General features: G+C 41.7%; 1 protein-coding gene across 1 annotated transcript; it reads left to right on the top strand.

Annotated features, from left to right (window-relative positions):
• The first annotated feature begins 115812 nt into the window (after positions 1–115812).
• LOC126253035 (uncharacterized) lies at positions 115813–565766 on the top strand. Its single transcript, XM_049954103.1, has 13 exons — positions 115813–115934; positions 178091–178234; positions 205942–206322; positions 238706–238894; positions 261594–261779; positions 310929–311079; positions 416492–416677; positions 447733–447919; positions 452826–453012; positions 471117–471296; positions 507586–507702; positions 532485–532668; positions 565223–565766. Exons 1-12 carry the CDS (start codon positions 115827–115829, stop codon positions 532650–532652), a joined length of 2184 nt encoding a protein of 727 aa, XP_049810060.1. The 5' UTR covers positions 115813–115826; the 3' UTR covers positions 532653–532668; positions 565223–565766.
• The last annotated feature ends 10950 nt before the right edge of the window (positions 565767–576716 follow it).

Raw genomic sequence — 576716 nt, 5'->3', positions numbered from 1 at the left:
GCCGAGCGGTTCTAGGCGCTACAGTCTAGAACCGCGCGACCGCTGCGGTGGCGGTTTCGAATCCTGCCTCGGGCATGGATGGGTGTGATGTCCTTAGGTTAGTTAGGTTTAGCCGGCGGAAGTGGCTGTGCAGTTCTAGGCGCTACAGTCTGGAGCTGAGCGACCTGAGCGACCGCTACGGTCGCAGGTTCGAATCCTGCCTCGGGGATGGATGTGTGTGATGTCCTTAGGTTAGTTAGGTTTAATTAGTTCTAAGTTCTAGGCGACTGATGACCTCAGAAGTTAAGTCGCATAGTGCTCAGAGCCAGTTAGGTTTAGGTAGTTCTAAGATCTAGGGGACTGATGACCTCAGCAGTGAAGTCCCATAGTGCTCAGAGCCATTTGAATCCTTTTTTTAAACAGGACGTTGCTCAATAATGTTCATATCTGGGGAGTTTAGTGGCCAGTGAAAGTGTTTAAACTCAGAAGAGTGCTCCTGGAGCCACACTGTAGTAATTATGGAAGTGTGGGGTGTCGCATTGTCCTGCCACAATTGCCCAAGTCCGTCGGAATGCACAATGGACATGACTGGACGCAGGAGAACAGACAATGCTTACGAACGTGTCACCACTTACAGTCGCATGTAGATGTATCAGGGGTCCCATATCATTCCAACTGCACACGCCCCACACCATTACAGAGCCTCCACCAGTTGAACAGTCCCCTGTTGACATACAGGGTCCATGGATTCATGAGGTTGTCTCCATACCTGTACACGTCCACCCGCTCGATACAATTTGAAACGAGACTCGTCCGACCACGTTTCCAGTTATCAATAGTCCAATGTTGGTGTTGATGGGCCCAGGCAAGGCGTACAACTTGGTGTCGTGCAGTCATCAAGGGTACACGAGTGGACCTTCGGCTCTGAAAGCCCGTATCGATGATGTTTCGTTGAATGGTTTGCATGCTCACACTTGTTGATGGCCCAGCATTGAAATCTGCAGCAATTTGCGGTAGGGTTGCTATTTTGTCACGTTGTACGATTCTCTTCAGTCGTCGTTGGTCCCATTCTTGCGTGATCTTTTTCCGTCCGCAGCGATGTTGGATATTTAATGTTTTACCGGATTCCTGATATTCACGGTACACTCGCGAAATGGTCCTACGGGAAAGCCCCACTTCACCGCTACCTTGGAGATGCTGTGTCCCATTGCTCCTGTGCTGACTATAACACCACGTTCAAACTCACTGAAATCTAGATAACCTGCCATTGTAGCAGCAGTAACCAATCTAACAACTGGGCCAGACACTTGTCTTACATAGGCGTTGCCGAACCCAGTGCCGTATTCTGCCTGTTTACATATGAAGGGCTTATTTGAATAGTGGTACAAGTCCATTACCTCCACTTTTCTGTCTGTAATGCTTCTGAAATTAATGAGCCAAACAAACAGAAAGAAAGGTTCATCTCTAGCAAGAAGCCATATGCTTGAATATTTTGTAACACCCTACCCGTCACTTATCTGGTTTTGGCGTGTGTTCGCCCCAGTTAATTGACTAACAGATCACTAGAGAGAGCAAAACTGCCGCAATATCAGATAACACAAAAAAGGTAATAAGGCCCTGTGACTCCTGATTGAACTGCGGTGGCAGTGTTGACGTTAATTGATTCAGAATTGATCACTTTTTAAAAACCCTTGTGGAAACTTTGCCGACGTGATCCAACAAATTAATCAGTGGCCAGAGCGGGCGCAATATCACTGAATACAGCATGGCGGAGCGGCGTTCTTGGCAGACGTCGGCCGACCTCGTGGTGCTGCATGGCTGCGCTCGTCTATTCACTCCTAGCTATCTTGCTCAGTACATAGATGAACCAAAACTTCCTATCTCCAAGCTCAATCATTCCATTTGCTAAGTCCTAAACTGCAGAGATGCTCACTCTTTCTCAGGCAAGCTGAGTAAAGAACGCCACGTCCGCACTCTAGGCAAGCTGGGAACGGAAGACCTCTACGGAGACTTCTGCCAATCCACTCTTCGCCTTGGTTTCCCCTCCAGCAAAATCACTTACGCCAATTGCAGCGCAAGTCGCGTTAATTATGCGTTGCTTCCCAGCGCCGACCAATGCCTCCTCTGGGAAGTGAACAAATTTCCCACAAAATTTCCCCTCCTCTCAACTTCTGCTATTTAGCTCCTCCTAGGCCAACCATGTAGGTTAGCGTCTGCACAAAACACCAAATTTTCCGGAATTCTGACTCCCAGGAGAGTACTTCAAATTCCTCAGTCCTACGTTCCCATCAGAGGCCAGTGTATTTAATTCTGTCGCTCTTCACCTGATTTACTTCTGACTCTGCAGACCGTGAATTCAGTGTGAAGTTGCTATAGTCACGAACACGCATATTTTGGCCTCTGTTGACCACTCCACCGTAGCTTCGCGCGGCTTTCTCGCATGTTTCACTGAAAACGGTACGACGGATATTTATCAACAGGTGTACAAGTTCTCCATCTGCTTCCCGGTACACCAGCATGGGGTCAACCACCCACTCATTGTCACTCATCTTAAGGCAGCTGGAGGCCGCGCCCCGTTACCACTTTCTCAGAGCTTGAGCCGCCCTAAGCTGCCTATTGTCGCTTCCCTTCGCCGCTCCCAGCCGGCCTCGGTCAACTCTTGAACACTTCCCTGGGATAAACTAGCCTCCAGTAAATCGACGTGTTTCCACAATGTTTTCATGTCGTGTGAATTACTTTAAAACCATCAACCGACATTATTTATTCCAATACGTCCATACTAGACCCTCTACAAGATGCATTGTGCCTTGTCAGTCATTTTTGTTCAGCCCTACTGTTCGCTCAACGTGAGTTAGGTGATCTTTAATGACTTAATGTAAGGGGCATAGTTCTTGCCATCTTATATATCCCCTCTCTTCAAATCAATTTTGTAGTACAGGTGATGACTCCTATGGTGTTACCACCTGTGGTACAAAATTAATATCTCCATAACTGGTATTTTAATCCGTTCGCGTGATTAGTTACAGGCGATTGATTACCACTCCCTCCTCTCTGATGCAAACTCCCACTCATTCCTAGGGTACCTGCCTTCAATGACTGGATTTACTGTTAGAGACGTGGTCATTATTTACTCTAATTTTACTTTAATCTCTGCCAACTCCTGAGACAATTAGTGATCAGAGTACTCAAAAGAAAACTACAATTATATTACGACACACGTCGCAAAGGGCAAATACACATGTTTAAGCACTGTGCTTGTCATTTGAATGGCAAGACCCGCAATTATAACTTAAGGTCCATTCGCTCTCAGTTATCCATCCCTACTCGACTTAAATTACTAAAAACATACATGAACAATATTCGTGTAACATTTTGTGAAGTTGATAGTGGTTGCTCTCATTCAATTATATGTGAACGCCCGTTTGACATTTTACAAATAAAGGTTTTATCTTTTGTGTGTCTCACTGTCCCTGGACGTTTATATTGTGCATGGTGTATGTGTCATCTTTACACAATTCAACAAGGTCTGGCCCAGTCCAGTGTCTGGATTGTGTACACACACGTATATATATAACACAACCAAAATGACAAGAATCATTGCCTATTGAGCAACCACTGTTGTGTATGTGTAACAAGGTATAACTATGAAATCTTATTCTAACACAAAGAGATGTGGCATGACAAATACATGACGTTTTAACAAATGGCACATTTATAAATAAAATCATAACCTTCTTATACTTCATAAACAGAACAAATGATTACTTTACGTTCGTTGAGGCACATGTTATTCATTTGAATCCACACTGACACACTCACACACATGGCACAAGTTTCTTGCAGGAACGGAAGTGACATTAGTTCTGACTAGCAAGTTCTGACTAGCTGTCGCTCCACCTGACGTGGCGAGCAACAAATATAGAAACCTTCTTGGACCTCTTCATTGCTGCCCCCGATCCGCACTGTGTACAGAGACCAGGACCGACCTCTTTGTTGTCACAGAGGTGCTGGATCTCACCTCTCCTTGGTTGTTGAGTTGACCACCAGCCCCGTCGTTTCAGGGCGTGGTCTGCATGCCATCATCATCGTCACCTCTGTGCTCCCCTCATTGCTGTCGTCCTTGTTCCTTGTCAGCTCGTGTGTGGTGTGCCAGGTGTCGTAGCTTCAACTCCCTCTCGCTCAGTTACGCCACCTTAACAAACTAAGACAACTAATTTTAGTACATGGAAAGTGCTTATGTTTAACCATCAGTACCATACTTTTTTTTCTGCAGACAATGAAATTGTCTCATTACAAAAGGAATGATTTTCTTGTTTGTAAATCAACTTCAGGATCAATTAAAATTGAAATGTAACAGAATTTTTTTACATAAACATAAAAAAATGTACAAGACAACTTGCTTCACAGTCATTCACACACACACACAATCAAGGGATAGAGAATCAAGATTATCTGGACAGGATCCCATCACCATTTGTAACTACCAATTCCTACGACTAACACGGTGTTGGCCAAACCGACTATATATTAACTATTTACTACTTTTTATCTCTAATCTTGGTTTTTCTTCTGAGTTCCTTATGTGGCAGACGTCCCTCTTATTGTGCCTGCCAACATGTATAAAACACAAACTTAGACATGTGTCAGTCTTACCAAGATTTTTGTTGGAAGTTTGGATAGCGTCCTTTATCGTGTTCTATAGCGCCACTTCTTCTCTCCTCTGTTTTCGTCCCGTTTTCTCCTTTTGTCACGAATGGTTTTGTAAGGCCTGTGAAGATGTTTCTGATTAGCAATGTCACAATGGCACAACACAAATATAGCTCACTGCTCACACTCGCAGTTGTTACACTATCTTGGTATCAACAAGTATTTCTGGCGTATTAATTAGATCCGGTTCATTTTATCATGCACTGGGTGCGCTAATTGACGCAACTGCGCATAGCTGTCCACCTCTTACGTAAACAGGGGCATACGAGATGCATCGGTGCGTCCTCGTAACGACCTACGGGACTGGCCACCTTAAATATGTTCTCCAATGACGGAGATACAATTACAGTGAACCTTCCTGTTATTTACAGAGTTCCTAATCTATCTTTTTCTAGGGGTACGCCAAGAAATACTTGTTTTCCATTCTTTAATCGTGTGTTTTTACAAAATAATTAGTGCACTTCACTTTCTCAACATCGACAGGCGAGATATCATTATTAATAATAAAAACACAAAATATAGGCACATATAAACGAGACATTCTACAACTTAGATCAGTACATACACAAACAAGACTTTAGAAAAAATCCTTATTCTAAGCCTATATTTACTACGTCCGCGCTCTGGTCTAGTCATTCGTAATCCTGCCCGTTAAGGTGGGATGGACCAGGCTTCGGAGGGCAGACTTCGACCTCTTCCTGGCCGTTATTTTGGTAACCATTATTCCTGTTCCTTCCCGATTGCTGATTACTGCCCCAAATCCTTTGTGATTTATTATGTTGCACCGGAGAGTGTCGCTCTTCTTCCGTGTGCCTTCGATTCGAGTTGCCATTACTCTTATTTTGATTGTGGCCGTTGTAGTTCGGTGCTGGCCTACTATCCCACTGGGGTCCGTTATTGCGACGGTTGTTATTTTGTTCACGCTGTCGGCGTTTCTCCCGCGCAGAATGCCCTTAAATACCTCAGTATCGCTACCGCAACGACCGGCAAGTGATTGTTGATACGAGATGGGAAGTTTCATGTAGCATAATCTGATGATTTCCGCACCACTACATGGGTTGTCTGGGTACTGGTTCCTTTTTGTCATATTTTCAAAAAACTTGACCGGACTCCGGTACCCTGCTCCTTCCATATCTCTGGACATCATAATTTCTTGTTTGATCCTTTCTTGGGTTTCTTTAGACCAATACTTGCCCAAGAAGGCATTCTTGAATTCTTCGAACGAGACGCTCGTCTTCGCTACATTTCTCATGTACTCAGCGGTCGCGCCCTCCATATGGGAGCACACAAAATCCAGCTGGTGCATCAATGGCCAGTGTGGGGGCAAAGATAACTCGAATTGTCCCATAAAAGTTTTTGGATGCAAGCTATTACCTTCGTCCTTGTAATGATGGAACTTTCGGACTGATACAAAATGCTTGTAGTCAAACCGGTCATCATTCCAGTTATCATTTCGACCGTTCTTACGATTCGTATGAACTTCTGGACGTGGACTAATTCGTTCCGACACGCTATCGTCATCTCTCCCCCTCTGTATGTTCGACAGTTGTTCGGTACATCTAATCAGCCGGCAACAATTGTGCTCACTGGACTGCTGCGCGCTATCCGTGTTTACCTCGGTCGTTGCCTCAGAGCTATGAATGAAGGCGTGGCTCCCGTTGCTTATAGTGTCAACTCTGTCACACCGTGAAGCGGTTATCGGTGTTCCGGCAAGTGACGGTTCAGTCGACGCAGTAATTACACCCTTCTGCTTTCCTGATGTCTCTGTAATGAGACGTTTTACCTCGTCCTCTAAATTTCTTTTTAATATCGCCACCTCCTCTTTCAACATCTCGTTAGGCCCTATGTCCGGTTGCTCTCGTTGCTTTTCTTCGACACGTTTTATCCGGCTTTGTAGCCTTGATAACATGACTCTTCCTACTTTTGCCGTGTTTTGCGTGGAGTCCCGAGTTTCTCTCGATATTTTCCTTGCACCTTTCGCAATTAATTTGGCTTCAATTGCCGTTCGTTTGATGATGGCAATCTCTTTCTTTATTTTGACGCCGAGATTCTTTACCTCTTCTTTTACTTGCTCTTTCAGCTCCGAATTCGCCTTTTTAATTTCGGCATTAAGGTTGGCGCTCTGCTCTTTCAGCTCCGAATTCGCCTTTTTCATTTCAGCATTAAGGTTGGCGCTCTGCTCTAAGTTCACCGTTTGCATCTGTTGCAACAGGTCCGTAATATTTTTGAGAGTAGCCGCATTTTGATCCTCTTCCTTTTGTGGTTGAAAATGCGACTCTTCTCCTCGGTTCTGATGAACCCTTCGATATCTAGACAAGTACCGTATCCGCGCCGCCGTCGGATCACTTGTGAATGAATCGTTTGATAATGGTCGGGCACCGTTTTGTTCCAACACACTCTGGCTTCTTAGGCTCGATCTTCCATACTTATGGATTAATCCTGTACTCCCTGAGTCCCCCGAGCCCTCAGTATCACTGCCTGAATCAACGTCCTTGCTATTCAGCGGACTGAACCAGTCGTCAGACGCAGTTTCAGGAAGTTGCAACTCGCGTTCGTCACGCTCATCGGTAGAGCTTTCCCTACTATCACCCAAGTTCTCCCGAGTAACAGTCTGATTATATTCTGCCGTTGTCTTGGCTTTTCCCCTCGTTATCATTTGCACTTTTATGTTACACGAAAACTCAAAAACCAGGTACCCCTTACACTCAATAATTATATAACACAGAACATATATCAGGACACAAATTGATACACTGGGTGTGAGCAATGACCCGACAAATACACTCCTGGAAATTGAAATAAGAACACCGTGAATTCATTGTCCCAGGAAGGGGAAACTTTATTGACACATTCCTGGGGTCAGATACATCACATGATCACACTGACAGAACCACAGGCACATAGACACAGGCAACAGAGCATGCACAATGTCGGCACTAGTACAGTGTATATCCACCTTTCGCAGCAATGCAGGCTGCTATTCTCCCATGGAGACGATCGTAGAGATGCTGGATGTAGTCCTGTGGAACGGCTTGCCATGCCATTTCCACCTGGCGCCTCAGTTGGACCAGCGTTCGTGCTGGACGTGCAGACCGCGTGAGACGACGCTTCATCCAGTCCCAAACATGCTCAATGGGGGACAGATCCGGAGATCTTGCTGGCCAGGGTAGTTGACTTACACCTTCTAGAGCACGTTGGGTGGCACGGGATACATGCGGACGTGCATTGTCCTGTTGGAACAGCAAGTTCCCTTGCCGGTCTAGGAATGGTAGAACGATGGGTTCGATGACGGTTTGGATGTACCGTGCACTATTCAGTGTCCCCTCGACGATCACCAGTGGTGTACGGCCAGTGTAGGAGATCGCTCCCCACACCATGATGCCGGGCGTTGGCCCTGTATGCCTCGGTCGTATGCAGTCCTGATTGTGGCGCTCACCTGCACGGCGCCAAACACGCATACGACCATCATTGGCACCAAGGCAGAAGCAACTCTCATCGCTGAAGACGACACGCCTCCATTCGTCCCTCCATTCACGCCTGTCGCGACACCACTGGAGGCGGGCTGCACGATGTTGGGGCGTGAGCGGAAGACGGCCTAACGGTGTGCGGGACCGTAGCCCAGCTTCATGGAGACGGTTGCGAATGGTCCTCGCCGATACCCCAGGAACAACAGTGTCCCTAATTTGCTGGGAAGTGGCGGTGCGGTCCCCTACGGCACTGCGTAGGATCCTACGGTCTTGGCGTGCATCCGTGCGTCGCTGCGGTCCGGTCCCAGGTCGACGGGCACGTGCACCTTCCGCCGACCACTGGCGACAACATCGATGTACTATGGATATCTCACGCCCCACGTGTTGAGCAATTCGGCGGTACGTCCACCCGGCCTCCCGCATGCCCACTATACGCCCTCGCTCAAAGTCCGTCAACTGCACATACGGTTCGCGTCCACGCTGTCGCGGCATGCTACCAGTGTTAAAGACTGCGATGGAGCTCCGTATGCCACGGCAAACTGGCTGACACTGACGGCGGCGGTGCACAAATGCTGCGCAGCTAGCGCCATTCGACGGCCAACACCGCGGTTCCTGGTGTGTCCGCTGTGCCGTGCGTGTGATCATTGCTTGTACAGCCCTCTCGCAGTGTCCGGAGCAAGTATGGTGGGTCTGACACACCGGTGTCAATGTGTTCTTTTTTTCCATTTCCAGGAGTGTAGTTCATGAAGCATTCCCCCAAAAGAGCTAGTACCAATGATTGTGGTCTGTGTGCTCAGCATCGTCTGATTACGGCAATGCACATCATAAGTACTACAACAAATCACAAATATAATGCATAGGCACCTATAAATGTCAGTTTGAAGGGACAGCACATGAAGAAGATAATGTAACTTATTGTAACTAATGTTACCCCGTTTTCAATTAAAAATGGCTGAGCAATGGATCAAGTGGAAAAATTTCCTTTTTCAAGACTACTTCCTAGCAAATCCAGAAGTATCATATCCTGGCATGGGTCAGCCATTACCTCCACTTTTCTGTCTGTAATGCTTCTGAAATTAATGAGCCAAACAAACAGAAAGAAAGGTTCATCTCTAGCAAGAAGCCATATGCTTGAATATTTTGTAACACCCCACCCGTCACTTACCTGGTTTTGGCGTGTGTTCGCCCCAGCTAATTGACTAACAGATCAACAGAGAGTGCAAAACTGCCACAATATTGGATAACACAAAAAAAGTAATAAGGCCCTGTGACTCCTGATTGAACTGTGGTGGCAGTGTTGACATTAATTGATCACTTTTAATTAAAAAGGGGTACACATTGATGTTATATTCAGCTATTGAACACCAGATGCAAATGTTGAACATAAAATTAATTAAGAAAGTGACTTGGGATTTAAACTAGTTGATTGAAAACAGATGCAGTCGAGTAGCACAAATTTATTTTAACTCCCGACCTTCAATCATCACATTACAAGACTCTCCTATCAGGTAGTGGTGATAAATTGCGTTTGCGTGGAGTAAAGTGCGATAACTCAAAAGTAATTCCTATCGACTGACCCAGGAGTAATGCAAAGTGCTAGAAGAATTCTACAATACATGGCCCATGAAACCCTTATGGAAAGTTTGCTGACGTGATCCAACAAATTAATCAGTGGCCGGAGCAGGCGAAATATCACTGAATACAGCATGGCGGAGTGGCATCCTTGGTGGACGTCGACCGACCTAGTGGTGCTGCATGGCTGCGCTCGTCTATTCACTCCTAGCTATCTTGCTCAGTACATAGCTGAACCAAAACTTCCTATCTCCAAGCTCAATCATTCCATTTGCTAAGTCCTAATCTGCAGAGATGCTCACTCTTTCTCAGGCAAGCTGAGTAAAGAACGCCACGTCCGCACTCTAGGCAAGCTGGGAACGGAAGACCTCTACGGAGACTTCTGCCAATCCACTCTTCGCCTTGGTTTCCCCTCCAGCAAAATCACTTACGCCAATTGCAGCGCAAGTCGCGTTAATTATGCGTTGCTTCCCAGCGCCGACCAATGCCTCCTCTGGGAAGTGAACAAATTTCCCACAAAATTTCCCCTCCTCTCAACTTCTGCTATTTAGCTCCTCCTAGGCCAACCATGTAGGTTAGCGTCTGCACAAAACACCAAATTTTCCGGAATTCTGACTCCCAGGAGAGTACTTCAAATTCCTCAGTCCTACGTTCCCATCAGAGGCCAGTGTATTTAATTCTGTCGCTCTTCACCTGATTTACTTCTGACTCTGCAGACCGTGAATTCAGTGTGAAGTTGCTATAGTCACGAACACGCATATTTTGGCCTCTGTTGACCACTCCACCGTAGCTTTGCGCGGCTTTCTCGCATGTTTCACTGAAAACAGGATGATGGATATTTATCAACAGGTGTACAGGTTCTCTGTCTGCTTCCCGGTACACCAGCATGGGGTCAACCACCCACTCATTGTCACTCATCTTAAGGCAGCTGGAGGCCGCGCCCTGTTACCACTTTCTCAGAGCTTGAGCCGTGCTGAGCTGCCTATTGTCGCTTCCCTTCACCGCTCCCAGCCAGCCTCGGTCAACTCTTGAACACTTCCCTGGGATAAACTAGCCTCCAGTAAAACGACGCGTTTCCACAAAGTTTTCATGTCGTGTGAATTCCTTTAAAACCATCACCCGACATTAATTATTCCAATACGTCCATACTATACCCTCTACAAGATGCATTGTGTCTTTTCAGTCATTTTCAGACTTAATGTAAGGGGCATAGTTCTTGCCATCTTACAATTTCTGGTATCTCAACTGCAGATTTTTCATCACTCATTTAATTTTAGGACTGTGTATCTCAATATGAACAAAAATGGACTTGTACCACTATTGAAATTAGCCCTTCATATCTCTGTACTTGAATACGCATGCCTATACCAGTTTCTTTGATGCTTCAGTGTAATTTGCATCAAATTGAAATAAATAATTAATTACAAACTTGACTATGTACATATCAGTAATTAACTTGATTATACAATATGTTCACAATCATTTTTGTGCAGTATAATTATCTGTGTTTTAACGATCAATAGCATACTCGCTGTCGACCTATGGTCAAATTAGTCGTCAGAGTAGATGTCTTTTTGTGGACGTTACAGAACATTAAATCACACGTGTGATTAATATGCCGGAGGGTGCTGGTCTGGCTATAAGTCGGTTTTCGAGATGGAAATTTTGCGTCGACAGTCAAAATGCAGACGTATACAAACAAGGTCTCAACCAAATCATCTATAGTTGGGAAATATGTGTCACTGTGAAGGATGAATATCTAGAGGAAGAGTATCAGCATCAGTAAGTTTCATGGTCGTAACTTGACTTTTCGAACTGATAATTAAAACTTTATGACAATTTCTCGTAGTAAATTATTCTGTGTGCGATATCAATCATTTTTCATGAAGAGAATTATTCTAATATGAAGACGTCGCTTATTTAATTACGGAGCAAGGTTACAGGAAGAGGTATCCCTTATCCCCCACAGAATTATTTGTCACTAGAGCAGTCCTGCTCGGATTGCTCTAATTTAGACTTTCACAATGGATGGCTCTCACGTCGTCGATGCCATTAGACGCACTAGCATTCATTACGATCTAGATCGACAGAGTGTAAGCGGAACAGCAGGCAACGCCCCGACGTGCTACAACAAAAGCAAAACGGAAACTGATTACATACAATCCAGGCCGTTCTATTACCTGGGTTGTTGCCCCACGGGTTCGGCGTGCCGCTAACGGAACTTTTGCTGTCCACGTTTTTTATTCTTTTGATACAGCCTTGGATGCCGCGTATTGTCGCGAAACTTTGACAGCTCTTTTTGCTCTTGATGTGTTTCAGAAAACATATAAATACTGAACCTTCTCTTCACTTAATTGTTGAAGCAGACAGCTTCGTGCGTAGCCTAATATTTCCGCTTCTCCTTCAATGCACAATAAATCGCTCCGTTCATATTAGCCCAATATTCCGAGAACAAGACCTAACCGTTTCAAAAGCGGTTGCGCGTTTACATGGAATCGAGAATCGATTGTGGAAGTGGAAAACCAGTAACTAGAAGCGGATTCCCTGAATCGATTTTGGAGTGTCTATGTGCCTGACTATAATCCGTTCATCATAAGAATAAACCTGATGAAAACAAACACAAAGGCGATGATTGGTCAGAAGCCGTACCACACGTACACTGGTGTTGTTACGCTCTTGGAAGTAGGTCCTAATTATGTACCAGATATCTTGTTACTAAGTTACGTGAAATGAATCTTTAAGATATTCAAATGTATTAGCAGCCATCAACGTTTTTCTTAATCACGCTTTAGCTACGTAGTTTTTATTTCAAAAATCGTGTAAAGTCACAGCCTCTGCAACGTTGTGCTCCGATTGTCAAGCTGTCAATGAACAGTATGAAAATGGCTGAGACTGCTTTCTGTTCCGTAGTGAAACACGAGCATGGAACACAATTAAAAATTGCCGAGAAATAGGTTGTTCTTAATGTTTTTCATAAATTTACGGAGATAGTCGGCTTTGAAGTTTTCCCATAGTTGTATATACTGCAGTTGACAACCAGCACTCAGACCAACGTATAGCGCAGTTGGTAGCGTAATGGAATATGATCCATATGCGGTTATTTGTGAGTTGATTCAAATCAGTAAAGTATCATTTTTTTCTCGTTCAATTTGAAATACCTGTATCTCGTAATTATGAAACTCATAATCATTTTTATGGATAATGCACGTCTTCTTTTTTCTAATTACAAAAAAATGGTTCAAATGGCTCTGAGCACTATGGGACTCAACTGCTGTGGTCATCAGTCCCCTAGAACTTAGAACTACTTAAACCTAACTAACCTAAGGACATCACACACGGCCATGCCCGAGGCAGGATTCGAACCTGCGACCGTAGCAGTCGCACGGTTCCGGACTGCGCGCCTAGTACCGCGAGACCACCGCGGCCGGCCTTCTAATTACATTTCGGCGCAAAATTCCTGTTTGCATTTCAAATACAAATTCTTAATTATCAATGTTTTATGAAAGACTGTTCATAAAAGTTGTTTAAATTAAGAAAATATAAAAATTTAATTTTTAATGCAAAAATGAAAACCCAAATCCTCTTTATTTGGACGACGTCCATTGTTTTATACCACAGAGGTAGATAAGTATCGTAGAAACATGAAAAACAATCATTTCCAAAGCATCGAGCACATCATACAAATGCTGCATTTTTACATTTGCTACTGTACCATTGCAACAGGAACCCAACAGAACTGATCTGGAGCCAAGCTGCGGGATTTGGCCCGACAAGTAACAAGACTGTAAAGCCGCCAGACGTACTGGAACTAACGCAAGCAGCTTTTTCATACGTTACTGCCGAACGCTGGCGGGTTATAGAAAGAAGAAGAGAAAATGGCTTCGTGGATTCTGTTGTTATAGGCTCGTAATCAACTGAAATGAATTTCTCAGATTCGGATAAAAAGGGAGCTAAGAGATTACGAGATGACTGACTTCAGTGGGTTCAATATTTAACTATACGGTGAAATCCTTCAATACTCTCTTACGTTACACGCAGTTTACGGAGAAAAATTACCCTGTGGTTAAGTCAGGAATTTTCATCATTCTTGATTTAATTACATAAAATAGCACATTAGCTAAAAACGATAACGTGTTGCGATCTTCGTCTAAGGAGCGTGTTATGGGAGATTTGTTGAGTATTATTTGATTCTGCTTAAAAATTAAATGACATTCGAAGCTTATTGCTCCTCTGCTCGTCTCTTTTTGCGTGTGAACTGCAGCTGGCCGCGTCACTGCAGGCTAACTGTATCAGCTGACCGGCCAGAGCTGTCAAAGTTAAATGCGCCGTTAAAGCTGTTGTTCCGTATTATCGCTAAGTTGATGTGCACATAACGCACAGCACAAAACGCACCCTTATTATCGTACTTGATAGTACTTGAGACAGCTTGGCTACAGTCCCACGTGAAACGGAAATCCAATGAGGTTCCAGCAAACGCGGAAGAATACATAGTGCAATATGCGAGTGCAGGCTTTCTCGGCGAATTTCATATATGAAGTCTTCACGGATTGTCAGCCGAGTGGAATGATAGACGATGGAATGATAGAAGTCTCATGGAATGCAATGCCGTGTCCGTTTTTCAGATCGTGTCCTGCTAACGCGGGTTTATCGGGATATTTTAGGCGGCAGCACTTTTCGCTTTCTATATGGCGCTGTTCATTTATGTGTACAGGCCGTCCTACATAAAACTATAAACAGAGACGCGATATTTTGTATCTCACGGGTCTTCTCGACCTGTATTCTCTTTCACAGGATCCAGCTGGAGTTCGACGGATCGGTTCTCCCTAATACGAGTAAAGTAGACTGTTGTAATGTTGGCTTTTGGGGAGATTCAGAAATTATACTAGGCTGTTTTAAATGCCATGGTCTTACTATTGGTGTCAAGTATTTTCCAAGAAGCATTACGTGGTAAATAATAATGTAACAAGTCCTGCACTTACTAGAGAAAGCTTATTGGCGCGACAAAGGGACCAGTGAGTGACCAATGAGAATCACTCGGGCATCTGAAAGAGTTGATTGTTCGTGCGATTTCAGGTTTTGTTTGGAGTTCACACAGTCTGCAGCCAGGCTGGATGTAGGAGAAGAACAGTAGGCACACAGGATAAATGGAGCAGTATAATGGCATTACGTGTTTCTGGAGTGGGAAGGTAATGAAGCATAGGGAATCAAAGTTATCGATATTATTATTCCTCCAATATAAAAAACTTATTCACGAGAGCAGTCCTGTGTGCAGACGTAAAGCTCTACTCAAGTTTAATTTCAATTTGTACAAGCGCATATTGTTGGTTACTGTGTAGGCACTTGTACCACGATTGGTTGGGTTCGCTTCACGATCCTGTGTCAGATCAGTTGCACTTATTTCGTACGTTAAATGGGCAGTGCAAACTTTTGTGTGGTGGCTGAAAGATACTCATGCAAGGAAGTGGATTACGGGCCTACCCGTGGTCACTGTCAATTTACGACAGAAAAGCTTTGCCCAAGAGTTGGGTGGGGTGCTGTGGTGACTCGCAGGACCTGGATGGCGTATTCTGAAGTCGCAGTTTCTGGGAGTTAATCACTGACACGTGGCCATAAGTATCTATTCAGTACGGACGTCAACAAAAATCCTGCTTTTGTGTTACCATGAGACATGAGAAATTTCATTCCATCTGAAAAGCATTTGTGTTCGGTCAATCTTATTGTTTGCCTCCCCTTCTACACACTCTATATGCTTCTTCAACTAATAACAAAAGACCGTTCAAACTAGCCGGCCGCGGTGGCCGTGCGGTTCTAGGCGCTCCAGTCCGGAGCCGCGCTGCTGCTACGGCCGCAGGTTCGAATCCTGCCTCGGGCATGGGTGTGTGTGATGTCCTTAGGTTAGTTAGGTTTAAGTAGTTCTAAGTTCTAGGGGACTGATGACCACAGCAGTTGAGTCCCATAGTGCTCAGAGCCATTTGAACCATTTGAACCGTTCAAACTTGGTTCGGCACTAGCCTTAGGAATAGTTTAGGCGTATTTGTATGCCATACCATGGAAACTTCGACAGCGTTCGCTCCTGTTTCCATGCTTCGAGACAATTTCGTTTCGCTCATATTGACTACTAGCACGCTGTCATATCTCCAACAGAGTTTAGCCTGAGTTCTTTTTAAGAACTTATCATTCCTGTCATTCATCTCTTGAGAGACACTCTGTGCCGACTAGCACTCGTTGCTCCCATGCCGTCGTCCCGCATTGACTGCGCAGTTTAAAGATGTGGCAGTTTTTGCTGTACCATGAGGTTTTACTTTCATATTTCAGAGTCCATTCTCTGCTCTGGGCAGCTCGCATTTATGTAGTTGTTTGTGCACTGTGGATGCAGAGCTCATTGGCTTATTTCTCTTGTTAATTTGAAATGCGAATGGTGTAGATTAGGGACTCTGATTTTGTTCTTCTTGCAGCCTTCCTAACGACGTCGGTTAAAATCCACAGCAATTAACTTCAGTAGTACTTCGTGTCAGTTTTGTGTGTTTTTGTTTTTCGGGACTCACATTGCAGTAAAACTCCATATTGGTTTTTATTTTAAATAAATATGTAATATTATTATATCGACTTCCATTTACGAAACCTATTTTCCGAAACTTTTCCCATGATTAGGTGCCTCTTATTTTTCAAACATAATCAGGAATACACTAAGTTGTTGTTTCAGTGTGACAGTGTTACCGCTGTACGCAGTGGCCAAGTTATTACTGGAATGTTGCATAAAATGCAAAGATTTTACTATGGTAATGAATGGGTAGCTTATGAAAGTTTTTATTCTGGAGCTCAGATTGTTTCTGATGCAGGTTAGTTTCATGGAGACTATGTTTCTAGGACATTGTCTTCTGCTCCCTCAGTGTCCTGTAGTCAGAACATAGCACCGAAATGGATCTTACTTGGGTTACATAAGTTGTAGTTACTATTTCCTTTCCCCTAATTTGCTTGTCTATTTACAACTGCTACAGCGCAGTCATTGCTATTATTTTTTGATTTCGGTTGTTATTTTCCTGTGTTTGTGTGTTTTCGGCGAATAGTTAGTGTATTTTGCGTTGCGTATGAGATTTTGCTTTTGAAGACTTTTTATTGTGTATTAGAGTTTAAAATTTTTACTGTAGTTACATTTTGCAGCGTTTGAGATCCAGTTATTTTATATGTGTTATCGATAAGGCCAGCCAGTAGGGACGCTATAAAGATAAATAATCAAGAAGATTGTACAGAATCACTGATAATACGCCAGATTCTTGGGAAGGAGAAGTTTCGGAGGCTATCCGTCTCCTGACACCCAGGAAGCAGCCGTAATTTCGCAGAAAACTGAGGTTATCTCAGCTTGTGAGACAGAAACGACCGTAGCGCAAAATAAGGCAAATTATGGAACCATGGCCAACATCCCATTTTTATTATACAGGTGACGAAGAACTCAGAGGAAAGAGATAAGAAAATAGAGGAAAGAGACAAGAAAGCAGAGGAAAGAGATAGGAAAACAGAGGCTAAGAGAAAGCAATTATCGTTAGATATGAAAACGTCACTCAATAGCTTTTATTCCAAGTTAGATTTAACCAATGAGAAACTGGACAACGTGACCAAAAGAGTTGAGAACAATGTGACTAGGATGAGCGGGCAGTCTAACTAGGACGCACCAAAAAGAACGCAGAGGTAACAAACACAGAAGGTGCAGCGATTGGAGGAGTAGACAGTGTTACGGGTGACTCAGATATTTCATTTCTCCGAATCGGAGACGTGGATGAATACACGTGTATGAACAAAAACAGGAAACCCAAATACCACAATCACAGCGCCGAAAGCATAAGACTTTGGAGCAATACTGCAGGCAAGCAAAGATGAACGCATTTCTGGATGTTCACAAGCAAGTTATACGTTTTCGCCAGTAGGAGAAAGACCTATCATGAGAGAGGTGGGTGTTGCATCCGAATCTGTGTCAACCGCCGGACAAAATTGCGATAACAAGAACTTCTTCTCATTACGCAAACTTATGATCTACACGGTAAAGATCTGCATATAAAGACATGGATCAATTAGTTTAGAGATGGCTGGTGAATTCTTGGCCGATTCAGTACAAACTCAAAATCTTAAGCAGCCACACGAGTGGTGAACTGATCGCGCCGGTTGCGCTAATAATCAGAGAATGCAGAAATGTTTACTGATTTCGAAGTGCAATCACGAAATTATATTGGTCGAACCATGGTCAAAACAGAATGTGAATAGGTAGTATCAAAGCCCCACCACTGTCAGCAGCTAAATTCGAAACGTACTTGGGGTACTTTAAAGAGATTCCAAACAGAAATCAGCATCTACACACAGCATAATATCATTCACAAATCAGCCGGCAGCAAGAGTGATGCGTATTTACTGCAGTAAACGGATCGACACATGGGATATTTTTTTTTTTTAATTTCTAGTTGGTACTAAATCAACTGCCACACGACTCAATGAAGTTGGCACCAATCAAGATCTTAACAGACGAGGCATCTGACGACAGAAGTGAAACTTTGCTTCTAGAATAAACCAACACGAAATCTCAAATACGAAGAGTGTACAAACGGAAATTTTGTGGAAAGGAACAACAGTAACAGATGCCAGAACCACAAAAACAATTGGCTCCATCAGAGACAGCGAAATGATGACAGATGCCATCCGCTAAATTTGGTAAAAGGCCAACGAAGACAGTGAGAGAAAAAAGGGGTGGAAATCCTTGAAATTCGGAGTTCAACCCCAGACAGGAAGCATCAGGCCTGAATTACACAGGAAATGGTGTAAATGAAGGCCAGGTTTACATTTTAAATTGTGTTGAAGTATGAAGAGATAAGAGATGACCTGGTCGTGATGGGCAACATCAAAGTGGCGGCATGGCTCATCATATATCATAAAGCATGCGAATAAGTATTTAGATTTCTGTGCCTTGTCCTGTATGTTATCAAAGTATAGGATGATGGACTTATATAAACATTATTAACAAGCTGCTTGTGTTGTAGAAATGTGTTTGTTTTTGTCGACCAGTAAGTGCACAGTTTGACAATCCTGCAGTGAAAGAATATAATGTTTATTTTATCAAATGTTGTAGCTAAACTGCTACATTGACAGGCAACAGGGGTGTCCAGTTACAAAGTTTTTTTTTTCTTTTCAGCAACAAAAACGTCAAGTATTATTACTTTTAGTTCTGAAATTGTAGAACCGGCGCCTCTTATCATTTTCGTTGAATTCCATTATTTTAAGAGTATTCTAACTTTTGAGATTCCTTAATTTGAATGAGGACAGTGGTTTCTTCGTTTGCATCAAGTTTCGAAAGGTGAGGCTGAATTCATTTACGTGGTGTAAGTTTGGAGTATATGGTACATGGAATGTTTATAGTTTTTTCTTAGATGAGCTGAGTGGTCTGTAGTACACACTGCATCTGTTATTTTCATGATTATGGTACAGCGCCGGCAGAGGGTAAATTTACCTGGGTATTGGCCAAACGTTTTGAGGTTGTGAGAGTTTTTTATCAGACGCCTGTTTGTCGATGAAGCACTGGGTGATCTCGATTGTATTTGTGTTCCGCGAATGTTGTGAGAATTATTAAATAACAATTTGCCATGGGAGTACTGGGCAGTCTTGATTTGTTCCGTGTTAGGGACTGCATAAGCTTTCCCTTGCACAGAACACTTTCGTCACGTACGAAGTTAAATCTTTAATCATAAGCCTTTGTGGTTTGCCTACGCTGGCATAGAATTTTTGTCAAACAGTTAATTTCAAAATGGTTCAAATGACTCTAGGCACTATGGGACTTAACATCTGAGGTCATCAGTCCCCTAGAACTTAGAACTACTTAAACCTAACTAACAACATCACACACATCCATGCCCGAGGCGGGATTCGAACCTGCGACCATAGTGGTCGCGCGATTCCAGACTGAAGCGCCTAGAATCGCTCGGCCACACCGGTCGGCAATTAATTTATTTTAACAAACTTGTATGTTTAGTTGCCTTTTCTTCCACAACACCAATGACCTTGCCGCAGTGGTAACATCACTTTCTGTTAGATCACCGAAGTTAAGCACTATCAGGCTTGGCTAGCACTTGGATGGGTGATAATCCGAGCCTGCCGAGTGCTGTTGGTAAGCGGGGTGCACTCAGCCCTTGTGCGGCCAATAGAGGACATATCTGACTGAGAAGCAGTTGCTCAGGTCACGACAACTGATGACTGCTGGGGGAGCGGTGTGCTGATCACGTGTCCCTCCACATCCGCCTCCTGTGACGCCTATCGGATGAGGGTGACATGGCGGTCGGCCGGTACCCTTGGGCCTTCCGAGGCCTGTTCTGATGGAGTTCTTGCACAATCACTTTTGTTATTTCTCACACAATTAAAAGCTTAAATGTAAGCTTTTTTCATTTTGCCATCATTCGGTCATGTAATTCTGCTACACAATTTTTGTCGAAGTCATACGTAATCGTAAGTTTTTCTTGGGCAAACTCCTTTGCATTAAATCACAACCTGTAAATCTTAAATGTAAACTTTTAAGTTTGCCATTGTGTTGGCATGTTATTTTGAAAATAAATAAATTTTTGTAAAGTTTCACATTGAGTTGTAGGTTTTTTGTCATATAGATACCTTTACCATTAATAAATGCATGAATTTTAGCTGTAAGTTTTTACTGTTTGCCTTTACATTGGCACCACATTCTGTTATTTTCGGTAAACAGAAAACAAAGAAACTCCTATTACACTGTTCCAATTATGTTCTCCAAAAGTTGCACATGCAGAAAGTGAATTTTGTCTAGATTTAAGGTTTTACACACATCCTCCTTAATTTGATTAAAATACTTTTGCGTCTGAGGTAATCATGTCGACATCATAGAGAAACATGCTCTCTCAATGATTCGTAAATTAGAGAATTTTGGAGCTGCACAGATAACTCATTTATCAATACCGCTATTAATCAAGCCTCAACTGTCAAAGCTGGCGAGGAGGCAAGTTATTTTTATTTTCAAGTTCTCGTGGGAATAAATTTTTCAATGTAGCTTAGAATTGCTTTGTTTCTGTCATTTACATAAGCGCGAACATGGCTTACAGAAATTTCCTTTATTTTATGTTACTGTAAAAATCACATTGGCCATAATATGTGTTGCCAGTGTTACTTTCCAGTTGCAGGCCTGAAAGGGACGAAAAGGTGATGTAACATGACTGATACAGGTAACTTCATGATCCTGTACCAGTTCATTTACATTTATTTCGTATATTAAGTGAGTAATACAACTGTTGGATGGTGGCTGTAAGATTCTCATGCAAGGAAACAGGTTATGAGACTATCTGTGCTCTCTGTCATGAGGCTACCTGTATTCATTGTCATTGGCATCCTGGCGTAGTTTCCAAGGTCTGCTCAGCATATTTTAAAATTGCAGTTTCCCGCATTAATCCCTGACGTGTAGCTGCAATGGTGCCACAGCATCCAAGCGCACTCTTAAGATGTGACAAGTAGCTATTCAGCATGAATGTCAAGAAGAATCCTGCCTCTCTGTTCCCATGAAACGTGAGAAATGTCGTTTCATCTCAACAGTTTTCTGTTTGAGCAATGCTGTGGTTTGCTTCCCCTTCTCGACACTGTGTATGCTTCGTCAACCACTACGAAAACACCGTTCAAATTCTGTACCAGCTTTAGGAATTGTTTATAAATATTTGTATGTCATATCAGCGAAACTTCTATAGTGTTCCGCTCTATTTTAACGCTTAGAGGCAATTTCGTTCGGCCATGCTGACTACGAGCATATTGTCACGTCTCCAGCAGAGATTGGGCTAAGTACAAAGAACTGGGCATTCTTATCATTCGTTTCTTGGGAGTCATCCCACACTGACTAGCATTCATTTCCTAGGAGTCGTGTCGTGCTGAACATTGTTTGCTTCCTGGCTGTCATCCCGTGTTGACTGTGCTGTTTGAAGACGTAAGTAAGACTTTTTGCTGTAGCATGAAGTGTTAGTTTCGTATCTCAAAGTCCGTACTCTGAGCAACGCGCATTTACCTGGTTGTTTTTTGCATTTTTGGTGCAGAACTCATAGGTTATTTGTCTAGTTAATTTGAAAATGCGAGTAGAGCCGATGAGGAACATTGATTTCGTTCCTCTTTCAGCCTTCCTAAAGATATCAAAGTCCACAACAATCAACTTCAGTATTTTTTATTAGTTTTCTGTGTTTTTGTTTTTCAAGACTCGATTTGCTATAAGATACCATGCTGGTGTTGACTTTGAAAATTTATTATAATTTTTTTATATTGAATCATGTTTTAGAGGATGGAAATTTTGCTTTAAAATAAATTTCAATTAGTGTAAATTTCTAGTTTGAAGCAATTCGTTACAATCGCGGCACAAACTCTAGAACAAAGTTATTTTAAAGTAAGGTTCCCAAATATATATATATATATTTATTTAATTTTTTTTAGTGAATTTGAATGATGATAAAAATGTTTAATAATGCTGAATTTTCCTTGGGCAATATGACTAAAGATAAATGTTTTGGAGAAGAGTAATGGATAAATAAAAAGGGTACACTAGAAAATGACCAAGAATAATGAAAGTATAGTGGGTACAGTAAAAAGGAATAGGAACATGCAGTTAAGGTAAATGAATACTGTAATATGACTGAATGTAAATGTGTTTCTGATAATAGGGATAATTATGATGTTGAAAAAACTGTGTGTGTCAAAAACTGAGGAGATGAACCTGACTAATGTATGTAAAAATAGGTATGAGAGGCATGTGTCTAGTACCACAAAAGGTAGGCAGAAATCACTTGCAATAGTATTTAAAATTATTGTCTGGACTTGATGTATGTAATGACCTAACTGTGTGTGGAAAAGCAATGGTAAAGGAGTAGTAAGAAATTCTTAATACTGACTTGACCCCAAGTATGACATTTAATTGTTTCTTGATTAATGTATATTTTACCTGATGTTGTCATTTGAAAAGAAATGGTTTTGTTGCCAGTGTCTAATTGCTGTTTCAAAGTTGCAGGTCTTATATTTTGTACCATTAATGCAAATGTTACCAAAGATGTGACGTAATGATGAAAAACACAAAGATGATGACAATAAACTGCTCAAAAGTATGTTGTTGGGCAGTAAAACAAGACAAAACAACAAAAATGCTGTGGTCCTGAAGTTGAGGGCTACCAAATATGCTGTGCTGAACAGTAGCCAAAGGACTTGCCATTGTGGGGCAAGGAGCTGATAAGTGGTCACGAACTGCCAACCCTAGAGGATGGGGCAGTGTGTTTAACAATATGGTATCGACTTCCATTTACAAATCCTTTTTCGTACAACTTCTCCCATGACTAGGCAATCCTTGTTTTGCAAATATAATCAGGAACACATTAAGGTGCTATTTCAAAGTAACGGTGTTATCATTTTGCACAGTGGCCAAATTACTAATGGAATGTTTTATAACATGTAAAGCTGTGGTAATAACGACTGAGTAGTGCTCGCAGGTTTTTATTTTTGTGGTCGAACCTTACTAATGCAGGTTAGTTTCACACTTTATAGTTTGGTGAAGGTATTGTATCAGCTAAGACAGCCATTAACTAACTGATAAAAAAGACGAAGTTAGTGAAGAACAATTAAAGTGAATAAACTATAAGTGAATAAAATATGTCTAATTCCATGGAAACTTGAAGAGATTGGGTGCCACCTGATGGCTCTGAGGGCACAAGGTGCAGTAATGAAACAAAAAGGAGAAGAGACGAATGGGCAATCACTCTGGCAACGATATGGCACGCAAATTAGGAAATACTCTGACATAAGCGACTTTCACAAAGGGCAGATTTTTGTGGCCCAGTGCCTAAGACGAGAATCTTGTGAACGCCGAATCTGGTTAGCTGTTCGCGAGATGGTTGACTATTTATGGAAAGTAGTTATAGGACAGTGAAAACATGAGTAGGTGTCTACGTGTTGAACGTTCAGGCCTCGTCAAAGACTGTTAATGTCGGATGCTTGTCTGCTCTGTAGAGCACGATAAGCAGAAATCTGTGGCAGGTCTGACGACGGGGGACCGATGACCATCGCAGTCTGGTCCCTTTAATCCCACAAACCAACCATCTGACGACGGTGTACAGTGCTAGTGCAGGCGCAAGTGTGTCAGGTCGCCCCATTCATCACACGTTGGCGAACGTGAGGCGTTGCAGCAGACGACCCCCACGCGTCACCATGTTGACCTGATGGCGACATCGTCAATTACGATTACCGTGGGTACGGGATGATCGAGACTGAGCCGTGGAACAATGGAAACGTATCGCCTGGTTGGGTGAATCACAATTCTCGTTATACCAGGTGTATAGTGTTGTCCGGGTAAGCCGTTATCCAGGCGGACGACTAATCGGAAGATGCATCTTAAACACATTTTCATATAAAAGGCAATTAGCAAACCGTCAAAAAATGTAAATTTTCAATAAACTGAGGTGCATGTGATAATTATTAGGCAATTATAGCCAAGCATCATCAAACAGAAAAATCATTTTACAACACTTATCTACAATGACAGCATTTCTGCAGTGAATTAGGACAGAAGCAGAGTGTGCTAATACTCGCATTACTTGATGTTGTTAGTAACATATACACACATCAGTTGGTTTTACTAAGAAATTCACCATTGGAGTTGATAGAGTTTACCGTCAACAAATGCGATCTGTGGTAGAAATCGAAGATACCGTGACAGTTGTAGACTATGTGAACGTAATTGCGGACGATCTGCATTGCTTCATGTTTGACGTCTTCCCAGACGGCCACATCATGATCTAGCTGGATAATTATCCGTGTCATAACACCGAAGTCGCGCTATAGTGGTTTGAGAAGTGTGACAGTACACTCACGTTGATGTTTTGGCCACCAAGTTCCCCTGCTCCCATCCAGACGGAACACATCAGAGACGCTATCGGGGGTCAGCTCTGCGCCCACAAACCTTCGCCCACTAATTTATGGGACCTGTACGAAACCATCTGGTGACGTATACTTACAGAGTAATACGAAAGATTTGGCAAATCCATGGTACGCAGAACTGTTGGTCTACTGCATTACGAAGGTGGAGTGAGACGCTATTAAGCAGGTGCATTAAATGTATTCGCAACTGCGAATAAGGACAACCATCAGCCGTAGAATGGAATGACGACAATGGAAATTTGTACGCGACTGAGACTCCAAAACGGATTTTCCGCTTGTCGCGAGCGGTCCCCTCACAGATTTTCATTGTCGTCATTCCATACCACAGTTGATGGTTGTCTTTATTCGCAGTTGCGAATACATTCAATGTATTTCATAACGGCTGTAGTCCCCGCAGTGCCTGTTCCTTTGGACATGCATGCACGTCCATAGGAACTTTGCATTATAATCAGAATAACACATGTACTGCAATATCGTATTAAGCAGGTGATTGCAGCGTGATCATTATACAGGGCGATTCTTATTTATGTTTAAAAAACCCCGAAACGTTGTAGATGACGCTGAGACAACTAATCTGATATAAGACACATGGTACCACGAATGTTGAGAAATACCCAAAAACTGGACGACAAATGTTGGACGTGTGACGTCACCATATGATGTACTTCGCACTATAGTGATTGGGTTTGTCGATCCTTTGCTCGTCGTTAGCGGGTAGTACTACACATCGCTCCGCTACGCTAGCCAGTTTTCGAACACTTTTAGTAAATGTGACCTGTTATACACGTCGAAGTTATAAAATTATTGTCCTCGCTGTAACTAAGCTAAAGAAGAAAAAACTATTCATAGTTTGTTTTTGTATGTTTTTGTCCCTTTTTCCACAGGCTTTGTTTAGTAAAGAAAAGAACACGTAGGTCATTTATCCGTAGCATTGGAATTCGAAAGTTCATACTTGTGACATACTATGGTAGGTTTTTGTTGTGCTGTTAATTAGCGGAGACCGCGTGACTGGCAAATAAAATAATGCATATTATTTCAATGAAAACACACAGTGTTGTCTAAGGCATTGAAAAGAAATACTGCCTGCCAGGCGCAGGACTCGAATGCTTGGGCTGGGATGATCAGGTGCGACAGACCGATAGCTTCCACGGACGCACGTGCGGCAAAGTACGCCATCTGGTGACGTCACATGTTCAACATTTGTCGTTCACTTTTGGGGTATTTCCCGACATTGCGCCCCGACCGTTTAATATTAAGTTACTTGCCTCAACGTCTACTATGCCGCTTCAGGGGTTTTTAACGTTACTAATAATCACCCAATCCATTCTGTGGGAACCGCACATCAATAGCACTTTCCATTTCCGCCTTACGGTGCAAGTTTTAGTTGATTCATCCTATATCACCTAAAACTTCCACCGGCTCCGCAAATATCGCGGAAATGAAAAGTGCTATTGATGGGCGATTTCCACGGGATGGATTGGTTGTCAGGGGCTCGTATTGTAAGACAATCAACATATTGTAATAATACTCAGTGTACTTTTTACGTAAACATTCACTCTGGTAAATGAAACAATGTCTGTTGACATTAACAAACTAAACGTAGGATAAATTAGCAGCTCAGTGCTGTTTGTCGCAGGGTTCTAGTGCGAGCCGTTTACGAGCTATAGTATTTTGAAAAGTTTTCCCACCGACAATTTACAACACCTGTGGTAGCTCACACTAAAGAACAACACCAATGCATACAATAGATGTGTGGATTCTGATCTGTAACGAGACAATTGACCATCACAGGTTGTATTCAAAATGGGCACCGGCAGCCGCAATACATGCTTCCAGTCTGGTATGGAACGACTGCTGCGCACATGCTAGCATTTCAGCGGAGATGTCCGAGCAGGCTGCAGTAATACGTCGTTGTATATCATCGGGTATAGTTGGTATGTCCTTATTGACAGCGTCTTTCAGCTTTCCCCACAGAAAAAAAGTCTACAGGCGTCAAATCCTGGGAACGTGACGGTCAAATCACTTATTTTATTGGCTGACTGAGGAGAATGTCTAAGACTTTATCATTTTTCTGTCTAGTCTGCACTGAAAGAATGTTGCAGTTTCTATTGAATGAACTAAAACGTCAACAATAGATCCTGTGTACTGCGACTGTAGAGTCAGAATTCCGAGACACCTGAATAACGACCTGCATGAATTTTGCGAACTGAGCCAGCAAACCTGCTTGATGGCTCATTTCTGGGCAAAGAATATTCTTGGTGAGTTGCCCCAGAACATAACACCAGACGAGATAATAGGCTGAAAGTAAGCGAAATAAACAAGCCTCTGTGTTTCAGTGTCAGACATTGTGGAGATCATTCCTGTTGTGAACGTAGCAGCTTTCAGATTCTGCACAAAATGTTGAACGTGATACTTCCAGAAAGCCTCCGCCTCCAATCCAGCGATTTGGAAACAATTCATAAGACAGGCTGTAGTACTTCGTGCACAGCCATCATGTTGTTACCACCCGTTCCCCCTAGTCTGCCAAAAACGTCTCCTAGCATCCGTGGAAGATGGTCTGCCAGGGGGGGACCCGATACTCGTGCACGTTCAGTATTCCGTCTATGAAAAACGAGCATATGAGCTGATAGTTCTCTATCCAAAACCACGCCTTTTTCACTCAGGGACGCTGACGTTCCATCTGAAGAAACCAACACGGATTGTCAACAGACCAGTAGTGCATGTTCCAGCGGTTTAACTGGTCATGATTGGTAAATGTGGCTTCATCACTAAACAAGGTACATGATACATTTGGAGTATCCTGTCGTAATGCCCATGTAAGTTAACACGATTCTCATAATCGTTTCCAAGCATGTGTTGATTGAGAGAGGTGTGATGGGGATGGTACCTATGTTGATGGAGAAGGAACAGAACACTTGCCTGACTCATGACACTTCCTCGTGCGGTTGAGCGGTAGCTAACATGGGGATCGACTTCAACAGCAGCAATTAAATTAATTTCTTACGTTGTCTAAACACTCTTTCACGTAACTGGTTGAAGAGATTGATAAATAATTGCCGAGATGGATATCTTGCCAATGCGCCGTATAAGAACGAACTGCATTCTTCCTACACTCAGCCGGCCGAAGTGGCCGTGCGGTTAAAGGCGCTGCAGTCTGGAGCCGCAAGGCCGCTACGGTCGCAGGTTCGAATCCTGCCTCGGGCATGGATGTTTGTGATGTCCTTAGGTTAGTTAGGTTTAACTAGTTCTAAGTTCTAGGGGACTAATGACCTCAGCAGTTGAGTCCCATAGTGCTCAGAGCCATTTGAACCTTCCTACACTCTCCATACAACATGAACTGGTCGGCTTTATCTGCATTGGGAAATCCAGTTGCCCATTCACGACCTACTGCTTGGACTGTTACACACTAACTGACTAGCAATTCGCAATGTACTCATACAAGCACACTATAAGCAAATATAACAAAATCGTACCTAGCGTGGCACAAACAAGTGTAGGTGTGGGAAATTTTCAAACTATGATATCTCTTAGAATCCTGCAAAAAACACGACTGACACTCTAATCTACCCTCTTTTTAATTTGTTAATGTCAATAGGCATTGTTCCGTATAAAAAGTGTGTGTTTGCACAAAAATACTCTTTCTAAGTATTATTACAGTCTGTACATCGGCTAACAATGCGAGACCCCGCCTACCAATTCATTCATCGAAAACCACACATCAATAGCACTTTCCACTTCCGGTGTATAGTATAGTAGCAGTATATAAATAGCAACACTAAAAAGTAATTAATGGAGTGTAATGAAACTTCTGGAATACATTTGTCTAGGTAACATATTAAGTGATTAACTTAGCAATATCACAGGTTAATGTAAGAACAAGATAAGCCATTGCAAATGTGAAGTTGTGGTACATTCCTAGCCGGTGTAACCACCAGAATGTTGAATTCGGGCAGGCAAACGGTTATGCATTGTGTTGCACAGGTGTCAGATGTCGGTTTGTGGGATGGAGTTCCATATCTGTGGCACTTGGTCGGTCAAAACAAGGACGGTTAATGCTGTTTGCGGTTGACCTGGAGTTGTCGTCCTGTGATGTCCCATATGTACTCGATTGGAGACAGATCTGGTGATCGAGCAGGCCAAGCCAACACGTCGACTCTCCGTAGAGCATGTTGGTGTATAACAGCGGTAAGTGGGCGAGCGTTATCCTGTTTGAAAACCTCACCTGGAATGCTGTTCGTGAATGACAGCTCAACAGGTCGAACCACCAGTTTGACAGTCAGAGCGCGTGGGATAGTCAAGAGAGTGCTCCTAATATCGTACGAAGTCGCTCCCCAGACCACAACTGCAGGTGTAGGTCCAGTGTGTCTGGTACGCAGACAGGTTCACTGCAGGCCCTTAACTGGCTTTCTTCTAAACCAACACACAGCCAGCACTGGCACCGAGGCAGAAACAGTTTTCCTCAGAAGACACAACCGACCTCCACCCAGACCCCCAAAGCGTTTTCGCTTGACAACACTGGCGTCGCAAGTGGCGGTGGTTTCGGGTCAGTGAAACGCACGCTAAAGACAGGACAGTATTATTCATTACGGAGTGTAGGTAACTGCCTAGGGGTTCCGCATTGACTAGGGGCCCCAAGCTCCGAGCAAAATTTTTTTTTGAAAATGTTTATTCGAGTGAAAATTAAATTTGATGATTTGTATGTAACAAACCCTCAATGAAAATATTATTGCCTCGCATTTTTATAGTACTCGTCATATTTGAGTACACTTCGAAACGCCTTTCAAATTATAATAGAATAATATTATGTTTTATCGTGGCGATATTAATGCCGACTAATCATAGGACGTCATGGCAAGGGCAGCTTTTTTAACTCAACGCGCTTCGAAAACTCTGTAATCAGAGTGCACATTTGCTGGTAATTTGTTATGTGACCATGTCACTTTCATAAGGTTGGTACTACTGGTTCGTATCACAAAGAGCATTGGGAGAGCCCCCGATTCGTTGGATACGTATGTTGTATCAAAAACAAAAGCTTTGAAACAGTTTTCAATTGTTTGATATACATTTTGTTCTATAATAGAAATTTGCCAGTTTTGCAACAGTGAATTAAATTTAAAGAGTTTGTGTGGTCTGCGTTTCAGAACTTACGAATGTGGATAAGAGTGCTAGATTTTTATAAAGAATACAAGTGCTTTGAGAAAATCGTCGAGACAACGAGTGTAATAAACTGAAGTTACATTTACGATACCACGTAAGTTTGATTACAAGATTTTACTGTACGAACTTACACTGATCGTCAAGAACATTATGATTAGCGACCTACTATGGATGCAAACCCTGTCGAGCGGCGTTACCTGGCGAGGAAAGACGGCCAGTTACACATACGATCGGTGCATGACTATCAGTGAGCGTGCTGTCCATGTGTAGAATGGGGAAGGCGCTTGATCTATGTAAGTCTGACCGAGAGCAGACTGTGATGGCCTGCGGGATTAGCACGAGAATTTCGGAAACTGCACAACTTGTCCGGTGTTGGAGGAGTGCTGTGGTGAGTGTCTTCAACACGTGGCGGATCCAAGGTGAAACCACGTCCAGACGTCTTGCAGCTGGGCGGCCAACCCTCATTGTAGATGTCGGACGTCGTAGGCTGGGCAGACTGGTAAAACAGGACAGGCAGCGAACTGTGGAGGAACTAACATCAGACTTCAATGCTCGGCAGAGCACAAGTGTTTCTGAACTCACAGTGCACCGAACACTCCCAACGATGGGCCTCGGCAGCCGACGACCCATGCATTTGCCAACGTTAACACCACGACATCGGCAACTGCGTCTGAAATGGACATGTGACCATCGGCACTGGACGTCGGCGAAGTGGCAGAGAGTTGCATTGTCTGAAGGGAGGACGCGAATCCGTCGTCTTCCAGGGAAACAGCTTCTTGGCACCCATACTACGTGACGGAGACAAGCCGGCGGCGGCTCCGTTATGCTCTGGGGAACACTCACATGGGCATCCATGGGTCCAGTGGAGCTCGTGCAAGGCACCATGACGGCCAAGGAGTGTCGTACACTGGTAGCAGACCTTGTACACCCGTTCATGACGATCTCATTTCCAGACATCAGTGGCAGTTTTCACCAAGATAATGCTACATGTTACAAGGCCAGGAGTTTGATGGAGTGGTTTGAGGAACACAGTGGCGAGTTGCAACTGATGTGCTGGTCCCCTAACTCGCCAGATCTGAACCTGTTCGAACACATCTGGGATGTGATTGAATGTGGCGTCAAGCTCATCGCCTCTCTCTCCCCAGAATTTACGGGAATTAGGTGACTCGTGTGTGCGAATGTGGTGCAATTCCCCCAAGCCAATTTATACCAAGTCCTCATTGCTTCCAGTCCACGACGAGTTGCCGCTGTTATCCCTGCCAAAGGTGGACATCCTGCTATTAGGTGGGTAGTGATAATGTTCTGACTATCAGTGTATTTCATCTAATATTATAGGTTTTGACTAGTGTGAAGTGCCGAAGTTTTTCTTGAGAAGACATTATACAAACTGTTACTATTTCCTCTCGTCTCGTTCTTTGTTTTCTTTCTGTTGGCCTGATAGGAATGCAGAAAAATAACAAATGATATAATGCCAAATATATAAAGGATATGTAAGTAATTAGATTTAGTAAATTTTATTTAAATAGATAAGTAGGTGTTTACTTGTCAAATGTTGTTTGTAAATTTTACGTCGACACTCTAACCACACTATTATTTACCTTTTATTTCGAGAACAAAATGTCGGAGGTACCCATAAACAAAAAACACCAACGTAGTTAGGGAAAACGTAAAAATCAGCAAGAGAAACAAAAGAAACTCAATGAACAATTAAAGAACACAAAAACCCTTTTTCACCTAGGATTCAGTCGCCAGTCAACGGAAAATCAACCTTTTGCGCCTCCAAGAGTACGTCTGCCAGCCACACGATGGTGGTGTATACCAGCAGAGATTCCCTGCGAGTGTTCTGAACCGACTGGCCAGGATCAAGAAACAGCTACTTTAGTGGGTGCAGAGGAAAGTGAGGCCGAGGTCCAGTTACTACATCAGAACGTCGTCCATTTAGGAGTAGAGTACCAGAATGACAATTGTTTATGACAAAATATTACCACTGAAATACAAAATTTTTGGTGTGCTAGAGATCCTAACGAATTTCAATACTCTGAGTGCGAATTTTCTGGTTCGAGCCGACAATATGACGATGCCAGTTTTTTTCTCAATCTATGTGTTTTCGGAAACATAAGTGGTGGTAAAATTAGACGAGAATGGCTCACGTATTCTCTGTCTACTGGAAAAGTGTACTGTGTTTCGTGTGTTCTTTTTGGTGAAGCTCAAAGCCAATCACAATCTGTTGTTGTTGTGGTCTTCAGTCCAGAGCCTGGTTTGTTGCAGGTCTCCATGCTACTCTATCCTGTGCGAGCTTCTTCATCTCCCAGTACCTACTGCAATCCACATCCTTCTGAATCTGTTTAGTGTATTCATCTCTTGGTCTCCCTCTACGATTTTTACCCTCCACGCTTCCCTCCAATACAAAATTGGTGATCCCTTTATGTCTCAGAATATGTCCTACCAAGTGATCCCTTCTTCTAGTCAAGTTGTACCACTAACTCCTCTCCAATTCTATTCAATACCTCCTCATTAGTTATGTGATCTACCCATCAAATCTTCAGCATTCTTCTGTAACACCACATTTCGAAAGCTTCTATTCTCTTCTTGTCTAAACTACTTATCGTCAACGTTTCACTTCCATACAAGGCTACACTCCATACAAATACTTTCAGAAACGACTTCATGCCACTTAAATCTATACTCGATGTTAACAAATTTCTCTTCTTCAGAAACGCTTTCCTTGCCATTGCCAGTCTACATTTTATATCCTCTCTACTTCGACCATCATCAGTTATTTTGGTCCCCAAATAGCAAAACTCATTTACTACTTTAAGCGTCTCATTTCTTAATCTAATTCCCGCAGCATCACCCGATTTAATTCGACTACATTCCATTATCCTCGTTTTGCTTTTGTTGATGTTCATCTTATATCCTCCTTTCAAGACACTGTTCATTCCGTTCAGTTGCTCTTCCAGGTTCTTTGCTGTCTCTGACAGAATTACAATGTCATCGGCGAAACTCAAAGTTTTTATTTCTTCTCCATGGATATTAATTCCTACTCCGAATCACAATCTAAAAGTGGATTTTCTGATTGGAAAACTGGGTTGCACCGAATTCAGTCGCATGAGAATAATGCAACGCACTAAGTCTACAGACACCCATTAGTTGACAACGTATTCACGGACGAGTCGATACCTCATTGGAAATAGCATTCAACAAAGAAAGAGAATGAAAGTTTTACCAAGAGTGGTCTCAGTGATTAAATTTTTATCATCCCGTGGATTAGCATTTGCCGGCCGGTGTGGCCGTGCGGTTCTAGGCGCTTTTGTCTGGAACCGCGTGACCGCTAGGGTCGCAGATTCGAATCCTGCCTCGGGCATGGATGTGTGTGATGTCCTTAGGATAGTTAGGTTTAAGTAGTTCTAAGTTCTAGGGGACTGATGACCACAGATGTTAAGTCCCATAGTGCTCAGAGCCATTTGATTAGCATTTCGCGGTGATAATGAAATTCTTGGTTCTCAACATAAAGGCAACTATTTGGAAATTTTAGAGTTAATCGCGTAGTACGACTCGACCCTTAGTTCGCATTTAGCCGAATATAGTAACGTAGGCAGGGTAAAAGAATCGTGTTTGTCTTCAACGATTTGTGTGGAACTTATTGATATATTGGGAAATAAAGTTTTAAAATACATTGTTAATGGAGTAATAGAAGCCAAATATTTCTCAATAAGCATCGATTCGACACCATACGTACCTCATGCTGATCGATTGACTGTAGTTCTGAGATACGTTACGTCAAATGGAGAAGTAGCAGAACGTTTTCTTACATTTATTCCTACAGAAGGTGAAAAACGGGAAGAACTAGACACCACAATGTTAAATTTTTGAAATGAATATAATATATATGTAAAAAAAAAAAAATGAGAGGCCAGTCTTACGATATTGCGTCAAATATGTCCGGTCGAGCCGGCAGGAGTGACCGTGCGGTTCTAGGCGCTACAGTCTGGAACCGTGCGACCGCTACGGTCGCAGGTTCGAATCCTGCCTTGGGCATGGATGTATGTGATGTCCTTAGGTTAGTTAGGTTTAATTAGTTCTAAGTTCTAGGCGACTGATGACCTCGGAAGTTAAGTCGCATAGTGTTCAGAGCCATTTGTCCGGTTGTTACAATGATCTACAGGTGCACATTAAGAAAATAAGTCGCCTCGCACACTACGTTCCATGTTCAGCGCACTCATAGAATTTCGCTGGAGTACGTAGTGTGGAGAGCTGCGCTGGAGCAATCTCATTCTTCGGATTTGTACAGGCACTATACAACTTTTTTTTCGGCGTCAACCCACCGCTGGACAACTGCCTTCAAACATTTTGAAAAAGATAATGAACGTAAGCAGTACCCGTCATTAGTTCTGAAAAGAGTATCAAACACAAGGTGGTGTGCAGGGAGTGATGCGACTAAGGCTTTGTCAAAAGATTACAAAAGTTCCCAGAAAGTGTTGCAGTCTGTTGCTGACGATGAGACTCAGATATCACAAATGCTTCATGAGGCCAGGTGTCAACAGACTTGAAACTAGATCGAATCAATGGTATCAGTAAGCCCTACAAAAAACAAGTATTGAATTCCGAACGGTAGTCGGTTATTTAAAATCGCTTTTAGATTTTTTACTTTCATAGCGAGAATTATTTGATGATTACGAAATTAAGGCAAATGAGAAAACTGATCCCCTACAAAGTGATGAAAATGAGCGTGTGTGAAGGAGGGAAAGGCATCACGATGACGGATATGCATGAGACGTTGTCCGCAGTGGAAAAGTAAAGTTAAAAATTGAAACTTATCTGCCTGTCAAAGACATGCTGTGTACAGGATTGTCGCGGTAACTAGAAGCTTACCGGAAATACGTTCTCTATTTGTATTTCTAACGGATTTCTCGACAAAATCAACGATAAAATTAGAGAGGCTAACACGAACTTTAGGGAACACTATTCAAGTACATTGAGCCTGAGTTTATAGACGAGGTGGTGTAGTTCAAGTACTTCTTCTTACAGTTAAGAGGATGCCAGAAAAGATAAAATGGTAGCTGCCAAGAAATCGTATAAATTGATTTTTGGTAATAAGACACAATCAACTTTCCCAAATGTAATGACAGCTCTGCAAATATATAGAAGTCTGCTGATTACAAAAACCATGGGTGAACGTAACTTACAGAAATCAAAACTAATCAAAAACTTTCTTTGTCCATCAATGTCTCAGAAAAGTTTAAACTCATTGATGGTAATGGCGAGTGAAAATGATATATTGGAAAAGGCCAACTTTCAAGAAGTTTTGAACGATTTTGTATCTAAAAGATTTAGAAGAGTTAATATTTGAACATATTGTAATTTACAAGATGCATTAATTAAAAAATACACGTACTTTCCTTCATTTCTTTCAATTTTTTATTCAACAGAGTGAAGGCATACCTTTGTAACTTAGTAAAATCAGTCCTATTATGAATAAAACAGCATCATGGCGAGTGAAAATGATATATTGGAAAAGGCCAACTTTCAAGAAGTTTTGAACGATTTTGTATCTAAAAGATTTAGAAGAGTTAATATTTGAACATATTGTAATTTACAAGATGCATTAATTAAAAAATACACGTACTTTCCTTCATTTCTTTCAATTTTTTATTCAACAGAGTGAAGGCATACCTTTGTAACTTAGTAAAATCAGTCCTATTATGAATAAAACAGCATCATGGCAGAAAAAATATATTTTAGGAAGCTATAATAGGGTAGAGGGATGCTGAGAGTAGAGGTACAAAGACAGCATCAGTGCCATTTGTTAGTGCGGGTTGCCTGCACTCATACACTCAGGGGGTTGGGTTGTTTGGGGGAAGAGACCAAACGGCGAGGTCATCAGTCTATCGGATTAGGGAAGTATGGGAAAGGAACTCTGCCACGCCCTTTCAGAGGAACCATCCTGGCATTTGCCTGGAGCTATTTAGGACAGAAAACCTAAATCAGGATGGCAGGACGCGGCATTGAACCGTCGTCCTCTCCAATGCGAGTCCAGTGTGCTAACCACTGCGCGGCCTCGCTCGGACCTACACTCAGGGCTCATGCCACAGTTTGCACAGGTCACTCAGGGTCTCAACCTGTTGCTCCCCCACCCATCCCCCTCCCCCTTTTCCTCCCCCTCCTCCTCCTCCATCCCTATGGGAACTCCCCTCACCGATATAAGCACACTTTTGATATGAATTTGATTGACTAATTAATTAAATCGATCACATAATTACACCCACCCCATCTGATAAACCCCCAACCCTCCCCTCCCACCCCTCTGGAAACTGGTAGGAAAAAAATGCAGTTGATTGGCCATTCGACAGGAAACACAACTGCAACACAGAGTCCAATGCAATGTATTGAGAAGCACTAAACAGGACACACATAAATCATGATCCACTCCATAGTAATACGTTGTCATGGGTAGATGTCAGAGATAGCTGTCAATTGGGAATCTAATATCGCGATTGGATTTTTAGAACACTGTCGAATTCCTAAATATGGTTCTCTCTTCTATATTTTGAAGAAGGAAAGCTCTACAACGTGATAGAATAGAGACAACAACAAACACTACTGCAAGACAGAGTCCACAGCACTGTATTGAGAAGTGCTAAACAAGACATATAAATAACGACCCAGTCCTTAGCAGAAGTTACTGTAGGTAGATATTGGAGATAACTGAAACACTCGCACATCCCCCACACTCACCGACCAGATGTCCTCAGTGCGCCCATCCCCTTGTACATCGTCAGGGACTGGAGGAAACAACAGCTGCAACCACAGTTATGGATGCACGTGTATGCCAGAGAGCACCACCCCAGACGAAGTAAGGCATCTGGGGATGCTGGAGTGGCAGGAATTCGGATGTAATCAATACATCCAGCACAAACATCCATTGTTTTGAGTGTTCTCTCACCCAACACACGCACACGTCCACCTCTATGGTGCTCAACCAGCACATTGGTCACTTCGACAGCCCTCTCTGCTGTGGGCAAGATCATACACATTGCGCTTTTCTTGTACCCAGATCAGGCTGAGCTAATCCGTTAATTCCAGTTGCCAATTCATCATGACTGGCGCTGCAGCCAGTCATACTGCACAAGCAACTGCAGCTTGGATGTATACAGCACATGTAAACAATTACACCCCAACACAGCCCCACCAGTTTAAAAAATCTACTTTATTCAATCTGAGGCAGTACACCTCGAATTTCTCGTGTAAAAAGTAGATCCTTCCCGTTTATATGAGGTTTTTTTCTAAGATAGAAGAAATCGGACAAGACATGTGCTTTCACATCGCTGAAGTATCATTACTTGTTGTGAAAATCCTGTACAGGACTTTGGTGTAGGCTATATTCCCTCTAAGTATTCTTTCATCGGATAGAAGATGGAGTGCTAAGATCTACCACTGTCAAAGGATGCCCCCTGATTTCAGACTGTCTCTTAAGGTAACAGCACAAAATGGCTCTGAGCGCCATGGGACTTAACATCTGAGGTCATCAATCCCCTAGAACTTACAACTACTTAAACCTAACTAACCTAAGTACATCACACACATCCATGCCCGAGGCAGGATTCGAACCTGCAACCATAGCGGTCACACGGTTCCAGACTGAAGCGCCTAGAATCGCTCGGCCACACCGGCCAGCAGGTAGTAGCACAGAGAAGATGTAAATATAAGGTTCATACTATGTATCACTTTATAAATTCTGTAATAAATCTGATTTTATTATGATGGTCGTTTCTCCCTGTATAGATGAGAGATTCAAATATCGTTAGAAGATATCACTGCAATGAAAAAAATGCCAAATCAAGAATGACATCTGTGGTGCCACAGCCAACTCCTCCACCCTCTAGGCAGCTTCTCACTGATATCAAATTGATAGGCTAGTTAATTAAACTGATCATGAGAATCACATTGCAAGGTAATTTATTCTTTTTCAGTAGCCGTGTAAGTAGGCTGTTTAGGTTTTTTTATTGGTAACGCCACGTAGCGCTCTGTATGAGAATCACTGGCTGTGCTGTGTGCAGTCTGTGGCTGGTTTGCATTGTTGTTGGCTATTGTAGTGTTGGGCAGCTGCATGTTAACAGCGCGTAGCGTTGCGCCAGCAGTGGTGGATGTGGGGGGAGAGATGGCGGAATTTTGAAAGCGGACGATCTGGACGTGTGTCCATCAGAAAGAGTAAATTTGTAATATTGGATATCATGGACTGGTATATATATTATGACTTTTGAACACTATTAAGGTAAATACATTGTTTCTTCTCTATCAAAATCTTTCATTTGCTAACCATGCCTATCAGTAGTTAGTGCCTTCAGTAGTTAGAATCTTTTATTTAGCTCGCAGTATTGGCGCTCGCTGTATTGCAGTAGTTCGAGTAATGAAGATTTTTGTGAGGTAAGTGGTTTGTGAAAGGTATAGGTTAATGTTAGTCAGGGCCATTCTTTTGTAGGGATTATTGAAAGTCAGATTGCGTTGCGCTAAAAAATATTGTGTGTCAGTTTAAGCACAGTCATGTATGATTTTTCTAAGGGGACGTTTCAGCCGGATTACACTCACCGGGTAGTTTTCAAATGGGAAATCCCTGGAGGGGAGATTATGTTCTTTTCAATGAAACTGTTGAGAACCGACATTTGAACCTGACCACAGAAGGGCTCTACTGCCGGTAACATACATGTTGTGTAAGGACCACATTATTAAAAACATGATCACAATGACTATGTTACCGTCACCCTGCATAAAAAGCGGTCATAGTTTTACAGGCACACACAAGAGTTGCTGATAGCGTTACGTTTTCCGGTAGAAATGCTATCTGCAATTTGTAATCAAGTCTATTCTGTCAATCACATACTTGTGTTGTACCCTATGGAGACGTCTTTTAATGGTTATAGCCACTGGTGAATCATTGTCATGCCACTCTCATATCTCGAAATGAGTCACATTTCTCGAATCTATATGCTACATAAGAACTCCAATGTGACTATTGACAGTCCCTCTGCATCTTGTAAGTTCTCCTCAGTCTCTGCCCCCTCTGCAGCTTCGTCCATCTCATCATCCTAATTTAAAATGGAACTGAACAGAAGTCAGAAAGCGTTATATCTACCATCCTCTGCATCCTGTGGAGAAACAGGTTAAGCTGAGTTAATGTGACAGGACAATCTTTGTTGACCACTCGATGGGGACTTTTGTCGTAGCTCTGCCAATGGTGTACAATGTGCCGGGCAAGCACCAAAACAAAGCTTTCTCCTGCAACATGAGGTAGTGTAAAGACAGTAAGGTTCCTGAAAGCAGGATGAGGATTTTGCTACTGCATTACTATACATCTCCAAACTACATAGAGATACTGCAATCCAAAGAAGACCTGCATCCCTCAGGGTCCATTCACTTCTGTCACCAAAACATCCTCTCTATCGTCATTATTTTGTACATCAAACAGGGAAAACACTACAAACTATAAAAACTTTGCTAACTTCATCCGACAGAGAACTCGATAAGATTTTATTGCACCCCTCTCTTCCGATATATCGAAAACAAACACTGTCTGTGTGCTGGCATCCAGCATATATGGCGATTCTGTTAAATACAAAGGTATTGATCCATTGGAGAAGATAGCCAGCGATTAAAATCGCTTGCTCAGCCCAGTGTAAATTTTCATCGCGTATTGTAGGAGGGCCATATCCCATAGACTGTCAGTCACAAGAGAGCGTCCCTGTTTTGCTGTCTCATACATTGCTTTTTCTGCTGTGACATGTCGAAGCAGTGTATTACTACAGTTTTTGCACCACCATACATGTTTTTTCCACCGCGACTTCGAGGTCTGTGTCAGGTTCTAAATTGTAGTTAACATGTGATTCTTGAGTTTCTCCCGGCGTATTTGATAATCAAAATATCCACGGGTGTACTGCCGGTCTACAGCGTCCAGGGCACAATATTTCGGCGATCATACATGTCGCCACCATCAGGTGAACTGACGGACTGAGCTCCTGTGAACGTGCCGGCACGGAGATCCGTACACTATGGATGCTCAGGGGGAACTGGGTTCGGTCGCGGCGGCGGCCGATTTAAATACCCTCCGCCCGCGGCGCGCTCACTCCGCCGTCCGCGCCCCGCGCCACGGTCGCGCGGTGGAACAGATTGCGACGGCGTCTGAGATGACGTCGGTGTGATGGCTCTGTCCACCGTGGTCGTCACAACTATACATTTGCTCGATTTACTCTTGATTAACCCAATCGCTGGTTCCCAAGCCTTGCTAAGATTATAGCCACAGTCACGGTTTATGAGGTCGTCATTGGTGCGAATTTCGATGGCCTCTCTCTGGAGCCATCACACCGACGTCATCTCAGACGCCGTCGCAATCTGTTCCACCGCGCGACCGTGGCGCGGGGCGCGAACGGCGGAGTGAGCGCGCCGCGGGCGGAGGGTATTTAAATCGGCCGCCCCCGCGACCGAACCCAGTTCCCCCTGAGCAGCCATAGTGTACGGATCTCCGTGCCGGCACGTTCACAGGAGCTCAATCCGTCAGTTCACCTGTTGATGGCGACATGTATGATCGCCGAAATATTGTGCCCGTTGAACACTGTAGACCGGCAGTACACCCGTGGATATTTTGATTATCAAATACGCCGGGAGAAACTCAAGAATCACATCATACACCTTTACGGGGAGGAGATGTACCGCAGCATGAAGAAATTTGAAAAGTTGCGCCACCGTAGATGTCGTTTGTTAACTACTCTTGCCTTTCTAAAGAGCTGTCGTTCCGAGAATGTTGTTCCAAATTTTGCTAAGGTTATGCAGCACATCGATTCTGCAGCAGCTAAGAGAATCAAGAAACGAGCCAGCCTCGCATTGGTACGTGAGAGAGTGCAATTCACCCGCCGGAGCCTTGAGTTTATCTCACAGGAATTACTCAAACTACATTTGCAACTGGCTAGTAATTTCACTTCTTTTTCCTGGGATTGGGTTGATGGTGTCACCTGGGTTGCAGCTGATTCCGCCCATAAGAAGGCAACGGGACGTCAAACAACTAAGTTCTCACGTCTCCTTGACAAACCATCTCTGCATGTTCCGGGCAAGACTGTCATCAATTTGAGTGGCATGGTGTTAAGTGATGATGCGGTCTCGGTTTTGCAGAAAGGTCTCAACTTCGCTCCCACCCCCAAGTTCACTCCGGTCGCAGAAATTGTTAGTGCTGTTGAACAGGTTGCAGCTCGACTTCCGCCTGAATCAGCTGAGGAATTACGTCGTGAAACTTGTCGTGCGTTGACGAAATCCAAGCCGATGAAGTCAAATATCACTAGTAAAGAGAAGGCGGCCATTCGTGATCTGAGGGAGCGCTCTGAAATTGTTGTCTTACCGGCTGACAAAGGCAATGCTACAGTTGTTGTCTCCCATAAGGACTACACTGATAAGATGCAGAGCCTACCGGAAGATCAGCGTTGACCCTACAAAGAAGGTGGACAACAAGACGAGGTCGCTTCTCAAGGACGCAGATTTACCGGAGGGTGACGCTAAGAAATTGTACCGCCTAGACTATATGGACTCCCGAAGGTTCACAAAGAGGGGGTACCATTACGCCCCATTGTCAGCAACATCAGGGCACCTACATATTTGTTGGCCAAATACCTGACGGGAATATTAAGTCCTTATGTGGGTAAATGCCCTCATCACATCCGTAATTCCATGGATTTTGTTAAACGCCTTGATAGCTTCACGTTGGGTGAGTCAGATATCATGGTGAGTTTTGACGTCGTTTCCTTGTTCACGAGGGTACCCCTGCGAGAGTCACTAGAATTGATTAGTCAGAAGTTTGACGAGAAGACCACTGAACTTTTTAGGCATGTCTTGACTTCCACGTATTTTCTTTTTAATGGAGAATACTACGAACAAACGGAGGGAGTCGCCATGGGTAGCCACTCTCGCCGGTGGTAGCGAATTTGTACATGGAGAACTTCGAGGAGGAAGCCCTGTCGTCATCCGAATGGAAACCTACTTGCTTTACCGTTACGTGGACGACACGTTCGTCATCTGGCCACATGGTATGGATAAACTCCTTGACTTCCTTACACATCTAAACTCCATACGCCCCAACATCAGATTCACTATGGAGACTGAAACGGAGGGTAAACTACCTTTCCTTGACGTCTTGGTCAAGAGAAGGCCTGACGGCACCCTAGTTCATGGGGTGTATCGGAAGACAACGCACACTGATCTGTATTTGCACGCAGACAGCTGCCACCACCCTTCACAGAGGAATGGGGTACTTAAAACTCTAGTACATAGGGCGCGCACTATCTCTGACGCAGAGAGTCTAACCAAGGAATTGGAACATCTGAGAACTGTATTTCGAAAAAATGGGTACGCAGAGTGGCAGATTCAACGTGCTCTCTGCCTAACCACTACAGCACAACCTGTGGAGATGGATGAAATCACGAGGGAGGAGGTAGGCACTGCGTTTATCCCATATACAGGCGCACTCTCGGGTAAAATAGCCCGCATTTTGAAGAAACACCGGGTCGGAACTGTGTTTTGTCCTCCGAATAAAACTCGTGCACCGGTGGGGAGCGCCAAAGATGACCTCGGTTTGAGGAAGGCCGGCGTGTACCAGATTCCGTGTCAATGTGGCAAGTCGTATATTGGTCAGACGATGCGTACCGTCGAGGATCGATGCCGTGAACACCAGAGGCACACTCGACTGATGTATCCGAGCAAGTCGGCGGTCGCTGAACATTGTTTGTCGGGAAATCACGCTATGGAGTATGAACGCACGAGGATTCTGGTACAGACGTCGAGATACTGGGACAGCGTTGTTAGAGAGGCCATCGAAATTCGCACCAATGACGACCTCATAAACCGTGACTGTGGCTATAATCTTAGCAAGGCTTGGGAACCAGCGATTGGGTTAATCAAGAGTAAATCGAGCAAATGTGTAGTTGTGACGACCACGGCGGACAGAGCCATCAAACCAACGTCAGTCCGTCAGTTCACCTGATGATGGCGATGTGTATGATCGCCGAAACATTGTGCCCGTTGGACACTGTAGACCAGCAGTACACCCGTGGATATTTTGATTGTAGTTAACGTGTTTCAATCCATTGGCCCTCACAGAAAACTGGACGACTCATGGTGTAAATCATGCTGCTGTCGCTTCCACAACACACACACACACACACACACACACACACACTGGATAATTGAAATAAAAGACAGTCACAACGTAAGAAAACTGGAAGAGTTTGGCGGCACTGCGGAGCGTCTCCAAGCAGCTTCTAAGAGGTCCGAGCAGATGTAATTTCGATGTATTGCTCATGCGCTGCCTGCGATATGCAAGGTCTCTGACCAGAGAGCAGTGTTGACTGCAGTAGGAACTGTGTACCTGTAGCTGTAAGTTGTTGCTAGTCTGCAGTCTGCTCTGGTCTGGTCTGGTGTACCGTGTTGGCTGGCCCGGTCGTGGTGCAGCGATATCGGACCCTGAGTATTATTGTATAAGGTAAAAAGCAGCCTCGCGCATATGTAGTAATGTTATCTCAAGTCGCATGTAAATGTTTTAAAAATCTCGTAATAATAATCTTCCTCATAAAAAGTAACTTTTAACAACCACTCATTTCAATTTAAAGAATTTACTAATTTCTCCCCTCCATGATCATCAGGATTGTTGCAAAAGAAAAAAATCAGTTGCTTCCTTTCATAAATGACAGATCTATCGGCCAGCATTGCACAGGGCTGTGCCAGAAAAGTGTATTGTAAGAGCAGATATATATATATGCGTTATCCGGCGACTTCATTGAGGTAAGAATTTTTCCTTTTTTTTATTCAGAATGATCTTTCAGGGCCATGACGCAGCACTGCTGTCGTCCAAAATTTACCAGGTTAAATTCACAGTGAATTATTGAAAAGTCATAAGTGAGGGACAATTTAATTGAGAGGTTAGTTACATTGTATTACTACCAGGTTACTGAATTTATTTTTATTTTTTTTATTGGGACGTTACAGTGAATGTGAACGACATAATTATATTTTTTACTGTTGAGAGGTTTAGGAATTTTTCTGTTTTGAGGTTACACTAAACGTGAATATTATTAATGTTAATATTTTCTGTTGGGAAGTTACGGTAAATTATTTTGTGGGGAGGTTACACTTGGCGACAACGGGCCAGGATCGTATTTTCTTTGTGAATTTCTGAGAAGTAATCTGCTCTTATTTCCTTAAATGTTGTAATTGTGTTTGTTCCGTTTTTGCTTCGTCTTTGTTTCATTTTGTGCTTAATTTTGATTTGTGAAAAATGCCGCGAAAAATTGTTAACAGTATATCGCGATGTGCAATGAGTGAAATAGCCGACTCGAATAATTTGACCGATAATACTTGCGACACTCAGTGTAATAGCGATAATCCTCTAATTACTGATAATCAGTGCGTACCGACCATTAGTAATGATTTTAATTCTAATGATGAGCAAACAAATTCAATTATGTCCACAGTAAATGTAACAATTGATGACGCGGCACGTTCTGATACAATGAACGCTGCCCAGTTTGACATACCCGGTTTGCAAAATTTGCGTTGTGAACAGATAAATTTTTCCCACGAAGATGAACAATGTAGTCAAAATATGTCAGATTTATTTAATTCCGATGTAGTGACAAACAGTGCACATCCAATTGGCAAACTTTTTCAAGAATCAGGCAACGACCAAATGGCTACATAAAACGTAAGAAATGCAGATACACCATCACACTGCACAGAAAATAGAGTCGCTAATTTTGGTTGGGATCAAGTTATGGCAGTATTGCTACAAATTAATCAATCGAACAAACAACTTAATGAAAAACAAGACAACCTTAATGAACAGAACAAACAACTTAGTGAACAGATTACAGCCGTTGCCGCACAATGTCATGATACTAAAGAACAATTACGTGAGGAAATTAAGGCTTGTGCTAGGAGTAATAGTGAAGAAATTAGATCTGTGGCTCAAGAATTAAGTAATACACATGCAGCCACAACTAAATTCCTTAGAGATGAAATTAGTGCAGTCGCTAAACAATGTTCTGAAAACGCAACACAGTTACGCGACGAGTTTAAATTAATGTCAGCAGAACTTTCACGCACACTGGATGCAAAAGTAGACGCGAAATTTGACCAACAGAACAGCCAAATTGACGAACGTTTTAATCACCACCTACAAAACAGTGAAACGCATTACCGTAAATTTTTACAGGAACAGAATAAAGTAAAGCAACAAGTCATGGAAACAATTACTGCACAGAGACGGGAAGATAAGAGTAAATTGTATACGAAAGCAAAAACATACGTAGACAACAATATGCTACAGTATCAGACGAAATCAAACAGTTAACACCGAATTGCATGATGAAATCTCCGATCTTAAAACAAAAACAGACGCACACACATTAGACTTTCAGACAATGACCAACAGACTTGAAAAGTTGGAATTAATACAGGATCCCGATGCCATTAAAGCAGACGTTAAGAAATTGAACAAAAACGACACGTAAAATACAAAACCAAATTAATGCTTGTGATACTAAAAACGATGATCAGGTAAAAGCACTGACTGAAAAATTTGATGAATTGGCCAGTCGTATTGATGTTATCGAAAATAATAATGACACCCAGTCATACGATACTTCACCAGTTTCGTTTAATCAAACACCCGAATTCCAAAATTTACAGCCGACGATCAGTGAGATAAGTTCGTCCAATAATACATTACGTAGAAAATTGTCATCTTTACAGCAAGAAGTGAGATGAAAAATGTTTCAGCCTTTAACACGACACAGCATACGCCACTCTCCGAACATTTCTCACACTCAGACATCCAGTATAATTTAGGTAATTTACAGAGAGTACGTGACTTAGATTCCGAACAGTCACAGACAAACAGATTAGCATACAATCCTGAACCTGTTCAGACATTCCGAGACGATAATTTTGATTACAAGCACTTTCTATCCGTTAGGAAATTTAAAGTATTTAAAAATGACAGAACACAGATTCACCCCTTGGTTTGGATACAACAATTTAGCTTTGCTTTTCCACCAACTTGGCCATTAACACACAAACTTGGTTTTTTTTTTGCAGTTTTTTGGAAGGCGAACCGGCAACTCGTATGAGACCGATCGCGAGACAATGCTATTCGGTAGAAGAATTTCAGAATGCTTTTCTGTCAGCGTATTGGTCGAAGACGACACAGCGCGGAATCAAGGATCAATTAATTAGTTTACCGAATTATGAGAACTCAAATTTTCCCACTGTCACGCAATTTTTTGAACACATGGTCCAACAAAACCAGTACTTAAGTGAGCCATACAGTGAATCTGCACTTATCCAATTATGTATTTCTAAATTACCACGATCGTTAAGAGTATCACTTTTAACAGGTCAGCAGAAAGAAAATACGTATTTCGGCATTCAGAGATCTGTTACAGCTTTTGGAAGTTCAGCAATCAGACTATTCTTTCGTGTACAAAAATTTTTCACATCATAACCAAGGCCAACCAACATACAGTAATTACGATCAGCCACGCTATTTCAATAGCAAAGATAAAAGACGCTCCAGGAACGACAACCACCAGAACTTTAATAACAGACAAAATTTTAATTATCAGTACCGTCAAAATTATCAGCAACAGGAACCACATTTTGGTAACAATAGAGGTTTTTCCCCACAACAGCAACAAAACCAACCGGTTAGCATACCTAACCAACAATGTAATTTGCAAGTTCAACCAAGCTTTAGTGTTTCGCCGCCTACACGTATAACGTCGGCTCCACCAAATAGTAACGCACAGCAACAAGGAAATAACTACGTACAGAAAACACATCATTTTAACTCGTATCGCAACGCGCCGTATAGCAATGACTATCATGACAGACGTAAAAGTAATGAGCACAATTTTCAGCGTACGTTTAATAACAGTCGGTCTTACCAGCAACAGAATCATCCACAACAACAGATTATCATGAATGAACCAGACAGTCGGTATCATCACGAACGTAATACGTCAGGACGAAATAACAGAACAGTGCAAATAGTTGAAATGCCACAGCATCCTCCCGCAAATAATAGCACGTCAGATAGAATTTGACTAGATACAGTACAGGTTGCATCTTCCAGCAACGCAAGCAATACTGTCGACACAGAGAATCTAGTTCACGAAAGTGTTATTACTTTTCACGACATCCGAGACACCCTTTTGCAGGAAAAACCAGTTATTCAAAAAACCGTTTCACACCCTGTCACTGAAGTAAAGATTGGACCATCCAAATTTTCAGCAGTAATCGATTCTGGATCCCCTATGTCAGTTATAAATGAGGAAACTTTCAACGAATGTAACAAACAGAATACCTATCCTACATTACCATTAGGCAAAACTAAAGTAAAAGGAGCAGTATCTGGTAAAGGAGTAGATGTAAAATTACAGACACACTTATCATTTTGTATTGCAGGTCATACGTTTCACTCAAATTTTTGGATTGTTCCCTTATTGACAACAGACGTTATTTTAGGTACGGATTTTCTGGTACAACACGACGCTATTATTGACTTTCAAAATTCCTATTTAATGTTAAAGGATGAAAATGTACAACTGGCATTAGAATTTCAGCACTCTTTATCTGTAGAAGAACAAACAATTAATCGTACAGAGGCCATTTCTGCATCACGTAACATAGACTATCATTTGACATTGTTCACAGATACGTACGTACACAACTATAATACTCCAGACGAAGCCGACTATGACGTTATGCCAATGATTTGTGATAAAGTTAAACGAGCAGTGCAAATACAGACGACGAACGCACGCAACTACGCAAAATTCTTTTACAGCAAGCTCCAGTTTTTGACAACATCCCTGGTACTATGTCCGGTTTTATGTACGAATTTCAAGTTAAACAGCACGACACGTTTAAAGCCAAACATTATCCCATTCCGTATATTCACAGAGATCAAGTTAAGAAAGAATTACAAGCTATGCTTGACCAAGGAATTATTGAACCGGCAGTTAGTCCGTACATAAACCCGCTCCATATTGTTAAGAAAAAGGATGGTTCACTTCGCCTCGTACTTGATTCGCGTCACATCAATTACATTATTATTAATGAATCAGATCGCCCACAGACACTAGAAGAACTTCTACAGAAATTTCATGGTACTGCTATTTATTCCACGTTAGATTTGAAATCGGGATTTTGGCAAATTCAGCTCCATCCGAACTGCAGAAAGCACACAGCTTTTCTCTGTTTTGGTGACTGTTATCAATTTTGTAAATTACCGTTCGGTTTAACTATTTCTTCAGCAGCATTTATTCGCGGTTTGAATATTATACTTCCAACAGAATTAAAAGACAGAATTATAACGTATGTCGACGACATTCTTAATTGCAGAAGCTAACTGGTCTGAACACAATTTGATTCTTGAACAACTGTTACGAACTTTTCGTGCACAAGGACTCACAGTTAATCTTAGCAAATCACACTTTGGCAAAACTTCGATAAAATTTCTTGGACATGTAATTTCAGCAGAAGGTATTGCGCCTGACCCGGAAAAACTTCAAGCTTTACGTGACATTACTGTTCCAACGACGAAGAAACAACTACGCAGCTTTTTAGGTTTAATTAACTTTTTTCGTAAATTTATTCATTACTCTGCTTTAGACACCCCTAGATTATGTCAATTGACGGGTAAAAACATTATTTGGTCCTGGGATAGCCAAGCACAGTCTGAATTTGTCAATCTGAAACAAGCTTTGTTGAATGCACCACTTTTATCACATCCGGATCTTCCTAGAAATTTTTCAATTGCCACCGACAGTTGTAACACCGCTTTAGGCGTACACATTTTTCAGGAAATTGAAGAAGATGGTTCTACAGCAATTAAAAACATCGCCTTTGCGAGTCGCATTCTGTCACCTGCTGAACGCAATTATTCTGTCACAGAACTTGAAACATTATGTGTTGTATGGGCATTTACGAGATTTAGGCATTTTATTTATGGAAGACACACTACCGTTTGCACAGATCATAGAGCTATACAGTTTTTACTTTCCGCAAAATTTACACACGACAGGTTAAGCAGATGGAAACTTTATTTACAGGAATTTAATTTTACAATTGTTCACATTCCCGGTACACAAAATATTGTAGCAGATGCACTATCCCGTTCTCTCAGCAACAATCAGCAAGACATCGCAACCAACTTCTGCCAAGTAAATTTTAGCGTCACGTATATTCAACAAGTTGCATTTGAAAATTTCATTTCGTCGTCTTTACGAGATATAGCACAAGAGCAAAGTAAAGACAACGTATGGAAAGAAATTAAACACCTTTGGCAAGATAGGAATAATGTTACCATCAGAAACCATTACACGGTACGCAAGAACATTCTGTTTCGCCGCTCTCACCCTGACAGCAACAACTGGTTACTATGCATTCCTGACGAACTGGTTAACAAATTAAATTGGTATACTCATTTAAGTTACGCACATTACGTAGCCAGAAAATGTTTTCTTATACTGAGGCAGAACTGTTATTTTGCCAACATGGAGAAACGTATTCGACGAGTTTTAGCGTCATGTAAAATCTGCCAGAAAGCTAAGTCAGACACGACTTCACATATTCCTCCGTTACATCCCATTGTACCTGTTAAATTGAGACACATGGCCGCTGTAGACATTTTTGGTCCGATCCCCAGAACTAATAGAGGTTTTTGTTACATCTTTGTCGCTGATGAACTCACTTTGAAATTTGTAACCTTCACACCGTTACGCAAAGCTACTGCTAAAACTATTTCGAATACATTTGTAAAACATTTTCTGTTTCATGTAGGGCATGTATTGAAAGTAATTTCCGACAATGGACCACAGTTTCGATCTGCTATATGGACACGTATGTTACGAACAAGAAACATTTCTCCGATCTATATATCCAAGTATCACGCTTCTTCGAACCCTTGTGAACGACTAATGAAAGAAATTGGTAAACTATGTAGAATATACTGCCATAAAAACATATTGATTGGGATACACACATACTGTCATTCCAGGATGTAATTAACTCAATACCAAATGAATCTACTATACTATCTCCGACTGTTATATTGAAAAATGTTGAACTACCTAACAAAATTAAAGAATTAGTATCCTTTCCTACATCTCGTCGACTACGCCACCATGAAATAATTGATATTGCACTCAACAACATCAAACGTGCCGCAGAGCGCCGGAGAAGACAGCAAAAACAAGTTTGTACACGCCGTGACTTTCACGTTGGACAGAAGATATTAGTACGCACACATTATTTATCCAACAGAGGAAAGAGTAGATGCAGTAAATTTGAGCTTTTATACGCAGGTCCATATCGAATTCGCAGCATTCCTCACCCCATTTTGTACACGTCGAAACTTTGAGAACCAGAAAAAGCAGGGGCAATCACCATGTCGCCAATATTAAGGTAAGGGGCTCCGGAAAGGCTCAAAATCATGAAAAGTTCAATTTTTACTTTTTTGCGTTTTCTGAATCTGCAGACTATTACCTTTTAATAGATATATAATTTATTCAATTCCGAAGACTACAACTATTTTTAAATTTTTTTTGAAATGTGTTCTACATGGGCGTGACCCACTGTGGCGCTGTTAAACTGCTGTCAAATGGTGTTATTATTAACGTCCGTGTTCATCAGGTACATTTTAGTGATGTGAGATTAAGTATGTGTTGTGGCTAACCTGTGATGGTTCAATATATATCGCTGGTGTGATTGTCGATTGTTTCATGTTTATTTACTCTGTCGTTATCGCGAAAATATTCGTAATTAATTCTGTTTCTGGAGTCTCTGTTTTGTTGAAGTATAATAATGGGTAAAAGTAAAGTTATTAGAAATCCTCTGAAGGCTTTTAAGAAAAGGAGAAATGTTGGAAAGCCAAAGGTATGTGTTATTACTGTAAACAATAAAGACGATGAAAATCCCCAACATAGCTTGTGTCCTAAAGAAGAAGACAGTTGGTGTAAATATAACAAAGGATTGCTAACTGGTGAAGTGTACACTCATAAGCATAGTCTGCCTCATGCAATAATGGAGGTGATAAATCTATTTTCAGAGACTTAGCAGCACCTGAACTGTTGAAAAAGTGTATTCACGGAAAAACTCAAAACCCCAATGAAAGTGTAAATAGTGTTATATGGTCGAGAATCCCCAAGACTGTATTTGTTGGAATAGAAACACTTCACTTTGGTGTGTCTGATGCTGTTGCGACTTTCAATGATGGCAACATTGTAAGGTGCAAGGTATTTAGAAATATGGGAATGAAGATAGGTTCTAACATGGTACGAGCGATGCTTGCTTTAGACAAGGAACGCCTTCGGGCTGCAGACAGGGCTGTAAAGAGTCTAGAAATACAAGCAAGAGTAAACAGGAGGAGGAACAAGAGGAAGCTGGAGGAGGAGTTTGCAGAGGATGAAGATAATCCATCCTATGGACCTGGAATGCACTAAAAAGTTAATCCAATCTTTGTCGCTCGATTCCCAAAACTTTTATTTTCTCATACTAATTACATGTTTTCTAAGGATCTTCCAAACATATTTGTTTCAAACTTTCAGTAAATGTTACACAGTACCTTCTGCATAATTTAACACAGCCTTTTTCCAAAAAAACTGTATATTTTTGAATATATAAATAAAAAATTGCAAAAATGTTGTGAATTTTCATTACAATTGAAAAAAATCATCTTTAATAACTGAACTAAAATTTTGTAAAATCCCTGTGTTAAGTTGTAGCCCATATTCCAATAAATAATCTGTAAAAAGTTCAGCTTCCTACCTCAAATACTTTGTGAGGAAAGATGTAATTTATAAGCGTTATTTTAACATTGCAAGTATAGGGCGTTCCGGAGCCCCTTAAACCCTTTATTGAATGAACATACTTTATGATTTATCACACTGTAATGCCATTTCCTGATATTTATATGACCACTTATGCAATTATATTTATATGACTACTTACTGATGATTATCATATTTTTTCCTGGCAAGTGCCTGGCAAGGTAAGGCTAGCTGGTCGCTTTTCTTGTCGTTACACATCAGACCGTACACATTTTTCCAGATAAACTTACATATTTTATGACCAATTATGCAATTCTATCTATGTGACTACTTGCTGATCATTATTATATTTTTTCTTGGCAAGTGCCTGGCAAGATAAGGTTAGCAGGTCGCATTTCTTGTCGTTGTATATCAGACCGTGCACATTTTCCATTTTTCGTGTATGTATGATTGTTTTCCTGTTTTGTTTGTATGCACTACGAAATCTTTAAGATATAACAAACACCAGTTGACTTTGACATTTTGCCTTATGATATCTCAACATCGTGACTATTTTACATTTTTTTTGGCTACTGCATTATGAGACTGTGTGTACATTTTTGCACTTGAAAACCGTCTATGTTTTTGACATAATACGTTTTCTGTCATGCTATGCTGTATGCTTAATTATATCACTAGAAACAAGGTTTTATTTAATGGGTATATGATTTAAATGCAAGATATTAATCCTTATTCATCATTTTCAGAAAGCAATAACGTGTAAAAGAAATAAATTAAACAAACCTCAGTGGATTACTATGAAATGGGAATTTCACCTTCGGAATGAACGAAAGAAAATGCAATACCTCGTCATGAAGAGTAAATGGATCGGAATTAACAAGCATTAACAAGAATATACTATACACATCGTATGATAGCAGTCTTAACTAATTTTTTTTCTTTCAGAATACGAGGCGACTGATGCAGGCTGTCAGACAGAACTACACATCTTAGTTTTAGTGAGGAAATATGCTAGAAATAAGAAACTCTATGCTATGAATAGTTGTATGAAGTAAATGGTAATATGAATAATGAATAATGAAGTGTCTTTTTTGCAGATGGTAATGAATGATGATGAATAGTTATATGAAGAATATGCTAATATGAATAATGAAGTTTTTCTTTGCAGCTGATGATAGTGATGAAGTTATGGTAATGTGAATAATGAAGTTTTTCTTTGCAGATGAGGATAATGATGAAGTTTATATATTTACTGTTGGTTAAGAAATGCTATGTAGTTATTTAAGTATTTGTTGCAGTTCGTTTTGACAGTATGTCTTATATCGCATGGTATAATGACTGAATGTTTTGGAAAGAACAGCTAGAGTACATACATATTGAGTACACGTTTCATTACCTGTTAATTCGAAGTTCACTACTTTTCAGCATAATATGCGTTTCTTCTTTCAGCTGAATAATCCATTTTGTATTTTTTCCAGGAGAAGCTATTCATGAAATTAATGTGCTATAAACAGTTAGTCATTAAACCTGTTCTAGTACTTGCATATTTTTTTTACCCATTTGTGTGTGTCATTCATGAATGTGATCACATATACTCTACTTGTTCATAACCTTGCTACAGCTGACTCATGACGAATGACGTTATTAATCGTTATTTGCAGCAATAAGTCAAAAGAAAATATTTTCATGCTCCAGCAATTAATTATCGATCCCAACGCAATGCATTGCTAGCACAAAAAAATGTACTACCAGTCCCAAATAATGCTACTAGTTTAAGAGATATTTCTAGTACTAAATATAATGCAAATTTCTCAGATGTATTGAATCCATTATATCTATGTGTTATTGGAGTAATAGTTACAGTGTGTTACATTTTAAATATGTCCTATGTCACTTGAATGATGAATTCTGAGTAATACTGAATGATGTTTTGTAATAATGCATAAATGCTATGCCAATAATTTCTGTAAATAATATTTTTGTTATACTTTATAAATGCTATGCCAATAATGAACTCTCGTTTTGAATGATGACTTCTGAATAATACTGAATAACGTTTTATAAAACTATATGAATACTTTGTAACTGGCCAATGAATGCCACTGTTTCTTATATTTTAAACTTGTCTTATGTCACTTACATGCTATTATATATGATTACCAGTAGCTTGATGCTATACTCATTAGCTCATGTTTTGAATGATGATTTCTGAACAATGCATAAAAATGATTTGTAACTGGCCAATGAGTGCCAATGATTACTATAATTAGATGAATTACGTAAATGCTATGCCATTGATTAACTCTTGCTTTGAATGACCACTTCTGAGTGATGCACGGAAATGGTTTGTGACTGGCCAGTGAGTGCCAATGTTTACTGTGGTCGGATGACTTATGAATAATGTTCTGTAATACTCCATACATAGTACAGAAATGTTTAGTAACTAGGAAATGAGTGCCAACAATTACTCAAATCGGTTGATAGACTAGTGTAATTCTCAATGATGACTAGCATAAGACTCAATGTCCTTCACCTTCTGACCTAATTACCAGAAATTACTGCAATATCCGTTTGTCCTGTCCATCCTCATGATCATGGAGCACTATATTTGGATTTTGCACTAATTCTACGTTGGTGAAAGAGTATGGATTCTACAGGTGTGGTGTTGACACATCATGCTGTCCACCACCTTGAACGATGGAGATGTTATTATGGTCCCACTGTTTGGTGTACCTAATATACTACTAAAATGATAACATTGAATATTAATACAACATTTCAGTGTCTTGACTACACTGATTAATACTTCAGGGAAGAGAACTTCAGATTGTCTCACTTGGTGTTGTGCTTCTGTAGAAAGATATGGACTTTCAGTGCAGCTATGTGCAACCTACTGTGCTACAACCATGATGCAATCCTTCCCTTTCCTTTCCTAGTTCTTGTAAAATGGTAAAAAAAATATACAGTGTGTGTGCACTTTATGTCGTTTGTTAATATGTTTTGTACTCATTGAGTATCCTAGTTCTTGTAAAATGGTAAAAATATATACAGTGCGTGTGCACTTTATGTCATTTGTTAATATGATTTGTACTCATTGCGTGTCCTAGTTCTTGTAAAATGGTAAAAATATATACAGTGTGTGTGCACTTTATGTCATTTGTTAATATGTTTTGTACTCATTGCGTATACATTTTGTCATTTCTTGATATGTTCTGTACTCAGTACATGTGCAGTCTATTTTATTTCATGTTCTGCACTTATATATATGTATATACTCTGTGTCTGTAAACTTAGTTAATTAAGTAGATTTTAGAAAAATTTGTTGCTCATGGCAAGTCCAATTGACTCACCATCGCTGCCAAATTTTTGCCCCCCCCCCCAGTGGAGGGTTATCTAAGAGGTCCGAGCAGATGTAATTTCGATGTATTGCTCATGCGCTGCCTGCGATATGCAAGGTCTCTGACCAGAGAGCAGTGTTGACTGCAGTAGGAACTGTGTACCTGTAGCTGTAAGTTGTTGCTAGTCTGCAGTCTGCTCTGGTCTGGTCTGGTGTATCGTGTTGGCTGGCCCGGTCGTGGTGCAGCGATGTCGGACCCTGAGAATTATTCTATAAGGTAAAAAGCAGCCTCGCGCATATGTAGTAATGTTATCTCAAGTCGCATGTAAATGTTTTAAAAATCTCGTAATAATAATCTTCCTCATAAAAAGTAACTTTTAACAACCATTCATTTCAATTTAAAGAATTTACTAATTTCTCCCATCCATGATCATCCGGATTGTTGCAAAAGAAAAAAATCAGTTGCTTCCTTTCATAAATGACAGATCTATCGGCCAGCATTGCACAGGGCTGTGCCAGAAAAGTGTATTGTAAGAGCAGATATATATATGCGTTATCCGGCGACTTCATTGAGGTAAGAATTTTTCCTTTTTTTTATTCAGAATGATCTTTCAGGGCCATGACGCAGCACTGCTGTCGTCCAAAATTTACCAGGTTAAATTCACAGTGAATTATTGAAAAGTCATAAGTGAGGGACAATTTAATTGAGAGGTTAGTTACATTGTATTACTACCAGGTTACTGAATTTATTTTTATTTTTTTTATTGGGACGTTACAGTGAATGTGAACGACATAATTATATTTTTTACTGTTGAGAGGTTTAGGAATTTTTCTGTTTTGAGGTTACACTAAACGTGAATATTATTAATGTTAATATTTTCTGTTGGGAAGTTACGGTAAATTATTTATGGGGAGGTTACAAGCTGTCCAAAGGTGACTGATGATGTCTACATTTAAATTCATCTTTCACAGTGACATGATAGCAGATGTCTTGACGTTTCATTTCGTTTGATTCCTGATATTGCAGTCTTGTACGAGATCGCTGTTTTAGTGCTGGCCATCTCTGGGAGGAGTTGGTACCACCAAGACTCACTCTCCATCTCAAACAAGGATGTCAGTCAATCATTATGAAGTAATCAACAGCGGACCAGTGGACGGATGGGATGGAAAAGACACTGCTGATGCGCTGTAATAAACACAACGGTCGATAGCGCAATTTTAAACGTTTTTTCTGTCATTTCAACGCCGACAAATGAAATGGCAGCATGCTTCCCAATTTCTGTGTCTTCGCTAAACCGCACCTCCACTGCGAGTACCCTTGCGAATATAAATAGATGACTGTGCAGTACATCAGTTCATTGTCAATTCTCGAACATATATACCAAAGTATACCACACACCGATCTACATATTTCTAGCACTTCGCACATAGTGCATAATTTACGATTACGATTGCCCATCTTTCTCTGTACATATGGAAGTCACAGAGCATTCTCGCATTCTTAGGATAAAATTCGAGACTGAAAGATCTCGCGTTGTTCTTGACCAACCCTCCCTGCAACACTGTCACCAATTTAATCTGCAGCTGACCAGTAGCAGACCGCTACATTCCATGTCTCGTGAAGGGGCAGAGCGAGCAGAATCTGTAACTGCTGTTCCACACAAATCTTACTCACGGCACCCATACAAACGCACAAGATTTCTCCAGATGCGCGTATGATGAGGAGGTTGGCACCCCTTATCCGTGTATAGTAGATATGAAAGTGTTGTGATGATATGACAGACGGTTATGAAGAAGAAGAAACGTGTGGTTTTTATGCATAATGGAACTCCAGACTGACGAAGTTCGAAGAATTTTACGTAAATCAATTGCGCTATCAATTCTAAGGTATTGTTTTAGTGTCTGGGGTCAGTACCAATGAGGTATTGGTAAGAGAGAAGATAAAAAATGCATTTCCAAGGCTACACACCTCTGTACTTAAAACACGCTATAACGCTAGAGGGGTGCGGCTTCCAACCTATAAGGTGTGCGGAATGCAGCGCTGTTAATATTCCAGTGTAAGAAATATATTGCCAACGCATGACTTACATGCAAGTTTCTCTACGATAAACTATGGCGACAAGCTGCAAAGTGATCAAATTACTACCTCGCACACCAAAGATAACATCGATTCTTTGTAGCACAAACACTACATAGGTTTCCAGAATTGTAGAACACCTGCCTTTTATGAAGTTCATGCCCGATTACGGTTCGGAAATTACGATATGTTTGCAACAGTTCTCTAAAATGATCGGTGGCAGCCGAAAACGCATACGAAGAAACAGTGACATCTTAGAGGAAATAAACACCACGGTCAGAAGCTGGACGAGGGGTAATAGTCTTACCGCAGTTTACCACTGTCGCCGGTAACTTGCACACAGAATTCGTGGTTCCATGTTGCGCTGTATTGCTCATGTGCGGGATGATGTAGCCGTTTCGCCTTGACGTCACGTCTCTAAACTGCCCCCTCTCTCCACTATTAAGGTGTGTATACGTAGCATCAGTCTACTCTCCTCCTCCAGAACACACAATTTACTGATTTTGCTAAGTACTCTTTTAACAGAATTTGTCTCTAATTTTACGTCTACTCAGTGAATTTTCGTAATTTTACTAGGTTTTCGTGATTTTACATGCTTCAGGGTATTTCCCTCAATGTATATGTATCTCACATCAATTTTTCTTGATCATACCAAGTTTTTCCTCGAATTTTACCGATTTTGTGTCATCTTCCGTATTTTTTTCCACAGTTTTCCGTATGTATATGGTCTTGTTGCTGACATACCCATGTGCTGTTTGATTTTCTACGAAAATATCTGCGCTTTTTATACACCAACCTACTAAAAAGCCCTAAGACTTGCCTTCTACATTAAGGATAGTATGAACATGGAAAGTATGGTAACAGTCGTTACATACCTATATGAAACTGAAGACTAGATTTACGTCCAAGATGTGGCAGAGAAATGGCCTACTTCCTACACATATTCGTTCATCTAGATGAGGAGGATACCGAATCAGGTTTTCCATCGATGGACATGTTTCATGACATATGAGTTGGAAGTACTCTGATGACTTCGGTTTGGAAAAGTTTGCTGTTAAAATTGACATGAAGTCTTACATTTATTTATTTGGTCATTGTAAACCAGACTCTATAGAAAATAATTGATGAAATTACATGAAAAAGAAAAGAGCCTTCTCCATTCTTCACCTCCCTCCCACTCTCCCACAATTACCACTACTCACAATTTCGTTCCATTTCTCGCTCCTCACCTTCTCCTCTAACTCACACTCCATCACACTACTGTAAACTTACGTTCACTCATCATTGTTTCTCCCTCCTCCACACAAAAAAACCTTCATCACTATTATTACTTTCCTACTCTTACACAGTATATAAATACACAACATAATTAAATAGAACTACACACATACAATAATTAATAATAAAGAAAAGAAAAAATAGTTGTGGGTCAAAGGCAAACAAATGGAAAAGTTATGTTGGCATCACTACAAACCACGAACCACAACACAGACTTAGAAGCATAAGAAAAAAAAAAAAAAAAAAAAGATAGTGGGGTGCATGAAACTGTGCTGTGAAAAACATACGTTAGACCAGAATTATCAGTGTCTAAAGCAGAACAACATCAACGATGTGCTACCAGGCCGCATTTCCCGACGTAAGTGAGAAATCAAGCGAGAATCACCGTAAGTACTAGTCAACATATTCTTAATGAACTGTTTTTCGATCTTAAAGCAAATCAGAATGTAAAAACTTAATTACAGATCACTGATGATGTTTTAACTCAATAAAGTGAAAAAATCACGCATTTTTGTAATTGCAACGACGGAACAAAAATATCCTCAAGAACTGTAAAGCAGCTACGGACAATATGGCCACACAGATGAAGAGTGCAATATATTGGTTGACTCAGGAGAAGAGAAACTGAAATAAACCTGAAATTCGCCGCGCGGGATTAGCCGAGCGGTCTACCGGCACCGTAGCTTAGCGTGTTCGGTCAGAGAGCTGGTTGGCCTCTGTAATAAAAAACTGAGTGGAAGGATCAACAAAAGAACTTTAACGGATGTCATGTGACGTCCGCAACGACCAAACACAACGATCAACAACGACAAAATAATCATAAAAAAAAGCGGTCTGAGGCGCTACAGTCATGGACTGTGTGCGGCTGGTCTCGGCGGAGGCTTGAGTCCTCCCTCGGGCATGGGCATGTGTGTTTGTCCTTAGGATAATTTGGGCTAAGCAGTGTGTAAGCTTAGGGACTGATGACCTTAGCAGTTAAGTCCCATAAGATTTCACGCACATTTGAACTTTTTTTTTTTTTTTGAAACCTGAAATTCACTTAATGTCTATGTTGTAATTACATTGAAATGTTTGAAATCAATTGAAAAATTTTACACACCCAAAATTAAAATGCAGAAAATAATTATTTAAATAAAAACCAGTTTTTATCATACCACGTTTTTAAACTGGTCTAAAAAGCATCAAATTTTTCCTAAAGTCTTAGAAAGAATCCTGGAAATTTGAGATCATCAATTTTTAGTAGCTATGAAAGTACCTGTAAGATTTAAAACGAAAAAACGTGTGGCGCATGCAATACCTCTTTGATATTACCTAATGCACGTGCCCCACGTTTTTCGTTTGAAATCTTAGAAGAATTTTCATAGCCATGAAAATTTCACAGTTACATATCTTCAGAACTATCTGTGTGCAGTTAGGACTCTGTATGAGGCTGGGAAAAATTATTTTATCCTTTTCGTCCAACTTAAAAACGTTTTATATTAAAAATGATTTTTATTTAAATAGTTGTTTTAAATTTAGTGGGCCGTCCCTCACTGGAAGGACCCTTTCAATTTATTTACTTATTTATTAACATTACAGAGTGATCATCTTGATAACTGTAGTAGGTCGTTTGCTACTACAAGCCGGACTATTTTCAGAATTTTACTACTTTTCTTGGTTTCTTATAATTAAACTGCTAATTAAAAAAGAAAACAAATCAAAAAACGCAGGCCGGGGTGACCGAGCGGTTCTAGGCGCTACATTCTGGAACCGCGCGACCGCTACGGTCGCAGGTTCGAATACTGCCTCGGGAATGGATGTGTGTCATGTCCTTAGGTTAGTTAGGTTTAATTAGTTCTAAGTTCAAGGGGACTGATGACCTTAGAAGTTAAGTCCCATAGTGCTCAGAGCCATTAGAGCAATTTTTGAAATCAAAAAACCTACTAGATACATAAAATACAATTTAGGAAAGTAAGGAAAGAAAACAAATTTCCTGTGCTGTTGAGAGGAAAATAATATAGGAAAGGCAAAGCAAAAGAGGTACCTTTACCTAGCTATTTCAAGTGAGAGGGCTTCGATAAACACTTCGAGCACATCCCACCTGAATCAGCATATTCCAATCTGCTGTAGCTACTACTGTATGTATATGTGTTGTGATATTAACTCTACGTGATATGCGTATGAAGTACGACAGTATTATTTATTACTACCATTGCTTCTTCCACTTAACCGCGCCTTAAGCGGGAGAGGAGTATCGGGAGGTGATCTCAAGCCAGGTCTCCCGGAAGGGCGCTTCTTACAGGGTGTTTCAAAAATGACCGGTATATTTGAAACGGCAATAAAAACTAAACGAGCAGCGATAGAAATACACCGTTTGTTGCAATATGCTTGGGACAACAGTACATTTTCAGGCGGACAAACTTTCGAAATTACAGTAGTTACAATTTTCAACAACAGATGGCGCTGCAAGTGATGTGAAAGATATAGAAGACAACGCAGTCTGTGGGTGCGCCATTCTGTACGTCGTCTTTCTGCTGTAAGCGTGTGCTGTTCACAACGTGCAAGTGTGCTGTAGACAACATGGTTTATTCCTTAGAACAGAGGATTTTTCTGGTGTTGGAATTCCACCGCCTAGAACACAGTGTTGTTGCAACAAGACGAAGTTTTCAACGGAGGTTTAATGTAACCAAAGGACCGAAAAGCGATACAATAAAGGATCTGTTTGAAAAATTTCAACGGACTGGGAACGTGACGGATGAACGTGCTGGAAAGGTAGGGCGACCGCGTACGGCAACCACAGAGGGCAACGCGCAGCTAGTGCAGCAGGTGATCCAACAGCGGCCTCAGGTTTCCATTCGCCGTGTTGCAGCTGCGGTCCAAATGACGCCAACGTCCACATATCGTCTCATGCGCCAGAGTTTACACCTCTATCCATACAAAATTCAAACGCGGCAACCCCTCAGCGCCGCTACCATTGCTGCACGAGAGACATTCGCTAACGATATAGTGCACAGGATTGATGACGGCGATATGCATGTGGGCAGCATTTGGTTTACTGACGAAGCTTATTTTTACCTGGACGGCTTCGTCAATAAACAGAACTGGCGCATATGGGGAACCGAAAAGCCCCATGTTGCAGTCCCATCGTCCCTGCATCCTCAAAAAGTACTGGGTCTGGGCCGCCATTTCTTCCAAAGGAATCATTGGCCCATTTTTCAGATCCGAAACGATTACTGCATCACGCTATCTGGACATTCTTCGTGAATTTGTGGCGGTACAAACTGCCTTGCCGGCCGAAGTGGCCGTGCGGTTAAAGGCGCTGCAGTCTGGAACCGCAAGACCGCTACGGTCGCAGGTTCGAATCCTGCCTCGGGCATGGATGTTTGTGATGTCCTTAGGTTAGTTAGGTTTAACTAGTTCTAAGTTCTAGGGGACTAATGACCTCAGCAGTTGAGTCCCATAGTGCTCAGAGCCATTTGAACCATTAGAACAAACTGCCTTATCCGACACTGCGAACACCTCGTGGTCTATGCAAGATGGTGCCCGGCCACATCGCACGGCCGACGTCTTTAATTTCCTGAATGAATATTTCGATGATCGTGTGATTGCTTTAGGCTATCCGAAACATACAGGAGGCGGCGTGTATTGGCCTCCCTATTCGCCAGACATGAACCCCTGTGACTTCTTTCTGTGGGGACACTTGAAAGACCAGGTGTACCGCCAGAATCCAGAAACAACTGAACAGCTGAAGCAGTACATCACATCTGCATGTGAAGCCATTCCGCCAGACACGTTGTCAAAGGTTTCGGGTAATTTCATTCAGGGACTACGCCGTATTATTGCTACGCATGGTGGATATGTGGAAAATATCGTACTATAGAGTTTCCCAGACCGCAGCGCCATCTGTTGTTGAAAATTGTAACTACTGTAATTTCGAAAGTTTGTCCGCCTGAAAATGTACTGTTGTCCCAAGCATATTGCAACAAACGGTGTATTTCTATCGCTGCTCGTTTAGTTTTTATTGCCGTTTCAAATATACTGGTCATTTTTGAAACACCCTGTATATACGTTGTGCGTTTGTGTTTTTTGTATTTACCTCTTATTATATTGCTTATGTACGTTTACGCACAATTTCATAAAGTTCACATCTTTTACAGTTTGCCTCTTACACATTTAATAAATTACAGAATTACATATTTGAAAATAATGATCCAAAGAACTAAATAATTACTTGTTTTACTAGTACAAATAGAAAAATTCGTTGTTTTATTTCTACCAATAACTTATAAATTCCTTGCATGTATTACCTGTAGTATTATTGCAGTCGTGTGATCTGCTACTAAACCCTATATGTATCTGGTGATATTGGAATGTTCATTTCATCATCTGCGTCTATGTGTCCATCTGTTTCCGTATCAGTGTCTTAATTTTCCTTGTCCCATGTATCATATTGTAATGTATCTACATCTACATCCATACTCCGCAAGCCACCTGACGGTGTGTGGCGGTTCTCCCTTCTATTCCAGCCTCCTATTGTTCGTGGAAAGAAAGATTGTCGGTATGCCTCTGTGTGAGCTCTAATCTCTCTGATTTTATCCTCATGATCTCTTCGCGAGATATACGTAGGAGGGAGCAATATACACCTTGACTCCTCGGTGAAGGTATGTTCTCGAAACTTCAACAAAAGCCCGCACCGAGCTACTGAGCATCTCTCTTGCAGAGTCTTCCACTGGAGTTTATCTATCATCTCCGTAACGCTTTCGCGATTACTAAATGATCCTGTAACGAAGTGCGCTGCTCTCCGTAGGATCTTCTCTATCTGTTCTATCAACCCTGCCTGGTACGGATCCCAAACCGGTGAGCGGTATTCAAGCAGTGGGCGAACATGTGTACTGTAACCTAATTCCTTTGCTTTTCGATTGCATTTCCTTTGGATTCTTCCAATGAATCTCAGTCTGGCATCTGTTTTACCGACGATTAAATTTTATATGGTCATTCCATTTTAAATCAGTCCTAATGCCTACTCCCAGATAATTTATGGAATTAACTGCTTCCAGTTTCTGACCTGCTATATTGTAGTTAAATGATAAAGGATCTTTCTTTCTATGTATTTGCAGCACATTACACTTGTCTACATTGAGATTCAAAATGGTTCAAATGGCTCTGAGCACTATGGGACTCAACTGCTGAGGTTATTAGTCCCCTAGAACTTAGAACTAGTTAAACCTAACTAACCTAAGGACATCACACACATCCATGCCCGAGGCAGGATTCGAACCTGCGACCGTAGCGGTCTCGCGGTTCCAGACTGCAGCGCCAGAACCGCGCGGCCACTTCGGCCGGCCATTGAGATTCAATTGCCATTCCCTGCACCATGCGCCAATTCGTTGCAGATCCTCCTGCATTTCAGTACAATTTTCCATTGTTACAACCTCTTGATATACCATCCGCATCATCCGCAAAAAGCCTCAGTGAACTTCCGATGTTATCCACAATGTCATTTATGTATATTGTGAATAGCAACGGTCCTACGACACTCCCCTGTGGCACACCTGAAATCACTCTTACTTCGTAATACTTCTCTCCATTGAGAATGACATGCTGCATTCTGTTATCTAGGAACTCTTCAATCCAATCACACAATTGGTCTGATATTCCATATGCTTTTACTTTGTTCATTAAACGACTGTGGGAAACTGTATCAAACGCGTTGCGGAAGTCAAGAAACACGGCATCTACCTGGGAACCCCTTGTCTATGACCCTCTGAGTCTCGTTGACGAATAGCGCGAGCTGGGTTTCACAAGATCGTCTTTTTCGAAACCCATGGTGATTCCTACAGAGTAGATTTCTAGTCTTCAGAAAAGTCGTTAAACTCGAACGTAATACGTGTTCCAAAATTCTACAACTGATAGACGTTAGAGATATAGGTCTATAGTTCTGCACATCTGTGCGACGTCCCTTATTGAAAACGGGAATGACCTGTGCCCTTTTCAAATCCTTTGGAACGCTACGCTCTTCTAGAGACCTACGGTACACCGCTGCAAGAAGGGGGGCAAGTTCCTTCGCGTACTCTGTGTAAAATCGAATTGGTATGCCATCAGGTCCAGCGGCCTTTCCTCTTTTGAGCGATTTTTTTTGTTTTTCTATCCCTCTGTCATCTATTTCTATATCTACCATTTTTTCATCTGTGAGAAGGAACTACAGTGCAGTCTTCCTCTGTGAAACAGCTTTGGAAAAAGACATTTAGTATTTCGGCCTTTAGTCTGTCATCCTCTGTTTCAGTACCATTTTGGTCACAGAGTGTCTGGACATTTTGTTTTGATCCACCTACCGCTTTGACATAAGACCAATTTCTAAGGATTTTCCGCCAAGTCCGTACATAGAACATTACTTTCGAATTCATTGAACGCTTCTCGCATAGCCCTCCTCACACTACATTTCGCTTCGTGTAATTTTTGTTTGTCTGCAAGGCTTTGGCTATGTTTATATTTGCTGTGGAGTTCCCTTTGCTTCCGCAGCAGTTTTCTAACTCATTTGTTGTACCACGGTGGCTCTTTTCCATCTCTTACGATCTTGCTTGGCACATACTCCTCTAATGCATACTGTACGATGGTTTCGGGTCGTGATCTTATATATGGGCGTTGCTGTTTATAAGTCTTTCTTGATATTTCATCAGTGATGCATCTCTTAAAGCATGCCCTATGTCTTCATTTCTGCCGTTGGCCCCTCGTGTGTTATTGCCAGATTTTAGTGTCATGTGTTCGTGGGATCCATGTTGCCCACATTCACACATATCGCTTTGGCAAAGGTCATAGCGATGCAGGTGTGTAGGGTAAGGGCCGTGGCCTGTCAGAAAATGTACCATAACGTGACTTGGGGCAACGTGACTGAGTCTCAACCGTTCCCGGATGTTCGGGAAGAAGGAGAAAACCCGACAGCCCTTGTCAGGTGTTTCCCATTCTTTTTGTCATGTATCACCTTTCCAAAGATTTCATTGGCGGTTTTCTGTAATATAGTCCCCTGTTATCTCATATAACTTACCCAGACTTCCCCTTTTGAGCCAGTATGATGCTGCTCTGTGTCTAATGGTTATGTCAATAGGGTATGTTGCAAGTACAACGCATAATCCTTCAACGGACGTGATGTCAAACGCCCCTGACAATCTGAGCAATACACTTGTTTGTCAACGCCTCACAATGTTTTTTTTTTTATCTTGAGTGACAGTCCGTGTGACCAGGCACTAACTGCGAAACACATTATAGATTCAAAGAAGGCTATGATACATTCGCAGTGTCTGCAATGGTAGCCTGTAGTGAGTTGAGTTTAGCGTGGCGAGTTTCTGCATTAGTGTTGTCGCTTTTTCAGTTGTAAGTCTGTGCTCGTTGACTGTCAGTCGTTCGTCGAGGCGTAATCCTCGGTATTTTGCTGTTATTTTCCTATGTATGCGAGTGTTATTCAGCCTAATAGTGGGGTTCCTCTAGAAGACCCCTTTGATCAGTCAGTACACTGTCTTGTTTACCGCATTTGTGAGCTTGTTATGGCTGCACCAGTCAGTTATTTTTATGAGTTGTGTGGCCTTGCTTTCGAGTTACATTCTCGGGTTTGCAATTATTAAGACTAGCAAGTTTTCAGGATAGGGTACTGTACCCTTCACCCTATCATATTCGTCCAGATTTTTAAGGAGCGGTTCTATGGCAGTATCCCAGAAAACTGGCCCACAGATTGAACCTTGTGGGCATCTTTTAGTTACTTTCTTGGTAACCTTTTGTGTTCCTGCTTGCCATTGCAGAACTCTGTCTTTGCAGTAGTCGAGTAAGCTATTGTATAAGACTGTTGGTATATGCATCTCTTGTAGCCCTGCGAACAAGGCAGGCCACCAGAGATTGTCGAAGGCGCCTGATATGTCTATTGCTATTGCTATTGCGTATTTCTCTTGTGTGGCCTACGTTATTTCCAATGCGCGGTTAACTGCATCGTCTATTTAGCTTTTCGATCTAATACCATACCGATGTGGGCTAAGGCCAAGAGCGCCTTGTGTGATTGTCGTCGGTTACACACGAGCCTCTCCTGCATCTTAGCCAAACTGTTGAAGAGGCAGATGGGCCTGTAAGTCTTTGGCTCTACTGGGTCCCGATCCTCTAATTTTTTGATGATTACTACGTTGGCTGTTCTGCACACGGCAGAGACCCCACCTTGAAGCAGTGCTTCATTCAGTAACTCTGTTAGAAAGGGGGTGATCTGTGCAACAGTATTTTTTTATTTTTTCTGAGTGTAAGCCGTCTGGACCGGGATTCATCTTATTCTTTAATTGTTTTATTGGTAACTCTATCTTTTGTTGGGCAAATGGGAACCATCATTTGTGTATGTGTCATCCATTTGTCTTTACTGAGAATGCGTGACGTTGCTGGTCATTCGCCCTTTCGTCATCAGGGAGAGGCTTGTTCAGAAGGTACTCTGCTGAACAAATCCAGCCCCTTGTAATAGTGAAGTCGATGCGCCTAAGAGTTGACTGTACTTTCGGCGTCTTTACCTTATCTGTTAGAAATTTAAATGGTACCCCCTCCCCCATGTATCGTTTTGTAGCTGAATTTAGACAAAGTTGTTCCAATGATCCTGTCTGGTCTCGTATAATATGTTTTTATGTTTTTGCTTTGATCTATGGTACAGTTACAATCTTACCTCCCTCTCTAGTGCTGTTTTTGCTTTTGGTAACGTTTCTTTGTATCTCTACCGTCTTTCCTTAGTTTTGTTGAGTCAGTGGACCAGGGGAGTTACTGTTTCGGTGCACAGTCGGGCTTTGGAATAGTTAACTGTTCAACTTTTTGAAGCACGTCCATAAGAATGTGAGCTTTGTAGTGTATTGTACCACTGATTCTATGGAGGGAAAATTCTTCAATCACAGCCCTTAATTTTTGCCAGTCTGCCTCGTTTAGAAGAAGTCATAGTTTTTGTTGATGTGCAGTTTGTGTGTTCGTGTTTGTGTGGATGAGTATGGCCTTATGGTCACTGTGTGTGGCATTTTCTAGTATTTCCCATTTATTGACGTATATTGCATTTGCTAGTGAGATGTCAATATTGCTGGTTCCTGCTGGATTGTTGCAGTATGTAGGTGTTTGTCCTGATTTGATTTTTGGAACAAAGAGGCTGCATTCATTTAACGTGTCAACTATGATTTGTCCCCTATTGTCTGCGCACCATGGAGTCGACCGTGCATTGATGTCACTAAGTATGAGTAATCTTTTGTCTGTAGAAAATATCTCTTATTTGCCCAGCAAAAGGCTGTCTCTCATATGAATACTGCACATGCATGGATGTGATACACCATAATTCTCATCCATGCGCAATTTCAGTTGCGGCTACATGTTCAGAACAAGGTGTAACCTTCCAACAGTAAAAATATTTATAACACTGACATTTTGTGTACCCTTCCAACAGAAAAAATAATTATATCACTCACATTCAACAGTTAATTATTCCGTAACCTCGCAATAATAATGATGACTAACCTCTCAGTAAAATTGTGACTCATATATAACCTGTCATTAATTAACTGACAGTGAACGTAAACTGGTAAATCTGGACGTCAGTAATGCTGCGTCATGGCCCTGAAAAATCATTCTGAATAAATTGAAAATTCTTACCTCAATGAAGTCGCCGGATAACGCGTATATATCTGCTCCTATAAGAAATTTTTCTGGCACAGTCCAGTGCAATGCTGGTCGCTAGATTTGTCATGTATAGAAAGAAACGACTGATTTTTCTTTACGATAATCGGGATGACCATGGATTGCAGAAATTAGTAAATTCTCTAAATTCAGATGAATTATTGTCAAAAAGATAATTTTATAAAAAAAGATTATTATTAAAAGATTTTTTGAAAAATTCAGTTGTAACAAACTACACTCCTGGAAATAGAAATAAGAACACCGTAAATTCATTGTCCCAGGAAGGGGAAACTTTATTGACACATTCCTGGGGTCAGATACATCACACGATCACACTGACAGAACCACAGGCACATAGACACAGGCAACAGAGCATGCACAATGTCGGCACTAGTACAGTGTATATCCACCTTTCGCAGCAATGCAGGCTGCTATTCTCCCATGGAGACGATCGTAGAGATGCTGGATGTAGTCCTGTGGAACGGCTTGCCATGCCATTTCCACCTGGCGCCTCAGTTGGACCAGCGTTCGTGCTGGACGTGCAGACCGCGTGAGACGACGCTTCATCCAGTCCCAAACATGCTCAATGGGGGACAGATCCGGAGATCTTGCTGGCCAGGGTAGTTGACTTACACCTTCTAGAGCACGTTGGGTGGCACGGGATACATGCGGACGTGCATTGTCCTGTTGGAACAGCAAGTTCCTTTGCCGGTCTAGGAATGGTAGAACGATGGGTTCGATGACGGTTTGGATGTACCGTGCACTATTCAGTGTCCCCTCGACGATCACCAGTTGTGTACGGCCAGTTTAGGGAAGGATAGCATCATGGTTGTAGCACAGTGGGTTGCACATAGCTGCACTAAAAGTCCATATCTTTCTACAGAAGCACAACACCAAGTGAGACAATCTGAAGTTCTCTTTCCTGAAGTATTTATGAGTGTAGTCAAGAAACTGAAATGTTGTATTAATATTGTATGTTATCATTTTGGCAGTACACTAGGTACACCACCAAGCAGCAGGACCATAATGACATCTCCTTCGGTCAGAGTGGTGGACAGCTTGATGTCAACACCACATTCTGGTAGAATCCATACTCTTACATCAACGTAGAATTAGTGCAGAAACCAAACATAGTGCTCCATGATCATGAGGATGGACAGGACATACGGACATCACAGTAATTGGTGGTAATTAGGTCAGATGATGAAGGATACATTAAGTCTTATGCTAGTCATCATTCAGAACCACAGTAGTAAGTCATCTGATTTGAACAATTATTGGCTCTCATTGGACAGTTACAAAGCTTGTATGTAGTATGTAGGGAGTATTATAAAACATTTTTCATAAGTCATCTCATTTCAATTATTATTGGCACTCATTGGCCAGTTACAAAGTATTTATGTAGTATGTACATAGTATTACAAAACATCATTCATAAGTCATATCACTGCCGTAATCATTGGCATAGCATTTATGCAGTATTACAAAACATCATTCACAAGTCATCTCTTTACAGTAATTATTGGCATCATAAGTTACCTCATTACAGTAATTATTGGTGTAGCATTTATAGAGTATAACAAAACATTATAAAGAAGTCATCTCATTGCAGTAATTATTGGCACTCATTGGCCAGTTACAAAGCATTTATTATGCTTTATTCAAAAGTCATCATTCAAAACAGGAGTTATTGCATGTAGAATCTAGCTGCTAGTGTTTATATATGATACCATGCAAGTGACATAAGACATATTTCTAATGTAAGGCATTGGAACTAGTACTCAAGCTGTTTAGTTCAATAATACATAAACATAATGGAATCAATACAGCAGAAAAATGTGCATAATATTTAGGACTAGAAATATAACTTCAACTGGTAGCATTATTTAGTTGTATTCTGGTAATAGTTGGGACTGGTAATAATAATTTTTTTTGTGCTAGCAGTGCATTGCGTTCGGATCCATAGTCAATTGCTGGGGCATGAAAATATTTGCTTTTCACTTATTGCTGGAAATAAGGATTAATAACATCATTCGTCATGAGTCAGCTGTAGCAAGATTATGAAACAAATAGAGTATATGTGATCACATTCATGAATGATACACACAGCTGGTAAAAAATGCAATTACTAGAACAGGTTTAATAACTAAGTGTTTGTAGCATATTAGTATCATGAAAAGCTTCTCCTGGAAAAAATACAAATTGGATTATTGAGCTGAAAGAATAAATGTACTCATATTATGCTGAAAAGTAGTAGACTTCGAATTAACAGGTAATGAAACGTGTACTTAATATGTATGTTCTCTAGCTGTCTTTCCAAAAACATTCAGTCATTATACTATGCGACATATGACATACTGTCAAAAAGAACTGCAACAAATACTTAAATAACTACATTGCAAAGAAAAACTTCATTATTCATATTAACATATTCTTCATACAACTATTCATCATCATTTATTATCATCTGCAAAAAATAGACACTTCATTATTCATATTCATATTACCATTTTCCTCATACAACTATTCATTTTCAATCATTATTTCATATATATTATAGAGTTTCGTACTTCTAGCATATTTCATCACTAAAATTAACATGTTTAGTTCCGTCTGACAGCCTGCAATAATCGCCTCGCATTCTGAAAGAAAATAATTAGTCAAGACTACTATCATACAGTGTGTATAGTATATTCTTGTTAATGCTTGTTAATTCTGATTCATTTACTGTTCATGACAAGGTATTGCATTTCCTTTCGTTCATTCCAATTGTGAAATTTCCATTTCATAGTAAACCACTGTGATTGTTTAATTTATTTCTTTTACACGGTATTGCTTTCTGGAATTGATGAATATGGATTAATATCTTGCATTTAAATCATATACTCATTAAATGAAAACTTGTTTGTAGAGATATAACTAATCATACAGCATAGCATGACAGAAAACGTATTAGCTCAAAACCATTGACAATTTTCATGTGCAAAAATGTACACACAGTATCATAATGTAGTAGCACAAAATCTAGAATAGTTTAGGTACTGAGATATCATAAGGCAAAATGTCAAAGTCAACTGGTGTTTGTTATATCTTAAAGATATCATAGTGCATACAGGCAAAAATTCTACTTTCGATAGGAAAACAATCATACATACATTTTAAAAAAATGGAAAATGTGCAGGGTCTGATATATAACGACAAGAAAGCGACCTGCTAACCTTACCTTGCTGGGCACTTGCCAAGAAAAAATACGATCTTCATCAGTAGGTAGTCACATAGATATAATTGCATAAGTGGTCATATAAATATCAGGAAATGGCATTACAGTGTGATAAATCATAAAGTATGTTCATTCAATAAAGGGTTTAATATTGGAAATATGGTGATTGCCCTTGCTTTTTCTGGTTCTCAAAGTTTCGACATGTACTACATTGGAGTGAGGAATGCTGCGAATTCTGTATGGACCTGTGTATAGAAGCTCAAATTTACTGCATCTACTCGTTCCTCTGTTGGATAATAATGTGTGCGTACTAATATCTTCTGTCCGATGTGAAGGTCACGGTGTACAAACCTGTTTTAGCTGTCTTCTCCGGCGCTCTGCGGCACGTTTGATGTCGTTGAGCGCAATCTCAATTATTCCATGGTGACGTAGAAGACGAGATGTAGGAAAGGATACTAATTCTTTAGTTTTGTTGGGTGGTTCAACATTTTTCAATATAACAGTTGGAGATAGCGTAGTAGATTAATTGGTATGGAGTTAATTATATCCTGGAATGAGAATATGTGTGTATCCCAATCAATATGTCTTTTATGGCAGTATATTCTACATAGTTTACAATTTGATTTCATCAGTCGTTCAGAAGTGTTCGAAGAAGCGTGATACCTGGATATATAGATCGGAAAAATGTTTCAAGCTCGTAACATACGTGTCCATATCGCATATCGAAATTGTGGTACATTGTCGGAAATTACTTTCAATACATGCCATACATAAAATAAAAAAGGTTTACAAATGCATTCGAAATAGATTTAGCAGTAGCTAAACAAGGTAACAAATTTCGAAGTGAGTTCAACACCGACAAAGATGTAGCAAAAATCTCTGTTATATCAAAAAATGTATACAGCGCCCATATGTCTCAATTTAATCGGTACAATAGGATGTAGTGGAGGAATATGTGAAGTCGTATCTGATTTAGCTTTCTAGCAGATTTACATGACGCTAAAACTCGTCGAATACGTTTCTCCATGTTGGAAAAATAACAGTTCTGTCTAAGTATAAGAAAACATTTTCTGGCTCCATAATGTGCGTAACTTAAATGAGTATAACAAATTAATTTGTTAACAAGCTCGTCAGGAATACATAATAACCAGTTGTTGCTTTCAGGGTGAGAGCGCCGAAACAGAACGTTATTGCGTACACTATAAAGGTTTCTAACGGTAACGTAGTACTGTCTTCTTCAATTTCCTGAAAAATGTGAGCAATCCATTGAAATTACATCTGCTGGAGTGCGCTAGCAATAAATTCCAATAAATTCCTTAGTCATGGACTTCTTACAAAGGTTGTGTTATTTTTGTGACTGTACGATTTATGTTCGTTATTACAATTACAGTCATAGTATTTTTGGCTGGCTGGCTCTGAGCACTATGGGACTTAACATCTAAGGTCATCAGCCAGCATTTTTGGGCCCGGTAATTGTTGTGAGATGTTTGGGAAGGCCTGGAAGTCTCCCGCCACGCATATATGGCTCTTGGAGACAGATTACGTCTGCCTGTACTTCGTTCAGAAATCTTCCCAGTTCTCTCCAACCAAAGTGCTCCTGTTGCAGTTTCGTTGCAAGGTATTCACAGCGGGTAGTATCTAGTAAAGGCACAGCCCTTAGGTGTTGTGTTTTTAGGTCGTAACAAACGCGTCCATGCGCCCTGACGAAGTCCGTATAAACTTTATTTATATTTAAAGCAACCGCAGAGCTCACGATGGTCGGTTGGCAGTTTCTCTGTCCTAAGTATCATTCTGTCGGTCTGCTCTGTGTAGCGAGACATATTTTTTGCTCTCCCCGTGACTGAGGCGTATCACCAGACGCTGAGCGGTCTGGAAACTTGCCCTATTTTCTAACCGACTTATACGTAAGTTACTCTCCATACTACCATAATCAATTACATTGTTATTGTGTTTTTTGGAGTTTCTGTGGGTGTCATGTGAAATATCTTGACATTTGTCTTCCTCTATTGTTTGTGTACACTGGGAACTGTGTGTAGATGAAATATTTTTAACTGTATTATTAGGTACATTGTTCGTATTTAGCACTGGACTTTCAGTATCGCTGTTTTTGGGATATTGTTTGTCTATCTCGAGGTTATTTGGCAACTGAGGTTTTTCTGTGTATCTACTTCTCTGTGTGTCTGTGCTGCCACCATCTGTAAAATGTACAGGCTTTATGTGTGGTCTGCATTTGCTAGCGTCTCATTCTGAATGTAATTTTAATGACGTGCTTCAACGCAGTGAACTGTTAACAGCTGTATCTTTTTGTGTTTCTTGTGCTGGTGTGTAAATGTATTTATCTGTTCCTTGTTGTTCTGTGCTATGAGATGTATGTGTTTTGGTATCACTGAGGTGCCCTAGGGCACCCTTTTGTATTTTTTTTTTTTTTACATTCCACGCTACATTGGTAGAAAAAGTCCTCTTCTAGCTCTTCCAGTCATAGCAGAAGTTCGGTCTGGAAGATTGCCCACTGGAATATTTCGTGTTTTACCTGCCTTCCTACGTGGTAGTCAATGGCTCCCTGCACACACACATCGTCTATATAATCAGTGGTGTTAAAATATCTTTGCAGTATTATGTCACACTTTTGCAGCGATGTAAGGTTATTCGTTTCTAGATCTCTTAATCACTCTTTAACCACATGTTGTCGCCAGGCGACTGCACACCGATAATCTCTCGTTTTAGTTGTTGAACACTTACGTTTCCGCTTGCATGTATTGCATCTTTGCATATCTGCACCTGTATTTAAGGAGGGCTTTTGTGTCTGACCGTTGTAGTTGTATTCCGCTTTAGAGAACGTTGTCAGTAATGTCACATTCGCTGCGCTATGTTTGCCTCTCGTACAACTGCTTATAGGTAAGGCAATCACGTCCCCCTGCCTTATCACATGTCGTGTTTCCATATTTGCATGGTATACATCCAACTGTGGCTTCCTCTCGGCATGCTGACTTCTTGTGGCCTGGCTTCGCACATTTTCCACCGACTGGTTCTTTATCGCACCGTTTTGGCTGGTGACCTAGGCCCAGTAATTGAAGCATTTCTGAACAACCACAAAATCTTTGATGTATACGGACTCGAACTGAATATAGACTCTTCCCTTTGCATCAGCAAAAAACGAACCCTTGGAGTAACTTCCACGGTGTTGTTAACTGTCCGTTTATTTTTTGGGCCTATTTTGAACATTATTTTGACTTCCTCATAGAACTCTCCCTTAGACATGGGTTCTCTCAATTTGATCTCATATGGTTCCTCCAGGAAGTTCTGATCAGTTAGAGTAGTTGCTACCTGATACACAGCAAAGAGAGATCGGAATTTCCTCGGCTCTTCACCCAATGTCTTTTAGTTGGGCTGTCTTTTCTATATCATTCTTTTATCTGCTTGTGTTTCCGTTTCTAAGATGACTGTGTTTGCTGTGGAGCTGATTGGTTCTATTTTTACTTGGTATTGTTCGGGTTTGATTGTTTTAGTGATTGTTTCAAGTATGGCCTTGGCGTCTTGATTGCTTTCCGATTTGAAGAAGAGAACACTCGGCTGTTTCGACTTGGCTTACTGTATGCATTCTTCTACTTTGCTCTTCGGTTTTGAAGCTGAGCCAGATGCCATAACTGCCGCAAAGGACAGTGGAGTTGACTTACTTTCTGATACAAATCTTTGATTTTCTGATTTGAGATCGGTTATTTCTGATTCGAGAGGGTGAATACATTCCAGCGCATCTGGTGCACTGGCTTGGCTAATTCTTTACGTAAACGCTAATTTTCTTTACTTAACTCCTAACTCTGCACTTCTAATTTTGCTTAAGTGATGACGAGCACCCAAATTTTGTTTTTCGCTGTTGCTGGTGTAGCTGTTAAAATTCTTTTATATCTCAGTTCGTTTTGAAGCTACGTGAGAGTATCGTAGACCATGCCGATATTTTCCGCAGTCGATGCATCTGAAAGAGCGACGATGCCATTTCAGCAGAGGTAGTTCATTTTATAGCACCTGTTTTTCTGCCGCTCGGTGTACTGCCATACTGCCTTCCTTCTCAGGTAACCGTGATTACTATTTCTGGTGATGCGCTATCGCTACAAGGGCTAGCGGCGGCAGCCGCCAGCAGAGACCAAGTAGTTCACTCCAGTATCCATGCTTTGTCGTTGATGTGGGGGCAGCGCAATCAGAGAGGTACAAAGCGCACGTCCCAAATTCTTCATAGTGTGAGGTGTTGGGAGCAAAAATCACTTCTATTTTTCTAAGGTACAGTCGTTTTGTGGTCTACTTGCCAGTAGCGTAGAAAGAGAAAACACAGGGCATGAAAAAATCACAATGCGGTTGAATGACGTTTTGCGGCCCTGTTGCTACTTTGCTTGTAGCTGCTCACATAGAGACGCCGTTGTTGATGACACATCTGCTGTTTCTGCAGTCGCCGACGTGACACGCCTCTCTCGCCGCTGAAGCCATGTGCCCTGTCGCCGGTGGTGTGCCAGCTGGTAGCGGTGATGATGTTAGCCGCGCTGACGTTTCGCAAAAACGACGCGGCGCACCGTGATCTGGGCCGCGCAGTATTAACTGTTACACACGGGCGAGGAGTATTTACACGCCTTTTATGATTACAGTACGAATCGCACTGACTGCACTCACAGCGGCATCAATGGCACTACATGCACTCGCCAACCGTGCGCGAAAGTTAGTGGATTCCGTTGTCCACCATAAATACGCGGCGGCCAGCTTGAAATGCTGAGACTAGCAGCAAATGGCTTAACCTTTTCTTTAAACACATAAACTCCGAAAGGCATCTTTTGTCCCCTACATATAGGAAGCCGTTTCAATAAGCGGTCTTCAAAAAGCAGAAATATACCTTACCCGCTACGGTCGCAGGTTCGAATCCTGCCTCGGACATGGATGTGTGTGATGTCCTTAGGTTAGTTAGGTTTAAGTAGTTATAAGTTCTAGGGGACTGATGACCTCCGAAGTTAAGCACCATAGTGCTCAGAGCCATTCGAACCATACCTTACCAGGTTCCTCCCTCGGTGTGAAACGTTTTCAGCAATCCGATATTTCCACTTCAGGACTGTTGCAGTATGGATGGTGGAATCCTGAAATCTTACGATACACCCTTTTTCTGGTTCCGCATTCCATGGCCTCAAACAGTTGCTTCCTAGAACTAATTCCGTAGCCGATGTTCCTAACGAACGCCTGTGCGGTGGCGCTCGACTTCGGGGGAAGCCAGCTGAAATCCTGGTGGTGGATGAAATCTTCATTGTTAGTATTTGGCCAGAGTGGGGTGGAGGAATGGCAGTGTAAAGCTGTTGATCACTCGTCTTTGCGCCATTGTCCTGGATTAAATTCCAGACCTCTGTACAGTGTTTCATGGAGTGAGGGCATGTCACACTGTTGCTTTGAATTTAAATGATTTGGATTTGGATTTTAATGATGTGACGTTCCGAGTATGTAGGCGAGCTAATCGGCCGCCCAGTATTGGTGCAAAGTAAGATGAATCTGTAGTATGGCTGAGCGATAGTGGGCCCAGGTCTCAGGGCGCGCCGTAGCACGTCCGCCTAGGCGACCAGTACATGCGAGTCCAGGTACACAGACGAGCAGCGTCGCCAGAAATGGGGAAAGACCAAAGTTGGGAATTTGGACGTCTGTTGCTCTCATGGCCTTTGTGCAGGACATGCACTGAAACTGGAGAAGTGTCAGACAAGCTGAAAGACGGCTTCTTACGACTCTTGGAGAATCTACACTCCTGGAAATGGAAAAAAGAACACATTGACACCGGTGTGTCAGACCCACCATACTTGCTCCGGACACTGCGAGAGGGCTGTACAAGCAATGATCACACGCACGGCACAGCGGACACACCAGGAACCGCGGTGTTGGCCGTCGAATGGCGCTAGCTGCGCAGCATTTGTGCACCGCCGCCGTCAGTGTCAGCCAGTTTGCCGTGGCATACGGAGCTCCATCGCAGTCTTTAACACTGGTAGCATGCCGCGACAGCGTGGACGTGAACCGTATGTGCAGTTGACGGACTTTGAGCGTGGGCGTATAGTGGGCATGCGGGAGGCCGGGTGGACGTACCGCCGAATTGCTCAACACGTGGGGCGTGAGGTCTCCACAGTACATCGATGTTGTCGCCAGTGGTCGGCGGAAGGTGCACGTGCCCGTCGACCTGGGACCGGACCGCAGCGACGCACGGATGCACGCCAAGACCGTAGGATCCTACGCAGTGCCGTAGGGGACTGCACCGCCACGTCCCAGCAAATTAGGGACACTGTTGCTCCTGGGGTATCGGCGAGGACCATTCGCAACCGTCTCCATGAAGCTGGGCTACGGTCCCGCACACCGTTAGGCCGTCTTCCGCTCACGCCCCAACATCGTGCAGCCCGCCTCCAGTGGTGTCGCGACAGGCGTGAATGGAGGGACAAATGGAGACGTGTCGTCTTCAGCGATGAGAGTCACTTCTGCCTTGGTGCCAATGATGGTCGTATGCGTGTTTGGCGCCGTGCAGGTGAGCGCCATAATCAGGACTGCATACGACCGAGGCACACAGGGCCAACACCCGGCATCATGGTGTGGGGAGCGATCTCCTACACTGGCCGTACACCACTGGTGATCGTCGAGGGGACACTGAATAGTGCACGGTACATCCAAACTGTCATCGAACCCATCGTTCTACCATTCCTAGACCGGCAAGGGAACTTGCTGTTCCAACAGGACAATGCACGTCCGCATGTATCCCGTGCCACCCAACGTGCTCTAGAAGGTGTAAGTCAACTACCCTGGCCAGCAAGATCTCCGGATCTGTCCCCCATTGAGCATGTTTGGGACTGGATGAAGCGTCGTCTCACGCGGTCTGCACGTCCAGCACGAACGCTGGTCCAACTGAGGCGCCAGGTGGAAATGGCATGGCAAGCCGTTCCACAGGACTACATCCAGCATCTCTACGATCGTCTCCATGGGAGAATAGCAGCCTGCATTGCTGCGAAAGGTGGATATACACTGTACTAGTGCCGACATTGTGCATGCTCTGTTGCCTGTGTCTATGTGCCTGTGGTTCTGTCAGTGTGATCATGTGATGTATCTGACCCCAGGAATGTGTCAATAAAGTTTCCCCTTCCTGGGACAATGAATTCACGGTGTTCTTATTTCAATTTCCAGGAGTGTATAATAATTTAAGTCGAGTATTAACGCAAATCTGAGTACATTTGTGATCTCAGAATAATGAGGGTCATCCAACGACACAACAATATTTCCAATATCTTTAAGACTACAGAAGTTAATATTTCACAGTGAATAAACTTTTTCACAAGGAACCTCTTAACTAACAACTTTTAAACACTTCATGCGATTTCCACAAACATTATCCCACATGATACCATTGCATGATAGCTACCATCCCTGAAAGCTACTAATCTGTATCCATTTTACTGAGTGAGCTATGAAGTCTTATATACTTTTTTTATAACGCAAATGTTTGTCACAACATCATATTCTTCACATTTACACAACAGGTGAATACAGGATGAATAACTCACACATTGTTATACTTGCGTTTTCATTTAATGAACAGTTTACTATTTTACCAGTAACTTTATTTAAATGTTAAGTACAATTGATAACACGAAATTATGGTAATTTACGAAGTGGCCAACTGCATGTGTTAGCTGATACCACCTTTGTAAAAGAGTGTCAGAAGAAACTTCTGACAAGCAGACCCAGACAGTCTGTTATCATTTATCGTGAGCAGACTAGTGTAGGGATGCTGGCTTATTAATTTGTTAACCAACTATTACTTATATTTATTGTAAATGATCTGAGGTAACAGAATGTTTGACAGTTCTTAATTTAAATACTGTCTTCATTTATTAGTTTAGTCTGGGAAGTGGTCATGCAGAGTCAAATCATGTCTGTAGAGCTTAAGAACGATGTATTTTTGGTAGGGATGGCCTTCAGGCAATGGAAAAGCAGGCAGTAGTGGAAAACTACAGGAGTCAAGTGGAGACTGAAACTTTTTCGAGTGGAGATCTCAAGGGAGTGATTCTGGGCTCTTTTACGCGAGTTCTGGAAGGAGGCAGATCTACCTGTGGTAACGACGGGTATTCAGTTGTGGAGGTGTTTATTCTGGATAGTGAATGCTGGTACATACATTAACTTCTGGAGGGACATTATATCTTGAGAGGTCTGAACGTGCTCCAGAGTAGGACCCTACCTGCATCCGCTTGTATTATGGAACATGTGATGGTCTGTCAATCATTTGATAAGGGCGTTTTCTGTCTGTATTTTCAATAAATACCGTAGGGTACTTTCTATTTATTTGAGATATCCTTTCTTGAATAAACATTATTCAACATAATTCTCTCTCGTCCATATCAATTACAGACGCTAGAAGAGGACCCTTGCTATTAAGTTATTCATTTAACTTTTATTTTGCCGTTATGTGTATTTTATTAACTCGCAGTTCTTGCGAATGCGTAAACTATTTGCCTCTGGTATCACAGCTACAGGTTATTATTTGCAGGGAATCAGCTGCGGAGCATGAAAGCCGATGTGTGTGGTTCGACTCTATGATTACACTAAGCTATTCTTTTTGAACAGAGCCGTGCACAGCCCAGTACGGGTAACCACAGCTAAAGACGCAACTGGTTTTCACATGTGGGATTTGTTTAGAAGAGCAACTCAGCAGCAGAAAACTTTTACGTACCGTCGCAATAAGTGAACAATTACAGAAAAATAGATGTAACAATTCGAATTCTTCAGCATTGGGAAGGCACCGACATCGAATTTAGAATTGTTTTCGGATGGTCTGTCAGGTCGAAAACATGTAGGATTTATTTGATTTATCAAGGTTTAGTGACGAGACAGGACATTTGGATTTAACTACACTGCTCAGAAGAATTAGGGGAACATGACTCTGGGCGACTGCTATACTCCATTGAGCAATAGTTAAGGACTGGGTATCTTGCCAAATTATACCTTTATCTTTTGCAAATTAAGTACACAACAAACACCATTACATACTTGTTCATTTATATGACATGAACTGAAATTTTCGACAAGTGTCGAAAACGAAGTTGAAACAATTATTCAGCCCGTCATCCTGGGTTTTTTCTTTGGACTTCGAGAGGTTCAATAACGTGAATGCCCTCCAAGGGCGTTAATCACCAACTAATACCTACATTCCAAAAAAATGGTTCAAATGGCTGTGAGCACTATGGGACGTAACAGCTGTGGTCATCAGTCCCCTAGAACTTAGAACTACTTAAACCTAACTAACCTAAGGACCACACACATCCATGACCGAGGCAGGATTCGAACCTGCGACCGTAGCAGTCGCACGGTTCCGGACTGAGCGCCTAGAACCGCTCGGCCACCACGGCCGGCACCTACATTCCCTTATTTAATAAGAGCCCTGTAGGGTTCTTGGAGAGCCTGTAAAGCTTGTCCCACACATTCTCGATGGGGTTTAGTTCGGTACTCGCCGTTGTTGATTCCAATACTTCAATTCCCAGGCTTCGCAAGACATCGCTGCTGACATCCATCACATGGTCCCTGGTATTATCGTGATTACCGTGTAAGAGAACGAATTCAGATCCACCACCATATGCAGCAGCTACCCCGTGGTCCAACAGAATCTGTTCATTTACCGCATGGTGGTAAGGCGACCATGTACAACGACAAGATCCGTATGGCTGTCAAAACTGATGCCACCCATACCATCACAAAATAGTGGCCGTATCTGTCGATTTCCTGGACAAGATTTGGCAGATACCACTCACTACGGCGTCTCCGCACACGATCGTGGCCATGATCAGAGGAAATATGGACTCTTCTGTGGCTCATGAAATGTCAATGTAAATATTTGTACTTGACAATCAGAATAAACCGCGGAAATCGTGCAGAAATATGTAAATGGTGCGGTGTCTCATTATTTAAATCACGAATGCCATTTCTGTTAAGGATTATCTCACGGCTAGCTTAACATTTTTAGCAACGTGCAACGAATTATTCCAGAAACATTTGAAGCAATATATAAATCAGCTACTGAGGAATTTATGAGGACTAAGTTAGGTTATTTAAAGCACAAATAAATACATTTATTTTGCTTGTATACACTTTGAACACACTTGACTTTTCGCATCTCCATCTCCTTCCACTTCCTTTCTTTTTATACGTAAGCTTAAAATCATCCGAAGCGCAGCAACGTGGAATACAGCCGATTGCCAATCGCTTATTACGGTTTTTGTAGTCAGCGTGTTTTAAGTTATGACGTCACACGGAAGTGCGCACGAGCCAGTATTTATCTTCGGCCATGGAAACACAGTTATCACTGTGCAGCTACACGTCTTTCGGGGACTATTTACAGTTCGTGAGGTAAAACAATTAAAAAAATAGGTCAGAATGTGACGTTTATTAAGTCGAATTGACACGTGTCCCTAATGAAACTAGTACAGTGAGTCACGGACGTTGGAGCCAGACACTGTGCAAACATATCATCCGTACAGCGTGGCTAAAGGCTAAAGCCGCCGGTGAATGAGAGTATGCAGAGTAAGAAGGCAGGCGGGGGCCTTCCGTAGGGCGCTTCCTTTCGCCGCGGGTGAGGCGGGCCCGGTCCATTATGCAGGGCGGTGAGCTGGCCCAGGTCCGGCTGGCGAGCCGGTCCTGCCGGCAGCCGCCGCCGCCGCCGCCGCCGCTTTCCAGGCGACCCCAGGCCGGCCCACTTGCGCCGTCATTAACCTGCTCATCCGGGCATTCACTGCCCACGCCGGCTGCCTGCCTGATGCTCTCCACCGTCCGCGTAGCTCTGACGCACTGCTCGACAGCGGTCATTACCTGTCGTCAGCTTACATTCCGGTGACTATAAAATGCTGCCAAACTCAAGACAGGTACATATCACGGCTATCCAGAAAGTAACATACGTTTTGAAACAAAAAATTAACTATACGGAAAACCCACACTTTATTGTTTATCTTTAAAGATGAACTCTTAAGCTATTTTTTTTTACATAATCGCCAGTCAGATTGAGGCACTTATCATACGGTGGCACACGTTTTTCAGTACCATCTCTGTAGAAATCTGCCACCTGCTATTGGATTTTGGGAACTCACCTGGCACAAAACCTGTGGTAACCAAGCTTCCCCGCCACAGTTTCGTGCACCAAACTCCGTGAAATTAGGAGAAAATGTTGCGAAACTTTCTTAGTCGTCAAAACGACCATTTTCTCGAATTTTGTCGTTAATTTTCATCACCAGTTCGTCAATCACAAGGCTACGCCTACGATTGCGGCCCTCATTGGTACTGCCATTTTCAAAATCAGTGCACTACTGCCTCACTCGACCTTCACTCATTATTCTTTTTCCATACACATCAGAAAGGTAGCGAAAAATTTCAATTACTTTGCAAACAAAAATTTAATCACAGAACGCACCTCACAAGCGGCGGTATTTTCTGTTGCGGCGCAGATTTTAACACTGACAGAAAGCAACGCAGCAGAGGCACAGGCTGGACGCGTGCTGGGTGTAAGAACGTTATGGCACCGAGGTGGCGACTGTAGTCTCGCCCACCGCGGTGATACACCAAAAAGGCCGTTACTTTCGGGGTAGCTCTCATATATATACACTGAAGAAACTGGTATAAGCATACATATCCAAATATGTAAACAGGCGGAATACGGGGCTGCGGTTGGCACGTCTATATAAGACAAGTGTCTGGCGCAGTTGTTAGATCGGTTCTGCTGCTACAATGCCAGGTTATCAAGATTTAAGTGAGTTTGAAAGTGGCGTTGCAGTCGGCGCACGAGCGATGGGACGCAGCATCTCCGAGGTAGCGATGAAGAGCCGATTTTCCCGTATGACCGTTTGACTAGTGTACTGTGAATATCAGAAATCTGCTAAAACGCCAAAATCTCCGTCATCGCTGCGTCCGGAAAAAGATACTGCACGAACGGGACCAACGACGACTGAAGAGAATCGTTCAGTGTGATAGAAGTGCAAATCCTTCCGCAAACTCCCCAGACATGAACATTATTGAGGATATCTGGAATGCTTTGCAACACTCTGTTCAGAAGAGATCTCCACCCCCTCGTACTCTTACGGATTAATGGACATCCCTGCGGGATACATGGTGTCAGTTCTCTCCAGCACTACTTCATACATTAGTCGAGTCCATGCCACGTCGTGTTGCGGCACTTCTGCGTGCTCGCGGGGGCCCTACGCGATATTAGGCACGTGTACCAATTTCTTTGGCTCCGGCAGCAGCTGCATGCTATATGTATATAGCACCCGCAGATGCTGTCAGTGCCTTTAGGGCACTCTCATGTGTTCGCAGCTGAACATCAGGGGCCTTTTTGTCCGGTGAATCAAAAAGCATTGGTGATGTTGCTCTTTTAATTTGTAGGGTGTCCCAGCAGGAATAGTCAACATTCAGGTACATGACAGGAACGATCATTCGAAGCAAAATGTCAATGGAAGATGGGATCTAAAGTGAGTACCTTAACCCAGAATCGCTCACTCCTGTTGTCACGGTATAACTTCTGTGTTAGACTTTTTTCTAACAAAGGTAACTTTTCCTTTTTTTATATTTAAGTTCCTTACAAGATACATTTATCAAGTGATTACACTGAGGTGACAACAGTCATGGGGTAGCGATAACCACATATACAGATGTCGGGGGGCGGGGCTTGCTATATGTACTTAGGTGATTCGGGTGAAAAGGTTTCCGTCGTGATTATAACTGCACGACGAGGATTAACGGACTTTGAACGCGGAATGCTAGATGGTAGTTGGACATTCAGTTTCGGAAATCGTTAGGGAAGTCAACATTCCGAGATCCACGGTGTCAAGAGTGTGCCGAGAATACCAAATTTCAGGCATTATCTCTCAGCATGGACATCGCAGTGGCCGATGGCTTTCACTTAACGATCTAGAAGAGCGCGTTTCGTAGAGCTGTCAGTACTAATAGACAAGTAACACTGCGTGAAATAACGGTAGAAACCAATGTGGTACGAAACTATCCATTAGTATAGTTCGGCGAAATATGGCGTTAATGGGCTATGGCAGCAGACGAACGACGCGAGTGCCTTCGCTAACAGCACGACATCGCCTGCAGCGCCTCTCCTGGGCTCGTGACGATATCGGTTGGACCCCAGACGGATGGAAAACCGTGGCCTCGTCAGGTGGGTCCCGATTTCAGTTGGTAAGAGTTAATAGTAGGGTTCCAGTGTGGTGCAGACCCCACGAAGCCCTGGACCCAAGCCGTCAACAAGGCACTACGCAAGCAGGTGGTGACTCCATAATGGTGTGGGGTTTGTTTACTTGGAATGGACTGAACTGATCATCGACTGCAAATTGTTACGTTCGTCAACGTGGAGGCCATTTTCAGCTATTCATGGACATCATGTTCCCAGACAACTATGCAGTTTTTATAGATGACAATGCGCCATATCACTGGCCCATAGTTGTCCGAGGAATCGTTTGAAGAACAGTCTGGAGAATTACGGCGAATGATTTGGCCACCCAGATCGCCCTACATGAGTCCCATCGAACATTTATGGGACAATTCGGGACAAAATCCTGTACGGGCAACACTTTCGCAATTATGGACGTCTGTAGAGGTAGCATGGCTCAGTATTTCTGCAGGGGACTTCCAACGAGTTGTTGAGTGCATGTGACGTCAAGTTGCTCCACTACGCCAGGCCTGAGGTCCGACACGATGTTAGGAGATATCCTGAGACTTTTGTCACCTCAGTGTAAATCTTTATTATTACCAACACATTATAAATATGTACAAGCATAAAATGAAACATGTATTAGCTTAACTTAAAAATATTTCATTAAGCAATGGTTACACACAGTTTATCATATTCACAACACTTCTCCTGACAGCACTTGGAAATAAGCATAGTAAGTGAACAACTAAAGTTAATTTCACTCTCATTTTACTAATCTGAGTCAGGTCCAGCTTCTTGTGACATACACATATGACAAGCAAAAACTCGTTGATGTACGTTCTTTACGAATAGGACTGGAACAAAGAAGGCAGAGATACTGTTTGTATCTGTTTTTCCTCTTAGGGTGGTAGCGAATTCTTGATTTTTCTCTTGATTCACTTGTTTCTTCTGCTGTAGATAGGTTGTGGATACCTACGACACCTTTTATTTTCTCATTCAAACGCTGTGATATACTGGGAATCGACATATGTTTGATCATATGTGCTTTTGCAAGCTACATATTCAGTTCTGTAAGAGATCTTTTCCCTGAAATTAAGTTATTTGTATTCATCTTGTTTATTATTATTCGAACATTCAGTGCTCTGATCTTCACCAAGCTGAAAAATAGTGTAAGATGACAGCAGTTACTTATTCGTGAAACAGAATATTCCCATCTCAGACGGTCGACAACTTCTACATCTCCTTTGTAAGATTGTAGAATGTAATCACTTCAGGTTTACTCGCTTTACCATTGTCAATGCCTATGCTATCGTCATTGTGCATGGTGAATACCATTAGTGCAGTCTTTTTTTGTTGTTGCTTGTCTGGAAAGTTCGAGCAAAGGAGACAATTGTTACCTGGTTTCTCTCTGAACACGAAAATGCTGCTGTTTGCTGGCCTGCTGTTGATTGACAGCAGTTCTGGTGGAATTTCTCTCTTATTGCTCTGCACGCTACCTACTGCTGTGGGTCCGTCACGAATATACAGTTTATTTGGACTGATATAGACGTAAAATAGTGGTCCATAGTTACCTTTTATTTTTTATTCTCCCCCTCGAAGCCTGAAAGCTGTGTCACAATATTCTGACAAGTCGTTTTTGCTGGAGGGGCTTTATGCTTGAATCATTTGATTTTTTCAACTCAATCACGATATGCAGAAGTTGGGGCTATTACACACACAGTTTCAGAATCTCTGTCAGACTGCTTGTTACTCTGTCAATCTCTTCACGCTCAGACTGTGTGTCCGTATGTGACGCCCTCGTCTAGCGGTCCCTGCAGCCATATCAGTAACAGTTCGTCTGACATGGTACCTTTCCTGTAAAATTTTATATATTTTGAAAACCTGTGACGGAGCATGTCATGTACTCGGTGTGCGCAACTGTTTCATTCAATAAATAAAACCCAATAAGGATACTTACTTTGCTTATAAAAGTTGCAGTACATGCAGAATACCTGCAGGATAAAGGATTCACCCAGTCACACTTTACTAGCACAAAGAAACAGAGTAAATACGGATGGAGGTTATCGCTGAAACAACGGGTTTTCGGTTATACCGCCTTTTTTTCAACGTCAGTTTAACCTGAGCGTTAGAACCGCTCAAAAAACCGTTTTTCGGTTTTTTTATTCATATTATTTCCTGTAATGACTGTAGAAATCAAACAAAGCCTGAAAAAATTTTGACTCCTTCAATTTCAAGATACATAGAGTCAAAATATTAAATTCAATAGTTAAATAAAAGAAAACTTAGTCCTTCGTTTACTGCTTTTCTCGAAAACTGATAACTCCTTGAATACTGCGAAAAATCACCTGTATTCTCCTATTGATTCTAATTGTTTGAAACTCTGCTCAAAAATCATGTTGTAGTTAGGATGCTACAGCTACTTGCGCATTACGAATAGTCATTGGTAAAGGGTGAAACTGAGATTGGAGAACTCTATTTTTCATGAAACTTGCTGGCTAGTTAAAACTGTGTGCCGGACCGAGACTCGAACTCAGGACCTTTGCCTTTCGCGGGCAAGTGCTCTACCATCTGAGCTACCCAAGCACGACTCGCAGCCCGTCCTCAAAGATTTACTTCTGCCAGTACCTCCTCTCCTAGCTCAGATGGTGGAGCACTTGTCCGCGAAAGACGAACGTCCCGAGTTCGAGTCTTGGTCTGGCACACAGTTTAATCTGCCAGGAAGTTTCACATCAGCGCACAGTCCGCTGCAGAGCGAAGATCTCATTCTCTATTTTTCATGTTAATTTTTCCGTTTTCAAGGGCTGCGAGCAGATAAAGGGATACTATATACACACAAGCAACAGATCAGCTACTTTCTATTTTTATTGGAAACTATGAATGAATTGTTAAGTTTTAAGTTTTCTCCTTGTGTGATGTCGCAAGTCGTTCAAATTGAGTATTGTACTTCATTGATACCGCACTTCGTAAAATACTTCCAGACTAGCGATGGTGCCATATTGTAAAACAACTAATGTTCGATAACAGCGAGAAACTACTATATAGGGTGTTCGGGAATTCCTGTTACAAATTTCTAGCAATTGCAGATTGGGAGTGAGTGCATAATATTTTGAACAGGAACCCATGTCCGGAAACGTACCGGTTCTTTGCTACAGTTGTTTGAAAACATGTTTGCTAGATAGGTTTTGCAATAAGATAGTCTTCGTGGTGCGTGCTTACGCCGGTTTGGCTGATATCATTTGACGTCCATCCTACCTCCCTCACCTGGTTCGAGTATCATTCACGTGCTGTGAATGTTAGAGCAACATGGTTAATGCCACGTTTGCAGAATACGCCGACGTGATCCTTCTGTATGGCTAAGCTCACGGTAATGGGACAGCTGCTCGTCTCCTTCATCAGCATCGTTATGCACAACCCTTTTCGCCACAATTACACAACGGCTTCGAGCAAGGGGTATCTTCATTGTCAGCAGGCGTGGCTGTGGTGCTCCAAGGAGACGTCGCACACCAGAATTAGAAGAGGCAGTACTGCACCATGTCGAAGAGAATCCGTCAACGAGTACACGAGCAATTGTACGTACAATGGATGTTGCTCCTAGCACCGCCTGGTATGTTGTGGATAAACAATTACTAGATCCATACCGCCTCCAACATTCCACACCACTTTTAACACTCGCAGACACGTGAATAGGGTTCAAAACAAGTGAGAGAGGTAGAATAGACACGCAGATGACACATCTCTGTTGTTTTTTGGCAAAAATAGCTGTGAACTTACATCTTCTGCAACAGATGGAGTAATAACTATAATTAAGTATTTTCAAGAACAAGAGCTAAAGGTCAATGTTAATAAATCACAGCTATTATCGTTCACGACTGTTAACTCACATCATACCTCTATAAATAATATGTATGGAATTGAGGCAGCAGACACTAATAGCTGCAAATTCTTGGGCCTATACTTAGACGAATACTTGCGGAGGTCAAACCATATTAACTTTGTGTGTGGAAAGATTAGTAGTGGATTATATCTACTCAGTCATCTTGCAAAAATAGTTACAAACCCTACTATTCAAACTGTTTACTATGGAACAATATATCCTTTACTAAATTATGGTATTGAACTTTGGGACTGTGCTGCTGATACATGCCTCAATAGATTAATGTCGTTGCAGAAGAAGGCAATTAGAATAATGCATGATATGGGTCATAATGATTCTGTCAGAGAGATTTTTGTGCAACATAAGTACCTTAAGTGTATTCCCTGTATTTATATAAGGTTATTTTATTTTTTTGTAAATCATCAAAAAGATTCAAAAAGATGCAATGACATACACGACCACAACGCTAGAAATGAAAATAGTTACTTTAGGCAAAGAAAAAAGGAAAAAAAAACAGATCACAGCCCATAAATGAGTGATCAAACTTGATTTAACAAAATGCCAAAAGACTTATGTGCCTATGATGGAAATATCTTTAAAACGAAACTCAAATTATTCCTGGCAAAGAAATGTTTGTGCTCTCTGTCTGACTTCTAAGTTGGAAACACGTGATCTTGTAGTTTGTATTAGAAGTTAGAAATATTTTAGTTGTATACCTACTTCTGTGACACTACATTTCCTTTGTGTGCTTGTATTACAGTCTTGCTAATTTATATTAATTATTTGTTTTGTTTTTATTTTAAGAACATCTTCATAATTATGTAAACAACACTGACATTTGCAATAGTCATCATTTTTGTTGACTCTATGAAAAAAATTAAATAACTAAATAAAGAAATCAAATAACATCAGCTAATTCGGCGTAAGCACCTCACACCATGACTACCCTGTGGCAAAACTACCTAGAAGTTTGTAATTGGAATTAACGAACTCCTTGTATAGACCACATAGGGCAAGTTTCGCACGTTGCCTGTAAATGCGTACGATCCAATAGGCCACGCCACAAGGTAACAAGTACATTATTCTCTCAGCAATACTGAACAAATTCTTATGCAATGTGTTTGTTGCTCGTTTATGTCAACACTGTTATTAAAATACCACTGATAACCTTTTTCCATTATAACGCAATATTTCAAAGAAATAGCAATTTTATGAATAAAACTTATACGTTTTCAAAAAAGGTTTATCTAAAAACCAAAAATTTTACCACTGCTGCTGTGGCTAATTGATAAATCTGTTCTTTTCCCGGTTAACATTAAAAAAATCAAAAAAATCTGTTATAACCGAGACCAAAGAAATACCGGTCGGTTTTTTCCATCCGTAGACTGAACGAGAAGCAAGGTGGGATTTCAGGGGTGCAGAAGAGATTGTTACGTAATAAATCCCCAGAGAGGAAAAATATCTAACAGCGTGCAGTACTTCAAACAATTGCGCTACTACCAGGCTTTACTTGTAATTTGACTGAAGAAAGACACTTACACTGCGGGTAGAGATATCGAAAGAAGCATTACTAGAGCAGCACTCCAGTATCCTTAAAATATACTGAAATATTTCAGTAAAATCACGAATGTTAGATTTTTTCTAAATGATGATGATGTTTGGTTTGTGGGGCGCTCAACAGCGCGGTTATCAGCGCCCGTGCCGGCCGCGGTGGCTGTGCGGTTCTAGGCGCTCCAGTCCGGAGCCGCGCTGCTGCTACGGTCGCAGGTTCGAATCCTGCCTCGGGCATGGGTGTGTGTGATGTCCTTAGGTTAGTTAGGTTTAAGTAGTTGTAAGTTCTAGGGGACTGATGACCACAGCAGTTGAGTCCCATAGTGCTCAGAGCCATTTGAACCAATCAGCGCCCGTACAAATTCCCAACCTTTGCTGAGTCCAAACTCGCCACATTCATGAATGATGATGAAATGATGAGGACAACACAAACACCCAGTCATCTCGAGGCAGGTGAGATTTTTTTTTCTTTCCCCTAAAACGCAAGCGATCGTGGGTTAAAAGCGTTGAGCACTTCATCTTAGACACTGTGAAACACGTTTCTTCTATTCCAAGTTCATTACTATCCACGTTCTGAGAGGTGGTAGTATGGACCAAAACAAGAAAAAGATTACCAATAAACCTGAATAGCTCTGAGCATTATTTCAGTGGAAGAGACATGTTTCACAGTAGCGAAGGTGAACAAGTAGTCATAGCGCTTAGGCTATGCTCTGTAGGACCCGTGTTTATTTGGTGTCATTTTCTTCTTTTGATCCACGCCACCACCTCTCAAAATATGGAAAGCAAACAACTTGAAGCAGAGGAGATTTGTTTCAAAGTATTCACGGTATCGAAGATGAAGCAATGATCATAGCTCTTAAGGTATGCATCTTAGTGCCCATGTTTACTAGACTTTTTTTGCTTAGAATGATCTTCCCTGACATATCCCTGAATAGTGATCATTCATTCCTGTCACTCTGTATTTATTATTGTGATATTATTTCTCATTATTTTTAAATGAAGCTAATTATCACTCAGATTGTTTTGGCTGCTATAACTAAGAGAACTGAAATTCCGTTTTCTCCTAGACTTACAATAACTGTGGCTGCTCTTACCATCGTTCCTACTTTAATTAATTCTTCTGCTCGGCTAACTGCTCGCATCCCTAATAGTTTTCCTTACAGTACTACCTAATGTAATTGGTAATTCTGGTAACTGACTTGAACCTTAATTAACTGAAATGCCAAAAACAATTCTCACGAATAAATTACATCGACGAATCGTACTTGATAATTATAGCTTTGTAAATGTGGATACCTCTTGTAGCTATGATTTTGTTAGCCTTTGGTGGTTTGATGAAGAAATCTGCTCATACATATGAATGCCTTAAAAGAAATCTGAGCCCTCATCGCCACTATAATGGTCACAGAATCAGAATGGGATGTTATTCCTTTGTCTCTTTCTTTTGGCATATGAGATGTTAAAATTATAAAATATACGATTTCTTGTGAGTATATGCAGTTTACTTGCGTAAATATAGCTTTCCTATATCAGGGCAGAGCCATATTTACAGGCAAGTGAACTATTTACACTCACAGAGATTGTTTATTTTATACACACACATAAAAAAATGTTTTGCGTCATCTCGGTTCCGAGAGTTCCGGAACCTGTACAGAAAACTGGAATAGAGATCAACATAAACTCCATTTCTGCCCTTTTTATTGCTCATGAAAACCACACATTGCATGTTGTACCACCATATGGTGAGGCCTTCGGAGGTGGTGGTCCAGATTGCTGTATACACCGGTACCTCTAATACCCAGTACCACGTCCTCTTACATTGATGCATGCCTGTATTCGTCGTGGCATACTATCCAGAAGTTCATCAAGGCACTGTCGGTCCAGATTGTCCCACTCCTCAACGGCGATTCGGTATAGATTCCTCAGAGTGGTTGGTGGGTCACGTCGTACATAAACAGCTCTTTTCAATCTATCCCAGGCATGTTCAGTAGGGTTCACGTCTGGAGAACATGCTGGCCGCTCTAGTCGAGCGATGCCGTTATCCTGAAGGAAGTCATTCACAAGACGTGCACGATGGGGGCGCGAATTGTAGTCCTTGAAGACGAATGCCTCGTCAATATGCTTGCACTATCGATCGTAAAGCCGTTACGGCGCGTTCCATGACCACCAGCGGCGTACGTTGGCCCCACATAATGCCCCCCCCCCCCCCCCCCCCAAAACAGCAGGGAACCTCCACCTTGCTGCACTCGCTGGACAGTGTATGTAAGGCGTTCAGCCTGACCGGGTTGCCTCCAATCACATCTCCGACGATTGTCTGGTTGAAGGCTTATGCAACTCTTATCGGTGAAGAGAACGTGATGCCACTCCTGAGTGGTCCACTCGGCATGTTGTTGGGCCCATCTGTACCGCGTTGCATAGTGTCGTGGTTGCAAAGATGGACCTTGACATGGACATCTGGAGTGAAGCTGTCGTACTAAGACGTCCTGTGGCTACACGAAAAGCATTATTCAACATGGTGGCGTTGCTGTCAGGGTTCCTCCGAGCCATAATCCATAGGTAGCGATCACCCACCGCAGTAGTAACCTTTGCGTGGCCTGTGTGAGGCATGTTATCGACAGTTTCTGTCTCTCTGTATCTCCTCCATGTCCGAACAACATCCCTTTGGTTCACTCAGAGACACCTGGATACTTCCCTTGTTGAGAGCCCTTCCTAGCACAAAGTAACAATACGGACGCGATCGAACCGCGGTATTGACCGTCTAGGCATGGTTGAACTACAGAGAAGAGCCGTGTAAATCGTTCCTTGTGGAATTACTGAAACTGATAGGCTGTCGGACCGCCCCCCCCCCCCCCGCCGCTCCATGTAATAGGCGCTGCTCATGCATTGTTGTTTACATCTTTGGACGGGTTTAGTGACATTTCTGAACAGTCAAAGGGACTGTGTCTGTGATACAATATCCACAGTCAACGTCTATCTTAAGGAGTTCTGGGAACTGTGGTGATGCAAAGCTTTTTTTGATGTGTGTAGGTTTAAGATCTCATTTGTCACAACAATGAGACGAAGGAATAGGATCATCCTATTCTTATTGTTTGGTTTTTATCACCCCAAATGATATCTCCTGCACCATTCGACACTTGGCGTCCCGCTTTCGCTGTCTACAAGCGTGGCTTTCATCATCCACAACACGTTCTTTCTGGTAAACACGTAACATACTTGTATAGCTGTAAACGGTGAACCAGGATTCTACCGTCAAACTTTTAGGAGTTATTCAGGGATACATTCCGAATACCTTCGTGTCAGGAAGCCACCGTCACTGGCGGCTCGTTACAGAGTTGTTCCTTCTTGTTTGGGCAACAATAGACTGGTAGCGGTGGTCGTGTTCAGTGGCCAGGTCTGGCATGTTGCGGTGTAGCCGATCTCTTTGGCTTAAAGCGGCTGTTATCGGACCAATGATACCTGCAATTCTTAAAAGGAATTTTCTTTTTAATTTAGTAGACGTTCGTGGCCCGCCTTCTGTGCATGGAATGTTTGTTATTCCACGCCGCTTACGCCCCACCTAGGAGATACGCTCCAGTCCATGGAACACCCAGGAGTTGGAGAAATTGTTGTTGGCGTCTGTATGAAGAAAATTCGGTCGTTCTTTACAGCTCTGATATACGAGAGACGTTGTAAATTAAAAATTCTGTATAACGTGGAGCTGTAAGGACTCCAAAATACAGTGTGCACACTGTAAGGAGAGCAGCTTTTCTTTGAAGTAGCTTTTCAGGCTGACACAGACACCTCAACGAAGCGGAAGGAATTTGAAGCCAAGATATCTGGACCACGGTGATTCTGCATCTGGTTTCAAGTGCAAGAAGGTGAAATTTATATTCTACGACGACCGTAAAATATACACGCAAACAAATCGCTACAGTCGTAGTTACATCGCAATGTAAAAAATGGTTCAAATTGCTCGGAGCACTATGGGACTTAACACCTATGGTCATCAGTCACCTAGAATTTGGAACTACTTAAACCTAACTAACCTAAGGACATCACACAACACCCAGTCATCACGAGGCAGAGAAAACCCCTGACCCCGCCGGGAATCGAACCCGGGAACCCGGGCGCGGGAAGCGAGAACGCTACCGCACGACCACGAGCTGCGGACTCGCAATGCAAAGAGCCTAGCTTGCGAAGCTCCAGTCCCTACCCACAAGCAGGTGCTTTCTAGAACGGTCGCAGCCTCAGAAGTAGTAAACTAAGCTCCATAAATTCCTGGGCATGTAAGACAGATGATGGTGCGTCATTGTTCACACTACAGTGATCATGGTAATCGAAGTTTTGAACATCCACAAGAGAACACTGCTGCATTTGTTATGTACAGTGCTGCGCACTGACGGAATAGATTCAACACACTGTGATCAAAGTGTTGTTGCATTACACTGTGTTGTGCGCTGGACATTTTGGTTATTTCATATTAAAAGCTTCTACATTGTTGCGAAAGCATTTTCACAGAAACAAGGGTAACCGCAGTAAAAAATGAGTAAATTACAATTACATTATTTGTCTGCAACGAGCCATTGGAGTCCATGAGTAGCTCATACCAAAATACTAAGAAGGTATCCCTGAACAACAACTGGAAGTTTGTCGGTGGTGTTCTGGTTCACACCGCATAAACGGTCAAGTCACATTAATGTGACCACCACCTATGTTTGACGTCAATGCGCAATAACCACTCACAGACGGCAGATGGCAGTACTAGCAGTGGTGGGTATATAAAGCGTGTCCGGGCGGGGGGGGGGGGGGGAGGGAGGGAGGGAATGGGGGAGGGTGGAGGGGAGGTGAGGGCACGTGAAAAGCAGTGCAGTCGTCGTAATGCGGAAACGGGGCGATTTATCTGAGGTCCAAAAGGATATGATGGCCTTCGGGCTAAGGGTGAAAGCATTTCCGAAACAGCTATATTTATAAACTGTTCGCGTGTCGCCATGTTTAATGTATACCGTACACGGCAAAATGACGCTATCCAAAACCGGCCCCGAGGCAACGTCCTTCAACGAAATTTGCTGCATATGGATCTCCACAGAATGCGCCTGGTTCATTCACCCAAGCGACTTCTGTTCATTGGCGACAAAGGCTGGAATTTGCACGCTAATACTGCAGCTTGACGTAGACTGAATGGCGACAGGTGGCCTTTCCAGGTAAGTCATGTTTTACGCTCTTGTCATATACATGACCATTGGCGTGTACCGCGTGAAACGTCTGAAAGCAAACACACTACAACAACCGTCGGAACAGTCCTCGCTGGAGGGCATTCCCTGGGTGATTTCGCTATTCTGCTAGGAACAATAGACCAACAAAAATATACATCTATCCTAGGGGGCCATGTCCACCTGCACATGCAGCTTGTACTCCCTCAGCAAGTTGACATCTACCAGGAGCACAATGCAACGTGTCACACAACTCGCAGTGTACATGCGTGGTTTGAAGAGCACCAGGATGGGTTCACTGTACTCCCCTGGGCACCAAGCTCGCCGGATATAACCCAATCGAGAATCTATGGGACGACCTCGATTGGGCAGTTCGTGCCAGCGATCCTCAATCGAGAAATTTAGCGCAGCTGGCCACTGAACTGGAGTCGGTTGCCTTCACATCACAGTCGGTACCTTCCAGAACCCCAATGACTCTCTTCTTGCACGTCTCTCGGCGGTCCGCGCTGAAAAAAAGTGGTTATTCAGACTTTTGACAGGTAGTCACATTAATGTGACTGAACAAAACCCTGTATTGTTTTCAGCATTAGAGCTCTATGTCATAAATGCTCAAAAATGTAAAACTGTGCGCTTCACAAAACGCAAAAAGTGTTGCATCATATTACGTCATTACAAATGATTCACGATTAGAATCAGTCAACTCAAGCAAGTAGCCGAATGTAACAACTTTTTGAGTATGAACTGGAATAATCACATGGGCTCATCCGCAGGCAGGGTAGGTGGTACACTTAGTTTATCGTTAGAATACTGGGAAAATGCAGTTGGTTTACAAAAAATATCTATCGCCCCTCCCCCTCTCGCTACCGACACTCGTGCGAACCGTGCTACGGTACTGATCGGTGATGTGGGGGCAACGCCATATAAGGCTTTGTTTCACCGACGGGAGACTGTAATCACACGCGAGAAAAATAACAAACAATTAAAGCGAAAATCCGGTTTTTTAACGTGCGAGCTACTGGAAGCTGTCGTCGTAGTAACCGTTTCCGAACATCACTGTGCCTAGTCCTGTTGGTATGTAATCCTCCTTAGCAGACTACATCTTTCCAACGCAACATCACTATTTTCGTAAATTTTATACAGGCGAACTTATTAAGCATACGATTATTAATTGCTGCGTCTCAAAATCGTCATGTTAACCTAAGACGGGAGCAAAAGTGGTGTACTCCGTCCAACTGGATATAATGTAAATTTTTTCGATATATTTTTGTGATTTTACTATTTCAGTACGGTACTGGGATCGTGATGCATTGGAGGAGTACTAAGCCCACATTTATCACAACGTATCGGGAGAAAACGCAGGCTGGTAGGGGTATCATACTGATCCGATCTGGCTCGCATATAGAGCACCGCGTTACGTAAGCAGGTTCAGGTTTCATGCTGCTGCAAATACGGTAGCACAAAGGGGAAGCAAGGACTGGGGAAGCAGCGACTTGTAAATAATAGATTTCAGCTATCAGTCGTCCTTTTGAAATTTTATTGGCAGATCTAGATTTCTGCTAGAAACTAGCCATTCTCAATGCTCGGGATGGTGAACATTTTGAATCCACAATCTCTTATCTCCAAGAAGTTGATAACTGATGAAGGCTGCTTCTTTCTGTGGTGTTTTCAATACTGACGTAAACTGCGGTTCTTGTTTCGCCAGGAATGACGTGGCTGGTTCTGTTGATGTTGAAATGAATGTCGCGTCTGAGTCCACTGTAGAAAAGTCTTTTCCGCTGGGTTCCCATGACTTAATGGAGACATCGTCTGCTGTTCTGCCTTTACAGTGTTCCAGTGCAATTACATTCTCTTCCGGGTAGTCAGATGATTCAGATAGCTTCAGCCGCTGCATTTCCTACCTTGATGAGACCTCTAGCCTTCCTCGTCAAGAAGTTATGCTGTTACGGAGTGGTGTGAACAACATTTTCAACTTGAGCGCGCAGCGTCGCGCCGAGAAAAACAAAGCATAGAATCTGCACCTTCCGGTGGGAATGATTCAAATCCTGTACCTTCTTCTCCGCCATCTGCCGGTGTTGTGGAGAGCGGAATGTGGTGCGTAAATTCTTTTCCAGATCTCTTTCTTCGTTTTACATGGGTTAACTAATGCAGGTGTATACGTTCCTTACCTTAAATGTTAAGAGGATAAGCTCTCCATTACTACTTGCTGCGTCACGAGAATTTATTTGTTATTCCCAAACCGATGTCGCGTCTTTGCAGGATGTGTTATTTGATGTGTTTTGTCTCCCTGGATATTGTACGTTTTTCAATATTGCACCTGAAAATTCTACCAGCATGGCCGTGCTATATAGGGACAGTATTCCTTTGTCAGACTTTGAAACGACTGACGATGATCAGGGTACAGGGTGTAGTTTTTATGATCTCGCCTTAATTTTTCTTAACGCTCCATCTACATCTGGTCCGACATATGACAGCTCGTGTTTTTATAAGAAAGACGCCATTTATTTACTACGCCAAAATCTGCGAAAAATTTTGATGGGGAAGATTTCAACTGCGTCTTACGTGCTGTGGATAAGACTCCGAATTATAACTGTTGTCGTGAACTTAATGAAAGGGTGAAGTCGTTGAGACTGCAGGATACTTGGATCTACAGATGTCCCACATTAGTGGGATTTGCGTATTTAGGGCTACTTCTAGTAGTTGAGTGGACCGTTTTATTTGACTCCTTCCCTGTGTAGCCAGCTTTACTGAATTGTTGTTCCTGCCAGCTGACCACTGGGCTGTTTCGATAACTGTTCATCACGTCCCGTAGCGGAGACATATTTCTCGCTGTATTTGGAAACTAAATATTTTACATCTCGCGGACCCCTCTTTGGGTTATATCATCGCTGCCGTAGAGGGGGGGGGGGCGGGGGGGGGGGGAGCTGGCAGTCGGTTGCAAGTGCGTTATCCCTCCCTTATGGAATGGTGGGTTGTCATTGCCAAACCTCGGCTTTGCATTGCATTCATTCGTTTTAGCGCCGATAAAGCGGCTGACATGGTGAGGGCTCGGAAATTTTATTATGCTGACCTTCATGATATTTATGATACTGTTCGAGACTTCCCCCTGAGAACTGTGGACCTTCTCCGCGTGAAGGCGAAACTCCCGCAACTCTATAGACTACAGTTGGATGGTCTTCGTTTGGGTTCCCAGCCACTTTGGATCCCCCAGAATGAGTTGGCGTACACTCTAATACGGTTCCGTAAGCGATCTGAAAGGACGTTGTAATCTCCCCCCCCCCACTCCCCCCCTCCTTCCTAATTCCAGTTATTGTCCACAATAAACAAAATCTTTTATGAAAAATTACAGAGGAGCGAAGATTACAATAAACTTTCTAGTTTATTTAGGTTTTCGTGTAGAGTTTGCTCCATTTCTTCTTGTCTAGGGGTCTGATTCTTGAAGCTGAAATTCTCACATTTTAGATCCTCATGGTAGAATTGATGTAAGCAAATTTAAAGATTGTTGTTGCGGGATTTTTGTTGTTACGTTAATATATTTTGTCACATTTTAGCATATCATACAGTCTTTTGAATTTTCGCATTAACAAAGTCCGAATTAAAATACAAAAGTCCGAATCAAAATACAAAGATACGTACGATCACATCAGAGGCATGTTTACTACTGCTTCACTCAGCGGAAAGGGTTTACAATTTTTCTTGACAAATGAATTTCTATTAGTTTCCATTATTATTTCATAAATGAATCCAGAAATAAACGTAGCGAACAGAACTACATTACGTAATTAATAACAGAAATTTTAATTGTGCCAAATAATTCGTAATTTAAAATGTTTCTAAAAAAATAACTTTATCTGTACTTATCGATTGTAACATCGAAAATAAAGTAATTTCTTTTCATAAATTTTAGCTTCAAATGATAACATATTGTGTATAAAATTGCATGAAAGTTTTCAGAAAAGCAGCTGAGATAATATTGACCTGTCCAAAATTCGAAAAATAGTGCTGGTATCGACAGCTATTGTTGAGGAAAAGTAATGCTCTAGGAGGATGTCCCGTTACAGCGTGTTTCACAGCCATTCGTTCTGTAGACGGACGTGGGTGGTCATCTCAACCTGATATAACGCGGGAACTTCCTCGGTATTTTTCCGAGCTTTACACAGGAGTGGAATGAGACGGTATACCGTCTTTAGATTTTAATTCCCTCCTTGATAGTGCTGTTACGCCAGCTTTCGACGAGGAGGTTTTGGCAGCTTTTCGCCGTTGTGAAATACCTGACTTTGTAGTTCGCTCTTCTTCCCGCAAATTGCCAGATTTGGATGGTCTTCTCAAAGAATTTTACGTTCGGTTTTGGCCTCTGGTAGGAGACACGATAACATGTACGGTCAATAAAGTGTTGCAAGGAAAACACAACTGGCTCTCCTTTAAGGTCGGAAAAATTGTTTTTACTCTCAAAAAGGCGGGACGTCTGTCCATGGATCACGTCCGACCGATAACGCTACTCAGTTTTGATTATAAAATCGTGACGAGGGGGGTAAAAAGTCATTTGTCGGTTTTGCTTGCTGACATTGCTACGCGTCATCAAAGTTGTCTCCAGGGTCATACTCTTCGATTCTCATTCCTGAATATCGTTATCTCATCTCGATTGCTTCCACTGTTTATGTGTCGGGAGTTTTGCTTCTTATCGATTTTATATTCAGACGTCTATCGACGTGAATGGTCGTCGTACTGCCCCCATAGAAGTATGTCGAGGTGTCGTACAAGGAAGTCCCCTATCTACGTCGTTATTCGTGCCATTTCTGGAACCCTTATTGCAGTCCACAGCTGCTCGATTGGGCGGGTTGTCGTTATTCGGAGACAGGTTTACCGTCCGCGCCTATGCCGATGACATTATGGTACTTATTCCTACTCAGGACGACATACCGGTGCTCAAGGACGTCCTGGATGCATTTTATAGCCTTAAGGGAGCACAGGTTAACGACCGGAAATGTCAGTCACCCAGATTGTAGGGATCTGACGCGCTTGAGATTCTATGGGCAGTAGCGGTCGCGCGCTATCGGTCGTTGGATGTTATTATTGATCTTTGTCCGATGAAGATGGCTGCGTTAAATTGGAAGTCCATCACAGAGAGGATTGAAGGAGCGATCCTTGAACACGAGTGTCGCTCCCTTTCGTTACCTCATAAGGTTCGGGACTTGGAAACTTACTTGTTGAGAAAAGCCTATTATGTTATATGAATTTTTCCAATTCCTGAGATGTTGTCCCGATTATTGGGCAAGTTTATCTTGCGATCTTGAGGGTTATACAACTTACAATTCCAAATTTTGTTGTACATGTAAAACAGTATCTGTGTTGCTGTGTAATTTCTCTTTCTTTGAAGTTCTCAGTTGTTGATGTTGTGCGTGTGTTGCTAAGATTAACGAGTTGATTATTTTAAAACACTGAACAAATTTTTTTTAAGCAGCATATTTGTAAGATCTTTTATATTTCTGGCATGGTAGCAGATGTGCGTGTTTCTGCAAAACATTAATTTGATGGATCTGAGACGTAGAAGGATATAAAGTGTTCTAAGAAAGCTTGTGATGGTATACTACGTTATTGTGGACAGCTTATGAGGTCATAGGCGGGGTGCACTCAGCCCCTGTGAGGCAAACTGAGGAGCTACTTGATTGAGAAGTAGCGGATCTGGTCTCGGAAACTTACATACTGCCAGGAGAGCGGTGTGCTGACCACATGCGCTCCATTTCCGCATCCAGTGACGTCTATGGGCTGAGGATGACACGACGGCCGGTCGGCACCGTTGGGTTTTCATGACCTTGTAACCTCCCCCTCTCTTATCGACCTTAATGACAGTGAAAAATTAAACCGCGTGTACCTAATAGAAATTTGGGAAAGCAATCGTCACCGAAGTTAATCTGTCGGTAAAGAGGGAGGAAAGGGTTACATCTAAATGAAAGGAAAAATGCAAATGAAACTGGTGGAAATTAATTTTGAAAAGGGGTAAAGTTAATAAAGAAAGTAAATGTGCGGCCGTTACGTTAACAATTAACTAGCGGTAATTAGATATTTGAGATTTGGGGGAAATTACGGTCGCCAGTCCTAAGGACAATTACTATAGTAACTGAAAAAGAAAGGTTATTACACATATAATTAGCACTAGAAGCGTGGCAACTGAAGGTTGACACGTGTAGTGTGAAAACTGAAAGTTTGTCAGAAGTAATAAATTTCGCTACACTCTGACTTAATTTAGCAAAATAATTAATAAAACCGGAAAATCGAAAGTTAATTTACTGACTGAAGTTAATAGTGAGCTTTCTTTCTGAAGCACATCGAAATTCAGTAAAATACGGTTAGTCTTGGACTACCTCAACAATCATTTCAAAAGCAACTTGACTCTACGCAATTTAGAAATAAGAGATTTAACTTTGAACTTGAATTAAATGATTCTGAACAATTAACAATAGTAAAATTTAGTACGTACCAAGCTGAGCTGTGGTTAGCACACTGGACTCGCATTCGGGAGGACGACGGTTCAATCCCGTCTCCAGCCATCCTGATTTAGGTTTTCCGTGATTTCCCTAAATCGTTTCAGGCAAATGCCGGGATGGTTCCTTTGAAAGGGCACGGCCGATTTCCTTCCCAATCCTTCCCTAACCCGAGCTTGCGCTCCGTCTCTAATGACCTCGTTGTCTACGGGACGTTAAACACTAACAACCACCACCACCAAGCTGAGCTGCAGTCACAGGTAAGCTAAAATACGGTAACAAAACTCGCACTCTTAATTTGTGCTTGTGTAATCTAAATATTGTAGCCAGCTAGGAATACTTTAACTGAACTTTGAAATTAAAGCAGTGAAATCGAATTATAATGCTTTAATGCTGGCGTTTGAATTTCAACGACACTCGGGTTCATTTCGGAAAAGGAAGGGACCCTGCTTGGCAATGCAATTGGGACAATGAGCAACAAAGGTTCATGCTACGTTGCTGTAATTTTGTGATTTGAACAGTTTGAAAAGCTGAGGTCTGCCATACAGTTCTGAAACTTTACGCCGGCCGCGGTGGTCTAGCGGTTCTGGCGCTGCAGTCCGGAACCGCGGGACTGCTACGGTCGCAGGTTCGAATCCTGCCACGGGCATGGATGTGTGTGATGTCCTTAGGTTAGTTAGGTTTAAGTAGTTCTAAGTTCTAGGGGACTTATGACCTAAGATGTTGAGTCCCATAGTGCTCAGAGCCATTTGAACCATTTTTGAAACTTTACGTGCTTTTAGTCTTCCTTGTTGGTTGATTGAAGGTTTGAAGTCGCCGATCGAAGAGGTGGCGACCATCACTCATTGTCGGCCGTCGCTGTCGCAGAAGCTGGATGCTGGCGCGCCTTCTTCTCGACACGGTCACCAGGCGAAACGGGCTCTTGATGTGTGCCAGCTAATGCTTCCCGTCCGCGACACAGTGCTAGAAACTACCATAGCCAGTCGATCGCAATTACATGCTGCCAAACCCCGAAAGCCCGGCAACTTACGGGAGCGTCACACAACACACCTGCTCAATCGCACTACTCCAACCAGACACCCCCTCGCTGCCCGCGCTCCACGCGGCAGAGTTAACACTCTACCAAAGATCCTAAACACTTTCGTTCTTCACATGACCTATCGATGTATTCGTTCGATAGCAAAGTTTTCCCTAGGCAAGACCCAGCGTAAAATACAAATAATATTTACAAAACAAACCAATTATACATCGACATAAATGCATATATAAAACAATTACAATATATAAAGACACAGAAATGTCATATCTTGAGGTAAGAAAACAAGGAAAAATCTACAGTACAATAGATGGAAATAGGAGGATATGCATTTCCGGCATTACAACCTGTGCGGGAGGAGCTTTTTCCTTTTTAGTGTGAGGTCATAGGACATCTTTGTGAGTTTGAAAGAAGACGCAGGAGAGGAAAAGGACTCCAGTTGATGTGAATGGACAAAAAGAAAATCATGACTGAAGAAAACCAACAAATTGAAAAAAGTAGTTGGTGAAGAGAACTGGCCAACCAGGCTTTTTCCCATGAAGGTTATTTTGGAATGTGATGTAGTTTACGACATGGTAAGTGGGTTTTTCATCAAAGAAGAAGCAAACGTTGAAGGTTTATGTTCCAAAATCAGCAAATTGGACAACAGCAAATTACAAAGTAAGAAAATCTTGTTTTGGCACTAGATTCAAAGTCATTACTTCGAGTTGCCACATGCGAAACTGCAGAAGATGTATGGGAAAAGCTGCATCAAATTTACTATATTCTGCAGCAAATATCGACTTGTTACGACATAGGTTTCATAATACTGAACGAGAATGATCAGGTGGTACACAAGGTCATTTAGCAAAATTTGATGAAGTTCAAGCAAAGATGTCTATGCTAAATAAACCAATAAAAGAAGCTGAATTCAGACATTGCCAAGAGAATATGATCACATTTATGTGACTTGGCATGATATTCCACAGGAAGACAAAATATGGCGTAAATTGCAGGAAAGATGTCTGAATTGTAGCTGCGAATACAAGGAAGAGATGAAACAAATGTAACAACTGCAATGATTTTAGAATCAAAAACAAATAAATCATCCAAGCTACGAGGCAAAAGTAAAATATTAGTGTACAAAAAGGACAAAATTCAAATAAACAAGACGTGAAGAAGAGTTTTTCCTGTGGTGAAAGAGGACGCATTTCAAAAGACTGTAGAACAGGATTCGTATGTTTTAAATGCAAAGGTAAAGGTCATTTAACTAGGACCTGTCCTAATAGTGGTGGTTCTGCAATGTTATCAGCTATGAAAATATTATCAGAAGCAATTGCAAAAAAGATTTTGTCCGACATAACTGATTTACATCTAAATATAGATGCATAAGCGTGTGATGTACGATACATCGATAGTAGTGCTACGCATAATGTAACAAACTGCCGAGATTAGTTTGTTTCGCGCAATCCTTTTTACATACCAAAGAAAACGGATAGCGCTAAGAATAATGTGCACATCAAAGCATTTGGATGTGGTCACACAGATGTTAAAACTTTTTATGGAAGAAGATGGACTATACAATATATTGAAGATGTGTGGTGCTATCCAGATAGCGCTTATAACTTATTCTCTGTTAGAAAGGCCAGAGAAAAAAGTATTGGTCAAAGTATCAAAAACGGTGGTGAAATGTGGTTATTTTAAAGAGACAACATACTAGTTGCTGTTGCTCTATCTGAAAGTAAGAACGAAGCTCATCGTTTAGCAGTGAAAGTGATTCGACAAGAAAAGTCTTTTGTTGCAAAAGGAGAAACTGATACTCTTCAGATGTGGCATGGAGGATCTGGGCACCAGAGTAAGCGCCACCTACAACATTCTTGACAGCACATGGTGCTGATGTAAAGGTCGATGGCGAATTTTGTGTAGGTTGTACGCTAGGTAAACAACATCGCCTAGTTTTTGGTAACCGAGTTGATAAAACAACTAAACCAGGAGAATTAATCTTCCTCGATATCTGTGGTCCAATGGAAGAAAAGGATTTAGCTGTCTATCGTTATTTTCTTGTTTTCAAGGATAATCTTTCTGATTTCGTGGTGACATATCTTTTAAGACAAAAAGATGAGGTTAGATAGATTTTACCAGTAGTTATTGAGATGGTGAAAATTACAAGCTCAACTGAATATTAAAGAACTGCAAACTGATGGCAGCAAGGAGTTTGATAACTGTGATGTAAAAAGATATACTGAGTAAACTGGGTTGAAACATTCTCTGACTTTGCCATACATACCGCAGCAAAATGGAGTTGCTGAAGGCAGGAACAGGATTATCTGTAAGGTGGTACGTTCGTGGCTTCAATCAGCAAGGCATATTCCAAAAGCATTGTGGGGTGAAGCTGTACTTACTAACTGGGCCAACAAGGTTTAAAGGAAAACGCCAGTTAAATTATTTTTGAGGAAGAAGAATCGGTTTGATCATTTGAAAATATTTGGGACATAATGTTTTGTCTGGATTGCAACACAGAAACGAAATAAATTTGATGCCTAATCCTTGAAAGGTTATATAGTTGGCTTTATGACTGTGGCTATCGTGTATACTTTCAAGAGAGGCACCCAGCTATTGTCAGCCAAGATGTAAAATTCGAGAATGAAACATTACGACAACCACAGAAGAGTGATGTAACCATGTTAACTGACATCTCAACTATGAATGATTTTACACATCAGACATCTTTAGTTGGAGCTGAAATTACAGGTGGAATAGAGTTTTGAGAAAGAGAGAAATGATTATAAGGCCAATACGTTATCAAGATGAATCTGAGCAAGCATAGGTGGTGGTGCTGAGGGAACCTCCAAAAGACTAAGACAAAACAGTGAAGTCTTCGGATGCGGAAATTGGAGAGCTGCAATGGAGGAAGAAATGCAGTCACATCGAACATTTTGTACCTGTGGTTAGGTTTGAAACAATGAGAGTCCTTTTTTGGTTGGTGTTCAACGAGATTGGAACATTGAACAATCTGATGTCAAAACGGCTCCTGAATGATACGTCGTAGGGAAAAATGTACATGCAACAGCGTCAAGGTTATAATGATGGTATAGGTCGTGTGTTCAGATTGTTTCGAAACTTATAAGGATTGAAGCATGCAGCATAATGTTGGTATGAATGAAAGAATATCTTGAGAAATCCAATTTACAGGAAAGCAGTGTTGATCCGTGTATGTATTTTGATGAAAATTTAATCCTTTTATTTCAGTTGGATCATGGATTGATAACGGGACCTGATGAAATGGTTCACTGTTGCACAATTAATTGGCAGAACATTTAGAAGATGCAATAGATCTGCTAAAGAGACTGCCTACATTAAACTTGTCTTTCCTCTTTTGAGGTACTGCTGCGGTACCAGATAGGATTAACGGAGTACATCGAGAAAGTTCAATGAAGAGCAGCAGGATCTGTATTATCGAGAAATATGGAGAGAATGTCACTGGCATGATACAGGATTTACGGTGTACATCGTTAAAACAAATGCGTTTCTCGTTGCGGCAGAATCTTCTCACGAAATTTCAATCACCAACTTTCTCCTCCGAATGCGAAAATATTTTGTTGACGCCGACCTACATAGGAAGAAACAATCATTATAGTAAATAAGGGAAATCATAGTTCACGCGAAAAGGTATAGTTGTTCGTTTTTCCGCGCGCTGTTCGAGATTAGAATAACAGAGAATTATTGTGAAGATTCTTCGATGAACGCCCTTAAGTGTGATTTGAGGATGTAGATGTAGACAAAAAAATTACAAGAGTTTGATATTGTGATAAGTGAAATGGATTGCTATCTTGACCTCCAAATCCAGAGATTTGAAAACTGTGTGAAAATTAACCAAACTTATTCGAAGAGAGCGTTGGCAAGGTATGGTATGACTGATGCAAATCCAATATCATTACTGACTGAACGTGGGTGGATACATGGCGATTCACCACCAGCTACTGATACTGACACTTACCGAGACATTATTGGTAATCTCGCGTATTTAACATTGGGACCACGTCCAGATATGAGTTATGCTGTCAATGCACTATATTCACCTACTAAAGCACACCTTACATTCGTTAAACGAATTCTTCGCTATCTGAAAGATACAATTGATGATGGACTTCAGTCGAGTTGTGCTACAAAAGCTTATAGTGATACTGATTACGCAGGTGAAAAATTGACCAGACGTTCAAAAAGTGTGGTTTTAGTGAAGTATTATGGTGAATCAGTAATGTGGTAAAGTAAACTTCAATTATGTACTCCATCATCAATGGAAGCCGAATTTGTTGCTGCAAGTGAGGCTCGTAAATCGCTAGTGTGGCTGGATCATTTATTGAAGGAAATTAAAATTATTGAAGAAAGTCCAACTCAAGCATTACTTACTGATAATCAAAGTACTATTAAATACATAAAAGGTACTGGATTCTGTGAAAGCTATGAAAGCATATTGAAAAACGTTATTACACTACTGGCCATTAAAACTGCCACACCAAGAAGAAATGCAGATGATAAACGGGTATTCATTGGACAAATATATTATACTAGAACTGACATGTGATTACATTTTCACGCAATTTGGGTGCATAGATCCTGCTAAATCAGTACCCAGAACAACCACCTCTGGCCGCAATAACGGCCTTCATACGCCTGGGCATTGAGTCAAACAGAGCTTGGATGGCGTGTACAGGTACAGCTGTCCATGCAGCTTCAACACGATACCACAGTTCAACAAGAGTAGTGACTGGCGTATTGTGACGAGCCAGTTGCTCGGCCACCATTGACCAGATGTTTTCAATCGGTGAGAGATCTGGAGAATGTGTTGGCCAGTGCAGCAGTCGAACATTTTCTGTATCCAAAAACGCCCGTACAGGATCTGCAACATGCGGTCGTGCATTATCCTGCTGAAATGTGGGGTTTCGCAGGGATGGAATGAAGGGTAGAGCCACGGGTCGTAACACATCTGAAATGTAACGTCCACTGTTCCAACTGCCGTCAATGCGAACAAGAGGTGACCGAGACGTGTAACCAATGGCACCCCATACCATCACGCCGGGTGATACGCCAGTATGGCGATGACGGATACACGCTTCCAATGTGCGCTCACCGCGATGTCGCCAAACACGGATGCGACCATCACGATGCTGTAAACAGAACCTGGATTCATCAGAAAAAATGACGTTTTGCCATTCTTGCACCCAGGTTGGTCGTTGAGTATACAATCACAGGCGATCCTGTCTGTGATGCAGCGTCAAGGGTAACCGCAGCCATGGTCTCCGAGCTGGTAGTCCATGCTGCTGCAAACGTCGTCGAACTGTTCGTGCATATGGTTGTTGTCTTGCAAATGTCCCCATCTGTTGACTCAGGGAACGAGACGAGGCTGCACGATCCATTACAGCCATGCGGATAAGATGCCTGTCATCTCGACTGCTAGTGATACGAGGCCGTTGGGATCCAGCACGGCGTTCCGTATTATCCTCCTGAACCCACAGATTCCATATTCTGCTAACAGTCATTGGATCTCGACCAACTCGAGCAGCAATGTCGCGATACGATAAACCGCAATCGCGATAGGCTACAATCCGACCTTTATCAAAGTCGGAAACGTGATAGTACGCATTTCTCCTCCTTACACGAGGCATCACAACAACGTTCCACCAGGCAACGCCGGTCAACTGCTGTTTGTGTATGAGAAATCGGTTGGAAACTTTCCTCATGTCAGCACGTTGTAGGTGTCGCCACCGGCGCCAACCTTGTTTGAATGCTCTGAAAAGCTAATCATTTGCATATAACAGCATCTTCTTCCTGTCGGTTAAATTTCGCGTCTGTAGCACATCATCTTTGTGGCGTAGCAATTTTAATGGCCAGTAGTGTGTGTGTGTGTGTGTGTGTGTGTGTGCGTGTGAGTCTTAATCAGTCTCTCGTTTGTAATGACTGTGTTACGTAAACTCTTCGGTTTTAAATTTCTTTAATTTCTTTGCAACGACAACATTGTGGAGTAATGTACAGTGGGAAGCCATTGCGTGTTTCAGAGGCAGAAGACAGCACAAATTCTGTTCCACGTGCACTGCAGGTATTTTTGGTGTCTTTTAATTGTCTGCTTTGCTACATCTATAAATTCTGTGTGTAATTGACTCAGCTATCAATAATGCAAATTTCAGCATAACCTCTTGGCCAACTCATATACTGCTGCTCAAATTGTCCGATTCTTTCCTCTAACAACAACCTTGTAGGAGACGTTTTCCACCAGATGATGATAGTTAACCATGCAAAAGTGCAGTGGATGAAATAAAACTCCTTGAATGACGCAGAATTACGTTCTTTTATTGTAATAGTAAAGCACTCAAGACAAAACATCGGGAGCGATCTGTAGTGGAATGATGACATAAAACTATTGCGTAATGGGAAAAGTAGATGAAAGGCTAAGATTCATAGAGAAAATGTAGTGGAACTAATTCATCCACTAAATGCTTGGCTTACACGTACGAATTGTCCACTGTCGACTGTAGATGATTTCCTTGTCTTTGAGAGGAGATATTAATCACGTTCAAACAGGCCCCAAATAAGAATTCCGACGTACATATCCTTCAAATAATAATACAGGGTGCTTCACAGTTCATATTACACACTTCTAGAGGTGGTAGAGGGGCTTAGTAGATCACGTTTTATATAGGAACTCATGGCCGGAAACGATTCGTTCCTATGTTACAAGGAGAGCTACTCTGTCGCGCTCTAGATGTTTCTTAAGCAGTTTGCCTGTTATGGTACTCTTCCCACATTCATGAATGGTACAATGGTGTTATGTCACGTGATTTCCTCTATTTCTATCTGCCTTGACCGGCCGTTGTGACCGAGCGACTCTAGGCGCTTCAGTCTGGAACCACGCGACCGCTACGGTCGCAGGTTCGAATCCTGCCTCGGGAATGGATGTGTGTGATGTCCTTAGGTTAGTTAGGTTTAAGTAGTTCTAAGTTCTAGGGGACTGATGACCTCAGATGTTAAGTCCCATAGTGCTCAGAGCCATCTGCCTTGTTTTCATGTTTCCTGGCTATGCGTCAGTTGACATTACGGTGACGTGTACTGCAGTAACAGGATGCCTAAGTACACGTTCGCAGAGTACACTGATATGTTGTTAATTTACGATGAAGCTCGCCGTAATGGTAGAAAGGCTCAACGTCTGTACAACGAGTACTTTCCCATCGTGTGACTCTATCTCACTCCATGTTTGACGGAGTAGAACAACGGATGCGAATAAGTGGGAAATTCACAAGCGACAGAGCAAACTGAGTTGTTCCAAGAAGGCGGCGCTCTGTCGTATTGGAAGAGGAAGTGCTTCATCAAATTAAAGAGAATCCATCGACGAGTACTCGATCCATTTCACGTGACTTTCATATGTCTCACTCGTTTCTCTGGCGTGTTCTGCATGAACAGCAGATCCACCCGTATCTCGCTCAAAGGTACAAGTCATGCTCCCGGCGGTTTTTGTGCCACGTGTCAGTTTCTGTCTTTATTTCTGGACCATTCTGTGGATTTTCCTCAGTTTTCAAGGCGAATTTTATTCCCCGATGAAGCACATTTCAACAGGGATGGTGTTCTGAATGCTTGAAATAGCTAGTCGGGGATCAAGAAAACACCAAAGCCACATGTACATGAAGTTTTCATCACACCTTTGATATCAATGTCCGGGCCGGTACGTGCAACGCTCGTGTGATTGGGCTGTACATTCTTCCTCTCCACCTAACGGATGCCGGGTACTTGATATTCCTGCAACAAGTGCTGGCGAAGTTTTTGGGAGATGTGCCATTGGACATTCAGCACGAATTGTGGTTCCAGCATGATGGCGAGACAGTACATTTTGCAGTTCGTGTCCGAAACCAGAAGACCGTCGAGGTGGACCACATGTTTGGCCACCAAGATCCCCATTTTTAACCACTTTGGACTTTTTCTTGTGGGGCCACATGAAAAGTCTTGGTTACGAGACCCCTCTCCAGTTGGAGGCAGATCTGGTTTCACGGATTATAGTCGCAGCAGAAACGATTAACCATACACCATGCATGTTGGACAGAATTTATGCAAACTTACAGTGCAAATGGGAGACCAAGAGATGAACACGCTAAGCAGATTCAGAAGGATGTAGGTTGCAGCAGGTACTGGGAGATGAAGAAGCTTGCGCAGGATAGAGTAGCATTGAGAGCTGTATCAAACCAGTCTCTGGACTGAAGACCACGACAACAACAACTGTGCAGATACACTGTGTGCACGGAACTTGTTGGTCCTCATATCGAACAACTGTTGCAACATCATAGTAAATGGAGTGAAATCTGTACATCTAGTTTTTCCTGTAACATGGTAACGAACAGCGTACGGACATGCGTTCCTATGTAAAACTTGATCTACTAAGTCCCCTCTACAGCCTCTATATGTGTGTAACATGAGATATGAAACACCCTGCACATACACAATTGCAGAAAGCCAAGATAACTACGAGGATGTCTCGGACACCTTGTAGATGCAGATGTGCTATCAAATGTCATTACATCTTCTCGTCTACTTAAACACACTACATTCTAGTTGGATTGATGGAGAACATTGAAAAAGTTCAAGGAAAGGCAGCTCCTTTCGTATTATCCCGAAAAATGGGAAGGAGTGTCACGGATATGGTACGCGAGTTGAACTGGCAACAATTAAAACAAAGCCGTTTCTCGTTGTGGCGAGGTCTTATCACGAAATTTCAATCACCAACTTTCTCCTCTGAACGTGAAAATAAATTCTCCAGTCACATAACGTGACCACCGCCTATGCTCTACGTCAACGTACAATAACCACTCACAACGGCAGTTGGCTGCATTAGCAGTGGAGGCTATATGAAGCGTGTCGAGGGGACGCGGACAAAACGTCATAATTTATCGGACGTTCACAAGGGCAAGATCATTGGCTTCGGGCCAAGGGTGGAAGCATTTCCGAAACGGATAAGTTTTAAAGTATTCCGTGCGTTGCAAAATGGCAGTATTCTAATCCGGCGCCGAGGCAACTGTGGTGAACCACGAGCCACAGACGTCAGGGGGGAACGACGGCTGTGGAGATGTGTACTGCCAAATAAACGTGAACTGTTGAGCAACTCTCTGTCCATACGAATCTAGGGGCTACTAATAGTGTCTTCTCAATGATCGTTCAGGGAATGTTGCTACTTGCGGGCTGGCGACTGGTTCAGGCACCCATGCTGACTGCTTTCATCGTCGACGAAGGCTGGAATTTCACGCCAATACCGTAAATGGACGTCCACTGAGCGGCGACAGTTTGCTTTTTCAGATGAATCATGTTTTTTGCTCCATCAGACAGACGTCCATTGGCATAGCGTGAAACGTCTGAAGGCAAACCGCATGCAACAAACGTCGGATGGATCAGGGCCAGAGGAGGGAGCGTTATGGCCCGGGGGGTGTTTGCGCAGCATTCCCTGGGTGATCTCGTCATTCTGGAAAGAAAAATGGATTAACACAAGTATGCACCTATTCTTGGGGACCAAGTCAACTCTTACATGCAATTCATTTTTCCTCCGCAGGATGGCATCTACTAGCAGGACAAAGAACGTGTCACACAGCTTTTAGTGTACGTACGTGGTTCGAAGAGCACTAGGATAAGTTTACCGTACTCCCTTGGTCACCATGGTCCAAAATTTAAACCCAGTCGAGAATCTGTGGGACCATCTCATCGGGCTTTTCACTCCATGGTTCGCAATCGAGAAACCAAGCGACGCTGGCCTCGGCACGGGAGTCGACGTGGCTCCACATCCCTGTCGGTATTATCCAGAACATCATTGACTCTCTTCCTGCCGGCCGCGGTGGCCGAACGGTTCTAGGCGCTTCAGTCCGGAACCGCTTGACTGCTACGGTCGCAGGTTCGAATTCTGCCTCGGGCATGGATGTGTGTGGTGTCCTTACGTTAGTTAGGTTTAAGTAGCTCTAAGTTCTAGGGGACTGATGACCTCAGATGTTAAGTCCCATAGTGCTCAGAGCCATTTGAACCATTTGAACTCTCTTCCTGGACGTCGCTCATCGGTCCGCAACCCAAAAGGTGTCTATTCAGGCTTTTGACGGGAGGTCACATTAGCGCGAATGAAAAGTGTACAAGGGTGGTTTGGTCCGGTAAATTTACATGAGGGAATGGAACATTTTTGTTGCGCCTTCTTGGTTAATAAGCTTGATAATTCCAAAGATCATACAAAGAATTTCAACAATGACAGCACACAGTTCACTGTCGACAGCCGTCTGAATTACGAGTAGTTAGTGTGTCGACTACAATTGAAAAATGGAGAAAAACCATTTTCTTGGTGTTATTAATCATTTTTATTTGAAGGATTGGACTGCTGCACAAATCAAAACAGAATTAGGTGAAGTTCGTGCGGACTCTGCACCGTCATTGAAGACCATTTACTTTAGAATTAATGAATTTAAATGTGGTCAGACAAGCACTGAAGACGAAGCGCTCTCCTACCGTCCAACTGAGGTCACCTAAAGAAAACCATTGTCATAATCCATGATAAGCTAAAGCAAGTCCACCGAATAAAAATTCGTGAGATTGCTGAGAATGAAGGCACCCAACTGACTGAATACATAATATCACGGCAAATTGGCTATGAAAAACTGTGTGCGAAGCGAGTGTCGTGATTGCTCACTTTTTACTCACAATCCACAAGACTTCCCGTGTCGATTTGTGACTGTTGATGAAACATGGATCCGTGATTACACAACAGAGTCAAAACGGCAGTCAGAACAATAGAAAAAGGCTTCTGATAGAACATCGAAGAAGGTAGAAAACTTTCGGCCAGGACGCGCGGAGTGACTGCGCTGTTAGAGGCACCATGTCATTGATTACCCGGCCCCTCCCACCGGAAGTTCGAGTCCTCCCTCGGGCGTGGGTGTGTGTGTCGTTCTTAGCATAAGTTAGTTTAAGTAGTGTGTAAGTCTAGGGACCGATGACCTCAGCAGTTTGGTCCCTTAGAAATTCACACAAATTTGAACTCTTGAACAACTTTTTGCCGGCTGGTAAGGTGATGGGCACTGATTTTTTTTGGGTTTACCAAGGTATAATGGGAAATGGCAGAATCGTAGTAACTGGACCACATTATGCTTCCTTGTTGAATAGATTGAATCTCGCGTGGGCTGAAAAAAAGATCGAGGTAGGGCGCAGAAAAGAACTTTCACCATGATAATGCACCAGCCCACTCATCAGCGATAACAATAGTGGAAGTGCATGAATTGGGATTTGAATTGGTTCCTCACCTACCCTATTCACCCCAAGTGACTTCTTCCTGTTCCCTGACTTACAACTTATGCTTACTGGGAAGAAATTTTTGTCAAATAGGGAATTGATTGTCGCAGTCAACGAATATTATGGATAGTCTGTCAGAAACTATTTTTCCTGTGGGATGAAAGAGCTGTAGGATCGGTGGACGAAGTGTATATCCCTCACAGGAGATTATGTCGAGAAGTAAGGTGAGTCGTTTACGAAATAAATATTGCTTTCCTTGATTTTTCACCAGACTTATCAAGCCACCCCGTATTTTGTTGGCTCCCATCTACACATGGGAAAAATGGTCACTGTAATAAAAATAGGAGGAAACTGGCCTCTCACGGAAAGATGTTCGTTTTTTCCGTGTGGTGTTTGTGAGTTGTTTGTGAGTGGAACGGTAGAGAAGTAGAAAGTCATTCGATGAAGCCTATGCTAAGCAGTAAGTGTGAATTGCTGAGTAGTCACGATGGGGAAGTTTAAGGTCGGATTCAGTAATTATTCGAAAGCAGTGAGCATTGTCTTATGTAAATGTGGCGAGCTGGTACCGCTAAGCAAGCAGAAACGCTGATGGGCACGGCACCTTGTTCCGGGGTCAGCGCAGACAGAAAAGGCGGGTTCATTGAACCGCGCCGCCGTGGACGCCCCTCCAGCAGGTGGCCGGTCGGCGGTCGGCGGCTGCTCGCTGTGTTCCTCCGCGCGGAGCCCTTCCTCGCCAGTCGCTCTCGCCACCTGCTCCTCTGCTGAGGCTGCTGCAGCGCGCGCCCCGCTTCACTCGCCTCCAGCCGCGTCTCGCGCACCGACGCCTTCTGCAGACAGAACCTCGTCCGCTGACAACTGCGGAGGCGTCTCGACGCTATTGCTACGAAAGAAGCGTCGTCGCCGTGTGAAGATCGCTCGTCACGTCCCTACCGATACGGCACGTACCTATCGCCAGCTGAGGGATCCTGCTACCTCCGGACAGCTAATAATAACACTCGCCTCCAGTTGTCAGCATTTGTGGACTCAGTGTGTTGCAGTTCAGTTCGTCGACGTTGCGTGTCTCGACACGGACTGTGTGGTGCCTTCAGCGTTCCCATGGTACACTATGTCGCGGGGCGAAGCTCTTTTGACGGAGACGTGCATATGGCAGTTTCTGTGCGGTTCTGTAGTGCACCAGTTAGTTGGTGAGTAACAGTCGTGTGACGTCGTTTGGTGGCTGTCAGTTTGTAACTGGAGAAGGGTGAGGTGTACAGTGGACTCACATCCAGCAGTGGATAGAATTGTTTGGGTCGTTGAAGACTTTACTTATTTTAATAGACGTGCAAGTTTGTCTTGCGACTGTCCTATTGTGTTAAAACGCGGTAGTGCCTGCAGACATTTGAGTGGCGCTGTATAACGAGGTGATAAATTTTCACGCGTTAGTCAATAAAATAGTCGAACTATTTCAGTGGAAGACACAAACCCTCCTCCTCCGTAAGTTTTCAGCATCAAATATTACAGTAGTCGTTAACTCGAAGTATTGCCCTTACAGAAAAGACCTTGCTGGCAGAAAGGAAAATTTGGATTCGGACTGTTGACGCCCTGCAGCTAACTGGCAGCGGTATCTGCACAGTGTATCTGGGCCACGCAGCAGACCGGGTGAAAAAGATTCCGAGTGTCTGCGTCTACGTTACGAGAGCAGATCTCGCGGTACGAACAGTGTCAAGGTGGGCGTGACAGCGATACGGAGACGTTATGCGCGCCTCGCTGGACGGGACGCTGCTCAAAGTGGGGCAGCGGAAGGCAGACAAGGGGGACGGCGACAGGGAGCGGCGCCGCCAGCAACAGGCGCTGCCGCCTCCGGCCCAGCCGCAGCCGCAGCCGCGGAGGTCGACGCTGCCTCCGCCGCCGTTGGTGGAGGCGGAGGGCCACCAACACCACGCCGCCGCCGCCCCCGCCGCCTCCTGGGGCGAGCGCATCCGCCCCGAGCGCACGCCGCCGCGCCGCAACAATGTGCAGAAGATGCAGTGGCGCTCCTCGCGCTGGGTCGACGGCTTCCTGCAGGGCGCCGCCTCCACCTCGGCCTCCGCCCCCGGCGGCCCCCAGTATGGCGGCTCGCATTCCGACCAGGTACCTCCCGACACTCCTGTCACAGACGCTCTTTCTTGCTAGTCACTTAAGGGGGTTAGGACGTCAAACGGGCCGACTTGGAGCAGGAGAGGCACCACAGGACATTTTAATTTCCAGTGCCTTTACTTTTACAAATAAATTCATATAACTTTGTCAGCATCACCAGGAAGGATTCAGGATTCACACTCATTGCAGTGGAAGTTCGAAAATATAACAAAATAATTTTTTTTACGTGCGAAATTTCATCATTTTTTCACTTACTGATGGCTGCATTTGTTGCTAAAGGTACACTTTTCTTCATAAGTTAGAGAGATTCTTCGATGAATTTTGCACAGCACACATACCATACTTACAGGTGTATGAAACTCTAGAATTTATTTAATTTACGAAAGAAACGAATGAGCTGTTATATTTTAAACTTCATGATTAGAAGAAACACAAATTTTATAGTTATTTACCTCAATTTTTACCACAGTTTTTAATAGATTTGGAAAATTGTAGAGCCTCGTACACATTTAAGTATGGTTTGCATGCTGTGCAAAATTCATCGAAGTATCTCTCTTACGTATGAAAAAAAGTGTACCTATAACAACAAATGCTGCCATTAATAAGTGGAAAAAATGATGAAATTTCGCACGTAAAAAAATTATTTCGTTATTATTTTCGAAGTTCCACTGCGAAGAGTGTGAATTCTGAATCCTTCCTGGTCATGCTGACAAAGTTTTAGGAATTTATTTGTAAAAGTATAGACAGTGGAAATTAAAATGTCCTGTGGTGCCTTTCCTGCTCCAAGTCAGCCCGTTTGACGTCCTACCCCCCTTAAAACGTTACCTCTGAAACGCAACTTGATGTGGCTAACCCTTTTGCTGCTACAGACATACTCTTTGCATTCTGTGCTAACGCGAGTTTTTGTTATGGCTATACTGCTCGCCAAATGCTAACATCTGTACTGAGAAACGGCGTTCCGACCGATACGAAATACTTATCATCCGATTTTTGAAAACTATTAAGTAATAATTTTTGATTTTCGACCGTCTTCCAGTTTCATATCTTCCCTCGATAGAGAACTGAATTTCTCTTCGTTTTCCGTCATACTTACTGCGCTTCATCAAATCACGTAAACACTGCACGAAATTTTAAAGATTTTGTAGCGGTAAAAACGCATTGCGTAATCTTTGCGTATTGTCGATTTTAACTCATACATTGCACCGAATGAAATGTAGATAAGCTATCTAAATTCACATCCCTGCGCATCGCAAAGGATTTGCAAATGATAGCACCCAATGAGGCACATACGTTGTATGACAAATATCCGAAACTTCTTTATTCGCCGACATATGGAAATAACTCGTCCGCAAGGTGAGAGGTCGGTGGCTCAGGACGCATTTAGATGTCCGTAGCAGTGTAGCAAAACCGAAGTGGAGCGGATATACACGTCCACAACATCTGGGTAACGGCGTAGCAGGAAGCGCATACAAGCCCACAGTAGTGACAGGCTTAAAACAAATAAATTATAACAGCTACATTATAAACGCCAGTGTCTCGGATGCATAATATTTTATTAAAACTGATTGCCACGTGATCATGATCAGTACTGACTACGTGTCGCAGCTAGATTTGTAACGAACATTTCTTGTAGGTGACTTTCAATAGCATTCAAAAGTATTTTATGAAATGCGTGATGCAGAGCTGCACTACTGCTAGTGGTTCAGGTAATGTACCATCTTCTGGATATGAAAAAGATTAATATTTCTGACACGGAGAGCCATACATTGCACATAAAATTTATACAGTGTTGTGCATACATAGGAGGTCGCAGAAGGAATAGTCATTGTTCATGGGTATGACAGTAACGATCATACGAAGCAAAAGAGTCTAGTAAGGATGGGCTGTAATATGATACCTTAACTCCAGCAATACTAACGTATTTTTCATAACGCACATTGCCAGGGGGGGGGGGGAGGGAGAGCGGGGGGAGAGGGGAGGGGAAGTACTTTATGCCCACCCGAAAAAAACTAAAAAAAAGAAAAAAACAGAATTCGTCGATTGTTGTTGACTTAAGAGATACTAATGTGTAAACAGAGTCTAGCACCTGAAAATATTTTATAGCTCTTAGCAATATCAACACACTTTTAATAACGTATACTACCAGTGGGGGAGAGGGGCTCCACTTTATGCCCACCCTAGAAAAGAATTTATAAGATGCAAATTTCGTTAATTGTTGTTGACTTTTACCCTAAACATACTTTTTAAAAATATATTGATGTCTAAGTAAGGTCCCGAGCGTGAAAATACTGAATTCGACATTCATTATCAAAAGTAATTTCTTCTACAAATACTTAAGTTTTTGTGTAAGACCTTACTGAAAAATTTGAAATATTTATGGAATCTTGTAGAATATTTCATCAAAAACAATAAATATGCAATAAATTTTAAAATATAAAGTAACTGTTAACATTAAAATATTTTCTAATCGTAGTCATAAAGTGCTTCCCCTCTTGATACCGCGAGGGTTAAGAGTTATGAGCACTTCTTCATCTTTGGTAGTGTGAAACAAATCTATTCTGCACCCTCTTCGCTTACTATATTTTGGGAGGAGGTAGTACCGACTAAAGCACGAAAAAATTGTCAGTACGTGTTTTAGAGTAGCGAAGATGAGTAAGTGCTCATAGCTCGCATGGTAGTTCAGAAGCAAGTTTACTCGACTCTTTTTACTTATTTTGGTCCATAATACCAACTCTCAAAATATGGAAAGCAAAGAGCTTGCAGTAAAAGAGATTTGATTCATAGTATCAATCATAAAGGAGTGCTCATAGCTCATACGTTATGCATTTTAGAGCACATACTTAGTATTTTGCTTTGAATGTCCCTGAATATCGACTATTTATCCTGGGACACCCTGTATATAAAGGCAATAAGTGCTTCAACACAAAAAGGGTATGGCCCATTAGAACGGTAGATAAAACACATGTCGCCCTTGTATCTCTCCTTTGGGTCATCAGGCGCATTTTTCTGGTATTTCGACGGATATCTGCAATTTCGTTTTTGCAATCTGTAGCTGGTGTTAGTCCAAACAAATCCTGTGCATCGTGTCTTTCATACGACGCTAGGCATCGGTGGAAAGCTTCAGTTTATTTCCCATTTCAAAAAAACTATTTTTAAACTGGAATTTTACGTGTCCATTCGATAGAGCGCTACAAGATTAGCCTAGTGTGACATTCGTTCTACCGATATGTATTAACACGAACAGTAAAACACGATGGTTAACCGATACTCCAGCAGCGGTGTCCGGAACCGCGCTGTGCCATCCTTAGGTTAGGTTAGGTTTAAGTAGTTCTAAGTCTAGGGGACTGATGACCTCAGATGTTAAGTCCCATAGTGCTCAGAGCCATTTGAACCATTTTCTAGCAGCGGCTCCGTAGCGCTGCATGCTTGGCGGTTACAGTCAGCACGGGCCATGGCGGTGCCGCCGCTGCTGCAGTACTGGTTATTCCTCGTATTTTACTGTCCCTGTTAATACATAGGGGTAAAATGAATATCGCACTAAACTTAACTGCAACCGCTCTGTCCAATGGGCACGTAAAGTTCCAATTTAAAAATAATTTTGTTTGAAATGAGAAACAAACAGACGCTTTCCATCGACACTGCGCACCGCATGAAAGACGTGATGAACAGTATTTGTTTGGGCTGACTCCAGCTATACGTTGCAAAAACAAAATTGCAGATATCTTCCGAAATATCAGAGAAAATGCTCCTGAAGACTGTCAGGAGCGAGACCTTGTGTATGCCCAGCTGTGAAGATTTTGTATGAGATATGTGGTTTTGCAAATTAGAGAGTAATATTTATCTTTTTCATACCGATAAGTCGGTACATTGCCTAAACCGGTGGTGTTAGCAGTAATAAAGAAGTATTAATACAGCTCTGTGTCATATATTTCATAAAGGTAAGTTTTTAGTTCTGATGATGGCTGAAAAGCCGAAAACATTAATCAATTTTAATAATATATTATGTGACTAAAACATTGACCTATATAATCTAATCCGCAAGAATGGTCACTGGTCTCCTCGGAAGGTACAAACGGTGTGATTTCGCGAAATTACGGCACTAAAAAGATTTCAATACGTAACATTATCCAACTGCTCCCGAATACTAAGTTTTCAATTTATATTGACCACACCAAATAACTTTTTGCTAAGCATTTGTTGTTTAGCTACCATGGGCACATTAACCGGTATGGTTATTCGGTGTACGGCAACCAGCCAGAGATTGGTTTTAGGACACTTTATTGAAAACTACCGTTACCGGTTTCGAATTTCGTACAATTAATCATCAGACAGTTTTTTTCATGTTTTCATCAATACAGGTTATTCGTTGGTTTCCTGTCAGTTATCGTGATATGTCCATCTGGTGCACTTGTATTAGCAGTTTTCTTCCAATGAAATACATTCTCAAGGATGTTTGTATTTTCACAGTCGCAAACGTTTCACTGCATTGTAAACCACTTTCGTTCGGTCACAAAACGAATTTTCAATTTGCACCATGTGTTTTGATATGGTGCAAATTGGAAATTCGTTCACCGCATTGTAAACCACTTTAGTTTTGTGACCGAACGAACGTAGTTTACAATGCAATGACACTTTTATGACTGTGAAAATACAAACATGTTCGAGAATGTATTTCTGTGGACGAAAACTGCTAATACAAATGAACCACATGGACATTTCACGGCAACTAACAGGAAACCAATGTATAATCTGTATTGATGAAAACATAAAAACATCCGTCTGACGATGAATTGTAAGAAATTCGAAACAGGCAACGGTACTTTTGAATAAACTAACCTAAAACCAATTTCTGGCTGACTGCTGTACACCATCAACAATTGAATAAACGCAAAGAAATGATGAAGCAATTTTTACTCAAGTAATGCCTGTACTGTACACAAGACATAGTTTAAAAGTACTAAAGTAAGCAGCCCAGGGGATTTACAACATATACTATTCGCAGAGCCCCACCACACACCATACAGACACGTGGATCGGAACATTTTGTGACCACGTGCCTAGATTTTACGTACCTCTTGCCCCTCGGTACTTACCTTTTCATTGCTGCAACCACCAACTATAATTTAATCTTGTTATTCTTTGTTTAATTAGCTACAGGTTGGGGGAACGTGCTCATAATGAGGACCATAATAGCTGGTAAAAAGCGACGTATATCCCGCCAGTAAACAGAAAGGTTGGCTGTACCGTTCATACATTGTTTTAATCATTATCATCATAGATATAACATATCTACCTTCTCACACAACCTTCAACTAAAGACGGTTGACATATTGATCGGTACACATTCTTCTTGTGTTTTCATTCGTTTACTGTCAACTGCATCAAGTGGATGAGTGTGCCTGCTGCCACCATCTGCCTCTTTTGCGTCTTAATTAAACCACCTGATATCAGTACTGTTTATCTGAGTTTTACACTTCGCACATTTTGACTAGTAGGCAGTAACCTGCACGCAGGAAACATCCGTGCGTCAGACAAGAGGCTAAAACCAAACTGTGTACTGTAAGGGACGATCAAAAAGCTTCTGTTCGAGGGCGTTGCTGCAGCGTATATGCAACGTAAGGCGACTCCGTTGCTGGGACATAAGCACCGCCATGTAAGCATGGGATTAGTATGACATTCGTGGCTTTCCGACGTGCGTGTGGTAAATGCGGAAACGTGAATTACGGTGACGTTATTAGCAAATGCGCCCAAACACGACGAACGTGCTGTTCTTCTTTTCTTGGCTATCGAAGGATAAACTTCTGTAGATATCCATAGCAGAATGAAAAATGTTTATGGGGCAGCATGTCTGTCGACAGTCACCGTCGTAGAATGGTGCGCTAAGTTCTGTAATGGTCACGATTCGACACAAGACTGGTCGATCTGGGAGACCAGGTTCACCCATTACAGACAATTGGAGGATACTCGAGCACCCGTCCTATAATCCCGATCTCTCCCCATACTATTATCACGCATTCGGTCCTTTAAAAAAGGCCTTGAAGGATAATTGATTCTTGTTGGACGTGGATGTGCAGCGGGCATTTAAGGACTTCACGCGGCAGGACACCGTGTTTTACCAAAGGGATATCTTCAGTCTGGAGCGATGGTGGAATGCCTGCCTCAGTCTTCTCGGAGATTTTACCAGATTGGCGTACCAATTCTGGACTTTATGGCATTCGAATGGAAAGTTTTAGATCTCCCCTTATAATAATGACTTCCGCTGTAATAGATTTGAATGAGGTTAATAGTGTTATAATCCTACGAATATATTTTTACTAGGGCCCCCTTGAAAGAATATCATCGTAATTGGACTGGAAAAGTTGCCGAGCAAGGTGTCGCAGTTGTTAGCACACTGGACTCGTATTCCGGAGTGGTTAGCACACTAGACTCCCACTCGGGAGGACGGCGGTTCAAACCCCCGTCTGGCCATGCAGATTTAGGTTTCCCGAGATTTCTGTAAATCGCTCCAGGAAAATGTCAGAATGGTTCCTTAGGAAGGGCGTGGCCGATTTTCTTTCCTTCCTTTCAGAATACTAGCTAGTGCTCAGTTCCTAATGACCTCGTTTTCTACAGGACGTTAGACCACACTATTCCTTCCGGAAAAGGTTCTCACGAGGATTTATTTGAACTACGCGTGTCTTATAGATTCGCCATACTGGTTTCCCAACCCCTTTCTTCATGGTAATCCTAAGTGGATTTAGTGTTGCTATAATGATATGCAGATGTAAATATACAAGTATAAGGCCTGTAAGAGTACTTTTGTGCCTCAGAGCGTAAGGTGGCTTGTGGAGTATCGAAACAGATGTGGTTGTTTACCTCCTCACCACATCATTATTGTGCGTCATCTTACGACGAACGAGTCAGGCAATGTATCCTCTATGCGCACTCTGAACACCTCATTCTCTATACAGGCACCTAAACGTTAGTATAGCTTCGGCACGCCAGGTGATTACTTTTTTTGTCCGTCGACCATAATAAGAACACAGTGAATATAATCTCGAGAGAATTTCACGCTGTCGTTTATGATATCTAAAACATCTGTGACTTCTGGCAAACCTGTTTGGTGGCTCGTTTGGAAACTGCGCAATGTAAATAAAAGGTTTCTGTGATTTCAACAAAACAATCAACACCTAGAACACATATTTGGCGGAGAATTTATCAGGAGATTTTTTGCAAGGCTCAGTCCGATACGAGGCAGATCGCTTGTCAAATAAAATTAAAGGCGTCGGACAACTGGTAACTAAACGGCGCCTACTATAGTCGTATTCGACTGCAGCAAAGATGGCCTTCTTCTTACTGTTTATCCCGGCGTACTCAACTTTTTCGCCGGATTCTCTACTTGTTGCCAGAGTCGTCAGGACATGTAAGAAAAGGAGAGCGTGTCAGTCACCTGTCTGTGAATCGCGTAAACTTCATATCGTTATTTCTAGGGCGAAGATTGGGGACCAGCCCACCATTTGCCTAAACGAGTGTACACACAAAAAAAAAAAAGCATTGCGCTTTTTTTCGTTGTATTTGGCCGTGGCGGACATCCCTTGACACCCAGTGAGGCTCATTGTTGATCCCTTCATTCAGATTTTTAATAACAGAGAGCAGGCAAGTCTCTGACCGAACACGCTCTGAGCTACGGTGCCGGCACGCATTAGACTATGCAAGCAGGTCGACTGCAGTAAACAAGAATATTGGTAAAATATTACGTAACTGATGACTGTCGCCACATGCTGCTCGTGTATTCTGTGCTGTATATGACATTAAAATGGAAGGATTCTTAGAGTTTTACCTTCTGTCGACGACTATGCAATTGGGGGCGGTGCAAGAAAAAGGCTTTTACAGAAAGCCCTCGCGTGAGAGTCAACAGTAGACGCCTCTATAGTCTCGCTACATCACGATCATGCCTGAGAGCAAGCGGTTCTATTATCAAAAGAAAAAAAAATCTTCAAGGTTTGTTATCTGGTTATCAAAAATGCATGAGACAAAGATCTACCGTGAAGTACACTATAAACCCTTGGTTACTACAATGACTGATCACATTAAATGTTTACTCATTGTAAAAAGCTACCATATTTTTCACTTTTTAGTAGACACCCTATCATGTACACTGAAATCCAGCACACATTTCCGAAGATGCTATTAGGAAAAACAACAGAAAAATATCCAAGCGTCAGGCTGCAATCGCCGGCCGCGGTGTTCGAGCGGTTCTAGGCGCTTCAGTCCGGAACCGCGCTACTGCTACGATCGCAGGTTCGAATCCTGCCTCGGGCATGGATGTGCGTGATGTCCTTAGATTAGTTAGGTTTAAGTAGTTCTACGTTCTAGGGGACTGATGACCTCAGATGTTAAGTTCCATAGGGTTCACAGCCATTTGAACAATTTTTGAACCAGGCTGCAATCACTGAAAGACGCCACAGTATAGATCGCAGCCATTAGATCTGCTTGTTATCGTAGTTCCCCTACTGGCTTTGCGAAAATTGCAGCACATATATGGACTGGAGCTACGGCGTAAGAATTCGCACCTTGTAGTGTTAAAAGTCGTCAACTAGCACTGCCGTTTCTCATATGGTTGTGAAGTTCCGGAAACTGGGTGCGTCTTAGTGTGAGAAATGGCTCATGTGACAATTCGCACGGTAGAGTAAGATATGAAGTGCTTGCAGTGAGATTCCGACTCGTGTGTGAGACAATTATCTCTAAGGAGCCCAGCTCGGTAAATACAAAATTTCTGCCAATCGTATCCACTAGGCATAATTCTTTTTTTATGCGTATATTTTCTTGCATATTGTTAATGGGTCCAGAATGGTAGTATGTACCGCTCTGTGTACTTGTGTACAACAGATCCATTCTTATGCCTTTAGCATTTGTGAGTTTTGCCACTTATAATGCATTTTGAATAAGCAGACAAATCCAAAAATCTTCGTAAGCCCTACTCTTGGCAGAGAAAACAACTCAGCCTCAAAAAATATATTCATACATGTCGTTACAGAATACAGGTCATCTCAGAAAGATATCGAAAATACATATTTCCGTATTTCAGAATGTAATGTAAGGAATTATGAAAGTATTTCAAGTGATCTAAGAGAAACACAGTAATTTCTCAACTATGTCTAACTGATGTGTGGAGCATAGAAACACGTTACAGAAAATAGTATTTACGACGGCTTTCGAGCTATTGCTCTTTTTATAGTAAAAGTACGCACATTCACATACACAATCACAAAGACACCTAAACTACATTTCTACCTTTCCTTATTTTAAGTATTGTTCCATCCAGGATTTCCGATTTTGTTACTCCTCAGTATAATAATCCTCAGCCACGAAATAAAACACTAGCTCGACTTCTTCCTATATCCAGATGAAGTTGACAGGTGTGCCAATAGACGTCTCTCAACCACTTGGTCGCTGCCATCCATCACTGTTGTGACGAAGAGAGCTCGTGAAATTTGTAGCACCTATTGCGAAATAGTTACATAATGTGCTCACAGTCGTTCAAGTAACGAAAAGTGAACAGATTTTACGGGAAAAGCCATATGGAAAACAAAATTTCGATATTCATCAGTGGTAGGTCTTCTATAATACACTACTGGCCATTAAAATTGCGCCACCAAGAAGAAATGCAGATGATGAACGGGTATTCATTGGACAAATATATTATACTAGAACTGACATGTGATTACATTTTCACGCAATTTGGGTGCATAGATCCTGAGAAATCAGTACCCAGAACAACCACCTTCATACGCCTGGGCATTGAGTCAAACAGAGCTTGGATGGCGTGTACAGGTACAGCTGTCCATGCAGCTACAACATGATACCACAGTTCAACAAGAGTAGTGACTGGCGTATTGTGACGAGCCAGTTGCTCGGCCACCATTGACCAGACGCTTTCAATTGGTGAGGGCAGCAGTCGAAATCAGAAAAGCCCGTACAGGACCTGCAACATGCGGTCGTGCATTATCGTGCTGAAATTTAGGGTTTCGCAGGAATCTAATGAAGGGTAGAGCCACGGGTCGTAACACATCTGAAATGTAACGTCCACTGTTCAAACTGCCGTCAATGCGAACAGGAGGTGACCGAGACATGTAACCAATGGCACCCCATACCATCACGCCGGGTGATACGCCAATATGGCGATGACGAATACACGCTTCCAATGTGCGTTCACTGCGATGTCGGCAAACACGGATGCGACCATCATGATGCTGTAAACAAAACCTGGACTCATCCGAAAAAATGACGTTTTGCCATTCGTGCACCCAGGTTCGTCGTTGTGTACACCATCGCGCTCCTGTCTGTGATGCAGCGTCAAGGGTAACCGTAGCCATGGTCTCCGAGCTGGTAGTCCATGCTGCTGCAAACGTCGTCGAACTGTTCGTGCAGATGGTTGTTGTCTTGCAAACGTCCACATCTGTTGACTCATGGATCGAGACGTGGGTGCACGATCCGTTACAGCCATGCGGGTAAGATGCCTGTCATCTCCACTGCTAGTGATACGAGGCCGTTGGGACCCTTCACGGCGTTCCATATTACCCTCCTAAACCCAGCGATTCCATATTCTGCTAACAGTCATTGGATCTCGACCAACGCGAGCAGCAATGTTGCGATACGATAAACCGCAATCGCGATAGGCTACAATTCGACCTTTATCAAAGTCGGAAATGTGACGGTACGCAATTCTCCTCCTTACACGAGGCATCACAACAACGTTTCACCAGGCAACGCCGGTCAACTACTGTTTGTGTATGAGAAATCGTTTGGAAACTTTCCTCATGTCAGCACGTTGTAGGTGTTGCCATCGTCGCCAACCTTGTGTGAATGCTCTAAAAAGCTAATCATTAGCATATCACAGCATCTTCTCCCTGTCGGTTAAATTTCGCGTCTGTAGCCGTTATATTCGTGCTGTAGCAATTTTAATGGCAAGGAAGTGTAGAATTGAAGCCATGTGAAGTTACAGCGAAGAAATGTAAATGATTAAAGTGGTATTACGTAAAACTTCGTTGCGAAGTATTGCTTGTTACTAATTAGTATTCACAAATAATGACTGCCAGTTGGATAGTGCGTAAAGCTCCCATTCAACTCGATGAAAAAGAAAACAAGCGCTACAAAGACGTGACAGTGCATCGTGCAAGTTTTAATTGTAAGGCACCCAACGGAGTACACTGTGCATTCCATAGAGAACTCTGTTGGCCGTGACGCCGACACATGGAGAATTCGAGGCGCACTGTTTGTACGTGATGTAAGCATACATTTGTCCCGTCGCGTTCACTAATCGTAGAAAATAAAATCACAGTATTCGTCGACATATTCTCATTCTCATCTGAAGCGTTTTGGACTGCAGCAATTATTCACTCCACGTTGTATGTCTTTGATATCACGGTACGTTTTGTCGTTGCTTACAATTTTTCGTCTTACGCTTTCTTATGGAAGATATTTCGTAGTCTTCACATATGGCCTATAATCATATTCCTTCTTCGAATTAGTGTTCCCATGCATCGCTTTCCTTGCCAATTCCGCGGAGAATCATCTCAGTTCTTATCTAATTTAGCAGCCTACATCAAACGCTTTTTCGCACAGTCGACAATTCACTTTTAAATAGTACTGTACTGCAGATGTACAGTCTCAAAAATTTCGTCTCAGGATAAGGACGATGTATGGTACCAACAGAGTTCTTTTGGCTAGGAATTTTCTCTCTCCCGGGCTAGTCAGCTCATCAGCTTTGCTTCATTCGTCATGCGTTATTTTGCCTCAGAGGTAGCAGAATTTCTTAACTTCAGGCACTATATGGCTCCCAATTTTTATGTTGCTTGTTAATACTTTCGTTTCCTTTGGTTTGCTCTCTAACCGCGTTCTGTGCTCGATAGAAGGATCGTTCCTTGTCCTGTGGCTCGTTATCTCTTTCATAGAGGATAGCAATCACAACGCCAAATCTAATTAGTGAGATGCTTCATCCTGAATTTTAATCCCACTTTTGAAAATCTCTGTTGGTGTGAAATAAGTTTCAGTGTATTGCAGCATACAAAACAATTGCTGTTAGTGAATCCCTCTCGCCTGATACTGGAAATGATTGCTTCATTACAGACTGGTGCTGCAGAAAACTTTGCAACAATCCGACACGTATATTTTAAACCTCGTTCCTGGAGGAAGCTAACTTACACTGACATGTCTTAATTTTTTAAAACATTACAGTGATACTGCCGCTATTTTTAACGCCCACAATTGCTACAATTTTGCAGCAGGGCACAAAATGCCACTCTGCATCTAAATAAGGAACGTCTTCAACTCAGTTATATGTTAACAACTGCCTGTCTTTAGGGGACAGTGAGACGGAGAGGGAAAGTTTTCCTTACCGAGGAGATTCAATACTAGAGAAAAAATGGTTCAAATGGCTCTGAGCACTATGGGACTCAACTGCTGAGGTCATTAGTCCCCTAGAACTTAGAACTAGTTAAACCTAACTAACCTAAGGACATCACACACATCCATGCCCGAGGCAGGATTCGAACCTGCGACCGTAGCGGTCGCGCGGTTCCAGACTGTAGCGCCTTTAACCGCGTGGCCACACCGGCCGGCTCAATACTAGAGAGATTTAACGGAGATTGCAAAATGTTGCCTTAATATGGTCACGAACATTTCCTGGCATTTGGAGTCTCGTGTTATTTTAAAATGGTGGGCGTACTGTTATACATTTGGTCGACAGCGGGTTGTTCGTGGAGGGGGATGCTTCAGCTCGAAATGAGTTTCAAGGAGTCTATCGTGACTAAATTTGCCGGTCCATTGAAAACCTGCTTTGAAAATCTTTTACAAGCTCTGAAATAGATTTTCAAAATGGTACAATGAAAGTGTACACGTTACTTCTGAGGGTTGTTGCATTACTCGTGTGACTTCTTTGTCAATTATTAGTTATTTAATAAAAAGTTATTGAGGAAAATTTTATAATGCAACACAATGTAGAACGCCTCCAAATCCTAGTCGGTTAAGTCGCAACGACCTTGTGATTGTAAGCGTAACTGTTCGTAAATAAGGCAATAGCCTCCAGAACACAATCGAAACGAGATGGAAAAGGGTACATCCACTGCTAAAAATGACGACCTCCTATCCTACTTAAATGTAAGTCAACTCATATGCGTCCGCAGCTATGGTCGTGCTATAGCGTTCTCGCTTCCCGCGCCCGGGTTCCCGGATTCGATTCCCGGCGGGGTCAGGGATTTTCTCTGCCTCGTGATAACTGGGTGTTGTGTGATGTCCTTAGGTTAGTTAGGTTTAAGTAGTTCTAAGTTCTAGGGGACTGATGACCAAAGATGTTAAGTCCCAAAGTGCTCAGAGCCAAACTCATATGCGTAACTTATAATAAACTGCAATACCAACTACTATGAGTATAGAACGGTAGATATGTTCAGTATTTGTCAAAACTGAAAAAGAAATAACAGTGCCATACAATATGGTCGGTAGTCCATTGTACACAATTACACTGCATAACTAATTAGTTACCCCTACGATGGTTCTCGTAATTTTAACATACACATGCATTTAATATTACATAAAAGTATCGCGACTATGAAACGCAAATTTCCCTCTCCGACTCAAAAATAAGTTACTTCAAATAAGGAAAAAAGCACACTTACGGCCAAATACTGAAAAAAGGCTAGTTCTATAATGAGTACAGTTGTGTTGTGACTCAAATAACACAAACATGACAATGCAAACGGCGTAGCAACACAATGATGCTTAACGGTACGGGCTTATACTGCCTAATCTGATCAAGACTATTGATATAACTTTTTGTGAACGACACATTAAACAATCTTGAACTCAGAAATATGTTCAACGTTGAAATACTGCATACCGGGCTTCAAAAAGCTCGATCGAGTAAATTCTAAAACACGTGAAGTAAGTAAATGAAGCATGAAAAAAATTGTGCCAGAACATTATTAGCAAGCAAATTAATTCAGGTTACTATAATGGTACTGAGCACTTTCTGAATTTAATACTGTTTAGCCACTTTACTGAGAAAGAAAGTTAGCTTTAGATCAATACTGCAAACAAATTTAGTTGCTCAGTTATGTCTTAAATTTGTGGATTGTTTAATTAAGCCAGTGGCACTTTCGTATAATAGACATAGGTAAAAGATTTTATTCGAGATAATAATGTCATGAGAAGGGGCTTAGTAATAATGATTGTGGAACTTCCTTCATGCTTGAATAACTTATTACATGTATTTTGGATTTTATCGGCTCGACCTCGGTGTGACTCGCGCGCTTCGTACCCAGTGATGGCCGCTGTGTGTCTATGGCCTACTTCCCAATCGACAACCCAAGAGCGTTGGAGCAGGTCTCGCACGGCCTTTCTGTTCTGCTTCCAGGAAACTTCACGGGACCGCCTACTCTCAGCAACATTACGTTCGTCACTGTAACATTCAGCGGAACTAAAGGAACTAATTACACAAGTAATTTGTCAATGTGTCAACCACAAAACTTACACACGTAAGGCATCAAGCATGTGAAAGTTGCGTTTTAAGTATATTTGTTAAGTATATGTGACCGTAATGTTTGTGTCACTGATCGTGATAAGAGGGTTAAGGGGGAGGGTGAAACCTCGTGGCGGCGTTTAAACTTCTCTTCTGGCGTTGTCCAGCTAGAAGTCCGGCAGGCGGATCACCATCGACAATGTAACATAACCCTCACTCCACGAGACTCAGCGGAGCGGTTTGAAATTTAATCGAGGACGTTGGCGCGAAGTTTGATGGTCGGGAACTTTACGCCGCCACCTTTCATTCCTTTGCCTTTGGTGGAAATTTCTTCGAGCACAGGAATTCGGACCTGTTATACGAGTCGAATGCCATCGAACAGGCACGTGTCATCCATCTCGGCTACGTACGCTAGTTGCCCGATCTCTCGGGCTTACCAACAGTACCGATATTCCTCCTTCATCGCCGTGATTCGTCACTCTACACCACGTTTTTCCACCTTTCAATCGTCCATTATTTAAGCTCGTTACACCAAGCGAGGCTTCGTTCGGCGTTTACCGGCGTGACGTGTGGCTTATGAGCAGCCGCTCGACCATGAAATCCAAGTTTTCTCGCCTCACACCTAACTGTCATAATACTTGCAGTGGATCCTGATGCAGTTTGGAATTCCTGTGCGATGGTCTGGATAGACGTCCGCCTATTACACGTTACGACCCTCTTCAATTGACGGCGGTCTCTGTCAATCAACAGACGAGGTCGGTCTGTACGCTTTTGTGCTGTACGTGTCCATTCACGTTTCCATTTCATTATCACATCGGAAACAGTGGATTTAGGGATGTTTCGGTGTGTAGAAATCTCGCGTACAGACGTATCACATAAGCGACACCCAATCACCTGACCACGTTCGAAGTCCGTGAGTTCCGCGCAGCGCCCCATTCTGCTCTCTCACGATGTCTGAGGACTACTGAGACCATTGATATGGAGTACCTGGCAGTAGGTGGCAGCACAATGCATCTAATATGAAAAACGCATGTTTCGGATACTTTTGATCACATAGTGTACGTTATTATTCAGCAACCGACCTGTCGGCGTGTGGCGGAGGGTACTTGCGGTACTAGTAAGTAATCCCACCTTTCCTGATCAAGTCGCGATTGGCACTTGGGAAGAATAAGTGTAGGTAAGCCTGTGTATTGGATCATATTTCTCGAATTTTCTCGTTGGTATGATGATTGAAAGAAGGTACTGTATTACGATCTTCCGCAGTGAAACAATGTCACCCCTCGCAGAGTGACTGAATAGATGATTTCGAACTGCTTATTGATTTTACGTAAGACCAGAACCTATAAGGAGTTTTAGTTAGATCGGCTGACAAAATTTTACTTTCAAAGACATTGAACGCTTCTGTCATTGCTCTCCTTACGCTCATTTTCGCTTCGTCCAAGTTTTGCTTGTCAGCTAGATTTTGACTTCTCTCGAGTCTATGATACAGCTCTCTTTGCTCATGGAGCCGTTTTCTAACGCGGCTATTAAACCACGGTGTGTCTTTCCCATCCCTTAAGACCTTGCTCAGAAGGTACCTGTCTAAATCACTTTGAACGATGCTTTTGAATTGTTGCCATTTGTGCTTCACAACTTCATCCTCAGCACTGAATATTTGATGCTGACTACTCAGATACTCAGCAATTTGTGTCCTGTCACTCTTGCTAAGAAAAAATATTTTCCTACCTTTCTTAACATTTTTTGTAATACCCGTAATCATAGTTGCTATCACAGCCTTATGATCGCCGATAGCTTCCCCTACTTTAACTGATTCGATAAGTTCAGGTCTATTTGTTGCTAGGAGGTCAACGACGTTAGTTTTTCGAGTTGGTTCTCTGATTATGTGCTGGGAGGAATCTTCGCACAATACATTCAGACTCCGAGTCTCTGGCACCAGTTTTGATAGCATGACTCTCCCAATCTACGCCTGGAAATTTGAAATCGTCCCCTATTACAATGGTGTGACCAGGAAAACATATTCAGCAAGTTCTTTCTGAAGCGGTCTACCACTAAAACTCTTAACCCAGACGGTCGCTAAAAGCATCCGATTACCATTTTCTAGTGACATTTGACTTCACCCAGATTAATTCAAATTCAGAATCCGTGAAAACATCTCTAGGTATTATCGATTCCTTTACTTCATAGATTACTAATTGTCCTTACAATAAATATTCCAATCTGAACACAGGATTTCGTTGCTATACTTTCAGTTTCAACCAGCTGTCTGTTCCTGCTGCTATCTGGGCATTATTATCTTCAAAAAGCGATACTGACTATTCCGTGGCCTTTCCTTGGATGCTGTTGCAGTTAACTAATATAATATTGATGTTTTCTACTGTGTACGGAATCTGCAAGTACGAGCATTCTCTGAGACTCTGATAACATTGTGGCTGATATATCTTCGGTTTAGGCAAACAGTTCTTCTCTGATCCCAAGGAGGGGGGGGGGGGGGGGGTGAGCGGGGTTCATCTAATCAAAAACCCTCATGTGCAAGCCACAGATGCTCGCCTACCCTAGTCCCCTACTACCCAATTTTCCAACTGAAGCGGAAGGCGAGAAATTCCCTATTCCCATGTATATATAGTGTAATAATGCATATGCTCGAGCGCACAATTTTTTAGCTCTTTGGATATCCTAAATACACATTTAAATATCTTTGTCAATGATTTTTTCAAGGAAACAAGTTAAGTCCGCGTAAGGTGCTCAACATCTGCACTAGACTTTAAAAACCGACAAAAACGAGTGATCATTACTGAACAAAAATTACTGCTAATAATAATAATTCTGTTCTGAGCTGACGGTTCACCACGTTCTTTACGTCATAACGGCACACAGGCACGTAAATGTGGAAGAAGTCTTGTACGCCCATCAAAACGTGACGTGACAACATGCAGATATTAGCAGCAAGTAGAGTATAGTGACAAATTGCGAATTGGCCAGATAGTCTTCTTACGCTGTATATGGAGAAGTTATTTTAAAAAATGAACCAGGAAATTATCTGCGTTATACCCAATGCCACTTCGGAATACTCGCTTAAATTTTGTCAGATAGGAATAGTTCTGCAAATACACAGAATGAGGAAGCTATGTTGTAAGTTTTTAACTCTTCGCACATATCCTCGTCGCTGAAAAACGTAATAACTTCTCATTCAATGACACATCGCATATCCCTGAGTGGACTGATTCTCTCTAGAATCTCTTGCTTTGAGCGTGCTCTGAAATGTAAATTGTGTCCTCATCTGGTTTGTTCTTTACACAAATTATGGGCTGTGCCGTTGAGTGGTGTTAAGGGTAGTCTCTGTCACTCTGTGAGAAATCCGCTGAAAGAGAGCGATACATAAGAGGTAATACACGTACACAGTTATTACCCTTCTGTCACGGTAGCCTTTATACTGTACTTAGGCAGGCCCATGAAAACAATTCGGCAGGGACGTCAGCTGTAAAACGTGGATGGGGTACTGAATCACTGCAACGAGTCCAACAGATGTTATTTCTGACTGTCAAAGCCGGATAGTCGACTCGAACTCACACACATAAGCACAGTAACGGAAGATGTTCCTTGAAATAAAGCGGACATTAGTTCTGACTTCTGAACCTGCTGCAAATGGTTACTGTTGAACTTCAAATCACGGCAATCAGTTTCTGTGAAATATCTGGCCAGTTACTATTCCTGCTGTGGTAGAGGTCTTCCACTAACCACACCAGACTCCGGCTGCGTGCAACAATGCTGCCTCGATAATATTTAGTACTGAAGAATATACAGTTGAGTGGGAAACATCGTTACCCAACTTACTTCAAGGCTTGTATAGACGTAATAACAAATATAACATGAAAACAGTAGGTTGTAATATCCATTCCATTCTCAAGAGGATTTCTTCCACACTCGTAAAAATGTGCAATAAGGTCAGAAACAGGGGGTCCCTGGGAAAATGGTCAATATTCAGGGATATGACACGAACGATCATTCGCAGCAAAAAAGTCTAGTCGACGTGGGCTCTAAAATAAATACCTTAAGACCTATGAATACCTGTTAGACAGAAGAGATGTGTTTCACAGTAGCGAAGATGAAGAAGTGCTCATAGCTCTTAAAGTATACACTTTAGAGCCCATTCTTAATGGACTTCTTTTCTTGTTTTGGGCCGGCCGGGATGGCCTAGCGGTTCTAGGCGCTACAGGCTGGAAACGCGCGACCGCTACAGTCGCAGCTTCGAATCCTGCCTCGGACATGGATGTGTGTGATGTCCTTAGGTTAGTTAGGTTTAAGTAGTTCTAAGTTCTAGGGGACTGATGACCTCAGAAGTTAAGTCCTGTAGAGCCCGCATCTCGTGGTCGTGCGGTAGCGTTCTCGCTTCCCACGCCCGGGTTCCCGGGTTCGATTCCCGGCGGGGTCAGGGATTTTCTCTGCCTCGTGATGGCTGGGTGTTGTGTGCTGTCCTTAGGTTAGTTAGGTTTAAGTAGTTCTAAGTTCTAGGGGACTTATGACCACAGCAGTTGAGTCCCATAGTGCTCAGAGCCATTTGAACCATTTTTAAGTCCTGTAGTGCTCAGAGCCATTTGAACCTTTTGTTTTGGTACATACCACCACCTCCCAAAATATGTAAAACGAAGAGCTTATAATAGTGGAGATTTGTTTCATAGTATCGAAGATGATGAAATGTTCATAGCTCTTACGGTCTGCATTTCAGAGCGCCTGTTTACTAGACTTTTATGCTTCCATTCATCGTCCCTGTCACGTCCCTGAATATTGACCTGGAAATTGGTCATTCCTCCTGAGTCACCGGGTGACAAATTTCTTATTTTAAATTGTGCTTTCATATTGGGTCTTTTTTCTACATTTGATACGTGCATGCTAATATTTAAAGCAAGAAATTGATAGCAAGAATAGGGCGAGATACATCGTTTTTAGCAGGAGTAACAAAAGAATTTAGTTTCTGTAAAGCTGAGTGAGGTCTTCCTACAGTTCTTTAGTGTTAACAGGAAGTAAAGTAAGGACTGTCTTTCATCATTCCTCCCATCCAGACCTTCCTTCTGGTGTCAAGGTTGACGAGCGAAGTTCCGTTAATTAAGCTAGCAGCTGATAGTGCTGTGCTTCCTCGGCGCTTCGGGTAATGGAGCTCCCGTAAGGAAACGCAACAATACAGAGAATATCTAATTGTCAAAAGTGTGTTGATAGAAAAGCTTCTGTTGACTTAAAATATTAGGAACGAATCTGTGTCCTTAGAAATAAACACACACACACACAATATTCGCGATCGCAAGAAAACGAATAATACAATTAGGGGTGCACATACTAAAGCAATAGTAGAGCATAGAGTTTTCTTTCGTATTTCAAATTTCTAAATCATAAGTGCGATTGGATCGCTTATTTTGTATCGGCAGCTCATTTCTGTTACTGGAAAATCTGATCTCGAGATGTTTCAGGCTTAACTCAATTTATAATATTCCTGAAACGAGACACGACGCTCAACGAAATGACTCCAGCTGCGCAGACAGTCGAATCGATATTTAGCGTCTCTGAGCGGAACCATTTCCAGTTGTGTTTTAGAAAATTGTTAAAAACAATAATATGAATTACCATATCTGAGAGAGGAAAATGAGCATCATCCAAACAAATCCAATAAAACCATTATTCCACTGTAGCTGCACCGTTCCGTAATTTATTATTCTTCCATGTTTTGTATCAGCGCTAGGTCAGTCTCAATTAGTGTATACAAATTTAACTTACGTCTCATAAATATGTCCAGTAAAAGTTCCGTGACTTGATGTTACGGTACCTGAAAGTGTCCCCGAAGTTAATGTTTGAGTGAAAGATTCGGAGCAGCAGATGAGGTCAGTGGAGCATCTCATCGACAACACGCAGGGCGCACTTTCTATCTCGTGCTTGACGTACGCGTGGCATCCTTACTACCTTCCCCCTGTGACTGAGGTCTTCAGGAATTGAATGCAAGAAAAAACCGTACCGTTACCTACTTTGAAGAACATGTCCGTGGAACGCGCGTTTTGGTCTTACATTTACATCGGAGGTCATCACACACGCCATGTAAAAGAAATTAACATGTATTTAAAGGGTTGAATGGTTCAAATGGCTCTGAGCACTATGGGACTTAACTTCTGAGGTCATCAGTCCCCTAGAACTTAGAACTACTTAAACCTAACTAACCTAAGGACATCACACACATCCATGTCCGAGGCAGGATTCGAACCTGCGACCGTAGCGGTCACGCGGTTCCAGACTGTAGCGCCTAGACACGTAAAAGCTACAAAATATATTATGATAACCACTTTTACTAACAGGGAATTTCGACAGACAGTGGTACTCATGAAAGGTTTTCGAACCACTGCCCACTATATTTCATGCAGGTATCATGTCCAACCTAATAACATCAGGCACTTTCCACCGAGTACAACTTGCAGCGCACAAACCTGATCATCTAAAATTCAATAAAATAGGTACGTAAATGTAGTTAATACATTCATAAATCAATATACTGAAAGCAATCAAGACCCGTTCCTGCCATCTCGCGGCATGCCCGGAAGCAGAGCCTGTTACACGAAAGCAGTTGTAATTCAACATCACAGTCAGCTACTTTGAATTCTGCATTATCTCCTGCATCAGCCTTTTTAAATACAACACTTTTCACTGTTCTCTACGCGCCGATGAATATATAAACAACAATCATAACAATTTTACTAACAGTAAAGTTTTAGAGTCTGAATTTTTAATTTTTCTGATTTTACCCTGCGTTACGTATATCATTTGTTGCATTTTAATTGATAGTGAATCATCTTCTGAAACACTCTGTTTCCCTTTTTGTGTGATGCTTGATGCACTACACGGAACGTTATTCCTATTTTCGATGGTAGTGTGTTTAAAGTAATATGAGGTAGTCACACTAATAAAAAGAGAATACGGTTATTTATGAGACTGTTTCCGCACTACTGTCAACTAAAGCCAGTGCGCCATATGTAAATAGCTTTCGTCAGATTTAGGTGTTTCAAGTCAGTAAATAATTTCCAAGACCATTTGCTGTCGCATTGGACCCCGTAACTCTGTACTACAGAACGTCGTGTGAGATACGGACATTGATTCATCATGGAATTTTTTTGCTGACCGTTTGGCTGCATTTCACACAGGCGCCCAGTCGCTGTCAAGTTAGCTTCGAAGTGTGAACTAGCCAAGGTAGAAAATGCAAACCAAACATTTGCTTAAGCCTTGCTCGTCCAAACACAACTGCTCCCCACGAATATCCACATAGAATTACTATTCACAGCACGGCGCTAATTTGCTAGCTCCTGACAGCGATATAACAAGTCTTCTGCGGATTCATCATTATGTGTTATCGGTACATCACTCTAATATCTTTTAGGACAAGCCAGCGTTTTTTTTTAAACACTGATTTAAAAGAAAAACTGCACTGTCAAATACACTTGTGATACAAAATTAATAGCTATTTCGATAGTGAGTTGTAAGAGATGTTTCTGTTGCTTATTTGTTGTAAAAGTTGGCCCATCATAAGCTTTCCATTTATCTTAGAAACAATATACAGAGACCATATCTGATTTTGTAATAAGTGTTAACTACCATCTATAGCAGCAACGACAGGAGCTCCACCTCAGGTTTATTAAACGGATAAAAAGTATTGGAATTTCCGTTTCATTCTAAAGCGACTTGCGAGAAAATTGAAATTTCATTTCGAGAACTGTGTGTCGTAAATTACGGAATCTCTCTCTTCCCAGTAGGAACACCAGTTCTACCTGTCGTTAACAAGCGCCATTCAAAGCAGATCACTTCAGGATATACACATGACGGTGTAACGAATGATGATGAAACGTGAAAGATAAGGATGGCGAAGTTGGTATCTCTTTGCATGTAATACAGAGGTAGAAAGAAACTGGACAACCTAACGAAGAATACTCGATCAAAGTTTGTTGCTTGACAACATTTTTCTGGCGATCTTCGTGGATTAAAACACGCTACTAGTCAAAACGTCTTCGATCAGAAATCGGTAGCTAAGGTAGAATATTCAAAATTTCTAGGTATATGCATTGATCAGGGGTTGAACTGGAAAAAACGCACTGAGGATCAGCTGAAACGTTTGAGTTCAGCTCCTTATGCTATTAGGATCATTGCAAATTTTGGCGGTATACATCTCAGTAAATTAGCTTACCACGCCTATTTTCATTCTCTGCTTTCGTATGGCATCATATTTTGGGGTAATTCATCATTGAGTAAAAGAGTGTTCATTGCACAAAAGCGTGTAATCAGAATAATTGCTGGAACTCATCCAAGATCATCCTGCAGACATTTATTTAAAGAGCTAGAGATCTACACTGTAGCCTCACAATATATATATATTTCAGTTATGGAATTTTTTATTAACAATCTGAACGAATTCGAAAGTAATAGCAGTGTACATGGCTACAACACTAGGAGAAAGGATGATCTTCACTACTCAAGGTTAAATCTAACTTTGGCTCAGAAGGGGGTAAATTATGCTGCCACAAAAGTCTTTGGTCACTTACATAATAGCATCAAAAGTCTGACAGATAGCCATATAGCATTTAAAAGGAAATTAAAAGAATTTGTTAATGGCAACTCCTTCTACTCATTAGATGAATTTTTGGATACAGTAAGTGGGTAATTTCCCCAACCCCACAAAAAAATAAAATAAAATAAAATAAAATAAAATAAAATAAAATAAAATAAAATAAAATAAAATAAAATAAAATAAAATAAAAAATAAATTAGAAATGTTAAGTGTCATGTAATATTTTGTGTAATGTAATATCTTGTATAGACAACTTTTGTTAACCTGACACGTTCCACATCATTACGAAGTGTCGTATTCATGATCTATAGAACAAGTACTAATCTAATCTAATCTAATTTAATCTGAACTTTTACACTGATGAGCCGAAACATTACGACCACTTACTTAAAAGCGTGTTCGTCTACCTCTGGAACGCAATTTAGCAATGATTCTGCGTACAATGGAATCGACAAGTACCTGGTAGGTTTCCAGAGTTTTGTGGCACCAGATGCCTATCTTCCCGTAATTTACGGGTGACTGGTTTGTTGGCGCCAAGCTGGCGTCCAATAGCGTCCCAGTTGGGTTTCATCGGATTTAGATAAGCCGAATTTCATGGCCAAGACATCAACGTGAGTCCACTGTGATGCTCCTCAAACCATTTCAGCACGATTCTGGCCTTGAGAAATGGGCAGTTATCTTGCTGGAAGACGTCATCGCTGTTGAGGAAGACATCAAGCATAAGGGGTCCCTAACAACGTTCAGGTAGTCCACAGCTGTCAGGCGCCTTAGATTACTACCATAGCCCAGATGAACGTCCCCCATCACACAACACTGCTCCCTCCCGCCTTCATCCCTGGCGCATTGCATGTTTCGAGTAGCCGTTCGCTTCGATGACGGTGTATCTGGGCACGAACATCAACCTGAATTAACAATAAACGGGATGAATCCGACCAGGCGACACGATTCCATTGATCTACGGCCCAGTCTCGGTGATCCCGTACCCACTCTAATCATAACTGGCGATTACGTGGGAACACGTAGAGGTCCTCTGCTGCGGAACACCATGTTCAACACTGTACATTGAACGTTGTGCTCCAAAACACTTATGCTTGCGCCAGCACGGTACTCTATGTCAGATGTGCTTTAGAGAGCGGCTAAACCTCCGGTCCCTATGTTCTGTGATGAGGAATGAACGTCCAACTTCTTGTCGCCTACCTCGTGGTTCCAGCATTCTGCAACCACTTTCCGTAGATGCTCAGGACAGCAGCACGCGAACAGCCCCGCCGTTTGCGAGATGCTCGCTCCCAGGCTCTGGTCCACAACAATCTGGATTTTGTCAAAGTCGCTTAAGTCGGCAGATTTCGGCATCTGCGCCACTTATCGTCGCTAGAATCATTTCCCATTCGTCTCTGCTTCGCTCGTGTACTTCTCATGCCACGTCACTTGTTCTCTGCGCTACCAGGCAGCATACGATTTCGCTGTGGTCAGAGGTAATAATGTTTTGGCTCATCAGTATTTGTTCTTTTTCCCTCCTGTGCCAACCTCTTCATCTCAGAGTAGCAACTGCAATCTACGTCCTCAGTTATTCGCTAGGCCTATTCCAGTCTCTATTTTCCTCTACACTTTTACCTTCTACCGCTTCCTCCAGTACCATCGACGTTATTCCCTGATGTCTTAACAGATGTCCTACCATCCCGTCCCTTCTCCTTGTTAGTGTTTTTCATATATTCCTTTCTTGGTCGGCTCTCCAGAGATTCTCCACAATCCTTGCCTTATCAGTCCACCTAATTTTCAACGTTTTTCTGTAACACTACATCTCCAATGCTCCGGTTCTCATCTGCTCTGGTTTTTCCACATTTCACGTTTTACTACCATACAATGCTCTGCTCAAGGCGTACACGCTCAGAAATTTCGTCCTCATATTGAGGCCTATGTGTGATACTAGCAGACTTTGCTTGGCCAGGAAGTCCTTTTTGCCATTGCTAGTCTGCTTTTTATGTCCTCCTTGCTCCGACAGCCATGAGTTACTTTGCTGCCTAGGTAACAGAATTCCTTAACTTCACCTACTTCGCGATCATCAATCGTAATGTTAAGTTTATCGCTGTTCCCATTTCTGCTACTTCTCATTACTTCCGTCTTTCTTCGATTTACTCTCCATATTCTGCACTCATTAGACTGTTCATTCCAGTCAGCAGGATCTGTAATTCTTTTTCAGCTTCACTGAGGACAGCAACGTCGTCAGCGAATCTTATTGATGTGCTTTCACCTTGTATTTTAATTCCACTTGTGAACCTTTCTTTATTTCCGTAAGTCCTCCTTCGATGTGTAGATTGAACAGTAGGAGCGAAAGACTACATCCCTGTCTTTCACCCTTTTTAATCTGAACATTTCGTTATTGGTCATCCACTCTCATTATTTCCTCTTGGCTCTTGTATATATTGTACCCCCGTCTCTTCCTATAGTAGTTTACACCTATTTTCTCAGAATTTCGAACATCTTGCAGCATTTTACATTGTCGAACACTTTTTCCAGGTCGAGAAATGCTATGAACGTCTCTTGATTTTTCTTTATCTTGCTTCCATTATCAACCGCAACGTCATAATTGCCTCTCTGGTGTGTTTACCTTCCCTAAAGCCAAGCTGATCGTCATCTAACACATCTTCAATTTTCTTTTCCATTCTACTGTATATTATTCTTGTCAGCAACTTGGCTGTATGAGCTTTTAAGCTGATTGTGCGATAATCCTCACACTTGCCAGCTCTTGCAGTATTCGTATATGTGGGGATGATGTTCTTCCGAAAGTCAGATTACATATATCATCAAATTCATACGTCCTCCACACAACATGAATAATTGTTTTCTTACCACTTCCCCTAATGATTTTAGAAATTCTGATGGAATGTTATCTACTCCTTCTGTCTTATTTGACCTTACGTTCTCCAAAGCTCTTTTGAATTTTGATTCTAATACTGGATCCCCCGCCCGCTATCTCTCTTTCTCCTCTGCGTTTAACAATGGAATTCCCATTCCACTCTTAATACTATTACCCTTGGCTTTAATTATACCCAAGGTTGTTTTGACTTTCCTGTGTACTGAGTCAGTCTTTCCGACAGTCAAAACATTTTCGATTTCTTCACATGTTTCCTGCATTTCGTCTTACCTTCCGTGCACTTCCTGTTGATTTCATTCCTAAGTGACTTGTACTTCTGTATTACTGAATTTCTCTGAACATTTTTGTACTTCCACATTTCATCGATCAACTGCGATATTTAATGCGTTACCCATGACTTTTTCGAAGTTACCTTCTTCGTACGTACGGTTTTCTTTCCAATTTCTGTGATTGCTCTTTTTACAGACGTCCATTCCTTTCCAACTGAACTGCCTCGTGAGCTATTCCTTATAGCATTATCGATAGCCTCAGAAAAATTCAAGCTTATCCCCTCATTCCTTAGTACTTCCGTATCCCTCTTCTTAGCGTATTGATTTTTCCTGACTAATCTCTTAAAATTCAGCCTACTATTCACCACTATTAAATTGTGATCTGAGTCTATATCTGCTCCTGGGTATGGCTTGAATTCAATATCTGATTTCTGATTCTCTGCTTGACCATGATGTAATTTAACTGAAATCTTCCTGAATCTCCTGGCCTTTTCCAAGTCTACCTCCTCTTCTTGTGATTCTTACTAGCTGAAATTTATTGCAGAACTCAATTAGTCTTTCTCCTCTTTCATTCCCAGTTCCAAGCCCATATTCTCCCGTAACCCTTCCTTCTACTCCTTCCCCTACAACTGCGTTCCAGTCTCCATGAATATTAGATTTTCATCTGCGTTTACGTATTGATTTGCCCGTTCAATATCCTCATGTGGCACTTTCCCTGTCTTTACATCTTCGGCTTGCGCCATCGGCATGTATACCTGAACTATCGTTGTCGGCGTCGGTTTGCTGACGATTCTGATGAGAGCAACCCTATCAAGAAACTGTTTGCAGCAACCCACTCTCTGCCCTACCTTTCTATTCACAACGAATCCTACTCCCGTTTTACCATTTTCTGCTGCTGCCTATATTCATCTGACGAGAAGACCTTGTCTTCTTTGCACTTCACTTCACTGACCCCCATTATATCTAGACTGAGCCTTAGCATTCCCCTTTTTCAGATTTTCTTGTTTTCCTACCAGTTTCACCGAACGAGGTGGCGCAGTGGTTAGCACACTGGACTCCCATTCTGAATGACGGTGGTTCAAACCCGCACCCGGCCATCCAGATTTAGGTTTTCCGTGATTTCCCTACATTAATCCAGGCAAATAATACCGGTATGGTTCCTTTGAAAGGACGCGGCCGAATTCTTTCCCCATACTTGACACCACCCGAGTATGCGCTCCGCCTCTAATGACCTCGATGTCGACAGGGCGTTAAACCTAATCTTCTTTCCTTCCTTCTTACCAATTTCAAACTTTTGACATTCCACGCCCCAACTCGTAGAACATCACCCTTTTTGTTGGCTACTCAGTCTTTTCATCATGGTCACTACCCCCATGGCAATCGCCTCCCGGAGATCCGAATGGGGAACTATTTCGGAATCTTTTCCAATGGAGAGATTATCATGATACTTTTGATTACAGGCCACATGTCCTGTGTATACACGTTACGTGTCTTTAACGCAGTGATCTCCATTGCCTTATGCATCCTCCTGCTGATTCTTCCGCCTTTAGAAGCAGTTTCCGCCCTCTTTGACGAGGCCGCTGGCAGAATGAGGTCTACTTCTTATCCTGAAAGTAATCGGCCGCCATTGCTGATAATTTTTATTGAAAATTTAAGCCACGGTGGGGGTCGAACCCGTGGCGGAGACCGTTGTGAGTAGTAATCAAAGACGCCACACCTAGGCCACCGGTACTTTCTGCATATATATGCGCCAAAACTTTAATTCAATCAAAGTAATGGCTTAGAAAAGACCGAAGCTAATTTTCAATGTATCGGTGTGAAAAGAGAGTTTAATTCACATTCTGCTTCTCGAGATTTCTTTTTGAGAATAAATCTAAACATGCAGTCGGTCTCAGGCATCACTTAGGGTCCATTCTCCTGTCAGCTTATGAAAAGAGCGATTATTACGATTTTTTTTTGGGGGGGGGGGAGACTAATGAGGCAATCGGCACAGGTCTGATTGCTCAGTATTTATTGACTCTTGGACAACATTTTGTGATTTTGGTAAGAAATTAAGGGACAATGATAGTCATTGCTGTTGGTTCAGCTGATACGTGATTAACTGTGTTCTGAAGCTGGAGATGTTATTCAGTTCTCTAACATAATGCGCAAAGTTGTTCCAGAGTCGGTTTCCTGGTTCTGAGTAGGACTTCGAGAAAGTGGCTGAACGACAGAGTGGGACAGAAAGGATTTTGCTCTGATGGGAACGGGTGTTTGAGCCATGTTGTTCATGCAAGAACATTAAGGACGAGGAAAGATATGAGGGAAAGTGTACATTGATAAGACAGTAGAGAAGACAGACGGTAAAGCAATCTCTGAGTTAGTCTGCACGCAGCCAGAATAGCTACGCATGTGTTGGTAAAATATGATCAAAGAAATGCACGTCACAGATATAACGAACACAGGCATTCATAAACAGTTTCAGACGCCGTGAGCTTTCGTGAGAAAGACATTGCAGTATAACATCGATGTAATCAATATCTGTAGTAGGCTTATACGTGTTTGTAGAAGTTTCTTTTTGAGGTCAAGAGGCAAGAGCTTTTTATAATTTTGTAGGGCATGTGCAGGGTCTATAGAATGGAGATGTACTTGAGTGTAATATTATAGAAATAGGAGAGGTCATAGGTGAATATGAGATGGGAGATATGATACTGCTAGAAGAATTTTACAGAGGGCCCAAAGACCTAAGTCGAAATAAGGTCTCAGGAGTAGACGACATTCCTTCAGAACTGCTGACAGCCTTGGGAGAGCCAGCCATGACAAAACTCTACCATAATGTGTATCAGACGGGTGAAATACCCTCAGACTTCAAGAAAAATGTAATAATTCCAATTCAAAGAAAACGGTTGCTGACAGGTGCGAAAATTACTGAACTCGGAAACAACTAATTTAACAGGAGATATCAAACTGGAAAGTGTAGAATAACAACTTTTCAGTACATAATCTCTGAACGTTTACGAAAGATTGAGTCTACAAATGGAAGAAAGTACAGAAATGTCCAAAATCTGTATGACTACAACGCTAATTACACAAAGAAAGGTTGGAGACACTAGGATAAGTACGGCGGGAGTATGGTAGATCTAGGGCCAAAAATGACGTGCAAGTTACAACCAGTCGTTACATGTGTTTTTTAAAGTATGATTCCGTTTGCTAACTATCGCCCAAAGCTCTGAGCGCGAAATTATATCGATTAAGCCGCTATCGCCTCTCTTGATACAATTCCTGACACAGACGTAATGCGGGTTGCGTAAAACGAATCGGTAGGGACAGCAGAATCACTGTATATGTGCCACAAACAGCTACGATATTTTGCGAAGTACCCACTTCCGGATGTTCACCGCATGCAGTTGCATTATTCGTGTTGTTTCTGAAACTGATTGTAATGGACCTGCAGTCACTGATAGCAGCAATTCCGGTTTGAAACAGGTTGCTATTGCCAATGCGCGACATTCGTCTCCGGTCCCAGTCTACTACGATTTTTTTGCGGCCATGACCTTTACGCCATGTTACAGGGCTTTGAGTAGGAATGTTCCATCAATCAAAGTATCGATAACTACTGAGTCGAGTGGTACTCAGGTCGTCTCGCCATACATCTCATATGAGTACTCCGAAATTATCGATACCTAGTCATATCGATACTTCCTTATGTAAATGTAATGCTGAGTGTACAGAGTGTTCATTTTAACTGAAGACATTGATATATCTCGAAAACTACACATCAGGTCAAATAAAAAGTTACACTTCCAATTTGTTTGTCTCGGAGGATGACATTCAACGATACCCCACTCGAATCCGCACCCCACCCAGTGCGTTGATGGTGGGATTCGAATTTGAAATCTTCAATGGGAATCCCCGGTTTAATTGCAGATTAAGATTCTACGGCAAAATCCAAATAAGTTTTGTCTGAAGCATTTTCTTCGCTTCGCTACAGATGACGCTGTAATCGGAGGAGCAGAAATGGGTACACAACAGTAATTTACAACATGTTACTCAATGACCTATGAATATCCAATGGCACGTGGGATCCCACCTTCATGCTGCGAGGGTAGGACAAGCCAATATTTCATAACTTGTAATCGGAAACCTCATTCGCAACGTCTTATTCCTCCGACATATCGAACAGGGGACTACACGACGCGCCACCGTGGCCGTGCAGCCAATTCCTACGTATCATAAAAGGCAGTACACTGCGACCGGAGCTCACATTCGGTCCTTGGACCGGTCCTCTACTCCCTCTACACGTCTGACCTCCCCAAGACGCCGTAGGTCACCAGGGCGATGTACGCAGACGACACCGCACTCATCACTCACAGCAGATGGCCGCACATCGTACATCGGCGCCTACAGGATGCCTGCAATGACCTACAAGAATGGGCAGCAAAATGGAAAATCGGATTCAATGCCACGAAGAGCCAGGCACTACTGCTCACCAAGCGACGAAGACCAGCGTTACCCCAACTGCAGCTCCTGGGGGAGTTCATCCCCTGGACGGACGAGGCCAAGTACCTAGGAGTAATCCTAGACCCAAAGCTTACATGGGGCAAGCACATTGCTGAAGTACGAAAGAAGGCACAGGCCCATCTTGGTGCTCTGTACCCCCTTATCAACGAGAACTCCTCTCTCCCGATGGACTCAGGACTCACCTTATACAAGTCCTGCGTGAGGCCGATTATGGAATATGCCTGCGAAGTCTGGGGCAATGCAGCCGACTACCACATCGAAAAGTTGCAGCGACTGCAGAACATCGCCCTACGAAGGATATTCCATGTCTCGAGATCATTCCCTGCGCAACACCTACATGAAGCAGCCCAGGTGCCGGCAATGATGCAGCGAGCCACGAGAACATACGGGAACCTCAGAGAAGCACCCTCACCACTCGTTCGCCGGCTCGGCCGACGAAATGAAGAGACAGACCGCTATAAGCGGCCCGTGGCCCTACTGCACAGACAGTAGATCCACCTGCAGATAACTAGCACATTCATACGCACCAAGACGACACACAACAACGAGACGACTAACCCTCCGACAAGAAGTCAAGAATAAGTAGTCACTGCCTACAGGGTAAATGCTGCATTACCCCCATCGCCGGATACAGAAGATGCGAGCGCGCGCGGAGATCACATATCGCGCAGACGTAGAAGAGACAGCGGCTCTAAATATTACAATGATTGCGCAGTGGTTATTGCATGCATGCCTACCTACCATTTGGAGAAAAGAACTGCAAGTAGATGATTAATGTTGGAACCACAGAAGAAAAAAAAATGGAGTAATTCTTATTTACAGAGATTGTAGGAGAAATATTGAGGCTGCTGTTGCCTTGTATGCCGAGCGTTTTCTGGCGAAACGTCGCTCTCGTTCATCCTTTTACAAAGATGTGAACGCATTTATGCCTGATGGTAGCGTACAGACTGGCAAAAAAGAAACGAAGCAAACGTGTTACAGAAGAAATTAATGAAATAGCTGTACTAGCGGTAGTGAACCACAACCCACGGATAAGCGCCTGCCAATTACACAGCGCTCTCTTACGTCCGTAGGCAGTACTGTCGACATACTGCATAGTCACAAGTATCATACATACCACTTCTCATTGTATTAAGAACCTCATGGCGCTGATTTCCATATCCAGGTAGTGTTTTTCGAACGGGCACGTCAACAAATACAAACGCGGAGGACGTTCTTTGCCGAAGTACTAATTTCCGATTCACAAACCATGGTTGCCTTAACTGGCGTAATATGCATTACTGGATTGTAGACAGTCCACAGTGGTTACGGCAAGTAGACCACCAACGTTCTTGGCCGGTTAAAAAAATGGTTCAAATGGCTCTGAGCACTATGGGACTTAACATCTGAAGTCGTCAGTCCCCTAGAAGTATAACTACTTAAAACTAACTAACCTAAGGACATCACACACATCCATGCCAGAGGCAGGATTCGAACTGCGACCGTAGCAGCAGCGCGGTTCCGGACTGAAGCGCCTAGAACCGCTCGACCACAGCGCCGGCTAGTCGATTAACGTATGGTGTGGTTTCATGGAGTGCAAACTCAATGGTCTGCGTTTTGTCGACAGCACTTTGAATGGACGGAAATATCGAACATTTTTGGAACGGAAACTACCGATACGACCGCAACATGTTGCCCTGGAGGCTCGACATCGTATGTGGTTTCAGCATGACGGTCGCCCAGCATATTACGCAATTAAAAGACGGGAGGCATTAGACCGTGTTTACACTGGTCGTTGAATCGATAGAGGTGGCACTATTAATTGTCCCGGTAGGTCGCCGGATTTCTTTTTGTGTGGATATTTAAAAGATAAGGTGTACCAGCATGTTACAACAGGCTGAGAAGATGTGACCGATCGCACCAAAAAACGCCTGTGCTGACATTCCTACAGACATGCTTCTCTCCTGTGTTCGGTCATTGAAAAGCGGATCACTAAGTGTATTGCAGTTTGAACACTTGCGCTAATTGGAGAAGTAGTAGCGCTCGGCTCGAGCCACGGCAACAGCAACGCGTCCAATAGTCCCTTTTTTGATATATCGGTGGATTAAAACCTTGCAAATGTTTCCAATTACCAGTTATGAAGTACCGACCCGTCCTACCGTCGCAGCATGGAGGTGGGATCCCACGTGCCTTTAGATATTCAAGGACCATTAAATAACATGCCGTGAATTACGACCATGTGCCCATTTCCATTCCTCCGATTACAACGTCATCTGTGGCGAAACGAAAAAAATGTTTCGGACAAAAGGTATGTAGATTTTGCCACAACATCGTAATCTGTATTAAGAATGGGACTTCCCATCAAAGATTTCAAAACTGACTCCCGCCACCCACGCTCTGGTTGGCGTGGGGAGTCGAGTTTGGTATCTTTGGATGTCCCCCGCCGAGACAAACAAATTGGAATTATTACCTCTTTTGATGCAATGTATAGTCTTCGAGATATATGAATGTCTGCAGTTAAAATGAACACCCTGTATATATTTTAATGGTTCAAATGGCTCTGAGCACTATGGGACTTAACTTCTGAGGTCATCAGTCCCCTAGAACATAGAACTACTTAAACCTAACTAACCTAAGGACATCACACACATCCATGCCCGAGACAGGATTCGAACCTGCGACCGTAGCGGTCGCGCGGTTCCAGACTGTAGCGCCTAGAACCGCTCAGCCACTCCGGCCGGCTATATATTTTACTTGACTGCTTAATTTATGTCGTCTTGTTAAACACATTAAATACTTTTATTTCTTTATTAATGATAATCCTAAAAACGGAAAAGTCACCTTTTGGAAGCCTTCCCAAAAAGAGCAGTTGCTATACATAGACTTTAAGATAAACGTAACTAGTGAATTGTACTAGTTAATTTTTGAAGTACTATTTAGTGACGATCAGCATGATTTGTTTAGTTACACTATTATGGTGGGGAATTTTATCTTTCATTAATGCCTAATGATTACCATTTTAACGTACCTCCACAACATTCGTAACCAGTTAACGACTGATCCTTCTGAAGAAGAAGTTAAGATTTTTAAGACGTCGAAACCTAGATCAAGAGGTTTCAATAAACCTTTCATTTCTGCAACTGATTGGCTGTTTTTTACTTTATTCTCACGAAGAACATGTAAATGTATAAATGCCACTGTCAGTCTTTTTGTCCCTTTAATTACATTGTATTGTGGCGACATGAAATGTACCTTGGCGCACAGACAAAAAAATAAGAACTACACACTTATCATTGTATTAAGAACCTCATGGCGCTGATTTCCATATTCAGATAGTGTTTTGCGAACGGGCACGTCAACAAATACAAACGCGGAGGTCGTTCTTTGCCGAAGTACTAATTTCCGATTCACAAACCATGGTTGCCTTAACTGGCGTAATATGCATTACTGGATTGTAGACAGTCCACAGTGGTTACGGCAAGTAGACCATCAACGTTCTTGGCCGATTAAAAAAAAAAAATGGTTCAAATGGCTCTAAGCACTATGGGACTTAACATATGAGGTGTTCAGTCCCCTAGAACATAGAACTACTTAAACCTAACTAACCTAAGGACATCACACACATCTATGCCCGAGGCAGGATTCGAACCTGCGACCGTAGCAGCAGCGCGGTTCCGGACTGAAGCGCCTAGAACCGCACGGCCACACCGGCCGGCTAGTCGATTAACGTATGGTGTGGTTTCATGGAGTGCAAACTCACTGGTCTGCATGTTATCGACGGCTTTTTGAATGGACGGAAATATGGAACGTTTTTGGAACGGAAACTACCGGTACTACTGCAACATGCAACCTAAAGCTAGTCACGTGCGGACCTCGTACTAATGGGGCGAGAGACAGAGTTGGACGTGAAGTAGATCAGCGGTGTACGACAGTCTTCAGTGCACTCGAGGAGCAGCACCCTACAGCTGTAGGTCAAAGAGGCGCTCCACATCGTGTCGAACACGCCGTCACTGCCGGCGTAATTGACTTGGGCCGCGTCGATCTGCTCCAAACGGAACCTTGCGGTCGGGACGCCGGCGCTTGTGGGTCAGCGCCCAGTGCGAGCTGCATGGCCAAACTGCCGCCTTTTACCTCCCGACCCACGAACGAAACGAGCGGACGCTGCTTTGTATCGATATCGTCAACAGTTTTCTGTACGTAGTTACTGTTGGCAGTCACCCATTTTCAAATTAAACCTGTTTGTTGTATACCGGTACGCATGTAATCTAGTTGGAAATACAGGGTGTTCCAGAAGAAACGGTAAATATTCACAGATATGAAAGGAACAATAATTCAAAGCAAAAAAGTCTACTAAACTTGGGCATCAGACTGTATGTCTTAAAAGCTATTGGCACATCTTTAGCTACGACACTGTGAAACAAATCTCTTCTGCCGCAAGCTCTCTGCTTTCCCTATTTTGGAAATAGGCAATATGAACCAACACAAGAAAAAATTGTCGAGTAAACATGGATTCTAAAATGCATACTTCACAAGCTATGAGCACTTGTTCATCTTCGTTACCGTTAAACTATTCTCTTTTACAGTACAAGTGCTCATAGTTGGAATGATTGCATTTTACAGCCCGTGTTTACTATACTCTTCTGTTTCAAATGGTTGTTGCTGTTATATCACAGGATACTGACCGTTCCTCCTGGAACATTCTGTATATTATTTGTTCGTTTATGTAATACAAAAAGCCGCGAGGTACGACGAAATATCTCTTTAACAAGGAGTTTGTCGAAACAGATTGCGCCATTACCGTTTCCTTAAATGAAAAATTAACTAGAATTTTATTCATTCAGAACCGATGAAACAGCACAAGAAAAGTCTCTTGATAATGCAGTTCAATCCACGACACTATGCGTAGGAGGAATATCGTTCCACATATAGGGTTATTGAAAAAGATGAACGCAGTTTTACAACTCTTTTCCTGTGAAATGTTTGATATTGTATATAAATGGAAACAAGTAGTTTTCAACTTCACAAACACAGCTTATAAATGTTCAATGTGTCCTGCTCATGCTTCACAGAGAACATCTAAGAGGTAACCGAACATGTCCCACGCGCGAAAATCCATATCTTGTGTTAACGAGCTCACCGCGGCGCTGATGCACGTCCACAGGTAGGTCAGAGTGGCTGGTAGAAGTAGAATGTAAATAGCCTCTTTTGCAAATACCCAAAAGCACACCCCATGAGATCAGGAGATCTCGGCGGCCATACCCTAAGTATCAAGTTCTCTTTTCCAATTCGATCTACCGGTCATTAAGGAAGACACTAGTCAGACATCAGGGCATCAATAACGCGAAGATACATTCTATAGAAAAATGAAGTATTGTGCTTCTTCGGTAAGTTGGTTTACTTACATGGGCTATGCACAATATTTTCTTCAATGCGTCTCAGGTCCTCGTCTGTCCAAGCGGTTGGCACACGCTTTGTCATTTGCAGAAACGTCTGGTATGTAAAGTACACAAGCGGCAAGACGCAGTCAATACCTTCGCTGCGCAGTGCCGTTGGTACTGTTACCGACGACTGTGCCGCTAAAGCGGAGTTATTGAACGCAGTTTTCCGAAATTCCTTCACCAGGGAAGATGAATGGAATATTTCAGAATTTTAAACACGAACAGCTGCTAGCATGAGTTTCTTAGAAGTAGATACCTTATGGGTTGCGAAGCAACTCAAATCGCTTGATACGGGCAAGTCTTCAAGTCCAGATTGTATACCGATTAGGTTCCTTTCAGATTACGCTGATACAATAGCTCCCTACTTAGCACTCATATACAACCGCTCGCTCACCGATAGATCTGTACCTACAGATTGGAAAATTGCGCAGGTCGCACCAGTGTTTAAGAAGGGTAATAGGAGTAATCCATCTAACTACAGACCTATATCATTGACGTCGGTTTGCAGTAGGGTTTTGGAGCATATACTGTATTCAAACATTACGAATCGCCTCGAAGGGAACGATCTATTGATACGTAATCAGCATGGTTTCAGAAAACATCGTTCTTGTGCAACGCAGCTAGCTCTTTATTCGCACGAAGTAATGGCCGCTATCGACAGGGGATCTCAAGTTGATTCCGTATTTCTAGATTTCCGGAAAGCTTTTGACACCGTTCCTCACAAGCGACTTCTAATCAAGCTGCGGGCCTATGGGGTATCGTCTCAGTTGTGCGACTGGATTCGTGATTTCCTGTCAGGAAGGTCGCAGTTCGTAGTAATAGACGGCAAATCATCGAGTAAAACTGAAGTGATATCAGGTGTTCACCAGGGAAGCGTCCTGGGACCTCTGCTGTTCCTGATCTATATAAATGACCTGGGTGACAATCTGAGCAGTTCTCTTAGGTTGTTAGCAGATGATGCTGTAATTTACCGTCTAGTAAGGTCATCCGAAGACCGGTATCAGTTACAAAGCGATTTAGCAAAGATTGCTGTATGGTGTGGCAGGTGGCAGTTGACGCTAAATAACGAAAAGTGTGAGGTGATCCACATGAGTTCCAAAAGAAATCCGTTGGAATTCGATTACTCGATAAATAGTACAATTCTCTAGGCTGTCAATTCAACTAAGTACCTGGGTGTTAAAATTACGAACAACTTCAGCTGGAAAGACCACATAGATAATATTGTGGGGAAGGCGAGCCAAAGGTTGCGTTTCATTGGCAGGACACTTAGAAGATGCAACAAGTCCACTAAAGAGACAGCTTACGCTACACTCGTTCGTCCTCTGTTAGAATATTGCTGCGCGGTGTGGGATCCTTACCAGGTGGGATTGACGGAGGACATCGAAAGGGTGCAAAAAAGGGCAGCTCGTTTTGTAATAACATGTAGTAGGGGAGAGAGTGTGGCAGATATGATACGCGAATTGGGATGGAAGTCATTACAGCAAAGACGTTTTTCGTCGCGGCGAGATCTATTTACGAAATTTCAGTCACCAACTTTCTCTTCCGAATGCGAAAATATTTTGTTGAGCCCAACCAACATAGGTAAGAATGATCATCAAAATAAAATAAGAGAAATCAGAGCTCGAACAGAAAGGTTTAGGTGTTCGTTTTTCCCGCGCGCTGTTCGGGAGTGGAATGGTAGAGAGATAGTATGATTGTGGTTCGACGAACCCTCTGCCAAGCACTTAAATGTTAATTGCATAGTAGTCATGTAGATGTAGATGTAGATGTAGAACGCGATATACTTTTCCTAGGCGGTGGTTCAGTGCCGACTCACTTCTTCCGAACTCAAGAACGCTGAAAATGTTTTGCTACATGGTAGTCACCTCACCCAAAACTGGCACGGATTGCCGGTGGTTGGATCCTAGTGGTCGTTTACACAACTATCAGCGCTCTAGTGTTGGTGGTGTAAACTTTAGATCCTCTTCTTTCTAACGATGCGTAAGGGAATGTGCCCTACAATCGGGTACCATTTTTATATTTAAGATCACCAGTAAATTAGTAGGCTTCAAATTATGGAAAATGTGCTACAGTGTTACTAGGAGGTATTTAAATAGTACCCTTGCAAAAAATCTTTCGAATATTTTCTCACTCCGTAATAATAGGACAAAGATTTAAAATGTGTAATTATTACCTCCGGAAAAAATTTTTTTTTTAAATTTTGGGTTTTTGGGTTTCCTAATTACAGATTGAAATAAAGACTAAAGTGGGCTGAATTAGTGTTACTGCCTTTATTCGAACGAAATGTTTGTTTCGGAAGTAAAGAGTGTTGCATAATTGTAGATTACTTTAACATTTAGATAAAAAAAGAACACGCTTCAGACTACTGTTCCATATTAAATACGAGGCGTATTCCGCAAGTAAGATCCTATTGGTCGCGAAATGGAAACCACCTTGAACATCTGATAATGCTTTGCATAGATGTGTTGTACAGCATCTCTAGTATGCCCATTGATCGCGTCACATCTGTCTTTTCAGTTATGAGCGCACAGTGAGCATGTAAAGATGCCTAGAAAACAGTGTCTCCCGCCAAGTATGAGTGCCCGTAAGAGATTTCGCCTGATTTGATGCAGCCCGCACAACATAACTGTCATGCATTTCCTTCTTCGTGACGGTTCTCGGCCGCACTCTGCAGGGGCACTGAGGACGCTCCTGCAGCGTTTTCGATGGGAAGTGTTTGATCGTCCTGCATACAGCTCGGACTTTACTCACTCAGATTTTCATCTCTGCTGACATGAGCAGCATACTATGAAGTCAACGTTTTGGCATATACAACGAACTGTAGATCAGTGTAGAGAATCGGCGAAAAGTGCAAGCGACTCCCTTCTACGAAGAGGGTATTGGAAAGTTGGTACAACGCTACGACAGATGTCTCAGGCGGAGCGGCGACTATGTAGAGACGTTTCTGGAAGGTGTGGCTAACTATTGCAAATAATACACCTTCGATTTTCACTGTGGTTTCCATTTAGCGACCGACTAGGCCTTACTTTCGGAATACACCTCGTACTTTGACAGTATGTCTCACCTAGCTTAAGGAAGGACTTCCAACTGAACTCAGCAGAAAATATTTAACTTCATTATAATGCAAAAACAGCTGTGGAGAACGAAACGTTAAAAGCACCGGCACAAAACTCACAATGGCCCATCAAAATGACCTTCGCTTCTGGTTGCCGGAGCGGTCTGCGGAGTCTAGCACCAAGAAGGAAGATATTCAGCTACACGACATTAGGCAACCCTTCCGAAATAAGGGCACTTAACCTTAATTATTCATATGAGCTTTACATTTCACGAAATAAAATAAAATCGAAACCATCTTTTTGAATAGCCCTTCATTATGAGAGCTTGTAAGTTTAAGTAATTCATGGATGTCCCTATTATATTTAAAATATTTTATTGGGTGTTAAAACATCTGCCACTATCGTTCTGGCTTACTTGCATTTTCGAAAGTAAATTCATCACCTACGATTATTCAGTCTCAAAGAAAAGAAAAGTAAAAAAAGAAGGAAAAGAAAAAACAGTATCCCGTCTTTCAATTTGTTTGATATGGTAATCCGTTTCATTCTTCCCGTGCCAACTGCACTGAGTGTTCAAAAGTCATAGGAAGGCACAGGATGTGTTGTAGGTCGTCGGCTGCTGGCTATGCTATGCATCTGCCTCCGAACAGTCCTGGTGGAAACTGGTTCCTGACGCCCCGCATTCAAATCGCCGGCGATGCCACACATATTATTCTGCCTATCGCCTCGTTCGACTCTATGAACTTGTCGTTAGGGACAGCTCGGCCAGAAACAAGAATAACCAATAGCATTTCACGGCATTCGGTTCGGGTCACATGACGTCTCCCGCTTGCTACTTTGGAGACACCGTATTGGATTTCATCATATTATGTTGTTTCTGTGTTTTAACTTGCGCATGCCGTTTTAGGGCAATGGCGCATTGAAGATTTATCACAGGCGTCACACTTGTTACGATTTGTTGCAACTGAATGTCAGTTAACGACATATCAATGGAAAAAACTCTTTAAGATATCCTAAGGTAAACGATACTAATGCACAACATTTTGTGTGAATGGTGTAGTCGTGTGGTTATGGTGTCGGAGGAAGCACGGTGGCGTCCTGCTACATGCTATTTTTTCCATTTTCGCTTTTGGAACAGATTCTGGTTCCTTCTTGTTCACGTAATAGAAGTATATTCTGCAATATTCTTTGTTATTTACATATAAGAGCGTGCTCCCCCAGGAACGAGTTTCTTCGATTTTGTCTCCTCAGTCTACTTGTTACGAATACTTCGCTGTTTATCCGAATATGTCGCAACTTCCGTGGCTGCGGATACGCAGGCACCTAGCAGGAATATTTCCAGTCTTGCTTGTCAGAAATACTTTGCTGTTTATTCCGAATATGTCGCGATTTCCGAGGGTGTGGTTAGGCAGGAAGTTAAGAGCACAGCTTAAATTTGTGCGAGTGAAATGAGCAGCGATGACATTTATATTTATGCTTATCACAAATATTTATCTGCAGTCGAATCGCTAAAAACACTTTAGTAACTTGAGCGGTTAAGACAGAAATCGTACCACACAGCGAACCTTGTACGAGTTGGAGAATGGACATTGAGTTACCGTGTGCGGCTGTGATTCGTACCATAATTTCCACCCTTCACGTTCCACGTCTCGCTAAATGATCATTTAAGGACAAAACATACACCTCATTGTAGCAAGCAACACTAGCTGCCAAGGTCACTATTTAAAACACTGACTTAAAAAAATTAGAAAAAGTTTTCGGTGCATCTTTACAATGCGTGAAAGTTCCAGAAGCAGAAGCCAACAACACCAGCACTCACGTATTGAAAATATAGACCAAGTTTTGTTTCCGTTCCCTTTTTCACAAAAATAACTGTAGTGACAAAATACTTTATACTAGAAATCATTTGCTAACAAATTGTTCCCGCAATATTTCACTGTAAACGTTTTGCTGTCGTACTGTCTGTCAGACCGCCCACAGAACACCAAAGATAAAAACGTCTACGCCAGACGGCACACAAGCTCATGCTAAATGGGGCAGTCGTATTGGTTGTCGCTGCCATGTGGGTTAACCTTATTTCGGGCCGAGCTGTTCCTAACGATACGTCTCTTCGGAGGCGACGTGACGTCCGTTCGACGGACATTTATGGTCAGCTTCTGTGGCGGTTAACGCGTTTTGAGACATTCGGCGGGTGCACCAACCTCGATTAGAAGATAACCGCGGTAAGGCTGACATTTAACTATATTTAACTATATTAAACGCAAAATTCTGGTGCACCGACCTCCATCAAAGTTAAACGAGGGAGTTGACAGCGGTTAAATTTTACCATGGCTCATGCTTGGTTTTCTCGAGATGACGCGGGTTTTATAAGCATGCTGTAGTAACATGGCGGCGCGTTTATATACTGAGATAGGTGCAAGATATCGTTTATCGTACCCTATAAGTTAGATGAACTCAGAAAGCTTATTAATTTGTGATTCAAACACACCAGGAGTAGAATTAAATTGTGCCTCCACATACGAGGAGACTGCTAGTTTCTCTCTAACAAGGGGACAACACGACAATCGGATTTTTGTAAATTTTCATATTTATGATACGTGATGTTCACAACTCAGACCAAACCAGTTCGATGCAATTCCCCAAAATTCTCGAGAAAATCGGCTTGTAAACAAGGCTAATGTGGTAAAATAAGGTAGTTTTTTTTAGCACACAATGTGGCACTTTTTAGGCGTGCTTTCTCCCTGCTTCGGGGTTTGATTTCGATTCCAGGCAAATTCAAATTTCTAAACAAAGATTCATGTTTTATAGGCATTTACGTGAAGCACAAAATACAATAAGATAGAGGAAAATTTGATTTAATATTGCACGATGTCAATCCTTCATCTTGAAAACTCTCCTCGTATTATTGTGGATTTGTTTGTCCTCGCCAAGAGTCAATTAAAAGAATAAATTTGTTCTCCTGCACATAGGGCTCTGTTTTAAGTTTTCCAAATTTCGATGAAGTAATGACGATATTCAATATTTTGCCACGTACTCATTCATAGTGTTTTCAATCCTCGGTCCAGAATTTTCCTTTGTCTTTCCTTTTCATGCATTTTATGAAAACATGAATAAATACAATATATTGAGCATTATTTCGATTTATTTGCAATTTAAATAACATAAAAACTGAACTGTTACACCAATGATAAGTGTAACGTATGGCGAGGAAATGATAATATAGGATGGAAGCTTCAAATTTCTTATTTGTCCCTATTGATGGGAATTTGAATTGGAAAAAGCACACTTTTGAATTGCTAAAGTAACTTAGTTTAGCCACATTTGCTCTTAGAATCATTGCAAACCTTGAGGAGGGACAAATCTGTAAATTGACGTATTTTGCATATTTTCATTCAGCAATGTCATTTAGAATAATGTTCTGGGGTAACTCATCTTTAAGAAAGATATCTTCATTGCGCAAAAACGTGCTTTAACAATAATATGTAGCACTCACACACGATCATCATGTAGATATCTGCTTAACGAGTTAGGCATTCTGACTACTGCTTCACAGTATATTTATTCCCTCATGAAGTTTACTGTAAATAATCCACTACAGTTCAAAAGAAACAATGAGGTACTTAATTACAATACCTGCGAGGTGCCGGGGCTAGTAGTGTATTTATCACTAAATTCTACTAGAATCCACATGTGTAAATCATGCTCTAAGCCCCCCCTATTCTAACTCCGACTTTTGCTGTTGCACAAGGATAAAACAAATACGCGAACTGACTCTAATCAACCCTGCTAGTGGAGTAGAAGAGAGTTTGGCACCTGCAATAATTTAATTTGATAAATAAGTTAAATAAACAAAGGTTTCATTAGCATAGTGAGGAATGATAGGGTTGCTCTATTGATTAACAGAAAGAAAGTTCTGTCCAAAATAACAATATGATTTATTAAGATTAAACGCAGAATAGTAAAAGAGACACAGGAAATATAAAACATCAAATTGGCTAAAATTGGAGATTCATACAAACACAGTAAAGGTGAAGTTGTCCCTAACTTAGATCGTGAGGTTTAAGACGAAGTGGTATGTGGAGCCAATTCCTTTCCACTCAAATCTCAAGAGAGACACACAGCTAACCCAATAGTAATTGCTGCTACTCGAAACTGAACAAAGTTAGAAAAGGATGAACAGGCGCGCTCTGCTGAGCTCTGATTATCACCTAGGAAAATCCCTATCTGCCGGTGCTGCGGACGTACATTACCAACAGTCTTCTTATCTCCCAGAACACGATCTGGCGTACCGCAGGCGAGGGCTGGTTGCTCCGACGTCCTCGACCGAAAGGCGACTGCCGACTACTCAGAGCACCCGTACAGGCCGAACACCGAACATTCCCGCCCCCACGACAGTGGCCGTGGTTACGTTCCAATCAGCAACTCGAAAACCGGCGGAAATTCCACTCCATTGCCGGAGCACTACCATTCCACCAATGGAGATTCTTGGCGCCAATTTCTGTGCTGATTTTGCAGAAAGTGCGGGAATTTTCCCGCCACAACTGCGTGGGTACACAAGTCATTCCCACGCCTCGCTGGTAGCCCGCCAGAAAGTGTTTTCGCAAAGTTTCTCTGAAGTAACGGAACCTCTAGCCCAGCCGCTACTTCACACCCCAGCGGGCGTGTCTCTTGACAATGTCGGCGTCTGAAAAGCATTCACTCGACTGCCTCACACACGTCGGCTTAACTCTCTCCAGTTCCACAGAGCCCGCCTGTCACCGGCCCACCCGGGTGACGAGAGACGCTGCGTGGGAAGTACGCGTGTTAAGGAAAAGCAACCCTCCACCGCATGCAACTAGAGAGGAGAATCGTAAGATAGAAATATGAGAGGGGGCTCATGCCACCTCTCATACCAAAAGGAAACATTACTTTCATTATTACACATTAATGTTGTTTTTAGCGCAAAATGCTGCAACAAAAATTTTTGATCACTTGCCTAGAGATATAACATGTCTGACAGACAGCAAAGTAAAATTAAAAAAAAAAAAAAAAACTGAGGAAGTTTCCACTTCTCAAATGGCTCTAAGCACTATGGGACTTAACATCTGAGGTCATCAGTCCCTTAGACTTAGAACTACGTAAACCTAACAAATCTAAGGACATCACTCACATCCATGCCCGAGGCAGGAATCGAACCTGCGACCGTAGTAGCCGCGTGGTTCCGGACTGAAGCGCCTAGAACCGCTCGGCCACCGCGGCCGGCTCCCCTTTTCAACTACTCCTATGCCGTACTAGAATTTCTATTGTTGTAATGTGTAAAAGGTGGTGAGCAGGACTTACTGATTCACAACACTTGTATATATTTTCTCTTTCTGGAAAAATAAGCTTATACATGTTCAGAATATAGCCATCTATCGCGCAAAATGATCCATGGAACATGAAACTAACTAACTAAGAAAGTTTCCACGTAGAGATTGCACCCCACGCCCCTTGGATTACCGTTCAGTATCTTTTCTGTTGAGCCAACCAATGCCTGGAAACTACGCTAACATAGTCGGATCATGTCTCGTCCGACCCGCCCCAAAAGTTTTGTGTTTTTCCAAACGCTCGGCCATCTGGAGCTCCCACTTCTGTTACCTTCATTTCTGACCAAGTCCTGCACGTACCATAAATTTGGAATAACTCAGTGATGACAAGTAGGCGCGGTCCCCTTGTCAGGTTATTTCATGTACGCGCACATGCACAGCTCAGCATTAAGTGTGCCACTTATGTACGGTAGAAAAATGTTCACTCTGTCATTCACATGGTCGAGAGCCTGCGCGAATTTATTGGAGAGTCCAAACTCTGTTATTTCGTTTCTACGATTGTTCTCGTACATTTACTTTTATAGTGTCCACACGAGTTCGCACATATGCAGATGGCGCGACACATTTTGGGGAAATTTATTATACAGTATGCCATTACAGAACCAAAGTGAATAAATCATTCCATTACGTTACACCACCTAGGTCTGTCAACGTTACTATGTCTAATAAATATTGGTTTGGTTGTTTCAGCAACCTGTGATATGAACTGATCAATTTAATTATCAAGTCATAATCCCACTAACTGATCGCTGTTGGCCGCTTCTTCCGCTTGTCCTCATATTTTCTGCATTTGCTGAGCGGAAACCAGTTGTAGGTTCTGAACAGCATATAGCTACTGCTTCGGACTGAATCTGCCAGAAACCACATGTTAATCTCCTTAAATTATGCGTTACGAGTTCTTTCAAAAACTTATTTTATTTGGTATTCATCACAATTTTTGTATAGTCTACGAAAAAATTTAGCATTCGGAAATGCTGCCGATGAAAGACAATTAATGCACAAAAAAGAAAGTGGCCTATGATGTAACCTTTCGGGACAACACAAGCAACGAGTTCTAAATCAAATGAAATTTTGTAGATTAATATAGAATTCCGTCTTTGTGGACTCTCTTTGTTACCAGTTAGACAGATATGACTTTTGCATAATTTCTTATGACACTATCATATTCTGATTCATTTTAAAGGAGTTTGTCATTCACGTTACGAAATTCCTTTGACAGAACGCAGAACATATTCGGAGCCTGTAATTTATTGTCTACTGTAGGTGTAGACAGCTTTCTCAGTGTCTGAATCGTGTAGAAATCCAAATTGTGGCTTTGACAGTATGTTATTTGTAGTCGGATTGTAATGAAGGCGATTTATATTACATTTTCAAAAATGTTGGAGAATTCTAGTAAAAGTGAAATGGAACGGAAATTTGATGGCGTTTTTAATTCCATTCCTTATACAGGGTGTTTCGAAAGTACACCGGCATACTTCGAAGGGGTGAAGAAGGAGTCCTCAGGAAGAAAATGAGGGTAAGAACCCGTGTCCGGAAACGTCATCCAACGACGCTACAGAGCGTCGAAATTATAGTGCCGGTGCCTGTGTATATACGTTTACACATGGTGATTCCGGGATGATATTACAAACTTTCAGGGATGAAGGAGAAGGATAAATATATCAATTTGATGTAAGGGACCAGAGCCCAGTAGCGAACGAGCCGGAAGTTATAAGTGAAAATAGTTCTGATACCTCTGACAGTGGAATACATGCACCTGTACAGTTGTTGCTAAGATTGTGGAGTCGGTAACTTTCAAAGACGGTAGTATAAACGAAAACAACAAAAAATTCCAGTAAACTTGGGCCGTAATATACATGCCCGAGGAGCTACGAGCACCTGTTGAATACAGGAGATGCGTTTCACAGGAGCGAAGACGCACAAGTGCTCATTGCTCCTTAGCTGTGCACTTTACAGCCCAAGTTTACTGGGCATTTTCTTGTTGTTTTGATCCACACTACCACCTCTGGAAGTTGCCTATCCTAGTCTTAGCAACGATACATGTATTTCACTGTCTCTAAGGCTACAGATACTGCAATAAGGAATAGCTCACTAGGCAGTTCAGTTGAAGAGGAATCGACATCTCTAAAAAGGGCAATCACAGAACCTCTAAAGAAAAAGATAAGTACAAAGAAGGTAACTGCGAATAAACCATGGGTAACACAATAAATACTGCAATTGATCGATGAAAGAAGGAAGTACAAAAACGTTCAGGGAAATTCGGGAATACAGAAGTACAAGTCACTTAGAAATGAAATCAACAGGAAGTGCAGGCAAGTCAAGAGAAAATGCAGAAAAAGTGAAGATATCGAAAATGAAATGATTGTCGGAAGGACTGACTCAGCGCAGAGGAAGGTCAAAAAGACCTTGGATGCAATTAAAAGCAAGTGTGATAACATCAAGAGTGCAATGGGAATTCCACTGTTAGATGTAGAGGAGAGAGAGAGAGAGAGAGAGAGAGAGAGAGAGAGAGAGAGAGCAGACAGGCGGAAGGAGTACACTGAAGGCCTCTATGAGGGGGATGAATTGTCCGATGACGTGATAGGAGAAGAAACAGGAGTTAATGTAAAAGACGTACTGGATCCAGTATTAGATTCAAAATTCAAAATTCATAAGAGATTTGTAAGGCTTAAGATCAAATAAAGCAGAAGCGATCGACAACATTCCATCAGAATTTCTAAAATCATTGGGGAAAGTGGTAACAAAACAATTATTCATGTTGTCATGTAGAGCGTATAAATCTGACAATATACAATATGACTTTCTGAAAAACGTCATCCACACAATTGTGAAGGCTGCAAGAGCCGACGAGTGCAAGGATTATCGCACAATCAGTTTAACAACTCATGCATCGAAGTTGTTGACAAAAGAATGTACACAAGAATGGAAAAGAAAGCTGAGGATATGTTAGATAACAATCAGCTTGACTTTAGGAAAGGCAAAGGCACAAGAGTTGCAATTCTGACGTTGCGGTTGAAAATGGAAGGGAGACTGAAGAAAAATTAAGACACGTTCACAGGATTTGTCGACCTGGAAAAAGCGTTTGACAGTGTAAAACGGTGCAAGATGTTCGAAATGTGAGGAAAATAGGGCTCAGCTATAGGGAGAGACGAGTAATGTACATGTATAAGGGCTAATAGAGAATAACGAAACTAGGAGACGATGAACGAAGTGCTCGGATTAAAAATGTTATGAGGCAGGGATGTAGTCTTTCGCCACTACTGTTCAATCTACAAATCGAAGTATCAATTACAGAAATAACCGAAAGGTTCAAGAGCGGAATTAAAATTCAAGATGAAAGGATATCAACAATAAGATTCGCTGATGACATTACCACTCTGTGTGAAAGTGAATAAGAATTACATGTTAGTTTCTTTACAAAATACGGCAGTGTACATGTGATGTGTTACGACAGTGAAAGGAACCTGTGACCACTGGGCACAGTGCCACCAATTTCACCAAAAAATCGTAACACAACACACATACAAATGTCATACCAACAAATGTAAATCCACCTGATGATGGAGGCTTAAACTTTTGGAACGCGTCGTGGAGATAAATAAACAGTGACTGGTAATAGTAAACTTGTTATTTCATTTAATGTCAATAACAGTCACGGTAAAGCCTAACCTAAAATGTTCGCATTTAAAGAATTACGTGATCTGTTGAATGGAATGAAGTCTAATGAATGCTTCATATGGGTTGAGAGTAAATCGAATAAAGACGAAAGTAGTGAGAAGTAGCAGAAATGAGAACAGCGGTCGGAGCAAGGAGGACATAAAAAGCAGACTAGAAATGGCCTTCCTGGGCAAGCGAAGCCTACTAGTATCAAACATAGTTAGCATATGAGGAAGAAATTTCTGAAGGTGTATGTATGGAGCACGGCATTGTATGGTAGTAAAACATGAAATGTTGGAAAACCAGAAAAGAAGAGAAGCGGAGCATTTGAAATGTGGTGTTACAGGAGAATGTTGAAGATTTGGTGGACTGATGTAATAATGCGACGCGCTAATTTTCATGTATATTAAGTAGAATATTATTCGTCTGGGTATATACTTTTCCTTTTTCTTTAAAAAAAAATAAATGTTTGGCATGTGAAATCCTGAAGAGCCAATTCTGTGGAATGTACCTTACAAGAAACTCCCCAACTCCCCATCTCACCCCCCCCCCCCCCCCCTAAGATTTAGTGGTAAGAGCGCCCAGTGGACAGCCCGTCAGAAACTGAACACAGATCAAGCGTGTAAATAGGAAGAAGGTGTACTGAACTCCGAAAAAAAGCAAAATAGAAACAGTGAACGGTTCAAAGACAAGAAGTACAATAAAGAGCAACCTGTCTGAATAGCGGTGTCGTGGATAAGTGGTCACGGTGTTGGACTGCTATGAGAGCGAGCCGTGTTTGAAATTCGCTCGTGACAATTTTTTTTTTTTTTCGCTGTGTCCGCAGCTCGTGGTCTTGCGGTAGCGTTCACGCTTCCCGCGCACGGGGTCCCGGGTTCGATTCCCGGCGGGGCCAGGGATTTTCTCTGCCTCGTGATGACTGGGTGTTGTGTGTGTTTCATCATCATTTCATCCCCATCGACACGCAAGTCGCCGAAGTGGCGTCAGCTCGAAAGACTTGCACCAGGCGAACGGTCTACCCGACGGGAGGCCCTAGCCACACGGCATTTCCATTTTTTTTCCCGCTGTTTGCTGTATTCAGATTTGTGTCTGTGTCGTGGTGTACCGTCCGTTTGCAACAGCGAGGTGTAAGGGAGGGATATACTGTATAATGATAGATTCTACACAACTGCTCTATTAACAGCCAAAAGGAAGGGGCTTTCGAACGGGAACCGCAAACGTTTGATGACAAGACGACGAATCAACCGAATCCTCCGCTAGAAAACATGTCTAGTGTATCATACACGGTACTAGCGACATTGAGTATGTCATATGATAGGAATCTCTTACCGACGCACCCAATTTGTACGCCTGGTAAGTGAGTGAGATTTGCCTCCTTGCCCGATTTAGGTGTTCGTATGAATGTGAATGTGATCATTCCAAAGGAAATGATGAAAACATAACAGTTCGTCATATAAGGTGCAACAAATGAACGCAACAGTTTCACAATCAGACAGTTTCTCTGTGCTGTGTCAAAACATGTTTTTAACGTTTTTGAAGTTGCATTCCATTTTGGAAGTTCCGACTTTTGAATTCCTTTGTTGTAACATAGTTCACACCTGTTTATTTGTTGTTTTAATTTCTGTGAGACGTTTATGTGGTATCATGCCTGCTTTCACTATTTATCACGTTTACTTGCGACGGTAACGTATTCTTACCATGTCACCCATATTCTATAACAAACGTACAATATGACAACTTCCAAGACTACAGAAAGAGAACAGTTACTTCAATGACCGGACGGACAGTTCAGAATACTGTGGGGAAAAAAGTACGAGGAAGTTTTGAACACGGCTCGCCCGCATTGCAGTGCATCACCGTGACCACTTAACCATGAAGCGGCTACTGGTCTCATTCGCTCAATATTGTACTCGTTGAGTATGTACCGTTCACCGTATCTGTTTTGCTTTTTTTCACAGTTCAGTACACCTTCTTCCCGTTTTCGCGCTTGATCTATGTTCAGTGTTTAACGGGCTTTTCACTGGACTATCTTACCACTATATCTGAGGGGGGGGGGGGGGTGCGATGGGGAGTTTCCCTTCTTAGCAAATAATTTATATTGAAAAACAAGGAACAAAATACGTTCATAATGATAACAAGGTTAATAAAATAGAGAAGTTCACAAAAACTTTCTAAAGATGTTCAGAAGGATTAATATATGGGGTCTGACGAGGGGTGTTGAGTTGTTTCAGTGCATTGAACAGGAGCCACATCCTCTTATTATGCTTCGAGGCGCTGTGCTGTTGAAACCAGTGGTTACCTTTGAGACCTAATTTTTCGGCTCTAGCATTGAGATTTTCCTTTACGATGTTGGTATAGCCTACACTTTGTAGTTCACCGTATCTTCTAGAAAACATAGTTTTCCACCAATTACAGCACTCATACGCCCCTACACCATCAGGGAACCCCACCGAGTTTCGCCGTGGGCCCAAGGTTCTTGTAGCACCATCTCCGTGTTTCTCTTACGTCACAAAAGTCACCTGCCCACGACCCGAATATGTTATATTTACTTTCATCAGAAAATGTAAGTCTATCCCAGAAGTCTTCCTTCTTGAATCTGTGTTTCTGAACAAAATGAGACGTTTCTTCCGTTTCAGTTCACTGACACAGAATTTCTTGCGAGCTACCCAGCAACTACAACTGTACTTTTTGCAAGTATTTCTGACTATGTTGGCACGTATCTTCTTATCCCTCTACTCTGAGTCCACAGCCAACTTAGGAGCGTTGATTTTAGGAATTTTGTTGATTCCCCTCGCGATAAACCTCACGTCTGATCGGTCATAAGCGAGGGCGTCCTGTCCGTGGCTGGTTTCCTCAATGTTTTGGTTACGCAAAAGCGATCTGTTATCAATGGGGCGAATTTTAGGCATAATAAGAAGGTGGACGAACACTTTATGAAGTAGCTTTTGCATGACCTCCTCTATTTTGTTAAACTTGTTATCACTATGAATGTATTTCGTTTTTGGTTTTTCAGTAAATACGATTTACTGAGATACATTCCATAGAACTGCCGCTTCAGATTTTGTATTCGCTTATTTTCACGTGCCAAAGACTTAATTTTTTAAAAATATACAGCTAGATGAGTACTTTTTGGACTCACTGTAGACATGGTGAAATAGGCAATCAATACTTTCTGATACAGCAGCACGATCAAATTACAAAACCTACCAACAGCCTGCACGTACAAAGTGCTCCATTTCAGTTATTCGTTTCGTATTCTAAAGCGGTCAGTACTGTCACAATGAAATGAAATGTCGTGTGACGAGGGCCTCCCGTCGGGTAGACCTTTCGCCTGGTGCAAGACTTTCGATTTGACGCCACTTCGGCGACTTTCGCGTCGATGGGGATGAAATGATGATGATTAGGACAACACAACACCCAGTCCCTGAGCGGAGAAAATCTCCGACCCAGGTTTATTCCCGGAAATGGGAGCAGGGCGAGGAATAGTGATTTTAAAATTCTGTGTCTTTTCGACGCTCTACAGTCCGCAGTTTTCTTATAAGACTAGGTTACAGTAATGTCGTCGAGTAAAGACCGTACAGGATGATCCATACAGATGACACAGTGGTTAAGACACTGGATTCGCAAGGGATGGGTTTCAAGTCCTCTTCTGTCCATCCTGTGGCAGATATTCCGTGCTTTGTTTAAGATAGTACAGGCGAATTCCACATTGACTTCTTAAACAGGCCATGGCTGATTCCTTCGCGATCACTATAATAACCTCTATATCCTCGAGACAGGGAACAGCAACATTCTTTCCTTAATTTCTTTTTTCTTTCCTTCAGTGCTTTCTTGCCTTTTTCTTCATGAGTAGATTAATAACTTTGTTCTCCAGACTGTCAAACATGTTTTCTGGTTAAACACGAGACTGTGGCCTTACCAGAGTAAAGGTTGATTTTACTTCTATCATTGAGATTATTAAGAATAATACACAAAAGAACGGAAAAGAAAGTTGAGGATCTGCAGATGACGATTAATTTGACTTTAGTAAGCGTAAAGACGCTACAAAGGCAGATGTGACGTTGCGCTTGGTAATGGAAGCAAGACTTAACAAAAATCACGGCACGTTCGTAGGCTTTGTCGATCAAGAAAAAGCATCCAACACTGTAAAAAAGTACAAGATTCAAGCTTGTTAGTCATCTGTCTACAAATAACATCTTTTCAAAGTTTATAGGTTTCAGATACTGGGTAAGCTGTCTGCAAACACAATGAGAAAGCATTTAACTCACTCGAAAGTAGATTACAGGCCATCAATATATTCTATGCTCTGTCAAAGGCATTTGACTGCGTAAATTACATTTTTAAGTAGATTACGATATTATGGTGTCACAATAAATTACGCAAAAAAGTTAAACTCATATTTGTCTATTAGGTAACGAAGGGCAGCCACAAGAAGGAGTTCTACGTTGATATGTAAGACCTCATTCTAGTGCGAACTATTCATCTGCGCTGTCCCACCTCATGACCAGAGCTTTTACTCCTGCAGGTGTTGACAACTTAGAGCTGAGTTTAGGTTCATGATTCTTACCTGAGTATCTCAGTTAATCGAATACTGCCCCTTAAGAGGCATTTTCCAGGATCAGGTGTCCGATCCGGCATTAAGTTTGAGCTTATCGAGTGTAATAATCGCAAGACAACGTTCAGATAACACAGCGTAGTTGGTCCAACTATACTTTTTATTGTGTTTTAACAAATATTAAAATACAGAAGATAAAACCCAGAGACCTAGGCTCCGCAGTGATCGTGAACTATGAAATAATCGAGTACTTGTTTTCGGTACTGATGCTATTAGTATCTACATACAGTGTGGTTATAATTAAACTTTCGCTACTTGAGCCAGTATAGAAAGAAAACTATGTACCGTGTGGTTAATCAGTTTCATAGGAATGATGTTCACACTGTGCGCTGCAGGATTTGCGTAGTTAGTAGTGTTAGTGTTGTGACTTGCCGTTAGGCGCTGTTACCGGTACGGCGACGTGGGATTGCAACATAAGCTTCAGTGCGCATTACAGTTGCATACAGTCAGTGTGGGTCTGGACAAGGTGAGCAGGGCTTTTCGCGTAAAGTTGTTTTATCAAAACAGCAGCAGCAGTGCTGCTGCTCGTCGCGAGTATCGATGCATTAAAGGAATACTGTAAGACCCTCTTTTCGCAATGGGGTTGAAGAACATGATTACGAAGTTCGAATTTACTGGCGATTTTGGAATTTCTCGTGGGAGAGGTTGCGGGCCAGTTACGCCACAAATTGATGAAGAAGTTAGTGTTCCATGGGTGAGAATGCTAAACGCAAGGTGCAATCTTCGAACAGTGCACGAGCTGTGTCACGACAGCTGAAAATTCTATGATTCACCTTACGATACGTGCTGTGAACAACTGTGAAATGGTATCCTTACAAACTTTACATGCAGACGGTCGTCACATTGACCAACGTTTGCATCCTGGAACAGATACGTGGTATGCATGTAACAAATGTTACGCTCCCAAGTGGAAATTAAAATGCAGTTCTTTCAATGGTTTAATCAATATTTCTCTTACACTTGACTTACAAATGTTTCTACAAAGTTTTATTTCCTGTGATAACTCGATTTTCATGGGGGCCCTCTCAAGTAGCGAAAGTTTAACTACGACCACCCTATACATCTACATTTATATTTTACAAAGCGCCGTGAAATACTTGGTAAAGGATACTTCCCATATCAGGTCATCTTCCCATTTCACTCACGAATAGAGCGCGGGAAGAGTAATTTCTTAAACGACTGTTTGCGTAATATATTAATGTTCCTAAGAGAGCGAAAAGCAGGCGGTTCTCAAAACTGCCGGCCGGAGTGGCCGAGCGGTTCTAGGCGCTACAGTCTGGAACCGCGCGACCACTACGGTCGCAGGTTCGAATCCTGCCTCGGGCATGGATGTGTGTGATGTCCTTAGGTTAGTTAGGTGTAAGTAGTACTAAGTACTAGGGGACTGATGACCTCAGAAGTTAAGTCCCATAGTTCTCAGAGCCATTTTTTTCTCAAAACTTTTTAAGCAGTCTTTCGAGGGATAGTTGGCTCCTGTCTGCAAGCGTCTGCCAGGCTGTACTGACACCTCGAAAGAGTCAAACATGTGATCTCAAGTGGTGATCTTCTTAGTTTACGTCCAATATCACCTGATAGTCCAGTTCGTTATGGCTCCCATAAACTTGAGCCGTAATCTACGATGGGTCGCGCGAGTGCTTTGTGAGCAATCACCTTTGCAGACTGATTCTATTTTCCAAGTATACTACCAATGAATCGAAATCTGTCATTTGCTTTATCTGTATTTGAGCCTACGTGAACATTCTATTTCTGATATCACACAGATTATCCCAGCTAGGTACCTGTTAAAAGTGACCGATTCCGGTTGTGACTCATTGACATTGTAGACATAGTACGCTAGGTTTTTCGTTTTTTGAAATGGTCTTAAAGAGAATTGCCAATCTTTCCTGTAATTTGATATCTTATCAAAATCTGACTGAATATCTGTGCAGATTTCTTCAACTTGTGCTTCATCATACTCATACCTTGCCTGACGAAAAGAGTGGGACACCTGAAGACACGGTCGGATGTCACCGTAACTTCGTACACGTACGCACCATCGGCGGATATGTAAATGATCAGAGCGGAAATTCTCAGTGTCAGGTAGCACGGATTTTAAAGTGCATTAGTTTTATTCATATTTCGTGTTGTTAACAGGACAGGTAGGGTATATACGAGGCATCAACAGAGTCATATGATGAGCGATTACTGTGAAGGACACGGAGATACCGTATGTTCTCGCGAGGCAGCGTTATGAGCCGTTGACAAAGTTTTAGAATTGTCTCGTTGCGGGTTTCCATTTAACGAGCTGATCTAATCATGTAGTATACAGATTTAGGGGACATTCGTATATGACAGTGGCCCGATATTGAGCAGACATGGGAAAAGAGTGTAGCCATACTCGTCAAGTTTCCGATCGACCACATCTGACCACCAGAAGGGACAACCGTCGTATTGTGCACGTAGAACATCGTGACCCCTTCACACCTTCCCCTGTCATCCAAGAACAAGTAATGGACTCTGTGCAACACTGTGTGTCTTTCCGCACCATTGTTCGGACACTTGCAGCAGCCGAACTAGGGAAACTGTCACTTGCCTAGGTTGTCATCTGGAAGGAGCCCTTACCGGGAAGAATGGGCTGCTGATGAATAGCGTCGCACTGTCTTCAGCCACGAATCGCATTTCTGCACTACTCTTGATGGCCGTCGTCGGCGAGTATGGCGGCAACCTGGCGAGAGGTCTCAGTCCCCAATGCTTTGGAGACGCACAGCCGTCGCAGCTCACTGAGTAGACTCCTGAGACACTAAACTCACATCCACCTTGCGGCTACGGTTCGAATTCCAGTCAGGTTCCTTTTTCATGTTTCACACGTCTATTCCCTAGTTCTCGTCATTTACACACATGAAAAAAAGTTTTGAATCTCCCCGGTTCCCAGAACTCCTGAAGATAGACGTTGACTGTGGATATTGTATCACAGACACAGTCCCTTTGACTGTTCAGAGATGTCACTAAACCCGCCCAAAGATGTAAACTACCATGCATGAGCAGAGCCTATCAGACGGAGGGGGTCCGAGAGCCGATCAGTTCCAGTCATTCCACCAAGGAGGTACAATGTTCGTGTTGTCTGTACTTCAACCATGCCTAGACGGTCAATACCGCTGTTCGATCGCGTCCGCATTGTTACTTTGTGTCAGGAAGGGCTCTTAACAAGGAAAGTGTCCAGGCGTCTCGGAGTGAACCAAAGCGATGTTGATCGGACGTGGAGAATACACAGAGACACAGGAACTGTCGATGCCATGCCTCGCTCCGGCCGCCCAAGAGCTACTACTGCAGTGGATGACGCTACCTACGGATTATGGCTCGGAGGAACTCTGACAACAACGCCACCATGTTGAATAATGCTTTTCGTGCAGCCACAATACGTCGAGTTACGACTCAAACTGTGCGCAATAGGTTGCATGATGCGCAACTTCACTCCCGACGTCCATGGCGAGGTCCATCTATACAACCACGACACCATGCAGCGCGGTACAGATGGGCCCAACAACATGCCGAATGGACCGCTCAGAATTGGCATCACGTTCTCTTCACCGATGAGTGTCGCACATGCCTTCAACCAGACAATCGTCGGAGACGTATTTGGAGGCAACCCGGACAGGCTGAATGCCTTAGACACACTATCCAGCGAGTGCAGCAAGGTGGAGGTTCCCTGCTGTTTTGGGGTGGCATTATGTGGGGCCGACATACGCCGCTGGTGGTTATGGAAGGTGCCGAAACGGCTGTACGATCGATAGTGCAACCATATCGGCAGCATATTGGCGAGGCATTCGTCTTCATTTACCCTCATTGTGCACATCTTGTGAATGACTTCCTTCATGGTAACGACACCACTCGACTAGAGCGGTCAGCATATTCTCCAGACATGAACCCTATCGAACATGTCTGGAATATATTGAAAATGGCTGTTTAAGGACGACGTGACCCACCAACCTCTCTGAGGGATCTACGCCGAATCGTCGTTGAGGAGTGGGACAATCTGGACCAACAGTGCCTTGATGAACTTTTGGATAGTATGCCACGACGAATACAGGCATGCATCAATACAAGAGACGTGCCACTGAGTATTAGAGGTACCGTTGTGTACAGCGATCCGGACCACCACCTCTGAAGGCCTCGATGTATGGTGGTACAACATGCAATTTGTAGTTTTCATGAGCAATAAAAAGGGCGGAGATGAAGTTTATGTTGATCTCTATTCCAATTTTCTGTACATGTTCTGGATCTCTCAGAACCGAGGTGATGCAAAACTTTTATTGATGTACGTATAAGTGTGACATCATTTTGTCACATGACAATAGCCTATCAGATCACTGTGGGATCCATTAAACTGCATGCATGTGTCTACAGACCGCAAAGTGCACAACCATAACTGGCCCTGTCGGAAATTCGTGTAGGGCGACTTCCCGATGGAGTAAATAAACGATGAATATGTCCATATGCTTTTGGTGCTGGGTGCATCCGATAACCAAGCTCCTACTGCTGCTGGTACGTATGTTGCACTGCACCCTCAAAGGTGCCATACCGATAAGAATGTATTTCGTCACCTGGAGTAACGCCTTCGTAAAACCGGCAATCTTCGCCCACAAGTAATGGGCAGAGGTCGTCCGAGTACTAGAAGTACTCCATAAACAGAGAACACGATTCTTGAAACCGTTCACCAATCACCTCGGTGGAGCGCCCGTGATGTTGCAAGACAGTTCCAGATATGTCAAAAACTAGTTGAAGTGTTGTATGATGAAGAGTTGCATCCATAGCATTACACGTTAACTCAACGACATCGGCCAGAAGACCGCGTCCGGCGAGTACAGTTTAGTGAATGGCTTTTGCACCAACCGGAAGATAGTGAACATTTTAAAATAACTTGATATGGAATGACTACTCTAGCTTCACTCATGAGGGATTTTCAACTTCCACACCGGCCATTATTGGTCTGAGCACAACCCACATTCACCCATGAGCGTGAGTTTCGGGCACGCTTTGGCATAAACCTGTAGGCTCGAGTCGTGGGAAGAGTGATTTTGGGCCCTTACGTATTGCCGGACAAGCTGAATGTGCCACTATATCGCACATTTTTTGCAATACTTTGCTTGAGGCTCTAGAAAAGTTTCAATTTGCGACAGCTATGGTTTCAGCATGATGATGGATCGCCACACTTTGGAATGAATGTGTGTAACGATTTAAATGGAGCGTTTCCAGGAAATGGATTGGTCGTGGAGGTACAATGTTCTGTCCTCCACGTTCCCTGGACCTTAATCCACAAGATTTTTATTTGTGGGGACACTTAAAGGAACACGTTTATAGCAGTCCACCCATTGATATACAAGACCTAATAGCCCGGGTGCATGCCGATTCGGCAACTGTAGATGCAGATATGTTGCTTAGGGTGCAAGAAAGTATGATCCAGCGAATGGCGAAGTGTTTGCCGCTCTGAACATCTTCTCTAAAGTGAACGTACTGACCCTGTGAAGGTAAGTTTTGACGTCACACCTAAGAATGGAATTACGTTGAGTAGCTCAATTTGCAATGTAGTGTAGCCTACCTATGGTGTTTTTTGTACTTCACTGGATACAAACGATGTTACTATATCCACTAGTATTTTCTTTTGGCTTTATTAGTATCGTGGACAAAACAAAGTGGTCGGTTACGTCTGTAAGAAATTCATGTTATGTCTTAATTCTTAAATAAAGGTGAAACTAACAGAAAGAAATACACAAGATACAGCATTGTGAAGATGTAAACTGGATACAGTTAATGCTTTAACTGAAAATAAAAAGTTTCACGCGAACGCCACTCGAACATCGGCGAAACTGCATATCGTTCCCCACAGCGCTGTCTCGTCTCACTGAGCTAATGAGGCAGCTATGGCACAGCGCAGAGTTCATGCTATCTGTTCCTAGGGACGATGCAAGCAGTTACAGCGTTGCCAGAGCCTCGTTTTTTAAATCACATTTCTATTAAACCTATTGGAGGGACTAGATTTTATTACGTACACTTTTGAGTTGAAATGGGATGAGGAATCGCATACTACTGCTAAGTGCGGCATTTTTTCTTCACCCTGTATATGTCGATGTATGTATGGAGACTGAGCGTTGAATGAAACTTTGCACCGAGGCCAGGATTCAAACCCGTGTCTAGTGCTCACTAGGAGGGTTTGCTAATTCGAGGACATTAATTTACTATATGAACAGCAAAGAACCTACCACACTTCACTGAGATACGCTTAAGTCAGTTCTACTTCTGCCGATGGCTCTCCTCCAAGATAAGATGCTGCATCCCCCTTACCAATAAATCTTCGGTCCACTCACAACTTTTTCTCGATACCCCACGTAATCGTAATTTTTAATAATTTTTGGTGTGGTAACGTGTCAAATACTTTTCGGAAGTCAAAGAACTCTGTCATCTGCGGGACTGCCTTGTTCCATGTCTTTTAGGACGTCACGGAAGAAGAATGCAATTTTGGTTTCGCATGGATGATTGAAGTGACAGGGATAAATCTTTCATTCAGAGCATGGTCTTCGTGGATAGTCTTGTCTATAAGAGTAGAGACTGTATTTACCAATTACGGATGCCTCCAACAAGAGAAGTACAATTCTGGTCATATACACCAGCTTTGACTCTAGATCCCCATCACATAATCTATGCGATGTTCTACATATTTGCCTTTATTTGAATATGATCTTGACACGCTCAACTGCCAGATTCCGGTCTTTTATTGTAATATGTCAAGCTCGATGAGTGTTAACGTAAATTGCAAATTTAGTCGTCTCGTTGAAGTTCAGTAGTCTGGCTATATCTGTATACGCGTATGTAACGAAGGATCCCAAATTCCACAAGAGCAGTGTACTGGATATGCTTTACTATGTCCTTAGAACTAGGTCAATAAAGCCTACAAGCTGCCTAGAAGTGCATCAATTTTTAGGGCGGAGACGGTGGAAATTTTGGGAGCAATCAAGTTTGTACCTTTCACTTCCTTCTTAAAGATTGTGATCGTATCCATCTCCCAGAGTGTTCTTAAAAATATTCAACACCGAAGATGGAATAAAACAACTAACCATTACATTTTGGATGCGGTACTGGAATATGTTCGCTATAGATGGAGAGTCCAGATACACATTCTGTTATGGATGTATTCCCACGCTGGCATCGGCCATAATGGGGAAGTTGACGTCTAAACGAAACAAGCTGCATCTACAAAAACTGAAATTACTGTATACGTACTTCTTACGTCAAGTTAAGAGCCATGGAAGGCAGAAGTGGTGGGAGATGTGGAACGTGTCCCAAATAAACGGAAAATGGATATCATGCGGCATTATAACCTCAAATTTCTGGAAGACCCTGGTTTACAGGGAAACATTTGGACGATTTCCGCCATCGTTCGATTCCGCTTTAACCATGTCTCGTTTGCTGTACAGTTGTGTATAGTCAGTACTTACGGTTCCCCTGATTGTTAGTGTGATTGTGAGTCAGAAGCTGATGTAAACTACGTCTTGTTTCCGTGTCCGAAATTTGACAATTAACGAGCGGAATATTTGAAGACTTTGGTGAGTATGGCTTCCTCCCTCCGTCAATCAGCGTCTTCTCTTTTGTTTTGTTAAGACATTCGCCTTTATAAAGTGACTGTGAATTTTGTGAAGAGTATAAGGGAAAATCTGTAGGTTTTTGTAGTATCCATATTTTAATTCATATGTGTCTCTAATTATTAAATATAAAAAATGGTGTGAATTGAAAACACAAAAATGTCTAGTTTACTTGTCATATTATTTGTTAAGTTCTGCAAATATGCAGTTTATCAGTAGATTTATGTGTTCCAGGTAAACATGTGTTTTCGATGGCTAAATACACTACTGGCCATTAAAATTCCTACACCAAGAAGAAATGCATATGATAAACGGGTATTCATTGGACAAATATATTATACTAGAACTGACATGTGATTACATTTTCACGCAATTTGGGTGTATAGATCCTGATAAATCAGTACCCAGAACAACCACCTCTGGCCGTAATAACGGCCTTGATACGCCTGGGCATTGAGTCAGACAGAGCTTGGATGGCGTGTACAGGTACAGCTGTCCATGCAGCTTCAACACGATACCACAGTTCATCAAGTGTAGTGACTGGCGTATTGTGACGAGCCAGTTGCTCGGCCACCATTGACCAGATGCTTTCAATTGGTGAGAGATCTGGAGAATGTGCTGGCCAGGGCAACAGTCGAATGAAGGGTAGAGCCACAGGTCGTAACACATCTAAAATTTAACGTCCACTGTTCAAAGTGCCGCCAATGCTAACAAGAAGTGACCGAGACGTGTAACCAATGGCACTCCATACCATCACGCCGGGTGATACGCCAGTATGGCGATGACGAATACACGCTTCCAATGTGCGTTCACCGCGATGTCGCCAAACACGGATGCGACCATCATGATGCTGTAAACAGAACCTGGATTCATCCGAAAAAATGGCGTTTTGCCATTCGTGCACCCAGGTTCATCGTTGAGTACACCATCGCGCTCCTGTCTGTGATGCAGCGTCAAGGGTAACCGCAGCCATGGTCTCCGAGCTGATAGTCCATGCTGCTGCAAACGTCGTCAAACTGTTCGTGCAGATGGTTGTTGTCTTGCAAACGCCCCCATCTGTTGACTCAGGGATCGAGACGTGGCTGCACGATCCGTTACAGCCATGTGGATTAGATGCCTGTCATCTCGACTACTAGTGATACGAGGCCGTTGGGATCCAGCACAGCGTTCCGTATTACCCTCCTGAACTCACCGATTCCATATTCTGCTAACAGTCATTGGATCTCGACCAACGCGAGCAGCAATGTCGCGATACGATAAAGCGCAATCGCGATAGGCTACAACCCGACCTTTATCAAAGTCGGAAACGTGATGGTACGCATTTCTCTTCCTTACACAAGGCATCACAACAACGTTTCACCAGGCAATGCCGGTCAACTGCTGTTTGTGTATGAGAAATCGGTTGGAAACTTTCCTCATGTCAGCACGTTGTAGGTGTCGCCACCGGCGCCAACGTTGTCTGAATGCTCTGAAAAGCTGATCATTTGCATATCACAGCATCTTCTTCCTGTCGGTTAAATTTCGCGTCTGTAGCACGTCATCTTCGTGGTGTAGCAATTTTAATGGCCAGTAGTGCAGAGTACAAACTCTGGAGACCAAATAACACAAAACAAGACAAAAAGGGACGTGGAGTTGTGCTCCAGAATCTAGGTTGCACAGTGGCCAGCGCGAAGCTGTTGGTGTGTAGAGGCGACGCAGCTGACGCGACGCGTCCTTGTCTCGTTGCAGGAGCTGGACTCGCGCATCAGCTCGATGACGATCGCTGACGTGAGCCCACGCTTCGCCGTCAAGCGCATCATCCTGCTGTACGAGAACTCGCAGTTCCGAGAGGCGGCCAACTTCATCAACAGGCTCAGCCACTCCACGTTCAAGGTCAGTGTGCCACCGGCTTCCTGCTGCCTCGCTGCGCGTCCTGCGAATGTGGGCCTGGATGTCGAGGTGTGTGTGTGTGTGTGAGAGAGAGAGAGAGAGACGAGAACGGTAAGGCGGCGACGACGAGGAACCGGTTCCAGTAGCCGGCTCCTCTTTACTGCGATGGCACTGCCCGTTACACTGCTGAGACTCGTTTCTGATCTTGCTATACGTCTAAATCTCAACTTTGTAGAGACTAACCAGTTACACTGTATTCCGACATATACCCTTCCACCAAAAAATCTCTGTTTTGTTTTGTCCGCCGTCTTGTTTTCCTAGTCTATAAACAGTGCCAGTGAAAGTTATAAAGAGCAGTTTTTTACAGTGAAGATAATGGGGAAACCAGAAAAAATCACAAACTGTAAAAAGAAAGCAAGTATATCGCAAAACATAAAAAAAGGAAAACCACAGCAAGTGGTAACAAGAAAGGAGATAAAAGCTACTCTTGGCTCTTAAACTTCAGCGAAATATGTCTGAGTAGAGAACAAAAAGAAAAAAATATATGTTTTGCTCAAGGCGGACTCCATCCGAAAACAAATTTATTTTGTTTGCGCCTTGTTCATCACTCTACCCGTTGAAAAGTATCCGGACACCTGTTAGTTTACGTTAATACCCTCCGCCTTTGTGACGGCTTGAACGCTGCTGGTAACAGTTTCAGTGGGGAATCTGAATGTCTGTGGACTATTGGTAGCCCATTCTTCCTCAAGAACTGAAGCAGGGAAAGCAGTAATGTCGGAAATGGGTTCTGGAGCGAAGACGACGTTCTAATTCATCCCCAAGTTGTACCGTTGGATTCAGGTCGGCAACCTGGGCAGGTTGGTCCATTTCAAGAATGTTTTTGTCTACAAACAGTTGCCTCACAGATGCTGAAAAATGACAAAAGTGCGGCATCAAGCTGTCATCATCTCCGAACTATTTCTGTGTTGTACGCAGCAAACAATGCTGTAACATGTGTTCATATTCGTCCGCATTCACCGTTTTCTTAAGACAATAAGGATACCACACCCTGGCCACAGAAAACACCATCATACCGTAGTAGCACCTCCTCATCTACGTCCACATGTCTACTCTGCAATTCACACTTAAGGGGCTGGCAAAGGGTTCTTCGAACCACCTTTAGACCATTTCTCAATCTTTCCATTCTCTAGCCGAGAGTGGGAAAAATTAACAAATCTTTCTGTATGAGTGCTAATTTCTCTTATTGTATTACGATTATCATTATCCCTTTGTAACCTGGCGGCGATAAAATATTTTCGAATTCAGAGCAGGAAGTTGGTGAATGAAATTTCAATGATTTTGCAGCAGCAAAAACCACCTTTGTTTTAAAGATTGCCACCCAAACTCTCTTACCATATCCGTGACTCTTTCCCCTATTTCACGATAATTTCATTACTGTGATTTTTATGATGTCCTCCGTCAATACTATTTGGTAAGGATGCCACATTGCACAGCAGTATCCTAACAAAAGACGGACAAGCGTACTGTAAGCAGTCTCTTTAGCAGACCTGCTGTATCTTCTAACAGTTCTGCCAATAAAACGCAGACTTTGGTTTGCCTTCCCCACAATATTATTGTGTATATGGCTTCCTCAATTTAAGTTCTTCATACTTGTAATTCCTAAGTATTTGCTTCAACTGACAGCCTCTAAATTTGTGTAATTTATCGTGTGACTGAAATTTAACGATTTTCTTTTCTTACTCATTTCGAAGACCTCATACTTTTCCTTATTCAGAGAGAATCGCCACTTTTCGCACCATATACATATAGTGTACTGTGTGCAGGAGGGTACTACTTCTGGTACCACTAACTGATCTCCCCCGTCCTGATCCATACGCGAATGGCGCGTCGGAGCAACGACTGTTGGTAAACCCCTGTACTGGATCTAATTTCTCGAATTCTCTTGTCGTGGTCATTAATGAGATAAATTTGGGAGCAAGTAATATGTTTCTGACCCTACCCGGAAAGTACTCTTTCGAAATTTTAGTAGTAAACCTGTCCGAGATTCTCAGCGCCATTCTTGTACCGTCTGCCACCAACGTTTGTTGAGTATCTTTGAAACGCCCTCGCGCCGACCAAAAGAAACGCGCCGCTCTTCGTTGGATGTTCTCTCAATCTCGTTTATCAGTCTTACCTGGTAACGGTCCCAGATTAATGAAAAATAAGAAGCGGTCGAACGAGCTCCATGTAAGCCACTTATTTCGTGGATGAGTTATATTTCCTTAAAATACTTCTTATGAATCTTCCTGGCATCTGTCTTCTCTACTATTTGTATTATGTGGTGATTCCACTTAAGATTGCTATGGACAGTTACTCCTAAATATTTTACGGTAGCTTCTGTTTCTTGATTCAATAGTGTAGTTACGCAGTAGTTGATTTCTTTTCCAATATAAGCGCAATATGTCACATTTACTTACTCTCAAGGTCAACTGCCACAGTCTGCACCATGCATCGATCTTCTGTAGGTCATTCTGCGAATCGATACAGTTTTCTGCCGTTGCTACTTTCTTATAGACAACCGCATCATCTGCGAAAAGTCTTCCGACGCTTTCTACTAGATCATTTACATACATTGTAAACAGTAACGATACTACTGCACTTTCTTGGCATACTCCAAAATTACCTTTACATCTGTCGATTTTAGTCCGTTAAGAGAGACGTGTTGGATTCTATCTGAGAGGAAGTCTTGAGTCATTCTCAAGTCTGGTCTGATACGCGATAAGCTCGCACTTTTTTCACTAAACGGCGGTGCGGGACGGTGTGAAATGCCTTCCTGAAGTCAAGGAACCCGGCATCAACCCGGGCGCCGTTGTCTACAGCGCTATGGATCTCATGAAAGAACAAAGCGAGCTGAGTTCCGCAGGAGCTCTGCTTGCGGAATCCATGTTAATTTTTTACAGAGGAGATTTTCACTGTCTAAAAACGGCATAATCCCTGCCCATAAAACATTTTCCATGATTCTACAACAGGCTGATGTCAACGATATAGGGCTGCAATTGTGTGCATGCGTCCCACGGTCCTTCTTGAAAACTGGAATGGCCTGCGCTTTTTTCCATTCGCTAATTACCCTTCGTTGCTCCAGTGACCTAGACAAACTGTTGCTAGAAAGGCAGCAAGTTCTTTCGCATGATCTTTGTAGAATTTTATAGATATCTCAAGTGGTCCTAATGCCTTCCCACTACCAAGCGATGTAGTTGGTTTTCCATTCCGCAGTTGGCTATCTCAATATCTGCCCCTTCGACGTTAGTACTATGGATGAAGTAGGGACTGTGTTACGATCTTCCGAGGTGATTCGGAAGACCGAATTAAGTATTTCGGCCTTCTCTCTGTTATCTTCCGTTTCGGTGCCAGTATGGTTATCCAGTAAGTGAATACCGGGTACTGATTTTACAAAAGACCAAAACCTCTTGGGGTTTATACTCAGATTGGTTGATAAAATATTATTTTCAAAGTCACTGAATGCCATTCTTATACTCTCATTACTCTAATTTTTGCTCCGTTCAGCTATTGTTCGTCTGCTTGGTTTTGACTTCTCTTTGTTTACGCAGCAGTTTTCTAGCAGTGCTATTAAATCACGGTGGGTCTATTAAATCATGGTGGGTTTCCTCAGTCCTTAAGACCTTGCTTCGAACGTACTTGTCTAAGGCCTACTGAAAGATGGTTTTGAATTTTTTCCATTTGAGCACTACACCTACGTCATCAGACCTGAATATTCAGATACTCCGCATCTGGTATCCTGTCACTATTGCTAAGCAAAAATATTTTCCTACTCCTACGTTTCTCAACATTTCTGGTAAAACCAGTAACCATATTTGCAATCACAGCCTTATGATCACTGATATTTTCCACTGTGTTAACTGATTCTATAAGTTCATAGCTAATGCTGGGATGTTTCCTTCGAAATGGCACAGCCGATTTCCTTCCCCAACCTTGCACGAATCGAGCTTGCTCTACGTCTCTAATGACCTCGATGTTGACGGGACATTAAATCCAGTCTTCCTTCCTTCCTTCCTTCCTTCATAAGGCTGTTGGTTGTTTGGTGATCTAAGACGTTACCTTCACAAATTGGCTCTCTATCTGCTCAAAGTAATTTTCGGACAAGGCGTTCAGAATACTGTCACACGATTCCCTGTCTGTGGCATCAGTTTTGACAGCATGATCCTCCCAAGCTGCACCTGACTAGTTTATTACACTGCAGAAGACAGCATCACCTGCAAGCAATCTAAGAGGGCTGCGCAGTTTGTCTCCTAAATCTTTTATATAGATTAGTCATAGCAGAGAGGCTATGAAATTTACCTAGAAACGCCAGATACCTCTTCGGTTTTACTCGGTGATTTTGGGTCGGTTACTACGTACTGTGACCTTTCTGACAGGAAATCACGAAACCAGTCGCACAACTGAAGTGATAGTCCACAGGAATGTAATCTAATTAGTAGTCTCTTGTGAAGAACAGTGTCAAAAACTTTCGGGAAATCTAGTAATAAGGAATCGATGTGAAATCCTCTGACGATAGCATTCATTACTTCGTGCGCATAAAGAGCTAGTTGCATTTCACAACAACGATATTTTCTGAATCCGTGTTGACTATATGTCATATATCGTTACCTTCGAGGTAATTTGTAATGTTTGAACACATTATATGTTCCAAAATCCTACTGCAAATCGACGCCGGTGATGTGGGTCTATAATTCATTGGATAACTTCTATATCCTTTCTCCAGTATTGGTGTTTTTTTTTTTAATTTGTGGTAAGTTCTTTTGGGACCAAACTACTGAGGTCATCGGTCCCTAAGCTTACACAGTACTTAATCTAACTTAAACTAACTTACGTTAAGGACGACACACACACCCATGCACGAGGGAGGACTCGAACCTCCTATGGGGGGAGTATTGATGTTAACTGTGCAGTTTTCCAGTCTTTTGATATGGATCTTTCGCCGAGAGGATGCTTGTTTGTGATTGCTAAGTAAAGGACCATTGTGTCAGAATTCTTTGAAAGAAACCTAATTGGTGTACCATCTAGACCGGAGGTGATTTAAGCTGCTTCGCTACACCACGGATATCTACGTCTAAGTTACTCGTGTTAGCATCGCTCTTGATTCGAATTCCGGAATACACATACTTTGTCCTCTTTGGCGAACGAATTTCGGAAAACCGTATTCAGTAACTCCGCTTTAGTGGTGCTGCCATCAGTAATATTACCATTGGTATTGCGCAGTGAACGTATCGTATGGTCAGTAGCAATTTGTGGCTTAAGAGGAGCTGCTTGTCCATCACATCCCATCCATTTTAACTGCCTACGTTCAGTCATTGTTCTAGCTGGACTGTTACTAACGCTTCCTTGCGCTGTTTTCATATGATTTTTTTTTACAATCAGCCTCCTCAATGCTCGAGGTCTACCTGGTCATGGTTTAGCTGTTGTTGTTCCTTCTCCTTTCCACTTCACAATCACATCACAAACAGTGTCCTATGCACACTCATACTAGGCTGTTCACCCGAGATTTATTTCGTCATAAAATACGGCTGGAGAAATTGAAGAATCACACATCACCAACAGTTGACTTGCGCAGTTTTGAAAGAGTTAAGTTGTCCCTGATGTATTTGTTACTCAGGTGACAACTAATGACTTGTCCATGCTCGAAGTCACTGAGCTCTGCTCACTGATCCATTCTGATGTTACTGCTTCTCTAGTGACAGCACAACACTCTCCGCTTCCTTTTATGAGGGTGGTTTCGCCTGTCGTGACATATAGTGGTCAGTTCCGCATTACATAGGAGTGTGATGATACTTTTGATTATTTAGTGTATTTAAGATTGGACGTAGCGATTCTGACAGGTGTGGATCCACGATCTCGTTCTGAAGAGGATCATAGTTTCTTTCTCTCTACATTTCCCTCTCCCCTGAACATAAACTGCCGTCAGGCAGACGTGTGGGAGATTCCAAGGTTTTAGTATTGCGAGGGGACTTCAAAAAGTAAGAAAGAACAGAGATGTAGCAGGAGGATATCTAAAGCGTAAGACGAAGTAGAGCTGCAATAGAGTGTGGTAGAAGAGGTGGAGATGGCCGATGAAGGAGAAACAACAGATACTGCATTATATTTGGAGTTTAACAGAACATCGAAGAGTCTGTGATCATACATCTCATTATTTATCGACGATATAACTGCAACCAAAGTCAGTCGGAACTTGTGGTAGTATTTAACATGATTTCGATAACTGTTAAACTTTTCGTCGTGTTTCCAGAATAATGATATCATAACAGTATCGAAGAAGACAAGTGTGCCGCGCGGGGTAGCCGCGCGATCTAAGGCGCCGCCGGCTGGAGTGACCTAGCGGTTCTAGGAGCTACAGTCTGGAACCGCGCGACCGCTACGGTCGCAGGTTCGAATCCTCCCTCGGGCATGGATGTGTGTGATGTCCTTAGGTTAGTTATGTTTAAGTAGTTCTAAGTTCTGGGGGACTGATGAACACAGCAGTTAAGTCCCATAGTGCTCAGAGCCATCTGAACCATCTAAGACGCCTTGTCACGGTCCGCGCGGCTCCCCTCGTCGGGAGTTCGAGTCCTTCCACGGGCAGTGGTGTGTGTGTTGTCCTTAGCATAAGTTAGATTAAGTAGACTGTAAGCTTAGGGACTGATGACCTCAGCAGTTTGGTCCCATAAGGCCTTAGCACAAATTTCCAAGCCAAATGTGGATACATACGAAAAACTTGTCTTGTGACAGCCAGAGCGAGAGCACCAGCAGCAGCGAGTACTGTTTGTATAAAGCGTTTATTTTGCATTTTGTTTACGACCTTCCACTAAGGAAGGGATTCTATTTGTGTTTATCTGCTCTGCATAGAAACTAACAGTTCTTGATCGTTAGGAGAGAAATTTATTTTGTACTTATTTGCTGCGCTTAGCTTTTAAATAGTTTTTCTGGGAAAACCTAGCGTAGTTTTCGCGTCTCGTATTTCAGTGAGTGTTTCTTGATTATCAGAGTAGCTCATCAGAAGATTATCTTGGGAATTTGTCACCGTATAGAGTAGGGTAAACATAGTCATGTGTAGGGACTGTGGTTGTTGTGAGCGGACGCAAGGAGAATTGGCCAATCTTCGGGGGCAGGTGGAGGCTTTGTCTGTTAGGCTCATCGAGCTCGAGGCGCAGGCGTCGGCTCGTAGTGGCGTTGGGGCAACTGTGGTGAGACCTATGCCTACTTCGGTGGCCTTGGAATCACATGGAACCCCTGATGTCGCTGCGTCTTCCGGCAGTGAGCATCTTACCGGTCAGCCATCACTCCAGGGTGAATGGCGGACAGTGGTGGGCTCGCGCGTGCCTGGCCGAAAGGCGAAGGTGGGATCTGGCCGCGTGGCAGCTGCCTTACCCCTTTCCAACAGGTACGGGGTGCTTCCTAGTGGTGATGACATCGTTTCCGAGCCACCACAGGATGCCTCGCCTGTTGGGCCAGTGGCCGATTCTCCGGCAAGGTCCCGACAGTCACAGAGGGCGGGCCTATTAGTTATAGGGAGCTCCAACGTTAGGCGGGTTATGGAGCCCCTCAGGAAAATAGCGGGTAGGTCGGGGAAGAATGCCAGTGTGCACTCGGTGTGCTTGCCGGGGGGTCTCGTCCGTAATGTGGAGGAGGCCCTTCCGGCAGCTATTGAACGCACTGGGTGTGACCGGCTGCAGATAGTAGCACATGTCGGAACGAATGACGCCTGCCGCTTGGGTTCTGAGGCCATCCTTGGTTCCTTCCGGCGGCTGGCTGATTTGGTGAAGACAACCAGCATCGCACGCGGAGTGCAAGCTGAGCTTAATATCTGCAGCATAGTGCCCAGAGTCGATCGCGGTCCTCTGGTTTGGAGCCGTGTGGAGGGTCTAAACCAGAGGCTCAGACGACTCTGCGACTATAATGGTTGCAAATTCATCGACCTCCGTTATTGGGTGGAGAACTGTAGGGCCCCCCTAGACAGGTCAGGCGTGCACTACACACCGGAAGCAGCTACTAGGGTAGCAGAGTACGTGTGGCGTGCACACGGGGGTTTTTTAGGTTAGAGGGACCCCCCCCTTGGGCGAAACGATAAAATACCTGACGGCTTACCAGAGAGAACATCAGCATCGTTGATAAAGAACGTCCGTCCTCAGAGACCAAAAACAGGAAAAGTTAACGTAATATTGGTAAACTGCAGGAGTATCCAGGGCAAGGTTCCTGAATTAGTATCGCTTATTGAAGGAAATAGTGCGCATATAGTATTAGGAACGGAAAGTTGGTTAAAACCGGAAGTGAACAGTAACGAAATCCTAGACACAGAATGGAATATATACCGCAAGGATAGGATAAACGCCAATGGTGGAGGAGTATTTATAGCAGTAAAGAATTCAATAATATCCAGTGAAGTTATTAGCGAATGCGAATGTGAAATAATCTGGGTTAAGTTAAGTATCAAAGGTGGGTCAGATATGATAGTCGGATGCTTCTATAGACCACCTGCATCAGCAACCGTAGTAGTTGAGCGCCTCAGAGAGAACCTGCAGAACGTCGTGAAGAAGTTTCGTGATCATACTATTGTAATAGGGGGAGACTTCAATCTACCAGGTATAGAATGGGATAGTCACACAATCAGAACTGGAGCCAGGGACAGAGACTCTTGTGACATTATCCTGACTGCCTTGTCCGAGAATTACTTCGAGCAGATAGTTAGAGAACCAACTCGTGAAGCTAACGTATTAGACCTCATAGCAACAAATAGACCGGAACTTTTCGACTCCGTGAATGTAGAAGAGGGTATCAGTGATCATAAGTCAGTGGTTGCATCAATGACTACAAGTGTAATAAGAAATGCCAAGAAAGGAAGGAAAATATATTTGCTTAACAAGAGTGATAGGGCACAAATCGCAGAATATCTGAGTGACCACCATCAAACGTTCATTTCTGAGGAAGAGGATGTGGAACAAAAATGGAAAAAATTCAGAAACATCGTCCAGTACGCCTTAGATAAGTTCGTACCGACTAAGGTCCAAAGCGAGGGGAAAGATCCACCGTGGTATAACAATCATGTACGAAAGGTACTACGGAAACAAAGAAAGCTTCATCATAGGTTTAAGAGTAGTCGAATCATAGCTGATAAGGAAAAGCTGAACGAAGCGAAAAAGAGCGTAAAGAGAGCAATGAGAGAAGCATTCAACGAATTCGAACATAAAACATTGGCAAACAATCTAAACAAGAACCCTAAAAAGTTTTGGTCATATGTAAAATCGGTAAGCGGATCTAAATCCCCTATTCAGTCACTCGTTGACCACGATGGCACCGAAACAGAGGACGACCGAAGAAAGGCAGAAATACTGAATTCAGTGTTCCGAAACTGTTTCACTGCGGAAAATCGTAACACGGTCCCTGACTTCAGCCGTCGCACGGACGCCAAAATGGAAAATATTGAAATAAACGATATCGGAATTGAAAAACAACTGCTATCACTTAGTAGCGGAAAAGCATCCGGACCAGACGAGATACCCGTAAGATTCTACAGTGATTATGCTAAAGAACTTGCCCCCTTTCTATCAGCAATTTATCGTAGATCTCTGGAAGAACGTAAAGTACCTAGCGACTGGAAGAAAGCGCAGGTCGTTCCCATTTTCAAGAAGGGTCATAAATCAGATGCGAATAATTATAGGCCTATTTCGCTTACGTCAATCTGTTGTAGAATAATGGAACATGTTTTATGTTCTCGTATTATGACGTTCTTAGATAATACAAATCTCCTTCATCATAACCAACATGGATTCCGCAAACAGAGATCATGTGAAACTCAGCTCGCCCTATTTGTCCAAGAAATTCACAGTGCCGTAGACACTGGCGAGCAGATTGATGCCGTATTCCTGGACTTCAGGAAGGCATTTGATACGGTTCCGCACTTACGTTTAGTGAAAAAAATACGAGCTTACGGAATATCGGACCAGGTTTGTGATTGGATTCAGGATTTCCTAGAAGAAAGAACACAACATGTCATTCTTAACGGTTCAAAATCTGCAGATGTAGAGGTAATTTCGGGAGTACCGCAAGGAAGCGTGATAGGACCTTTATTGTTTACAATATACATAAATGACTTAGTTGACAACATCGGTAGCTCCGTGAGGCTATTTGCAGATGACACGGTTGTCTACAAGAAAGTAGCAACATCAGAAGACTCCTACGTACTCCAGGAAGACCTGCAGAGGATTAATGAATGGTGCGACAGCTGGCAGCTTTCCCTAAACGTAGATAAATGTAATATAATGCGCATACATAGGGGCAGAAATCCATTCCAGTACGATTATGCCATAGGTGGTAAATCATTGGAAGCGGTAACGACCGTAAAATACTTAGGAGTTACTATCCGGAGCGATCTGAAGTGGAATGATCACATAAAACAAATAGTGGGAAAAGCAGGCGCCAGGTTGAGATTCATAGGAAGAATTCTAAGAAAATGTGACTCATCGACGAAAGAAGTAGCTTACAAAACGCTTGTTCGTCCGATTCTTGAGTATTGCTCATCAGTATGGGACCCTTACCAGGTTGGATTAATAGAAGAGATAGACATGATCCAGCGAAAAGCAGCGCGATTCGTCATGGGGACATTTAGTCAGCGCGAGAGCGTTACGGAGATGTTGAACAAGCTCCAGTGGCGGACACTTCAAGAAAGGCGTTACGCAATACGGAGAGGTTTATTATCGAAATTACGAGAGAGCACATTCCGGGAAGAGATGGGCAACATATTACTACCGCCCACATATATCTCGCGTAATGATCACAACGAAAAGATCCGAGAAATTAGAGCAAATACGGAGACTTACAAGCAGTCGTTCTTCCCACGCACAATTCGTGAATGGAACAGGGAAGGGGGGATCAGATAGTGGTACAGTAAGTACCCTCCGCCACACACCGTAAGGTGGCTCGCGGAGTATAGATGTAGATGTAGATGTAGAAACTCATAATCAATCTGAAATCTAATATTTTAAGTGATGGCTAGAGTAATAGGTACACAGAAAAGCAAACAGTGTAATTTCGTGTCAGAAAACTTAAACGTACCATTGAAACAATTCGTACATTTCTCCTAGCAACAGACAGGGCATTAATGAAAACTTTGGGTAGTTTTAACGCTTTTGACAAAGTAACGTGGCATACAATGTTTGAAATATTGAACCACAGAGTAAAATTATTAAACTAGAACATCTAGGAAAACCTAGCGACTGCACTGAAACTGAAAGACCAAGAAAACGAGTTTGTGTAAATGTGGTTATAAGGAAGGATTGCAAGTTATTGCCATTGTTCTTTAACTTTAACGTCGAAGTAGAACTGGCGAAAGTGAAAAGAAATTTTAGACGAGTGTTAAAAGTACAAAGGCCATTGATACCATCGATAACGCCTGGAGAACATACACTCATTCTGGATGACAGGAAGGAAGAACTAGAGCTTCTGCTCAATGGAATGACTCGATAGTTCGTACATTATATCGAATAAGGATAAGGAGAGGTAACACAAATATAACGTAGATACCACAAAATAGAACATCGACTCGCTCTTAAAAACTGGGGAAGAGGCAAGAGCGGACGAAGTAAAAAGACTTTGCTTTTGAACTATCTCGCTAAAACTGTAATTAACAGAAACTGATGTAGTTAGGATAGTTTCGTAATTTGTCTGATTAAATTAAATAGCAAGATATGTTATGGCAGACAGCCATTTACAAAAATCTCTTCCCGAAAAAGACTAGCTTTATTTTCTTACCAAAATATCGAAATGTTCCAGAAATTGTTAACGCTTTTACTTACTTACAACCCTCCAGTATATATGGAACATTTCAGAGTCCCCGTACAGTTCTTATATACGTAAAATATACGATGACGTGAGTGACAAAAGAAAAATATTTAAGAAATAAGTCAAATCACAATTAAACTCAAAGACAACGTCACAAAAAGAAGCAGCTTCACTTTAATAATAAGATAATTAACAACAGAGTGGCAAGATGCTAGATCGTTCGATCATCAGAGACAGCATAAAACAATTCAGAGGAAATTTCATAACGGCCGCTCGACAAAAAAAATTATTTCTTAGGATGCTGACAATGTTGATTTTTTAAACAAAAAATACCATAATATTGTACTCTTTCTGCTATTTTGGCAGCTTATTTATTACTTAAAACATTAACTTATCGCAATGGCATGAGTACCCGCTTCCTTCGCTAATGTCTAGTCAGCTGCAGACATCGGAACAAGATGAGATCGCTAACAAGCATTCGAGAGTTTTTAGTACATAAAAATTTCGTAGAGAAAAATGTGACTTGAACAGAGTCGCTGGACCGCAATTAATTATTACAGAGATATAACAAACTGATGAGCACATATTTACAGTCGTATATTGAAGTAGTACGCCGTTTAGGTAGTAAGCTGACACGGAAGCCAAAGCAGAAACAGGCTTCAGATGAAGACTGGCGGAGACGAAGGCAGCTTACTTCACTTCCAAGGAAAGCCACTGGTAGTAACTATTGGCGAGGATTTTAGGAAGAAGCTGCCAGAAACGGGCGTCTGGCGTGCAACAAACACAAAAAAATCACGCTATGGGTTGAGCGACTTAAAACGAGAACCGAAAGCCACGAGACGAAGCGAGAGCTCGCAGCAGCGCAGCTTCGACACTATTATTCCGGTCCACACTTGTTGCTGGTTCCCTTGCTCACTTCAGGCTGACGTCGGCATGCTTCGTTGAACACAGCGCTCTCGATATAGTGTACCTCATTGTTTGCTTTCAATGACTTCGATGCCTATAAACCGTAATATTAAAGAGACCATGTACCATAGGCATCATTTAAAAACAACCATAGTTAGCTATAAGAAAAATTTCTTTTAACCTGATCCATCTCAGTGTCACAAGAATTTTACAGTAACCACACAAATGTACTGCCTTCAGTCGACTATACAATGAAGCAGAGATGTAAACACTGAGCACATCTTACGTTACTGTTTGATTAGGTCGCTAAAATCAAAAGATCACTTCTTGTAAAAATTATATTTGCTAACGCGTTTTATAGGACGTTCTGCTGATATTTTATTGGATAAATCCAGCGTCGGTCGTAAACATCGAAATCCTTTATTTTACAGATCGATTTCGCTCACTGTGTGACCATATTCAGTGCAAATTATTCGAACCTGGTAGGCCGATATCACAATAGCACAACATTTTCTATGAGGTGTAACATGTAGTGTGATGATTACTTCTAACGGGTATCTTACTATTACTTCATAAAAAAAATTTTGAATTTACAGAGGAGGCTATTTTGTAACCTTAGCAGTCGACCTTAAAGTACGTTGTATCGCCAACTGCTAAGTTTACAAGATAGGTTCTTCTGTAAATTTAAAAATTATTATGTGCAGTAAAAGTGAAGATATCTTTTGGAAGTAATCATTACGCTATATGTTACACTTCATAGAAAATGTTTTGCTATTATGATATGGGCCTACGAGGTTCGAACAATTTGCACTGAAAAATAAAGAATTTCAGTGTTTGCGGCGGATGCTGTAATTTATCAAAAAAATATATTGACAATAACATGGTCGTGCTGCACACGGTTTCAAAAATGGTTCAAATGGCTCTGAGCACTATGGGACTCAACTGCTGTGGTCATCAGTCCCCTAGAACTTAGAACTACTTAAACCTAACTAACCTAAGGACATCACACACAGCCATGCCCGAGGCAGGATTCGAACCTGCGACCGTAGCAGTCGCACGGTTCCGGACTGCGCGCCTAGAACCGCGAGACCACCGCGGCCGGCCTGCACACGGTTTCCAATGGAATTAGACATTAAGGAGCTCTGCTGATATGCTACACCCTAAACACGCCAGAAAATTTAATTTTTAACACCAAAAGGTCTGTTGATTTTAGCGACATAATCAAGCAGTCGTACAAGACGTGCTCGGAGTTTACATAATGGTCACAGGTTTCCTGCGCTACTTTGTGTCGCTACTACAGCAAGATGTACGCAAACACGATGTGCAGATATGGTCTAGTAGTGCGACCAAATATAAACGTTTTCTCATTATGTTCGCCATTCCTTTTAAGGAGAATATTACTAGCGGGCCCTTACCTCATAAATTATTCGACATTTATCGTTTTCATTTTATTTATTTACCTTTCGTTCTTTGCGACAAGTTTGGCGCTCGCAGGCCAATTCTCAACCATCATTCCTCTCATCAGACATACCGCTGTCATCGCTGGTCGCAGCCAAATAGAGATAAATGTGATGAGACACAGAGAATAGACAGATTAATTCTAACAATAAACTAGAAATAGCAGCCAGTCACAGTTAGTACTAATGTTTATTAAAACCAAGTAGCACCGTTAGCGGGTTTGAACAGACAGGTTCATCGTTAGATGGATGTTCACGTTTAAAATTATACATAGTGTATGCTCTACATGTGAAGTTGGTTGATTTACGATGTGGTACCCTATAACGATATAACGAAAGGAGCCTATTTACTGCAAAAAATTTGAATGTCGTATGATACTTTCGGCTGAGATATCGCACGGGATGGTTCAGGCGCTTGTCGGAAAGGGTATTTTCCTTCGCGCACATTGGCCCCTTTTCTTGTGAATATGTGAGAAGTGTGTCGTACATGTACTTGTGGAGTAGGTGAGTGAAATGGACGCGTGTACAGAGCAGCGTTATGTGTGTGTTGTGTGATGATGATGAGAGAAGGTGAAGGGGGAAACCTGGTGCCGCTTAGATGAACGTCGCCATCCTAAGGACGGATCACCACCGACAACGTCACACGAGTGACTGAAAAGGGACCTGGAATTTAACCCAGGGTATTAGCGTAAAGTCTGGTGATCAGGAACTTTATGCCACCACCTCCCCTCCCCTTGACATGCACTTACTGGCACCGAAAATTTCATCTACCATCAGGATCCGAACCGGCTTACCTCCAAGATGGGCGCCACCGCACAGCGTGCCTTAGCGATCTCAGTTGCAGAAGTGCTTTTCCATTCTGTCCTGGTATAAGAATAAATTAAAACAATATATACAACTTTCTAAGATAAGGAAAGAGTTAGTTTTGTGTTACATACATCGAAAATCCAAAAGCAGTGAACAGTGCAGGATTTTCGAAGTTGGTGACACAAAATTAACTCAATCCTTGTCTTAGAAAGTTGTATACGTTGTTTTTATTCATTTTATTGTCCAGTTAGTGTAAATTAGACAATCAGTCTCCCATTAGGTATTATGATTACGCTCATGAGGATATCTTCCGATAAAAGTGCTTGCAATTGAAGATCGTTTACACGTTTTAGCCCTTCCTCTGGCAGGATATTAAGTTAATCTTCCACATATATAAAGCAGGAAGTATGTGTGCATGTCTGGCATCTCCTCTCAAACCCCTCAACCAATTTCTATCAAATTTCGCACAGAAACTGCAGGCGTCACAAGTATCAGCACTGTGGGGTTTATAACCTCACAGCGCCAACATATGTGGAAATACAGGCAAAACTTTTTTTTCCACCCTGTGGTGTATAGGCTGCCCTGCATGACAGACATGTTGCGTGGAAACTGTATCAGCTCACCAAATCAACCTGTTTTGCAAGGTATCCTATATGTCAGGGACAAGAAATAGTTTTCTGGGTCTTAACAGGTAGCCTGTCTTGCATGACAAGCATGTTATGGAGGTAGTATCGGCCTGCTTTATTGAATCCTATTGCACGGGCCGTTGTGGCCGAGCGGTTCTAGGCGCTTCAGTCTGGAACCGCGCGACCGCTACAGTCGCAGTTTCGAATCCTGCCTCAGGCATGGATGTGTGTGATGCTCATAGGTTAGTCAGATATCAGTAGTTCTAAGTTCTATGGGACTGATGACCTCAGCTGTTAAGTCCCATAGTGTTCAGAGCCATTTGAACCATTTTTGAATCCTACTGCAGGGGCTGCAGATGCCGATGAGTATGGGAGGGGACAGGCTAAGATGGGCTGAAGAGTATGGACAGAGTGATGGAGAGGAGGAAATGGACAGAGAGAGAGAGAGATTGGGGGGGGGGGGGGGGAGCTGAAGAGACAGAGAGAGTGGAGACGAGGAGACAGACAGATAGAGTTGGGAAGGAAGATTCGGTGAACAGACAAAGGGAGGAAGAGGTGGGCATGGGGAAGGGTAGGAGGACATGTGTTCAGTTTATGTGTCGAATGCACATATGAGTGAAGTTGTGGTGAAGAGGCTAGTAATTCAATATTGTTGATATTTTCAGCTGACTCTCCTCAGTTAGTACTTCAGTTATACTTTGTCACGTAAACAATAAAAAAGTCGTGTTTTGCAACTGAATTTATTTGTTTTTACTAAATATGTTTTCTATATTCTGAAGAAGCGTAGAATGAAAAGGCGACACGTGACTGGTTCACACAATTAATTCAGTTGGAAAACACGTAATTTTTTACCTGTATGATAAAGCATAATTAATAACTCTACTCCGGTTTTAAAATAACCTGTCTGCTTCTAGTCGCCGAGTTCGCCTATTTGTGGAAAGTGCTGTTACAGGCAAGTTGGGGAGTTCAGGTGTCGAGCGGGTAAAAGTTGCGGAATTGGTGTGATCCGAGCTACTTGTGCGTGTGAGATGCAGCAGCTGCGGTGAAGGGCAGCGTCTGTCTGGAGGGAAACTAGAGAGCTGACAGGTGTCACCTCGGCAGCAGCTTCCCGCGTGTGTGCCGGACTTTCCCCCGGCGTTAAGTGGCGCGCCGTGCTCGCACGCGGTCCCCGGCCTCAGCGCTGCTGCTGATGCTGCGGCTGACCCCCTGCTGTGTGAAGCGCCTGCTTTCACAGCCGCCGGCGTCAGACACGGCCATCCACTCTCCCCTTGTTTCTGGGCTTCGACATTCGCGACTTTCCTTATCTACTTGCAGCCTGAATAAGGAGCATTTTTCTCATTTTACCTGTATCATTATCATCTTCAAACACACCTGATTTTAGCGACAGTTTCAGAAAAGAAACATGGGTTAGTGATTGTCATGCCATCACAGCGACGATGTTTACCACAGTTAACAAACCTACAAAGAAGGTTAGAAGAGTTTTTATGCGGGAAAGAATAGATAAGCAGTTGTTAGCATCTCAATTAGCTATGAGTGGACAGCTTTTATTTCCTATATGACGGACGAAGAGAAATTATTGTCACATTTAAAATGATTACATCTTGTTCTGGAGAAGGACCAAAGACCCACCGTGGTTTAATAACGGAATTCCGAAAATGCTGAGGAAAGAGTGATTGTTGCAGTCTGGGTTTAAAAAAGATGTCGGAAATGTTGACAGGGAAAATTTAGTACAAATTCGTGCTTCTATAAGAAACATCGATGCGCGAATCATTCAACCATTTCCACTGTTGTGCCTTAGTGGAAGATCTTGCCGAGAACATTAGACAGTTCTGGTCCACGTACAATCACTAAGCGAGTAGAAGGCTTCCATCCAGTCACTCGTCGGCCAGTTTGGTGCGGCAACGAAAGAAAATGGGAAGCTCAAGTTTCAAATATCGCATTTAAAGTATCTTTCACTCTGAGCACTATGGGACTTAACATCTGAGGTCATCAGTCCCCTAGAACTTAGAACTACTTATACCTAACTAACCTAAGGACATCACACACATCCATGCCCGAGGCAGGATTCGAACCTGCGACCGTAGCAGTCGCGCGGTCCCTGACTGAAGCGCCTAGAATCGCTCGGCCACAGTGGTCGGCTTTCACTCTGAAGAATCGTACAAACGTACTGTTATTTTATCACTGCACAGACTCCCGTATGGAAGACATAGTAACAGGCATCCCTGGCATAGAGAGGCGTCTGAAAGAGTTGAAAACTAGTTACCAGATCCGGATGGAATCCCAATTTCGTTTTGCCAAAAGTACTCTTCGGCATTGGCACCTTGCTTAACTTGTTCCTTTTTGCAGTCGCTTGGTGATAGCACCAAGCCACTGCAAAAAAGAGCAGGTGACTCGTGGATATAAAAATAGTAAAAGAAAGGACCCGCAAAATCACAGGCCAGTAGTCCTAATGTCGGTTTGTTGAAGAGCATATTCTAAGTTCGAATATAATAAAATTCCTTCTGTCCACAAATCAGCGCTGTTTTAGAAAGGACAGATCATATGAAACTCAGTTTACCTATAGCGCTTGACCAACCGTGGATGAAGGGCAACGGGTAGGTTCCATATTCCTAGATTTCCGAGAACCGTTTGACACGGTGCCCCACTGCAGGCGGTTAACGGAAGTCCGAGCGCCCCATCGAAGTATGGTAGCACCAGTCTTAATCTCTGTGTAGACAAACGGTCTGACGGATAGGGTGTGTTTGTTGATGAGGCTGTAATGTACGGCAAAATGCCGTCGTTGACTTACAATAGGAGAGCGCAGAAGCACTTAAAATTTCCGCCGGTCGAGTGGCCGAGCGGTTCTAGGCGCTTCAGTCTGGAACAGCGCGACCGCTACGGTCCCAGGTTCAAATCCTGCCTCGAGCGTGGATGTGTGTGTTGTCCTTAGGTTATTTAGGTTTAAGTAGTTCTAAGTTCTAGGGGACTTATGACCTCAGAAGTTAAGTCCCATAGTGCTCAGAGCCATTTGAACAATTTTTTTGAGCCTCCGAAGGCACAGCGTATAGCGCAACAGCAGGGACTATCTCGCGCACCCTCCCGCCAGACCCACATTCTCACCTTGTATGTCCACACACTACATTCGTGGTGTCCCACTCCAACACACTCATTACTCGTGGAAGACATTCTTCCCAAGTCCCGTAAGAGTTCGGGGAATATGTGTGCATCCGCACAGAAGAAGGTCATGGCCGGTGTTGCCTGAACTATATACTTATATTGATACGGTGTCTGCTCTTTCGGACACATCCGGAAGAACAGACACTATATCCATGTAGGTATAAACTAACTTACGCTAAGGACGATACACATACCCATGCCCGAGGGAGGACTAGATCCTCCGACGGGGGAGCCGCGTGGACAGTGACAAGGCGTCGTAGTTCGCGCGGCCCAGACTGTAGCGCCTAGAACCGCTCGGCGACCAAGGCCGGTTCGGTGGCTCAGATGGATAGAACGTCTGCCAAGCAAGCAGGAGATCTTGGGTTAGATTCCCGGTCGGGGCACACCTTTTCACCTGTCCTCCTTGATATATATCAACGCCCGTTAGCAGCTGAAGGTATTTATATAATTCTAATTAAGTTAAAGTTAAATTAAATAGTGTGTAAGCCTTGGGACCGCTGACCTCAGCAGTTTGGACCCATAAGACCTTACCACAAATTTCCAAATTTTCCATAAACGGAATGCTTCCAAAATAAAATATTAACAACAGCAACAAATTGTTAGTAAAAGATTCAGATTATACAAAATTTAAATGAATTTACGTCATTTTAAAACAACATCTACATCTACATTTATCCTCCGCAAGCCACCCAACGGTGTGAGGCGGAGGGCACTTTACGTGCCACTGTCATTACCTCCCTTTTCTGTTCCAGTCGCGTATGGTTCGCGGGAAGAACGACTGTCCGATAGCCTCCGTGCGCGCTCTAATCTCTCTAATTTTACATTCGTGATCTCCTCGGGAGGTATAAGTAGGGGGAAGCAATATATTCGATACCTCATCCAGAAACGCACCCTCTCGAAACCTTGCGAGCAAGCTACACCGCGATGCAGAGCGCCTCTCTTGCAGAGTCTGCCACTTGAGTTTATTAAACATCTCCGTAACGCTATCACGGTTACCAAATAACCCTGTGACGAAACGCGCCGCTCTTCTTTGGATCTTCTCTATCTCCTCCGTCAACCCGATCTGGTACGGATCCCACACTGATGAGCAATACTCAAGTATAGGTCAAACGAGTGTTTTGTAAGCCACCTCCTTTGTTGATGGACTACATTTTCTAAGCACTCTCCCAATGAATCTCAACCTGGTACCCGCCTTACCAACAATTAATTTTATATGATCATTCCACTTCAAATCGTTCCGCACGCATACTCCCAGATATTTTACAGAAGTAACTGCTACCAGTGTTTGTTCCGCTATCATATAATCATACAATAAAGTACTCCGTCTGTAGGCCACAAGTGGCCCTTCCGGGACCGTCCGGCCGCCGTGTCATCTTCCGAGGAGGATGCGGATAAGGAGGGGCGTGTGGTCAGCACACCGCACTCCCGACCGTTAGGACGGTATTCTTTGACCGAAGCCGCTACTAATCGGTCGAGTAGCTCCTCAATTGGCATCACGAGGCTGAGTGCACCCCGAAAAATGGCAACAGCACATGGCGGCGGGATGGTGACCCATCCAAGCGCCGGCCACGCCCGACAGCGCTTAACGTCGGTGATCTCACGGGAACCGGTGTAGCCACTGCGGCAAGGCCGTTGCCCCAATCATACAATAAAGGATCCTTCTTTCTATGTATTCGCAATACATTACATTTGTCTATGTTAAGGATCAGTTGCCATTCCCTGCAGATCTTCCTGCATTTCGCTACAATTTTCTAATGCTGCAACTTCTCTGTATACTACAGCATCATCCGCGAAAAGCCGCATGGAACTTCCGATACTATCTACTAGGTCACTACAAGAGTATAAGAGTATAAGAAAGCGTGTCAGCGAAAGGCAACTTAAGAAATATCTTGAGTCCACAGGATCAAATGTTTACCATAAATGCTATAACATTTAAGAACATTGGCTTCCGCTTTGATGGACCATTGCGGTTTGCCGCTTGAAAACTCCCATAAACATGCATCTTGCTACAAGAAACCTCATTCCAAATTCGCACGTATCCAAGGCACAAGAAAGTACCGCAGAAACTAACTTCAAGCAGTTCAGTACTGTAAACAGAAAACAACAATATGTTATTTTAACATTAATATAAGCTACTAATTGTGCACACAGTCAGTACCACAGCGTCTTTAATCATAACATACAAAAAGATCTAGCAAAATGACGGCCCAACCAATAACATACAATCAGTACAAAATCTGTAACCTATGCAGCAAACATAAAACACTCTGTGCATCCATCTCGCATAATCAGTTCCTAATATAGTTTACGGATGCACTGTCTGTGAGTGATTATCAGATTATGCTGGTGTTAGCAAACATCAGATTACAGTACCTCTTAAGTACATAGTTTGGTCAGAAACAGTCTGAAAAGCTTGTAAGAATGTTGCCTGGTAGGTTGCGCTGAGAAATAACTGTTAAGAAAAAATTCGATACTTTGCGCTGTTTCCGCGTTAATTAGCATTGTAGTTAGACTATCGGGCCGTTGCGTACACAAGTTCAGAGACGATGTCAGCAAACGTGCTCTTCGTTTGGCTTCTTAAAATCGAACAAGAGAGCGATACAAAAATTGGACGTGGGACGGTAGTAAGGATCGAACCAGAATCAAAGGCTGAGCAATATCGTGCGCTATCACTGACGCTAATTGTATTTTGTGGGCCGCTTGATTTTGAGCAAGCAACCGCTTAATTGGCTATTTTCACTTCTAATTTACTCGGCAAGGGCACAACATATTGCATTCTCAGCCGCACGGAGTGGCCGCGCGGTTTGAGGCGTCATGTCACGGACTGCGCGGCCCCTCCCGCCGGAGGTTCGAGTCCTCCCTCGGGCATGGGTGTGTGTGTTGTTCTTAGCGTTAAGTTAGTTTAAGTAGTGTGTAAGTCTATGGACCGATGACCTAAGCAGTTTGGTCCCTTAGAAATTCACACACATTTGAACATTTTTATTGCATTCTTTTTAACAATTATTTCTCAGCACAACCTATCCTGCAACAACCATACAAGCTTTTCAGAGTCTTTCTGACCGCCCTGTATAATTCTGCTCGGCATAGCTAGTTATGTACACACCATGGATATACACTCCTAGAAATTGAAATAAGAACACCGTGAATTCATTGTCCCGGGAAGGGGAAACTTTATTGACACATTCCTGGGGTCAGATACATCACATGATCACACTGACAGAACCACAGGCACATAGACACAGGAAACAGAGCATGCACAATGTCGGCACTAGTACAGTGTATATCCACCTTTCGCAGCAATGCAGGCTGCTATTCTCCCATGGAGACGATCGTAGAGATGCTGGATGTAGTCCTGTGGAACGGCTTGCCATGCCATTTCCACCTGGCGCCTCAGTTGGACCAGCGTTCGTGCTGGACGTGTAGACCGCGTGAGACGACGCTTCATCCAGTCCCAAACATGCTCAATGGGGGACAGATCCGGAGATCTTGCTGGCCAGGGTAGTTGACTTACACCTTCTAGAGCACGTTGGGTGGCACGGGATACATGCGGACGTGCATTTTCCTGTTGGAACAGCAAGTTCCCTTGCCGGTCTAGGAATGGTAGAACGATGGGTTCGATGACGGTTTGGATGTACCGTGCACTATTCAGTGTCCCCTCGACGATCACCAGTGGTGTACGGCCAGTGTAGGAGATCGCTCCCCACACCATGATGCCGGGTGTTGGCCCTGTGTGCCTCGGTCGTATGCAGTCCTGATTGTGGCGCTCACCTGCACGGCGCCAAACACGCATACGACCATCATTGGCACCAAGGCAGAAGCGACTCTCATCGCTGAAGACGACACGTCTCCATTCGTCCCTCCATTCACGCCTGTCGCGACACCACTGGAGGCGGGCTGCACGATGTTGGGGCGTGAGCGGAAGACGGCCTAACGGTGTGCGGGACCGTAGCCCAGCTTCATGGAGACGGTTGCGAATGGTCCTTGCCGATACCCCAGGAGCAACAGTGTCCCTAATTTGCTGGGAAGTGGCGGTGCGGTCCCCTACGGCACTGCGTAGGATCCTACGGTCTTGGCGTGCATCCGTGCGTCGCTGCGGTCCGGTCCCAGGTCGACGGGCACGTGCACCTTCCGCCGACCACTGGCGACAACATCGATGTACTGTGGAGACCTCACGCCCCACGTGTTGAGCAATTCGGCGGCCGGTCCACCCGACCTCCCGCATGCCCACTATACGCCCTCGCTCAATGTCCGTGAACTGCACATACGGTTCACGTCCACGCTGTCGCGGCATGCTACCAGTGTTAAAGACTGCGATGGAGCTCCGTATGCCACGGCAAACTGGCTGACACTGACGGCGGTGGTGCACAAATGCTGCGCAGCTAGCGCCATTCGACGGCCAACACCGCGGTTCCTGGTGTGTCCGCTGTGCCGTGCGTGTGATCATTGCTTGTACAGCCCTCTCGCAGTGTCCGGAGCAAGTATGGTGGGTCTGACACACCGGTGTCAATGTGTTCTTTTTTCCATTTCCAGGAGTGTAGTACAACTGTTGTATCCTGCCTACTTCTCAGAGATGGGGTATCTAGGAAACCTGCTTCTCGGATCGCTAGACAATTCAATCGAATCGTATTAAAGAGTTTTATTACGAAATGAATCAATGACAATACTTAACTTTGAGAAATAGATAGATGTGTGACAAGCAAAGGGCGGCATGCAATATAATTAATGTCCTTCATTATAAGGATTCTAATACAAGTAAAGTAATACAGCGGATGCTTCTGTCCAGGTCGCTGGTCTTGACGCTTCTGCAGAACTCGTAGAACTGGTCGAACTGGGCCGCGGCCACTCGGCGCGGCGCTTATGTCGTCTTCGCGTAGAGGACGGTGCTGTTGCGTTATCGTCCAGGAGAGGGGTGGGTCAGCGTGCAATAAAATGGCTGACATCTTCTTCACAGCCCTCTCTGCTCTCTCGTTTCGGACTGGCGTTCCGGCGCTTCACTTTACGCCCTATCAGTAACTCCGTGTGTCTGACATGAAAGGAATACCGACATTCTGCAACCATAATCCATGAGTCAGAGGTTCCAGCACTTCAAGGTTGCTCAGCTAGCAGACCCACAACAAGTGTTGTGCGAGCGGGCGACCTCACACGAGCCGCCAGCTCTCGACTTGGTGGCCAAATTTCTACCGGTGGAAGACCAGCACCGTCAACACTCGCGGCTCTCCACACAGTCCTCTCTCTCACCTCAAATTAAATGATTCTAAGCACTACGGGACTTAACATCTGAGGCCGTCAGTTCCTTAGACTTAGAACTACTTAAACCTACCTAACCTAAGGACATCACACACGTCCATGCCAGAGGCAGGATTCGAACCTGCGACCGTAGCAGCCGCGCGCTTCCGGACTGAAGAGCCTAGAACCACTCGGCCACTGCAGCTGGCTCTCTCACTTCCCTCAGTCACCAAATAAACACATTCTCCATCAGAGAGTCACACCACGCTAACCAGTGAAAAACCATAGGAAGTAGTGCCGACCTGGGAAACATAGGCAAAAATGTGCCACACTTAGCACACATGTCGTCTTTGTTTTTGCGGCAGTATTAATTTTTACCTTAATTTCTCCACAAAACATTCGTCTTCTGTACCGGTCAAAAACTTTCACATTTGCATACACACTTGTAATGATATAGCATGCCTTGGCTATACTACACTGCTTAAATGACACACATTAATTTGGGATTCTAGGATGAAACGCAGAAGAAACGGTCATGCTATTATCCTTTACGTAAAATCAATTTATTCACGGTAGTGGCAGTTCAGAATTATTTTTACATTCTTCCAGATGATGGTACGTTGTTATCAAGCTTATTAACGTACTGTGTGACTGAATTACTCGTCGCATCTGTACTATTGATAAGTACGTACTTTATACGTTTTGGTACCGTAAGCCATTGTTCAACCTGTTAATGGAAATAAATTAAGGAGACGAAACAATCTACAGCTTAGAAATGAGAATGAGTGTTCAAAGAAAATGGAGGGAGGGGAGATCGGAGGGTGCGGGACAGAGACGGCGGGAGATATAATTGAGCAGTAGGATGGAAATACTTAAGAGGAGAGAGAGAGTTTATTAGTATATAAGGAAGAACTGAACTTTGTTTATTCATTTCTAGTAGGCTGGTGTAGTGAGGTACAGAATACGGTTTATCATATGACACGGTCATTGCAGACGAGTTAGTATTTTTCATACCTCTCCGTAGTTGAGTGCCGTACTGCAGTCGCACGGAAGGGCGATCACTGCGGTGCCACGTCTTACCTTTAGGACGTAGCGTATTCTCCTTTTTCTCCTACATTTCCTGAATTAGGCAATGAGCTGTTCCGTCTTCACAGATTGTCTGTCTATCTCTTCCTAGATATTACAACATCTCTTCTTTCTGCAGGTTTGTAAGCTAAGACTAGTATGGGAAGTCGTCTACTGTCCACTGGTTGTATGCGTTCGTAGCAGGTTTTTTGAACTTTGTTCTCCTTTCAGTTGGCTCCTCAGATCTGCCCGTACTGTTTCGTTTTTTGTATCGTCTGTTCTTGAGTAATCTTTTATTCTTCTTACAAATTTCATTGGTGTGCATTGTATTTTATCGAATGTTCTTTTTGTAGGTACCCTGTAAACACTCCTATGAAGATACACTGGAAGAGCTATAGTTTTATACAATTATACTTTCGTTTCTTGTCTGGCCTTATTTTTAAATACATTATGGATGGTACCATATATACTTCTAAATCTAATCAATTTTAATCTAGACCTTTACATATTACTGTCTATCTCAATCTGACATCCTAGATAACTAGAGGATGTCACTTTTATATAGAATCACATTATCCACAATAATTTTGGATCGAATAGGATCTTTGCCTCAGTAAACTGCCACGTTTGCTTTCCACTATATTTCTGTTCACATTGTCAGATGCTTTAACGAAATCTATAAATCCTACGTATGGTTGTAGGCTATGTTGTCGTTTTTTCTCTATTAATCGTTACAGAATAAATTAATTACTATTATTCAGTTTCCTTTTCTAAATCCAGTCTGTTCTTCGCCAAAGGGAATTTGCAATACTGAGTCGAGAAAACTTAACAGACCTTCTTTCTTGAACATAGGTATCTCTGCTGTTTCCGATGAGTGGGGTATTTTTCACTTGTCTGCCAGCATTGGTTGAATATGATTAACAGCCTCCTATACCACATCGTACCTTCGTATTTTAATAGCCCTGGGTTAATTTTATCCATTCCAGTTGCTTTTCTGTTTTTAATTTCTTTTAGGGATTCCTGAAGCTCTTCTGTTGTAATGGGGTCAACTTCTTCTACATCTTCTTATGATTTATCTTCTCGTTCTCTCTGTTGGCATCATAAATCATTGTAGCGCTGAACACACTGACCTTCTACATCTACATCTACATCCATACTGCGCAAGCCACATGACGGTGTGTGGCGGAGGGTACCTTGAGTACCTCTATCGGTTCTCCCTTCTATTCCAGTCTCGTATTGTTCGTGGAAAGAAGGACTGTCGGTATGCCTGTGTATGGGCTCTAATCTCTCTGATTTTATCCTCATGGTCTCTTCGCGAGATATACGTAGGAGGAAGCAATATACTGCTTGACTCCTCGGTGAAGGTATATTCTCGAAACTTCAACAAAAGCCCGTACCGAGCTACTGAGTGTCTCTCCTGCAGAGTCTTCCACTGGAGTTTATCCATCATTTCCGTAACGCTTTCGCGATTACTAAATGATCCTGTAACGAAGCGCGCTGCTCTCCGTTGGATCTGCTCTATCTCTTCTATCAACCCTATCTGGTACGGATCCCACACTGCTGAGCAGTTTTCAAGCAGTGGGCGAACAAGCGTACTGTAACCTACTTCCTTTGTTTTCGGATTGCATTTTCTTAGATTCTTCCAGTGAATCTCAGTCTGACATCTGCTTTACCGACGATCAACTTTATATGATCATTCCATTTTAAATCACTCCTAATGCGTACTCTCAGATAATATATGGCATTAACTGCTTCCAGTTGCTGACCTGCTATATTGTAGCTAAATGATAAAGGATCTTTCTTTCTATGTATTCGCAGCACATTACACTTGTCTACATTGAGATTCAATTGCCATTTCCTGCACCATGCGTCAATTCGCTGCAGATCCTCCTGCACTTCAGTACAATTTTCCATTGTTAAAACCTCCCGATATACCACAGCATCATCCGCAAAAAGCCTCAGTGAACTTCCAATTGTATCCACAAGGTCATTTATGTATATTGTGAATAGCAACGGTCCTACGACACTCCCCTGCAGCACACCTGAAATCACTCTTACTTCGGAAGACTTCTCTCCATTGAGAATGTCATGTTGGGTTCTGTTATTTAGGAACTCTTCAATCCAATCACACAATTGGTCTGATAGTCCATATGCTCTTACTTTGTTCATTAAACGACTGAGGGGAACTGTATCGAACGCCTTGCGGAAGTCAAGAAACACGGCATCTACCTGGGAACCCGTGTGTATGGCCCTGAGTCTCGTGGACGAATAGCGCGGGCTGGGTTTCACATGATCGTCTTTTTCGAAACCCATGCTGATTCCTACAGAGTAGTTTTCTAGTTTCCAGAAAAGTCATTATACTCGAACATAATACGTGTTCCAAAATTATACAACCTTCTCTATCTCATGTCTTCTTACTGTGTCCTTCTCACTCTTCTTCCAATCTAAATCTACCTGTTGTGGGGGCTGGTCAGGGGATGTCGCCTGGGATGGAAACTCTACTGGGCATCAGCCGCCAGTGACCCACACGTAGCTCTGGAAGGCGACTTGGCTGCAAGTTAAGATTATGTAGCCAGATAGTGGAGAAGCCAGGAGTGCCGCTTCGCTTCCAGCGTATCACAGAAACCTATAGCACAACTGAACGCCTGCTCTCCGTGTACAGGTGATCCTGACGGAGTTGCCCATCGACCTGTTCGTGGAGTCGATGCCGCACAGCCTATCGATCCTTGAGGCGCTGTACGCGAAGGTGTTCCTGTCGGACGGGCTGGACTTCAGCGTGCGGCTGCTGCGGCCCGAGGCGGTCATCCTGCAGATGGCGCGCGTCTTCTCGGACGGCGACCAGCCGGCGGGCCCCGCCGCCGCGTCGCCGCTGGTCTGCTCCTGCAAGAAGCTGCTCAAGGTCATCGTGCTGTCCGAGCCCAAGCTGCGCAAGGCGCTGCAGCAGCGCCGCCGCGCGCTCGACAAGGCCATCGAAGGCCTCGGCCAGCACGGGCTCGTCGGCACCTCCGACGAGACGCTCACCAACCTGCACGACGCGCTCAAGGTACGCCTGCACGCCTCTCTCGCTCCGCTACCGCCGCGATAGTTGCCGGAAGGTAAAGAAAGGACTGAGCTTACTGGCGCTTTCTTAAGGGAACTGGCGACTGGTACATCACGAATACTCAGCCAATAAACGAGTATTTTCAATGAAAGTTTACACTTAAATATATTACATTGGTTCCTAAGTTCATAGCGTTTTTGTTTTGGAAATAGTACCAAAGAAGTATGTTAGACTTTTTAACATTTTAATGTTCGGATAATAAGTTGCCGTCTCTTTAATCTAAGAATAGATGATCAATGCAGCTAGCCGCTATCTCTGTGTAATGTCTTGTCTGTATAGACGTGTATCTGTTGTCTTTAAGATCCCTTCACCTTCACACATAAGTCTATACAGTAAAGTAAGGCCCTCCCAGTTCTTGGCTGATTCGTGATAAGACAGGCGAAAAATTAGACTAATGGAGGATTATTAGTATTATCTCTATTTTCATTCGCTCTCTCTCTTTCTCTCCTTTATCTATGTATAGTTTTTAATATAAGATTTCATTACGTGATATAGTGATAAAAAGAATCAGCCAAATAGAATCTTTGGTGGAGTCCTTCGTCTTGGTAATCAGCGGCTGGCTTGCTGTAAGAGATCTTTACATTTATTATTACTGTTAAACACTGCAGTCAGTCGGGAGAATCAATCGTTTGGACAATTTGTTCCTTTTACGAAAGATTGCGAATTCCAGATGTGTACGAAGCCTTTTTGGACGATTTAACACAGACCCAGTGATTGCAGGCTCTCTTCGACACAGCTGAAACTTCCCCACTAATTACAGGGCCAACGTGATCAACAAATGATTCAGAAAAAACTCATTCGTTCATTCACTCCAGAACAAAAAAGTCACAAACCTTATTTATGGAGGAAATCGTGTATTAAATCCATCTCCATTACATGTCCAGATCTCCGGTGATTCCCCGCCTTAATTATTTTCCTTTTACAATCTCTTTCTCTTCAAAACAAACCGCTAGCGGCACAAATGTTAATTGGCTCGCTTTAGCGAGAAGAAAAGCAGAATATGTATCTCTCAGAAACACGTCAATCCCTCAACAGATACTCCAGAAGCTGTCCTAGTTACCACTCTAACAACCATGGAGAATGCATATATGCATCTCTGTTATTTCAAAGAATAAATGCACTAGAAAATACTTTGGCGTCGACGAGCTGTCGCCGCATATATTACGAGAAAATCAGATCAGATAACTTTTCCAAAGTGAATGAATGTGGATGGTTTGATTGAAAATGATTAATTGGTGCGTGGTAGAGGATATTTGCTGTGGGGACTTTACAACTTATAGAAGCGAGTTTGAAAAACTCAAATGTAGAGTACGCATGGGGAAATGGAGTCAGAAGAATTCGTAATAAAGAACGGACTTAAGCAGGGAGATGCCTTGTCTCCGCTACTTTTTAATTTAGTCCTAGAATATACTGTACGAATGACAGCAGATAATTCAGAGGGTGTGAAGTTAAATGGAAATATTAAGATATTAGGGTATGCAGATGATCTAAACATCATTAGCGATAGGAAAGAACCTGTAACAGCAAATGCGATTGCGTTAATCTAGGCTAGTGAAAATGTAGGTCCAAGGATAAGTGAAGACAAAACTAAATACTTGGTTACTACTAGAATGCCAACAGCAGTAGATCAGGAAATGTTAAGAGTTGGAGACATGCAGTTTGAAAAAAGTGAACACATTTAAGTACCTAGGCGTGGACATCACTTCGAGAAATGAGATTGAATCCGAACTGAACAAGAGATTACGGGCGGGAAATGCGTGCTACTTCTCACTGAATAGATTACTTTCATCACGGATATTGTACAGGAATTTAAAGATTAGAATATACAAAACTATTTTCTACCAGTTATGCTTATGGGTGTGAGACTTGGTCTCTCACTGTGCAAAATGAACAGCCGTTCGAGTATTTGAAAACAAAATTTTGAGGAAAATTTTCGAAGCAAAAAGGGATGACATTAGCGGAGGGTGGCGAAAACTGCATAACGAAGAGGTTCACGAACTCTATTCGAGCTCTGACATAATCAGTATTATTAAATCACGTAGGCTGCGATGGGCGGGTCACGTAGCTGGAATGGATGAGGGCAGGGCAGCGCGCAGAGTACTGGTAGGGCACTTAGAGGGAAAACGTCCTGTGGGGAGACCGAGGCGTAGATGGGAGGACAATGTGAAGGCTGATTTGAGGAGCCTAGGTATTGAAGGTGAGTGGAAGGAAATAGCCCAAGACAGGGACAGATGGCGAAAATACGTTGCTGGGGTAATGGACTCTCGAGTCCTGTACGACCAGTGAGTGTGTGTGTGTGTGTGTGTGTGTGTGTGTGTGTGTGTGTGTGTGTGTGTGTGTGTGTGTGTGTGTGTATGTATGTGTGTAAATAGGTATTACGGCTGCTATGCGTTTATTTATAGTCATTTTTTTATTTGTAGTTCGCTGTTGCTATTTAAGTTTACATATTGTTATTTTGTCATTTGGAGATAGTAAGTGGAGGTGTGGGCGCTAGAAAATGGAATGCCAAGAGGAGAAATCGGAACATTTACGACATAGTCTTCTGGTTGAGTTCAGTAGAAGGGTGACAGCAGCGGAGGCAGCCAGGAACACTTGCGCCGTATATAGGGACAATGCCATTGGACAGAGCACGGCAAGAAATTGGTTTTCTCGTTTTAAGGAGGACCGTTTTGACATTAGTGACTCTCACGTTCAGGAAGACCTTCGGTATTTGACGAAGATCATTTAAACACATAAATCGACAATGATCCACGTGGGTGTACTCAAGAACTGGCAAATGTGATGAATTGTGATCACTCCACCATCGTGCGACAGTTGTTTGCAATGGGGAATGTTCACATATCGGGTCATATGGATATCGCATTTTCTAAGGCAAAATCACAAAAATCAGCGGGTGGTCAAGTGCAACTCGGCTTCCTCGTTATCAGTTGGTTAGTGAGCAACGCTGGCCATTCCTATCCTGTACCGCTACTGGCGACTAGAAATGATGTTTTTATGCTAACACAAGCAAAAGAAAGGAATGGCTGAGCCCAAACAAAGAGGCCACTTCCCGTACAAAAACCTGCGCGCTTCCAGAAAAGATCGTGGTGTACTGCTTCCCCGAGGTGAAACAATCACTGCTGACATTTATTGTCAACAACCGAGACGTCCTGCAGACACAGTCCGAGAACAACGACCAAGAAGATTGCGTGGAGTGCCCGCCCGCCCGCATTCTAGTTAACTGACGAAAACACTTTAGAGCGGTTGGGTTAGGAAGTCATTCCACGCCCAATTTATTCGCCTGATCTTTATCCAACAGCATTCAAGGGACTTCCATTCCGGAAGAAAATGCGCTCCGAACATGGCACGAAGAGCTCTTCGTCTCAAAATCACGCAATTTCTACAGTCGCTGAATCGTAAAACTACCCCAACGTTGGCAGACAGTTGTAAATAGTGAAAGAGAATATATTATTGGACACTTAAGTCTCTGTTATGCGTAACCTTTTTGTTTATTAAAACTTATGGAAAAACGCTACATACTTATTCATCAACCCAATACTTTTCGTCTAAGGACGCGACGCAACCCACATTGCCGATTAGTTAGGAAAATTCAGACAACCATTTATGAAGGGTATTGTATATGGTCCATAAAATTTCGGGCGTGCAGCCGCATAAATTTGACTCCTTTTTCTAATATTTCGGCTGAATACCGGCCAGCCATCTTGAGAGTGAGCCGAGGTGTATTTTCGCGCCGCGAAATTATGAGGATGCACGATATTGTATATGTTTCGATGTCCCTCCCAGAATTTGGCAAGTGTGTAATCTCTAGTGTTTCAGGCTATCGATATTACCAAAACGACTATACCGCGGTGGTGATCCAGTTGCAGGTTGCCTATCTAATGGCTTCCAGGGGCAACAAAAATTCTGATTTTCAGTATTTCATACAATCATTAAGCAAATTTAAAAAATTAAAATACTGTACTAATCTACACATCAAAAGACATAATCTTATGTTACAGGTTGAACACAGTAAGAAACAGTGTTCATGTACTGAAGAAATGTTCCTCACGGCTAGCAAATTACGCCGTCTATATTCATCAAACATTTGAAAGCACTTAGAGACATCCAAAAACGTTTACCCATTACAAAACCTTTAAAAAATTTTCTCTCTGACATCACCCACAAAATAATGAAAGAAAAAAGTTTATTCCTTACTAAGGGGGCGTGCTCAAAATGATTGCCTCCGAATCTGTTACGTGAGAACTTTTGAAGCTTTTGGAATAAAACAAACATTACTAACATTTTACATATTTCTTCGTCATGTCTACACGTTTGTTTCTCAATATAGTCACCCCGACAACGAACACATTTCTCCCAAAGAGAGCAGTTTGTTGATACCGTCACTGTAGAATGTCTGACCTCGTCGGCGAAGCCCCAACCTCACCGCTTTATCACTATCGAAGGGAAGTTATCAAATTGGCATCAGATGAGCCCTGTCACACACATTGAGGTTAGCACCGCCGTTTCCTTAAACTCAGCGTTGCACAATACTGATGTCGATACAATCAATACAAACATCAACGTACGTTCTTCTATGGATTTCAATTGGAGGTACGTATTCTGCAGTTAGAAACTCAATTATAGCACGGTGTTTCCCACGCACCGACATAGTTACGTTACACACCTACAATTCGGAGCGCTCTAGCAGCAAAGGGTTGCAACTTGAATGAGAGAAACGGGAAAGCTGTCAGGATAATATGGATGACATTTAATATCTCAACCGATATTGAGAATAGAATAAAAAATTCCGAGACATTACTTTTTGCACGCCCTCGTATATTTTCGCTTTCAACGAGTAAAGCTTCAGCATAAGGTTTAACGTTGTAACTTATTAGTTCTTTGCTGCTGATTCTAGTCGAAACACATTTTGCAGACACAATCCACCTATACCGCTGAATGTACCTGCAAAATATTAGCATTCCACAGCATGCATTTCAGGAGATACTACATCATAAACATTGATATATGTGAAAAACTACCTTTTGCTTGAAACTGAGCGCAGATTACCCGCACTGTACTCATCCAGTGTTTAATGAGAGCGCTTAGCGACTTCCAATAAACTTAAAACATAATTCCATATTTATTCTAAACTTTTTTCTCGCTAAGTGCCCGTAAAATGTTTAACACATTAACTCATTTGCAGGGTAATCAGACGTTTGGACTGTTTTATTCATGGGAGTTCGATTCTTTAATGAATCGCTGGTTTACTGGTATATTCAGATTTGTTTACGTAATAAATAAATAGAGTAGGCCCAAATAGGCACCGAGTGATGAGGCGCAGTGGTTAGCACACGGGACTCGCATTCGGAAGAACGACGGTTCAAACCCGTATACTGCCTTCCTGATTTAGGTTTTCCATGATTTCCTTAAATCGCTTCAGGCAAATATCAGGATGGTTTCTTTGAAAGAGCACGGCCGACTTCCTTCCTTATCCTTCCCTAATCCGATAGGACGGATGACCCCTTCCCCAAACCAACGCCGGTCGCTGTGACCGAGCAGCTCTAGGCGCTTCAGTCCGGAACCGCGCTGCTGCTGCGGTCGCAGGTTCGAATCCTGCCTCGGGCATCGATGTGTGTGATGTCCTTAGGTTAGTTAGGTTTAAGTAGTTCTAAGTCTAGGGGACTGATGACCTCAGATGTTAACTCCCAAAATGCTTAGAGCCATTTGAACCATTTGAGCCCAAACCAACCAACCAACCAACCCAAATAGACTATTATTTGTTTCATACGCTGTAGTCCCTCTGATATAAGGTTAATGTACAGTATGTGACCATAGCCGAAACGTTCTAGGTCCCACGTACGTTCAAAGCCGCTGCTTAAATTTTGAACAAAACTCATCAGCAATGTCGACCGGAGACTTATGGCATAAAAAGTCACCTTCATTGTCAACGGCCTTGTCAAAGAGGGCAAAGGAACATACTGAAGTTCAGGGCTACCTTTTGCCCTTTGGTTGGGAAATTGATCCTAAAAGGCAGCAGAATCAGCAATGATCAAGGCCATTAGGATGCAAAAGGCAATGGAAACTACTGCACTAATATACATAATGTGTACACACAGGACATGACACCTCTAATCGAAAAAGTATCATGATGGTCTCTTCTCTGGTAAAAGATTCCGGATTAGTGTCCCAGTAGGATCTCCGGAATGTATCTGCCAATAAGGAGGTGACGCTAGAAAAAGACTGAAAAACCAACGAATAAGTAACATTCTTCGTGTCGAAACGTGAAATGTCGGAAGTCTGAATATGGTAGGCAAGTGTTGTAGGGTAGCCACTTCTGACTGCGATGTTACGTGTGTGGGAAGCTGCGAGGGAGACTCTCCAGAACAACAGTAGGCTTGGAGTGAAGGATCCTTATCCGTTATGAACATTCTTTACGACTCGGTGGCTTCCGTACAGTATTCTATGGCAGAAATCCAAGTGCCCGTGATTGCTATTGGGTAATGTCTGGCGTAAGCTAAGGCAGCGGAATGCGAGGGTAGCGGCCGGTTGAAGGCGCCCTGGCTGATCAAGGCGTGAGTCAGCTCCAAGTCGCAGCGAGGCTGGGCCGCTGCGATGGCGTACCTCGCCTATGAGCCGTGCCGACTGTCAGAAAGAGCGCAGTCCCACGTCGAATCTAGAAATGGCGTCAGCTTATTGTTAGTAGCGTCGTACCCGGGGTCTGTGGTTTGGAGAATACTGAAAGGTCTAAACCAGAAGCTCAGACTATTCTGCGAAAGTATAGGATGCGAATTTTTCGACCTCCGCTGTCGAGTGGAAAATTGTAGGTTTCCGCTCAATAGTTCAGGTGTGCACTACATGCAGGAAGCGGGCACTATGGTAGCGGGCTACGTGTGACGTGCACATGGTTTTTTTTTTTTAGGTTGGAGGAACCTCCGGCCACGCCGCACATCCTTGGACTCAGATATCTATTTCCTGCCAAAACCGAAGATACATCCGCCACAGTGTCCTCAGAGAATACTCGCCTTGCAGATCTGATATAGAAAAGAATAATACGTTATTAATAAATTTCAGGAGCATCCAGGGAAAGATCCCAGAACTAGAATCGCCAATTGAAGGTTTAATGCCCAGATAACGTTAGTAACAGAGAGCTATTTAAAACCAGAAGTGAATAGCAATGAAATATTAAGTTCAGATTCGCGTGTTTATAGGTTAGTAGACAATGGTGCCAACATATTTATTGCAGTAAAGAACTCGATAGTATCTACCGATGTTATCACGGTTTTCTAATGGGTCAAGAGCTGTAGTTGTAGAGCGCTTCTGGGAGAACTTGCAGAGCATCGTTTAAAATTTTCCTGATCTCGCTGTTGTAATAGGGGGTAATTACAACTTGACAGGAACAGATTGGGAAAGTCATGCTATCAAAACTGGTGCCACAGACAGGGATTCGTGTGACATTATTCTCAATGTCTTGTCCAAAAATAACTTTGAGAACCAACTGGAGAACGTATCCTCTTAGATCTCCTAACAACAAACGGACCTGAACTTTTCGAATCAGTTCAAACAGAGCAAGCTGCCAGCGAGCATAAGGCTGAGATAGAATCTGTATGACTACGGTTATTACAAGGAATGTTAAGACACGCAGGAAGATATTTTTGCTAAGAAAGAGTGACAGGATACAAATTGCAGAGTATTTGAATAGTTAACATCAAATATTCAGTGCTGAGGACGAATTAGTGTAGCCCAAATGGAAAAATTCAAAAGCATCGTTCAAGATGCCTTAGACAAGTATGTTCAGAGCAAGTCTTAATGGATGGGAGAGGTCTACCATGGTTTAATAGCTGCATTAGAAAACTGTTGTGTAAACAAAGAGAGCTTCATTACAGATTTAGAAGTCAAAACCTACCAGACAAACAAAAGCTGAAGGAACCGAACATGAGCATAAGGAGAGAAATGAGAGAAGCGCTCAGTTACTTTGAAAATAAAATTTTGTCAATCGAACTGACTAAAAACATTAAGAGGTTTTGGCCTTACGTAAAATCACCAACCGGTTCTAAATCATCTACTTATTCATTCAGTGACCACACAGGCACCGAAACGGAACGTAACAGAGAGAAGACGGAAATACTGTATTCGGTCTTCCGAACTTATTTAACCGCATAAGTTCGTAATACGGTCTCTCTTTTCAGTCCTGCAGGAACGTCCAAACGACAGATACTGAGATAATCAATTTTTGAGTAGAAATGTAACTACAATCACTTAGTCAGGATGAGATGAAATACACGTAAAATTTTACAAAGATTACGCGAAACAACTTGCTCCCCTTCTAGCAGCATTTTGTTGTAGATGTATGGAGCAGCGAAGGGTGCACAGCGACTAGAAACAGGCGCAGGTCATTCCTATTTTCAAAAAGGGTCACGGGGCAGATCCATATAATTATTGGCCTGTACCTTTGACGGCAGTCTGTTGTAGAATTATGGAACACGTTATATGCTCAAGAATTATGACGTTCCTGGAGAACGAGAATCTCCTCTATGTAATGAACATGGATTCCGCAAACAGAGACCTTGCGAAACTCCTCCCTGAGATCCATAGTGCTATAGGCAACGGCGCTTAGGTTGATGCCGTGTTCCTCGACTTCGAGAAGTCCCGCACTGTAGTTCAGCGTAAAAAGTACGACCTTGCCGAGTATCAGACCAGATTTTCGACTGGATTCAAAATTTTCTTACGGAGTCGCTCTTAACCGAAAAAAATCAGCAGAATTAAATGTAATTTCTGGATTACCTTTACTATTTACAATTTATATAAATGATTTTATCGAAAGCGTTGGAATCTATTTAACACTGTTCGCAGATGATGCAGTTGTGTATAAGAAAGTGGCAGCGCCAGAACACGGTATCGATTTGCAAAATGGCTCTGAGCACTATGCGACTTAACTTCTGAGATCATCAGTCGACTAGAACTTAGAACTAATTAAACCTAACTAACCTAAGAATATCACACACATCCATGCCCGAGGCAGGATTCGAACCTGCGACCGTAGCGGTCGCCCGGTTCCAGACTGTAGCGCCTAGAACCGCACGGCCACCCCGGCCGGCTATCGATTTGCAGAGGGACCTACAGATGACTGATGAATCGCACAGGCTCTGGCAGTTGACTCGAACGTAAATTACTGTAACATATTGGGCATACATAGGAAAAGAAAGCCACCCCTGTACGACTTCATTATTAATGAAAAATTGATGTAAAATAAGCTGCCACTTTCTTATAGTAGTAACTATGCAGAGCGACGTTAAGTGAAATCACTATGTAAAACAAATTGTGCGAAAAGTAGATGCCAGGCAGATTCATAGAAAGAATCTTAAAGAAATGTAACTCATCCACGAAAGAAGTAGATGAGAAGGCGCTTTTTCGACCGATTCTTGTTCATCAGTCTGGGGCTCTTACCAGGGAGGACTGATAGAAGAGATAGAGAAGATCCATCGATGAGCGAAGCGTTTCGTCACAGAATCGTTTGATCGGCGCGAGAGCGTTACAGAGATGCCCAACGAACTCCTGAGGCAGACGCTACAAGAGAGTTCTTGTGCATCACTGAAAGGAATACTATTGAAATTTCGATAGAGTACTTTCTAGGGGGAGTCGAACAATATACTAGTTCTTCCCACACGGGCCTCGCGAAATGACCATGATGAGAAAATTCGAGAAACTAAAGCTAATGGAGAAACGTACTAACAATCATTCTTTCCTTGCACTATTCGTGATTGGGGCAGGGAAGAGGAGATGAGTTAATTGTATCAGAAACACCCTTCGTCGCACACCGTCAATTTGCTTGCGGAGAAATGTAGATGCAGATGTAAACCGGACGGCTTCGTCTTAACTGATCCAATTCAAAGCCCGGAAACAACTGACGGCTCTTAGCTCAGCGACTTCGCCTAATTTCTGACGCTGTTCAGTTAGGCTGGACTAGTTGAGTCGTACATTAGACCAATGAAAGGCGTGGAGACTGTATCGATCAAATGCACAATACTGAAGGAGTGCTGCTACCGGCTGAGCCGGGATCATTTGTACTCCTGCCGGCTGGGCGTGTTACGACAGAAGGTAGGCTCCCGTCACACAGTCGGCTGTGGAAACGCTGAGCTGTGCCATAGCACGTGGCAACCCAGTCAGCCACTGACGACACAGACCTGTACCGCACGCTGCTGCTCAACCAGCGTTGCAGCATCTGACTGCAGAATTACGTCGGTTGTTGGCACATACTCGTATATTCCCTGGCTGGTTGTAAAGGACTGCCTGAAGCTTATGCTGCAACAGAAGATAGAAAAACTGAAAATGGAGATGCGAAGGCTCTGCCTAGATATGGGATCCTTGCGAGATAATATTACGGAGCAAGTCGAAAAGTTCAAACAACGACTGTTCGTTTTGCATTGTGGCGAAATAACGGAGAGTGTACCATGAATATGATAAGCGAAGTGGGGTGGCAATCATTAACAAAAAAGACGGTTTTCATTGCTGCGAGATCGTTTCACGAAATTGTTATCACAAAATTTCTCCTCCAAATACAAAAAATGTTTTGTTGACATCCAGCCACATAAGGAGATACGACATCGTGATCAAGTAACAGAAAGCAGAACTCGCACTTAAAGATTTATTTGCCCATTTTTGCCACGTGCTGGTCGAGAATGTACGGTCGACTAGTGGTTTGAAAGTGGTTCTATGAACTCCCTGCCAAACATTTAAGAGTGAACAGTAGAGTAATCATGTGGATGTCCCGTTACACGCGCTCACGTTTGGTGCCGAAAGGGTGGCCTGTCTAGCAGGCGTTCGCTACTTCGCATTTTCTTAAGCGTAATAAAGATACTACGTCCTAACTCCTAGACACGTCGCCAATGCCGTAAAAACACCTCCTCCTCACTCTTGCACCCCACGTAATGGCAAGTAACGTTTTTTGTGCATTTTCCAAACCAAAGCACTTCCATCGAATTGCCACAGCGTACATTGTGATCCATCAGGTCAAATCACTCGTTTTCAGGCGTCCACTGTCCAGTGACAACACTCTTTATATCAACTCAAGCATCGCATAGCATTGGCTACAGAAATATGTGGCGTATGAGGAACTATTCGACCATTTTACGCTATTTCTTTAACTCCCTAACCACAGTGATTGTGCAAGCTGGACTGCTGGTAGCGCTGTGAAACTCACAAGTGATTCCTTTCACAGACTTCGTGCGATTTTATGCAACCACCCTCCGCAATACTCGACGGTGCCTGTTCGTCAGTATGTGAGGACTTCTTGGTCTTGGATAACAATGATTGTTCCTCTGTACTTTCACTTCTTCAGTCACATTATCAAAAGCCGACTTGCTCAGCTTTAGGAAGACTGGAATGTGCCCGATGGATATGTTGCATAGGTATCATCCAGTGAGTGATCCACGCTCGTACTCACCAAGCTCTCCTGACCGACCCATTCTGCTTCTCTAATGACAACACTCCGCGCCTCGTTTTGTACTGGCGGTTCCACGTCTCGTAGTATCTACTGATCGATTCCGTATTACATAGAAGTGCCCGAATACTTCTGATCAGATAGTGTAGCTATTATAGGAATGAAAGTCCCACATGCCAACAATTATTTGTGTTGGATCCTGGGACTTCTTTTTCACATGGTAGCCATCATGGCTACGGTTAGCAAGGCTGCGACAAGAAAGTAAATGGAAAACTCAATAATAAAACCCTTCTACTGCCTTTTCAATGGGGTTGCGGCAGTGTACATTTTGAAGACACTGCTTCATCATTAGAGCTCCACTTCTTATTGAATACGCAACTGTGGATGATATGGACGAACAGAGCGAGTTGAATGTCAAGAATTCACTCACGAGGGAGCGTCACGGAGAAAAATCTACAATGTAAACGCATGAAAATAGACGCCAATTATCCCGCGAAAGTCTGCTGGCGTAGTTTCAGTAACCAGTATTGGTTTCATCAGTGATGAATTATTTACAGCTAGCTGAGAAACCTAATATTGATTTATTCCCATATTTGATTAGTCCATCTCCACCTTCCTCCTCCTCTCTCTGTCCTCATCTCTCCTCCCACTGTCCTCCCCCCCCCCCCTCCTCTGGGTCCACTTCCTCCTCCCCACCTCCTCCTCCCCACCTCCTCACCGAGCGAGGTGGCGCAGTGGTTAGCACACTGGACTCGCATTCGGGAGGACGACGGTTCGATCCCGCGTCCGGCCATCCTGATTTAGGTTTTCCGTGATTTCCCTAAATCTCTCCAGGCAAATGCCGGGATGGTTCCTTTGAAAGGGCACGGCCGACTTCCTTCCGCATCCTTCCCTAATCCGATGAGACCGATGACCTCGCTGTTTGGTCTCTTCCCCCCAAACAACCAACCAACCCCACCTCCTCCTCCCCACCTTCTTCCCCCCTTCTTTGTCCATCACCCCGCTATCACCCCCACCCCTACTCCAATGGTACATTGGCGATTTTTACTCCCATAGTATTTCTGTAATATGTGCACTAAGTTTGGTTGAAACCGATACAGAGGCTTAGAAGGAGATCCTGAACAGGTATGAATCATTCTCTGCTGTTTTACACCTTACGATTCTAGAGAATATGCTTACGTTATCTATGGCATTCAGTCATGTGCCTTGGTCTCGGGTCCCGAAACACGTTGACAAAATTACTGGCTCGCTGCAGTGTTCTTTATACAAGTTTCCCAAGTCAGTTAAATACAGAGTAAATATCAACAGGTAGTTTTCGAACATTTTTACGTCAGCTTTCCTCATCCACACCGCCACCCCTAGTGATAGTGGGGAATATTACGCCCACATTATTTTTACGCAGTACGACCAATAAGTCATATACCCAACAATTTCGGATGAAATTGCTCCAAGTGGTCCTAAGCTATGCTTCAATTTCATCCCTTTTTATTCTCATCCCTCTGCGATGTATGTGCTTCTTAACCTGACGGTGTTCCTTTCTAGATAGTAAGTAACCAATGAAGTTAACCGTTATGTCTATGTAAGCACGTGGTCTAGGTGCAGCGACTTTGACTAGTAATTAAAACGTCCTGGGTCCCGCATTCAAACCTCTCAACTGTTAAAATTTTAATTAAAAGATCGTCAGCAATGGCGGCCATAAGACTTCCGTAATGAGAAGTGACCCTCGTTCTGCTAATGGCTTTGTCAAAGAGGGCGAAGAAGTGGACAGAGGTTCAGGGCACTCTTTTGCCCTTGGAGTGGAAAACTGCCCCTAGAAGGCGAAAGAATCAGCAATGATTAACGGCATGAGGATGTTGAGAGCAATGGGAACCAATGCATTACAGACAAATAGTGTGTGTCACGAGACATGTGGCCTGCAACTGAAATTGTATCACGATGATCTCTCCATCTGCAAAAGATTCTCGACTGGTTCCCCATTTGGATCTCCGGAAGGGTACTGCCAAGAGGTAAGTGACCATGAGAAAAAGTTTTAATAAACTACGAAAGGATGCCGTTCTACGAATCGGGGCGTGGAATATCAAAAGCCTGAACTTGATAGGGAAGCTAAAAATTCTGAAAAGGGAAATGCTAAGGCTCAGTCTAGATAAAGGAGGGATCAGTGAAGTGTAGAGGAAAGAAGACAAGGGTTTCTGGTCAGTATAGGGTAATATCAACGGCGACAGAAAATAGTACAACAGGAGTAGAATTCGTTATGAATAGGAAGGTACGGCAGAGAGTGAGATACTGTGAAAAGTTGAGTGATACGGTTGTTTTCATAGAATCAACAACAAACCAACACCGACAATAACAGTTCGGATATATATGCTGGCATCGCAAGCTGAAGATGAATAGACAGAGGAAATATATGAAGATAATGATCGGGCAGTTCAGTACGTAAAGGGAGATGAAAGTCTAATAGTCGTGGGATTGGAATGCGGCTGTACGGGCAGCAACAGAAGAAAGGGTTACGGGAGAATACGAGCTTGGCAGTAGGAATCAGAGAGGAGAAAGACAAACTGAGTTCTGCAGTAATTTTCAGCTAGTAATAGTGCATACAGTGGGGTGACAAAAGCCATAGATTAACCGCTAATATCGTGTCGGACCTCACTTTGCCCTGTGTACTGCAGCAACTCGACATGGCATCGACTCCACAAGTCGTTGGAAGGTCCCCGCAAAAATACTGAGCCGTGCTGCCTCTTTAGCGGCGCATAATTGTGAAAGTGTTCCCGTTGCAGGATTTTGTGCAGGCACTAACCTCTCCATTACGTCCCATACGTAATTGATGTGATTCGTGTCGTGCGACCTGGGTGACCAAATCATTCTATCGAATTGTCCAGAATGTTTTTCAAGTTAACCATGAACAACTGTGGCCCTGTGACATAGCGCATTGTCATCGATAGTTGAAGTCCACGAATGGCTGCAAATGGTCCCCAGGGAGCTGACCACAACCTTTTCAGTCGATGATAGGTTTAGTTGGAGCAGAGGACCCAGTCCATTCCACGAAAACACGGGTCACACCAGTCTGCACACTGTCTCGTTGACAACTTGAGTCCGTGGCTTCGTGGGGTCTGTGCCACACTCGAACCCTACCATAAGCTCTAACCAATTGAAATCTGGACTCATCTGACCAGGCCACTGTTTTCCAGTAGTCTAGGGTCCAACCGATATGGTCACGGGCCAGGAGAGGCACTGCAGGTGATGTGCTGTTAGCAAAGGCACTCGCGTCAGTCGTCTGTTGCCATAGCACGTTAACTCCAAATTTTGCCACATTTTCCTAAAGGATACTTTCGTCGTACGTCACACACTAATTTCTGCGGTCATTTCATGCAGTGTTGCTTGTCTGTTAGCACTGACAAATCTACACAAACTCTGCTGCTCTCGAACGTTAAGTGAAGGCCGTCGGCCACTGCGTTGTCCATCGTGAAAAGTAATGCGTGAAATTTGGTATCCTCAGCACAATTTAGACAATGTGGATCTCGGAATACTGAATTCGCTAACGATTTCCGAAATGGAATGTCCCATGCGTCTGGTTCCAACTACCAATCCTTGAATTCCTGTCATGTGGCCATCACGTCGGACAGTTTTCTCTTAAATCATCTGAGTACAAATGACACTCCACCTACGCACTGTCCTTTTATACCTTATACACGTGAAACTAACTGTTTATGTGGATATCGCTATCCCACGTCTTTTGTCACCTCATTGTACTCTATACAAGAGTCACATGAGGAGGAGGTACACCTGGAAAAGGCCGGGTGATGGGGGAAGTTATCTTGTCGCCGATGTAGGTGAAACCAAGTCAATTGTTTGGTGTTTTTACCGGCAACTCGATTCCGCTGTGGCAGTTCCAAAGTCATTCAAAGAAAGGCTGCGGTCAGTAGCGCGTAAATACCCATATCATGCAGTACTAGTTGGAGGCGACTATAGATTGGGATGCCTATGGATTCATTGCTGGGGGTGCATACAGACAGTCATGCGAAATACTTTTGAACATCTTTACTGAAAACTGTTTTGAGCAGCTAGCTCGGCAGGCCACACGCAAATGAAATATCTTAGACCTTTTAGCTGCAAGTAGGCCCTACCTTATCGGCAATGTCAGCATAGAAACTTGGATTAGCGATCATGATGTCATTATAGCAACTATGATTACGAAACTTAATAAATTAGTCAAGAAGGCCAGGGGAATGTTTTTGCTAGATAGAGTAGATAAGCAGTTGTTAGCATCTCACTTGGAAAGTGAACTGACATCAGTTAGTTCCAGTAACATGGACGTAGAGGAATTATGGGAAACGTTTAAGCAAACTGCTAATCCTGGTCTGGAGAGTTATGTGCCTAGTAAGTGAATACAGGATGGAAAAGACCGACCATGGCTTAATAACAAAATTCGGTAGATCATGAGGAAGCAGAGGCTGTTGCAATCTCGGTTCAAAAGATAAAGCGCAGATGACGAGAAGCCAAGGTTGGTAGAGATTCGTGCGTGTGTGAAAGGATCTATGCGCGAAGCATCCAACTACTACCACTGTCACACCGTAGCAAAAGATGTGGCAGAGAGCCCGAGGAAATTCTGGTCTTATGTAAGATCGCAAAGCGTGTCTATGGCGTCCATACAGCCAATTGTTGACCAGTCTGGATTGGCAGCTGAAGATAGCAAAACGAAAGACGAAGTTTTAAATTTCGTTTTCAAGAATTCGTTCACAGAGAAGAATACTGCTAACATACCGTCATTCGACCATCAGACAGACTAACGTATGGACGACATATTAGTAAGAATCCATGGCGTACAGAAACAACTGAAACATTTGAATGCAAATAAATCACCAGGTCCGGATAGAATCCCAATTCGGTTTTACAGAGAGTGCTCTATGGCACTGACCCGTTTCCCAGCATTCATTTATCGTGAATCTCTCGTCCAGCACAAAGCGCCAAGCGACCGGAAAAAAGCCCAGGTGACTCCATTATATAAGAAGGGTAAAAGAACGGACCCCCAAAATTACAGACCAATCTCCTGAACTTTGGTTTGCTGCAGAATCCTTGAACATATCTCAGTTCGAATACAATAAACTTTCTTGAGATTGAACAGCAATGTTTTAGAAAGCGTCTCTCGTCCGAAACTCAGCTTGCTCTTTTCTCACATTATAGACTGCGAACTATGGATGAAGGGCAACAGGCATATGCCATATTTCTGGATTTCCGAAAGGTGTTTCACACGGTGCCCCGTTGGAGGCCGTTAACGAAGGTACTAGCATAAGGAATAAGTTCACAGATAGCTGAGTGGCTGAAAGACTTCTTAAGTAATAGTACCTAGTACGTTCTCCGCGACGGCGAGTGTTCATCAAAGACAAGTGTATCTTCAGGAATGTCCCAGGGAAGTGTGATAAGACCACTGTTGTTCTCTATCTACATAAATGATTTGGCGGACAGGGTGGGCAGCAATCTGCGGTTGTTTGCTGACGATGCCGTGGTGTACGGTCAGGTGTCGAAGCTGAGTTACGGTAAGAAGATACAAGACAATGTAGACAAAATTTCTGGTTGGTGTGATGAATGGCAGCTAGCTCTAAATGTGGAAAAATGTAAGTTAATGTAGATGAATAGGAAGAAAAAACTTGTAATGTTCGGATACTGTATTACTAGTGTCCTGGTAGAGGCGCTCAAATCGTTTAAATATCTCGGAATAACGTTGCAAAACGATATGAAATGGAATGAGTGTGTGAGAAATGTGGTAAGAAAGGCAAATTGTCGACTTCGGTTTATTGGAAAATTTTTGGAAAGAGTGGTTCATCTGCAAAGGAGACCACATATAAGGCGCTGGTGCGACGTATTCTTGAGTACTACTTGAGTGTTTGGGATCGCTCAGGTCGAATTGAAGGAAGACATTGAAGCAATTCAGAGGCGGGCTGCTAGATTTTTTACCGACAGGTTCGAACTACACGTAAGTTTACGGAGATGCTTCGGGACCTCAAATGGGAATCCTGGAGGGATTGCCACGTTCTTCTCGAGAACCACTATTGAAAAAATTTAGAGAATCGGCATTTGAAGCTGACTACCGAATGAGTCTGCCGCCGGCAAGATACCCTCCGCGTAAGAACCACGAAGATAAGATACGAGAAATTAGGGCTCATACGGAGACATAAGGATAGTAGTTTTCCCCTCGCTCTATTTGCGAGTGGAACAGGAAAGGAAATAGCAAGCAGTGGTACAGGGTACCCTCCGCCACACTCTGTAGCCTGGCTTGCGGAGTATCTATGTAGATGTAGATTCGACTTAGATTACACCACGATCTGGCAGAGATCAGAAACCAGACACTGGATTGTAAGGCGTACCCAGGAGCACATATAGATTCAGGTAACAATTTCGAGTTGATGAAAAGTAGGGTGAGTTTAATAGACTAGTCAAGAAGAATCAATGGGCAAAGAAGTGGGATGCGGAAGTGCTAAGGAATGAAGACACACGCTTGAAGTTCTTTCAGGCTATAGATATTTCGATAAGGAATAGCTCAGTTGGTAGTTCAGTTGAAGAGGAATGGACATCTCTTGAAAAGGGTAAGCACGGAAGTTGGAAAGAAAATCGTAAGTACAAGGAAGGCAATTACGAAGAAATCATGGGTAACAAACGAAATATTTCGATGGATCGACGAAACTTCGGAAGAACAAAAATGTTCTGGGAAATTCAGGAATACAGAAATACATATCACCTAGGAATGAAATAAACAGGAATTGCAGGGAAGCTAAGACGAAATGGCTGCGTGAAAAATGTGAAGAAATCGAAAAAGAAATATCTGTAGGAAAGACTGACTCAGCATACAGAAAAATCAACGCAATCTTTGGTGAAATTAAAAGGAAGGACGGTAACATTAAGAGTGCAATGGGAATTGCGCTGTTAATTGCAGACAAGAGAGCGGATAGGTGGAAAGATTACATTGAAGGCTTCTTTGAGGGAGAGTACTTGTCTGATGACGTGATGGAAGCAGAATCAGCAGTCGACAAGGGAGAGCGTCGAGTACTAATATCAGAATTTAAAAGAAAAGATTTGGACGAATTAAGATCAAATACAACAGAACAGATAGATAATATTCCACTGGAATTTATAAAATCACTGGAGAAGTGGCAACAAAACCTTTCAAGTTGGTGTTTAGACGATATGAGACTGACGATATACCATAAGACTCTCGGAAGAGCAAAATCCACACGATTCCGAAGTTAGCAAGAACCGACAAGTGCGAAAACTATCGCACAATCAGCTTAACAGCTCATGCATCCAACTTGCTGACAAGAATAGTACTCAGAAGAGTGGGAAAGTAAATTGAGGATCTATTAGGTGACGAGGTAAGGCACTAGAAAGGCAGTTCTGACATTGCGTTTGACAATGGAAGCAAGGATGAAGAAAAATCAAGGAACGCGCACAGGATTTACCGTTCTAGAAAAAGCATTCGACTATGTCAAATGATGCAAGATGTTCGAAATTCTGAGAAAAATATGGGTAAGCTAAAGGGAAAGGCGGAAAATATACAGTATGTGCAAGATGCAGGACGGAACAATAAGACTCGAAGACCAAGGACGAACTGCTCGGATTAAAAAGAATGTAAGAGAGCAATGCAGTCTTTCGTCACTACTGATCAATCTGTTCATCGAAGAACCAATAACGGAAATATAAGAAAGTTTCAGTTCTTCAGAAAGAACATAATCTGGAAACTAGAAAAGATAAGTGAAACATATTCCAGATACACACACACACACACACACACACACACACACACACACACACACACACAACCTTCGATGTAGAATTGGCTAATGTTAGGCCTAACAATAACATTCCAAGTCGCAAAAATTCGGAGTAAATAACATTTTTACATTAAATTCTGTATAATTGCAGATGACAAACTGTGAAAGAAAACAAGTGAAATAAAAAACATAAAAAACCGAGAAAACCACAGCATGCGGTAACAAGGTATATACAAAACTCCATCTGTTTTTCAAATTTGTAAATGCTGTCTTTAAAACTCAAATTTATGTACGCAGGTAGTAAAGAGCATTTATCTTGTTTAACAGAAAGGAAATAAAAGCCCACTAATGATGCTGAAACTTCAGCGAAACATATCTGGGAAATACAGAAAAGATAATATTGTGTTTTGCTCAAGATGGAGACCCTCCAAAAACAAATCTATAAGAGTACTGTTATGTGTAGCATGAGAAGGAGGAGAGTCTTGTTGGGAATAGAGACAGATGTCGGGCAGGTATAAGGCAGGCATTTTTACCTAGTGCGCGGTGCTGGAATGGTGTCTCTCTGCAGCTCGATAAGAGCTTTACAAGGAATCCACGAAGGAAAGGTTGATGACTCCTTACTGGCAATGGTCTGTGCAAAACAGCATCGAAACCACCACCCGTCTCGAGGAGCCGTGAGAGGCCTGACGACCTAACGGCTCCACGTTATCTGATGCTTCTAAGGTCGCAGTATTTCCCATTGCATTTGGAAGCGCTAAATTTAGAATCAGTAGCGATACAAACAATATTTTTTCAGAAGTTCTTAAGCACTGTGTAATAAATAAGAGGTCTGCGGCCCAGATTTCAGGAGGAGACAATTGCCTCTCTTGCCTCATCCTTTCTTCCTGACGTCCATATACACTATTTCCCATTAAAATTGCAGCACCAAGAAGGGCACCAATAATGAAATTTTACCTGTTCTGCGTGAAAGGAATTAAAAAAAGAAAACAAGAGTAAATTTGTAGGTGATTTTTTTTATGGGGAAGAGGTGATGTAGAGAGTGCGAATTCGAAATTTAGGACAAAGAGCTGGCACGTTGTCGTAGCAATGTGACTCAAACCCTGCTGGGCATTAAATCCAACTGAGCTCCGATGACATGCAGGGTAGAATACAATGAGAGGTGGTAGTACTCATCAAAACAAGAAAAATAAGTACAATAAACACGGGTCCGGAAAACGCATACTTTCCGAGATAAAATACCTGTTTATAGTAAGGGCTGCGCGACGCTTGGTTGCAGATATTAGCACAGTCGTTGCACTGGCGCTCCGTCAAATGTGTCGGGAGGGTATTATGATATCTCACCCACAGTACTCCACATATCCTTAGGTGGTCTACAGTCAGTTGTGTGGCTCGAGTCGTGTTTGTGTGCCTTATTCTACAGTACTGACAACCCTGTGTACGTATCATGATATTTTACCTTCCTCTAAGCGCGGATTCACTTATGTGTGTACTGTTATTGCGTTGTCTATACGTCAAATGGTGCAGTACATTAACATTTTCTCTCTTCCACCACTCGTTAGCAATGGAAGCCTACTACTCGACAAGTGAAATGGCGGATATTACATTCTGCTATGGTTTAGCAAGTGGACGTAGCCTACGAGCCCGTACCTTCTACGTTGAAAAATATTCATAGCGCCGAGTGCTCTCTGATTAGCTGTTCGGCAGACTTTTCCAGCGTCTGAGGGTCACAGGTACCCTTGTACCTCGGAATACTGACAGTGGAAGGCCTCGCACAGGCCGCACGCCTGACGTGCAGGAGCGTGTGCTGCGTTCGGTGGAAGAAACCCGTGGGACCAGTGTGCGACGATTAGCAGCAGTAGAAGGCTGTCTCACTCTCTTACCTGGGGTTGCTTCATGAACACTTGCTGTATCCTTATCCTATGTAGCGGGTTCAGGTCCTAAGGTGGCGGTTCTGGCAATGGCTGTTGCAGAAGTATGCCGGAGATCCACTGTTCACATCCAAGATTTTATTTACCGGTGAGGCAGCGTTAACGAGAGATGGTATTGTGATTTTCCATAACCAGCATGTATGGGCAGATGTAAACCCCAAGCAATTCAGGAAAGGAGCATCACCGAATGTCAATCAACGTATGGGCAGTCGTACTTGGCGACAGATTAATCAGACAACGCGCTGCCAGAAAGGGTAACCGGGGCGCATTATCCGGAATTTCTCATTAATATATTTCCTACCTTGCTGGAAGCAAGGCACCAACGAATATAAATGTGGTTCATGCATGATGGCGCACCAGCACTCTCGTCACAATGTGCGCGAACAACTGACGCAAACATCTCAGGACCGCTGGATTGGTCGGGCCCCACACCTTGGCCTGCTCGTTTCCCAGACCACAATCCCCTACACTTTTTGTTATGGAGACACTTGAAGGACTCGGTCTACGATACGCCAATCAACGATGTGCGGACAGTGCAGGGTCGCGTCTTCAATGCGTGCCAGCAAGTGCAACAACCGAGTGTAATTCAAAGGGATCGTCATTCCTTACACCGGAGGGCAGAAGGATGCACTGTCATGAATGGTTGCTACGTAGAACACCTCCTGTAAACATGTGTTTATCGCAGAAAGTATGCATCTCCTACACTTTTTGTTATGGAGACACTTGAAGGACTCGGTCTACGATACGCCAATCAACGATGTGCGGACAGTACAGGGTCGCGTCTTCAATGCGTGCCAGCAAGTACAACAACCGAGTGTAATTCAAAGGGATCGTCATTCCTTACACCAGAGGGCAGAAGGATGCACTGTCATGAATGGATGCTACGTAGAACACCTCCTGTAAACATGTGTTTATCGCAGAAAGTATGCATTTCCGGACCCATATTTTTTAAAATTATCTCGGAAAGTGTCCGTTTCCGGACCCATGTTTATTGGACTTATTTTTCTTGTGTCGATGAGTACTAGCAGCTCTCAAAGTATTCGACACTTTTTTTTGAACACCCTGTGTATGGGTAAGCTATGTCAGTGTTTGAAACCCCTGCAAGAGTTCATTGGTCATAGTGGCTGGCAAGAGGGAGTGGGCCAGTTTCTTGGCAACATGTGACCAATTTTTTTTCAATATGTGAGAGATCAGCGGAGTGTTCTGGCCAGGACGAAAACGCTCAGTATTGGGTAGGTCAGGATAGCTTGGACAACATGTGGTCTTCCGTAATACAGGATGCAACTGGTATAAGTGCAGATATTTTTCCTTTGCTACCTTAGTATGTACACACATCAGTGTGTTAGTTCTTTTTCCCGTGCGTCTAACAGTTTTCTCACAAACACGTCACACAGTTTACTGCTTGATGTGTTCTGTATGGTCGTCACTGCACCACAAGTGGACTCGCCTGTCAGAGTAGACTAAACATTTTGCATCGACACATCCGCACTTCAGCACGTGTCCTGTTGTCCAGGGAAAAATAAACATTAGTGTCTTGCTCTTGCCACATGTACTTGGAGGTGCTAACCAACCTAAAAACATACTCCTCCTAACAGCTACAATCATCAATCTGCAAATGACGTAAACACCGATGTAATGTTGTTCAGTACAGCATCATCAGCCACCAATAGAAATATCTGCACTTACACTCGTTACGCCATGTATTCTTGAAACAGAGCATAACGGAGACCATGAAGATGGGGCATAGCCACCGGCCTTGACACATGAGAAATGACATGACTGCTGCGCAAATTACCCGCTATTCGAGGTGATCGTATTGCATACATAATAGCACCCCATACCATGACGCCGGGTATGAGGATGACGAATGCAGTCTGGCAACACTCGTTCTCCCCGAGCATTCACACACGGATACGTCCATTGTGATGCCATATGCAGAACCAGGAGTCGTCTATAAAGATACTTGTTGCCACTCCTGGGCTCATGAAGAGAACACGGCAAGTACCATAACCCGATTTCCCAGAAACTTCGCTCAGTGGAAGAGGGGTCAAAATAAACGGTCATTTGTCCCGGCTTATACGTAGATACTCGACCATTTCTGAGAAAATGACGGTAAAAGTTTTAGAAGAACTGCATGTATCTTTTAGTGAGTAAATGGTTCAGCTGAAGAGTCGTCACAATGGGCAGAGTCGCGGCCACATTCTTCTACACCCCGTTTTCTAAACCAGATAATTATTTTTACTTTTGTTTTTAATTTCCTACCCATGTCCATAGAAGAATAGTGAATGAATGTTTTCCATTGTATATTGAAACAATGTTGCAGTTATCCCTCTGTTAACTGTAAGTCTAGAGAGTGAATTAAAAAGAAGAAAAAAAAGATGAATGAGAAAATGACAAAATTATTTGGATTTGTTTTCGTTAGTGTATCTTCATTCGTAATCAATTGCAAACTCCAGTTTTCTGTAAAGTGTTAATTATGCGTGGTTTGCTTCGAAATTAGTGCCAATGCGAGAAGTCTTCGGCAGTGTTAACGACTTTTCTTTCCCGAGTGAGAGTCATACGAAGAAACGTCTGTGGCAAACCTGCCTTCGCGCGATGCTCGTCGTGTTCGGAATTTCTATGTTTCAAATGCTTCTACGACCGGTATCACCCAAGGGAATACACCAAATCTTCCTGAAGAATAAACATAAGAATAAAATACACGAATTCATATAAGGAGTTAAATATAAGAACATGAGAATTTAAAACGATTATAGCCCCTGAAAATACCATACACACGTGTATTTTATAATAACTGTACGACAATTATTGTGAAACCAAGTTGTAATTTTACAATTAATATAACGCTCTTGTATTTCCTGACTTGATAAGACACTTTCGTACAGTAATCCTCTACGGACATGGGTAGATAAATGAAATGTAAGTAAATAAATAAAATACGAACAATAATCGAGTTTAGAACGCAGGGCGCAAAACTTAGAGACCACAATACTAGCCGCTGTGCTACCATTTCGGCTGAGATTATCATATGCTAAAAGGCATCTAAATTACGTCGCAAATTTTGGCTATCCCTTTTCCGAAACTGTCGAGTATCTACGGGCAAGCCGAGAAATCTGTTCGCTTATTTTGACTCCTGTTTCACTGAGCGAAGTTTCTGGGAGATTGGGTTACGGCACTTGTCGTGTTCTTGTCGTCAGCGCTTTTGAGCGCATCACTATCGGCGCGCCACTCCGCTGCTGCCACAGTGGTCGCCACGCTGACATTCTGTAGCGCTCCAAAAGTTTATGTGGATACTCGCCTTGCTGCAAGCGATCCCATTTTGTGAATCAAGATACGATCCTGCATGGCCGAGCGAACTACATTATCTGATCAAAAGTAACCTGATACCCGTATGCAATGCGGAATTGCGTATATGTCACGAGAGGCAGACCAGCCGCTGTAAAAGGAAGCAGGGAGTGCTGTTAGTAGGGCAGTGGTGGCACCACAGTGGGTCGGCCGGGAGAGGTCAGTGACTTCGAACATGGACTGGTCGTTGGATGTCACCTTGAAAGAAGTCACCTATTAATAATAAATGCGTGGGGAGGGACTAAGGAAGCTGTCGCTGTTTTCTACTAGTGATTCAGTACGAGGATCGCCAGGTGCCTGATAACCAATGATTAGCACAAAATAACGGAATATATCCTATGACCAGTAGGATGAGCTTTTATTCTAAAGAAAATTTGCGCCACGCAACTGTCATAAGAAACGCTGTCCCTCGCCTAAGGTCTTGGCTAATCTCCGAGAGATGTTCACTATGTATTGCAACAAATTTTTTCTCGACCAGTTTCAGTTGAAAAGATGCTGGATTTGTTGTCAGACTTCGTGGAATATTCTTGCTTCAGTCCCTACAGTTTCATGAAGTTCCCATAGGTGGCGGCACTGTATGTTGGCTAAAAATAGCGTGTTTAACGTACGTGCGTTCCAAGCAGAGATCTGTCATTGAGTTTCTTTCGGCGGAAAACCAGAGCATCGCAGATATTCGTAGGCGCTTGCAGAACGTCTACGGAGACATGCCAGTGAACAAAAGCACGGAGAGTCGTTGGAATAGGCGTCTGTCATCATCGTAACAAGGTGACGCAAATCTGCCCGATGTTCCGCGCGCCGACCGGCCGCACACAGCTTTGCCTCCAGCAATGTTGGAATGTGCGGGCTCTCTTATTCGAGGTGATCGACGGATCACAGTCAAACACCTCACTGCACAACTGGGTTGGGACTTTGAACGGGTTGTTCTGTTTGATGTCCTCCCTCATGCTACAACGATCTACTCTGAAAGGTATTGTGCTACCCTCAGGAAAATGAACAAAAGACTTCAGCGTATTCGTCGACACAAAAATGAAAACGAACTTCTGCTTCTCTATGAGAATGCCAGGCCTCACACAAGTCTGCACACCCGAGAGGATGTCACAAAGCTCCATTGGACTGTCCCTCCTCATCCACCCCACAGACTGGATCTCGCAGCTTCCGACTTCCATCTCTTTGGCTCAATTAAGGATGCCCTTCGCGGGAAGCGGTGAGATCATTGAAGTAGCAAGACGTTGGCTCCGACGTCGGCCAGGAAAGTGGTACCGCGGGGCATACTGGCCCTCCCAGTAAGGTGGCATAAGGCCGCCGCATTGACGAAAGAGCATGTTCAAAAAGTATTTTGTGGCTGAAAGAGTGAGGAATAATATGGTGTACTGGACTGCTGAATAAAACCAACTTGCTCACAAAAAAAAAGAATGAATAAAACCAAAATGCTTTCATAAAATGGATGTTGCATTACTTATTGAACACGATGCCGGAGGTGGACTGGGAACGATTGACTTTGAGTGATGAATCACGCTGTAGCTTGTGATAGTCTGAACGTTAGCTGTCATCTTGTGTGGTGTATTGGCTTGATTTGGGGGAAGAGACCAAACAGTGAGGTCTTCGGTCTCATTGGGTTAGGGAAGGATGGGGAAGGAGGCCGTGCCCTGTCAAAGGAACCATCCCGGAATTTGCCTGAAGCTATTTACGGAAATCACGGGAAACCTCAATCAGGATGGCCGGACGCGGGATTCAAACGTCGTCAACCCGAATGCGAGTCCAGTGTGCTAACCACTGCGCTACCTCGCTCGGTCTTGTGTAGTGTCAACACTGAAGTGCAGAGGAGGTGTTTTTACCGTATGGGAGTGTTTCCTCGCTTAGGGTGTGATCCCCTTATTGCACATAATCAAATTCTAAATTCGGAAGAATGTGAACCCGTTTTAAACTTTGTGTACTGCGTACTCTAGAGAAAAAGCCGGAGACTATGACTCTTTGTATTGGCATAAACGCATCCTATCATAACGCAGCGTCTGAAGGAAATGGTGTATGGAAAATAACATTCTTGAAACGGCTTGACCGCTTATAGTCGCAGTCTGAATCGAATGAAACAGCTTTTGGATGAGTTAGAACGTCGAATCCAGACCCCAGCCTTCTCTTGTTTCAGCTTTCGAGGGAGAATAGGCCATCCCTCCACGGACATTGGCACACCTCATCGAAGGTGTCCCCAGCAGAGTTCAATGAGTCATAATGGCGAAGAGCGGACACAGCGCGTATCAATGTCCGCTAATAAGTGTCCGGATACCTTTGATCAGATAGTGAGTACGCGTAGACTCTCTGGTGCTAGTTGCGTGGGACCGCTGAGCTGCTGCTTGGCGTTGAGTACGGCCCTCTTGAACCCCTCTATTGATTATTCGCACGATAATCGTGAGATCTCGAACAACGCAAGCAGCATTATCGAGGAACAATAAACTGCCGTCTCCATAGGACATTATCCTGCCACTTTTGAATTCCGACGCGTGCTGGTTGACGTTTCTTCTTCTTTCGTGAGGCATAATACGATCTTCTCACAAGCAAAAACCTTCAAATTCGATTTCTCAATGAGTAACCTGCTGCTTAATCTTTCCTTATACACACCGTCTCGACAGCGTTATTTTGTGTGTTTGTACTGAAATGCTAATCATTTGCATATGGAAGCCAACGGTGCACTTTATGCCAGATCGATATTTGTTCTTACTTTCTGCAAGGTGTAGCACTTTCAGCGGCCAACAGTTGTAACTTTTGTGCGTTTGATTTTTGTTTACTGTAACTGAAGTAAACGGAATTGCTACTCTTTATACTCGTGTGTGTCTATGTTGTAACGTTGAACAATAAGCGGCGTGGTTACCGAAACGCTCTATGACAAATGAGTCGCCAAAACTGAAATTATGTAACTGTATTTTTAATTTACTTTAACCAAATAAATTAGAAAGCCCGAACTATAAACTAAAACGTCCTGGCAGTGGCGAGCGGTTCTCGCCGTACAGTCTGCAACCGCGCGACCGCTACGGTCGCAGGTTCGAATCCTGCCTCGGGTATGAATGTGTGTGATGTACTTAGGTTAGTTAGGTTTAAGCAGTTCTAAGTTCTAGGGGACTCATGACTTCAGATGTTCAGTCCCATAGTGCTCAGAGCCATTTGAACCATTTTGAAACCGTCCTGTGAAACTGGATTGTGCAGTTCAGTGAGCAGTACTACAACGCATGATGTCAAAAAACGTGACTTGCAATTCCAACACACTAGTTAACAGGATAAAAGTGCCACATAGAATACCAACAGAATTTTGAAGAATAAATAATCGAGAATGTCTCAGTGAAATTGCCTTGCGACGTTTATGTACACAGTAAGACTAAACAAACTTCCAAACACTAAATGATACACAGGTGAAAGTAACACTGCACTCTGAGAATAAGACTGTCTGCATACGAAATGAAATTTAAAATGATATACACCTAAACTGAACTGATAATGAATTTTGTAAAAATCAAAGCTAACTGAATGACCTAACTGTAGCCTAACCAATGTAAAATTGGCTCTAACAATTTTTCTTGGTTAACTGTGGCAACGGAAACTTGATGCTGCTCGAATTGATGAACATAAAATGTACAGCGCAGTAGGAAGCAAACAAAATATGAAAGAAAAACCTTGTACAGCGCATTTCCAGAACGTGCAACTATTCTAAAGAAATCATGTCTCAGCCTTAGTGTGTTCCAGAAAGTGCAATGCGGCGACACACATAGTCAAAAAATATTAAATTCTTTGGTGACGATACATTGGTGGAATTTAAACTTGCTGAATGATTCAAAGTAATTGCCATTAAAAAAAATGGTATTGTAAAGAATGATAGCCAGTTCTCAACAATCACAATGATTTTTACATAAATTACTCTTTTATAACAATTTCTCTGACATGAAGTTAATTACTGAAAATAATAAAGAGGTGGTAAAAATCTATAAGCTCTGAGTGCAAACCATGCGAACTGATTACTTACTCTCTCCTGAACACTGATCTAACTAACCCAAACGAATAAGGAAAAAACTCCACTAAGATTTTCCATTGTTCAAACACATCACAGTTACGCGCAATCAAGTCATGCAGCAACAACTCTAGCTGTACATCTTCACTTTCTAAATTGTTCTTTACCAAACATAATTCAAAATTCATCCTTTTCATTATCTTTACCTCTGTGCGCTGCAAGATACACTACTGGCCATTAAAATTGCTACACCACGAAGATGACGTGCTACAGACGCGAAATTTAACCGACAGGAAGAAGATGCTGTGATATGCAAATGATTAGCTTTTCAGAGCATTCACACAAGGTTGGCGCCGGTGGCGACACCTACAACGTGCTGACATGAGCAAAGTTTCCAACCGATGTCTCATACACGAACAGCAGTTAACGGGCGTTGCCTGGTGAAACGTTGTTGTGATGCCTCGCGTAAGGAGGAGAAATGCGTACCATCACGTTTCCGGCTTTGATAAAGGTCGGATTGTAGCCTATCGCGATTGCGGTTTATCGTATCGCGACATTGCTGCTCGAGTTGGTCGAGATCCAATGACTGTTAGCAGAATATGGAATCTGTGGGTTCAGGAGGATAATACGGAACGCCGTGCTGGATCCGAACGGCCTCGTATCACTAGCAGTCGAGATGACAGGCATCTTATCCGCATGGCTGTAATGGATCGTGCAGCCTCGTCTCGATCCCTGAGTCAACAGATGGGGACATTTGCAAGAAAACAACCATCTGCACGAACAGTTCGACGACGATTGCAGCAGCATGGACTATCAGCTCGGAGACCATGGCTGCGGTTACCCTTGACGCCGCATCACAGACAGGAGCGCTTGCGATGGTGTACTCAACGACGAACCTGGGTGCACGAATGGCAAAACGTCATTTTTTCGGATGAATCCAGGTTCTGTTTACAGCATCGTGACGGTCGTATCCGTGTTTAGCGACATCGCGGTGAACGCACATTGGAAGCGTGTATTCGTCGTCGCCATACTGGCATATCACCCGGCGTGATGGTATGGGGTGCCATTGGTTACACGTCTCGGTCACCTCTTGTTCGCATTGACGGCACTTTGAACAGTGGACGTTACATTTCAGATGTTTTACGACCCGTGGCTCTACCCTTCGTTCGATCCCTGCGAAACCCTACATTTCAACAGGATAATGCACGACCGCATGTTGCAGTTCCTGTACGGGCATTTCTGGATACAGAAAATGTTCGACTGCTGCCCTCTTCAGCACATTCTCCAGATCTCTCACCAATTGAAAACGTCTGGTCAATGGCGGCCGAGCAACAGGCTCGTCATAATACGCCAGTTGCAACTCTTGATGAACTGTGGTATCGTGTTGAAGCTGCATGGGCAGCTGTACCTGTACACGCCATCCAAGCTCTGTCTGACTCAATGCCCAGGCGTATCAAGGTCGTTATCACGGCCAGAGGTGGTTGTTCTGGGAACTGATTTATCAGGATCTATGCACCCAAATTGCGTGAAAATGTAATCACGTGTCAGTTCTAGTGTAATATGTTTGTCCAATGAATAACCGTTTATCATCTGCATTTCTTCTTCGTGAAGCAATTTTAATGGCCAGTGGTTTAATATCATTCACAAACCTGCCACATTTTAGCTGCTGAGCATAAAGCATCTGTTATAGCTTCTGAGATGTTTGAAGACTCACAACGCTGACGTTCTTAGAGGCAGTATGACGAGCACAGAGACATCGTGTCTCTACGTGTAGGACGTGAGAGGCTTTTAGTGAGGCTACATTTCGATACGATATGTGAACACAGCCACGGGTAACAGGCAGACACGTGAGTGAAGGTGACATTATTACAAATGTTACAAAATTTACGCTGCGTCGAACTGGAGATTATTTATTTTGTTTCTTCTTCAGTTTAACGCTATTAAATAACTTTAGGAAACCCACATTTTATTTCAGTACCGTCACGACCATCACTCATCGCAACAAAACTACTGATTAACGTAAACAGCTCTTAGCCCTTTGGTTAGCAATGCTGACTCTGGATCATAGGGTCCTTGGTTGGATTGTGAACCGAGCTGGATTTTCTCTGCTGTGTGAGTTGTAAGTGTACTGTCATATCGCTGGCTTAGTTGTGGAGTATCTTTGCTGTTATGTTGTGTAGTGTGTAGCTCTGCATGTAAGAAGCATGGTTAGTATTCAGGTTGAAGTGTTGCTACAAGTGGTACTACAGTGAAGTGATTAAATATGCAAGTAATTCAGAGGAAAGTGCGTCAAGATATAATTAAAATGAGCAGTGCCGCCGATAACGTATTTATGTATCCTCTCGTTGCGTGTCGGACAGTATCAATCATCCGCGCCGTGTTCGGTTTCCCTGAATGAACTGATGTGAATCAGTAGGAATTAGTTACCATAAAAGAGTGCAGTCAAGTGCCAGTGTCTTGTAGCGAGCGTGAGGACGTGCGTTCGATCATCGCGTTTCCGCATTATCCACAATCAGCCGCGCCGCGACGGTTACGCGTACGCTCGTCCGAATTATCTTTTGGACTATTAATCATCAAGATTGTTAATTGGGAGAAACATTTACGATTTATAGTGTTAACAGTGCAACCTGTGGTTTCCATATCGTCTCAGAATATAGATGTTCGTACCAGACATAGGACAGTGTTGTGTTTTAACTTTGAGTGGCTCCCCTAAACCCGCTTACATATTTCGATAGATAATTTCAGGCAAGTCAACAGCGGTGTGGAGAAGGACAATACGACCGCCGCGGGATTATCAGGTACGTGGTGTGGGTTAGGGCGCTCGGTCAAGAAAAGTTATCCTTATCATCATTTTATCCTTATCATTTTGTCATAAAGTCATCGAAGTGATGTTATACAGGGTGTTACAAAAAGGTACGGCCAAACTTTCAGGAAACATTCCTCACACACAAATAAAGAAAAGATGTTATGTGGACATGTGTCCGGAAACGCTTAATTTCCATGTTAGAGCTCATTTTAGTTTCGTCAGTATGTTCTTCCACCTACGCTCAATGGAGCACGTTATCATGATTTCATACGGGATACTCTACCTGTGTTGCTAGAACATGTGCCTTTACAAGTACGACACAACATGTGGTTCATGCACGATGGAGCTCCTGCACATTTCAGTCGAAGTGTTCGTACGCTTCTCAACAACAGAGTCGGTGGCCGATGGATTGGTAGAGGCGGACCAATTCCATGGCCTCCACGCTCTCCTGACCCCAACCCTCTCGACTTTCATTTATGGGGGAATTTGAACACTCTTGTCTACGCAACCCCGGAAAATGTGGAGACTCTTCGTGCTCGTATTGTGGATGGCTGTGATACAATACGCCATTCTCCAGGGCTGTATCAGCGCATCAGGGATTCCATGCGACGGAGGGTGGATGCATGTATCCTCGCTAACGGAGGACATTTTGAACATTTCCTATAACAAAGTGTTTGAAGTCACGCTGATACGTTCTGCTGCTGTGTGTTTCCATTCCATGATTAATGTGATTTGAAGAGAAGTAATAAAATGAGCTCTAACATGGAAAGTAAGCGTTTCCGGACACATGTCCACATAACATATTTTCTTTCTTTGTGTGTGAGGAATGTTTCCTGAAAGTTCGGTCGTACCTTTTTGTAACACCCTGTATAAAAAGACTTGCAACAAGTGGCCAACGTCCCGAATGGGGTCTCCTGGTCAATAAAGCCATTCCCGTATTTCATTTCATTTCACTGATGCGAGCTACTGAAAATATTAAAATCCCATCCACTTTCCTCGAATACCAGAGATAAACTAGAAACCTCACACGTTGTACTAGAATACTTGTTTACAGCGAAAATGTGGACGGTGTGTCGGCAGGTGGAGTTCCAGCGGATGGTGGAGACGTACAAGGGCGCGCTGCAGAAGTTGGACGAGCTGTCGCTGGCGGACGGCGCGGCGGTGACGCGGGGGCCGGCGCCCGTCCAGGCCTCCCACCAGAGGCAGCTGGCGCTGCGGCCGCAGGACGTGCAGGACCGCCTCATCAAGAACAAGACGCTGCTCAACGTCGTGAGTTTCCACAGCATTTAACCCGTTCCACACGAATACATCTTATCATATGAATGAAGGCACGAGGCTCGCTCCGAAATACATGCACAATACTTCCTTTCTACATCTGCGCTACCCACGGCGTTCGTAGAAACATTCTTCTCCCTTATTTTCAAATGTAATTCAACCTGATCCGCAAGTGGCGTTGTCGTAGCACTCTGTCAAGATGGGTACTGTACTTGTTCGTCTAAGGGAGAAGCAAGCGACGATACGCCCGCCTTACTGTTAAATGTCGTCAGAATGACACTCACTCGATGCGACGGACGCCATAACGATTTCGTCGTCGTCGTCGTCGTCGTCGTCGTCGTCGTTGTTGTTGTTGTGGCCTTCAGTCCTGAGACTGGTTTGATGCAGCTCTCCACGCTACTCTATCCTGTGCGAGCTTCTTCTCTCCCAGTACCTACTGCAACCTACATCCTTCTGAATCTGCTTAGTGTATTCATCTCTTGGTCTCCCTCTACGATTTTTACCCTCCACGCTGCTCTCCAATACTAAATTGGTGATCCCTTGATGCCTCAAAATATGCCCTACCAACCGATCCCTTCTTCTAGTCAAGTTGTGCCACAAATTTCTCTTCTCTCCAATTCTATTCAATGCCTCCTCATTAGTTATGTTATCTACCCATCTAATCTTCAGCATTCTTCTGTAGCACCACATTTCGAAAGCTTCTATTCTCTTCTTGTCTAAACTATTGTTCCATGTTTCACTTCCATACATGGCTACACTCCACACAAATACTTTCAGAAACGGCTTCCTAACACTTAAATCTATACTCGATGTTAACAAATTTATCTTCTTCGGAAACGCTTTCCTTGCCATTGCCAGTCTACATTTTATATCCTCTCTACTTCGACCATCATCAGTTAGTTTGCTCCCCAAATAGCAAAACTCCTTTACTACTTTAACTGTCTCATTTCCTAATCTAATTCCCTCAGCATCACCCGACTTAATTCGACTACATTCCATTATCCTCGTTTTGCTTTTGTTGATGTTTATCTTATACCCTCCTTTCAAGACACTGTCGATTCCGTTCAACTGCTCTTCCAAGTCCTTTGCTGTCTCTGACGGAATTAAAATGTCATCGGCGAACCTCAAAGTTTTTATTTCTTCTCCATGGATTTTAATACCTACTCCGAACTTTTCTTTTGTTTCCTTTATTGCTTGCTCAATATACAGATTGAATAACATCGGGGATAGGCTACAACCCTGTCGCACTCCCTTCCTAATCACTGCTTCCCTTTCATACCCCTCGACTCTTATAACTGCCATCTGGTTTCTGTACAAATTGTAAATAGCCTTTCGCTCCTTGTATTTTACCCCTGCCACCTTCATAATTTGAAAGAGAGTATTCCAGTCAACATTATCAAAAGCTTTCTCTAAGTCTACAAATGCTAAAAACGTAGGTTTGCCTTTCCTTAATCTATTTTCTAAGATAAGTCGTAGGGTCAGTATTGCCTCACGGGTTCGTCGTATTTAGCTTTTTTTCTGTTACACTGAGATGACAAAAGTCATAGTATAGCGATATGGACAATACAGAGGGCAGTAATAGCCTATAGACAAGATATAAAACGGGAGTACCTTGGCGCAGCTGTCATTCTGCAGGTGATTCACGTGATAAGGTTTCCAACCTTGTTAGGGCTGCACTCCGTGCTACTCTATCCTGTGCGAGCCTCTTCACCTCCGAATAATAACTGCAACCTACATCTGTCTGAATCTGCTTGCTGTATCTCTTGGTCTCTCTCTACGATTTTTACCCACCACACTTCCCTCCAATACTAAACTGATGTTCCCTTGATGTCTCAAAATAGTTTCCATTAACCCATCGGTTCTTTTGGTCAAGTTGTGCCACAAATTTGTCTCGCCAGTTCTGTTTCGTACTTCCTCTGTAGTGTCCTGCGGTCGGGAGGGAAGAACTAACAGTCAATTTGAACACACTTTATTATAATTAAATAAAAAAGCCTTCTTGGCATACACCAAGTGTTAAACACAAGAACAAACAGAAAAAAAACCACAACTTCTGGAACGCCGTAATCCATTTCCGTTAAGTCGGACCTGGGGACTTTCCACAAGAAAAGGTCTGACAGGTGGGGTGGGGAACGTGTATTTGTGCATCAAATTACTCAAAAAGGCAGCCCTTAATGTGAGTAAATGAGAGATATCGAGGGGACTGATCAGGGTTCAATTGCTGAACTGATCGATACACCTGTGGCCAGACTGTTGCTAAAAAGAAAGCCACACTCAGATTTTCACCGTGGATCCCATATGCCAGTAAATTTTGTTCCAACCATTCTACCACGGTGACAGACCTATCGAAAGCCAGAGACGTCGGTGGAGCCAGGTGCAAAGAGTTCAATTTACCTGCAAGGGAATCAACTCTACGAGCTACCTCTGACAACGCTGGCGAGTGAGAGCGATTTTCTGAACACTTGAGCGTTGCCTGAATCTGCTGTAGAGTTTCCACCAAGGACTGAAGAAGTTCCTCGTCGCCAATAACTGTAGTGTCATGCGTTCGGCAGGGAAGAACTAACAGTCAATTTGACCACACTTTGTTATAGTTAAAGAAAAACGCCTTCTTGGCATACACTAAGTTTTAAACGCAAGATGAAATAGAAAAAAACCCACAACTCTTGTGGTGGCAAACCAGATAAGGAAATAAGACAATGGAAGAAATACTGACCAAAATCTACTCTACAAAACACAAAATACAGCGTCCTACTACAATGCTACGGCAAAGTGAATACAATGCTAGGGCCGGCGTACGTTCTAGCTGGAGCTGTTCCTAGCGGTTGGTAAACACTGCCGGTCTGACGGTCTAGGTGTGCTTATAAAGACAGGTCGGCGGAATGCTACATCAGTCATATGAGTTCCGATTGGTGGGACACTGTAACATGTTGCTGTTATTTTTTCTGTCCGCTGGCGATGTTTCTCTCCGCGCTCCTGAAAGGGTGTCAGCAATCCATCTTGCATGTCGGTTCTGCGGGCCCTCTAACAATAAGGGGCCGCTACGACATCCTCATTAGTTACGTGATCGAACCATCTAATCTCCAACATTATTCTGTAGCACCACATTTCGAAAGTTTCTAGTCTATTCTTGTCTAAACAGTTTATCATATATGTTTCTCTTCCATACATAGCTATACCCCAGACAAATACCTTCAGAGAGGACTTCCCAACACCTAAATCTGCATTCGATGTTAACAAATTTCTCTTCTTCAGAAAGATTTCCTTACCATTGCCAGTCTACATTTTATATCCTCTCTACTTCGGCCATCAACAATTATTTTGCTGCCCAAGCAGTAAACCTTATTTCCTACTTTAAGTATCTTGTTTTCTAATCTAATCCCTTAACGTTACCTGATTTAATTCGACTCCATTCCGTTATCCTTGTTTTGCTTTTGTTGATATTCAACTTATATCTGTCCATTCCGTGCAACTGCTCTTCCAAATCCTTTGCTGTCTCTGACAGAATGACGCGGTCATCAGCAATCCTCAATGCTTTTATTTCTTCTCCCTGAACTTTAATTCCCTCTCCAAATTTGTCTTTGGTTTCCTTTACTGCTTGTCCAGTGTACATATTGAATAACATTAGGGATGGGCCACAACGCTGCCTCACTCCTTCCTCAACTGCTGCTTCCTTTACATACCCCTCGACTCTTATAACTGTCGTCCGATTTCTGTACTTGTTATAAATAGCCTTTCGCTCCCTGTATTTTACGCCTGCTACCTTCAAGATTTCAAAGTTTTCTCTAAGTCTGCAAACGCTATCAATGAAGTTTTGTCTTTCCTTAACTAAGATAAGTTGTAAGGTCAGTATTGCCTGGCGTTTTCCTACATTTCGACGGAATGTTAACTGATCTTCCTCGAGTTCTTCCATTTTTCTGTGAACAATTCGTGATAGTTCGGTAATTTCACCTCTCTTCACACTTCTTTCTTTAGAATTTGAATGATTACATTCTTCTTGAGGTCTGAGGGTATTTCGTCTGCTTCATATAGCTTGCATACCAGATGGAAAAGTTTTGTCAAGCCTGGCTCTCCCAAGGCTATCAGTAGTTATGATGGAGTATCATATATTTCTGGGGCCTTATTTAACTCAGATCTTTCAGAGCTCTGTCAAATTCTTCTCGCTGAATCATACCTCCCATCTCATTTTCACCATGATCACTTGCCTTTCTGTAACATTGCTTTCATCTCCCTTGTTTAGACCCTCTATATACTCCTTCTACCTTTCAGCTTCCCCTTCTTTGCTTGGGACTGGTTATCCATCTGAGCGCTTGATATTCGTGCAACTGTTTCTCTTTTCCCCAAAAGCTTTTTTAATTTTCCTGTAGGTGGTATCTACCTTTCCCCTAGTGAAGCATGCTTCTGAATCCTTACATTTGTCCTCTGATGAGCAATTTTGCATTTCCCGTCAATCTCATTTTTCAAAAATTTGTCGTCCCTTTCGCCAGCTTCATATGCTGCATTTTTAAATTTTCTCCTTTCATCACTTAAATTCAATATCTTTTGTGTTATCCAAGGATTTCTACTAAGACTTGTCTTTGTACATATTTGATCCTCTGGTGCCTTCGCTAGTTCATCTCCCAAAGCTACCCGTTATTCTTCTTCTATTTTTTTCCTTTCCCCCGTTCTTGTCAATCGTTCTCAAATGCTCCTTCTGAATCTCTCTAAAACCTCTGATTCTTTCAACTTATCCAGGTCCCATCGCCTTAATTCCTACCTTTTTGCAATTTCTTCAGTTTTCATCTACAGTTCATAACCAATAAATTGTGGTCAGCGTCCACATCTGCCCTTGGAAATCTCTTACAATTTAAAATCTGGTTCCTAAACCTCTGTCCTACCATTATTTAATTCATCTGAAACCTTCCAATGTCTCCAGGTAAACAACCTTGTTCTAAGATTCTTAAAACAAATGTTTGTGGTGGGTAAATTACGCTCTTTGCAAAATTCTGCCAGACGGCTTCCTCCCTCAATCTTTCACCCAGTCATATTCAGCTACCATTTTTCCTTCTCTTCCTTTTCCTGCTATCGAGAAATAAAACATTTAATTTTTCCTGGTGGTATAAGCGTGGACTTGTAAACTCAGTTAAGTGGAAGGGATGATGATCCGCAAAAGTAAAACAAGGGTAAGGGAGTGTAGTCAAATCGAGTGATTCCAAAGGGATAAGATTATATATATAAAAAAAAGCAGTAGGTGAGTTATGTTACTTGGACAGAAAACAAACTACTGTTGACATCAATAAAGAGGATACATAATTGCGATTGACAATGGCAAGAAAAGTTTACTGATAAAAAGAAATTTTCTAACATCAAATACAAATTTAATTCTTGGAAGTATTTTGTGCAAACATTTGCCTGGATTGTAACATTAGATGGAAGCAAGAAGTGGCGTAACTAGTTAAAAGTGCGAAGAAAAGTGAAACATATCGCATCACTTTTGCAATGAGAAGGGCGTTTGGAGCAAGACAGTTTATTGTGGCGCACGATAATACATTCGCCGACACAACGCTGGGTTCTTTGGTTTGTTCCGGGAGGAGATGGAGTGGATTTATAACACGTAAAATGTTAGTTTACTTTATTTCAATGAAGATACGAAGACTTACTTAACTTTGTATAATCCATATCCAGAGGAATATTCTCACTATTAAGCCGCTTGCGAGACGTACTCTGGCCCTCCCAGAATGAATGCTTGTGATGGGAATGGTGGACTCGATTAAGCTTTTTTTCATCTTCCAGCGTTTTTGTTTCCAAATTTTGGCCACAGAATTGAATAGCAATGTTAGATACAATATATGATTGTTACGGAGACTCTTAATTGCTCCAAGTCGTGCGCTCAGTATGTCCCTAGGAAGCTCAGTGAGACACTTGCTATCCGGCTATATTTACCGCTGAACGAGACGGCTTCTTTGGACTATTGTCACAGGGGCAATACCTCATAGCTTAGTAATGAGTTACAGAGTGAAAACACACAGAATGACGGAACAAGTCTTCTCCGGTGAAGAAGTGGGCAGAAGAGCCCAATATTCCTGTTGATGGTCATTATTGCCCTTTCTTATTGACTGTGTTTGTCTCTTTACTTAGCCCTCCAATTGGCGTGCTGCTATCAGACATAGGACTTTCTACGCGGGTTGACTGAAAAGTAATGCCTCCATCTTCGTAACTCTTCAACAGTTGGCAGCAGTGGTATGCGGCAGGTACTGGCTTGTTCCGTAGCCTCTTCTCTACAGCTCCAATTGGCGCGAAGCCTTAGCATTGAACGGTCGTGTTGTTGCAGTGTAAAGTATGGAACCCTGCACAGGCGGTCGCTCACTGCGATTTAAGCAACGTGCAGTCATTAAATTCTTGACAGCAGAAGATGTCACCCCAAAGGAGATTCATCAGAGAATGAAAACAGTTTATGGTGATTGTGTTGATGTGAGTACCGTGCGTCGTTGAGCTAATCAGTTTAAAGAGGTTGAGGCGGCAACATCTGACCTGCGTGACAGACAAAGAGTTGGACGTCCTGTGACAGCAGCTACCGAGTTTCACAAGAAAAATGTTGACAGATTGATTCAGGACGATCGTAGTATCACTCAGAGAGAAATTGCAAGCACAGTCGGCATTTCACAAGAATGTGGGGGAACATTATTGCTTTGCTTGGCTATCGGAAGATCTGTTCACGATGGGTACCCCGGATGCTGACTCCTGAAATGAAAGTACAAAAACCTGAAATTTGCTAGGAACTCCTCTCGCATTACGAGAATGAAGGTGACGCCTTTCTGCATTCAGTTGTAACAGGTGACAAAACGTGGGTACACCATTACGACCCGGAGACAAAACGTCAGTCTATAGAATATCGACACAAAGACTTACCCCAGAAAAATAAATTCAAGACGCAACCCTCAGCTGGAAAAATCATGGCCACCGTGTTCTGGGACGCAGATGGTGTTATCCATGTTGATTTCCTTGACCGTGGAACAACAATTAATTCAGAGCGTTACATCAAAACGCTACGAACTCTGAAACGACGGCTAACAAGGGTCCGAAAGGAAAAGGGAAATGTTTTCCTGCAGCACGACAATCCCAAACCACACACTTCACGTGCCACCACAGCAGTACTTCAGAAACTAAATCTCACCACCGTACGGCATCCTCCATACAGTTCAGATTCAGCACCGTCTGACTTCCGTCTGTTCCCGATAGTGAAAGACGATCTGCGGGGACATCATTATGCTCCTGATGAAGACGTTGAGACTACTGTGAGACTGTGGTTACGGAAACAGTGTCGATTTCTTCCGTAATTGCTTCACAAAACTTGTTTATCGTTGACAGAAATGTATCCAATTGGCTGGTGATTGTGTGGAAAAGTGAATATTGGTAACTAAAGATCACATTCTAAGGATTATTTCTGCTTTTGATTTATTAAAATATTCCCATCCAGACCCAATTAACGAAGGCGGAGGCATTACTTTTCATTCAGCCCTCGTATTACTGTCTTCTTCGTCAGCCACTTCGTGCATATCGTTTTGAGATTTTGTTGCATCAGAACAGGATTCGTGAATTCCGTGGACTGTGAGTAATGGAAACAGTGAAATAGAATACTATTATTCCGCGAGGGAAATGGCATTCTGCTACGGTTTAGCAAAAGGCGCTGATGACCAGGCACCTCTCATGTACACCGAACGACGTCACCAACACGTAAGCCTATTTATCTTAAAAAATGCGTATGGTACAGTGCCTGTAAGTGACTTGACAAAACTGACGAACATTGACAGACGGTCGCCGTAGGCCTCGCACAGTTCGCACACCGGACATGGAGGTGTAAACGGTGCGATGAGTACTGCAGATGGACCTGAGAAAAGAGTGCGAAGAGTTGGACCTGCTGAAACCGTAACCCCAGGTCTCGTGAAGCCAATTCTGCGAAGCGTTTGTTTTATCAATATCGCTTACTGCGTCTGCAAACTCTAGGCTGCAAGGTCGCCAAGTGAGATTGCAGTACTACTAACGGATTCCAAAATGGAGTGTTGAAGATCTGAAGTTTACTCCTTTATTTACGAACGAGGATGGATTGATACGGAGTGGGGCAATGAATTGTCACAAAAATTAAAAGGGCAGTCAAATGAAAACGAGACAGATGAAAAAAGTAAGCGTGTAGCTTATAACAGAATAAAGGTCGACCATCGACATTCTTGGGCGTTTAGACTTGATGGCACCCTTCCATTAACGCACAGCACTACTTGGACGCTTCGCAAAAATTGAAGTGTGCTGTCAAGTCCAAATGCTCAAGAATGTTGACGGGCCGTATCATTGTGTTTCAGGATAATGCCTCCCACGAACCCCCTCTTACACGTCCAAACAGATTCAAATCCTTGAACGATCGAGGAAGGAAGGCACCAGGTTGTTTCAGTACCAGCACGAGCTCTGGAACTGTGGTTGATAGACTCAGCCACACACTTTTCCGGTCCAATTGTGCTGTTTGCCACCATATTCAGTGTGATAAATCGGTCACATTATTTGAGACTGTTCCTCTTGCAGATAGACGACAGATGTGGTTCATACACTACGGGATAGCACCCGTTTTCTGCTCCTTGTACGACTGTACCTAAGTTAAACGTTTAGTGAGCAATGTATTGATCGAGGAGGTCCGATACGGTGACCTCTTCTTTCACCTAACCGTAATCCCTTAAATTTCTGTCTATGGGAATATTTAAAGACAATTGTGTATTCCACACCCATACACTACTCGCGCACGTGGGTGTCTCATGCACGTAACGAAATCCGATGACAGCCAGGGTGTTCGCCCAAGTTCGCGATACTTTGAAAAGAAATGCTGTAGGTTGTGTGTAAGAATAACTGGTAGCCATGCTGACAGTTTCCTATATTGTCGACACACAGATGGCTATCGTAGGAATGAATGGTCCACGTGTTAACAAGTATCACGAAGGCTGTTCGGAAAGTAATGTCCGATTGGTAGCGAAATGGAAATCACAGTGAACAACAAATCTTTTTTATTTGCAACAGTTTGCCACACCTTCCAGCTACTTCTCTCAATAGTCGGCGCTCCGACTTCAACATTTGCCGTAGCGTTGTACCAACTTTCCAATACCCTCGCCATAGAAGTCAGCAGCCTGTGCTTTCCGCCACTTATCTACGCTGGTCTACTGTTCGTTTCGTGAGCCAAAAAGTTGTCACATAGCCAGCCGTTCATGTGAGCAGAGATGAACATCAAAGGGAGCTAAGTGCGAGATGTATGGTGGGTGATGAAACACTTCCCATCGGAAACGCTGCAGAGGCGTCCTCACTGCGATCGCAGTAGTTAGCACTCTGGACTCGCATTCGGGAGGACGACGGTTCAAACCCGCATTCGGCCACCCTGATTTAGGTTTTCCGTGATTTCCCTAAATCGCTTCTGGCAAATGCCAGGGTGGTTCCTTTGAAAGGGCACGTCCGATTTCCCCCCTCCATCCTTCCCTAATGGGTGCTTGTGCTCCTTCTTTAATGACCTCGTTGTCGACAGAACGTTAAACACTATTCTCCTCCTCCTCCTAATTGCGCCTGCAGTGTGCGGCCCAGAAATGTCATGAAAAAGGAAATGCATGGCAATTATGTTATTTGGGGTTGCGTGAAATCAAGCGAAACCTCGCAGCGGGCACTCATACTTGGCGGAGACAGTATTGTTCTACGTGCTCAGTGTGTGCTCAGAACTGAAAAGAGCGAAGTGACGCGATCGACAGACGTACTACAGATACTGCCCAACACATCTATTCTTTCACTGTCGTTCCCATTTCACGACCTACCTGCCTTCACATTCCGAATAGCCCTCTGTTTCTTAAGACACACATAAAAAAAGTTTTGCAACACCCCGGTTCCCAGAACTCCTAAAGATAGACGCTGACTGTGGATACTGTATCACAGACACGGTCCCTTTGACTGTTCAGAGATGTCACTAAACCTGCCCAAGCATGCATGAGCAGCGCCTATTAGACGGAGGGGGTCCGATAGCCGATCAGTTCCAGTCACTCCATCAGGAAGTAGGTGCACGGCTCGTGTTGTCTGTAGTTCAACAATGCCTAGATGGTCAATACCGCGGTTCGATCGCGTCCTCATTGATACTTTGTGCCAGGAAGGGCTCTCAATAAGGGCAGTATCCAGGCTTCTCGCAGTGAACCAAAGCGATGTTGTTCGGACATGGAAGAGATACAGAGAGACAGGAACTGTCGATGGCATGATTCGCTCAGGCGGCCCAAAGGCTGCTACTGCAGTGGATGACCGATACCTATGCCGTCCGGAGTGGCCGAGCGGTTCTAGGCGCTACAGTCTGGAGCTGAGCGACCGCTACGTTCGCAGGTTCGAATCCTGCCTCGGGCATGGATGTGTGTGATGTCCTTAGGTTAGTTAGGTTTAAGTAGTTCGAAGTTGTAGGGGACTGATGACCTCAGCAGTTGAGTCCCATAGTGCTCAGAGCCATTTGAACTATTTTTGAACCGCTAGCTATGCATTATGGCTCGGAGGAAATCTGACAGCAACGGCACCATGTTGAATAATGCTTTTCGTGCAGCCACACGATGTCATGTTACGACTCAAACTGTGCGCAATTGGCTGCATGATGCGCAACTTCACTTCCGATGTCCATGGCGAGGTCCGTCTTTGCAACCACGACACCATGCAGCGCGGTGCAGATGAGCCCAACAACATGCTGAATAGACCACTGAGGATTGGCATCACTTACGATACGTGAATGCCATCCTCCGACCGATAGTGCAATCATATCGACAGCATATTGGCGAGGCATTCGTCTTCATGGACGACAATTCGCGCCCCCAGCGTGCAAATCTTGTGAATGACTTCCTTGAGGATAACGACATCAAATGCTTCAAATGGCTCTGAGCACTATGGGACTTAACGTCTGAGGTCATCAGTCCCCTACAACTTCGAACTACTTAAACCTAACTAACCTAAGGACATCACACACATCCATGCCCGAGGAAGGATTCGAACCTGCGACCGTAGCGGTCGCGCGGTTCCAGACGGAAGCGCCTAGAACCGCTCGGCCACACCGGCCGGCATAACGACATCGCTCAACTAGAGTGGCCAGCATGTTCTCCAGACATGAACCCTTTCGAACATGTCTGGAATAGATTGAAAATGGCTGTTTATGGACGACCTGACGCACCAACCACTCTGAGAGACCTACGCCGAATCGCCCTCAAGGAGCGGGACAATCTGCACCAACAGTGCCTTGATGAACTTGTGGGTAGTATGCCACGGCGAATACAGGCACGCATCAGTGCAAGAAGACGTGCTACTGGGTATTAGAGGTACCAGTGTGTACAGCGATCTGGACCACCATCTCTGAAGGTCTCGCTGTATGGTGGTACAACATGCAATGTGTGGTTTTCATGAGCAATGAAAAGGGCCGAAATGATGTTTATGTTGAGCTCTTTTACAATTTTCTGTACAGGTCCCGGAACTCTCGGAACCGTGGTGATGCAAAATTTTTTTTGGTGTGTGTATATGTTTATAAGAATTTTTGGTTTTGACCAGTTCTAAGTTCACATACAAAATATTAGTCAGCCCTTAAAAGAAAACGTTCTTCTTTGTAAATCAGGTATAGTTGTAGAACTGGTTCCGTGCGGTCATATTATCCTCCATCGCTCCACAAGTCATGCGAGTGAAATGAAGTGTACGTGTCAATCGTCGTATGGTGTCAGAGCGGTAAGATGAGCTGACGTGGAGACGTGACAGGATGGCAGAAAGAAGTTATGCCGTCAATGAAGTAGCTTGAGTTGTTGGTATACGAACGCGGACTCAGTAACGAGTCTACAGGTAATGGTGTACCACTCGCAACAATGAATCACGGCTTAGGCATAGGGACCTAGCCGACTGGGGTTAGATACGAGGCGCACACGTTGCCAATGACAGTCGGTTTAAACTCGATAGGAATTGCTGATGTAGTGAACGTGAGGCCTTGCAACAAGCTTCCGAAGGAACATTCCTGAGACAGATCCACGCATGTGACTTCTGGAGTCGGGTACCTCGCAAAAGGCTACTGCTAACAGTGCCACACGAACACAAGAAGCTGCCCGTTTTTAATAGGCTAAACAACATTCAAAGCGGACGCTACCTCACTATGGATCTGTATTGTGGTCAACAAGTCACAGTTTTGTGATACCCACAAATGGTTATCGAAAAGGAGATGAAAACCAAAGTAACCTCAAGATCAAATTGACACCTGGGTTACTTAGTTGCACAACATTTACCAAAGTAACGAATAAATTATAATTGCTGTGAACAACAAATCTGAGCCAGTGCTTTTCAGATCACACTCACGATAAATTCTGGTCCTGGTAACCGTAGCCTGCTTTGACTCTAGCCTTGTTGGTCGAAACACTAAGACTGCCCTCCTACCTGTCAAGTAGAAGTTCATGTATTGTTTCAGTCATAGGTCAACAGTTATTATCCACTATAAAATAAAACAGTTATTAGTACGCTTTAAGGCCGATTCACACTACACGCGTAACGAAAGCGAACAGAATGGGAGGCGAAGTCACCGTCAAATGTAAGTGTAGTCACCCGGAATGTCAATAGACATCACTTCGCTCAGCCATTAACGGTGTGCACAGTAACCTCCTAAATCTTCACTCCTAGGACGTAAACTCGGCCAGAAGTAGGAAACAGTGTGAAACGAAAGTCATCCGGCCAAATGACTTTCTCCCACTGCTCCACGGTACAGGTTTTATGACTTCGGCACCACGTTTTTCTGTTACGGACATTTACATCACTGGTGAGTGATTTTGGAATTCCAGCTCATCCTGTAATTCCCTGCTTACGGAGCTCATTTGGTGTCATTGTGGGGCTGACAGGGTTCTCGAGTGCGGCATTTGACTCTCCAGTGACTTTTTGAAGCTGCCGTCCTCTTACTTTCTGTCACGACTCTTCTCAATGACCGTCTGTCACGATCATTCAACACACACATTCGTCCACGTTGTGACTTAGCTGATCATGTTTTTTTCCATTGCGTGTATGTGACATAGGGCTTCGATACTGTGCCTCTTGAAACACCGAACACTTTAGCTCCCATGGTTACGGAAGCACCCACTACACGAGCACCGATAATTTGCCCACGTGCGAATTTACTTAGTTCCGACTTAATGCATTCACAGCTACACGCAACACTGTTCTGCCTACACTTCAACGTATTGAGGACACTGCACACGTGCCGTCCTTGATTAAATGAACAGTGGAACCTGCAAACTTGGTTTGGCATCTGCATTTATGTTCAAGCACGCATATCTCGCGATATTTTCATAATTTTTCTAATCTCTATAGCTTATTCTTATATTTCTTTCTAAATCCCCAAATAATGTCAGGAACAACTGTATTTTGCCCCTACAATGGCCCAAAATTTAATTATTAATAAAAGGTTATTTAGTGAAATAATTTGTCATTGAGTGACCGAGCGGTTCTAGGCGCTTCAGTCTGGTACCGCGTGATCGCTACGGTTGCAGGTTCGAATCCTGCCTTGGGCATGGATGTGTGTGATGTCCTTAGGTTAGTTAGGTTTAAGTAGTTCTAAGTTCTAGAGGACTGATGACCTCAGATTTTAAGTCCCATAGTGATCAGAGCCATTTGAGTCATTAATTTATGCTCTTATACACTGATCAACCAGAACGTTATGATAACATACCTTTGGCACGGATAACAGTGGCGACGCGTCATGGTACGGAAGCAATATAGCATTGGTAGGTCACTGGAGGCAGTTGGCACCACATCTGCACACAAACGTCACCTAATTCCCGTAAATTGCAAGAACGGTGGCGATTAGCTCTGACACCACGTTCAGTCACATCCCAGATGTGTTTCATCGGGTTCATATCTGCTGAGCTGGAGAGCCAGGCACTATGCTCCTCGAACCACTCCATCACACTCCAGACCTTGTGGCATGGCGCATTATCTCGTTGAAAAATGCCACTGCCGTCGGGAAACACGATCGTCATGAATGGATACACTTGGTCTTCAGCCAGTGTTCGAATGCTCGGCCGTCATGGTGCCTTGCACGAGCTCCACTGGACCCACGGATGCCCACGTGAATGTTCACCAGATCATAATGTAGCTGTCACCAGTTTGTCTCCGGCGTGCAGTACAACTGTGAAGGAGCTGTTCCCGTGGAAGACGACGGACTCGCTCGCTCCCCTCGGCATGATGAAGAAGGTATCGGGATTCATCAGACCGTGTAACACTCTACCATTGGGCCAACGCCCAGTGCCAATGGTGAAGTGCCCATTTCAGTCGTAGTTCCCGATGTCGTGGTGTTAACATTGGCACATGCATGGGTTGTCGGCTGCAGAGACCCATCGATAGGAGCGTTCGGTGCACTGTGTGTTCTGACACACTTGTAGTCTGGCCAGCATTTAAGTCTGATGTCAGTTGCGCCTCAGTTCGCCGCCTGTCCTGTTTTACCATTCTACCCAGCCTACGACGTGCAACACCTGTAATGAGGAGTTGCCGCCCAAGTCCACGACGTCTGTACGTGATTTCATCTTAGTTTCGTCACGTGTCGAAGGCACTCCCCACAGCACTCCTCGAACACCCGAAAAGTCGTGCAGTTTCCGAAATGCTAGTGCCGAGCCTCCGTACCATCACAATCGCCCTCGGCCACACTCAGATAGATCGCTCGCCTTCTCCATTCCACTTACGGACAAAACGCACACTGAGACTATACGGTCCGTGCGTGTGTCTGACTAGCAGTCATTTAATCGCCAGGTAATGCTGCTATCGCATGGACGGATTAATATCGATAGTAGGTCGGTGGTCATAATGCCCTGGTTCATCAGTTTATGTACACACTGTAAGCTTTTTCTTTGTCCAAGTGTTGTAAAACCTAAATTACTTTTCGGCTACAGAAAATTAACCTCATTTGTTTAAGAAAACTCATACGTTAACATACAAATAGTAGTGGAGCCTTTTCAGTGTGTCACGAGAAGAAACCAAACAATAAAATAAAAATTAAGAAGTCTACTAAAACACGAGGGAGTGCGACTAGAGTAGGATACCTTTCAACGTTATCAGACGACACCACCGTCATTCCACCAACGTCTGCGTTAGAATTTTCTCCCTGAGAAACCTTGACATGGACGTTAACGTACCGTCCCGTTAGGATCTACTTATAATTCGTTGCTTTGTTTACAAAAAGGCGAGCCGAGGTCAGGAGGTTCTCAGATCCGCAAACCGCGTTGGTATTAAAATTGTAGATCAATCCCAAGCCCCATGTAATTGTCCTGTAGTGACATGTTTCGCTCGACAGACGCGAGCATCTTCAGAAATTAAATAGCCGAGGACCATACGTTAAATAAACTGGCTGTACATAGCGCCGCCGTCGTACATATCCTTGAGGTCATTGGTTTGACCACGATTGGAGGTTCTCGGCCTGCAAACAGCAAACGAATAATGTGTTTGATGTTTTATTATTATGATACAGCATAGAACGAAACAAAATATACTGCCCTATTTCAGTATCGTGTCATCTCGGTGTTGCCACCACACTATTTATTAGAGCTGGAAATGAAAAACTTGTTTTCGTCACTCTGCAAGTAACTGGACGAACTTCCGGAACAGACTCCACAACTGCCCACTTCCAGCTGAGGCGGATGGCTTGTGAAGTCATTCTTATCGCTTCAGACAAGTTGCGCGTCACAAATGGTTCAAATGGCTCTGAGCACTATGGGACTTAACTTCTGAGGTCATCAGTCCCCTAGAATTTAGAACTACTTAAACCTAACTAACCTAAGGACATCACACACATCCATGACCGAGGCAGGATTCGAACCTGCGACCGTAGCGGCCGCGCGGTTCCAGAATGTAGCGCCTAGAACAGCGTCACAATTACGTAGTCTCTTATGAATAAAATGAACATTTCAATAATCTCCAATGATACTGAAAGGCAATTTTCAGTCTGATGTAGCGGATGACAACAGACCCTCACAGATTGCCGGTCACTGGGTGTCAACTGAACGACAAACCAATCAGGTACGTTTCAACCTTTCTAAAGCTGTCCATGTCGGCTGTTGGTGATGTGATTGTGAAATGGAAAGTGAAGTAACAACCACAACCAAACCAAGACCAGGCAGACGTCATGAACTGGCGGCGACGGACAGAGATCGAGGAGCATTGCATGGGGCGGTTATAAAAATCGCATGAAATCAGCAGGAAGGAGATACTCGTGAGTCCCCCAGTGCTGTCAGCAGTCCTGCTAGCACGACGACTGTACGTATTAATTAAACAGAAAGTGCGGCACAATAGTCGGGCAGCTTCTCATATTGTTGTTGTTGTAGTCTTCAGTCCAGAGACTGGTTTGATGCAGCTCTCCATGCTACTCTATCCTGTGCAAGCTTCTTCATCTCCCTGTACCTACTGCAGCCTACATCCTTCTAAATCTGCTTGGTGTATTCATCTCTTGGTCTCCCTCTACGATTTTTACCCTCCACGCTGCCCTCCAATACTAAATTGGTGATCCCTTGATGCCTCAGAACATGTCCTACCATCCGATCCCTTCTTCTTGTCAAGTTGTGCCACAAATTTCTCTTCTCCCCAATTCTATTCAATACCTCCGCATTAGTTATGTGATCCACCCATCTAATCTTCAGCATTCTTCTGTAGCACCACATTTCGAAAGCTTCTATTCTCTTTTTGTGTAAACTATTTATCGTCCACGTTTCACTTCCATATATGGCTATACCCCATACAAATACTTTCAGAAACGACTTCCTAACACTTAAATCTATACTCGATGTTAACAAATTTCTCTTCTTCAGAAACGCTTACCTTGCCATTGCCAGTCTACATTTTATATCCTCTCTACTTCGACCATCATTTTGCTCCCCAAATAGCAAAACTCATTTACTACTTTAAGCGTCTCATTTCCTAATCTAATTCCCTCAGCATCACCCGAGTTAAAACGACTACATTCCATTATCCTCGTTTTGCTTTTGTTGATGTTCATCTTATATCCTCCTTCCAAGACACTGTCCATTCCGTTCAACTGCTCTTCCAGGTCCTTTGCTGTCTCTGACAGAATTACAATGTCATCGGCGAACCTCAAAGTTTTTATTTCTTCTCCATGGATTTTAATACCTACTCCGAACGTTTCTTTTGTTTCCTTTATTGCTTGCTCAATATACAGATTGAATAACATCGGGGATAGGCTACAACCCTGTCGCACTCCCTTCCTAATCACTGCTTCCCTTTCATACCCCTCGACTCTTATAACTGCCATCTGGTTTCTGTACAAATTGTAAATAGCCTTTCGCTCCTTGTATTTTACCCCTGCCACCTTCAGAATTTGAAAGAGAGTATTCTATTCAACATTGTCAAAAGCTTTCTCTAAGTCTACAAATGCTAGAAACGTAGGTTTGCCTTTCCTTAATCTTTCGTCTAAGATAAGTCGTAAGGTCAGTATTGCCTCACATGTTCCAACATTTCTACGGAATCCAAACTGATCTTCCCCGAGGTCAGCTTCTACCAGTTTTTCCATTCGTCTGTAAAAAATTCGCGTTAGTATTTTGCAGCTGTGACTTATTAAACTGATAGTTCGGTAATTTTCACATCTGTCAACACCTGCTTTCTTTGGGATTGGAATTATTATATTCTTCTTGAAGTCTGAGGGTATTTCGCCTGTCTCATACATATTGCTCACCAGATGGTAGAGTTTTGTCAGGACTGGCCCTCCCAAGGGTGTCAGTAGTTCTAATTGAACTTCTCATATGCCAGACATTTCTGCAGTAAACAAGACTTGGAGTGGTGCAAGGAGAGAGGCCGCAGGACAGTGCATGGCTGGAAGCATTTGATTTGGAGTGATGAATCACTTTAGGGGAAGTGTTTGGGTTTGGCGAATGCCTACCGAACGTTACCTGCTATCATGTTTAGTGCCAATAGTAACGTAGTGTAATTGTGCAAATGTGTGTAGTGATGAATGGGAGCCGGTGATAAGCAACCTTATTGCTGAACTGAGATTCCGGGATCGTGTGTATGGCTGAATCGCGGAATACTTGGTGTAAGTAATAATAGTTACAGTTAAAAGGAAAGTAGATTCCGTTTGGATTGGTGTGTCGGTGGAGATGTTCCGGGCTCGTCGGACTGCTGCTTGTGATATCAGAGCAGACAGAGACTCACAGTGCGCAGAGCAGTGCGGTGTGGCATGGAGCTCCATCCATGGCGATGGACCGTGATCGGGGGACTCGGTAACTAGGGAGATCTCTGAATAACACAGAACCGAATTTGTCTCGGAACCGAAAGGAGAGTCTATTCACGTTGTAATCTGGTTGCGTGGACTTATTGTCGATCGGAAGTTAAAACAATTTGTGACCGCGATAATAAACCCTGCTTGTGAACGTACCAGCTCCTGTTACCTCGTATCATCAGTCATTTCACAGGAAAAGTCTGGTGGAAGGCGGGGTGCTTCGAAACGAGCAAGAAGACCGCTTCAAGAAGGAGAGCACCCTCACAATACGATGGGGGCGATGTCACGTTATAAGTCATCTATTTTTCGTCATTTGGGTGCAGTTCGCTTATTACTAAGCTAAATGCAGAAGAATATGAACACATTTACAGTATTGTGTGCTACGTACAGTAGAGGAACAATTGGGACACAATGATTGTTTTTATCAGCTTGGCAATGTACTCTTTCATAAAATAGCAGCTATGAGACAATGGTTTATGGACAATAATATTGTTGAAATAGCCCTGCCTGCCCAGAATTGCGACTTCAACCCATCGAACACCTTTGTTATGAGTTAGAACGCCGAATTCACTCCAGACCGCACAGTCCAAAACCTTGTCTGGTTCCGGCTCTTCAAGTGGGATGGAGTGGGATATCTCGATTGACATTCAGATTATATAATGAAAGCTTTCGCGACCGGATGTCATAGTTGCTGATGAGTCTTTCGGGCTATATGGCCGTGTTCGAATAAAGTTTTCCATTCCTGACGTTTCGTCCAGACCTGCGCTGCACATCTTCGGAGGTGCTTATGGCGAAGCTGAATCTTGCAGACAGACGAGTCGGAAGCCGGAAAGTGACATAAATACTGTGCAAAATGGCGTGATCGATTTTACATGTGATCAGCAGAGATAATCTTTGTCAGAGGTGAAACTTAATTATCGAAACTTCCTTGCAGATTAAAACTGAGTGCAGGACCGAGACTCGAATTCGGGATCTTTGCCTTTCGCGGGCAAGTGCTCCATTATCTGAGCTATCCAAGCACGACTCACGACGCATCCTCAAGGCTTTAATTCCGCCAGTACCTCGTCTCCTACCTTCCAAACTTCATCTGTGAGGCCTACTCGTGAATCGTGCTTGGGTGGCTCAGATGGTAGGGCACTTGCCGGCGAAAGGCAAAGGTCCCGAGTTCGAGTCTCGGTCCGGCAAACAGTTTTAATCTGCCAGGAAGTTTTATATCAGCGCACACTCCGCTGCAGAGTGAAAACCTCATTCTGAAAACTTAACTATCGGTTTTTCATGTCTAGGACAAAAATGTATCTTTCGAGTCTGCAAAACCATTGTCAATCATTGAGTTCCATGGTTCCTTATTTTCTGCTAAAATTATCACTATCCTTACGTGTGTCGATGGCTTCCCTATGTAGTCGTGAACAATAGTTTTGTCATAGTATATGAACTTTTGGTTTCAGAAAAATTGACTTAAATGATTTCCTGACTGAAGAACGTGCTCTGCTACAGCTGATTTTTCTGTTTGAGTCGGCCAAGGCTTATGTTCTTTCAGTCTTTTATTCACGCTTCTATTGGTAGTTCCAATGTAGACGATTCCACCATTACATGGTATCTTTTATACTCCACTTGGCGACAGAGGAAGGCGTTTGTCCTTCACGGATCGGAGCTCTAGACATATTTTCTTAGTTTGTTCTAAGAACCGGTCTGATGTTATTGTTCTGTAAAATCTTGCCAATCTGATCAGATACTTTTTTGATAAAAGGGAGAGAAACCGTGTTCTTCAATCTCTGTCTTTTACCTTTGTCCTTTTTCTTACTGTTATTCGGTCGCAGGGCCCTATTTATTTCTTCTTCTGAATAGTCATTCTTCTCGAAAGTCTGCTTCAGATGTTTTAATTTGGCATCCAATCGTTCCAGTGTGTAATATCTTTTGGCTCTGTCAACAACGCTTTTAATGGCACTTCTCTTTCTTTGCGGATGATGGTTGAAGTTTTCATGTAAATATCTACCAGTATGTATGACTTTCCGAAAAACATTGTGTTTCAACCTTCCATCAACCTGTCTGATAATCAAAACATCTAAGAAGGATTTTGCACTGACAGAGGTGGCGCAGTGGTTAGCACACCTGACTCGCATTCGGGAATACGACGGTTCAAACCCGCGTCCGGCCATCCTGATTTAGGTTTTCCGTGCTTTCCCTACATCGCTTCAGGCACATACCAGAATGATTCCTTTGAAAGGGCACGGCCGACTTCCTCCCTCATCCGATGGGACCGATGACCTCGTTGTTTGGTCCCCTCCCCCAAACCTACCAAACAACTAAAAATATTGCGTTGTCTTTTTCAGTCTCCGTGTTAAACTGGATTTTTGGATTTATACCATTCAAATAACAAAAGAGCTCTTCTATAGGTTTTTTACAAAGCGACAAAACAATGATTGTATCCTCGACGAACCGGTACCATCGACATGGTTTCTTATTTGCATTTTCTAGAGTTAACTGTTCTAATTTTTCATACAAAATTAGCGATCGGAGGACCTAATAAGTTACCCACTGCGACACCATCAACAGACTTGTAAAATTCATCATCCCACTGGAACTGACTAGAAGGAAGGCAGTGTGTGCCCGCCCGGTTGGCCGTGCAGTCTAACGCACGGCTTTCCGGGCGGGAAGGAGCGCCTGGTCCCCGACACGAATCCGCCTGGCGGATTTGTGTCGAGGTCCGGTGAACCGGTCAGTCTGTGGTTGGTTTTTAGGTGGTTTTCCATCTGCCTCGGAAATGCGGGCTGGTTTCCCTTATTCCGCCTCCGTTACACTATGTCGGCGATTGCTGCGCAAACAAGTTCTCTATGTACGCGTACACCACCATTACTCTACCACGCAAACATAGGGGTTACACTCGTCTGGTGTGAGACGTGCCCTAGGGGGTCCACCGGGGCCCGAACCGCACAATAACGCTGGGTTCGGTGTGTGGCGGCGGAGGGGTGAAGTGGACTGCCGTAGTCGTCGTCGTAGGGTTGTGGACCACTGCGGCTGCGGCGGGGACGGAGCCTCTCCTTCGTTTCTAGGTCCCCGGTTAACATACAATACAATATAAGGCAGTGTGTGAAAACAGCATTCAGATCGCCTGGAAAAACATCCGTTACATAAATCATAACTTTGTTAACTGGAATCATGGTGAATAAACTTGTAATAACATCCTCAGGAGCCAAAGTTAGTCCTAAAGGTTTTTCGATAAAATGACTTGATTATTTTGCACACGAGTCAGTTTTGATATGTCTGCGTAAGCAGAAGAAACTAACGATCGAAGACCGAAAACAATTTATTGGACTGTTCAATTAACCAAAACAAATTCTCCAAATATAACACCAACACAAAACAGTGATCCGTCTTCGAATCACAACTAAATACAAGAATAATATAGAAAACAACTGAAATAATTTCCTACTAGTCTCCGCCAGAGACTTCTCTGATACACCAAGCCTAATCCAGATATCAGCGAGAAGATCCAAGTCGGGCTGCCGGGGCGGCAGCTATCCACGTCTGCTGGCGGTCGATGAACTGCCAATGTGCGGCCGAGCGCCGGCCTTTATAGCGCTTCGGCGGATGAGTACCTCGGAACTATTTTCCATCACGTGGTTTGACGTGTGAAAATAGTTCCGGGATCTGCATCGACCTCTTCCTTATTTTTATGTGGGCCTGTAGTGGCCCCAGTTGGCCGCTGGTGTCTTTGCTGTGTTGTTGTTGTTGTTGTTGTTGTGGCCATTCATCAATGTTGCCTGTCGGTTGTGTATGCTTCGGAGTGCCTGCGAAGCGGGAAACCCGCGGCTGCAGGCTGTCAGTGTGGTTGCTGATACTCTAGGCGCCGTGATGTCTGGTGGAGAAGGCCGCAGCAAGTTTGTGAAAGAGTTGCCAGGTATCTTGCAGTTTGAGATTTTGGGGACCTGATAGTACTAACAATTGGTCTCCTTCACAGGCGACAATCGATAGTTAAATTTTATCTCTGATAAAGATTATCTCTGTTGATTACCTGTATACTCGACCCCTCCCAGTTTACACAGTATTTATGTCGCTCTCCGACTTGCGACTCCTCAATTGGCAAGACTGAATGTCGCCAGGAGCACTTCCGAAGATGTCGATCGCAGCTCTGGACGAAACATCGGGAGGCGAAAAGTTTCTTCCACCCTGGCCATACAGCACGAAGACTCATCAGTAAGTAAGACATCGAGATGCCTCTTTGAAAGTGTCAGCAGAGTTCAAGCCGTCGTAATGGCGAAGGGTGATCACGCCCCACTTTAATGCCCACTAAAAGGTGTCCTGGTACTTTTGATCGGATAGTGTATTTGTATGTGTTGAGTGATGTTAATCGTGAATGATTGTGTACTGACTCCGGGCAATTCACATGTTTAGTTGCTAATGTCCTGTGTCGAGTGCACGTGAAAGTGAAGCAGCGGTGTACGGCCGCAGGTGGAGCCGACGCTGGGGTCTCGGTCGCTGGACGTGCTGCTGGGCATCCTGCGGCGGCGCGTCGACCACGACAAGGACGCGCTGTTCCAGTTCACGCAGCTGCGCCGCGAGCTGGGCGACTCCTGCGTGCCGCCCGGCACCGTGCTCGCGCCCGTCCTCATGCGCTTCTCCAGGGGCTGCGACCGGGTGAGTGCGCCACCATCACTTCACCTCAGAGAGCTCTTCAAGATGTACAAACAACACGGTTTCCGTAAACCGTCTTTACAACTTCACACTTTAATAACTTTAAATCTGTAGGGGCAAGCGCCCAAAACCAAAAGCCCATTTCGTTTTTTATTTTATGACAAATAGAAACTATTCACAGACTGTCTTTAAAAACGTCTTGAATAACAATATCCTATTGTAAATAATTTATTTAACGACCGATTTCGTAGCCTAGAAGCTACATCATCAGGTTAAATCTACGAGGGTTGGAACTTTAATAGTGTCAACTATTTATTTACAGCTGGTACAAAATAGATACGAGTTTCAAAGTTTTACTGGTCTTCAAAGTAGTCACCAACATTGTGTATAGCCCGTTGCCAGCGATGTGGAAATTGTAGGACACTCTTAGCAGTGCCAGTTGCGTTGACAGTTCGAGCGGCGCGGTCTTTGGACCGACGAATTTGTAGCAGTTCCGAACCGAATGCCGTGAAGTGTTTCCTTCAGTTTAGAAATCGAGTTGAACTCACGAGCGCTTAAGTCGGGCGAGTGCAGTAGGTGGTATAGCACTTAGCAGCCCCATCAGTCAAACAAATCGGTAACAGCTTGTACTGTACGTGCCTGAGCATTGTCCTGCAAAATGATGGTCAGGTCCTGCTGAAAGTGTCATCACTTCTGTCTCTAAGCTGTTCGTAAGCTGTGTTCCAAAAATTAACAGCCTAGAGACAGAAGTGATGACACTTTCAGCAGGACCTGGCCATCATTTTGCAGGACAATGCTCAAACACGTACAGTGCAAGCTGTTACCGATTTGTTTGACTGATGGGGCTGCTAAGTGCTATACCACCTACTGCACTCGCCCGACTTAAGCGCTCGTGAGCTCAACTCGATTTCTAAACTGAAGGAAACACTTCACGGCATTCGGTTCGGAACTGGTACAAATTCGTCGGGCAATAGACGGCGCCGCTCGAACTGTCAACACAACTGGCACTGCTAAGAGTATCCTACGACTTCCACATCGGTGACAACGGGTTATACACAATGATGGTGACTACTGTGAAGGTCAGTAAAACTTTGAAACTCGTATCTATTTTGTAGGTTGCCACTATTAAAGTTCCAACCTACGTATTAAATTATAAAAATCGTTCGCTGCATTAATAGTGAGAAACAACAAATTCCATACTCGGTGATTCATGACATTGAAATGGCAACATTGACAGCACCGAACATTCCTTGTCTATGACCAAATGACGCAATCAGCGCATTGTCAGGTAAACAAAAAGTATGTGTCCACTGTTCGTCAAGCGCGCGTACTTTGCGCACTTACATTAAAAGGAAAAAGTAAGAACCGTCAAGAAATATCCTTGCAACCTACTTTGATAAAAGGCCAATATACAACCTAATGTGATAAAGACCAACATGGGCCAGTCAAAAATTAGAATTAATAACACCATGGACTAGGGTTCTTGTTGATACTTCACAGATTTTCATAAATTTTTTGGCTCTCTGGATCGATTGTGACCCTATATTTAATGACTAACCAGTTATGTTCGGCCTATTTTCGTACGTTTGCAATCATGGTAGGTTTCTTTTATTTTTGACTGGGTGTTCTAGCCCATTAATGGTCTCTTATAGCATCACGTTGAAGTGTCAAAAAGTTTTGGGAGAGCGATGTGCACATACAGATGGTGTAGACGGGCCTTTCATTCGCGGAGCTGTCATTTGTACTCCGCTGAATCACGTGAAAAGGTTTGAAACGTGATCACGGCCACACGGCACGGATTAACAGACTTTGAACGCGGAATGGTAGTTGGAACTAGAAATATGGGACATTCTATTTCAGAAATCACTATGGTATTCAATACTACTAGATTCAAAGCGTCAAGAGTATGCCGAGAATACCAAATTTCAGGCATTGCCTCTAATCACCGGCAACGCATTGGCTGACGGCCTTCACTTAACGACCGAGAGGAGCGGCGTTTGCGTAGAGTTGTCAGCTCTAACAGACAAGCAGCACTGCGTGAAGTAACCGTAGAAATCAGTGTGGAAATTACAACGAACGTACACGTTAGGACAGTGCTGCGAAGTTTGGCGTTAATCGGCTATAGCAGCAGACGACCGACGCGAGTGCCTTCTCTAACAGCACGAAGTCGCCTGCAGTGCATCTCCTGGGTTCGTGACCATATCCGTTGGATCCTAGACGACTGCAAAACCATGGTCTGATCAGATGAGCCCCGATTTCAGTTGATAAGAGTTGATAGTAGAGTTCGTATGTGGCCCAGATTCCACGAATCTATGGACCTAAGTTATCATCACGGCACTGTGCAAGATGGTGGTGACTCCATAATGGTGTGGGATGTATTTACATGAAATGGATTGGGTTCTCTGGTCCAACTCTACCGGTCATTGGCTGTAAATGGTTATTTTCGGCTTCCTGGAGACCATTTGCAGCTATTCATGGAATTCATGTTTCCAAACAACGACTGCATTTTTATGGATGACAATGTGCCATGTCGCGGGGCCACAGTTGTTCGCGATTGGTTTGATGAACATTCTGAACAATTCAAACGAGTGATACAGCCACCCAGAACGCACGACATAAATCCCATCGAATATTTAAGGGAATAATCGAAAAATCAATGCGCGCACAAAATCCTGCAGCAGCAACACTTTCGCAGTAGCTGACGCCTATAGAGGCAGCATGGGTCAGGGTCAGTATGTCTGCGGGGAACTTTATGAGGCCACGCCACGTCGAGTTGCTGCACTACACCGGGCAGAAGGACGTCCGACATGATGTTAGGAGGTACTCCATGACGTTTCTCACATCAGTAGAGGTTAGGATAATATTGCTTGGCGGTTCTTACAGTAAAAAAAAAATTGATGACATGGCTTCTAGCCTACCAAACCGGTGAGTAAATAAATTATTTACAACAGCAGACAAACTGTTATTATTCAGAATGTCAAATTATGGCTGCGATTCGTCCTCATGCAAGATAGTCTCTTTAAAAAGCATGTCATATTCAGTTTATAATTTACATTATACTCTTAGGGAATATCGCTAAAAGTTATTATAAAAACAATTATTTTCAAAACCTTGTGATTAGTTTGAAAAATACACCCTTGTTCAGAAAAACCCTAACACCTTGAACGACTAGAGATGGGACGTTTATATTAACGAAGGTAATGGACCAGTGTGACTCGAGCAGACGTAAAGAATGTCTCGTAGACGTACGCGCCAACCTTACTGTCAAATTAGTGAGTTTGAAACACAGCACATTATTGGCCTGTGAGAATGTGGTGCATCAATCCGAAAAATTGCTGCTCTTTTGGGACGAAGTGTTTAGGCAATGCAATGGGTGTGCGCAGATGATTCACTTAAGGCCGTAGAACGCGTCGAGATGGGTCAGGTTGCTCCATCCAGATCATACCCAAGAAGATCGAGAACTCATCCGAATGGCATTGCAGGACAGACCCGCGTCCTCCTCGGCTGAGGTGCAAAAGTGGAACAGTGCAACACATCGTACACTGTGAGAGGTAACAATCCGTCACCGTTTATTACGGCATGGGTTACATGCGCTCGTCCACTTCTCCACCTACCTTTGACAAACGTGCAGAAACATGCTAGACGGAAGTGGTGTATGGAACGACGTCACTGAGGACAGGAATAGCATCAGATAGTGTTTTCGGAAGAATCCAGGGACTGTTTGTTTTAAAATGATGGCCGCATTTTGGTTCGCCACAGACACGTTTAACGGCATCACAGTGACTGCATTCGCACAAGACATACAGTGCCAGTTCAAGGCCTTATGGTGTGGGCTGTTACTGGGTACAACCATTAACCACAACTGGTGCGTGTCCAGGGCACAGCGACGGGTGTGACCTACGTGACATCCTGCGACCCGTAGCCATAACCTTCCCACACAATGCCCCAAATGCCATTTTTTGGCAATACAACGCACGACCAATGTCGCTTCATGAACACGTTCCCTCTTGGTGTCACAGGATATCAGCCTTTGTGTGGGATATGGTGAAATAACGGGTGCAGTGATGTGGCCCAGTGATAACTATCACAGATGAACTTTGGAACCAGGTGAATGCAGCACGGATGGCTATACTATAGGATGCCATTCGCGCCTTAAACGCGTAGGCGTCAGCACGCATGGAACAAGTTATCAGGATCCATGGCGGACCCTGTGCCTAAGAGGCAACAGGACACATGCTGAACAGAGGCGACTGAAATGCTAATCATTTCTGCAGAACATACTGATGTACATGTCCTGTGAATATGAACATCCTATCTCTAGTCGTTAAAGTTGTTCCATTTTCTGAACATGAGTGTAGTTGGCAAAACTGGACCCCTTCTAAATCTAAGCAAAATAACGCTCAACAAAATTAGGAAAATGTGTCATGAACTAGTTTCAAAGTAGATGTAATATAACATCTTCCAGAAGTTTATAGAATTTTTTTGTGTTTCATCTGTGAAATGAGAATAGCGATAAACTTAACATAAAAATTGGTGATGACGAAGCGGACGAATTTAAGGAATTCTGCTACTTTAAGCAAAATAACTCGCGACGGACGGAGTAATGGGGACATAAAAAGCAGACTAGCACTGGCAGACAGCCCTTCTATACAATGTTCCTGTAGACTTTCTTTCTCACAGTTTGGTTTTGTGGCGCAATATGTAGAATAACCCACTTTTCCCTAACAGTTTAATTTTTGAAGGGGTCTCCAAAGTTATTTCTCTGTACCAAATGCACGGCCATTTTCCACAAGTCATTACGAGTAAGCCGAAAGAAAGAAGCTTTCATAAGACGACAATACTAAACCAGCTCTTATTCAAGATCTTTAACCAAAATTCTAGGTCTGTCGAGATTGTTTTTGCTGCTTTCTCTGGTGTACTGTACTTTGTGTTGGATAACCTCATAAGCGTTGTTTTTCGGACGTAAAACTGTCTACTGGCCTTCTTCCAATCCGTCGTCTTTTTCTGAACAGCATCAATAGTTTTAGTCACTTTATACGGGCACCACTTTCTTTGATCAACTTTTCCCCTTAGCCTCTTGGAAGCTACAAGAGAATAAGAGAGTCTACTAATACAGGAAGACTTATCAGCATATAAGGGAGCCGGTTTAAGCAACTGAAGGAACCAGTTTATGCGACTGTGGGCTAAAATTTCTTCACCCAATACATTTTTTCTGAATCTTATAAATGAAACGGTTTAACCATAAACATTAATTTCAAACATTACTCTTCAAGAACACATATATGTTGAAAGGCCTACGTGGCAATATCTGGAAGAAATAACGAAAAATGTAAAACACTGTAAAAGCTTTTTCCACTGTCAAAAGATGTGAGGGTAAACAGAGTAGTAGAAGTCTATATTACTATTTATACTTTGCATCACTAGATTTGAATAGAATCAGAGCCAGTAGATAGGGGATCCACTATAAGGGTCCTGGGGGGAGGGGGGGGGGGTTGGAGTCCGGTTTAGGCCACTTTCCTGTACTATATAAAAATGTAGTACACAAAAGAATATTGTTAGATGACGTTCAGTTTGGCTTCCGTAAATGCAAAGGATCGTAGAGGCACTTCTGACTCGACTGATGATGGAAGCAAGACTTAAGAGAAATCAAGATACATTCATTGGTTACTGTTCGATCTGCATGTCCAAGAAGCAATTCGGACATTAAAGAAAGGTTCGACTTGGTGATTAAAATTCAGGGTTAAAGGACATCAGTGGATGGTATTGCTATCTTCAGTGAAAGTGAAGAAGAATTACAGAACATATTGCGTGGAATGAACAGTCTAATGCGTACAGAATATGGACTGGGGGAAATTCGAAAAAAGACGAAAGTAATGAGAAATAGTAGAAATGAGAACAGCGAGAAACGTAACGTCAAAATTGGTGATCACGAAGCTGGTGAAGTTAAGGAATTTTGCTACCTTGTAAACCAAATTAACCATGACGGGTGAAGTAATGAGGATATAAAAAACAGACTAGCACAGGCGGAGAGGGCATTGTTGGCCACGAGAAGTCTACTACTGTCAGACATAGATCTTAATTCGACAAAGTAGTTCTTATAATATATGTCTGGAGCACAGCATTGTATGGTAATGAATCATGGACAGTGGGGAAACCGAAACAGGAATGGAAGCATTTGAGATGCCGTGCTTCAGAAGAGTGTTGAAAATTAGGCATATTGATAAAATAAGAAATAAAAAGGTTCTCCGTAGAATCGTCGAAGAACGAGGTACATGGAAAACATTGACAGAAAGCAGGGACTGGATAATAGGACGTGTTACGACGTCGGGAAATAACGTCTATAGTACTACTGGGAGCTGTAGAGTGCAAAAACTGCAAGGGAAGGCAGAGAACGGAATACACGCAACAAATAGTTGAGGACGTAGGCTGTAACCGCTACTCTGAGATGAAAAGGTTGGCATAGGTGAGTAATTTGTGGTGAGCCGCATCAAACCAGTCAGAAGACTGGTGACTCCAACAGAAATTGCGCGTTTGTTGTCTCTCGCTCAGTCGACAGGATTTGGGATATTACTTTTATATTACGGAATTATTTATGGTCCAATTGTCCTGCTAAGTGATGTTCGTTGATCTCAAATTGTGCAGCTACAACATTACTTTTGCTTCCCACTCTATCGTGCTCGTGAGTGATAAAACCAAACTAATACGATTTTCTACTGCAGACTCCTTTCATCTGCCTTCCTGAAAACAGCAATTTCTCCGCCACAGCATATCTGTAATCTGAGTTCACACTGAGGACGGAAATACTATGGTCTATTAATAGCCTCAACACAATTCTTCGAAACCATGAGATTACATTTCTGAATTGATTACTTCACATTTACTGATTTGGGGGAGGGGACCAAAAAGGAAGGTCATCGGTCGCATCGGATTAGGGAAGGACGGAGAAGGAAGTCGGCCGTGCCCTTTCAAAGGAACCATCCTGGCATTTTCCAGAAGCGATTGAGAGAAATCACGGAAAACCTAAATCAGGATGGCCGGACACGAGTTTGAACCGTCGTCCTCCCGTATGCGAGTCCGGTGTGCTAACCACTGCGCCACCTGGAGTGAGCAGTAGGGAAAGATAAGTAATATACACTACGTACAAGAATCAAGAAGGAATAATAAGGGTGGAAGACAAAGAATGAAGTGCTCGGATTACAAACGGTGTAAAACAGACATTCAGTGCCGGCCGCTGTGGCCGAGCGGTTCTAGGCGCTTCGGTCCGGAACCGCGCGACCGCTACGGTCGCAGGTTCGAATGCTGCCTCGGGCATGGATGAGTGTGATGTCCTAAGGTTAGTTAGGTTTAAGTAGTTTTAAGTTCTAGGGGACTGATGACCTCAGATGTTAAGTCCCGTAGTGCTGTAGTGCTCAGAGCCAATGATGCGTATAAAAAAAAAAAAAAAAAGTGGAATTGAGACCACGGATACGCCTCCTGTCGCTACCCAGGGCGACGATTGTTGCAGCTTCCCAGAGAGATGATACGCGCCGACAATGGTGCGCCGAACGACTACGCAGGACACCTGTTGAGACAAGTCCCAGTCCTGTTTAATGTGTCACGATGGACGTATCCCTGGTGTGTAAGCTTCGAGCAGACAGGACGTTGCCAGACTTCGTTAGTTAGTTAGTTAGTTTGTTTGTTCCATATTCCATGGATTGTTTTGCACGATAAATCGTAATGAAATGGAACGAGTCATTTTACATTCACTTCTCAAATTAATTTGGAAAATGGCTGTATGCTGAACATTTAAAAAAAGCTTTTGACGTCATCGTCATGTGGGCCCAGTAGCTGGCGTAATGGTATGGGGTGCCATTAGTTACATTTCTCGATCACCTATTCGCATAGCCGTTAATTTAGTCAGGAGCCGTTCAATAGCGACTTGTTAAGGCCGGTGGCGGCGCCATGTCTTCGAGGTAACCACAACGCTATCTTTCAATAACATAACGCGTGACTGTACACTGAGGTGACAAAAGTTATGGGACAGCGATATCTACATACCCAGATGACGGTAGTATCGCGTACCCAAGGTATAAAAGGACGGTGCTACAGCAGGACATCGCCTGCAGAGCCTCTCTTGGGCACATGACGATATCCGTTGGACCCTAGACGACTGAAAAACCGTGGCGTGGTGAGACGAGTCCCGATTACAGCTGGTAAGAGCTGATGGTAGGGTTCGAGTGTGGCGCAACCCCACGAAACCATGGACCTAAGTTGTCAACAAGACGCTTTGCAAGCTTGTGGTGACTCCATAATGATGTGCGCTGTGTTTATACGGAATGGACTGGGTCCTTTGATCCAACTGAGCCGATCATTGACTATCAATGTCCGGCTACCTGGAGATCATTTGCAGGCATTCATGGACTTCATGTTCCCAAACAACGATGGAATTTTTATGGATGTCGATATGCCACGTCACCAGGCCACAACTGTTCGCGATAGGTCTGACTAACATTCTGGACAGTTCAAGCGAACGATTTGGCCACCCAGAGTACCCGACATAAATCCGATTGAACATTTATGGGACATAGTCGAGAGGTCAATTCATGCACAAAATCGTGCACTGACAACACACCCGCAATTATGGACGGCAGTAGCTGTTGAGTCCATGCCATGTCGAGTTGCCGCACTACGCCTGGCAGAAGGAGATCCGAAACGATACCAGGAGGCATCCCATGAGTTTTGTCACATCAGAGTATGTCGGCCCTATAGTCCGTAACGTAGCCCAAACAGAGAGTTTTCGACTGTTACCTGGGCAGCACGTTCTCCAGACGTCTCACCCACCGAAAACCTCTAGCCACGGTTGCAGAGAGACTGGCAGACCATCATTCGCCAATCATTGAGGCTGATAAACTCGGATGGAGTTGAAGTAGCATGGAATGACGTTCCCGTATCTGTCATCCAAGCTCAGTTCGGCTCGATGCTCATGCGTGTTAGAGTAACTGTTGGTGCCAGAAGTAACTGCTCTGTGTATTAAATTTCTCATCACGTATACTCTCAAATTACCTACAAATTTTATCATTTATTCATTATATAGCCACAATAACCGAAATTTCATGATTTGGTATCCTTCCTGGTATTCCAGTTTTAACGATCAGCAGGAATTAACAAGTTTCTTTAGCAATGAGACGCGATCTCTCGGAGCCTTGCGCTACGCACAATACATTCGCTTTAGAATCTCCCACTGGATTTCGTTGAGCATTTTTGTGACGTTCTAACGGCGAAAAAACTAACACTTAGCAAATTGTGCTGTTTTATTTTGAATCCTTTTCTATATTTCAATCAATACAACTTGAAAATCTGCGGAGATCGGTACCCTAGTTGCCTGATTGTGTCTGAATCCAGTGACTCATTGCCAAGCTAGAAGTTAAATAATATTGGGCGTTTTCATCGATTTATGGGCAATACATAGAACAGATACTTCGAGTGTTAGCTGCTGGTCTTAGAATTTCAAGAGAACAACACACCAGATGTTGCTTTGTAGTGGACTACATATTGTATCAAATATTTGGGTTAAAGTTACACACATGGCCACGGATGAGTTCTTTGAGATAAGGAACTATTCAGCTATAAAAAAATAAATTCTTCGGAGGATCCATAGTGTAGAGAACTTAACGTGTGCTTGTTAATGATTCTTCTTCTACACGATGCAGTGTCATCACCTCCAATTCTACAGTGCAAACAGTTCTATATCAAAAGTCTTCGCCAATTCTCTGTGGCTTGAACGACTTAGTTTCTCCAAGTATCTATTCTTGTCGAGAAATTAAACGCATGTCTGCAAGTTCTTGCAACGAGTAATGCCCCATCTTCGGCCACCAGTCATGAACTGTAAACGGTAACCAACTAAGCCACGAAACTATCAAAAACGACTGTGTGTTGTTTTTCAAAACAGCGCCACCAAATTTGACGTGGCAGGCAGTTGTTTGCGATAAAACGTAAATAACACATGGATACACATTGCTCTTTCGAGTCCTCGTTCTGCATGGAATATTCTCTTCAGGGAAAAGATTTCTTATCTCAAAATTCTCGCTTTAGAGTCTGCTTTTTTTTTGTAATTTTGACACTAAAGAACTTGGACACTCTGTACACTTCCCGGTGGCCAAACTGTTCGTCAGACTTCCCAAAATGTGTTGTATTTTTTTCAACTGGGCATGCTATTGCCCAAAGAACTTGCCTTTCATTCGCCAAACATTCATGTAGCATGGCACGGCTTTCGGAAACACGGCAGCCAAATATTTCATATTTTAATAATGTCTTGTACCTGATTGTCTTTACCTGCCAATCTCGGCTGCCAATAACTTAGTTTTTCTGATATTTTTTGAAAACTGAGTGTAGATACAACACTCCGCAGATTCTTGTGTCAATTTTATGCACCAGCATAATATATTGTACTTCAATCTGAGGTCATCTGAAAGTGTATTACGTGCTTGTACAGCTTGTACACCAAGGTGTCAAAAGACAAGGGATACCTCCTAATATCGTGTCGGACCTCCTTTTTTCCGGCAAAGTGCAGCAACTCGACGTGGCAAGAACTCAACAAGTCGTTGGAAATCCACTGCAGAAATATTGAGCCATACTGCCTCTACAACCGTCCATAATTGCGAAAAGTGTGCAAGAACTAATCTCTCGAATATGTCCCTTAAATTTTCGATGGGACTCATGTCAGGCGATCTGGGTGGACAAATCATTCACTCGAACTGTCCACAATGTCCTTCATGCTAATTTCGAACAATTGTGGCCTTGTGACATAACGCTTGTAACCCGTCAAAAATTCCATGTTGTGTAAGAACATGAAATCCATAAATGGCTGCAAATGCTGTTCAAGGTGCCGAACTTAACCATTTCCAGTCAATGGTCGGTTCAGCTGGATCACAGGACCCATTCATGACCGTTATGGAGCCACCATCAGCTTGAACAATGCCTTGTTCACAATTTAGGTCTATGGCTTCATGGGGCTGCGCCACATACGAACTCTACCATCAACTCTTACCAACTGAAATCGACACTCATCCGATCAGATCACCGTTTTCCAGTTGTCTAGGGTCCAACTGATATTGTCATTAGCCAAGGGGAGGTACTGTAGGCGATTTCGTGCTGTTAGCACGCCATCTACTGCCATACTGCCATAGACTGTTAACGCCAAATTTCGCCGCACCGCCCTAACGGATATTTTCTTCGTACGTCCCACATTGATTTCTGCTGTTATTTCACGCAATGTTGCTTGTCTGTTAGCACTGACAACTCTATGCAAATGCCGCTGCTTTCAGTCGTTAAGTGAGGTCGGTCGGCCACTGCGTTTTCCATGGTGAGAGGTAGTACCTGAAATTTGGTATTCTCGGCATATCCTTGGCACTATGGATCTTGGAATATCGAATTCCCTAACGAGTCCCGAAATGGAATGTCTTATGCCTCTAGCTCCAACTACCATTCCACGTTCAGAGTCTGTTCACTGCAGACTTGCGGCCATAATCACGTCGGAAAGCTTATCACTAGAATCACCTAAGTACAAATGACAACTCCTGACGTATTTGTGTAAACATAAACACATTACAAAAAAACTCGTTTCTAGATAATAGTGGAAAACTGGCGATAACATATTTCTAAAAATATTTTGTAGCCGGAAGTTTACAAATCACTTCTTTTAAATAAATCATGTTTGCTGAAGAACCACATAAACTTCTCATTCTTGTTTCGCTCCATCTGTATACCTTTGAATGTGTGTGGGCTTATGAAAGTAAAAGAAAAATAATTTTACTTTGTAATAAAAACGAAATGGCAACTAAAATAACTTTTCGAAGGGACACATCTTCGCAAAGCTGTGAACTAAAAATCTGGTACTGCTACAACTACTGGATAACATTAATTACTGTGTTACTGCATCCCATGCGTTGTAGCATGGCCGGACAGTATGCTTTATATTGGAAGATCCTGTATTAACACCACACAACCCTCAGCTTACCCTCATTATCGATTAGCAAAGTTTTATTTAATCAGAGACCACATGCACTTGGTCTTTCCTTTTTGGTCCCATTCTAAATTACCAGAAAACGCACTATAATGACTACAACCGTTTAATTTACAGACCAGGCTGAGAGGACTGCACGCTGCCATAAGGCTCTTCATCCCTTTCTTTCTGCCACCAAGCAACCTCTACGCCAATCTGCAACAAGTCATCGTGGATTCTATCTCTTCATCTTTTCTTTGGTTTACGTCCTGGTCTTCTGCAGGAAGTAAAATTCAGGGGTATAAAAGGCCGTCCATACCTGTTTACCCGTGCGACATGATTTGCCCATACAAGCTGTTTGGTTACATCATCCCTGCAATATTTGGTCTGCTGTAGATCTCATCGTGCACACAATTATGCCGAATGCTCTATTCACCAGTTATCTCGTCTTGTATGGACTGTAATCCTTCCTTAAACGTCCCACTCGAAAACGAGAAAAATATTTAAGTCCTTTTTCTGTACAATATATTTTTCGCAACCATACAGCCCTATCAGTTGGATTAGTTTTTGCACAGTCCTTTGTTCATTGAAAGAATGCGAGGCTTAAAAATCGGACTGAAATTGAACTACGATCGATTTCTGGTTTCGGGTCCTTGCTTTGATCTCTGTCTCACATAATGAATCCTCTGTAAAAATCAGCACCAGATATTTAATCACGTGCCCTTTTATTAATTCGAGTTCCGACTATCTATGGATGGGGTGCGTATCTTGAATAATTACTTGTACTGCTCCTCACCAGATACTCGGCGTCAATTCATTCAGCTGGAGTCCGACCGTGCGCGTTGCAGCCTTCACGATATCGCTCATCCACATCAATTAACTCCTGTCAGCACGATCACGCCGTCAGCATATGCAAGATGTGGGATTTTGTCAGCTTTAGTCTCAAGCCTACGTAAATTCTTAAGGAAATTTTGCCTTATAAACTTTGGAGAGCCAGACTGAACAATTTCAGTGACACATCATCTCCTCGTCTCAGCCCTGGGACTATGTCTCGTAGCTAGCTGCATTAGTGGGTGCTATATTCGAGCATTCGCAACTATGACGTCCGTACCAGCCCACCACACAGCAGGCGTACTTTCACATCTTGTCGCTTCCTGACGTTGAGCTCAATAAGCAGGCATCCATGTGATTCACCCTATACGACACCATACCCCAGACCTGATGAGTTCCCAGTAACTGCTATCAAAGTAATCTCAGTTGATGGGCAGGACTGGTTACTTCACAATGTGTTGTCACCTATTCAATGGATGGCAGAGGACCGAGCATGTTCCGAAAGGAACAGGTCTGATATTCAGCATATGCCCTTTTCCTTTTTTTACAGCGCGATCTGAACGCCAAAGTTCTACTATTCACTACTGAACAAGAATAAGAAAGTCGGTTCACTATCTCATCTGCAGTCCACAACATATTCTCCACTTGCTCCATGTCGCACATTGTGGGATGACAAGAATGAAGGCACTATGTAGACGGTGAATTTGTTGGTCTACAGCCGTCACCGAAACTGTGTCTGATACAAAGCCTGCCATCCTTCTGCGCAGAACGAATCTGCTCTGGTGCAACATTTCTCCGAGCAAAATCATAGCACCTCTTGCCGTGGATGCATGCCAGTTTTGCTGAGTCATTCCAGGGAGTTTGAGGCCAACTCGAATTTCCAGTACCTGGCATTTACATATACCATCTCAGCAAGTGCTACAGTTCATGCCATGGTCACCATGTTAACAATCGAGAGACACATCCTGGACTACTCATTCGATCGTTCCTGAGCTCTGTATAATTCCTGATCTCGAGTCTGTGATAGTGCAGAAGTTGTGTTTTTTGACTAGGGCACCTTCAACGAGGAGAACGCCGAGGAGATTCTCCAAGTGACGAATGACATTTTCATTCGATTCAGACAGCATTTTGACACAGGCAACGAACTCCAATTGGAGAAGTGGCGGAAAGCACAGGCGGCTACATTATATGCGGAGGGTGTTGGAAAAATGGTACAACGCTAAGACAAATGTCGACGACTATCTAGAGAAGTAGCTAGAAGGTATAGCAACTGGTGCAAAGACAACATTTTTGATTGTCACTGTGGTTTCCATTTCGCGACCGTCGGCCTTCCTTCCGAATACAATAGCGCCAACAACGGTGTTTTGTTACAAGTGCGCTCTCAAGTTTTGCACGTTTCGGATTGAAATGATTAGCGAACAAATCAAAGACAGTTGAAAGCTGGATCCCACAAGTTGCTTGACCGTTAATCTCCATTACCTCCTTTATTCCACAGACCTGGAAATTTAGCGTTAGAACTACGAATCCGTTATCCTGGTATTTCATTTCATGTTCACAGATGACGCAATTATCGCTGACCACAGATTGATTTGCTGTTCTTAACATACTCCAGTCTACATACCTTAGTTTATATAACATACGACACGCCGCGTGGAAATTGTAAGCAGTGTTCCACCGGATTTTGGAGGTCTGGATCATCTTTCACAAGTCATAACAGTAAAATGTGTGGATAAAAATTCAAAGTACAGATCGCAAAAGTGCCTAATTTCAGCTTATTCACGAGCCACCTTCAGACATAAAATACAGAAAATTGCATGAAAGACGTGAATAGCAAAATACATTTAATATTTAATGTTCCATTATAAGATACATGTCAGTAAAAATATATTAAATCAGTATGTATCAGCCAGCAGGCACTACACACCGTCATAATCTGTCGAGCTGAACCACTCTTGTTGGAGAGTACATATTGAAAAATATAACAGATCGTGACAAAAATAAAGACGTACAAAAGCATATTTGGTAAAGTGATATAAAGCTACAATCTTACTTAAAGTACAAGGTTGTCGTGGTTAAATAATTTTATTTAAAGAAACTGGTATAGGCACGCATATTCAAATACAGAGTTATATAAACAGATGGAGTACGGCGCTGCGGTCGGCCAAGTCTTTACAACACAACAAGTGTCTGGCGCAGTTGTTGTTACCGCTGCTACAATGGCAGCTAATCAAGATTTAAGTGAGTCTTAACGTAGTGTTATAATCGACGCACGAGCGATGGGACGCAGCATCTCCGAGGTAGCGATGAAGTGGGCTTTTTCCCGTACGACCATTTCACGAGCGTGCCGTGAATATCAGGAATCCATTAAAACATCAAATCTCCGACATCGCTGGCCACAAAACTCCCCACCCATGAACATTATTGAGCATATCTAGAATTCCGTGCAACGTGCTGTTAAGAAGAGATCTCCGCCGCCTCGTACTCTTACAGACAGCCCTGCAGGATTCATGGTGCCAATTCCTTCCAGCACTACTTCAGACATTAGTCGACTCCATGCCACATCATATTGCGCCACTTCTGTGTGCTTGCGGGGGCTCTACATGATATTGGGCAGGTGTACAGTTTCTTTGGCTCTTAAGTGTAATTGCTGGCCTGTGTGGCCGAGCTGTTCTAGGAGCTTCAGTCTGGAAGCGCGCGACCGCTACGATCGCAGGTTCGAATCCTGCCTCGGGCATGGATGTGTGTGATGTCCTTAGGTTAGTTACGTTTAAGTAGTTCTAAGTTCTAGGGGGCTGATGACCTCAGATGTTAAGTCCCATAGTGCTCAGAGCCATTTGAACCGTTTTTTCTTAAGTGTAATTACAAAATCAAATAGGGATTATACTGGGGTAGGTTTAATTATGCATTAAAAAGTAGGAACGCGGATAAGCTACTATGAACAGCATAGTGAATGAATTATTGCAGCCAAGATAGACACGAAGCCCACACCCACCACAGTAGTACAAGTTTATATGCCATCTAGCTCTGCAGATGAGGAGGGGATTGAAGATATGTATAATGAGATAAAAGAAATTATTCAAATAGTTAAGGGAGACTGGAACTGGGATTCGATAGTAGGAAAAGGAAGAGAAGGAAAAGTACTAGGTGAATATGGATTGGGGGAAAGGAATGAAAGAGAAGGTCGCCTGGTAGAATTTTGCGCAGAGCATAATTTAATCATAACTAACTCTTGGTTTAAGAACCATGAAAGGAAGCTGTATACGTGGAAGAGACCTGGAGACACTGGAAGGTTTCAGATTGAGTATATAACGGTAAGACAGAGATTTCGGAACCAGGTTTTAAATTGTAAGAAATTTCCAGGGGCAGATGCGGACTCTGACCACAATTTCTTGGTTATGAGCTGCAATTTAAACTGAAGAAACTGCAAAAAGACAGGATGTTAAGGAGATGGGATCTGGATAAACTGAAAGAAACAGAGGTTGTAGAGAGTTTCAGAGGGAGCATTATGGAACAATTGACAAGAACAGGGGAAAGTAATACAGTAGAAGAAGAACGGGTAGCTTTGAGAGATGAAATAGTGAAGGCAGCAGAGGACGAAGTAGGTAAACACGAGGGCGAGTAGAAATCCTTGGGTAACGCAAGAGATATTGAAATTAATCGACGAAAGAAGAAAATATAAAAATTCAATAAATGAAGCAGGCGAAAGGGAACACAAACGTCTGAAAAAGGAGATCGACAGGGTCATTTGACCCGGGTCTACTGCGGATCCTGGAGCCATCCGCGACACATGCACATACACAGACATACAAAAAACAGAGCAAACGCACTGCAAATGTGGAATATGTGGGTGGAGGCGACTGGAGTACAGTGCTTTACTACGCCTCCCGATCAGAAAAATAGTGAATTTGCACTAGGTGTTGGCAGCTGCACTACATTTATAAGCAGTTTTAGAACACGGAACGAGAGGTTATGTCATGATCGCGTGGGTAGAAGTGACATAAGAAATCGGTTGAATTTTGAAAAAATGATGGCAAATGCGTATAAACTGAGAGAAAATACGCTGGAATGTGGGGAAATTGAGGAAGTAATCGCTTGTCTTCTGGTTGGTGCAGAACAAATATTGTACATGGAAACAAGTATGCGACAGCAAGAGGAATCCGAGAAAAACGTCGGCATGGAAGCGACGGGAACCAGGGAAACAGTTACTCTTTTTCTGTCGAGACAGCATATTACTGTATGTCTATTGAGGTAACAGTGATACACGCGAGTTGACTACTATATTTGACGCTTTTAAGGATAACAGAGAACATTCTGCCTCTAAACTTACATGTATCTGCGTTAAAGGATAACAGAGAGTGGACGGGGTGATCGATTGAGATGGAGAATAACGATTTAATGGCAGACTGATGATGCGTTCTAGAGAGGGAGGGAGATGTTGCTGCAGGTCATTTGACCATTTTTTCCGCTGTTCTGTCATGATGCATGAGTCGCGTGACATAGTCTACGTTCGACTCTTATACAACCACGTGTTCTGTATTTGACTTAGAGCACTGTCTACTTGAGATCGTTAACAGCAAACCTCTCCACATCAGAGGACTTCCATTTCAAGTGTGATGAAACGTGACCATCCTGTTTCGACAAATTCCGCGAAACGAGCGAGGATTTATGCGGTGTACTCCATTCCCTTTCCATCTTGGGTATAAAATCGAGACTTCAGTTTTATAACTTAGATTCTAAGTTAGCGATATGTGTTTGTGAGACACTGCAATCTCCATGTATATATCTACATGACAGATGTCCTGTTTACAGTGTTAGTGGCGGCATGATGTGTAATTTCACATGTCGGACGCCGCAGCTATGCGTTTATATGTTTTCTTGTAAGAGTTATTCTCCGTTACTAACGATCATTTTACTTAAGACAGATGTGACCATAGTATAGTTCGTGAACCGTGATCGGATGTGAACAGTGGACGCTATACATCTCTGGAAAGTTTCATTGTGTACGAATCACACAGAATCGATATCTTAAAGAAGTATTTTTTTTCATTTTACAGTTTGTTACCATAGTTTATCGTAGAGAAACCGGCAGAAAGGATGTATGTCATGCGTTGGAAATATATTTCTTACATTGGAGTATTAATAGCGATGCATTCCACATCACTGATAGGTCAGAAACTGAAGCGATCTAACATTCCAGCCTGTTTTAAGTGCAGAACCATGTAGCCTTAGGAGTGCGTGTCTTGATGTTCTCTCTTACCAGTACCCTCCTGGTACTGATAACAGACACTAGAACAATACTTTAAAATTGATAGCTTGGTTGATTTACGTATAATGCTTCGAACTCCATCCGCCTGAAGCTCCAACATGTACAAAAACCAGCCGTTTCTTTTCTTCTTAACCATCTGCTATTACATCACAACACTTTCAAATCTGTTACTGTGATAACCTCCTCGACATGGGCGCATCTGGAGAAATCTTGTGTACTTGGATGGGCGAAGACGCGGCTAGCTCCATGCATTCAGGAGATGTGGGATGTAGTGGTCTACTTCTGGTCAGCTGCAGATGAAATCGGTAACGGTGCTGCAGGGCAGGCTGGTCAAAGACAGTGCGAGGGGGTCTTTCAGTCTCTAATTTTATCCTAAGACCGCGAGAATGCTCTGTGACTTCCATTCACAAAGAGATAGACTATAAATTATGCACCATGCTCGAGGTGCTAAAAATATGTAGAGCACTGTCTGGTATACTTTGATGATGTATATGTTCGAGAATGAACAATGAATGGATGTACTGCACAGTCATCTATCTACATTCACAATGATACTCGCAACGTAGAGAAGGAACGGTTTAGCAGTTATAGAGAAATGGGGTAACATCCTGTCGCATCTTTGGTCGGTGTTGAAATTACTGTAAAATTGCTAAAGTTGTTCGTACTGTTAACTGTGATGCTTATTATTACGCTACATCGACGGTGTCTTTTCCACCCCATCCATCCACTGGTACACTGTTCGTACCATATAATGATTGACTGACGTCACTTGTTTGAGATGGAGAAAGAGTTTTGGTGGAGGGGCAACACCTTCTGGGGATGGCTAGCACCGAAACAGTGATCGCATGCATGATTGCCATATGAGGAATAAGTCGAAATGGAACACAAAGCCATCGGCTATTGCGTCACTGTGACGTATGAGTTTAAATGTAGAGGTCGTCAATCACTTTCAGACAGCAGTTTGTAAGTGCTCCACAACGCAGCCAAACTCTTCCAGGTTCCTTATGATGTAACTGTCATTTATTTAAAATCATCCAGTGTGTGTGGTGTGTTGTGGTAGCAGGAGTAACAACATGAGTTACACCGTGCAACGTCTAGTTTTCTGTGAGAAGCAATGGATCAGAATGTGTTAATGTCAGTTTAGAACTTGATATGGACCTCGAAGTCATGGTGAAAAAACAAAATTTACGGCAGTGCACAAGTCTGCTACAGCAAAAAAAGCAATGTTTCAAACAATGACACAGGGTCACAGGGAGCGTCTCTTGTGACTTATTGTATAGTTTTTAGGATACAGTCATCCTCCTACAGTACAGGTGATGCAACTTTACACTGATCTGTGCAATGGATCAATACATATATACTTAATAGGATCATCACATGTGTTCAATGCCGCCACACAGATGATATTTGTTTTCGATATATGGGAGGAGAAAGATGCAGTAAAAATCTTGTGGATTTCTCTGTCGGATGAAGTTAGTGAGCTTTTATAGTTCGTAAATTTTCTCTGTTGGATGGTTCAGAATAACGATGATAGTATGTTGTGGTGACAGACAAGAATGGAACCTGAGGGACGCAGATCTGCTTTGGACTGCAGTATCTGTGTGAAGTTTGGGGAGGCACTACAATGCAGTAGCAAAACCCTTGTCCTTCTCCCAGTTCCCATACTAACTTTTATACTACCTCATGGTGCAGGAGCAGGCTTTGTTTTGCACTGACCTTACAAATCGTACACTATTGGTTGAGCTACGACAACTTCTTCCCATTTCCACCGAATGATCAAAACACAGTCCTGTCGCACTAATTCGGCTCACTTTGTTGCTACATGGGTTGCAGAATGTGGTGGCTATAGCTCTTTCCGACTTATGCTCAGTTCCGACTTAAATTGGAACAATCACATGCGCAAGGCTGCAGATATGGCAGCAGTTATGAGGCATAGACACTATCTAAAATTTTACTGTAGCAGATAGGTTTGAAAAGGGACACTCATTTCGAGATATGTGAGTGCCAGATATATGATTCAATAGTGGCTGTAATCATTAAAGGACTTCTCCATCGGGTACAATGCAGGTAAATGGTTGAGTGGAAAGACTTGATCCCAAATCAATGACATCATTTCTACTGGAAAGCATAGCACTAGAGAGCTGGAATGATAGTGTACATTTCTTACGACCTCAATCAGTACACCATCTACAGTTTGTGATCCTTCTCAATCAACCATTGCATATAACCCAATCGATGTATTACCGAACCTCTGATGTGCCATCGAGACACAATGCGTTACAAATACTGGAGAAATATCTAGCAGTGGCGTGAGGGGGTTGCAAATACCGGTTTATTACCACAGTCCTTAGCCGAATCACTTTCTAACTTCAGTAATTTTATTAAGACGCTGCACTGTTGGCGACGTGTAACTGCGCTGTTGGTCTGATAATATACACTCCAGAGATCAACGTCTATATTCAGTGTTGCAGTATTTGTCTGGAAAAACCACTTCATTCAGAGGTAATGTCATACCTCTTACTATAAAGCCACTATAGCTTTTAACATGGATACTTGTATGCACCCGTAGCACCTAGACCGCTTGTGACAATAACATACAGTAGTTGTTGCGATATTGTTTTTTAACATCTGGCAGTATGTAAGAAGATTACGCCTCTCTTTCTAAGACACAGTGGTACCACTTGCAAGAAAAACTTACGAAACATGTCCACCCATCACTGATTTTCGGTCAGTATTACTTAGTATTGCCAGCAATCAGGTATTGGCGATGTATTATACTTACAAGGGAACCTCCCCATCGCACCCCCCTCAGATTTAGTTATAAGTTGGCACAGTGGATAGGCCTTGAGAAACTGAACACAGATTAATCGAGAAAACAGGAAGAAGTTGTGTGGAACTATGAAAAAAATAAGTAAAATATGCAAACTGAGTAGTCCATGACAAAGATATGCAACATCAAGGAGACTGTGAGCTCAGGAGTGCCGTGGTCTCGTGGTTAGCGTGAGCGGCTGTGGAATGAGAGGTCCTTGGTTCAAGTCTTCCCTCTAGTGAGAATTTTAATTTTTTATTTTCAGACAATTATCAAAGTTCAGGCACACACACACAATCAACTTCGCTCTCCAAAGTTCCAGGACATGTTCAGATTTGCTGGGACATATGCAGGATTTGACGGTGTACACACTGAAAAATTTTAAAACGTTAAAAACATATGTTTTGACAGAGCACAGGGAAAACTGTGCGACTGTGAAACTGTTGCATTCATTTGTTGCAGTTTATGAGACAAAATCTTGTGATTTCATCACTTTTTTGGGAGTGATTATCACATCCACAAGAAAACCTAAATCGGGCAAGGTAGAAGAACCTTTTTACCCATTCGCCAAGTTTACAAGTTAGGTGGGTCGTCAACATATTCCTGTCATGTGTCGTATAGAATATATCAAACGTGTTTTCCTGTGGAGGAATCGGTTGACCTATGACCTTGCGACCAAATGTTTTCGGTTCCCATTGGAGAGGCACGTCCTTTCCTCTACTAATCGCACGGTTTTGCGGTGCGGTCGCAAAACATGGACACTAAACTTATTACAGTGAACAGAGACGTCAATGAACGAACGGACAGATCATAACTTTGCGAAAATAAAGAACGTAAACTTTTCACTGGAGGGAAGACTTGAACCAAGGACCTCTCATTCCACAGCCGCTCACGCTAAGCACGAGACCACGGCGCTCCTGAGCTCACAGTCTCCTTGATGTGGCATATCTTTGGCATGGACTACTTAATTTGCATATTTTACTTATTTTTTTCATAGTTCCACACAACTTCTTCCTGTTTTCTCGATTGATCTGTGTTCAGTTTTTCAAGGCCTATCCACTGTGCCCACTTGTAACTAAATCTGAGAGGGGTGCGATGGGGAGGTTCCCTTGTTAGTAGTAGGGGATGCGTGATCGGTTCGGCTTCAGCATCAGGCTTATAAAGTATGTGTTCGTGTTCTGATATGTGAAAGGAAATGACTATGTAAAGTCGCAAGGAAGGTATGGATTTGACGTGGAATACTGTGACAGCAAAGGGAAGAGTATGTCAAGTCATAAGAATCGTACAGATAATTCTATTTCCAGAGCCACAGCCGTCAGTAGGGTGCATTTCCGATACTTCGCTCACTGTCGAACGTCGGTCAACTGAGAGCTCAATTGTAGCATTTAATTTTAAGTATATCGATGAAGTATGTATGTGGCTGATTTCGTAGGACAATTTGGTCTATGCATGCTTGGCATGGCGGTGGCGGCGGCCTGTGGCGGGAATGATTCACGTTTCCCACTAACGGCAGTAGCCGTCCAAATGGAGAGGCCTGTTGGGATGCAGGAATGTAGTTAACTTAACCATGTCGTCCTGTAGATTGCCGAATAGCAGACTAGTACTTAGTATGTTTTGGACAGCTTTTGTGATTCACGTTTCCCACTAACGGCAGTAGCCGTCCAAATGGAGAGGCCTGTTGGGATGCAGGAATGTAGTTAACTTAACCATGTCGTCCTGTAGATTGCCGAATAGCAGACTAGTACTTAGTATGTTTTGGACAGCTTTTGTGATCGCATGGAAATTTGGTTGGTTGGTTGGTTGGTTTGGGGAAGGAGACCAGACAGCGTGGTCATCGGTCTCATCGGATTAGGGAAGGATGGGGAAGGAAGTCGGCCGTGCCCTTTGAAAGGAACCATCCCAGCATTTGCCTGGAGCGATTTAGGGAAATCACGGAAAACCTAAATCAGGATGGCCGGACGCGGGATTGAACCGTCGTCCTCCCGAATGCATGGAAATTTGAGAAGATTCAATATCGACATGTGTTTGCACTGGCCCATTATTCCCTCCCATGTAAATTGTCTGATTGACAGGTTCTTCACATTTCCCATCTTTATTTGGTTGATAGAAGATCGTTTGTGGTGTGTGTTGAGTGCATCTAGCAGGTGAAAGACAGATGGAGAACACGTTTGCTGGTTCTCTAGACATGAGAAGCACCTTAGTTGACTTTGTAAATTGTAAGGATGATTTGGAATCTGTTATATCACCAACATCGATATTCACAAGTGCAAATACCAGTTTCCTCTATTTTTCAAGTAAAAGTCTTCGGAAACAGAATAAGTTTCTATTTACTCAATGGTTTACAGCACTCTCCACCTTGCTAAAGTTTTGGGTTTGTAGACAAGTGCTTGATATCGAGAAGTATCGCGTAAATGGCATAATATTCTGGCAAACCATGTGAAAATACATGTGTTCTTGTAATTCCAGAGTCTGGAGATGGATGTAGAAAGCAAGCAAATAGTAATGCCTTTGTTCCAAGATGGGGCCTGCCCATGCTTTGTACAACAATTCTGAGAGTGACTTTGGTCCACTGAGGGCACTCTGGTCGTGCGCCGGGCGTGGATGACCGCCCAAATTCGCGGAAAATATCTAGTGCAGCGAGGAGTATACCTACGGTGCATGTGCTTATGCTGTCTGTCTTCGGGGTATATGTGCGAGTGTCTGTCAGTCGATAGCATGATGCAAAAGGAGCGATTTTGTATGGCGCAGGGTACAAAGTGTATGTCTACTACGTTGACACACTACATGGTGATATATTGTCGGGTTGGAGATAGGTTTCATGCTCTAATATTCAAGCTTCTGTCCTCAGTGGCAAAGCAGTATAATTGACTAAGAGTCTTTCTTTATTTGACGATCTGTATGCCACTTTGCAGGGTTTAATTGTCAGTGCAATATGGTGATGTGTACAAAATAGTTTTGCCGCTAAAAGTCTCGTCTGCAGAAGGATAGAAAGCGGACGGGGCTTCCACACTGGCAGTATCAGTAACGTGGAGGGTAAATTCGGTAAAATCCAATCAGAAGACATCATTTGTGCTTGAAGCAGACCATCCATCTTTGGCAGCGATGCCATCACTCATTCGCCACTGTGGCATTAGGACATCTCCAGACCAGTAGCTGTAGGATAACGAAAATTCCCGCCATTTTTCTCTTATGTAGGACAGTTCTTCGGATTATGTTTGCGTAATTTATTTGATTTCCCCCCATCTGTGCTTAGACAGTGCTCTCTTTCCAAACAACAAGAATGTTTTTATGATTAACCATGTTTTCACAAGCGAGCACAGACATGATGAAGGCTTTTAGTGGTGAGAACGTTTAACGTTTCTGAGACGTATGTTGGCAGCAGGACGTCACGATTTCTGGGAAGGGACCACATGATGTCTCTTTAGGTCCATCGGGAAGAATGCAATTGGTGTTATTCTGGGCTGTTTTCTTAAACAGGTCCTGGTCGCTGCACGAACATGTTGTGGCAGTGCGTCAGCCACACTGGGCAGGTAATCACACTTGTACAGCTATATATACCTCAGATGTACCGTTACGATTGCTAGGAACAATGTCCCCTGTGCTATTCTGGGAAGCATTGAAACAGATTTCTATAGCGTGACCTGTGACATAAGCATCCACCGGCAGGGAGGTATCATGTTAGCAATGGTAAACATGTGCGTGTGGCCCAGAGGTGTCTAGCGTATGAGACCTGTGCAAGCTCTCTGTCCAGTGTTCGTGCCTTTGAGTTCTGTAGGTGGTCAGTTTGCTGATACATCTCAGTTGACTATAGCTCGACAGCGTATTTTTAAGTGCTATGAGTGTTTGTGTAGTGCATTATTTTCAGCTGTTTAAGAGTGGTGAGTGTGTTTGCAGAGCCTTTTACATGCATTATTTTTTGCGAAGTTCAAAGTTGTTTTCGTGTCTGCACATGAGTGTACTGCATTATTGCTGTGATTGACGAGTAGTTTGCAGGTTGTAAGCTGTGTACTGCATTATTTCTGTAATTTACGAGTTGTTTGCGTGTCTGTTCAACAGTGTCCTGCATTATTTCGACAATTTACGAGTAGTTTGCAGGTCTGTAGACTATTTACTGTGACCCCAAGCACGTCAGGGCGAGTGTTTTGTATCAGTGTAATACCGAAACTGCATGAAATTCGTCCCTAAATAAATTATTCCAAAAATAAAAAAAGTATGCTGCTTCCCCTCTCCAGCAGCCAGCACAGGCTGAGTCCTTTTTCCGCCATTCACCCCCTCCCCAAGACTGCCATCTTGGATTATGTCTCAGGAGGGATGACAGTGCCCTCTGGTGGCAGTACTGTGTACTATGTCAATTGGACTCCAGATCTCATGGTGAACACACTGGAGGGAGGTACTGCGTCAAATTGTTTAAATAAAGACTGCCTGCAAAATAAAGACTTACGTCCATCCTATCCAGCACAGGCTGAGTCCTTTTCCCACCAATTCGTAGGGTGACGGTTGGATGACTTAGGTTAGTGGAGGTAGCCCAAGTGACCTGTTTTCCCACTATTTTCTTAGGTTAAAGGTGGTTGCCATGGTGTGTTGCATTGTCCTGCTGGAAGTTGAACTTCCCGCCATTTTCTTGGGGAGGGGAGGGGGAGGGGAGGCGGTTAGATTAGTGGAGGTAGCCCAATTGACCTACCTTTCCACCAAAATTTGAACTTCCCACCATGATGTCATTGTGAAGTTGCCATATCTATTACCGCCATCAGGGATCCGCCATCTTGAATAAATTTGGCAACAGTGCAACATGGGGTGGTACGAAGGTTGTCCCAATACTGACATAAAATGTAGATCGACAATGGCAAGAAAAGCGTTTCTGAAGAAGAGAAATTTGTTAACATGAAGTATAGATTTAAATGTCAGGAAGTTCTTTCTGAAAGTATTTCTATGGAGTGTAGCCATGTATGGAAGTGAAACATGGACGATAAACAGTTTAGACAAGAAGAGAATAAAAGCTTTTGAGATGTGGTACTACTACAGAAAAATGCTGAAGATTAGATCGTTAGATCACGTATCTAATGAGGAGGTAATGAATAGAATTGGAGAGACGAGAAATTTTTGGCACAACCTATCTAGAAGAATGGATCGGTTGGTAGGACATATTCTGAGGCATCAATGGATCACCAGTTTAGTACTGGAGGGAAGCGTGGGGGACAAAAGCATAGAGGGAGACCAAGAGATGAATATATTAAGCAGATTCACAAGGATAGCAGTAGTTACTCGGAGGTGAAGAGCCCTGCACAATATAGAGTAGCATGGACAGCAGCATCAAACTAGTCTTCAGACAAGTGGGGAAGGGTAGGCTCTTGTGAATTAGGTCAGTCGGTCTGCAAAACTCAAGTGAATGCACAAACTTCCTGTCATTTTTTAGTTTCCTACCATTTTTTAAAATTTCCCACCAATTTAATTAATCTGGGTATCAATTTAATTAATTAATTGATTTGCAAACCAATTTGAATGTGAAGCTGCCACATCAACCCCGCCCCCTCACCCCCTCAGCGAAGTGGTAGATTCAACCTGTAGTTCAAGACTACTTACTAATATGTGCTCTGTAATATCTAGTTGTTTAATATTTGTTTCACATTAGGTGTTTTGAAGAAAGATGAACTTCAAGAGAGTTACACAAGACAGTCACTGAAGCCAGAAACTCTCGGGTTGCATACAGTGAACTGCCACAATACCATCAGCACACTCAGAATTTCCATCACTACGCACTCATCATTTAAACACTAGCTGTTGCTGTGTATATGTCAGTTTCCATACACGCCAGTGTATGGTGCAAAAACGAATCAAAAGTGAACTGAACTTGTTTGGTTGGTTTGTGGGATTAAAGCGACCAGACTGCTATGGTCATCGGTCCCAGTGAACTGAACTCCCAGTGTTAATTACGAATAAGAAAACTTAATTTTCAGAAACAAGTTTTTGGGTGTGAGAAACTGTGCAATATTCTCTGCTGGACCACGGCGTCTCTAATGCTGCCTTCGTATATGGCGGCAAGAAATGCGCCTTCTGGCGCAGGGAGTGGGGCTGGAGATTGGGAGATAAGAGGAGCTTGGCACTGGTGCTGTGTGGGGGTCGCAAACGCATGAGGGCAAAGCGTGGCAGAAGACTGCACGCTACAGCAGGCGGTGGAGGCAGCACAGGGCCACGGCAAGTGACAGGCTTGAGTGCTGCAGGTGCGACAGCTGACATGTGTGTAGCATGACTGCACTAATTGTTGAACATCGAGCCCGGGTTTATCTGTGTACGTTGTTTAAAAAATGAATCTCAGCACCTTTTCAGTGCAAATGTTACGTAACAAGAGCGTACTTTATTTAGAAAAGATTGCTGTACAAATACCTTTAAAAGGTGCGATGTGTTAAGCGGTGCCAGAATGCTCCAAAATGTTTTAAATAGATAGACTATGCAATATATGAGGTACAACTATTAAGTAAAAAGGGTAGTTATCAATATTAGCGATAAGGACAATAATTTTAACAAGAAGGAAAGTTGTAGCAATAAGGAAAATGGTTTTGGAAAATTATGGCGATCATAAATTATCGTAAGGAGACGTCGAATTATACCGAACAGGATCTCGGAAATCTGCCAACCAATAGGAAAATTGCCAGAATTATACTAAGGCAAATGGACTAGAAGGGAGGGGAACTGGTGAGGCTGAAAGAGTAGGGGAAGATCTGAGAACAACACAGGCTGCCACAGAACTCACTTTGTTCCACATCCATAGTAGGTCCAGGATAGGGTTCAGAGGTGGATCTACCTGTGTTACGTCCAGGATAGTGTTCGGAGGAGGATCCAACTGCGTTATATTCAGGGTAGTGTTCAGAAGTGGACCCACCCATGTTATGTCGAGATATTGTTCGGAAGTGGATACATTCATGTTAAGTCAGTGTTTGAGAGGTGGGTCCACCCAAGTTAAGTTCGAGATAAGGTTGGGGATACCCGCCAAGCATGCATGCACACACACACACACACACACACACACACACACACACACACACACACACACACACACACACTAGTGCAAATGGTCTGGAAGACAGTTCGTCAAACATTATTTCAATGTGTTATATACATCTCGGATCTTCAGGGTTTGTAAGAAATCTTCCACACGTCGTACAGTTCTCTATAAGGAAGCACTTTCTGATAAAAACTACATAAATGCTCCATCAAATCATAATTAGATTTCAAAGTCATACGAAGATTAGCGACTTGCTCTAAATATTCAGAAATACAAAACTGTTATCAACATAAAAAAAGTAAAAAATGAATTGCCACCTTTGTTAGATGGTCATGGTGCGAGATTCTGAAAGAATTAGTAAGCATGAAGCTGTATTTAAGACAGCTTAAGTTAACACACACCTAAAGTGTGCTAACCAACGTTGTAACATACTACACTTGCTCCACAATTCAGGTGTTGTATTCTACATAAAGGGCAGCTTTGAGAGTAGCATTGCACTGCCGGAAGTTTTATTCTGGATAGACTTTTAATAGCAGAAGAAGAAATTCTCCTGCAAACACTTTGTAGGCACTCTGGGTAGGTGGGGGGGGGGGGGGATCTGAATACCTGTTGCATGGTAAAGAAATCACTGGTGTAACCAAAAACTTTAGAGAAGACTTCACTACGATACTTATGTATGTTTCGAATCATACTATTGGAAGAGGCTTTAATCATCCGACAATCAAATGGGATAATTACAGTTGGTTAGCTGGTGGGCGTGATAAGACATCCTGTATATCAATAATAAATGCCTTCTCTGAAAGCTACCTGGAACAGATATTTCGAAGGTCCATTCATGATGGAAATGTACTGGACCTAATGACAAAAAATAGACCTCTATGAGGATGTCCACAATGAAACTTCTGTCTGTAACCATGACGCTATTGTAGCTACGGTGATTAACAAAGTAAAAATGGCAACTAAAACATGTAGGAACATTTACATGACTAGCAGACCAGAAAAAGAGGTGGGAGTTCACGTTCACGTCTCAATAAAGTACATTTAGCTCTGAACAGGAGCAAATAAAAGAATTATGGCTTAGGTTCAAAAGAATAGTTGATCCAGCACCGGACAGATATGTACATCATAGAACAGTTCACGCTGTAAGACACCCTCCATGGTATACAGCCTCTGTGAAGAAACTAATAAAGAAACAGTGAATACTGCACAGCAAGTATAAAACAAAGCATATACTGGTACTAAATGAAACTCGTTTAGCTGTGAATAGAGCAATGCGTGAAGCCTTCAGTGATTACCGTAGCATAATATTATCGAAAGATCTCTCACAAAACCCAAAGAAATGTTAGTCACATGTAAGGCCATTAGTGGTACAAAGTTAGTGTCCAAACACTCATGGATGACACATGAACCGAAATAAAGGTTACCAAAGCAAAAGCGAGAGTGCTCAACTCTGTTTTCAAGCTGTACGTTAAAAAGGAAAATCCAGGTGTAGTGTCATTTATGGGATTCATTTCGGGTTCTATGCAGAATCTGTGGCTGAGTTAGCTCCTCCATTAAAATACCATAGATCCCCTGGATAAAAAACTGTACCTGCTAGCTAAAACGAGGGTAGCAGAAGTGATCTGCAAAACTACCATCCAATATTCTAAACACCATCTGTTGCAGAATGTTACAACATATCCAGAGCTCAAATATAATGAGTATGTCTAACAAAATAACCTCCTCCATACCGATAAGCGAGGATTCCGAAAACATCGGTCATGCGAAACCCATCCCACGCTTTTCACATGTGACATGCTGAAAGCCATGGATCAAGCCAGTCAGATAGATGCAGCAGGCTATTTAATTATTTCAGAAAATCATTTGACTCAGTACAATATCTACGCTTATAATCGAAAGTACGATCGTATGGGATATCAAGCGAAACTTGTGATTGGACTGAAGATTTCTTGGTAGGGAAGACACACTATGTTATCTTGAATGGAGAGCCACGACAGACGCAGAAGTAACTTCTGGTGTGCCACAGGTAGGTGTGTAGGGACCTTTGCTATTCATTTTTCATATTAATGACCTTGTCGACAATAGCAACAGTGACATCAGACTTTCCACACATCGTACAGTTCTCTATAAGGAATCACTTTCTGATAAAAACTACATAACTGCTCCATCAAATCATAATTAGATTTCAAAGTCATACGAACGTTAGCGACTTGCTCTAAATATTCAGAAATATATACATATAGTGCCATATGACTACCGTATCAGTGAGTCAAAGTTTAATCAGTTATCTTATACAAATACCAGTAGTGGAGCAAAGAGAGCATCACCCTACTCTCTACTCCACTGTTATCAAATTTATTCAAGATGGCGGATCCAAGGTGGTGGTGATAGATATGGGAATATCACAATCACGTCATGCCGGGAAGTTCAAATTCTGGCAGGAAGATAGGTCAGTTAGGCTACATCCACTAACCTAACCCCTCCCCTCCCCCCTCCCCTCGCCCTGCTACCTTCCTCCTCTCTCCTTAGAATATGGCAGGAAGTTCAAATTCCAGCAGGGCAATGCAACACACCATGGCGACCTCCACTAACCTAAGAAAACGGCGAGAAAAAAAGGTCACTTGGGCTACCTCTACCAACCTAAGTCATCCGACCACTACCTCTTCCTATGAATTGGCAGGAAAAGGGCTCAGCTTGTACTGGATAGGATGGACATAAGTCTTTATTTTGCAGGCAGACTTTATTATAACAGTTTGAGGCAGTACCACTATCCAGTGTCCCCACCATGAGGTCTGGAGTTCATCTGACCTAGTTCACAGTACCGTCACCAGATGGCACTGTCATCCCTTTCCTGATGTAATCCAAGATGATGGTCTGGGTAGGAAAAAAACTGGGAAACGGACTCAGCCTGCGCTGGGCTGCTGGACAGGATGGACATAAGTCTCTATTATGCAGGCAGTCTTTATTTACACAATTTGATGCAGTAGCTCCATCCATTGTGTCCACCATTAGGTCTGGAGTCCAACTGGCCTTGTACAGAGTAGTGCCATCAGAGTATGCTTTCATCCCACAGTGATCTAGGAGAAAAATGGTGGGAAAATGATTCAGCCTGTGCCAGGCTGCTGGAGAGAGGGAGGACTGTACTTTACTTATTTTAGAGCAATTTATTTAGGATGGATTTGACGTAGTATATTTATTACACTGATACAAAACACACGCCCTGATGTGCTTGGGGTCATAATACACAGCATACAGACACGCAAAAAACTCGTAAATTACCGAAATAATTAAGTACACTGATGAGCAGACATGCCCACTAATTATAAACTGTCGAAATAATGCATACAGTTTATTTAGGGATGGATTTCATGTAATTTATTTATTTATTACACTGGTACAAAACACTCACCCTCGCATGCTTGAGTTCACAGTAAATAGTCTACAGACCTGCAAACTACTCGTAAATCACCGAAATAATGCAGTACATTGATAAGCAGAGACGTAAACAACTCCTAAATTGTCGAAATTATGCACTGTATGGCCCACAGACCTGCTCACAAAATAATGCAACAGCCATGCAAACAACTCATAAATTGTCAAAAAATACTGGACGTGTAACACTATTCACTGACACTCACAACGCTCAAACACCCGAAAATAATGTAGTGGACAAACACTCAGGGCACATAAAAAACGCAACATATCAGGAAACTGCTCCAATGTGCACATTTGCTTTGCAGGGCCAGCCAGACACAAGTCAGTACCATAACGCCGCTGCCAACGGCAGGTGAAATTCGCATCGAGTGTTATACTGACGTCACATGTCTATTTAAATAAGTGCCAAGTAACCCTGTGGAATACGAGCATGTGTTCACCATTGCTGTCACGGTCCATCTCTCTACCTGCAGTCCAGCAAAGACACAATTGTGGAGCAACTCACCCTCATACATGCTGCAGAAATCCCTTCCATTGCTTCTCAGAATAGCACAGGCTCCATTGTTCTTAGCGATCCTAACGGGACATGCAAGCTGCATCTAGACGGGCACACATGCTTACCTGCCCAGTATGGCTTACGCATAGCCGCAAAAAAGTTCGCACAGCGACCTGGACGACAATAGCCCAGAATAATACCCATTGCATTCTCCCTAATAGTCTTAACAAGACATCACGTGTTCCATTCCTGGAAATCGTGACCTCCTGCTGCCAACATGTCTGTGCACACTTGCGAAAACACTGTTAATCATAAAAACATTCTTGTTGTTTGGAAGGTGAGCACTGTCTAAACACAGATGGGGAAGTCTAATCAAATATGCCAACAGAATTCGAAGCACTGTCCTTCAGAATACAAAAATGGCTGGACTTTTCGGTATTCTACAGCTACTGTTCTGGAGATGTCCTAGTGCCACAGTGGCAGATGAGTGACAGAATCACCGCCAGAGCTGGATGGTCTCCTTCAACATGTCTTTGAACACTTGCTTTCTCAGAACTCTACGTAGATATCTTGCCTCCGTCTTGATCGAATCAGTTTGTAGAAATTCCTATCTCCCTGCACAAAAGATGTCTTATGAATGAATGGAGCATTATGATTGGCTCTTACTGAATTTACCTACCGAATTACTGACGCTGCAGGTGTGGAAGCACTGTATGCATTTTTTTTTTATTGTTTCTGCAGAGGAGACTTTCAGTGGCAAAATACTCTTTTGTACAGATCACCATATTGCACAGACAATTAAACCCCGCAAAGTGGCCTACAGATCATTGAATACAGAAAGAATCTTACTAATTTATACCACTCTGCCACTGAGGGCAGGAGCTCGAATATTAGAGTGGGAAACCGATCTCCAACCCAGCAATATAATATGTGTACCGTTTCGATATAGTAAGCATACAATTCGTATCCTGTACCATACAAAATTGCCCCTTTTACATATATATTATATGTGATAAGGGACAAGGAAGGAGCCTCCCAGAAGATTGTACAAGTACAGTCGGGCGTCCCCTGGGCAACGGTAAATACCGGCAGATCCTTCCACACACTGAGCTACGTCTAAAACGACATGTATTCAGAATCTAAAACGAAGGAAAGGCCCTTTTCAGAGCCATGTTTGACAGTCATATCTCTCAACATCGAGGGCATATCATCTGAAAAAGAAGAACTTATATCCAACACATGTAAACTTCATTCCTGCGACGTCCTGTGCCTCCAGGAGACACATAGAGGGCCATCACAACGCCGTCCAAATATCCCTGGGATGACCTTGGTGAAGGAGTGCCCTCACGACCAATATGGAAGTGCTCTGTTTATTCGGCCTGGAATCAAAGTATCCAACATTCAAGTTTACACCGTTAACAACACGGAAATCATTTCTGTTACTATCGGAAGCATTACGGTGTCATCAATATATAAACCTCCAGGGGAAAGGTTTGCTTTCAGCCAACATGTCTGTCACCCACAGCTAATAATGGGAGACTTTAACTGCCACAATAGAGTGTGGGGCTATCAAGACACAAATGAGGATGGAGAACTACTGGAAAGCTGGGCAGAAGAACATGAGCTGAATCTCATCCATGATCAGAAACAGCCTGCATCATTCAACAGTGCAAGATGGAAGAGAGGGTATAACCCAGACCTCATATTTGTTTCCAAAACCTTGTCCGGGTCATGCAACAAATTCGTTCTCAACCCTATCCCAAAGACCCAACACAGACCAATCATGCTAAAGTTTAGACCAGTAATACTGCCACAAAAAGTACCCTTTAAAAGACGTTTTAACTTCAAAAGGGCCAACTGGAAAAAATTTGCGGACACCTTAGACATGGAAATCGTAAATTTACCATCAAACACTGAAAACTACGGAAAGTTCGTCCAAGCTGTTTAAAGATCAGCAAGACTCAGCATACCTAGAGGCTGCAGAACACTCTACATTCCTGGAGTTTCCAACGACATGAAACAAATATATAACGAATACCTGGAGCAGTACAGCATGGATCCTTTCAGTGAAGAAACCATAAAACTTGGGGATCAGCTAATTGAAACTATTAGCAAAGACAGACAAGAGTCCTGGAAACATACGTTGGAGAGTCTTGACATGAAGCACAGTAGCAGAAGAGCTTGGAACCTCATAAAGCGATTGTCCAGCGACCCGGCAGCCCCCAAGGATCAGGTTTCCGTAACAGCTAACCAAATCGCACATCAGCTCCTTTTGAATGGTAAACCAACCAGGAACAGTAAGACTGCCACCTCATATAAGAGGCCACAAGTGACTGAAATACCACCTGAGCCATACTTCACTTCAATAGAACTGGAAGCTGCTATCAGTTCCTTGAAACCCAGGAAGGCCGCGGGTCCCGACGACGTCATTAATGAATTTATACAGAACCTAGGGCCCATAGCTAAGGAATGGCTTTTAGAACTCTATAATCTCTGCTGGTCAAACAAGACGATACCTAAGCTATGGTTGAAGGCCAAGGTAGTAGCTATCCCAAAGCCAGGTAAACCAAGAGATGATGCTAAGAACTATCGTCCAATATCGCTGCTGTGCTGCCCTTTCAAGCTATATGAACGTCTTATCTTGAATAAAATAGCACCACAACTAGAAAGGCAAATCATTCCACAACAAGCAGGATTCAGACCAGGTAAATCTTGCACTGGCCAGGTCCTCTGCCTAACACAATACATAGAGGACGGTTTTGAGAAGGGAGAAAAAACTGGCGTGGTGTTTGTCGACTTATCAGCAGCCTACGACACGATAAACCACAAAATCCTCCTGGGAAAAATTTTCAAAATGACGGGAAACTACCACCTTACTGAAGTTGTGAGATCACTGATCTCCAACAGAAGATACTATGTGGAATTTCAAGAACAAAGAAGTCGCTGGAGGAACCAGAAGAACGGGCTCCCACAAGGTAGTGTTTTGTACCCCCTACTTTTTAATCTGTATACAAATGACCAACCAGTTGGACCGACGACAAGAAGCTTTATCTATGCTGATGATGTAGCCATTGCATGCCAATCTAGATTAATCAAACAGATTGAGAGAAACCTAACAGATGCCTTAGAAGAACTAACTGAATATTACAACGGGAACCAGCTTCGACCTAATCCAGCAAAGACGCAGACTTGTTTATTTCATCTAAACAACAAGGAAGCAAACAGGGAATTACAATTGGAATGGAACTCAGTTAAACTTCAACACTGCCCAAACCCAGTTTATCTTGGAGTCACGTTAGATCGAACATTGTCTTACAAGAAACACGTAGAGAAAACTACAGCGAAAGTCAACACACGGAACGGCATAATCCGTAAACTTACCAACTCACACTGGGGAGCAAACCCTGAAATTCTACGTGCATCATCCCTGGCATTGTGCTTTGCTCCAGCTGAATATGCATGCCCCGTCTGGAGAAGATCGACACATGCTCAGAAGCTGGACGCAGCACTGAATGCCTCATGTCAATTAATCACGGGATGCCTGAAGCCTACAAACCGTGATCTCCTTTATATGTGTTCTGGAATAGCCCCCCCACAGATCAGACGGCAAACGTTGGCGATGGCCGAACGAAGCAGGCAGTGCGAAGATAGAAGACATCCCCTGTACGCACATCAGCCAGCGGAGGCAAGACTTAAATCTAGGAAAGACTTCATAAAAGTTGAACGTCCACTAACCGAAAGTCAGTCTACAACTAGAGAAACAATGTGGAAACAGAAATTGGATAAAGGCAGTCTGAAAAGTTGGAACATTAAAGAAAAACTTCCTGCTGGATCACAATTGGAATGGAGAGTCTGGAAGAGCCTAAATAGACTTAGATGTCAAATGGGAAGATCACAGGATAACCTGATCAAGTGGGGATACGCCGAAGAAGAGCCCTGCCAATGTGGAGGAAAACAAACTATGACACACCTGCTGACCTGTCCATCTTTGCTGGCCCCATGCACTTTCCAAGACCTGTGGTTGGCCAACGACGCTGCAGTGAAGTGTGCCGAACACTGGAGAGAGATATGAGCCTTGCTTTAGACAATAATGATGACTTACAATATGTGAAGATAATGAATGTATATATGAATGAATAACTATCATTTACTTGTATTTGTAATCTAGTATATATAGCGTATTAATTAATTACAGATGTAGCTCAGACACGATTAAATAAATAAATATGTGATATTTCCACTCGCGAATACCAGTGTCCGTGATATAACAGATTCCAAATCATCTTTATAATTTACAATGTCTACTAAGGTGTTTCTTATGTCCAGAGAACCAGCAAATGTGAGCTCCACCCATCTTTCACCTACTAGATGCACTCAACACATACCACAATCGATCATCTCTCAACCAAATAAAGATGTTATATGTGATGAATCAGTCAATTGGATAATTTACTTGGGAGGGAATAATGGTCCAGCGCAAACACGAGTCGATATTGAATCTTCTCAAATTTCCATGCGATCACATAAGCTGTCAAACACATATCAATCCGCTATTCGGCCGTCTAGAGGACGACATGGTTAAGTCAACTACATTCCTTCATCCCAATAAGCCTCTCCATTCGGACGGCTCCTGTCATTAGCAGGAAGCGTGGATCATTCCCACCACAGGCAACCGCCACTGCCATGCTAAGCCTGCATAGACAGAATCGTAATACGAAATCGGCCACATATATATTTGATCATATACATGTACTGATTGTTTGTTCATTATATTATTTTCGGGTATTTGAGCGTTGTGAGCATGCTTGAATAGCGTAACATATGCATTATTTTTTGGCAATTTATGAGTTGTTTGCATGTCTGTTGCGTTATTTTGCGAGCAGGAGTGTAGGCTGTGCAATGCATTATTTCGACAATTTAGGAGGTGTTTGCGTCTCTGCACATCAGTGTACTGCATTATTTCACTGATTTACGAGTAGTTTGCAGGTCTGTAGACTATTTACTGCGGCCTCAAGCATGAGGGGGTGAGTGTTTTGAAACAGTGTAGTAAATAATTTACGTGAAATCCGTCCCTAAATAAATTATGTGCATTATTTCGACAGTTTATAATTAGTGGATGCATCTGCTCATCAGTGTACTTAATTATTTCGGTAATTTACGAGTTGTTTGCGTGTCTGTATGCTGTATATTATGACCCCAAGCACATGTCGGTTTGTTTTTTGTATCAGTGTAACAAATATACTATGTCAAATCCGTCCCTAAATAAATTGCTCTAAAATAAATAAAGTAAACTCCTCCCTCTATCCAGCAGCCTGGCACAGGCTGAGTCATTTTCCCAACATTTTCTACCCACATCGCCATATTGGATTACATCACAGAAGGGGCATCAGTGTGCTACTGTGTTAGGTCAGTTGGACTCCAGACTTTGTGGAGGAGACACTGGATAGCACTTATGCCTCAGATTGTTTAAATAAAGACTGCCTGCAAAATAAAGACTTACATCCATACTATCCAGCACAGGCTGAGTCCTTTTCCCACCAATTTTTAGGAAGAGGTGGCGGTCGGATGACAGGGTAGTGGAGGTAGCCCAAGTGACCTTTTTCCCGCCATTTTCTTCGGTTAGTGGAAGTAGCCATGGTGTGTTCAATTGTTCTGCTGGATTTTGAACTTTCTGCCATTTTCTAGGGGAGGGGAGGGGGGAGGACTGAGGGGAGGGTTTAGGTTAGTGGGGGTAGACCAATTGACCTATCTTCCCACCAAAATTTGAACTTCCCACTATGATGTCATTGCAACATTGCCACATCTATCGCCGCCACCTTGGATCTGCCATCGTGAATAAATTTGGCAACAATGGAGAGTGGGGTGACGCTCTCTTTGCTCCACTACGAATACCTGGGTAGAACCATTTATAGCAATATGAGGTGAAACGATCACATAGACTCAGTCGTAGGAAAAGAAGGTGACACACTTCGGTTCATTGGCAGGATACAGTGGCGTCGGTGACATTTGAACAGAGAGAACCAATTACAAAGGACAGTATTTTCTAATAGAATTTATGAAGCTAATTACACATCACACTGTTTACACTCCTTTAATGTTAAACTCTAAATTAATGTACACAAACTATCAAATAGCTTTGAGGCAGAGCTGAAATAGCATGCAGCAAAAAATACAGGCTGATCCATATAAACTTTCAAAAATGTAATGATCACATTGACTTTGTTTTACTTGAATGATAATTCAGTTCTTCTTTCTGTCCTGCTGAATTCTTCGATTATATGCCGATAGAACTCTTTCTCACTTTCAGCTAATTTTAGTTTCACAACTTCTTTTCTGTAGACAGTACTGATAGTTTTGAGGGTGTTTGTAGTACTTGGGAATTCTTGCAGAGGCTATGAATTCTGTGAAGGGTAGGGAAAGAACTTTCAGCACTTGCACTGGTGACAGTTATTTTTAACACAAGGACACATAGCTAATAACGTTCAGTGAAGGCAAAGAAGACAGACCAGTACTTCACTGGTAGGGAAGAAGGTGGTGCAGTTCCAAAGACAGGTATTCCTCTGTCGAATATATCACAGTGAGTTCGCTTTTGAGACGACCAAAATCAAAATATTGGTCATAGCCATCTTTTAACGAGTGAAAAGCATCCTCAGGGAAATTTCTCTATTTTGCTCTGCAGCATACAATAATTGAGGAAACTTGAATTTTTCAAGCCCTTCAAATCTAACCTCCAGCTTCTGATTAATGACGTCGCAAATTTCATAGTATAGACGTCGATAGTAGGTTCTGGGGTCAGATGCTTGATAACAACGTTTTTTCTTGCTCTCTTCGCTACTCGACCGAATTGTATCAAACTCATTCCACTAGCATTCCATTGCAGTTCCAGAGTGTGGGGCACACTTTTGGAAATCTTAATCCTGTTCAGCGCAGCAGTTTCGTCTGTAGAACTAGAGAAAAAGGTTGCAAAATTACTTAGTTGTAAAAAATATTTCGCGATCCTTTAAAGAGGATACGGACTGAGAAAGCACTTGGTTCAACCCATGAACAAGACAGTGTATGGCTCAAATGGTTCAAATGGCTCTGAGCACTATGGGACTCAACTGCTGTGGTTATCAGTTCCCTAGAACTTAGAACTACTTAAACCTAACTAACCCAAGGACATCACACACATCCATGCCCGAGGCAGGATTCCAACCTGCGACCTTAGCAGTCCCACGGTTCCGGACTGCGCGCCTAGAACCGCGAGACCACCGCGGCCGGCGACAGTGTATGAAAATTATATCATGGTATTTGTCTTTTACTCTCTTTGAAGGTCATTCAATTCTCCAGCTAACACAGCGGCACCTTCACAATAGCATTGTACTACTGGTTTTGAACCATATTCATAATTTTCCAATGTACCGCGAACATGATTTTCCATAGCAACTGCGCTACGGTCGACACTTACATCAACGAAACCAAGAAATCTTTCTTGAATTTCACCACTAACAGATATGTATCTCTACGAGTTGAGAGTGCCGCGTTACATCGCTGGTTTGATCCACAATGATTGCAATGAAAGGTGCAATACTTATCTCTTTCGTATTGGGTCTACAACTTTGCTTCCGTCGTTTTTTCTCGAAGTTCGAGGATTTATTGTGAAAAACTTAGAAAAAAATTACGATTCAAGGTATCGGCCAGCGCTGGCCACTGCTTTCTCCAATCTTTCGGGCAGCATACGAATCCCGCGGCGGAAGAACTGGTCCTCTATTGAGGAGATCCATTAATTTGCACTTGATCATATGAGCGAAGTGCTGGTCAGCCAGGCCTTGTACCCTTGATCGAAGAAAGGTGGTGGCAGAGGAAGCCTTGTCTGGAGAATACGGCGGGTGGGGTAGGACGTCCCATTTAAACGTTTCCAAGTACTGCATGTTTTGACTGGTTTTGCGATGCGGTGTCGACTTTTGTGCTCCTTTAGCTTTCAGTGCTCGGCTCAAACGTATCAACTGCTCCCAATAACGATCTCCTGTGATTGTTTCAGCCAGTACAGTAACTTCAAAAACTTTCTCTCTGCGTCTTCGACGCCAAAGTCACCGTTCTTGAAGCGTTGAAACCATTCTCTGCACGTTCTTCCACTAATAGGTGCCTCGCCTTAGGTCTTACGTAACATTGTTTGAGCCCCAGCCACAGATTTTTTCATGTTACTCGTAAATCAGAAAATTAAAACTTCCCGCAAAATAAGAGAATTAGACTCGCAATTGAAATATTCAGTCGAGAATAACTTTATGATACAACTACAAATCGACTAATATTTTGATGAACTTATGTTTACAAATGCCTAAGCTTACTATATGACGTGTACTACTTACCATCTGCAACGCAACTTGCCGCTACTGCCATCTATTGCTTAACAGCGGAAGTGAAGTTGAGGACCTAATAATTTTTTTCAATACAACCGTAGTGGCAAAATCGATTAGGTCATTCTATATGTGACTGTACAGTCGAGAGAACATTTTTGCTATCTCTAGGTGGCAGCCCAACTTTTCATCGTATTTGCTTAGGACCAAAACTAATTCAAAACAGTTTCCAAGACTTGCGAAATGTTCATCTTCTGCATGACCCCGAAATGGAATTTCCTGCTTAGCGAGGAAGACAACAGCATCAATCAAGCTTTGGATTACATGTCTTTTTTGTTTTACAATCTCATATCGTTTAAGGATGTCTAATTTCGGCTGTTGATCCAACTGGAAATCAATTGTTGATGTAACAAAAGCAGTGAAAACAATTTCAACTCTTGTATCACAATCGATGGTGGTGCTTATGTGCGACTTTGTTCGTTCGTGACGATTTGGAGCTTTTAGTTACTCAAGTCATCAAATCTTGACGAAGGCCATACACTGTTTTCATTAGAAAAAAGTATGCTTGGCCAAAAATATAATATCGATGTCTTTTTACATCCAGATAACTATTTGATTGTTGTATTCGGCACTGAAGTATCGAAAAAATCTTTTTGTTGCCATTTTGGTTTTGGCAATGTGGAAGACGGTTTTCTACACCAGTATTTCTTTCTTCTGTTGCAAAAGCAAGGGTACGAAGATTTTCCAGCCGCACTACTCTTCGCTCGAGAGAGCAGCCATTGTCTTTCCTTTTCTCGGTGGCAGTCACTTTCAGATGCTCTAGAAAACTCGTTCCGAAACCCGAATAGAGCCGAGCTCGCCCAAGATGCTGCGAAACAACACAGCAGTACTAATATTACGACAACGAAGATCTCGTGCTGGTCTATCGGACTACAACCGAAATTGATGCGTGTATTATAAAGCGATTTTTGGTAACCTGTTACCGTTGTTTATTTCTATTGTTAAGAAGAGCTTCGAACGCACTACGACCATTGTACCGTTAAAGCACTCGACAGCCTAACAAATAATATCACTTACAAAGCAGTTCTACAAAACAAATTTAAATTTACACTTAAGTAATTAAATGATAATCATATTTCTGAATAAAATTTTAGGGAATGATTCATCCTCATGGTTCCATGGAATTACCTCCACTGTTGGGACAGTAGGAAAATGAAGTTCTTCTAAGAAGCAGATTGCAGATAAAATACACATGCGACCCATACGATAATTGTACTCGTGTGAGTCCCGTACCAACAGGGACACTAGACATGTACAGAGCGGGGAAACACGAACTGTCACATGTTTGACGCCTGAAGACAGCACAAACAATCCCGTGGAAGCCTATTTACATTCGATTCTGGGCGAGGAATCTAAGAATATATTACAGCCCCCCCCCCCCCCCCCCGCCCACACACACACACACACACACACACACACACACACACACGTATAGCTTGCAAAGGGATCGCAAAGACAAGGTTAGACTAATCAGAACACAGAGACGTTTAGAAATAATTTTTCCTGTGTTCCATACTCGAATTGAATCGGGAGAAGCCGTAATAACAGGTACATTGGGAAGTACTCTCTCACATCTACTTCACAGTAGTTTGCGTAGATGTATTGTGTCGGTGCATAAGATCGCAGCGCTTTTCCATGAGAAAATAAATACAACAGATACACATAACACAGACTTTAGTCATCAATGCTCCACTATTTATCACAGTCTGCCAACGCTGGGGTAACTTTTCGATTCCGCGACAGCAGAAATCACGTAGTTTTGAGGCGAAGATCTCACCGAGGCATGTTCGGAGCGCATTTTCATCGGGAAGTTCCTTGAAAATTGTTAGATGGACATCGAAAAAGTTGGTAATCTGAAGGCGCAAAATCAAGTGAATAAGGTGGGCGCGGAATGATTTCCCAACCCAACTCCTGTATACTGGATTTTGTCAGTCTAGCAAACGCGGGGAGGCGATATTGTTGAGTAGCATCACTTCATGCAGTCTCCCTGGTCGTTGTTCTTGAATTGCGTCTGCAAGACGTCTCACTTGCTGACAGAAAATGTCAGCAGTCGTGGTTACACCTTGGGAACTAATTCGTAGTATACCACACCCTCGCGCTTCCACCAGATGCGTAACGCTATCTTCTGTGGATGTGCGCAGGTATTTGTACGGGGAGTTGCTGCTTTATTTGGCTCAATCATTCCTTTCTTTTCATGTTAGCATAAAGACACCATTCCTCGTCACTAGTAACGATACAGGATAGCAGTGGTCGATATCGTTCACGAGCCAGTTGATGATGAGCAATCAATCAGAGATGCATTTGCTGCCTTCCGCTGATTTTTATGAAATTTTGTTTGGAGCAAGCGGTTGCCACACACCCGATTTCTGGACCTTCCCCGGTGCATGGAATTGCCGCACAATAGTGGAACGGCCACCGTTCATCACATTTGCCGTTTCTCGAGTAAACTCACGTGGCTCATTGCGAATTAATGCGTTTAAAGGATCCTCATCAAATCGAGAATGTCTTCCTGAACGTGGAGAGTCACTAATGTCAAAACGATCCTCCGTAAAACAAGTAAGTGGCATTATCCACATACACGGCGCTAATGTTTCTGGCTGCCTCCTATGCTGTCACCCCTCTACTGAATTCAAACAGAAGAAAATGTCAGAAATGTTCCAATTTCTCTACTTGGCACTCCATTTTCTAGCGTCCATAGCTCCATCACTATCTCCAAATGACAAAATGACAATATGTAAACTCAGATAGCAACAGTGAACTACAAATAAAAAATGACAGTCGATAAATAAAACCACAGCAACAGGAATACCAAAATGCTAAACAAAACCGCTACGAACGTATGCATCAACCTAATAGATGCAGACGATGCACTACCTTGACATCATACTCTCTCTGCCGGAAGTTCATGACAAATATTCCTGCAGTTCTGCTAAGAAAAATGTCACAGGCATCTATTCCTTACAGGACCATAAGATCGTAAATTAAAATGCAAGTTTAGTTACGAAAACTAGTAAATTATATTTAGAATCTTCTAAGTAATATGCGAAAAGAAGTCAGTTTTGTTTTAAACACGCTCTATTTCAAAATTAACCAATTGTCTTTCTCCCTGAGTGGAGAATTTAGAATTCCGGTCTCCTAATCCTAATAAAGAGGCATCAATACCGTCCCTATATGAAGTACAGTGCTTCCCGAAGAAACAGGAAGAAAATCTACACAAACAATGTGACTAGCTGTAGGTAGTGCAGTTTCTCAGATATCTTGGCAGAAAAAGGAAATATCTTGATTCATAATCAGCAGCTGTTGAAATGATAATGTGCGCGCGTCAGTATGTGCTCTCAACAACTATTACATTGGGGTAATGGTTAAATGGAAAACGTACCAAGGTTCTAAGTTACTTTTTCACCGAGATAAAGTGATGCAAGCTGTACTGTCTCTGCTGAAAGAATACATTCGAAGGATGAACAAACCGTTAGAGACAGTTGTAAATCGCCCCATCCCGAATCAAACAAAAAAATATTTTCCTTATAGGAAAAGACAATTATTTATGGGTCTCTCCTATATTTCTGTAAACTGAAGGAAATTAACTTCGCTATTCAATACTTGCTTGCTTTTCTGCATGCCACGGGCAACACTTGGTCACTAGTCACCAAGCCCAAACGAACTGTATTCCCGCTGGTATCAGATCAGTCACAAGTAACAGACTTTTCGACGTCCTTAGTCTTCTAAACATCTTAGACACAAATAAAACCGTGAATGCTCCATCAAACATCCAGTCAGATTTATTCAAGATTCAGTGTCATTAATTTGCACGTCTTATTAAAAACACAACTATGTAATATTAGTAACTGCATCCATTCAAATACTTATATACCACTAATTTTGAATTAATGTGCTGACGCCATCATTTCTGGTAGGATTTAGCTGATGTATTATTACTGTTTCGAAGAAAGGAGTGGCTGTGTGAAATAGCCCTATCGATGCAGTCGTGTCGGACCTAAAATTGACAAAGCGGCTTAGAATGGTGTCGTGTACTTAATTTCATGTTTCAAGGATTACTTGCAAGAGTTATTACAATGGAGGGAATCGAGCCAGTTTACAGTTTGGTGATTTGTGGCACAACTTGACTAGAAGAAGGGATCGGTTGGTAGGACATGTTCTGAGACATCGGGGCATCACCAATTTAGTACTGGAGGGCAGCGTGGAGGGTAAAAATCGTAGAGGGAGACCAAGAGACCAGGTGGCAGTTAAGAGACGGGGGGTATGAAAGGGAAGCAGTGATTAGGAAGGGAGTGCGACAGGGTTGTAGCCTATCCCCGATGTTATTCAATCTGTATATTGAGCAAGCAATAAAGGAAACAAAAGAAAAGTTCGGAGTAGGTATTAAAATCCATGGAGAAGAAATAAAATCTTTGAGGTTCGCCGATGACATTGTAATTCTGTCAGAGACAGCAAAGGACTTGGAAGAGCAGTTGAACGGAATCGACAGTGTCTTGAAAGGAGGGTATAAGATAAACATCAACAAAAGCAAAACGAGGATAATGGACTGTAGTCGAATTAAGTCGGGTGATGCTGAGGGAATTAGATTAGGAAATGAGACACTTAAAGTAGTAAAGGAGTTTTGCTATTTGGGGAGCAAACTAACTGATGATGGTCGAAGTAGAGAGGATATAAAATGTAGACTGACAATGGCAAGGAAAGCGTTTCTGAAGAAGATAAATTTGTTAACATCGAGTATAGATTTAAATGTCAGGAAGTTGTTTCTGAAAGTATTTGTATGGAGTGTAGCCATGTATGGAAGTGAAACGCGGACCATAAATAGCTTAGACAAGAAGAGAATAGAAGCTTTCGAAATGTGGTGCTACAGAAGAATACTGAAGATTAGATGGGTAGATCACATAACTAATGAGGAGGTATTGAATAGAATTGGGGAGAAGAGGAGTTTGTGGCACAACTTGACTAGAAGAAGGGATCGGTTGGTAGGACATCTTCTGAGACATCGAGGGATCACCAATTTAGTATTGGAGGGCAGCGTGGTGGGTAAAAATCGTAGAGGGAGACCAAGAGATGAATACACTAAGCAGACTCAGAAGGATGTAGGCTGCAGTAGGTACTGGGAGATGAAGAAGGTTGCACAAGATAGAGTAGCATGGAGAGCTGCATCAAACCAGTCTCAGGACTGAAGAACACAACAACAACAACAACAACTTAATTTTATTGGAATATAGCAGGATGCTGAACGTTTACAAGAGACTTACGGAAAACAGATGTCCGACAACCAAAATATTTGTACAATAATTTTATTACACTATCTGTTTCGGTATCTCACTGGCGCCAGATTCAGTCCCCTATACACGAAACGAGATAAACCATCCCGTCGTTTTTGCTTACTAAAGAAACCACTGTATCAAACTACACTCCTGGAAATGGAAAAAAGAACACATTGACACCGGTGTGTCAGACCCACCATACTTGCTCCGGACACTGCGAGAGGGCTGTACAAGCAATGATCACACGCACGGCACAGCGGACACACCAGGAACCGCGGTGTTGGCCGTCGAATGGCGCTAGCTGCGCAGCATTTGTGCACCGCCGCCGTCAGTGTCAGCCAGTTTGCCGTGGCATACGGAGCTCCATCGCAGTCTTTAACACTGGTAGCATGCCGCGACAGTGTGGACGTGAACCGTATGTGCAGTTGACGGACTTTGAGCGAGGGCGTATAGTGGGCATGCGGGAGGCCGGGTGGACGTACCGCCGAATTGCTCAACACGTGGGGCGTGAGGTCTCCACAGTACATCGATGTTGTCGCCAGTGGTCGGCGGAAGGTGCACGTGCCCGTCGACCTGGGACCGGACCGCAACGACGCACGGATGCACGCCAAGACCGTAGGATCCTACGCAGTGCCGTAGGGGACCGCACCGCCACTCCCAGCAAATTGGGGACACTGTTGCTCCTGGGGTATCGGCGAGGACCATTCGCAACCGTCACCATGAAGCTGGGCTACGGTCCCGCACACCGTTAGGCCGTCTTCCGCTCACGCCCCAACATCGTGCAGCCCGCCTCCAGTGGTGTCGCGACAGGCGTGAATGGAGGGACGAATGGAGACGTGTCGTCTTCAGCGATGAGAGTCGCTTCTGCCTTGGTGCCAATGATGGTCGTATGCGTGTTTGGCGCCGTGCAGGTGAGCGCCACAATCAGGACTGCATACGACCGAGGCACACAGGGCCAACTCCCGGCATCATGGTGTGGGGAGCGATCTCCTACACTGGCCGTACACCACTGGTGATCGTCGAGGGGACACTGAATAGTGCACGGTACATCCAAACCGTCATCGAACCCATCGTTCTACCATTCCTAGACCGGCAAGGGAACTTGCTGTTCCAACAGGACAATGCACGTCCGCATGTATCCCGTGCCACCCAACGTGCTCTAGAAGGTGTAAGTCAACTACCCTGGCCAGCAAGATCTCCGGATCTGTCCCCCATTGAGCATGTTTGGGACTGGATGAAGCGTCGTCTCACGCGGTCTGCACGTCCAGCACGAACGCTGGTCCAACTGAGGCGCCAGGTGGAAATGGCATGGCAAGCCGTTCCACAGGACTACATCCAGCATCTCTACGATCGTCTCCATGGGAGAATAGCAGCCTGCATTGCTGCGAAAGGTGGATATACACTGTACTAGCGCCGACATTGTGCATGCTCTGTTGCCTGTGTCTATGTGCCTGTGGTTCTGTCAGTGTGATCATGTGATGTATCTGACCCCAGGAATGTGTCAATAAAGTTTCCCCTTCCTGGGACAATGAATTCACGGTGTTCTTATTTCAATTTCCAGGAGTGTAGTTTTCGTAGATACCTTCACAATAGACGTGGACACCTCATACCTCTAACAACACTGAATAAGTGATCGAAGATATTGGCAGAAGCATTATTCGCCTCTTTTGGAAATTAGAACACTTTTTGTTTGAGAATAATGAAGATCACTTTCTTTTAGAACTGTAATTATGGACATCATTACTCCAAACGCGCGCTAATTGATTACTGACAATATATGTCATGATTGGAAATACACTCTAAGATGAAAAAAAAGGACGCACCGTGAAGGAATTACCCGAATGGAACGAAATTGCTAGATGTGATGTACATATACAGGCAAACAAATGATTACAATATCAGAAAAATTGGATTTATTCAAGAGAAAGAGCTTCACAAATTGTACAAGTCAATAACGCATCGGTCCACCGCCGGCCATCACGCAAGCAGTTATTTGACTTGGCATTGATTGACAGAGTTGTTGGACGCCATCCTAACGGATATTGTTCCAAATTCTATCCAACTGTCGCGTTAGATCGTCAAAATCCCGAGGGCCCTGCCCATAATGTTCCAAACGTTCTCAACTGGGGAGAGGTATGGCGATGTTGTTGGCCAAGGTAGGATTTGGCAGGCACCAATACAAGCAGTAGAAACTCTTGCAGTGTGCGGGCGGGCGTTATCTTGCTTGAATGTACGCCCATGAGAGCTTGCCGTAAAGGGCAACAAAATGGGGCGTAGAATATCGTCGAAGTACCGCTGCGTAAATGTGCCGCGGATGGCAACCAAAGGGGTCCTACTATTAAATGAAACGGCAGTTCGATCGATGTGATCCCACAGATTCTCGATTTGGTTTAAATCTGGGGAGTTTGGTTGGCAGGGTAATAAGATAGACTCATCCGGCTGCTCTTCGAACCACGCACGTACACTGTGAGCTATGCGACACGTTCCATTGTCCTGTTGATACCATCGCGCCCAGAAGAAACAAACTGAACGCAGGGGTGCATGGTACCCAAGAATAGATGCATACTTGTGTTGATCCAGTGTCCCCTCCAGAGTGACGAGATGACCCACTGAATGACACGAAAATATTCCCCAGACTATAACGCTCCCTCCTCTGGCTTGGACCCTCCTGACGATTGTTCCAAGAACGTACATGCCAATGGCTGTCTATCCGATGGATCATAAAACGTGATACATCTGAAAAGGTCGCCTGTCGCTACTTAAGGACATCCAGTTGCGGTACTGGCGTGGAAACTCCAGCCTTCGTTTCCGATGAGCAGCAGTCAACATGGGCACATGAACCGGGCAACTGCTGTTGAGGCCCATACGCAGCAGCGCTCGCTGAACAATTGTTGTGGAGAAACTGTTGGTAGCCACTTGGTAGTTGGGCAGTCAGCTGTTCACAGTTACACGTCTGTTTGCCTGTACACATCTCATATCACCTGTGGACCTTGGAACACCACAGTTGCCTCGGCGCTGGTTTTGGATAGCGCCAAGCACGGTATACTTTAACCATGGCGGAACATGAACAGCTCACAAACCTAGTCATTTTGGAAATGCTTCCACTCTCGGCCCCTAGCCAATGATCATATCCTTTTGGATGTCGGATGAATCGCTCCATTTCTGCCTTACGACAACGATTGGACTGTTTTCCGCGTCCCCCCCCCCTCCCCTAACACCATTTATATACCCTCCACTGCTAATATTGCCATCTGCCGTCCATGTATAGCTTGCACTATGAGCCTTCCCATCTCCATCACGTTCGCCAGATCTCTCGCCAACCAAAAACTATTTATTTTTAATGCGTAAACAATTTATTGTCAAGACAAGGCTACATAATAGAAGCAGGAATTAGATACATCATTACAAGTGTCTCGAGTGTACACTACTGTTCTCATAATTTGCTGGTGCTTAATGAGAGGACAAATATTACAATAAAAATATTTGTTATGTTAGTAAATGTTCCTTCCCACCACGTATTGAACCTTCACCATTAGATACACATTTATGTGAGATACGGTGTAAACTTATTTCATTTAAATCGCAGAAACTTGTCTGTTGATTACAGCTTAGGTTTCTTGTTGAGACACCATACGTAAAACTGATAACGACATCATATTTACTTGTTCATAGGTACTTGAACTGATGAAAGAGGTGGCGGAAGATGACGACGACTCGAGTGATATTTCTGGGTATCATTCAGACTCCGATTCAGCCATCATGATGTCTGGGAATTCGCCATACGTCAGCAAGCGTGCTCGCTACAATTTCCTTACACGCTCAGGTGAGTAATTTTATTTTTTCCGGTAACGACGGAAAGCCTCTCACCGCTGCTTTCAGTGACTTGAAAAGACTATCATCTCATCTCTCTGTTTTCCTTTTTCATCTTTATGCTTCCGTGGGAATTCGTTCGTTCGACCATTTGTTCGCCTATCAACTGGATAGTCTTCCAGCACACCACAATTGCCCCCTACCCTCCTTTTCCTTTCCTTTCCCGTCTCCCCTTCCATCTGTGCGACTATAAATGGGTTTTGGGTCATTTTGCTTCCATTTGATTTTGCCTGTCTCTTTAGAGTACACACGTCATGTTTCCTTCCATCACGGTCTTAAAACATTCAGCCTATCTTCCAGTTTCTTTGTAAGAGTCCAAGTGTGCCTGTGAATCGTATGAGACAGTGAAGAAACAATCACCTAAAAAGTTCTCTCCTATTAAAACAGCAAACTTGTTTCCTTCGATACAGTTAATTATTATTTCGTGCTTTTTAAGCTCATAATTCGTTGTTCTATTTGCACTGTGTAACGACTGGTAAAAGTAAAATGTACTATTTACAGATACACTTACGTATGTATGCCATTGCTTCCTCTATACGAGGTGCGTGGTCTAAGGGGCCTTGCCACAGTTCACGTCCTCCTTGGAGCATGGGTGTGTGTGTGTGTGTGTGTGTGTGGTGTGTGTGTTGTCCTTAGCATAAGTTAAAGTTAGATTAAATAGTGTGTAAGCCTAGGGACCAATGACTTCAGCAGTTTGGTCCCATAGGAACTTACCACCACTACCTCTATACGATGCTTTGCTTGAGGCCTTATTCCTGCAGCAATGTGGGGTCGGCCTTGGTGCTATTGATTGGGCAGTATTAGTTTCAGATGGTGGCCGGATGCCCTTCCTGCCGCCATCCCGAACACCCTCTCCCCCCCCCCCCCCCCCCCCCAGGACAGAATTAGTGTACCCCAGCTGTCTGTATCTCGTGTAAGCCATGGAATAGTGCGAACATGTTGCAAATATGTATGAGTCGTGTATCTGAGGCGGAAAGTGGGGAGCAGCCCAGTATTCACCTAGGGGATGTGGAATACCGCCTAAAAACCACATCCAGGCTGGCCGGCATACCGGCTCTCGTCATTAATCCGCCGGGCGGATTCGATGTGGGGCCGGCTCGCCTAACCGATTCCAGGAAGCAGCGCGTTAGCATTCTCGGCTACCCAGGCGGGTATACGATAGCGTGTTGAAAAGTAATGCCTCTCAATTTTTAATGTGAAAACTCTAAATGATTTTAAAATAAAACAAACACTATTAACATTCTATATCTTTATTCTTCATGTCTACATATTTACTTCTTAACATATCACCCTGACGGCGAACGCATTTCTCCTAGTGAAACATTAGGTTGTTAATACTATCATTGAAGAATGTTTGATTTCGTAGAGGGAGCCACAACTTCACTCTTGCTTGCACCGCTTCATCAATATGAAAGTGAAGTCCTTGAAATTGTTCTTAAAGTTTTGGAAACAGATGAAAATCGGATGGAGCCAATTCGTGACTGTACTAAGCGTGAACGACAACCGTAAACCCAGACCCAAATCAGAAAGCAGGGTCGTTGATAAAATACAACAATCAACATTGAAAGCAGGCTTATTTTGAACACCAGTATAGAACTGACCTTGTAGGCGCGTAGTGCTGCTGCTTATACAGTCATGGAATATTCCATAATACACAAACATTACAAACATAAGATATTTCCTGAATCTTCCAGAAATTGTAAAAACTGAATAGCAAATAATTGGTAGTTGTCAGAGTTGAACTGGCGAACGGTAGCACACTAACCACTAACAATTCAATGCAAGCACCACACCTCCCGGCACCATTAGGCAAAAACATGGCTATGCCTAGAATGGCATTCTTCCTATTAGGAACAGGGCAACTTCTTGTAGCTGATCGCTTCAGGCAGGGTTCATACACTCCCGGTCAAAAGTTTTCGGTCATCCGTCATGAAAACTATACAATTTATTTCAATGTACAAGCACATCGTACAAACGAAATAGACCCACAAAATAAATATTTCCCCTCTCATCATTAAGTACAATTCAAAATGTTTAGATTTTAGCTTCTTCAAAGCATCCACCCAATGCCCTCTGAACAGCTGCACAAACTCTTGGCTTTCTGGAGATAAGATTTTGCAGTGTTTTTGCAAATACTGCAGTCCAATACGTCTGTAAATATCACCGTAAATCTTCAACGTTAGGTGACCTCACATTTCTAAAATCTTCCTGTCAACTTCATTCCATAAGAGTTTAACAGGATTTAAATCAGGTGACTGACTGGGTCAGATCGTATTCTTCAGTTCTCCACATTAATCTTTTCTACTGACATACCCTCTGCACAATTTAGAAGCATGTTTGGAATCATTGTTCTTGTGCAAAACAAACCCGCGACCAGTAAGTTTTTTGCCAGATGGAACTGCGTTGTCGATCATTATACTGTGATATCCTTCCTTTTTTTAATTTTCCATTAATTCTCACTAGGTTACCGGCTTCTATCACCCGCAAAATATCCCCACACCATGACCGACCCTCCACCATGCTTCGCCATTGGCGTCATACACTGACTTTTCAAACGTTCTCCACGAAGTCGACGAACAAACGTTCGGCGATGGTTTCCAAATATTTCAGCCTTAGATTTTTCGGTGAATAATATACTGGACCATTGTTGCACGTTGCAGTTTTTATGTTGTGGTGCCCACTGCTATCTATTCAACATCTTTTGTTTTTGTTGTAAATGTTTCTTTGGCTGCTGTGCACTCTTATAAACCTTATTCGCGAAGACGACGTTGAATTGGTGGGACAAAGATTGAAACTGCTCACATTCTATGTACTTCCTCGCGAATTTGAGGGACAGTACGAGTCCTCTGACATATACTCAGTACACACACTCATATGACCTGATCTTCTCTGTATTACGTTACTTTGGGTACGAAACACTTGCTTATCACCAGTTCGCTAGAACCACTACAAGGTATACACCATTGTAAATTGGTCTATGCCAACTTTCGTTGCTGCTGTCCTACAAGAACATCCTTTCTGCAGCAGAGCTGCAACTACGGTATGTTTTTCCGTCTCCTGCTTCCATCCCATTAGGAGGTGATATGATACGTACCTGATCAGGTATACAAACACACTACTAGATGCACATGATGTACTGTGAAATAATGCGAACTAATTGCTACACAGATAGTTGAAGGAATGAGGCTTATTTGAATAGAATCGTCTTAGGTAAAAGCACATCAATGTTGTTGTGACCCGTCGGCGACCCTCTGAGAACAACCAATCAAATACACAACACAGGCGATTATTTTTTACATGTTTATACTTGTTTTATTATTAGAGCCGGCAATATGACAGAATATTCAAAACAGAATGTCTGTTTTAACCATAAATCCCTAGTTGTGACAGGTGATTGAAAACTTTTGACCAGTAGTGTATACGAGGTTCGGTGAGACCTGTGGAACGTGGTACCGGTGTTGATGATAAGGTGTGTCCTGAGAGTTCAGCTAGCAGTCGTGAAGTGCTTCATCAACAGATTCACTTGCATGGACGACAGATACCTAAGGTCTATCTCCTCCAAAGCTGCAGGGTTCAGCTAGAAGGTCCCTCTGTACTGGCGGTCGGGATGAAGCGATGCAAGCGCATGTGGTGACAGAAAATGCTCCATCAGTGGTGCTTGGTACTGATGGAGGCGGACACAGGAGGTGTAACAATATCCATCGTAGGAGATAGTGCTATAGGGATTGGTGTCGTAGTGAGTTGTACCTGCCAAGGTATGTAACCAATAAGACTTTTTGTATGTGCCTTGGAGCTTATTATTGGTACTGTTATCCCAGCCAGATTCGGGGCCACAGATGTCTGGTTATGCGCTAAGAAGATGTGCTTAGTTGGTAAAAATCACTGCAGGCCACTTAGTAGGAGTAGGCAGACTATCACTGTGTCCTTGGAACAATTTCGTTGGGCTCTTTCCAGTGATAGGACTGGTGCAGAAGGTGATTACATTTGTGCCACATTGCATCTGAGTGTTTGTACAAATCGTTGGAGGACGCGCAGAGAGACTCCAGCAAGAGAGAGTTATAGCCATTAATGACATACAGTAGAAGCAAGTGAAGAAGTTACAGCATATTGTTGGAACAATGACTCTGGGTAGTTCTTTAACGGTGAAAACGCTTGTGAAAGGACAAGTGTCGCTTCCGCTTGGACTGAAGACATAGTAAAATTGCGACATCACATTAAAATGGACCAGCAACATCCATGTGAACGCAATTTCGGTGACTCCTGGTGCAGTGCCCACGACTTACAGTCTATCGGACGTCGGCTGAAAGGAGGCCCAGATCAGCAAACACTCGACTAAAACTTCAGTGTCATGGTTTATTTCATGAAAACAAACGTCATCACGCTAGTTTGTTACCACGGAGATGCTAAATTTACCCGGCTATTTATTTTAAGGAGTTACATGTTGGCTTTTCATATTATGTTACTTTCCACGTTTATAAATCTCAGAACTGTTCTCCTTCAATGTTTATTCAAGAAGGAAAAGTCTAAGGGATACTTCCCTACTTTCGTTTCATTTAGTTTCCTAGTTTTGTATTTTTTATAATCACTCCAATTTCATCATCTAAGTCTCTGGACAAATACATTGAACATGCTGTATTGTCTTCGCAAGGTAAGTGCTCTTTCATTTTCCTTAAAAAAAAAAAAAAAGAAAAGAAAGAAAGGTTCAGATCCTTTCCTCCTTCGATCACTTGACTCTAGGTGTAGGTTCTCTCTTCCGTAGGTAAAACTGCACTCTCACTCCTACCAAATTGTTTCATGTCCTCTCTTCTTTGGATTCACCTGACCTCAGGTATACATTCACTTTTTCATAGGTAAACCTACCCTCTCATCCTCCTACCTTTCTACAAATCTGGATACACTTCACCTTCGTGCTTACAATCAAATGACTAGTCTCTGACCAAACGGCTTTTACCATTTCTAATATTGAAGATTTCTCCTCAGCATAGTTATCTTACCCAATATCTATATAAAATATTAGTTTCTTACTTACTTCTTTTCTCTTATTACTCCTATTTCTCAACCTGTTATTATTGATGTGTTATATAATTGCCTCTGAATAACTTAGCTTTTCTGGGTACATCTTTCTTACCTTTTACCTGCTTCTGTCCTATCTCTCCACCTTCAGATTAAGTCGCTAACATAAGCTACAACCATCAAACTTACTGAAGAAAACTGCATATCTTAATGAGGAAAAAAACATTAGTCCGTGTCGCTATGTCATTTTTGTCATGATCTCTCGGCTTTATCTATGAAAACAGGGTGTCATTACCACTATGTGGTCTGGATAAGAAAAGGATTATAGCGATAGTAACATATGCTTATGGAAAGAGGGAGGACAGATTTTGTACTCCTAATGGAGAAGAAAGAAAAAAAAAGTATTAGAATAAGCACGTTAGGATCAAGAAGAAAAAGACGATAGACCCCAATGACAGATTCCCTTCCCACCCTCCACCCAAGGTTCCCTTCTGCTAAGGTTCTTGACTGTGACACCGGAGGGAGAACGGTCGGCAAGCCCTACAGAACGGACTGTCACAGCTTCACCATCGCAGACCCCGGAAATTTATCCTAATTCACCCCTGTGGATAGCCAGTAGAGATCTGGTAGTCATGCGTTATTCATCATTTAGTTGCTGTCATTTGTCCTAATGCCTTTGTCAATCACCTTTGTGGATCTTAACAACGGTGTGGGTACTGGGTCATTCTATACTTACCTAACATGTGACGGTTATTACTTTACTTAGAAAAATATATTATTCATTCCATTAGTTATCCTCTCCTATAAAACATACATAGAACCCAACCTAAACACAAAATTTCACATAGAAAATATATAAAACTATTTCTATCGTTTTTATAAAGACTGCACAAATAAATACATAATTTTATTGTACCCTAGTATTTTCTTCAATTATTACAGTAAATCTGTACCTTGCTGCAACGACTTATGAAGATATGCTATACTTATGTAATAGAATGTACGTATATCTGTACATTTTTTACAGCTACACATCACGTTGGCAAAATCTCTCTAAGATAGTCGGAGAAAGCTGAAAGACAACAGAATAGTTAAAGAGGAAGAAATTGCCTCACAGAAAACTGAAATGGAAAAAAAATGAAGCAATTAACTCGGAACCTGGCGAACGTCACGCCGCCTAATCTGAATAGATTATACTGAGGACTTAAAAAATTTTATTGCGACAGTGTTATAAAGTCATTTTTCGTGTCCCGTTTCGGGATCGATCAGAAATACTGCTTTTGGATGTGGTATCCCTATTATCTTGAAAGGTCCAGCATATTTTGCGAAAAACTTTCTGGCCTGTTTCTTTATATTTCCACTCTGACGATACTCTTCTATTAGTACTAAATAATTTATAGTAAATGATGGTATTTGTGCTCTTTCATTGTATTTGTGTACTCTTAATTCTTCTTGCCTGTTGAAATTGTCATTTACTATCTCAGTAACTTCCTGAAAATGTATATTTCTTAATTCCGGCCATTTAAATAGCTTTAGCAGAGGTTCTCCGATAAAATTCTTATTTAACACTACGACAGGGGACAGTCCTGTTAACATACGAGGTAGTTCGTCCAATATTACTTGGAACTCCGGAATCATCCGAACCCAAGCTGTATGTTTTTCAGAGCAATATGTTCTACGTAATGGCCAATTCCCCTCATAATTCCCTCGCATCGATTCTATTGTGGCTCGTATTTCGATGCAGATACATGTTTAACTTCTTCCCAAGCTAAAAATTCTGTAAAAATATTACTCAGCACTGTGATCCATCGTTAGTCAATTGTCTTTTCGGTTTTCCTGTACCAATAAAATATTATTTCGAGCAGTTTATTACACTGACCATAGTTGCCTCTTTATAAGATATAATTTTACATATCTTGAACAACATTGCACTAAGACAAAAGTATGTTACTCCTCCTATTCCTAATGGTAGTTGTCCAAAAAAATCTGCAGCCGTAAGAGCATATAGAGCCTTCGGAATTATAGGGCGTATCTTATATGATACATGGTTGCTATCGTTTTTAACTTTGTGCCATATCTCGCATGTTCTGCTTATTTTTATTATTTTTCGGGTTAAGTTCTTAAAACAATAAAACTTACTTACATGTTTCATACATATGCACATATCCTTTATTGCATTAATTCATTATCTAGGTTTTGTGGAATACATAGCTTCCACTACGCATTCTTATTATGTAACTTACAAAATAATACTTCTTCCCTTATCGTCCAAATATGTTATCTTCTACCAACACCGGTGTTCCTTCATATTTTTGTATCTTTTCCTTAAAATAATATCTGTTCTTATATTTTGTTTCATTCTTAACAGTCTTCCTACCTCATCATATATTGTCAAGAAGTTAATACTGAATATTATTCGTGGCCCTCTAGTTCTCGTTATGTCACTCATATCTAAAGGTAGTCATGATAATCCATGTGGTACCATATTTTCTGAACTCTTAATGTATTTAATTTTTATTTGGTAGCCCTGTAAGAATAATCCCCATCTCATTACTCTGTTGTGCAATAACCGACTATCCATAAGGAGAGATAACGCATGATGATCCGAATATATTACCATCTTGGACCCTCAAATGAGCATATCAAACGTTTTTTACTCCATACAATAGCTAATAATTCCTTTTCTGTAGCTGTATAATTTGGTTCATGTTTATCAAGGTTTCTACTAGCGAATCCTTCTGTTCTCTGATCTCTCAACTCGGGATTCCAGTCACCCTGGAACAGTTCACACATGATACCATATTCAGATGCATCGGTTGCTAATTTGAAGGCTTCATGCATTACTGGATGTCGCAAAACTGCTGCCTTCATCAAGGCCTGCTTAATATTACAGAATGCTTTGGATAATCCTTCATCCCATAGCCATTTTGTTCTTTGTTTCGGCAATAACAATAATCTTGGACCGTTCATGGGTTGGTCTTGTTTGTGGCGACGATAGAATCTAGCTAATCCCACAAACAAGAGTCATTGTTTTTATTTCGTTAACTGCGACACCCTTTTGCTGAAACTTTTATAGTATTTTAGTTAGTAAGACACAGTGTCCTTCACACGTCCTGGATACTGTTAATATATCGTCTACGTAAATAATTAATTCTTGTAGCAATCCGTTACTAGTGCCTCATCTAGTGTTCGCATGAACACTGATACTGAAATATTTAACCCAAAGTGTGACATTTGAAATTGATAAGAATTTGCATTGAAATGGTACATAGTATATTTTCGTGAATTTTTGTGTAATTTAAGCTGTCAGTACCCAGCAATCACATCAAAAATACCTTCCTTGTACTAATTCCGCTAACCAATCCTCGATAGATACAGGCCTGTCTCTTTGTGTCTCTGTATGTTTGTTTAGTCTGTGAATCCAACACTAATCACACTCCTGCCACAGGTTCCTTTATTACAAGTAAGGAGTTGTTTTATACGCTTACACGTCTTTCTGTCACCTTATTTTCTACCATTTTCTGTATTTCCTCGTATACTGGGTCTTAAACTTATGGGAACGGGATAAGGTTTTAAAAAAATGGTTCCTTATATTTGATCTTAAATTGACAAACATAATCGCCAATCACTCCAGATTTCTCAGAAAGTACACTCTCGTATTTCGTTTGGGCCATATACAAATTGTGTTGCTGTACTTCAGTTAGTATGTTAGTTACCTGAGATTTAATCTTTATTGTTCCTGATACCCTTCGAGATTTTCTGTTTCTTCTTCATCATACGTTAACGGAGCAGTGACAAGTAGTAATAAATCCCTTTTAGTTAATTACGTATTTATTTTAAATGGTGTAATGTGATTGGAGCCGTCCTTGGTCCAGTATAACACATCATCAAAGTCAAGTTTTACTTTATATTTTAATAACCAATCTAGGCCTAACAATATCTGTAGATTCACATTGGTTACTATTAATAGCTTTAATAGCATAAATTCAACATCACTTATCTATAATGGCAGCCGAGTTTCCTCTTTAATTTGTTTTCCTTTACTACTCGCTATTCCTACGGTATATACTCCTGTCACCGGTAACATGGGACATTTATTCTTATGTCTAAGTGTGTGCAGGTATTCTTGTGAAATTAATTAAATTTCATTCGTGAGTCTATATAAATATCTACATTCATATGTAACTCCTGTCAACTGATTACTGGCTTTAATTACTATTTCTCTTCTATATTATTTCCTTGTAATAACCATGCTATTGTAGGAATCGTATGAGTGAATGCAATTAACTTTCAGTGTCTAGGCCCACATCCCAGGATGTGGCTATTTTCCGACACTATTATTGGATAATTATTTGTATCTGTACTTCTCCTGACACAGATGCACTCTCTTTTACCTTAGTGTCAGTGGTGCTTGGATCACTGGTTACAAAAACCTGTCAATTATTCTTTTCGCTATTATTTCTCTTTCTATTGCGATCATTATTTGGTCTCCTGTCTAGACAACAAAAATTACTTTTCCTGGATTATTTAGATGTGTAGTGTTCTCCCTCGTTTCCTATATTTCCATTTCCTGTATTCCGAATTTCTGCATGATTAAAATCACCTCTTTCTTTATTCAGGATATCAAAACTTTATACAAACGTCAATAATTGTTCTAATCATCAAAGGCTGCTGCTCAGTTAACTGACTGTGTGCGGGGTGCACACAACAGTTTTTTAGCTTACATGACTCTCCATCCAATCCAGATAACGATAGCTGTAGGAAACCCAGAAGTATAAGTGTAAGATCGAAAGAAATGCCTCCCACATATGAAAGTATTAAAATCCTAAAGGTAAATTGCCGAAACGTTAGTAACAAAATGCCACAGTGTGAAATGCTCATTAAAAGCAGTGAAGCTCACATAATACTAGGTACAGCTTTCAGCTGGTTGAAACCTGAAATTGATAGTAGTGAGATTTTGGGGGAAATTTTAAGTGTGTATCGAAAGGATAGGCAAATGGGAAATGGAGGCAGTGTATTTTTCTCGGTGCACAAGAAACTCAAACCCAAAGAGGTAGAAATTGAAGCTGCAAGTGAGATTGTTTGGGCAAGATTCAGTATCAGGGGTGGGCGTAAAATGATACCTATATCCTTCTATCGCCCAACACACTCGTCTCCTGATGTTACCGAAAACCTTAGAGAAAATCACGGTCGAAAATTACAGTTTTGTTAGTGGTGAGCGTGATAAGACATCTTGTGAAAGTTTACTAAATGCCTTCTCTGAAAACTGTCTAGAACAGGTAGTTAGAAATCCCAATCATGATGGAAATATATCGGATTTAATGGCAACAAATAGACCTAACCTCTTTGAGGACTGGTAACAGTGACTATGACGCGGTTGTGGCAAAATGATTACCAAAGTACAAAGGACTAAAATAAGCAGAAAGATACATATGTTCAGTTGTTGTTGTTGTTGTCTTCAGTTCTGAGACTGGTTTGATGCAGCTCTCCATGCTACTCTATCCTGTGCAAGCTTCTTCATCTCCCAGTACCTACTGCAACCTACATCCTTCTGAATCTGCTTAGTGTATGCATCTCTTGGTCTCCCCCTACGATTTTTACCCTCCACGCTGCCCTCCAATACTAAATTGGTGATCCCTTGATGCCTCAGAACATGTCCTACCAACCGATCCCTTCTTCTGGTCAAGTTGTGCCACAAACTCCTCTTCTCCCCAATCCTGTTCAGTACCTCCTCATTAGTTATGTGATCTACCCATCTAATCTTCAGCATTCTTCTGTAGCACCACATTTCGAAAGCTTCTATTCTCTTCTTGTCCAAACTATTTATCGTCCATGTTTCACTTCCATACATGGCTACACTCCATACAAATACTTTCAGAAAAGACTTCCTGACACTTAAATCTATACTCGATGTTAACAAATTTCTCTTCTTCAGAAACGCTTTCCTTGCCATTGCCAGTCTACATTTTATATCCTCTCTACTTCGACCATCATCAGTTATTTTGCTCCCCAAATAGCAAAACTCCTTTACTACTTTAAGTGTCTCATTTCCTAGTCTAATACCCTCAACATCACCCGACTTAATTCGACTACATTCCATTATCCTCGTTTTGCTTTTGTTGATGTTCATCTTATATCCTCCCTTCAAGACACCATCCATTCCATTCAACTGCTCTTCCAAGTCCTTTGCTGTGTCTGACAGAATTACAATGTCATCGGCGAACCTCAAAGTTTTTATTTCTTCTCCATGGATTTTAATACCTACTCCGAATTTTTCTTTTGTTTCCTTTACAGCTTGCTCAATATACAGATTGAATAACATCGGGGAGAGGCTACAACCCTGTCTTACTCCCTTCCCAACCACTGCTTCCCTTTCATGTCCCTCGACTCTTATAACTGCCATCTGGTTTCTGTACAAATTGTAAATAGCCTTTCGCTCCCTGTATTTTACCCCTGCCACCTTCAGAATTTGAAAGAGAGTATTCCAGTCAACATTGTCAAAAGCTTTCTCTAAGTCTACAAATGCTAGAAACGTAGGTTTGCCTTTCCTTAATCTTTCTTCTAAGATAAGTCGTAAGGTAAGTATTGCCTCACGTGTCCCCGTATTTCTACGGAATCCAAACTGATCTTCCCCGAGGTCGGCTTCTACTAGTTTTTCCATTCGTCTGTAAAGAATTCGTGTTAGTATTTTGCAGCTGTGGCTTATTAAACTGATTGTTCGGTAATTCTCACATCTGTCAACACCTGCTTTCTTTGGGATTGGAATTATTATATTCTTCTTGAAGTCTGAGGGTATTTCGCCTGTTTCATACATCTTGCTCACCAGATGGTAGAGTTTTGTCAGGACTGGCTCTCCCAAGGCCGTCAGTAGTTCCAATGGAATGTTGTCTACTCCGGGGGCCTTGTTTCGACTCAGGTCTTTCAGTGCTCTGTCAAACTCTTCACGCAGTATCTTATCTCCCATTTCATCTTCATCTACATCCTCTTCCATTTCCATAATATTGTCCTCAAGTACATCGCCCTTGTATAGACCCTCTATATACTCCTTCCACCTTTCTGCTTTCCCTTCTTTGCTTAGAACTGGGTTTCCATCTGAGCTCTTGATGTTCATACAAGTGGTTCTCTTATCTCCAAAGGTCTCTTTAATTTTCCTGTAGGCAGTATCTATCTTACCCCTAGTAAGATAAGCCTCTACATCCTTACATTTGTCCTCTAGCCATCCCTGCTTAGCCATTTTGCACTTCCTGTCGATCTCATTTTTGAGACGTTTGTATTCCTTTTTGCCTGCTTCATTTACTGCATTTTTATATTTTCTCCTTTCATCAATTAAATTCAATATTTCTTCTGTTACCCAAGGATTTCTACTAGCCCTCGTCTTTTTACCTACTTGATCCTCTGCTGCCTTCACTACTTCATCCCTCAAAGCTACCCATTCTTCTTCTACTGTATTTCTTTCCCCCATTCCTGTCAATTGTTCCCTTATGCTCTCCCTGAAACTCTGTACAACCTCTGGTTCTTTCAGTTTATCCAGGTCCCATCTCCTTAAATTCCCACCTTTTTGCAGTTTCTTCAGTTTTAATCTACAGGTCATAACCAATAGATTGTGGTCAGAGTCCACATCTGCCCCTGGAAATGTCTTACAATTTAAAACCTGGTTCCTAAATCTCTGTCTTACCATTATATAATCAATCTGATACCTTTTAGTATCTCCAGGGTTCTTCCATGTATACAACCTTCTATCATGATTCTTAAACCAAGTGTTAGTTATGATTAAATTGTGCTCTGTGCAAAATTCTACCAGGCGGCTTCCTCTTTCATTTCTTAGCCCCAATCCATATTCACCTACTATGTTTCCTTCTCTCCCTTTTCCTACACTGGAATTCCAGTCACCCATAACTATTAAATTTTCGTCTCCCTTCACAATCTGAATAATTTCTTTTATTTCATCATACATTTCTTCAATTTCTTCGTCATCTGCAGAGCTAGTTGGCATATAAACTTGTACTACTGTAGTAGGTGTGGGCTTCGTATCTATCTTGGCCACAATAATGCGTTCACTAAGCTGTTTGTAGTAGCTTACCCGCGTTCCAATTTTCCTATTCAGTTCAGTTCAGTAAACTAGACAAAAAATCAGTAGTGTCATATCTCATGAGGAACTTGAAACTTTCGGCACAGGGCAGGAGTATATAGAGGAACTCTGACTCAAGTTTAAAAGTTGAAATGCTTAATTCCATTTTGAAATGTTCCTTTACAAAGGAAAATCGAGGAGAATTGCCCCAATTTAATCCTCATACCACTGGAGAGATAAATGAAATAACTATTAATGTCAGTGGTGTTGAGAAACAGCTGAAATCGTTAAAAATGGACAAAGCTCCTGGCCCCGATGGAATCCCTGTCAGATTCTACAATGAATTTGCGCCTGAGTTAGACACTGTTCTAACTATAATCTATCGTAGATTTCCCGAACAAAAAATCGTGCCCAGTTCTTGGAAAAAGGCACAGATCACACCCGTCTACAAAAAGAGTAGCAAAAGTGCTACACAAAACATCGTTCAGTATCCTTGACATCGATCTGTTATAGATTCTTAGAACATATTTTGAGATCAAACATTATTAGGTATCTTGCACAGAATCACCTTCTCAATGATAATCAGCATGGATTTCGAAAACATCGATCATGTGAACCCAACTCGCATTTTTCTCATATGACGCACTGAAAGCTTTGGATCAAGGCAACTAGGTAGAGGCAGCATTTCTTGATTTCCGAAAAGCATCTGACTCCGTATCGCACTTACGCTAATTGTCGAAAGTACGATCATGTGGAGTATCAAGAGTAATTTGTGACCGGACTGAGGGCTTTATGGTAGGGAGCACACAGCATGCTATCTTGGATGGAGAGTCATCGTCAGATGTAGAAGTAACGTTGGTTGTGCCCCAGGGAAGTGTGTTGGAACCCATGCTGTCCATATTGTATATTAATGACCTTGCAGACAATATTAATAGTAAAATCAGACTTTTTGCAGATATTGCATTTATCTATAATGAAGTATCATCTGAAAGAAATTGCATAAATATTCAATCAGATCTTGATAAGATTTCAATTTGGTGCAGAGACTGGCAACTTGCTCTAAATGTTCAGAAATGTAAAAGTTTGCACTTCACGAAACGAAAAAACGTAGTATCCTATGACTATAACATCAGCGTGTCACTGTTGGAACCAGCCAACTCATACAAATACCTGGGTGTAACACTTAGTAGGGATATGAAATGGAATGATCACATAGGTCCAGTCGTGCGTACAACAGTTGGTAGACTTCAGTTTATTGGTAGAATACTGGGGAAGTGCAATCAGGCTACAAAGGAGATGGCTTACAAAACACTCGTGCGACTGGTTCAAAAACATTGTTTAAATGTGTGGGACCCGTACCAAATAGGACTAACAGGGGATATTGAACGCATACAGAGAAGGGCAGCACGAATGGTCACAGGTTTGTGAGAGTATCACAGAGATACTGAAGGAACTGAACTGGAAGACTCTTGAAGATAGACATAAAGTATCCTGAGAAAGTCTATTAAAAAATTTCAAGAACTGGTTGTAAATGATTATCCTAGGAATATACTACAACCCTCTAGATATCGCTAACATAGCGATCGTGAGGATAAGATTAGAATAATTATTGCACTCAGAGAGGCATTCAAATAATCATTCTACCTATGCTCCATACGTGAATGGAACAGGAGGAAACACTAATAAATGGTACAATGGGACGTTACTCTGCCACGCGCCACACGGTTGTTTACAAAGCACAGGTGAAGATATAGATGTAGATGTAAAGTAGTCCAACCGCCACACAATATTTCTGTATGTGCGAAATAGGGAAATCTCCTTATCAGCATTTGAACCAAATGTTTTCGTCTAGTGGGTTATCTAAATACTTAGACCTAATATGGATGCCACTCAGTATACTTCCTATATGTACCCCATAAACTATTATAGTACTTGGGATCTAATAAGTCTAGTGTCAATTTTTCTTGCGAACTTGTGAACCAATATTTTCTCTTAAATTTTTCCTGCAAATCTTCCCACGATTGAAATTCCTCTGAATGAGCTGTTCTCCATTCCGCTGCATCAGCTAGCAAATGTCCTAGAGCATAATTTATTATTTTAGTATCATCCCATTTCTGAGGCATAGATCGAGAAAATACTCTTAAGAAATACGTTGGATGTACTTCTCCTTCCATCTTAAACTTTGAAAACTGCTTACCATAACTAACTCCATTTGCTATTTGTAGTTCTAATAATTATGGTGATAATCCTGTTAGATGAAGCTGTTTCATTCTAAGTTTCAGTTTATTGTCTTCTAATTCTCCCTACAGATTCTGTAACTCATTCTTATTATTAATAGTATCGTCCACAGAATTAGACAGCGCTGTTGGTATCTATTTTTTCGTGTACTTTTTGCTCTACCGTTTCTTCTAAACGCTTCTCGAAATCAGTTAAAGTATTTGGATCGCTAGAAATTTCAGTAAGTTTTTTATTTCGTTCTAACATTTTGTTACTGAAAATAATTGACACATTTTTTGGCATAGTATCTTTAAAATAAAATCTGTTATCAATTATGTATCACAAAAAGGCTATGATGCAAGGTGTATATTGGCACTGTTTACATTCCTTGAAAATTTTAAGTCTTTATCTCTAATAGTTTAGCAGAAAATGTTTCTTATATGGCAAAAAAGTGGACTTGTGGAAAACGAGATTCAAAGTTTCACTAACATTTTAGTGGAGTCCAGCACCATAAGAGGGGTTTTCACTGTCACTAGACATCTCCCCATCCAACCTCCTTTTCACACCTTTCATTCTTTGTCTGGCTTGCCCCTCACACTCCGTTTCTTTCCTTTCAGCATCCTGTTTCCTCTCATTGTCTATCGGCATCATTGCACTCACCATGTACTTTCCGGGCATCACATCCAACTTCTGCAGCACATTGCACTTTATAATGTTACCTTTGTTGTACGTAGCAATGGCATCATATACTCCAAAATGAAGAGTATGAATTTCCACAAACACATTTTTTGGGATTCTGGTCCAAATTACATTATTCACACTCTCATTTTGATTTTGTGTACGTCCATGGAGACATTTCTTCAAAAGTTCAGTTGCAGAAAGATCTCTGAAAATTGGTTTTATAGCCTTCATGATAGTTTCTGGTAGATTGTGATGATGCTTCTATACACGTTCAGATACCTGATATTTGTTGTACTTGCACCAGGAATTGGGTCCCTGTGGGCATAGTCCATGTAGTGGTTCCTCGTCAGTCGATAAGGTGTGGTAGTAAAGTGCCATTACAGCCTTTTCCATTGCATCAACACTGTGTGTATTTTGTCTTATTGCCAGTCCATAGTCTCTCTGCAATCTGTTGATTACCTCGTCTGTCAATCTTTTAGCTCCATCCAAAGGTTTTCCATCACTGAGTACTTGGCCTTTCATTGTGGTCTTCAGTCGACGCAGCCTTGTTCCCATACGTTTCTGAACGTGACCTATGCACTCCTGTTTAGTAATGGTAACATCATTTCCATAAGGTTTCAGCTCAGATACAGCAGCAAAAGACTTCGAATCACCATACCCAGGAACTGTAGGTATCTGACCTTGTACCACAGAAGAGAGCGACTGAAAATGTCTTTCACACCGGAAACTTCCATGGCCCCACTAGACCCACTGTAATTCCTTCGACAGTTTTCTGCATGCTCATCCTTCACTCTTTTAGGACACCTAAAGTGCTTGGATTTAATTACAACAACTATAACTTTTGTAGTATCAGCACTTGTTGCCGTTATTACCCCATTATGTGAAGTGTGCCCGCGCTTCTGCCACGTACCATCTAGTGCGACAGTCAGGTCCCGAGGATTCTGAACATCTGGAATTTCTTCATTCACCGCCACAGCCTCCTCCACTGCTTCTTTCATGGATTCTTGGGCAATATCTTCAACTGCGAAGCGATGTAGTGCTGCCGTCGGAAGGCGTCACAGCACTCGTCGTCGTCGAAAAATCCTCTCTGTAGTCGGCCTATCTTCTCATGATTTATTTACCGAGAACGTGCTCCAACTCGTGAAGAGTATTCGTTGTTGACCTGGTTGCTACGGCCAACTGGTATTCCTTTCGTGACAGTCTAAAATTTTTGGGTTTCATTAAAGTCGCAGTCCCTTTAGTTTGAGTAATGTTTCTGTCTTTTGCACCTTTACAGTGTATATGGTTACGATACAGTTCTTGATGGCTTGTTTACTTCCGTCGCCCTAGGCAACGACATACATCTTCCCGTTCCTCTTAAAATTATAGTTTTCATTTCTTGTCATAGCTCTCTTATGTTTTTCCTCTCCTCCATATCCTTAACTTAGGATGCCGCATGAAGTATTTTTCTAGTTGTGGGTTGATTTTAAGTGACTGATATATTGCGAGATGCCAAGTCTTTACTCGTTTCCTGTAATAACAGTTACCTTCTTTTTCGAATTTCCCGGTCGCCGTCTTGTTTTATCTTGATATTGTGGTCCTACTATGCAGTACCAAGTGTTTGACCTCTGACTTCTTTTCCTATTGCAGACGGGCGAGGGCTGTAAGAGACCTACTACATTTAAAGAACTCACTACGAATTCACAAAACACAGTTTCCGCAATTCTTCTATATTCAAATAAGTTCTCAACTCACAACAACTGATAATTAACAAAGAGCCGGCCGCGGTGGTCTAGCGGTTCTAGGCGCTCAGTCAGGAACCGCGGGACTGCTACGGTCGCAGGTTCGAATCCTGCCTCGGGCATGGATGTGTGTGATGTCCTTAGGTTAGTTAGGTTTAAGTAGTTCAAAGTTCTAGGGGACTTATGACCACAGATGTTGAGTCCCATAGTGCTCAGAGCCATTTGAACCATTTTTGAATTAACAAAGATTTTCACACGTGTTCAAATGCTGCTTCAGTGCTTGACCAAAACCATAAGTTTGTACTTAACTCGAAACAGCGTAGTATAGACTATAAAGTTTGTAGTGACCGCAGCACCATCTAGCGTGTATTGTCTTAGTGTGCGAGCGTCAATCTGTCAATATCTCGGCCGAAACCTTGGCGCGAAACATTTGTAAGACACTGGATATCGCGGTTTGGCTGCCCTCTCCATGTCACAACCGATGGAGGCAGACAATTTGAGTCTGAGTTTTCTGAAAAACTGACAGCGCTTTGCGGCCTGAGCCATCATCGGACGACCAGCTACCACCTAGACAGCAACGGAATGGCGGAACGATGATACCGCGCCCTAAATGCGGTCCTGATGTGCCATGCGGCCAGGTGGACTGAGGCTCTGCCAGTCGTCCTCCTCGGGCCTCGCAACTCCTACAAGCCAGACCTGGGTGGTTACTTGGCAGAACTAATATATGGAGAAACACCGAGACTACCCTGCAATTTCGTAGAAGCCGCCCTGCGACAAGAGGTCGACCCATTACGCTTGTTGGGCATCTCAGAGAGCACCTGGCGAAGATACAACCCACACAGACATAAAGATACGGTACCAGTCCGCTGTTCACACACAAGGACCTCAGCTCGTGCTCACACATGATGCTATGTAGCAACAGCATCAGACCGGGTCTCCAGCCGGCCTTCACTGGTCCACATCAGATTGTCAGCAGAGGAGACCGCAGCATCGACATTCTCTTCAATGGTAAATGTACCACGGTCACCATACACAGAGTGAAGACTACCTACGTATCCCATGGGCCATCTCTGCCTGTGGGCTGACAACCACCGCCTCCTCCGCCACCTGGTCCAGCGTGAACCTGTGCCCTAGAAGCGACCTGGACAACTGCACCACCTTCACCAGCGGCTTCTGTCCCAATCCGCACCACGAGATCGAGCTATCATGTACAGCCGGCACGGTAGCTCAGCGTGTTCCGTCAGAGGGCTGCTCGCCCTCTGTAATAAAAAAAAAAAAAAGTAAAGGAATCAACGATCAACTTGAATAAACGTCTTTTGACGTCTGCCCACACCAAACGCAACGAAAAAAAAGTGGTAATCGTAGTGCATTCTAAACTTACAGTAGCGCGCTCGCGTCCAAATGCATCTCTTTTTTTCTTTTTTTTTCTACCGCATATCGGACGCCGTCTAAAGTTATGAGTCAGACTGAGCATCGAAGATAATTCGTTTCACATTCTACCCACCAGTAATAATAAATACTTCGTCGCGCAATCAGTGTGTGTGTGTGGGGGGGGGGGGGGGGCTGTTCTTTCGGACATGTCCGAAAGAACAGACACTACGAATCGAAACAGACAGCTTTGTTAATCGATTAAATATCGAAGGACAGATATCCAGGCTGTCACAGGGCGTTAACATACAGCTACGGCGGCGGAAGAAAATTTGTGCCTGACAAGATTAGAACCTGGATCGTGGTTTCTTTTCTTTCGGACATGTCTGGAAGAACAGACAGCGCACGTATATGCATATACAGGGAGTTTCAGGAGGACAGTAGATATTTTAGCAGTATGTGGTATGCGACAAAGATGGGAATTTGCGTCTGAGGAGGAGCGTATGTCGATAGCTCCTGCAGGGAGATGGGCCGTTGTGTCCCGATATTGTAACGGTCAGCGCCTCTGTTTAGTAGCAGGAGATCTACTTTCGAATCCTGGTCGAACACAAATTTTCATCTGCCGCCGTTGCTGTATTACAACGCCCTGTTACAGTGTGGACGTCTGTCGTTCGATATTTAAGATACAATTTTTTTAGAGGCAATACAGGTGATTTGCGAATATTTGTCTTGGCATCAATGTAACGGGACTTCAACGGCATCCTTTCCTTAGTCATTGCTTTGTGATGGCGCTAACCTATGTCATATAGATGCGAATCAGATTGTAGCGCATATCTAGTCAAATAACGAGTGGTCAGTATACAAGTATTTACGAACAGTAGAAGCAGGATTGCAGCGAGCTGATCACTTACCCAGTGCAACATAGAGTACCTGTGTAGTGAGTAATTTCAGCTGCGTACCTGACGGTAATATTTGTCAAACAATTCTCTGCAGAATTAATGTAATATCCGCACGATGATCCCTGTAATCATTATGTATCATTAGCAGCTCGTGAATGGAGTACTATGTTCGTTAAATCAGATTACTCAAGTTGATGCCAATAAAAAGAAACGACGGCGCCACCACACTATCTTTATTTAGGTAGTCAGCACTAGATTATGAGCACCACTATTAATGTTACTGTAGGCAGTTTGACAGCATAACACCACCATATTCACTGACAGCCTGTACCATTGTTATCACACAGTTGTTACTAGCAGTGATTACAAGTTACTGATGTTTGTCAAGAATAGCGGAAAGCGCGTCAAGAATGTGAAGTTCCATATGCGCCTAGGACAAAGAGAATCCTAAATAACAGTAAGAGCATACCCAGCGAAGGGAAGAGTCCACGTATTGTCTTGATTTCTTGTAGTTTGATATTAATGTAGTTCCCGATGGTTTCACACTAACGGTTTCTTTTGACTGTCGGAATACTCATATGGGAATTATCGAAGTGTAATTGCTGGAACACTCAGCCACCTTAATAACACCTCATTTTGGATTCAATATGACTCAGAAAGTGACGTTAATTTGACGTTTCCGTCCGTCTCCTGTCAACTTACAGAATGAATTCTGAAGAGCACTCCCAGTTGAGTTGCCTGCCGCATGAATTCTGTAAAGTATTGTGGCAGCTGACAGTCATCGCTGAATACAGACATGTCCAAATATCTTCACTGCTCTAGGGGAACTCGTCTTTGTTGCATTTTTTCCATACCATATTTAGCACAGTAACGTCTCATTATGCTGAAGAACTTGATGCCCGCAAGTCCTTAAACAATAATCTGCGAGCGGTAGTAATGCATGAAAGAAAATAGACTGTTGGACAAACGAATGGAAAGATCATTGCTTTTTGCGTTTCCAATAGGACCTACGATAAGAATCTGGTGTCATGTTATGCTTCAGAACCCTAAAATGTATATATTTTCACTTCATACTAAAACATACTTCATACTACAAACAGCATGGCGAACGCATTATTGCGGCCAAGATAGAAACCAAGTCCGTGCCTACCACAGTATTACAAGTTTATATGCCAACTAGCTCCGCAGATGACGAAGAGATTGATGAAATGTATGATGAAATAAAAGAAATTATTCAGATAGTGAAGGGAGACGAAAATTTAATAGTCATGGGTGACTGGAAATCGATAGTAGGAAAAGGAGGAGAAGGAGACGTAGTAGGTGAACATGGAATGGAGATAAGGAATGAAAGAGGAAGCCGCCTTGTAGAATTTTGCACAGAGCATAACTTAATCATAGCTAAAACTTGGTTCAAGAATCATGAAAGAAGGTTGTATACATGGAAGAAACCTGGACATACTGGAAGGTTTCAGATAGATTACATAATGGTAAGACAGAGATTTAGGAACCAGGTTTTAAATTGTAAGACATTTCCAGCGGCAGATGTAGACTCTGAACACAATCTATTGGTTAGGAACTGTAGATTAAAACTGAAGAAACTGCAAAAAGTTGGGAATTTAAGGAGATGGGAACTGGGTAAACTGACAGAACCAGAAGTTGTAGAGAGTTTCAGGGAGAGCATTAGGGAACGATGGACAAGAATGTGGGAAAGAAATACAGTAGAAGAAGAATGGGTAGCTTTGAGAGATGAAATAGTGTAGGCAGCAGAGGATTAAGTAGGTAGAAAGGTGAGAGCTAGTAGAAATCCTTGGGTAACAGAAGATGTATTAAATTTAATTGATGAAAGAAGAAAATATAAAAATGCAGTAAATGAAGCAGGCAAAAAGGAATACAAACGTCTCAAAAATGAGATCGACAGTAAGTGCAAAATGGCTAAGAATGGATGGTTGGAGGACAAATGTAAGGATGTAGAGGCGTATATCACTAGGGGTAAGATAGATACTGCCTACAGGAAAATTAAAGAGACCTTTGGAGATAAGAGAACCACTTGTATGAACATCAAGAGCTCAGATGGAAACCCAGTTCTAAGCAAAGAAGGGAAAGCGGAAAGGTGGAAGGAGTATATAGAGGGTCTATACAAGGGCGATATACACTCCTGGAAATGGAAAAAAGAACACATTGACACCGGTGTGTCAGACCCACCATACTTGCTCCGGACACTGCGAGAGGGCTGTACAAGCAATGATCACACGCACGGCACAGCGGACACACCAGGAACCGCGGTGTTGGCCGTCGAATGGCGCTAGCTGCGCAGCATTTGTGCACCGCCGCCGTCAGTGTCAGCCAGTTTGCCGTGGCATACGGAGCTCCATCGCAGTCTTTAACACTGGTACCATGCCGCGACAGTGTGGACGTGAACCGTATGTGCAGTTGACGGACTTTGAGCGAGGGCGTATAGTGGGCATGCGGGAGGCCGGGTGGACGTACCGCCGAATTGCTCAACACGTGGGGCGTGAGGTCTCCACAGTACATCGATGTTGTCGCCAGTGGTCGGCGGAAGGTGCACGTGCCCGTCGACCTGGGACCGGACCGCAGCGACGCACGGATGCACGCCAAGACCGTAGGATCCTACGCAGTGCCGTAGGGGACCGCACCGCCACTTCCCAGCAAATTAGGGACACTGTTGCTCCTGGGGTATCGGCGAGGACCATTCGCAACCGTCTCCATGAAGCTGGGCTACGGTCCCGCACACCGTTAGGCCGTCTTCCGCTCACGCCCCAACATCGTGCAGCCCGCCTCCAGTGGTGTCGCGACAGGCGTGAATGGAGGGACGAATGGAGACGTGTCGTCTTCAGCGATGAGAGTCGCTTCTGCCTTGGTGCCAATGATGGTCGTATGCGTGTGTGGCGCCGTGCAGGTGAGCGCCACAATCAGGACTGCATACGACCGAGGCACACAGGGCCAAAACCCGGCATCATGGTGTGGGGAGCGATCTCCTACACTGGCCGTACACCACTGGTGATCGTCGAGGGGACACTGAATAGTGCACGGTACATCCAAACCGTCATCGAACCCATCGTTCTACCATTCCTAGACCGGCAAGGGAACTTGCTGTTCCAACAGGACAATGCACGTCCGCATGTATCCCGTGCCACCCAACGTGCTCTAGAAGGTGTAAGTCAACTACCCTGGCCAGCAAGATCTCCGGATCTGTCCCCCATTGAGCATGTTTGGGACTGGATGAAGCGTCGTCTCACGCGGTCTGCACGTCCAGCACGAACGCTGGTCCAACTGAGGCGCCAGGTGGAAATGGCATGGCAAGCCGTTCCACAGGACTACATCCAGCATCTCTACGATCGTCTCCATGGGAGAATAGCAGCCTGCATTGCTGCGAAAGGTGGATATACACTGTACTAGTGCCGACATTGTGCATGCTCTGTTGCCTGTGTCTATGTGCCTGTGGTTCTGTCAGTGTGATCATGTGATGTATCTGACCCCAGGAATGTGTCAATAAAGTTTCCCCTTCCTGGGACAATGAATTCACGGTGTTCTTATTTCAATTTCCAGGAGTGTACTTGAGGACAATATTATAGAAATGGAAGAGGACGTAGATGAAGATGAACTTGGAGATATGATACTGTATGAAGAGTTAGACAGAGCACAGAAAGACCTAAGTCGAAACAAGGCCCCGGGAGTAGACAACATTCCATTAGAACTACTGATAGCCTTGAGAGAGCCATCCATGACAAAACTATACCATCTGGTGAGCAAGATGTATGAGACAGGCGAAATACCCTCAGACTTCAAGAAGAATATAATAATTACAATCCCAAAGAAAGCTGGTGTTGACAGATGTGAAAATTACCGAACTATCAGTTTAATAAGTCAAGGCTGCAAAATACTAACACGAATTCTTTACAGACGAATGGAAAAACTGGTAGTAGCCGACCTCAGGGAAGATCAGTTTGGATTCCGTAGAAATGTTGGAACACGTGAGGCAATACTGAGCCTACGGTTTATCTTAGAAGACATTTATAGACTTAGAGAAAGCTTTTGACAGTGTTGACTGGAATACTCTCTTTCAAATCCTGAAGGTGGCAAGGGTAAAATACAGGGAGCGAAAGGCTTTTTACAATTTGAACAGAAACAAGATGGCAGTTATAAGAGTCGAGGGGCATCAAAGGGAAGCAGTGGTTGGGAAGGGAGTGAGACAGGGTTGTATCCCTGATGTTATTCAATCTGTATATTGAGCAAGCAGTAAACAAAACAAAAGAAAAATTCGGAGTAGGAATTAAAATCCATGGAGAAGAAATAAAATCTTTGAGGTTCGCCGATGACATTGTAATTCTGTCGGATGCAACAAAGGACCTGGAAGAGGAGTTGAACGGAATGGACAGTGTCTTGAAAGGAGGATATGAGATGAACATCAACAAAATCAAAACGAGGATAACGGAATGTAGTCTAATGAAATCAAGTGATGCTGAGTGAATTAGATTAGGAGAAGAGACACTTAAAGCAGTAGATGAGTTTTGCTATTTGGGGAGCAAAATGATGGTCGAAGTAGAGAGGATATAAAATGTTGACTGGCAATGGCAAGGAAAGCGTTTCTGAAGAAGAGAAATTTGTTAACATCGAGTATAGATTTAAGTGCCAGCAAGTCGTTTCTGAAAGTGTTTGTGTGGAGTATTGAAGTGAAACGTGGACGATAAATAGTTTAGACAAGAAGAGAATAGAAGCTTTCAAAATGTGGTGCTACAGAAGAATACTGAAGATTAGGTGGGTATATCACATAACTAATGAGGAGGTATTGAATAGAATTGGGGAGAAGATGAATTTGTGGCACAACTTGACTAGAAGACGTAGTCGGTTGGTAGGACATGTTCTGAGGCATCAAGGGATCGCCAATTTAGTATTGGAGGGCAGCGTGGAAGGTAAAAATCGTAGAGGGAGACCAAGAGATGAATACACTAAGCATATTCAGAGGGATGTAGGTTGCAGTAGGAGATGAAGAAGCTTGCACAGAATAGAGTAGCAAGGAGAGCTGCATCAAACCAGTTCAAATGTGTGTGAATTCCTAAGGGACCTAGCTGATAAAGTTTTCGGTGCCTAGACTTACATACTACTTAAACTAACTTATGCTAAGAACATCACACCCGCCCATGCCCGAGGGAGGACTCGAACCTCCGGCGGGAGGGGCCACCAAACCAGTCTCTGGACTGAAGACCACAATAACAGCAACAACACTAAAACAAAAGGTGGAGGAAATGTCTTATATGCTTCTCAGAAACTTTAGTTTTTTGTTTTTATTTTCTCACTTCATTCTAAAACAATGGTAATGATATGAGAGCAGGAAGTTAAGTATATGCTTACAAGATATAATATTTCCTTGTGTGCTACTACTGCGTGCATGAAAGCTCTGCACTTAATTTTTGTGTGTTGGATACATTTTTATATCACCTCACTTTACTTTGTGAGCAGGTTCCTATTTTCTTGGGATTCAAATAGAGTGGACATTTCATCACTGATTAATATTCTTATGACTAATGACATGATACCTGTTCCAATTGCTTCATGGCACCAGTGAGAAGAGTCTCACGTTGGTTACTATAAGAACATGCCGGCAGTGATGTCCGCTCATTGCAGTCAGAGCCAAGGTGATTTCTTTCTGTTTATGGCGAAGCGTCTGCTGCAGTGTCCACTCTCAGCTAACATAAACAAATCGCGGCGGCATTGGGCACTGCTAATGGCTGCGCTTGTCGCGAGCCGCAACAACAGCGCACTGTCTCTGCTAATGATATTGTGGAGTTAATACATCTTACTTACTTAAATATGCAGGACACGGGTTGGGTAAAAATTCAGTTTGTAGTAAGTAGCCATTGCATTAAAGTACTTTACAGTTATATTTGATGCAATATTTATTGTTGCTTGTCTCTCTAATGTTAACAGTATTGATTCAGATTGTGCGTGAACACGAAAACACACACACACACACAGCCACTGATTCCAGTGAGAGTGACGGCTGCTGTCTGTTGAACAACACAGGCGCCAATCAGTTCCTCTGTTGGCGTCGTGTAGATGAGAATTTTAGTTACCTTGGATTGCAAGAATTGTGAGGAGGAGACTGAAAGTAAATGAACTTGTATGCTTAAGATCTGCGACAAAGTAAAGCTTGACTGATTATCAGATGATTGTCCACATGGGTTTTGTGGACAACTCACCCACCATTATTACGTAAGATTTCTCGAAGGCGTCGGGGCATTGATTCCACCAAGGCCCTCGATAGTGTAGCGTGATGGTTTATTTCCAACCATACGTTTTCTATATTCCTCTAAAGGTTGCTTGCGTTTGTAGGTCCACATGGCAACGACCTCGTTACCTCTGCCCATATATTCTCTAACGGATTTAGGTCCCGTTATCGTGGAACAAACGGCAACAGCTTTAACCTCTCTTGGCCCTGAAACCAAGCTTGCACTAATCTACTCTGATGGTCCTGTAAATAAATTGTTATCTCGTTACTTCATATATTTATATTTAATAACCTATTTGTAGTAAGCTTATTGTATTAGTATTTTCCATAGTGTTTAAGAATTCAGGCCATGTCATAGATAAGTAATGTAGATTCAACCGTCCGATTAGGAATGTGGTTTACCGAGTCTATCATATGATGAGAGTCGTAGTCGAAAATCCACATTAAGACTGACTGGCTGAGTCCGGAGTAACAGGTGGCAATTGTCTAAGGAAAATTCAGGAATATATCTACTAGCAGCAATGTAACGTAATTATAACCTATATTTGTGTGCTGCAAATACTGAATCGAATAATACGCATCTATTTCAGTGGTGGGAAGATACCAATATCGGATTTGCTGATGACATAATAATGATAATAATAATAATAATCCCGTGTGAGGTCGGTAGATCCTCTATCGGGCGCCTCCCCAGGTGGACAGTAGGGAAAGCCTCCCAAATATGGGTGTTACCGAGGAAATCAAATACTAACACAATCCTCAAGGGCTATACAAGCCTCTGAATCCAAATTCCAGACACGTCTGAGTGAAAATCACCGGTACTCTGGTCAGTGTCTGTTAGCTCAATGTCCGCAGCTCGTGGTCGTGCGGTAGCGTTCTCGCTTCCCGCGCCCGGGTTCCCGGGTTCGATTCCCGGCGGGGTCAGGGATTTTCTCTGCCTCGTGATGACTGGGTGTTGTGTGACGTCCTTAGGTTAGTTAGGTTTAAGTAGTTCTAAGTTCTAGGGGACTGATGACCATAGATGTTAAGTCCCATAGTGCTCAGAGCCATTTTAGCCGGCCGCGGTGGTCTAGCGGTTCTGGCGCTGCAGTCCGGAACCGCGGGACTGCTACGGTCGCAGGTTCGAATCCTGCCTCGGGCATGGGTGTGTGTGATGTCCTTAGGTTAGTTAGGTTTAAGTAGTTCTAAGTTCTAGGGGACTGATGACCTAAGATGTTGAGTCCCATAGTGCTCAGAGCCATTTGTTAGCTCAATGAGCTCGGCTGAAAGTATTAGGTTCCAAAGGCTTCAACAACATCTTGCCCTATCCGGTCCTGGTACTGTCCAGGCCAAACCAATGAAACACAAGCAAACATGAACTGTCCAAGTAAATTGAACGCTACCGCAGGTAGTACACAATCCTCCCGTCGATAGACGGCAACTGGACTTTCGGATTCTGGGGAGTCCAGGCTAGCACAGCAGAGAATATCGGAGATCTCTGGTGAAGTTCCCTACAAGCAGAAGACATTCATTGGAAGGCTAAATATCAATACATTGATCCAAACGGGAAAACTACATAATCTCATATAAGAAATCGACAGACAAAAAGTTCTCATCCTTGCTCTTCAAGAAACATGACTAACTGACAATAAAAGCTTCCATTACGGAAACTATCGCATCTTCAAGAGCAAAACACAACAAAAGGTAACGAAAGGCGTACCATTCTTCGGCATGGCATTTCTCGTACACAAATCCATCACATGCCCCCACCAACATCGAAAATAAGAAAAACCCCGAAAATATCGAAAAATTCTGGAACACACTTGAAAAACCATGAGCAAAATACACCAAGATGACATAAAAATCCTAATGGGAGACTTCAATGCTCAATTTAGGACAGAAAAAGCCTATAGAAAAATCATCGGTAGAAACTGACAAAGGCTTTTCACCCTGTACCACACAAGCGGCTTGTAGTGAAATTGCGTGCTTATGGAATATCGTCTCAGTTATGTAACTGGATTTGTGATTTCCTGTCAGAGAGATCACAGGTTGCGGTAATTGACGGAAAGTCATAGAGTAAAACAGAAGTGGCTGGCTCTGAGCACTATGGGACTTAACATCTATGGTCATCAGTCCCCTAGAACTTAGAACTACTTAAACCTAACTAACCTAAGGACATCACACAACACCCAGCCATCACGAGGCAGAGAAAATCCCTGACCCCGCCGGGAATCGAACCCGGGAACCCGGGCGTGGGAAGCGAGAACGCTACCGCACGACCACGAGATGCGGGCTAAAACAGAAGTGATTTCTGGCGTTTCCTAAGGGTGTGTTATAAGCCCTTTGTTGTTCCTTATCTATATAATCGATTTGGGAGACAACCTGGGCAGCCGCCTTAGGTTGCTTGCAGATGACGCTGTTGTTTATCGACTAATAAAGTCATCAAAAGATCAAAACAAATTGCAAAGGATTTAGAAAAGATATCTGAATGGTGAAAAAATTGGCAGTTGACCCTAAATAACGAAAAGTGTTAGGTATCCACATGAGTGCTAAAAGGAATCCGTTAAACTTCGGTTACACGATAAATCAGTCAAATCTAAAGGCCGTAGATTAAACTAAATACCTAGGAATTACAATTACGAACATCTTAAATCGGAAGGGACACACAGAAAATGTTGTGGGGAAGGTTAACCAAAGATTGCGTTTTATTGGCAGGACACTTCGAAAATGTAACAGATCTACTCCGGAGACTGCCTACACCACGCTTGTGCGTCGTCTTTTAGACTACTGCTGTGCGGTGTGGGATCCTTACCAGATAGGATTGACGGAGTACATCGAAAAATTTCAAAGAACGGCAGCACGTTTTGTATTCAAAATGGATCTGAGCACTATGGGTCTCAACGTCTGAGGTCATCAGTCCCCTAGAACGTAGAACTACTTAAACCTAACTAACCTAAGGACATCACACACATCCATGCCCGAGGCAGGATTCGAACCTGCGACCGTGGCAGTCACGCGGTTCCGGACTGAAGTGCCTAGAACCGCACAGCCACCGCGGCCGGTCCACGTTTTGTATTATCACGCAATATGGGAAAGAGTGTCACTGAAATGACACAGGATTTTGGCTGGACATCATTAAAGGACAGGCGTTTTTCGTTGCGACGGAGTCTTCTCACGAAATTCCAACTACCAACTTTCTCCTCTGAATGCCAAAATATTTTTTTGACACCGTCCTACATAGGGAGAAACGATCACCACGATAAAATAAGGGAAATCAGAGCTCGTACGGAAAGTTATAAGTGTTCATTCTTTCCGGCGCTATACGAGATTGGAATGATAGAGAATTGTGAAGGTGGTTTGATGAACCCTCTGCCAGGCACTTAAATGTGATTTGCAGAGTATCAATGTAGATGTAGATGTAGAATTCAACACACCAAAACACTAACACCAAAGGCACGCGTCTGATTGACATTTGCCAACAATTAAACCTCAAAATGATGCCTATCCACTTTAGGAAAAAACAGAAACAGAGAAAACATGACGATCCCCGATCCAGCATCTTTGTGAATACCAGATCGACCCCGTTGCCATCTCCTACACCCACTACAAAGACTACAGAATCATCCACGACATCCAAGTCCGACGCGGCGCGAACATTGACTCGGACCACTACCTCACACGAGTTGAAGTGAAATTCTCTCCGAAGAGAGTTCACCTCTAAGCTCTCTGCATCCAAAAATTCTACACATCCAAAATTCAAGAAACCAATATCACAGAAGATTGCCGACGAACAACTGGACTCACTTCTGCAATAAAATTATTAGGAAAGCCAAAGAATTAATACCACTTTAAAAAAGGCAAAACACCTATAGTGGGATTCCAACTGAGATCAAACCCTCATCAATCGCCGACTCGCCTTCCAAAAATACAACAGCAACAAATCGACAGGAACCCTACAACACTTTCTCGACATCCGCAAACAGACAAGCAGAACCATCAGAAAAATTAAACGCAACTTCATCACCGAAAAGCTGAAATCAACTGAGTACAACTTCAGAAACTAAAACAACAGAATTTTCTATAGAATCGCAAACAAAATTAAAGGTTACTCGCGACAAAATTTGACCTTCAAGATACAAAATGGAAAACTCGCCCTCACCAACCAGTAAAACTCTGAAGAATTGGCATACTACTTTTCCTATCTCCTTCGCTGCCCCGAACCTTCCAACAATTCCCACACACATCCCAAAGATACACAAAACCCGATACCGATCCACCGACACAACAAGAAATCCAGCACCACATCAAAAAACTCAAGAACGCAGAGTCGTCAGGAGAAGACGGAATTATCGCAGAACTACTGAAAAATCTTGGACCACGATCACTATAGGAAATCAGGCAGATCACTCAGGAAATCTGGCGAAGTGAGAACTCCCAGACGACCGGACATGTGCACTGATCCACCGACTCCACAAGAAGGAGAGGTGCAAGCGGCATTCGTCCGCCTTTCGAGAATCTCTGAAAGCCAGATTTTTATTTCCTTTGTAGCAGAGCTACAAGCAAGGAGACAGAAACTCAATAAGAGAATCGTAAGACAACGCTCGAGCAAAATTCGTCTTGCTACTTTCAGATACCCCTTAGTGTCAGAGCGATAACCTTACGGTAATGCAAAATTCATAATGCCACTTTTGTTTTCTGCCGACATATTTTTTTTTCTTTTTGTGAATACATAATTTTATCCATGAACTGCCACATTTTCATAATACTTGAGTATGATACAGGACATGAAGTAAATACAGACCTTTTCGAAGTCAAAAGTCGGTAATATCATACTAAGTCGTGTTAAAATACGCACAACGTCTTACACTTAATGCTTTACTAAGACAGACTGCCGTCGTGATGTTTCTGTAGTAAAATGAATTTAATTTGTACCAGTACAGTGAATATTTTAATTGCGTTTTCCATTAGTTTACGAAACTCAACAGAAATAATCAAAGAGCAATTAATCTGAAACAGTATATTCTTTCACAATACCTCAAACAATCTGACACTGCTAAAGTGGTTTATAAATTCTACGCCTGTAGAAACCTACTGGTTCTAAAGATGTCATTAAAACAGTGTAGTTTGAAAAGCATTTTCGTCTAGAGATGAATTGCGTTGACGGTTCAACGATCAAGAGTGGGAATGGTAAAAGTTTACGAATATACGATCATAGGGACAAGTGCTTGAGAGATGACTTCCCTATCAACACAAGTGCCTGACACATGACTTCCCATTCAACCTCCTGGATAGTTTTGTTTCTCAAACCAATAGAGAGCGTTATCATGCAGAAGTACACGTGATGTAGTTTTGTTGGTCGATTTCCTTACACTGCGACCGAAAGGTGTCTCATTTGTTGGCAACAAATTCCAGCTATGATGGACACACCCTTGGGGAAGAATTCGTAGTGCAAAACAAAATTTTAGGAGCTATCAGATGAAAAATATGATGTTCACACTACTCTTTGCTCGAGTTTACGTCTTTTGCTACGGCTCAGCCTTTCATTTCTTCTTAGTAAGCTAATAGTAAACGCATCATAACTCGTCACCAGTAACAGTATAGCATAAGAATGCTCAATGAGCGACCTGAAGACGTTCAAGCAAAACTGCAACAATAGTCACTTCGTTGATTTTCGTTGTTTCGAATTAGAGCATACAGTAGTCCTACACCAGACTTCTGAATCTTGCCTGTTGAATGCAAATGTCGCACGATGGTTAAATGGTAATCCATCACTTATATCAGAAGTCGAGACTTCCTTAATGTGGAAAATCATTCATGCCAGATCGATCTTTGTTGGAACAAGAATATCTTCTGACATATTTTTCCCAAAAGTACTCGCTCCCACACAGTTCAAATCTTTGAGCCGCCTCCTCTGCATTCATCCCTCTACTATACCAAAAATAAATACTGTGTTGCAGATGTTAACCACCTTTTCCACTTGCAACCACATTTTACAACGCTTAACCGTAGTTCATGTTTTTCAAGTATATAAAATCCAATGCTTAACTGCAAGATGATAACTAGAACTTCAAATTCGAAAATGACAGTTGATACATAAACTGACAGCGTCGCTCCGCATTCACCTAGGCGGCGTCCGATTTTAGGCGGCGGGTGGCGTCTGGCTGGTGGCCGGTAGCCGCTGCACCGCGAGGGAACGCTAAGGCATAAGCTGTTCTGATCGCGACGCAGCCATGAACTACCCTTCGAAATTGTTTCTGGAAGTATTTGTTATTACTGGTGGGTAGAATGTGAAGCGAATTATCTTCGATGCTCAGTCAGACTCATAACTTTAGACGAGGGCCGAAATGCGGTAAAAAAAAAAAAGAGAGTTGCAGTTGGACGCGGACACGCTACTGTAAGTTTAGAATGCATGACGATTACCATTTCTTTTTCGTTGCGTTTGGTCTGGGCGGACGTCACAAGACCTCTGCTCAAGGTGATCGTTGATTCCTTTACTCAGTTTTTTTATTACAGAGGGCGAGCTACCGTGCCGGCACCACTAGACCACGGGCTCACACAGCAGCAGAACATCTCGCAAGTAGACAACACTTCCTCCTGACACTTCCGCATATTACTGTGTTGCCAGATTCTGCAGATGGCCGGACTTAGCGTTGTCAGGGCGGTCGGTTTTACTGGACACCTTAAGTTGGAGTTGGGTTGTTTTGGGGTAGGAGACCAAACAGCGAGGTCATCGATTTCATCGGATAAGGGAAGGATGGGGAAGGAAGTCGGCCATGCCCTTTTCAAAGGAACCATCCAGGCATTTCCCTGAAGAGACTTAGAGAAATCAAAGAAAACCTAAATCAGAATGCCCAGACGCAGGATTGAGCTGTCGTCCTCCCACCTTAAGTGAACGACTCGGACTTAGTCTCTGTGGTGGCCGGCCAGCGGTCAGTTTTTATGTCTAAGACTGTACCTAGCAACTCGAGCAAACAGCGAGCTCATATATCTTTCCTCGTGTTACTAGTCTCACGAGCCCAGTATGTAGCGTTCATCCTTATGAACTCTGTATTTGGCATTCAACGATCGAATAAAGTTCCGTTGTAGTGTTGATGATATTCTGGTGTATGTGTTATTCCTATACCAGGCGTAGTAGAGTCTCAAGGCCTGATTCTCTATATGACAACATTCATATTTCATTTGTGCTCGACCACTGTCGTCAGGGCCTTTCTTTCTTTGGAGTCCACAGCACCCCCAAAGAACGACTACAAAGTGCAGGCGATAACTCACTGGCCAGTCCAAATTACACATCCGTTACCGCTTTCCGCACTGTGCCCGTATTTTTCTTTCTCATATCTGCACATAAATTCCAACAAACCCGGGTACAGTAGGTGCTCCTTACTATACTACTAATTAAAGACACGTTTTTCACACATCTTTCATTAGTCTACTAAAAGGAAAGTGAGACGTGTTGCTGTGCTTTATTGCAACATGTACTACTACATGGGATACCTCCTAATATCCTGACGGACCTCCTTTTGCCTGGCGTAGTGCGGCAGCTCAACGCGGCACGGGCTCAACAAGTCGTGGGAAGTCCACGGCAGAAATGTTGATCCACGCTGCCTCTATAGCCGTTCATAATTGCAAAAGTGTTGCTGATGCAGGATTTTGCGCAAGAACTTGACCTCCCGATTACGCCCAATAAATGTTCCATGTGAATTATGTCGGGCAGTCTGGGTCGCCAGATTATTCGCTCGAACTGTACAGAATGTTTTTCAAAACTGTCGCGAACTATTGTGGCCCGCTGAAGTGGTGCATTGACATCCACAAAAATTCCATCGTTTTTTGGTAACATGAAGTCATTAATGGCTGCAAATGGTCTCCAAGTAGCCGAACATAGCCATTTCCAGTCAATGATAGGTTCAGTTGGACCAGAGGACCCAGTCCATTCCATGTAAACACAGCCCACACCATTACGGCACCAGCATCCGCCTGGACAGCTTGGACATGGCTTCGTGGGACCTGTGCCATACTCGAACCCTACCATAAGCTATTACTAACTGAAATCGGAACTCATCTGCCAGGTCACGGTTTTCCAGTCGTCTAGGGTCCAACCGACATGGTTACGAGCCCAGGAGAGGAACTACAGGCGGTGTCGTGCTGTCAGCAAAGGCAATCGCGATGGTCGTCTTTTGCCGTTGCCCATTAACACCAGATTTCACCGCACTGTCCTAATGGATACGTTCATCGTACGTCCCATAATGATTTCTGAGCTTATTTCATGCAGTGTTGCTTGTCTGTTAGCACTGAGAACTCTATTCAAACGCCGCTGTTCTCGGTCGTTAATCGAAGGCCGTCGGCCAATGCGTTGTGCATGGTGAGAGGTAATGCCTGAAGTTTGGTATTCTCGGCTCACTCTTGACACAGTGGATCTCGTAATATTGAATTCCCTAACGATTTACGAATTGGAATATCCTGTGCGTCCAGCTCCAACTGCCATTCCGCAATCAAAGTCTGTTAATTTCTGTCATGCGATCATAATCACGTGAGTACAAATGACAGCTCCGCCAAAGCACTGCCCTTTTATGTATTGTGTATGCGATACTACCCCCATCTGTACATGTGCATATCGCTATCCGATGACTTTCGGCACCTCAATGTGCTAAGCTTTTCAATACGGTGTGGTTCAAAGTCTTTGCGGCAAACGTCTTTGACCGACAGATCACGTCACGGGGAACAACGTTTTTTGGAGACAAAATATTCGCCGACGCTTCCCGGTGATGCTATGCATCGTTTAAGACTGGCTATGCGCCTGAAAGGCCACAGGATGTATGTACTCTGCGGCGCTCGCACGAGTGTGTGCCGCCTATCATCTGTTCAAATGCTCCATGTGAAAGACGGTAGGCCGCGCAAAGCTGATATTCCCGACTCGCTTCTAAAATATCTTTCCCCGATTTGAGACAACCATTCATGCGGCTTTCTTATTGAAAATCGCTGTATCAAATTAGTGTGTTAGGTAGTGGGCTGCACGTCTGGTTGGGAGAACCCGCTAGTTCAGTCAAATCTTCTTGTCCCAGGGCCGTCAGACGTCTAGTACCGCTGGTAAGGTTCAGCGAACGTTTTGTTTGTTCAAATGGTTCAAATGGCTCTGAGCACTATGGGACTTAACATCTTAGGTCATCAGTCCCCTAGAACTTAGAACTACTTAAATCTAACTAACCTAAGGACATCACACACATCCATGCCCGAGGCAGGATTCGAACCTGCGACCGTAGCGGTCCCGCGGTTCCGGACTGCAGCGCCTAGAACCGCAAGACCACCGCGGCCGGCTTTTGTTTGTTACAAAAGTTGTTCCCCATGGCACGACCCATCACCCCAAGACGTTCGTGTCCATCTTAACTTGAGTCAATAGGCGTATTTTTTCTGACGTTACGCTGAAAACCACGTCGTTGAGTGACCCTAAGCCACCCACCCACCTACTCACACACACACACACGCACACGCACACACACACACACACACACACACACACACACACACACACACGCACACACACTTCTCTGACGTTTCAACAGATATTTGTAATTTCATTTTTGTATTGTGTGGCTGGCGTCAGACCAAAAAAGTAGTACTCGTTACGTATTTCATGCGATGCCCAGGGTCGACAGAAAACGTCGGTTTGTTTCCCGTTGCAAACGAAATTATTTTTAAAGTGAAATTGTACGTGACCACTCGATACAGTAGTCCCATGTTAGCCTAGCGCAATTTTTGTTTTATCGATATCTACCAGGCGTGTTTTTTTTTAAGTAAGTACCGTTTTGAAATTTAAAAAAAGACGTGCTAAGATATCTCAATAATTTTATTTTTACCTGAAAGCCTGTACCTTAATCTATTTTACTACATAATTTCCGTCAATATTGAGGCACTTGTCATAACGTTGTACCAGTTTTTGAATACCCTCCTCATAGAAGTCTGCCGCCTCACTTGTTAACCACTGTTTTGACTTCGTCATCGTCTTGAAGACGCTGACCGCCCGGGTGTTTCTTCACTACGAGAAACATTAAGAAAGCCATCCCGCAAGGAGGAAATCGTAAAGCGTCTGTTTTCTCTCACCTTATTGTCCACTTCCTGCACTTCCTGCACCAAACGACAGAAGACGCCCACTCCGTTGTTCATCATGCACATTTGTGCGGCAATCTTTAAATGCTATCACCCACTTTCTTACCATTAAATCACTCATAATGTTTTCTCCGTAAACTGCACAGATCTCATGATGAATATCGATCGCTTTTAGACCTTTAGAACTAAGAAATCTTATAACAGCCCGCACTTCACAGTCGGCGGGTTTCACGATTATCGGAGGCATCTCAAACTCTCAGTGCACAACGTAAACAAGGAAGGATCAGACTGTAATGGTGTCAGTGCGTAGATCAAGGTACAGGCTTTCATGTAAAAATAAGATTATTGAGATATTTTAGCACGTCTTTTTTTAATTTCAATACGGTACTTACTTAAAAAACACGCCTCGTATTAACAGGGAAGCAAAGCAGGAAAAATAATGAGTACTCTAGTAAGGTGTCGGCAGAGCAGTTCAATTACCATAGCTGTCAGCACGGGAGAGAGCGGTGCTGTTGCTACTGGAGTACTGGTTACTCTTCGTGTTTTGTTGCCTCTGTTAATGCATATCGATAGAACGAACATCGCGCTAGACTGAGTTTGGACCGCACTGTCCGACGGGCCCGCGAAATTCCGCTTTAAAAATCATTTTATTTGCGATGGGAAACAAACCGACGCTTTCTGTCGACACTGGACGTCGCATGAAAGACGTGACGAGGAGTATTTCTCTGGGCTGACTCCAGTTACATATTGCAAACAGTAAATTTCAGATACGTGCCGGAACACCAGAGAAAATGCTCCTGATGACTCTTACGAGAGACGCCCCATATATGATTCATTCGTTTTCAAAGTTCTATATTTTCCAAGGTATTACGTGAACAAATACAACTGATGCACGAGGAGAACCTAAAGTCGGCGAGTTGGCATTGGTCCACAAGTTGCCTTGACAAAATGGTAACAAAGCAAGGAAAGAGTTTTCGTGTGTTGGAATACGCGAGATGTTTATCTGTTACAAGAGTTCAGCGTGCATTCAGAAACGACTATGAAAAAGAGCAGCCACGTAAACAGAACATTGTGCGTTGGTATCGACAATTTGGGGACACATGACTGAGGTTCACCGAAGGTTAATTTTGTTTTGTGCGATGTCACAGACGAAGCTTTATGGCTCTTTTCTCTTCTGTGACTAGATTTGGACACCCGTCACGGTCTTCTCGCTTTCTCTGCTCTTACCTTGATATATTGCCTTGTGGTTGTTCCCTCAACTAACTTCTGATTCCGAGAATTTCATCCAACAAGACAGGGCAGCCCTTCATGTTCGTCGCTACCTAAACGACGAACTTCTGCGTTGCTGGATTGCTCCCCAATTTGCCTGAACTAACGCTTTGCGACTTTTTCCTTTTTGGAGTACATTGAGGACCATGTTTACGTGCCCCCACTGCCAAGAACACTGCAACAGGCTCAGAGAATGCAACAATGGTGCTTTGATGACCATTGACGGATTTCTGCTACACAAGGTACGGAACCAACTTGACCACTGCTTGGACGCGTGTAGAGTGACCAGATGGGCAATCACAGAACATTCGTGGAATGCAAAATTAAAATTTCGTGAGTTTATGGTTCTGTTCATGTATCAACCACATTTATGTATGTGATACTTTGAAAAATCTAGAGCTTAAGAAACGAATGAGTCATTGGTAATAGCCCTTACTACCAACTATTGTTAATATGGTATATAATATAGAAAGAAAACAGTGTTGAATCTATAATTAAGACAACAAAAAATAAATGGAATTTTACGTTCTGAGTGAATAACTTCCAGCCTTTATTACTACATCTGTTAGAGGCTCCCTCAAAAGAACTCGAGGTTTTCCGATAGCTGCAACTGTACCTACATTTATATCTATTGTTTCTACGCTATTCTACATTCCCTGACTCTTATGCCCGTTCCTCAGCAATCTTTGAGTCTACTTATGCACATGAGGGTGACCATTGCATTTTTTATTAATTTTTAAAAAATTTTTATTTTATAATTTCTCTCAATTATGCAGTGACAAGCCGAAGCGGTATGACCACTGCCCAGCGCAACGTTGGATGCCGCCTGATGGCGTTGCGGGAACGTGACACGGGAACAGAAGTATGTAGGCGGAACAGAAGTGGAGGAGCATCACCCTAACGAAGATATGGGATGCAATTGGGGAAATCCATTGAGATAAGCGATTTTGCCAAAGGGAAGATTATTATAAAACAGAGTCTGTGAACAAGTATCTCGAAAACATAGTATCTGGTGGGCTGTTCAGGTGCTACTGTCGCGAGCATCTACAGAAAGAGGCAGGACAAAAGCACCACTAGGCGCTAAATGGTTGGACGTCCACGAATCTTCACAGAACCTGGGGTTCAGAGGTTTATCTGCTCTGTAAAGTGATCTGCAGCATCTCTGCCGAAAGAGCACAATGCTGGTGCATGCACAACTGTTTCGGAGCGCACCGTTCATCGTACATTGTTGAACATGGAGCGCCGCAGCAGACCACCCCTACGTGTTCACATGTTGACCCAACGACATCGTCAATTACGACTGCAGTGGGCGCGGGACCATCGGGATTCGACTGACGATCAACGGAAACGTGTCGGCTATTCTGTTGAATCACATTTTTGCTACACTTAGTCGGTGGTCGTCTCCACAAACGCCATCATCGAGGTAAAAGGCGACTCAAAACGTCCAGCGCACCATGGACGGTGGCTCGTGGGAGCAGTATTATAGTATTATGCTATGGGATACATTCTCCTGCGCTTGCATGGATCCTGTGGAGGTAATCGAAGACACGCAGACAGCTGCAAACCACCTGCATCCTTTTATGCTTGATGTCTTCCGCGACGAGCAGTGTACTGTCCGTGTCTCAGAGCCAGTACCGTGCTACAGTGGATTGAGGAGCATTATAGTGATCTCACGTTGATGCCTCAGAGACCAAATTCGCCCGATGTATATCCTATGGAACCCGCCTGGGTCGCTATCGGGAGCCATCACTGTATACGCAAATCAGCGGGCCGTTATTTACGCGAATTACATGACCCGTGCGTAGACATCTAATGCCAAATATCTACACAAAGCATTCGGGAGGACGACGGTTCAATCCCGCAGCTGGCCATCCTGATTTAGGTTTTCCGTGCTTTCCCTAAATCGCTCCAGGCAAATGCTGGGATGGTTCCTTTGAAAGGGCACGGCCGACTTCCTTCCCCATCGTTCCCTAATCCGATGAGACCTATAACCTCGCTGTCTGGTCTCCTTCTCCCAAGACAACTCAAGCCACCCCAACCTCCACGGACCTACCAACAAACTCAGATCCCTGATACACAGAATCAGTGGTGCATTTCGTTCCAAAAACTAACAAACAAGCTATTAAGCAGGTGGTCATATGATATGGCTCATCACTGTATCTGATTTTGCCTGTCATCCTGTATTATGGACGTTTTAGTCTTCTACTTTGATCTTATAGGATGAAAGTTTAGGAGTCGATTTTTAAATGCTGTGTGCAATCATATGAACTGCATTCTACACATTCTGACAATTTTCAGTTCATTCACTGTCTAATTGTCAGCATTCCCTTTCTGCCTGTAAATGGGGGCAACTGAAATGATGTGATCCTTTCTACATTCACAGATTGGATTGTTACCACACCCTATTTGATATAGATGTTTTGGGATATGAACCATGGACTGTTACTAGGTGTACCATACCTCAAGCAGGATCAGTGTAGCACGAACTAAGTCCGTTCTTAATGCTTGGGAATACACTGCAAACCCGTCTTGTAGTGCTTCTAGTGTCCCAGTCAGATCGACATTCGTCTAACTTCCAGGCTTGTAGGTGTTTTTGTTACAAATATGAGCGTCCGTGACCTCACACCCTGAATCATACTGTTCACACCCCAGCCGATACACGTTGCCCTCTAATGTGCCAGAATATGCAACGGACATATCTCGAGAATCACCATCGTCGCAGTGTTGTCCTGTAGGTATATAGTCGAAGACGATGTGTCCAGACGCTCCCGGCATGTGCAGTCTTACACATAATTTATGATCGCTGTCTGAGTAGCGGATGTTACTCGTACATGTTCTTGAAAGTTCCTTTTCTCACCTAAAAGAGTGCCTAGACATCTGGAAACAATGTTGCTTTCTATAGGGATCCCGTCAAATCTCAGAGAAGGGTTTCTGCTGAGAGAAAGTCTTCCTTTCGTGCATCAACACTGCTTCTCAACGGGAACCAGAGCTGCTGTCTAAATTTCCAGGACTTATTCGCAATGCCCCATTTACTAGTAGTGTCTAATAAGCCACTATCAGTGAAGCTATTGTCTGACGACCTCAGGGTAGACGATATCCGCACCTTCTGCCTTTCTTCTTTTGAGCTTGGAAATTCCAGATGATGTCGGATGTGAATGGGCGTCTCCTTCTTCGGCAGGTGCGGTAGCGATGTCATCATACGTCCCACGGCTGAATAGATGATACGTTAGGCAGCCTACCGTTCCAGGTGTTGCTGCAGCAGGAACCTCTCTTCTGTCAGCAGCCTTCGCAACTTACAGTGTGTTGCCCACATGGTCTCTCCTCGAACGAAGCTCACGAGCCTCGCCTGCTGTGATTCTGCACGTGATGAGGAAGTGCCTGCTTGTCATGTTGGCAGCTCATTTCATGTCATACCATCTACGTTTAAACTTCTGTTCAAATTCACTGGCACAAAACAGCTGCAGCCCACGTTCATTTATCATGCAACGTATCTTAATCTGCGTCATTACCCAGTTAAGGGGATTTTCTGGTCTAGATGTTCGATTTTAACCTCCCTTTCAACTTTTTTTGAGTGAAGTCAAAATATAAGTCAAACAATGCTTATTCTATCTTTCACCTTCATTAAAAAAAATTTCCATAAGTATTAAGCGGTTATTAAACAATACTGCGCCGAAGATTGCAATGCACGCTGTGCATCGGTAGGCGGGTTGCCCTGGTTCAGGTAACTGCGTGGTCTGAAACAGACCAAACAAAAAAATTATTATTTTCAGAACCTCTGAAAAGTGAAAAAATTTCACTTTTCTCACAAAATTGGGTCTATTTGAAAAAAAGTAACATAAATCGACTTCGTTTGAGCATTCAAACGTACATAAAAAAATCCATATTTTGAAAATTGTTTAACTTTTGGAGTTCAGATCATAGTTCAGTTCACTACAAAAACAGCTAAGCGGCATCAAAATCGGCCTAGTAGTTTTTCGGCAATCACAACACCCAACAAAAAGTGACTTTTAGGAAATCGCTTTTAAATTTCTGGAAACGGTTTTCGTCGGTCTTTTGGGACTTACCATCAGTATGCGATGCCTGGAGCATACAGTACTCCTTTCTCGCTCCCGTAAATCTCGTTCGAGTGCACCTCTTCCTGCCGGGCTGCGGATCTGGGGCTTTACTAAACGAAGACGCGCGGAGCTCTGAGCGTACGAGGCGGTCCGCGTTGCGCCTTCGGCAAAATTCGAACACCGTATTGTCAAGCTGAAAGCCCATGACACTCATTGTCTGTGCGAGTCCCATGAAGCCGTCGTTGAAGATGACTATAGCCAAATTGTTTTCAGTTTCGGTTACTTCTTTACCGGAATGTGTGTATTTTGGGGAAAGTGTCCAAATGAGCAAATTTATCGTCTCAGAGTTTTGAGTGTTCGTGCCAACACATCTTTCCACTAAATTGTCATTCGATAGCTCTTCGTATACAGGTTTGATTGCCTCCGAGCGCCGTCCGTAGGCGCTCGACGACGCGGGACTGCCGGTCAAATGATCGTATATTTTGACTATATTCCACTGTTTACGGGCCAAACGGTTTCACGCACATGTTCTCCATAATATAAGGCATAAAAATATGCAATAAGAAAAATCGATTTTTTGAAACTTCTAGACCAGAAAACCCCTTATAAAAAAACTGCCTCCAAAGTTCCTTTGCAACTGCTGTCCCCAATCTCTTCTGTAGTATCATGTTATCTATGATGTTCATAAAGTCCGGATGCTGCATGGACTGATTCTAGAATGTCCTCAAAATGTGACACTCCTCTTGGCGGTATATACCAACGTTGCTGATGGCAGGCCGTGGCACAACACCAATTCCCCGCCACTGTCGACGAGTAGTTGCGCTTTAGTTTCCTGTGCAATGTGTCTTCCTTTACTTGACTTACACAGATGAGATATGGAATTGACCAATCTACACTTGTTGATGTTTTAGACGGGTCCTCGATCTATTCTAGCTATTTAACGTTCTAACAGAATTGTGTAAGTTGCACACTTTTTGCCGCCCAAAGTGGCCGAGCGGTTCTAGGCGCTTCATTCTGGAACCGCGCGACCGCTACGGTCGCAGGTTCGAATCCTGCCTCGGGCATGGATGTATGTGATGTCCTTAGGTTAGTTAGGTTTAAGTAGTTCTAAGTTCTAGGGGACTGATGACCTCAGATGTTAAGTCCCATAATGCTCAGAGCCTTTTGCACACTTTTTCCCAAGCGAGTACCATTTTCTGTTTCTGTCACGACATGGAATGTAGACAGGTTTCTTTTTGATTTTTACTCATGCACTTTTGGTGGTCATCTGTTCTAGAATGGGAGCACACTCTTTGCTTACACTTACACACATTCGTGTGTGGCCTAAGTTACAATATTTATAACATATTAGCACAATCAGATAATTTTTCACCCCTTTTACTGCATGAGGTGTGAACTCCATTATTTTCTCTCGGGACCGCTCCTAAACGTCAGTCAAAACCTCTACTTCAAATTCCTTCTTTGCAACTCGAACACGTTTGGCTCGTATATAGCTTCGAGAAGTTTTTTGCCGTTCACTTCCTTGGATATATTTTATGTAATTATTAGACGCCTCTTCTTTGGTGGTTCATATTTAATGCTGTATATATGATTAACTTTCTCTTGAAGCTTACTGCAGTCATCATCAATCTGTTTTTCCACTACGACAATGTTGTTGGCTATTTGGATCGACCTGATCCTAATGTTGTCTGTCCTCGGGTTTATTGTCCCAGTAAGTTTGTTCTTGACATCTTCGGCATCCTTGTTCTCGTTCGATGTAATAAAGAGTGTGTTGATTTTCTCGTTTGCTACTTTCTGTATCTTAGCTCTTGTACTTAGGTTTGGTTTTTGCTAAGCTGCGACAGATTTTTTTGTTAGCTTGGAGTCCTCCAACTCTAGATGCTCAACACAAGCTTTCAGTGCTCCAGAGTCTGATTTGAAGATCTCCTGGCGTAATTTATCATTCTATTTCGCTGTTCCTGGATCAGTCCCAGCAACCTCGACTGAAACATGGTCCATCTGGTTATTTTCCGGATTATTTCATTTCTTACTTGAGGTGACTGTGATGACTTAGCTCTCTGTCTCAGGCACAGGCGTATATGGACGTGGGTAGTGAGGAAGCATGTCAGAGTTTATGTAGGGATCGTTATCGACATCATCACGTTCGCTTGGATATTGAATATTCTGAGCAACAATTCCGCTTCCAAACTAGATCCTTCTAAACGAACAAGTGCCGCTTTAACTAATTCTTTCTTAGCAAAACCTATGGTTCTAATGCAGAAAAAAAACAAGAAGTAGCATTAGATTTTAATGATATGTGCACATCAAAGTTCCGTGCACAACCCAGATTAGACTCAAATAAATCAATGTGCTCATTATATATAGCAACCAGATCACTAAACTGAATGTTGTTCAGTAAGATGTTAACCAAATCTTTGTTTGTAAACTAAAACCCATAAACGGATCTAGGCCATAATGTTAGTTGCTATTGATAAAGACAATTCATTATTGATCTACATAAATGTTTATAGGTATGGTTAACTGCTACTTTCCCCTTAAAGCAATGTGGTGATTACTGTACGTTACCAAACGTCGTTTAGTTTCCCTCAAAGCCAATACCCTAGTATATTTCAGCATCAGTGTAGTGATAGGAACAACTACACAAGTATCTACTTTAAAATCCACTCCCACGTTCCTAATGACCAGTGATATCATTATTGTAGTGGATTTTGATATAGGATGATACTCTCGCTTAGCAGCAGTCAGGATGGTGTGAGTAATTATTCAGCCCGTAATGGGTTACAACAAAGTTGCAAGTTGATTAACAGGGCAACATGTACGTTGAACCAGATGAATGTCCGATGAAAAATCATTGAAGCAATAAAAACATAAATTCGTTCTTTCTGTGCATAAAGTACAGCGATCGTAATGTTGTCTCACTGCGGTCAATACCGAACCAAAGGATGCAGGATGGCCTTGGACAGTGCAGTGTGCGCTTAGCTCAGAAATGGCCAGCACATCGTGTCATCTCGTCGAACAGGTGGCAACAGCAGTGAAGTTATATTGCCAGCACCTCGGTGAATGAAGTGGTGTGTTAGTCTTCAGACAGGAGGCCAGCATGCAGCAATAACAGGATCCATGGAAGTCGATCACGCTCCTTGGTGAAGATGCGTGGCTCAGTGCAGGCAACACCCAAGCTCAGAGGTGAAGCAAGGACTCCAGCGTAGAACGCAGCGACAGTCGCCTACGGATACAAGGCAGCAGTAGTAATGTGCTTGCACAGCGCAGGCGGCCTATCAGCAGTTAGTTAGGACCAGTTGCGAACCATGGACCCCTGGGCAGAGGCCCTGAAGGCGGTTGTAGTCAATCAGCAGGTGGCTCTCCAGATGGAAAGCATCAGTTCAGCTCCCAGCATCGTTTGGAATATGGCATAGATTGTAGTTCTGCGGCAAGCAGACGTGGCATTTAGTAACAGTGTTGTGACGTGCCGTTTCTGTCCAGTAGCACATCACCCCATCAAAACTGCCAGTGTAGTGATAGGAACAACTACACAAGGATGGCGTTCAAGTTCAAGCGCTGTTTATTCGAACACTCAAAATCTTGTAAGAACTGAATGTAATTAACACTCCCAGAAACATGTCCCTTTTAGCATCTAAGTCCAACATTGACAGACTGAAATAGTCCGAGATAATCCCACGTTAAGTGCGTAGCTACCACACAGACTTTCAAGCAGAAGATGTCCTGAAGATCCTCAGCGACGGTGCTCACTGTAACTCCAGCACTAGCGTCACTGAAGATTATTCACATAAGCCCTGTGGGTCTCATTGTAATATCATGCGGAGAGAAACACCCACCCCACGTGAGTGACGCCACTCAGAATGACAAGTTGCTCTCTAGTTAGCTAGCCAACCGAGATGATGTCATCAAACGTTTGAATGGCATCTGAGGAGTGCATGGCAAAGTAAGTCCGCCGTCTGGAATGCCCTCTGGAAGTGACCATCAATGCCACCTTGCTGAATGGCTGCACCTATGAGATAGGCTACTAGTGTCACTGTGACATGCTGAGGGATGTTGTCCAGTAGGTGCTGCAGGACTAACATCCCTCCCTCCCCCCCCCCCCCCCCCGCAAGGGAAAGTGGTGATGGCCCCTCTGCCATCAACCATTACTCAGAGAGAGAGGAGTGGTCCACTGGAATTTAGCACCCACATTGGCATTGATGGAGTTGTTGTTCATCAGTTCAGACACAGGTAGACCATCAACAGAGAGAACTTATCATGGTGATGGGATGCTGTCATCTGACCCAACAAGTGTGCTTCTGCCCACACCAGCAACGCAGAAGGGCTACCAGACAGGGATTGATGAAAGGGTTGGGCCCACACATAGGCAGAGTTGGTACATATTTTTCTGCCATATCGAGCCCAACACACAGACAGTCATGGGACACACTAAGGGAGACAGAATTCCACATCAGCTGCCCATGCACGTGCTCCACGGGTGACACCTCTCTGTGGGGTGGGGGTGCTCCTGTAAGTAGTAAGAAAGAGGAGGAGGTCATTCTTCAGGTTATGTGCAGTTACAAAATTGCGCATCTGGTCCATAAACATGCACACAATCCCATTTGATGCAGAGTGGAAGGTGCTCTGTGCAGGTGTTGAATGCCATGGTGGGCACATATTTGTAAAACTCACCTGTAAACACATAGATAGTGAATTGCACATCATTGTCCATGATGACTGCAAGGTGAAGTCCTTCCACCGTGAAAAACTACTGCACTATACGGATTGTGTGGGAGGTATCTGTACTATGCCTGCCTGATACACTGAGATGACAAAGATCATGGGATACCTTTTAATATCGTATTAGACCTTTTGCCCTGCACAGTGCAGCAAATCGACATGGCGCGGACTCAACAATTCATTGGGAGTCCCCTGCAGAAATATTTAACCATGCTTCCTCTATAGCCGTTCATAATTGCGAAAATGTTGCCAGTGTAGGACTTTATACAGAAACTAACTTTTTGATTATGTCCCATAAATGTTTGATGGAATTTATGTCAGGTGATCTGGGTGGCCAAAGCATTCGCTCAAATTGTCCACAATATTATTCCAACCAATCATGAACAATTGTGGTCTGATGACATGGCGGATTGTTATCCATAAAAAAAATCCATCCATGACGCTTATGAATGGCTGCGTATCGTCTCCAGGTAGTTGAAAATAACCATTTCCAATCAATGATTGGTTCAGTTGGACCAGAGGACCTATCTCATTCCATATAAACACAGCCCACACCGTTATGGTGCCTCCACCAGCTTTCACAGTGCCTTGTTGACAGCTTGGGTCCATAGCTTCGTGGTGTCTGCGCCACACTCCAACCATACAATCAGCTCTTACCAAATGAAATCAGACTAACCTGACCAGACCACGGTTTTCTATTCTAGGCCCAACTGATAGGGTCACTAGTCCAGGACAGGTGCTGCAGGTGATGTGCCGATAGCAAAGTCACTCACACTGGTCACCTGTTGTCATAGCCCATTAACGCCATATTTCACCACACTATACTAATGCATACCTTAATTGTATGCCCCACGTTGATTTCTGCAGGTATTCCACACAGCATTGCTTATCTGTTAGCATTGACAACTTTATGCAAACGCCCCTCCTCTTTGTTATTGAGTGAAAACCGTTGGCCACTGCTTTGTTCGTGGTGAGAGTTAATGCCTGAAATTTGGTATTTTGGCACACTCTTGACACTGTGGATCTCGGAATATTGAGTTTCTTGACGATTTCCGAAATGGAATGTCCCATGTGTCTAGCTCCAACTGTCATTCCGCATTCAAAGGCTGTTAATTCCATTCATGCAACCATAATCAACCATGCAACTTTTCATATGAATCCTGACTACAAATGACAACTTTGCCACTGCACTGCACTGCCACTGCACTGCCCTTGTGTAAGCGATACTACCGCCATCTGTAGATGTGCATATCGCTATCCCATGACTTCAACTCGGTGTACAGTGAGAGCAACTGAAGTTTCCAAAACTGGGTGGGCTCTATAGAAGACAAGCCTGCTTTCAAAGATGACAACTACATCTATAAAACTATCGAATGTGGGAGAGGTTAGTGCCTGTGGAAACTACATTGACAATGGCCCCACATCAGGTGGCAACATGCCAACAACCCACCAAGAGAGATTGATGAACTGGAAACAGGCCTCGTAACAACCATCAAAGAAAGCATCGTTGACTGCCAGAAGGCGGGAGAAGACGCCAGTGTTGATATGGTTGGCCAATGTGAGGAATGCAATCTCATGGTGCTAAGCCACGAAGAATAGAGCCCAATGTTATACATGCTCCTGGGTCTTGACCACTCTGCAGGAGCTGGATGTAAAAGGTTACCAGAAGTTTATGAACTGTTTGGAGAAGGAACTTTCTTCCATGCACTTAGTGATGGATCTCCTTGAGGGTTTTCTTCCCACCTGCAAGTAACCACATTGACCAGGGTTCAGATTCTTGGACACAAAAGTTATAGGTTTATCTGTCATCTCCATTACCAATATAGGAGGCATCCTCAGTGACAATCAGCAGCTCGTGAGAGTCATAACTCACCAAGCAGCTGGAGTGGAAGAAGGTTCCATTAAAACACTCAAGTGCCCTCTCACGCTAGGAAGACCCATCCCAGCAGTGACCACTCCATAGCAATCGATGGAGAAGCTTCACAATTTTAGTCATTGCTACGATAATGTGGTGTGGCAATAATATCTCACTTGTCCGAGCTCCAACAGAAGTTGCTTCACCATGGTAGGAGTGGGGAGCTGTGCAAAGATTGCAGCAGAGTGGGTATATGACATTGCTGCTTTTACAGGTAGCCCAGCCACAGATGGGGTAGGACAAGTCAGTGGCAAGGTGGGAATAGGAAGTGCTGGATGAGTGGATTGGGCAGGTCTTGCATCTCAGTCTTCTGCAGGAATATGATCCTTGTGGCAAGGGGCTAGGATTGTGAGTTGTGTAGGGATGGACTAGGATATTATGGGTGGGCAACAAAACATCGTTTTAAGATGGGTGGAAGTATCTTGGGTAGTATTCCCTCATTTCAGGACATGCTGATAGATAATCAACGCCCTGATAAAGGATGTGGTTCAGTTGTTTCATTCTGGGGTGGTACAATCCTTTGTAGTTGATTCTTGGGGTGGTGGAAGGATTGAGAGTGTGTGGGGATACAGCACAGGAAACCTGTTTGTGGGCTAGTTCTGGGGGATATTGGTTGACAGTGAAGGCCTTTGTGAGACTGTCAGCATACTGGGCAAGGGAGTTCTTATCAATGTAGATACACCATCCCTGGGTGGCCAGGCTGTTGGGAGGTTTTTTTTTGGGATGTTGGAGGTTGGTGGATTAAATGTGGACATAGGTGTGGATGAAGCCATCTTAGAGGAGGAGATCAATTTATCGGAAGGTAGCACACTGAACTGAGGAGGACGAGTTGAAGTGAATGAGAGAGGCTGTGAAGAAATGAGGGTAGGGTGTTTTAGCCTGAGTCCAGCTCATAAAGATACCATCAATGAACCTGAACCTGACTAGGGGTTCAGAATTTTGGGACATTTGGAAGGTTTGCTCTAGATGACCTATAAAAAGGTCAACATAGGAGTGTGCCATTCAGGTGCCCGTGACTCTGTCACTGGTTTGTTTGTATACTTTCCCTTCAAAGAATAGATAGTTGTGTGTTAGGATAAAGTTAGTAAGGTGTGTGAAGAATGAGGTTGTTGGTTTGGCGTTTGAAGGACGTTGGGAGAGGTAGTGTTCAATAGCGGCAAGACCATGGGCATGAGAGATGTTGATGTATAGGGAAGTGGCATCAACAGTGACAACAAGGGTTCCAGGATGTAAAGGGGTGGGGATGGGGATGAAGGAGTATTGGTGTAGGAAGTGGTTGATACCTTTGACAGAGGAGGCTAGATTTTGGCAATTGGTCAGAGTGTTGATCATTTAGGATCAAAATTCTTATGGTGGTGGCTCAATGATCAGCTATAATGGGGTGTCCAGAGTGATTGGGTTTGTGGATTTTGGGAAGTGTCTAGAAGGTGTGTGTGTGGGGAGGGTGTCATAGGGGTGAGGAGGGAAATGTATTCAGGGGGAGGTTCTGGGAAGGGCTTATGGCTTGATGCAGTGACCAGAGGTTGTGTTGAACTTCTGGGATTGGATCATTCTGGCAGTGTTAATAGGTCAGTGTTAATAGTCAGATAACTGGGGGAGGCTTTCTGACAGGTAGCCATTGTGATTCATAAAGATACTGGTGGCACCTTTGTCTGCAGGCAGGAGGATGATTAGGTGAGGATCTGTTTTGAGGCTGTGTATAGCCATCCTTTTTTCTCAGGAAAGGACTTGGGGAAGTATGGTGAGGTGAAGTTGGAGGTAAGGAATTACTGGGAAGAGACTAGAGGGTGATTAGGTGGGGAGGGGGTGTAACATGGTTTGATGGTAGCATGGCCTAGGAGATACAGGGTTCAGTGTTGAGATTAAGTTGGCTTTGATTGGAGGGGTTGGTGGCAAAGGAGTGTTTCCATTGCAAGGATTGGGAGAAGGAGAGTACATCTTTTTGACAAGTCCAACATAGTTAAATTTGGCTGCAGAGCATGAGTTGAGGCCTTTGGCTAAGACTGAAAATTTTGTGGCGCTGAAAATTTGGCTGGAAAGTTTAACAATAGCCAAAATAGTTTCAACTCTGCATTTAGCGGAATGTTGGTAGGGAGTATTGGGTAAGTAGTAAGTTGGAAAGATCAACTAGGCAGGGTCTCGATGCTACAAGGGGTTGACAGGGAAGAACATTGCGAGTAGGACAGGGGCTGGATAGTGGTGCCCCAAGGCAACAGTAGGATGTCAGCAGGTTGGGTAACTTATGGAGGTGATGTATGGAATACTCTTTTCGTTGCTGGAGAGCATGGACTTCAGTTTCAGAGATGTGATGCACAATAGCACTATCTTGTGGAGGGAGTAGAGGTGATGTTGGGATGCCTGTGCCATGGAGATGTGTTTTTGGATTATCAGGTTTGTGAGTGACAGAGACTGGCAGAGACTAAAAGGTGAAGGTCATCATGAAAAGAGGTATGGGATCCAGAGAAAGTAATTTTTTTATTAGACCATTACAGAGGATACCATGACTTAGGCAGCATTCAAGGATCAGGATGTAGGACTGGATTTCAACCAGGGAAAGGAATACTTTTCTGAACTGGTACAGAAAGATGGCGTAGGGGTGCACTGTGGCAAGTATGGCGTAGGGAAACGGAAAATGACGTAAGAATTGGGCAAATGAAGGCGTTAGATGGTTGTGATGGGAACTGAATAACAGAAAAAGATTTAAAAAATGCACACAGACACGAAAAGATACGTAGAAATACGTAAAAATACGTATAAATACGTGAAATTACGTGAAAATGCGTGCAAATAAATACCCAAAAACGCACAAAAATGCGGGGAAAATGGACGGGATGGATGCAGTATCGCAACATGAGCATGTTGGGATAAGAGAAGAGAGGGAGGTGAAGAGGGGATTGCTTAGGTCGAGCTTTATATGTTTATGTGGCAAAGGTAGGTCTGGAAAATAGCACCAATCCTCCCACCCCATCCAAGAACCAGCTACAAAGGAGTGTCCCCCATCCCCTCGGTCACCCAATACTACCTTGGACTGGACCAGCTGAACCACATCCTTCATCAGGGCTTTAATTATGTATCATCATGCCCTGAAATGAGGTACATTCTACCCAAGATATCTCCCACCTCTCATGAAGCAATGTTCATCGCCCATCCAACCTCCACAATATTCTAGTCCAATATTCTAGTCCCAATCCCAAACTCTTTGCCGCAACGCAAGGATCACATCCGTGTAGTAGACCCAAGTGCAAGACCTGCCCAATCCACCCAACCAGCGCTTCCTCTTCCATGCCGGGCCACCTGTGAAAGCAGTGATGTCATATACCAACTCTGCTGCACTTACCAACTGTACAGCACTCACCGCAAAGCTTTTTATATTGGTGTAACTACCAACCAGATGTCCACCAGAATGAAAGGACACTGCCAAATTATGGCCAAGAGCAGAGTGGGACACCCTATTGCACAACATGCAGCTGAACATAGTATGCTTGATTTCAATGGCCGCTTCAAAACGTGGGCCATCGGGATCCTTTCCTCCACCATCAACTTTTCTCAACTGTGCAGATGGGAGTTATCCCTACAGCAAATTCTCTGCTCTGGAAATTATCCCAGCCTCAACCTACAATAAACTAAACCAAGTGATGCAAGTCAAAAGTAATAAATTGTCTGAGTGGTTAGAAGTGTCGTATAAAGACAGTTTTTCAACTGCAAAAAAAGCCTCAAACACCGCTAAAACTATTACATCTTCCGATGAAAACAAATATGATATTTTGCAAACAATCGACTGTGATAACGACCCTCCAAATGATCGTGAACCTGAATCACTTTGCAAAAAAGGTCAACAACAAACAGGGAAAAAGAGTAATGTACTATTACTAACAGACAGTCATAGCAAAAATCTATCCAACAAGTTCCGTGAGAAAAATCGCGACATAGCAGTGAGTAGCGAATGAAACCGGAGGCGGGATGTAAAAATGTTGTAGACACTAACACACAGACAAAATTAATGCAGGAACATGACATCATCGTCTGTATAATGGGATCAAACAGTGGCAAAAAATGAAGCAGAGGTTTGCGTGAAAACGCTGCAGAATTTTTTACAAGCTAACAAATGTGGATGTGTGTGATGTCCTTAGGTTAGTTAGGTTCAACTAGTTCTAAGTTATAGGGGACTAATGACCTCAGAAGTTGAGTCCGATAGTGCTCAGTGCCATTTGAACCATTCGAACAATGATTGCCACACTGCCTCGTAGGCACACTCTATATATATTTCGTGTGTTTACAAAGAAATTCGGAAAACAAACATTAAAATAAGGAAACTGCGCTCACAATACGCCAAGTGCTTAGAAATAGATATAAGCAAGCTGCATCGAAATCTGCACACGGAACATGGAATGCATTTGAACTATAATGGGAAAAGTTTTGTTTGTGGTCTTAGTGAAATAATTAAACAAAGACATTTAAGGAATAGAACAATCTATCAGCTTCCTGTAGACCCTTCCAACAACAGCGAGGAAAACAACATGAATAAGATAAAAGAACGAAAATGCAACGCTACTGCCGTTCCTAATTTAAACTAAAGGTGTAAAATAAAGTAGTAAATGTGACTCCCAATTATCAAATCGTGGTAACTCCCTATCTAAAAATTTATCACTATAATGTGCAATCACTGCGTAATAAGATCGATGAAAATAACGTACTGTTAATAGGTGATTAGATTAGATTAGATTAGATTAATACTAGTTCCATGGATCATGAATACGATATTTCGTAATGATGTGGAACGAGTCAAATTTTCCAGTACATGACATAATTAGGTTAATTTAACAACATACTTAAGTTAATATAACAACTTTATTTTTTTGTGTTTTTCTTTATTTTTTTATTTTTTAATATTTTTTTTAATTTATATCTAAAAATTCCTCTATGGAGTAGAAGGAGTTGTCATTCAGAAATTCTTTTAATTTCTTCTTAAATACTTGTTGGTTATCTGTCAGACTTTTGATACTATTTGGTAAGTGACCAAAGACTTTAGTGCCAGTATAATTCACCCCTTTCTGTGACAAAGTTAGATTTAATCTTGAATAGTGAAGATCATCCTTTCTCCTAGTATTGTAGTTATGCACGCTGCTATTACTTTTGAATTGGGTTTGGTTGTTAATAACAAATTTCATAAGAGAGTATATATACTGAGAAGCTACTGTGAATATCCCTAGATCCTTAAATAAATGTCTGCAGGATGATCTTGGGTGGACTCCAGCTATTATTCTGATTACACGCTTTTGTACAATAAATACTTTATTCCTCAGTGATGAATTACCCCAAAATATGATGCCATATGAAAGCAATGAGTGAAAATAGGCGTAGTAAGCTAATTTACTAAGATGTTTATCACCAAAATTTGCAATGACCCTTATTGCATAAGTAGCTGAACGCAAACGCTTCAGCAGATCATCAATGTGTTTCTTCCAATTTAATCTCTCATCAATGGACACACCTAAAAATTTGGAATATTCTACCTTAGCTATATGCTTCTGATTAAGGTCTGTATTTATTAATGGCGTCATACCCTTCACTGTACGGAACTGTATGTACTGTGTCTTATCAAAATTCAGTGAGAGTCCATTTACAAGGAACCACTTAGTAATTTTCTGAAAGACAGTATTGACAATTTCATCAGTTAATTCTTGTTTGTCAGGTGTGATTACTATACTTGTATCATCAGCAAAGAGAACTAACTTTGCCTCTTCATGAATATAGAATGGCAAGTCATTAATATATAATAAGAACAACAAAGGACCCAAGACTGACCCTTGTGGAACCCCATTCTTGATAGTTCCCCAGTTTGAGGAATGTGCTGATCTTTGCATGTTATGAGAACTACTTATTTCAACTTTCTGCACTCTTCCAGTTAGGTACGAATTAAACCATTTGTGCACTGTCCCACTCATGCCACAATACTTGAGCTTGTCTAGCAGAATTTCATGATTTACACAATCAAAAGCCTTTGAGAGATCACAAAAAATCCCAATGGGTGGTGTTCGGTTATTCAGATCATTCAAAATTTGACTGGTGAAAGCATATATGGCATTTTCTGTTGAAAAACATATCTGGAAACCAAACTGACATTTTGTTAGTACTTCATTTTTACAGATATGTGAAGCTACTCTTGAATACATTACTTTCTCAAAAATTTTGGATAAAGCTGTTAGAAGGGAGATTGGACGGTAATTGTTGACATCAGATCCATCCCCCTTTTTATGCAAAGGTATAACAATAGCATATTTCAGTCTATCAGGGAAAATGCCCTGTTCCAGAGAGCTATTACACAGGTGGTTGAGAATCTTACTTATCTGTTGAGAACAAGTTTTTAGTATTTTGCTGGAAATGCCATCAATTCCATGTGAGTTTTTGCTTTTAAGCAAGTTTATTATTTTCCTAATTTCAGAGGGAGAAGTGGGTGAGATTTCAATTGTATCAAATTGCATCTTCCATTAACAGCCTAGCATCTTCTAATGAACACCTGGATCCTACTATATCCACAACATTTAGAAAATGATTATTAAAAATATTTTCAACTACTGACTTTTTGTTCGTAAAGTTTTCATTCAATTTGATGGTAATACTGTCTTCCTCTGCTCTTGGTTGACCTGTTTCTCTTTTAATAATATTCCAAATTGTTTTAATTTTATTATCAGAGTTGCTGATTTCAGACATGATACACATACTCCTGGATTTTTTAATAACTTTTCTTAATATAACACAGTAGTTTTTATAATTTTTGATAGTTTCTGGGTCACTACTCTTTCTTGCTGTCAGATACATTTCCCTTTTCCGGTTACAAGATATTTTTATACCCTTAGTAAGCCATGGTTTGTTACAAGGTTTCTTATGAGTATATTTAACTATTTTCTTGGGGAAGCAGTTTTCAAATGCATTTACAAATATGTCATGAAATAAATTATATTTTAAATTGGCATCAGGTTCACGGTACACCTCATCCCAGTCTAACTGCTGTAGGCTTTCCCTGAAATTTGCAATTGTTAAATCGTTGACTGAACGTACTACTTTGGAGGACTGTTTAGTATTGCTGAATGGAGCTATGTCATATATTGTAACTAGCTGTGCACCATGATCAGAAAGACCATTCTCAACAGGCTGAGCATTTATCTGGTTAAACTTATGTTGGTCTATAAAGAAGTTATCTATCAGTGAGCTGCTATCCTTTACCACCTGAGTAGGAAAATCAATAACAGGTGTCAAATTGAAAGAACCGAGTAATACTTCAAGGTCATTTTTCCTATTACCCTCTTTCAGAGAATCTACATTGAAGTCCCCACAAATAATAATTTGCTTCCCCCTGTCTGACAGATGTTAACATATCTCAATGTTATGCATTTCTGAGCACCGGCTTAACCCAGAATTAATCCAGAATACGTAAATAATCCAATTCATTTTGGCTTCTTAACTACTGCAGGAAAAACAGCAAGCAGGGTGGGGTGGCAATTTACACAAAGGAAAATGTAGATTTTGTTACCATATCTGACTTACACTACTGGCCATTAAAATTGCTACACCACGAAGATGACGTGCTACAGACGCGAAATTTGACCGACAGGAAGAAAATGATGTGATATGCAAATGATTAGCTTTTCAGAGCATTCACGCAAGGGTGGCACGGTGGCGACACCTAAATGTGCTGACATGAGGAAAGTTTCCAACCGATTTCTCATACACAAACAGCAGTTGACCAGCTTTGCCTGGTGAAACATCGTTGTGATGCCTCGTGTAAGGAGGAGAAATGCGTACCATCATGTTTCCGACTTTGATAAAGGTCGGATTGTAGCCTATCACAATTGCGGTTTATCGTATCGTGACATTGCTGCTCGCATTGATCGAGATCCAATGACTGTTAGCAGAATATGGAATCGGTGGGTTCAGGAGGGTAATACAGAACGCCGTGCTGGATCCCAACAGCCTCGTATCACTAGCAGTTGAGATGACAGACATGGCTGTAACGAATTGTGCAGCCACGTCTCAATCCCTGAGTCAACAGGTGGGGACGTTTGCAAGACAACAACCATCTGCACGAACAGTTCGATGACGTTTGCAGCAGCAGCATGGAGACCATGGCTGCGGTTACCCTTGACACTGCATCACAGACAGGAGTGCCTGCGATGGTGCACTCAACGACGAAACTGGGTGCACGAATGGCAAAACATCATTTTTTCGGATGAATCCAGGTTCTGTTTACAGCATCATGATGGTTGCATCCGTGTTTGGCGACATCGAGGTGAACGCACATTGAAAGCATGTATTCGTCATCGCCATACTCGCGTATCACCTGGCGTGATGATATGGGGTGCAATTGGTTACACATCTCAGTCACCTCTTGTTTGCATTGACGGCACTTTGAACAGTGGACGTTACATTTCAGATGTGTTACGACCCGTGGCTCTACCCTTCATTTGATCGCTGCGAAACCCTACATTTCAGCAGGATAATACACGACCACATGTTGCAGGTCCTGTACGGGCCTTTCTGGATACAGAAAATGTTCGACTGCTGCCCTGGTCAGCACATTCTCCAGATCTCTCACCAACTGAAAACGTCTAGTTAATGGTGGTCGAGCAACTGGCTCATCGCAATACGCCAGTCACTACTCTTGATGAACTGTGGTATCGTGTTGAAGCTGCATGGGTAGCTGGACCTGTACATGCCATCCAAGCTCTGTTTGACTCAATGCCGAAGTGTATAAAGGCCGTTTTACGGCCAGAGGTGGTTGTTCTGGGTACTGATTTCTCAGGATCTATGCACCCAAATTGTGTGAAAATGTAATCATATGTCATTTCTAGTATAATATATTTGTCCAATGAATACCCATATATCATCTGCATTTCTTCTTGGTGTAGCAATTTTAATGGCCAGCAGTGTAATTGGAACAGATGTCGAAAAGGATTATGAAATTGCAGCTATAAAAATTATTCAGCTCAACTTGGTTATTGCAACAGTTTACTGATCACCATCTTGAAATTATGAACTTTTCTTAAAGAAAATGGAGTCATTGCTAAATGCAGTAAATAAAATGGGTTGTGAGTTGATAATCTATGGTGACTTCAATATTGATTTCCTCTCAAATAGTGTAAACAGAGACACTCCTTTGAACCTTGCAAAATCCTATAATTTAAAGGCTGAAGTAAAAGCTGCTATCCAAGTAACAGAAACTTGCCAAACAGCTCTAGATCAGTTTCTAGTCAAGAAGAGTCTACACACTTCACTAAAGATTTGCAGTGCAGGTTTTAGTGACCATCTTGCTCAAATATCAAGCATAAAAGTTAAAGGCAGTATTATTAACAACATGTCTTGGAGAACCTCAAGTAGAAGTTATGATCAAGATAATATTAACTTCTTCAACAGCATATCACAGAAAGAAAAATGGTAAGAAATGTACAAAATGTATGATATAAATGAAAAATTCAACACCTTCATTGATACATTAACACATTTCTTTCAAACTGCATTCCCACTGAAAACTGTAACCATATGGGGGACTCTAGAACAAACAGCTGGATCACAAGGGGCATAAGGGTTTCATGCCAGAAGAAAAGACTACTGGTTCTGTTTGAACTTCTAGTTTAACAAGTATATTTAGGAACGACACTACAACACTTATATGTCACAGAGTAAGTTAACATGTGTACACGTTAGCGTTCAGATAAGCACTGAGTCTCAGTCTAGCGGCCGCTGCTCGGCTGGCCGCTTAGGTGGCGCCGCTGCTGCATGGCTGGCAGGCAGACAGCGCCGCACGTAGAGGACGTGCGTAATTGCGCGGCGGCACTTTAAATGATCGGCGAGTCACAACACTTTTCCCCCCTTTGAAATTGTTGCACTGGTCTTGATGGATGTGTCCTGGAGATGGCTGACGTCCATAGGCGTTGTGTGACTCGACGTAAAGTCTCGAGGAGGAGGCTTCCCGTACGGACGGAAGTGTCCCCGATGATAACGGGTCGAGATGACAGGAGACGTAGGGGTCGAATCTGCTGGGGCCCCACGCACCAATCTGCCCGTTGCGGCAAGTCCAGTTGATATGACAGGAGACATGGGCGATGCGTCAGCGTCTGTTGGAGGAGGAGGCGAGCAGACGTACTCTGACACTGGTTGGTCCTCCGGTTCCCGCATGGGCACGTCGTCTGGTGGCATCCGTTCTGGTGCTGGCATCGCGATGACGGGTAGAGGGCGGCGTTGTGAGTATGGAGATGTACCAAGATCCCGAGCATCAGGGAGAGTCAAGGGTGGTGTGGCAGCATTCGGAACAGGTGTTGTTGGCACCCGAGGCCGAAGCTGGTCCGAATGACGCACTGCAACACCTGTGTCCGTCTGGATTTCATACAGGCGTCTGCCACGGTGTCTTAAGATGCGGCCCGGGCTCCATTTTGGCCGCCTGCCATATCCCCGTACCCAGACGAGGTCGTCGGCGGTGAACCGGCCAAGTGACGGCACCCGCGGCCGGGAGGTGGGAGGCCGCAGAAGATGAAGTAGAGTGCGGGGCTGTCGGCCATGTAAGAGCTCAGCCGGGCTGTGATCGCCCATGGGGGTGAAACGGTAAGACGCCAGGAACTGGAGAAGCGCCTCATCAGCAGCAGAAGAAGTCAGAAGTTTCCGCATTTGAGCCTTAAACGTGCGGACCAGTCGTTCAGCCTCACCGTTGGATTGTGGATGGAACGGCGGGGCCGTGACATGCGTAACACCGTGACGAGCACAAAAATCCGCAAAGTCAGAAGAGGCAAATTGCGGACCATTATCAGTAACAAGAGTAGAGGGGAGGCCTTCCAAAGAAAAAATGCGGGCGAGAGCACTGGTGGTTGCCGCGGTGGTAGGTGACGTGCAACGGACAATGAAAGGAAAGTTAGAGTAGGCGTCAATTACGAGGAGCCAATAAGTACCTAAAAAGGGTCCCGCAAAATCAGCATGAATGCGCTCCCAGGGCTTCTCAGGCGAAGGCCACGGTGACAAAGATGACTTCGGGGCAGCGGCCTGTGACGCACAAGGGCCGCAGGCAGCGACCATGTGTACGATTTCAGAGTCGATGCCAGGCCAGTACACATGACGGCGCGCCAGAGATTTGGTGCGCGACACACCCCAGTGCCCCTGGTGAAGGAGGCGCAAGACCGAAGCACGCAAAGATGCGGGGACCACAACACGTGGCGAAACATTGTCAGTGGAGAGGAGGATAACACCATCCCTAGCCGTGAGGCGGTAGCGCAAAGGTTAGTAGTTCCGCAACGGATCAGAAGTCTTAGCGGATGGGCGATCAGGCCAACCCGTCTGAATACAGCGTAAAACCCGGGAGAGGGTAGGGTCAGAACCCGTAGCAGCCGCCAGCCTGTCCCCAGTGATGGGGAACCCGTCCACAACCTGCTGCTCGGCAACATCCAGGTGGAAACACAAAAGTTCGTCCCTATCGAATGCCTGATCAGGGCCCATGGGGAGGCGAGACAAAGCATCAGCATTCGCATGTTGAGCCGTTGGCCGGAAATGAATCTCATAGTTGAAACGGGACAAGTAAAGAGCCCAACGCTGGAGGCGGTGTGCAGCCTTGTCGGGAAGTGACGTTGAGGGGTGAAACAAGGAAACAAGTGGTTTATGATCCGTAACAAGATGAAATTTTGTGCCATAGAGAAAAACACCAAACTTATGAAGAGCATAAATGATGGCCAAAGCTTCTTTCTCAATCTGAGAATACTTTTGTTGGGCATCCGTGAGCGTTTTGGAGGCATAAGCAATGGGTTGTTCTGAACCATCAGAAAAACGGTGCGCAAGGACTGCCCCAACCCCGTATTGAGAGGCGTCTGTTGCAAGGACAAGATGTTGGCCAGGTCGATAAGTAGCTAGGCATGGGGCCTGTATCAGCATAGTCTTCAATTTCTGGAAAGCCGCGTCACATGACGCGGACCAGTGAAAAGGCACGTTTTTATGCAACAGGCGATGCAACGGCTGAGCCACCGACGCTGCAGACGGTAAAAACTTGTGATAGTATGCTATTTTCCCCAAGAAGGCCTGCAGTTCCTTAACAGACGTAGGGCGAGGAAGGGCATCGATCGCAGCGACAGTTTGTTGAAGCGGACGAATACCATCCCGAGAGAGTTGAAACCCCAAGTACGTGATAGATGCCTGAAAAAATTGTGATTTCTGAAGGTTACACTTAAGACCTGCAGTCTGTAAGACAGTAAAAAGTGTGTGGAGATTTTGAAGATGTTCGTCAGTGGTGGAGCCCGTGACAACAATGTCGTCCATGTAATTGATACACCCAGGGACAGGGAGCAATAATTGTTCCAAGAATCGCTGAAAGAGAGCAGGGGCGCTAGCAACCCCGAATGGCAGGCGTTGGTATTGATAGAGGCCGAAAGGCGTGTTAAGGACCAGAGACTGCCGGGAAGCAGCGTCGAGAGGAAGTTGATGATAAGCTTCTGACAGGTCAATTTTAGAAAAATACTGCCCTCCAGCGAGTTTAGTGAACAGTTCTTCAGGACGGGGCATACGGTAAGTGTCGATGAGGCATTGAGCATTTACCGTGGCTTTGAAATCGCCACAGAGACGAATAGCATTGGGCTTGGCAACAACAACGACAGGAGAGGACCACTCACTGGAAGTGACAGGAAGCAAGACCCCTGAAGTAGTGAGACGATCCAACTCCTGTTTGACCCGATCACGAAGGGCCACAGGAATGGGCCGAGCCCGAAAAAACTTAGGCCGAGCAGTGGGTTTGAGCGTGATATGAGCTTCAAAGTCGTGTGCACGGCCTAACCCAGGAGAAAAAATGGACGAAAAGGTCGTCGACAAAGAATCCAGTTTAGCATAAGGAATAGCGTCAGAGACAATATTGACAGAGTCATCTATGGAGAACCCAAAAACGCGGAAGGCATCGAAACCAAAAAGATTTTCTGCATTGCCCTGGTCGACCACAAATATGGGAACAGTGCGAACGACGGATTTGTAAGATACCTCAGCATTAAACTGTCCCAAGAGAGAAATCTTCTGTTTATTGTACGTCCGTAATTGCCGAGTGACAGGGGACAGGAGTGGAGAACCCAGCTGAAGATACGTCTGAGAATTAATTATAGTGGCGGCAGAACCGGTATCCACTTGCATGCGAACATCTCGACCAAGGATTTGGACAGTGAGGAATAACTTCCTGGAAAGGGAAGAAGTGCAATTGACAGACAACACAGAATCAGAATCAGCGTCATGTTCATGGACGTCATTTATGCGGTCGGATTTACAAACGGAAGACACGTGACCTTTCTTTTTGCAATTGTGACACACAGCCCAACGTTGTGGACAATCCTCGCGTGAATGTTTCGTAAAACACCTTGGACATGAAGGAAGTTGCCGGGGATTTTGCTGCAGTTTCTTAGGGGTTTGTTTACGGCTTGGCCGAGGCTGCGCGTGGGAGCGCACTGCGGCCACGTCGGCCGGCGGGGACGCGCCGCGCGCGTCGTCAACAGCGCACAGAGGTTGTATTTCCCCGACGTCACCCCACGCTTCTATTTGTGCCCCAGCGGCGCGAGAAATTTCAAAAGACTGCGCAATGGAGAGAACTTCATCTAAAGTCGGATTCGCCAACTGAAGGGCACGTTGCCGAACTTCTTTGTCGGGCGCCGACCGGATAATAGCATCCCGTACCATGGAATCGGCATAGGATTCTTTGTGAACATCAGTAACAAAGTGACACTTTCGACTGAGGCCGTGAAGTTCAGCAGCCCAAGCGCGATAAGATTGATTGGGTTGTTTGTGACAACGATAAAAGGCAACACGAGAGGCTACCACATGCGTTTGCTTTTGAAAATAGACCGACAGAAGGGAACACATTTCAGCAAAGGACAAAGACGCAGGATCCTTCAAAGGGGCCAATTGCGACAACAACCGATACATTTGAGGCGAAATCCAGGAAAGGAACAGTGACTTACATGCTTGTTCGTCCGAGACATAAAATGCCAAGAAGTGCTGTCGAAGACGTTTTTCATAATCCGACCAGTCTTCTGCCGTCTCGTCGTAAGGAGGAAAAGGAGGTACAGCCAACGACGAGAACCGGCCCGCATTTGACGCCGCGACGAAATCGCGAATCGCCGCCGTTAGAAGCATTTGCTGTTCAAGGAGATTTTGCAAGAGTTGCTCGACAGTAGCCATGGAACCCTGTGAGTCAACGGTGAAAAGGAAAAATCCACTACCTCGTCGCCAATTGTTTGAACTTCTAGTTTAACAAGTATATTTAGGAACGACACTACAACACTTATATGTCACAGAGTAAGTTAACATGTGTACACGTTAGCGTTCAGATAAGCACTGAGTCTCAGTCTAGCGGCCGCTGCTCGGCTGGCCGCTTAGGTGGCGCCGCTGCTGCATGGCTGGCAGGCAGACAGCGCCGCACGTAGAGGACGTGCGTAATTGCGCGGCGGCACTTTAAATGATCGGCGAGTCACAACAGGTTCTTAATGAAATATGTAACTCAAAAAATTCCTCACCTTAAGTATGCACATACAAAAAAAAATACTCCAAAATATCAAGAAAAGTAATAAAAGTAGCAAAAATAATTCCTAATGATGAATACATTTATAATTCAGCTAATAAATTAAAGACTATGTGGACTGTTATAAAAAAAAAGAAACTGCAGAATATGGTCAATCTTGCAAAAATATAACATTATCACAAAAATAAAAAAGTAACAAACCCCTAAGAAGTAGTCAACACATTTAACAATTTTTCACAGCTGTTGCTAATAGTATATTACATTCAATCTTACATAAGAGCACCCAGGGAAATGAATATAAAATAAGTGCATGTAGAGGATCAATGTACATCAGTTTTGTTTCACATGATGAAGTAGCTAAAGCAACGAAAGGTGTAAAAAATTCCAACTCTGCAGGCATTGATGGTGCACCTGCAACAGTATTAAAGAAGGGTGCATCAAACCTAATCGCAAAACTCACACACTTATGTGACTGAACACTTCAAGCAGGCACTTTCCCTGATGTATTGAAAACATCAAAAGTTATTCCAGTACATAAAAATGGTGAGAAAGATAATGTAAATAACTACAGACCCATCAGTTTCCTCCTGCATCTCAAAAGTATTAGAAAAAGTATGACAAACTTATGAAATTTATCAATAAAAACAACATCCTATGTAATGAATAACATGGATTCAGAAATAAGAGGTCAATGACAACTGTTATTTACAAGGGTTGGGACTTTAATAGTGGCAACTATTTATTTACAGCTCGTACAAAATAGATACGTGTTTCAAAGTTTTACTGACATTCAAAGTAGTCACCAGCATTGTGTATAACCCATTTCCAGAGATGTTGAAGTCATAGGATACTCTTAGCAATGCCATTTGTGTTGACAGTTCGAGCAGCGCCGTCTATTGCCTGACAAATTTGTAGCAGTTCTGAAGCGAATGCCGTGATCTGTTTCCTTCAGTTTAGAAACTGAGTTGAACTTACAGGGGCTTAAGTCAGGGGAGTGCAGTAGGTGATATAGCACTTAGCAGTCCCATCAGTCAAACAAATCAGTAACAGCTTGTACTGTATGTGCTTGAGCATTGTCCTGCAAAATTACGGTCAGGTCCTGCAGAAAGTGTCATCACTTCTGTCTCTATGCTGTTCATTTTTGGAACACAACCTATGACAAGCTTAGAGACAGAAGAAATCTGGTATTCTTCCATTACCATGTGTACACATTATGGAAACCCTTTTATTCTTTCAAATAAATGTAATAGATAAGGACTGCAGACTGCAAAAAAACTTTACCAGACAAAACAGAAACTTTCCGTATAACTCAAATCAGCACAGCCCTGTACCAGAAAGGTGCTTTTGACATGGGAGCTGAGCTTTATAAAAAAATTCCTGAAAACATAAAGGTTATTACTTAAGTCAATACCTTTGGGAAGTCTCTAAAGTCATATTTACAGCATCACTGCTTTTACTCCACTGGAGAATATTTTTTATGAACTGTGTTATATAAATACATATGTATAAATTGTATTATTGTAACCTTAAATAAGTGTGCCTAGAAATGATTTTCAGCTGTATTCTTATAACTTGAATTGTCCAATGTCTTACGCGTAAGCTGCTTTGTCGATTACAAGACCAATACAATACTGTCCCCACTCCCCACATCCAACAGTCTCTACCCCCTCTGTCCCATCACCCTCACTGTGCACTGCTCTCTGTCACTGCACCCACTGATATTTCCCCTTCTCTGCTCCTCTCCTTTGCCACTCCCCATTCACCCCCCCCCCCTCCCCCTCTCTCCACTATAGCCTTCCAATGCTGGACCCGGCAACCTTATCCTGCCACCTCGAAGTGCCTGCACGCTCTGCAGACAGCACTCTTCTCTCCCCCACTTGTACCCTGCTGTCCTTCCCTTCTTTATGCCCCATTCTGGATTGCTATTTTCGTTTAATGCGACAACTCCAGTCTGACCTAAGTGGATGCAGATAGCGGTTATGTGTGCATGAGGTGTGCCTGCATGTGTGTATATGAGAGGGGGGAGGGGTTCCTTTCTGTTCTGCTGAAGGCTTTGCCCAAAATCTCATTCAGTCATTTTGTTGTGCCTGGCTGCAGCTCAACAAGTCATCTTTACAGTGTGTAGCAAACTGTCCTTTTCATAATTGTTGATTCAATAGTAAACCACCCATAGCTCTTATATTCAGTTAGTAATGTTTCCAAACAACTTCTAAATATATGGCCCACATGATAGTGGAATGTTTCTTTTCCATCTCTATCACAGAAGCACAGAATACAGTTCTCTGCCACTGCTAGCAGTTGGTGGAGAAGTATAGCCGGAACTTCTGTTCCTTCAACACTGAGAAGTATAGTTGTTACATGGAAAATGTCATAATACGCAAACTGTGCCACAATTGTAATGACTTCATTATGAAACCAGTTTTGAAATATGGTCATCCTCAGGTGTAGTATTGCACTGACATTTGCCCTAATAACAGTTTACATCTGTTGTCATGGGTGATCACACAAAGGTCTAACACAATAATGAGTACATGCCTAAAGATGAAAAACAAAACACTCCAAAATCCGTTAAGTTAATAAAGGCATTTTAAATGTGGTAGAATTGCTGGACTGACAATACACTCATAGTTATAAGCTGCTAAGCTGCTGCATTGACACCTACAGATTCAGCATGAAGAGAATATAGTAGTTGTCCTTTCTGAATGTCACATCTGTATTCAGCATTGCCTGAGGCCCATTGGCACAAAAAATTCAGTACAATGGGTTTATCACCAAGAAAATGAAATTAAATTTGCCCTTCTACCAGTTTTTAATAAAATCTATCTGACGAGACTTCTGCAACTTGTGAAGGAAGACAGTCTTAGTCCTTCTCCAGGAACTAAAGGAGTGCAACGTACAATGTATTGGCCAGTGCTGTTACCCTCACTATGTGTAGGAAATACCCTGGAGTGGATGATCAACTGCAGTCTCACTTGGTTTCTAGATTCCAGGATGCTAGTGAAATGCTTTGAAAATGAGTTTTTGCAGTCATCATCCCAATCCTTCATATGTTAATGTTGCTAGCTAGTAATCAAAATGCTTTCTAATTCAAGCACTACCTTGATCTATCTGGAGTAGAATATCCTTAGACAGCACCACTAATGAGGCTTTCAGTGATAGGGAGCCTATACTCCATCTTCATATGGCCATTATCAGTATCAGATCAATCTTTTAAATATTTAATCAGTGGTAGTATGTCAGAAAGATAAAAGGAAGAGAATGGGCTCTCACTAGGATCAGTCGTAAGTGTCACAAAGTTTGCTATAGCCCCTACTTCTGTAGTGATTGCAGATCAACCATTGAAGCAATATTGTAATATTTATTTGTTGTGAATAAATTTACTACTTTCTGTCCATCCTACTTTCAATGATTCCATCCCAAATTTTCAAATAGATTTGTGAAGCATTAGGTCCATGCATCATCTGAAAGTATATCCATCCCCACACCTAGCTTTATTTGACCAATGGGAGAGTGTCATGAAAATGCTGAAACAACTGATATGGTGGGCACTTGAAGACAAATGCAAACTATCCCTTGTCAATGTACTCACAATGTTTCTAGAACCAACTTTAAGTGATGAATCTAGGAAAATTTCACAGTTCCCTATGTATTGTACCCATAGAGACCACGGAGACAAATAGAACTAAGTACAGCATGCAAATAAGCACTTAGGCAAGTATTCTGCCCCACTCCATATGGGAATTGAATAGGATGAAGCCCTAATAACTGATACACTGGAGTGTACCCTCTGCTATACACTTCCCAGTAGTTTGCAAAATGTGGATGCAGCAAATACCTGTGTGTAGTAGTAATCTACATTCTATGAGATATTTCCCTAAATTGCTTCAGGCAAATTCTGGGATGGTTCCTTTGAAAGGGTACGGCCGACTTCCCACCCCATCTTTCCCTAATCCGATGGGTCTGATGACCTCGCTGTTTGGTCCCGTCCCCTAGATCAACCAATTTATGAGATTCAAAATATTTGCTAGTCTTTAATTAAGAATCAAAAGATATTGCAAGCATTTTGCAAAATTCTTTACCATGTCATCAAAATGGCAAAATCAGTGTATTGAATAAAAAAAATAAAGATTCTAATAATAAATCAAAGACAGTTTGGAACATTATTAGATATAGTATGAGTAACTCAGTAATGCAAAGGACATTCAACTCTCTGTGACAGCAGCAGTGAGGCAAACAATATTAAATTCAAATAATTGGCAACCAAATTCAATGAATTCTTCCTAACAGTAGCAGTAGATGGAAATACAGGGGCAAAAAGTAAACCATCAAAAGCAGATCCATCAGCCTCTCTTATTTTATGATCCACCAGATATATATGCTAGAGGGATCATAAAAATTGATAGATTACAGAAAAATAATAACTCTTCTGGCTATGATGGCATTTCAGCCAAAGTGCTAAATTCTTTTACTGGCTTGGTAATATCCCCTGTGAAGGCATATTTCCTGAAAGACTTATGTATGTGGTAGTTACAAGACAAGTAAATGACCTCTAATTGTAGGCCCTTTGCCTCCTTCCTGTGTTCTCAAAAATTTTTGAAACATAGAACTCAGACTTTTTTGAAGAGATTAAGCATTTTGAAGCATAAAGTGGAAAAAAATCATAAATGTTCTTTATAGGCCTACAATCAGTTTTATCACTGATAATAAGTTTGATTTTGTTTTGGTAAGCATATCAAAATTACAAAATTGTTAAGGCTTTCATAGCCACTTGTTGAAAAACTGTGTTGTATCAGAATTGATCATTTGAAATGTTTGGAAAGCAGTATTTTTAACCGATCAAAGCAATAATCAGTTAATTTTGATATGTAATCCCTTTCCCATAGGGATGGAATGTGTAAAACATCTCTCATTAAAATCTCAAGAAGAATTTGCAAAACTGTCCTGTTACTCAAAGCACAAACTTGAATGTTCAAGAAAAAGTTTGAACAGTTTTTGGCTTGATGTTAATACAGACTTTCTGGTACTGTTTGATTTAGCAGTGACAGATCTTCTGCCATTTGCTACCACTTATTTGTGTGAATTATTATTTTCAACAATGGTGACTATTAAACCAAAATATTGCTCAAGTATTTAGAACATTAAGAGCGTGATGAGACCTTCAGGAATATGTTTTCAGAATAGTCATTCAAATTCATAGCATGTATCTGTTTCCTTTATCTTTTGCTGTGTTCAAATTGTGTGTGATAAATTAATTTATGGTGTACCTTGTTTCTTAAATTTTATTATCTGCCGCATTAATTTTTGCCATTCTGATACCTGGTCTTTCTTACTATTTTAATCATAGTTATTTAGTGATTTATTCATATAGAGCAATTTTTTTCTCAGACATTGTTTATGCGTAAGAATTTTACCCTCCTGATCAGAAATTCAAGAAAAGAAGTTTAGATAGCGTTAGCATGGAAAAATATATTTAGAAACTAACAGACCTGTATTGGTTCTGTGTGTGTTCTTAGTACCATCTATTTTTATAGGAGTGATGAAGGACCCCTCATAAATGCACCTGCAATAAAGAGGTTGCTAATGGAAAAGATTGAGAAGCCCCTGTGAAACTTTATAAATAAAAGGAACTGTCTTGACTGACTCATCTTCACCCAGCCCCAACTGCTAAGAATAGAAACTTGGACTTTGGGAAGAGTATTGATCTTATGCTGTAGGCATAATTTAAGAGAGAATTTTTCAAAATTCCACCTCTAATGGGGAAACAGGGGATGAAAGATTTTTTTTTAAATATTTCACTATTAAGATAATTTTGAAGCTAGAACAACAAAAACTGGTATTTGGTTTCTTGATCAAAAATTAAAAAAAAATCATACTCCAGCATTTTTGAAAATTTAACCACTACAGGAATAAAACAGTAGGTGAAATTTTTTTGAAAATAAATCATTACAGAAGTACTAACAAAAAAACTTTGAAAGCTACATCTATGAAAATTGTTATTTGACTTCTCAGTTAGAAATTTTAAAAAAATCATATTTCAGTGCTTTTGGAAATTCACACCCTAAGGGGATGAAATACGACAAAAAACTTTATGAAAATATTTTGTTACATTAAAACATTTTTATAGCTAAATCTATGAACATTGGTATGGTATTTGACTTCTACAGAAACATTTGTTAAGGGATGAAAGTTTCTAAGGAAATATCACCACAAAAATCCTAGAGGCAGGATTAACAAAGGCCTCCAACTCCAGCTACCAGAATCGCTTTTTGATCAGAAGTCCACTCAGGAAAGACTATGCTTCTATGGACATAATCAGTTTGAGAAGTTTAGAAAGTGTCACATTTTGTAAACAACATAAAAATTCTGTTAAAGAAAAATAAAAAATCTGGGCAGACCATATAGTCTACATGAATGAAGCAGCAGGTGCTAAGCTGTTATCAAAATATTCTACTAGCAAAATTATAATGATTTGGCATTAAAGGTATTTCATTGACTGGGTCATATATTAAAAACAGAAAAGAGAGGGTTAGATTAAAAAGAGATGTGACAAAATAACATTAAGTTAGGAGTTGGGAAACAATAAATGCCAATACAGGTCCCACAAGGTTTGTTGCTTAGCCCACTACTGTTCTTGTCCTAAGTAAACATTTTACTTAAATATGATTTCAGGATGTCAGCATGGCTTCAGGCCTCAGTGCAGTACTGAAACAGCCACTTTTAGCCTCATAAATCGTATTTTAAATTCAGTGGATAATCACAAAAATGTTTCGGGGATTTTCCTGGATTTAACAAAAGCATTTGATCTAATAGACCATGAAATTCTCCTAAGAAAGTTAGAGTGGTATGGTGTAAGAGGCCTGCCACACGAGTGGCTGAAATCCTACCTAGAAAATCGCTCTCAGATAACAGAGGTAAAACACATGGGAAAAAACGAACTCCAAGCTTATCAATCGAAACCTTCCACATTAACCCACGGTGTACCACAAGGCTCAATTTTAGGTCCCTTTCTCTTCCTAATTTTCATAAACGACTTCCCCCTACACGTTCAACACTCCGAACCAGTGCTATTTGCAGATGACACAAGCATACTAATTGAAGGTGAAAATGAAATGGCTCTAAGTTTAAATGCTAAAGTCACAAGTGAAAATGTCTCAGAGTGGTTTATGAGGAATAAATTACTGATAAACCCTCAAAAAACAGTCGTCTTACACTTCCATACACAACAAAATAAAAACCCATTAAAACCAAACATGTCAATGAAAAACCAAAGAATTAACAGTGTCACTGAAGCAAAATTCCTTGGCATCTACTTACAAGACAATCTTAAATGGAATTCCCACATCACTTCATTAAATTCTAAACTATCCAAAATGACTTATGCAATGAGGATTATATGGAACAACACAAGTCCTGAAACAGTTAGAGCAGTGTATTACGCTTGCATACACTCCCTATTAAGATACGGCATCATATTCTGGGGAAATTCTCCTCATTGCATAACCACATTCCGGAAACAAAAAAAGATTGTGAGGGTAATGAAAAATGCCAACAGCCGAAAATCATGCAAACCATTCTTTAAAGAACTGGGGATTCTACCCCTACCATGTATCTATATACTAGAAGTTGTAATGTTCCTTAAAAAAAGCATGCTAAAAAATGGAAATGTATTTATTCAAAATAAATCTGTACATGAACACCATACAAGGGCAAATAGTGACATACACAGACATCATTGTTATACCACACTGTGCAAGAAAGGTGTATATCACTCAGGTTCACATTTGTTTAATAAGCTGCCAAGTAACCTAAAGGCCATAAACAAAATCCATAGCTTTAAAAAATCTGTAACATCATATCTCCTGGAAAACTGTTTTTACTCAGTAGCACAGTATCTTGAAAAATAAGTTGGTTGTAACAATATAAAAATGTAATGTAACAATATAGCAATATAAAAATGTAACAATTTTATAAATGTAATGTGTACACCAATGTAACAGTATACTAATGTAATATCATTTTGTCCAACATCTAAGGTATGGTATATGTACCACAAAGATTCAGGACGTAAATAAATAAATAAATAAATTCTACCTGAAATTCTAATTCTACAATAAAGGACTCTTCACAAACTGTGATGTTTGCTGATGACACTAGTATGTTGATAAAGGGTCCAGATGCATCTATACAGAACAACTAGGTTAATGGAACCTGCTTTAACTGGTTCAGAGCAAACAGTTTAACCCTTAAACCTACAAAGATTCACATTATGTGATTCTAGTCAAATAAAAATACAGTACAGGCACCAGAAGTAGAGATCAATGAGTGCATGTTGCATGATGCTTCCTGTGTGGAGTTTTAGGCATGCAGATGGATAATAAACTGAGGTAGCACCAGCACATCCATAAGTTAACCAAAAGCTCAGTTCTTCCTGTTTTACAGTCAGAAATCTCTCTCATTGTATTGATCTACAGATGGAATTGCTAGCAGGCTTTGTACATTTTCATTCAGTACACCTTATGGCATAGTTATCTGCAACAATGCAGCTAATGCAAAAAGTATGAATCCTACAGAAGTGTGCAGGGTAATTTCTATATTGACTATGCATTCCCATCTTGAGTTGGGAATGAAGTTTGAAATTCTGTCACAAAAGTCTAGAACAGGTTGCTGGTAGACGTCAGGCAAGAAACTGAAAATTTCCAATATTCAAAAACAAAGCAAAAGAATCACAGAATGCAGGCTTCCATGGTCACTATATGTGTTATTGCTGATATTTGTTTTATTGGCACAAGGCTGCGGACCAAGGCACAATTCTCTGAAAAATGATACCTCTCTTACCAGCCCTCCAACAAATTAGCAAAATATTTGTACTCAGGGATGTAAATTTTGCATAACTCTAATGTCTGTTTTAATTGGGTCTTTGCATTACCAGTATAAAAAAAGCTGATAGTGGCCTGTGTAAAGTTGCCAATATATGTAAACATAAAGTAAATATATCTAAAAACAGAGATGATGTGACTTATTACGAAAGTGTTGGCAGGTCGATAGACACACAAACACACACAATCATACACACAAAATTCTACCTTTCGCAACCAACGGTTGCTTCATCAGGAAAGAGGGAAGGAGAGGGAAAGACGAAAGGATGTGGGTTTTAAGGGAGAGGGTAAGGAGTCATTCCAATCCCGGGAGCGGAAAGACTTACCTTAGGGGGAAAAAAGGACAGGTATATACTTACACACACACCCATATCCAACCATACATACACAGACACACTGCTTGTGTCTATACTTACACACACACCCATATCCAACCATACATACACAGACACACTGCTTGTGTCTGTGTATGTGTGGTTGGATATGGGTGTGTGTGCGAGTGTATACCTGTCCTTTTTTCCCCCTAAGGTAAGTCTTTCCGCTCCCGGGATAGGAATGACTCCTTACCCTCTCCCTTAAAACCCACATCCTTTCGTCTTTCCCTCTCCTTCCCTCTTTCCTGATGAAGCAACCGTTGGTTGCGAAAGCTAGAATTTTGTATGTATGATTGTGTTTGTTTGTGTGTCTATCAACCTGCCAGCGCTTTCGCATGGTAAGTCACATCATCTTTGTTTTTAGATATATTTTTCCTGTGTGGAATGTTTCCCTCTATTATATTCATAAACATAAAGTAAGGTAGAAATAATTCCCAAGATTATCGTTATGAGTAGATTAGCAGTAGCCATAATTTGCTGTTAGGATACTTTACAGAAGTAGCCCGCAATGACTTGTTTCACATCTCTGAAGGCTTCCCTTCATAATGGTATTTACAGGACACAATGTTTGAATGAATGTATGAATAACTCTTTGCTTGTCACTGCAGGTATTATGCTCTTTCCACCTGTATCCTCAATGTCATGGTTTTTCTACCAGGAAACCTTTCCTAGTGATCTTGCAAGACCAATTCCACCAACTTTTCTTTCATCCATTTGGCCAAGTACATTCTGAGCTCTGCTTATTTCACCTTTGAAGTCCAAAACTGCAGACTTTACATAGCATTTCCGTATGCCACTCTGGTATTGGATACTTAGAGGTATCTTTATAATAAACCCAACAATTTAAAGACACTGATGTGGATCAGATATCTATTTATTTATTTATCTTACAGCTCGAAACATGTATTTAACATGCATGGGCAATGTTATAATAATTACATTCAGATTATTGATACACAATATAAATAGATTACATGCTACTAAGTAAAATATCATTTAAGTATATTTAATATAGCATTCCTGAGGTCAAATCATGTCAGCACCATACTGTACGGGCACTTCAATACAAGCCATTTTTTTAACTCGTTTTTAAAAATTCTACCAGAAAGCTGTTTCAGGTTGTTTGGCAGAGAATTATAAAATATTGCTCCCTTAATGAATTGGGTATTTGTTGTTAGATTCAATCCTCTGCTCACCATATGAAAGTCTGATTTTTGTCTTGTATTGTAATCATGGATTTCCATATTCCTGTTTGTCACTTTTTTGTCTTTTTTCACTAATAATATTGATTGAAACATATATACTGCATAGATAGTCATAATATTAAACTTAATAAACAGGTTTTTACATGAAGTTCTGGGTCTTACTTTTGCCATAGTTCTTATTACTCTTTTCTGCAATACAAATACCCTTTTTATATTGTATTGGCTACACCCACCCCACAATACAATTCCATAAGATAGATGGGAATACACCAACCCAAAATACGCTATTTTTATTGCTTCGATATCTAAATATTGAACTAATCTCCTTAGTAAATACAGACTAGATGTTATTTTACCACAGACATGATCTATTTGCTGATTCCACGAAAGTCTGTCATCTATATATATCCCCAGAAATTTACATTCTGAACAGGTATTTTCCTGAATGTACTCATTTAGAACAGTATTTTTATTTGAACTACTTGTCTTAAAATAAATTAAATTAGTTTTGTTAATATTGACCCTCAGGTTTTCTTTTTCAAAATGTGTTTGGGCTTTTTCAACAAAATTCTGTACCACTGAATTTAGGTCATCATTACTACGTGCCCAGCAAACCCCAGAGGTGTCATCAGCATACATAGTAATACGATGACTGGTGTCTAATACTTTTGGGAAATCATTCACGTAGCAAATAAACAAGAAGGGGCCCAGGATAGAGCCTTGTGGCACACCAAAATTTATGTTCCTTACCTTTGATCTTCTTTTTGCAATTACCTCTCCATTATCATACACAACTTCTGTGCATTGTTGTCTATCTTTAAGGTAAGATTCTATTAAAAGCAACAGTTTCCCACTTACACCATTATAAGCAAGTTTACTTAAAAGAGCGCCATGATGGACTCTGTCAAACGCTTTGGAAAGATCTAAAAACACTCCTGCCATTTCGTAACCCTCATTTATTTTCTCCATCAGACAGTGTACAAACTGTACTGCTGCAGATATGGTGCTCCGACCACTTCTAAAGCCGTGTTGGAAATCTCCTATTAAGTTATTCATATTATAGTGCTCAATTAGGATTTCTAGCATTATTTTTTCAATTAATTTACCAAACACTGACGTTAAGGCAACTGGTCTGTAGTTCTGTGGTTGTTTTCTTTCCCCTTTTTTATATAAAGGTTTAACTAAAGCAAGTTTCAGTTTCTTCGGAAACACACCTCTTCAAGTACACAATTTATTAGATGGACTAATGGTCTGGCTAACTCACCCTTGCATTTTTTCAGTAGAAAAGGAGAGAATTCATCCCATCCAGCTGATCTTTTATTTTTTAGGTTGTCAATTAGCTCTGTTACGTCCTTGATGGTTACTGTAGGTAGCATACAAGAGTCCCGTTCCTTTTCCTTATCATATTTAAACGGCCTCTCCTGTTTCATGCAAGTATCATTTTCAATAGCATCTATAAAGTAATCATTAAATATATTGCTAACTATATAAGGATCAGAAAAATTATCATTATGTATACTTAACTCTATATTATTAATTTTAGTTTTTGAATCAGTGTTCCTCATATCATTAACTACTGCCCAGCATGACTTTGAGACACAGTCAGAATTTCGGATCTGTTTACTAATATGTTCTACTTTCCTTCTCCTTACTTCCTTGCGATACTCATATTTATATTTTTTATAATCCTCTTTATATGAATCAAGACTGGTTTCTCTGTGTAGCTTATACATATACTCCATTCCTTCTTTTGAGTCTTTTCGTTTTTTCATCAAGTTTTACACGTTTGACTACTGGAGGTTTATTTTTATTTACATTGATCTTCTTTGTCGGGATAGTAATATCAATATGTCTAGTTTAAATTTTTACAAATACTTCCCATTTGCTGTCAACTCCCCTTTCTCTATAAACTGATTCCCAAGATTCTTGACCCAAAGTTTTCTTTAACAAGGTGATGTTGCATTCAGAAAATAGTCTTCTATTCTCATATTTTTTGTTTTGTTTAAGTTTATTAAGACAACCAATCACTAATAATTGTCCTAGATGATCAGATATGTGCCCGTTTACAGTCTGTGCCGAAACAACATTTTCATAATTGGTCATCACATGATCTATGGAACTGCTGCTTGACTCAGTTATTCTAGTGGGCACATGACCAAGTAGATCTTTAATATCATAGGATCTTATGCAGTCTTGTATACCTTTGCATTCCTGGCTGTTGCTTAGTGTGTTTATATTAAAGTCTCCTAACATTACAATATTTAGTGTATTGCCACCCTTGCTTATCTTCCCCAATACACTATCCAGTGCTTCCAGGAAAACCTCGAGATTACCAGAAGGGGCTCGATATATACCTACCACAATAAGTGGGACGGATACAATCATTAACTTAATTATCACTGCTTCAAAGTCTTTCTCGATACAATAATCCTTAACCCATGATACTTTTTCTACAGAACTTATTAGGTTACATTTCCTTACGTAAGTAGCAACACCCCCTCCTTTATGTTCTGTTCTACAAAAAAATGATGTAAGATTATACTCCTGTAACTTATAATACTGAATATTATGGTTAGCTTTTTGATGCTCTGTAACCACGATTACATGTGGAGTTAGATCTGTAACTAAGGCCTCAAATACATCAATTTTGTTACCCAAGCCCTCAACATTATAATGTAAAAATGATACATTAGTACAATCATGAGAGGATATATCCTTCTCAAGGTTAACATTATCACACAAATTGATAGTTTCTAAATTGGGAACACTGAGGGACTTTTTTATCCTAAAAAATCAACAGTCTTGACACTGCAGTGAGGAATTATTTCCGTTTGCTTGCTCTGCAGGCATATTATCTACATTAATACCTTCACGATCTGAACTTGTGGCATGAACAGTCTCTTCACTTTCCTCCAGCACAAAACACCTACTCCCTTAATACTCTTCAGTTGGTCCCTGATGTGTTTAATTTGTTTGGCAGAAAATCACAGAGCAAAATACACTATATTGGAGTAAAAATAACTTATTGCTCCTTTATTTATTGCAACAGAAAGTTACACCATAACTGTAACAACAAAATAAAAAAAATAAAAAAAAAGAATAAAGATATAATTTTATAATGTCACGGAACAGGGCCACACAAAGAATGAACATAAATATCTGGTGCACTCACACCATGAAAACTGAAAATGCCAACCGTTTATCAGAATAAATATAATGACTTCAATCTCATTATTTTCAACATGTTCACGTATATATTGGTATTTAATGTTGATGTGCTTGGTGTGTTTGTGATGTTCTGTGTTTTTAATCAGGCGAATAGCACTTTGATTGTCAACATGGACTGTTGTTGGTTTGTCTAACTGAAAACCAAGTTCACTGAGAAAACCACGCAACCAAACAACTTCAGTAGCAGCATCTGAAGCTGCTATGTATTCAGCCTCTGCTGTTGATCTGCTTACACATTTATGCTGATGTGAACACCATGACACAGGCCCACCTGCTAACAAGCTCAAATAGCCTGTTGTTGACCGACAAGTGTCACAGTCACCAGCAAAGTTGGCACCTGAGTATACCACTAGTCCAGTAGTCAGATACCTAGTCCCCTGTAAATAGTTCATAATCCTTTTAAGAGCATGCCAATGATTGAGACCTGGATTATGAAAAAACCTACTCATCATGCTCACAGCAAACATTATGTCTGGCCCTGAGACAGTTGTAAACGTTAAGCGGCCGACTGCCTGCTGAGAAGGTTTGCTTTCTATCTCCTTTACCTCATGTTGGTTTGCAGGAGACTGCCCACTGTGTAACATGGTTCCAACATCAAAAGGAGTGGAGTTCAGTTTTGAATCATCCATTCTGAACTTCTGAAGTTAACAATTGATGTATCTTTGCTGGCCTATACAGATTTATTTTGTAGAATGGCTTTGTTCAATTTCCGATTCACAGAAATATTTTCCATTGCCTACAGTAATTTCAAACATTGGTCCCAGTGCTGTCAAAACATTTTCCAGTATTTTTGGAGACTTACAAATATGAAAGCCATCGTCCACATAAAGTGCCAGGTAAATATAAGTGTCATCTGTTAAAGCATGGAAAACATATTTGTCTGCATTCAGTTGCACAAAGCCAAACATTGTCAGGAACTGTACTAATTTTTTATTCCAACAACATGTTGATCATTTGAGTCCTTCAGTGTTCAAACATTAGTTGAACCATCTACAACAAAACCTTTCGGTTGCTCCATGTGCACTTCTTCTTTCAAACACCCATTCAGGAATGCAGTCTTAACATCAAACTACCTAATTTCCATATCTTTTGAAGCTGCTATGGCTAATGAAACTCAGATCAAATCATGTTGGACCACAGGAGAGAATGTCTCTTCATAATCAATGCCTTCTCATTGTGAATAACCTTTTGCAAATAATCTAGCTTTAAAGCAGGCAGTTTTTCCCTCAGAATTTTGCTTCACACGATAGATCCACTTACATCCAACTGCCTTGCAGTTGTGTGGTAATGGTACTAGATCCCAAGTTTTGTTCTTCTTCAAAAATGTCTTTTCCTCTTCCATTCCTTGTTTCCACTTTGATGACTCTTTTGGTGCCATTGCTTCTTCAAAAGTTTGAGGTTCAAAGACAATGGCAGAACAAGCTCTATCTTGGTCCCAAAAATGAGCAGGTGCTCACAGATTAGACCGATCTCTCACATTCATCCTTTGATTTTCTTTCATTTGTTTGTATCATCCTCTTCAGATTCCTCTCAAACATCTTTTTGATTTTCTTTCATTTGTTCATCAGTATCATCCTCATCAGATTCCTCTTGAACATCTTCTGCAGTGTGGTCACCCAGGTAAAATTCAGTATATCTTTGTTCTATGTTTAAGCTATGGATTTGTTCATTGAAAGAGACATTGCAGGAGATTGTAATTTTCTTTGACTCAGGGTTGTAGAGGTGATAATTGGTACTATACCCATCATAGGCAACCATGATCAATTTCTTTGATTTACTATCCCATTTTGATCTAAATTAATCAGGAACATGTACATATGCTGCTGATCCAAACTTCCTCATGTTTCCTGAAGGGTCCGCATCTCGTGGTCGTGCGGTAGCGTTCTTGCTGCCCATGCCCGGGTTCCCGGGTTCGATTCCCGGCAGGGTCAGGGATTTTCTCTGCCTCGTGATGACTGGGTGTTGTGTGCTGTCCTTAGGTTAGTTAGGTTTAAGTAGTTCTAAGTTCTAGGGGACTGATGACCATAGATGTTAAGTCCCATAGTGCTCAGAGCCATTTCAAGCATTTCATTTTCCTGAAGAAGGAGGTTTTTCCAAACCATTTTTCATACGGCATAATATTGTCGTTTGCTTTACATGGTCAGCAGTTTAAGATATATGCAGCACAGCTTACTGCCTCTGCCCACAATCCATGAGACAAGTCAATACTTAATAACATAGTGCATGCACACTCGCCAATGGACCTGTTTTCTCGTTCAATTTGGCCATTCTGCTGTGGTGTACAGGGACTTGTTTTCTAATGTATTATACTATTTTGCTTGAAATAGTATTCAAATTGCTTGTTTATGGATTCGGTTCCATTGTCACTTCTCAGAACTTTGATTTTGTTTCCAGGTTATCTTTCAGTCAGACTCTGAAATTCGAAAAACACAGAGAAGTATCATTGTTACTTTTAAGGAAACACACAAACCAGTATGAAGTGCAATCATCCTTGAAAACTATGTACAATTGTGCACCTCCAAGAGACTGTTTTCTCATCCATCCACTAAAATCTACATGCATGAATAAATTCGCCAAATTCCAAATTTTAATTAAAAGATTTTCTTTTCATCTTGCCATACTGACACAGTTCACAATGAAGATATTCAACTTTCTTCATAATGAAACAAGGTATAGAGTTCAGATCAGCCATATTCTTGAGCCCACTGAAATGAATGTACCCAAGTCTCTCATGCCAGATCATGGTAGAATGCAGGGAAGCAGGATTTGCCTGTAGTACATCTGGACATTTAAACGACATTTGATAACACTGATTGTCCATCCTAATTCCTGCTGCAATTAGACCTGAACTGCGAACTTCCATTCTCTTGTCATCAAAAATAACTGTCTTTCCTCTCTTTGTGCCTTCTCTCTCTGAAAATAAATTTTTCTTTATCCTAGGAATTTATAATGTGTTTTCCAAAGTGCGAGGTTGCCATTTGCTCTCACCTAATGACAATACTTCAATTTATCCAATGCCTTCTGCTTTGATGATCGAGTTGTCTCCAATTTGAACGAATGAGTCAGCCAACTGAATTGGCTTAAATATGTTGAACCACTCTCTATGTGATGTCATATGTTTTGATACAGCACTGTCAGCTAACCAAATGTTTTCACAACCTGGAGCAAAAACATACACATGTTCTGCACTCACAGCTTGGTGCTCAGACTTATCAGCTTTTGTATTAAGTTTTGCTAAAAGTTTTCTGCACTCAGATTTAAAATGTCCCTTTTTCTAACAGTAATAACATTCAACATCTTTTCTACTGACCATGTTAAGACACAATGTTGTTACTGTTATTTGAACTGCACTTGCATGTTTTGTCCACATTAACTGCTGAGAAGGCTATTGAATTTTCATCACACTGTAAAAGTTTTTGTTCTTCTTTCAATAACCTTAAAGTCAAATTATTGAACATTTGTTGATCTTCAGCACACGAGTCTCAGGCAGTTGAAAAAATTGCAAACTTTGCTGGCAGACTTCCCAAAATTTTAGTCATTTTGTCAACTTCTGTAACAGGTTCCTCAATATCAGCTAATGCTTGTACCAAGGACTCTACTTGATTGATGTGTTGTGCAATTGTGTCTGTTGGCGACATTCTGTAGTCAAAAAATTTCTGCTTCAAGCCCATTTTATTAACTGCAGATCGCTGTTCATGAATAGTCTTCAGTCTGGCCCACATTTACACTGCATTTGTGCGTGTCATAACAGATTGATAATGGTTAAATTGCATCGCAGTAGATAGAATGAGCATCACCGCATTTATGTTGTCCCAAGCGTTTTGACTCTCACCAGCTTCATTTTGCCTCGGTTTCCTGTTGACAATATCAAGCACTTTTTCAGCAGGAAAAATAAATTGGTACGTTTTCAATTTATCCACCTTCATATAGGCTGAATGTAAGTCAAACTTATAATATGCAGTTTAATACAAAAATGAAGGTTTTCCACAATAGACCAGTGAAATATGATGGTTTTGTAACTTGAGCATCACAGTTCACATGAATAAAACTCCAATCAAAAGCAATGAATTCACAGAACAGAAACAGACACCATATGTATATGCTTACCTGGGCCCATAATCTGATGTCTTTATTATGTTTGGCAGAATATCACAGAGCAAAATAGGGTATATTGGAGTAAAAATAACTTATTGCTCCTTTCTTTATTGCAACCAAAAGTTACACTGTAAACAGGGGGGGAAAAAACCAAAGATACAATTTTATGTCACAGAACATGGCCGCACACAGAATGAACATAAATATCTGACACACTCACACCCCAAACACTGAAAAGGAAGCCAAAAGAAAACTCGATACAATAAGCTCACTGCTGTCAACAGTCCCTTCAACTCAGTGGGCTATATTTATGGATGTTGTTCTCCATTTCACTGATGATGTCATAAGAACCAGAACCTTTGTTCACATCCATCATAACAATGAACAACTACATCTATATTTTAACCAGGCATATGTACCACATCAAAATGTTCCTCCCCTACAACCTTAAAACTGCTGAGATTTGCATCTGCAGTAGTAAGCAGGAGTTGTCAAATATTCATGATCTGCGGATTATGGTGTAGAAAACAGTTTCACAGTGATTGTGTTGGTCTAAGCTACAGTGAAATACATCTCGTGAGAAATTTGAAAGAGCGAATTAAGTATTCTTGTGAAGCATGTGAGTCTGCCTTACATGTTCAGCTGACTAAAGAGGTAGGAACTACAACGGATTAGGAAGCTGTACAATATTTAAGGGAAAGCACGTCAAGTGCAGAAGTGAGTAATATTAACGAGACAAAAAGCTACAGCCACGTTGTAAAAAATAGTGTTTGTAATAATGGTAAAGGAGAAATCGAAAAGTTAAATGAACGATTAAAAAGTCTTCAGATAGTTGCTGATACACTGAGACGAGATATCACTAAACTTGAGAATGAAAACCGTGAGTTAAAAACATTGGTTGCGAGCAGTAAACGCCAAAAGAGCATAAACAACTTAAACACACATTCCAGTGAAAGTAATGGTCAAAATTGCGTAAATAGGCCGAACTCAAATGCCAGTGAAAGTAACGGTCAAAACTGCGTAAACAGGCCTAACCCAAATGCCCTTCAAAGTGAAAACAGTGGCCTAAATATTTTAAAGTGTGTAAACAATTCAAAAACTATTTCTCGTGTAATGCCAAACAATGTGACTAAAAAAGTCCCTTGCTCACAACGAAATACATGGAATAAACCTAATCTCGTGTGCACAAACAAGTTCAGTGTGTTATCAGAAAGCAGCAGCAAGTCCATAAACATTGAAAGTGAACAAGTCACCAAACGTGAAGATAAAAACATTGTAAGGAACTGCGAAAACATCGCCAACAGCCAGAAACAGCGAACAAAGAAACACAATGTGCTTTTTCTAGCGGACAGCCACGGAAGAAAGCTAGCAAATATTCTACAGGATGTGAATACGGATCTTTGTGCAACTGGCATCGTAAAACCTGGTGCGAGGACAGAAAATATTGTTGAAGGCATCTCAGAACACAAGAATACAACATGGGACAGTGACTTTGTTGTTTGTGTGACTGGTGCAAATGATGTAGCACATAATGAAGCCAAACAGTGTATAACAGGTTTGAAAAATATTTAGATGTAAGTAAGGTGGAAAACACTATTATTGTGACGATAGCTCATAGGCATGACTTTGATCTATAATTCATGTGTTAACAAAGAGATTCGTAAAACAAATATTAAAATCAAACAACTATGTTCCATTTATGCTAAATGCAATGTAGTGGATATTAGCAGACTTGAAATAAATTTGCACACTGAACAAGGTGAGCATCAAAATTACCATGGGAAAACATTTTTGTGTCAGGAGATAAACGAAGTTGTAAATGAAATACGAGCACGCAGCAGCCTTGTCTTAAAAGACAGTCCCACAGAGCATGACTGTACACCTCCTTTTTTTAGGGAAAACGACATTGCAGACGAAGGAAAGTTAGAAACCACATTAAGTGGAAACTGCAGCAGTCTAATTCATTCAGATAATTGTGCAACCCTAGAACATGTAGCGAAAATAAATGAATACAGAAAGTTCTGTGAAAGTAGAATACCATTATGTAGCAGTGACAGTTTCCTCCTCCTTCATATAAATGTACAATCTCTTAGGTGTAAAATTAATGAATTACAACACTGGCTCGATAAAATCAACTGCAGTGTTCTATGCACCAATGAACACTGGATGAAAGACACTGAAATAGACTTGTGTGTTCCTCTTGGATATTCGTTAGTTACAAGCTACTGCAGAAAAAGTATTACACATGGTGGGGTTTCAATATATGTCAAAAGTAACCTTGAATTGCATTACTCAGTTATAGACCTTAGTAGAATATGCCTTGAAGGTACAATAGAAGTAGCCAGTGTGGTAATGCACAAACAGAAAACTGTAAGTGTCTCAATCTATTGAATCCCAGGCTCTGATGTGATAGTATTTATAGAAAAAATTAATACTTTAATATTGTTGTTGTCAAAATATAAACAGCATAGAATTGTAATTGTTGGTGATATTAACATAGATATAAGGGCAAAGAGAAAAAATGTAATTCATATGATTAACACTCTGAAGTCATTAAACTATTACTGTCTCAATGAAAAACCCACTAGACTGAACGCATGCCTTGATAACATAATTAGCAATGTACAAAGAGACTCTATACAATGTGATGTAATAGAATTAGGTATATCAGATCATGCAGGGCTATGGCTTCAAATAGAAAAGTCAGCCTTCAGTTCTACAGAGAGAGAAGTGACATATAGTATTCTAGGTGAATCCAATGTAAACAAAATGATAAACCAGTTAAAAGAAATGGATTGGACTCATGTAATGGATAACAAGAAAATGATTAATAAATGTTTTTCCATTTTCCTGACAGAGATCAAGCATATAGTAGAAATGACATGCCCCTTGGTAACCAAAAGGTACCAGAGTAATATTACTCATAAGCAACAAAGTATTAACAACTGGTACACCCCACAACTTAACAAACTCGGAATACTGCTGATGATTATGAAAGACAAATCTCATAACAGTGTTAGGGACAAGGAAAATTACACTAAAATGAGAAACCTTTACAGATTAGAAATAAAAAATGCTAAGTGCTGTGTAAATGATGAATATATGTTAAATTCTAAAAATAAATGTAAAGCTGCCTGGACTGTCATTAAAAGGGAAATTAATAATACCAATAAAGAAAGGAGTATCCCTATTGACTGCAATATTCTCAATGAATATTTTGTAAATAGTGTCACCACCCCACCCATCAATTCTGCCTCTGATGCAGAAGCATTGCTCACTTGTGCAAAACAGACAAGAAGTGAGAAGTTCACTTGGACCCGAATCACATTAAATGATATTCATAAGTCAATAAACAAATTAAGTAATTCCAAAACAGAAGATTATTATGGACTCAGTAATCTCATCATTAAATGTATAGCAAAAGAAATTGAAATGCCACTTCTCTCACTATCAAATGGAGTACTTGATGAAGGAATATTCCCAGACTGTCTTAAACTCACAGTTACATTGCTTGTGTATAAAAAAGGTGAAAGAACCGTCCCAAATAACTACAGACCCATTTCAATAGTACCAATCATATCCAAGTTAGTAGAAAATTGTGTGCATAAGCAGATATACAGGTATTTTGAAACCAACAAAATTTTAAATGAACAACAGTGTGGCTTCAGGTCACACCTGTCAACTGCAAAAGCAGTAGAAACTTTGGTAAGCAATGTTTATGAAGGGTATGAAAAAAGGGTATCAATGTCTGGAACACTTGTTGACCTAAGTAAAGCTTTTGACTCGGTGTCACATGACATACTCATCAAAAAGTTAAAATACTATGGCATTGAAGATGACACACTCCGACTATTCAGATCTTATCGAAGTAATAGGTTACAACTCGTATATGCAAATAAGCAGAGGTCAGAAATACTCCCTATAGAAAGAGGAATAGCCCAAGGCTCTGTTCTTGGACCTTTTCTGTTCATTGACTATGTTAATGACTTCTCGAATTACATACCGTGTAAGAACATACTATATGCTGACGATATGACATTAATAAGTACAGGAGTGAACTTACAGAGTGTACTGGACAAAAATAGAGAAATGATGCAAATGGCTAATTACTGGTGTCAGGCTAACCAACTGTGCATAAATCAAACAAAAACAGAAGAAATAATATTTAATCTCAAAGTAACTAAAAATGAAAACAAAACAGTGAAATTACTTGGACTAATCATAGACCAAACACACTCATGGGAAGGACACACCAATTATCTATGTAGTAAACTAGCACGAGTGCTTTTCTTATTGTATAAATTAAGAAACAGTGTGAGCAAGCAATTGCTACTCCACTCATACTATGTTTTTTTTCATTCCCAACTGCAATATGGAATATTGCTTTGGGGTAACTCCCCAGGGGCTGAATGTATTTTCAGATGGCAGAAGAAGGCAATCAGGTGCATGGAGGGGTTAGCACCCAGAGAGTCCTGCAGAAAATATTTTAAATCTCTTGGCGTAATGACAGTGCCAAGCATGTACATATATAACTGTCTAATATATGCCAGAGAAAATCTGAAAAAATTGAACATGAGATGTGATGTGCATGCACACAGTACAAGAAACAGTCACCTGCTGGACTTGCCTTCCACAAGACTTGCTGTAGCCCATAATAACTATAAGTACTTAAGCATAAAATTTTTCAATAAGTTACCATGCTCAGCTTGTACAGTACCACTAAATAAATATAAGAATACATTGCAAACCTTGCCAAAAAACAACGAATTCTATACAACTGAAGAATTCTTAGAAACTAATCATCAAAATATATGTTTTACCTAAGTTATGAAGAAAATGTTTTGATATTACATAAGCTAGTTATTTACTGTGATTCTTTTCTTGTGTGTGTATTTAATTACTGTATAAAACATTGTTTTACATAATGCTGAAGAAAAGGTCTTTAGTTCCTTTTCTCCCCTTTCTGTAACTATTTGAATATCGTAAAACCCTCTGTAAACTTTGACGAAGCCAATTGTGTGAAAAATACTGAAAGGCTAATAAAAATATTCTATTCTATTCTAAGCAACATCACATATTAATCTTAAAGCTTTCTTTGCAAAAGAGGTATAACCCCAGAACACTATTCCTTACTTCAGTAGACTATGCGTGTATGCTTAATAAGCACTTAACATGTTGAAGTTCATCCACTCAGATTCCTTGTCATTGACAACTAGACAGTTATCTTATAACCATTTTTCTGCCACTTCTGCTGTTTTGTCGACTTTTTGCTGCATCTCATAATCATTTTTCTCTTTTATAATGAAGCTGGTATCACCAGCAAATAACATGGTATCAGCTGTTGAAAACTGTTGAGGTAGGTCATTAATAAAAATCAAGAATAACACTGGTCCCAATACTGAGCCCTGGGGCACCCCATAATTAACTTTTTTATATTCAGAATGGTACATATTTCCATCCTGAGTAATTTGTACTCTTTGTTCCCTTTCAGTTAAATATGACTTGAACCACTCGTAGGAAATACCACGGAAACCAAAATTATACAGTTTTAACAGCAGTAGATTATGATTTATAAGATGGAATGCTTTGGAAAGGTCCAAAAACAAACCACAGATCAGTTCCTTGTCCTCAAGAGCTTTGTAAACAAGTTTAGGAGACCGAAAAGAGCTGTTTGTGCTGATTTGCCTTTTCTGAAACCATTCTGTGCATTTACAAGAATTTTATGTTTGTTTAGGAAGTATAGCAATTTGTCATACATTATTCTTTCAACTATTTTTGAAAATACAGATAATAATGATAGAGGTCTGAAATTTTTAATGTCAAACTTGTCACCATTTTTATAAACTGGTATTACTGTTGACTGCTTAAGTTTACTTGGAAACACACCAGTTTCAAAGGAGTCATTGACAATGTCCACAAGTTGAGAGACAACATTATCGGTACTATATTTAATAATTTTGTCAGGGAAACCATCAAATCTGCAAGTCATTTTACTCTTTAGTTTGCTGACAGCCGATTGTACTTCTTTGGGTGTTATGGGATATAGGTACATTGTCCTTTGATTAATTTGAGTTGTTACTTTTGTCTTTGGATTATATTTAGTGGTGGTCCGGTTTTGGGCTACATTAATGTAATGATCATTAAATATAAGCTATTAGAAGTGGAACATCATCAATTTTATTTTTGTGTTTTATGGTGATTTATTATCTGCACTTTCATGTTTGCCTGTATGACTATTTATAACTTTCCACATAGATTTCATTTTGTTGTTACCCTTTCTGATGTATGAATCATTGTGCTTTCTTTTTGCAGCAATTATAGCTTCCCTGTGCTTTTTCCTATAACACTTTGCATATGGTTTCAAGATAGTATTTTGCTCTGCACACTTATATAGCATTCTAAGACTTTCTGGTGACTCTTTGGTTTCACTTGTTATCCATGACTTTGATTTTTTGTTTATTTTTATTCTCTTCAGAGGGAATGAAATATCATAACAGTATTTATAATTTGACAAGAACTTATTGAATTGTATATCTACAGTACTATTGCTTCCCATGTCCCAGTTTACATTTTTTATCATTATATTAAAGACCTGAATGGTATCATCATTAATTAATCTTCTCTCGATATATCTCCTGTTGTCACTTTTCTCATGAGATTTATCTAAAGTGAATTTAATTGCTTGATGACCAGAGAAACCTGTATTCAATACCTCAGATTTAAAGCCACATTTTGATTTGTCGATGAATATTTGGTCTATAGTACTTTCACTTTTGCTGCTGTATCTGGTGGTATCTTCTACACACATGTCCATATTGTATGTTTTTAGCAGGTTAACAAGTTTTTGCCCTTTTTTACAGTTGACCTTGAAATTAATATTGAAATCCCCAAGCACAATTATGTATTTTGACTGACTGTTTAGATAGTTCAGAAGTTTTCCAAATTTTCAGAGAATAATTCAAAATTGCCAGATGGGGACCTATATATACATGCAATTATAATTTTACTATCTGTTAGTTCACATACATAATATTCAAAATCTTTTTCAATACAATAGACATTTTAAGCCTAATTTCCGTTGATTTAATACCTGTTCTTACATATATACTTGTTCCACCCCCCCTAAATGTTTCCCTGCAAAAGCTGGTTATCAACTGGAAGTCTGAAATCCCAACTGCACATTTTTTGAGTTCTTGTTGCCAGTGTTCAGTTATTCACAAGACAGAAATCTCCTTCAATGAACCATTCAAAATGACCTCTAGCTCATATAGCTTATCGGTTAAGCCCTGTACATTATGATATATGAGAGTTAAAGAATTATTCACTTCTATGAGAGGTATGTTACTTGCTTGGTTACTTCTTTGAAGAGTAGGCTCTAGTCTTTTTGTTTCTGATCTGATTTTCACCTCCTGGGGGTCCTGGACTTCTTCTTGGCTATTTTTTCTGCAGTGGATTGGGCCATAAAAAATCATTCATATGTTGTTTGGATGCTAACTTCTGCCTGGTGCTTTGTCATGATATATTGTTTTTAACTTCTGTCCACTCTGGTACAGCTTCCTCCTCAGTCTTTTTACATGGTGATATTGTCTTCTGTGCTGGTTCCCTGTCCTTTTTTCATTCCACCGAAGGCATATTTGCTGTTAACGTTTTGGTTTCTTCCTCTGTGATTTTCATATACTGTGGTGATACTGTCTTCTGTGTTGCTTTCTTGTCACTTGTTCATTCCATGGTATGCATATTTACTGTTAATTTTTTGGTTTCGTCTTCTGTTATTTTCCCATATTGTAAGCATACAGTTTTGTTGAGTGACTGATCTGCCTGTTGCAAGCAGTTAACAGAGAACAGTGACAGTGTGATGGGCTGAATCATGGCTGAATAATGAAGGTTCCTGCATAGTTTTTACTTCCCTTTCAGCACCAAATGAAGCCCATGCTGTGTATAATTAGTTCTCCTTAAAAAGAGATTTACATCCAGTACCTTAGCGTGACTGTACTGGGCAACATATTCCATCAATAATGTGTTCATTTTGTATATTTTGTCGTTCCAGTCCACTCTGTCATATCGGTAGGGTACTGTACACAGAATCACTTTAGTGTTCATAGATTTTATGAGTATCATGTTCACAGTGCATTGGTAATCCTTGATATCTGATACTACATCATTTGTTCCAGCCAGGACAATAACACAGTCAAATTTACTGAAATCCTTTACCTTTTCTTCAGTGTTATTAACAACATATATCAATGGTGTGTTTGGTTTAACAACAGACATCGCAAAATATCTTGGTGGAAGAGTCTGATTTAATAAACTAGTGCAGTGTCATCCATGACTATCAGATAGAAACAAAATCTTGTCTCTTGTATCTGCATGCTTTCCAGTACTTAAAACTTTCTTGTAGCTGTCGTTATTTATTTTACAGGAGTTACTAAATACTACTTCTTGACGATGCCAGAGCACTTTGTTACATTCATAGTATTATAATTCTTCCCTCCTGGATTTTCCATTACTCTTACTTCTGGCTGTACAAAAACTAGTTATATAATGTTTGGCTTGCTATTAGCCGTTATTCAACTTTACAAGTCAACATATCTGGATGTGTCTTTAAATTTTAAAAGTCTAAACATCTCCTCCTATAATTCTTTCCCCTCTTTCTTCATATAGAGAAAATCTCTTCATTATGAATTATGTAGGATATGTTTTATACATTAGGCTACTTTCACTGTGTCTCACATTTCATGTGCTCATCAGTATGTAGTCTTCTTAGCAGTTACTGATGCATTTATTCTAATCTAATATCTCTGTTACACACTTTATATCTCAAAGATTTAAATCCTGTGCTCATCAGTATGTAGTCTTCTTAGCAGTGACTGATGCATTTATTCTAATCTAATATCTCTGTTACACTCTTTATATCTCAAAGATTTAAATCCTGTATTCAAAAGCAATAGATTAAACATAGCCCTGTAGACATTACTATTGGCTAAGACTTGAGTCTCCAAGTTTTAGGCATGGCTATTCTTTTAACTTCATATTACATTACATTAGCCATATTCTATGAATCTCAAGGAGAGTGATGTCTGGGATATAAAAAGAAGTTAAGGATATATATGCTTAATTTAATTCAAGTATAAAACAATGAAGTGATTTTATATTACTGTATTACAGTGCTTATTCTAATTACATGTCAATCTTAACCATTAAATTTAAGTTTCTGTGAAGATGCTCTTCAATACAGAAGAAATTGCCCAATTGAACTTTATTTTATTATTTTTTCTAATTTTTTGTATTTATTTATTTATTTTTTAATTCAGTTAAACTCCACCAGATTTCTACATGACATTTAAGGTGCTCTAGTAGTTTGTTGAATACATGTGTACTCATGCGTCTGACTCCTTTGTGCTAATGTTAACACCTCAGAGTTTTCACAGAGGTTGTTTTTTGATCCTAGTGTTATATTCTTGATTTTCACCATTTCTCATGAGAGAAAACTTGGTAATGGCAAAAGACATTACTGAATTGTGAATTAGTTATCAAAATATCTAGTTTTTTGACAAGATCTCTGCAGGACATTCTTGAATTAACACCAGATATTATTCTTATAAAACATTTCTGCATTCTGAAAATACTGTCCCTCTAACCTGAATTTCCCAAGAAAATGATTCCATAACTTATTAGTGAATGGAAACACAGGGAATAAACTAGTAACTTCATTGTACTTCTGTATTAGTAATCACATGTACTGCAAACACAGCTGAACCAAGACTAGGCAGTAGGTTTCCCAACTGAGGTTATGGTCTATCTGTAATCCTATCTCTGACTGCTTCAAATTCTGAGTTCCTGTCATTGCATGATTAACATGGAACTGGTACAAATTACTTTCTGTTGTTCAGGTAAGATAAAAACCATTCCATAGTATTTTAACTCTCACACCAGGATATCACCGTTCACACAATCAAAAGCTATAGCTAATTCACAAAATATTCCAATGGTCTATCTCTAATGACCTCAATCACAACAGGAAAATAAACTTGAATTTCCTTTCTTTATTCCCAATGGTAGCAATTTCCAATTTATTTGTTCTAATATGTCATCTGTCAAGGTAAATAAAGCCATTCAGTTCACAGTTTCTAAACCCAAACTGTTTACTACTGGGTGTCTTTTCCTGTATAAAGTGTACTGTACATTATTTTGTCACAAAGTTTTGAAAATACTGACAGTAATGAGATCAGTTGGTAATTCTGTACTTACATTTTGTCTACTCATTTGTGAAGTGGCTTGACAACGGCATGTTTAAGTCTGTGCAGGAAAGTACTACTATGAAAAGATCCATCACACAAGTAACACAACATATTATTAAGTTCAGTTGAACAAAATGTTGTCGCTTTTTAACTGCACTCAAATCCAGATACGAAAGCAGAGTCATCAATGAAATGCAACACTTAGTACTGAAAGCAATTTCTTACAAACATCAACATACGACAAGAACAGAACAGATCAGAACTGAACTTCTGCATAAAGAGTGCAGTTATTCATACAAACATGGAGCATTGCAGAATGCTGATATTTATACATACGTAGAATATTCCAGAATATACAAACATTACAAACATAAGATATTTCAAGAAGCTTCCAGAAATGATAAAAACTAAATAATAAATAATTGCTAGTGGAGTCTGAACTAGTGATTCACAGCACACAAGCCCGTGACACTAGCCCCTACTCCATGTTCCTTGCACCAAAGCTCAACAATATATTACTGAGTTCAGCTGAACAACATTTAATTATTTTACTGCTCATTTCATCATGACTACCTGAACATTTATATTCATGAGAGTTGAAAACGCTGATAACTTCTTTTGGAGATGTTAGATGTTGTTGAATTTTTCAGACTTGTATGGAATGGTTTTCTTAGGAATGGTAGGCTGTCTGCTAAGGAATTGTTCAAACCTAAATTATATTCCACTGACAGAAAGAAGTTATTAAAAGTTTTTTTGCAAATTTAGGGCTGTCTTTGATCAGTTCATTATCTACTATGGAAATGGGATTGGTAATAGGGATATAGAAAACTTAATTCCCATATATGTCGTAGCTCATATATATATATGTAAAAACAAAGATGATGTGACTTACCGAACGAAAGTGCTGGCAGGTCGATAGACACACAAACAAACACAAACACACACACAAAATTCAAGCTTTCGCAACAAACTGTTGCCTCATCAGGAAAGAGGGGAAGGAGAGGGAAAGACGAAAGGATGTGGGTTTTAAGGGAGAGGGTAAGGAGTCATTCCAATCCCGGGAGCAGAAAGACTTACCTTAGGGGGAAAAAAGGACAGGTATACACTCGCACACACGCACATATCCATCCACACAAGCTTGTGTCTGTATATGTGTGGATGGATATGTGCGTGTGTGCGAGTGTATACCTGTCCTTTTTTCCCCCTAAGGTAAGTCTTTCTGCTCCCGGGATTGGAATGACTCCTTACCCTCTCCCTTAAAACCCACATCCTTTCGTCTTTCCCTCTCCTTCCCCTCTTTCCTGATGAGGCAACAGTTTGTTGCGAAAGCTTGAATTTTGTGTGTTTGTTTGTGTGTCTATCGACCTGCCAGCACTTTCGTTCGGTAAGTCACATCATCTTTGTTTTTACATATATTTTTCCCACGTGGAATGTTTCCCTCTATTATATTGATATCAGTAGCTCATATATATTTACACTTGACACTGCGTCCATACGGAATGAAGTATAACAAAGAACTGATGAATGTAAACTTAAGATGGAGACTTGACAGAGCACTTAGAGTTCACAGATAGTAAGTTTTGTGGTCGATACGAACTATCGACGCCACACAGCCCCCCCCCCCCCCCCCCTGCAGTACGGATGTCCAAGGGTGAGTGTCAGTGGAAATTGTGCATCTAAGCAGGTGCACTGCAGGTACCTATTTACTCGAATCTAAGCCGCACTCGAATCTAAGCCGCACCTGAAAAATGAGACTCGAAATAAAGGGAAAAAAAAATTCCCGAATCTAAGCCGCACCTGAAATTTGAGACTCGAAATTCAAGGGGAGAGAAAAGTTTTAGGCCGCACCTCCAAATCGAAACAAAGTTGGTCCATTGTAATATGAGACACAATTTAGGTCGAATGAATGACGATACAGCTACAGTAGTTTGGTTCGAGTCGTAACCTTAGCAGTTAAGCTTTACCAGGTAGCCATTGCTATGCGTCAGGCGCTCCGTCCGTATTTATACGGGTACCCTTCCTTTTTCACGTGCTTCATCTGGTTTGAATCGATTGCTTATTTTGCTTTGATCTGATAAGTGCCGTTTTCTTTGTTATAGGTGTTTACGTCACTCTAAGCTGAAAAAGCATTACTGTACTGTGTCATGCATTGTTTGACGCATTTTGATAGTGCGTGTTTACGGCCTGTCGCCGCTCGCGGCATGACTTGCTTTTGTGCGCTCTACCGCCGCTTAAAAAAAAAAGAGGAATCGACTCATTAGCGAAACAATGGCAAGAGACTGCTATTTGTTGTTACTTACACTGCTGCTTTCTTTGATAATGATCAACAAGAACCAAATAATAGACTGTGTATGATAGAACATGTTCTGAACGAGAGTATAGCGAAAATTTTTCTCCTTTTGAAAATCTTTGCGGCCGCTTCTTTAGTACATCAAATTCTGCACAGAAATTAGTCATCTTACATTAAAAATCTAGTCAGTTGCCGTGCTTCATTTCTGACTATCACTATTAGGCATAGGAATAATACGAATATAAACATGACACGATACGTATATTCTTCCGCGTTTGCTGTTGTCTCACTCTAGTTTCGTAGTTTATTAGGCAGACAGGATTTAAATGAGATAGCAGCAAACACGAAAGAATACATGACAAAATGTTTATATTCGTATTATTCTTATGGTGAAGACAATACTGCATGTGATTCACATTTCATCAGGTTCCTATTAGCAACCATCTCTTCCTACAGGTAGGAAAAAACTCGGAACGTAGAGTTGGCCATATTGACAAACATCCCTAACAGTCTTGCCAGTCGGATTTTCGTAGTACATTGAAATTCTGCTACATTTGAAGATGAACAATACGGAATTTGTATTTACTTCGTTGGATAATGTATGAAATTGCAGTGGTCAAAACTCGGGGCGGAGAAAAAAAAAGCTCGTCTTCTACCTTTTTTTTTTAAATTTATTTACTGATGCAGAGGTTTTGGCGCCAGTATTTATCTTTATGCCCACAAAGCATGCTTGTGTAGCGCTACATATATTCGACGGCAGAAGTTAGTTGTGGTGGCACCTACCAACATTTTTCAGAACTTCCGCTTGCTTTGCACTCGATTCTAAGCCGCAGGCGGTTTTTTGGATTACAAAAACCGGAAAGAAAGTGCGGCTTAGATTCGAGTAAATACGGTACTTCCATCTCGAACGAGGTGGGTTGTGCAGGTGGAGCGGCGAGAGGCAGGTCCACTTCGTAGTCAGTCAGCCACTGTGGCCGGATGAGACGCGGCCGGCCCGGGAGTAAGCGGGCAGGGCAGTCGACGGCGTGGTGGAGGCGTGTGTGGACCTTAAGTGGATCGATCCCTTCATAGAAATGAAAGCACATAGAGATGCTCAGTCACACTCACGCAGGAGTGTGAGGTAGTGTGCAATGTTGACGTGTAAGGGACCGTCCTATGGTGAGACCTCGGTATCTGTCAAAAGAATGAGCACTCGGTGGTTGAACGTCACTATAGAAATGTCGTTCACTCAGTGCAGTAGCATGCTACAGGACAAACTGATAGTAAGTGTGTGTGTCTCCGATGTTGGAGGTGAGGGCGCGAAACCTTCACAGGGTGGAATAGGGGGCGAGGTCGGGAAACCAGCGAACAGTGGCGAACAGTCTTTGGCAGAAGAGGTGTGCGGTGAGGTTTATGGGAGCACGTCTTCATTCTTGATCAAGGATGGATCATCTGCAGAGTCTAACTGGGGCGGTGTGATATCATCAGGGTCGATTAAAGCCGGTTTCAGGCGATGCAGAGAAACTGTCTATGTGCAGTCTTTAACCATGATATCAGAAGTCGTGTCCCCCCACTGCAGGACCTTGTAGGGGCCAAGATAAGGAGGTTGAAGAGGCTGCCTAACTGCATCATCATGCAGCATGATGTGGGAGCAGTCGCAGAGTGCAGTGGGTACATAAGCATTGGGCGGTGAGTGACTGGAGTGACTGATGGGCGGGTGCAAATGCGTTTGTTGAAAATGCGTGCGCATTCGGCTAATGAAATCTGCCGAGAGGGGAAGATCCTTGCTAACCTGGGGAAGAATAAGTTCCCCTGGTAGGACTAGATTCTTGCCGAAAACAAATTCAGATATAGTCCCCTGTAGGTCAGGTTTATAGGTCGAGCATGGACCAAATAGCACCCACAGGAGAGCTTCCGACCAGAGAAAATCATGGCATTGAAGGGCTGCCTTGAGGGTGCAGTGCCATCTCTCCACCAACCCATTGCTTTGTGGGCGATAGGCAGTAGTGTGTATTTTTTTAATACCACACATATTTCAGATGATGGTGAAAAAGGAGGATTCGAACTGTCCACCCTGATCGGTGGTGATAGTGGTCAGGCACCCAAAATGAGTGATCCACAAGCCAATGAAAGCCTTGGCTACCGTCTCGGCAGTAATGTTACGGAGAGGGACAGCCTTGACCCAGTGAGACAAATGGTCGATAGTTGATAAGCTATATCTATGGCCCTCTGAAGGAGGGAGAGGTCTGATCAGCTCAATATGTACATAATGGAATCATCCTGTGGGAATGTCGAACTTGCCCAGAGGCGGGGAGGTGTGACGGCTGATCTTGTTGCTCTGGCAAGTGACGCAACTGCATGCCCAGGCTTGACAGTCCCCTTTGATATTCTTCCAAACAAAACGTTCTGACACAAGACTTGTGGTAGTTCAAATGCCTGGGTGGGCTAGGCTATGCAGGGCATCGAAAACCTGTCGGTGCAGCCTGGGTGGGAGCAAACTGGGTAGGGTGCTGGTCGAAGAATCACACCACACCTCATCGGAAACGTGAAAACAAGTGATGTTTGTGGGTCTCATAGGAGAGCCTGAGAATCTTTGTCAGAAGCTTGGAGGCCAGATCGGAAAGATCAACGATGCGGGAAACAGCACTGATCCGCAAGAAGAAATCCGCAGTGACATTATTTGCACCCTTGATGTAAAGGATGTCTGTTGTGAACTGAGAAACTAGGTCAAAGTGGTGGTAATGTTGAGGGGATGGGTCCTCAGGTGGGTTGCAGAACCCTTCAGCCATTGGTTTGTGATCGGTGAGGACGAAAAACGAACGCCCCTCAACGTAGGGTTGAGGCATCAGACATTATGCCTAATAGGAGGGCCGGCAGTAGTAACTATCTTGGGTGTCGTTCCATCAGTGATGGAAGAAACTGAGAACTGCACATAAGATCAGTTAACGTCCTGGTGCTGAGTCTTTTGACAAGTAGGGCACAACGAGGCATAGCCGTTAGCATGAGTGGGGAATGGTAGCACGAAAGTCACATGTCTCTTATGGAAGCATGGTGTACGCTTGTGTGGAGGGGGTGGGTACGCGTGCAGTGCCAAGCGAAGGGGAACGGACGGTGACTGTCCGCTGTTAACCTTGCACTGGACAACCGGCGCGGGCAAGAGCAGTGCTGGCATAGCATGTGGGCCACTGGGTCATGTGGCTGGTGAGTGAGAGAGGGGGAATGTTTATCAACATGTGCAGTAGCTGTCTGAGAGGTGGGCGTGGTCACAACGCGAATGCAACTGTCATTAGCAGCACTGTTTGAAACACATGGTACTGGATGAGGTGAGCATGATGGGGGGGGGGGGGAGGGGGAGGGGTTGAAATGTCACACGCAAGTAAAGTTTGTGGACTAACCTGGTGAGAGTTCGAGCTAGGCCCGGCCGAGCAGTCTTGTTTAGGTGGTGGCGCCATAGACTGCAGTTGCAGAAGCGAGGTACGAGCCGTGATGAGCTCACTGTAAGTGGATGCGATGCGTTGTTTCATCTACATCTATATCTACATTCATACTCTGCAAGTCACCCAACGGTGTGTGGCAGAGGGCACCTTACGTGCCACTGTCATTACCTCCCTTTCCTGTTCCAGTCGCGTATGGTTTGCGGGAAGAACGACTGTCTGAAAGCCTCCGTGCGCGCTCTAATCTCTCTAATTTTACATTCGTGATCTCCTCGGGAGGTATAATTAGGGGGAAGCAATATACTCGATACCGCATCCAGAAACGCACCCTCTCGAAACCTGGCGAGCAAGCTACACCGCGATGCAGAGCGCCTCTCTTGCGGAGTCTGCCACTTGAGTTTATTAAACATCTCCGTAACACTATCACAGTTACCAAATAACCCTGTGACGAAACGCGCCGCTCTTCTTTGGATCTTCTCTATTTCCTCCGTCAACCCGATCTGGTACGGATCCCACACTGATGAGCAATACTAAAGTATAGGTCGAACGAGTGTTTTGTAAGCCACCTCCTTTGTTGCTGGACTACATTTTCTAAGCACTCTCCCAATGAATCTCAACCTGGTACCCGCCTTACCAACAATTAATTTTATATGATCATTCCACTTCAAATCGTTCCGCACGCATACTCCCAGATATTTTACAGAAGTAACTGCTACCAGTGTTTGTTCCACTATCATATAATCATACAATAAAGGATCCTTCTTTCTATGTATTCGCAATACATTACATTTGTCTATGTTAAGGGACAGTTGCCACTCCCTGCACCAAGTGCCTATCCGCTGCAGATCTTCCTGCATTTCGCTACAATTTTCTAATGCTGCAACTTCTCTGTATACTACAGCATCATCCGCGAAAAGCCGCATGGAACTTCCGACACTATCTACTAGGTCATTTATATATATTGTGAAAAGCAATGGTCCCATAACGCTCCCCTGTGGCACGCCAGAGGTTACCTTAACGTCTGTAGACGTCTCTCCATTGATAACAACATGCTGTGTTCTGTTTGCTAAAAACTCTTCAATCCAGCCACACAGCTGGTCTGATATTCCGTAGGCTCTTACTTTGTTTATCAGGCGACAGTGCGGAACTGTATCGAACGCCTTCCGGAAGTCAAGAAAAATAGCATCTACCTGGGAGCCTTTATCTAATATTTTCTGGGTCTCATGAACAAATAACGCGAGTTGGGTCTCACACGATCGCTGTTTCCGGAATCCATGTTGATTCCTACATAGTAGATTCTGGGCTTCCAAAAACGACATGATACTCGAGCAAAAAACATGTTCTAAAATTCTACAACAGATCGACGTCAGAGATATAGGTCTATAGTTTTGCGCATCTGCTGGACGACCCTTCTTGAAGACTGGGACTACCTGTGCTCTTTTCCAATCATTTGGAACCCTCCGTTCCTCTAGAGACTTGCGGTACACGGCTGTTAGAAGGGGGGCAAGTTCTTTCGCGTACTCTGTGTAGAATCGAATTGGTATCCCGTCAGGTCCAGTGGACTTTCCTCTGTTGAGTGATTCCAGTTGCTTTTCTATTCCTTGGACACTTATTTCAATGTCAGCCATTTTTTCATTTGTGTGAGGATTTAGAGAAGGAACTGCAGTGCGGTCTTCCTCTGTGAAACAGCTTTGGAAAAAGGTGTTTAGTATTTCAGCTTTACGCGTGTCATCCTCTGTTTCAATGCCATCATCATCCCGGAGTGTCTGGATATGCTGTTTCGAGCCACTTACTGATTTAACGTAAGACCAGAACTTCCTAGGATTATCTGTCAAGTCTGTACATAGAATTTTACTTTCGAATTCACTGAACACTTCTCGCATAGCCCTCCTTACGCTAACTTTGACATCGCTTAGCTTCTGTTTGTCTGAGAGGTTTTGGCTGCGTTTAAACTTGGAGTGAAGCTCTCTTTGCTTTCGCAGTAGTTTCCTAACTTTGTTGTTGTACCACGGTGGGTTTTTCCCGTCCCTCACAGTTTTACTCGGCACGTATCTGTCTAAAACGCATTTTACGATTGCCTTGAACTTTTTCCATAAACACTCAACGTTGTCAGTGTCGGAACAGAAATTTTCGTTTTGATCTGTTAGGTAGTCTGAAATCTGCCTTCTATTACTCTTGCTAAACAGATAAACCTTCCTCCCTTTTTTTATATTCCTATTAACTTCCATATTCAGGGATGCTACAACGGCCTTATGATCACTGATTCCCTGTTCTGCACATACAGAGTCGAAAAGTTCGGGTCTGTTTGTTATCAGTAGGTCCAAGATGTTATCTCCACGAGTCGGTTCTCTGTTTAATTGCTCAAGGTAATTTTCGGATAGTGCACTCAGTATAATGTCACTCGATGCTCTGTCCCTACCACCCGTCCTAAACATCTGAGTGTCCCAGTCTATATCTGGTAAATTGAAATCTCCACCTAAGACTATAACATGCTGAGGAAATTTATGTGAAATGTATTCCAAATTTTCTCTCAGTTGTTCTGCCACTAATGCTGCTGAGTCGGGAGGTCGGTAAAAGGAGCCAATTATTAACCCAGCTCGGTTGTTGAGTGTAACCTCCACCCATAATAATTCACAGGAACTATCCACTTCTACTTCACTACAGGATAAACTACTACTAACAGCGACGAACACTCCACCACCGGTTGCATGCAATCTATCCTTCCTAAACACCGTCTGTACCTTCGTAAAAATTTCGGCAGAGTTTATCTCTGGCTTAAGCCAGCTCTCTGTACCTATAACGATTTTAGCTTCGGTGCTTTCTATCAGCGCTTGAAGTTCTGGTACTTTACCAACGCAGCTTCGACAGTTTACAATTACAATACCGATTGCTGCTTGGTCCCCGCATGTCCTGACTTTGCTCCGCACCCTTTGAGGCTGTTGCCCTTTCTGTACTTGCCCGAGGCCATCTAACCTAAAAAACCGCCCAGTCCACGCCACACAACCCCTGCTACCCGTGTAGCTGCTTGCTGCGTGTAGTGGACTCCTGACCTATCCAGCGGAACCCGAAACCCCACCACCCTATGGCGCAAGTCGAGGAATCTGCAGCCCACATGGTCGCAGAACCGTCTCAGCCTCTGATTCAGACCCTCCACTCGGCTCTGTACCAAAGGTCCGCAGTCAGTCCTGTCGACGATGCTGCAGATGGTGAGCTCTGCTCTCATCCCGCTAGCGAGACTGGCAGTCTTCACCAAATCAGGTAGCCGCCGGAAGCCAGAGAGGATTTCCTCCGATCCATAGCGACACACATCATTGGTGCCGACATGAGCGACCACCTGCAGATGGGTGTACCCTGTACCCTTCATGGCATCTGGAAGGACCCTTTCCACATCTGGAATGACTCCCCCCGGTATGCACACGGAGTGCACATTGGTTTTCTTCCCCTCTCTTGCTGCCATTTCCCTAAGGGGCCCCATTACGCGCCTGACGTTGGAGCTCCCAACTACCAGTAAGCCCACCCTCTGCGACCGCCCGGATCTTGCAGACTGAGGGGCAACCTCTGGAACAGGACAAGCAGCCATGTCAGGTCGAAGATCAGTATCAGCCTGAGACAGAACCTGAAACCGGTTCGTCAGACAAACTGGAGAGGCCTTCCGTTCAGCCCTCCAGAATGTCTTTCGCCCCCTGCCACACCTCGAGACGACCTCCCACTCTACCACAGGTGAGGGATCAGCCTCAATGCGGGCAGTATCCCGGGCAACCACAGTCTTAGTCCGATCGGGGGATGCATGGGACGAGCTGGCCGTCCCCGACAAACCCCCATCCGGACCCCCACAGTGATGCCCATTGGCAACAGCCTCAAGCTGTGTGACCGAAGCCAACACTGCCTGAAGCTGGGAGCAAACGGATGCCAACTCAGCCTGTATCCGAACACAGCAGTTGCAGTCCCTATCCATGCTAAAAACTGTTTTGCAAAGAACGTCTGAACTAATCTACAGAGAGCGCAAACAAATTGACAAAATTTAAACGGTTATTAAAATACAAGATTGCCTAGTAAATGCAGTAATGCTGCTACTTGCGCACTGCTGACACACTGCTCATCGGCGGAAGGAGACTACGCGATTTTACACTATTCAGGTACTAAAACGCGATGCTACAACTCTCAAATACTATAATACGCCCGAAATTTATGTATCAAACAATGCAAGTACCAAAAACACTCAAAGAAATTAAGAATTAAACTATGTAACAAATGAGTGAGCTAGGAGTATACGACTTGCTGCTGCAGCTGCTTATCCAACGGCGGCAGGGAGCAGCTTCTCGTTGTCCTGGGGAATTGCATCGCCAAATCATATTCTGACAGTAGGTCGGTAACGCAGGTCACAATGTTTCCCGCAAGGGCGGCGCACTTACATATGATATTGTATGTTGCAATGGAAAAAAGGTGTTGGAAATAGGTGTGGGTGCACGGTATGTGAGTGTTCGTAGGATGGTGGAGCACTGAACCCTGTATGACGTTCAGAGATAGTTCGTAATGAGACAAAAATTCCATATCCAGGATCAGTTCATCGATGTCTGCAATGTAGTAAATCCACAGAAAATGTAGAGAAGGAGATGGGGTCACCGTAACCTTTACTGAGCCTGAGATAAGTAACGTCATTGCATTGACAGCTCATAGAAGTGACTTCGTCTGTGAAGCAGCGGGTGGAGCCATCGAAGTAGGAATGATTGACACATCAGCACCAGTGTCGACCAGAAAAGCTAGACCTGGCGCAAAGTCAGTCACATAGAGATGACCACTCATCCAGGCAGATGAGTGAGCGGAGTGTAATGGAAGAGGACACCTTTTAGGTTCCCCACAGGACTCAGCATCTCTTAGTTCCCGTGGTCAGCGTTTGGGTGTTGGTATGGCAACCTGCACTTCTCGGCATCATTGCCAAACACTTTGTGGTACCAGCAGAAAGGGTGAGCAGGGTGATTAGGATGTGGAGACTGTGACAGTGGGGGTAGCTTCTCCTCATTGATTTGCTCTGGTAAATAGACCGGTATGTAAGGTGCGTGGGTAATCCTGGAGTGCTCAGACAGCAGAGAGAGTGAGCCGACATTGCCAGGAGAAGCAGATGAGGTGATGGCGGAGCGAGCCCTGCCTTTGTGGCCAAAGGTCGGTATGCGGGAGTGGCTGTGCCAACGAAAGGTGTGAAATGAACCAGCTGATGTTGCCGCAGCAGCGAATAAAACTGGTCAGCGATGCATAGGCGGGAGCCGATGGACTTGAACGAGTGTGGTAACAGATGGATCAGTAGGTAGTTTGGCAGACCACACAGCCCATAGCATGGCGTCAGGCATGGTATGCTGGTTCACGAGCAATCAAATGCGGTGCCAGAGTTATGAGTGGGGCGTTCTCTCAGGTGCTCCTCGTAGAGAAGCTTGATTATTAACTCTTGTGGCGAGCAGGTAAGTCATTCCATTATAGTCTTCTTTGCAAACTCGTATTTTGGTGCAGGCGGCGGCAAAAGGAGCAGGTCACAAATCAAATCCGAGTGGTTGTGGAGGTGTGTGATGACGCAGAGAAACTTTGAGTTGTCGTCAAACATATGATGTAACTCGAACAGATGCTCAATGAGCGCGAACCATGATGCGGGGTTGTCCTCGTATAAAGGCGGTAGCTTCAGCAGGTAGGCAGGAAGGGGTGATGACGATGGGTTCAGTGTCTCCTGGGGTAGCAGCTGAACTGAGGTTAAGTCAGATGCCGGTGCAGTAGGCCCGGATTTAAATCAGGTGAGCAAATCCATAGTAGCAGCAGCTGGCATAGTTGACTGTGTCACGAAAACATGGGGCGGCAGGCACGGATGGTACTATGGAAATGGGCAGATGGAGGGCAGACACAGGCGGTGCTGTGAGAGCGGGTGGATGGACGGCACATGAGGGGGGCCCGGAAAGTAGACCATGAGTGACAGGTGCTGGATGGAAACAACCCGCTTCCAGAACAGGGCGAGAGACTGGCGCAGCAGACACAAGTGGTGCTGTGGGAGCGGCAGGTGGTTGAGTGACCGGAAATGGGGACCTATGCAAGTGAGAGGGAGACCACGGGAGGTTGAGAATGCCACCTTTGCGGAATCTATCTGATGCATAACATGCCTGTAGTGCATGTGGCAGGCCACTGAGGCGAGGTAAGGGGTCCATGTTACGCAAAACACTGAATAGTGCATGTAAATTGGACACAACTGGAACATCACATGTGCGGAACCGATCCGGCACGGTTTTTAGTAATGGTGGGGTTGCACATGGCCAGACAGTAACTGATGTAGCATGCCGGTGGGTGGCTAAACATGTGTTCAAATGGAGATCACTTTGTTCTTGAAACACTCGATATGAAGAGAAACAGTTCGAAATATTGTTCAGTTCATATTTCACTGTCGGATAGGCATAATCTGGTAACACTAAGCCTGAGTCCATTGTTCGCTCTAACAACATAGTTGTCGACTGTTGAAAACTAAAGAGTTTAGCACACGGTGTTGGTTGAGAATGCGAATCACTGTACATAAATGATGAAAACGCCATTGGTGAAGAAACGACAAAACTCAGTAAGCGGAGTTATGCTTCCACATCTTTGAACAAGGCATTGTTTGGCGTGGTCATTGCATAGTGCATATAACCTGTTGCATAAACACCAGTGTGGGAGACATGAAACATGAACAAACTGTGGGGTCACCACTATGGGAACAGGATCGGCAATTGGGATATAGAAAACTTAATTCGCATATATGTCATAGCTCATATGTATTTACACTTGGCACTGCATCCATACAGAATGAAGTATAACAAAGAACTGACTAAAGTAAAATTAACATGGAGGCTTGACAGAGCACTAGAGTTTAAAGAAATTTCTTCATTTTCTTGTTTTGTGTTCACCATCCTTTTTTTGCTATGGTCCAATAGAGGAGCTTATTTTGTCTTGAGAGTAATACATGTTGATGCTCTTACAAATTCGCTTAGAATTTTACAGAACAGTTTGTAAAGTGATTTAACTGTGTCTTTATCTATGTCCCTTGATGCCAAGTACTGTCTTCTTTAAGTTTTTCATGATATTCTGATCCCATTTCTAATCCAGGAATTAGTTGTATTTAACCTGCTCCCATTAGTTACTTTCTTAGGAAAACTTGTTTTCAAAGAAGGCCTATGACTTTTTATTAGAACACATTACATTTTTCATACACCAGGTGTGTTATGTACATCTTTCCAACATGTATTTTGCAAATTATTCTCAAATTCCTGAGTCCTTTTTTCATTTATTACCCTTATGGTTTTCTATTTTTCTTTTTATTTGTGTTATGTACTCTGTTACTGAACAGTGGCAGCTGACCATCATGGGCTGAGAAACTGTTAACTAAGGGGATCATGCTATGACTTTGCAGTCTCAATGCAGCTGTAAAAATGTTACCAATAATGGTGCTGCTGGTTCCCACTACTCTTGTTCATTGTATGAACATTCTAGATTACATGAAATGGTAAGGGACTTAAGTAAAACTACAGAACAGGAGTGCTCTAAAAAAATTAAATTCAAGTCCCCACTAAATATTATCTCATTGTGCTTGGAAGTCAAAATGTTTAATAATGTACCAAGTTGTTTTATAAATAATTAAAAATTACCAGGTGGAGCCATCTATATTGTGACTATTATTATGACTTTCCATGAAACTCTACTTCAGCAGCATAAGCTTCTAAATGCTGATCACTGCAAAAACTGTGAATATCAACGTTTTCCTATTTATATCCTTTTATAATGTAAGTGAGAACTCCTCTTTTCTCCATACCTGATCTGCAGTAACTTGATCCTAAGTTAAATCCATCTATATTCAGTATTCCTGTGCCTGCTGTCAAATGATGTTCAGAAACATGTATCTACATGATTTGTAGGCTGTAATTCATCTAAAGAAACTGGAAGTTAATTGTCAATAAAAATCTTTTAACTGTGCAACCACATTATCAATGTGTAAAATTTTCTGACATTTCGGCCACTGTTGCAGATGGCTTTCCTCAGGGTGTTTTTGCTGATTAGCTGAAATGTTAGAAATTTTACACATTGAGAATGTGACCACATACCCAGAAGAATTTTACTAACCATGACAACAGCCTCAAAAGCCATCATTTACATAATGTTAACTTAGAAGTTCACTGATATTATTTTTTAACCCTCTAACGTTTTGATGTAATATACTTATTTTAACCTTATTTTTGTCTTAACATATTTCAAACTCAAAAATTTCATTTATATACACTTCTTTTAATACTGACAGCCTGAAATCTGCCCTAAAAAAAAGTTCTGACCTGACACCAGTTAACACAAGGATACACCCTTGAGTATTAATGTTCCACCTAAAATGTGTTGCTATCAATCCAGCCATTTTCTCTTTCCCATTCCTGTTGAGATGTAGACCATTCTTTGTAAAACCCCACCTGGCAACAGCACCCACACAAACTAAAACCAAGTCCATTTCAGTATCTGACAGAAGCAGTTGGTCTGACTCCATTTTGACTCAACTCACAGGGCTATTCAACTAGGGCCAATCATAATAAATATAAAAAGTAAAAAAAGGGAAGAATTCAACATTTGTATGACTTGTTGCTGAAACTATCTTTGTGTCTCTTCAGTTCATGGAGCAGTTTAAATTAAGATAACAAACTAGTTTACGCCTGTCGCCTTTCAGAACTTATATTTCTATTTAAATAAAGGATAATACTGCTGATAAAATTATTAAAATACTTTATTTCTTTTATTTATTTATTTTACATCTGCTTACTGTATAGGTCTGGCAGTATCATACACTAATTTCCTATCTTCATATTCTGAAGGTATGAAATGTGGTTTTTTGTTTCCAGTTCGTTCTAGTGGCAAATCAAGTGCCCGGTTGTCAGTGCTGAATGCAAGCTCTTCAGCATCTGGCTCAGACAGTCCACCAACATCTTTGGGACACACACCATCAGAACACCCACCTGTGCCAGTGCCTGCAACAAGGTCACGCCACCTGAAGCACAAGAAAGAACTACACAAATTGAACTCTGCAGGTACTGAAGCAATCTCATGTAATAATATCCATTGCGTCAATTTCCTTTTTCATAATTACATTCATGAGCAATTAAATTGGAGATACCTGTTATGATAACTGTGACACTATGTAATATACGCTCATTGAGACACAAAAAGGATAAGTTAGCTATTCTGATCCATGACTGCTTATTTGCCATCTATAACTCATGGAAATTGACATAAGTGTGTTTTCACTGCAAACATATTCAATTGCATACCAATTGTGCCCCTTAGAATTGAGGTTAGGAAGCCTGAGAGTGATCCTTCTGGCATAAATAGGAAACAATGGGCTGGTGCATTGTCTTGCTAGAAGTATTAGTTGCCTCCAGGATGCTGCAAGAAAACAAATGGATGCAACTATTCAGACAATCAGTTCTGGTATCATTCATCACTAACAGACAATAGCAAATGCATCAAAGACTTCACTTGACATTATATAAACATCCCTCATGTGAGAATAACTTCACCACCTATTTGAATAATGCCCTGTTAGCAAATTGGTTGCATCACATCATGTAGTTTTCACCATACTTGCATCCTTTCATTATCATATACTAACATGACTCATCCATCTATGATACCTCTTTCCATGCTTCAAGCACACAGCAGCATTGTTCTTGCTCCCCAAACACCTTTGATGTGCATGAATGAATATAGTGCAAAGCTCTCTGTATCCTATAATGAAGAGATGGTTCTGGATGATACAATTGGTTGCTGTTTGATGATGTGCAGCATTGTGGTTTGCTACATTGTGATCTTTCCATCCACTATTATGATCCACAATAGTTGACAGCAGCTCTGTTTTCAACACAGTGTTACCCATGGTAGTTTTCCCTGAATTGAATACCACAGTACGCCTCTGACTTGGCAGCACAGAAAAAGCACAGAGACTATGTGATCTGAGAGGTGGAGATCCGTATTCATTGTGGAGCCAATATCTGGCCCCAATAAAAGGTGCTATTTCATGTGCTGTGGTAACAGGTCATCCCCCCCCCCCCCCCCTGCTCTCTCTCTCTCTCTCTCTCTCTCTCTCACACAATGCGCGCGAGCGCGCGCGTGTGCGCACACACACACACACACACACACACACACACACACACACACACAAAATCAGCTATCTCTCATGCAACTGCTCATGTGTGTAATGTTTAATGTATTCTGTAAATTTAAAAGCAGTACTGCCATTCATATAAGAATAATGTAAGCTGTAAGTACTTTATAGAGAAGAGGTGAGAAAGAAATAACAGATTAGCATAATTCAGTGAAACCACTCACATAGCATATGTAGAAGGGAGGTAGAGGATTTCTGTTATATAACAAGTACTGTTTGACTAATAATATGAGCATCAGCAGCATCTTAGTCATAAGTATTTTTTTAGAAACTACAGAGGAGCTTTACATTCACTACTGAAGTAAAAATGTAAAGAATAAGGGCAGACATCTAGAAAGATGAGGTAAAAGGGAGGAGCCACAGTATGCTCAAAAAAGACTACTACCCACAAAATGCAAGGATCAGGATTTGAATCAAATCATAGTCTTTCACACAGTCATAGCCTGCCAGAAAATTTTGTAACAGCCCACACTCCACTTCAGAGTGAAAGAGTAATACTGGAAATGGATTCCTTGACTGTGGCTAAGTCACTTCCCTGTGACATTTTTTTTCCATGGCTGTGAATCTGGCATTATGTGCAGATGAGTGTAAAAAGTACACATAGGAGAGAAGTACTGACAAAATTAAAGCTTATGAGAAAGTTGTTAATTTTGCTTCGAAAGCTCATTTGGTAAGATCATTATCCAGAAAAGAGCAGGTTCCAGATCTGAGCCTCATTTGCCACACAGTTTTAATGCTTGCTTTCCTTTCAGTGCTGCTCTGCAGTGTGTACTGTTTGCCTGGCATAATAATGTTTTCTCTTACATAGTATTTTATGCTCAATGGACATTCTAAGATCCATATAATGTTACAAGCTTCAAAAGTTTTCCATTTTTTACAGATACCTGAAGATTGATTTAAATGTGTGTCTCTTCACAAGTCAGCTTATTTTTATCACCACTGATCCACAGAATCTTCTTCTTGATCTTCTCAACAGTATTTATGTTTAATCCTTTATGAAATTACAGGTTACCATTACACAGGTGACACAGTCTTGTGGCAGGTTCCCTATACTTTTAACTTATAGCTCCAGATTGGTGAACTTTGGTCCTCAGAGGGGTGTGCATCTGCATTGAGTGGTGCTGGTAGAGGACACACCAATAAAAATCTGTGTATGTTGGTTTCCCATACATACTGAGAATGAGGCATCCATCCAATTTCAGTGGATGTGGACATCAAGAAAGTGTAGGCCATAATCATTTTATATTTCCAATATGACAATGATGTTATGGTGAATGTTATTGAGGTGTTCCAAGAACTCTCAGTTTCCCCAATCATGTGCTGTAATATAACGTGGCGAAAAATGTTTTTTTGTGGTGAAGTTTGGGATTTGTAGCATTGCGTAGCACAAGAAAACAGAATACCACATCATACTGCAGATATCCTCCACCAAATAAATAATATGTGCATCACAACTCAGGAATCATTCAATCGTAGAAATAAGCTCCAGGAATTCGTGTTCACAACAAGTCTTATTTCACACGGTAGATGTTCGACGGTGAACTACATGTAAAATTGACTTAACACTGTCTCATGACTGACGTCAAACTGAAATCCAACTGAGATATTGTGGTGTACAAATTGCCTCTATTTATGGGGGTTGGAACTTAAATAGTGGCAACTATTTATTCACAACCGATACAAAAGACTTTTGCACCTGTTACTGTCCATCCAGGTTGTCACCAGCATTGTGTAGAATCCGTTGCCAGTGATATTGAAGGCATAGTATATCATTAGAAGAACCTGTTTTGTTGATGGTGCGAATGTAGTGGTCTACTGCCTGTCGAATTTCTGGAACAGTTCTGAAGTGAATGCTACGAAGTGGTTCCTTCATCTTTGGAATCAAATAAAAATCACAAGGACTTAAATCTGGGGAGTATGGTGGATGGTACAGTACTTCCCAGTCCCATCGACCAAACATAGCAGCCACTGCCTGTGCGGTATGCGCTCGCACATTGTCGTGCAAAATGATGGGTGGGTTATGCAGAAAGTGTCGCTGCTCCTTTCGCAAAGCCGCTCACAGGTGATGCTCCAAAAATGAACAGTAATACTGTGCATTGACTGTCTGCCGTGTAAAAACATAATGCATTAGGATAACACCATCACAATCGTACACGAGAATCACCATAACCTTAGTCCGCTCCATTTGCACTATCAACAGAACAGGCTCTGCTTATGATATACTACGCCTTCCACATCACTGGCAATGGGTTCTACACAATGCTGGTGACTTCTTTGAAGGACAGTAACATGTGCAAACATGTATCTCTTTTGTTTCGATTGTGAATAAATAGTTGCCATTATTTAAGTTCCAACCCTTGTATATGATTTTAAACAGTTACTGACATTGTTACATATTAAATTTTTAGGTTTAACAATTAAAACTTTTACATACATCTTCCTAAATTACATAGAAATTTACATGAAATAAAAGTGAATAATTTCATTCAAAGACAGGAAAGAATCTGTTTCTATTAATACTAAAAATTACATGTTTTATCATTACAACAATATATTTCATTAATTTGCTGATATCATTTTACTTACTTAAAGGATAATCATCCTATCATTTTCAGGTGAACAGAAGGATTAGTTTTATTGAATGAAAGGTTGAGATTCAATTAATTAAATTTTGTTTGAGTAAAACTTTTCATTTCTATATAGTCGTAGTTACAACTGCAATAACTAACACCAGTTAAAACAGTACGCTTAATTCTGACCGAAAAATTATCAAGTCATATTTATATTATGGATACAATTTTTTTTTAACTTTGAAAACATAAAAATAGTTGCCTTTTGATGACTAGAAATATCAGAACTTTAATTGTTAATTATTCCATAATTACAATAGCAATTTTATTCCTACCATGTGCCTGAAGTACAAATTGTGATGGTACATCGGCTTTTAACCCAACATGTTTCCTTCATTCTGTATATTGGTGAGGTCCAACATAAACCTGTAAGAACATTTATTTATTTATTTCGTGTTCCATAGATCCATATGGGAACATATCCCGGGATATAGAACGAGTCAATGTTTTTTACAGATTACTGTTTTGTGAACATATACATTGATCTTATCATTAGATTAAAGAAACTGTGAAGTTTAGCATATACCCTTACTATTAGTTGAGATACAGGACATCTGAAAGAATATACAGTCATACATAAATTTTGGTATTGTTCTTAAGTTATACAAGTGTCATATACAGACATACATAAATTTGGGTATTGTATTAAGTTACACTGTACTTACAGAGTATGATTAACCAATTGTAGAGGTCACACAGTAAGGTTTAATAAGCACAAACAAGAGATTCTATGCATTTTTGCTAAGAAATTCATCAATACTGTAAAAAGATTCATCTAAAAGGAACTGCTTCAAATTTTCTTTAAACTTTGGCATGTTTCCAACCAGATCTTTAATGTGCAGTGGGAGGGCATTAAACATCTTGGTGCCACTGTATAAAACCCCCTTCTGGACCATGCTTTTCGTTTTTAGCTCATAATGGATATCCCGTTTCCTTTGGGTGTTATAACTGTGGTATGAGCTATTGATTTTGAATAAGTTGCTATTTTTTGAAACACAGAACAGCAGGGAAAAAATATATTGGGCAGGTATTGTAAGGATTTGTAGAGATCTAAACAGATCCCTGCACGAGTGCCTAGGATGTACTCCATACATAATTCTTATTGCTTGCTTCTGTGCATGGAACACTGTTTTTGCTATTGGTTGATTTCCCCAAAATATTATACCATAGGCCATAAGTTGGTGAAAATAGCCAAAATATGCAGTTCTTATTGTGCTCATTTCCCTAGTGTCTGAAATTACTCTTAAGGCAAACGTTGCTGAGCTTAGCCTTTTGCACAGATCTTGAAATGGTGGTGCCACTTCATTTTGCTATCTATATGCAGACCCAAGAATTAGGTTCATTTCATTAGTAACATTTGTGTTAGAAGAGAAATGAATGCAATTTGTCTTTTTTAGATTGACTGTAAGGCCATTGGTTTCAAACCAGTTTGTCAAATCTGCAAAAGCTTTATTTGCAGCCTCATTTGACACATTCCCTGAGAGATTATTAACTGATAAAGTGGTGTCATCAGCAAACATGAGTATTTTCCCATATTCTGTACATAGTGCTAAGTCATTTATAAACTATTAGGAAGAGCAGTGGGCCCAATACTGAGCCTTGAGATACTCCTGCACTAATGGAGCCTCATTCTGAAGATACCTGGCCACCATGCAGTCCTTCCACGCTTACTTTCTGCTTTCTACCACACAGATAGGAGTCAAGCCACGTGCCTACGGTTCCATCCATTCCTAGGGTCTTGGCTTTACTCAAGAGAATATGGTGACTTACACTGTCAAAAGCTTTTGACAGGTCACAAAATATTCCATCCATCATCATATTATTATTTATGGCTTCCATAACACTGTCAACCCCAAAGGCATGTATTGCATCCACGGTTGATACCCCTTTCGGAAAGCCAAACTGGCTACCGCTGAGGATGTTATATTTACTAAGATGCTCAACCATTCTGCTATGCATCAATTTCTCTAGTACCTTGGAGAAAACTGAGAGTAATGAAATTGGTCGATAGTTTGTAGCCTCAGTCTTTTCTCCCTTTTTGTAAATTGGTCGTATAAGCCCATATTTTAGCCTGTTGGGAAAAACACCTTCTTGCAGTGATGTATTACTAACATGGCAGAGGACTGTACTTATTTCTTTACAACAGTATTTAAGTAACTTGCTGGAAATGTTGTCAACTCCAGCAGAATTTTTACATTTTAAAGACATAATTATTTTTTCTAATTCCATCACATGTAGTTTTTCGAAGATGCATCTCATCTATTTTGTTAGTTAAGGTGTTATGCAAGTATTTTGTAGCTTTCTTTACAGAACCCTGTCATCCCATTTGGTTGTGACTGTTAGGAAATGATTGTTAAAGATATTAGCCACCATTTCGGGAGCATCCACCGAAAGGCTCCCAGTTCTTAAGCTAATCACTTCTTTGGCAGATAGGCTTTTCCCCGTCTCGCTTTTAACATATTTCCATATGGTTCTCATTTTGTTATTTGCTTTGTCAATTTCCTTTTTTAATACATACCTTTAGATTTCTGGATCACCTTCCTTAATATCTTAGAGTACACTTTATATTGCCCTATCACTGCAGTATTATTAGACTGTCTGGCTGAGGCATACAATTCTCTTTTTGTTTTACATGAAATTTTGATGCCCTGGGTAATCCATGGCTTAAATGCAGGGTTACATTGATTTTCTCTGACTCTTTTATTTGGAAACACCTCCTCAAAAAGATTTGATGTTAAATTAATAAATACATTAAATTTTGTGTTGACATCTGCTGAGTTGAATACTTCAGACCAGTCTACTAACTGTAGCTTCTGCCTGTATGTCTCTATTGTTTCTTTATTTATTGGCCTCACATTTTCCCAGATAGCTTTTGGTTTTCCGTTAAGATTTAAAAGGGGGATTGTCAGAAGTATAGCATCATGGTCTGACAGCCCATTTAGGACTTGACTGACTGTCAAGCTACTGTGCCTAGACTTATCAACAATCACATTATCAATTAGAGTACTGGAGTGGTCAGTTACCCTAGTGGGAAATTCAACTACTTGCATTAGATTGTAATAGCTCATTAGTTGCTCCAGCTCCATTCTGTCATAACTTTCATTCAGGAAGTTTACATTAAAGTCACCTAGTATTATGACTGAAATGTTTTTTTCTGTACAATTTTGATAACATTGCTTCAATCTGTTTAAGAAAGATTCCAAGATGCCCTGCAGGTGCTCTATAAATTGATAATATGACTACTGATACACTATTTGTTGCCAGTTCTATACCACATACTTCAAAGTGCTGCTCAATACAAAATTTGCTTACATCAAGAGTTCTAAATACTACATTATTTCTAACATTAATCACTGTTCCCCCCCTCTCCATGTTGGATCTGCAATATTGAGATGTTAAACTGAATCTGTCTAAGCACAACATCTGAATACCACAAGTGACATGATGTTCAGTGAATCATAGTATATCTGGTTGCTTTTCTTTTTCAGTATCAATTATGTTTATTAGTAGCTGGTCTAGTGAATTTTTAAGTTCTCTTAGGCCAATGTTCTGATAGAAAATTGTGAGTGGTTTAGTCTTTCTTAAATCTGCACCATTTTTACGATTAGGCTTACTTGGTATCAGGGTACTTTCACTGTGGACATATAGGCCTACTGTTGGTTTGAGCTTCGGAACTTCTGCTATATCCTCTTCCTCTGCATCTGCATCCTCTTCCTCTGCAATAGTTTAAATTAATTCAAATTATTAATTTGCTGCAAAAGAAAATCTTCAGTGTATTCAAATCCAGATAACCAGAAAATAAAAAATCAAAGCAACATATTGATGTTACAGATATGCCTTCTTTGGGAGAATGTGAATAAGACTGGAAAAATGATATAGAATACCAAAGGGTTGTGGTATTAGAATGCCCAGATGTGTCCTCAGAGTATTTCCAGATAGTATGTTTGAACGAAATCTTATCAGTTTTCAAGCTAGATCACATCAAACAAAGTTCTACTAACTATTAGTTGTTTTACTCCTGATGACAGTAGTGGAGACAGCTGTTAAAAGATCTAGAATTTTATTTGGCTTGGTACAACCTGAACACCGAGAATATTTCATTCATAGGGCTAGACAGTCAGCCTTTTCTTCTCATCCCATACAGTAAGTCTCCCATGACCTGTGGTTCTGAGTGACTTTCCCGAAATCTATCCCTTTTCCTAGACCTCTCCAGCCCTTTTCCTTCACCCTTCTTTCTTTGCCTTCAACCCTTCTGCATGGAGATGGAGCCACTGGCCCCAAAAGCTTGCCACTCACAACAGTCTTTTATGTGTGTGTTCTGCCACAGCTTGATGAGTAGATTTTTTTATCTATCCAATTAAATAATTTATACTAACAAAGAGATAGAGGGGCTGGCCAGTACTTACCTCAGCTCAGTACAGCCGATAGATACACATAAAACAGAACTGAAATTTTAAGTTCCTAGCTTTCGGAACAAATGTTCCTTCATCGGGGAGGAGAGAGGGGAAAGAAATGGAAGAAGGGAAAGGAGATTCAGTTACTCACAACCCAGGTTATGAAGCAACAGGGAAAGGAAAATAGGGAGGGTAGCAAGGATGGAGGCATGGTTGTCAGAGGGACAACCATGCCTCCATCCTTGCTACCCTCCCTATTTTCCTTTCCCTGTTGCTTCATAACCTGGGTTGTGAGTAACTGAATCTCCTTTCCCTTCTTCCCTTTCTTTCCCCTCTCTCCTCCCCGATGAAGGAACATTTGTTCCGAAAGCTAGGAACTTAAAATTTCAGTTCTGTTTTATGTGTATCTATCGGCTGTACTGAGCTGAGGTAAGTACTGGCCAGCCCCTCTATCTCTTTGTTAGTATTTGTTTCACATCTTTATATGAGATTTTCCATTAATCAATTAAATAATTTTATCAATAATTGATTTTTTTCATCGTTATGGTCTTCCAAGAGTTTGATGTATGTCTGTAGTCTCATAGGTTACACATACTAGCTTAAATGATAGTTTGGTTACCACTTCCCCAATTCTTTTAAACAGTTCTAAGGAATGTTATCTACACCATCAGCCTTGTTTGATCACAAGTCTTCCAGAACTCTGTCAAACTCTGTCTCTAATAATGGATTCTATTTCTTCTTCAGTCACATCATCAAATTAATTTCACTGAAAATTATTTGAACTTTTCTATATGCTGAATCTGTCTTTCTGACAGCCATTTCCTTTCTCATTTCTTAACATTTGTCCTGCAGCCATTTTGCTGTAGCTTTGTTGCAGCTCCTACAGATTTCAATTCTAAGTGATTTTTATTGGTGAATACCTTCCTTTTTCTGATTGTTTTTGTGTGAGGGGGTACCCAAAAAACTGGAATAATGCTGCCATAGGCAGAGCTTGTGTAGTACACATTCCTGTCACTAGGCATGTATAGCACAACTCATTGCCAGCTCAATGCTGACCTGGCTTGTTCTGCTCATCTACATTGATTGTTTTTATTAGTGCTGTTTTGTTCTTGTTTCATTTTTTATGATGGCAAGTTTCAGTGAACAATGTGCAGCTGTGAAATTTTGTTTTCTACTCAGTAAAAATACTGCTGAAACTGTTTCAGTGTTGAAAACAGCTTAACAATATGACACTACGGGAAAAACTCAAGTGAATGAGTGGTTTGCTCAATTTAAAAATGGCAACATATTGATTGATAATGAACCTCATTCTAGACATCCATCAACTGCCTGAATCAATGAAAATATTGAAAAAATTCAGAGCTTGTGCTCACAGACCATCTACAGACAATTCATCAATTGTTAGAGATTAGAGGGTTATCTCAGAGCTTGGTTCAGCAAATTTCAATGGAAGATGTGGGAATGAAAAGGGTAGCTGCCAAGTTTGTTCTTCGGGTTCTGACTGACAATCAAAAGGAACGTGAAGTTGAAACATGTTGTGTTTTAAAGCAACAGCTTGAAACTGATCCAGATTTTTTGGTGATGAGTCATGGTGCTATGGTTACAAAGCAACAGTCAGGCCAATGGAAGGTGTCATCATCACCCCATCTAAAAAAATGACATCAAGTCAAATCAAACATAAAAAAAATGCTGATTTGCTTTTTTGATGCCAAGGGCATAGTTCATTCAGAGTTTGTTCCCCCAGGTCACACTGTCAATCAAACCTTTTATTTGGAATTTTTAAGAATATTGCACTACAGTGTTCATCAAAAGAGACCCATTTTGTGGCAGACAGAAGACTAGTTCTTCCACCATGACAACACACCTGCACACACAGCCATTGTTTCTGTGTGAATTTTTCTTGTTTCCATCCATGAAAGGGGCACAAAAGGATACCAGTCTGACAACATTGAAGAATTCAAGAAAAAAAAATGAGGCAAGAGTTGTCAGTTATTTCTAAAGATGATTACAAAAAATGTTTCAAACACTGGAAACACTGGTGGGACAAATGTATTAGTTGTAACTGAGAGTATTTTGAAGGGGATAAGATTGTTTTGTATACAATTTAAAAATAGAGGCAAAATATTTGGCTTTAAAAAAAATGCAGTTTTTCCTGGGTACCCCCTCACATTTCCTTCTTTTATTGAACAACTGAATTATTTTTTTGTGTCACCCAAGTTTTCTTTGCTGTTATCTTCCTCGTCTCTATATTTGTCTGTCTGATTTCTGTGATTGCTTCTTCAACTGAACTACTGAACTGACTACTGTAATATTCATTAGCATGGTATGTATGGCCTTAGAGAACTTCAAACACACTTCACCGCTTCTCATTATACATATACACAGGTTCTTCCTATAAAATGACTTTTATCTTAATAATATGAATATTTTATATGTGTTTGGAGAGATAGAGAGAGATTGATTTTTGATAGAGATTTTTACTTTAACTCATAACTGGTACCTGAATTTTGGTTGTTGCCTCCTTGAATGATCAGCTTCTGCACCATTTGGTGACGTTTTACAATTTGGAGGAAGTTGTTGTTCTTTAAGTTTTAAAACACGACTCTGTTGGCTACTTGGCCATATTGTGTATAGCTTAGAGCCCAAGTTTTCATAGCTTTTCATAACTAAGGGACCACTGTTGGAAGTAAATATGATCAAACAGCAATCTGCTTTTCATGAGAAAAGGAGATTGCTTGGCACACAAACTTCCTTCAAACTACACGTCCTGCTACATCAAAATTGGTCAGTGGAGTTCAGCACCATACTATTGTACAAGAACATAATCCAATTACTGTAATTAAGAAATTATGAGAGGTTGTTACTTATTGAATGAAAACTATAGAGAATGCATTTCTCTTCCTGTATTTTAGTGAATGTTGTACACTTACAATTCTGTCGATTGATAGATGGCGATGACAATGAATTTCACCTCATTTTCCAAAAACAAGATATTTCTATTCTTCACTTCCAAAAAATTTGTATACATAAATGTTTGGCAACTCTTACACATATGTTACTTTACTCAGTTTTATCACTAAAATATCAATTTTCATTAAATGTAACAGTACATGTTCTGAGCGACGGCCTAGCAACACATCCTTAACAGTAACTTAAATGTTGTGATTGGCACCTGTCATGACATTGGTCAGCTACTATAATGCACTTTCACCATGAGGCCATGTCAAGAAGTTGTCATCACTATAAACAGGAAGCAAGAAAGGTACAACAACACAATGTTCAGAGCTGGTTCCTCAGAAACCTCCATTAAAAAGTTTGTTACAGCTGCTGACTGTGGGGATCTTATCTCAGTACCATCCATTATCCCATAATATTGAATACAGTATAGAAAGTATATTGTCATTTGGGTATGGTGGAACAGTTTGAACATTCCAAGTGGAAACTGTTTTGCCAAAAGATCCTCTGTGTTTTCTCTAGGCACCCTCATAAAATATAACACAACATCCATGCTAACTGTTATGCAGTTTTAGCCTATTCATTTTCTTGAGTGTCTTGATAAATGTCTGCAAAATAATACCATGGTGTTCACAGAGTTCTACTTTGGGTGTCAATGATCTTACCACATGTTATGCCTGTCTGTAAGTAGGTGAACAGCATTAACTATGGGCCTAAGAGTGATCCCTTCCTTGTGCTTTTTTGGCAATTCATGCAGCCTGGGAGATCTGGTGGCATGTGTATCAATTTCTTCACCACTTCACAACATTTAAGAACTTTCCTGTTTTTCTGAAGATGGACTACATTGGTTCATGACTAAGTTTCAGGTATGTGTCATTCTCTTCTAACTGTTGCATCTTCTGGCAGTAGTCTTCAGTGTTAAGGACCACAGTAACATTTTATTTACTGGCCATTAAGACTGCCAAGTCATCACTCTCATGTAATGAGCATAAGACCTGTCATTCCTCCTGGCTAATATTAGATTTCAGTGTCTTAACTTTCAATAGAGCACAGCTGGTAATTAGCTTTACATCATCCACTATATCATGCAAGAGAGGCCTTGTGCACTACATTAATTCATTGTGTTCCATAGTTCCCAATCAAAAAGAGAACCTTCAAGAATGTGGATCAAGTCAAGGTATATACAGTAACATAAAAAACAAAAAAATCACAACACCAAAAACTAATTAATGGGAAGTAATGAAATTTTGGGAATACATTTGCCTAGGTAGCATATTTAAGTAATTAATGTTGCAAGAAACTTCCTGGCAGATTAAACTGTGTGCCCGACTGAGACTCGAACTCGGGACCTTTGCCTTTTGTGGGCAAGTGCTCTACCATCTGAGCTACCGAAGCACAACTCACGCCCGGTACTCACAGCTTTACTTCTGCCAGTATCTCGTCTCCTACCTTCCAAACTGGCAGAAGTAAAGCTGTAAGTACCGGGCGTGAGTCGTGCTTCGGTAGCTCAGATTATAGAGCACTTGCCCGCGAAAGGCAAAGGTCCCGAGTTCGAGTCTCGGTCGGGCACACAGTTTTAATCTGCCAGGAAGTTTCATGTCAGCGCACACTCCGTTGCAGAGTGAAAATCTCATTCTGGTAATGTTGCAAGATCGTAGGTTAATGTAAGCAAGAGATAAGCCATTGCAAATTTGAAATGCTGGTACATTAATAACTGGTATAACTGTCTGAATGTCAAATGCAAATGTACATGCATGGTGTTGTACTGGTGCTGGATGTCAGTTTTTAGGATACAGTTCCATGCCTGTTGCAGTTGGTGAGTCAATACAGGGATGATTAATGCTGGTTGTGGATGATGCTGGAGTTGTCGTCTGATGACATGTCATATGTGCTTATTTGGAGACAGATCTGGTGATTAATCATGCCAAGACAACATGTCCGCACTCTGTAGAGCATGTTGGGTTGCATAAGCGATTTGTGGGGAAGAGTTATCCTGTTGGAAAACACCACCTGGAATGCTGTTCATGAATAGCACCACAACAGGTTGAAGCACCAGTTAACATACAATTTTGCAGTCAGGGTGTGTGGGATAATCTTGAGAGTGCCATATGAAATCACCCCCCAGACCATAACTCCAGGTGTAGGTCCAGTGTGTCTAGCACACAGACAGGTTGGTTGTAGGCCCTCGACTGACCTTCTAACCAATACAGTCACTGGCACCAAGGCAGAACCAACGCTCCTCAGAAAACACAACAAATCTCCACCCTGCTCTCCAACAACCTCTCACTTGACACCACTGAAGTCGCAAATGGCAATAGTTTGGGGTTAGTGGAAGGCATGCTACAGGGTGTCTGGGTTAGGGCTGTCCTTGAAGTAATCAATTTGTAACAAGTTGTTGTGTTACTGTGGTACCAAATCCCAGACGTGATGGTCTTCCCTCTCAGTAGTGCCACGTGACCATCTGAAACCCGGTTGTCTTGTGGACTCTGCCAACAGCAGTCATGTACAGTGGCTACATTTTTGCCAAGCCTTTCTGAAATAATGCAAAAAGTACATCCAACTTCTTGTAGCCCTATTACACGACCTCATTCAGACTCAGTGAGGTGTTGATAATGGTATCTTTGTTGCCTTCAAGATATTTTTGACTAACATCATTTCACCACGTCCAATCTCAAAGGTAACAAATTCTCAAGATTGTTACAACATGTATTTAAGGCGAACTTGATTTGCATCCTCATAAAACACTAGTAGTGCCTCTCTTAGGCAGCTTGTGTGTTACTAATAGACATCATCTTTCAGATGTAGAAACACACCTACCAACTTCCTGGTGTTGCATTTTTTTTTTTTTTTTTTCCATCAGTGTGTTAACATAAGACAAAGACATCATAGAAATGTAATCTGAGTTTAGTATTAACAACAAACTATCATTATACTACTTAATGCTACTCATGCTTAGCCATCTAAATTTAATTGAGTAACATATTAAGAAACATGCTCCTTTGGAAAGAACATATTGCTTCCTCAGTTGTTGTATGTAGCTCTGTTTACCTGCTCTTTATAGCCTAGTATTGGCTGAATACAATGGTTTTTTTCAAAGACTGAGTCCTGTTTACAATACATTTCTACAACAAATGGTACTAGTTGCCACATATGTAACTGAATTTTTCAATCCCAGAATCTCGATATCCAGATAGTTTGTAAAATGATAGGTCAATGGGGTATGTTTTTAATTTTCTTCTGAATCTGTAGGGATTCCCAATATTAGGCAGGAGCTTCCTGAATATCTTTCCACCTGAGTACATAACTCCAAACTGAACCCTAGAAAAGGAGACAAAGTCTGTATGAAAATTATTTTGTGTGTTGTAAATCATAGTTCAGCTGAAATGAATTATTATTATTGGGACCAAAAACTATTAAGGAGTAGGTGAAAGTAACAATTCAAAGATCCTTAAATAGGCTTCTGCAAGATGTGTGGTTACCTACTTTAAGCAGTATTCTTGCTGCTTGCTTCTGCTAATAAATACTTTATTTACTTTTTGTGCACTGCTCCAGAAGCTAATCTCATTAGACACAATGGAGTGAAACTATGCAAATTAAGCAGACATTCTGCTCATTAGGTCAACAAAATGACAGATGCTTCATCTAAGGGCATAACATGCTAAACTGAGCATTTTGATTAGTTTATCTTTCTGTTGACTCCATTTTAACTTGTTATCCAACTGGATCCCAAAAAATTTCACACACTGAGCGTCATTCAGTGTGTCACAATTAATGTCTACTTTCAATGCTAAAAGTTCATTATGGTTTTTTGACATGACCTAATATGAGCTTTTGTGAGGTTGCGGCTTAAACTGTAGCTGTGAATCCCTGCTCTGATTCACCAACAATACCCAGTGTCTGTAAGCATCACAATGCTGGAAAAAATTAAGACCTCATCTTTCCACTGCAACAGAACCACTGAATAATTCTTGGATGGGAAGATTAACCACTGTCCTGTGGCCTTATTGGATTCCATGTCTCCTTGACCATGGATTAAGTGGTCGAACTCCATTGCTTAGATGTTTTCTTGCACAAGCTAGCATGCAGTTACTATGTCTACTTAATCCCAATCAAATGATGACAATGTTGATGGCAGAAACAGATGAAAATTAAGTAGGTTTCTGGCATTAAGATCAACTTCATAAATGGTCATATCCTCTGTTTTGCACTGATGTGACAAGTTGGTTGGTTGGTTGATGCAGGGGAGAGGACCAAACGACAAGGTCATCATTCCCATTGGATTAGCGAGGGATGGGGAAGGAAGTCAGCTGTGCCCTTTCAAAGGAACCATCCTGCCATTTGTCTGAAGCATTTTAGGGAAATCACGGAAAACCTAAATCAGAACAGCCGGACATGGGTTTGAACCGCCATCCTCCCAAATGTGAATCCAGTGTGCTAACCACTGCACCTTAGTGGTCTGATTGTTCTTCCTTAAAATTCTTCCCGCACATCCATCACTTCAGCCCTCTCCTGGAATATTCCAGATACTGGTGCCACACCTGTATAAGCAGAACACTGTGTCAGCCCCAGCAGTCAGTAGCTTTATTCCTGATGATGATGATGGAGACAGCAGTCAAATGCTTGAGAATTCTGTTCGAAATGCACCTTGAAAGCTGGGAAGATTTCAATTAGGCATGTCACATCCAGATGTATAAACAGTGACTAGCTGCTTTCAACATAATTAGGCTAATTTCTTCCCCAATCATTCTCTCTCTTAGGGAATACTCCATCCCAAATAATCTAAACAAGGAAAACACTAAATAGTGTAACTCAAGTGCCAGTTGGCTGTAAACTTACTTCCTTTCTGTTTATGTGTCTGTTGAAATTATGATTGCTCTGTGTTTTATTTATAGGTTTATTAGTGAATTATAAAAGTGAATGCAGCATTTTTATTTTTTTTTATTTTATTTATTTATTTATTTATTTATTTTGGTAATTTAAAAGCCTTTATTATCAGCTCCTTATCTTCCTCTTTCATTAACAATTAAATTTACATAAAATGTAGAAATTCAATTAAAATGCCTCTCAACAACAACAGTAATAGAAAGGTGCAGAAAGAGTACTATGATATTTTTCAACTGATGATATTTTCTTTCTTGGATGTATAGTGATTTCAGGATGATTTGAGTGTTAAAGGCCTCATTATAGGCCCCAATTCTGGTGCAGGGTGTTTGGTAGGGCAGAAGTTATGATGAACCAAGTGATCAGCTGTCGTAGAGTCATAGAAGCACTCTGGAAAAAAATAGTGTATTTATTCATCTCAATCAGTACATCAGTCAAGGGTGTCAACTTGGTGTGGTCAGTGCCCAGTGGTGCTTATTGGATCAGGCAGCAGTGCTGAAACCAGCAAAACAAGGTGGTGTGAAGCAGCAGCTGTAGTAGCCCTGCTCAGTAGAATGTGAGGACAGCATGGCCTTGTGTTATAACTGTGTCCCCAGGCAGTGGAACATAAGATGCCAGATCAGCACAGCCAGCCCAGTATTGATTGTGTCAAATGGCAGCAGAGGGAAAAGGCATGCCATGCCCAGGAACCCAGGACCTCAACATAATATGCAGTGGTAGTGGACTGTGGGTGCAATTCTGCAATAGCAGAGTGCTTGCGTGTAGGCAGGTTGTGGTTCAGCAGCAAGTCAGGTGCGGTCCAAACCCTGAACACCCTCGGTAGGCACCCTGAGGTCAACTGAAGTCAGCCAGCAGATGACTGATGGCCTCTGGCTGGAAGGAATCAGTTTAGCTCCCTGCAGCATCAGGACTAGGTGTAGCACATACACCTGCAGCTACCAGAAGCAGTGTCTAACAGCTGTAGGCTGGTTGATGTTTGTCAGGTTGATAACTGTCACAGAGTACCTCTCAGAGCTGGCTGGAGTCAATGACAGAATCTGCATTGCTGGAACGGGTGGTACTTATGATTGCTCAACTCAGTACTATTGTGACAAGACATCATTTCTGATTGCTTAAGCCCAGAAGTGGCACAGTGCGGTGCTCAGTCAGGGTCTATTATGTGACACCTTTGTGATGTTCTGTCCCTCATATTATGCTGTGTCGACAGCATTGAAACTCTGGCAGCAGCAGTGGGGACTGGATGTGTGCTAACTGTCTTGCTTTAGTGCCAAGGCTGAGTCTTTCATCATATCAACTCAGCCTCTCTACAGCTTCTTGCATCAAAATAAATTGACAGCTTTCTGTTCACTTGGCTGCTGGTTACAGATGGCATTCTGAAAGGCATTGCCACAGCACATCTCCCCTTTTTAGAAGGTATGGTCCTGGATTGCAGGCTGGCATTATTTCTGGAAATTACTTTGCAATTTTAAATTTAGGTACATTTTTATTCAGATTCCTCTTTTGCCATTCCAGACTGAATTACAATGTCCAATGGCTTGTATTCTTACTCACTAATTATTTGCCAAGGGTGAGCCTCTCAGTCAGTACTTGGTGTACAGGAGTTCAGGAGGGTAGACAGTTTTACACCATAAACTGATACAAGCTGCAAAGATGGAAGTCAAAATCAAGATGAAACCTGAGGTTGAAGCACTCATTACCACAAATCAGTGTTAGTGACACTATAACATTGTTGCACATGCTGATGCATTTACTCTGTACTAGTATGTCCCTTCTGTGCTGCTGTTAGCTCATCCAGTAAGTTATGGAGATTTAGTTGCAAGGTACCATTTAGGTATGTCAAGTTTTCAGCAGGTAGGATATCTAAAGATCTCTCAGGCCAGTATGTTATGTTATGTTATGTTTAATATCATAGTACAGGGGTGGGCAGGAATCCTGCATGTGTGTGGTGCACTTGCTCGTGTGCAGTTAACAGGTGTTACGCATGCACACAGGGGAAAGCTGGCCATCCACTTCTCTCTCCTCCCCATCATACCGTCTCTCTGCTCCTTCATCTGTAATGCATTTTGTTTCCTAGCTTGCTTTATTGAATAAAGGAATAAGGTTAGTAGGAATGCTTGAAAGAAATCATGGTTTGAAAGAGTACATATTACCTACAATACATTTTATTTAATTATCACAAGTTTACAATACTTTTAATGTCTGGAACAAAATTTCTACATACAGGCAAATGCAAACAGTTATTTAAATTTTCATCACTGATGTTTGCTCTTAACTGAGACTTATTAATTTTTATAACAGAAAAAAATCTCTCACAAACGTATGTCGAGCCGAACATTGACATTATCTTCGTGGCTTCACGATGGAGACGAGGAAACTCTTGCTGTGGAAAGTCATGATAAAAGACTATTACATGCCTTTCCAAAAGGAATTTTTCTCTCAGACGAGAATTACACTGTAGATCTATTAATTCCATTTGCATATTGGGATGAATATCATCTACAGAAACAGCAAATGGTCTCGAGAAACATTCAAAAGCTTGGGATAAATATTATATATCCCCAAATTGCTTGAGAAATTCCTCTTTTATTGCACTAAGTATGGAAACATATTCTTTGCAATTCTGTTCTCACACAATATACAGAGTATGGAAGCGCACTGCATTCCCTGATGAGAGCTATTGTTCCAACAAATCCCATTTGTTCCTCTATCATTGCAGGTGCTCCATCAGTTATCACTGACACCAATCGTTCCCAGTTTAAGCCAACTGACTCGACAGCTTCTTCAAAGGCTTTTAGGATGTCCGCGCTGGTGGTCGTGCTTTTTAAAGATATCATATTTAAAAAATCCTCTGTTTTGTGCAGAGCAGTGTCCACGCTGTGGACATAAATCGCCTAATTGTGCGGTGTCTGAAATATCTGCAGACTCATCAAGTGCAATGGAAAATGCAATAAACTCCTGCACTGCACTCCTTAATTGACAGTGAACGTCACCTGCCATGGCACTTATACGATGACTTACAGTCTGCCGAGAAAGAGTGATAGCTCGGAACTGATTTGCATTCAATGGGCAAAGTAAACCAACAGCGTCATTGATGCACTCCTTTATAAACTTACCTTCAGCAAATGGTTTTCCAGATCTTGCTATATAAAGTGCAATCTTATAACTTGCACGTACTGCTGGGCTAATATTGTTGTCGTCCTGAAAAACTGGAAACAGTGGTCCATAAAATGTTAAATCAGTTAGATGAGAGACATGGTGAAAGAAAGTAGCAAATCTCTTGTGACAACAGGAACTTACGTCAGATTCATCTAGCATCATCAGATCACTCTTCTTAAGCTCAGTCAATTTCCCCATCCACTCAGAATCCCACAATAAATTGTACTCGTCTTTGTGAAATTTATTATAATGGCGTTCAATACTAAACTTCTGCTGACCAGCAAGAATACTGCCACATATTAAACATTTCGAATTTTCACGTTTTTGCACAAAGAAAAAATGATTTCCCCCATTCCTTTGTAAAAGATAGCAAATATACACTTCTCTGTTTCCTTGATTCACTCTGCATTTTCCGGTTATTGAAATACAACGTTCACTATGTAGTGGTCGCTTCACATCAACGTCTGCAGCTTAGCCTGGTACTACACTGCCGCAACCTGCCGGCTGTCACCGCTGCCCCAGTTAATGATTGCATGTGAGCATCACACGTGCAGCGCTGTGCGCTCATGTGCTGCATGCAATGTTTGCCCGCCCCTGTCGTAGTATGTGTTACGGCAGCTGGGAGATGAAAATTTGATCCTGATACAAGATGTACCATTTGCTAGTATAAAACTCCTTCCTAGCTCTAACTGTTCTGAATCCCTATGTCATACCTACTCATAACAATTAATGATAACCACTACTGGATTGTACATGGAATGTATCTCGTATGGATCCACATTCTGAAAGTAGTTTTTCTGTGCCATGATGTCCTGGAGGCATCTTTCTGCTAATGTCCCTCCTATAAATAATTGTACCTCACATGTTTCAGTGGCAGTCTGGCTCAATTTGGATAGCATTTAAAAAAAAAAAAAAAATCACTCCTATGGTTTACACAGTGTTACTCAGTTTCTGTTATGCCTATCCTGAACCAACACACAATTACAGCAAAACCACCATCTGAGGTATATTGGTAGCAACACATATCAAACACTCAACTCACCAACTCACTACGCTAACAAGACAAACAAGCAGGAAAAAGTACACAAAACTAGATACAGCTGTTTCCAGATAATGAATAGACCGTTCCATTAATCAGCCACTGACTCCGTTAACCCGCACACTGTTAATGCATTGTTGCTTGGTTCATGAAATCCCCCCCAATGGCATTACCATCAAATTACTCATCTCTGGTTCTTCCACAATCTTCCTTGCAGTACCTTCTCTCCATCCACAAAATTCTCCTGCTATGTAATCCCAAATTCCTGGAACCCATAACACACATCAAATGTAGTGGGCTGACAAGGCAGCCAGTCCACAGTGACGGGTAACCGAAAGGCACGCATACACACACGCCGACTGGCGTTAAGTCTGAAACAGGATACGTGATGAAAGCTATAAAGAAAAGAACAGAGCTTCTCGTATACTTAACTTTAATTCATTGTGGTACATTTCTCTTGATAATACAAGTGAGACTCTCTCCAGATATGGTTAATGCGCCTTGCTAGGTCGTAGCCATGGACTTAGCTGAAGGCTATTCTAACTGTCTCTCGGCAATTGAGAGAAAGGCTTCATCAGTGTAGTCGCTAGCAACGTCGTCGTACAACTGGGGCGAGTGCTGGTCCGTCTCTCGAGACCTGCCGTGTGGTGGCGCTCGATCTGCGATCCTGACAGTGGCGACACGCGGGTCCGACATGTACTAATGGACCACGGCTGATTTAAGCTACCACCTAGCAAGTGTGGTGTCTGGCGGTGACACCACATTCCTCCCCCGCAAATCGGCGAACGGTCGTGTGATAAGGCTTCCGCCCGCCGTGGGGAGGACCCCGTGTTGACGTATGCGATGGGGTGGGGAGCCTAACAACAGGTGAGGCTGTGCCACCCGCACCCTGCCATTCGGTCCGAGGGGAGCTAGGAAACGCCTGAAAACCTAGTCCAGGGTGCACGTCAACATGCGGTGTATGCGCCCGTAATGAGACAGGAGGGGCCGAAGGGCCGACCTCCATGTGGTCGGGGCACCCGACGGGCGAAGACGACATCTGGTCCGGAGCGGGCAAGAGTTCCATGGCGGAGGACATCTGGTCACGGGAAGCGATCGGCAGCACGTGACCCAGGGAGGCGCTTGGCGGCTGCAGCGAAGCGTCCACTGCGGGCGGCGCCGGCGGTGGTGGCGGCGGCTGCGGCGGCAGCGCGACGCCATGGGGCAAAATGGAAGGCATCGTCGGTAACACCTGGGGATGAGGCGAGCCAGTAGATGGGTCCCCAGGGCGCTGACCGGACGGCACCGTCGCTGAAAGCAGACGGGGAGCGGCAGAACCCGTGCGACGACAGAGGCGCAGCTGATTGAGATGCCGACGCACCTCACCAGAGGCCCCCAAAACCAAATACATCGCGTGGCCGAGGCAGCGAAGAATGCGCCCTGCGAGCCAACGCCGTGAACTGCGATAGTTGCGATAATAGACAACGGCGCCTGGAGCAAAAGCAGGAGTCTGCCGCTGCACAGGAACTGGATGCAGCAGATGCAGGAAAGACATCAAGGTTCGATGAGGATGACCGTGGAGCAACTCAGCCGGCGAGCGACCATTGCGGGGCTGAGAGCAATATGAAGACAAAAAGAGCAATAACGCGTCCTCCCAAGAATGCGACTCTTTCAATTTCAACATCCGTGACATGAAAGTCCGGACCAAACGTTCAGCGGCACCGTTTGACTGAGGCGAAAACGGCGCAGATGTCAGATGTTGAATACCATTAGCCTTGCAGAATGACGGAAATTCTGCGGACATGAATTGTGGGCCATTGTCGGAAACAATAGCCTGTGGAAGACCTTCAATGCAAAAAATAGCAGACAACGCTTGGATTGTGGCAGAAGACGTCGTGGAAGACATCCGGACAACAAATGGAAAATTACTGAAGGAATCGACAACAACCAACCATCGAGCATTCCAGAAGGGACCAGCAAAATCGATATGTAAGCGTTGCCAAGGGGAAGTGGCTATTGGCCATGCAAAGAATGTCCGTGGTGGGGCGGATTGTTGTTCGGCACACGCCATGCAAGAAGAGCACATATTCGTAATCGCAGCATCGATTCCGAACCAAGTACACTGCTGACGAGCATGTTGTTTCGGGCAAGTTGTTTCGGGCGCACTATACCCCAATGGCCTTGGTGAAGAAGCCGTAAGACAGAGGACTGTAACGAACGTGGGACCACGACTCTGGACTGATCATTATCAGAACGCAACAACAAAACACCACGTCGTACAAAAAGTCTCTCCTTGTGAGCAAAAAATCGGCGAACCAGCGGATCCTCGATCCGCGACTTTGACAAGGGCCATTGCGTAGCAACAAAACGCAAAATGGTAGCAAGGACAGCGTCAGCAGCTGTGGCTGTAGCTACACGACGAAAATCAATCGGAAACGAGTCGACCACATCATCGGTTTCCGAATCAATGAACATGCAAGCAAGTTCGGAAGAATCGAATGCTCTATCCTCAGCAACAGGCAAACGGGACAATGCATCAGCGTTGCCGTGCTTAGCAGTGGACCGATACAAGATATTGTAGCGGGTGGCAACCTCATAACGCAATGCGTGGGGAACATTGCGCGCTCTGAAAAATTTCGGTTGCGCGTTTACTTTCAGTTCCAAATGTGCTTCATAGTTCTTAGCACAACCAAGGCCCGGTGCAAAAATGTCTGCAAATTCGTCACACAGACGCGAAACACTGGCTGAAGGCACAGTCTGATTCACTGATAGGACCTGATTGACGATAGACAAGTTAAACAATTGAAATAAATCTAAATCAAACAAGTTCACTGCAGTAGAAGAACGAAGTACGTAAAATGACACAAGTTTTGTTTGACCCTTGTATGTGGCAAGAAAAGTGCACTGTCCTAACACAGGGAGAGCTTGTCCTGAATAACTAGTGAGCTGAACATTTGCGGCACGCAACGGAGGTTTGCCCAGTTGTTTGTAAGTGTCGTGATTGATCAATGAAACTGCAGCTCCGGTATCGAGCTGGAACGGTATCACTTTGCCTTCAAAGACCAAGTCTACAAAAAGTTTATTGTCCTGCTGACGACAAGAGCGACTTTCCCGTGCAATTTGAACTGATACTGGTACAGAAGCACGTGCGACCTGACGAGATTTCCGGCGATGTCGACGCACACTTTTTGTGGGACGAACACAGTCACTGTTAGAGAAAGTGGCACTGGACGGGGTGGAATGAACTACATGAATGTCCATAGGTAAAGGTTCACGAGCCTGATTGTCCTTGGTTCGATTCCGGCGCGAAGCAAAGGGCCTGGAATGGTTGTGATTGTCTGATCCGAGCTTTTACTGGCAAACACTTTGAACATGTCCTTTCTTATGACAGTAAAAACAAATAGCTTGGCGTGACGGGCAATTGTCACGCGAATGTCTAGTTGCACACCGCGGGCATGATTTCACTGCATTTGCTTGCTTGCGCGGGACACGTGGATGAGAGCTAGGCCGCAGCTGCGCGGACGAGCGCGAGGGCTGTTTAACATTCTGTGCAGCGCGCCCGGCGGGCCGATCAATGTGACACACTGCTGGCGAAGTTTCAAATGATTCCTGTGCAAAGTCAAGTGTGTCTTGCCTATCCAATATGTCTATCACTTGTTGAAGGGAGTGATTTACTAGTTTCAAAATCTGTTCCCTGATACGAACATCAGAAACATTCTGGGCAATTGCATCACGTACCATTGTATCTGAATAAGGGAGTCCACATTCACACTCAAAAGCACAATCCCTAGTAAGTCCTTGCAATGTTGCAACCCACTCCCTATTAGTCTGACCGGCCGTACGTTTTGTACGAAAGAACATATACCTTTTTGCAACGACATTTACTGTTTCCTTGAAATAGGCATCTAATGCAGACAAAATTTCTTCGTATGACAGAGTTGCTACGTCGCGCCGGGGAAACAAATTTCACTATCACACGGTAGGTGGACACACCTACACACGAAAGCAAAAACGGCTGCCGCTCATTACCTTGAATTCTGTAGGCGGCGAGATGAAATCCAAATTGTCGTGACCATTCCGTCCAAGACTCCTCGTCTGCTTAATACGGACGAAACGGTGGTGCAACTGCATGTTGTGGCTGCGGTAGCGATGAAGCGGCGGCGGCCGCATTGGTTTGCAGCGCACGTTGACCCTGGACGAGCTGTCCAAGGGCATCCAATAACGCCTGCGTCTGCTGATTCTGCAAGCGATAAAATTCGGACAGTACATCTGGAGAATGTGGCGAAGCCATGACACAAGCAAATTAGTGCAAAGTAGAAAGAACACGTTTACACTCGTCGCCAATGTAGTGGGCTGACAAGGCAGCCAGTCCACAGTGACGGGTAACCGAAAGGCACGCGTACACACACGCCGACTGGCGTTAAGTCTGAAACAGGATACGTGATGAAAGCTATAAAGAAAAGAACGGAGCTTCTCGTATACTTAACTTTAATTCATTGTGGTACATTTCTCTTGATAATACAAGTGAGACTCTCTCCAGATATGGTTAATGTGCCTTGCTAGGTCGTAGCCATGGACTTAGCTGAAGGCTATTCTAACTGTCTCTCGGCAATTGAGAGAAAGGCTTCGTCAGTGTAGTCGCTAGCAACATCGTCGTACAACTGGGGCGAGTGCTAGTCCGTCTCTCGAGACCTGCCGTGTGGTGGCGCTCTTTCTGCGATCCTGACAGTGGCGACACGCGGGTCCGACATGTACTAATGGACCGCGGCCGATTTAAGCTACCACCTAGCAAGTGTGGTGTCTGGCGGTGACACCACATCAAAACTCTTGCCCTGCAGGAACTTGAGCAACATGCACAACACCACCTCAAAAAGCTCTCCATCCTACTCACTTTCCTTTCATGCCCCTCGACTCTTATAACTGCCATCTGGTTTGTAGGTAATGCCTTCAAAGGAGAAGTAATTGTGGGTGAGGATATAGTTGGTCACTGTGACTAGGAAGGAGGTTGTTTTTTTGGAACCCATAAGGCATCTGGAAAGGTAGTTCATGTAGTGTTCAATAGCAGTAAGGCCATGGGCATAAGGAATGTTAGTGTACAGGGAGATGGAATCAACAGTGACAAGCAGGGCACCGTGTGGTAAAGGGACAGGAACTGTGGAGAGTCGGTGGAGGAAATGGTTGGTATCTTTTATATAGGAGGATAGGTTCTGGGTAATAGGTTGAAGGTGTTGCTCTATGAGAGCAGAGATTCTCTCAGTTGGGGCACAATAACACTAACATTATGATGATGGTTGAAGCAGAGAGGATACAAAATGTAGACTGGCAATGTCAAGGAAAGCGTTTCTGAAGAAGAGAAATTTGTTAACATTGAGTATAGATTTAAGTATCAGGAAGTCGTTTCTGAAAGTATTTGTATGGAGTGTAGCCATGTATGGAAGTGAAACATGGACGATAAATAGTTTGGACAAGAAGAGAATAGAAGCTTTCGAAATGTGGTGCTACAGAAGAATGTTGAAGATTAGATGGGTAGATCACATAACTAATGAGGAGGTATTGAATAGAATTGGGGAGAAGAGGAGTTTGTGGCACAACTTGACAAGAAGAAGGGACCGGTTCGTAGGACATGTTCTGAGGCATCAAGGGATCACAAATTTAGCATTGGAGGTCTGCGTGGGGGGTAAAAATCGTAGAGGGAGACGAAGAGATGAATACACTAAGCAGATTCAGAAGTATGTTGGTTTCAGTAAGTACTGGGAGATGAAGAAGCTTACACAGGATAGAGTAGCATGGAGGGCTGCACAAACCAGTCTCAGGACTGAAGACAACAACAACACAACCTACAAACAGATCCAGGGTATGGCTATGGGCACCCGCTATGGCACCATCCCATGCTAACCTATTCATGGGCCATCTAGACGAATCCTTCCTAAAAACCCAGAATCATAAACCCCTCACTGGTTCAGATTCATTGATGACATCTTTGCTATCTGGATAGAAGGTGAGGACACCCTATCCACATTCCTCCAGAACTTCAACAATTTCTCCCCCATTTGCTTCACCTAGTCCTACTCAACCCAACAAGCCACCTTCCTAGATGTTGACCTCCTCCCAGACCTCCTTGGCATCAATTTGTTGTAGAAGCTTAGAGCATATTCTGAGGTCAAACATAATGAAGTATCTTAACAGACTGATCTCCATGTCAACCAACATTGATTTTGAAAAAATCGAACATGTGAAACCAAACTTGCACTTTTCTCACATGACATACTGAAAGCTTTGGATCAAGTAAATCAGGTCAATGCAATATTTCTTAATTTCCAAAAAGAATTTGACTCAGTTCCACTCCGACACTTATTGTCAAAAGTATGATCATATCGGGTATCAAGCGAAATTTCTGACTGGATTGAGGACTTTTTAGTAGGTATCTATACTGAAGTATTATCTGAAAGAATCTGCATAAATATTCAGTAAGCTCTTGATAGATTTCAGAGTGGTGAAGAGATTCGAAACTTGTGCTCTCCATGTTCAGAAATGTAAATTTGTGCACTTCACAAAATGAAAAAATGTAGTATGCCATGGCTATAACATCAATGATTCACTCTGTCCAGAATTAAAGTCTGATGTTAGTTCCACCACATTTCACTGTCTGTGCTGTTTTATCAGTCTGCCCACCCTATGATGTCCAACATCTGAAATGGGGTGGGGGTCACCCAACCCTGCAATGTCTGGATGTTGTATCACCTAAGTTTCACCTTGTGTTGAAGATATTCACCACAGCACTCCTCGAACAGCTGACAGGTCATTAGGTTACCAAAATGCTCATGCTGAGCCTCCGGCTCATCACAATTTGGCCTCGATCAAACTCAGCTAGATCATGTGACTTACCTATTCTATACTGGATGCCAGCGTCACTGTATTTAAACACATTTCAGTTACAAGAGAAATCTTAACAATTTTAACAAAACCATAGTTGTCAGATAGTGATACTGCAGACTGTTTATTTAACAGTATACTTCTGATTAGCATTTAAAAACACCATCTTGTCCATGTCCTTCTACATCAGCTAGTTCCATCTCTCAGTACTAATGTGTCTGGCCTGCAAAAAAACTCGCTCCATTGGGTTGAAGTGGCTGGAACACACAAATACTTTAAGGCAGCATCAGACAAAGATGGCATGAACTTGTGGTACTTATTCCAAAAATTCAGTGGATCAGGTTTCTCCTCCATTTTAGAAGCTTTTTTGACAAGTAGAGCCATTTGTTCTCTTGCACATTTCTAAGTTCCCCTAATGCTAACTCATTTTTGTTTCTGTATTACATGAAAAAGATTCAGATTTTCTTCTTCTTAATTTGTGTTTCATGATCTCCTACCTGAGTCACCAAACCATCAACCTCAACTTTGCCATTGTTTGGAGTTTGGTTAATCTTTGCTATGAGCTTACTCATGATGTTATCAGCACTTTCAGCATCTCCAAAACCACACTTTTCGAACTGAGGGTCCAGAATAGTTGTTTTGGCACAGATTCCAGTGCTGTCTTATTCATAAAGCAACTTTTGTTTTTGACAAGGGCTCCAGTAGATTTTTTCTCAAAGTTGTGCCTACCTTAGTCATTTGGGGTTGCCTCTGTCACTGCCCTTTGGTATCCTTGGAGTACAATGGAGGCTGTTGTGAACTGTTCCCCAGACAGTTATTTTTAACTTGAACAGAGGTTCCAGTAGAGGAAGGCAGTCTTCCACAATGCCCCATTCGTCTGCTGTCATAACTTCACAGTTAACATATGACAATGTGATTATGAGGGTGTATTTGACCACCAATAGGCATTGCATCATAAGGAATGTGTGGAGCTCCACCTACTGGGCATCTCCTGTTTCAGTTTCAACTGTGGTTTTTTGCCAGGTGAACTTGGCAGTCTACCAGTTTTATAGTGGCTACCATACTGCCTTCAAAAACCTGAAGATTTTGTGACATTTTTGCCTCAAGAAGCTGTGCTGCTGATTCAGGATGGTTGAACACATCAGACACTACTAAATTAAGTATGTAAGCAGCACATCCTAAATGAGAAACTTTCATTTTTCTTGCTACATTCACCATAACACATACATTGTTAGTGACAAGAGAAAACACTTCGTCACCATTCCCCATTCATAAACAATTGTTTTAGTTCTCTTGGTAATATTTTCAGAAGTGTGCAATCAGTGAATTGCACAGTGGTCAGAGCAGCAGACTACCACTTGTACTGCTCTGTGAAATGTGCTGTCAATGTGAAAAACTCTTATGTACTTGCATTGGTTCATGTGTCCACAATCAGTGCAACATACTTGGTTTCAGCTAGTATATTGCCAATAACTTCCCCAATTTCAAGACAACAGTCATTTAACAGTTTGTTTGTCAGGGTGTTCTTGAAAGGCAAAGAATAACCCAGTTCTAGTGTCTTAACTAGTTCCATACATTTGGTTTTATCAGCCAGTGGAAATGGGTGGTAAAACACAGTCACAGTCTCAATGAGCTGGTCAAAAATTTATTTAATTTACTACTAGATAGTCACCTGCCTTGGTATTTTTCTTGCCGCTTGTTGCACTGCTGTACTGGGATGATTAGAGGGTTGGTTTACTTCTGTTATTTCAGTCATACTGCTTCTTAATCAGGTTGCATACTTGACATATCTGCTATACCTGTGAATACTGCAGTGTCAACAGCGGAACAGAGGGTACACATTATGGAGCCAGAGCAGAGACTGACTAGACATGGTGCCAGCAGAGGATGGGGTGAGTTGACTTCGTATTGTATCTTCTGATGTATTATCAAGAGACACAATGTTTAAGAACTGATGGTGCTTTCTTTTCAAGTGGTCCATTAGATTACCAAATAAAACATGAAAATGTATTTCATTTTTATAGATGGTACAGACCACATCATCTCTTTCAGTTTTTCTGTAAAATTCACAAGCAAATGAGTGTTTCGGCATTTTGATCCAAGTGCAAACACAAAGTGCATTCACTGTAATATGAACACACTGTTAATAGACACAAATGAAAAACTGAACTAAAAACTGCTGCACATATTGGAACTACACTATTACTGATGACAAAACGATAACAGAGTGCAGTAACTATTTAATGGAACCAAAACAATCTATTGTTTATGCTAAGAATTGAATGCACCAGTAGTGAGGCAAGTCCAATTGTCACTCCCAGGATGCTGGAGAGGTGCAAACTTGGTTATACTATTACAGACTGTTTACAATGCTGCCTTGAGATAGGCCTCACTGTGAAATTGAGGTACCAATATGTGAATGTGAGTATTACTTCTTCATACCAGTGAAATATAACAAATGCTACTTTTCACAGACTGTGAAATCAAATAGCATTGTGTACATGGGTACAATTTGTACCTATGTAGTCGGTGACAAAATGTCTGTACAAAATATTCACCTCCTACACAAATAAATGACTGAATGAGTGTTCACAGGCTAGATTCATCTGATATTTTAATTTGTGGGCACTGTCACACATTTTTTTATAAAACAAAGTGCAAACTGTTGCTTAAACAAGTCAGGGTTCCTTTCTTCTTCGTATTCCTTAAGGGAACCATTACTTTCCCCTTTGCACTGCCACTTAGGGCTGCGATACATCCTGGCATAACCAGATTGGTCCTAGTTTTGAGCGAATCCAGAGGTGCACTGGAGGGAGTTTTATGCAACTGTGAGGGGTAAACCTGGATCTTTTTTTATGTCTGGGAAAATTTGATTGATTGGAAATAAATTGACTGTAACAAACCTTAATTACAATTATTAAATGGGGATCAGCCTGTAGGCAGTTCCTTCATTTTAGTCTGGCAAGCAGGCTTAGATGCTCTCCTATACAGGTACAGGATGTTTCAAAAATATTTTTACAGCTTTAGTCACATACATTTCAGAAATGGGAATTATGTTCACTCACACCTTAAGCTATTTTTATTCTTATTTTCCCATGTTAATTATTATCTGCCCCCCCCCCCCCCCTACCAGTATTTGGCACAGTGTATGGAATAGTTGGTACAGACCAGATCAGACACTCAGGTCCTGTGGAACCCCATTACGCTATTTTCTTTAAGCAGGACCTGCAGGAACTGTGAGCTCGCATCATAGCAGCAATAGTCAATGTTAATGGGGATGTGCTAGGCTGGACATGGAACTGGAACATTGCTTACATATCCTGGGTGCTGTTTCAACAGTATTCCAGCCCTGTCACCAACAATGGGGGCTGGACCTATAGTAACCATTCTCGCTTTAATATCAGGGTGGAGCCTTTCATCATGTCAGAATGCACTGACAGCTTTTTGTTTGCTTGACCTCAGGTTACAGATGCCAATTTGAATGGTGCAACAGGTGTTTTGTATTTAGACTCCTGTTGTAGTTTATTAACAAAATAGTTTTTTACTTTCTTGTGTTACAACTGAAAATAGAATTAGCCACTAGAAAAGACTAAAGTTTCAGGTTCTTTTCAATTTCATTGTATAGAAATACATCGAAGAAGGTAGATCAGTGTAACATCTTGTTGCTTATAATATTCCAATATGCATTGCAAACAGCTGAAAAGTCAGCAGCTGTAAAGATTTGTTGTTTATAGTGTACAACTCCAACTGTCATTAATTTTTCTGCAGATGCCACAAGATGAACAATCAGTTTAAATGAACAATTTGCAACTAAAATTTGTAAAAACCTCTATTTTATTTACATGTCCAGTATTGTATAATATAAACTAGTGCATCAGGAATATTCATATTTTACTTAATACAGTGTAACTCCTGTACTATTTGTCATACCTAACATAAACATAAAACACTACTACCATCTGAATTTGATTTACTGTTTTCACCATTTTACCTACTGTTACTTCTCCCTGTTCAGCCTCTTCATCTTCTGGTGGAACTGTGGCATGCACTGACGCAGTGTCTGCTGTTGATCTGGAGGCAAGACAAAGGGGAAGGGAAATACTGCTATTGAAAGCAGAAGTGCAGAACTTGCAAGAAGAACTTTCCCAGTCTGATGCACGTCTTCGAATAGCACTAGAGATGGAGCAACGTCTCAGAGAGAGGTGGGAACTTTAGATGAAAATTTCTGATCAACATTGCTACTCCATAAAAATGTGTTCTGATAATCAGTTTGTTGTCCTCATCAGTTTCTTTTATAATACAAACAGTAGTTCATTTAACAATGGCACTGAGAAGTTACGAGGTTCTTCAGGATTTTCAATGGCCTAAGAACAGTATATACAATCGTTCTTGAGCAGCAAAATATATTTCCAGTGCTGAGTCAGCTTTAAAAATAATGTCAAATATTTTGTCCTAGTTTCAATATGCAGTCAGCAACCAATGCATTACTATATCACTCTTGAGCAGCAACATATATTTCAGTGCTGAGTCAGCTTTAAAAATAATGTCAAACATTTTGTCCTAGTTTCAGTATGCAGTCAGTAACCAACGCATTACTACTAAAGTTTCTGTGTTCACTGTGAAAAGGAGTTATTTATTCCACTATACAACAAATAATCTACAGGCTGCAGCTGGAAGTCAAAATGAAATCCCCACAAAATGAAATCCCTAGAACTGTAACAGTAAGTTTACATGTAATATAATCAATTTTGTCTGAATTTTTATTTTCTAAAGGCCATCATCATATCTGCTGACAGAAATAAATGGAAGTGAATATAGATTTGAATGACTTTAGGATTCCATATGCCACATCACTCAGTATACTGCGTATCATACCATACAATTACACTGTGATGGGTTTCAGTCCTTTGGTCTCTTTTCAAGCTGTGAAAGTAAATACAGCAAGATAATCTAATGTATTTCACACATCCAAATGAACACAGCATTAACACAAGAATGCACAAGACAAGATTAAAACAGGCTGCTTACTATCATTGATACTATAGGTTCTGGGGTTCTGCAATAAGTAAGCGGAATGTCAGAGACAAAATTAAATTATATAAACTTTGTAGACTTCTGTGAACAGAGTCAGTTGGCATAAAAGTCTTCTGAGCATCATATCATGTCATAAAGTAGAAATGTGTGCTGGAGAAACCAATGTTTTAGCCATAGTTGTGGTGGCCTTCTTCTGTGTGTACTGACTAACAGACCTAGAAGGCCTCTGTAACCATACCTGAAACTTTTGTTTCTCCATTTTAGTTTTTTACAGTATGATGCAGTATACTCAGAAAACTTTCATGTCAAAATTAAATAAATGCATGAAAATCAATAACATGATACAGTGAGTTAGGAGTAGGACACTAGCTGAAATTTATCTCAGTTATGTCATGTGATGATACCATCTGATCCTATATTCTACAAGTTTTATCAGGGACCTCTTAAATATAGCTGTCTATTGCTGTTGTGTGTGTGGAAGTGTGAGAATTATGAAAAAGCCATTAACAGCATCTCACAGCCTGTCACAGTTAATGATCAGCTGTGTATACTAAAGCCATGGTCTTACACGAAACAACTGAAATGAAAACCCGTGTTATCCTGATAGCAGCCATTGTGTGAAGTATCACTAGCACAAACAGTCAGATGAAGTGCAGATGTAAATATCAGTTCCACTGTGGAACATACTTTCCAAGATTCAAAGGAGAAGCACTAGTTATTAAAAAAGACTGCACAAATGATTGTACTTTTAAAATACTTACAACATTGTATAGCTACCAAATGTGTCACAAATGGGTTTCATAAATGTTGTTCAATACTGAAGTGACAGTACTGGAAGCTGTGACACATTAGAAATAAACAGTTTTGTTAATCACAACTGGATAAAGTGATTGAAACTGTACCGATTGCTCTTGCCATAATGCAAATTTCAGCCAACAGATTATCAGCTGTAATACAGCTAGGAACATTATACTAGAATTGACGTAACTATAATCTGCCAGTTCATAATAACTTAGGTTCAGTGATATGAAAAAGTGAATCAGATAGAAACCATCAACTATATATCACTTTTTTGTTAAGCAAAATTGTCAGCTATGGCGTTTACACGAACTCATCGGTGTTTCAGAAATGTGCTTGTATTCGAAAAGGACTACTTCTGAGAGAATGTGTAAGATGTGGTGTCTTGAGTACCACATGGTGCACCTCATAGTCACACCTTACAATATTTGTTTGTAAAAAACTGTAAGAAATATAGTGATGTGAAAATCATTATATGGCAAGGACTGGTGAATAAAGGTGCAGGATAAACATAGTGTGTGTGTATGTAACTGTAGCACATATATGCCTAGCATTGGCACATTCCAACCAGATTTCCTTGGGGGTCAATGCTTATGAGTCACAGAAATGTAGTGATAAAAGGACTCACACAACCCAAAAAGATGCAACAATGATGGAGGTGCACAAAATTTCTTCCATTTTTGTTGTTGTTAGCACTATAATGGGTACCAAACTATTTCACAGGGATAATTCTCATTAAAAAGAAAACTCCTACCATTTCATGGTGCTGCGCTAGTTTCTGGCAAACATGGACACATAATGCCTTCATTTTCAGAATTAGCTGGTGTGTCACCTGAAGAACACTTTCAAACTTGATGGACAAGTAAGCAAGACCACATTGTGCTTCCCACAATTGTTTCAAATGGTGTGTTGCATAAAAGTACAGCCTTTCAAATATAATGTGTTTCAGTTTCATTTTGGAGTTGACTAACAAGTACTGATAATTTATGTTGGGAGTCTCCTCCTTGTCAGAAGTGGTAAATGTAGAAGCATTCTTGAAACTTGTATCATCTGCTATTAAAACCACATCTAACTATACTAATAACAGTCAGTACAATAATATGATGTTTTATTTTAAATACAATACACCTCTGAAGGGTTTAATTTCATTCATTTTCTAACTTAATGCTCACAATGGTCGAAGACACTTTGTCTGTTCACATTGCGCCTGAATAGACTCATGATGTTTGAGAAAGCCACACTTAATAATGACCTTGGGAGCCAAAAACATTTGTTTCTAAAATAAAAGTGCAACTTGCACTGATTTTCTATTCAAATTACAGACATTTGATATTTATCACTTTCACAAATTAGTGACTCACTCATGATAGTCATCATATATCTGCAAATGTCCCCCCCCCCCCCCCTTAAAATGTCAGTTGCTGATCCCATACTTTCCACTGAAATTTCTGCACTTACTTTGCCTCCTTTCATATTACATGAGGGTGATAGTTGTCAATGGACAAACAAGCCTTTTGTAAGTAATCTATCTTAGTATTTCAGTAACTTTTTTAATCTTTGCAATTCCTCTGTAGAACATTAAGTTCCTGCCTTCTTTCATCATATCAATTAGGTATCTAGATCTTGGTCTTAACTTCCCTTAATAAATTATGACACTTGTTGCACTCATGTTGTCCAGTACACCATTTCTAGAATCTTTAGTCACCTGTTAAACATAGTAGCAAATGCAGGAGTGCAGTAACCACTATAAATTAATGTATAGAAAAATGGCAACATGCCATGAATTGTGTCACTTTGTGTTGATGATGGTGGTAAGTAGAGCTTTGAACCTCTAATGTACTGCCATCAGGGCAATGAATGTTTGAAGACGTTATTGACTGCAGGGCAAAACTAGTAACACAGCAAATAATATGCAACATTGGTGGTTTGTCTGTACATTAATACTGATTCAAAAATTCTAGAAATATCAACGTTTTATTAGTTTCAAAAAATGAACTATCATTTGCTGTCTCCTGTAAATGGCAATGGCAATGACAGTGAATGACAGAGATAGTGAAATACTACTGAGAAATTTTGTCAGATACTTTGAAGAGCACAGAGTAGATAGAAAAAGTTGCCATACATTTTAAAATATTTTCTGCAAAAATGCTGCACAGTTCAGTGTTTTTAAACAACAGTATCATGGAACCATAGAAAGCTGCCATAATGAGTATTTCCTCTTGGGGAGTCAGTTTTGGTTTAGCAATGATCATCAACTCAAGCATTAACACTGCATCAGATTAAAGGTAGGAAAATTTGTTGTCAAGGAACCTTCCTGTAATATGATGTAATGTTTATCCAAGGTCTAAGATGCCTGCTCAACCAAAATTGGCTATCTGTGAATAAATACACATTACAGTAGCTATGGTGATTCCATGATGCCATTCCTGAGACAGAGTTTAGGCAAAGTTCAAAGTGCTTTTAAATGGCATGGAATCTTTAAAAAGAGTAATAACAAAATGGATACTGTAGCACAGATTCAAGTTGGCTGAATCTGATCTTAAAATGGAAACTCTATATTGGAATATCAACAATATTATGAAAAGAATAAATTGCTACTCATTGTAAAGATGACACATTGAGTTGCAGACAGGCATGATGAGAGTGCTGTTACATATAAGATTTCAGCCAAAACCTTCTCCAGAAAAAAGAAATGTACACACATTCACACAAGCAAGCACACTTCAGAGACACATGACCACTGCCTCTAGCATCTCTGCCAGACAAGCATATTCTGACAGTCTGGCCAAAGTAACTGGAGGTAGTTGTCATGCACATGTGAGGGGTCCTTGCTTGTGTGAATGTTGTACCATTCCTTTTTTCTGGAGAAGGCTCTGGCCAAAATCATGTATGTACCAATCTTTTCATCATGCCTACCTGCAACTCAACATGTCATCTTTACAGTGAGTAGCAATCTATCCTTTGAATAATATTGTTAATTTGATCTTAGGCACATGTCAAATGCAGCAACAGAGGGCAGTTCTTATCAACATTCTTTGCTCGGTCCATTTGTCCTTAATTAGAAAACATTAATTACATACATTTTTTCTAGGGAAGTGCTATTTTTAAATTTACTCAGAGTTTACATTTTTATGTTACTAACAAACTAAGTTTCTATAGTATAAATCAGAGTTCACACTGTTTACAATTTAAACTATGTTTATCCATTCATGCATAGCCATTAGCATACAACATTTTTATAATATCAGTGATGGGAAGATAAGATCTTTTCTACAGACTAGCCATGGCCACACACTCAGACAACGGCAGCCTGAGTGTGTCAAGTGTAGGAGAGCAGCTTGTGCACTGCTACCGTGACCTCTACCAGTCTGCAAGGGTGGATACTCTTGATGCTCTTGACAGCCTGCCTCTGCTCAAGGATGCTGATGAACTTAAATCTAAAATATTGTTTTCAGTGATTGTGGTGAGTGCTTGTGAAAGACCGATTCTTCTGGAACTTTTCTATTTTCCTTTCCATTTTCAACAAACTTCTTGCATTCTGTCTAGCTAAGGGACTCAAACTTTCTTCGTGTAACTGTATTCTTTTCAGTATCTTGAGATGTACTGTCCAATTTAACTCCTGTGTTGCCTTTTAAGCAATGGGGAACGTAAGAACTGGGTTGCTGTGAAAAAGTACAATTTTCCATAACTGTAGTGTACATAATAATTTTAGACTTGCATGTTCATTTCCTTATAAATTCTTTTTGTGTCATTTTTGTATATATTGAAAAAACATTTATAGATGTAGAATATCTAAAGTGATACAGACAAATCATTGACCCACTGACAGTATGGACTGGTGATGTAGATCTAACAGAGCTTCATTTTTGCTGAATATTACTATTCATGAAGAATAATTCAGTTTAAAAATGAGAATGGTGTCATAACTAATACATTGTCGGAAACAGGAAGTGATAAATAGGAAATATTAAATAAAATACCCATGATTTGAAACTGCAATAGTACTTACTTGCGATTAACGTCATCAGTTGTCTCTTTTTTGAAAGGAGGGGTTGACTAGTCAAAATTTCATAATAAACTTTATCAGCACTTGTTTATTCAAATTATTTTAATCTTATGTCTGTAAATAAAGGAATTGTTTTCCAGCAACTTATTGTTACTAAGTAAATATTATTCACAGCTTATCTATAATGTGGTCTCTGTCTTGTGCTATCTCTTTCCTTTCCAACAAATAATAAATGTGTATTTTATAGTATTTTTTTCAGTTTACTTCATAGTCAAGAAGCAAAAAATGGAATAGCTGAATTTTATTAGATAACAATTTTAATAGATAACATTACAGCTTCTGATTCAAAAGAAACTTGTAGGTATTCAAGATGGTTTAGACTGTCAATAAAATTAGTTCTAAGCCAGAAAAATTTTCACAGAACTACTGAATTTCTAAATCGAAATAATAACATCATTAATGCAAAAAAAAAAACTCTTATAACCATTGTGGAAGTTCGAATTTAACACAGATTAATAGAATAAAAATTGGAGAATTGCACAGAAGAATAATCAATAAGTGTGTTGCTAAGAGTTGTACTCAGACATCCAGAAATATGAAATAATTTTGGTTTCAAGAAGTGATTCACAAGTCACACTGCTCAAATCTAACTGAACAAGAACCTTTAGAGAGATGAAACAAATAGAACACTACCACAGCTGAAAGAAGCAGATATTACAAAACACTTCTATATTCTGCACTAACTATTGGCAATCATAAATCATATTCAGCATTATAACAATATTATGAAAAGGATAGATTGCTACTAACTATATAGCATAGATATTGTGTTGCAGATAGGCACAACAAAAAGACTATTAAACACATAAGGTTTCAGACACACACACACACACGCACGCACATGCGCACGTGTGCCCACACATACATTTATGCAAACACAGCTCACGCACATGTGACCCATGTCTCTGGCAGCCAGAGACAGTGGTCTTGCATGTGTGGGTTGCATTTGCATACATGTGTGTGTGTGTGTGTGTGTGTGTGTGTGTGTGATGGTGAGTAGAACATTATCACTATTCCATCCTGGATTTTCCATTGTATGATAGTCAGCACTAGGGTGATATCAACAATCACAAACAATATGCCCTTTATTAAATTATCAACTGTCAAATATAGGAGGGTACAATACAAATGAAATGGCCACTAGCACTCTTTAAACACATTTAAAAATCTTTGAACAAGAGTCTACCCACTAGTTATGCCATGAGAATGAGGGCTGAGACATCATTTTCGCTACTTGCATGAAAATAATGTATGTTTAGTATGATGACATTTAAAAATTGTTGCTCAAAGAAGTATTGACAGTATATTTGAGTGAGGCAAAAGTCATTTTAAAACTTTAAACACAAAATTGTCAATGCAGTATTTTGAATGAATACAAGACATTGATTAAAATATAATTAATGAAAAATGTGAGCAAACTGGCTGTCCAAAACACCTGGGGTAATGCTATTTAAGGATAAGAGGCACTGTGAGTCAGTTATAAAAGACTTTTGATTGGTATCACCAGTGTCCTTGGAGAGCAGACAACATGCATTCCTTCTGATACAACAGTCATGTAAAGTCATTTGTAAGAATCTTTTTCACTAGTTTATCTTTTAGCATCTTCAAGCTAAGTGTTATAATCCTGAAATATTGTATGTCTTTATAACCTTTCCAAGCGATTTTTAGCCACAACTGAATAGGCCCATTGACATGTTGCAACATTTCAGTGTGTCATTGTAAAGCAAGGGAAACAATGAGAGATATAGCTGTGCTATACTAACTACATAGATTATTTTATTCAAAGCAACATAATGCATCACTGTCTCATCCTGTATCAACCACTCTACACATGTTCTGACAGATATTTGTCTAGATCACAAGAATTCTGTGAATTTTTTTCTTAATTATTTCACAGCATCTACAGCTACATCTATACTCCACAAACCACCATGAAGTTAGCAGAAGGTACATCCCATTGTACCAGTTATTGGGCTTTCTTTCCATTGCATTCATGTATGGAGTGCAGGGAGAATGATTGTTTGAATGTCTCTGTACATGCTGTAATTATTCTAATCTTGTCCTTATGTACCCTATGCAAGCAATACATAGGATGCTATAGTATATTCCTAGAATCGTCATTTAAAGCTGGATCTTGAAACTTTATTAATAGACTTTATCATTACATCTATCTTCAAGAGTCTGCCAGGTCAGTTTCTTCAACATCTCTGTGACACTCTACCATGGGTCAAACAAACCTATAACTACTTGTGGTTCCCTTCTCAGAATATGTTCAATACCCCCTGTTACTCCTATTTTATATGGATCCCACACATTTTAGCAATATTCCAGAATAGGTCACATTAGTAATTTGTAAGCAATTTTCTTTGTAGACTGATAGCACTTCCCTAGTATTTAATCAATAAACTGAGGTCTACCACCCACTTTACCCACAACTGAGGTTATGTGATCATTCCAGTTCATATTTACATTTCTGGTCATTTGAAACAAGTAGCCAATCTTTGCACCACTTTGAAATCTCATCAAGATCTGACTGAATAATTTTGCAGCTTCTTTCAGGTAGTACTTTATTATAGACAACTACATCATCTGCGAAAAGTCTGAGGCTACTATTAATATTGCCTGCAAGGTCATTCAAAAATGGTTCAAAATGGCTCTAAGCACTATGGGACTTAACATCTCAGGTCATCAGACCAATAGAATTAGAGCTACTTAAACCTAACTAACCTAAGGACATCACACACATCCATGCCCAAGGCAGGATTCGAACCTGCAACTGCAGCAGCAGTGCGGTTCCGAACTGAAGTGCCTAGAACCATTCGACCACAGTGGCCAGCTGCAAGGTCATTACGACACATCATGAACAGCAAAGCACCCTACAAGCTTCCCTGGAGCACACCCAAAGTTACATACACATCTGACAATGAATCTCCATCCAAGATTACATATTGTGTCCTCCATATCAAAAATGTCTTCAGTCCAATCAGATTCACACATACTTTTGACAATATGTGTAGATGTGGCAGTGAGTCAAATGCTTTTTGGAAATCAAGAAATACTGCATGTACCCGATAGCCTTGATCCACAGCCTCCAGTTGTCATTTGACAAAAGTGTGAGTTGTGTTTTGCATGATTGTTGATGCTGATTGGCATGGAGGATGTTAGTCTGTTCAAAATACCTAAATAAATTTGAGCTCAAAATATGTTCTAAGATTCTGCAACAAATTGATGTTGAGGATATTGGATGGTAGTTTTGGTCACTTCTACTATCCTTCTTGTAAACGAATGTGACCCATGCTTAATTCCTACTACTGGGCATCGTTTTTTGTTCGAGCGATATACAGCAAATTATAGTTATAAGAGGGGCTAACTCAGCCACAAATTCTTGATAGAGATTCTATTGGGCCAGGGTGCCTTGTTCAGTCTTAATGATCTCAGCTATTTCTCAACACCACTGACATGAATACTTATTTCACTCATATTTTCTCTGATATGAGGACTGAACTGGGGCAGTTCTCCAAGGTTTGCTATTGTAAAGGAAATTCTGAAAACAGAGTTAAGCATTTCAGTTTTTGCTTTGCTGCCATCTACTTCAGCTCCTGTCTCATTCACTAGGGACTGGACACTAACTTCGGTGCCACTAAAAGCCTTGGGTTTTGTGAAAGATCATTTGACAGTATTCTGCTATGGTAGTTACTGAAGGCTTCACATACTGCTCTCTTGACAGTCAAACATATTTCATTCAGTATCTATCTATAGTCATATACTTTGTTTTACGCCTATTATGAAGTAAACTCTGTTTCTTTAAAAGTTTCTTTAGAGTGACTGTATACCATGGATGGTCCCACCCATTATGAACTGTTCTACTGTGTAAATATCTATCCAGTGCATGGTCAACTATTCTTTTAAATTTGAGACATAGTGCCTCTACATGCTCCTGCCCTGTGCTGAAAGTTTCAAATTCCTCATTGAGATATGACACTACTGATTTTTTTATCTATTTTATTGAACACATATATATTTCTGCTTGTTTTAATTGTTCTTTGTACGGTGGTAATCATTGTTGCCACAACTGCTTCATGGTCACTGACATCACTTTCAGTGTGGACAACCTCAGAGGTCTGTTTGTTATCATTACATTCATTATATTTCTATCATGAGTAGGATTCCTAACTATCTGTTCAAGATAGTTTTCAGAAAAGGCGTTTAGTAAAATTTCACAGGATGTCTTATCATCCCAACACTAACAACACTGTAATTTTCCCAAATTGATTGGTGGTTGATTAAAGTCTTAACCAATGACTACAGTGTGATTGGGAAACTTACGTACAACTGAACTGGTTTTTTTTCTATATTACCAGTTACATCAGGAAATTAATCTGGGGGGTGAAAGAAAAACCCAATTACCATTTTATGCCCACTGCTGATACTGAATCTTTCCCAAATAATCTCACATGCAGCTTCAGTTTCATTTTCAGTGAATTTGAGTTTCTTGTCTACTGCAACAAATACATCACCTCCATTCCCGTTATCTTATCCTTTCATTTTCCCCAAAAATCTCACTGCTATCAATTTCAGGTTTCAACCAGCTTTCTATGTCTAGTATTATGTGAGCTTCACTGCTTTTCAGAAGTACTTTGAACTCTGTCAATCTGTTATGAATGCTCCAGTAGTAAACCACCAGGATTTTAATACTCTCATCTGTGGGTGGCATTTCTTTTGATCTTACACTAATACTTCTGGGTTTCCTACGGCTATCTTTATTTGGATTGGATGATTGGATGGAAAGTTGTCTAATCTAAAAAACTCTTGTGTGCACCTCACAAGCAGTCAGCTACCTGGGTAGCAGCCTCTTATGTGTAGTGCACACCTGACCCATTAAGGGCACCCTACATTTCTCAAGCCTGTGGTGCAAGTCCAGGAAGTTGCAGCCTTGCTTTTCACAGAACCTTCAAAATTTCTGGTTCAGTTGTGCAACTTGACTCAGAAGCAAGCAGCCACGTTCAATTCAGGGTACAATGCTGCAAATTGTGAGCTTCATTGAAATTCCATGCAGAAGGCTGGTCTTCTCAACCTTTTCTGTCAGTTGCTTGAATGAGCCCAGGTGACAGCCATTATTTGTTCCAATGTGCACCACAATCTTCTGTTGGTTACACCCTGTTCCCTCAATAACTGCTAGAATAGCCTCTTCAGTACGTTGAATGAGGCCCCTGGTCATACACACTGAGTGCACCTGGTGGCTTTTCTGGCCCTTGCTGCCATTTCCCTAAGGGATACCATCATTTTCCATAAATTTCAACTGCCTACACTTAATGGACCCCTTCCCTTTTGCATTTGCCTCTTCTTGATACTGGACAAAACAGGTTTCCCCAAAACAGATGAAGTGAGTCTAACAGGCTCGGTTTCAGTTCCAGTCAAAGACAACCCCTCATACTTGTTTTTAGGGGGATTGGTACAACACCCAGATTCCTCCCTTGACCCCATACACCCTGTACAGGATGCATAGATCTACAATTGAAAAGCCACTCACAGTCAAGTGGACAAGTAATGACAGATCCCATTCTCCAGAGGAGACATGATCCACAGGAGAGGATAGTACTTGATGTACTACAGGCACCTGACTCTTGGAAGCTCTTCCAACACAGCACTAGCAGCTGCCAATCATCTGACAATAGTCAGGGCAATTTCCAGCTGTTTATGAATGCCAATCAACTCATCCCATGTTTGAGAAGTGCAGCATTTACAGTGGGGCTGTTGAGGAGCCACAGTACATGTTCTGGACAATGATATCTCTGTTATTTTTGGAAGCCATTTACAATAAAGTACCTTCTTTCTTGTTGATCTTTGATCTTCATGCTATAAGTTCAGAAATTTTTGTGTCAGCTTAGGTTCTTTGTCTACAGGTACAATTTTCATGTTGAGTTCAGGAGTGGTATTACTGCAACAAACTGATGAGGCCTGATAAATATTTCTCCTTTGAAAATTCTTTCATAGTAACATGGAGACTGATGCTATTAATGACTTTTTGCAGCTAATATAAAGTCTATGTTTTTAGTTGGTTTCACTTCTTCATTTTTCCCATGACTTCAGGTTACCTGCTTTGACATCTACTTGAGTTGTAATCTTTTTCTGTTGAAGATCTTTACTTCTTCATATCCTGTACTGGTAATGCTTCTGCTTTGTGTCTCTCTTCTCTTTACCTTTCCCTCTGCTTACTTATGGTGTTGCTGATGTGACAAGAAAGATGTTCCAGCTGATGAGGGAGACGAAAAATGTACAAATTCACAACTGAAGGTTTTTTGAGATGCTGAAGTGAAGATTGTATGAGAGATTACATACAGTTACAAAGTATTTGAATTTAATATGTTAGGACCTGAAATTTAATGTTGGGGCCCATAAGTAATTTTTCCCATGGGGTACCTAAATGAATTAATGAAAGTTTTGGAGAGAATAAATACTGTCCTTAATTCTGATCAGTAAATGTAGGTAATACGATTTTATTTTCATGTAGAATTATGTAACAATCTTGCCTGTGAAAGATATGAAGAGGAAGAGCATCTCCAGCTCACAATTTTCATATTCTGTACAGGTGTTACAATTTTGCTAATGATATGTGATCATGCTTGAACCATAATTGGAAAGTAACAAAGTCTGTTTTAAATGTAGTCTCTGTAGCTTGTACAATACTTAATTATTAAATTTATAACAAATGTCTATAAATTTTCTTATTTGACTGTAATATGCATTCCAAAACAGCAGAGATTCATAAACTTTATTCATTTATAATTTATTTCTACTTCCCTTTTATCATTTCACTCTTATTCTTTTGTATCTGTAAACAATATTCATTTACTTTTACCATTCTCTGTTCAGTTTTTTATCTTTTCTTGTTTTTCATTCTGAGTATTCTGAATCAGTATTTATATAATCTACAAAGAAATTTCCTTCTGCTTTGATGTGAGGTGTAACTGACTTTGGACCCAAATTTCAGTGTTTAGTACATATATTCTGTATGTTAATTAATGTTTTGTACCACATGAAAAGTAAAAATCGGGTCAGCTCCCACAACAACACTGCTAAATTATAACACAGGAGTTTTTATTGTCATGTTATTAATCATTCAATTCTCTTCATTAATAGTTAAATCTATTTATTTCTTGCCAGATTTTTCATTTGTCATTTTTACTATCCCATCTATTATTTAAATTTTACTTTTGGCATTACTAATGTTAGTACACAACAGTCATTATCTTTAATAATTTGTCACATGAGAGCAGTTGTATGTTTGTATTTGCCCTAATCATTTCAAATAGTTCTGTTGTTTAGGAAACAGATAATTTGATTCCTTTTGTAGTTCACACCTACTTTGTGGTATGGTGGAATTGTATGTGACAGTTGTTAAAGGCAGAAATTTATCAAGAAATGCATTAAACCAGATCTGAGTTTTAGCACATTGTACAAACTGCTTTGGCTGATATGCTGGAGGCACCTTCCAGAGCTGTCTTTTGTGAAATCATGAACAACTCAGATTTTTCTCATTATTTATTTGACTCTGTGTAAATATTTTGTCTATTATTGTCTATCAGGATCTGAGAGCCCATTTAAAACTAGGTAAATGGTAACTTCATTGATATTACCCTCACGTTGTCACTGAAGAAACAATACCGCATAACTGATTCCCGATTTTCCAGATTTCAATCTGCTGGTATAATTGACTTAGTGTACCTGCTATTACCACAGGAATATTGAACTTTCAATTCTTTACAATGAAAATGAAACTCAAGGAACATTGCTCAAGTCACATAAGGTAAAAATAAGGTGTAAATACTATGTAATTGCAGAAGAATGAAATACTGCATAACTGGAGTATAGGGTGTCTGTGAGATTGTTTATGGATGACGCTGTTGTCTGTTTGGAGGTTGTAGTGACTGAAGACTCCGGCAAAATACAGGAAAACAATTGTTGTAGTGACTTGTAATCACTCCCATACCAAATCTCCAGTTTCATATGCTACTTTCAACTGAGCAATGACAAGAAATAGTAACAGCATACTGGGGCTGCAGTCTGTTTTCCATGTATGCAGCAAACTGACACAAAGTCAGTTATGTGATATTCTTACTTCATTGGTGATCCACTAAAGGTTACCTATTTAGGTGATATAATCCTGTGCAATTCTGAAAGAATCATTTACAGCTGACATCAAAGTCTGTGTACTAAATAATTTTTCTTATAACATGTTTTGTCATTCCTTTTCAAATAATTGCTACTAAAGTAATCATAAATTATTGTTGCTTCTTCTTGTCTATTAGGAAACAGAGCCGTGTTTTACATTATTCAGAAAAATTATTAAAATTTTGCAGTACAGCCCTACAAATTGTATTTATTATAATTTTGATGTTCTGCAGAACCACTCCATATGTATATGCTTCTACATTTTGAAATTAACTGAAACTAATCACTCAGTGACCCTAGTTGAATTTCCTGTAAGGTTAAAGTGCAGAAAGGTGTTAAACACATTACTTTTATTTACAGATGCATCTCACTTCCAGTTTCTTTCACAAATATTTGAGAAAGCTACATATGCTGGAAGGGAAACCCTCATAGTTCCTAACTTACAAAAAAAGTTCCAGTTTCCAAGTTTAAGACAACTACAATTATTTCCAGCAGGTTGCAATTATTTTTCATTTCAGCTGTGAAGGTCCTTCTGTATCATTAGCTCTTCAGTAAGAAGCAACAGGCTTTTTTATTTCAAAACAAAATTTCAAGAAGCATTTATTAAAAAATCTGTCACAGCTGTGGTACATATGTTTGGCAACTAGCTTCAAATCATCTGGTTCATTCTCAAGCCTGGTCTACTGAGGCTACAAACATAGTACACAGTTTTCAATGAACAATTAATACAAATGTGCAATTACAACATGAGTAGTACAAATGTAACAGAAATTAACTGAAATGACACAGTTTCAGAAACTTTACTGGCCTGATACAAACATGATTTTATATTCATAGACTAAAAGCAGCAAGCGAAAACTGTACTTTTCCACTCACCGCTTCAGTCCATATACATAAAATAAGAAATTGATTATTTGAATTCAGACATACCTGTATTGAAAGTGGCTGATCATAATAACAAACATCAAAATGGCAACACAAGCTTCTTAAAATATTCACATATGACTGTCCCAGTCAACATGGGCCCATTTTAGCAAGTCAAAATCTCACTGGAGGCCAACACAGCCGACAGTACCAGGAAACTTTCTATGATGCTAGTGTCATGCCTAATGTAAAAGGACAAGTCCACAGCCAGTGGTCGTGTTGCATTTTAAATTTGGATGTGTCAAAGCACCTTATTAATCTTTTTGTTGATGAAATGAATGACAATGGGTAATGTAAAAGTATTGCACAAATACAAATTATAGTGTTACACATACACATTACATATTTGAATGTCAGACAACCGTTTCATGTTAGGTTTTCACATGTAGGCACCCAAAATAGTGTATGATGATCTCACAGTGAATAAATAAGAAATGCTGTGACCTGTGTGACACAAATCACAATGTTTCATATGAGAGCATTTTGTAGTGCATATCATATCACTTGAATGTAATCTGTGATTAGATATGCATGTCAAGTCACCGAATATGTCAGATCATGATGTTTGAATTTGACATTGTCATGGATCTCACAGCACTTAAGTGTTTTTGTAATTAGATTAGTATGTCTAGCTAGTAAATTTGTCAGGTCATTATGCTTGAATTTGACAGCTGCTGTTATTTGTGAGGCACTGTGTGAAAAGGGTTGTCCATACAGCATGTGTGACCAGCACCACAAAATTGTTTAAAATTATATGAAATGCTTGAGCATCTATTTCTGTATTCATTCTCTGTAATTTAATGCAATAGGATTTGCACAAACAGATAAACATTATGATTACAATGCAAGGTGATTTCAGTGTGGTTGCATTTGACGTTATAATGATTCTGTGCCATGAGACACTGTTTTATTAATATTATGTAGCTGCTCTTTACAAAATTTATTGGCTAAACAAACAATATATATTGTTTTTAAATGTTTAGCGCATGTCCAAGGCAAGCTCAGAGTTTTGATCTGTTGTGAAGGTTCGTTAAAGTGCACGTTCTGCCATAATGTGACGGTTTCATTCTGTTCCATACGCAGCTGAAGATGACAACAATCTGTATGTATGTTGCAAAATTTTTAATGGAGCAACAAATTTGATTTTATTATTTATCTTTAGTTGTATTTTATATTGATTGTGACTGGTTAATTTAATTTATTTAATTCATGCACCCAATGGCCATGGACATGCACCTGAACATGAAACGTTTGTCTTATTTTCAAATATGTAATGTGTTCACATGACACTATCTTTTGTATTTGTATTTCCGTAACGCTTGTACATTTTCCACTGTTATTCACTATATTGATGAGAAGATTAATAAAGGTGCTTTGACGCATCCACATTTAAGATGCATCATGCCCATTGGCTGCAGGCCTGCTTGTATATGAGGGATGACAGTAGTGCCACCAAAAATTTCCTCATACTGTCAAATGTGTTGGGCTCCAATTTGATTGTGACATACATCTGCAAACATTTTGTAGAGCATGTATTGGCTTTTTGATGTTTGTTATGAAGATCAGGCACTTTCACTGCAGGTATGTCTGAATTCAAATAATTAAGTTCTATTACATTTGAACTGTTTATATTGTAATTCCACATTTGTATTCACTATCACTAACAACTCTGTACTATTTTCTTGTAGCCTCAGTAGGTCAGGCTTGAGAATGAACTGTACAGTTTGAAACTAGTTGTCAAACATATGAGTTGCAACTGTGACAGATCTGTTAATAAACACTTCATGAAATACTAAAACAGTTGCTGGTCTTGTGTCAACAAAATGTTGAAAATGAAACAAAATAATGATAGGAAAGCATAACCTATACTGAATGATGGTTCAGCCTTAAATCAGCCACAGGTTGCTAGTTATCTTCCCTCACAGTCTCACCACTACAAGCACTTCAGGATTTTCTTGATTAGATTAGATTAGATTAGATTAGATTAATACTAGTTCCATGGATCATGAATACGATATTTCGTAATGATGTGGAACGAGTCGAATTTTCCAATACATGACATAATTAGGTTAATTTAACAACATACTTAAGTTAATATAACAACTTTATTTTTTGTGTTTTTTGTTTTTCTTTATTTTTTATTTTTATTTTTTTAATATTTTTTTTTCTTTTTTTTCTTAATTTATATCTAAAAATTCCTCTATGGAGTAGAAGGAGTTGTCATTCAGAAATTCTTTTAATTTCTTCTTAAATACTTGTTGGTTATCTGTCAGACTTTTGATACTATTTGGTAAGTGACCAAAGACTTTAGTGCCAGTATAATTCACCCCTTTCTGTGCCAAAGTTAGATTTAATCTTGAATAGTGAAGATCATCCTTTCTCCTAGTATTGTAGTTATGCACACTGCTATTACTTTTGAATTGGGTTTGGTTGTTAATAACAAATTTCATAAGAGAGTATATATACTGAGAAGCTACTGTGAATATCCCTAGATCCTTAAATAAATGTCTGCAGGATGATCTTGGGTGGACTCCAGCTATTATTCTGATTACACGCTTTTGTGCAATAAATACTTTATTCCTCAGTGATGAATTACCCCAAAATATGATGCCATATGAAAGCAATGAGTGAAAATAGGCGTAGTAAGCTAATTTACTAAGATGTTTATCACCAAAATTTGCAATGACCCTTATTGCATAAGTAGCTGAACTCAAACGTTTCAGCAGATCATCAATGTGTTTCTTCCAATTTAATCTCTCATCAATGGACACACCTAAAAATTTGGAATATTCTACCTTAGCTATATGCTTCTGATTAAGGTCTATATTTATTAATGGCGTCATACCATTCACTGTACGGAACTGTATGTACTGTGTCTTATCAAAATTCAGTGAGAGTCCGTTTACAAGGAACCACTTAGTAATTTTCTGAAAGACAGTATTGACAATTTCATCAGTTAATTCTTGTTTGTCAGGTGTGATTACTATACTTGTATCATCAGCAAAGAGAACTAACTTTGCCTCTTCATGAATATAGAATGGCAAGTCATTAATATATAATAAGAACAACAAAGGACCCAAGACTGACCCTTGTGGAACCCCATTCTTGATAGTTCCCCAGTTTGAGGAATGTGCTGATCTTTGCATGTTACGAGAACTACTTATTTCAACTTTCTGCACTCTTCCAGTTAGGTACGAATTAAACCATTTGTGCACTGTCCCACTCATGCCACAATACTTGAGCTTGTCTAGCAGAATTTCATGATTTACACAATCAAAAGCCTTTGAGAGATCACACAAAATCCCAATGGGTGGTGTTCGGTTATTCAGATCATTCAAAATTTTACTGGTGAAAGCATATATGGCATTTTCTGTTGAAAAACCTTTCTGAAAACCAAACTGACATTTTGTTAGTACTTCATTTTTACAGATATGTGAAGCTACTCTTGAATACATTACTTTCTCAAAAATTTTGGATAAAGCTGTTAGAAGGGAGATTGGACGGTAATTGTTGACATCAGATCTATCCCCCTTTTTATGCAAAGGTATAACAATAGCATATTTCAGTCTATCAGGGAAAATGCCCTGTTCCAGAGAGCTATTACACAGGTGGCTGAGAATCTTACTTATCTGTTGAGAACAAGCTTTTAGTATTTTGCTGGAAATGCCATCAATTCCATGTGAGTTTTTGCTTTTAAGCAAGTTTATTATTTTCCTAATTTCAAAGGGAGAAGTGGGTGAGATTTCAATTGTATCAAATTGCATAGGTATGGCCTCTTCCATTAACAGCCTAGCATCTTCTAATGAACACCTGGATCCTACTATATCCACAACATTTAGAAAATGATTATTAAAAATATTTTCAACTTCTGACTTTTTGTTCGTAAAGTTTTCATTCAATTTGATGGTAATACTGTCTTCCTCTGCTCTTGGTTGACCTGTTTCTCTTTTAATAATATTCCAAATTGTTTTAATTTTATTATCAGAGTTGCTGATTTCAGATATGATACACATACTCCTGGATTTTTTAATAACTTTTCTTAATATAACACAGTAGTTTTTATAATTTTTGATAGTTTCTGGGTCACTACTCTTTCTTGCTGTCAGATACATTTCCCTTTTGTGGTTACAAGATATTTTTATACCCTTAGTAAGCCATGGTTTCTTACAAGGTTTCTTACGAGTATATTTAACTATTTTCTTGGGGAAGCAGTTTTCAAATGCATTTACAAAAATGTCATGAAATAAATTATATTTTAAATTGGCATCAGGTTCACGGTACACCTCATCCCAGTCTAACTGCTGTAGGCTTTCCCTGAAATTTGCAATTGTTAAATCGTTGACTGAACGTACCACTTTGGAGGACTGTTTAGTATTGCTGAATGGAGCTATGTCATATATTGTAACTAGCTGTGCACCATGATCAGAAAGACCATTCTCAACAGGCTGAGCATTTATCTGGTTAAACTTATCTTGGTCTATAAAGAAGTTATCTATCAGTGAGCTGCTATCCTTTACCACCCGAGTAGGAAAATCAATAACGGGTGTCAAATTGAAAGAACCGAGTAATACTTCAAGGTCATTTTTCCTATTACCCTCTTTCAGAGAATCTACATTGAAGTCCCCACAAATAATAATTTGCTTCCCCCTGTCTGACAGATAGCACAACAAGGAGTCCAAATTTTTCAGAAATAGATGAAAATTTCCTGATGGGGACCTATATACAGTTACAATTATAAATGTGCCTTTATTTAATTTAAGCTCACAGGCACATGCTTCTATATGTTTCTCTACACAAAACTTTTTTGTTTCTATACTTTTTGCACAATGATAACTTTTGACATATATGGCAACTCCTCCTTTCTCCATATTTTCTCTCATTACATGTGCAGAGAGCTTATATCCACTTACATTTACCTTATCCATATCAGTAACAATGTGATGCTCAGACAGGCATAGTATATCTATTTCATTCTCAGCTTCTAAATCTTCTAAACAAACCAGAAGCTCATCTACTTTATTCTTTAAACTCCCAATATTTTGATGAAATATACTTACATTATTTTTAATTATACCTTTATGAGAACCTTTCCTTATTCTAACATTTGCAGTACTCTCCTGTCTGAGTTTCTCATTGTGCTTAGGCCTAGTTCCTATACCAGTGGTCACACGGTGTTCAGAGAGGCAGATTATGTCAACTGGGTTGGGTGACTTTAATTCATCAATGCAATTACCTAGGACTGAGCTACAACTTGGTGGAAATAAAATTTCTGGTGATTGGTGAAAATTTATAATTGATAGCTGTGATTGGTGATCCAATGTGCTAGAATTGTGCTGTTTAATTTCTTTCCTAAACTGAAGATTTGTTTCAATCCTGACCTCTCGTAGAACTTGACATCTTTCTGTCTTACCTATCCTAAAAAAGGTGCTGCTCCAACACCTGTAACCACTGGTATTTTACCATTCATGGCAGTGCCTCCCCCCCTTAAATTTCCTGCTATTACCCCAGCCAGTTTCCCCTTCCCTTTCCTGTTGAGATGTAGGCCGTGCCTGGTATAGTCCCACCTACTGAGATAATCAACAGGAACCACACCAATATGAGCCCCCGCACCCGACCCAAGCAGCCGTTCCAACTCCAAATTAACTCTCCCAACAGAAGAGTCCAAATGAGGCCGGTCATGACGTCTCAGGACAGATACAAATTCAACATTGGTGTGTCTCGATGCCGACGCAATCTTTACCAGGTCACACTCTATACTGTACCCAGGATCTCTGTCAATGCTGTTCCCTGACCCTCCCACAATAACCACGGTGTCTTCCCTGGTAAATCCTTTACAGAGTGAACCTAAATCCTCTGTCACCTGATCCAGACTAGCACTTGGTTTGAAAAAATTTGTGACCTTGCATCCAGCGAGGCTCCGCTTTTTCTGCAGTGACTCCAATATGGTACCAACATATTCACTTCCAAATTAAACAATTTCCATTCCTCAAAAACTGATGACCTCGTAAAGAGTTAACTAAGGATATCTATGAATCACACTTGAACAAGCTCCACAATGTAATAACATGGTTACCTGTCACATGTGTCTTACAGAATTCTTCCTTTTTTAAAAACGTTTTAACTATTTGTAGCATGGTTCCTATACTCCTCTCCGTGTGCTTCTTCAAGCAAATCAAATGTTTCTGTGAACTACTTCCCAGCTATTAGGTGTTCTTGAACAGCTGAAAAGAATAAAAAATTCCTGTACACAGCATTAAGACTATGTTGGAATGGCTGACAAAAGATCAAAGGAGTCTCCTTCAAGAATGAAAAAGTATCTTTTAGTGAGGAATACCTCAATATCAACAGCATCTTAGATAAAAATTTTCTAATAGTGATGTAATTTAACTAAGAAAATAGATAGCTTTGAATGAAAGCATTAATTTCTATATGAAAAATGGCTTAAAATGAAAGAATACAGTAATAAATTAAGTACATAAATCTGTGTGCTTAATATTAGGTTTTCTGCCCTCTGCATGCCTGGCTCATTGAATGTTCAGTCACATGGGTGACATTACGAACAGTATAAATACTACTCTTGCTGAACAACAGTCTACTGGTATTAATGCAGGTCAGTCATTGTGGATGTTCCTTCCTGTGTTTTGTATTGGATACAAATCCAGATCTCTACCTTTTATAGACTATTCCACAAAGGACAGATCCAAGTTTATGTCCAAGGCAACTCAGAGTTTGGTCTGTTGTGAAGGTTCATTTTAGTGGATGTTCTGCCATAATATGACAATTTAATTCAGATCTATGTACAGCTGAATATGATATACTTCCAAGCATAAGTTTTAGAAGTAGATATCAAATTTTACTAATTGCCCATCAGTTAGTACAAGCCAATAGGATAGCCGTCAAGACCTCCATATAGCTTGTGCTTTGTTGTAAACAATATTTACTACCAGTTCTAGTACTGGCTTTTTAGTATGGCTTTTCTATTTTCTTCATTAGTTTTTTCCTCACATTTTGTCTGTAATATTGTAAAATGTCTTATTCTTTAATGCCTTCTTGATTTCTGTGCTGGCATTCAGGACACCTTTATCTTCCATTATGTTCCTCACAACACTCTCTGCCCATTCAAAATGATTTTTGCTTATGCTTATCAACAGTATTGATGTGCAACAATACTTCTATTTAAAAAAAAAAAAAAAAATGCTGTTACCACTGATTCATTTACTGTAAATTTCAAGCAGTAGTCTGTTTCCTCATTGTCTCATTGAATATAAGCTAGCTTTTCATTGCACTAACGTATCACATTCATGCACATATAATTGCAGTTTTCACTGGTATATTTTAACAATGCATATTAAAATTATGTCCCTCTTTTCTATCTCTGTAGAGTCAGAATCTCATACATTGTTCTAAGAATACATAACTGGAAAACTTAGTTATGAAAGGGAAATGTAGGAAATTAGTAATAGAGCATTGTATGCTGTAATAAATATCTATACTGGTGTTATAAATGTTAAAATAGATGACATAACAGAGTGAATTGGAATAACTAGTTTTCATTGGGGTCATTTTAATTTAGAAATTGCAACACTATCCTGAGCTTTTAAATATGATTGCCTTTAATCTGCCTAAGACACACCAAGGAATAAAAGTCAAATTCATCAGGTGCACTGAACAACTGAAATTTTGAGAAAACACGTTATTGTTGACATTTAAGAAACTTGTACCATTATAAACATAGTTTTTTCTTGGTGTAACAGTTTATCGGAGAATATTTTTTTTCCTTTACTACAGCACATGCACAATTAACAAAGCCTCTTATAAAGCTTAATTCTAACTATTAATAACATCTTACTGCAGTCAAGACATTTTGAAGTAATTTTGACTCATTCTGTAACATTTAAAGTGGGTTAATTTATCACTATGATCTTATTATGGATTACTTTATCAGACTGAGAAACAGTAAATGATAATTTTCAAAAGAGTTTGTATAACTTTTTAATTGACATACTAGCTCCAACCTAAAGATAAATTTACATTATTACAGTATTTGTCTTCTGTCACTTACCTCAAACAAGTATAACTCTTAAGATTTCATGCAGAACATTGTCTAATGTCTGTCTGCAGTAAGAAATATCATATGGCAATAGTAACTGTGGTTTGTGTGTTCTGTAACTCATATTCACAACACAACAACACAAAAACTGACAAGAGACAGGGTTCAAATGATATGGAATGCACTTCTTGCTACATGTATCTCTTACTAATATTGCTAAAATTTTCACAAATTCTTCATTTCATTTGGACAAACAATGGCACACCATACACTCAAAAACACAGTTCTGTTCTATGTCTTCACTCTCTGAATTGTAAAAGAAGCCTGTGTTCCTGAAAACCATGTTGCTGAGCAGCTGGCATTCCGCTCAACCCAATCGCTACTGGCACTGAAGAAAGACCATGTCCAACGGGTTCTACACATCCCACAACGGGGTTCAGCACAACACGAAGCTGCTGTGATTGGACTAGAAGCTGCCATCTCCTTGTACCTGCGTCAAACTGCTCAAGATTTTGACCTCTCTCGGAATGTTGAGGTTATTATCCACCTTATTGCATATTCAAATTACATTTTTTTTTTATGTAAATTCTTATCATTATGATACCTATAGCATTTTATTGATGCTGTAATGGCCTGTAACCTAAAACATTCATTAGAACTCAAAAAATTTAATTTGTTGCAATTTACTATTCAATAAGCTTTCTCTCTCTTTTTGCTAATACCATTACAGCCCTCAATAACATTTACAGAAGCATTTAAAATAGGAAGTTGATCTGTCATAAATGTTCAGTTATAACTTTTTTTAATTCCTGGTAGTGATGTAGATGAATATTACGTAGCACAGCAAATAGTCTGTAATCCAGTTTTGTGTAAGTAATGAAGACAATATTTAAATCTGTCTGAGTACAAATAACACTTAATTATATTTAAAGTACAAAAGTTATAAAATTGTTGAGGCTTTTGTGGCCACCTTGGATACTTGTGTATCACAGAACATTGAAACTGGTTGTAACAAACATATTCATAACCCAGACAAATGGAAGAGAGAAAATGTAAAGAAGAAAAGACACAGTGGACATTAATATGTATGCAATAAAACCTGTAAAAAATAACAGCCAAGCAGTAAGGACCTGAATGTGACTTTTGTGGCCACCTGTTGATGGGTTACTTGTTCACATTTGTCTTGGTATCTTTGGCTGACAGCTATTTGGTTTTTTTGATGTTTCAAAGATTCACCTTCCATTGCTTGTGATGGAATAATCTAGTATACTATTGTCATCTGTTGTCTATCATGTGAACTTGTAATGAGATGACATAGTTCTCACATTTTCTGCTGTAGATTCTCTAAGTTCAGTAATATGTCCTCATCAGTATTTTGCATGAGAGGGGGAGCTATGCCACTTACTGATGATATCTACTATGTCAGTTGCAGAGCTACCAACATAAGAATGTTACAGTTGTTATATTATTTTATCATATGGGAGTCCGCCCCCGGTAGCTGAGTGGACAGCGTGACAGAATGTCAACCCTAAGGGCCTGCGTTCGATTCCCGGCTGGGTCGGAGATTTTCTCCGCTCAGGGACTGGGTGTTGTGTTGTCCTAATCATCATCATTTTATCCCCATTGATGTGCAAGTTGCCGAAGTGGCATCAAATCGAAAGACTTGCACCAGGCGAATGGTCTGCCCGACGGGAGGCCCTAGTCACATGACATTTTTATTTATCCTATGGGAAGGCTATATTGTTATTTAATTTCTGCTTTTACATCCATCTTCTTTTATGCATATTACACCTAAACTATTATTCCGTCCCACTTTGTAAAGTACATGATCTGTCATTCTTTTGCTGAACAGTACGCCAGAAAAACATGGATACTTGTGTATCACAGAACATTGAAAGTGGTTGTAACAAAAATATTGATAACCCAGACAAATGGAAGAGAGGAAATGTAAAGAAGAAAAGACACAGTGGACATGAATATGTATGCGATAAAACCTGTAAAAAATTACAGCTAAGCGGTAAGGACCTGAATGTGACTGCAAAAACAAATCAGACAGTTCTAACCTCAGTTGGTGTAGTTATTCAATGTTAGATGAAGATTCTAAAAGCACATTATTTTGTGAGTTTCACAAGCTGTAAGAGTACAGTATTCAAAATGCCTACCTTCATGGTCTTATTGAGTGTAAGAACTGCAATCAAGTGTGTGCAAAAAACTGTAATCAGTAGCAGAAAGAAATCACAAGCTTATCATGCTACAAAGACTGCTGGTACAAAACTTAGAGTGTGTTTGAAAGGTTTTTGTGACATATTTGCAGTTTTACAGAAAGGAGTTTCAGCAGCTAGAAGAGACAGAAAAGCATGTAATGTTGGTGAAGATGTAGATAATGATGAAGTCAACAATGAACTTAATAGAACACATCTTGGCATGCTGCATATGGATAGACATCTAAAACATAGCAATGTTAAGCACAGAATGAAAATTGGATAGTGTTAGAGATCATATTACAAAGCTTCAAAAACAGAGAAATCATTATTCACGGAATGACAAATGAAGAAATTGCACATTATAAATGTGGAAATTGTGGCTAAGATGCACCACCTGCATGAAAAAATGTCAAGATTCCGGAGTTTTACCTGTGAGTTCAATATCAGTTTAAGTTACCACATACAGACACATGTAAAATGCGTGATGAGTGTGCACCTCTTATGAGAGATAATATCCTTTTGAATGTTAAGCTATGCCAGCTTAAAGTTGAAAAAGCATACTTTCTATTGAGGGAATATACACAGACTAGTCACAGTGACGTTTGTGAATACTATGTAATCACCTATCATTTACAACAGGCACTGCCAACACCTAAAATACCATGAGAGACAGTGTTCTACCTAAGGCAGTGGTGGATAAACAATTTTGGCTTCCACATATGTAACTAGTTCAGATACCACGTGTAATGTGGCCAGAAAATATTGCCTCAAGATGTTCATCATAAATTGCACCTTGAATCATGAAAGTAGTCAATGATCCTTCACATGCTCACTTTAAAAGAGAGTAATCCCCACCCTCCTGCAAACTCTAGTACTGGACGAAAGAAAAGCAACTGAATGATTGATGTGTTCTATTCTCTCATTGCTAAAGAATTATACAATTCCATTCAACATTATTTCCTCACTCCTGGACATACCTATTTATCCAGTGACTGAGATTTTGGCATGATAGAAATGAAATTCCAACAGACAGGTCGTATTTATACACCTGACCAGTGATAGGCCCATAAGTTTTTGCAAAATGTCAGAGGCAAAGACTCTTTTAAGGTCAGAAGATTCCAGAAACTTTCAACAGTTAAACAATGAAATAGTAAAAAGTGGAATTGCAATAACTGGTGTTAGCTTTAATATCAGGAAAAAAAATGCTGATTTTTGAAGTAGAACAATGGCAGGGACTGGAATGCTTCAAGAATATTTCAGAAACTTTCAACAGTTAAACAAAGAAATAGTAAGAAGTGGAATTGCAATAACTGATGCTAGCTTTAATATCAGGAAAATAAATTCTGCTTTCTGAAGCAGAACAATGTCAGGAACTGGAATGCTTCAAGAAGATACCAGGTCATTGCCTGAAAACCAGGAGAGAACCCAAGCTTGATCTTTATCTCAGTGATTAAACTTCTAGAAAAAAACACCATTACTCTGTCCATTCAGATGGCCTATATCCTCTGTGGAGGTAAAAGATCTCATGGCAGTAGTCCATGATTACATTCCCCAGGTTTTCATACTGTTTACCAAAAACTAAAATTCACAGAAACCTTGGACAGTGAAGATACACCAAAGGAAGTCTAAATTTTTATGCACTTGATATGTAAGCCTCTTAACATGATTTGCATTCAGAAAACAGTATTTAAGCCAGAATAAAACTCTTTGACACACCAGTATAAAATGTTTGGTTTTTTATTTAAAAACTATACTATACATAAATGTTCATAATAAATGATTTTTACATTGACATTTATATTTTTCCTTTTGAAAAGATTAGCTAACAGTTAGTCAAGTAGTAAAAATTTAACCCTTAATTGTACAAATAATGCCTAAATGCAATGGTTGAGGAAACACAATTTATTTCCATTTATTGGTCAAAAACAATGTTAAGGTGCAGCCACATTTAAAATTTTAACATTAGTTTGTAATTGTCCAAAGGCCAAAAACCACATAAGAAGCAACAGTGAGATTGGTTTTTAATAGTGATGAAATTGATGCAAGACACGAGCAATATGCTGCCCAATTTTTAATGCACAAGTTGAAATCAAGCAACAACATATTCTACAATATATCTTAGTGTCTCAGGGGTCACATTCAGAATACATTTGCAATGTGTGCCTTCAGTTTAGCTATGTTTGTATAATTGGAGCATTTAACACTGCATCTTTCAGATAATTCCATGGCCAGGCTGTAGGATAATGGTGGCTGATAATTCTAGCATTACAAAAATTCTCTGCAGCAGCTGCTTCACTGATTGTGCAATGTGTGGAGGAGTGCCATCTTGCATAAAAATAATTCTACTGACAAATTCATGCTGTTGAACAGTTGGAATGAAGTTAGTGTGTGAAAGACTCTCATAGCATTTTCCAGTGATGGTTCAGCTAACAGGACCCATCACCTCAGAAACATATCGTCCTGCGATAAACAGTGCTGTCAAATGGTACCGATTGATATGTGAGCAGATTGTCCATTGCCCATATTCTGTATTTATGTGTAGTGACACATCCTTGATGATGAAAATGGCCTTCATCTGTCAACGGAATGTTCCATGGCCATTCATTGTCCACTTCCATGTGAGCAAGAAATTCTAAACTTTTCTCTTACTGTTAGGTCAATATGAACCTGAACAAGGATAATATTTCATAGATAGCATTGCACGATCCTCTGTAGAATTTTATGCACTGTTCTCAGGCATGTCCATTGTTCAGGCAATTCCCCGTGCTCTGATGTTTGCACACTACTGTTCAACCCCTCCTGCAGTGTTGTAGCCACAACTTCCACTGACAGTGTCAATTGTTCTCTTCCCTCTGCCTCATTGCACTTCAAAAGAACCTGTCTCTTTGAGTTCCGTAATCAATTTCTCCAGACACTTGGCAAACATTGGACCAATGCCTTTTTTCATACCCTTGAGTGCCCAGAATTTGTGCAGAGTTACTGGTGCACAGTCTCCATGCTTGTATGCTTGTAAAAAGGCTTCACCAGCAGTGTGCAATCTTGCATTGAGGCAGTCATGCTGAGCATCTCAGATTCAAACTGAGGAATAGCTGTGTATCCTGTGTCTTATTTTGCATATTCCCCCATTTAAAGTGCCAGCAAGTGGTAAAATCTTCAGTATTTTCTCCTTTTGGTACCAAAACATTTCACCTTTCCTTGATAATATTCCATTAAACTTTGACATCATTCTGAGCAGTGGTTCTTTTCAAAAGCGTTTTGAAACTGGAGCATTAATTACCATCATTCTGTGTATGACTGATATAAACCAAGAAATTTAGAACATACTATATTATTCATGTACTGTTGTTATTACATCTCGTTAGATATTCAGTAATCAGATTCAGTGCTGCAAGTACTTCTGTGGCCCCTGATATTTTCAGATTAGGTTATATTTAGTTTCCTCATATTCCTGGGTTCCTCTCACTCTGGGGTAAAAGTGACTTGCTTTTCTTTTTGAACCTTCCCTACACTATACCTCTCTCTCCCCTGAGAAGAAATTATTTCTTCTGAAACCTACTTTTATAAGTGTGTATCACCAACATGTAAATTTTTCCTCCTAAAGGTAAGAACTGGCCAGAAATTCTGTGCCATAATTTTAAAGTTACAAGATATTAGTTCTGACAGTACCCAGCTCCCCAACAGGAAATGTTCTACCTGACATAAAGCAGTTAGATATGGTACAAATAAGGCTTAGCATAAACAACAGCTAAGTCATCAGTTATGGAGATTTCAATATTAATTTCGTCTTAGGAAGTATTGATCTGACTCCTAAATCAGACAGTATTTCATCAGATAGCATTTTTTGCTAGGAAGAGAGAGCTTTATTTAATATAGAGGATTACCATTAATCAAGACAAGGTACACTACTGGACTCTTCATTTTGTTACCAAAAAGCAAAACCTATGCTCTAAGCACAAAAAATTGAAAATTCCAAGAGTGAAGCAAAGAAAGTTTGGAGCATTACTAGGCATTATACAAATAAACACACTGAGACAAATCATATTGGGACCCTGGTGACAGTACCTGTGAGACAGATTCTAATCATTGGGCACTAAATTCAATAAATCCTTCCTAACAGTAGCTGGAAACTTAGGGACAAAAAAGATTGCCACAAAAAGTAGAACCATTATGTTTATTTAGACACGCATTGAATACTTCACCAGCAGAAATCATTCGTGCTAATTCACCTGCTAGCAGGGCCACAACAATCATCATCACTTAAAATAGTAACTCTTTTGGGTATGATTGTATTTGAACTAAAGTGCTGAGCTGACTTTGCAGGCAGAGTTGCTAGCATACATTCACTTGATATTGTTCTATTGACAATCTTAAGAGAAGTAAGAATATTACCCAAAACTGATAATCAAACATCTTGCAGAAACTTCTTCAGAGATCTCTGAATTCTTACACAAATGTACCAATGTACTTGCTCCCTGAAGGTATCTGTGGTTAATAACAAGAGTAAAGTTAGGGTGGACCGACAGTTTACAACCACAATAATAGAGGTAAACATAGTTGTCATAGAGACTATTTATATCTGGCTAGGGCTCAGAAATGAGTTTTTTACTCTGGTGCAAAAGTCTTTAATGGGTTACCAGCCAACATCAGAAAGGATGTTGTAAATCTTGAAGTATTCAGGACTAAAGGGAATGATTAGCTTATTAGCCACTCCTTCCATAATGAATCCTTTTATTTGGGTGTGTAAATTATTGTTTACAAGATGCTTCTATTAAACATGTTTTAACAGTGCTACTATATAGACAGCTGAAAGTGTTCTGATACATAAATACTTAGATGAAAACAGCAACTGAGTATTGTATCAGGCAGAGAAGTAGCATTTTCCTTCCAAAGCAATTGCAGTCAATCAATATATGTTATAAAAATAAGTGTACAATGTGCGTTCTCTAAAACTCAGAAATGAGTCCTGGTATAAGCAAGGGAGTAGCCCTCTATCACTGTCCATGAAGAAGATTCCCATTTTTACCTGAAAGGAACACTTTTGAAGATATAAAGGCTTGGAAGTTTCGACCTCTAGAAATTTACAGAATATTTGAGAGTATTCAATAACATTTCAGAAAATCAGAGAGTGTCTGAGACCATTCCACAACATCCCAGAACATTCCACAATGATCTGGGATGTTCTGAAATGTTCAGGAATAGTCTGTAATGTTTGGGAAAGGTCCAGAATGTTTGGGGATATCCTGGAACATCCCAGATTATTGTGGAACATTCCAGAACATACTTGAATGTTGTGGAATGTTTTGAAACATGGGGACGAATTGAAGCCTTTTTGCATGTTCTGGAATTCGCCAGAGATGGGGTTACCCATTAGTAGGAGAATATAAAGCAAGACCCAACATGGGTTCGAACATCAGTTTCTTATCAGTGACAAAGGGAGGAACTGAAAAAGTAGTTCAGTGAGTGAATAAAAACAAAGAGTGAAGAGTGAGTAGTCAAAGTAATACAGTGACTGAATATAAATTGAAAATAAAGTATGAAAAGTGGGTAAAGTGTTCTTAGTGTATGTGTTAAAAAAATTGATTTGATTTATATTTTAGGCAGTGCGCAAAAGAGGAGAAGATCTTGCCAGTTCTGAAATAAAACAGCAAAAATGAAAGAACAGTGAAAAAACGAAACAGACAGAGAGTGTGAAGCACGTTTACATTCCCAATGAAGGACAATGAGCACCATGAGAAGCAAAGAAACTGAATAACAACAAAAGGAATTGATTGAAGAAACAGGAATTGCAACACAATCTTATAATTAAAGACTGTGTATTCAAGCCAGCCATGGAAATATCACCCTATGAGAAGTGCGGACGAGGACAGATAAACAGTACAACCTAACAAATGAAGCGTTCCACTATGATCCGAGGAAAGAATATTACAAACACAAACACATCGTAATTGGAAAAATGGGTAACATCTGCCACATGAAAAAATTCAGTAGAGGAACACCAGGATTCTGTTGCATGAATGGAAAAATTCTATTACCACCACTGGGTGCACCCACACCAGGAGGACTTTTTAGATTATATGACCACCAAAACTACAGAATTGAAACACTTTCTTCAAAATATAAAAGCATATAACGCCTGCTTCCAAATGACTTTAATCAACACTAACAGAGATGAAATTGATTGTTTTTTTCCATCCAAGGACAAAACTATCACTAAAAATTTCTGCATGTATATTTCACCAGATGTACAGAGAATCTTACACAAATATAATCAACTGAGTCACATATTCAAAACATCGCTAGACTGAATGGTTTCTGATGAGTATAAAGTTGTAATTTGAGCCATCAAAAGACACCTGGAGAACATGGATGTTGATTTAATGCACCTCAGATAGATGAAGTTGTCATCATAATTGTGCACAATGAAAACAGAAGCCATGACATAATTGTACAATGAAGAAGAGAAGGGCTACAATGCATCGCAGAAGCACACCTTTCATATAATGCCCTCCAATATCCATTAATATTTCTGCATGGTCAGGATGTATATCATTTTAATGTGAAACAAATCCAACCTGAAACAGGCATAGAAACAAACAAAAAAGTCAGTTCCATGGAGCTCTATGCTCACCGCTTAATGAGCAGAAACAGTGAAACATACAATCACACACTCAACACTCATCATATATTCTGAAAATTCCTGCTAGATACACAGACAAAAATAGAAGCAGAATGGATGCTTTACTGAATCAAAAGAAACTACACATGAAAGAATCCATATTCGAAACACAACCATAAATGATGGAAACATTAATATTAGAACACTGGTAATCTTACCCTCATCATACATAAGAAGTCCAAGATAGATGCGCAAATACACTCAAGATACCAAAACCTAAATAAAAAAATATGGATGACCTGTCCTCTTCATAACATTCACATGCAACTTGTTGCAGCCAGAAATCAAAGAAAAAGTAAGATACAGTCAAGCTCCCATGCATCGACATGACATAATAGCCCAAGTTTACTGACAAAAACAAATGAGATTTACTGAAGTCATCACAAAATACATCTTTAGAACCATTAGATGCTGGATGTACAGAATCAAATTGCAAAAATGAGGACTGCCTCACACACACAATTTAGTATGGCTACATGACAGAATTCATCCCACGGATATGGACAAAATCATCCAAGCTGAATTTCCCAGTCCACAAGGAGATCTTGAACTGTATGACATAGTAGTAAAAAACATGATTCACAGACGATATGGGCCATTAAACCCCAATTTGCCATATATGAGTGACGAAAAAAAAAAAAAAAAACTTTACTTGGATGCAGTGGTGGCTGCTGTGTAAGAACACAAGAGCACATGAACACACTAAATTTTGACACCTTGCAGATTTATTGGTTATTTTTCTTTGAATGCTGTTAAATGTAACATAGATGCTGCAATCTGAAAGATACAGCACTTAAATCTACTGCACTACTGCTCCTTTTTAGACTCTGTGAAACTCCACATCAGGAAAGTGAGCACATATTCAGTTGTGCACATTTTAAGGAGTTCTGGGCATCACACTCAAGTGACATAATTGCCTTATGGGCCAAATACGTACGGATTTGCTAAACAATGTGCATGGTTCACGATGTGCACAGCTAGCCTAGGCCACTCAACTAAAAGTTTACGTCAGTGCCACCAGATGGTAGCACCTTGTGGTAGACTTCTATCCCTGTTCGCTCAGAATAAATTCTGCTAGATGATACCACACTCCTCAGATATGCTAATTCACTTACTATGTACTGTAGTAAGATTAGATCAGATGTCAATATAGGTTAAAGCTGCACCGCCAGTAAACCTATTTGTGGGTTTCTGAATGAGTTATAGTGTATTAAGTTATGAATTTTATCATACAATCCATCTGAGATGCTGAGAATCATAAGAGCCTAAAGCACATGGCTCTCGATTATGAGACTGTAGCATTTATTCACACTGTTGATCTAATGGAGAGTCAGGTTTATCTGTCCTGTAGGCCCTCATTGTATGTATGAAAATTCACAAAAATCTGTATCATTGGTTTCTCTAATATTCACTTAAATGTATGATCAACAACAGTATGCTTCAGGCCCTTATGGATCTCATCACCTCATTTGTATTCTACTCAAGTAATGATGTTGGTAGACATACATGAGTTTAATCATTGCCACAAATGGCACTTTGTGTTTGGAGTTGAGTGTTTACAGTGCGGGAATCAGCTTTTGCGTGGAGTGTTAACATGAACTGTATTGCATCTATTTATGCTAAAAGGAAAGTAAAGCTTTGAGGACAGTTCATGAGTAATGGTTGGGTAGCTCAGTTGGTAGAGCATTGCCCATGAAAAGTTAAGTCCACAAGTTCAAGTCTTAGTCCAGCAAATAGCTTTAAACTGCCAGGAAGTTTCATATCAGCATACACTCCGGCGCAGAATGAAAATCTCATTCAGGAACTAGGGCCTACGAGAACAGATCCTTTGACTGAAAGAGTGACAAAATCAAATAAGTGTGACTACAAGCAAACATTTAACAAGAAAGTGTACAGTTAGTACAAGTTATTGTGTGGTTGAAGCTTAAGAATATCTGATTTTCAGCCTGGAAGTAAATTCATGAACTAATACATCTGTCAGGGACCTTGTACATTTTTCTGAAAAAATAGAAAATCACGAAAACTCCCACTTAGGCAACAATGCAAAATGGAGAGTTGTGAAAGCTTACATATTATTTTGTTATTGCCTCAAACTGTACTTAATTATGTACAAAACAACCAAATTCCTCAAACACAATTCTTTCTTTTGTCAGATAAGTTATGCATCTTATTACTATTATTTCTTTCTTTCCTTTCTCAGACGTTATGTCTGGTTAAAAATGGAAAGTGACACAGACCTTGATCAAGCATGACTTCCTTTTAACTGTACAGCATATGTTACATTGCATTTAGGAACTTTCGGGTAATTGAACATGTATCAATAATTACAGATTTCTGTAGTTGTATGTATACATTTGGATGTAGCTGTATTGAGTTGATGTACTGGTGGATATTGTGTGGTATGACTCCTTTAGTTGATATTATAATTGGTATAATGTCAACTTTATCATTGATGCCAAATGTCCTTGACTTCCTCAGCCAGTTGGATGTATTTTTCAATTTTTTCTCCTGTTTTCTTCTGTATATTTGTTGTATTGGGTATGGATATTTCGATTAGTTGTGTTATTTCTTCTTTTTATTGTTGAGTATGATATCAGGTTTGTTCTGTGCTGTTGTTTTATCTGTTATAATGGTTCTGTTCCAGTATAATTTGTATTCATCATTCTTCATGTATTATTTTTGCTACATTGTCATGTCTTCTGGTGTATTCTGTATTTGCTAGTATTGTACATCCGCTTGTGATGTGATCTACTGTTTCTATTTGTTGTTTGCAAAGTCTGCATTTACCTGTTGTGGTATTGGGATCTTTCATAATATGCTTACTGTAATATCTGGTGTTTATTGTTTGATCCTGTATTGCAATCATGAATCCTTTCATCTCACTGTATATATTGCCTTTTCTTAGCCATGTGTTGGATGTGTCTTGATCGATGTGTGGCTGTGTTAGATGATACGGTTGCTTGTCATATAGTGTTTTCTTTTTCCAATTTACTTTCTTCATATCTGTTGATGTTATTTGATCTAAAGGGTTGTAGAAGTGGTTATGAAATTGCAATGGTGTAGCCGATGTATTTATATGAGTAATTGCTTTGTGTATTTTGCTAGTTTCTGCTCGTTCTATAAAGAATTTTCTTAAACTGTCTACTTGTCTATATTGTAGGTTTTTTTATGTCAATAAATCCCCATCCTCCTTCCTTTCTGCTTAATGTGAATCTTTCTGTTGCTGAATGTATGTGATGTATTCTATATTTGTGGCATTGTGATCGTGTAAGTGTATTGAGTGCTTCTAGGTCTGTGTTACTCCATTTCACTACTCCAAATGGAGTACGTCGATATGGTATAGTATAAGTATTTACAGCTTTTGTCTTGTTTCTTGCTGTCAATTCTGTTTTCAGTATTTTTGTTAGTCTTTGTCTATATTTTTCTTTTAGTTCTTCTTTAATATTTGTATTATCTATTCCTATCTTGTGTCTGTATCCTAGATATTTATAGTCATCTGTTTTTTCCATCACTTCTACGCAGTTGCTGTGGTTATTCAATATGTAATCAATCTTCTTGCTTAGTGTATTTTCCCTTGACTATGCTATTTTTCTTACATTTGTCTGTTCTAAAAGCCATATTTATATCATTGCTGAATACTTCTGTTATCTTTAGTAATTGGTTGAGTTGTTGATTTGTTGCTGCCAGTAGTTTTAGATCATCATGTATAACAAATGTGTGATTTTGTGTTGGTATGTTCCAGTAATATTATATCCATAATTTGTATTATTTAGCATGTTGGATAGTGTGTTCAGAGCAAGGCAGAACCAGAAAGGACTTAATGAGTCTCCTTGGTATATTCCACACTTAATCTGCATTGGCTGTGATGTGATATTATTTGAATTTGTTTGGAAATTAAGTGTGGTCTTCCAATTTTTCATTACTATGTTTAGGAACTGTATCAATTTAGGATCTACTTTGTATATTTCCAATATTTGTGGTAACCATGAGTGGGGTACACTATGAAAAGATTTTTGGTAATCAATGTATGCGTAGTGTAGTGACCTTCGTTTAGTTTTAGCTTGATATGTCACCTCTGCATCTATTATCAGTTGCTCTTTACATCCTCGTGCTCCTTTGTAGCAGACTTTTTGTTCTTTATTTATAATTTTCTTCTGTGTTGTATGTGTTATTAATTTCTGTGTAATGACTGAAGTTAATATTTTGTATATTGTTGGTAGGCATGTTATGGGGCGATATTTTGCTGGGTTTGCTAGGTTTGCTGTGTCTGCTTGATCTTTAGGTTTCAGATAAGTTATTCCTTGTGTAAGTGTATCAGGGACTGTGTATCGGTCTGCAATGTAACTGTTAAATAATTTAGTTAGATGTGAATGTGTGGAGGTGAACTTCTTTAGCCAGAAATTTGCTATTTTATCTTTTCCAGGGGCTTTCCAATTGTGTGTAGAATTAATTGCTCGGGTGACTTCATGTTGCAAAATTATCACTTCAGGCATTTGTGGTATCATCTTGTATGTGTCTGTTTCTTCTTGTATCCACTGTGCATGTCTGTTATGTTGTACAGGGTTTGACCATATGTTGCTCCAGAAGTGTTCCATGTCTGTTATGTTTGATGGATTGTCTATTTTAATGTGTGTGTTATCTATTGTCTGGTAAGATTTCTTTTGGTTTGTGTTGAATGTTTGATTTTGTTTCCTTCTATTTTCACTTCTTTTTGTATCTTCTAAGTCGTTTTCCCAATGCTTGTAATTTCTGCTTCTTTTCATTTAATTGCTCTATCGCTTCTTGTTGTGAGATTTTACCTAACCTTTTTCGTTTTTTGTCTGATATTTCATTTCTTATAAATTGTATTAGCTGTCCGATGTCTTTTCTCAGTTTTTCTATTCTGATCTGTAGCTTATGTTGCCATGCTGGTTTTGTGGGTTTCTTCTGTGTGTTGGTTGGTTCTGATCTCTGCCTAGTGTTTATATTTAGTGTAGTGAGTGCTCCTATATAAACCAGTAGTTGTAACTCTTCCATAGTTGTATTTTCATTTATTTTGTTGTGTATGATTGTGTTGATAGTTGTTATTGTTGTTTCGACTTGTGGGTTACTTGGCAGTCTATGCAAGAATGGTCTAATGTCTGTATTTGTGTCTTTGTATTCTATATGCATCAACTGAAATTTTTCTTCCATATCTAACGTGTGTGTCACTTCGTGTTCTATTTGTGCTTGTTCTGGTGGCTGTCTTAAGATTTTGTTTTCCTCTGATTGTTTAATTGATGCGTGTTGCTCTTTGTTTGTTTGCTCTGGGATGTTTGAGTCCATTACTGTATTTTCTTCTTCTTCTGATTGCCCATTATTTTGTTGTACTTGTTGTTTGATGTTTTCTAATTCTGACTGGGGTATCCTGTTATTTTTTATTATTACACAGATCTGATCATCTAGCCGTTGTTCTGTTAAAAATTTTAATTCTGGGTATCTGGTAATAAATGTTGTGTATACTTGTGATCTGTATCCAGATGTGTTGGTTCCTAAGTTTGTTGCTTGGTAATAACAGAACATGAGGTGTCGGTTAACTTCATCTGACCATCTCATCCTCTGTCTGTTTTCCTTCTAGAGTGGTTGCAGGAAGCATATCCTGCAAAACACCTCTATTTGGATTTAAATCATTTCCCGTGTAGCTAGCAGTGTCGTTACTATTCTGGACGGGCATAGGGTTCAGGCGTCGTCTCCAACCATGACAGCACTTGTCCGAGGCTTCATTAGTTCTGTCCTGAACCAACTAATCACACTAAAAGGGGGGTTAGCCCTATTAGTGGTTTGTTCTTCTCATCGCCTTTTACGACTGGCAGAACATACCGGAGGTCTATTCTTTTCCCGGGCCTCCACAGGTTTTATTATTATTATTATTATTACTGTTGCTGTTGTTACTATTATTGGCAGTGGCTTTAGTTGTATAAACTTGTTAATAAGCATAACTGTTATACAGTAGATTCCATTAATTTCACACTCTCAAATTTATCTGAATCTAAAAATTGATGAACACCCTAAATGTATTCCCACAAGCCACCACTGCTTGGACAACACACAAACCGGAGTTGATGGATATCCCAAAAACAGAAGATGATCATCCAAAAACAGTGATTTCACAGCAAAACTATGAATAAGAGGCAGCAACAAACTGGAAATAGATAATCAATGGGTAGTACCACATAACACACTAGTTACCAAAATGTTCCAAGCACATATAAATGTAGAATACTGCCATTCAGTGAAATCAATCAAATATGTCTGTAAGTATGTGAACAAAAGCAGTGACATGGCAAAGACAGAAGGAAAATAATAATAATAATAATAATAATAATAATAATAATAATAATAATAATAATAATAAATAATACCCGTGGAGGCCCGGGAAAAGAATAGGCCTCCGGTATGTTCTGCCAGTCGTAAAAGGCGACGAAAAGAACAAACCACTAATAGGGCTAACCCCCCTTTAGTGTGATTAGTTGGTTCAGGACAGATTTAAAGAAGCCTTCTCATCGCCTTTTACGACTGGCAGAACATACCGGAGGTCTATTCTTTTCCCGGGCCTCCACAGGTTTTATTATTATTATTATTATTACTGTTGCTGTTGTTACTATTATTGGCAGTGGCTTTAGTTGTATAAACTTGTTAATAAGCATAACTGTTATACAGTAGATTCCATTAATTTCACACTCTCAAATTTATCTGAATCTAAAAATTGATGAACACCCTAAATGTATTCCCACAAGCCACCACTGCTTGGACAACACACAAACCGGAGTTGATGGATATCCCAAAAACAGAAGATGATCATCCAAAAACAGTGATTTCACAGCAAAACTATGAATAAGAGGCAGCAACAAACTGGAAATAGATAATCAATGGGTAGTACCACATAACACACTAGTTACCAAAATGTTCCAAGCACATATAAATGTAGAATACTGCCATTCAGTGAAATCAATCAAATATGTCTGTAAGTATGTGAACAAAAGTAGTGACATGGCAAAGACAGAAGGAAAATAATAATAATAATAATAATAATAATAATAATAATAATAATAAATAATACCCGTGGAGGCCCGGGAAAAGAATAGGCCTCCGGTATGTTCTGCCAGTCGTAAAAGGCGACGAAAAGAACAAACCACTAATAGGGCTAACCCCCCTTTAGTGTGATTAGTTGGTTCAGGACAGATTTAAAGAAGCCTCGGACAAGCGCCATCATGGTCGGGGACGACGCTTGAACCCTATGCCCGCCCACAATGGTAACGACACTGCTAGCCAACTGGAAAATGATTTAAATCCAAATAGAGGTGTTTTGCAGGATATGCTTCATGCAACCACCCTAGAAGGAAAACAAAGACAGAGGATGAGATGGTCAGATGAAGTTAATCGACACCTCATGTTCTGTTATTACCAAGCAACAAACCTAGGAACCAACACAACTGGATACAGATCACAAGTATACACAACATTTATTACCAGATACCCAGAATTAAAATTTTTAACAGAACAACGACTAGCTGATCAGATCTGTGTAATAATCAAAAATAACAGGATACCCCAGTCAGAATTAGAAAACATCAAACAACAAGTACAACAAATACTGGAACAAAATAATGTGCAATCAGAAGAAGAAGAAAATACAGTAATGGACTCAAACATCCCAGAGCAAACAAACAAAGAACAACACACATCAATTAAACAATCAGAGGAAAACGAAATCTTAAGACAGCCACGAGAACAAGCACAAATAGAACACGAAGTGACACACATGTTAGATATAGAAGAAAAATTTCAGCTGACATATATAGAATACAAAGACACAAATACAGACATAAGACCATTCTTGCATAGACCACCAAATAACCCACAAGTCAAAACAACAATAAAAACTATCAACACAATCATACACAACAAAATAAATGAAAACACAACTATGGAAGAGTTACAACTACTGGTTTATATAGGAGCACTCACTACACTAAATATACACACTAGACAGAGATCAGAACCAACCAACACACAGAAGAAACCCACAAAACCAGCATGGCAACACAGGCTACAGATCAGAATAGAAAAACTGAGAAAAGACATCGGACAGCTAACACAATTTATAAGAAATGAAATCTCGGAAAAAAAACGAAAAAGGTTAGGTAAAATCTCACAACAAGAAGCGACAGAGCAATTAGACGAAAAGAAGCAGAAATTACAAGCATTAGCCAAACGACTCAGAAGATACAAAAAAAGTGAAAATAGAAGGAAACAAAACCAAACATTCAACACAAACCAAAAGAAATTTTACCAGACAATAGATAACACACACATTAAAATAAACAATCCACCAAACATAACAGACATGGAACACTTCTGGAGCAACATATGGTCTAACCCGGTACAACATAACAGGCATGCACGTTGGATACAAGCAGAAACAGACACATACAAGATGATACCACAAATGCCTGAAGTGATAATTTTGCAACATGAAGTCACCCAAGCAATTAATTCTACTCACAATTGGAAAGCCGCTGGAAATGATAAAATAGCAAATTTCTGGTTAAAGAAGTTCACCTCAACACATTCACATCTAACTAAATTATTTAACAGTTACATTGCAGACCCATACACATTCCCTGATACACTTACACATGGAATAACTTATCTGAAACCTAAAGATCAAGCAGACACAGCGAACCCAGCTAAATATCGCCCCATAACATGCCTACCAACAATATACAAAATATTAACTTCAATCATTAAACAGAAATTAATGACACATACAACACAGAACAAAATTATAAATGAAGAACAAAAAGGCTGTTGCAAAGGAGCACGAGGATGTAAAGAGCAACTGATAATAGATGCAGAGGTGACATATCAAGCTAAAACTAAACAAAGGTCGCTACACTACGCATACATTGATTACCAAAAAGCTTTTGATAGTGTACCCCACTCATGGTTACTACAAATATTGGAAATATACAAAGTAGATCCTAAATTGATACAGTTCCTAAACATAGTAATGAAAAATTGGAAAACCACACTTAATATCCAAACAAATTCAAATAATATCACATCACAGCCAATACAGATTAAGCGTGGAATATACCAAGGAGACTCATTAAGTCCTTTCTGGTTCTGCCTTGCTCTGAACCCACTATCCAACATGCTAAATAATACAAATTATGGATACAATATTACTGGAACATACCCACACAAAATCACACATTTGCTATACATGGATGATCTAAAACTACTGGCAGCAACAAATCAACAACTCAACCAATTACTAAAGATAACAGAAGTATTCAGCAATGATATAAGTATGGCTTTTGGAACAGACAAATGTAAGAAAAATAGCATAGTCAAGGGAAAACACACTAAACAAGAAGATTACATATTGGATAACCACAGCGACTGCATAGAAGCGATGGAAAAAACGGATGCCTATAAATATCTAGGATACAGACAAAAAATAGGAATAGATAATACAAATATTAAAGATGAACTAAAAGAAAAAATATAGACAAAGACTAACAAAAATACTGAAAACAGAATTGACAGCAAGAAACAAGACCAAAGCTATAAATACTTATGCCATACCAATATTGACCTACTCATTTGGAGTAGTGAAATGGAGTAACACAGACCTAGAAGCACTCAATACACTTACACGATCACAATGCCATAAATATAGAATACATCACATACATTCAGCAACAGAAAGATTCACATTAAGCAGAAAGGAAGGAGGAAGGGGATTTATCGATATAAAAAACCTACATTACGGACAGGTAGACAATTTAAGAAAATTCTTTATAGAATGAGCAGAAACTAGCAAAATACACAAAGCAATCACTCATATAAATACATCGGCTACACCACTACAATTTCATAACCACCTCTACAACCCTTTAGACCACATAACATCAACAGATACGAAGAAAGTAAATTGGAAAAAGAAAACACTTCATGGCAAGCACCCGTATCATCTAACACAGCCACACATCGATCAAGACGCATCCAACACATGGCTAAGAAAAGGCAATATATACAGTGAGACAGAAGGATTCATGATTGCAATACAGGATCAAACAATAAACACCAGGTATTACAGCAAGCATATTATTAAAGATCCCAATACCACAACAGATAAATGCAGACTTTGTAAACAACAAATAGAAACAGTAGATCACATCACAAGCGGATGTACAATACTAGCAAATACAGAATACCCCAGAAGAAATGACAATGTCGCAAAAATAATACATCAACAGCTTGCCTTACAACATAAACTTTTAAAACAAGAAGTTCCTACATACAAGTATGCACCACAAAATGTACTGGAGAATGATGAATACAAATTATACTGGAACAGAACCATTATAACAGATAAAACAACTCCACATAACAAACCTGACATCATACTCACCAATAAAAAGAAGAAATTAACACAACTAATCGAAATATCCATACCCAATACAACAAATATACAAAAGAAAACAGGAGAAAAAATTGAAAAATACATCCAACTGGCTGAGGAAGTCAAGGACATGTGGCATCAGGACAAAGTTGACATCATACCAATTATAGTATCAACTACAGGAGTCATACCACACAATATCCACCAGTACATCAATGCAATACAGCTACATCCAAACACATATATACAACTACAGAAATCCGTAATTATTGATACATGTTCAATTACCCGAAAGTTCCTAAATGCAATATAACACATACCGTACAGTTAATAGGAAGTGACGCTTGATCAAGGTCCGCGTCACTTTCCATTCTCAACCAGACTTAACGTCTGAGAAAGTAAAGAAATAATAATAATAATAATAATCAGAAACGATGAGATCCTATGCACTAAATGGGAAAATACATCAACAGTAATGAAGCAGCATTGTGGATTTTCAGTTTTTCCATGCACCAATGTGAACCAATTGAGCACAATTGAGCAACTTCTGGCATTACATTTGATGAATGGACAGAGGACAACACAAGAAAAACTGCACGGGAACTGCATTAGAACACAACATTGATAGCTTTTTATCAACTGTGTGAAATTGATCCATTCGCTAAAATAATTACTATATGTTGACACCCCTACCTATCATATGTGGAACACAACAAGCAAAATCTTTCAGTGATGAAAAAAAAGAATTCCAGTAGAAGATCATCCAGGAATCATGAAAACTGGCGCATTTGGCTGCATGTACACTGTACATCTGAACAGTGCTGAATGTTTCTATCTCAGGATGTTGCTACACAAAATACAGGAACCAACAAGTTTCACAGATCTCAAGACAGTTGTTGGTTACTTATGCCAGATGTACAGAGAAGCATGCCAATGCTTTGGACCACTGGAAAATGACAACAACTGTGAATTAACAGTACAAGAAACCTCAAAGCCTCATTCACAGCCTCAGGTGAACAAGTGAGAGACTTATTTGCCATCATTATAACAAGAAGTAACCCATCAAATCAAAACAGCTATGGGACTTCTTGAAAGAGAGTGTGAGTGATAATGTACTGAACCATATCTGATAAGCTCATCCTCAACTGACCATCAAATTCAACAATGACATCTTGAGTGATGATAAATGTTTAGCAATAAACAACCAGGCCTTAGTACAACTTAGGATGCAAGCACCATGAAAAGATGCTGCCAGTGTGCTAAACTTCACAATTACAAAGGAAAAAAGCTACAATATCAATGAACTGTTTCAATACATTTCACACAACAAACCACTCCTCAATGGCAATTGAAAGAAAATTTACAATGTTATCATGGACCAGATCAACAACAACACTGACAGAATTATTTACTTCGATACACCAGGCGGCACTGGGAAAACATTTGTAATAAATCTATTGCTGGTGGAAATACATGCTAAAGAAGACATTGCACTTGCACTCCCATCATCCGGCATTGCAATCACACTTATGTTAGGAGGACAAACTGCCCACTCTGCCCTACAACTACTACTGAATACAGCTGAAGGGCAATTTCCAATGTGTAAAATCTCAAGAGTATGTGGATCGGGTTACCTTCTAAAGCAAGCCAAAAATTATCTTCTGGGATGAATGCACTATAGCACATAAAAAATCACTTGAAGCCATTGACAGAACATAACAAAAACAGCAGGGATACCATGAAGTGACGGGAGGAGCTTTAATCATACTCTCTGGAGATTTTTCAACAAACACTTCCAGTTACCCCCAAGTCAACATCAGCAGACAAGATCAATGCATGCTTTAAAAAAATCACATCTCTGGCCACATATACAAATACTGTGACTAATAAAAGATATGAGAGCTGAACTAGCAAAAGACAAAATAATAGCACATTATGCTCAACAACTATTACAAACAGGTGAAGGCACATATCCTACCTAACCAGATGACCAGCCTCCTTAAACTTAAAAGTGATTTCTGCAACATAGCTGTAGTAACACTGTTCACGTTTACGTCGCACTTCACTTAGCGTAGACCAGGACTGTGTCCTAGGCATGCCCGATGTTGACTGACTGGGCACGGCCCGTGCTGCTGGAGTTGTTGTTGTTGTTCTTGTTGTTACGCCGGCAGAGGTCGCGTCCGAATTCTCGCGTGCCCTCTGGTGGACGGGACTCTACGTGCGGCAACTACCGCCCGTGATGCGCCGTGCCAATGTGCGCCTCCCGCGATCTTTCTGGTGGCTACTACAATAACTATTGCTGAAAATGAACCCATTGATCAAAATTATCCAAACATTGTCCAAAACTATATCAATATGTACTGGGTATTTGAAGGAGCAATTTTGGCAGCTAAAAATAATATCGTTGACGATATCAGCTTTAATACTCAAAAGAAAATTCCTGGAGAAGAGAGAATATACAAATTGATTGATATGATGATAAATGTTGAAGAAAGTGTGAACTTCCCCACAGAATTTCTACAGTACCAGGAATACCATTGCCCTGCCTTCAACATAAAATTGGATCTCCGATCATACTACACAGAAATATCAGCTCACCAAAATTATGTAATGGAACAAGATGATCGTCAAACAGCTATCAAATAACATCATCAAAACTGGACTCATGAATGGAAAGTACAAGCATACACACTATTTGTCCCCAGAATACCATTGATCTCTGCTGAACTGCGACTCCAATTTTACTGAACTGCTATTCCAGTTTAAAAGACCGCAATTTCCAAGCAAATTAGCTTACAGTTGTACAATTGACAAAGTGCAAGGACAAACTTTAAAATATTGCCGCATCAACCTCAAAGACTGCTGCTTCTCTCATGGTCAATTATACGTAGCTTGCTCTTCAGTAGGAAGTTTGAAAAATTTGTACACAACAAAATGAAAAATGTTGTTTATAAAGAAGTATTGTAAGTAGTTAGAATGTGTTTTCCATAATTCTTTTATTCCAACTACCACACGATCTCATATCAACTCCCTGAGAAAAGCCAGGTACCCCAGTTTGTGTATTAATAAAGTAATCTAGAAGTAATTACTGTAATTATCATTGTAAGAAGATAATCATTATTTCTAACTTGTTATTAGCATATTAGTTTCCATTGGCTGCTTCTCCTAGCTGGTATATAATTTGACTCTTCCCACATCCCTGAAGGCCCTTCTACACAGTGGAATTTATGGAATGTATGAATCTGTATCCTCATCATTTGATCCACTTACTTAACACGTATTAAAGATAGTTTTCCATTTTATGAACGTCTATCTTTCAATGTAAAACCTCATGTATCTGTGAGCAATGTTTGCTAATGTTTAGTACCATCAACAGAAAATAGAGTGTGATTATGGTCACCAAAAGTCATTACTCCAAATGTATAATCATTAACATTATAGTGAATCGTATCTCCAAATAATACTATACTAGAAAAGTTGGGTGGAATTAAAACAGTGGAACAAATTAACATAACTACTTGACATATAATCAAAGTGTTAGGCTGTGATTAGATACACAAACAATAAGTTTAACATTTAAGCTTAGCTTATTTGTGTTCAAAGACTTAAAGTAAAATATGCAACTGATGCTACATTCTGCCTTGAACATTGCCTCCTTTATGGAAAGTTGTTTCATCTATTTAGTTTGTTTCCGCTAGTATTCCTGTGGATATTTTATTTTAATGTCATTGTTACTCTTTCTTCTGCCACAATTTTAGTGTTCTCTTTAATTCACTGTTCTGTTCAGTTCAGTCATAATTAATGACAGTTGTCCAGAGGAGGAGGAAAAGGGGAGGAGGGGGGTAATCATGTGTGTACTACCAATAATTTTCGGAACTGACTTCTATGATCATTTTTTAGCACAGTTTCTGTTTTCCTATTTTAATCTTTATCATCAGTGTATTAGCTACTACCATTACTGTTATGATAATACTGTGACTTCTGTAGCAGTTGAATTTCAGACTATCCAAAAGGTCCTATTTTTGAAACTACAGCTAAAATTAGCTCTTTTTTGTGATTCACTAGCATGAATGACCAGCAGTTTTCAAGTTACGTTAATCTCTATTGTGATTTGTCTCTATTTAGGCCATAACCAAAATCTATATGTGATGCACCATAATTGCTCTGCAATAGTCTTTCACTTTTCATCAGTGGTGTGTGTTACCACATATACTTTGAAACGGATGGACATTCTACATCCACTCACAGACTCTCTCTTGCTGTGAGAGGCAAGAATTCCCAGGTTGAGTCCTGGTCCAGCACACAGTTTTAATCTGTCAGGAGTTTCATATCAGTGCAGTGCACACTCAACTACAGAGTGAAGAACTCATTCTGGAAACATCCCCTAGGCTATGGCTTACTCAGGTCTCTGCAATACTGCAATATCCTTTCTTCCAGGAGTGCTAGTCCTGCATGCTAGACAGGAGAACTTCTGTGAAGTTTGGAAGTTAGGAGATGATGTAATGGCAGAAGTAAAGGTGTGAGGACAGGTCACAAGTCATGCTTTGGTAACTCAGTGAGTAGAGCACTTGACCACGAAACACAAAGTTCTCAGATTTGAGTCCTCGTCTGGCACACAGTTTTAATCTGCCAGCAAGTTTCACTGCAGTACTTGGTTACAAAGAGAGTATGAGAAAAAATTAAGACTATGTCTTCTCACAGTAGTTTTATTTGTGGTATTTAAGTTTTATTTGTGGTATTTAATGAGCAGTATTTTATGACTTCATCTAAATTTGTTGCACTGTACATATTCTTATATACTTTTGATGAAAGCACACTCATTCTACGGCTGCCAATTGCTGTTTTCATTATTTCAAAGAGACTGGGCTTGGTCAGTGCCAACATTTTTTAGATCATTTCAGGTAGTAACCCAAGGCAGGTAGAAACGTGACAGTTAGGCTACTTGTGGCAAGTATGGTTCCACATGGTCAGTGCCCCCTAACATCACAGGCAGGGGAACAGTTCTTTGTTACACTAAGCAGTAACCATGATGTTATTTCTGGATTATTACACCTACTAATCATAAATAATTAAATCTTTCATCTTTGGTACTGTACATTTAAACACAATTACTGTTCAATCAGCAAGCCAAAAGTGCTGCACAGTAATGTAGTTAAAAATGGAATGAAACTGCTCAGATTAGCAGAACATTGCAGAGACAACTTTACCATCCCATGTGGTTGTGTATGTTTTCCTAGTACAATAATTATCAGATCATTATAAATACCATTTTCATCGCAGTAATGTTCCATGTCAGGTATGCTACACAAAAAATCTTTGATTTAAATGATATTAGTGCAAGGTGTCTAATATGTGAATGCTACAAGAGATGCAGTCTAGAGTTGGTTTCTTTGTGCTTCATTCTTGTTAATAACCATCAAGTTTGGATTTATGATGCAACAGAAAGTCCTTTTCCCCACATGAAAATTACTTTCTTTTTCCAAATTGAGGATATACATGTATACATAGTGTTTCCACCAGTTTTTGCATTTTGAAAGTCTTTTTCAATGGCAATTTTTGAAAATTTGCTTCAACTCTAGTAATATAGTCAGAAAAACTGGAGACTGATATTGACACCTACTTTATGAATCACACAATCCAGTCTTGACCCATGATTTCTTTTTCAGCAGGCTGACAGTTAACTGTTTGGCTTACCATTAAACTATGAATTTTCGTGCACTTGAAGGAAAGGACAGGTACTCTGTTCCACAACTTCAGTGAGACATACTGCACTGCCAAAGTCAATATTAAGAGCATGCTTCTCTTCACTTCGGTTTTTGCAGGAGAATCTTTGTCATGCTATTCAACACTAATGGAAGATGAAACAACTTGGATGTAGTGAAAGAGATAAAATCCTGATTAGAAATGGAGCAGATCTGTTTAAAACCTTTGATGGCATATCTGCTCTTATGTTTGAAAACATAAATATTGATAGTCAAATAAGTTACATTTGCTGACATAACACTTCAGGTGGTGAGGACAGGAGAAGCAGCCAGTATATTTTATTTTATTTTATTTATTATCTTTTTTGCATATAGTCACCAACTAATGACTTTTGCAAGATATCAAGATGTTGACACTACAATGACTAGTGGCCTCTTAGGAAGAATAATAAAAAGAACTGGAAGGAGCTAGACTACACATAGCTTTTGCTTGCACTTCATATCAGGATAGTATGGATATTGTATAATGACCTGCTATTGAAATTTCTAAAAAACCATTTACTAGACAGTGGGATCATTTTCCCAGATGTTATGACCATGACAAAGAGGCCAGTACATTATCTGAGCGCTCGTCATAAGGTTCATCTTTCAATTGCATTTCAGAGTGTGCCAAAGTGTAAGAATAGCCTCACAGCTACATTTACGAGGTGCTACCCAAAATATCCGACAATTTCATTGTACCTATGAAACCAGTAGCAGTATGACATTCTGTCACTAGTTGTCTCGAGATACACATCTTAGCTACTGTGGCATAAAGTTGTCATTTTTGGTGCATGCAGTTGTGAGTTGTAGTGGTGCATGTCGGTATGTGTTTCAGTGATTCTGTGAATTGTAAAATGGATAACATGAAGGAGCAATGGATTTGCATCAAATTCCGTTTGAAGCTGAAGAAAACTGCACTTGAAACCCACTGCATGCTGACAGAGGCATCCGCTGTGCACTGAGTCAAGTAAGAGCATTTGATTAGTTTACGTGCTTCAAGGAAGGCTGAGAATCTGTAGAAGAAGATGAACATTCTAGTTGACCATCAACAGGTATAAATGTTTGTGTGAGACTTGGGCTGTCACACAGTACATGTCAATGAATTCTAGCTGATGAATTGATCATGAGACAAATTGCAGCAAAGTTTGTCCCTCACCTTCTTAGCATCGACCAATGAAACCTCTGGATTTAGATGTGCACTGAGCTGCAACAAAGAGTTTGAGGGTGTCCAAATTTCTTATCCAGAGTCAAGATGACAAATCTTGAGTCTACAGTTATGACCATGAAATGAAGCAGCAATCATCACAATGGAAAATGCCATCACTTCCAATGCCGCAAAAAGCTCAATGAGCTTGCAGTAACTTGAAGCAAATGCTGATCATTTTTTTCAAACTTTGGGGAATAGTGGATAAGACGTTTGTTCCACATGGTCAGACTATTAACTGCACACTTTTGTGGCAACTGAGGGAAAGTATTCAGTGCAAATAGCCACAGTCATGAAAACAGAAAGACTGGTTGGTGCACCATGACAACGCACATGTCCGCACCTCACTCATTGTGAAGTATTCCTGGCCAAAAACAACATGGCCACAGTTCCACATCCTCCCTACTAGTGAAACCCAGCCCATGGGACTTCTACCTGTTCCCAGAGATGAAAATTAGGTTGAAAGTATGATGTTTTGACTCAATTATTGACACCTAAGAGGAGTTGCAATAGACCCGAACACCTTTCAGCCTGTGGACTTATAGGAGTGCTTCCAAAAATGGGAACAATGCTGAGATCATTGGATACATGCCTAAGGTGACTACTTTGAAGGTGATGGAGGACATTAAGACATAAGTATAGTTTTCTCATTTTTGCAATTAAATTCTCAGATATTTTGTGTATCACTTTGTACGTAGCACTAGGCAAGCACATCATTCATTCCAAAAGCATTATTTACTTTGAATCATGGTATTACATTGATTTCATGATCACTTTGATGTTCAGCTCAATTTTTGTGATAGACAAGCACAAAATTTATTCTATATTTCCACTGGTCAAGCGGTTTCTACTTTTTCATTTGTTAATATCCATTATGGAAGAAGATCATTCACAGATATACACTGAACCAAAGAGGCAAATGAATTTTAATGGATTATCTAGCAATAATTTATAACTGGTTGTATCAAAACAATGATAAAATTGTCATTTTCTCCATTTTCCATCATTCCTTAGTGGCTTCAAAATTCATGGAGGCATGTTCCATCTTTGCAATTAAATGAAAGGCTTTTGCTGTATGCATTTCACTTCAATGGCTGGTGCATTAAGTAGTTGATACAAATATCTGACTACTTCACATTTTCTCATTTTTTTATCTTCTTTTCAGGTTAGAAACAACTTTTCTAGCACAAGTTTCATCAGGTTAAATTATCTTTTGGTGTTACTTACAGTTTCCAATGTTGCTAGTCCATGTGTATGGTTCTGGAGATGTGTTCGTTCAGTCCCCATTTTCCAGGTAACCAATTTCCTGTGTTTTCCATCCACATTTATTGCAACACTAATTTGCACTTTTAGTTGTCTGTTTAACATGTGTGTTTTTACAGTAAGAAGAGTTGACAGCTGTCACTGTGTGTTTATCTTTCATTTTTTGTTTGTGTTGTGTGTGTGGTTTGATATTTTCATCTTGAGAGAGTACTTTTTTTTTTTTAATGAATGTGCCATCATACAATGTGGCAAAAGACAAGAATAAAATCATAATGCAACACTATGAAACAAAGAACAGCAGAACAGTGAAAAACATGAATGAACTCATGACACAAATAAAAAGACTTACAATTCCAAAAACAGCATCACTCATCTCTTTCAACATAGAGAACATATACACCTCGATACCAACCATAGACACAATAAAACTAATTAAAGAAAACCTACTGACATACAACAAACTACCTGCAGACAATATTAGTGAAATATGACAAACTCTTAAAGCAATCATGTCCCAAAATTATTTCCTATCTGAAAGGAAATTTACTTACTAAAAGGTGGACTTACAGTGGGATACTTATATCAGCAATATCAGCAAACATATTCACCAACCCCATAGAAAATGCAAGCTTTGATACACTCGTTACAAAGAAAGGACAGAAAATTGTTTACTGGTACAGATATGTGGACAAAATAATGTCTATGGTACATGAACCAACAGAGAAAATTGATCAACTACAGCAAACACATTCTTTGGATATAACAATAAAGAGAGACAACAATAAGCACACGTTTAACATCTCCAGAAAGCCAATAGCCTCAGACACAATTATACATGCCATGTCCAACCACTCTTGAAATCAAAAATTAGCGGCACTATGACACATATTACGCAGACTAAATAACATCCCACTCAGCAAAGAAAATTATGAGAAAGAATTACAAAAAATACCACTCACAGCCATAAACAATGGTTATAATACCCATATAGCACAAAGATTCAACCACACCATCAAAACACAACCAAAGAAAAATAAAAACAAGCAGAGAATACAAATACCACAGAACATTGTATACGCTACTGCACACACAGAAACACAAATTAGTAACACTCATGACATGACTACAGAAATAAATGGTACACTTTAAAATACAAACACAAATCAACAAACAGAATAGCAAACATACTAAAGTAACAGGGATTTCACATTGCTTACACAACAAGAAACACATTTCAGTAATATTTACAGAAAACTATAGACAAATCAGATAAATAACAAGGATCAGTGTGAATCAGTATATCTGAGGATGACAAGCAGGAGTTTCAAAACTAGATATAAAGAACATATAAGAAGCTGTAAGTAGGAAAACAGCCATTCTACCTTTGCTGAACACCTGATAAAACATGGACAAGAACATCCAACATCAGACAGGGCATGAAAACCATTAGAGTGAACAGTTACAACAAAACAATCCCGACTTTACAGTGAAACTTGCATATACAAAGAATCCTTGCCATGAAAAAGAAAGTAATTAATGGCCAAATCAATATAAGCAATTAACTCACTGACCATGTTAACCACCAAAATAATAACAAACAGAAATGTGAAACATAACCAGAATAAATAATTAATGAATCTTCTCTCTCTCTCTCTCTCTCTCTCTCTCTCTCTCTCTCTCTCTCACACACACACACACACACACACACACACACACAAATATCCATGCAAGTGAAGAATAACACATTCAACTCACAAGAAACTACACACACAAAACAAATGAAAATATCAAACCACCCACACAATGCAAACAAAATATGAAAGATAAACACACAACAGCAGTCGGCAACACTACATACTGTAAACACACACATGTTGAACACTCAATGAAAAGTGTAAATTAAGTGTTGCGATAAACGTGAGTAAAAAAGTGCCAGAAACTGACTGTTTGGAGAATGGGGACGGAATCAACACATCTCCAGGACCACACACATGGATTAGCAAAATTGGAAATCATAAGTAACCCCAAACGATAATCAAAAACAAACATGTATTAGATTCAACAGAATATGCTTCATAAATAAAAGAAGTGAAATGCATATGACAAGAAACAAACTGCCTTTCATTTAGCTGCAAACATGGAACATACCTCCGTGAACAAGAATAAAAGTTAAATAGATATCTTAGGCATCTCATTTCTCTGCAAAAAAATCAAATCATCACATTCAGTGTCAACACTTTAAGAGTTGCTCTGAATAATCTGTGATTGAGAATTAATATTTTACGAATTTATTTGTTGAAATCACAAATTTCATGATCTGTTCAAAAGCTATTTCCTTTGGACACAAAGTCTCCTGATGGATAATGCAGTACAAGTGCATCAAAGCATCATCATGTGATCTTAAAGGCTGCTTCAGTGATGATACAAATCTAGAATTAACTGCTGCCATGGAAGACACTCCACCAGCCATAATACTTGCTAAGTTGGTCAGCTCTAAATACGAGGGCCGTTCAGAAAGTAACCTCCAGTTGATTTAAAAAAATACACCAAGTTAAATAAATATATTTTAATATATACATCTTACAACTACATCTTTGCACTATTTTTCTACATAGTCTCCATAGCGATTGAGGCACTTATCGTTTCTCTTCACAAGCTTTGAAATTCCTTCTGCATAAAAATCACCCGCTTGTGCCTGGAGCCAGCCTGTGACTGCATCTTTGAGCTCTTCGTCGTCATCAAACCGCTGTGACCCGAGCCATTTCTTCAAATGCATGAAGAGGTGATAATCACTTGGCGCCAGGTCTGGGCTGTAAGGTGGATGGTTGATAACGTCCCACTTGAAGGACTCAAGAAGGGCCGTTGTTCTGCGAGCAGAGTGAGGACGGGCGTTATCGTGCAAAAAAACGATACCGGAAGTCAGCATACCACGGCGTTTGTTCTGTATAGCCCGTCGTAACTTTTTTATTGTTTCACAGTACACGTCTTGATTAATGGTCGTACCACGTTCCATGAATTCAACCAACAACACCCCTTTGGCATCCCAAAACACCGTTGCCATCAGTTTTCTGGCAGAAAAATCTTGTGAGGCTTTTCTTGGTTTGGTAGGCGAATTTGAATGTGCCCACATCTTTGATTGTTCTTTTGTCTCAGGGTTCACGTACTTAATCCAGGTTTCATCACCGGTCACGATTCTGTTTAACAATGGTTCTCCTTCGTCCTCATAACGTGACAGAAAGTCTAATGCAGAGGCCATGCTTTGAGTTTTGTGGTTGTCGGTAAGAATTTTGGGCACCCATCGTGCACAGAACTTACGGTAACCCAATCTTGCTGTCACTATCTCGTACAAGAGAGTCTTAGAAATCTGTGGAAAACCAGTAGACAACTCCGACATTGAGAAACGTCGATTTTCACGAACTTTTGCATCAACTGTCTGAACGAGTTCATCAGTCACCAATGATGGTCTACCACTCCTCTCTTCATCATGAACGTTTTCTCGTCCACTTTTAAATAAACGTACCCATTCACGGACAACTCCTTCACTCATAACTCTTGGTCCGTACACGGCACAAAGCTCACGATGAATAGCTGCTGCAGAATATCCTTTGGCTGTAAAAAACCTTATGACAGCACGCACTTCACATTTGGCGGGGTTTTCTATTGCAGCACACATTTCAAACTGCCACAAAAACTAAACTAGCGCAGGTACGACATTCACTCGACCACGGCTTGATGCCGACTGACCTGTTGAGTGCGTGAACGCACAGATGGCGTCGCTACTCCCCCCACAACCCACACTGTGACCAATCGGAGGTTACTTTCTGAACCGCCCTCGTAAATGTTGGAACACTGTTTCAAGAGCCCGTGAATATTTCTCTAGCCTTAGTTTTTTCAGCACTAAACTCATTCCAATCAGCTCCTCACATACTTCATATGTCATGTGTTAGTGTTTTCGAGTGGCATAACAACATGGGTGTAGAGGTGATGTCAACTGATTCATCAGTAGCCATTAAAAAGTAAGCAAATTACATTGAGACAGTTGTTAATTTGTCATTTGTATTTCCCAACTTTGGAATAATTCTCCTTTGCAGTCATGTGATTGAACAGAATTTTCCCGAAATGTTTTGCTGATTCTGAAAAAAAATTTGTAGCAGCTATATTGAAAGAAGTTTTGATAAAAGTTCCATCCATAAAGGACTGGCAATATTTTGATGTAAGGCGAGAATTTCTGAACATATTTCTGTTGTAGTGGAGTAGGAGGAGATTAGTGTTTAATTTCACATCAAAAATGAGCTCATTAAATATGGAGCACAAGCTCAGATTAGGGAAGGATGGGGAAGGAAATCGGCTATACCATTTCAAAGGAACCATCCTGGCAAACCTCAATCAGGGTGGCCAGATGCGGGTTTGAAAGCTGCTTGTCAAAGTGTCTCCTCATGTTTAATTCCTTCGTGATGAATACAAAACTGTTTCATACATGTGTAACTCAGGCACTGCCACTATTGCGTCTAGGCATTAATAGTGTGTCAGGTGCACTTCACACACAGCTGGTCCTTAGTGCCTGGAAGCAACAATAGTCATGTGTATCTGAGTTATGCTTTGTGTCAAAGTGTATGTGATTTGCTCTGTCTACATCTGATGATAGACTTTGTCTGATAGCAGGATTATATCTAGCAGTATATTTTGGTCCAGCTACCCAGGAAGTGTAGCTTTTCATACTGAACTTTGCATTTCGTCATTTCCTACATGGCTCTGTTTTATCCATTGCTGGATTAATTTTAGTGGTAATGATGAATCTTGTGAATGATGACTATGAACAGAAACAAAAATTGTTGGGGAAAGAAAACTACTTCATTATTATTTAATGATAATGATTAAGTACATTTTTACACATTTACAAACATACATGAAGAAATTGTCACTTAACTTTGTTACAAAAAGTTGAACATACAAATGTCTAGGCTGATGGAGCACTCACTGATGATGACAAAATGATATCATTCCCTGTAAGCCCATGTGACTCTCTTATTGCTGTGATTACACTGCAGTGCAAGTGTGCAGGATTTAAAAATAACAAGCCATGAAACTAGGTGCAAGAAAGAACAATGTGGTGAGGTAGAAATCAATCAACAGCAGCCTTTGGGTTGCAGTCTGTGCATCCCTGTTATATAAATTGTCTGCGACACTGAGGAAATGAGTTGTAACTGGCCAGTCTCCCCAATGACTTTTCTAGAAATGTGAACAGTTCTCTCTGTACAATCAGAGTAACTACAAACAGAGCTTTTGAATCATGTAACATAAAGCATGCCATATCACTGTTTCAGCCAAACATGTGTGATGGCTAGGGCTAACCACAATCTGCATTAACTATTCCATTGTTGTGGAAGAAATTTTCATATTTATTACTTTTCTAAAATTAGGCAGTTGCCAGACCAACATATGGTTTCTGAAGAGGGGCACCAGCCTTTTCACTAGTTGCAGGGGCAGTGGTCTGGATGATTGACTGATCTGGCCTTATAACATTATTCAAAATAGCTTTGTTCTGCTGGTACTGTGAATGGCTGAAAGCAAGGGGGGAACCACAGCTGTAATTTTTCCTGGGGACATGCAGCTTTACTGTATGGTTAAATGATGATGGCATTCTCTTGGGTAAAATATCCCAGAGGTAAAATAGTCCACAGTTCAGATCTATGGGTTGGAACTACTTAGGAGGACATTGTTATCAGGAGAAAGAAAACTGGCGTTCTAAGGATTGGAGTGTGGAATGTCAGTTCCCTTAATTAGGCAGGTACATTAGAAAACTTGAAAAGGGAAATGGATAGGGTAAAGTTAGAAATAGTGGAAATTAGTGAAGTTCAGTGGCAGGAGGAACAGGACTTCTGGCCAGGTGAATATAGGATTATAAATACAAATTCAAACAGGGGTAATGCAGGAGTGGGTTTAATAATGGATAAAAGAATAGGAGCATGGGTAAGCTACTGTGAACAGCATAGTGAATGCATTATTGTAGCCAAGATAGACATGAAGCCCATGCCTACCACATTAGTACAAGTTTATACGCTTACTAGCTCCGCAGATAATGAAGAGATTGAAGAAATGCGATAAAAGAAATCATTCAGATAGTGAAGAGAGGTGAAAATTTAATAGTCATTGTGGACTGGAATTCAATAGTAAGGAAAGGATGAGAAGGAAAAGTAGTAGGTGAATATGGAATGGGGGTAAGGAATGAAAGAGGAAGCCGCCTGGTAGAATTTTGCTCAGAACATAACTTAATGATAGCTAACATGTGGTTTAAGAATTATGGAAGGAGGTTGTATACATGGAAGAGGACTGGAGACACTAGAAGGTTTCAGATAGATTATACAACAATAAGACAGAGATTTAGGAACCAGATTTTAAATTGTAAGACATTTTCAGGGGCAAATGTGGACTTTGGCCACAATTTATTGGTTATGAACTGTAGATTAAAACTGAAGAAACTACAAAAAGGTAGTAATTTAAGGAGATAGGACCTGGATAAACTGAAAATACCAGAGGTTCTATAGAGTTTCAGAGAAAGCATAGAGATCAATTGACAAGAATAAGGGGAAGAAATACAGTAGAACAATGGGTAGCTTTGAGAGATGAAATAGTGAAGGTAGCAGAGGATCAAGTAGGTAAACAGATGAGGGCTAGTAGAAATCGTTGGGTAGCAGAAGGGATACTTAATTTAACTGATGAAAGGAGAAAATATAAAAATGCAGTAAATGAAGCAGGCAAAAAGGAATACAAACATCTCAAAAATGAAATCGACAGGAAGTGCAAAATGGCTAAGCAGGGATGGCTAGAGGAAAAATGTAAGGTTGTAGAGGCATATATGACTAGGGGTAAAATAGATCCTGCCTACAGGAAGATTACAGAGACCTTTGGAGAAAAGAGAACCATTTGTATGAATATCAAGAGCTCAGATGGAAAACAAGTTCTAAGCAAAGAAGGGAAAGCAGAGAGGTGGAAGGAGTATATAGAGGGTATATACAAGGGTAATGTACTTGAGGGTGATATAATGGAAATGGAAGAGAATGTAGATGCAGATGAAATGGGAGATATGATTCTACATGAAGAATTTGACAGAGAACTGAAAGATCTAAGTTAAAACAAGGCCCTGGGAGTAGACAACATTCCATTAGAACTACTAATAGCCTTGGGAGAGCCAGCCATGATAAAACTCTTTCATCTGGTGAGCAAGTTGTATGAGACAGATGAAATACCCTCAGACTTCAAGAAGAATACAATAATTCCAATCCTAAAGAAAGTATATGTTGACAGGTGTGAAAATTACCAAACTATCAGTTTAATAAGTCTTGTCTGCAAAATACTAACACAAACTTTTAACAGACGAATAGAAACACTGGTAGAAGCTACCCTCGAGGAAGATCAGTTTGGATTTCATAGAAATGTTGGAGCATATGAGTGAATACGGACCCTTTGACTTACCTTAGAAGATAGATTAAGGAAAGGCAAACCTCTGTTTCTAGCATTTGTAGACTTAGAGAAATCTTTTGGGGCAATGTTGACTGTAATACTCTTTCTCAACTTGTTAAGGTGGCAGGGGTCAATAACGGGATGCGATAGGCTATTTTCGAGGTGTACAGAAACCAAATGGCAGCTACAAGAGTTGCGGGACATGAAAGGGAAGCAGTGGTTGAGAAGGGAGTGAGACAGGGTTGTAGCCTACCCCCAATGTTATTCAATCTGTATATTGAGCAAGCAGTGAAGGAAACAAAAGAAAAATTTGGAGTAGGGATTAAAATCAATGGAGAAGAAATAAAATCTTTGAGGTTTGCCAACGACACTGTAATTCTGTCAGAGACAGCAAAGAACTTGGAATGGAATGGACAGTGTCTTGAAAAGAGTATATAAGATGAACATCAACAAAAGCAAAAGGAGGATAATGGAATGCAGTTGAATTAAAAAAGTGATGCTGAGGGAATTAGATTAGGAAATGAGACACTTAAAATAGTAGATGAGTTTTGCTATTTGGGGAGCAAAATAACTGATTGTGGTGAAAATAGAGAGGATATAAAACGTAGACCAGAAATGGCAAGGAAAGCATTTCTGAAGAAGAGAAATTTCTTAACATCGAGTATAGATTTAAGTGTCAGGAAGTCCTTTCTGAATGTATTTGTTTGGGGTGTAGCCATATATGGAAGTGAAAAATGGACGATAAATAGTTTAAACAAGAAGAGAATGGAAGCTTTTGAAATGTGGTGCTACAGAAGAATGCTGAAGATTAGATGGGTAGATCACATAACTAATGAGGAGGTACTGAATAGAATTGGGGAGGAGAGGAATTCATGGCACAACTTGACTAGAAGAAGGGATCAGTTGGTAGGACACATTCTGAGACATCAAAGGCTAACAAATTTAGTATTGAAGGGAAGCATAGAAATGTTGGAGCATATGAGTGAATACGGACCCTTTGACTTACCTTAGAAGATAGATTAAGGAAAGGCAAACCTCTGTTTCTAGCATTTGTAGACTTAGAGAAATCTTTTGGGGCAATGTTGACTGTAATACTCTTTCTCAACTTGTTAAGGTGGCAGGGGTCAATAACGGGATGCGATAGGCTATTTTCGAGGTGTACAGAAACCAAATGGCAGCTACAAGAGTTGCGGGACATGAAAGGGAAGCAGTGGTTGAGAAGGGAGTGAGACAGGGTTGTAGCCTACCCCCAATGTTATTCAATCTGTATATTGAGCATGGAGGGTAAAAATCTAAGAGGGAGACCAAGAGATGAATACACTAAGCAGACTGAGGATGCAGGTTGCAGTAGTTACTCAGAGATGAAGAGGCTTGCACAGGATAGAGTGGCACAGAGAACTGCATCAAACCATTCTCTGGACTGAAGACCACAACAACAGTTGCTCACAGAACTTTAAATTTAATTTTTTTAGACACTGTTGTATGCCAATTTTTTTAGACTAAGCTTTCCCTAGTTTTGTAATTTTCTGACACACACAGTTCAGAAAATATGCTCTCATTTCTTGATTATACTGAACTTTTGGGCACTAGTTTCAATGTATTTAGTGGCCACAGAATTTACTGGTATTCATTTTTTAACTCAAAAGCACTATGCCACTTACTTCCAAGTAAGAAACCAACACAAAACAGGTTATGTAGGTAATTCATTGTTTATTCTGTAAGGGAGCACATGTGTGATCAAATTTTAACTGATGATTTTCCATAGCACATTTTAGTATCACAGTTTCACAATGTTGAAGCAGCACCATTAAGAGTACATGTTTCTAACTGCTTTTCACAGGAAGTATGTTCACAAATCTGGGCAACACTTTATGACTATCCATGCCTCAAAGACTGCCCTGGTCTGATTCAGTATGTGAAGGATGCCGTTCGCCTTGCATGGTGCCTCATAAATCAGGTATGTTGATCTACATTTTATTCATGGACACAATACTATCAATATTCAAGTTTTACTATTTGTTATTTTTGAATTAGAAGAGCAGGAAAAACACTTTTTGTGCCATATTAAGATAATTTCATCTTCAGTGCGAGAAATACACTACTTATGTTACCTTAAGATTTCTGTGATGCCTATTGTGGTGTAACCACCTCACTGGAGTTAATAATTATTAATAAATGTAAATTAAAGTAAAAGTCATTATGAATGTTAATCTCAAAAATCATAGTAGAAATAAAACAAACAATGGAAAATCCAGCATAGAATAATGACAATATTATGAAACGGATAGACTACAACTCATCATGTAGCGGAGATGCTGAGTCAGATATAGGTACAACAAAAGGACTGTAAAATGAGTAAACTTTTGGCCAAAAGGGCGTCTTTCAAATTAGACAGCACACACACACACACACACACACACACACACACACAAACACACACACACACACACACAAACACACACACACCTAGTCTCCCCTATCTGTGGCTGCATGATGTGCGCAGCTGCTCACAGTCTGGCCTCAGCAGCCAGAGCCAGTGATCATGTGTGTGTAAATTGCATTTTTATGAATGTGTGTCTGCATATTTTCTATTTCATAAGGAGGCCTACTGGCCAATATCTAATGTGTTTAGTAGTCTTTTCAATGTGCCTGTCTGCTACTCAGCATCTCCACTTTATGATGAGTAGCAATCTATCTTTTTTCATAATATTGTCATTATTCCATCCTGGATTTTACATTGTACACAATGTAGGTAATGTAGACTCCTTGACCAGTCATTTTCATGTTTATTCTGTATGACAGTTATGTCAAACAGTATCAAGAATTGTCACTGCCAAAAATTTGATAGCAGTAACATACAAGACAAACTGTGTACTATGTTACTGGATATATTTTGGATCCTGTTGCATTAACTGACAAGTATGTCATTGCTATAGAAGTGCGTAATGTAAGTAGACTTATATTACTGCTATACAATTATTATTTCATAGTAATTGTTGCACATACAGTTGTTTGTTCCTCTGTATCAGATGCCACCAGTGATGGGTTATAAACCTGAAAACTGGTTTTGGAAAATGAAACATTTCTAGTGCATCATGTGGTGTATAGAAGATGTATTTTAATAGAGTATTCACATATGGGAAATGTTTACATAGGATGAAATGACACCCTTGTTGTGTTTGCTGTCATCCTGCACCAGTAAACAATACAGGAAACTACTATTTGATCATGTGCATTATTTAGTCACCAACATCAACCTGCAAGGGACATATTCCTTCAGCAAGATAATGCAGCACAGTAATTCTGAACTGTGTCAGAATGGTTTTAGAAATACTACTCACATGAGAATGATAATGTGCCACAACTAACTCGTCTATGGTTATAATATCAATCACTAACACCCTTAATAAACTCACACCCGGGACGGCCGATGTGGCTGAGCGGTTCTAGGCGCTTCAGTCTGGAACCGCACGACCGCTATGGTCACAGGTTCAAATCCTGCCTTGGGCATGGATGTCTGTGATGTCCTTAGGTTAGTTAGGTTTAAGTAGTTCTAAGTTCTAGGGGACTCATGACCTCAGATGTTTAAGTCCCATAGTGCTCAGAGCCATTTGAGCCAAACTCACACCCCACCGCCACTCATGAATGAAATTCTCATAAGAATATTGTCAAAAGTACGTTCCTCAGTGTTCCTTTACTCATCACTACTCCTGAGGAGGGAAGAAAACCTATAGCCTTCCATGGGCTGTAGCAGTAATCTGAATTAATCACAAAAGTGTGGTATCCAAAGATAGAACTAATACAGGATGATGCAGCCAACATTCTTCTGTTGGAGCATTTTTCTTCAGTAATGCAGTGCAGTAAGACCCAGCATTGATGGTGGGACTGCTGCAGATACTTACTTTACTTGGAAAGGATGTGAACAAAACGATGGAAAATTTTTAATAACTGAAAAAATCACATAGTCAATCATGATGAGCACACAGTAAGGTGTGAATTACAGATTGTCAACCAACAATTATGTTTAGAAATTTGGCATTTAAAAATAGATTCAGAAAAGGGACACGTATCAAGTAAACAGCAGCCCTCAGAGAATAATCAATGAAAGAACAATGGAGTCAACAGTAGTTAAGAACTTTTCTTTGATAACAATAGTACCAGTTCTTTGCTGAAGATCACATAACGATGTTCTTTTAGTAAACTGAACACTGCAGCACCTTTAGAATACTAGAGTGACTCTCAGAAAGTAACTGTGGCAAAGCTGTGAATCCAAGATGGTGCACTCAATTTCATCATGTCCGATAACAAGTGCAGTTGTGCAGTTTGTGTAATTTTGTTTAGGAAAATTAATGGTAACACATATGAGCTCAGTGAGGACAACTTACACAGTGTGGCAAAATTGTTTGAAGCTGGACAAAGGGTATTAGATATATTTTTGAATGGGCTACATGGTGAAGTTGGCCATGCAGTTAGATTGGCACGTAGCAAGACATTTGAGGGAGCAATGCATATGGCAGTTCAGTTTCTGGAAGAGCTATAGAGACCTCAATTAATCACAAATCAGATCGCCACACATTCGAAGCTTACTCAGGAACCATCTATCATGAAAAAAAAGCAATAAAACCCAACTTCTCATATGAGAAAGATTCGATGTTTCACCTGCAGAGTGGAAGGAGACATAGCATGAAACTTTAAGTAGAGGAGCACAGTAGTTACTGTGAGCTCCACTGATGACAGTTACAAAAATGTGCTCTTTAATGGAATTTTTCATAAGAAAAGTGTCCATTTCCTAACTGACATGGGCTTACATTTCTTTGATGGGATGCCATGTAATCAAGTAAGAAAGTGGGCAGCATCAAAGCTGGACAATTAAAGGGTTAAGTTGGAAATGGGAGCACACTTATGGAAAAGCTATAATTGACTTTGTGATAGGCCAACATGAGTTCATGGTGGAAATGCAAATGATAAGGATCAGAGAAATGCTGTATGAAGGTATAATGTGTTTAGATTTCCTTGTAGCTTACCATGGTCAGATCAGTGTGCCAGAAAAATAAATCTGAATTGATCATAACAATTATGGTTGCAGTGGGAAGTCTAAAGGTTAGACTCAAAGGAACATTAGTGCCTTCAAGCAGTGACACAGTTACACCATTAGAGCTGACATATATTTGATGGGATAAGCACTATCCTCCAGGAATGAGAAGAACTCTGTATATAGACATCACTGCCAAAGTGAAGGGGAAATAGTTTGTTGTTACCAGAGCTACCAGCAAATGGTGATAGGCTAGACTAGCAGAGACACTGCTAAGTAGTAAGAAGTAGTAAGAACTGTCAGTGTCTTTAAAGAAGAGCCAAGTGAGGAATTGCATGTTCCAGTGGGCATTGCTAGTATGAGTAATGCAGTAGTGGAACTGCCATGAGTAACTGTTGTCGCAACAGTGTTGAACACAAATCCACAGGACATGATTGAAATACTACCAAGGAGCAAGGCATGCAGATAGTAAATTATTGTCCATTTAGGTGCAGCATATAGAAATCAATGGACAAAGCACTCAAATCAATCAAGTAGGAGCTGGTTACTGAATTAAATCATTTATCACAGGAGGACCAGAAAATAACTTTCCTGTTGCTACTAAGTCTCTCTGACATTTCCTGAGAACAGAACAATCTTCCAGCAACTCCTTTAGTTCAACATAGACTACATATGGGAGAAGCAGCCATACACAATTCCATATAGTCAGTGAGCTTAGTCAAAGAGATGCTTAATGAACAGCTGGAAGTGGGGTCTACTGAACCTAGAGAATCGTAAGATCCAACATGTGCATTACCTATTGTAATACTCAACAAAAAATCACCTACAGGAGAACAGAAGTAAAGCTTTTGTATTAATTACAGGAAGCTGAATACAGTTATGCTGATTGATAGTTTTCCTTTGCAAAACTGGTACACTCCTTGCATTATCTTTGTTCAAATCTTCTCTGTTTGTAATTTAAGAAGTGGGCTCAATCAGTTGACTGTACATCCTGAAAAACAGAGCTGAACACCATTCATTATGCTTACAGGTGTATAAAAGCGCAACCATCTTCCTGTTGACCTTCGGAATACATCAGCAACATTTCAACAACTGATGGATACTGTCTTCAGAGGATTAAACCCACACAATGTCTGATTAACATTGATGAGGTTATGATTGTCAAACAAGACACGCAACAATACACTTAAAGATTATGAGCAGTATTTGAGAGACTGCAGAGTGCATGTCTGTCCCTATCCATGACAGATGTAATATTGCTTTACTAGAAGAAATATATTTTGGACATAGAATAACAATACATGCAGTCCAACCTAATTTAAAGCTGTGAAGAAATATTCAGAACTAATGACAATATAGGCCAGTCAATGAAAAAAAATTAGGACAAAAAATTCATGCAGTCACAAATTTTTGTACAGAGGTTGGGGGAGTGTAATGAATAACATACTAAAAATCCTGACTGTCAGGATGTAACCACAGTGAAGGATGGAGGAGCATTCAAAGGTCACTTTGTTTACCTTGACTGTCTCTAAAACCACAGCATCTAGCAAAAATGTTTTGCAGTATAAAATTTCCACCAAAAAAGGTTCTATCATTTTTACTCCATGACATACACTCCTGGAAATTGAAATAAGAACACCGCGAATTCATTGTCCCAGGAAGAGGAAACTTTATTGACACATTCCTGGGGTCAGATACATCACATGATCACACTGACAGAACCACAGGCACATAGACACAGGCAACAGAACATGCACAATGTCGGCACTAGTACAGTGTATATCCACCTTTCGCAGCAATGCAGGCTGCTATTCTTCCATGGAGACGATCGTAGAGATGCTGGATGTAGTCCTGTGGAACGGCTTGCCATGCCATTTCCACCTGGCGCCTCAGTTGGACCAGCGTTCGTGCTGGACGTGCAGACCGCGTGAGACGACGCTTCATCCAGTCCCAAACATGCTCAATGGGGGACAGATCCGGAGATCTTGCTGGCCAGGGTAGTTGACTTACACCTTCTAGAGCACGTTGGGTGGCACGGGATACATGCGGACGTGCACTGTCCTGTTGGAACAGCAAGTTCCCTTGCCGGTCTAGGAATGGTAGAACGATGGGTTCGATGACGGTTTGGATGTACCGTGCACTATTCAGTGTCCCCTCGACGATCACCAGTGGTGTACGGCCAGTGTAGGAGATCGCTCCCCACACCATGATGCCGGGTGTTGGCCCTGTGTGCCTCGGTCGTATGCAGTCCTGATTGTGGCGCTCACCTGCACGGCGCCAAACACGCATACGACCATCATTGGCACCAAGGCAGAAGCGACTCTCATCGCTGAAGACGACACGTCTCCATTCGTCCCTCCATTCACGCCTGTCGCGACACCACTGGAGGCGGGCTGCACGATGTTGGGGCGTGAGCGGAAGACGGCCTAACGGTGTGCGGGACCGTAGCCCAGCTTCATGGAGACGGTTGCGAATGGTCCTCTCCGATACCCCAGGAGCAACAGTGTCCCTAATTTGCTGGGAAGTGGCGGTGCGGTCCCCTACGGCACTGCGTAGGATCCTACGGTCTTGGCGTGCATCCGTGCGTCGCTGCGGTCCGGTCCCAGGTCGACGGGCACGTGCACCTTCCGCCGACCACTGGCGACAACATCGATGTACTGTGGAGACCTCACGCCCCACGTGTTGAGCAATTCGGCGGTACGTCCATCCGGCCTCCCGCATGCCCACTATACGCCCTCGCTCAAAGTCCGTCAACTGCACAAACGGTTCACGTCCACGCTGTCGCGGCATGCTACCAGTGTTAAAGACTGCGATGGAGCTCCGTATGCCACGGCAAACTGGCTGACACTGACGGCGGCGGTGCACAAATGCTGCGCAGCTAGCGCCATTCGACGGCCAACACCGCGGTTCCTGGTGTGTCCGCTGTGCCGTGCGTGTGATCATTGCTTGTACAGCCCTCTCGCAGTGTCCGGAGCAAGTATGGTGGGTCTGACACACCGGTGTCAATGTGTTCTTTTTTCCATTTCCAGGAGTGTAGATTGTGCAGTAGCCACCAGAAAGATCGCGGGAGGCGCACATTGGCACGGCACGTCACGGACGGTAGTTGCCACAAGTAGAATCCTGTCCACCAGAGGGCACGCGAGAATTTGGACGCGACCTCTGCCGGCATAACAACAACAACAACAACAACTCCGGCAGCACGGGCCGTGCCCAGTCAGTTAACATCGGGCATGCCTAGGACACAGTCCCGGTCTACACTAAGTGAAGTGCGACGTAAACGTGAATGGTGTTACTACACAATTGGCGACGAGTAGCGTCGTTCTTTCGCGTGTTGCGTCGTTGTTCCCGTTTCACAGTTTCTCCACTGCATGGACGATTTGGTGCGGGTTTTGGTTGCGCAGCAGATGGAGCTCATGGCCACCATGAAACAAGTGCTTCCGGCGTTGCTCTCCATGCCGTCTGCTCTGGCGCATTCCCTCCTCCCTTTCCCCCGTATGACGAGACGGCGGAGGATTGGGACGCATATGAACATCGTCTTCGGCAGCATTTCCAGGCGTTTCATGTTGCCGATGCGGAGGTATGTCATGCTCTCTTCTTGTCTTGGATATCTCCCTCACTGTATCAAGTTTTGCGGCAGCTAGCGCCATTGCAGGAACCCTTGTCCTTGTCTTTTAACGCACTGTGTTCATTGCTGTCTTCATATTATCGCCGCCGCACGCATGTTGTGGCGGCTAGGGTCGAGTTCTATCAATGCAAGAAACAGCCCCATCAGTCTTACCGGGCATGGGCCGCTACCCTGCACGGTCTTAGTCGCAAGTGTCATTTTGTCACGGAGCAGTCGCGAGAGTCGTATGCCCACGTTATGGTACACAACGTCATTGTTCATTCGGCCCCTGATTGGGAGGTCCGGCAACGGGCCCTGCAGTTAGAAGACACTTCCCTCGAGGAAGTCCTGTCCATTGCTCAATCGTATGAGGTCTCTCACATAGCAGGTCAACAGCTGGAAGCATGGTGCGACGTCGCGGAGGTTCAGGGCGGCGCGGCCACGTCCACTGTGTCCAGGGTGGACGATGTGCGAGCGGTACAATCCGGCCGTTACGGCCGCTCCCGCACGGCGCGTAAACAGAATTCCGGCCGCCGGCCCCTGTTGCCGTCCTGTGCGTCGTGCTATATACATCATGATCGGTCAGAGTGCCCCCAGCGTTGGGCCGTTTGTCGCAAATGTAATAAAAAAGATCACATTGCTAAAGTTTGCTGCTCAGCCTCAAAAGAATCGAAGGAAGCAGGTACAGAGGACATGGACGTTGACATACAGGAAGTTTCATCAGGCCAGGCTCCCGATGCATCGGCACGCAAACTCTTTATCAAGGTGTCGGTTCGGTCGCACCGGTTACAACTGCAAGTAGATACAGGCGTGGCAGTTTCGTTGCTGAATGCACAAACTTATTCCGACCTTGGTTCGCCCCCGTTGGCGCCAGTTTACCAGCGTCTACGCAGTTATGGTAAACAGTTCATTCCCCTACTGGGTCAATTCACTACCGACGTGACTTACAAATCAGTCATTTGGCATATTACTTTTATTGTTGTCAGTGATGCGAGCTCCGCTAACCTTTTTGGCCTGGATGCCTTTCAAGGTTTCGGTTTTTCTATCGCTGACACCATACAGTTGGTCTCCGAAGACGTTCCCTATCAATCATTGGAATCTTTGATCTCAAACTTTCCAGATATTTTTGAGGAGGGCCTGGGGCGTGTTTCAGATTTTGAAGCTCACTTAACGTTGAAGGCGTTGGCTCGCCCACAATTTCTACGCGCGAGGCAGATCCCCTTGGCTCTCCGCTCTCAGGTAAAGGAAGAGCTAGACTAGCTCACAGCCCTCGGGGTCGTTCTTCCCATTTCTTCCAGTGAGTGGGCTTTGCCCCTCGTTATTGTAAGGAAGCCCTCAGGAAAATTACGTCTTTGTGGCGATTTCAAGGCCGCCATTAATTCCCAATTGGTGGTGGACACCTATCCTTTGCCTCGTGCTGATGAATTGTTCTCCGCCATGGCGGGAGGCCAATATTTTACGAAAATCGATCTGTCGGAGTCTTATCATCAGATACCACTTGATGAGGACTCCAAACGGCTGGCGGTCGTCAACACCCAGTTTGGCCTTTACCAATACCAGCGGTTGGCTTTTGGAATATCCAGTGCCCTGGCGATATTCCAGCGTTATCTTGAGCATGTCATGTCGACAATCCCTCATTGTATTAATTACCTGTATGACATAATTGTCACAGGCCGCAGCACGAAGGAACACTTGCACAACCTTCACACCCTCTTTCTCAAATTCAGGTCTGTGGGCTTGCGTTGCAACCTGCATAAGTCAACCTTCTTCCAACCGTCCATTGAGTATGTGGGCTACACCATATCTCGGCACGGCATCCAGCCACTAGGAAGTTTGGTCCAAGGTATCGTCAACCTTCCTCGGCCCACTTCGCTGAAAGAATTACAAGCTTTTTTAGGCAAGATAGCCTATTACCACCGGTTCATTCCCAGGGGTTCCATTATAGCCCACCCCCTGTACTGCCTTCTGCACAAGGGTGTTCCTTTTGATTGGTCGCCTGCATGCAAGCGAGCGTTCACCTCGTTGAAGGGCATCCTCATGTCAGCACCTTGTTTGGCTACTTTTGATCCCCATAAGCCGTTGGTCCTGGCTACAGATGCTTCGTAGTATGGGGTGGGGGCGGTCCTGGCCCATCGCAACGCAGATGGTTCCGAGCAACCACTGGCGTTTGCGTCTAAAACGCTTAGTCCCGCGCAGGCCCATTACTCCCAGGTGGAAAAAGAGGCTTTGGCCATTGTCTACGCTGTTACCAAGTTTCACCCTTTCTTGTATGGCACGAAGCTTCAGTTAATCACTGACCATAAGCCGTTAATATCGTTATTTGGCCCCGCCTCTCAGATTCCGGATAGGGCAGCCCACAGACTACAGCGCTAGGCCTTGTTCCTCTCTAAGTACCATTATGACATTCATTTTCGCCGTACAGGACAGCATGCCAATGCCGACGCTCTTTCCCGTCTTCCGGTGCGCCCGGATCCTACGTTCGATCGAGAGGAGATTATGTGTTTTCATTTGGATGTGGCGTCCCGCCAAGCGGTTGATGGCTTCCTGATCACTAGTTCTCGAGTCGCCAGGGAAACGGCGGCTGACCCGGTTCTCTGGCAAGTAGTTCGCCTCATTCAGCAGGGGTGGTCATCCCGCCCTCCGGGCCGGGCCTCGGACCCTCTTCGTAATTATTTTATTCTACGAGACCGCCTCTCGGTCTTGGAAGGAGTTCTCCTTCTGGCTACCGATGATACAGCTCCTCGCGTGGTTGTTCCTGCAAGTTTATGAAGGGAGGTCCTCACGTTATTACATGCGGGGCACTGGGGTGTTTCCCGTACTAAAACCTTGGCTCGCAGACATGTGTACTGGCCCGGTATTGACAGAGAAATTGAGTACTTGGTGCCCGCCTGTTCCCAGTGTGCGAGCCAACAAGCATCTCCCAGGGCAGCGTTCTCTTCATGGCCGCCGGCAACCCAAGCATGGGAATGTGTTCACATTGATTTTGCAGGCCCGTTTCTCAATGGCTTTTGGCTCATTGTCATTGATGCTTATTCCCGATTCCCATATGTGGTTCGCTGCTCCTCAACCACTTCAGAAGTTGCAATCCAGGCACTAGCAAAACTCTTTTCTGTGGAAGGTCTGCCAATCACCCTGGTCTCGGACAATGGACCGGAGTTTATTTCGCAGACCTTCCAGGATTTTTGTAGGTGCTTTGGTATTCGGCACGTTTGCTCTCCCCCCTTTCATCCACAATCGAATGGGGAAGCTGAGTGCATGGTGCGCACATTTAAGATGCAGATGAAAAAGTATGTGCACGAATTTCCTGCGGAGGAAGCATTGACGTTTTTCTTGACGGCATACCGGACCACACCAATGGGAGAACGCAGCCCCGTAGAGCTCCTCCATGGGCGTCAACCTAGGACTCTGCTGCACCTCCTCCAGCCTGGTCCTCGCCAGTCTTCACAAAACGGAGTACCTGGCTTTCCACTGGGTATGTCGGTCTGGGCCCGTGGGTTTGGTCGCAATCCACGTTGGATACCGGCGGTGGTCCTGTGCCGAAATGGCCGCCGGCTCTATAACTTGCAGGCGGGGGACCGGGTGGTACGTCGTCACCAAAATCAGCTACGTCCACGTTCGGGCACCCACCCTCCGACCTCTCGGACACCGGCTTCCCCATTGCCGGCACCTGTGTTGGTTTCACAGGGGACATTACGTCCTCTCCCCGCTGTGACTCTGCCGCACTGTGATGGTTCTCAGCCTTGGCAGCCTCCAGTAGCTCCAGCACCGCCATCGTTCGAGATGCCCCAGCGAAAGCCGGCCCCCCTAACAGGCCCGGTTTCTCAGGAGGCTGGTTCACCTGTGGTCGTCCCTTCCCCTTCGTTCCCGCCACTGGGTCTTGCCCCTCCCGAGGTGGAACAGGATCCGGAGTTCGACAGCTTGTCGCCCGTTCTGTCCCGGGCTCCGGTTGTGGGACGACGGGGGCCTCTTCGTGTGGGTCACTTCCAGCCGTATTCGAAGGTTCCGGCTCAAGGGTTGGCAGATCCCCTCAACTCCGGCCATCCAATGAATGTGGAGGTCATTGCTCCTTCCCCATGCTCCACCTTCCGATGCAGTGGATCACAGTGGCTTCACCCCCCGAAGGAGGAGGAGTGCAGTAGCCACCAGAAAGATCGCGGGAGGCGCACATTGGCACGGCGCGTCACGGACGGTAGTTGCCGCAAGTAGAGTCCCGTACACCAGAGGGCACGCGAGAATTCGGATGCGACCTCTGCCGGCATAACAACAACAACAACAACAACTCAGGCAGCACGGGCTGTGCCCAGTCAGTTAAGTGAAGTGCGACGTAAACGTGAACAATGTTACTACAGATTGCATGTTGAAAGTGATGGCAAAAGTGCAGATTTTAAAAAATAGTGTTTTAATAGTATGAAACAGGCCAATTCAGGAGGCAGCTAGGAGAGCACAAGCTCTCATGCTCGCTTGCCACTGAGATAGTGAGTGCTTGCTATAAAATAGGACTGTCAGACATTATTATGTAGTGCAGGAGAAATGCAAACTGTGTACTGTCTTCAGAGGAATGACTGTGTGTTGTTAGCTGTTGATGCAATTGTATATGACTTAATGCCACAGTGCAGTACTTAAAGTGGAGAATAGCTCTTTTTAAATCAATGAAAAACACCATTATGTCTGGGTCAGAAACTCCAAATCAAAAGTCAGACACACCAACATCAATTTACAAGAAGTCAATGCAGGATGCCCAGCCACAGTTACAACTTAAACCTTTAGTCTGGCAGTTTCAAGATACCATATTTACCAAACCAATTCCTTTCCCAACACTAGATACGTTGCTGACCATATCACACTTATAAATTAAGAACTTCTCAGCCACTGTTTGTAGGAACCTAGTTTATATTTTACACCAATGGCCTTGCAGCAGTGGTAACACTGGTTCCTGTCAGATCAACAAAGTTAAGTGCTGTCGGGCTGGGCTAGCACTTGGATAGGTGACCATCTGGTCTGCCAAGCACTGTTGGCAAGTGGGGTGCACTCAGTTCTTGTGAGGCAAACTGAGGAGCTACTTGATTGAGAAGTAGTGGCCCCAGTCTTGTAAACTGACATATGGCCGAAAGAGCGGTGTGCTGAACACGTGCCCCTCCATCTCCACATCTAGTGACACCTGTGGGCTGAGGATGACATGGCGGCCGGTGAATACTGTCCGGCCTTCGTGGCCTGTTCAGACGGAGTTTAGTTTGCTTTTAGTTTATATTTTACACAAAAGCTCGCTTGACAACTGCAACTAAGTACTCACTTAATAAACTGAAAATAACTCCACTACACAAACAAGAGCTCATTGAAGTTATTTTGTCTACTTTCATAAGAGAACTGGACAGGAAACGTAGGGTAGATATAGTCTGCCTACAAACTGAAAAGTGAGTATCACTCATGGTGGGGGAAGTTGTCTTTCTCATAAGAACACTACAACTGCTGCACGGAATGACTAATAATCAATTTCCGTAGTAGCAGGGTAGAACTGTGTGCAGAGATTTAGGGAGAATCTGTCCATACGCATTTCTGATGTTAGTATTATTAGGTGTGTTTTCAATGTAGTGTCAACGTACACTATGGAAAATAAACAGTTCATAACTGAAATTTTGAATGATCATGATTAATGGAAACACTAAAGACAGCCTTGACCATGTCTCCTATATTAGCTTAGCCAGACTTCAGAAAACCCTACCCAGATAGCACAGTAAGCCGGTTTCAAACTTGTTTCAGATGTAAAGTTCAAGTTTATAAGCTTGATCAAAGCTGGAATATTCCGGCCTGTTAGTTGGATTCAAGCTTGAAACAAACATCAAAGTTGACAGAGTTCAAGCTATATTTCAAGCTTGACTTATCAAGTTCGGCTCCAGCTGTATCTACGCACGTGGAATACAGCCTGGTATTTACAGCTTGTTTTAAGCTACATAATTATTAATCTGAATTTATTGAACCTAATTAATTAAATAAATATCAGAATGGAAATGGTGTGAAAAAAAATTATCAAGACATGTATATTTAAAAAATTTTATTTTCAAAGTGTTTAAAATTGTTTTAATTTAAAATTTAATTATTCTGAAGCCCCTCTGGCCCCAGCACACAGACCAGAGCAGGATCAAATATCGCTGATTTCTGCTGGTATAATGCTCCTGTAACAGGTCAAAGAAAATGTTAGCCATACCTAAACATAAAAAATGTAAAATGTTGAAACTGATCAACCTAAATATAATTTATGCCCCAGATTAGCAAAATAACTTCAAACTCACTGATGTAGTAAGAATCATTAACTAGTATAAATGTCACTGAGTAAGCAGCTGCTTTTGGTGACTTCATTCCAGTTTTTAAAGTAATTTGAAATAACTTTTTGTTTGAAATTTTGAAAGTAAAGATGACATTTGGGTAATTTTGCGATGACTTCATGAAGAAGCCACACATCACTATTTCTAACAGTTTCAGGACCATTTAATCTGAATTATAAAGAAGCAATTACTTGAAATCATATACACCTCATACTGTAAGCTTATAAGGAAACTACCGTTTAGAAAAATGTAGACATTTTATTCTATCCACAATTATATTTTGGTGAGTAAAACTGAATCAAAATGAAATAAAAGATGAAATCGAAATGAATCTAAGAAATTACCAGTTCAGTGGAACTGAAATGTAAAAGAACAAAAATTGTTCTCCTTGTCATATTTTAATATTGCATTTTATTAGATTTCAGCCACATTACAAATAGCCTAACAATGAAAGTAAGAAATACCAGTAGGCCTTGCAGTATTATTTCACCTAGGGAACAACAAAATTAAGAGCAATTGAAGACCAGTCAAAGCTATGTAAATAAAAAAGACTGACACCTATGTAGTGACTGGTTCTTGATGCACTTTTCCCGTTCACCATGTCATTACTATTTGTATTAGCAAAGAAACTTTTCACACTTCATGATTATTCATTCATGGTGTGACAGACGCAAGTATTTACTAGTAAACAAATGTAATAGGGTGATATATATAAAAAGGCAAGATTTTAAAAAGGTAAAATAACATTAAGTTTTAATTTATTGCTGCCACGTACTAGAGAGCTAGTTTAAAACGACCTCTTTTTGCTGAACAACTTGTAATATGTTTTCTTAGCTGGTAATCCATTTCACTTTCATCCAGGTTCAATTTTTCTACATAAAAGAATATGATATTTCTTTACGTTATGTAATAATATTTAACATTTGTAATATTAACGTACCGCTAGAGAAAAAATGCACCAGCGTACCTGTAATACACTATATATCTTCTACAGACCCGGTGTAGTAGTAAGGCAGGGGACGCCACACACTTTCCGAAATATTTTCCAGTATAAAACAAACTTCACAACAGTCAACAATCATCAACGCACGTCACAAAAATAAAATGGCCGTAAACCTAGCAGAGTCAGTGCAACTGCAAGGCTTATAAACGCTTGTGGCGCTTCCCGTGGACGTCTATGGAAGCTATACTGCGCGCGCATCTGCTGTACAGCCTTCCAGGGAAATTACAGTTTATTTCAAGCTTGGGAAAATTATTTTAATTCAAGCTAAATTTTTACAGCTTGATGTAAACTGTGTAACAGGTTGATTTTTCAATCTTGAATTTTCAACTGAACCTAAACTCAATATCCACCTTGAAATAAGCTTGAGTGCTAGCTGGGTAAAGCCCTTCATCCGAGCTAGTGATGCTAGTAATTCTGCTGTGGGGGGCAGTCTTACCACAAGAAATTGATAAGAAGAGCATCCAATTTCATTTACGTCTTGGCTTCTGAACAGAGCTGAATGCAATTACTCAATAACAGAAAAGGAATTATTTGCACTTGTCTATGGTATAAACTACAACTGATGTTTGTTATTTATCTGAGATTTTACTGCAGTAATAGATCATGCAGTGCTGAAGTGATTACTAAACTGAAAGATACCAGCAGCAATTAGCTTGGTGGGCATTGCATTTAAGTGAGTAGCTGTTCTAGGTAGTTCATTGACCTGGAAAACTAAAAGCAATGCAGATGGATTAAGTAGGAAAGCCAGCCAGAGTATGTCTCAAAATGGCAAAGAATAGAAATTAATTAATATGAGGAAGGTCAACAACAGGGTCAATCTTGAAAACTAGAACCTAAATTCGAAGTTGTTGATGGAATATTTTAGAAAAGCACTGGTAAGGGGAGCCATGTAGTTGTACCTGAAAGCCCGTGAGAATGAGTTTTAAAAGATTGGTATGATGGTTGTAGTGGTTAATAAAAAAAAGAGAGGAAAAATAAGAGAGAAGAAAAGAGGTTGAAAATGTGGAAGAAATCGTGAATAAAAAGGGGGTTTTTAAATCGTAAATGACCGTGAAAAAAAGGGAAAGAATGAAAAGCAAATTGGACTTCGTATTACAGAAAAGCTATTGTTGGGGCGGTCCTTGTGGCGTTTTTGAGCAAAAGTTCAACCAATTTCCAGTACAAAAAGTATTGAAAAAGAACAGAGAATAACAAAATGTAACTGACAGGGGAAAATGACGTAGATAAGAGTTCATCCTTTACCAGGTAAACTTGTCTTCTTTTCGTGGGGTGTCCAGGTCTTCAAAAATCTCTTTCATTTCTGCGTGAAAAGTCTGCTCCGAAATCTTGCAATCGTCCAGGAATCACTAATTTATACCAATTAAAATCATCTTGATACTGTATGCAATTTAATTTACTTTGCTACTTCCATCCTCCGAATTTCTTAACAACTTCCACAATATGTCTACACATTAAAATCAGATCAAGACTAGCTAATAAGTTTTTTTACGTCTTCATCAGATCACGTCTGCCTTCAGCTTCGGCTATCAAGAGACAAACAAGAAACGGATAGAAAACAAAAAAAAAAGTTACAATTTTAGTAGTTTCTCTGTCGTCGAGCGCTCATACCGCTGCGACGGGATATTTTTTATCTGAGGGAACGAGTGTAGCGCGGCGAAATTCAAAGTCCCGCTACATGGTGCTTCAATAGGACACAGTGGCAAAATAGAAACTAATCTGCAAATAACCTAAATTTATTGTTGGCCAACTGGAAAGTAGATACAGTTAGGTTTCACATTGTGATTCATGTAATAAGCAGAATGAGGCACACAAAAAGAAAGCACATTGGTACAAACTTCCACAAACAACCAAACCTTTTGAATGAGGGCTTCTTGATATAGTAGATCCCTTATGAAAAACAAAACGGAATCTCTGTAAGTCCATCTTTATCCAGATGGTAGCGGCACCTCAATGTTTCAGTATGAAATGTTGCATCTTGACTATTCTGAATCACTTCAAGATATCTATTAATGACAATCTTGAACCAAAGTTCTAAAATGTGGTACACGTCTTTGTTAAAGACTGTATTTTGAAATATGGATCACCATCTTCTATAGTTAGTGACCAAGGTTTCAATTTTACTTTTGGATTCCTACAGGAAGTATGCAGATCATTGAAAATTGACAACCTTAAGACAAAATCAGTTCATACCAAGAGGAATGGTCACGTGTAAAGACTTAATTGAACTGTCACAAAGTGATAAGCCATTATGTTGGCAACAAGCAAGCCTTTTGTAGCACATACATACCATATGTAATCAATACCTACAACAGGAAGGTCAACACCAGCATGTGGTTCAGCCCTTATGGAAGGCCAATGACCTTGCTGTTTGACTTTGCAACATCGTCAAGAGGCAGCAGCAATGAACACATCAGAGACTTAGCTCTTAGCTAAGAAATTACAGGAATTATGAAAGCATATAAAGGCTGCTCAAAATGATCGTGGAGATGTTAACCTAAGGATAATGACTCTTGTTTATGTTTGTATTACTAGTTTTTATTTTGAGTTTTGTTTGTCTTTCAGAATCATTCCACATCAATCTGGTGTTCTTTTTGAGTCAAATATGAGTATGGCAGTAGGTAGTGCTAATTTTAAACTTATTTTGTATTATGACATAAGTGAGGTATAAGAGCAATTCCAGAGTGTACATGAATGTGTTAATGTTACTGCACCACTCCCCTTCAATGAAATGATATTGGACCTATAAATCTCATGGTACTATAGATGTATTACAGCTTATGGTTCAAATGGCTCTGAGCACTATGGGACTTAACGTCTGTGGTCATCAGTCCCCTAGAACTTAGAACTACTTAAACTTAACTAACCTAAGGACATCACACACATCCATGCCCGAGGCAGGATTCGAACCTGCGACCGTAGCAGTCGCGCGGTTCCGGACTGAGCGCCTAGAACCGCGAGACCACCGCGGCCAGCTATTACAGCTTAAACACAAGCTGAAGTAGCATGTACAGCCTATAAAATGAAAATTGATTGCTTTTTAGATATAATAATCTTATTAGATGTAAATGTGCATAGTTTGACTTTAGTGTACTTCACAATAATACCTATTTATTTCAAACAATTATTTCATTCAATTTGAGCTTTAGTGGAACAGAAAAACTGTACAGTCAGAGAGTACAAGTGATAAATATCACTTCAAATGGTTTGGATTTAAATCATGCTTCTAATAGTTCTGAACAATGTCAACAACTTTCCCAATTATTTAGTTATGTTTTATCTCTTTCGTTTTCTTTGAGTTGATGCAGTCAAAGCCCTGTAATGCTTCCTGAGCATAAAATTGTTACCACCTGTGATAATGTGATGGTAAGCGTGCTACAAACAGCATGCAGAATGGACTGTAGCTGGCGGCATAGTGCAGATGCAAACATACCGTCGCAGTATCAGTATGAAGATGGCCGCCCCACTTGCGACTTGCACCAGGGAAGAACAGCGTTCTGTCATTCAGTTTTTGCGTAGTGAAGGTGTGAAACCTATTGAATTTCATCAAAGAATGAAGGTTCAGTACGGTGATGCATGTTTGTCACAGCAGCAAGTCTACGAATGGAGTAGGAAGTTCGCAAATGGTTGGACTTCAGTGTAAAATGCTCCTTGTCCAGGTCAGGCACAACGAGTTGTGACTCCACAGAACATTGCTGCAGTTGAAGCCATAGTGAAGGAAAACCACCAAGTGACACTGTATGACATTGCAGCATGTTTACAGATTAGTCATGAGTCTGCACACCACATTGTGTATGATGTGCTCCAGTGTCTACAAGATGGGTGCCACAGCAGATGACTCCTGAAAAGAGAGAATGACGTGTTGATGCTTGTGAAGAACTTCTATGGCACTATGAACAAGAAGGTGATGGCTTCCTTGCAAGAACTGTTACTGGGGATGAAACCTGGGTTCACTTCCACCAACCAGAAACAAAGAGAGTGAGCAAGGAATGGCACCATTCCTCATCACCAAAACCAAAGAAGTTTTGAACAGAACCATCAGCAGGGAAGATTCTGTTGACTCTCTTTTGGGATGAAAAAAGTGTCATTTTGGAGCATTACATGCCTAGAGGAACCACTGTCACCAGTGCATCATACACAGATCTCCTAAAAAATCATCTGCGGCCTGCAATCAAATCAAAGCAACGTGGATTGCTGTCGGCAGGTGACCTTTTGCAACATGACAATGCAAGGCCCCACACTGCCCCTACAACAGTTGCAACAGTCACAGACATGCATTTTGAATGTCTTCCTCATCCACCGTACTCACCAGACCTTGCCCCAAGTGATTCCCATATGTTTGGACCACTCAAAGATGCAATGGGAGGAAAGAAGTTCCATTCTGATGAAGAGGTACACCATGCTGTGCATGAGTGGTTGCACGGACTACCAAAAGAATTTTTTTTTAAAGGAATTTATGCACTTTGTAAGCGCTGGGGGACTTGCATTGAGCGTGGGGGAGATTATGTTGAAAACTGATACAGCTTTGTACCACTTCTGCGCAACAAATAATATTTTAAAAAATATTTGAGGTTTTCATTTGACTCACCCTTATACTTCCACCATATTTAAGATTTACAGTTGCCAGTCATGTTTCCTTGATCCAGTCAACCTGCTATGCAGTGCCACTAATTCTATCACGGGACTTCTTCACCACCTGCAGGGCGTTGAGGGCTGCAAGAGAGCTCATATCTATGTCAACTCACTATGAAATGATGTAAATGCCTTTTTTAGAGAAATATTCTGTATTCATTTATTCTCATGTTAAACATATACAACATTAGGTGGCAAATCTGTTATTATTCCGAACAACATATTGGAAGTGAATCTCAGAACAGAACATACAAGAATGGCATTTCTCTTCAGCTTCTTTCAACTGTTGCTGCCTGTTGTCATTGTTGACAACTCCTCTTGTTATCTGCATTCCAAAATACCACCAAACCACACCACAAAAGCATAAACAACCACTTCACAGAAGGCGGAGATGTTCAGTTGGCAATGTTCTGGGCTTGCTTGTCTCACTCCAACTCTGAACATTGACAAACCCAGTGCACATACAATAAAAATTCCCTACATGCTAACATCTTCCATCTGATTGCAAGAAAGAGGTGGACAATCTGATACACTACAGCAACAGGTTTATATCAGTAGGTAGTCAGGGCCTTGAGCACATGCTTGTACGTATCATAGTAAGAATAAGAACATGCAGTTAACTGATTATGGCTGTGATCATCTGTTTGCCCTTCATGACCACACGAGACCACAACTAAAACTAAACTGAACTCCATCCAAACAGGCCTTGGAAGGCCCAATGGTATTGACTGTGTCATACTCTGCCAACAGGTGTCCCTAGATGCAGATATGGAGGGCCATGTGGTCAGCACACTGCTCTCCCAGCCATTGTCAGTTTTTGTGACTGGAGCTGCTACTTCTCAATCAATTAGCTCCTCAATTTTCCTCATAAGTGCTCAGCAGACCAGACAGTCACCCCTTGAAGTGCTAGCCAAGCTCAACAGCGCTTAACTTTGGTGATCTGATGGGAACCAGTGTTACCACTGCTGCAAGGCCATTGGCTCACCACCATTAAGCCTGAATGAAAACTTGTATAGACAGAATATAGTGGGCTTTACAAGTACAAACAGGAAATACAGCTACATAGTTAGAAGTAACACCTGCTCAAAATTTGGCAGCAAGTTGGCTGACGCACAAAAGCTACTGAAATCATAAATGTTTGAATCTTGGGATTCCCTCAACAAAGCTGATTCTAACATTTTGGTCCTGTTCTGCTTTTTCCCATGACGTGGGAGTCAGAGCATTTTATCTCCTAATCCTTACAAAATACATTTTCACCCAGTTCTTTAATAGCTTTGTGAGGAACAAAGGAATCCCTGTTAAAAGTGGATAAACATAAGATTTTGTGTAAGCTAACCAATCTACATCTACATCTACATCTATACTCCACGAGCCACCTTACGGTGTGTGGCGGAGGGTACTTATTGTACCACTATCTGATCCCCCCTTCCCTGTTCCATTCACGAATTGTGCGTGGGAAGAACGACTGCTTGTAAGTCTCCGTATTTGCTCTAATTTCTCGGATCTTTTCGTTGTGATCATTACGCGAGATATATGTGGGCGGTAGTAATATGTTGCCCATCTCTTCCCGGAATGTGCTCTCTCGTAATTTCGATAATAAACCTCTCCGTATTGCGTAACGCCTTTCTTGAAGTGTCCGCCATTGGAGCTTGTTCAGCATCTCCGTAACGCTCTCGCGCTGACTAAATGTCCCCATGACGAATCGCGCTGCTTTTCGCTGGATCATGTCTATCTCTTCTATTAATCCAACCTGGTAAGGGTCCCATACTGATGAGCAATACTCAAGAATCGGACGAACAAGCGTTTTGTAAGCTACTTCTTTCGTCGATGAGTCACATTTTCTTAGAATTCTTCCTATGAATCTCAACCTGGCGCCTGCTTTTCCCACTATTTGTTTTATGTGATCATTCCACTTCAGATCGCTCCGGATAGTAACTCCTAAGTATTTTACGGTCGTTACCGCTTCCAATGATTTACCACCTATGGCATAATCGTACTGGAATGGATTTCTGCCCCTATGTATGCGCATTATATTACATTTATCTACGTTTAGGGAAAGCTGCCAGCTGTCGCACCATGCATTAATCCTCTGCAGGTCCTCCTGGAGTACGTACGAGTCTTCTGATGTTGCTACTTTCTTGTAGACAACCGTGTCATCTGCAAATAGCCTCACGGAGCTACCGATGTTGTCAACTAAGTCATTTATGTAAATTGTAAACAATAAAGGTCCTATCACGCTTCCCTGCGGTACTCCCGAAATTACCTCTACATCTGCAGATTTTGAACCGTTAAGAATGACATGTTGTGTTCTTTCTTCTAGGAAATCCTGAATCCAATCACAAACCTGGTCCGATATTCCGTAAGCTCGTATTTTTTTCACTAAACGTAAGTGCGGAACCGTATCAAATGCCTTCCTGAAGTCCAGGAATACGGCATCAATCTGCTCGCCAGTGTCTACGGCACTGTGAATTTCTTGGGCAAATAGGACGAGCTGAGTTTCACATGATCTCTGTTTGCGGAATCCATGTTGGTTATGATGAAGGAGATTTGTATTATCTAAGAACGTCATAATACGAGAACACAAAACATGTTCCATTATTCTACAACAGATTGACGTAAGCGAAATAGGCCTATAATTATTCGCATCTGATTTATGACCCCTCTTGAAAATGGGAACGACCTGCGCTTTCTTCCAGTCGCTAGGTACTTTACGTTCTTCCAGCGATCTACGATAAATTGCTGATAGAAAGGGGGCAAGTTCTTTAGCATAATCACTGTAGAATCTTAAGGGTATCTCGTCTGGTCCGGATGCTTTTCCGCTACTAAGTGATAGCAGTTGTTTTTCAATTCCGATATCGTTTATTTCAATATTTTCCATTTTGGCGTCCGTGCGACGGCTGAAGTCAGGGACCGTGTTACGATTTTCCGCAGTGAAACAGTTTTGGAACACTGAATTCAGTATTTCTGCCTTTCTTTGGTCGTCCTCTGTTTCGGTGCCATCGTGGTCAACGAGTGACTGAATAGGGGATTTAGATCCGCTTACCGATTTTACATATGACCAAAACTTTTTAGGGTTCTTGTTTAGATTGTTTGCCAATGTTTTATGTTCGAATTCGTTGAATGCTTCTCTCATTGCTCTCTTTACGCTCTTTTTCGCTTCGTTCAGCTTTTCCTTATCAGCTATGATTCGACTACTCTTAAACCTATGATGAAGCTTTCTTTGTTTCCGTAGTACCTTTCGTACATGATTGTTATACCACGGTGGATCTTTCCCCTCGCTTTGGACCTTAGTCGGTACGAACTTATCTAAGGCGTACTGGACGATGTTTCTGAATTTTTTCCATTTTTGTTCCACATCCTCTTCCTCAGAAATGAACGTTTGATGGTGGTCACTCAGATATTCTGCGATTTGTGCCCTATCACTCTTGTTAAGCAAATATATTTTCCTTCCTTTCTTGGCATTTCTTATTACACTTGTAGTCATTGATGCAACCACTGACTTATGATCACTGATACCCTCTTCTACATTCACGGAGTCGAAAAGTTCCGGTCTATTTGTTGCTATGAGGTCTAAAACGTTAGCTTCACGAGTTGGTTCTCTAACTATCTGCTCGAAGTAATTCTCGGACAAGGCAGTCAGGATAATGTCACAAGAGTCTCTGTCCCTGGCTCCAGTTCTGATTGTGTGACTATCCCATTCTATACCCGGTAGATTGAAGTCTCCCCCTATTACAATAGTATGATCACGAAACTTCTTCACGACGTTCTGCAGGTTCTCTCTGAGGCGCTCAACTACTACGGTTGCTGATGCAGGTGGTCTATAGAAGCATCCGACTATCATATCTGACCCACCTTTGATACTTAACTTAACCCAGATTATTTCACATTCGCATTCGCTAATAACTTCACTGGATATTATTGAATTCTTTACTGCTATAAATACTCCTCCACCATTGGCGTTTATCCTATCCTTGCGGTATATATTCCATTCTGTGTCTAGGATTTCGTTACTGTTCACTTCCGGTTTTAACCAACTTTCCGTTCCTAATACTATATGCGCACTATTTCCTTCAATAAGAGATACTAATTCAGGAACCTTGCCCTGGATACTCCTGCAGTTTACCAATATTACGTTGACTTTTCCTGTTTTTGGTCTCTGAGGACGGACGTTCTTTATCAACGATGATAATGTCCTCTCTGGTAAGCCGTCAGGTATTTTATCGTTTCGCCCAAGGGGGGGTCCCTCTAACCTAAAAAACCCCCGTGTGCACGCCACACGTACTCTGCTACCCTAGTAGCTGCTTCCGGTGTGTAGTGCACGCCTGACCTGTCTAGGGGGGCCCTACAGTTCTCCACCCAATAACGGAGGTCGATGAATTTGCAACCATTATAGTCGCAGAGTCGTCTGAGTCTCTGGTTTAGACCCTCCACACGGCTCCAAACCAGAGGACCGCGATCGACTCTGGGCACTATGCTGCAGATATTAAGCTCAGCTTGCACTCCGCGTGCGATGCTGGTTGTCTTCACCAAATCAGCCAGTCGCCGGAAGGAACCAAGGATGGCCTCAGAACCCAAGCGGCAGGCGTCATTCGTTCCGACATGTGCTACTATCTGCAGCCGGTCACACCCAGTGCGTTCAATAGCTGCCGGAAGGGCCTCCTCCACATTACGGACGAGACCCCCCGGCAAGCACACCGAGTGCACACTGGCATTCTTCCCCGACCTACCCGCTATTTTCCTAAGGGGCTCCATAACCCGCCTAACGTTGGAGCTCCCTATAACTAATAGGCCCGCCCTCTGTGACTGTCGGGACCTTGCCGGAGAATCGGCCACTGGCCCAACAGGCGAGGCATCCTGTGGTGGCTCGGAAACGATGTCATCACCACTAGGAAGTACCCCGTACCTGTTGGAAAGGGGTAAAGCAGCTGCCACGCGGCCAGATCTCACCTTCGCCTTTCGGCCAGGCACGCGCGAGCCCACCACTGTCCGCCATTCACCCTGGAGTGATGGCTGACCGGTAAGATGCTCACTGCCGGAAGACGCAGCGACATCAGGGGTTCCATGCGATTCCAAGGCCACCGAAGTAGGCATAGGTCTCACCACAGTTGCCCCAACGCCACTACGAGCCGACGCCTGCGCCTCGAGCTCGATGAGCCTAACAGACAAAGCCTCCACCTGCCCCCGAAGAGTGGCCAATTCTCCTTGCGTCCGCTCACAACAACCACAGTCCCTACACATGACTATGTTTACCCTACAAGCGAACGGTGTACTCGCCTTATTAGCAGCAGGAAATCGAAGTGCTCTCTCACTGACGGTCTAACCGACACTGAGCTGTTCTAACCAAACAAACAAAAGCCTGTACGATACGAGGGTCGATAGCAACGGCGATACTGTAAACTACACTGTTATTAAAATAAAGGTTGTGTCTAGTAGGCACTCAAACACGCAAGAAATTACAAAAATAAAATAGTAACTACCCAGATAACTGAAAATAAGTTGTACCTGTTTGAAGCTCGTAAAAATGTGTAACAAGCGAACGGTGTACTCGCCTTATTAGCAGCAGGAAATCGAAGTGCTCTCTCACTGACGGTCTAACCGACACTGAGCTGTTCTAACCAAACAAACAAAAGCCTGTACGATACGAGGGTCGATAGCAACGGCGATACTGTACACTACACTGTTATTAAAATAAAAGGTTGGGTCTAGTAGGCACTCAAACACGCAAGAAATTACAAAAATAAAATAGTAACTACCCAGATAACTGAAAATAAGTTGTACCTGTTTGAAGCTCGTAAAAATGTGTAACAAGCGAACGGTGTACTCGCCTTATTAGCAGCAGGAAATCGAAGTGCTCTCTCCATTATATGATTGTAAAATATCATCACAGCAATACTGTTTACATTTACACTTTACAATAACAACATGCTTACTCCTTTAATGTAGTTTATTAAATCTAACATTTTTCTATATAGATTTGTTTCTTACATTATCTATTTAGAGAACTTTTCTCTAGGGATTTTTATTACAAAAATCAAATCTTTGGTGACTTCAGCCACAGAACCAGACTTTTGAAAATAATACTCAATTATAGCAAACATATGTAATTATATGCAGTACCTAATTCTTCAATCCATGTTTTGTATGTTACCAGTCGCCACCATACGTTCTGGAATATGAGCAACGTGTTGTAAGGAAGGACATGCATGTGCGCTTTCATTTGTCAAATCCAGAAAATGATCAGATCAGAACATATCTCTGGCCAGCACTTCTTGAGGGCCCTGGTGGTCCATGTGTACACAAGGCTGTTGTCATCACATGAAAATAGAATAATAAAGGTAAGTTCTAAGTACGTGTCTTTATCAGACAAAATGACTGACATAACACAGTTCTACAGAATGTAGAAGCAAACCAAAAGTCTGTAAAAGTGGGACTAATCATTTTGTAACCTTTCAAATATTTTTTAATTACAAAAGGAGAGAGCTAGCACACAAAACTTTAAAAACAATCACATATTGTGTGGTTCTCATTCACTCTCTCAAATCTGCATGACTGTCATTGCTGTGCTGTTCATTAGCTCCTATACACCCTCAGTGCAAAGCCTATGTACTGAATTATATCCCAGCATGATTTACTTGTGAGAGTGCAGTTGGAGTGCAGTTGTAGAAATATTATGTAACTAAGAGGAAAAAGAGATATTGTGAGCAAACAAGTAGAGTATGTGTAATGCTTCTCTTGTGACTTGCCTTGACTTGTACATGATCAGAGTAATACAAATAATTGAAAACTACTGTTTTTCATATCTAATTATGTGATTACAAAAACATTTGCAGAACTATATTGTCTTGACTATTCAAACACTTTTACTATTTGGCGATTGGTCACCTTTATTTACATTCTACCAGAACTTTCTTTAACAAAAGCATATCATTTTATATGTTCACTGTCTTTTAATGTAACCACCATGCCTTGCTGATGACACTAAGCCTATTGCTTTCTCCATAAAGTGTTTTGCTGTTTCACATGGTATACATACTGCACCATTAATATGTGATGACTATTGTGGATCTGTTGTTGCTCTTTGTCATTCACTATTACCTTATGTGTACAGGTGAAACGCAAAATAATTTTTTTTATATTTCTCTGTTAACAAACAGAACATTTCTAGGAATATCAGAAAAATATTCAGGGCATAGTGAAGAATAGGCCTTTGGTGTTGAGAGCAGTATTATTGAAATAATATATTTGTCAACAATATTTCACAATCTGCAGTCTGTTTCACTTGTGGAGTTGAAAGAAAAATATCCTGTGGCCACTTCAAATGAATGTTGATAGAAAAACTGCAGTTTGCTGTTATTTCTTTACACACTAGTTGAATAGTCTGGTACAGAATATATCAAACTGGAAGAAATGCAAATCATTGCACTCTTAATTATAAATCAATTTCAGTGAGTCAGCTGCTTCTAATTGCACAGGGAGGTGAAAATGAGTCATTCTTGCATAGATTTGTTCCATAGTAGACATAAAATGCTTAGCTAATGGGAAGTTTTTTCTGCTGACATAAGGGTATGAACCTAAAGGAAACACAAACCAATGGACACTACATTTGTGCACAAATGCTACAATTGGTCCTTATTCTGCTTACGGGAAGGCCTAGGTCAGATTAAATTGGCATGAGCTGCTTCTGGCATGCAATAATGAACCATCCCTTGAGTTTTGATAACATAAAATCTTGCAGCATCATTAAGAATTAATGCAGTCAAAACCACTGCCAGATTTTGATAGAGCAGTCAAGGTAAGCAGCGACAGCTGAGTACTGTGTTAATACAAGATACACAATGAACAACATAAATTGCTCAATTTGCATTATTTAGTCCTTTTTTCTGGATAGTTAGCAAACAAATCTGTCCACATTACACAGTGTTTACTCTCCCACAAAAGGACACAATTCTCTTAAACACAAAGACTGAAAGTGCATTTGAAATGACAGTGTAAGGATGGAAAAATGTACACACTTACCTGGTGGCTGCAGTCTAAGGGGTAGCAAAGGTGAGGGGCAAATGAACTTTAAGAAATTTATGTTCATCAGTGGAGAAAAGGGGGGTGGGGCAAGACTGGAGTATGAGGGGTAGTCATAAAGTTTGAATTATTACCTCAAAAAACTCTAGTTGTTGCCATGAAATATACTGAAGATGTTAGTGCGTGTCTACATTTTCATCCTTCAATGTGACACTTTTAACAACCATGGATAACTTGGAAGAGATGTAGAACTCTGCATTCTGGCTGTTCAGTAAATGTTCTGCCTCAAAACTCATCGCCTCATAATACTGGAAGTGCTTTTTCCACACAGTGGTATCTTCATCCAAGGAAAGAAGAAGTTGCTGAGTGCCATATCAGGAGAATACAAGGGGTCATTCAAAATTTGATAGCCCAACAAATCAGTAGGTGTGATACTGTCCTGTGCAGAATGAGCTGGGTTGTTGGCATGGAGCATTAACACTCCCTTGGACAATTTCCCACAATGCATTGTCTTGGCAGCCTCCTGTTATCTCGGAGGAGATTTTGGTAATATGCTCCTGTGATGGTTTGCATCCTAACAAACATAATATGTTAACACCACAGTACAGCAGTCTCAAAGAGACACTCAGTATAACTGTGCCTGATGGTGATTTGATCTTTGTCCTTTGGATCCACATGTTTCCACTGTTTGCTTTTCTCCTTTACGTCGGGTTATAGTGACACCCTCATCCATGGTGACTAGGCAGCTAAGGAAGTGAGATGATAATTAAATCGACACCCTAGCTGCAAGCAGGCATTGACATACATCATTGGGGGGGGGGGGGGGGACATGTTGAAAATGTGTGCCCCGACCGGGACTCGAACCCGGGATCTCCTGCTTACATGGCAGATGCTCTATCCATCTGAGCCACTGAGGGCACAGAGGATAGTACATGTGCAGGGACTTATCTCTTGCATGCCCCCCGTGAGACCCACATTCCCAGCATGTCCACACCACTACATTTGTAGTGTGCCTAATAGATGTTTGCCCATCACACTCATGACTCGTGACACATTAATCTACCAAGTCCCATATGAGTTGGGGCATAGTGTGTGCATTCGCACAAGGTCAATGGCCGGGTAGCCATAGTTTAACTATATATGAAGGTAGTATCTGTTCCTGAAAGAATAGATACCATTGATGATGGTGCAGATTCTCTAGAATGAGATGATAATTAAATCAACACCCTAGCTGCAAACAGGCATTGATATACATCATTGGGGACATGTTGAAAATGTGTGCCCCGACCGGGACTCAAACTCGAGATCTCCTGCTTACATGGTAGATGCTCTATCCATCTGAGCCACCGAGGGCACAGAGGATAGTGCACCTGCAGGGACTTATCCCTTGCACACTCCCCATGAATGCACACACTATGCCCCAACTCGAATGGGACTTGGTAGATTAATCTGCCACGAGTAATGAGTGTGATGGGCAAGCATCTATTAGGCGTACTATGAATTTAGTGGTGTGGACATGTTGGGAATGTGGGTCTCATGGGGAGCGTGCAAGGGGTAAGTCCCTGCGGGCGCACTATCCTCTGTGCCCTCGGTGGCTCAGATGGATAGAGTGTCTGCCATGTAAGCAGGAGTTCCTGGGTTCGAGTCCCGGTCGGGGCACACATATTTTTAACATGTTCCCAATGATGTATATCAATTCCTGTTTGCAGCTAGGGTGTCAATTTAATTATCATCTCATTCTAGAGAAGCTGCACCGTCATCAATGGTATGTGTTACCTTCATATAAAGCGAAGGAAGTCATCTGGACTGACCTGACACAGCTGCATCCAGTTGACAGTCTTTTAGAATGAGTGTGAGTAATTGTAAAATCCAGAGGGTGGTAAACTTTGTCATTTTTTAAACGTTGTGCAACATGTGGAAAATTGATCTATAATTGCTTTTCACTTTGAAGAACTGCATGTTTGCCATCAACTGTAGAACTTTATTCAGCATTTTCTACTGGTTTTGTTTGTAGCGACCATCTTCACAGGAAGAAAAAATGCTGAACTTTAGATGGATATGCAGTTCAACTTTCCATTAGATAAACTGAAAACCATCAGAGTCATAAAATGTTTATAGAACCATGTATAACAGGCCACTATTTTTATACCAAAACAAAATTGATTTGAGTATGATTCAACAGAATTATTATTAATGTGGTAACTCAAGGTGTTGAATTACATATCCCTTAAATGTACATCTTTTTCCTTCCTGTAAAGATGGTCACTGTGACAGAAACCAGTAGAAAATAAATAATAAATTTGTATGACTGATGGTGAACATACAATTTTTCAAATTCCTGACAGCTGTATTAAGTCACCTCACTGAACTGATTTTCACATTTTGCACTATCACTCCAATTGTGATACACTGGTCTTTCAGCACCACAGCTTCCTCTTCTCTTGCAATTCGCAGTTCTTCACAGAGGGGTGGGCTGCCACTTTGTTCTCTGTCTTTTAGACTTGGAGCAGACTGGAAGAATCTGGGCCATCTGACTACCGTCATACAGTGGTGCTCTGTTGCAATACACTTCCACCAACTTGGCATGAACTGTTGCAGTGTTGTTCCCGTTCAAATGCAGAAAATGAATTACTGCACAATACATCACTTAATCAACGGGCTGTGCCATTTGCTTTTGGCCCCTCATACAGCATGCTAAAGTACTGTGGTATAAAGATTTCAATGTATACCACAACCACAAACATGTACCTACAAATAAACAAAAATAGTAATCATGGAACTGGTTTTCAAGGTAATAGTTAAAACATTATAATTACTTATAATGTGGATGTTGACAGAAGAAACCATAATTTTTTTCGTTGCGTATGGGACAGAAATACTTCTTGTTCAGATCTTTCAGCAGTGAACCTTAAGTACAGGATGCAGAGCGGGATGGGTGAGCCTCAGAAGGGAGGTAAGCAAAATATTTGTGGAATATGGAAAGGGTTCACCCTGAGGACCATCTGATCTGTACGAAGGGTATGATAGTAGAAGAGTGTCTCCTGTCTCAAAGCTGGGAGCTTAGAGTGTGAAGCCACTGTGCTCAGTCCTCCAAGACCCTCCAGCAGTCACACATGTGATTCATCTTCCATGTTCTCTATTGGCTAAAATGTTGGTGTTAGCATGACAGTCTATTTAGCAGAGATGCTGGAAAAGTGTCATGCCTCTGTCGTGAATGGCAGGCTTGAACAGTACGCAGGCACTGGTGAACTTACACTTGGAAAGTACTTGACAGATTCAATGGAAAACGAAGTTCGAAATAAAATTTTACAAAAAATCCTCAGTATCCCCAGACTGGTGGGCCAACATATACATCATCCTTACTTCTGTAAGAAGTGTGGCTTGCAGGGCTTATAAAAGGGCAACAAACCAGACATTTCATTAGAATGCTTGTTGCTTAGATAGGGGCTTAAAAAAACTAGGGAAGACTATGTTACAATTGGAGTCTGTAGAGTTATCACGGGGAGTAAATTTACACATAGTTAAATTTATCAAATTTGTCAGTTATGTAAATAACAATAAATATTAAATGTCATGTTTATGCACAAAACAGAATGTCTTTTGTCAGTCAGTTGTTCAGTAAGAAAGTAATGTTAACTTTCATATTCCAGAATCATTGAACTACCAACCAAAAGCCAGACAACAATTTTAAGAGTTTTAATCCTATCCTTCGGGAGTAAGTTTATTATAATACCACAAATTACTAAAAGAAAATCAAAATTTGTGTTTTTTGCTTTTATGTGCCTCTAAAAAGAAATGTAAATAAATGACCCCTGATTTAAATGGATTCAGATTATATGTAATTCCAGTTTGATATGAGCAGAGCTGTTTTCCTCCATTAACACCATACGTACTCCCACCACCCACCGATTTTGGCAAAGCTAATGTTGGAGATCTGTTCACCTCAACACCATAAGAAACTGTGTCACTGAAAAAATGTCCAAGCTAGTCCCACTCCATTGTGGGTGCAAGTCAGTCTCATCGCAATGCCTAACCAGTAAGGGAACAATAACAACCTTGAGTTCAAATGAATCTTGAATCAAATAAACAATCAAATCCTACATCTACATCAAGGTTAACTAACACTATAGCCTCAACTGGAAAAAGGCTATAGAAACTAGCTAGATCATCTGATAAAATATCACTGCCTCAACCTGGGTACATCACTGTAAAAATGCCAGTACAGCAAAATATCAGTGAAAACTCTACGGTATCAATTTATATCACACCTATTACACACCAGAAAAGTGTACCAACAAAGATTAGAAATAACAAATCTGGCAGGAAGTTTGTTGTTCATCATCTAGGAACATGTCAGTCCATATAAGAAGACAAAGTGACAATACATGGGAAAACTGCAAGTTGTATGCCTTAAAATAACATTCATATAACAAATAAAGAATGGCGTACCATCAAAGTAAATGTAGAAATCATCATACTATGAAAAAACCCATACATAATCTTAAAGCACACATACAAGATACTAGTTACATTGGGTGCTAAGTTTTATGCCAGCAAATGTGGAGTATCTCTTCTGGTTTTCGAAATAACAAATAATACACAATGAAATGTAAAAACTAATTTTCAGTCAAAAGCCATCCAATATATACAAAGCGCAGTAAATAATACACCTCTGGTATAGGAAACAAATCAAAAGCCTTCTTCTAAATTTTACTAAAAGGTTTAACTACAGCTTACAGTAAAAAGAAATAATACATCTACTCACTGTAAACAATATTAAATTACCAAATGTTCAAATTATCTGTCCATACAGTTAACTCAAGGAGTTCGCTAATATTAATAGATAAGCACAAAAATTTATCCTAAACACACTAGCCACACTCCAGCAAATGAAGTAGTGCCTTATAACACACACTCTACAAATGAACTAGGTTACACCATGCTTAACTACAGCTTACAGTAAAAAGAAATAATACATCTACTCACTGTAAACAATATTAAATTACCAAATGTTCAAATTATCTGTCCATACAGTTAACTCAAGGAGTTCGCTAATATTAATAGATAAGCACAAAAATTTATCCTAAACACACTAGCCACACTCCAGCAAATGAAGTAGTGCCTTATAACACACACTCTACAAATGAACTAGGTTACACCATGTATTCTCGTTCATTTGGCTTATTTGAATGTTGGATTGAAATTTAAAAAAACTGATATAAGGAGCTACTATATTATCTTAAGAAATAACTGTACTATGTCTCACTTGAGAACATTCGAATGGAAAAACAGCCACAGCTAGCATAAACACTAGTACTAAGATGTTTTGATCCATATACATCTAATTATTCTGAATAATTAAGCTCTAGTAATTCACTAGTCAAAAAGTAAAGGCCTGCTTCTACATGTAAGATCCATTTAAATCACACAACTTTTTATAAAAATAATGCTGAACACATCTTTTACATGAACTTCCTCCACATGATTTTCAATTTCAACTTAATTTACTCAACAACTCATTTGATCACTATCAAAATTCCAGCACCATAAAAGCAAAATCATCAATCTGTGTCATCTTACTACACTGTACAATGTTCATTTAACCCATTTATTAGTTATAGTATGGACATCAAGCAAAAGAGCTCATGAGGAACCATATCTGTGGTGAACTGTCAGTACTTTGGCCCTATATGGAACAGCAGTGTGTATTCTTCACACAAAGCACAGAAAAAAATACTAATTTTAGTTAATCTAAAGAATGAAAATGTGCAAGTAGATGAAAATAAAGTTATTCTACTTCAGTATCACTATAGACGATGCCTAGCTTCGGTCAGTCACTTATACATGTATGAGATTATTATATTTTTGTACACCGGACAGGAATTATTTGATGGAAACCATTTTGTCTATTTGCATGATACTAGAAACAAAGAAAATTTTATGCTACCCACCCACCACCTCAGACTGTATGCCCAGGCATCTCAATACATGGGAATGAAACTTTGTAGTAAATTAACAGGCAACAAGTTGATGCAGATAAATTTAGGTTCACTTAAAAGAAAGCTGTATGAGGTACTGACACTGAAGTGTTGTTACTCAATGGATGAATTCATGCAGGAGAAACTGGAAACTTGAGTTGGGTACAATGTGTTACATATTCCAAGAAATATCCTTATAGTGTTATTATTTATTGTAGTGCTATTGTTTGTTAATGTAAAAATCATTGTAGCTGTATTATAAATTTTTGACATGTCTCCTGTACACAACCAAATGGATTGCAAATGTACATCATGAGATGAATAAAACACAATTCACGCAATTCACATGAGCTACTAACATGCCAGTATACTAAAAGTTTGATATCTCACCACTATGCAGTAACTAATTGATCTTAAGTCCACTGGCACAACATGTCAGTCATATGTCACCTGTAGTCAAGAAATTGTCCCCAAAACACAAAGAAGCTCATTTAACATAAATCAGTTCCATATAGCAAAGGCTTCCATTATAACTTCAAGTTGAACAAATATATTTCAAGGAAGATGCAATACATGAGTCACAGATCAAGTAAACAGAGTAAGATGTGTGTACACTTTAACAGTCAAATCATAACTGAGTCCGAGTCTAGTGGCCGCTCTGGCTGGCTGGCTACTTAGGTTGCGCTGCTGCTGCATGGCTGGCAGACAGCGCCGCACGTAGAGGATGTGCGTAACTGCACAGCTACACTTTGAAAGATCGGCGAGTCACAACACTTTTCTCCCCTTTGAAGCTTTTGCATAGGTCTTGATGGAGGTGGCCTGTAGATTGCTAACGTCCATAGGTGTTGTTTAACTGGCCGTAAAGTCTCGAGGAGGAGGCTACCTGTACAGACGGAAGTGTCCCCCATGATAACGGGTTGAGATGACAGGAGACGTGGGGGTCGAATCTGCTGGGCCCCGTTCACCAATCTGCCCATTGCGGCAAGTCCAGTTGTTATAACAGGAGACGTGGGTGATGTGTCCGCATCCGTAGGAGAAAGAGGTGAGTAGAGTTGCTCCGACAGATGATGGTCATCTGGTTCCTGCATGGGCACATCTCCTGGTGGTGTCAGTTCTTGTGCTGGCACCAATATGATGGTGAGAGGACTGCGCTGTGAGTAATGAGAGATTCCAGTATCCCAAGCATCAGGTAGAGCCGAAGGTGGTGTAGCGGCATCCAGAACAGGCGTTGCCGGCACACGAGGCTGAAGCTGGTCCGAATGACGCACTGCAACACCCATGTCCATCTGGATTTCATACAGGCATTGGCCACGGTGTCGTAAGATGTGGCCAGGACTCCATTTTGGCCGCCTGCCATATCCCCGTACACATACAAGGTCATCGGCAGTGAACCGGCCAAGCAAAGGCACCCGCAGCCATGAGGTGGAAGGCTGCAGAAGATGAAGTAGTGTGTGGGGCTGTCGGCCATGTAAGAGCTCAGCTGGGCTGTGGTCGCCCATGGGGGTGAAATGGTAAGAAGCCTGAAATTGGAGAAGCGCATCATCAGCAGCAGAAGAAGTCAGGAGTTTCCTCATCTGAGCCTTAAATCTGCGGACCAGTCGTTCAGCCTCAGTGTTTGACTGTGGATGGAACGGAGGGGCCGTGACATGCATGACGCCATGACGGGCACAAAAATCCACAAAACTGGGAGAGGCAAATTGTGGACCATTATCAGTAACAAGAATAGAGGGAAGGCCTTCCAAAGAGAAAATGCGAGCTAGAGCATTGGTGGTTGCCGCGGTGGTAGGCGACGTGCAACGGACAATGAAAGGAAAGTTAGAGAAGGCGTCAATAACGAGAAGCCAATAAGTACCTAAAAAAGGTCCCGCAAAGTCAGCAAGTCCCAGGGCTTCTCAGGCGAAGGCCACAGTGACAAAGATGACTTCGGGGCGGTGGCCTGTGATGCACAAGGGCCGCAGGCAGCCATCATGTGTGCAATTTCAGAGTCGATGCCGGGCCAGTACACATGACGGTGCGCCAGATATTTTGTGCGAGAGACACCCCAGTGCCCTTGGTGAAGGAGGTGCAAGACCGAATCATGCAAAGATGCAGGTACCACAACACGCAACGAAGCATTTTTGGTGGAAAGGAGGATAACACCATCCCTAGCCGTGAGGTGGTAATGCAAAGCGTAGTAGTTCCGCAACGGATCAGAAGTCTTAGCGGACGGACGATCTGGCCAACCCTTCTGGATACAGCTTAAAGCCCGGGAGAGGGTAGGGTCAGAACCTGTAGCAGCCGCTAGCCGGTCCCTGGTGATGGCGAACCCGTCCACAACCCGCTGATCAGCAACATCCAGGTGGAAACACAAAAGTTTGTCCCTATCGAATGCCAGATCAGGACCCAACCCATGGGAAGGTGAGACAGTGCATCAACATTTGCATGTTGAGCCGTCGGCTGGAAATGAATCTCATAATTGAAACGAGACAAGTAAAGAGCCCAACGCTGGAGGTGGTGTGCAGCCTTGTTGGGAAGTGACGTTGATGGATGAAACAAGGAAACAAGTGGTTTGTGATCCGTAACAAGATGAAATTTGGATCCATAGAGAAAAATGCTAAACTTATGAAGAGCATAAATAAGGGCCAAAGCTTCTTTTTCAATTTGAGAATACTTTTGTTGGGCATCTGTGAGAGTTTTGGAGGTATAAGCAATGGGTTGTTCAGAACCGTCAGAAAAATGGTACGCAAGGACTGCACCGACCCCATATTGAGAGGCGTCCGTGGCAAGAACAAGATGTTGGCCAGGTCGATAAGTAGCCTAGCACGGGGCCTGTTTCAGCATAGTCTTCAATTTCTGGAAAGCCGCATTACATGATGCGGACCAGTAAAAGGCACGTTTTTATGCAACAGGCGATGCAACGGCTGAGCCACCAAAGCAGCAGATGGTAAAAACTTGTGATAGTATGCTATTTTCCCTAAGAAGTCCTGCAATTCCTTAACAGATGTAGGGTGAGGAAGGACATCGATCGCAGTGACAGTTTTCTGAAGCAGACGAATACCATCCCGAGAGAGTTGAAACCCCAAGTACGTGATAGATGCCTGAAAAAATTTTGATTTCTGAAGATTACACTTAAGATCGGCAGTCTGTAAGACATGAAAAAGCGTGCGGAGATTTTGAAGATGTTTGTCAATGGTGGAGCCAGTGACAACAATGTCTTCCTGGTAATTTATACACCCAGGGACAGTGAGCAATAATTGTTCCAAGAATCGCTGAAACAGAGCAGGGGCACTGGCAACCCCAAATGGCAATCGTTTGTATTGATAGAGATCGAAAGGCGTGTTAAGGACCAGAAACTTCCGGGAAGCAGTGTCGCGAGGAAGTTGATGATAAGCTTCTGACAGGTCAAGTTTAGAAAAATACTGGCCTCCAGCAAGTTTAGTGAACAGTTCTTCAGGTCAAGGCACAGGGTAAGTGTCAATAAGGCATTGAGCATTTACAGTGGCTTTGAAATCACCACAGAGACGAATATCACCATTTGGCTTAGCAACGACAATGACAGGAGAGGACCACTCATTGGAAGTGACAGGAAGCAAGACCCCTGAAGCAGTGAGACGATCCAGCTCCCATTTGACCTGATCACGAAGGGCCATAGGAATGGGCCAAGCCCGAAAAAAACTTAGGCCGAGCAGTGGGTTTGAGCATGATATGAGCTTCAAAGTTGTTTGCATGGCCTAAGCCAGGAGCAAAAAGCGACGAAAATGTCGTCGACAAGGAATCCAATTGAGCATAAGGAATAGCATCAGAGACGATATTGACAGAGTCATCTATGGAGAACCCAAAAACGCGAAAGGCATCGAAACCAAAAAGATTCCCCGCATTACTATGGTCAATCACAAATATGGGAACAGTTGAACGACAGATTTGTAAGATACCTCAGCATCAAATTGTCCCAAGAGAGAAATCTTCTGTTTATCGCAAGTCCATAATTGCCTAGTGACAGGTGACAGGATTGGAGAACCCAACTGAAGATACATCTGAGAATTGATGAAAGTGGCAGCAGAACCAGTATCCACCTGCATGCGAACATCTCGACCAAGTATTTGGACAGTGAGGAATAACTTCCCTGAAAGGGAAGAAGTACAATTGACAGACAACACAGAAGCAGAATCAGTGTCATGTTCATAAACATCATGTATGTGGTCAGATATGCAAACGGATGACACATGACCCTTTTTTTTTTGCATTTGTGACACACGGCCCAACGTTGTGGACAATCTTCTCGTGAATGTTTCGTAAAACACCGCGGACAGAAAGGAAGTTGCCGTGGGTTTTACTGCAGTTTCTTAGAGGTTTGTTTATGGTTAGGCCGAGGCTGCGCTTGGGAGTGTACGGCAGCCACGTCGGCCGGCGGGGACACGCCACACGCTTCGTCAACATTGCACAGAGGTTGTATTTCCGCAACATCGCCCCATGCCTCTATTTGCGCTCCAGCAGTGCGAGAAATTTCAAAAGACTGAGCGATGGATAGGAATTCATCTAGAGTCGGATTTGCCAACTGAAGAGCACATTGACTAACTTCTTTGTCGGGCACCGATCGGATAATAGCATCCTGTACCATGGAATTGGCGTAGGATTCTTTGTGAACTTCAGTAACAAATTGACACTTTCTACTGAGGCCGTGAAGTTCAGCAGCCCAAGCGCGATAGGATTGATTTCGGTTGTTTTTGACAACGATAAAAGGCAACACGAGAGGCTACCACATGCGTTTGCTTTTGAAAATAGACAGACAGAAGTGAGCACATTTCAGCAAAGAACAAAGATACAGGATCTTTCAAAGGAGCCAATTGCGACAACAACCGATACATTTGAGGTGAAATCCATGAAAGGAACAGAGACTTACATGTTTGTTCGTCCATGACATGAAATGCCAAGAAGTGCTGTTGAAGACGTTTTTTGTAATCAGACCAGTGTTCCGCCGTCTCGTCGTCAGGAGGAAAAGGAGGTAGAGACAATGACGAGAGACGCCCCGCATTTGATGCTGCGACGAAATCACAAATCGCATTTGTGAGAAGCGTTTGCTGTTCTATAAGACATTGCAATAGTTGCTCTAAAGTAGCCATGGAAACATGTGGGTCAACGATAGAAAAGAAAAATCACTACCTCATCACCAATTGTTATAACTTCAAGTTGAACAAATGTATTTCAAGGAAGATGCAATACATGAAAGTCACAGGTCAAGTAAACAGAGTAAGACATGCATACACTTTAACACTCAAATCATAACTGAGTCCGAGTCTAGCAGTTGCTCTGGCTGGCTGGCCGCTTAGGTGGCACTGCTGCTGCATGGCTGGCAGACAGCGCCGCATGTAGAGGACGCGCATAACTGCGCGGCGGCACTTTGAAAGATCAGCGGGTCACAACAGCTTCACTCAACATGTCTACATCAGATTCCACAATTATCACAGGAGCAGTAAAAGTATATCTATTTCACTCTAAAGTCTTCAAAGCATTACAAGATTAAAATAAAAGAATATAAAAGCTACTCAGTACTGTACACTTGGACTGCAGTAGTTACACATCAATGATGTAGAATGCACACAAGTGAAATTCAAGATTATTAATTACAAAATTGTTTGAGACAGTTCCAATCCGCGAGCGGTTTGTAACAGACAAAGTTTTTATAAAGTTTTTCAGTCTTACATTTCATACACAAAATCCATAAAGAACACGTCACTAACATTTGAAAATTGTTGTACTTTCAACATTGCAGCACTGTCAGCAATCGTGGTAATCTAATATATAAGAAACTATCAGCCTCGATTGCGGCAATGAAACCAATCTTGGCCTAGGTTTCAGCCCAAATGATTGAGCCTTCTTCAGAAGATGTACCTGAATCTATAATTTGTCTAAGAGGGCATGGTCTAGAAATAAAACTAAAACAGCCTGAATAGGCGTAGTCACATTTTAAAAATGCAGTACATAAGTACTAAGTCAAAACCCAGTTAAGTGGCATGGACTCGACTAACATCTGAAGTAGTGCTGGAGGGAATTGTCACCATGAGTCCTGCAGGGCTGTCCATAAATCCATAAGAGTATGAGGGGGTTGGAGATTTCTTCTGAACAGCATGTTGCAAGGCATCCCTGATATGCTCAATAATGTTTGGTGGCCAGCAGAAGTGTTTAAACTCCGAAGAGTGTTCCTGGAGCAACTCTGTAGCAATTTGGGACATGTGAGACATCATATTATCGTGTTGGAATTTCCCAAGACTGTTGGACATTAATGGATGGAGGTGATCAGACAGGATACTTACATATGTGTCACCTGTCAGAGTCATATCTAGAAGTATCAAGGGACCCATAGCACTCCAACTGCACACATCCCACACAATTACAGAGCCTCCATCAGCTTGAACATTCCCCTACTGACATGCAGGGTACATGGATTCATGAGGTTTTCTCCATACCCGTACACGTGCATCTGCTCAATACAATTTGAAACGAGACTCGTCCAACCAGGCAGCATGTTTCCAGTCATCAACAGTCTAATCCCAGTATTAACAGGCCCTGGTGAGGCATAAAGCTCTGTGTTGCACCGTCATCAAGGGTACATGAGTGGGCCTTCGGCTCTGAAAGCTGATATCGATGATATTTCGTTGAATGGTTCACATGCTGACACTTGTTGATGGCCCAGCATTGAAATCTGCAGCAATTTGCGGAAGGATTGCACTTCTGTCACGATGAAATATTCTCTTCAGTTGTTTCTGGTCCCAGTCTTGCAGGTCCTTTTTTCAGTCGCAGCGATGTTGGAAACTTGATGTTTTACTGGATTTCTGATATTCATGGTACACTTGTGAAATGGTCATATGGAAAAATCCCCACTTCATTGCTACCTCGAAGACACCATGTCCCATCACTCATGCACCGACTATAATGTCACGTTCAAACTCACTTAAATCCTCATAACCTGCCAATGTGGCAGCAGTAACTGATCTAACAACTGCGCCAGACACTTGTTGTCCTTTATAGGCATTGCTGACCACAATACCATATCCTGCCTGATAACGTATCTCTATATTTGATTATGTATGCCTGTACCAGTTTCTTTGGGGCTTCAGTGTATGTTTAAAATGTAGCTCAGTACACGTGTGTTAACAAATATGTCAAGCTGACAGAAAGAAATCACATGGCAGGGAAGACAATTAGTGTGACTTCACTAAAAGTATAGTAGAAGAGTTCTGCAGGGTATGGGGAGAGGGGAGGTACAGTGGTATTGCAGGAGGGGGTCAATAGGAAAAGAGGAGAGGTAAGGCATATGAAGGGATTTGGAGAGAGTGGAGGGTGGTTTACCCAGGAATCGCTTACATGTGCACACCTGCCAAAATGACCTTGAAGAATTTAATGCACAGCTGGTGGCATGTACCAGATTCATAGCACTGGCAATGCATAAGACCGAGCATGACAATCTTATTTAACAGAAGATCAAACTCTGTTAATAATTAGCACAGACTGACACCAATTTTGTATATGAGTTAAAGGATCTTGATTTTCGTACAATAAAGAATCAAACACTGACAGCAGTTTACACATGTATACTCGAAAAAAAAAATGACAAAGAATAATGGGTTCAAGGGGAAACACATATTAGAAAAGTGTAGTTCCCTGTGGCGATCACAGATTTTGTTTGGATTTGTAACATCGAAACGGTGTGAGATAATGAATCCCTATTTTGAATGCCATCGAACACAAGGTTCCAGAACATTGGTCAGTTATGTTAGGAATTTGCTGCCTGCATGGAAGTTGGAAGTGTCATACCAAGATGACAAAAATTTAGATACAAAGGAAAGCAGGGTGTACAAAGAATATAGCAGCTCAGAACTGACATGAAATTACAGAAGTTAAAGCAAGAGTGTGGGGACAGATTGTCTCTCTCTCTCTCTCTCTCTCTCTCTCTCTCTCTCTCCCTCCCTCCCTCACACACACATACCTACTACATTGTGCCAGCTAAATATACAATGCTGGGATTACACTTCAGCAGGTGGACTATGAAGGGTTAGTTTAGTATAGGGTGGTGTGTGTAGGTGGGTAGAGGGGGATAGAGGCAAGAGGCAGGAAGAGGGGGTGGGTGTGGGTAACTGGTGGCTTGGAGGCAGGCAGCAAGTTCACTGGGTAGAGATGCAAGGGGAAGGGGTGGCAGTACATGGGCTAATGCGTGTTGCATGATCCCCGTGGCAAGGGGCAAAGGGATGGACCATGATGTTATTTAGGAGACCACTTTAGGAGAATCTAAAAGAATTTTGGGTGTGATTTCATGCATTTCCAGACACGATGACAGATAATCAAAGTCTTGGCAAAAGGTATGGTTCAGTTGTTTCAGTCCATGGTCATATTGACTGACAAGGGAGCACTTTTTGTTGCTGATTCTTCAGGGTGGTGGGAGGATTAGGGGTGTGTTAGGATATGGCAAGGGAAATCTGTTTGCAGACTATGCATGGGGTTTAGTGACACCCCTGTGAAGGCTTCATGAGACCTTCAGCATACTGGTCATGGGAGTTCCTGCCACTGCCCATCCACGAGTGGTCAAATTAAACAAGTTGAAGAAAATGTGTTGAGGTTGTGGGAGGAATGAGATGGGATGTTTTGGCCTGAATCTAGTTCATGAAGATACTATCAATGACTCTGAACCAGACAAAGGTTTGGGATTTTGGGAAGCTAAGGTTTTCTCTACATGGCTCATAAAAAAGGTGAACTAGGAGGGTGCCTTGTAGGTGCCCATAGTTGTGTCATAGATTTGTCAGATTTATTTATATACCTTCCTCTCAAAGGAGAGGTAGTTGCGTTTTAGGCTACAGTTGGTAAGATGTATGAGGAATAACATATTTGGTTTGAAGGATGAAAGACTTTGGGAGAGGTAGTTTTCGATAGTGACAAGGCTATGGCATGAGGAATGTTGGTAATATACACAGTGATCCAGGAGGTAAAGGAATTAGGATAGCGGAGAGTGGGTGATGGAACCAGATACAACGGTGAAGCCAGGATTGTTGGGTTTGTGGATTTTGGGGACCATGTAGAGTAGGTATGCAGGGTGTTGTTGGGATGAAGAGGAAGGTGGACTCAGGTTAGAGGTTCTGGGAAGGGCCTAATGCTTTCAGTGGGAATTGGAGGTTATGTTAGACATCTGGGATGGGATCACTCTGGCAGACCTTGTAGGCATGTGAGTGTATGAGTCACAGAGTTGGTGGAGACCTTCTGTTGGATAGTCATTGTGACTCAACACAACAGACGTGGAGCCTTTTCCTGCAGGGAGAATGATTAGGTCAGGATCTGTTTTGAGGTTGTGTATGATTGTCCTTTTTTCTGCTGAAAGGTTAGTGTTAGTAGTAAGGGACCTGGGGAAGGATGGTGAGGCCAAGTTGGAGGTAAAGAATTCCTAGAAGGTGGCCTAGGATAGTTAGGTGGTAGGGGCAGGATCACATTGGCTCATGTTATGAACCGGGAGAGGCAAGGTTCAGTGGTGGGATTATATTGGCTTTAACTGGAGGGATTAGTAGCAAAGAAGTGTTTCCACTGCAGGGATCAGGAGAAGGAGAGTACATCTTTAGCAAATCCAACACAGTTAAACTTGGGTCTGCAGCTGAAACTGAGAACTCTGGAGAGAACTGAAATTTCTGTGGGATCAACATCTTTCATGGAAAGGTTAACAACAGTGTTTTCAGTTTTTTTTTTTTTTTTTTTTTTTTTTTTAAGGTTTTGGATGTCGCGGAGTGTTGGAGGGGTGAGGGGGGGGGGGGGATGTTGATGTTGGACGAAGTGGTAAATTGAGGTGGTCAGCTAGGAAAGAGTCTGTGTGCTATGCTATGAGGGGGTGATGAGATGGGAGATGGTTGCCTGTGTGTAGGGTAGGGTAGGGTAGGGTAGGGTAGGGTAGGGTAGGGTAGGTGCTGATGGATAGTAGTGCTCAGGGGCAGGTGTAGGGTGTCAATAGGTTGGACAGTTTATGGAAGTGGGTCTGGAATGCTGTTTCAGGTGTTGGAGGGAAAGAGTTTCTATTTTGGAGAGCTGGTGTATCTAGGGCTGTCATATCTCTGTGGGATCTCATCGGGACACTCTGAGATGGAGGTATAGAAATGAAGTAAAAAAATTATTTAATACAATTACTTTTTATTTAGAATGCAGTTACATGGAATTTGTTGTGGCAGAAGTTGTTGGTACACCATATTTTTTGGAAGATTTCACCTGTTTCAGCAAGCCTTTTTTTCCCTTTTACTTACTTATAAACTCCATATGCGTCAGCTTGTAGTTAAGCTGGCACTGTAAGAGTGATTCCACAGTCCCTTGCAGCTGTAAATTTCTTTCATCAGTCTACTTGGACAACAACAGCAAAAATCTTCTTTCCATAGTAGCATTGTGTGTGGGAACAGAAACCAAATACTTGCCTAATTTTAGCAGTTGATTTTTGCATTTGGGATTTTTCAGTTTCCTTAAGAAAGTAAAGCCACCTTTCTTCCATAGAATGTTTAGACTTCCATTTTTCTGAGTCATGCTTGGTTTCTAAAAAGCTCCTCAGACACATATATTTCTGAAAACAATTGTCACCTGAAATCTTCACACCATTTTTAGTCAGGTATTTAATAGTGTTTCCAATCATCACACAATCTGGGGTTAGTGTCATTCAATCAAATACTTGATATTTATTAAAAGAAATAGGTCATTTCTCTAAGTAATCAAATACTATCCTATAGAAAGCCATTACCTCTTCCTCAAATTTCATAATTAAATCAATTGTTTTTTGATTGGATTCTCATTCTTTAATTTGTTCAAATTCATCTTCGTTTGCATGCCAATAAAATGGGCAGTCTTTCTTTCATTTCAACATCTTTGAGTGTTGATTAATATATTTCTTATTTCAGTCATCAAGACTTTATTCTTCTCCACACTTTCTATATTTTTTTTCAAACAGAGCCACGTTTGACTGCAGAAATATGAAGTAAATTTCTCTGACTGGACTACTGCAAATATCTGAAATTATTTTAGATGGCCTGTCTTTGGTATAAAAAAATGTTTTAATGAAATCCAAAGCTTAAGAATTCTCTCAACTGCAGGCTTTAATGACAACAATTTTGTTATTAAGTGAGAAAGAAGGGTCAGGTGACTGACAGCAGTGTGAAATCAGAATTCTTTCAGTTTCTCTGCCCTTATCTTGTACACTGAAAAATAATTAAATATTTTCATGACAATTATTTCAGATTAGATTAGATTAGATTAGATTTACTTTCATTCCAATTGATCCGTAGTGAGGAGGTCCTCCAGGATGTGGAACATGTCAGAAAAACAACAATATTTGAAAAATATTTACAACTAAAACAAATAAGCTAATGTACCATTCCACAGGTCCCAAGTGGAACGATCGTCATTTGTTAATGAACACTATATGAAAGTCATTTTACAAATACTAATGCACTGAATTTAAAATAAAAAAAGTTATTTATTTATTTATACGGTAATAAACATGTAATACAACTACTATAATACTTCTTTACAATGAACACATTACTGCACTGAAATTGCGCAGAAGTTATATTGTACTTTTATATATATATAGGGAAACATTCCACGTGGGAAAAATATATCTAAAAACACAGATGATGTGACTTACCGAACGAAAGTGCTGGCAGGTCGATAGACACACAAACAAACACAATCATACACACAAAATTCTAGCTTTCGCAACCAACGGTTGCTTCATCAGGAAAGAGGGAAGGAAAGGGAAAGACGAAAGGATGTGGGTTTTAAGGGAGAGGGTAAGGAGTCATTCCAATCCCGGGAGCAGAAAGACTTACCTTACGTGGAAAAAAGGACAGGTATACACTCGCACACACACCCATATCCAACCACACATACACAGACACAAGCAGACCTGTCTTTCAACAACATCTTTGCCTCTGTACTTCTGCCTCGACTGACATCTCCGCCAAAACTTTTTGCCTTTACAAATGTCTGCTTGTGTCTGTGTATGTGTGGTTGGATATGGGTGTGTGTGCGAGTGTATACCTGTCCTTTTTTCCCCCTAAGGTAAGTCTTTCTGCTCCCGGGATTGGAATGACTCCTTACCCTCTCCCTTAAAACCCACATCCTTTCGTCTTTCCCTCTCCTTCCCTCTTTCCTGATGAAGCAACCGTTGGTTGCGAAAGCTAGAATTTTGTGTGTATGATTGTGTTTGTTCGTGTGTCTATCGACCTGCCAGCGCTTTCGTATGGTAAGTCACATCATCTTTGTTTTATATATATATATATATATAACAGAGGGAAACATTCCACGTGGAAAAAATATATCTAAAAAGAAAGATGATGAGACTTACCAAACAAAAGCACTGGCAGGTCGATAGACACACAAACAAACACAAATATACAGCACTTATATATATACACACAAATCAGTTGGTTTTACTGAGAAATTCATCAATGGAGTAGGAGGAGTTTGCCACCAATAAATCCTTTAGGCTTCTCTTAAACTGAATTTCATTGGTTGTTAAGCTTTTTATGGCTGCTGGCAAGTTATTGAAAATGTGTGTTCCTGAATAATGCACACCTTTTTGTACAAGACTAAGTGACTTTAAATCCTTGTGAAGATTATTCTTATTCTAGTATTGATTCCATGAATTGAGGTGTTGGTTTGAAAAAGTGATATATTTTTAATGACAAATTTCATTAAGGAGTGAATATATTGGGAAGCAGTAGTTAGTATCCCTAGTTCCCTAATCAGGCTTCTGCAGGATGTTCTTGAGTTCACACCACATATAACTCTTATTGCACGTTTTTGTGCCCGGAAAACTTTAGCTTGGCTTGATGAATTACCCCAAAAAATAATCCCATATGACATTATGGAATGAAAGTAAGCATAGTATGCCAGCTTTTTCATTTTTATATCCCCTACGTCTGTCAAAATTCGCATTGCAAACAGAGATTTGTTAAGATGCTTCAGCAGTTCTGTGTTCAATATCAACAGTTAAGACCCCAGCAGTATTTTATGTAGTATTGTGGAGAATATGGGCAGGGAATCCTATTCCTTCTACATTTTCCCCACTTCTTCTTTAATTTGGTGAAACACATTCTGCTGGCTGCATCAATGAAGCCCTCTGAAGTTGATATTGGTATTATCTCCACAAAAAGAGATTAATTTATCTCATGGAATTTGCAGTTGTGTTTAAGTGTCTAGACAAAACTTTGCAGCTGTCTCCAGTGTTTCATTATTCAGCGAATCAGACTTCAGCAGCTTCTAATGATTCCATCAGTTTCACTGAAGTACTGAACAACTAAAGGAAAAATCTTTCCAGCCTTGTAGTTTGAGGCAAGAGTGCCAATGGCATAAAATGAAACTTTTTGCAATTGTTTTATGCATTCAGACACAGACTGTGGTGTGAGAATATTTTTAACACTCACTGTAGCTTTGATACTTGCTGTAGACTGCTTTGCAGTGACTTTGGAGACAGGATACAGTGCAAAATTCAGTTTTACAGTACAGTCAGGAGAACAGAAGGATTGATGATGCTCAATGACTTTATAAGCTGTTGTTAGTTCTGCAGGAGCATTGAGTAATTCTTCCTCAGTATCTCCTTTAATCATGAATGTAGAAATAGACTTTGATGTCGATGCTATTGTGAATCTATTTGTTCGATTCTTCATAGAAATTTGATGCCTCACATCTGCCTCACCCCTGCAAGTTACTGAGGTGAAACAGCTACAAATCTCACACAATGCTTCCTGATCCATATGTCTTTCTTGAGAGAGGACCACTCTTTTGTGCAGTCATCCAAACACTGACACTTCCTCTTTCCATCCTTAGGCATTTTCGTAAGTATGATTGGATAAGTTTATTAGACAGTAAATGGTCAACAATAGCACTTTAGTCATTAAAGTACATGTCACCATGCACTTTGTTGGCTATAGACCTGGAGTAAACACTTCAAACATTGCTAACTTGCACTCAATGTGTGTATTATGTTTAGAAAGAATTGTCTCTTCACATCACTATTCAAAAGGGAATTGCCCGATTCTTCCACTTGCACTGCTTAAATAGTTCCAGCCCCATACTACTGGACAGGTCTGGTATTTTCTCAAATGATGGCACAAGACTAGAAGGTGCTTGCATCATCAATATAGGATACACAACATGCAACACCATCTGTGGGACATCCTCGTCAGCATAAACTTGTTGACATAAATAAAACTAACCGAAGATGCATTTACATGTTGCATGAATAGATGGCATTACTTCAGTGCTTAAGCCAAGATCACAACAGTATTTTGCAAAATTGGGACAAAAATGGGTCTTGCTGAGATATTGGGACAAGAAGGTCCATAATGGTGATGATCCCGATATATCAGGATGGATGGCAACCCTAGGTGTATCTAATCAGGATTGCACAATAACAATATATTGCAGAGGCAGAAGAGGTGGTTCTGGGGTGACTGTGCCATGGAGATGTGTTTCAGCAGTACCAGGTTTGTGAGAGGTATGGATAGGAGGAACCTGAGAAGATGGCGGTCACTGCAAAAGGAAGGATGAGGTCTAGAATGCTGGTGGTGACTGCAGGCATTATGAGACACATGAAATGTATTTGCAGTTGTGAATATGAACTACCATCAGCTGTGTAATGGACTTATGACAATGAAAATTGGTGGTGGATTGGGACTCAAACCCAGATTTTCTGCTTATTGTGATTGGTCGCCTTACCATGCAGCTATCTGAGCACGACTCATGGCCTGACCCAAGCTTCCATATGTCATCAGCCATACGTCTACAACCTGCACTCACACATCCATTATGTATATTACCTTACAGGGGAACATACACAATGGATTTACAAGCACAGGTTGTAGACACACGTGGAAGTTTGGCTCTTGCTGTTAGTTGCACTCACATAGCCAAATGGTAAGGCGACCGCTCACGATAAATGGGAAATCTGGGTCTGAGTCCTCATCAGGCACAAATTTACATTGTCATCATTTCATTATACAGCTGGTGGTAGTCAATATTCACAACTGTGAATACATTTCAAGGAATTATTATTTTTATGGTTGGATCATTGGGACAGGGGAGGGGGTAGGAGAAGGGAAAGATTCAATGGCTTAGGCAGCACTTAAGGAAAGGATGTGGGTCAGGGGTTTGGTTATGAAGAGGGATGGAGCAGGTACCCATTTGGGTTAGGATAGTGCTAGGAAAATGTGAAATGACATGGGAAACAGATGAATGAAGGCATTAAGTGATAGTACAGGGAACTGGTTAATAAAGCACACGCTTGAGGACCGAAAAGGATGGAAGAAATTGTGCTGAGAGTAGTAGGATAGTTCTGTGACATGAGGATATTTGAGCATGTGTAAGTTGTCACACAAGGAAAAGAAAAATGAAGACCCAATATTCTGACAGGAGCAATGCATTAGGAGGGGCAGTGGATTTGGAGATGAGATGTAGTGGTTAGTTGCTGTGAAAGTATTTTTTTGTACTCTTACTGAAAGAATTTATGCTCTTGTTGACCAACATTTCCACATGCCTGCCAGAAACCTGGCCTCCCACAAAAAAGTACTAACTATTTCTTTCACAGGTTCCCCACCATCCCCAGCTCTTTACCTTCTGGATTTCTACTCATCACCTCTCTAAATACCTGCACCCATCATGCCTCTGACCTTCCCACTGTTGAGCACTACATCTCCCAACATTCTTCAGATCCTAAACCCACTACCTGATTCCTCATATTTTTTACCTACTATATTCTGACACATAGTTACTTCTCCTATTAGGGGAGGGCACACAAACAAATCTGTAGCACAGCCATAGGCACCTGCTTGGCACCATTCTAATTTCACCTTTTTATGGGCTATCTACAAGCAATGTTCCTAGCATACAAAACCTGTTGCCTGGTTCAGATTCATTGACACTGTCTTCATGATCTGGACTCAGTGACAAGACACCCTGCCCTCAATCCTGCACAGCCTCAATACCTTCTGTCCCAACTGCTTCATGTGGTCCTCAGACTAACGTGTCACCTTTCTCAGTGTTGCTCTCCCCTTCTCTGATGGTGCCATCCACACCTCTGTCCATAATAAACCCACTAAACACGTGCATTTTGACAGATCCACCAACCACCTGGATTTTGACAGCTGTCATCCCTTCCACAACAAAAAATCACTCCCAGTATCTGCAGTGGCAGTGGCTTGCCCAGTATGCTGAAGGTCACTAGCCCTCAAACTTAGTTCAAAAACTGTTTTCGATTGTCATATTCCTCCCCCCCTCCCCCCTCCCGCAAATCCTCCCACCAAGAATCAGCTACTGGTCGCACACTTTTACTTGGCCCATAAGCGAATGGAGGATGCTAGGATTGGAAGCTTGCAAACAGTGCATAGTGCATTGGCTGCTGAAGGAGGCCCACTTCCTCCTCCCAGAGCATCCAGCTTACGGACTATAAAAGGAATGAAAGTGTAGTTAGTTAAAGTGTCACAGTAGTTGATGGTGAGTCTCTACAAGAACCAGGTACAGCCTCTTTGCTCACTTCTGTAAATAATATTAACACAGCATGTGGATCAACACTATATTCACAACCATTGCTTACCATTAAGTTGCACAATACTATTATGAAGCTAATGTTGGCAGCGACTGTAAACATTCTGAAGCGGCAAAAAGTCAGCTGTTTTCCACTGAGTACTGAGATGACAAGTAATGGTGTGTGAACAGTACAAAGGAGCACCCCACTCATCACCCGATACCACCTGTGAACAACTGAACTATATCCTTTTGAAGGCTTTGCTTATTATCATCATGCCCAGAAATGGGCGACATCCTACCCAAGATCGTTGCCACATGGATCATATCCCTGTGGAAGCCCCAGATGCAAGGCCTGCCCACTCCACTCGCCCAGCACTTCCTAGTCCAGTCCTGTTACAGGCTTATCTTACTACATCAGAGGCAGGGCCACCTGTGAAAGCAACCATGTCATATTCCAACTCTACTATAATGACTGCACAGCTTTTTATGTAGATATGCAACCAACCAGCTGTTCACCAGAATGAATGGCCACTGCTACACTGTGACCAAGAACAAAGTTGACCACCAAGTAGCATAACATGCTGTTAAGCACAACATGGTAGACTTCTATGGCTACTACACAACGAGGGCCATCTGGATCCTTCCTTCCACCACCAGCTTTTCTGAACTACACAGATGGGAGTAATCCATGTAACACATTGTTTGCTCCCCTAATCCTCCTAGCCCCAATTTCCATTAATCCACTGCCTCCACAACCTTCAGCCAACAGTTCCTCTTACTCTGCTCTATCACACCATCCAAATCTGCATCTCCACATAACCTACATTATGTGCCACACCGCACCAGTTCTGGCACTTGTGCATCACATTTGACACCCACGCACCTGCCACCCCTCCCTCCTGCAAACCTACTGCATTCCTCTGAGCCACTAGCTACCTACCCCTATCCCCTCTTCTTGGCTCCCATCTCTCTCTCTCCATCCAAAATGACAAACCCCAACTCAACCTGTCCAGCCAGCAAAGCAGTTGCACATATTTGTGTGTGTGTGTGTGTGTGTGTGTGTGTGTGTGTGTGTGTGTGTGTGTCTGTGTGTGTGTGAGTGTGCGTGCGTGAAAAGTTGGGGTTGGGGGGGGGGGGGGGGGGGGCACGTGCACGTGAAGTCTTCTTTCTCTTTTGGGTGTTCCTATTGTCAATTTAATAGCTCTGCAATTCGATGAGTAGACCCTCTTTAGTACTAAATTATTTACATTCTGCCAGACCTTTTGTGACATCTTTAACTCTTATCATTGATGCTTCGAAAGAAAAGAATGGAAATAAATGCTTCCAAACAGGAAATAAACTTAGCTCACCTGCACAGCAGTGCAACATTAGTTACCAAGGATTAACTAAAAATTTGGGTTATAATGGAGCATTGAAAATAAAAAGTTAACAGAACAGTTATCATATAGAGAGTGGCTGGCTTGGCAACAAAGCTTAATGATCACAATTTGAAATTGTAAGATGCAGATTTGACCCATTCCTTCAAATCCCAAGAATACATAAAAACTGGAAAGAACATCCACAGCATGGCTTTTTCAACAGAAATACAGTTTTGAAATTAAAATGCTGCGGCATGACTGTATAATGTAAATTGCTTAATGTACATAGTGAGCCAAAAGTCCATTAACATTTGAATATTCAATACCTAATGGAATAATGTAACAGAGAGAGATAAAAATTTATGCACATAGGGTTTTATTGAAAACAAAAAAAGAGCACAAACTGACCAATAGATGATGCATCATATGATACAAAAAGAATAATTAGCAGAACAAATGATTTTTAGCAAAGATGATGTTCTTTATAGCACATGCTGAACATGTCAGCCATCGTTCATCAACAACACCTGTAGTTGAGAGACAATGTTGTGAACAGTACTATAAGGCATATCAGTAGGTATGGTGAGAAACTGCTTTCGGATGTTGAATTTTAGTACCTGTAATGAGGTAAGATGATCATGGTAGACTTGCAGTCAGGTAATCCACAACCATTATTCACATGGACTGAAGTCTGGGTGCCTGGGAGGCCAAGCATGATGGCAAGGGTGGTTCAGCACATAATCATCACCAAACAATGTGTGGGGTGCAGCACCTTCCTGCACAGATGTTTATCAGCCAGGCTATGGATGATGCGATTCTGTAATATACTGGTGTACCTTGCACCCATCACAGTGACAGTTTGAAAAGCAGCACCCCACATTTCCTTGAAGAAAAAGGCCTGCTCATGATTGATGCGGTAAATCCATACCACACCTTGACTTTTTTGTCATGCAATGCGGTTTCCATAACAGTTCCAAGATTTTCAGTAGCCCAAATTCTGCATTTGTGGATGTTCTTACCCAGTGCCACTGATGTGTTGCTGTCCAGCACCATCTGTTGACTGGTTTTTGCACTCATTTTTGGTTTCAATAAAACCCCTTGTCACTTCAGGCATGTGTGTCAAGTTTTACCTCTCTACCAACATTACTCTGTGAATTAGAGCATTTTCAAGTGTTAACAGACTTTTGGGTCAGCCTGCATGAGAATGGTAAGGACCTGCACAATAAATGATAGTGGGCACCTTAGAACACCTAAAAGTCTGCATTCTTGCTGGCGTACATAGAGTCTTAGCTAGAAAAAAAACAACAACTCAGAACACATGTAGTTAATTTTCACAACCTCCCCATGCTTCTGATACTGTATCTCAGAAAAAAAAGAGTTCATTTTCACCAACATCATTAATGTTTACAGTCACTTGCAATCTGTACACAATGTAAAAGGCAGGTAAGTTAGATATACATATGGGAAATCCTTCTCACAATGTTAAAACAAAATTAACTAAGAAAAAACCTCTGGATAGAAACAAAATATCTCAATTCAAAATCAAAATTTTAACACCATCATCAATCTTACTGCAATATCATTAGAAATAAATTCAACACAGTAAATGTAAGTTCATAAGGTGAGTTTCCTTATACTGCAGACAATCCTTGAAACTAAGTGCAGTGAAATGGTTAGATGCATCACTCAGTATAAGCATCATGACCAGAATAATTATTCAGATGTACTGAAAAATTGTTATTTATCCTGGAACTCACTATCCAAGCATCCTTATTTTATCTGTATTTTTTAATGCTTGTGCATTTTGTAATACGTCACTAACTTCACTTAACACCTGACTAACATTGGCTGCCTTCTGAGGGAGGGGGAGGGGGGTAACAGCAGAAAATAGGCATATCTCAAGATTAATTATCATATTTACCATTACAGCCCTCCCTCCCTTCACATTAATACTCCCAGCACACCTCATATTCACATAATACTCCACTTACAAAAAGGGTACTTGAAGCCAATTATAATCTCTCCTAAAACCCATAAGCAATAGTGCCTTTATCTTCACATTAGTCATCACCATAAGTTTACTTTACTCTTACTTTCAACGTGCTGGGTTAGTGTGCAGTGGATCTATTCATTTATAACCGCTTGGAAACATTGTCAGTATAAACGGTGTTGTTGAGTTTAAAAAGTGAGATTATGTAATCTGCCAGTTGTATTTACACAGTTTTATTGATCACAGAATCCCTACAGGATGAGGCTGTGTCTAATATTTTAAATGTTTCCATCATCCATGGAATGGCCAGTGTATACAAAGTGTTCAGTCACTGCAGTATTGTGAGACGTAGGGGATGGATGTGCTCTTGGTATGTGACACAGTTTCCTTGTATAGCATCAAACAATGGAAAATCGAGGCTGGAATTACAAATTATGAAAAAGATAGGTTGCTACTCACCATACAGAGATGTTGAGTCACAGACAGGCATAAAAGGAAGACAGCTATACATTTAAGATTCCTGCTGAAAGGTCTTCTTCTAAAGTAGAAAACCATGCCATTACATAAAATTTTACAGGCACATTTGTATTTGATATGTCTTAAATAGAAACATACGCTAAAAAAGACCAAGTTTAAAGGTTTGTTTTTCATATTTATTTTAATTCTTTCATAGATTACAAATTATGCAATACAATGGCAAAAGTATAATTATTCTTCAAAATGCAGCAATTTTGCACATAAATGGCTTTTCTATGGAAAAATTGAAATGCTTTACAGAACTTGTATTCAGCCAGATGACCCACAAAATATTCTGTGCACAGCAGTGAAATTTATAATCATGCTTGTGAGAAACATTCAGGTGCTGCAATTTAAGCTGTGTTCTTAGGACCACACCTAACCACAGCATAGGAAAAAAGCAGCAAAATATTTTTCAAGTACAATATTGTATGTGAAAGTATAACACTTCAACCTTAAAGCTGGAAACAGGTTGTGAAATAAAACTATTTTGTTATAGCAATTATGGTATAAAGCAACAGAGCACCCTCTGAGAGGAATTTTGTTATGTTGACCATGTTGTTCCTAACGGAGGTGGCTTATCGGAAATGAAAGTCAGAATTACGTAAATATTTGAACAGTGACAAACAAAATTTTGCCTATCTGCACTGTTTAATGGATAATGAAAACGGTCGCCAGCCTAACTAGGCAAGAGAATGATTAACATTCTCGTTCAAGAAAATAGTTATTAGTAACTTTAATGGATAAACACACCCTATACTTTGTCACACGCGAGTGCAGTGAACTCTGACACATACATATGTTTACGGTAAGATTGAAACTAAGAGTTAGAGCAGCACAAACTATTTGCAAAATTATAACAGGTACAGAAAAACACTATCACTTTCAGGGCTTATACAAACTGAATGGTCTTTATAACGTTATTATTACTATTCACTGCAGAATCATTAATTAGATATAGGTTAAGTCTCTCTCAGTTAAATACTTTACTAATAAAAATGAAAGTTAATTTGAATCCACTGAAAGGTTGCTTCTCACTATCATTTGAAGAAAGAAATTGATTTTTATAATTAATGGTCTTTCCGTTATTTGTTACTCAGCATTAACACAATAGACAAACTGTGGATCCAGTTATATGATTAATATGCACCTCCAATACACAAGAGAGACAAACATTTAGCAATCATGAACATATAATTTCCTACTATTGCAGTTTTCCACTTTTACTACAGCGAAACACAATGTTGACAAAATTGCAAGAAACTGACTCTCCTTTCTGAATTTACTACAGATATCAAGATGATCATTTGCAAAGCAAAACTTTATAAGCCTCAGTCTTAAGAACTTTTAATTTTGCAGTTGGCAACAGCACTTTAATAAGCAGTTTTAATAGGAAAATTGTTTTCAGCAAACAACATTTACTTTAACTCACTCCTCACTCTCTTGCCACATTAACTTTAACTTTCTTTTTACTAAGTTCAAGAGGCATTAATTAGCATAACATTGGTCATAAATGTTCTTTCAGTAGGGACACTCAGTAATTACTTTAGTTCAAACGGAGAGGAACCTGAGAGGTGTTATGATGAGGAGAAAAATCAAGGTTGGTATATAAATTCAGATATAAATTACCTTATATTTGAACACACTAACACATCCATTAAGCTGATCCTTCACTGTACATCATTGTAGCATTCCGATGCAATGATTGCGCAATGTGGTGGCAACTGCATGTTGGTAGGTGGAATTGCAGGTAGAATTGCTGGACTCTGTCAGTTCTTGGTGGCGACGACAGATACAAATTCCACAATAGTTCCAGCTATTTATCCATCCATCCGAGGCATTGGAAAGTAGCAGAAGAAACCTCTCTCGCAACCAGCACAATATACATCTTTTACATGGCAGTGCACAGTTTGATAGCTCGTCCCCGACTCGTAGCTCGTCCCCGACTGACTCTTGTTCCACCTTTTCTACCTAGGCCAACCACAATTTGCGCGCACTACACAGTTCTGTTCCCGAGGGGAACCACTACACCATTTACATACACAATAACTAAGAACCCTAAGTGAGGATCAGCTGTTTACATAACAGTAACCAAATACATTAAATAAAACAGAACATTTGCACATATTGACATTTCTACAAAAAAAGTATTCACACAGAATTACAATCATATACAGTAAGTTTTGTTCCCTCCAAATGGGACAAAGCATTTAAATGACAGATACACTACTTTGCACTGAACCAAACCATGACATCAAAGTTCTTACAAAGAAAGGAGTATACAATTTTGTGTTATCTATTCAATCAAACACATTTACAGAAGCACAGCAATGTAACATTAAATGAAACAAAAGCAAAATAAATCAGTACAGCATTCGAGCTATGATGTTACAAAAGCTTAGCTTTTCTTTTAGCTATGTTTTATATACATTAATTTAAACTATTAAATTTTCCTATTTGTGTGTTCATGCTACTTAACAATGATGTTGCTATTCGCTGACTACATCATGTGTCCTATGCCCTGAATATCTGTTATCATCTCGTGATTGGCTGACAAAAGCCAATGATTGGCTGACAAAAGCACATTGCAATCTCGATTTCAGTGTTTCAGAAGCCATCATGCTATATTTGGTGGAATTCTTGCGGCTGTAGTTGGTTGAATTCCTGTTTATACTTTCGTAACTAGAAAATATGCAGTATAAATCTTGCTGCCCATAGAGATCTTTCCAAAAGATCTTGTTTTTTGCTGTGTTTCATTTCCTAAAGTGCAGGAGAGTTCCATAATGGTGTATAAAACCCTCACAATTCAAAGGATTGATTACGTTTTACAGCTCCGAGAGAAAGTATATCATCAATTAACAAGGAAAAAATGTACTTTCACCAGGGGTATAGTATGATTCCACCCAGGAAAAGGTGCATTTTTAACTGAGAAATTCGTGAAAAACCCAAGAATTTTTTTGTCTTGTCTGTGTATGCACCCTGAATAATGAAATAAACCTTTCATAGTATCTCTCTGTTGGCACATACAAGTGTTATCCTACAGTAATGGCCCACTTCAAAGCATTAAAAAGCACAGTTGCACCAGATCCCCATCGATCACTTATTTGATTAGTAATTATCTCATAGATATCAGCTTCATCATGGGAGTGGACTGCTAGCTTGGAATCTAGGTTATTTTCTTGCTGGGATCATGAATTTTTCCTCTGCTTAGCTTGCTGTTTATTTTATATGAGTGCTGGTTCTGCAAGGTTTGCAGGAGAGCTTCTGTTCAGTTTGGAAGGTAGGAGGCGAGGTACTGGCAGAAGTAAAGCTGTGAGGATGGGGCGTGAGTCATGCTTGGGTAGCTCAGTTGGTAGAGCACTTGCCTGCGAAAGGCAAAGGTCCTGAGTTCGAGTCTCGGTCCGGCACACAGTTTTAATCTGCCAGGAAGTTTAATATCAGCGCACACTCCACTGCAGAGTGAAAATCTCATTCTGGAATGTGTTCTGAGTTTGACAGAGCACTGAATGACCTAAGGTTGAACAAGTCACCAGGATTTGATGATATACATTCACAGTTACTGTAATCTGTGGGAAGTGTAGGAACTAGGGAGCTATTTAAGCTGGTGTCAAAAATCTGTGAACTGAGTGACTTACCATCATATTTCTAAAGAAAGTAGAATGAAACATTGAAGGCACTCTGGATGATCAGTTTAGTTTCAGGAAGGAAGTACAAACTAGATAAGGAATTCTGATGTTGGGCTTAGTTATGAACTGCAGATTTGAGAATGCTTCCTAGCATATATGGACCTTCAAACTGACTTCAACAATGAGGGCAGTGTAAGGTGTCAATCCTATGAAGATTGGGATAGAGTAAAAAGACAGACAAATAGTCTACAACATCTACAAAACCCAATTAGGAATAACAAAAGTGGAGGATCAAGAAACATAAGTTCACATTAAGAAGGGTGTAATGCAGGGTTGCACAACTGTTGTTCAACTTGAGCCATATAAGGAATAAAGTACGAGAAAGAAAATGTTGAAGAAGAATAAACACTTTGGGCAAACAGACAATGTGTGTTGTTACAGTAGGTCAAAGATGTTAATACTATGTACCATGTGTCACATTTCCCATGTCATATTTACATATAATTTAGATTTAGGTACTTTTATTTTTATTGTGTGTCTTGTAATGCCTTGTTTCTGATTTTTGTCTATACATGTAATACAAAATTTTAGATCCATTGGCATACTGGTGCAGTGAATACAGGTGGCAATTGCTGTGATGGTGATAGGTACATGAATTGTTATTATACAAAAGGCAGTTGCAGTCTTCTAATTGTAGATGACATAAACATAATAATATATGAAATATAAATGTATAACACCAATTAAAGATGGATGAAAACCAGAAGCACACCTTGGAATTAATAAATCTGCATGAATTGCAGTGTGTACATAGCTAGGAAGATTTTGATTTCCTCTTGAGACAGCATAATTACTTTCTAATTCTAGTTTATATTTTACTGGTTTCACAGGTTAGGTACTGACAACACGCAGAAATCACTGTTTCTTATGCAAGTTACCACTTCAGTTGGATGCTGTTCTTGGGACTTATCTGGCTTGGACGTTCATCTCATGCCATTATTTAACATTGAATTTGTATGTCCTATCTGTATTAATATGTATTATAAGGACTGATTTATCATAAAGAACCTCATCAAAACATACCTTCATGATGAATGATGTTTTTAATGATAGTTTAACTTGCTTCATTATTTAAAGTTTTATTGCAGTAAATCTTATGATACTGATTTCCATAGCTTACAGTGTACAGTGTTCAATGAACAAAACATTTGTAAAAAAAAAAGTAACACTTGTTACTGGTTACCTTCTCTCCAGTGTATTATTACATTTAGTACAATGTGTAATAAAATTAATGACTATACTTCCACATGAAATAGACCAGTCTTTTAAAGCAGTTTTGATGTAAAGATATTGTCAAGTTGTGATCCAAACTAATTGCACTATTCATTATTATGACTTGTCAGTGTACATAATGTCCGTTGTGTGTGCGTTCACAGTGTGCATAAAACATGTATAAAATTAGTATTAAAATGCACTGAAATAAAAATTATAATTTGAAAGTGTAATTTTTTTGCACTATATTAAGAACATAATCTGCTAAAGAGAATTACATCCCATGCCAGTTTTCAATACTTTGCAATGCAAGTTATAACATAATATAGAAATCTAGACAACTAATCTACTGTTGAAAAGCACATATCACTTTAAAAGAAGTGTTTAAATAATCAAACAATGGAAAATCCAGGATGGAATGTAACAAGTGAGAGTGGTTTCAGTTGCCTAAGACAGCAGTAGTGTGTGTGAATTGCATTTGCGTGAGTGTGTGTGCATGTGCCTATGTGTGTCTATTGTTGGCAGAGGCCTTTCTGGATGAAATCTATAATTGTGAGAGTCTTTTTGTTGTGCCTATCTGTGACTCAGGATCTCCACTAAAAAGTGTATAAATAATTTACTCTTACAATATTCACAACTGAATCTGCACACTCTCTACAATTTTTTTCTGCCAAAAAATTGAATCATCAACGTGGCATACTACCAGCAACATATATTCTAAAGGTATAACATCAATATTATGAAACATATTAAGGAGACATTAAGTTGCAGACAGGTACAACGAGTGCTATACATTTAAGCTTTTGGCCAAAAGGCTTTTTTTGTGAAATAGGAAACATACACACACACATTCACACAAGCACAACTCTCTCTCTCTCTCTCTCTCTCTCTCTCTCTCTCTCTCTCTCTCACACACACACACACACACACACACACGTGACCACTGTGACATGACTGTGGTCTGCAGCTGCATTTGATAGATGCAGCAATCTGGCATGGGTGGTGGGGTTAAGGAGGTGGCATGATGGCGGGAGGGGGATAGACGAGTGTAGCAGCAAAGTAGGGGTGGGGGAAGTTATACTGCTGCCTGTGAGTGCATGCTGGGATATGATGGGGACAGTGTATGGCTGCTTGGTACAGTTGGCAGGTTTGGAGGAGGAGAGGAAGTAGGCAGAAACAGAGAGAAGTAAAGAAGGGAAAAGACTAATGGACGCATTGGCAGAACAAAAGGCTGTGTAGTGCTGGAGTGCAAACAGTGATGGGGATAGGTAGGTAGAGGACAGGGACTAGTGAAGATTGAGGTCAAGGGTTATGGGAATGTAGGATCTATTGCTGAGAGAGTTCCCACTTGCCCAAATTTGAATAGCTGGTGTTGATAGTAAGCCCAGATGGCACAGAACTTAAAGCAGTCATTGTGTTGGGCAGCATTTTTAGCAACTGGGTGGTTCTGCTGTTTCTTAGTCACAGTTTGTACGTGGCCATTCATGTGAACAGACAGCTTGCTAGTTGTCATGTCCACGTAGAAAGCAGCACAATGGTTGCAGTTTGTTTGTAGATCACATGGCTGCTTTCACGGTAGCCCTGCCTCTGCTGGGGTAAGTGGTGCCTGTAGCCAAACTAGAGTAGGTGGTAAGTGGAATGGTGTATGGAGCTGGTCTGTCTTGCATCTTGGTCTGTTGAAGGGATATGAGCCACGAGGTAAGGGGTTGGGAACTGGGTTTGTTACTCCATCCTGTATCTTCCATTATTCTACAGGAATTTTAGGTGAACCAATCTTCAGTTGAAGCCTAACTCCCCAGTTATATCACATACATACCAGTCTAACCAATGTGCTTATTTCATCAAGATCATGTCCTTGAACTGAAGTAACAGATTAACCATATAATGTCATATGACAGTGTCTTACAATCAGTTCAAACTATAAAAATCTTCTGTCATCAAAAACAGTTGCTTCTCTGGTGATAGCCAGTCTCTAGCACAACCCCCATTCCCTCTCCACTCTGAACAACTTAACAAATTGGCTCACTGCTGCAAGAGACATTCTGAAAGGTAATGAATATGTTTCTAATAATCTTACATAAACTTCATGAAACCATTCCAGTATTGTAAAATGCAAGAACAACTGAAATGTTAATTGCTAAATATGATGTTAGTGGATAAAAGTTGCAAACAACTTCACTGTTTTCAATAGTGGCTAAAATGTGTTGTGCATTTTGGACACATTCTTAGAGCAGTGCCCTCTCAGCTCAGTCAGAGACCCACTGTGCTGTTGCTGAAATGATGTTTCTGTCTGTGTGATTTTGGGCATATTATTTCAAAGTGTTCTTGGGTGGGTGGCATCAGATCTGAACTCAGTGTACCACAACATCAGGTTGACAACAGAGATGCTGTCTGTTGCTGAGACTGAGCCAGCAGGACTCATTTCACCTGTTTTGGGGAAACTTGATCTGTGCTGTGCCAAGAGGAGGCAAACACAAAATGATATGGGCCTATTAATAGTCAGCAGTATAAAAGTATGGCGAATGATGGTACCCCTAAGGGAAATGGCAGCAAGGGATAGGGAAGGACACCAAGTACACTCAGTGTGTATGCTTGGGGGCCTCATTCAATATGTTGAAGACGCTATTCCAAGAGCCTGGAACCATCTGTAAATTGTGGTGCACTTTGGAACAAATGATGCCTGTCATGTGGGCTCCGATGTCATACTTGGGTCATTCCAGCAGCTGTCAGAGAAGGTTGAGAAGACTAGCTTTGCGCATGGAGTTTAAATGAAGCTCACAATTTGCAGGATTGTCTCCAGAACTGATCATGGCCCACTGGTTCTGAGTTGAGTGGAAGGATTGAACCAGAAACTTCAAAGGTTCTGTGACAAGCTAGGCTCCAACTTCCTGGACCTGTGCCATGGTATGCTCCTAAATGGGTCAGGTGTGCACTACACATCAGAGGCTGCTACCCAGGTAACTGATTGTATGAGGGGTGCAAGCAAGAGTTTTTTTTTTTTTTTTTTTTTTTTTTTCTTTCATTAGGTGACTCTCCGTCCAATTCAGATACGATAGCTGTAGGAAACACAGAAGTATTAGTGTAAGATCAAAAGAAATGCCTCCCACAGGTAAGAGTATTAAAATCCTTAAGGTAAACTTCTAAAGCATTTGCAACAAAGTGCCACAGTTTGAAGTGCTCCTGAAAAGCAGTGAAGCTCACATAATGCTAGGTACAGAAAGCTGGTTGAAATGTGAAATTGATATCAGTAAGGTTTTTGGGGAAAATTTAAGTGTATATCAAAAGGAAAGGCAAATGGAAAATGGATGTGGGTTATATGTTGCAGCAGACAAGAATCTCAAATCCACCAAGATAGAAATTTCACCTGCATGTGAGATCGTTCAAGCAAGATTTAGCATCGGAGGTGGGCATCAAATGATAATTGGATCCTTCTATGGCCCACAAGACTCGTCTTCTGATCTAACGAAAAACTTTAGAGAAAACCTCAGTTAACTTGTATGTAAGCATCCCAGTCACACTGCAGTCATCATTGGAAACTTTAATCATCCAACAATTGATTGGAAAAATTACAGTTTTGTTAGTGGTGGGTGTGATAATACATCCTGTGAAACTTAACTAAATGCCTTCTCTGAAAACAATCTAGAAGAGGCAGTTAGGAACCTCATTCACAATGGAAATACGAGTATATTGGGTCCAGTGGCAATAATCTGATCTCTTTGAGGATATTCACATCGAAAGTGGTATTAGTGACCATGACACGGCTGTGGTGACTATGATTAGCAAAGTGCAAAGGACAAATAAAACAATCAGAAAGATGCATATGTTTAGTAAACTAGATAAAAAATCAATAGTGTCATATCTCCAAGAGGAACTTGAAACTTTCCACACTGGCAGGAGCATATAGAGTAATTATGACTCAAGTTTAAAAGAATGAATTAGGTAGATATATACTCAGTAAGACAGTTCATAATGGGAGAGATCCTCCATGATATATAGTCAGTGTAAAGAAACTTCTAAAGAAACAGGGTTTACTGCATGACATGTGTAAAACAAGGCTATAGATAGAGAGATGCTGAATGAAACCCATTTGACTGTCAAGAGAGCAATACACGAAGCCTTCAATGACTACTGTAGCAGAATACTGTCCAATGATCCTTCACAAAACCTAAAGAAATTTTGGTTGTATGTAAAGACTGTTAGTAGCACTAAAGTTAGTGTCCAGTTCCTAGTGAATGAGACAGGAACTGAAATTGAGGGTGGCAAAGCAAAATCTGAAATGCCCAACTCTGTTTTCAAACATACCTTTACAGGGGAAACTCCAAGAGAAATGCCCCAATTTAATCTTTGTACTACTGAAAAAAATAAATGAAATAAGCATTAGTGTCAGTGGTGTCGAGAAACAGCTGACTTCTTTAAGACTGAACAAAGCTCCAGGGCCCAATGGAAAACAAAAAACCAGGCCCAGTTCTTAGAAAGCAGCACAGGTCACACCTGGCTACAAGAACGGTAGTAGAAGTGATCCACAAAACTACCATCCAACATTCTTGCACTGATTTGTTGCAGAATCTTAGAACATATTCTGAGCTCAAACACAATGAGGCATTACAAATACAGACATAATGTCTGATGGAATATCACAATCACTGGTTATACAACGTCGCTTATAATCCATCTTGATTGCAAGAATGTTTACACACATGACCGGTTTTGGTTCCTCTAGAACCATCTTCAGATCTGCAATTTTGATTACAGGACTAACCCATCCACACACAGCAACCTTCACATGCTGCATCACATGTGACCACACTGGAGTAGTTAGTGGTAGGGGCAGGTCTTGCACCTAGGTCCGTTACAGGGATATGGGTCATGAGGCAAGGGGTAGAGTAGGGATGGACAAGGATATTGCGAAGGTTCTTTGGGTGGCAGAATACTACTTCGGGAAGAGTAGGGAGGATAGTGGGTAGCATATTCTCCATTTCAGGGCGCAGTGAGACGTAATTGAAATCCTGACAGAATGTGATGCAGTTGCTCCAGTCCTGGGTGGTACTGAGTCACAAGGGGAATGCGCCTTCATGAGCAGAACTGAGTGTATATGGGAGGTGACTGTGTAACATTACCCTGTTTACTGGCACTAATATGCCTCTAGTAGCTGCATCTCCATCGAATCTAGCTGAAAAGTAATTGGCAAAATTAGGCTATTTCAAATGATAATGTCCACACCATGTTCACAGTCCAAAACACTTTAATTGCACTTTGATATTAAATAACCAACAGTTTATGGCCAGATCGAGCCTCATTTACTATTATTTATGCACACGTAATGGTTAAGCCACATATGACACTCAATGTCTTATAATAATAATGACTATTTGAGTGCCATAACCTAACATAAATAAAGATTCATAATAATTCAGGTGTGCCAAGTGGATCACTAATACATTTACTAATTACACAGTCCTTCCAAGTATGCAGTAATATCAAAATGAAAACAAAGTGCACTGTAATCTGGAAATAACACAGTTCTTGAGATTAACTGCAAATGTACAGCCAGCCACCCTGAACAGACACTGAATTACAGGAAGATCTTCTGGATGCAAATTTTAGATAAAACTCAGCACATTTGCACAGATTTTAATTTGTACTAATTTGTCTGCAGTACATTGTATGATAATCTTGGATACAGATCTTGCTCTCATTATACACTTTTGCGAAATGACTAAAATGGCTCTCAGAAGCCTCCCTTTTATAAGATTACAATAATTAAGACTACTTTCAGCTATTGTTGTTTGCTGTCTTTTTACAAATTACAGTTAAAGATTTCTGCTTCTGAGCAAATGCATAGCAAGGAAAGAGTCTCCTAAAGGCAGATTTTAGATAAAACAAAATTTGCTATTAAAATCTGCTGTCTTACTTGTCAAAACACGTTATTCTATTTCAGTAACAATGTTTTAACTATAAAATGGTAATTACTCTGATACTAAATGAGTGCAATAATTGATAACATATTTCCAGCATCAGCTGTATAACAATAATTATTTATCTGTGTTTTTCCTCAACTCTATCCAGAAGTTAGTAACTGGCTATAAGTTTATGTGTGAACAATGATAACAAAGTTTTATATTACCAGTATTTTGCAATTAGCACAGATTTTAGGTAAACTAATTACACCAATGGCTTCTAATGAACTAAATGAATGTACTGGATGATGAAATGAAGTTGGCTAAGCTCTGAGTTAATATTCAAGATTTCTGGTACTGTGCATTCATCATATGAGTGATAATATCAAAGACATTTGCAAAACAAAATAAATAAAAATTTCAGAGGGAAGAAAATAGAGCAAGGGGAAAGAATCCACCTGCTGTATTAAAACTGGAGAGGCAAGGCACAGGTTTGAAGGATAATTTCAGTCTGTGAAAGCCTCTGTGAGACCCTTGGTATATTTGGAGAGGGACAGTATATCACTATCACTACAGATGTGATGATCATGGGTGGTTTGGCTGTGTGGAACGGACTTCTTGGTATGAAAATAGTGGCAGCTGTCGAAGTGGAGATATTGCTGGTGGCTGGCACACTGGATATGGATGGATGAGATAATGTAGCCACCCTCGAGGTGAAGGTTAACACTGAGAAAGGTACACTGTTGGGTTGAGGAGGGCCAGGTGAAACAAATGGAAGAGAAGGTTTCACGATTCTGGAACAATGTCAACATGATGACCTTGCCCTCAGTCCAGATCACAAAGATGCCCTGAGTGTATCTGAGCCTGGTGAGGAGTTTGGAATTTGGGGTGGTTAGGGAGGATTCCTCTACAGTCTAAGATGGCTCACAAATAGGTTGGCATATGACAGGGCCATGGGTGCCCATTGGTGTACCACGGAGCAAGATCTAGGAGGAGGATTCCCCTAGAGTCTAGATGGATCACAAATAGGTTGGCATAGAATAGGAACATGGGTGCCCACTGCTGCACCATGGATCAGTTTTTACATGATGTCTTCAAAGGTGAAGCAATTGTGGGTGAGGATGTAGTTGGTCTTGGTGACCAGAAAGGAGGTTGTAGATTTGGAGACAACCAAGCACTGTAAAAGATAGTGTACAGTAGCAGCAAGGCCATGGGCACCGGGGATGCTAGTGTAGAGGGACATGGCAGCAATAGTGCTGAGCATGGCACTGTGTGGTAAAGGAACAGGAACTGTGGAGAATCAGCATAGGAAATAGTTGGTGTCGTTTATATAGAAGGTTAGGTTATGGGTAATAGGCTGAAGGCGTTGGTCCATAAGAGTAGAAATTCTCTCAGTGGAGGCATAGTAACCAGCCACAATGTAACATCCTGGGTGGTCGGGTTTATGGACTTTAGGAAGTATGTAGAAGGTAGCAGTGTGGGCAGTGGTAGGGGTGAGATGCAAGACAGACTCAGGCTCTGGATTTGAGGAGGGGACTGGAGATCCTGTTGGATTCCTGAAATGGAGTCACTGTGGCAGGGTTTGTAGGTGAACGAATCTGACAGCTGGTGGAATCCCTTCATCAGATTGTCCCAGCAGTTCAAAACCTCAGTGCTGGAGCCTCTGTCAGCAGGTAGGATTATAAGGTCAGGATCAGTTTTTAGTTGGTGAATTGTGGTTCTTTCTGCAGATGTGAGATTAGTTTTCATGTTGAGTGATTTTGACAATGATGGTGAGGCTAGGTTTGAGGTCAAGAAATTCTGGAATGTTCAGAGGGAGTGATCTGGAGGCATAGGGGTTTGATCATGATTGGATGGAGGAGTGAGATGAGTCATACAGGCTTAATATTGGTTTTGCATTGAGGCCTTCGGAAAGAACTGACATTTCTGTGCAACTAAGGCTAAGGAAAGGTTCATGACCATGTTTCAGGTCTATTTAAGTTCCCGCTTCTGTACAATGGTGGGACAGAGTTTCTGAGGGTGTGGTAAATGTAGTAGGTCTGTGAGGCAGGTGTTGTCGGATACAAAGGGATTTGAGGGAGGTTCAGAGACTCTTGTAGAGGTGCTAGATAGTGGTAATGCAAGGTGGGAAGAGGAGATGAACAGGATGGAAAGTTTTTTTAAGCAGTGGTATACAAGCTGTTGTAGTTCCTTAAGGGCATGAGTTCCAATGTGAGAGATGGAATGCAGGTATTTGGGAATGCAGAGCAGGAGAATTCAGCAGATGGAAATGAGGCATTGCAATGAAATTTTGGCCTGATTTACTTGATTTTGCAGGACTAAGTTGGTGAGGGCTATGGACTGGCAGAATTTGAACCAATAGAGGTCAGCGCAGAATGAGGGGTTACAGCTAGAGGTGATAATTAGATGGTCAGGCCGTTTTTGGGGATTCCGTGAGCTAGGCAACAACAGTGGAACAGTAAAAGAAACAAATGCGGACAAACTTAGTAAAATGGAAGCATACACACAAAGAACACGCAAAAAGAAGAAAAATGCTGCATAAGAAAACAAAACGTAAGGAAAACGAAAAAGGAGCATCAAGGATGCGACAGGAAATTGTCACTGGTTGGCCACTTACATAAAATATGGGTGAGCCAGACACCCTGTGAACAAATTAAGACCCTCTCCCTAAAGTCTTGGTAAAAACATTGGACAAGTCACAGAACTGTCAAACTTTAACCACATTCATTTGAGTATTTCCTAAAAGAGATGGCAGATCCTCCGGCAAGTCAGCCGCGGCCCACTGGTCAGAAAATAAAACACAATCCAATAACGCCACAAGCACCACACATTGGAAGGTCCTCTCGCCAGAGCAGGAAGCCATGCGTCATAGGACTGTGAGCTATCCTTAGTCAAGTGAGGAGAACCTCGTCCCATCTATGGGGCTGGAAGAAAGTAGTGGGACCATGTGCTGGCTACGGATAAAGAAACTTTTCTGTGTTGGCACAGATGGAGGGAGCAAGGATACTACCACTCCCCACATTCTTACCTTCTACATGCTTTCTGAAGTCCATAAGTCCAACCACCCAGGATGCCCCATTGTGTCCAGTTATCACTGATAGACTCTCTACTCTCATGGTCCAACTGCTTCAGCCTATTACCCATAACCTAGCCTCCTACATCAAGGACACCAACCATTTCCTTTCAGACTCTCCACAGTTTCTGTTCCTTTACCACACTGTGCCCAGCTCATCATTACTGATACCACCTCCCTTTATACGAGTGTCCCTGATGCCCATGGCTTTGCCGCTATTGAACACTACCATTCTCAATGCGCAACTGCCTCCAAACCTACAACCTCCTCCCTGGTCACCATGACCTACAATATCTTCACCTACAATTATTTCTCCTTTGAGGACATCACATACAAACAAATCCTTGGTACAGCAATGGGCACCCAAATAGTCCTATGCTATGCCATCCTACTCATGGGCTGTCTAAAAGAATCCTTCCTAGCCTCCCAGAATGAAAAACCGCTCACCTGGTTCAGATTCATTGATGACATTGTGATATGGAATGAATGGAGGGACATCCTATCGACCTCCTCTCCCATTTTCTTTACCTGAACTTCCTCAACACAACAAGTCATCTTTCTCAATGTTGATTTGCACCTCAGAATGGCTACAGCAGTACCTCTGCCCTTATTCAACCTACCAAACAGCAGCAATATCTCCACTTCGACAACTGGCACCCTTTTCATACCAAGAAGTCCATTCCATACAGCCTAACCACCCATGATCATCACATCTGTAGTGATGAACAGTTCCTGTCCAAGGGTCTTACTAAGGTTTCACAGATAGATCTTACCCTGCCAACCTTGTACAGAAACAGATCTCCTGTGTCTTGTCTCTTTGGTCACCTCCCACATTCCTACCATTTGGTCACAAAGGTTCTCTGTCAGAGTTTCGAGTACCTTTCATCATGCCCTGAAACGAAGAATATCCCACCCACTATCCTTCCTGCTCCTCCCACAGCGGTATTCTACCACTTATCGAACCTATGCAATATCTTTGTCCATTCCTACTCCACCCTTGCTCCCAACTGCATATCTCTTGGTTCATGCCCCTGTAATAGACCTAGATGCAAGATCTATCTGATACAGCCTACCACCGCCAACTACTCCAGTCTGGCCACAGGCATCACTTATCCCATCAAAGGCAGGGTTACCTGTGAAAGCAGCTGTGCATTCTATAAACTAAGCTGCCACCACTGTTCTGCTTTCAACATTAGCATGACAACTAACAACTTGTCTGCCTGCATGAACAGCCACTAACAAACTGTGGTCATGAGACAGCTGGACCACCCAGCTGCTGAACAAGCTGCCCAACACAATGACGACTTCACTTCAATGACTGCTTTGCAGACTGTGCCATCTGGTTCCTTACCATCAACACTGGCTTTTCTAACTGTGCAGGTTCCCTCTCCATGCAATGTATTCTATGTTCCTGTAACCCCCTTTTTCCCCAACCTTCGCTACTCCCTGTCCTCCATTTACTTAGACCCTCCCCTGCTTCTACTCCAGCACTACACAGTCTTCCATTCTGTCAATGCACCCACTAGTCTTCTTCCCTCTTTACTTCTCTCCTTTCCTCTCCCCCCCCCCCCCTCTCTCCCCCCCCACAACCTTCAGACTACACCCAACACCCGTAGCCTGTCGCCACCATGTCCCTGCATGCTCCCACAAGCAGCAGTATACCTCCCCCATCCCTAGTCTGCTGCTACATCCCTCCTCCCCACACCATGCTATCTCCTTGACCTGGCTGCCCATGCCTGTCTGCTGCTCCCATCAAATGCCATTGCAGTCCACTGTCTGGCTACAGTAGCCAGAGACAATTGTCATGTGTGTGTGAGTTGTGCTTGTATGAATGTGTGTGTTTTCTATTTTAGGAGGAGGCCTCTTGGCTGAAAGCTTAATATATAGCTGTATTTTTGTTGTGCCTGTTTGTGACTCAGTGTCTCCTCTGTCTGGTGAGCAGCCTATCCTCTTCATACGATTGAATATAAGCATGAATGACACACAGTGAATGACTGTAGCCAAAATTATAACATTCAAGTTCTAGAGATTGAAATACCAATTTTAGAAGTCAACTGCCAAAATGAATAGAACCTGTTCATTAATAGAAACAGAACATCGGAAGAAAGAATGGCTTCTGTTCTCAACATTTATTTTATTTAT

The sequence above is a fragment of the Schistocerca nitens genome, chromosome 4, assembly GCF_023898315.1.
Source record: "Schistocerca nitens isolate TAMUIC-IGC-003100 chromosome 4, iqSchNite1.1, whole genome shotgun sequence".
In the NCBI taxonomy this organism is placed as follows: domain Eukaryota; kingdom Metazoa; phylum Arthropoda; class Insecta; order Orthoptera; family Acrididae; genus Schistocerca; species Schistocerca nitens.
Note: the sequence above shows the minus strand (reverse complement) of the source record. Positions and strands in the feature narration are given on the sequence as shown.

What these genes read in the sequence shown, in the direction of transcription:
- LOC126253035 (XM_049954103.1), top strand. Translation starts at nt 115,827, where the DNA reads ATGCAGTGGCGCTCCTCGCGCTGGGTCGACGGCTTCCTGCAGGGCGCC. An exon ending in CAATTTCCTTACACGCTCAG is followed by an intron (nt 311,080 to 416,491) that starts GTGAGTAATTTT and finishes TTTTGTTTCCAG; the next exon opens with TTCGTTCTAGTGGCAAATCA. An exon ending in GAGCAACGTCTCAGAGAGAG is followed by an intron (nt 447,920 to 452,825) that starts GTGGGAACTTTA and finishes TCTTTTCTACAG; the next exon opens with ACTAGCCATGGCCACACACT.